Raw genomic sequence first — 492122 nt, forward strand, 5'->3', positions numbered from 1 at the left:
GCCTGGCGCCCGCCCGGCCGCCGGGGCCGCTCATGTGATGGCCGGGGCCGCGGTGGCAGCGCAGCCGTGTCCCATGGCGAGGGGAAGGTGAACAGCTGCCGGGCAGTGATAATGCGGCGGGTGGGGGTGGCCGGGCAGCTGCGCCCGTGTCCTTCCCCAACAGGAACCATCTGTGACCAAGCCCAGCTCTGCCTTCCCTATCAGCCATTCCGGTCTGACTTTCCAACAACTTCCCCTTCGCGCCGGCCTCACTTCCTCACTGCGAGGAGCCAGAGCAGTGCAGCGTGGCACGGCAGGACAGGCACGGCAGGACTGGCACAGCAGGACTGGCACAGCATGGCACAGCACGGCTGACCTGGTGCACCTTGGCACTGCCAGCCCCGTGCTCAGGGGCACGGCACAACCAGCATGGCAAGGCATGGCATGGCTGTCCATTTGCAGCCTGGCACAAACACGGGGCTCATCCCCTTTGCTGCAGCCCCTCTGCCTGGGATCATCCATGGGATGAGGTTTTCCCACGGCTGCTCCTGCTGCTGCTGCCCTGACCTGCAGCTGCAGCATCGCCCCGACCTCCTCAGCACTTGGGGGCACCCCCCTGTGCAGCCCATCCCTGCACCCCTGGCCAGGCCCCTCAGCAGTGGTGTTTGGGCTCCCCAAGAGCTGTCAGAGAGAGAGAAACAACTTGTTAGAAACCCGAAAGGCGGCTCTGGGCTGCAGGTGGGAGGGAGGAAACGTGTCCTAAAAATACAGCAGCGCCTGCACAGTCCCCGAAGGTGGCTGAGCAGATGGCGTGTCTCGGCGGCCACCTGGGCTCCTGCAGATGGTACCCGGGGCTCCCCGCCTTGTGCCCCCCGCCCCGGCCTCGGGGGGGCCAGGAAGGAACGGGGGGAAGTGGGGAGGAAGGTACCGGGGTGTGGGGCTGCTGTGGGGGCAAAGCAGGGTGTCACCAGCAGGGTCTCTGCCCTCTGGGTGCAGCCCCGAGCCCCAGGGGACATCAAGCACGGTCTGAGTGCTGCAGGGACATGAGGGGAAGCCCCAGCACGGGGCTGATGTGCTGGGGAAAGGGCCACAAGCTACAAAGCACAGCCTGACCCTTCCAGGACTATGTGTTTGGGGGGAGATGTCACAGCTGTCCTCAGCACAGTCCCACCCCGGCCCCACATCCTGCATCCCACCCTGGAGGTGCCCATGCCTCACCAGCACAGGCACAGCAGCCTGAGTGTGGGCTGAAGGCTGGCAGAGGCTTTGCCAGGGTTTCCAGCTGTGTTTCAGGCTCTGCCTTCTTCCCCTTTTCTGTCTGTTTGGCCCAGGTGGGCGCCGTGTCATTGCCTGGGGTTTGGCCAAGCCGCCCCTGGGCCAGGGCCAGCCTCACCATGGGACAGAGAGTGGCAGCTCCTGGGGAGTGTCCCAGGGCAGGAGTCAAAACGAGAGGGTTTCAGGGCCGGCCAGGAAAATCCCTCCCAGCTGCGGCCCCGTGTCCCCGTGTCACCCCCGCGGGAGGGGTTTCTGCGCCAGGAAGCAGAGAGCACCTGCCCGGGCAGCTGCGGGCACCGGGGAATGCCCGGCAGGGGAGACCCCCGAGCTCTGCCCCGGGGCGCAGGGAACCCCCGGGGTCTGGCTGGGTGGAGGGGGAAGCCCTGGGGTCCAGAGCTGTGATTCACCGAGGGAGGGGAGCCCCGGGCTCTGAGGGGTCTGAGGGGAAACATCTGAGCTCTCCCAACACCCAGAGGCACCGCTGGGGATGGAGGGCCCGCCCTGGCACGGGGGAACCCCGGGCTCCGGGGTCTGCCCCGTCACGGGTGACCCCTCCCGCCCACGCTCCCGGTGCTCCCGGCCGGTTTCTCTCTGAGTCACAGCGGCTCTTGCTGCCGAGCAGGAACTTCCCCCGGCTCGAAGAGAAGCAGGACGGGCTCCCACCGCCCCCACGCTCACTGCGAGCTGCGGGAGCGAGGGCTGAAAGCCCCGGGGGGCAATCGAGGTGCTGCCACCTTCACAGGTAGCGGGGCTGTGCCAGCCCTGTGCCCGGCGGGACACGCCACAGCATGGCACAGGATGGCACGGCACGGCACAGGATGGCACGGCACGCTTCCCCAGTGCTGGAAATGCCCCGTGCTCATGTGCCCCACTGCCTGCAGTGCCCCACTGCCTTCCCCTCTCCATTTGGAAGCGATGGGTGGAGGAACAAGGGGGAAAAGGAAGCGGCAGCAACAACCGGTGAGCAAAACACCAGCGGCAGCTGCCGGAGCCAAACCGAGAGCATCACCTCCCAAAAGGGGCTGGGACCGGGGCACGGCCCAGCCTGGGCTTGGGATGGGGCTTAAATCTGCCTCCTCCAGCCCAGGGAAACGGGGATTTGCAGGAGCCAAGGCAGGAGCTGGGAATGGGAAGGAGAGCGGTGGCCAAGCCGGGGAGATGGGAGCTGCCGAGAGTTCACAGGGAACACAAAGACAAATTCTTTAAGGAAAAAAAAAAAAAGAAAAAAAAAAAAAAAAGAAATCAAAGGGATGTGGAGAAGGAGATAAGAGGGAAGACAGAGCAGGGAGACGGAGGGAGCGGAGAGGACGCGGGCAGAGGGAGGCAGCGGCGCGGGGAGGCGAAGCGGGGCCGGGGGAGCTGTCTGGCGCGGCCCTATCGCCTCTCCCATCGCGGGAGCCCAACCTCAAGTAGTTTTTCACTGAGATTGGAGTGATCAGGTAGGGCTGCCCTCGGCGGCAGCTGCGGGGCTGTGAATAAGCACCTGCTTATCTCTGCCCAGCGGCTGTGCGCGGCTGCAGATTGCGGGGGGACGGGAGCTGGCTGCCGGCTGCGATTTCCATATCAGCGCCCTGCAGCCGCCTGCGCCAAATAAACACAACAGCCCCACGGACAAAAGGTTAATTATCAATTTTCAGAAAGGGAGAGAGAGGGGAGGGGGAGAGGGGAGAGCAGCGGCCGCCGGCAGCCGCGGGGACGAGCAGCCGGGCCCTGATGGGTGCCGGGCTCTCTGCCCCGGGCACAGCGACCCGAAAACCCCCGGGCACAGCATCCCCAAAAACCCCCGGGCACAGCATCCCCAGTAAACCCCCGGTCACAGCATCCCCCAAAACCCCCAGGCACAGCATCCCCAAAAACCCCCGGGCACAGCATCCCCAATAAACCCCCGGGCACAGCCACCGAAAACCCCCGGGCACAGCATCCCCAAAAACCCCCGGGCACAGCATCCCAAATAAACCCCCAGGCACAGCATCCCCAAAAACCCTCGGGCACAGCATCCCCAGTAAACCCCCGGGCACAGCATCCCCAAAAACCCCCGGGCACAGCATCCCCAGTAAACCCCCGGGCACAGCATCCCCAAAAACCCCCAGGCACAGCATCCCCAAAAACCCCCGGGCACAGCATCCCCAAAAACCCCCAGGCACAGCATCCCCAAAAACCCCCGGGCACAGCATCCCAAATAAACCCCCGGGCACAGCATCCCCCAAAACCCCCGGGCACAGCATCCCCCAAAACCCCCGGGCACAGCATCCCCAGTAAACCCCCGGGCACAGCATCCCCAAAAACCCCCGGGCACAGCATCCCCAAAAACCCCCAGGCACAGCATCCCCCAAACCCCCGGGCACAGCATCCCAAATAAACCCCCGGGCACAGCATCCCCAATAAACCCCCGGGGCTCTGCCGGGACCCACCGAGCTGCAGGGAGGGGCGGGGATGGGATGGGAATAGCGATGGGAATAGGGATGGGAATAGGGATGGCATGGGATAATGGGATGGGATAATGGGATGGGACAGAGATGAGAATGAGGGCAGGTATCAAGATGGGGCAGTGACAGAGAGATAGGATAGAGATGGGGATGGAGGGATAGGGGACAGGTACTGTACAGGAATGGGAATGGAGGTAGAGGATGGGGACAGGTACTGAGATGAGGAAGGGGACAGGGATGGGGCTGTACCTGCACAGGACCAGTGAGACTGGGGGGAAGACATAGGGGAAAGAAAAAGGACCCCTCCCAATACTCTGTTTTGGCCTGGCTGGGCAGAGGCCAGACTGGAAGAAGGCACATCCTCCTCCTCTTCCTCCTCCTCCTCCCCATGGCATGCAAGGCCCTGCTGGCTCCACTTCCCTCGGCCACATTTCAGTATTCAACAGCTTTCTCCTCTTATCAAAGCGACCACGAGCTCCCAGCTCGGCTGGGCCTCGGGGCCAGGGAGACACAGGGAGGGAAGAGGTGCCCTGATGGCCCCAGCCCCGCGGGAGGAAGGGCTGGGTGGTGGCATCAGGGATCCTCATGGGCTGTTGATCACCGTGCTTGGGGTCGGGGCTTGTCCCCCTCTCCTGACACTCAGGAGTTGTTAAATGTGGCAGGGGATGCTGGTGTTTCCCTGGTGTCACCCACCCTGTCCCCCACGTTCACTCGGGGCTGCAGAGCTGCTCTCCTGTTGCTGCCCCCCCTGCTCTGGGATGGTTTTCCCATCCTGTCTCACCCTCAACACACCCTGGCCAGGGAGCACTGCCCATGAGGACACACAGAACCCAAAGGAGCCTCACAGGGCAGCAGCAGCGTGGCTGGGAAGCCTCGAGCCCACACGGCACCAGATTTAGCCACAGACAAGCTCCTAAAAATAGCCAGGGGCTGGGAGGCTGCAGAGCTGCATCTGCTGCCACAGGGAGCAGCCCAGAGCTCCAGCCCTCATCCCCTGGGGCTGGCAGGGATGGAGATGGGAGGGATGGGGTGAACAGAGCTGGGGTGAACAGGACTGGCCCCAGCACAATTTGGCTTGAGGAGAGTTTGGAGCCACCAACCTGGAAAGATGCAGCCAGCCCTGTGCCAGCCTGGTGCCAGGGACAGGACACCAGGGTGGAGATGAGATGCTCTTGGTGCTGGGATGGTCCCAATGCACTGGGGAATCAGATGTGCAGCTGTGGATAAGAATAATGAGCACTGATAATATTCAGCACCTTTAGGGCAGGCAGGGCTCTGCTGCTCCCACCCAACGGGTGCCAGGAGATGGGTGTCCCTGGGGGTTTGGGGGAGAAGCTGGGAGCACAGCCAGGACTCAGGAAGCTGTGGGGCCTGGCTGTGAGCTCTGTGAGCTCTGCTGTGGCCCCAGCCTGCCCCTGATCCCAAGAGGGGCCCGACCTGCAGCTGATAAAACACACTAAAAATAGCAGGATAAATATGAGGGAATGCAGGCGGGGTGTGAGCATCCCGGGCTGGAGCTGCCAGCCCCCCCTGCAGCCCTGCCCAACCCCCCCACATAACCCCAGCCCAAAATACAAACCCAGGGCCCATCTGGTGTCCAACTGATGAGCACAGATGTGGCTGGGATTTCCGAGCCGGCTGGCAGCCGTTCAGACCTGGCGCAGGCTGCACCTGCTGCAGGATATTTTCCCTTCTGGATTTAATCTCCATCCCCCCAGCAGCCCCAGGCACCCCCCAGGGCTGGGCAGGCAGAAGGAGACCCCCCCCCAAGGGATGACCTTCCTGACCCGTGCCCATCCCTGCCATAAATATGGATGTGGGAGCTGGAGAAGGGGGAACTGAATGCCCAAGAAAGGTCTGTGCTGCCCAAATCTCAGCCTCCCACCGAGGCAATGCCTGGGGGAGGGCTTGGTGTCACAGCCAGCCTCCCCCAGGGTGGATTCCACCACCTCTGGGTGTTTTGGGGAGGGCAAAGGATTTCTGGGAGCATCCCCAGCCACAGAGACCCCGAGCCTTTCATTGCAGGCTGAGCCCAAGGGATGCTGTGGGGTTTGGAAACCATCCAGCGCATTTCCCAGCCCATTAGCACTGCCCCCCAATTAACGCACCACTCTCACGTTTTAACAAGGCTCTCCCAGCTCAGATGTTGACCCCTGTGATGATCGTGGAGCCTGCGGAGGGAATAAACAGCAAATCCCCTTTTAAATGAAGGGCTCGCCGAGGGATTAGGAGCGAAGGGGTGGCCTGTCCCCCGCCGCGTCCCCCCCGGGGCTGCCTGTGCAGATATTCCGGGCAGGAGAGGCCTCGTCTGTCCGTCTGGCCCGTCTGAAGTGCTCCTGGCCGATAGGGAGTGATTAGGATTAGACACATCCAGGATGAGAGTTTTTTCACCAGCTAGGGATGATAATGGGACCCATGGGGAGGATTAGGGTCCCATCTGTGTGTCCATCTCCTGCTGCCTCTGCTGCCCCAGCGCGTCCAGCCGGCTCTGGGAGGGCAGCACTGAACCCCCTGCACCTTCCAGCCTGCAACTCCCACCCTATCCCCACCAGGATCAGGTGGCAACGAGGGCTCGTGGCCATCTGGGGTGGCCAAAGTGCAGTCCTGCCATGGGCACAGCATCCCTGGTACCATCCCTGGGAGCTCAGCATCCCTGTGGTACCCAGCATCCCTGCACATCCCTGGTACCAGCATCCCTGCACATCCCTGGTACCAGCATCCCTGGTACCATCCCTGGGTACCCAGCATCCCTGCACATCCCTGGGTACCCAGCATCCCTGCACATCCCTGGGAACTCAGCATCCCTGCATCCCTAGGGAATTCAGGCATCCTCCAGACACGTCCTGCTTGGGACCACCTCCACACCCTGGGGACGCTGCCGAGGGGACACAGGGGTGACACATCCCTGTGAGCACCACCGGAGCCTTTGCCATCCCTGACCTCCCCACCCCTGGCTTGAGAGCAGCGCTGCCGGCCCCACAGGGAGGAGCGTGGTGAGACCTGGCCTGTTCCCATTCCCATTCCCGTTCCCATTCCCATTCCCAGCAGTGAGAACCAGCCCATTCCTATTCCCGTTCCCATTCCCGTTCCCATTCCCATTCCCATTCCTGTTCCTGTTCCTGTTCCCATTCCCGTTCCCGTTCCCAGCGCCCGCAGCCACTCCCTGCCGGCAGCATTCCTCCATTCCTCCCTGCTGAGCTCACAGGCACCCAGCTGAGCCCCTGGCTCCTGCCAAGCACAAACATTTCCTATTTGGGATATTTGTCCCAGCCTGTGCATAGCCAGAGCATCCCAGGGCAGGCTGGAGCATCCCAGGGAACACTGGAGGATCCCAGGGAACACTGGGGGATCCCAGGGAGCACTGGAGGATCCCAGGGAAGGCTGGAGGATCCCAGGGAACACTGGGGGATCCCAGGGCAGGATGGACATCCCAGGGAACACTGGAGGATCCCAGGGCAGGATGGACATCCCAGGGAACACTGGAGGATCCCAGGGCAGGATGGAGGACCCCAGGGAACACTGGAGGATCCCAGGGAACACTGGAGGATCCCAGGATCCTTCCCAAGCTGAAGCTGCTGTGCCCGCTGTAATTATGGGGGAAGAGAGGGGGAGAGAGAGAGAGAGAGAGAGAGAGTGGCATTTTGAAGTTTGGATAAAACCTTAATTGAAGTCTTGGCTGGTGTTAATTATATTAAAGGCAGAGTGAGCGATGGGCTTTTTATTAGTTAATGAGGATTTTCATTTTCTGGCAGAGAAGCCCTTTGATGTTTCCAGGACTAACGGCTGTTAAATTCGACTTATTTGCTTTGCCAGTGCTGGAGGGTGATGGGGAGCAGGGGGTGCTCCAGTCACGGTGCCCTGGGAGCCACCAGCCACCGTGGAGGGAGGACAGGGACTGTCCCACCACATCCCCACCATGTGGGTCGTGTGGCAATTTGGGATTTGTGCCCATCCAGGGCGGGAGATGGGCTGTCCTGCACATGAGCACAGCACCCAGCAGTCCTGTGTGTCCCTGTGGTGTTCAGGCACCCCTGCATCCCATGGATCCTCAGCATCCCTGGGCACCCCTGGGGCCCCCAGCACCCCCAGGCTGTCCCATGTCCCTCCAGCCTGTCCCGCTCTCCTCGTGGATTTTTCCAGACTCTCTCCAAGCCCCGTGCCAGGCCGCCTCCCTCCTGCCACAATTAGCATTTATTACGATTATTTTGCATTCATTACCCGCTCTCCCCCATCTGAAATCATGTGCAAATTCCCTGAGCATCACTTTTCCCACCCTTGCAGGGGAAGGGCTGCACAGTTTGAATATTCCAGGCTCGGGGAGCGCCCCAGCCACGTGGCCAGGCGGCTGCTCCCCAGCTGGATGGTTTGGAGCATTAATCAGGACCCAGAGCACTTTGCATTTCAAATGCTGGCAGGCAAGAGCCAGGCAGGAATCTGGGCTTTGGGGAATATTCAGGAAGAAAACGGGTTTGGGTTTGTCCTTGGGGTTTGGGTTTGTTCTCGGGGTTTGGGTTTGTCCTCGGCCCAAAGAAGGTTCTGGGGTGGGAACTTGTAGCCCTCCAGTGGGTTCTCCCCACATGGCAGAACACCAGGGAACCCAGCAGCTGTTTCAGGAGTTTTTGGGGTGCCCAGTGGGGCAGGATGGGGGGGATGAGGGGTTGAGATGAGGGATTGGGATGAGGGATTGGGATGAGGGGTTGGGATGAAGGCTTGGGATAAGGGGTTGGGATGAAGGGTTGGGATGAGGGATTGGGATGAGGGGTGGGATGAAGGGTTGGGATGAAGGGTTGGGATGAAGGGTTGGGATGAGGGGTAGGGATAAGGGGTTGGGATGAGGGGTGGGATGAGGGGTGGCATGAAGGGTTGGTGGCAGTGGGCACAGGAGGCTCTGCAGCAGCACTGGCAGCAGTAAGAGGGGCTGGGGGACAGGGGGGTCCCCCGAGGCTGGCTCAGGAGGGGTTGCTCCCCCCAGACCCCCCAAATGGCAGCTCAGCCCCTCCTGGGGCCACTCTGTGTGTGGCTGCCGTGGGGCAGGAGGGGAGGGCAGGGGGGGCTCTTTCCTGGTAATTACCCCTCGTCCTTCCCAGGCAGGCTCACCGAGGGAGCCAGGGGGGACACAGCTTAAGCTATCAATGGTCCTGCCTTGATGGGAATAAAATATGCACTGAAAGACATGAAAATGGAGTAAATAAAAGAGATAAAAATGGAACGATCAAGCCAGCAACTTCTCCTCCTCTGATTAAAAAGAGGGAGTGGGGGGGGGGGAGAGGGGATGCGCTGAGCCCTTGAAGAGGCAGCTGCTGCTGCAGCCTCAGCCCTGATAAAGGGGCTGAGCAGCCTGCTTGGGAGAGATAAAGTGAAGTCCCAGTGTTTCCTGTCCTCAATCCAAGCCTTACCATCAATATTAATACAGCCTGACAAACTGGCGTTTAAGATAGAATAAATATAGACTGGTGCTGCTATTACCTAGACCTTATTAATCTGCTTGGAGGCATTTAAATGCCGTTAAAAATATGGAGTTTACTCGCTGGCACTTCAATAGCTTTACAATCCATCAGCGTTTTGTTTTCCACCCTCCTCCTCCCCTTCCCCAGCTGGTGGCTCTGGGTGCCCACTGACCTGGGCTGCTCTGGGCTGGGAGAGAGGAGCCAGGGGGGAACTGAGCTGGGAGCTTGGCTGGAGGAGGACGATGATGATGATGATGATGATGATGATGATGATGATGGGTGAGAGCTCAGCCCAGGGTATGGAGCACAAACCCCTTGGAGATGGTGAGTGGAGCATCCCAGGAGTGGAGGGCCAGAACCCTCCCGTCCAGCTGATGGAAACTCCACCTGTGTGCTCCTCACTGGGAGGGACTCGGGGCTGCCAGGTGCAGCAGGCAGAGAGCCCCAGGCAGGGAAGCAGCCCCTGCAGATCCAGCAGCCTGAGGGATGGACAGAATCCAGCTGGGGAAGCTGCTGCCCATCCTGACTGCTCTGCTCCTGGCAGCGTGGACCTGGGCTGCCGTGTGCTGTGGCACCCACGTGCTCCTCCCTGCCAGCCCTGGGTCCCCAGCACTGCCCTGCCTCAGCATCCACAGGGGGAGCAGCAGCTCTGGGTTCATGAGTGCCAGGAGCACAGAAGGGTGTGGAGCAGGGTTAATAGGTGCCAGGCACATGACAGGGTGTGGGGAAGGACCCCTGGATGCCAGGGATACAGAATGGTGTGGGGCAGGACTAATGAGTGCCAGGGATACAGAAGGGTGTGGGGCAGGGTTAATGGGTGCCAGGCAGGGGGCAGAGTGTGGGGTGCAACCCCTGGGTGCCAGGGGCACAGCAGGGTGTGGGGCAGGGTTGATGGGTGCCAGGCACACGGCAGGGTGTGGGGCAGGACCCCGGGGTGCCAGGCGTGTGCCAGGGCCATCACCCCGGGGTGCGGGGCGCAGATGGGGCGTGCGGGGCAGCGGCGCGGGCGGGCACGGCGCTCATTAGCCGTGTATTATTCATCGGCAGCTTCTGTCGCCTGCCATCTGCTCCGGCTGCGCCGGGCGGCAGCAGCAGCAGAACGGGGCTGCGCGGCCCCGCTGCTCCTGCTGGCACACCTGGGCTGCCACCCGAGCCGGGCCCGCGGCGCTGGCACCCCGGGCAGGGGCGGGATGGCCCCGCTGCCCCCGGGATGCTCCACGGGCTGGGGGCCGCGAGCCGGGAACAGGGAAAAGGATGGAAAAGAGACGGCACGGCCTGGGTCAGGCCATGGGTGCCCTGGGCTGTGGCACAGCCCCGGGCAGGATCGGGCCCTTCCCAGCCCAGAGGCAGCTCCGAGCTGCTGCCAGGTCTGAGCTCAATTCAGCTCCGAGCTGCTGCCCAGGTTTGAGCTCAGCTCAGCTCTGAGCTGAGCCCAGGTTTGAGCTGCTGCCCAGGTTTGAGCTCAGCTCAGCTCTGAGCTCCTGCCCAGGTTTGAGGGATCCACGCCCAGGGCAGGATGTTCCTCCTCGGAGTACAGCAGCTGAGCTCATCCTGTATCCAAGCAACACCTTCATCCCCTCACCTTTTAATTAAAACCCTTGATGAACTTTCTAATGAGAGCGTGGCAGCCCCGTGGGCTCTCCGGAGGTGCTGCCTGTGCTAGGGGTGAGATCCCAGCTCAGGGATGGGCACTGTCCCACTGCCCCATTTCTGTCCCTCCCCTGAGCACCCGCCGAGCCAGGAGCTCGCTGCTCCTCACTGATAATTGCCAGGTTTAATTACTTGGCAGCCAAATGACCTTTTGCATCTTCCAGCCAGGCCATGAAACGTCTCCCTGAGTGGGAGCAGCCGTGCAGTGGGAATGTGACAGGGCTGACACGCCACCAACATCACCCCAGCAGGTGCCAAGGCGTCCCCCAACAGGGGACAAGGCCAAGGTGACAGCAGCACCAAGGTGTCCAGGACAGGAACCTTCAGTGTCCCTGGGCAGAGCTGGGGACCATTCCCCATGGCCTGGGAGGGACATCCCTGGGCAGAGCTGTCCTGGGAGCCCCATCCTGGCACAGGGTGCAGCTCCCTGCACATGGAGGGTCCCTGCTGCCCCTTGGCCCTCATCCCTTCTCCTTCCCTTTTCTCCTGGAAATGAGGCCCCACAGCTCAGCAGAGGCTGATGCCAGCCCCAGGCTGGGCACAGCCCCTGCCTGCACCTCCCTGCATGTGCTCTGGCAGCCTTGGGCTCCCCTCCCAGGGAAAGGAGCCCTTCTCCTGGTGATAATTACGGCAAAGTTCAGTGCTGGGAGAGGCGGGGGGAGGGCTGGATTAAAATGCATGCGCACAGCTTGGGCCTCGCAGCAGATGTTGGCATAATTAGAGAGGAAAAAATTATGAAATTAATTTGTGGTTCAATGTAAATTTTGGCATTGGGGGGAAGCTGGCGCGTGCTCCCTGGCTGCCAGAGGGACCTGCCGGGGTCTGGGGGGGCACTGAGCCCAAAGAGGGGCACGGGGCTGGGAAATGCCTGCCCCAGAGAGGAGGGGCTGGGCAGTGCTGCATCCCTGCTCTGACCCGGGGCACAGCAGCCTGGGGAGGGGTGACCAGCCCAAGGAGAGGGATCGTGCATGAGGAGATGGAGCACAGCCCAAGGAGAGGGACCAGCAGCCCGGGAAGCTGGGCCACCACCCCGGAGAGATGAGCTGCCCTTCCCTCCACATGGGCGTGCAAACACAGGAGCGATGGGGAGGAGAGATACAAAGCAGGGTCAGCAATGGAGCTTGTGTTGATCCCCACAAATACATGTTTGTTAACACACTCAGTGTCACAAACAGCCTGGGGGGAACAGGGTTGGCCTCCTCCTTTAGGGGGACACACCTTGAGGTGTGTGAGGACCATCCTTGCGCACAGTGCTGACACTCCCAGACCACGCTGGAGCCACACAAAGCTTTGCTTTCCCTCCTCAGCTTTTCCCATCTCCTTTTCCTTCAGGAGATGAAGAGGAATTAATATCTGTCACCTCCCCCTGGCGCCCCAGCCCCCCTGCCCCAGGGAGGAGGCGCAGGCTCAGCTTTCAGCACCCACTGGTGGGCACATCCTCCAGCCACGGCTCTGCACCCTGTGCCAGGGCTGGCTTTGCCAGGGATGGATGTCCTGTCTCAGGTAGGCACAACCTGGCACCACCTCCTGGGAAATGGGGGTCGGTCCCAGGCCCCACAGCTGTGCTTGGCCAGGCAGAGTGAGGAGAGGGGGCTCTGTGCTGGACCTCGCATCCCCGCCTCTTGCGGGTGATGTTTGAATCTGTGCTGCTGGAGGAGCTGCACGAGGCAGGTGGGGATGGGTCAGACCTGAGGTCAAGGAGGACGTGCCCAACTCAGAACCTCCAAAACTCAGTGTGCCCCCAAACTGTGCCCCCAAACCACGGCAGAACCCCCAGCATGGCCCTGAGCACCCCTAGAAATTCTGGGGCTTGCAGCCTCCTGCTGTTCCCAGCTCCCCTGGGCAGCCCAGGGAGGGGCACGAGCAGGGAACCCGAGGGTGCCAGGCCCTGGCTGTCCCTTCCTCATCCTCCCCAGCAGCTTGGCCAGGGCTGGCCCTGCAGCCTGGGGGTCATTCCCACATCCCAGTTAATCCCTGGGATAAGTGGAGGTGCATCCCTAGGACAGCTGTGGTGGGGTGAGAGGAGAGGAGCTCTCCCTGCCTCCACACTGGCAGTGCTGGGCACCACTGGGATGCTCTGGGCATCATTTACAGAGAGAAGTGAGATGGGGAGGGTCTGGGATGCTCGGGGCATCATTTACAGGGAGAGGTGAGACAGGGAGGGCCTGGGATGCTCAGGGCATCCCTTACAGGGAGAAGTGAGATGGGGAGGGCCCGGCAGAGCCCCCTGCCCCCCTCACCCTCCTCCCGCGGCGCCAGCCGGGCACAGTGGGCACGGTGGGCACGGTGGGCACCCTGGGCACCCTGGGCACGGTGGGCACGGTGGACGCGGTGGGCACAGTGGGCACCCTGGGCACGGCGGGCACGGCGGGCACGGGCAGGTCCCGGTGCCCGGTGCTCCCGGTGTGGTTCCATCTGGCTCCATCTGCTTCCCCCGGGCTCGGCGGCACCGAATGTGGGTCGTGGGGGCTCGGGTGGCGCAGCACGGAGCCGGCAGCAGCAGCTGAGCCCCCGGGCCGGGGCCGTGCCGGGATTACCCAGCTGCTGCCGCCGGGCTGGCACCGGCACCGGCTCCTCCCAAAGGTTCCTTTCCAGGGGATTACGGATAATGCATCTGCAGCAGCGATCGCTCGCTCATCCAGGTTTGTGATTTATCTGAAAATCAAATTCCAGTAATCTCGGCTGCCATCTGGCCCCTGCGGACACGCGGGGCGGGCGGGGGGCTGCGGGTCCCTCCCGAGCATCCCCCGAGGGAAGGGAAGGGAAGGGAAGGGAAGGGAAGGGAAGGGAAGGGAAGGGAAGGGAAGGGAAGGGAAGGGAAGGGAAGGGAAGGGAAGGGAAGGGAAGGGAAGGGAAGGGAAGGGAAGGGAAGGGAAGGGAAGGGAAGGGAAGGGAAGGGAAGGGAAGGGAAGGGAAGGGAAGGGAAGGGAAGGGAAGGGAAGGGAAGGGAAGGGAAGGGAAGGGAAGGGAAGGGAAGGGAAGGGAAGGGAAGGGAAGGGAAGGGAAGGGAAGGGAAGGGAAGGACGGAGCGGCCGTGGCTCCTCGGGACGGGGTGGGGCCGCCTGGGGAGGACATGGCCCGGGAAGCATTTCTGAGAGGGTGCCGAGTGCCAGGATGCAGGACCTGGAGAACTCAGCTCCTCGCAGGGACATCCCTGTGTCCCTGTGTCCCCACACATCCCTGGATGTCACCATCGGGGCAGTGCCTGGAGAGCTCAGACCAGCACAGGGATGTCCCTGTGTCCCCACACATCCCTGGGATGCAGGCAGCACACAGAGAGCTCAGCTCCTCGCAGGGACACGGGCAGGAGGAGGTGATGGGGAGGAGGTGACGACCCCGGCCCTGCCCAGGGGACACGCTGGCAGCAGGGACGTCCCGCGGCGCAGCAGGGAAGGCAGAAGGGAGCGGGATCCATCCTCTCCCGCGGCAGGAGTGGCCCAGAGGGGAGCCGGAGCCCCCAGCATTCCCCTCCCTGCCCCTCATTCCCAGCTCATTAAGGCTCTCCCATTATTCTGACATTTTGTGCGCGTCACGTAGCGGGAAGAAGTAATTTACTTAGAAGAAATTAAAAGTTCATTTTAATTGAGCGCACACTGCAGTATGCAAATGCGGGCGCATTATGTACACTGATGCGGAGACAAAGGCTGTAATCAACTGTTAACCCTTTCCGAGCCATCCCCGCGCTCCTCCGCAGCGCCGGCACCGCTCCGGCCACTCCGGAGACCCCTGAGATGGGGCTGTGCCCCTTGCCCGGAGCAGGGGCAGCACAGAGCCCCGGGCATCGCTGCGTGCGGCTGGGAGGCGGCAGCCAGGCAGGGATGCCCAGGATGGAGTGTCCCCAAATGGCTGTGACGCGCTGGGATGGCTCCGAGCCAGCCAGACTGGGTGGATGATGGGGCAGGGGCTCTCCAGGGCTGGGGAAGGCGTTTGGGGGAGCTGGGATGGAGGTGCCGAGGGATATCCCTGGGGATACATGTCCAAAGGCCAAAACAGGGCTCGTGGCTGCTGCCAGCACCTTCAAATCCAAATACCTGGCTAGTGAGAGCTGGATGGGAGGGTGGTCCAGCTGCGATGAGCCCGTGATATTCCCAACATCCTGTTGCTATTTTTTTGATTTTTTTTTTTTTTTTTTTTTTTTTTACTACCTGTCAGACCTGAGAGTTTTTTAATGGCAGTGCAAATGGAACTGGCTCACAGATGCGAGATGACAGCCCGCTGCAGGGAACAGACAAATTACCTCCAACCTCGGCTCAGGACGCCCACAGACTCCCAAACAAAGGGAGCTGGTGTTTGGGGGCTGCTGTGAGCTGTCAGCGCTCAGCCAGGCTCCCACCCCGCTCCTTGGGTGCTCCTTGGGTGCAGCATCTGGGGGGACCCCGTGGATTCCAAGGGATGCTCCTGCTGCAAAGGGCTTTGGGGAAGGCACAGGCTCATCCAACCCCATACCATGGGTGGGTGATGCTAAAAATCAGAGAGCCCCGAGGGCAAAGGTGTCCCTTTGAAGGGGACACACCAGGGATGACAGAATGGACCCCAGCCACTCTTTACAGGAGGAGTGACACCGTTGGGAATCCCTTCTCCTGGCTTTGCCAAGGATGATCAGGGACAGATCTGGGATCTGTCACCCTGAGGGGGTGACAGCGGGTGGCTTTTCAGCCTGGAACCACACGGGGAGGAGGGCTGGGGGACACCTCGGAGCTGCCGCCTCCACCTCAGGCGCCCTTCACCTGCCCTGTGCTGCCAGGGGGCGCGGCCCGGCGCTCGCAGGAGCTCCCCAGGGCAGCCCGGGTGGTCGGCAGGGTTTAATTGCTGTGTGTAACCTTTGCAGCCCGTCCCACGTGCCGGCTGGGCGCCGGCTCCGCGGCTCCAGATGGCACCCGGGAAAGAGTTAAGTCCGCTGTGATCAACAGCAAGAAGCAAGTGGTAAACAGTTTTTCTCTCCCTCTGCTAAATTAATATGCAAATTCCCCCCCTTCTCTCCCCCCCCCCCCCCGCTTCGAAATTAGCGAGGTAGAATGCTTGGGCTAATTATGCATTCAAACGAGCAGGCTTCGTTAATGTGGCACTAAGAGGAGCCTGAAAATGATTGTGAGACGATGAAATTGAAATTGGAGCACGGCACTTCTAATGCATCTGGAGTCACTCTTGCGTGCCCCGGCAGATGTAACCTGGCAGTGACCGGCAGCCCCCGCCCGTGCCCGGGCACCCGCAGCTCCCAGCGCCCCGGAACCTCTGCAGCTCCCCCATTCCACTCCAAAACCAGCCCCTTTAAAGATTCCCCAGCCCAGCTCCTTGGGGACAGAAGGGTGGGATGGCCCTGTGCACACAGAGCTCCTGGTGTGGGGTGGGGATGGGGCAGAAAACCCAGAGCATCCCCAGGACACGGAGAAGGGCTGGGATCAGGAGTGGTGGGGCTCCAGGAGGGCAAAGCAGGGGCTGGCACAGCCCTTGGAGAGTCCATGCAGGGCCCCTGGGTGATGCTCCCAGCCTGGAGCAGGGCAGGGAGCACATTCCTCCTTCCCAGGCAGAATCCTGGTCCCCAGGGCAGCCAGCAGGGCCTGGGCATGTTTGGTAAAGCTCCACCTGTGCTTGCATGGATAAAGCTCTGGATGAATGAACCTTCTTCACTCCCGGGATGCTGAGTGCTGGTGGCTGCAGGAGGGTCACAGGGAAATCCCATTCCCGTTGCCACATCCCAGGGGATTCGGTGCTCAGCAGTTGTTGGCACATCCCAGCAAGGACCAGGCTGGTGGCACATCCACATCCATCACATCCTGTGAGCCCCAGGACTGTCCCACAGCAGGGAGGGGTGGCACAGTGACACCCAGGGCCGGGCTGGGGTGGCTCCTATAGGCCTGAAACCTGCAGAGGAAAGGCAGGAGAAAAAGTTGAGGGTGACAAGACAAACAGGGAGATGTTTTATTTTTGGGGCTGTGTTAAGCTGAGGATGAGCAGCCACCAGCTGTGATGGGCACAGGGGATGATGAGGGATTCACAGGAATGCTGGCTCAGGATGTCACCAGTGCCATCTCCGCTGGGATAACTGCTCCCTGCCATCTGCACAGCCCGGCATGCAGCCACCCAAGGGCCAAACCCAACTTCCCATGAGACACAGCAGCACCTTGGGACCAGCAGAGACTGGATGTCGGTGTTAAATATTCATCAGAGGTGTGGAATTTACTGGAAGCATCCATTAGGAGCTAATGCCCATCCACAGGGTGCTCCCGCAGCCCGGGCCGGGCTGAGGGGGGCAGAGGCTGCAGAGCTGTGAAGCAGAGGCGCTGTGAGGAATCAGTGAGCAGCTCCGGGCCTCAGGCACTCAACCACCGGGAATGAAGGGAAGGAGTAAACAGACAAGGAGATGAATAACACCCCGGAAAGGAGGGGAAGGAATGGGGGAGCAGCAGGGACACACATCCTGGAGGGGATGATCCCTGGGAGCAGGCTGGGTTGGAGTGGCATGGTTTGGTCCAGAGGGATACAGATCCTGGAGATGATCTCTGGAAACAGGCTGGGTTGGAGTGTGGCATGGTTTGGTCCAGGGGGATGTGGAGCTCCAGGAGCAATGTCGAGCATCCCAGAGGGATGTTGAGCAGTCCTGAGGACACACACCTTGGCAGGGGAGGCTGCTGGGCTTGGAGTGAGCTGTAGTGTGCCTGGGCAGGGCCAGGGCATCCCAGGGGCATCCCAGGGGCATCCCACGGGCATCCCACGGGCACCTGGAGCCGCTCAGCAGCGTGGCCCGGGCTGGGGGCTGGCACATGGAGGGGGTGTGCAGGGGGTTGTGCAGGGGGTGTGGAGGGGGCATGGAGGGGATTTGGAGGGGGGCATGGAGGGGTTGTGCAGGGGTTGTGGAGGGGGTGTGGAGGGGTTGTGGTGGGGTTGTGCAGGGGGTTGTGGAGGGGGGCATAGAGGGGTTGTGCAGGGGGTTGTGGAGGGGGGCATAGAGGGGTTTTGGAGGGGTTGTGGAGGGGTTGTGGGGGGGGTTGTTTTCCTCCTCTCTCCGGTAATTTTTCCCTCTGACTATGATGCATAGCGGTGCTAATTCGGCACGTTGCCATTAATTCCAGCACAGCTGCCGCTCTCTCCCTCAAGGCATTTCGCTAATACTCGGCTTCAGAGCCTCTCAGCAAATTAACATCATTTGTTCTGCAGAACATGTTTTATTTCTACACTACATGCATAGCTTATTACTCCTCCAGAAACTCGGGGTGTGCAGGAGGCAGTGCCACGGGCACGGCCCTCCAGAGCCAGCCCCGCTCCCCAGCTCGCTGTGCCCACCCCGGACGGGCACAGGGACACAGCCTAGTCCCTTGTGCCACCTCGCTGGCCCCAGCTGGAGCTGCAGGGATTTTCTCCCAGTGCCAGGACGCTGTGGTGCTGTTGGAACACCCAGGGCTGGTGATGTGAGGGGGGATGGTGGCAATGCTGGGTCAGTCACTGGCTGGCATCTCCCGCATCCCCCTGGGTGATGCCACCTCTCAGTGCTCCTACATTTAGGAACAGAGCTGACAAGATGTCCCAGGACGTCAGGGCCAGGCTGGGTGTGACACTGAAAGGAACCAGGAGCCCCCAGCACCAGCAGAACAGCTCAGGCCCTCTGGCAGCACCTCTGGGATGGAGGAGAGCACCTCCCACGAGGCCCTCGGGGCTGTCGGTGGGGCAGTGAGCTGGGCAGGGTGTCACCAGGCAGGCAGGGTGTCACCAGGCAGGCAGGGTGTCACCAGCCAGGCACGGGGTCCTGCCACCACCCAGCAGCCCACAGCCCCTGCCAGCGATAGTTTCAGGTCTTTCGCTTTGATTAAGGTTATTTAAGCTTTTTACCAAAACATAAAACCTGATTGTTTGCATAAACAACCTAATTGGATTATAGTGCACAGCATCGCTAATGCCGCGGGCTGGCTGGGAGCCGGCGGGAGCGGGGAGCACCGGCAGCACCGGGAGCACCGGCAGCACCGGGAGCCGGGATGGCCGGGGATTGGTGACACCCCCCGTGCCCCACGCCGGGGTCTGCATCCACCTGTCCCATTCCCCCAGGCACCTCGGGGTGGGCGACAGCCGTGCGGGGACAGTGCTGTCCCCAGCCGTGGCTCTGTCTGTGCCCTTGGTGTTGCCTCACCTGCAGGGCGAGAGGGGACAAAGCCCCCGCTCCGGCACGGCTGGTGGGAGGAGGAAGAGGAAGGTGGAGGAGCCGAGCGGGAAGCAGGGGGCCGGGAGCTTTGCAGGAATGCTGCCTGCGCAGCGTTTCCATGGCTGGGAGCTGCAGAAGGCTTTCATGGCAAGAGGCGGAGAGGCTCCATGAATATTTCATTAGGAAAGCAATGTGGTGTGCTGCAGAGAACATCTGGCTGGAGTCCCTGGAGACCCCTGCCTTGTGCAGGAAGCAGGAACTGTGAAATACGGAGGAAAACGAGGGAGAGGGGGAGATGGGGGGATCATCCCGTGACACGGGAGCGTTCCTGCCCTCTTGGCCCTGCACTGAGCAGCGCGGGGCGGGCGTGGGGCTCTGTCCTCGGGGAATGACGGGAGCTGGAAAGGCTGTGGTGGTGCCATCCAGGTGGAGGATCTTTCCCTGGACATTCTGGGGTCCAGGCTGCAGTAGGATGCGATATTTCATCCCAATATCCAGTGCAGGAATGGGCAGAGCTGCTCCTCCAGCCCAGAGCTGAGTGGCCGGGTGATCAGCCCAGCCTTGGGATGGGATGGGATGGGATGGGATAGGATGGGATGGGATGGGATGGGATGAGAGGGGATGGGATGGGCATCTCTTGCTTCATCACTCCCAGGGAGAAGCTGGTGCCCTCAAAGCTGGAATCCCTGAGATCCCTGCCTTGGCTCCTGCAGGTGATGGGTGCTGAGGGAGGTCTGTCTTGCTGGGACTGGTGCAGAGTGGACATCCCTGGGCACAGGGATGTGGTGGGCACAGGCAGGGTGCAGAGCAGCAGGAATCGGGGTGCTGTGACTTTTGGGATTACCAGCATCCCTGTTTCCCTTCAGTGCCAGCTCCTTCCCCCAGCATGGGCCAGGTTTGGTGCCTGGGGACCCTTTTGCAGCCTCTTCACACAGTGCCAGTGGATTGGTGATGCCACGCTGCTCCTGGCTTGGGAATGGCTCCAGCATTGCTCCTGCACCCTGGGCAGGCAGGAGGGCACACGGCAGCACCAGCTCTCTGCCCTGCACCCACCACCCCCTCTGCCCCACACCTCCAGCCCCACACAAACCCCCACTCACACCCTGTCTTCTTCACCCAGCACCCCATGGCCATGACCCCAGCACTGAGCGAGTCATGGCCACGGCACCACGAGCTTCCTGGCAATCCTGTCCTTCCCTCCTCCTTCTCCCCAGCACGGTGATGGATGCAGGGACTCTCTGCCCACCCTCCCTCTGTCCTTCTCACCCAGCCACCAGGCTGTGCTCTGGGGCAGCTCTGGGCTGGGAGCAGGGCGCGTTTCCCACGTGCCAGCACTGCTGGTGGCAGGACTTTGGCTCGGCAGGGCTCGGTATCAGCAGGACTTTGGCTCGGCAGACTTTGGCTCACACCTCCCTTCCCACAGCCCCTCTGGCCCCGGCCCCTCCACCGCCGGCAGACAAAGCCCAAGCAGACAAAGCCACAGCCTCGCTCGCCGGCCCCGCGTGCGGCAGAGCCTCTGTGCAGCCCCACGGCGAGCCCGGCCGGCACCTGGAGCCTGTGAGTGCCTGTGCCAGGCAGCGCTGCAGGCAGGGGAGGCTGTGGGACAGGCCAGGCAGGGGAGGGCTGTGGGACAGGCCAGGCAGGGGAGGGCTGTGGGACAGGCCAGGCGGGAGCTGGTGGGCCAGGCCATGCAGGAGATGGAGAGATGGCAGGGAGGCCGCGGGCAGGCTGCGCGGAGCCTGGCACAGACACATGCACACACATGCACACCCTGCACAACGAGGGCACATACCTCTGTCCTCTCTGGCTCTCCATGCCGTGCCTCCTCCATGTGCTGCCCGTCCTGCCTCAGCCACGCCGTGCCTCCTCCTCACTGCCCGTCCTCCATGTGCTGCCCATCCTGCCTCAGCCACGCCGCTTCTCCTCCTCACTGCCCGTCCTCCATGTGCCCGCGCCGGGACGCGCTGCCAGAGCCTCCTCTCCGCCGCCGCCGCTGGGTTTTGGCCCCCGCTGCCTGCTGGCGTTTTGGCAGCCTCGCCGCTCCAGCGATGGCATGTGTCCATTATTTTTTTTTTTCTCTCCTCTCTCCCTTTCACAATCCGTCCTCCCCAGCCTTCTCTGCCGGTGCCTCCGGAGCCGCCTGCGGTGCCAGCTCGCAGGGAAATTGGCAGCGAGCGCGGCACAGGGATCCTCCCGCAGCTGACGGAGCCCTGCCAGGCGCAGGCAGCCCTTCTGCCAGCCACCAGCCTTGGCACGGGGGGCCGGGGGGCCGCGGGGGGCTGCCGAGGCTTGGCAGCCCTTCCCCGGCACCGCGCGCCCCGGCCGCCGCCACGGCTCCGCTGCCAAGCGCCAAATGGGGGGAGGAAAAGGGGAGAGGGCAGAGAAAGGAGTTGGCTTCACCGTGCCCGGTGGCAGGGACCCACCGGGGACCCCTTCCCTTTGCCAAGGCCAGCTGGGCGACGTCCTGGACCTCCAGAGCCCATCCGTGGTGCCAACGTCGCAGGCAGGGGCTCAGCCCTGTGTGCCCCACGTTGTGCCCCCAGCCCAGTGGGGAAGCCATGGCAGGGATGGCAGGGATGGCAGGAGCCGGCGCAGACCGGCGACGCTGCGTGGCGAGCACGGCTCCCACAGACACACCTCTTACCCAGCATCCGTCTGCTGCACAGGGGGGCCCTGGAAATTGGGAAGGGGAGAGCGGAGGAGGGACTTGTGGTGATGGGTGGGGGTTTTGGGGTGCCCTCTGGCCGTGTGTCGCCTGGCACGGCCATCTCTCGTGCAATGGAGCATCCCCAGCTCGTGCCAAAATCCTGGCCCCAGTGGTTCAGTCGTGCCATGGCTCCATCCTGGCCAGCCATTGGCGTGGCAGCCAGCCCTGCTTTCCCAGCTTTTCCTCCCTAGGCTCCTGCTTTGGGTGTCCTTTTGGAGGTAGAAGTGGGTATGTGGCTTGTGCCTCCACTGCACCGTGGATGCTCCTGGTGCCAATGCCTTTAGAGGGCCCCTAAGGCCAAGGGAATGGGGTGGGAATCGCCAGGCAGGAGACAGGGAACAGTTCCTGCTCAGTTTCTCCCAAAATAAGCCATTTACTGGGAGCCACTGGGAGGCACGGGGGTGCTGGGGCAGGCACCAGGAGCACGCAGAGAGCAGCGGCCATCCCTGGCTAACAGCTTTGCCCCTAATCAGGGATGTCTTCATGGAGCTGGCAGGAGGAGCCAGGAGCCCTCCACGGGCAGGGTGGGGTGTGAGCGGGTCCCACTGGCCCATCCCATCCTCCTGCCACGCTTTCCCGGTGTCCCTGGGTGGTGGCACATCCCAGCCCGGGGATGTGGCAGCTCCTGGGATGGCAGTGACAGTTCGTGCCATCCTGACATGCCCTGTGCCCCCGTGGCCCGGTGGCTGTCCCCGGCCTGCCCGTGTCACACGTGCGCCTGCCATTTCCTCAGATAAGCAGCTAATCTCCATCAATCATCATTCCGGGCAATTATCATAATAGGGCCATTTTGCACTTATCCTCGCCACGTGATGCAGGAGCCACTTATGGCTCCACTTCACTGCGAGCTGCTCCTGTCCCCGGGGAGTCCCCATGGCAATCGTGTCCCCTGCAGGGCCCTGGGGACAGAGCGGCCCCGCCGGGCGCGGGCAGTGCCTGCAGCAGCTCGGGGATGTTCCTGCCGGGAGGGATGCAGGCAAGGAGGGACCTCTGAAATATGGGGGAAAACACAGGGAGAGCCTGACCCTGCCACGGGAGCAGCAGCACGGGGTTAAACACGAATTGGGGACACGATTTGCTTTCTGTCACATTGGGGACACTCGATCTGCTTTCTGCCACCATAGGACCCTGGTAGCCTCGGGTGGTGCCGACGCCAAGTGGCTGTGGCAGGGGACAGGGCCAGCAGCCCCTGGTGACCTTCACTGCCTGGCAGGGAGCAGCTTAGGGAGGCTGGGAAGGGACCAGGGCCTCGGTGGGGATTAGGGGCCAGCAGATGGATGGAGATCAAACGTTTCACTGCCCCTTGTTTACAACATCCTCCTGGGCAGCCACGGGGATCCTGGCACTGCTCTGGCTCTGTCCCTCCTTGGGCTGGGGCAGAATGGGGATAGGGACACCCTTCCATGGTTTTGGGGTGTCCCAGTGGGATGAACAGGCTCCCACCTTGCTGTGCTGCATCCTCATTCCAAGCAGCACCACGGTGGAAGCTGCCAGTGCCCCAAATCCCATCCCATTATCCCATCCCATCCTATCCCATCCCATCTCATCATCCCATCATCCCACCATCCCATCCCACAGCACTGGGATGAACTCACTGTCACCCTGAGCATTCCCTCAGCCCCACAGTGTTTGTGCTGTTTACACCACTCCAGTAATTACTTCCCTTTTTTTTTTCCTTTAATAAATACGGATGTGCCACAAGTAAACTCCAGTGCAATAAAAGCTTTCTGCTGTCTCCATAATTAACCACCAAGCTGAGCAGGGCGGGGAGGGCAGGCACAAACCCCTCCCACCCTCCGGGGCTGCGGGCTCACAGCTGGCTGGAGGGACCTGGGAAGGCGCTGTGGCAGCTTGGGGACAGCCCTGGGGACCGGGTCCATGGGTGGGCAGGGCTGTGCTGCACGCGGGTCTCGGCTTCCACTGCCAGCTGTGAGGGCACATCTGGACTGAACCCTCTCCAGGCGGTTGGGGAGCAGCCCCTTCCCTTCCCTTCCCTTCCCTTCCCTTCCCTTCCCTTCCCTTCCCTTCCCTTCCCTTCCCTTCCCTTCCCTTCCCTTCCCTTCCCTTCCCTTCCCTTCCCTTCCCTTCCCTTCCCTTCCCTTCCCTCAGCACTGTCCCTGGGGACATGGCTGGCTCCAGATGGCCGGCAGCACCAGGTGCCAGGGCCAGGGTGGCACAGGGTGACATCTGCTGTGTGTGACATCCCGGCCAGCTGGCCCTGCTGCCTGCTGCCCTCGGGGGGAGCATGGCCCTTTCACCCCCACGGGGAGGGGTCCCGGCTGGAGGGGCTGCTCCTGGCTCATCCTTGTGTGTCCCAGCGCTGTCCCCACCTCTGTGCCTGCTGTCCCTGCCAGTCCTGCAACAACACAAGGGGGTTGGCAGCAGAGACTCCCCCATGGGCACACACCCCGGGGAGGGGCTCATCCCTGTGGGGAGAGATGTGCCATGGGGAGATGGGCCATGGGGAGATGTGCCATGGGGAGATGGGCCATGGGGAGATGGGCCATGGGGAGATGGGCCATGGGGAGTTGGGCCATGGGGAGATGGGCCATGGGGAGACGGGCCATGTAAAGCCATGCCATGAGGAGGGAGACATGCCATGAGCAGGGAGTCATGCCATGGAGAGCCCTGCCATGAGGAGGGAGCTGTGCAGGAGCGTTGGGTGCAGGATTGTTGGGTGCAGGAGTGTTGGGTACAGGATTGTTGGGTACAGGTGTTGGGTGCAGGAGCGTTGGGTGCCTCCCCCAGCGCTGGGATCCCGGCCCCGTTTCCACTCCCAGCCCTGGTGGAAACACACCTGGGGGGTGGGTGGGGGTCACCGCGGCCGTGCCGCTTCACAGCCCGCTGGGCACAGCCGGGGCAGCTCGGCTTGGTGGGGCATGGGCAATGTGCCACCATGGGAGCTCTGTGCGGCCCTGCATTGCTGTGTGTCCCCAGGGTGGCTGTGTGTCCCCACAGTGTCTGTGTGTCCCCTGGGTGCCTCTACATCTCTGGGATCTCTGTGCGCCCCTGGGATGCCTATGTGTGAATGTTCCCTGAGCCCAGCCCATGCCTGCCCCCTGCCCACACACCCAAATCTCCACATCCCCAAATCCCCCAGACCAGGACCATGGCCCCAGGATCCACAGGGCAGAGCTGGAGCTCCACACCCGCCCTCCATGCCATCCGAGGGTGACACTCCGGGGGCTGCAGACACAGTCAGCCCCGCGGAGTCCCGGCCCCGCCCCCGTGGGCGTTTTGGGGCCAAATCCCCACAAATCAGGCGCGGTCTGGTGGAACGTTCGTGCGCGGAACGTTCGGGTCGCGGCGCCGCGTTCCCGCCGGAGCTGTTCGCGGCCGGACCGGTCCCCCGGCGGCAGGTGAGGCCCCGCGGGGCTGCGGGAGGCGGCGGGGCCGGGGCGGCTCAGGGACGGTCCTGGGATGTCCCAAAGCCGGGACGAGCCGCGGCGCGCTGCCTTCGGCCCGCTGTGCTCGGACCCGGCCCTCGTTCCCCGCGGTAGCTGCTGGGTGCAGGGCCTGCGGCGGGGCGGCCCCGGTTCCTCGGAAGCTCCGCGCGGTTTGTGCCCGTTCCTACTCCGGGATGTGTCGTGAGTTGGCTGCAGGGGGGAATCTGCTCCGGAGTGAGAGAAGAATAAAGCCCTGTGAGGGTATGAGGCCCTGGCACAGGTGCCCAGAGCAGCCGTGGCTGCCCCTGGATCCCTGGCAGTGCCCAAGGCCAGGCTGGACAGGGCTGGGAGCAGCCTGGGACAGTGGAAGGTGGGACTGGATGGGCTTTAAAGTCCTTTCCAATCCAAACCTTTCCCTGTTTTTTGTTTTGTGAGAAGGGAAGAACAGTCAGCATCTCAGGTATTATTTGATGCCTTTTCCAAGTCCTTAGTTACTTTATGATTTTCTAATAAAGTACTTTTTATGATTTTCTAAGAACGCAGTATTTTTATCTCTGTTGTAGAAACAGCCAGGAATCCCTTTGTGTTCCCATGCTTGTAAATGAGGAAAGGGTGGAGTCCTGCAGGTCAGGCTCACCCTGGCAGCTACCCAGTCACAGCTGGAGCCATGATTATTCCTGTAATAACTCACTTTGGAACAGCTCAGAGTAACTCCAAGGATCATTTTCCTCCAGGGAATGCATTTTATGCCCTTTATGATCAGAAAATGCAGAGGGGGCTGGCACAAAGTGCCCAGGGCTGTGCAGTGGGTCAGCTCCCAGTTTGCACTGGTTTTGTTGTGCTGGGAGCTGGGGAGAGCCCCCCAGCTGCTTTGAGATCGTCAGCCTTAGGAGGAGGAGGAGGGTTTGGATTTTGCCTTCCAGGAGATTTGAACCTTCCCTTCCAAGGCAGCAGAGCCACATCTCTGCCCTGCCCTCAGCCTCCTGTGGGATCCAGGGACAAATCTTGTTTCCAGATGTGCTGTGCTGGAGTTTGTGGCACCAGTGATCCCTGAGCAGCAGGAGGGGATGGCAAACAGCCCCTGGATTTACCCCACGTGTCTGCAGCCCAGCTCTGGAACACCCAGCATTCCCAGGCCTGGTTGGAGGTGCTGCTGTGAATTGCTCCATTAAACACAGACTGCTGGGAACGGGGTAATTTGATTTTTGGAAGGAGCTGGAGGAGCTGAAGGAGTGAGAGCACTGAGAGCATTGGCCACGCTGGTCCTGGGCAAAACCAGCTTCCAGCTGCTGCCCCTCATCATGCTCAGGGCATTAACACCTTGCCATGGCCACAGGTTCACTTTAGGGTGAGAGTTAGGTGGGGTTTTTGCATTTCAGGCTCTCCAGAGCAATGCAGAGATGTCACACGAGCTCTGCCTTGAGCTGCTTTGTTTTTTTCCATGCCGGTGGCAAATGTCGGGAGTTCCCACGCTCACCCTGCTCTGGGGCTGCAGCCTCTCTGCTCCCCCAGATGTTTCCACCCTAAATCACCAGCTTGTTTTGCAGAAGCAGAAATTGAGGTTGATTTGCAAAAGAAGATGTGAGCAGGGCCAGTGTCTGGGTGGGGAAATGCTCCGAAGGTGCAGGGGAGCGACCGCAGCGCTCACGGAAAATAAACTTGTGCAGCCTGAGCTAGGGGAGCTCAGCTCTGATCAGCTCTGCCCTGGGGAGCTGCTGGGCTGGATCCCCTCTGTTCCAGCTCCTCCCCACACTGGGGAGCTGGGCTGGGAGGCTCTTGGAGCTGAGCTGCTCCACTAATAGGCATTTATCAAAAAGAAAAGGGAAAATCAGGTTGTTATTGCCGGCGTCAGGGAAGTGTCACGGACGCTCTCGGAGAGTGAGAGCTTGTCAGCCTTTGGCTGCTTCCTCTTGTCATGGAACCTCTCTGGGGATGTTTTGGTGCTGATTGGATTCTGTGCAGCAAATCCCTCTCTCTCCTGCCACGGCCCTGTCCTCTCCTCTCCCCTCTCTGCTCTCTGTTGCTGTATGGAGAGGGTGTGTACCACAGGCTGTACCAAGGGGTTTAGGATTCTTCACAGAATCGTGGAATGGCTCGGCTTGGAAAGGACCTTAAAACCCCTCTCATTTCACCCCTGCCTGCCAGCAGCCTGGGACACTAAAAGGTGTCAGGGGCTGGAACTGGGTGGGCTTTGAGGTCCCTTCCAACCCAAACCATTCTGGGATTCTGTGAAAGCTGGTTCATCATTTAAATGAGCTGGGTTTTAGGGGTTGGGGGCTGTGCAGGGAAGGATCTCTGCTCCTGTTCCATCGTGGCAGGACCCAGGGATGCTCAGGCTGCCCAGGATGTGGCACTCTGAGGCAGGGACATAAATAATACAGTGGATATTATTCAAATGAGGGCTGCCACTTTGCCTGGGTGGGAATAACCCCCTGGGTAATCCCTGCCCTGCTGATGTGCCATCATTGCTTCCTGCAGAGTCGCTCCAGCCCGGCCGTGCTGGCAGGATGCTGCTCCCCCTGCTCTTCCCCCAGCGCTGCCGGCCCCTCTGCCGCCTCCTGCGGGACCTGTCCCGCTGCACACGGGATGGGAGCAGGGCTGGCTGTCCCCACTGTCCCCACAGGGCTCTGCACACAGCCTGGGCCACCTGCAGCAGTGACATCACCCCTGTGTTCACCAGGGCCCCGGCTTTTGGGGACAAAGTGGCCATCGTTGACCAGAACGGGGAGCACACGTACAGGGACCTGCTGAGCCGGAGCCTCCGCTTGTCGCAGGAGATCTGCAGGGTCCTGCAGTGCCCCAGCAGGGACCTGAAGGAGGAGAGGATCTCCTTCCTGTGCCCCAACGATGCCTCCTACGTGGTGGCCCAGTGGGCTGCGTGGATGAGCGGGGCCATAGCGGTGCCCCTGTACAGGAAGCACCCGGTGCCTGAGTTGGAGTACGTGATCCAGGACTCCCAGAGCGCCCTGCTCATCGCAGCTGAGGAGTTCCTGGGGAAAATAACCCCCAGTGCCCAGAAACTGGGAGTCCCTGTGCTGCCACTTCCCAGCTCTGGAGGTGGTGGATCCACAAGCCCTGCAGCCACGGAGGAGGGGCCCTTGCCAAGCTGTTCCTCATGGAAGGACAGAGGAGCCATGATCATCTACACCAGCGGGACCACGGGGAGGCCCAAGGGTGTCCTCAGCACCCACGAGAACGTGCAGGCTGTGGTGAGTGCTGCTGCCCCCTTGCCAGGCTCCTGCCAAGGTACAAAGTCTTGGAATCTGGAGGGGATTTGGGGTTGCAAACACCTTTCCATTGCCAAATTCCTGCTGAGAGCTGCGGGGCTGCAGCTCTGGAATCCTCTACGCTTGGAAGGTGAGCACACAGCAGCATGTGAGGCTCTCAGCCTTGGCCTGTTTGTGCTGCAGCTGCATCCCAAGGCAGGTGGATTCTCCTCCCTGCTTTCCTGAAAAGCAGAATGGATGAAACCTGTTGTAAAAAAACCTGATTTCTTTGCAGTTTGCTTTTCTGCCCTCTGACTAGGGGAGAATCTTTGCTCCTAATTGGAAAATATCTTAGCCCAGCCCAGTGCTGTGTGAAGCCTGTGCATTATTCAGCTCTGTATCCCTAAGGCAAAAAAATCCATTAGCTCTAGGAGCCAAAAGGAATTAAAAGTTTGAATAAGCCTGCTGACTGCCTCACCACTTGGTTATCAGTGCCTGCAACTGCCAGACTGCTGCCATTAGGGAAGGAGGGCAGGGAATGCAGGGGTGCCCTGAGAGCTGCTCGGGGTGCTCAGATCCTGCAGGGTCCCGACAGGAATGAAAGCCTTGACGGATGGAGCCAGGGCTTGGCTATATTGGGCAAAGAATCTGTTCCCTCACAAGCATGCTGATTATTTGGGGGGTGGCCTGAGCAGTCCCCATCCTTTGTGCTGCTCTGCAGGAAGTCTGAAAGCTGTGGAAGAGGGTTCCTTTGAGAGACACGACCAAATTCCACTGCTCAGATGCTTTTCTTATTTTTAGGTGGCTGGAAATAAGCTTTGCAGTTGCCAGCACTGGGCTCTGAAGGGCATTGTTGACCCAGAAACCTGATAATTATCCCTTCAGATAATTATCCCTTCAGAGCAGAGTGTTTTGGAAGCTTGATGCTCTCATAATTTTTTACTAACATGAAACCTACTTTCTGTTTATCAGCAATTTCCTGCTCCTACTGATTATCCCTTACAGGTGCTAAAAGCCTGATGTCATCAGTGTCCTAACTATGGCAACAGAATTCTGGGAAAATTAGCTTTTTGATTACTATTTCTGCTAAATCTGCATGTGCAGCAGTAGATTAATATTTTTGTATGTCCTACTTAAAATCATTGTTGATACTTCTCAGTAACAAGGAAAGGCTTTGCTGATTTAAAGACCTATTTTGACAACATGCTGAAGGTGTTCCTCTTGTGTTCTGCTGTTGTGGTGGGAATTTTTCTCCTGCTGATCCTGAAGGAAAGATTTTGTGCCCAGGCTTGGCATTCCTGCCAGGGAATTTGGGGGTTGAGTAACTTGTGAATACCTCGGGAATACCTTGGGAAAATCTTTCCTCCTGCCCTAAGGCCGCGCTGTTTGTTTTCCCCTGCAGACCACGGGGCTGGTTGAGAAGTGGGAGTGGAAGAAGGAGGATGTGATCCTGCACGTGCTGCCTCTGCACCACGTCCACGGGGTGATCAACAAGCTGCAGTGCCCGCTGTGGGTGGGAGCCACGTGCGTCATGTTCCCGGAATTCAGCGCGCACACGGTGAGCCCAGGGGAGCCCAGCAGCAGCAGCAGCAGCACCCGGGCAGTGCACTCACAGCACCTCTGGGAATGAGTTCCTAAGGAGTTCCAGCCCTTTAGCTACTGCCTGTGGGTGGTTCACAGCGAAGGGAATTGCTTGGGTGCTCAGCCTGGGGTATATGTGCCCTTCCAGAGGGTGCAGCTGGTGTGAGTGTGATGTTGGAATGGGAATGCTGCTCTGCCCCTCCCAGCCCTGAGGTCTGGCTGGGGGTGGGTGGACCCTTCTGTGCCCACTGAGAGTGTTTCCATCCAGAATTGGAGTTGTGAATTTTATTTTACTGCCAGGAATGGTGGAAATACTGGTTTTTCTCTTGTGTGTTAGTGGTATGCTGCTTGCTGAATTCTTTAGTGACTTGCATTTTCCAGAATCCCCAAAACACTGAGGCTGGAAAAGACCTCCAAGGCCACCAAGTCCACCCTGTGACCAATCCCCACTTTTGTCACCCAGCTGAGAGCACTGAGTGCCATGTCCAGTCATTCCTTGGACATCCCCAGGGGTAGGGCTTCCACCACCTCTTTGGGCAGCCCCTTCCAAATGTTCCCCTTCCAGTCCTACATCCTTAGTGTTTTGTATTGCTTTACAGAACACAGCCTTTTGAGTTTCTTGCAGCCCAGGTAAGGGAAATCCTGGTTTTTGTCACTTAAGTGGAGAGGTGGCTCTTCTCTGTGGAGAAACAAGAGTTAACAGAGCTGTCAGGTTGGACTCAGTGATGTGAGAGTGAGTTTCCAGATCCAGACCTTCTTGCAGCTTTTAGGAAAAGTGTCAGGAGGGAAACCTTACTGGAATGATGTTGTTAAAATGTTGTTTTCTATCTGAGCCAGGAAACACCAGTGCCAGTGTTCTGCTGCTCCTTTGTTCCCTGCAGCAGTGGCACACTGTGGGGAGAGGGGAAGGGACAGGCAGCAGCGAAGGTGGAACAGGTTCTACATTTCCCAGCCCTACTGTCCATCTACATGTCCCAGTGTCCTGGGTGGTGTCTGCAGTGTCACTGTTAAGGGACAGTTGGGTTTTCGGGTGCTGCTGCTGCTCAGAGCAGAAAGGAAACAGAGGTGTTGTTGTCACTGCAGAGCTCCCTGGGAAAGCCAAAGGAGCCCGTGCTGGGTACCTGCCCGGGCTGCTCTCCCTGTCTGTGCTTATCCACGTGCTGGGAAGGCTTGTCCCATGGGAAGGACAAAGTGCACAGGTGTGGGATACACCTGGGAGCCTCTGGCTGTGCTGCTGCCAGGTGAGGGCGGGCCCAGCTACGACCGGAGGCACCGCAGGGCCGGGTGATTCTTCACGGCTCATTTCTGCTTCTCAGAGCAGCAGCCACAGAAAATGCACACTTCCCTTTTCTGTCAGGGGGCTCTGACACCTGAGCACTGATCCTTTTTGGGGGGACAGCCCCTGAATCTCAGTGGGGCAGCTCTGCGCTCTCAGAGTAAATTGGCAGGATGCTGTGGTAGAGGGCAGGACGGTCCCTGGCTGCCATCGCCCGTTCTTTCACCCCAGTGATTGCTGCCAAACTGTCCTCCCCGCCGTTAGGGTGACCCCAGAGGCTGGGGGTGCAGCAGGGCTGTGCCGGAGGTGCCGCTGAGAGGCGGGGCGGGCGCGGAGAGGCTGGAGCGGAGCCTCTGGAGGGCGCGGTGCTCCACATCCTGTGCCACCGGTGATTGATGCTCCCTCGCACCCCTGCGTGCTCCTCCGCTCCCTGCCGACGTCTGCGGATCAATGAGCCGACGTTGAGGGATGGGATCGGGGTGGGGGAGCGGGACCCCCCTCCTGCCTGCTCTGATCCAAGCTCTCCCCAGATGTGGCACCAGGGACACGCGGGGACAACGCCGGGGGCGGCCGCTTGACCCTGGAGCTGAACTTGGGCGCGGAGGGCGGCAGGCTCCGGGCGGGGCTCCCGGGGGCTCTGCAGGACGGCATTTGCTTCTCTGGTTTCTTTTATTCCCGTTATTTTTCCGAGGGCCTCCCGTGGGAGCCGCAAGTGGTTTGATCGACACTCCAAAGCGAGCACGGGAGGGTAAATAAGGCTTTCTCCTGGAGTTTATTGCAAGCTGCCTTTCAGTTCCACTCTATTTTCACCAGCTGTTTACAAAGTGCCCTTTGCTACTGCAATCAGCTTGCAGCAAAGCAGCAGTGGAGGATTTTGCCAAAGGAGCCCGAGTTTTGCCGTGTGCTTTTTTTCCTTGGCTGCACCTTGAGAAAGCAGCCAATTATAGTGTGATATAAAGAAACTCGACTGGCAGCTAAAACACTTGACAGGCTGATCAAAACAAGGCGAGGAACTTACTCTCAACCTGCTGCAGACATATTTAGCCTTGAGTGATACTGGCAAAGGTTCAAGAGAAACCGCAGCAGCACGCCCGATGTGTGTTTGGTTTCTAATCACTAACACTTCATTATACAAAATAAATACTTTATTATTACAGTGTTTATTAAATTACATAATTTGCGGCGTGCCTTATAGTCGTGGATACAGATGGCAGTCTGGTTTTGGTGGTGGGAATAATGCTCTTTTTTTTTTTTTTTTTTCCCTGAGAAGACATTCCCAGCCCCAGACCACAGCTTGCTTGTTGTTCCCCGCCGTGCAGGGGTAGGAGGTGGCAGCTTTCAGACCTTTATGTCTGTTTTTGGGAGTTGTCCAAGGAAAGGTTAAAAATCAGGACTTTGGAGTAGCACAGTGTCCTGACCAACATCCTTTCCCTCACTGAAACAGCATCTGATGTCTGTGGCTACTGCTGAGGCCATGACAACTCATTAAAGTGTGCTGAGGTGCCTCAAGCGTGAAAGTTGCTGCATAAAATCAGATTCTTTTTATTAAATGAGGACATCCATTACGCTGCACTAGCTACTGTACATGCTATAATTCACTTTATAACACCATCTGTTAAGATTGTCTTGCTTAAGCTTTTCGTAGCATTTTTTTATTGCAAGTTATTAAAAAATATGGCTGCATCTATTAATCATTTATTAATAAAGGGTTTATAAATGGACCCTCAGTTTCCAGAATTAGTCGACTCGTACGTGATGTACCGAGTCCCCTGCTGCTCGTGCTCCTTGGGGTGCAGTGTCTTCACAGGGAGCCCCTGGGAGCACATCCAGTGCTCCTGTCTGTGCTTCTGGGGTTGGGAATGGCAGGGATGGCTGTGGGGGGACACTTCAGCACAGGTGGGTGTGGAGCAGGCAGGAGAACAGCAGTGAGCCCGAGGGCTGTGCTGCCAGCAGCTGTGTGGGGCATGGCTGGCTGTGGTGTTACTGGCTTGTTGTTTCATTGGTTTTCAAGGGTGAGAAGTGTGAGGGCAGAAACCTCCTCTGGAGCCAGAGCAAGCTGCAGCCTCAGCATCCCTGTGTGATCCTCCCTCCATAACCTGCTCCCAGGCTGAGTTTGCTCTTCCAGCTGCACTGTTCCTGTTTGCATTTCTCAGCTGCTGCTGACCTGTCCCAGATGCTGGAGTAGGAATTTCTTGTCCAGGAGTTGAGATTTTAAAGGTGCTGTGTTGTACAAATTTTGTGCACTTTGGTGACAGAGGTGAAGAGGTGAAAGTCTCTGTTAAGGAAGGAGTGCAGGGTGAGCCTTCTTCTCCTGGCCAAGTGCTTTTGGAAGGCTCTGAGCATCACCAAGCACCCTCTGGAGTATCCATTCCCTGTGACTGCCTCCCTCCATCTCCCTCCCTGCATCAGTTGAGGCACAGCCTGTGGTGGGACTGTTGCTCTGTGGAAATGTCAGTGAGTCTAGAGAGACAGACTTGGGGAAGCCAAGTGTCCCCTGTGCTTGCTGTGACAGTCACACCCTGGTGTCCCCATTCCAGACCAGGCACTCCTTGGACAGGAGCATTTTGGAGTAAATGGTGAGGTCCTGTTTTACAGGATCCTCTGCTGAGGTTTTTGGACAGAGAGGATCCATTTTGGGCTTGAACAACAGGAAGAGCTTCTCTCTGCCTTGGACACCCCTGGTCTTGCCTTGAGGAGAAGGTATTCTAATGGCACAAGGTTCCCTGTCAGCTCTCTGCATTGATAAACACAAGAACACATCCTGGGAGGTCTTCCAGCCTCTTGTGCAGAGTGGGAAATAAGAGTACTGAAGAACCTGAAGGAAGAAACTTGGAGTGCTGAGTGATGGGAGAAGCTGATGGAAATCTCCACTCCGGGTGACCCAGCTGTGGCGTGTGCTGCCCGCTCAGCTCTGCTGGGCTGCTTGGAGCTGTGATGTGCTGCCTGTGCAGTGACAGCCCTGGCTGTGCCCTGCAACCCCTTCCATGATGAATATGCCAAGATGCAGATTTCCTGCCCTGCAGTTCCAGGAGCTGCTGTTTCAGTGCCAGCCTTGCTGTGTGTCTGACTCAAGGTGCTCCAAGGATCAAGCCCTCTAAAAACCATGCCCTGTTTTACAATGTCACACTCAAAGCCATCAAAATAATCTTGTTTGGATCCTTCTTTCTAGGGAAATAGGAATGCTGGGTGCCCAGAGGTGGTGTGTGATTCAGGACAAGCTTTCCCTGGTGTCCTGTCCCCCGTGGCACCTTGTCCCCATGGTAGGAGGGAGCTGCAGGCCTGGCACAGGATGAGTGGGAGGTGTTGCTCCAGGGTGCTGCTGCATCATGTGCTCACAGCCCTGAATTCCTGAAGGCCAGGGCTGTGTCTGGGAGCAAACTTTGTCCTTGTCACTGGTGTGGTGTGTGTGAGCCAGGCTGGGCTGGGTGCTGGGGCTGTCTACCTTGGCTGGGCTGCACAGGGACATCCAGGGCTCGGCAGTCGCTGTTGCCTCCGGGAAGGAGAAGCGTGCACTGCACCGAGCCTCTCCCCTGGATCTGTCACTTCTGCAAATATCACTCTGGGCAGCTCTTTTGGTTTATTTTTAAAAGAAAAGCAAATCCAAGTAGAGGAGCCTGAGCTCCAGTACCCAGGCACGCTGGGGATCGCGGCCCCCATCCAGTTTCAGCTGGAGAGAGGCTGAAAGTCTTTTCATCTGTTAATGGGAGGCTTCAGAGGAGTAATTTTATTTCAGACTCAAAGAGGAGTCGGTGGAGGGAGGAGCAGGTCACTAGTGAATGGATTATGTTTGATCACTTCTCACAGACCTGGCTTTAAAAAGTTAGAGGTTTTCTTTCCCATCTCCCCAGATCTGCCGTCTGTCCTCAGCATCTGTTCCCAAGTAATGGCTTTTGATGTGTGTGGGGAAATATAAAAAATGGAACCAGAGCCTGTCATATTTACTTATATTTCCAGGTCCCAGGGAAAGCACTTGCTCCTTTCAGTATGCCTCCAGCATAGGAAGGGTTTAAAAGCTTCAGCCTGGAATGCAGAGGGGCCATCAAACTGTGCTGATGAATAAATGATTAAAACCAGAGTCGCACAGAGCACAAACAGTTTGGGGTTATAACAAACATGAGACGAAGCCACCGAGGGCCTGATTTCTCTTTGAAGAGAAGAATGTTTCTCCCTCTCTGCATATTGGTCGTGAAGTGTTGGAGCCTCAGTCCCTGGGAGAGAGCAGAGCTCCCCTCGGTGCTCTCCTACCTCATGTGCCCATCTGCTTTTCTGGGATAATTTGGTGTTGGATGTGTGTGCGTGGTCCTGCAGTCCCTTGGCTGCTGCTGTTGAGTTACAGGAGCTTCCCACCCTTGTGTTTGGCACAGGACCTCACCAAAGAAGCAGCTGCTTTGGCCACAGCCCTGTTGCTCCCACAGACATTCCAAAAATCACCGGCATCCCTTTTCCTCGATGGTGCTTCCCACATGGCAGCAGTCAGTGCTAAACACAGACCCATCTCCCCGAGCAAGAGGGAAGTAAAGGGCTGAGTTAACCTTGCATTAGAGGCATTGTTATTGTTGAAAAGGTTTGAAAAGATTCAATTACAACTGAAAATGGCACAATAATTTTGTAGAAGAGAGGAGCTGTTGTGTCTGTCAATAGAGGCTGCACCACAGGCTGGCTGTGATCCATTGTGGGCTGATGGAAAAATCCATGCATCCATGCTGATATTTGCTTCCTTTACAGCTTGTAGTTCTTCTGGCTGGTTTTGGGAATCTTCTATCAGCCAAAATCTTAAATGGTTTAGCACATAACTGAGTTTGCCACTGTTTCTTCTCCTTTTGCATGAGAAGAAGCCCAGGTATTGGGTTTGGTGTTTCTGGCTGGTTTGGGGCATTGTACATCTCCCTCTTTAAAGGGAAATGTTGCCTTTTCTCCTCTGTGCTCACATCTCTTCCTTCAGGTGATCTTAGCAGGTCTGGAGGCTGGTTGGGAAGGTTGCTGTATGGACTGACCATCCTCACTCACCAACTGTGTGCTGGGAAAAATACGTGGGAAAAATCTCCCAGCTGTGCCTTGCTGTGCTTGTTTTGTACCCACTGGTGTCATTTTCTCCTTTTTTTTTTCCTTTAATGATGGCAAAATCCCACTGGCCAGCTCATGATATGCTTTTGAGCAGTGGGAGGGGAGGAAAATCAGGAATGTCATGCTGACAGGAAGGCTCTTGGGAACATTAGGTCTCCCACTTCTCTGCTGGCACAGGCAGCCCTGACCTGAAGCATTCTCTGCTGTTATTGCTGGTGGGAAGCTCTATCCACTCTTGCTTTCTTGCAGTGAGAAACTTTTTGTTTCTAACCCTTGGTTATCTTAAAAGGAATCTTGATCCATCTCCTGAGCATATTCCATGGGAAGGCTGCAGCTCCCCTTCTTTGCAGAGCCTGGCAGCCCCGGCACGTGGTGCCATGTTTGATTCCCAAATCCATGGCTTTTTAAAAGCACTTGGAGGTATCAGGTGAGCACAACAAAACGGGGCATTGGGCTGCCAGTGCCCTGTGCACAGGGAATGAACATAGTGACAGTGACAAGGGGATAACCCAGGGGGCAGGGACGGTGCTGCTCCAAGCTGGAGCTGTCAGAGGGTGCCAGGTGCTGCAAGGACAAAGCTGGGGCCTTGCCCGGGGTTGATTGATTAGTGCCAGGTAACAAGGCTTTCCCAGATCCTTCTCTCAAAGCCTGCAGTTGCAGTTGGAAGCCAGGAATAGCTGCTCCAGCTGGCTGGGCAGTGCCAAGCCCTCCGGCCAGCTTGGAGCACTCGGAGCTGCCAGCTTTGTACCACGGCTCAGTCCTGCTGAAACACATGGGAAGGATCCAGATTTGGCTGAGCAGGAGCAGAGCAGGTGGAGAGGTTTGGCTGTCAGCAGATCACCCCAGCAGCTGGTGGCACAAATCCAAAGGCAACTGCTTATCCTCAGGAAGGGGCTGTTGCTGGGTGAGCAGGACTGACATGGAAAAGCTGCTCCTGTGGCTGCAGTACAGGATTTTATCTGAGGCAGGAGTTGAGCTGGCATGTAGGGAGAGGGGACTCTGGGGTGCAAGGGAGACTTGCTCTGTTTGGATGGGTTTGGGGTTTTTCAGATCCAAAGTCTGGCTGCATGTCCAGACTGGAAGTCTGCCTGCGCTCCCACAGCTGCTCAGGACTCGGGAAGGCAAAACAAAATCACACAGCAAGGATTGAACAACCCCTGAGCATCTGTTTCCCTTCAATCCCCTCAGCACAGTCCTGTCCCTACTTGCCATCCTTCCCTGCCCACAGCAATGGCTCTGGGGAGCACCAGGCTGAGGAGGGCAGATCATCCAACCCTGGCTTTGGAGAGATCCTTCTCCACCCTGCTGCCTAGAATGGGAAAGGTACTGGGGGAAAAGGGGCTGGGAAATGATGCCGTGGGTTTTAGCTTTTCTATTTTTCAGGTTCTCTGCTGCCTGGTGTGTAACTCTGAAATTTCCAATGAGGTGTTAGTAGGGTCTCCTCACAGGGTGGTTGGACAAAACAATCCCTGCCCAGCTGGAAAATCAAGGACAACCTTTCCCATAATGCACAAACAGCTGTGAAGGGAAGGGAGCAAGGCAGGGGCTTGAGACTTCATGACCTGGAGCTGTAATTGGGCAATTGAACCCAATGTGTAGATGAACTAAACTTATAAAAGTGTAAAAACTTGTGAGTGGGATCCATCTTGGATTTAGCCTGGGTGTAGCCCTGGCCAGGCTCTTGTGCTGCCCAAGGTGTGTCCTGTAAAGGCCTTTCAGTAAATACCTCTATTGTCCATTTAGCTCTGTCTGGTCTCTGTTCCAGACCGGCCTCTCAAGGCATCAGTTCAAACACAGGGGAGGTGAGACCCTGTAAATGCAATTTTACCTAATCTGGCTGGTAGGGGGGTTTCTGCAGGGACTGAAATGTTCCCTCTCTGGATGTATCACCCATCAGTGCAGGAAGTCACATCCCAGTTCCGCTTTCCTTTCCTGTCCCACCTGCCGGCGTGTGCAGTGCCTTTACACCTTGTGCATTCATCTCTCCCCACCGAGGGCCAGCCCTGGGCTGGGGGCAGCGTGAGCTCCCTGCTGTAGGGTGGGACAGTGCTTCTGTGGACGTGTCCTGCTCTGTTAACCACAACCCCCCGGTGCTGGAAGGGTTTTTTAGGAGCTGATTGTTCTGGAGCAGCGGAGTGTGAGCTGCGGGGGGAGGAGAAAGGGATGAAAGGGAGCAGAGCGAGCAGAACGGAGGGAAGGGGCAGAGTGACAGCATGAAGGAGAATCCCTGGCTCACCTTCAATCAAGGCCTGGCTCGTGTGCAGCTGAGCGTGCCGGGCAGCGCTCGGTGTCAGGAGCTGTTAGGGAACGCGTTTGTCACCGGGGGCAGGGACAGAGCACGGGGACAGAGGGCTCTGATTTATTGATGGCTTTGCTTCCCTCCTGCATTGGGAAGAGCTTACCTGGCAGGGACAGTGCTGAGGTGTGGAGCAGTGGGCTCAGGTGTGATTGTGTGCCTCTGAGCCATGGCTCACTGAGGTGAATGGGGGTGAACCCCCCTATGAATGGGGGGTTGCTGGAATTTGCCCCCATTCATGGTTCCCACAGGTCAGCAGGAGTTGCAGCTGAAGAACATTATTCCCACAGGGAACATTCCTCTCAGGAAGAGTGTGGTTGGGGTGGTGGCCGTCCTGAAAAGCTGCTGCTGTCTCCTGCTGCCCCTGCTTTACCTGTGCATTCTGATGGCTCCTCTGAGCTTGCCAGGACACGGCTCTCTCACAGCACCTCACCATTTTCATGAAGTCTCACTCCCAGTGCCTGATCTCCCTCTTCCCAGCTTTGCCTCAGAGGCTGAAGTCCATGGGCTCCAAGCTGTGTGTTGTGTATCAGGTGTGAGCTGTGTCTTTCCAAAGAAGAGCTCCCATACTTTGGAAAACTGGTGGCTGTGTGCAGCCTTTGAAGAACTGTGCATGATAGGGGAATGAGCTGATTCTGCCACAGGCTTCCATCTCTGTGAGCAAATTCTTGGCTGCAACATGACAGGACTGACAAATGCCATTTCCATCATCTCAAGAGTGATGGTGGGTGGGGGATCCACTGGTGGGATGAGAGATGAACGTTGTGCCTTGGGAAATAAGGGCATGATGAAAGTTGGGATCTTGTTTTGGGCAGGGATTGGGGCACACAACAGCTTCCAGCTGTACTCCCAAGAAATCTTGGATAGCAAAGGTGTATTTTCATCCCTGTGTGTTCCCTTCCTTCCTAGGTGTGGAAGAAGCTCCTGAGCTCCCAAGCTCCCCGTGTCAATGTGTTCATGGCAGTGCCCACCATCTATGCCAAGCTGATGGAATATTATGATGAGCATTTCACCCAGCCCCAGGTGCAGGATTTTGTGCGTGCCTATTGCCAGGAGAACATCAGGTGGGTGAGCTGCTGGCTCGCTGGGTGCTCCGGGTTTTCCTTTCAGCATCACCTCTTTCAGTGCTGGCTGTTGTGCTTTGGTGGCTCTGTGACAGGAACAAGGGTGACATTATTTAATTATGAGTCATTCTTGCACGGGAGAGCCAGAAGGGGCTCGTTGTGTGTCACCCTGTGTAACACATGGCTGAGGGCTTTGTCCTGCAGCCCAGGCTTGTGCTCCAAGATCTCTTGTAAGAGGCTGTCCTGGTTTACTTAAGCCCCATATCAGGCTGAGAATGTAAGGAACATCTTTGGTGCTGGTTAAAAGGATTTTGGGGCTGCAGGTTTTACGCAGAGCTGTTTGTGCCCCTGTGTCAGACTGCAAATTCCCTGGAGCAAAGGTGCTCTCAGATACTGTCTTACCTGGCCTTTCCCTGTGCAGGTTAATGGTGTCAGGCTCAGCAGCCCTGCCTGTGCCTGTCCTGGAGAAGTGGAAGAGCATCACGGGGCACACCTTGCTGGAGAGGTATGGGATGACTGAGATTGGGATGGCGCTTTCTAACCCTTTGCATGGAGTCCGTGTCCCAGGTAGGAGTCCCGGGGTGCCCCTGTGTGGAGGCCTTTGCTGGGAGTGCTCTGGGGTGTTCTGTGCACATGGGTGAGGAGAGGCCATGCTAGGAGCAAGGCTGCTGGGAATTGGCACTGGGGATTCAGGACGTGGATGTGTGGGGAGGGGCTGCTGGGTTGCCCAGGGATCAAAGCTGTGTGTGCAGAGCTGGCACTGGTGTCCACTGCCCTGACCAGGCTGGCACACTCCAGACTGATGCTCTGTTGCTTCCAAAATCTTAGTGAACTGAGGGAGTGTTTCTTCAGCTCCTGCTGCCTGGAGTTGTATTTCTGGGTGGTGTCACACAGGATTCTCCACACAGCAGTGCTTGTCCAACCCATCAGTGCTGAACACTCAAAATAGGACGTCTGCTCACTCTTATTTTAGTGCCTGTTTCTTGCCTCTTCAGGAATTCAAAATTGTCACACCTCGCTGTACACTCTGGGCCTGTTCTCTCCTTGTCTTTCCCCCCCTTCTCTGAGCTACACTTTGTGATTCCTCTCCATAGCTGTACTTTCTGGAACCTAGAAATAAATTGATCTGAGACATTGCAAATGTGAAATGCCCCCACTCTCCCTGTGGTTGGAGTGTGGCCATCTGTGTGCCCACCCTGTGCCACCTGCCTCCCCACAGGCTGTCTGTGCAGGCATGGCACCATATGCAGCCTCCTGGGGAACTGGTGTTACCCCAGAGGGGGTCCTGGGTGTCACAGCTTCCCACAGCACCCCAATCCCATGGGATGCAGGAGCTGGGTCCTGCAGGGGTGGCACAGGGAGAGGAGAAGCCAAAACTCCCCCTCATTGACTCCTCAGGCTGAGAACAGCTTGAAACACAAACTCTGTTTTACTTTTGCAGGGTAACTGTCATTCCCTCACCCCACCTCAGCCAGATTTATCTCCCTCCAGCAGGCAGGAGAGGAGGCAGGCAGGAAAAACAAGACTCCCATCTGCAGGAGCTCGAGCTGTGTGTGAGCCCCACACCCCAGGGTGAGAGGGCAGGGATCATTGCACTGTCCCTGGGTTATATTTGCTTTTTACTGATTTTCATGAGGCAAAAGGAGTGGAGACTCCAGAAATTTCCCAGAGGACTAAAAGAGAAAAGGAATAAGACTGCAAGTAGCATGGCAGTGCACAAGCTGGCACCAAGAAGGGCAGCTCCTGCCCCAGAGCTGGTGGCTGTGCTCCTGAGGGCTCCTGAGGCATCATCCCTGTGGATCCTGGGGTCTGCAGGGGACGTGGGCACAAACCCTCTTGTGCAGCCAGAGCAGAGGGGCTGGGGACTGTCACTCCAGCCCCATCCAGGGGCTGGTGCAGCCCCCAGAGGGGAGAGAAGTGTCTCACAAAGGTGGGGATCAGCAAGAAGCCGTTCAGAAATGAGGCTATAATTGAATAGGCTTGATTAATTTATTTCAGGAAGTGTCAGCTGGGAAGCAGATGGGTGAAGCTGAGGCATAATTTACTGGAGCTGTGAAAGAGCTTTTGATCTAGTGCCCTGTTAGAGGCTGGGTAGGAGGTCACCAGGTACCACAGAGATCCCAGAGGCAGCTGATGGTGGGCTGGGAACAGGGGACATCTGCCAGAGGATCTCTCCTGGACTGGGAGCAGCACATGCTCTGACCTGTTGGAGTGAGCCCAGAGGAGGCACCAGGAGGGTCAGAGGGATGGAGCAGCTCTGCTGAGAGAATTGGCATTGTTCAGCCTAGAGAAGAGAGGGCTTTGGGGTGACTTAATTGTGGCCTTCCAGTTCCTGAAAGGACCTACAAGGAAGATGGAGAGGGACTTTGGACAAGGGCCTGGAGTGACAAGACAAGGGGGAATGGCTTCACAATTAACTTTAGGTTTAGATTAGATATTAGTAAGAAATTCTTGGATGTGAGGGTGCTGAGGCCCTTCTCTGGGTGCCCAGAGCAGCTGTGGCTGCCCCTGGATCCCTGGCAGTGCCCAAGGCCAGGCTGGACAGGGCTTGGAGCAGCCTGGGATAGTAGAAGGTGTCCCTGCCCATGGCGGGGGGTGTAATGAAATGAGCTTTAAGGTCCTTCCAAACCATTCTGTGATTCATGAGCCTCTGAGGAGAGATCCCGGGGCTCCCCTTGCCCTCTTGCAGGCACTTGGTGTGGCAGGAGAAAGGTGGAGTCCTTGGACCCTGCCCATCCTGCCGTGTCCCCAGCAGTGTCCTCAGCAGTGTGTCCCCACTCTCCACCCACAGCACAGGTCTGAAGGGGCAGGCATGGGGTGTGGGAGCTTTAATTTCCAGAAGCAGCAAAGATGAAAGATTTGAAAGATAAATGTTTGCTTGTATATGGTTAAAACCCTGCTTAAAATGCCTCTGTTTTCACCAGCTCTCATTCTAATCCCCCCTGGTGCTGTTACTGTGAAGGGAGATGAATAATTCATGGCCGGAGAATGCCTCACTGGGCCTAATCACCACTTTAATTGGAGGTTTAGATCAGAGGCAGCTAATAGCTGCTACAGCGGGGACTCCGTGTATTGTTGACAGTGAGATCCTTGAGTGCCTTATCGTTGGCCTGCTCCAATCCTCCCGGGACACAGCAGCTCCAGCTACCCAGATACCGAAGGACACAGAGCACGGGGCCAATTAAATTTATCTGGGAAGAGCTGACAACTTTTTTAAACAGAGGCGAGGGGGTGAAAGCAGAGTGGTGTCACCCCCTCCTGCCTGCAGCGCGGTGACACCGCGGGCGAGGCGCCGGCATCGCTGAGCATCCGGGAGTCTGCACAGTGGAGGGCTGCAGAGGGGAAGGAGCAGAGATTTCTCCCCAGTTTCCCCTCAGGATTATGGCTGGGGGGAAGAAGGAAGCCAGTGCAGAGTGTTGGCCCCTTCTGATCACCCCAACTGTGGCTTGATGAAGGCAGGGCCCCCAGGGCTGCTCCTTGGGGAATGAGCCCAAATTTCTGCTGACCTGTTGGAGTTGGCACAGGGTGTGTTTGACAGGGTGGATGGGCCTGGGAAGCTCTAGTCATTGTTTTTGCACAAATTCTATTAATCCTGGCCGGTTTGTGGAGCTTTAATCAATGGTAGGGGCTTTTTCAGCCTTTACAGATGTTGATTTCAAAGTTTGTCACTTTTCCTAAACACCAGAAAAGCTTCTCCAGACAGAAACATAAGGAAGCAGCTCTCCACCAGGGACTTGTTTTACATGCTGGTTTTATTTTAGCCAAGCAGGAGAGGAACTGGTGGGGCTGTGTTAGTAACTGTGATCTGAAACACTGTGTGGGGAACATGTCACCTCCTCTGTGCCAGCCCTGTGCTGATCTTTGGTGTCTCATTCCCAAGGGCTGGGACCAGCAGTGGGCACTAATCCTGCAGTCCTGCTGCCCATGAATCACTGCCCATTTCCATGTTGAGGTCAGCAGCTTGCATCCAGGGAAGGAGCATCTTCCAGGAAGGCATCTGGCTTATCTTGATTTGAAAAATTCCAAGTCTGTGAGAGCCCCTGGCAGTTCCTTGCACTGGTTTCTGCTCCCTCCATGAGCTTTCCAGGACTGGTGCCTGCCCACAGACGTGCCATGTTTTGTGGGCAGATTGGAGTCTGTTCACACACAGTTTTTCACCCTGGAGAAACTGTTCCCACAGAAGTCTAGAAGGTGGCTCCAGCAACCTTCCATGCAACACTGAGGGTGTTTTCTGTGACTTGTTACTTGCTATGAGGCCTCTTGGAGCCTCCCATAGCAGGTGCAAGATTGTTTATAACACATATGGTGTGATTTTTAGGGTTGTCCTGTGCAGAGCCAGGAGCTGGACTTGATGATCCTTGTGGGATCCAACTTCTGTGATTCTCTGATTCCATAAATACCTCGACACCATACCTCAGGGCACTTCTGGCTCGTGGCTGCCTCCTTGCCCTGCTGCAGCCCTGTGTCTCTGATTCCTGGCAGTGTCTGGCCTGGAGGTGGGAGCAGCCCAGGGGTGCTGGTGCTGAGGGGAGGACGTGGCTGTGCTGTCTGAGCAGAGCAGACAGGGATCACGGGGCTGCCACGTCGCTTTGTGTTTATTTCCAGCCAGATTTGCTAATTGTTCGGGTAGTTTTGCTGCAATAAAATCTCACTCCCTCATAGCCCATCTGCTCCTGGCTGATCCTGCAGGGATGCCATAAATCTGGGCTACGACGACATATCCATTTCCATGGCAACTGACCAATGTAGCAGACAAAATCGTGATGTCATGGATAGCAGATCTCCAGGGCTTCAACAGGAGAGTGAGACCAGGACAGGGAAAATGCTACTCCAACCCAAATGCCTGAAATATGAGGAAGACAGGTCCTGCACTCCCTGCTCTAGGCAATTCCCAGTGTCAAGGTGATCCTGGCAGACCTGGAAAGCATCAACTGGAGGCACTTCAGGGGAAAAATTGATCATCCTTTAAAGAGCACAGTTACCAATTTATAGAATCACAGAATGGTTTGGTTTGGAAGGGATCCTTCAGCTCATCTTGTTCCATCCCCCCTGCCCTGGGCAGGGTCACCTTCCACTAACCCAGGGCGCTCCAGCCCCATCCAGCCTGGCCTTGGGCACTGCCAGGGATCCAGGGGCAGCCACAGCTGCTCTGGGCACCTGTGCCAGGGCCTCAGCCTCCTCACAGAGAAGGATTTCTCCCTGATGTCCCATCTAACCCTGCTCTCTGGCAGTGGGAAGCCATTCCCTGTGTCCTGCTACTCCAGGCCCTTGTGAAAAGTCCTTCTCCAACTGAAACTCAGTCCTGTCCAGTCCTGCTGAGCCACAGGTTGCTGTGAGCTGCTGTCCCTCTCCCTGCTCACAGGGGATGAGGGTCACAGGCCCCATTCTGTCACAGGAATGAGAGGCCATCGAGAGGCCAAATGAGACCTGCTGAGAGCTGCTGCCCATCCCACAGGTGACAGGAACAGAGCTGCCCTCTCTGCTGAGCTGCCAGGTGCTCCCCAGCAAGAACAGGCCCTGAACTTTCCCAGGGGGTGGGAAAGCTGCAGGTTGGGGAGCTCTGGGTCCCAGATGCAGCTTGGAGCTCAGTAGTGGTGGTTGTGACACTGTGTCAGCTCCTTGGCTTTGAAATTGAAACCTGTGGAAGAACGGGGTGGTTTTGATCCCTGCTTTTCTCCTGTGATGTTTTCTATCCAGTCTATTGATGTCTCCTAAAACTGAGATAATCCCTGGCAATTCTCAGCTGTTAAGCCTTTGCCTCCCCTGTCAGGTGCAGGCTGTAGAGGAGCAGAGTGATTGCTGTGCTCTCTCTTTTCACAGCTTTGTGTAGCTTTTGTGGTGCCTTTCTTTTTGTTCTTAAAAAAAAAAAAAAAAGAAGCAGCTTCATTCCTGAGCTCTGAAGAGGTGCAGATGTCTTCAAAGAGTGGCCAAGAGAGTGTGTTCAGGGCTGGAGACACATTCAGAGGCATTCCCACACTGCCTGCTCCTGACACACGGTGGGATCACCCTTCCTGAAGGGACACCCTGCGCTAGGAAGTCCTTTAGGCCAGCACAGCCTGCAGATGCCATTGCTAGAGAGCAGCTGCTGTTTGCATCCCTGACTGTGTGTTTTCCCTGCTGTGCCCCTCTCAGGACTCTAGCTGGTCACAGTGACCCTGAGATGTGTTAGAAAGTCTCTTTTCCCAGCCCGACGCTCGAAGAAGGAGTCAGAGCTCTTCAGTTCTTGTTCTCAAGGTTGTTTATTGCTCCTTATCAATAAAATTTTTTCTCCTGTCCAGCTGAAACAGTCAGAGGCACTCTACCTGCCCCCAGGGCAGTGTTATCTTTTTATACTAAAAACTACATGTACAATATTTACAATTACTTCCCAATCCCCATCACCTATGTTAGACACTGAGCTTCTACTCTAAACCAATCCAAAAGTGCCACCAGCACAGCAGAAGATGGAGGCCAAGAAGAAGAAGGGGAAAGGCTGGACACGCCCAGATTCCTCCATCTTGCCCCCTGAACCCCCATTCTAAAACCCCAAAAATCTATTTTTCACCCCGTGGTACACTCACTATCATTCTACTTAAACTGTCGTGGCTTGCAGATCTTCATCTAAGGTTGGTAATTTGCTCCATGGGTCGTAAGTGTCTTGGGGCTCTGTGCCAGGGTCTCTGAGCCCCCTGGCAGGGGTCTGGCAGTCCAGGGCAGCCAGAGGGGTGTGCTGGATTCCGAGATGCCCCATTTGCATGCTGCTGTCCCCCCAGGTTCCGTGGGCACCCCGCTGCCCGGCGTGGCCGTGCGCATCGCCAGCGAGACCCTGAGCGGCGGCACCCGCTCCTACGCCATCCACGCGCAGGGCGATGAGAACAGCACGCAGGTACTGCCTCCTCCTCCTCCACTGCTTCACTTTGAAAAGGTCTCCTCTCGGGGAAAGGTCTCTCCTTCCCAGCCTCTGAAAGGCTGAGGTTTGTGCTGCCCCTGCTCCCAGAGTTTGTTGTACTTTGTTGGTGGGTCCCTGTAGCCGTGGTGCTTTATGGACTGGACAAGTGCTGTCCGTGCAGTCATGGAATGAACAGGATTGGAAGGGACCTCAAAGCCCATCCAGTGCCACCCCTGCCATGGCAGGGACACCTCTCACTAGCCCAGGGTGCTCCCAGCCCCAGTGTCCAACCTGGCCTTGGGCACTGCCAGGGATCCAGGGGCAGCCACAGCTGCTCTGGGCACCTGTGCCAGGGTCTCACCACCCTCACAGGCAAGAATTCCTTCCCAATATCCAATCTAAACCTATTCTATTCTACTCTGAAGACCAGGTCTAGTGGAAGGTCCCTGCCCATGGAACAAGATGAGCTTTAAGGTCCCTCCCAACCCAAACCATTCCATGTTTCTGTGCTTAGAAGGGCAGGACTGGTGGCCTTGGGGGTTGCACTCATTTTGAAACAGCACTGGGGGAAACCCATCAGGTTTCCATGGAAGTCAAGCTCCGTGCTGAGCTCCACATGACACCTGCACACAGTTCTGGTGTGCCAGAGGTCAGGCATCTGGGATGGGAACCATAATCTGCCCCAGTGCTGGGTGCTGCGTGTTCCCTGCTGCTGCAGCAGCCCCAGCCCAAGGTCCAGGCTGTCTCTTGCCACAGAAGTGGCTGAGCAGGGTCTGCATTCCTGCCCCCTCCCCTCCACACCCTCACTGTGGGTGTTGTGCTGCTCTGGCACATCCATCCCTGCTGATGTCTGGGCTTGGCTGAGCAGATAAATGCTGTGTGTGACAGGAGTGACCCCAGCAGTGACACTGCGTGGGTGGGACACAGGCAGGCGTGAGATTCAACCTGAAACAGGTTCCTTTGCTCATTCCCCTGGGAAATGGCTTCTCATCCAGCCACCTACAGGCTGAGGGTTTGAAAGGGCTGTGGCAGAGACACTGCTGGTGTAAGCACTGCTGAGAGGCTCAAGAAAATCTTTTTTTGTCTGAATTATGTGGTGGCAGGTGGAGGAGCCAGCAGGACCACAGGCAGCCCTGTGGGTGGGCTGTGCTCAGGTTGTGTTTTGTGTTCTGATGCTGTAAGAGCTGGATCCACCCCAGACTTGTAAAGCAGCCCAAGGGACAGCTGAGAGGGACCACAGATTGTGGCTTTTATTAAAAAAACCCCTCTTTGCTGCTCTTTACTCTGCGTCACTGCTGCGGCGTGGCCGAGCAGTGGGCAAAGCAGGAGGGTCCCCATGTCCTGTCTTTGTCACTTCCTGGATGTGTGTTATATTTTACAGGTTTGTCCTCTGATCCGAGTTTGCTCTTGGCCTTTTTTTTCCACTTGTGTGGAACTGAGACATGAAATATAACGTGTCCCTTTTAATAATGATCCTCTAATGCTTTTTTCCCCTCAGGGGTCCCTGGGCGCTTTACAAATTAGGTCTCAGACACGAGAATCCCCAAAGTGCAGCTCCTTCCAGGATGAAATGTGGATGTTGTTCTACTGAATTATGAGAGGAAAAAATATGGAATGTTATTTTTTCTGCTCAGTACTCTTTCCCCTTCCTTCTCATTGCACTGAGTGACCAGAGAAGGGGAGCCCAGATGATCTGTGTCTGGTGCTGGAAGCCCACCACCTCCCCAGGGCTTCACAGAGCTGGGGTTCACATAACTCTCCTCTTTCCTCTGGCTTCAGGCTGCTTGGGTTTATACTGGGGGCAGAGGAATTGCCCTTTTTCCTGGTGGTTTCTCACCTGCAGCCCCCAGTGTGGTCCATACCCAGAGCTCACAGTTCTTCCAGGAGCTCCCACCAGTGCTGGCCTTGGCTCCCTGCCCCTTGCTGATGGTTCACTTTCCATCAGGCTCTCCCCTGGGGACCTTTTGAAAGTTCTGGTGAATTCTCAAGTCATCAGCAGGGGAGGGTGTGGGGAGGTGGTAATTTGCCTCTGGGCGTTGGCTCATGGGTTGGTTCCTCTCTGAAAAGCTGTCCCCATCTCACCCACCATTCCTCTTGTCCCAGTTTAACTGGGAGCTGAAGGGAGAGCAATGGTCCCATCTGTTCAGGCCACCCTAGGAGACAGTGGCTGGCTGGGTACCTCCAGGACATCCACAACATTTCCAGGAGCAGAGCAGAGCCAGCTGCCTCTGTCCCTGGGACTGTCACAAGGTGGGAAAAACAGTCCCCGCTCCCAGCATGTGTTGGCACAGATGGATGCGTGGAGATGCCAGGAGTTTGGGCTTTGTGTGCCCTGGGCACGGAGTGTGACTCTCCCTGGCGTGACCAGGTGGCAGCCGTGGTGACAACACCTCAGCTCCCAGGGATGCTGGAATTCCTGTGCCTCACAGCTGCGGTCCCAGGCAGAGCCTCACCTGCTCAGTGCCCGCCCCAGCCGTTGCTGCTGCCACTGTGTGCATCATGCTTGGTTAATAATTCATGTCAGGGGAGACAACGTCAGTGGAATTTATTTAAAACCAGGCGGATCTGACAGTCCGAGCGCTCCTCACGCTCCAGCAGTCCGGGAAAGGCCCGGCTTTGTTAAAACCAGCTCCTCCACGGCACAGGGGCTGGCCCAGGCATGGGGTGAGCTGGCTGGTGTCACCCTGCCTGTGTCACCCCCTGGCCTTTCCCTTGCCTCCTGTGAGAAGGATGAACAAATCCTTCCTCGCCTTCCTCACAGGAGGGCTCTGAGCTTTATAGTGGTTAAAGGCTGGAAGAGACTGAGGGGAGACCTCAGGGGTCTTCAATGTCCTCAGGAGGGGCAGCTACTGATCTCTTCCCTCTGGTGAGCAGGGACAGGACCCAGGGAATGGCCGGAGCTGTGTCAGGAGAGGTTTAGGTTGGATATCAGGGGAGGTTCTTCCCCCAGAGGGTGCTGGGCACTGCCCAGGCTCCCCAGGGAACGGTCCCGGCCCCGAGGCTGCCAGAGCTCCAGGAGAGTTTGGACAATGCTCTCAGGGAGGCCCAGGGTGGGAGTGCTGGGTGTCTGTGCAGGATTGGTTGGATTGATGATCCTTGTGGGTCCCTCCCAGCTCAGGATATTCTGTGATTCCATGATTCAAGCACCCCATGGGGATGATCCAGGGGGATGCTGAGCACCCCAGCAGGAGCTGGGCTCTGAGCCATCTCTCCTCCCCAGGCTCCTGCGAGCAGGTGATGTCTGTGCCGGGGCTGAGGCACCGTCAGGGCCATCTGCGAGGCGTTCCCAGCTGGGCTGTGCCTGCAGAGCCCTCCCGACAGCGAGCAGGGAGCGCTGCCCTTGCCAGGGGAGGGTGTGCGGAGCCCCGCGGGGTCAGCGCCTTCCCCGCCCGCCTTGGGCTGGGCTCCTGCTCCTGCCCCACCTCTGCCGGCGCTCCCAGAGCTGTTCCTCCCCACCGACACCGTCTGCCCCTTTCCTCTGTGCCGGCGCCCTTTGGACATGTGCGATCCAAACAGGAGCAGCAGGAGGAGGAGGAGGAGGAGGAGGAGGAGGAGGAGGAGGAGGCAGCCTGTGGGTGGCAGGAGCAGGGAGCTGGGGAGCGTTCCTGCTCTGCCATCCGGTAACTGCCTGAGCTTGCAGCAGGGGACCGCTGCAATTTGCAAAGCTGGTTCCTGGCACACCCTGAAGATCAATAATCTACTTAGCTGAAAGTTTGCTGGATCTCTGTTCTGCCCTGCATTTTCTCCCGTCCCTTGATTGGAGATTTCTTTTGGATTCCTTTCCTTCAGTCCTTCAGTCTCCTCTCAGGAACCCTGTGCTCTGTTCATCCCATTTTCTCAGGGTTTCAGCTTGTCCTATGCTGCTTCCTTGATTGGAGATTTCTTTTGGATTCCTTTCCTTCAGTCCTTCAGTCTCCTCTCAGGAACCCTGTGCTCTGTTCATCCCGTTTTCTCAGGGTTTCAGCTTGTCCTGTGCTGCTTCCTTCGGGTGTTGTGCACCTGGGGCTGCCCACAGCCACACGAGATGCTTCAGCCTGACACATCCCCTCTGCTCCAACCTGCCACATCCCCTCACTGCCACATCCCCTCACTGCCACATCCCCACTGCTCCAACCTGCCACATCCCCTCACTGCCACATCCCCTCACTGCCACATCCCCTCACTGCTCCAACCTGCCACATCCCCTCACTGCCACATCCCCTCACTGCCACATCCCCTCACTGCTCCAACCTGCCACATCCCCTCTGCTCGGGCTGCTCTGGCCGGGGTGTGCAGCAGCCTGGGGACCCCTGTGACAGGCCAGTGAGGGCAGGAGGTGACAGTGCCATCGGAGTCACAGCCCTGACTGTGTCCCCACCTCCAGCCTGTGCAGGAGTGGGGGATGCAGAGCTGTCTCCTGGAGAGATGCTGCTCTGGGAGCCCTGGGAGAAGAAATGCTTCTCCTCCAGCATCACTGGGAGAGCAGAACTCTGGAAGTGGGTGTGAGGGACAGCACAGCTTTGCCTGCCCTGAGTCATCCCACATCCTGGAGCCACTGGCATCCAGAGCAGTTCTCAGCTTCCTTCCTACCTTCCTTAGGCAGCCGCCTGCTGGGCCCATCTGACCCTTCGGGCTCAGTAATCCTTACCCACAGCCCGGGGTGCTTGTGCCCATGGGGTGCTTTCCCCTGGATTTTTGGCAGCTCTCCCTGTGGCTGTGGCGCCCAGGAAAGGGTTACAGCTCTCCAGCTCTGAACGTTTCAGTTTGCTTTGTTCAGTGCAATGCATATTTCATACGCTCAGCTTCCCAGCTGGCAGAGGCCTGGAAACCCTGCAAGCTGTCGGGTATTGTCTCTCTCCTTCTCCCCTTGTTTGTTTGTTGGCTTTTTCGGGTTGTCATTTTTGTTGGATTTCTCTTTTTTTTTTTTTTTTTTTCTTTTTCATCTTTCCCAAATTGCTCTCTCTCACCATAGCCCAGCCCTGGTGCTGACAATGGGGGGCTATCAATAGCTAAATGGCTTCCCAGCTGTAGCCGAGGCAGGGCTGCAGCCAGGGCTTTTATGGCCAGCAATTTCCTCGCCGAGGCTGCAGAGGGAGCGTGGGGCCGGGCGGCTGGCAGGAGCTGGCAGCAGGAGGACGCTGTGCCACGGGCTTCCCCCCCTTCCAAGGGCTGTCATTATCTCGTTTATCCATATGCAAGCTGTCGTGCTGGACGGGAGCGGGCTCGGCTGTGGCCGTCCCTCCCTCCCGACGGCCACCAGCATCTCTGTCCCCTCCTCCCCGTGCCCCCCGTGGCTGTGCCATCTGCTCCCAGCTCTCTGCTGCTTGCCAGCACCTCGGCGGGGCTGGGGGCAGCTGCCTCTGTCCCCCGTGGTTGTGAGCGCAGCTCTTGGCTGTTGATGTCCCTGTGGAGGGGACCAGGAGCGGCTCCACCTCGCTCTGTTCATCCCAGATCTCTTCAGAGCTCCTGGGGTGGTGCCCACTGAGCTGCCAGGGTTGTGCTGGAGGACCGGGCACCCCATGGATGGTGTGGGTCAGGGTACTTGTGTGTTCCTGTGGGATTCTCCTCACCCATCCGGGTATCCCAGAGCAGCTGGTGAGGCTGTAGCTGCTCTTCTGCAGAGGCCAGAGATGGGCACGTGCCCCCTGTGCCTGGCACTGCTGGGAATGGCCAGGTAAGGACAGGGTGTGACACATGGCCTGGGCAGTCCTGTCTCTGCCTGTCCCAGAGGAACAACTGAAGGAACACTTGGATTGTTCCTGTCTATCCCATTCAGACCTCAGCCTAGAGCTGTTCATTCCTTGTGCTCAGTGCTCCTGCGCTTCCAGAGCAGCTCTCCTCCAGTCTTTCACTGCTTTTCTTGTCCCTGCTCCATCCCATCCTCATGTATTGGTACCTGGATGGTGAGCTTTACCTCCAGCATCCCCCTTCCATCTCCCATGAGTAGCTTTCCCTCAGCTCCATCACCCCTTCCATCAGGCAGTGTGGGGAATGTGTTGTTGAAGGCAGTCTGGATTAGATCTGCAGCTTTCCTTCTCTCTTCAACCCCAACCCTCAGGATTTCTGGCACAATCCACCTTTGATAAAAACACTCTGCATTTATTCCCATTTTCCATTTGCCTCAGCTCCTTCCAAAGCCCTCTCAGTGCTGGACACTGCACTTGTGTGTGTTCCAGTTATCTTTTTTTTTTTTTTTTTTTTTTGCCATATTTCTCTCATCTCCTCAGGATCCTGTTTTGTGTCCTGACCAAGTAATTCAAGAGTCTCCACTTTGTTGCCCAGGCTGCTTTTGTTCCTGTATAAACATTTTAGCTGCTTCTCATTGATCACATGCTGTTCCTTACTCAACTCAGGCATTGATTCCATTCTCAGAAGTATTTATATCTCCTTCCTTCTTTCTGTCTGCCCTCTGGTTTGGGTTTTATTTTTAATTTGTGGCCATAGCTCTGTTTTATTTCTTCCTGGTAGTAAAATAGAGGCAGAGGTTGCAGTAGCATCATGTCCCCTTGTTTCTCAGCTGAAAACTCCTCCCATCCCAGGGACAGCCTCAATTCCAGGAGAGTATTTCCTTGCACATAGAAGTTGAATCCATCTGTCAAGAGGAACTCTTTTTCCACAGGAATTTCCCTTGAGCTCACCTTTGCCACAGCACCCTCGGGACCTCTGTGAATCTCTTTGCTGTTGTTTTATTCTTCCATAGCATCCCAGACTGATTTGGTTGGGAAGGATGAAGCTCATCTTGTTCATGGGCAGGGACACCCTCCACTAGAACATTCCTGTTTGCAGCTGAGGGAGGGTTTGGGGTGTTTGTGGAAGAGCCCTGGGCGTGCTGGGGAGGTGCTGAAGGAGGAGGAGCTGTCTCAGTGCCAGGGCTCTTGCAGGGGATGGCTCAGCACAGGGAGAAGTCAGAGGCTGTGGGCAGTGTTTGTGCAGTCACAGCTCATCACAGCCCCCAGACTGCACTTTTAGGGAAGGCTGAAGGAAACCAAGCCAAAGGTGGGGGGCCATTAATGGAGTCCTTGCCTGGTCCTCTGCCTGCCCCAGACTCAGCTGAGGGCACATCAGGAGCCTTCCCCAAGGAGGAGAGCAGGGGCAGTGGGAAGATGTGCTGACATCTCACCTCGTTCTTTATCCCAGGGAGCCTGCAAGCCACAGGGATGAGAACAGCAGCGTGGAGAGCTGCTGGCATCTCTGCAACAGCGTTACACATTTAATTTATGGTGTTAATATAGATCAAGAACTTCTGTGTCCATACAACAACTGTGGGGAGGGCTGACCTTTCCCAAACTTGGCTTGTTTTCTGTCGTGCTTTTGGGATCATCTGGAGCTGATCAGGCTGGTAACCTAAAAAATCAGTATTGCCTAAAAATATAGACAATCACTTTTGTTTTCAGTGGAGCAACATTTGCTGTAAGTAGAGGGTTGGGTTGTTTGAAAATAAGTTTCAGTGTTCCAGCTCCACTGTGCACCAGCCTTGCTTTTAAATTTATAACTCTCCAAAATGAAAAGTAAATGGATTGTGTTATTCCCAGCCCTTTTATAAAAGTTAACATTGCAAAAACAGATGTGAAATGTGGCCTCGCAGATTACAGCCTGAGCTTGGGGTTTTTAGGTTGGGGTTTTATTTTTTCCTGACTCTCTCTGTGCTGTGTCCCTGAGGAGCAGAAATCTGCCTTTTTCCAGCAGGAGGAAAATTGTTCTGTGTCTAAATTGCCTCCTGCCAGGCTTGTGTGGATGCTGCAGGACAAGGAGCTCCAAGGAACCATAATGCCTTTACAAAACCAGGCAACTTAGCAGGGAATTTTTAATTAGGAATGTGCAGGAAAGTTCAGATTGCCTGGGAATTTGGTAATGCTCTAACACACCTCCCAGTCCTAGGACATCCATTCCAGTGTGGCCCTGGGAGATGGTGATTATGGGCACTGGCAAGCAGGTTTTACCTGCAGCTTCCTGCAGGAGGCAGGTGAGCACGTCCTCACCTCCCACACCAGGCCTGGCTGTGCTGGGATCTCCAAAAGCAGAGTCTGGGCCAGGCCTGGAGCTGCCCTGCTCTCTGCAGGTCAGCAGGGGCTGAGCTGTTGGATGCTGTGCTCAGCCTGGAGCAAAGGAGGCTCAGGGGGCCGTGGTGGCTCTGCACAGCTCCTGCCAGGAGGGGACAGCCACAGGGGTTGGGCTCTGCTCCAGGGAACAGGGACAGGAGGAGAGGGAACGGCCTCAGGGCAGGCTCAGGGTGGACATCAGGAAGAATTTTGTCATGGAAAGGGTGTCAGGTATTGGCAGGGGCTGCCAGGGAGGTTTGGAGTCCCCATCCCTGGAGGTGTCCAAGGAACACCTGGAGGTGGCACTGAGTGCTGGGGACAAGGTGGGCACTGGGCACAGATTGGACTCAGTGATCCTGAGGCTCTTTTCCAGCCTCAGTGATCCTGAGATTCTGGAACAAGGCTCTGGGCCACCAAAGCCTTGCAGGGGTGATGGAGGGGACAGGGAGGTGTCTGGAGGTGCTGGTGCAGTTAAGGTCCAGCAGAGGAGTGGAGAGCCTGACTTGTGGTGCAGGACAGAGCTGGAGCAGTCCTTCAGGCTTTGTTGTATCATTTCCTGTGCTCTGATATGTTAAAAAAGCCCAGCAAACACCAGGAAGAAGTGACTTCTCTGGCAGAAGAGGTAAAAGGGCTCCGTCACTTCCATAAACCTCACATACATAAATTATTGTCTTCTATTAGTCACTTTAGGGCTCAGTTGCTTAATTATTTTGATCACAGTAATCATTTATTTACAAGGTGGGGAAAAATGCCAAGCACTTCCAAGCTGAGCAGCACAGCAGGGAGGAGGCAGGGCTGCAGAAGCATTTATTTCCTCCCCACAAGTCAAAATGCTTTTGCTTCATGGAGTTATAAGCTCCTTTTTGAGGTCCCTGCTGATCCACAGCCTTTGGTTCTCCCCCAGGAAAGAGGTTCTGCAAAACCAGCTTCAAGTCCCTGTGCAGGAGAAGGCTCCAGGGAGAGCTCAGAGCCCCTTCCAGGGCCTAAAGGGGCTCCAGGAGAGCTGGAGAGGGACTGGGGACAAGGGATGGAGGGACAGGACACAGGGAATGGCTTTAAACTGAAATTGGGAGAGCTTAGATGGGATACTAGGGAGAAATCCTTCTCTGTGAGGGTGGGCAGGCCCTGGCACAGGTGCCCAGAGCAGCTGTGGCTGCCCCTGGATCCCTGGCAGTGCCCAAGGCCAGGCTGGATGGGGCTTGGAGCAACCTGGGATAGGGGAAGGTGTCCCTGCCCATGGTGGGACTGGGTAAACTTTGAAGTCTCTTTAACCCAGACACTTCCATGACTGTGAGTATTTGGGAGGTGAAGGGGAAAGGAGGCATCTGGTAGAGTTCAAGTGGATCTCTCAAAAACCTGTTTGCAGCCTGAAGGTGTTTGGGTTTTCTCCTAAAAGTCCCCTGCCCAAGAACATGCTCTCACCTCCTCAAACCTCACCTTCAAACAAACCTCCCCTTCCAGCTTCCCCTCTGTGTCTCCCACATGTTTCTGTTAGGAATCCACCGTGCCTCCCCTGCTTCCCAGAGAAGGACAGGCAGCTCTGAGCCTCCCCTAATTCCATGAGATCCATTAGAGCTGTGAGCTGCAGCTCCCGGCGGGGCAGAGACCGCAGGAAACAAATGAACAAACGGCCCCTTTGAACAGACCCAGGGCCCTGTGCCAGCCAGGGATTCCCAGCTCTTTACAAACCACCCTCCTAATAAAGAGGTAAAAGGGGAACGGGGAGAGGGGGAAATATGCATTTTCTAATCACCCAGATTTAGGCCTTCAAAGGATTTATTACAACCTTTTATTTCCATGCGTGGAAAATGGAATCTTATCTCGTCAGCTGGCTGGTCCAGCTCGACTGGCTTTAGAGGAGGGAGCTCTCTAACAACCTTCAGGGCCACGCTGTGCCTGGCTGTTAAACTTGCTGGAATGCATTAAAATATGGCCCTGGGAGAGGGGGAGATCGTGCTCTCAGCAATGTGATGCCTTCAGCAGCTGCTCGTGCCATGGAGCCTTGCTGGAACAACAGGAGCCACCAGGACTGGAGTGAGAGAGGAAACAGCCACCCCAGCTGTGTGCTGCCATCCCTGCTCCCAGAGCCAGCCAGCATGATGTACCTGGGACTGCAGGGGGATCAGCTTGGAGGAGATGAATGCCATGAGCCTGGAATTGGAGTTGCTGCTGTGGGGGAGCAGAGCTGGGGCTGTCTGTGCCCCTGTGCCATGCTGGGAGCAGAGCTGGGGCTGTCTGTGCCCGTGTGCCACACTGGGAGCAGAGCTGGGGCTGTCTGTGCCCCTGTGCCATGCTGGGAGCAGAGCTGAGGCTGTCTGTGCCCCTGTGCCTCACTGGGAGCAGAGCTGAGGCTGTCTGTGCCTCACTGGGAGCAGAGCTGGGGCTGTCTGTGCCCCTGTGCCACACTAGGAGCAGTGCTGGTGCTGTCTGTGCCCCTGTGCCTCACTGGGAGCAGAGCTGAGGCTGTCTGTGCCACACTGGGAGCAGAGCTGGGGCTGTCTGTGCCCCTGTGCCACACTGGGAGCAGTGCTGGGGCTGTCTGTGCCCCTGTGCCACACTGGGAGCAGAGCTGGGGCTGTCTGTGCCCCTGTGCCTCACTGGGAGCAGTGCTGGGGCTGTCTGTGCCCCTGTGCCATGCTGGGAGCAGAGCTGGGGCTGTCTGTGCCCCTGTGCCATGCTGGGAGCAGTGCTGGGGCTGTCTGTGCCCCTGTGCCACACTGGGAGCAGTGCTGGGGCTGTCTGTGCCCCTGTGCCATGCTGGGAGCAGTGCTGGGGCTGTCTGTGCCCCTGTGCCGTGCTGGGAGCAGTGCTGGGGCTGTCTGTGCCCCTGTGCCGTGCTGGGAGCAGTGCTGGGGCTGTCTGTGCCCCTGTGCCATGCTGGGAGCAGAGCTGGGGCTGTCTGTGCCCCTGTGCCATGCTGGGAGCAGAGCTGGTGACACTCTGAGGGCAGCAAGCAAAATCCTATTAAGATAACGTCACGGCCTCTCTGTTTTACTGTGTGCAAGCCAGCCATAACATCATTAAATTACACAACAGGGAGGTGCCTGCTGCCAAGGGGCTCTGCTCGAGATAAGATGTGGGTTGAGCCGCTGCCAAAATTTGAGTTGATATGACAGGAAATTTGGAGCGGGTTCAAGGCTTGATTCACACCAGACATGGCACTGGGCAGGTAAATCAGGGCAGGATTGATCCCTGGGGCTGTGCAGGTACCTGGCACCGTGAATCCTGGGCAGGATGGGGCTGGAGGGGTTTGTAGCAGACAGATTTACAGCTCTCCTTGTGTTCAGGGCTGACAAGAAGAAGCCAGAGCCTGGCAGGGTGTGTAGGTGAAGTCCAGGGAACTGTTTGCAGGTTCTCAGCTCTGCCATCCCCTCCCCAGCCCTTCTGGGGAGTGGGAAGGAGCCTGAACACCAGGACACTGCTCAGGAAGCTGCTTGTTTTGTGATGCCACAGCTGGAACATCAGGAAAAGGAGTGAGAAGAAAGAGCTGCATCATAAAACTCCACACAGCCTGTAAGAACCCTGAAACCAGCCTTGCTGGTCCTTCTGTGTCACCCACCACGTCCCTGCCACTCTTGTCTGTGGGGGCTTTGTGCCTCTTGTGCCCTTTGTGCCTGTTGTGCCCTTTTTTGTGCCTCTTCGTGCCCTTTTTTGGCTCCTTTGTGCCCTTTGCTTATGCAAGTGTGGAATTTTGCTCCAGGCCCTCCAGACCTCATGGATAGTCTGGACTTCAGCTCCATCTTTCAGATCCATGGGGAGAACTCACCCAGCACCATCCCCACCTTGCCATCACTCAGTAAAATTCCTCCCTGGCATCAAGGACTTTTCTTCCCTGCAGCATCTTCCAGGCAGGGAATTGATCCCCAACCAGGGCTCAGGAAGCCTGGGCTGTGTGTGCAGAGATCCCCTCGTCACCCCATCCTCCAGGACAGGACATCAGGAAGGAAACACTTTAAAATGATGCCTTGGAAGCAGTTTTCTAAGGGTTTTCCGTTAGGGAAGCTTTGTTTCCATCAGAGGCTGCAGAGAGCCCGCCCTGCCCTGGGACTGCCTGGCGCTCCAGCACTGCTATTACAGCTTTCCCTCGTGGCCCTGCTTCTGGCACTGCTGATTTTTGGGGTCCCAGATGGATCCCGACCATTGCAGCAGCTCAAGTACAAAGTGGCTGGGAAAGGGGCTTGAAATTCCTGTTCCTGAGCTGTTCTCCATGGAGCAGTGTGTCCAGGCACATCCCACAGCACCCTTCCATCCCAGCAGTGCCTTTGCACACCTCGGTTGTGGATTTCAACTGACAGAGAATGGGTTTAGATGGGATATTGGGAAGGATTTCCTGGCTGTGAGGGCGGGCAGGCCCTGGCACAGGGTGCCCAGAGCAGCTGTGGCTGCCCCTGGATCCCTGGAAGGGCTTAGAAAGGACCATCCCATTCCCAAGATTATTTCCTGCACACCTGCATGTGTGACCTGTCTCCCAGGAGCTGGAAGTTCCAGGATGGCAATCCTTGTTTTCATGTAACACAGGTGCTCATTCCCAGTGCTTTGGAACATCAAAAGCACCTGGATGAGCCCTTCCCCCTGAGCAGAGAGGTCCTGCAGGTGGGCAGGGTGTGGTGGAGCTTGGCCAGGGCTGGAAGAGCTGGTGCTGTGGCTCCTGTGTGTCACCCTGCACGCTGCCTGCTGTGCTGCTGGGCTCTTGTGTTTCTGTGCTGAAATGACCCCCAAGGTATCAGAAAGTCTCTTTTTCCCAGCCCTGTGACCAAAGAAGTTGAGATTTGTCAGCTCTGCTTTTCAAGGTTGTTTATTTTCTCTTACCTGTTCCATTCTCTCTCTGACCTGCTGAGATCTGTCCTGCAGGTCGGGTTGTGGCACAGTCCCTGCCCTTGGGGTGCTGTTGGCTTTTTATACTAAAAACTAAGTGTCCTTTATTTACAATAATTTTCCAATACCTGTCACCTGTATTAGACAGTCTGTCTCTAAACCAATCCAAAAGTGTCACCATCACAGCAGAAGATGGAGGACAAGAAGAAGAAGGACAGGACACACCCAGATTCCTCCATTTTGCCTCTTGAACCCCCATTCTAAAACCCCCAAACTCTACTTTTTCACCCTGTGAAAAATTAACTATCATTCTACTCAAACTCTTGTGGCTTGTAACTCCTCACACAAAGTTGGGAATTGTTTCCATGGGCTACAATGGAAGGCACAGGTGTCTGTGCCTCCATGCCAAGGTCTCTGAGCCCCCTGCCAGGGTCTCGGGTCACCCAGGGCAGCCAGAGCACTGTGACACTGGGGGACAGGTGCCAGGGAGCTGCACTGACTGTGTGCCTGTCCTAGGTGACCCCGGGCCTGGAGGGACAGGAGGGGGAGCTGCAGGTGAAGGGCCCCTCGGTGTTCCGCGAGTACTGGAACAGGCCCAAGGAGAGCGCGGACGCCTTCACGCCCGACGGATGGTTCCGGACAGGTATGGGAACAGTGCCCCTGGCACAGGGACAGGGACGGCAGCTCTGCCCGCCTGTGAGGGCTCGGAGAGGGCTTGGAGCTGGGAGTGCAGGCTGATGTGCTTCCATGCTGCCTCAGGAAGGGGCTTTGCCTGCCTTGGCCATGGTGAGCCACTGAGTGATGGGGGGTGTTTGGGGTCCTTTGCTCCTAAGCGTGAAATACCACTGCTTAATGTTTTCCTGGGAATTCAGCTTTGCAGACAGGTGGGATTTGTCTCAATTTACACAGGGATTGTGTCACAGAATCATTAACTACCAACTAGAGCCCCCTGAGAGGAGGGTGCAGCCAGGTGGGGGTTGGGCTCCACTTCCAGGCTACCAGTGATTAGAGGAAATGGCCTCAAGCTGTGCCAGGGGAGGCTCAGGTTGGATATCAGCAGGAATTTCATAATGGAAAGGGTTGTTCCTCCCTGGCAGGGGCTGCCCAGGGAGGTGCTGGAGTCCCCATCCCTGGAGATGTCCAAGGAACAGCTGGATGTGGCACTCAGTGCTCTGGGCTGGGTGACACAGTGGGAATCAGTCATAGGTTGGACTTGATGACCTTGGAGGTCTTTTCCAACCTCTGTGATTCTGGGATTCTCTGATTTCCCCATTCCACCCACAGCTCTGATTTCCCCGTTCCCCTCTTTACTGTGTGTTAGCAGTGCTGTGGTGGCAGGAGTCGGGCTGGATTTCTGATGCCTTCTGTGTAACCTGATTTATTGATGGTTCCTGAAGAAGCTGTGATTTATTCTAATTGTTCTCCCGAAGCAGAGCTCACTCTGCCAGCAGTGTCACCACGAGTCCCCAGGCCAGGCGGGCGCCGCGGGCTGGGACCGGAGCATCACCAGCCCTCACGTGGGGTGCAGGGCAATCAGCTTCAAAAATTTTTTTAGTCAACACTCCTGATGAATATTTCAGCTGCAAAGGAATAGCGTGCATTAATTATTGCAAAGAGATGTCTTTAGGAGAAAATGATTTTGAAATTCAGTTTAATTTCATTGTAATGCGCCGCAAACAGGAAGGGAGTATGTGTGTTTAATTGGCTCTCGGGGGTAAGGCCGGGAAGATGGCATGCCTTTGTCACAGGCCATTAGTGATACAGACTGCATAATGAGGGACTACAATCAGCTCACAGCTGCCGGCTCCTACGGGGAGAGAATGATATTAAATAGAAATCAGTATAAATTAAACTTAACCCTTTCGCCAACCGAGCAAAGCTCAGAGCTGGAAACAAGGGAGGGGAGCAGTGGCAGGAGTGGGGGGTTCAGGGTGAGGCAAAGGGAGCTTGGACAACCCCCCCAGCAGCCAGGTGACCTCCCTGATGTGCCCCTTCCCTCGGGTGGGAGGTTTGAACTCCCTTCCCCATCCCTACCCCCACTCTGCCTTCCTTACCTTCCTTCCCTCTCCTGCTCCATCTCTCATGGATATCAGGTCAGTGGGACTGGGTTTTTCCCAAGCCTCATTTATCCAGCAGTGCCAGGAGCAATCCCATGGCCCCATCCTCACCCTGCCTGCCCCAGCCTCATCAGCAGCCTCTGGAGATCACTCAGAGGTGGCAAATGTCCTGTGGTGGTAAAAAACCCTTGAGGGAATGGAAGGGATTGTGTCCTGTCATAGGGATTGGATCTGGAGGGTGAATTTTATCCCCATTAAGCACAAACTGGTTACCCTGGAGCCAAAACCATACTGGCAGGATCCAACAGAGGTGAATCCAGGCTGTAATTCCCTGTACCTGCCACTTCCAGGTCATCCAGGTGAGTGTTTTACAGGTGAGGCTGAATGGCAGCACAAGGTGATCCCAAAACCCCAGCCATGGCTTTCCTGACTCTGTGCCAGCCTTCTGCTCACTGCTGACCCTTGTGGTGTCCCCACCAGTGACCTGCAGGCTGAAGGTGGTGGCCAGGTCCCTCAGGGCTGGAGTTTCACAGAATTATGGAGTGAATTGGATGGGAAGAGACCTTTAAGCTCAGCCTGTCCCATGAACAAGGACACTTTCCACTAGACCAGGTTGCTCCGAGTCCTGCCCAAAAAAAATGGGGAAAGAAACCAGGGACTTTGATGAATTCAAGATCATGGCTCTTCTGAGAAGCCTCTGAACTCCTGGTGGTGCAGAGGGGATGTGCTGTTGCTCCCATCCTCTTTATTCCCTGGGATTTGTGCTGCTGTTCTGCTGATCCCTCCATCTCTCATTTCCATCCGAGTGAATTTGATTATTTTTATTGTATTAACGCTGTTGACAGAGCTGCTTAGATCAAAGTCCCCTCCAGCCATTTCCAGGGAGACTGCTGGGTTTCCACCTGCTGTCATACATCCAAGTGGCACTGAGCCCTCAGAGGCTGAGCTGAGCCCAGAGGAAAAATGCCTGTGGGCATCTGGCTGCTGTCCCTGCTGAGCCTGCCCAGCTCCTGCCCAGCTGTGCCAGGCCCTGACAGGTGAGAGGCAGCCTCCAAACCCTCACCTGCTCCTGAGGGGGGAGGAGAGGGGAAAAGAGGGAAGGAAGAGGTTTTTTAGGATGAGGACCTGGCACAGGGTGCCCAGAGAAGCTGTGGCTGCCCCTGGATCCCTGGAAATGTCCAAGGTCAGGTATTGGAGTGTCCTGTAAGGTGTCAGGCACACTCCAAAAGTAAGGTGTCCCTGCCCATGGCAGGGGGTGGCACTGGGCAGTCTTTAGGTCTCTTCCAACCCAAATCATTCCATGATCCTGTGAGCAAAATCAAACCTTGGGAACTGGAGGAAAGCAGCAAAGAAACAGCAGCTTCTGTGGTCATCCTGATATCTATCCATCCATCCATCCATCCATCCATCCATCCATCCATCCATCCATCATCCGTCCATCATCCGTCCATCCATCCATCCATCCATCCATCCATCCGTCCATCCATCCATCCATCCATCATCCATCCATCCATCCATCCATCCATCCATCCATCCATCCATCCATCCATCCATCATCCCTCCATCCATCCATCCATCCCTCCATCCATCCATCCATCCATCCATCCATCCATCCATCCATCATCCGTCCATCATCCGTCCATCCATCCATCCATCCCTCCATCCATCCATCCATCCATCCATCCATCCATCCATCCATCCATCCATCATCCATCCATCCATCATCCATCCATCCATCCATCCATCATCCATCCATCATCCATCCCTCCATCCATCCATCCATCCATCCATCCATCATCCATCCATCCATCATCCATCCATCCATCCATCCATCCATCCATCCATCCATCCATCATCCATCCATCATCCCTCCATCCATCCATCCATCATCCATCCCTCCATCCATCCATCCATCCATCCATCCATCCATCCATCCATCCATCATCCATCCATCCATCCATCCATCCATCCATCCATCCATCCATCCATCATCCATCCATCCATCCATCCATCCATCCATCCATCCATCCATCCATCCATCCATCCATCCATCCATCCCTCCCAGCCTTGCCATGCCCACCTTGGCCAGGCCCTGGCACTGTCGGGCTGTGTTGTCCCTGCCCAGGAGGCAGCAGGTGGCTTTGGAAGCACCAGGAGGGTTTGGGAGCATGGTGGGTGCCCAGCATGGTGCCCACCATAGTGCCCAGCACTGCCCCTCTCCCCACATCCCCCTGCCCACCCAGGGTTTCTCCAGAGGAATCTGCCAATCCAGCCGTGCTCCCCGGGCAGCCACACGGCCTGAGAGCAGCCTGCTCCCCCAGGGAAGGGCAGCTTCCATTCACATTTGCCCAGAGATCCAGAAAATTAGAATCTGGTGTATTCAAGGAGATTTATTTTCAATTACAGGTTAAGGCTGAGACATGAAATAGCACTGGGTTTGAAAGTAGTGCATAAATCCTGCAACAAATCCATGTATCCCTGCTCCATATAATAAGATTTTATTGATTGCTATATTGTATCTGTCAGAATAAAACTCTCTTAATGCATGCATCAGGATGGAGAAGATAGAGAGCTTGTTGGGAGTAGAATCTGATTCAAGAATCAATGCACTTTGATTAATATGTCGTTAAGAAAGTGAGTTATTTAACTTGTTTGATGCACATTGCAGAATGATGACTCATATCTTTTAAATTTCTTTCTTTGAGCTGCATTTAAAAAACCCCCACAACCTTGGAGCTGTTTTTCACATTGTTACATGTAGGTTTATCAGTGAATTTTTGCTGGATCCTTCTGCCCAGGTCACAAATGCCCCTGAACCCTATCAGTAATAAATCCTATGGCCCAAACCACTTCTCATATCCTGTTGCTAAGGCTTTAGAGGGAGAACAGAGTGGACCTGGTGTTTCTTTATTCCTTCTGGATGTTCTGCAGTGAAGGAGGAACTGCAGGAAAAACAAAACAAACAAACAAAAACCCCAACAACAAAAAGAAGTTGTTTTTCCACTGTGATTACAAATCCAAGCACCAAGGACAAGCCCTGGCTTAGCTGGGAACATCCCACTCAGCACTGAATTCCCAGCTGGCTCCAAAAAGGGAACATGCTCTTGCTGCAGCCATGAGTCCCAGGCCAGGGGATGATCCCAGTGACTCTGACTGGTTTCTGTGACCTCCTGCTGTCTCTGTGGCATTTTTAGACTGAGCTCTCCAGTCTCATTTTCAGACTGAGCTGACACCAGCTGCAGATCCTTGCTGTTCCCAGCCCTGGCCCCTGCAGATTCCACAGAATCATGGAATAGTTTGGGTGAGGGAGGACCTTTCAAGGCCATCAAGCCCAACCCTCCCAATCATGACTGAGCAGCAGGAGGGGCTGAGGGAGCTGGGAAGGGGCTCAGCCTGGAGAAAAGGGGGATCAGGGGGGACCTTGTGGCTCTGCACAGCTCCTGCCAGGAGGGAACAGCCAGGGGGGGAAACAAGGGACAGGATGAGACAAAATGGCCTTAGAGAAGGTTTAGGGTGGAGATGGGGGAAAATTTCTTCATGGAAAGGGCAGTGGTGGAGTCCCCATCCCTGAAAGTGTTGAAAAAACATGGATGTGACACTTGGGGACATGGTCGGGGTGACCATGGTGGTGCTGCAGGGCTGATGGTTGGACTTGATGATCTTAAAGATCTTTTCCAGCTAATTCCATGATTCTGTGATTTCCACCCCTTCTGGTGGGAAAGGCAAAGCCTCCTGCAGTTCCCAGCCCGGAGGAATGTGCTGTTTGTAGGAAAGGCCCTGGGCAGGTCACCCTTGGCCAGGCACAGCTCCTGCCTGCTCTGGGGCTGTGCCCTAAGGAGAAGGAGCAGGGTGCAGCCCCATCCCTCTGGCACAGGCTTTTCCCCATGCTTGGCTGTCCCCAGGGAGCAGCAGGTGTTTCCCTGCCAGGGGAATTGCTCACATCCGTGGGTGGAGCACAGACACCTGAAAGAGAAAATACTTGAGGCTGATCAAGGCAGATTATAAATAGAAAAGCATCTAATTAGCATCTTAATCTGCAGGTTTTCTGTTTGTTTGCAGTGGCTTTCCTACTCACAAATCCAGCTAATGCAAATTCTGTTTTTACAGAAATGATTCCTTAATTGCAATGTGCTGGAATGATGTGAGATCCCAGCGGATGGAGCAGGGGCTCCTGCCTGGAGCAGCTCCTTGTGGAGCCTGGCTCTGGGATCAGGGATCAGCTCTGGGGTGGGGCAGGATGGCAGCACTCAGCTGCTGCCTTTGGGACCCTCCTTCCCACAGATGCCATGGAAGGACACCCCCAAAAAACGCCAGGTGGACCCCAAACACGCTGCTGTAGGAAGGAGCAGGAGCCAGAGCAGGCATGTGTTGGGCTCCCCTTTCCACCCAGCCCTAATTTAAGAAGTGTTTCTAAAATTAAAAACATAAAGATGGAATATTTTCTGGTATATCAGCCTTTATCACCCCCAGAGGTTCCTTACACACACACTCAGAGCACTTTGGAGAGAGAATTCCCTTTTTTGCTTCCTACCTGAGTATTTATTCCTTCTCCTTGAGGATTCAGTATTTCCAGAGTATTTCCATTATAGTATTTCCATTTCATTTGCCTGGCTACTGGAAGCCTTGGGGTCACCAGGACATGGGTAGGGTGGAACGAGATGAGCTTTAAGGTCCCTTCCAACCCAAAGCATTCTGTGATTCCCTGATTCTGTGATTCTGTTTCCCTGACTGCTGGTGAAACTGATGTTTTCAGCAGTTCAGAGTGACTTGGGATTTTTGTAGCTGTAAATGAGAGCAGCTTTTGGCACAGGATTTGTTTACTCTCTAAAGCTCTGCTCTCGTCGTATCAAACATCTTGGATGCCAACCCTTCCCTTCTTTGAGAACCTCTGCTGCACTGAGGCTCCTTTCCAGAGGCATGGAGCAATTGCTCCCCAGCTGAGAGTCAGTGGGAACAGCAGGCACCTGCAGCTCCAAAATCCAGGCTCTTCCCTTTTGTTCTCTGGCTGCTTTTACCCCTCGAGCTCTGCTGCAGCAGTGCTGCTCTCACAGCCTGGAGGGAGAGCCTGGAACCAGCCCCTCACTGCTGGCAATCATTCCTCCCATCCCATCTTATTCAATTCCATCCCATTTCAGGGATTAAGGAAGGAATTGTTCCCTGGGAGGGTGGGCAGGCCCTGGCACTGGTGCCCAGAGCAGCTGGGGCTGCCCCTGGATCCCTGGCAGTGCCCAAGGCCAGGCCCCAGGACACTGCATGGAAAAGAAAAGGTGATTCTGCCTTTTGCTAAGGTTTGATTGTCCCTCAGGGGCTGCAGGGAGCACAGGGATCTGCTCTAATGGTTTTATTATTACCATTATTATTTTTTGTTACCGCACTCTCCAAAGCTCCACCAGCCACATGCAGCCACACCTTGGAGCGTTGACTTATTTATTACTCTTTGAGTTTTCTTTTTCTTCTCCTTGTCTGCAGGGATTTCCATAAATATTTAAATGCTAATGTGAAAAAAAAAGAAGTGTTTTTCATTTCTACTTACCCATTTTCTTTTCTGGCTGGTCCTCTGGGCAAACCCATCTGCAGCAATTCAGGCTGGAGGAGCAGGGGGGTCCCTGCTCAGCCTGCTTGTGTCATATCAGTCACCCCTGAGTTCCTGCTAGTGAGAACTGAACCTCCAAACTCTTGGCTGCCTGCTTTGCAAAACCTTCCAGGGCTGCCTGCTTTATCCACTGCTTTCCATTGGAGCAGGACATGCAGCCTGGGGAGTGTTCATCTGCTCCTGCCCTCCACTTCTGAGGCCTTGGAGAGGCTCCTGGGCATGCTGAGCTGAAGAAATGACATAAAAATGAGGAACAGCACCTCTGCCAGGGCAGGCAGGATCTGAGGCTCTGCCAGGCTTTGCCAAGGCTGAGTTTCCATTTGGTCCTGTCCTGTCCTGGCTGGATGCCCAGGACTGGGCTGGCACAGGCTGTGTGAGGGTATCAGTGCCAGCCCAGGCCAAGGCTGGAGCAGGGACCATCTGCAGCAAGCCCTGAGGCCCCAGAACGGGACAGACATGGCTCTTTGTACTTGGTAGGCAAACCTGCTGCCCAGTGGGATGTGTTGGGAAGTCTGGCTTGCAGGGGATGGGAGAGGGATGGGCTGGAGAAGGAATGGATTGGAGAAGGGATGGGCTGGAGAAGGGATGGGAGAGGGATGGGCTGGAGAAGGGATGGGAGAGGGATGGGCTGGAGAAGGGATGGGCTGGAGAAGGGATGGGTTGGAGAAGGGATGGATTGGAGAAGGGATGGATTGGAGAAAGGATGGATTGGAGAAGGGATGGATTGGAGAAGGGATGGATTGGAGAAAGGATGGATTGGAGAAGGGATGGGCTGGAGAAGGGGTGCAGTGGATGCTGCTTTCCATGCCCCAGGGGGATCCTGAGTGCAGACACAGTGCAGTGGGACAGTGACACCAGAGGGTGATGCCCAAACACTGCCCTGCCTTCTTCCCTGCGCTCAGAGAAGGAGAAGAATCCTCTTGGGAGCAGGGAGAGCTCTGTGTGGTGGAATGAGCCCGCTCACAGGAGCCAGGACGGGGTTGTGGAGAGGGAATGTGGGTGGTGAAGGAATAGGAGGTGCAGACAAGCCAGGAGGGTCAGTGGGCATCAGCCTGACTTCTCACCCTGCTGAGGGGTGCAGTAAATGTGAGGAGCCTTTGGAAAATACCCGTGTGAGGGGAAGGAATCTCTGACAGATCAGCCAAGACAAGGGGCAGCTGCACTCAGGGCAGGCCCCCAAGTCCCTGTGTCCCCTGGCTGGAAGCAGGGTGGGCAGAGCTCAGCTCAGGCTTGACCCAGGCTTGTCTTACCTGCTCCTTTCCCCTGCAGGTATCTGAGCTGCTGCCAGCTCTCCTGGCACTGCTCCATGTCCCACGCAGCCACACAGCGTGGGGAGGAGAGCCTTATTAGCACAGCTCTTTGTGACATGCCCTTGAGTGATTTATTTTTTTTCCAGGTGTAAATGCCAGGGGAGGCTGTTCCAGTGCTTCCCATTCTTTCATCTCAGCAGGGTTTTGCCCTTTCTCCCAGCGTGGCTCTGACAGCAGGCTCAGAGCTGCTGCCTGTGGAATACAAAGTTCCCTGGTAGAGAGCATGACAGGAATTCATTCCAGCCTGGGCCTTGCTTTTTTTTTTAATTTTTTTTTTATTTCTGATTTTCTTTTTTCCTCATGCTGGCTGCTCCAGGAGTCTCTGGAGAAGTTTTGAGAGTGGGGAGTCTATTGCTTAACCCCTTTTTCCTGGGAGCAGGCAGCTTGAAGATGACCCAGTGCCTCTCCCAGATTCAATCATGGAATATCCTCAGCTGGAAGGGATGCATTAAGATCATCAAAGTACAAATCCTGGCCTTGCACAGACACTCCAACCATCCCAGCCTGTGTCTGAGAGAATTGTCCAAACTCTCCTGGAGCTCTGGCAGCTTTGGGGGTGGAACCATTCCCTGGGGAGCCTGGGCAGTGCAGGGACCCCTTCCACTGTCCCAGGTGCTCCAAGCCCTGTCCAGCCTGGCCTTGGACACTCCCAGGGGCAGCCACAGCTGCTCTGGGCACCCTGTGCCAGGACCTCACACCCTCACAGGGAAGGATTTCTCTTTGACATCCCATCTAACCATACCCCCTTTCAGTTTAAAGCCATTCCCTGTGTCCTGTCCTTCCATTCCTTGTCTCCAGTCCCCCTCCAGCTCTCCCGGAGCCCCTTTAGGGGCTCTGAGCTCTCCCTGGAGCCTTCTCCTGTCCAGGTGAGCACCCCCAGCTCTGCCAGGCTGGCTCCAGAGGGGCTCCAGCCCTGGAGCAGCTCCCTGGCTCCAGCATCTCCTGATCCTGGCACTGTGGAGTGCAGCTGGGACCTGCCTGGAGAGCAGCAGCTCCAGGCTGAGCTCACCTGCCTGTTCCCAGCTCAGGGACAGATCTGGGGCTGCAGCTGCTGAGCCTCTCCCCTCCCTGGCCGTGGAGGATCTTGGCACACATTGGGGTTGTGCTGCCAGCCAGGGCTGCCCGTGCCAGGGGAGCAGCTGGATCCAGAGGCAGTGCCAGCCCTTCCCAGTGCCCTGGCTCTGCTGGGCAGGGCAGGGACACCAGGAAAGGCTTTGTCCTGCACCCAGGGAGCTGCTGGGGAGAGGGTTTCCTCAGGAATAATTGCTGTGCAATTAATTCACATGTGGTTTTTTGTGGAAGTTTCAAACTCTCCCCCATCAGGAGCCTTTGATGCTTTATTAATGATCATGGGCTGTCCAAACCCACCGTGCTCTGCAGAGGCAGCTCAGAGCAGCCCCAGTGCCTTTGGACAGGGCCTCCTGTGAGCCCAAGGAAGGCATTTGCTGGCCCAGGTGACCTGGTGAGGGTGGGTGGACTCAGGTGTCCCCAGGAGTCACTCCAGGGTTGTGACACACTCCAGAGGGAGCAGTGAGCTGGACCCTGGGGCCTGGCAGCTCTCACCCTCCTGGTCTGAGCAGGGTGGCAAAGGTGGGGAGAAGCAGGAGCTGATGATTTCAGCTGGGTTGGGATTAACAGGAGCTGCTGGGAATGCAGCCTGCTTCCAGGGAACGCGAGTGCTGAAGGGCTGGGGTGGATGGGGATCGCTGGGGAGAGGAGACCCAGTCTTTCCCAAGTCTAATTAATGTTAATTAGCTACAATTAGTGCTCGTGACCTCTGTTGGCAGCCAAGATGGCTGACAGCAGGGACAGGCATTCCTCACTTCCACGCAATAAATCAAGCTGAAGGTGCTCAGTTATTCAGCCTATCATTTAACATTTCATTAAAGAGATCTGTGCACATGCATCAGTGCTGCTGGGGCAGCCCAAACCCCTGCAGGAGCAGGAATGGCTCCCATCAATCCCAGCAGTGCCAGGGAGGCTCTGGATCACTGAGCTGCACCTTCCCCAGCGTCTCTCAGGTGCTGGGAACTCACCCAAGCCCAGGATTCCTCCAGAGAGTGACCCACAGTGAGATGTGGCTTAGAGAGAGGTCCCACTTGGAGGATGAGGGGCAATTCCTGAGCTGGGGACAGTCTGGAAGGTCCCTGTGGGAGGCAGGATGTTGCTTCAGCTGGGCCCTGCTTTGCCAGTGTCTTCTCCCATCTCTTCTCCTAGGGAACAAAAGTCAACATCTTTCCCTGGTCTCTAACAGCCTTAGAAATTAGGGGAAATCACCCCTTTCCTCATGGGAAGGGCTGTCCAGGGCAGCAGTGGAGTCTCCATCCCTGCAGGGATTGAAAACCATGAGGATGTGGCACTTGGGGACACGGGTTAGTGCTGGGCGATGGGTGGAATAAACAGTCTGAGGGGCCTTTTTTAAGCTAAATAATTCCATGTTCTCCTCATGCCAGCGTCATTCCCATGGCACGCTTGGGGGAGGGCTCTGCCTCTCACTGCTGCAGGGTTTGTGGTTGGGCTGCCCATGCATCCTGTGCCCTCCCTGTGCCAGTGCTGCATGGATGAATGCCCCAGCCAGGCTGGCACACTGTATCAATCTTGTTTAATAGACTGGAAAGCTGCAGGTCGGGGGAGCAGGGTGATGGATTGCACCTTCCCCGAGCCCAGCGCCGCTGATATATAATGAAATATTTATGATTTATTCCAGCTAATAAACTGGAGTGAAGTGTGTGATGGATGTGAGCAGATGGGGGATCTGTGCATGCAGTTTTCCTGGCGTGGGGGCAGGGAAAGGTGGATATCTGTGACGGAGAGGCAGCGCTCGGCCACCCATCCCACAGAGGGGATGGATTATCTAATTCCTATAAAAAGCCTTTAGCGCTTGCCTTATAATCATTTATCCACCCCACGTGGCCTTTCTCCAGCACAGGAGCCTCTGGGAATGGGAACAAACCATTTCTTCTTGCACTGGGCTTGGGAGCTTGTGCCCAGAGGGATGGGAAGAGAGGCAGAGTGACCACAGGAATGTCACTGCTGTGCCACACTCAGCAGCTTCCCAGCCCCACTGTGGCTCTGCTACCTGCAAAAAAATCCTTCCCAGGGGTTTAGGAGAGTGGTGAGACGCTAAACTGCCCTGGAAAGAGCAGGGAAACTTGAAAGCACCTGAGAAATGTGACAGGCACATGGAGCTTGTGGCTGCAGGGGGATCCCAAAGCCTGTGAAGGAGCATTCCCATGGTCTGATCTGCAGGCAGGAAAACTCTCCTGAAAGGGATGGAGGAGCATGGAGGAGCATGGAGGAGAACCTTCCTGCCAGCTGCCTCTGAGTGGCCACAGGGACCATCACCAGCCCTGGCTGAGCTCCTGCATGTCCCCATCCAGCTGTGGGTGCTGGGGTTGGAGACCTGCTCCTGCCAAATCCTCACCTGGCAAAGGGGGTTTGAGCTCCCACATTTTGGCTCTGCTCTCCCAGAGGTGTGGATCAGCACCAGGGTTCAGGCTCTTCATCACCTGCCTGGGCTGTTGGACCAATCCTACCTGGAAAAGAAATCATAATTCTAATCAGTGAGGTGTGGCTGAGCTCTGCCTCAGCCTGATGGACCAGCAGCATCAGCAATGATTCCAGGGAAGTGGGAGGCAGGTAGGAGTTGATGCCAGGCTACAGCAAAGATCCAGAACCTCCTGCCCACTGCTCCTGGTGTGTGAGGCCACTCCTCATCCCACGGGGGCTCCTCCTCATCCCCAGCTGTTCCCTTTCTGCCTGAGTGGCCTCTGGATCAGTGTGCTTGGAGATCCTCTGCTGACAGGCACCAGAGAAGGGCAAAGACTGATTATTCTGATTATTCCCACTGCCTTCCTGCAAGCTTCCTGGGGTTCTCCAGCTGGGAACTTGCTGGGTCCCCCTCCCCACATGCTGACTTGGTGAGAGCAGCAATTCCAGAGGAATGCAGGAGGGTGAGTGCTCTGCTCTTCCCTCTGGAAATGAGGGATCCTCACAGCAGGAGAGCAGCTGACAGCAGGGAATTCCTCCTGGCATTTGGGAAAAAAACCCAAAAAAACAACATAAAGGCTCCCAAAGGAGCAAGGTGCACTGTGTGGTCTGAAGGAGCTCTGCTGGCTGCCCATGGGTGCCACGTGTGACTGTCCCCAGAGGAGCTCTCCTGTGTCACCTGGAGGAGTGGCTGTGAGACATTCCTGTCCCTGTCCCCACTCTGAGGAGCACTGGGCTGGGCTCTGCATGGAGCCAAGAGTTTGCAAAAATCAGGAGTGATTCATTAACAGCAAAGAGGTCTAATAGTTGAAAGTGCTCCAAGCACATCCTCTGCTGGCAGGGAGGAGCCCCCAGCATCCCTGGCCCTCCAGGCTGGAGCATTCACTGCTCAGAGCAGGAGGCTGAAATAATCAGCAAAATCATTTGCCTTTCTAAGGGGACATTTGCTGTTTCTTGGTATTTTCTGCTGTGCAGCACTTGGTCTGCTGGAGCTGTGGCAGGCATGGGGGGACATCACAGCTGCAAAGAGCCACATCCCTGGGAAGGATGCTTGTGGAGCAGGCTCTGCTGGTGGCACTGGGCTGTGGGGCTCTGGTTCCAACCTGGCAGTGCTCATCCTCAGATGGGAGGAGCACCCAGGACACAGCCAAGTCAGAAACATCCCTGCTCTCAGATCAACTGTGTCAGGACAAAAGGATTTCATTCATCTTCCCCTTCCAAGTGGATTCTCTTCTTTGCACCCCACTCAAAGGGCAACACCGACTGCCCTAACAGACCTTTGCAGTCTCCTAGAGCCCGGTACCAACCTGAAATCACCTGGGAAGCACCTGCCCGGTGCCTCTGGAGCGCTGAGCAGGAAGGAGGAGGTCCCATGGGGTAAGGAGGCCGTTCCCAGGAGCCGGGGGAGCCTGGTGACAGTTCTGTGACAGTTCTGTGACAGTTTGTAAATCACAGTGGCACCGCCTGCTCCGGCCGGCTCCGCCTGCCAGTCCCGGCTCGCACGTCTGCGCTGTCACTGCCACCAAGCTGGTGACACCTGTTAGCAAACACCTCCCATGCTCCTGAGTGACATCTGTGCCCCAGGGCAGGATGGTGAGCCTGGAATGGGCTCCTCCTGGGTGCTGGCCTCTCCTCATCACCCCTGTGCAGGGTTGAAGTCCTGGGCTCACAGAGCCCCAGTGCGAGGCCAGCACTGCCCCTGTTTGTCCAGCACATCCCAGAACATTCCTGACCCTCTGTCTAGACCAGGCTGAAGTCACCTGATTTACCTAAAAAGTCATTTTTTGTGCATACTTCAGCTATCTTAGAGCTCCCTGAAGCCACCCAGTGTTTCCTTTCTCCAGCCAAGGTGTTCCCTAGGTCAATAGCTGCTTGTGCCTTTGATGTGGGAATTGTGCTCTGTTTGCCAGGAACAAACCACCCTGTGGGTGAGGGTGTTGACACAGGTGAGGGTTTGATTCTGCAGCTCAGCTTGAGGAGCAAAGGGGCTCTTGTTCTCCACATCCTGGGAAGCAGCTCCAGCAGCCTCTTGGTGCCCACAAGGCCTCAGCACTCAGTGAAGGAGGTGCTCAAACTGCAGCAGAGTCCCAAGGGCCCTTTTGTGTTTGCAGTGAGGATTTTGCAACTTGAGGAACCTCCTGGCAGAAATCTTTGCAGTTTGAGTTGGGAAATGTTGGTCTCCATTGCCTGTGTCTCCTTCTGCTTCTCCCTGTGAGGGTACTGAGGGCTGGGAGCAGCTTGGCCAGAGCAGCTGTGGCTGCCCCTGGATCTCTGGAGGTGCCCAAGGCCAGGCTGGGCAGGGCTTGGAGCACCCTGGGATAGTGGAAGGTGTTCTGCCCATGGAAGAGGTGGAACAAGATGAGTTTTAAAGCCCTTCCAACCCAAACCTTCCCCTAATTCTACGTTTTTAACTGGATAAATATATCCAGAGCTGCCTGTAACTCCAGCAAAGGGCAGCCCCCACCAGCACAGAGCCTGCTCAGTATGCAGCTCAGCAGAGCCTTTAACATTTCACAGAACAGATGCCCACTGAGCATCTTGAAACAAATCCAAAGGTAGCAGTGACGGCTGCTGTCAGGGAGCAGCAATCCCACGGCCCCACGTGCCATGAGGTGCTGCTGCCACGGCTCTGTGTGCTGACAGGAGCTGGGTGCAGTGCCCCAGGCAGGCAGAGCAGGACAGGGGGTGTCAGAGACCCTCCTCTCATCAGCCAAAATTCCCTTCCTGCTGCAGCTGGCCCAGGGCAGGGAATGCTGGTTGTGGTTCTGAGCTGCATCCCGCTGGATGGAGCAGCTGGGATGGATGGGACACAGCACCAGCAGCTGCCCACAGGGATGGGGGGCTCATGGGGCAGGGACTCACCTGTGACCCCCAGGGAGGACAGGCACTGCTGGGTTTGTGGGGCAGGACTCACCTGTGACCCCCAGGGAGGACAGGCACTGCTGGGCTCATGGGGCAGGGATTCACCTGTGACCCCAGGAGGACAGGCACTGCTGGGCTCATGGGGCAGGACTCACCTGTGACCCCAGGAGGACAGGCACTGCTGGGCTCATGGGGCAGGGACTCACCTGTGACCCCAGGAGGACAGGCACTGCTGGGCTCATGGGGCAGGGACTCACCTGTGACCCCAGGAGGACAGGCACTGCTGGGTTTGTGGGGCAGGACTCACCTGTGACCCCAGGAGGACAGGCACTGCTGGGTTTGTGGGGCCAGGACTCACCTGTGACCCCCAGGGAGGACAGGCACTGCTGGGCTCATGGGCCAGGACTCACCTGTGACCCCTGGAGGACAGGCACTGCTGGGCTCATGGGGCAGGACTCACCTGTGACCCCAGGAGGACAGGCACTGCTGGGTTTGTGGGGCAGGACTCACCTGTGACCCCAGGAGGACAGGCACTGCTGGGCTCATGGGGCAGGACTCACCTGTGACCCCAGGAGGACAGGCACTGCTGGGCTCATGGGGCAGGGATTCACCTGTGACCCCCAGGGAGGACAGGCACTGCTGGGCTCATGGGGCAGGACTCACCTGTGACCCCTGGAGAACAGGCACAGTCCTTGCTGTGGCTCTCAGGGCAGCGCCACTTTGGAGGTGACACTCAGCACTGCTGGGGACAGTCACTGAGTAAATTCAGAATCCTTTTGAGTGGTCTGGAGTTCCCCACTGCTGGGGAGGCAGGGAGTGCTGGATGTGCCAGTGCTCAGGCTGCCTGCTGTGCTGGGCTGGAAGCAGATGGTGCAGGGCAGAGGGGACCAGGGCTGTCCTCAGTGGATGGCATCCCCAGGGCACCCCGGGCTGTCAGCGTGGGCAGTGACAGCCAGGGCCTGCTGCTGGAGAGGAGATGGAAAGGAGGAGATGGGGGGAATTGCAGAGCTGGTCCCAGGAGCTCCCAGCAGTCACAACAATAATGTGACAGATCCCCTGCCTGTGCTGTGCTGCCAATGGGATGCAAGGCTCTGTGTGGGGAGCAGAACTGTCAGGGATCACTCACCCCATCAGGGCAGAGGGAAAGCAAACGTGGCTGGTTTTCCTGTGCTGACATCCCAAAGAATGACATGGGATGGGACTGTGTGCCACTGAAGCAGGGCTGAATTCCCTCTCCTCTCCCCATCTTCTCTGGGTGAATAAGCAGCTCCTGCTCCTGGCTCTCCCAGTGCCACCGTTTCATTACTGTCCCCTGTCCCACCGTGTGTCAGTCACCCCACGGGATCAGGGTGCAGGAGGCAGTTCATCACAGCAGCCACAACTTCCTCCCCACCCCAAGCAACCAAACACCCAGAGAGCCCCAGTTTCAAACTTTCCCCAACTTCAGAATATTCCAGACAGCCTTCAGCATCCACGGAGTGCCAAGGGGCAGGCAAATACAGGAACAATTAATCATCCCCTGGCTGAGCTGAGCTGCTCAGGATTTTGGCAGGTGCCAGCTGAGCAGGGACACAGCTCTTCTGGGGAGCAGCCTGGATTTTCAGCGCTGATTCTGATGTTTCCTTGCCCTGACAGTTTAAATCTCTGGGCCTTTGCTGCGCCACAGTGCCAGAAGTGAGCTGGAAATGGGCTGTGAAAACTGCATCACTGCTGGTGCCTCCTGTGGTACGGTACCTGGGCTGGGCTGATTATGGGATCACACCTGTGGGAAGTACAGGTTGGACCAAACATCTTGCTCAGGACAGGCTCATTTTCCCAATGTCATTCCCCACCTTTTTTTTTTGTGAAATCACAGAATGGTTTAGTTTGGAAGGACCTTAAAGCTCCTCTTACTCCATTTTCCACTATCCCAGGTGGCTCCAAGCCCTGTCCAAGCTGGCCTTGGACCCTTCCAGGGATCCAGGAGCAGCCACAGCTTCTCTGGGAATCCTAGCAGGGCAGGATTCCTTCCCAATATCCATCCCGCCCTGCCTTGTTGCAGTGGGAGCCCATTCCCCCTTGCAGCACCAGCAAAGTGCCAGGAGAGGCAGAGGGGGTGGAGGGAGCAGCCTCTGATGGCGCTGTCTGTTTTGCAGGAGACACAGCAGCCTACAAGGATGGAGTGTACTGGATCAAGGGCCGCACCTCCGTGGACATCATCAAGAACGGGGGCTTCAAGGTCAGCGCGCTGGAGGTGGAGCGGCAGCTCCTGGCACACCCCCACATCACAGGTGTGTGCTCCCTCCTGCTCCCTGCCCACAGGGGACACTGCCCTGCCCGTGCCTGGAGCCCCCTCCCACACGGGGATGTTTGAGCCCCTTGAACAGTTCTGCTCTCCCGGGGCCAGAGCTGAGTTAGCAGCAGCTCCTGTCTGATTTTGGGAATGAGGCTGCAATTAAATCTGCCCTGCCTTTGTGCATGACCCTGTGTAAGGGGTCAGAAGTGGTGCCCCCAGCTCCACACCGCTCTGTACGTCATCTTCCTCCCCCTTGACTCCAAATTCTCAAACCATGGAGCTTTGAGCCTTTCCCACAGTGAAAAGCTCTGTCCTTGTGTCAGCACAGCAGCCCACAGTGTTTTCCAGTGCTGACATCCCTTGGCATTTCCCTCCCACTCACACCTGAGCCCCTGCTGTGCCCCAGGAGCTGCTCAGGTCCCTGAGGGGTCCCTGCTGTCCCTGCAGACGTGGCAGTGATTGGGCCCCCGGACATGGTGTGGGGACAGCGCGTCAGCGCCGTGGTGAAGCTGCGCCAGGGCCAGATGCTCTCCGTGAGGGACCTCAAGGACTGGGCCAGGTAAAACCCCAGGGGAGGGGACAGGGAGAGCAGGCTCAAAGCCAGCAGTGTCCTCATGGATAGGATCACAGGGAAGGGATCTTAAGGCTCATCCAGTGCCACCCCTTCCATGGGCAGGGACACCTTCCACTGTCCCAGGGTGCTCCAAGCCCCATCCAACCTGGCCTTGGACACTTCCAGGGGATCCAAGGGCAGCCACAGCTGCTCTGGGCACCTGTGCCAGGGCCTCTTCACCCTCACTGGGAAGAATTACTTCCCAACATCCCATCATCCATCCCTGCCCTTTGCCAGTTTGAAGCCATCCCACCTTGTCCAAGCACTCCAGACGAGACCCTATAAAAAAGTTCTCATAAAAAGTCTCCTCTTTTCCCATCTGAACAAGCCCAGCTCTCTCAGCTTTTCCTCATAGGAGAGATGCTCACTATGCCTTAGGTGGCTTGCTCATCCCTGAATCTGGTGCCAGGAACATTGGTGACCCAGCCAGGGGATCCCTCCATCCCCCAGCTGCAGCCCTGGGGATCCCCCAGGCTGTTCTGGGGGTCCCTGGTGCCGGGCAGGGGGCTTTGCCCAGCCCCCCCTCCCAGCGCGTTCCCTGCACGGCTCTTCCCGTGGCTGTCCCCAGCCCCGTGACAGGGACGTGGCTGTCCCCAGCCCCGTGACAGGGACGTGGCTGTCCCCAGCCCCGTGACAGGGACGTGGCTCCGGTGCCCTTGAACGCGAATCCCCCGCAGGGTCCGGCTGCGCTCCCTGCCCAGCCCGCCCCCCCTCTCGCCCTGTCTCTCCCCTTTATTTTTTATGTCACTTAGGCTGGCTGGGCCCCTGTTCTCGCACTCCCTGGCAGGAGACACATGTCCCTCTTCAGAGTGATTCATTTTGCGGCTCTCTCCTTCCCCGGTGCTCCGCGGCGACAGGCGCCATCCCGAGTCAGCGGCTCCATATGGCCGGGCGCTGGTGGCGGTGGCGGGGGGAGGAGGCCGGCCGGGGCTCCGGGGGCTCGGCAGCCTCGGCATCTCGCCTTGGAGCCAGTGCCAGGCACGGCCGCGGGTTGGTGGCACACGGGCAGCAGAAGGCAGGAGAGCCCCCCCTGCGCTCGGGATGGGGCTGTGATCAATGATCAGTCACCCATCCCCGGGGAGGGACTCACCTGCGGCCCCTCGGGGCTGGCACCAGGGGCACGAGGGGCCCCGCACCGCCGAGTGATGTCCCTGCCCTGGGGACAGTCACTGCTGCAGCCGAGGGGTCCCCAGGGATGAGCTGGGAACAAACATCAAACATCGCAGCACATCTCCGGGGAACTGAGCCTAAATGGGCTCCTGGGGCGTGGGTGGGGGTCCCAGGTGGGGCTGGTTGGGCTGTGGGTGCTCCTGGGAAGGCTCAGCTGGTGCTGCCCAGCTGTGACAGCCCAGTTTGGTGTTCCAGGGACACCATGGCTCCCTACGCCATCCCGACGGAGCTGATCGTGGTGGAGGAGATCCCGCGCAACCAGATGGGCAAAGTCAACAAGAAGGAGCTGCTGAAACGCTTTTACCCAGCCTAGGGCCCACCTGGGAGGGTTTGGCCCTGATGCAGGGCATTCTGCCCCCGAGGAGGAGCCAGGGGATCATCCCTGGCAGCTCTGGGCTCACTGCAGCCTGGCCCTTGATTCATGTCCAATAAAAGTAGGATTTGTCCCTCCTGGCTGAGCTGAGCCAGAGCTGCAGAGTTGGGGTTTCCTTGTGGGGAGCCCTTTGCAGGAATCACAGAATCACAGAATGGTTTGGGTTGGAAGGGACATTAAAGCCCATCCAGTGCCACCCCCTGCCATGGGCAGGGACACCTCCCACCGTCCCAGGGTGCTCCAAGCCCTGTCCAACCTTGGACACTTCCAGGGATGGGGCAGCCACAGCTGCTCGGGGCACCCTGTACCAGGACCTCCCCACCCTCACAGGGAATGATTTCCCAGCAGAAATAAAGAATAAATCTAAAATCGCACATTAATACTGACTGTGTTATCCAGTGCATCTGCCACCACCAAGTGCCCCCAGTGCACTATTGATGAATCCCACCTTTCAGCGTGGGAGTTTGTCCTGTTTGACTCCACACATGAGCTGCCAGCCCCAGGGGGTCCAGTGGGGCCCCAGCTGGGTCCATCTGCTCTGGTTCTGTCCAGTGCTGAGAGGGTGACAGGCAGCTCCAGCTTTCCCAGCAGCTGATGGGGCTCTGGAAGCACCAAGGAGGGCAGGAGGAACAAGGAGCATGAGTAATTACAGGGATTCCTTTGTTAGGGTCACGAGAGCCCCAAAAATCTGGGAGGAGATGTGAGGGGACCATGGAGGGGACCACGGCAGGCACATGGTGCTGAGCAGAGCAGGCAGGGAGGGGCTGGGATGAGAGTGGGGCTGGGAAAAAGGGGAAGGGGATGTGGACTGGGACAGGATTTCTCCAGCCCACTGCACAGGGGTCTGGCCATGGGCCTGCTCTGTCCATCCCTACACCCTGCCCACAGTGGCATCTCCTGGATTTCCACACTTCAGGCTCAAAAGGACTTGAGATGGGGACACGAGGGACACCCAGAGCTCCTGAGGCACCTCTCAGTGTCTGTCCCACGTGGCAGGCACAGGGACACACACGTGTGCAGCCCAGCAGCAGCGGGAGGGCCCGAGCCCATCCTTTGTTAAAACATCAACGATGCAGTAAATTTTTTAACTTACCAAATAGATCAATATCAAATTATCATGTCTCGCATTCATAACTCTTAAGCAAGCAACAATGGAGAGAGACAAGGTCACTGGAGAATAAATAGCAGCAAAAGCTCTTAATGATCTATCATTCTCGACAACCCCGGGCACCCCGCACCAGCCCGGTGACAAGATCATTAATAAAACTCTGCAGGAACGCTATCGATTGCTGTGATGGATGATCACAGGTAGCAAATACTGTAAAACACCTGGCTGTCACACACAGAATGAGGAGTTTGACTCACACCTCGGCAGGGACCTGCCTGGGGCTCTGCCAGGTTTGCTCCTCGGGGATTTCCACAGGGAGGGGGTCAGGGGTGACCCCGGTTTGGGGCTGCCATCCCTGCTGGACCCTGCTGCTCCCGGCTCCACTCCCACACTGCTGTTCATCTCTGTAGGTGGGGCCTGTTAATTGAAAGCCTCATTAAAACACCCGGTCACAGTGGCCTGTGCGGGAGCTGAGCTGGATGAGATGGGGTGACCTGGTGGCACTGGATGAACCTGGGGACCTCCAGGAACACCAACACGTCCAGCACCGTGGGGATGGATGGGATCCTGGGATCCCAAGGCTGTGGGCTCTGCTCCCCCCATGCTGCATCCCTCGGGGTGCAGGGGGGGCTCTGTGTGTCCCCCCAGCTCCAGGCACTTCTCTTGCCAGCCACATCGCCATTGACGGCGGGATCATATGTACACAACCATTCAATTACCCCGTAATGGCTGCAGGCGATTAAGCCATCAATCTCCTTCATTAGGGCCTGCCAGGCCCGGCCCAGCATCACCCAATAAAACCATTAAAACAACAACAACAACAACAACCACCCAAAGCAGCAGCTTTAATGCATTGACCGTAACCTCAGCCCATGACAGCACTGGGGGTGTCCCCCAGCTGGGGACCCCCTCACCCCGAGGAGGCACTGCCCTGCTGGGGGGTCCCCAGGGAGCTGGGGGCTGCCCACCCCTCTGTGCCCCCCCAGCTCGGCACGCCAGGACCTGCTCCAGCACTTTATAGCTGACATTATCTTTTATTGCCATATAAAATCCAAGCTCCGGTGGCTTTATGGGGCTGTGCTGGCGTGTGGCACCTCTGCACTCCCAACTGCTCCCTCTGCCCCCCCGGGCACTGCCCTGACCACCCCCCCCCCGGGCGCTGGGGTCACAGCTGGTCCCGCAGCACCACACCACACCTGAGGGACACGACTGGTGCCACACTGGGGTCACGGCAGCTCCAGCTGCACCCCACCCTGGGGATGTCATTGTCCCAACACACAGTGGGGTACGACTGGCCCCAACACCCGTGAGTGACGCTTGCACTGCTGGGCAGGACAGAGGAGGGGAAGCCCTCCAAAACCGGGTGACCCAGCACCCAGAGCAGCACGGGAAGTCGCAGTCCCCGGCTGGCCAACATTTGTGAGACCCCAAATCCCGGGAGCCGCGGTTTGCAGGGGCAGGGGGCGTCAGTGCAGGGCCAGCAGGGCCGGGTGTCCCTGCCGTGCCCCAGCCGTGGCCGTGCCACCGGCAGCCCCGTCCCCAGGAGCGGGGCTGAGCCCTGTCAGAGCCATCACGTCCGCCAGCCCCGCGCGGTGCCGGTGGCAGGGAACATCTGCTCGGCTGCCGCGGCTGGCAGGGGCGGCGGCGGCCGCCAGGACCCCCGGCCAGCGCCGCCGGGGCCGCTCCTCGCCCTGACACTGATGCGGGGTGACGGGGCGGCGGGGGGACGGATGGCACCGGACAGACAGACGGGCAAGTGAGCGCCGCTGCCCCCGCCACGGCCCAGCCCCGCCGCGGGTCACCCGTGCCCGACGCTCACCCGCTCACGACACGTCCTTGGGGACAGCGACAGCCCTGCCACCACCGCTCAGCTCCCGGCCATGGACGGGACACGTCCCGCAGCCCTCCTCCTCCCGTATCCCTTTTCCCACGCCTCGTTCCCCATCCTGTGCTGGTGACCCGCACCGAGGGCACCCAGGACATTTATCCCCGAGGAAGGGACAATGCCGGGCAGGGTCGAGGTGGTGCCACCAGTGTCACCGACACATTTGCACTTCCTTACCCAGCCCGGGACGCGGTTTCCCGGGAGGGCAGGAACTCCTCGACCCCTTCGCCCTGCCCGGGGGTCGTGGGTCTCCATCCCGGCTGCACCGGGACCCCCGGCACCCCGCGCCGACGGGCGGGGGACGCTCCCGGTGCGGCAGCGCGGGCTGCGAGGACGGCCGGGAGCGGGGCCGGTGGCCGGGACGATGCTGCCACCTGGTGCCACGGCACGGCGGCGGCGCCGGGACAGACACCGGGGGTCGAGGGAGACACCGGGACCGGGGTCGGGGGAAACACCGGAACCGGCCGCGGAATCGGGGGAGACACCGGGACCGGCTGCGGGGTCGCGGGCAGCACGGGCACTGCCCGAAGGGGTCGGAGAAAGCACCGGGACCGGGGGGTCGGGGGGCAGCGCCGGGACAGGCAGCGGGGGCCGAGAGCCTTGTCGGGACTCCCGGAGCAGCCCCCGGCCGGTCGGGACCCGCCGGGCCCGGGAGACGCGGGACGCTGCCGGTCCCTCTCCCGACTCCGCACTGGGACGGGCCCCGACGACAGCACAGATGGCACCGGCACCGGGAACGGCCGGGGACGGACGGGCGGGCTCGCCCCGACGGGAGGTGCAGCCGAGCGGGGCGGGAAGAACCGATCCCGATCCCAATCCGATCCTTCTCCCTGTCCTGATCCTGGTCCCGGCCCGGGTCCAGGCTCCTGTCCCACTGTCGGTGTCGGAGCCTGTCACGGTCCCGGCCCCTGTCCCATGTCCCGGTGCCGGTGCCGGTCCTTGTCCCGGTGCCGGAGCAGCGCGGGGACAGCGGGCCCGGCTCTCCCCTTCCCGCCCGCCCCGTCGCGGCATCCCCGGAGCGCGCCCGGCGGCAGCTGCCGCGTTCCGCCCGCCCTGCCCGGGGCTCCGCACCCCCGACCCGGCCCCCACTCCCCCGGCCCGGCCAGCGGGGACCCCCCCGCGCCCCTGCATCCCCCCACGGCCCCCCCACCGCCCCCGTCGGGCCCCCCGGGCCGGGCAGGGCAGGGGCTGCGGGCCGCGGGCCGGGGGCGGCGGGGCCAGCTGCCCGCGGGGGGGTCCGGTGCCCGCAGCACTTGTGCTGTCACTCAGCCAGGGCCGCCGCTATTTTAGCTCGGGGCCGGCGGCCGGGCTGTGCCCCGCTCCGCCATGGGCCCCCCGCTCCTCCTCGCCTGCCTGCTCGCCCCGCTCTGCGCTCGGGTAAGGGCTGGGGGACACCGGGACTGCGGGGGGACGGGGGGCACCGGGCGGGATGGGGACCCCCGAGCCCCAGGAGGGCTGGCCGGGATGGGGAGCCTGCCCGCGGAGCCGGGGGTCGGCCGGAGCCCAGACCTCGTGGAAACTCATCCCTGGGGGCAGCGGGGATGGGGCTGGGGGCGATGGGGGCTCGGAGCCCCTCTTGAGGCGTTTCCCACCCCACAGATGGCGGCGGCAGGGGGGGGCCTGCGGCTCCGGCACATTGCCTGCGCCTGGACCGGGATGGGCTGAGATGGGATCGGGGGGAGGGTTGGCCGCTTAAAGACACCCTGCTCCTCTTCTTCCCACCCCAGCTGTGGTCCCAGGGCTCCCTGCACCCCCCGGTCCACTCAGGCTCCCCCAGAGCTCCTCATCCTCATCTCAGGCCTGAGCCACGCGGGGCCGTTGGGGTTCTGGCCTGGAGCCTGTGCTCGGCTGCTTCAGGGCAGGGGAAGGAAAGGGGATCAGCCCCACAGGAATGGGGCCCCCAGCGTCCCCCCCTCACATCCCGATCCCCTCCAGCTCCAGCGGCCCCCAGGGACGGGCGGGGGGCTTCTCCTGCTGGAGGAGGGAGCAGAGAAAGACCTGGAGGCCACAGCGCAGCCCCCGAGCCTCAGAACCAGCCCCTTGTCCTGCCCGCCCCGTGGGGCTGGGACAGAGCCCCGCTCCCCACACCGCCCTCCCGGGGACCCCCGGCACAGCCAGCCCCACTGCCCCCTTCCCCTGTCCCCCATCGGGGCTCACAGGGCCCCTGGGGCTCCAGGGACCTCCCGGCAGCCAGCGGTGCAGGCACAGCTGGGCACAGATGTGGGTGTGAGACCGGCACTGCCCAGAGGTGCTCCCTCCCAGGGGAGGGGACAGCGCCTGTGCCCGGGCCCAGGACAGGGCTGGCGCGGAGCTGGGGGTCGGTGGCTGCATGCACACCTCTCTGTCCCCTCCCCACCCCAGCTCCCACAGCCCCCATGGCTCCAGGCCCCCCACAATCACCCCAAATCCCTGACCTCAGTCCTGCACAGCCCCATAACCCATCCTTGCCCCCACAGCTCCCTGACCCCACTGCAGCCCACCAGAACTCCTGTTCCCCTTGTTTCCATCCTGAACCTCCCCTCACTGCCCCCAGCTCCACCCCAAGCCCCCAACTCCCTCTGCCTCCCCCAGCACGCCAGCCCTGTCCCACAGGGTCACACTGACAGCCCAAATTGATCCCTGAGCCCTCAACCCTCTCTGCCACATCCATGTGGTGACAGTGACGTGGGGGGCAGGCCATGGTGGGTGCTGCCTGCCCGAGGTACCCCCCCTTCCCCAGGGTCCTGTGGGGCACAGCCCATGCCCAGGGCACCACCAGGGCCATTTGTGGGGCACCCTTTCCTGGTGAGCCCAGCAGGACACCCATCACCCCCACACCAGGGTGGCAGGGGACACTGACACAGAGCTCCTGGGGAAGCTGGGTGGTCTCTGTGTTACCCCAGCCCCATCAGGGGGACCCAGCACCGTGTACCCCACTGTGCACACCCAGCCCAGGTGCAGCTCCCTGCCCACTGCCCTGGCATTCCACCCCAGCCCGGGGTCTGGGGGTCTCTGGCAGCACCGTGTCCCCCCAGGGTGCCAGCCCAGTCCAGGCAGGAGCTGCAGCCCCCCAGGCCTGGGGGCAGCACGAGGCCCCTCGGAGGGTGAAGAGGGCCTGGGTGATCCCCCCCATCAGCGTCTCCGAGAACCACAAGCGCATCCCCCACCTCCTGGTGCAGGTAGGTGAGAGCCCCCCAGCCTCCCTCGCAGAGTGGGGGCATCCTGGGCAGGGGGATTGCACAGGGGCACCCCAGAGGGGCACAGACCCCAGCCTGGGACCCCCAGCCCTGATTTTCCTGGGGCAGATCAAGTCAGACAAGCAGCAGCCCGGAGGGGTGATCTACAGCATCAAAGGGCCGGGGGTGGATGAGGAGCCCCTGGGCATCTTCTCCATCGACAAGTTCAGCGGGAAGGTTTTCCTCAACGCCATGCTGGACCGGGAAGAGCACGACCGCTACCGGGTAAGGACGGCCCTGGGTGCCCACAGCCCCTCCCTGGGTCCCCAGGCAGACCCCGACCCCCCACTCTGCACCCACAGCTCAGAGCCTTCGCACTGGACCTGGGCGGGGTCACCCTGGAGGAGCCCACGGACCTGGAGATCATCGTGGTGGACCAGAACGACAACCGGCCACTGTTCCGGCAGGACGTGTTCACCGGGCGGGTGGTGGAGGGGGCTGAGCCAGGTGGGTCCGCCCGGGGGGCTGGGCTGGGCCGGGCCGGGCCGGGCCGGGCTGGGGGGACCGAGCCAGCCCCGAGGCAGCACCCACCGGGCGCTCCTGGCCCACAGGGACCTGCGTGATGACGGTGGATGCCACCGACGCCGACGACCCCGACACGGACAACGCGGCCCTGCGCTATTCCATCCTGGAGCAGGGCGCTGCGGGAATGTTCAGCATCAACGCCACCACGGGGGAGATCTGCACGGCACGGCCCGGCCTCGACCGGGAGGTACCGGGGTGGGGACACCGCGATGGGACTGGGCGGGCACCGGCACTCGGGGCAGCCACGGACACCCCACATGGGGAAACCACAGCTCGGTCCATGAGCGTGGAGACAGGGTGGGTGAGCAGAGCTTGGGGATCTCGGTGCTCCCTGGGGCCTGGGGGGGCTCAGCTCTGGACCCCGTTCCCCACAGACCATGGGGGTGTACAACCTGACGGTGCAGGCGGCCGACATGTCCGGGGACGGGCTGACCACCACGGCCATGGCCGTCATCTACCTGGAGGACATCAACGACAACGCTCCCGAGTTCACCAAGGAGGAGGTACCAGCTGGGACGTGCCGGGGTCAGCGGGGAGGGAGCTGCCCCCCCGGGGACCTGCAGCATCCCAAAGGGGCACAGTCCAGCCCTGCTCCGCTCTCCCCCAGTTCTCCATGGAGGTGGAGGAGCAGGCGGCCGGCGTGGACGTGGGCAAGGTTTTTGTGCACGACAAGGACCTGGCGGGCTCGCCCAGCTGGTTGGCCAAATTCACCATCCTGGAGGGCGACCCCGAGGGCGCCTTCGCCATCCGGACCGACCCGCACACCAACGACGGCGTGCTCTCCGTGCTCAAGGTGGGCAGGGGCAGCCGGGGCTCCCCGGGGGTCTCAGGGCTCGGCTGACCCCCGGCCCCTCCCGCAGCCGCTGGACCACGAGGTGCGGGACCGCTTCGAGCTGACGGTGTCGGTGCAGAACGAGCGGCCGCTGGAGCCCTCGGCCCCCGGCAGCCCCCGGGCTCTGGCCACGGTGCGGGTGCGGGTGCGGGACGTCAACGAGGCGCCCGCGTTCCGCGAGAACCCGCGGCGGATCAGCGTCCTGGAGGGGACACCCCCGGGCACCGCCATCACCACCTACACCGCCAGCGACCCCGACACCCACCAGCTCCAGAGCCTCTCGTGAGTCCCGCTCCCCTCGCACGGCCCCGGCAGCCGCGGGGGCGATGTCTCACGCAGCCCCTCGCCCACAGCTACGCGCTGCTCTACGACCCCGCGGACTGGCTGCAGATGGACCCTCACGCCGGCACCGTCCGCACCAAGCGGGAGCTGCTGCACCCGTCCGCCTTCCTGCAGGGCGGCTGGTACATCGCCCTGGTGCTCGCCCGCGACGATGGTGAGCCCCACGGCGCCCCCGCCGGCCCCGCGGCCCCGCTGCCCCCGCTGACCCCCGTGCTCTGTCCGCAGCCGAGCCCCCGCTCTCGGCCACCGGCACCCTCTCCATCGAGATCCTGGAGGTGAACGACCACGCTCCGCAGCTGCAGCCGCCGGCCGGGGTGCTGTGCGGGCGGCCGGGCCGCGGGGGGACCCTGCTCCTGGGGGCCACTGACGATGACCGCCCCCCCCATGGAGCCCCCTTCCACTTCCAGCTCAGCCCCCAGCACCCGCAGCTCGCCCGCAACTGGAGCCTCGCCCGCTTCAATGGTGAGGGTCAGCCCCAGGGAGGGGGGACGCTGCACAGAGGGTCCCGCTGACCCCCTGCCCACCCCGCAGTGACCCACGCCGTGCTGGCCGTGCTGGCCGAGCTGCCCGAGGGGCCCTACTCGCTGCCGCTGCTGCTCCGGGACTCGGGGACGCCCCCGCGGGAGCAGCAGCAGCTGCTGAACGTCTCCGTGTGCCACTGCGGCCGCGACGGCACCTGCCTGGACGGGGCTCTGGCCGCAGCCAGCGCTGGGGCCGGCATCACCCTCGGGGCGCTCATGATCATCGTGGGCAGCACCATCCTCCTCCTCGGTGAGTGGAGCCCCCAGCATCCTTCCCCCATCCCTCCACCCCAGCCCCGTGCTGGTCCTGGCCACCCCTCCCGAGCCCCACCAGCCCATTCTGTCACCTTGACCCCCACCCAGCACCCCTTCCTGGGCCTGGCCTCCCACCCAACCGCACCCACGACCCTCAACACCTCCCCCTACCCAGCAGCCCCTCCTGACTGCAATCCCGACCCCGTCATCTCCCTCATTGCCCATCCCACCCCAATCCCTGCGTCCACCCCTATCCCTGCGTCCACCCCTATCCCTCCTCCCAGCCCGACTGCATCCCACCCCGGCCATCACCCCCTGCCCGCCGTGCCTCCCCGTGCTCACACGCGTGTCCCGTGTCCCCGCGGTGTCCCCGCGGGGTCCCCGCGGTGTCCCCGCAGTGCTGGCGGCTCTGGGCGCTGCGCGGGTGCGCGGCCGCCGCCGGGCCCTGCGCAAGGGGCTCCTGCAGCGCTCTCGGGACGACATGCGCGACAACATCCTCAACTACGATGAGCAGGGTGGGGGCGAGGAGGACCAGGTGAGCAGGGCCCGTGGCAGGGGGGTCCCGGGGGGCTCAGCCCTGCACCTCTAAACCCCTCCCGGCCCCGCAGGACGCCTACGACATCAACCAGCTCCGGCACCCTGAGCTCTTCTCGCCCCGGGCCAAGCCCCCCCTGCGCAGGGATGCCCCGCTCAGCTCCGGGACCCCCATGGTCCCCCGCAAGCTGCCCAGCAGCCCCTCGGACATCGAGGACTTCATCAATGAGGTGGGTCCGGGCCCGGCAGCCCCCACCAGTCCCCGGTCACCGGGGGGCTGACGGTGACCCCCTGTCCCCGCAGGGGCTGGAGGCGGCTGACAGCGACCCCAGCGTGCCCCCCTATGACACTGCCCTCATCTACGACTACGAGGGCTCGGGCTCGGTGGCCAGCCCGCTGAGCTCCATCGTGTCCAGCCTGACGGACGAGGACCAGGACTACGACTACCTGAGCGAGTGGGGGCCCCGCTTCCGCCGCCTGGCCGACCTGTACGGGCACTAGCGGGGAGGGGGGCAGGAGGGGACACCCCAGTGCCCAGGGACGGGCTGGGGCAGGGAGGGGCAGCGGGCAGCTCACACACACACGCAGGAGATGCCCAGAGCTGCGGCTTCACGAATGGACCCGCACAGGATGCCCGGCTGGAGCGGCTTTGCACACGCGTGTGCAACGAGAGGCCTCCGTGCAGGGGGTGCGCGCCCACACACCCCGCAGAGCCCAGCTCAGCAAACCTGGGGGGGGCGCCCGAGTGAGCCCCACACAGCTGGGGAGGGGGCGAGGAGACCCCTGGGCACCCCCATAATAAAGAGCGGGGGTCGGTGGTGGGGGTGCGTGACCCCCCCCACACCAGTAGAAACAAGGCACTTTTATTGGGAGCCGGCAGCACCCCCGGGGGGTTCACCCCCGCCCCAGGGCCCCCAGCACCGCCGCTCCCTGGGCGGGGGTCCCTGCTCAGCCCCCCCGCAGCACGGGGAGCCCCAGGGCCACGGCTACATCTCGCGGGGGGGGTCCGGGGAGCGCAGCGTCCTCTTGGTGGAGGCGGCCAGGCGGGAATAGTCCTGGGGGAGGGCGTGGGGGGCCAGCAGGGGCAGGTGGTCCTCGCGGGGGGGGCGGCGGAACAGGGGCGGGCGGCGCTGGCTCTCGCCGTCCTGCAGGGACTGGGGCAGCGCCCGGCCCTGGCTCTCGGGCAGCAGCATGATGCTGAGCACGGCCAGGATGGCGAAGGAGGCGAACACGACGTGGTGCAGGAAGAAGCCGCGGCTGTTGGGGATGGCGGTGATGGGCGCCGCGGCTTTGCCCACGAAATTGGCGCCCACGACCAGGCCCAGCCCGGCGCCCCTGCGGGAGGAACGCGTTCAGGGGGGCTCTGCCCGGGCCCCCCCGCTCGGGGGGAGCACAGGAGGGGGGGCAGCTCCCCCTTACCTGACCACGGTGGGGAGAACCTCGCTGGCAAAGAAGATGCTGAGCATGGTGACGGCGTGGGAGGCGGCCGTGCCCACCACGGACAGCGTGAGGACGATGAGCTCCAGCAGGTCTGCGGGGGGGTGAAGCACATCAGGGGCAAACCCCGCACCCACCCCTCCTCCCCTGGCTGGGGCGGGGTCCCGGGGGTCCCGCGGGGGTCCTACACTGGGTGAGGGCCAGCAGCAGGAGGGAGGAGATGCCGGTGAGCACGGTGCAGAGCAGGAGGATGGCGCGGCGCCCGAAGCGCTCGGCCGTCAGGCACACGAAGAGGCAGGCGGCCGCCTCGGTGCCCAGCAGCGCCAGGTGCGAGGAGAAGAAGTGCGGCAGGTGCGGGACCAGGTTGCGGGTGAAGCAGTGGCGGATGCCGGAGCCGATGAACCTAAAGGACAGCGGGGTCAGGGTCAGCGAGCGGCACCCCCCGGCCCAGGCTCACCCCGCCGGCACCCCCGGCGCTCACGCCGCGAAGCCGAGGATGACGCCGTTCTTCCAGATGACCCTGGTGCCGCAGATCTCGCACACTGAGTGGAACCGGGGCCGCGGGGGCCCCTCGGACAGCGCCTCCAGCTCTGCCGGGAGAGGGGAAACCGGGATAGAGCCGGCTGTGCTCCAGCACCCCGCAGCCACGGCTCGGGGATGGGGCCGGTGGCGCTCGCAGCGCCCCACGCACCCGCCAGGAGGCTGTCCTGGGGACAGTTGTCTTCGGCCAGCGCCTGCAGGGTCTTCCTGGCCCTCTCCAGCTGCCGTGTGGCCAGCAGCCAGCGCGGCGACTCCAACAGCAGGGCCGGGCACCTGGGGCACGGGTGTCAGGTCACGGGGCTCCCCACGGGCCTGGCCACCCTCCAGCACCGACCTTCCCACCTGGCTTCAAAGCAACGCTGCCCAGAAACCCTCAGCTTCAAACCTGAGCAAACATTTACCCAGGGTGGGGGGGTTCCCCTCCCTGGAGAGCCCCGGGGGGGCTTTGATCCCCACCGCGGCCCCGGGCGGGGTGCCCTGGGCTGGGAACAGCTTGGCACCAGCCCCGGGGCACAGCCCAGCCCCACGCAGCCCCCCTGCCCGGGGGTCCTTACCACCAGCTGGCGGCCAGCAGGGCCAGGATCATGGTGACAGCGCCCTGCAGCACCCGCCAGTCCCGGCAGAGCAGGGCCAGCCCCGGCAGCAGCAGCTCCCCGGCCATCCAGAAGAACCCGGCCACCATCGTCACCCCCAGGCGGTGGGGGGGCTCACACAGCTCCAGCCCTGGCAGGGGCCGAGGGGGCCACGGTGGGTGCCAAGGACACGGGGCATCCTGCACCCTGGAACACCCTGGATTCCAGCCCATCCCGCACCCCAGGGCATCCTGGAGCATCCCCAGCCCCCAGACCCCTCGGGATGCCCCCTCACACTCACGTGCCACGTAGAGGCTGAGGAAGGCTCCGGCCAGCGCGGCCCCAAAGAGCAGCCGTGCCACCAGGACCGTGAGGAAATCCACGGCCAGTGCCACGCCGAGGCCCACGGGCACGGCCAGCGCCAGGGACAGCAGGAAGGTGGGACGGCGGCCGAACCTGCCAGGGACGGGCTGTGAGGGGCTGGGCACGGTGCCCCCTGCCCGCGGGGGCTGCCCAGGGACCCCCTTTACCTGTCACAGGCCAGGCCAGCGGTGACACTGCCCAGGGTCCAGCCCAGCAGGTGCGTGGTCTGTTCCAGGGGCACCTTCCAGCGCGAGGCACACACCAGGTCCCACTGCGGGGGCACGGCAGGAGGTGTCAGCGTGGGGGGCTTGGCAGACCCCCTGGCACTGCCCACAGGGCTGGGATGGATGGGGCTGCAGGGCTCCTGGAGAGCCCCCACCCCACAAACAGAAATGTGGGGACAGATGTGAGGGGACAGTACTGGCGATTCCACCCTCAGCACCCTTCCCCAGGCTCCCCCAGCCAGCCCCAACCCCTCCAGGGGGTCACTGCTGTCCCTGCACACCCAGGGCTTTCCCGTGGGATCCTTTCCGGACCCCCCAGTTTGTTCCCCCCGACTCCTCTCAGGTATCCCCCCCAGAAGGTTCCCAGCCCCTCCCTCAACCCCTCCTTTACCCACGGTCCCCTCGCCCCCTCCAGCGCCGCAGACCGCCCCAGGCCGAGGGTCCCGCACTGTCCCCAGCCCCGGCAGCCCCCGGTCCCGGCACCCCCGTGCCCACCTGCGTGACGAGGTTGGCGCGGAGGCCGGCGGCGGGCAGCGCGTAGTGCCAGCCGCGGGTGCAGGGCCCGGTGCCGTTGGGCCGGGCGCTGCCGGGGGGGTACCGGTACAGCTGGCAGGGGCTCCAGCCGCCGCGGAGGCGCGGCACGGCGGCGCGGAGCAGCGCGGGGCCGCCCAGGCGGCGGAGCGGCGGCGGCAGCAGCGCGGGGTCGGGGCGGCAGCGGTGCGGGGGCTCCGCGCCCAGCGCCCAGCCCAGCGCCCAGCCCAGCGCCAGCGCCGCGCACGGCGCCCACCCCCCCGCCGCCCGCCGGCCCCGCGGCCGCGACCCCCCGAGCGCCATCGCCACCGCCACCGCCACCGGCACCCGCACAGCGCGGCCAGGCGGGGCGGCACCGGCCGGACCCGCCCCGCGGCACCGCCCCGACGGCTCCCTCCGGATCTGACCCCCAGCCCCGGTTCGGACCCCCCCAGTCCCGGTTCGGACATCCCAGCCCCAGTTCGGACACCCAGTCCCGGTTCGGACCCCCCAAGCCCCGGTTCGAACACCCAGTCCCGGTTCGGACCCCCCAAGCTCCGGTTCTGACCCCCCCAGCCCCGGTTCTGACCCCACCAGGTCCGGTTCGGACCCCCCAAGCCCCGGTTCGGACCCCCCAAGCCCCGGTTCGGACCCCCCCAGCCCCGGTTCGCTACCCCACAACACGAGGCTCAGTCCTGCCCGGTCTGATCGCTTCTCAAGGCTGGTTTGTCTCCCCAGCCCAGTTCACAAACCCCAGCCCCGGTCCCGATCCCTGTCCCGGTTCACTCCCCCCAACCCTGGCCCCAGTTCCCACAGCTCGCTGCACCCCCAGCCTGGTTTGCCCCCCCCAAGCCCCCCAGTTTGGTTCTCCAAGCCCCACTCCCCCAGCCCCGGTTCACTGCCCCCACCCCAGCTCAGCCCCCCCTCTCCATGGTGCTCCTGACCCCTCTCAGTGTTGGGGGTGTTGGGGGTCCTGGGGTGCAGCCGGGGGTTCCAGGACCCATCTGGGAACACCCACAAATGCACCCAGGTCCCCCCAAACCTCAGAGGGGGCCAGTGGAATCTGTGACACCCCCTCTAGGAAGGGAACGTGCTGGCACCCAGCACCATGTGAGCCCGTGGGAAGAGCCAACAGAGCAGCCAAACTGCAAACAGGCTTTACTTCCCTCTTCCTTCTAAAATTTACTCACAAATGTGATTTCTGGGGGCAGCAGCATCACTCGGTGCTCAGCTTCAGACCTGCAATGGTGGAAAAACTCCCATCTGCAAAATCACATTGAAAGCCACATTGAAAAATTACACTAAAAAAATCCCATCTGCATTGTTTTACCTCCCTCTGAGGGATCCACACCCCCACACACATCTGGGAGTTACACCAGGAGGAAAACTGACCCTGGAGACTCCCAAGGTCACCAGCACCCTGGTCAGATGAGCCTGTGGGACTTTCCAGCTTTACAATGCTCATGAAAGGCCTCTCTGTGACTACAGAGACAAATGTATGGCTGTTTAGCAAAATAAAGACCAGGGATGGAAATTAATCCAAGAACAATTGTTACCTGTGGCTGCTTTCTTGAAGCCTCTGACACAGGAGCAGCCCCTGGTCCCAGCATTGGTTCCACAGGCCAGGAAAAGGGTGGAGGGAAAAATCCCCCTGGCTGCAGCTGGGACATGGCACTGCCCGTCCTGCTGTGGCTGTGTGAGCCCCACTCCTGGTGCCAGCAGTGCCAAAGCAGGGGCTGAGGGCTGGGCAGGGGACAGTGGGACCCCCTGGCTCTTCTGAAGCTGCTGTGATGCGTTGGAGTGAAATCCTCCAGGATCCCCCTGCCCCCACTGTGGAAAATTCCTCAAGTGGCTGCAAAGCCGGCAGCAGTGAGGGGAGCTGGGGGCTGAATCCAGGGGTCCCCTCTGGTCCCCAACAGAGGGAGTTGGAGAAGCCAGAGCTGGCAGTGGGGTCCGTGGGGGCACCTCTCGCTGCTGCCCGGGGCTGGCAGCTGCAGCCACCAGGAAAGGCTGGGCAGCAGGAGGAGGGAAGGCACTGAGGTCCTGGAAAGGCACCGGGATCTGCCTCCAGCTGCATCCCTGAGCTGCTGAGTGAGGACTGAGTTTGCCTGGATCCACCCATCCCTGTCCAGACTCTGCAACCCCAAAACACCATCTCTTGCTCAGCGAATTCACCAACACAGGGGGGTGCCCTCTCCCCGTGACCCACCCCTGGAGGGTTCCAATCCCACTGCACACAGAGAGACACAGAAAAGAAAGAATGAAAATCATAGAACAGTTTGGATTGGAAGGGACCTTAAAGCTCATCTTGTTCCATCCCCTGCCACGGGCAGCTGATCTGAGCAACCTTTTCCTTGACAGGGAAACTGCTGCCCAGGGTGAACCATAAATACAAAGATAATTTTAATTAATTTATTTATTTCTTTACACATAACTGAAAGTGATGTTACAGTACATAAGTTATTTACAACTGTGCAGTAATGTGTTGCAAAATAAATTATCTAGAAGGCAGCAAAAGTACATTGTTAATGTATATAAAAACTGTACAGCATTTATGGGATACAATTTTTCTTTATATGAGTATTGGCTCTGTAGTGTTTTCAAGTTATGTTCTCAGAAAGAGAAACGAAATGCCCAAGATTAAAGGAAAAAATATATAAACCACGTGGATTTTACTCCATTAAAAACACAGTTGGCAAAGTCCTTTCTCTGCGTCGCCGTCTCCCCGGCCGTGCCGCCCCGGCGGCTCCTCTGCCCGTCCCCAGCGGCTGCTGCGGGGCCACCGGCACATCCCGGAGCTGTCCCCGCTCCGGAGCCGCCGCTGCCCAACTTGGACACTGTCCTTTTGTTTCTAATTGTTGGTTTGTTTATTTTTTTTTTTGCGATTTTTTTTTTGTAGCATTTTTTTTGTTTTGTTTTTTTTTTTTTTTTAGACATACCCATGATGGAACGAGAAACTCAAACACCCCCCCCTCCCCCCATGGTTTCCTACTGCAGCTTCTCCGAGAGGAGATCCGCGCCCGGTGGAAAACAGAGAGCTGGAAATCACGGTGTTCACAAGTACATGGTTCACGTGGTTGCTGGCCCCGCTCAGCAGCTTCTGCAACACACACACGGTGTCCTTGGCCTCGTCCCTCCGCGCCTCGGCCAGTCCCGGGGCCGCCGAGCGCCCGCTGCCCGGAGCCTCCCCGCCGCGGGAAGGAGCTGCGCCCGGCCCGCTGCCCCAGGGGCCGCGTCAGTCCGGAAGCGAGGGACACGTCGTGAAGAAAGTGCAATTATTTTTCTTATTGTTTTGTTTTCTGCCGATAGCTGCTTCCTCCTCCTCTGACCAGGGATTCATCAGCAAGCGGTTAAGGGTGAATGTGAGCTCGACCGCCCGACCTCGGAGTGCTCCCGTCCTTGCCAGTGTTCAGAGATGTCTCCTGGGGTGGAACTGTCATGCCGGCAAGAGCACAAAGTCATCGTTCACGTCGACCATTGGCACATAGAACGAGGGCACCTCGTTGACACAGAGGGATTTGTGCCCCGCGGGGTCCAGCTCCTGCACCTTCAGCTGCCACTCCATCCTCTGCACCGCGTTCAGGGCAGCTGCTTCGTGTTGCTGTCGCATGAGCAGGCACGTCTGGATTGGGAAACAACAACGGGACGTGAGGGCTGAGTGGCAGGCACAGGCAGGACCATGCAGCCACAGTGGGGACAGTGTTAAATGCATCAAGGGGTGCCACACACAGGACACCTGGATGTGGAATCTCTGCTGAGCCCAGCTCCAGCAGGAGCCGAGACAAACCCCAAAGTTTGGGTTTGAAAGGCTTGTCAGCACTTCAGAGCATCCACTCCCGTGCAACACTGCCCTGACAATCTCTGGACACCCACTCTGTGCTGGAAACCACTAAGGCAGCTCCCAGGCTCCAGCCACAGGCAGAACCCTCCTGGAATGCCCCTGCCTGGAGCACGGGGCTCCCACAGCTCTCACCTTCATCCGGTCGTACTTGTCATCCACGTCCTGCAGCCAGGAAATGAACTGTCGCGCGTTGAAACGGTCTCTGACCGATTTGTTTTCGTCTCCCTAAGGACGGGACAGCAAAAGCAGGGACATGGGATTAGTTTTGTGCTTTAAGCAGTTACAGGTCTCACAGGCCACATTCATAAGCCCCTCCTGGGGCACACACCCCTCAGAACTGCAGAGCCTGCAGGGAGGGAGGATGGACATCACTGCTGCCAGCTGCTCCTGCAGCGCTTTCCAGGGGTTCAGCCTCAGGTGGGGATGCACCCATGTGCACATACTCCCCGTTTCTCCTTGCTTTGCAGGGAGTCTGTCCATGTCAGCCCATCACAGCACCTGCACCTCTTTGACTCCTTCAGCTGATGCCAGGACAGCAGCAGCACAGACACTTGGCTGGGAAATGCCGACGGATAAATCAGAGCTCCTGGATCAACACACAGCTCGCTAATAAATCCCAGGATGCTGTCCCTGCCCAGGATCCCTCCTGCAATGCAGCAGTGTAATGTTTCTACTCCCTCCCTTCCACAGGGAGAAGCACCTCAGAGTGTAGTAAAGGAAACCTTTCCAGCGTGCAGATGATCCTGACCAAGAAGGATGGAGGGTCCCAAGACTCACTGAAAAAGCTGAGCCATCTCTGCTCCTAACAGACATGAACTCCCTGTACCCCACATTCAGTTAGACAATTAGGCAAATGATGGTCCAAGTCACAGAATAATTTGGATTGAAAGGGACCTTAAAGCCCATCTCATTCCACCCCGTCATGGGACACCTTCCACTATTCCAGGTTGCTCCAACCCCCTCCAACCTGGTTTTGGACACTTCCAGGGATAGAGCAGCCACAGCATCCCTGGGCACCCTGTGCCAGGGCCTCTCCACCCTCACAGAGAACAATTCCTTCCCAATATCTAACTCTGCCCTCAGGGGGAGGTGACATCCTGCACCTGTGTGCAGTGGTGGGTGACCTGAGCAAGGAGAGCACTAGTAACTCCTGCCTCCATGCTTCCCTCCATCCCTCCAGAAAAGCCCATCTCCTTCAGGGTCTTACAGAGCCCCTGAGGCCCTTCCTCACCGCTGAGGCAGGCACTGACCTGATTTTCCAGAGGCATGTTGTACACCTCGGAGTCCAGCAGCATGGTGCAGGCACTGAAGGGCACGGCCTGGTTGGCGATGGTCCTGGCTGCCCGGCAGTGCACCCGCAGGATCTCCTGCTCGCAGGACACGATCAGCTTCTCCTGAGGAAGAGCAGAGCAGTCAGTGTGGCAGCCTCAGCCTCGCCAGTGGGGGAAACTGGGGCCCTGCTCCCCATCTGGAGTGTCTCCTTACCCGCTCTATGCTGTGCTGCAGGCGCAGCTTGCCCCGCACAGCCTCCTGCTGCTTGAAGAGCTCCTTGAGCGGCTCCGCGAGCGACGGCGGCGGCGCGATCTGTGAGCACAGGCAGGGGTGAGAGCAGGACCTCTGTGGGGCACAGCCAGGGCTGGCTGCACCCTGAGACGTGTGCTGGCCACAGAGGGAGCAGGGACATCCCTGGGGTGCCTGGGGAGAGACTCTGCCAAGGACAAGGTCCTGCCAGTGCTCAGACTCTGTGAGGGTGAGGACTTGGCAAGAACAACCAGAGCCTGACACACCCTCGTGCTGCAGGGCAGGGTGTGCAGCAAGGAATGGAGCCTGGTCACACTGACCCTTCTCCTCCAGCCTGGAGCCCAGATTTACCACCATGTTTATTGATGCTTTTGTATTAGTGAGGCTGCTCCTGCAGCACAGCAGCAAAATGCTGATTCTGGTGCCAAGTCAAAGAGCAGAGCTTGGGAAAATTATGGCAGGAGTTAAGAGCCATCTTTTTCCCATGTTCCAGGGTCATTAACCTGTTACTACACTGCTGCAAGAGCAGTTTTACCTCCCAGCCTCAGATCTAGGGGATTCTTACAACCTTTGCTCTAAAGCCCAACTAAATCTCAGGTCCCTCAGCACAGCTCAAGGTCTTCTCTGCAAAAATGCAGCAACTCAGGGGCTGCACTTACCACAGAGCCAGGCACTTACCCAGGCTCAGGTTTGGTGTCATATTCCAAAGGCAGGCTGGGGCACATTGGCATTGCAAGGTGGTGACAGGGCATGGGGGACAGCTTGGATGTGTGTGTAACAGCGAGGGGGGACAGTTCCCGAGGCTAAAGAGAGAAGGTGACTCACCACTGGAATATGGAGCTTGCTTAGGGGTTTGCCATCCAACAGGTAGGAGCCTGTGTAGGTGACATACTCAGCGTAGCACTGCGGAGCTTGGGGAGTAATGTAGCACAGAATTTTCCGCTTCTCCTCAATCTTCTTCCTGATCTGGAGGTACTCGAAGTAGGGGTTGGACCTGTCGCTGTGGTAAGGTTCGATGTCGTCCAGTTTGATGGCATCGACGATAGCTGCCAGGGTCTGCTGGATCATCTCCCTCGTCTGCTGGGTGGACGTGTTGATCTGCTGCTGCAGCTGCTGGTTGGAGCGCTGGAAGCGGCGCTTCCGCGGGTGCTGAGCCTGGGAATCGTCCTCCTCCGTGATGCGGCCTTTGGCACGCGTGACGGGCGCGGAGACGGGAGGAAATTCCTTCTCGGACGCGGCGGCGTTCTGCTTGTTTTGGTTGGCGAGCATCTGAGCCCGGTTCCTGGTAATCCGCTGAGGAATCTCTTCTATTTTGGGTGGTTTGGGAGCTTCTGCTACTGGTTTTTGCACTGGTTCCACAATTTCTGCTTGAGCGTTGCCAGGAGGAGCGTCCGCCTGGGGTGGCGGGGCCTGGCTCCCACCACGGGCCGTGGCACCATCCTGTGGAGCGCCGGCCTCGGAGCTGGCCACGGGCACAGGACAGGGCTGGGAGCTGCCCTCTGCCACCCCACCAGCCGATGGCAGCTCCTCGTGCACGGCCTCCACCTCTTTGCTCTCGGCCTGCGCGGGCTCGGACGGGGTCTGCTGGAACACCTGCGCTTCCGAGTCCTCCGCTGCCTTCTCCTCAGCTGCGTTCAGCGCTTCCGAGGTGGATTCTTGTGCAGCCACTTCTGGTTTCTGCTCCTCTGCTGGTGGTTCTGTGTCCGGGGGCAGGGTGGCCGCTGCCTGGCTGGCCGGCGGCTCCTCCGGCTCACCGGACGCTACCACGGACGTGCTGGCTTTGATGATGCCAGCGCTTGGTTCTGGAGCTGCTGCTGGGCTTTCCTCCACCGCTTCTGCCTCAGCCATCTCCGTCTCTGCAACGTCCTTAGGCTGGAGTGGCAGCTCTGGGAGCGAGAAGGGGCCAAGGTCCAATTCATCCTCAGTGTTGGTGAAGGGGTCTGGCCACGTCACCGCCTCCTCTGCATTCGCAGGTGCTGTGTTGTTGTTCTCCAAGTAGTTGTTTTCTGGTGCAGCAACGACTTCGGCCTGAGGTTCTGCTGGCACACACGGGGGCTCTGGAGGGATCTCTGGTGCTTCTTCTGGAAGAGGCTTGCAGTTGTTGAAGAAGGTGTCTAACCTAGTAGGGGACATGTACGGAGCTTGCTCTTCAGCGTTTGCAATTTCTCCTGGAACTGCTTCCTCAGCATCCTCCTTGACTTCCTCCAGCCTCGGTTCAGACACTGACAGAGGGTACGAGATGGGAGAAACAGGGTAGGAAGTCTCTGTGGGAATGAAGGCTACTGGCGCAGGATGAATTGGCTCTAGGGAACAGAGTGGAGGTTTAGGGGACTCGGAAAACCTCTGGGGAGATTTCATCAGAAGCTCCGAGCCCATGGACCAGGTGACAGAGTGCTCTGCGGGGTTGCCCATGAGGCTGGGAGGAATGGCGGTGTCTGGGTTTCGGGAAGGAGGGTTATCCCAGTCTATGTTGTTTTGTTCGGGCATTGCTGAACTAAAATGGTTTTCTTCGATGGGTGGTAGGTAGGTGGATTCTGGTGGCATGATGGAGGCAGTGGCTTGCTGCTCCTCCGTGGTATCCAAGGGCATGCCGATGTCGGGGGGAAGAGCACTTTCCACTGAAGGAGCCAGCAACTCATCCCTGTGCGAAGGGGAGGATTTTGCTTGTAAACCAGAAAAGACACTTTCGGGAGACTGGGCGACCCCGCTGACGGCTCCCGGAGCACAGTGCAAAGCTTCCACTTTGGGTGAGGAAACTCCATAATCCGGGGAGTAATACCCAGGAGACAAACACTGGAACTTCTCAGCAGGAACAGAGGGAAGGGGAACTTTCTCCTCCATTAAATGCTGCACAGGAGAGTCATAATTAGATGTTGCTGGGACACTTTGCTGTCTGAAAAACTTATCTCCAACGCTGAATTCCTCTTCGGGCGCCCTCCTGATATCCACTGAGATGGAGCGGTAGAGGTTTGAGGAGGGAATGGTGCGAGTCGGGGTCTGACTGGGGTTCTCGGGGAGCCCGCTGGAAACGTTGGTGTATCTGTCGAAGAAGGAAGGAGAGCAGGCGTTCATGGACATGGTGGAGATGGGCAGCGAGTGCTGAGAGTCCGCACACTCGAACATCAGATCTGTGTAGTCCTCGTTGCTGCACGATGGAGTCCTGGGAGTCTGCATCACCTCCTCGTAGCTCGGGCAGGACACGACGGATGCCGGGGTTGGGACGCCTGTGGGCCGGTTCTGATCCGGCCTGGGAGATGCTGGGAGGATCTCCTTCAGCTGGGGACCCGTGATCCAGTCCTTGGAGTCTGTCCCCACAGCAGGCTGTGCCTTGTTTTCCGGTGACAGGATAGGAGTCAGGGGACCCAACTCTTTGAGTTTCTTGTCCTTGAGCTGCGTGTCCAGCGTTAGCGGCTTCTTGGTTGGCAGATCCAGGCTCCTCTTGCGCACATCCTCCGAGCTTTTAAGTTTGTCCTTCAACTTGGGGTCTCCGGACCTGTGCCGCATTTTCTCCATTTGCTTCATTCTCTCCTTGTGCCTTTTGTGGCGTTCCTCAATCTCCAGGTCTTTCTGGCTCAGCATCCTCTCAAAGCTGGTCATCATCAAATCACCATCTCCCAGAAGTTTCTCCCTTGGCCTGGCATCCTTCTTGCCGCTGTCTTTGGAAAGGCTTATTTTTTCATTCCCATTGCTTATTTTTATGGACTCTGATTTGTCTTTGTCTTGATTCTCCTTAAGCTTCTCCTTCAGTTTGGTTTCACCGAATTTGAGGTTGTCCTCCTTGGATTTATCTTTAAAGGTGGTAACTTGAGGCCCGTCCTTATCTTTCAGTGTTGACTTTGGCTCATCTTTGTGATGTTTAAAGAAACCATCTGTGTGTTTGTCCCTATGCTTTTCCTTTTCCTCCTTCCATTTTTCCTTGTGTTTATCCCGCTTCTTTTTCTCTTTAGCTGTGCTGATGGTGCTGGAACCGTAAGTCTTTTCTTTCTCCGCCTTCTTTGACAGCTCTCTTTCAGAATCATTTTTATCCTTCTTTTCAGAAAATAAGTAATCAATGCTCTTCTCCGGTTCCTCATCAGCGTCTGCCTTCATGTTGTAGGAAGAGCCAAAAGCCTCCCCATCCACAGAGAAATCCTTTTCATAATGAGTGGAATCCTTTCTGCTGCTGGAGTCCTTGAATTCTTCTGATTTTTCCTTTTTCTCTGTCTTCTCTTTCTTTGCTTTTTCCTTCTCATGACTTTTCTTTGAGGAAGATGAGGAATGTCGGTGCCTCTCCTTCTCCTTGAGCTTGTCCTGAAGGCAGGGTAAAGGGAGAGAGTCCTTAAACTTTTCTTCAGCGGCGTCGGTCAGAGAGAGGTTAGAAGACTCGAAGAGGCTGGTGAGTCCTGGCTCTTGCCCTCTGTCTGTGAAGCTGTCAGAGGAGATCTCACTGATTTTGTCATTGGAGTCATCCCTGTAGTCATTCAGAGCCTCCTCCTCCAGTTTCTCCAGCAGGCTCTTCTCCGACTCCCCTCCTTTTGAAGACTTCTTCTCTTTGGAATGCTCCTTGTCCGGCTTCTCCTTGTGTTTGCTTTTCACCTTGTCCTCACTGGTGTGTTTCTTCTCAACCTTTTCTGGGAGCTTTTGCTTGTTTTTCTTCTCCTGAGTGGAATCTATGGACATCCTTTCCTTCCTGTCCTTATACTTCTCACTGGAGTCCTTATCTTTCTTCTCTTTGTGTTTCTCAAAGGAACTCTTCTCCTTCTTCTCCTTTCCCCCTTCCGATGTTCCTTTGTCCTTTTTCTTCTCCTTGGACTCCTTGTCCTTCTGCTTCTCCGAGTGCTGCCGGTCGGAGGAGTACTTGCGGTGCTTGTCGGGGTACAGCTCCTTCTCGGCCGTGGCACCGTCGTCCTTGTCCTGCAGGCTGTCCAGGCGATGCCCCTCGCCGCCAGCTGAATCGCCCACCTTGAACCCGCTCAGGCTGTAATCATCCCTCTCGTCCTCGCTCTCATCCGTGAAGATGTCAGCGATGCTGTACCAGCTCTTCTCCTTGCCTTTCTTCTCATCCTTCTTCTCGGAGAAATCGTCTCTGTCTGTGGAAAAGGTTTTCTCTTTCTTCTCCTTCACCTGGTCGAAGGAGCTCTTCCTCTCCTTGTCTTTGCTGTGAAGATCCTTGTATTTCTCCTTAGTTTCTTTCTTCTCTTTGAAACTCTTCTCTAGTTCTTTGTCCTTCAGGATTTTCTCTGGAGCAGCCTTTTCATTTTTCTCCTTGTCGCCTTCTTTGGATTTTTCCTTGTATTTTTCTGGCTTCACCTTTTCTTTTTTTTCTTTATCAGGAGCATCTTTCTTCTCCTTTTCCTTCCCAGAATGGTGCCTCTCCCAGCTCTCCAGGGTTTTGCCACTGAACTCAGGGTCAGACTTATCCTTGAAGAATGTTTCACAGCCATACTCCTTGAAGTCATCTCGATAGGGCTCCTCCTGCTTCGTCTTGGGATCTTTTCGCTCTTTAGAGCTGTCAGAGGAATCTTTTCTGTCTTTGTTGGTTTCACCTGTGTCTTTTTCTTTCCTTTCCTTGCCAGTCTCCACAGAATCCTTCCTTTTCTTATCCTTTTCAGGCAAATAACTGGGAGTAACTTTGTGCCTGTCTGTTTGGTCCTTTTTCTTCTCAGAGCTTTTCTCCACATAATCCCTCTCCTTTTTCTTTAAGAAAGTGTCCTTTTCATTCCGCTTCTCGTTGTATTCCTTCTTCTCTTTTATTTTATTTTCCTTTTTCTTGTCTTTAATTTCCTCTTTCACAGGTTCTATGATTAGCTTTGCCACGGTGTCATTTTTAATCTCCCTGAAATCTGTTATTGGAGAATCCCAGCTGTCCTCACCCTTGAAATCGAAGGATGAATCAGAGGACAGGTCTGAAAACCACCTCTCCTGCTGATCGTCCGAAAGGCTGAACTTCGTGTCCTCGCTTTCGGCAAATTGAGTTTTGTTATTAAACTCATCAAACCCGGACTCGTCCCTGTAAAGTTTTTCTTTTTTGCATTTTTCCTTCTCCTCCTTGAAGGATTTTTCTTTCTCTAGTTTAGAAACCTTCTCCTCCTTCAGCTCATTCTTCTTCTCAGATTTGGACTGCTTGTCCTTTGACTTCTTCTTTCTCTCCTCCTTGTGTATTCTCGGCTTCTCCTCCTTGGGAGATTTCTCCTTGACAGGTTTCTCTTTTTCTGATTTACTCAATCCTTCTCTGAAGGATTTGCTCAGGTCTTTACTACCATCTTTGATTTTTCTTAATGATTTCTCCTCTTTTGAGGATTTTCCAGTCTCATCTTTAAACAACCACTCCTTCTCCTCTGCTTTACCTTTGGGGAGCTTTTCCTCCTTCTTACCATGTTCCCTATCGTGCTTTAACACTTTCAACTTGTTTTCGACTGGATTTTCTGTCTCTACTATCAAGCCTTTCTCAGGCTTTTGTTTAGAGTCCTCAAACTCAAAAGAAAATGTTTTGATTATTTTAATGTCTTGGCTGATGGGACACTGTCCCTTCTCCTTGTTTTTATGTTTGTGTTTTGTTTTATGCTTTTTAACAACCTTCCCCTCTTTGTCCAGCTTTGGAATTGCTCCATCCACATTGCTATGGAATGAATTCTTTTTCTCAGAAACAGTGTTGTGGGGGGTGTTTTTCTTTTTGTGCTCTGGTTTCTTCCTGACTGGCTTTAGTGACTCTAAGCTCGAGTCCTCTGACGAGTAGTCTGACTCGCTCGTCAGCCTCGTCCTGGTGGAGTCCGATAGGGAACTGACGTCTGACCAAGCTGGAGAAGATATGGTTTTCCAATTGTCCGTCCTCCAGTGCTTGGAGTGCTGTTCTGTAAGACTGGGATTATGTTTCTGGGATGCTAAACTCCCATGTGAAGAGGTCGATGAGGCAGACAGAGAGTTAAACAAGGAGGATTCCTTTAGCACTAGCCTTGAGTCCTTTACACAGCTAGAGCTCTGTAGAGAGTCTCTATCATCCTCCTCACTCTCCACATTTTCACTCTCTGATTCAGAGGAACAAAACTTGTCATTTTTTTTGCCAAACCGAACCTCTTTGTTTTTTGTCTCCTTCTTCCGCTTCTTTTTTACTTTGCTTTTCTCCTTGGGTGCCTTGGTGCTGGCGGGCTCCCGAATTTTGCTGCTGGGCAGTATGGAGTGGGTGGAGAGGCGCAGCTTCTCCCCCGTGCCCACGGCCACGCTGGTCTCCTCCTCGTCCGAGCTGTCCGACAGGATGCGGTGGGCAGCTTTCTTTGGTGTAATTGTGTTATTTTTAGTATAAGTTTTCACTTCCATTTTGGGTATGGAAATGAAACTGTTTGCTTTAGTCTCTTTCCTGTAATCCTTTTTCAGCAAATGTTTGTCATCGACCGGTGGGACCCGGTCCTGCTCATCGTCCTCATCGAATTCATACTCATCCTTCACCGGGGTGATGGTTTTAGGGGGCTCCTGGGCCTTGGGCTTGTGCTTCAAACCCTTCTCAAACTCTGAGTCTGTGTTATTGCCATCAACGGAGCTGGAGGGAGCGAAGGAAGGGGCGTCCTCCTCTTCTGAGGTCTCTGCAGAGAGAGAAGAACAGCGTGTGAAGGACTGCCAAGGGTTCTGGGGAGGGAACATCACTGGTCTCCTGCACACACCAACCCCTGCAAACATCCTGACACCCTTTGGCCTCACCCAGCCTTTGCAAGCTGGCACCCAACAGCTTGGAGGGTCTTTTTGGAAGGAAGCTCCTCCAGCTCCAACTTGCATGGGGTGTTCCTCAAAATAACATCCTGGGTGTATCATGAGAGCTTTGGAACAGGGTTATGACTGCACACAGTGTAGGTGAAGGCTCCCCAAAAGACTGAGAACTCTAATTTGCACTAATTAAAACCTGCAGAGTGTCCCACAGTGGTGGCAGTGGTGGAAGAGGCTCTAGCAGGGACAGCCTGGAAGCAGAAACTGAAACACCAGTGCTGGGACAGCTGAACAACAGGAACAGTGTTGGCACTCAAACCCCCTCCTCTCCACTGGAATTACCCAGCTTCTATAGGTAAGACATCCATTTACCTGCAACTGGCTTCCAATCCTACATCCCAACTGCACCAGGGAAACAACCTCAATGCTGCTTCCATGGCACACAGCCCCCCAAACTAAAGCTGGTGGTTATGTTGTCTGAATTTGGGTTACAGCTACAGGTGGGCTCCTGACTTTCCTGTCCTCCTAAGGTCTCTGTGTTAGCTGCAGGCCACAGCTGTCACTGCCACGGCCACACAAAGGCCAATCTCACCTGTGGAGCTCTCCTCGCTGGAGGGGTACGTGGTCTTCCCCAGGAGCAGGTTCACCATGGTGGGAGAATTCGCTACTTTCAAAGGTGTCTCGCCCTTCCTGTTGCTTTGATGAGGATTCCCTCCATAATGCAACAACAATTTCACCACCTAAAAAGAGAAAATGAGGCTTAAGGATGCTCACCATGTTTTGATTCCAGGGGTTTTTTTCCATGGTTTTCTTACATAACTAAAAAATCAGTGTCTTCAGGACATGCCTTGTGGTACTAACATAAGAGAGAAGCCCCAGCAACATAACCAGGGAAGTGGTGGAATCATCATCCCTGGAAGTGTTCAAAAAACATTTAGGGACAGGGTTTAGTGGTGCACTGGCAGCAGTAGGTTAATGGTTGGGCTTGATGACTGGGGAGGTCTTTTCCAACCTTAATGATCCTGTGATTCTAAGAACCAACCTGGGCAGGAAAGAAGGGGGAAAAACAAGGGACAAAATCATGCTCCTGTCCCAATTCCAGAAGAATGAAGTATCCCCCTGTGCAGGGAGCACCAGTTAAAGCACTCAACAGCTCTGAAACAGTGAAAATTACACAATAATTTAGATTGGAAGGGACCTTCAAGCCCATCCCATGCCACCCCCTGCCATGGGCAGGGACATCTTCCACCAACCCAGGCTGCTCCAAGCCCTGTCCAGCCTGGCCTTGAACACAACCTCCTGTCCACTCCATGGGAAACGAGACAAAACCACCCAGAATCTCTGTGTTTTCACAGCGGGCTGCTCGAAGCCCACATTTCTAGGGGAGTGGTTTAAAGCAGGGCAGGGAGTGCCAGCACCCTGACCTTGAAGTGGCCGTTGTTGGCCGCGTCGTGCAGGGGGGTGTCATCGTCCAGCCCCTTGGTGTTGACCTCGGCGCCCGCCGCCAGCAGCTGCTTGGCCACGTCGTAGTAGCCCCGGTTGCAGGCCTCGTGCAGCGCCGTCCAGCCTGCAAGGACAGGGACACTCAGGACATGGCACCACCCTCACAGTGACACTGAGACATGGGGAAAGCCTGCAGGGGCAGCCTGGGCAGGGCTGTGCTGCTCTGATGGCCAAGTGTCTGCATGGATCCCTGTGGTGCAGCAGGAAGGAACCTGCAGCTCTGCCCTGCTACTCCTGCCAGGCAGTCACAGCATCAATCCCCCTTCTCCCTCTGGTCATAGCATGTGCTACAGTCAGAGCATCTGCCAGACCTGACAGAGCCCCTGGAAATTGGAAGTTTTATATGGGAGATAAGGAGAATTGCTGATGTCATGTGAAAGCAGGTCTTAAATCTGTTCCCCTTGATACCATCATGAAATGGTTTCGGTTGGAAGGGACCTCAAAGCTCATCCATTCCCACCCCCAGCCATGGGCAGGGACTCCTTCCACTATCCCAGGCTGCTCCAAGTCCCCTCCAGTCTGGCGTTCAATGCTTCCAGCAATAGGGCAGCCACAGCTTCTCTGAGCAACCTATGGCAGGGCCTCACCACCCTCACAGGGAAGAATTTCTTCCTAACATCCCATCTAACCCTGCCCTATGTCAGCTTAAGGCCATTCCCTCTTGTTCTGCCACTCTATGGTCCTGTGGAATGCCCCTCTCCAAGCCTTCTCTTAAGCTCCTTTAGGTTTGGCTTTAGGTTCCAAGCCCTCTGTAAGGGAAACCCTGGTGCCCAGACCAGGCCTGAGCTCAGAACTGCAGACAGGGCTCAAGACAGCCCCCACACAGATTTTCTGTGTGCTCTCCAAACACAGGAACACCGGCCTGGGCTGGGGGGGAAACCAAGCAGCAGCCTCTCCACAGTAATGGCAGCTCCAGCTCTCAAACAAATCTCTGAAGAGCACAGAACAAACTATTTTATCGTGTTCCACAGCCTATTTTTAAGCAGAGCCTGTTTTGAAGTTTGGCAGCGCGGCTGCTCCGGTGTTTTGCTGATAGCGCCGTGGGAGCGCGTTCCGTTACCTTCACTCGGAGCCTTTGGAGGGGGCACCTGTGCCTGGAATTAATCACAACTGATACTTCAGTCTGGCACTGGGATTAATCATACGGGTGGAGGAACAGCCATGCCTATTTATAGCCCCGAAATCATGCGAAGAGAACAGCAAAGAGCAAAGTCAAGCTCTGGGATGTGCTGGAGAAAGGCTGATCCAGCCCCACTGAATGGCACCTTCATCACCCCTTCACCAGCATCCCATGGCTGCCTTTCCCTGCAGGACTCAGGGCTGCTCCCATCTCATCCCACCACCCTAAGCAGGAGCCTGGCAGCACTGCTGAGGAGGAGGAGGAGAAGGAGGAGGAGGAGGCAATACTCCTGAGCTGAGGGTCAGGATGGTTAATAACTCCAGCCTGGGTGTTTGGTGGAAGCCTAACCTTGCCCTTCACATTCCCTCTCCATCAGCAGCACCCCCACATTCAGTCCTTAAAAACAACTCCCAAAAATTCACAGGCATCAGCCCCCCAATTCCAGAGAGCTGACTTCACAAACCCACTCTCAGCAGTATTTCTGTGCATGTAATTCCTTCTATTTTAAGTAAAAATAGAGCTAAACCTGCCCACCTCCCTTTGCAAATCATCCTCCACACTTCCAACATGGCCCCCCACCATGGAAGAGCAGAAGGAAACAGTCCAGAGTGGCCTGGTCAGTTTTGGGGTGTGGAGCCACAACAGCTCCAGGGATTCTCTGGATCCTGCCCAGCCCAGCTTCACCACCTCGAGCAGACTGCACAGCCCGGGAATTCTGCTCCCAAGCTCCAACAAGAAAACTGATGCTTTGGGGGATTTTTTATGTGGCTTTTTGTTGTTATTTGTTTTGTTTTTTAAGGGGCAAAAAGACTTTTTTCTCTTCAAAGAGCAAAATCACAATTTTTGGCAAATCCCCTCTTTCCAAGGCGCAACCCCATGTTAGAAACAAACTACTTTTTCTGCTGGGAGTCGTTCTTGGAGGTGGAACATGCAACCAGGTGGGAAGAAAGCTGGGATTCCTGGGCAGTTACCTGCAAAGTCCTTCACATTGACATCTGCACCCTCGATGATGAGCTCCTTGATGCGCCGGGCGTCCCCGCGGATGGCAGCGCGGTGCAGCCGAGTCTCTCCTCGCTCGTTTCTCTTATTTACTTTATCTTTGGTTTTGGAGGCAGAGTTGGGAGTTCCCTTCTGACAAACTGTAGACTGAGAGGGATGCTTTGGTGTTGTGTCAACTGCAGGGAGGAGAGAAACAGCGTCAGGGAGTGCCATTCCGTGGAGTTCCTACGCCCTTAGAGGGAGCTCGTGCATCACGTTTGGTCTCGGCTCTTCCCGAAACATTCACCACAAGGCAGCAAGAGGCAACCCAGGCTCTGGAGTGGATGTGAACAGGGCAGCCTGTGTGTCCCACAGAGATGGGAATCTCGGCCTGCCAGACCCACTGGAGAGCTGCAGTCCTGGCAAACACTGTGGGCAATCCCGTGATCTGGGAGCACACAATGCAGCTCCTTACCCTCAAACCTCAGCTCCCGAGAGAAGTGGCCTTTTACCAAGCACATGTGAGGCCTGATGGCCTTGGGAGGAGACTGCATTTCCTGGGAGAACGCTGGAATGCTCTGCAGCTTTTTCCCTTTTTGTTTTCCCAAATAACAGCAACATAAGCAGTGAAATTGGTGTTTTTTTTGGCTAAAAGCAGCAGTGTTGTGTGTAGGATGTGGATGTGAGTACATGGATAGCACAGAGCCTCCAAAAATGGGGGGGACACGTTTGCAACAGATAAAAATTACTAGAACACAAAATCCATGGTAAACACATTCCAGCTGCTCCACACCTCAAGTTACAGCTGTGGTGGTTACACATCTTATCCCCTTCCAAGAGAAGAAACATTAAAAACCTACAGAGGATAGTATTTTGTCTTCATTCACAATCTTCCTTTACTGATATAGCCTGAGAGGTCAGTGGGAAACAGAGAGCTGAGGTGGAGGAGGCTCCCATGGAAGCAAAGCTCCAGCTGAGCAGCCAGGGCGGGCTGGGGGTGCCTGGATTGGGCCCGAGGGACCCTGGAAAAAGGAAAGGCAGCCAGAGCCACGAGCAGATCCTAGTGACACCACACCTGCAGAGCCCTGTGGGAGGAGTGAGACCCCAGAGAGCAGCAAAGCAGCCCCCCTGCACCATGCCAGGGGTGGCAGCTCAGTCCTGCTGGACCTCTGGAGAGCCCGGGAACCGGGAATTCCGGACATTTGGGTGCCTCTGGCTGCAGCTCCCACCTGCCTGCCCACCCTTCAGAACAACCCCCCGGTCTCACCTGGGCTGTTTGCAGACTCTTCTGCTGTCATCTGCATGAGGAGAGCGACCTGCTGGCGCTCGGAGAGCGGGTACCCAGCCCGGATCCCCGACAGGCCCATGCCGAAGAGCAGGCCCGGCTTCCTGGTGGCGGGCTCCTTTTTAATCCTCTTCCGCTCGGGACCTTGTTTCTCTGTGGGACAAGGACACAGGACACAAGCCATCAGTGCCACTGGAGCCCAAAGCCACGCTCCTGTCTGAGTGTGGGACTGACAGATCCGAAAATCTTGTGCTGAGGGAGGGATGGATCCCTGTGGTGAGGGATGGATCCCTGTGCTGAGGGATGGATGGATCCCTGTGGTAATGGATGGATCCCTGTGCTGAGAGAGGGATCCCTGTGGGTGATCCCTGTTGGATCCCTGCAGTGGGAGCACTGGCACCTGGAGCAGCCACGCAGGCCCACAGCAGTGAAGGTGCAGCCAGGACATGCCCCACTCCTGCTCCTCCAACAGCCTCCCATTCTCCTCCACCACCAAAGAGCAGCAGAGGAAAGAGGGAACAGACCCTTTGAGGGGCCACACCCAGAGCTGCACCTCCCATCCTGCTTCAGGAGCCTCCATCCCATGCCAGGGTGCCTGGAGGAGCCTACTCAGACTGACACCAGCACAGCATGGACCCAGCTGGAGGCACTGAACAGCATCAACAGGGAGAGCTGAATGAAAGATACAGGCTGGCAGCTCAGAAATGTGGCCATCACACCCATCTCATCATCATCATCATCATCATAGCAAGGAGGCTGCAGTCAAACAGGTGTGGGCAGCACCAGGCTGGTCCTCTCCTCCCAAAGTGGCTGCTCCCACCTGGCCCAGAACACCCACCTCCCCTCAGGTCTTCTGCAACCCTCTAAAAAAATCCCAAACAAACACAAGGGAGGGGAGGAAGAAATCTCAGAAGTGCCTGGCTTGTCATCCCAAATCCAGCCTGATACTTGGTCTCCTAAATCATCCAGCTGCAAAGGCAGCTTCTACTGAGAGACCAAGAGCAAGCACCCCCAAACCACAGTCACACAGCCATGGAATGGTTGGGTGGGAAGGAACCTTGAAGCCCATCCAGTCCCACTCCCATGGGCAGGGACACCTTCCACTGTCCCAGGGTGCTCCAAACTCTGTCCAGCCTGGCCTTGGGCACTGCCAGGAATAAGGCAGCCACAGCTGCTCTGGACAATGTTAAGGTGCCTCAGTACCTTCACCTTAATAAAAACCAGCAATGCTGCAGCCTCTCCCCAGCTCTGCTCAGCCCCTGTGTCACACTAGATGTGGGTCACGGGCACATGGCCAGCAGGGTGGAGCCTCTGGTGCCTCCACACAAAGTCCAGCAGGTCAGCTGGAACCACCAAGGGACAGGGTCACACACGGCCACCAGACTGTGCCCCACAGCACAGGGTTCTTCCTTCACCCCCAAAGTGCAGCTGAGGAAAGGTCTCTGGCAGAGGAGGGCAGCAGTGGGTGGGGATGTTCTGCTCCTGCCGCTCTCAGCTCCACGGCTCAGGCGCAGCCAGCTCCACAAACCTCTTCTGGGCACAGTGCACAGAGCTGCCAGCCTCTGCTGCTCAGTGCCACCTGGTGCAGGTGATTTCCATCCACCCCTGCTACTGGGATCCTGCACATTTAGGAAACAATGACAGTTCCAGGGAACCTCTCAACCAGAGAGCTCAGCCACCCCTCTTCAAAGCCCTCTGCTCATTGCCCAGAGAAGCTGTGTCTGCACCTGGATCTCTGGAAGCATCCAAGGCCAGGTTGGACAGGGCTTGGAGGCTGCAGAAGGTGTCCCTGCCTGTGGCAGGGGTGGGATGAGATCAGTCTTAAGGTCCTTCCCAACCCAAACCATTCCATAATTCTATGAAATGCAAGCCCTGGAAACATGTCTGCATTGAAGGCGAATCCCAGTCTATTCTGAAACCACATTTTGGTCATCCTGGCAGCTGTAACAGAGCTGGAAGATGAAATCAGATCCTAGGACAGTTTTTTAATGGCTTAAAATAAAATTAAAATCCAGCATGCTTACGGGAAGACAACTTTGCCGAGGTGGCTCCAGGAGCCACGCTGCTGTGCTGTGTGTCCTGCCAGGGGACACAGGGACACCTGACCCGTGTGTGCAGCACCTCTCCAAGCTGCTTAAACCCTGCTCAGCCAGGCCTGGCTTCCTCCAGCCTTGGTCACATCCAGCCATGCCCCAAAGCCGGGCATGAAGAAGCTTGAGGGGTCATATCTTGGCTGGTGCCACCAAGCAGAGTCCCTGGAGCACACGATGCCCAGGGCTGCTCCGCACGTACAGAGCCACAATTAGAATGGGAACATTTTCATTAATATCCCCTGGCTGCTGCAGGTTGTCAGCACGAGCCTGGGATTTGCAAAAATTGATTATCAAGTTCAACCGAAACCCCCCTAAACTCCTATTCATTCTGCAGTTGCAGAAATTTCCTCCTCCACAGAACATTTAACATTACAAAGCATGTGATCAACAAGATAAAAATAAATTGGAAAGCGGCTGCCGCGCTCTCGCTCGCTATGGGGAGGCAGCCGAGGACTCGGGCCTGTGCTTCCTGGTGGGAAGGGCTCAGGGCCAGCTGGATGGGACCTGGAGCAACCTGGTGTGACACCCTACCCTAAGGGTCCAGTGGAGGGTGTACCTGCCCAAGGCAGGGCGTGGAGATGAGCTTTAAGCTCCCTTCCAACCCAAACCGTGCCATGATTCTATGGCTCCATGGCACGGGCAGCGTGGCAGCCCCCAGCTCCCTGCCTGGCACAATCCTCAGGCAACGTGGAGGGACCACATAAGCAAGATCCTTAATTTGGTCTGAAATGCAAGCAGAGGATGGAGACAGAGCTGCTCCCATCATCCACTTCCCATCCTGAGCCTCGGCAGGGTGAGAGCCCTGGCTGATTCCAGGCTCACAGAGCTGCACGTGTGTTATTTCAGCCCAGAGGATTTTACTCAGAATCAGATTTGCAGCAGATTTAAAGGTGTCCCTGCACAGAGATCTCAGCTTGCTGGCTCCTGCAGGCTGCTCCTGTGCCTCCAAATAACTGCGCCTCTGGAACAGCTTGCAGCAACACAGAGTGCCTGGAGAGAAACTCTCTCAGTGTTACCCACCTCGGCTGACAGAAAAAAAGCTTATTTGACACTAAAACCCCTTCAGCAAGCACAAACCCTAGCGACACGGGGGGTGTGCAGGCAGGCAGCCCTCAGTGCTGGCAGTGGCTGGACCGTGCACACAGATCCCAGTGGGAGAAGACCACGGCAGCCCACGGATGCTCTGTGAGCCCAGGATGATGAGCCACACCTCCATGCAGTTATTTTTAAAGCAGCTTGTTTGCTGCTTGCTCCAGCCCTTCTGCAAACCTCCCGAGCACCAGCCCTGGTTTAATTCGGGGATCCTGCTCGGCTCTTCCCTCGCGCTGACGCCAGCAGGAACCGCGTGCACAGCTTAAAGGGGAAAGCAGGAGCTGAGCTGGGAACTGCTCCTGCCTTTCACCACACCGAGCCCGATAGGCTGTGAAGGCTGAGCAGGAGCAGACTCCCAGGACAAAGGGTTTGAGCATCACCCAGAGGGTGGTTCTGGTGCCCACACGAGACTACAGGCAGTGCTGCAGTGGGGAGCACAAATCCAGGGCTGCTGGAAGCACCTCAGCAGCTCCATAAGGATCCCAGGGCAGATGGAGAGGGATTCAGTGCTGCTGGGCTGGCTCTGTGTGCAGACACAGGCTGAACCCAGCCCCAGCTGAAACGGAGAGGAGCAGGAGGAGAGCAGGGCGGTGATGGAAAACCTCTCAGAGGTTTCTCCACACATGGTGTGACTGTGGCAGGTCGTGGGGACGCCGGAGCCGCGCGGCCCCTCGCTCCCCACGCACGCAGCACACCCTGTAATGCAGAAAGCATCTGCTCCTGCTGCTCGGCATGACAACACACGCACGGGAGGTGGAACCCTGAGGAAAAATACCGGCTCCGAAGCAGCAGCAGCAGCAGCAGCAGCAGCTCGTGCCGAGCGTCTGGGCCACGCCGAGTGCCGCCCCAGCGGCGAGAGGGGCTCTGCAGGCGCTGCTGAGCCCAGCCAGCACCACCAGAGATCAATAGGAATAAATTAGAGCGGCTCAGACAGCAACAGAGACTGCACTGCACCCCTGGGAGAGCAGGCGGGCTGCGCTCCCCCCAGCCCGGCCGGCCTGCGTAAGAGTGACTCATTCCTGCTGCACAACTTGGAGGGCATGAAACCTTCTGGAGCATGTCGGCTCAGAGCAGGGCAGAGCAGGTCCAGCCCTGAGGATGCACTCCCAGGCTCACAGGGCACCTGCAATGTGGGCCCCTGGCTCAGGAGTGAGAGCAGCACGGTCCCACCACACGCCAAGGCTCTGGGGCGCTCCAGAACTGAAGGACGAGCAGGCTGAGGGAAGGCTGGAGGTGGCAGAAGCAGCACCATGGCACAGGTGGACAAACAAGAGAGGGCAGCAGGACAGACCAGAGCACTTGGTGGTGAAGTGCTCAGTGAGGAGGGTGAGCAGGAGAGCCCTGGAATGCAGAGGAACACGGCTTGGGCTGGGGGGACACTCTGGCACCAGGAGATGTCGGGCACACTGCACACAACAGACCAGGGACACAGCCAGGAGCTGATTTGGTTTATCAACCTAGTGCCACAAAGGAAAACAAGAGGAAAAGCAAGGTCTGCCTTGACAGAAGGCACCCTGAGCTGCTCCCATAGAGTGGGGAGCTCGTTCCCACCTGAAGGATGGAGGACCAGAGCCAGAGCTTCATCCCACACTGCTGGAAAGGATAGTGGAGACCTTGGCTGTGAGTCAGGAGCAGAGAAAAGGTGCCAGCAGAAGGAACAAGCCCCTTTATAACCATGTCAGTGTGCAGCTGAGCCCACCATCCCCAGTGCTCAGCTGGGCTCCCCGGGGATGAGGATCTGCAGGGCCCAACCCCACTGGCTGCAGTATTTTAAAATACAATTTGACTAGAGGGGTTTAATGCTGTGTGACAGCCTGTGGTCCAAATCCAGGTGCTCTCCCTACACTTGTGGGCCAGACCCCACAGCTGTGCCCTGATGTGTAAAAGCAGCTCCTTCACAGAGCGGCCACTGGCTCCCAACATGCTGTGAGAGGAACCCAGAGGCTTCATCACAAACAACAATCTCCATGTTAAAAGTGAGTTATTCAGAGCAAGATCAATTTTCAAGTCCAGACCGTTCATTTCCCACGAAATAGAAAGAGCTGGAGGAGGGAGGACGGGGGAGGAAGGCTCTGGCCAGCCCTCTCCTCCCGGAGCTGGGGCCAGGACACTCTGCAGACAGCGCTGATAAAAGCTCTTGTATTAAGGAAAAAGCCATCATTGATAGATTTTTGGTTCACAGAGACAGAGCACACTGCAACCTCTCCCTCTGCATGTTAAGGAGGTGATGAGGGGGGAGGAGGGAGATTTATGGCAGCTCCCGTCATAAAACGACCTGGTTTTCTGCGCAGCCCTTCCCAGATGGCTGCTGCACACGGGGAGTTTCTCAGGGTGATCTGAAGGCTGGTGTGTGCCAGGCTCTGCACACTGTACCGGCATTATGGAGCCCAGCTAGCAAGGGAGAAGCTCTGACATTCACTCTCTCCCTGGTTGCTAGGTGAGAACAGTTTCTTACTATTTTAGTAAAAGGACTGAAATGACACAGGCAAAGAGAGCCCCGCTGCAGCGCACCCCCAGCTGCACACACCGGAGCGCAGCCAGGCCCGGGGACGGCACAAACACCACTGTGGGGTGCAGATGCCCTTTTTAATAAGCCAGCAATTTGCTTCTCACGGATTCCCTGGCCAGCCTCGCCGAGCTGGGACTAACGAGCCCGTTCCCATGCCGTGTCACTCCAAACACTCCAGCATTAGGCAAGCAGCAGCCGGCTCCAGGAGAGGATGGTTTGGGTCAGCTGATTCATCAAGCATTTTCTAACCTACTAATTAGCGTCACGTAACAACCTCGGGGGATTAGGGAGAAGAAGTTTGAAGCTCCAAGGCCAGCTCCTGCCAACCATATTCACCCTGGCCCCCGTCCACCACAGCACCTCCCTGGCTGGCCACAAGCCCCTGGAATCAGCCCTGGGCACCAGGAGAGCCCTCTGAGCCCAGAAAGGTTGATATGCACAGACCAGCTTGGAGAGCTAGTGGGGTTTCTCCCTCCCTTATTCCTCCAAGAGCACTCAGGGGAGGAGATGGACACAGGGAGAGAGCTGGACAAAGAGGGAGGGAGCACACAGGGAAGGGAGCTGGGCACCCAGGGAGGCAGTGGGACCCCAAGGAGAGCAGAGCCCCCAGCACTGCTGGGGACCACCAGCTTTGACCCAGCCTCACTCAGGCCTTCCCAGCTCCCAGGGAGAGCTGTCAGAGGCCAAAATTATCTCAGCGTGCTCTGAGATTTGTATTGAGCCCCAACTCTCCCTGCTGATGACTAAAGGCCTGGAATCCACAGCTGCACCTCAAGCCAAGGACTCAAGCGATAGCGTGACATCCAGCTAAGGAACCCCTCCTGAGGAGCAGCGGGCACGGGGAACTGTGCTCTCCGTGCACCTCCCAGCAGCGCTGCCTGTCCCGCTGTGCAGCAGGGACCTGTTGGTGCGGATCCACGGTGGCAGAGCCCGAGGCAGGTGGGGAGTGCCCGGCCCCACGCCGGCAGTCTGGTGCCGTTGAGTCAGCCGTGACTCAGCCGTGGCTCAGCGCCGCAGCCGCGGCACCGCTGCGCCAGCCGCCCGTGCCCACCTCTGCTGCCAGGTGCCTGCCCGGCAGGAGCGTTCCCTTCTCCCTGCTGCTGCTCCTCTCTGGGTGTTTGTTAATGCCACAATTACCCGGGGCTGCTGGTTTGAAGCCCCCTCCCGGCGCGGGGAGCTGCAGGCAGCCTGGCACGCTGCTGGAGGGAGCAGAGCTGGCTGTGCTCGTTCGGCGGCTGCCGGGCTGCACGTAGGCTCGGGGCAGCGCCTGTGCATGTGGGGAGATGCCACACCAGGGAAGGAGAGGGAAGGAGGAGAAGTCTGAGGCACAGAGATGCTGCTCCCACAGTGCTGGAGCTGTAACATGCACAGTCTGGAGGCTCACGGCTCGATGCCATTTTTTTTTTCCTAAAGACAGTTTATTTAGTTAACTCTGAGGAACCTGAGAGCCAGAATTGTTGCTCTAGAAACCATTTTGAGGAAGATTATTTTAAAAGATTTAGCTCTGAACCAACTGTACCCAAACCATGGGCTCAGCACAGTGCTGGCCAGTAGTGCCTCTGGGAGCCCACAGAATCCTGGAATGGTTTGGGTGGGAAGGGGCCCCAAAGCTCATCTCGTCCTACCCCCTGCCATGGGGGGACACCTTCCCCTATCCCAGGATGCTCCAAGCCCTGTCCAGCCCGGCCTTGGGCACTGCCAGGGATCCAGGGGCAGCCACAGCTGCTCTGGGCACCTGTGCCAGGGCCTGCCCACCCTCACAGGGAACAATTCCTTCCCAATATCCCATCTACCCCAAAACCATCCTGCAGCAGCAGCTGCTGCCCCACACCTGGTCCGGGCAGGTTGTGCTGCCCTTGCATGGGAGACAAACCCACCTCTGATGTTTCTCACCCCAGATATGGAGCACCTACGTCAAGGCTGAGCCAGAGCCATCCGGGAAAAAAGCAACACACACCGTGCTAAGGAAAATGAGTCACTGCAACACATCAGGATGAGGATCCACACTATTGTTTAAACACTTGAAGAGGAGAAAAATACCCCACTAGAGGCAAGGAGAGAGCTCTGCTAGCTCCCAGCTCCCACGTCCTTACAGCTGAATTCCACATGGCTGTGGAACATCCTGGCAGACCCCCTCACGCACACACAGCAGCCCATGGACACAGCCTGGGAAGCAGGAGCAGGTTACATAAACCAGCCGGGGTCAGCCAGCAGCAATGGTGCAATCCCACTTCTCTGAGGGCTGGGAGCAGAGCTGAGGAGCACAACAAGCAGCAGCAGCCTCCCCCTCCTGCAGGAACACAGGGTGGGTGCACAGCAGCCTCTGTTCCAGACAAAAGCCTGTCCTGTGCGTCACACCTGTGTCCTCAGCCAGGTGTCACTGATGGCACCAGAACAGAGCTGGGGGCACCCCTCCACCCCAGAACGTGCAGCTCCTGAGCACCACAAACACGTCTGTACCTGCCTCTACCTCGAGCAGGCCAAAGACCACACAGGCTTGAAACACCCCACAGTTGCAATGGGGTGGTGCAAGAGCAGAGCAAGGTGCCAGGAAGTCTTCTCCTATCTCCACTAAGTCTTTTCCCATCTCCAGCATCGGATTCCTGCTGGAGTGAACGATGACAGGGAAGAGAAACAGGCTCCTGCTAAGCACCAGTCTGACTGTGCACACTGATTGCTGCTGGGATCTCCAATCCAGTGGCTGAGTCACTTCCTCCCCAGTTCCCACCAAACAGGTTACCTGCACCTCCCATACACCTTCCCAGAGGTTGTGAGAGCCCAGTTTGTCTTTAAATGGGTGTCATGAACTCCTTTGTGTCTCCTCTGGGAGCTGGGCTGCTGCTATCCCTCAGCTCACCCACTTCCCCAGAAGGATGAGCTCTGCAGAGGAAGGAGAGGACGTGTCTGAGATAAGAATCACATGGCTGCAAAAGCACAGGGGTACCAGGGGAGCCCTGAGCAGGGGGGGTCTCATGGGCTGCTGCTCCCACCCAGCAGCCACAGCCTCTCCCAGCAGCTCTCTCTGCTCTCCTCTGCATTTGGTTTCCTTCTTGCTGCTGCCAGTGCAAACATTTCCAACATCTCTGCAGCCAGAGAGAGCCTGGAGCCCTGGGAAAAGCAGATCCCTGTCATGACATTCCAGCTGTCACGAGGGTCAGACAGCCCTGCAGCGAGTTTGGGCTTCAGCTCTCAACCCAGTATTGAAGGTGGCACAAACACCCTTGACAAAGAGCAGCTCCAGCTCTGCTTCATCAGCTCTGCCTGGCCCCAGCCACTCCTGCAAAGGTGACACCCCAAGGGAGACACCACAGCAACCCAAAACCTTGCAAATGGCCAACAGGTTTAGGAGAATTAATGAACGTTTGGAAAGTCTCTCCCCAGACAGGGAGTTCAGGAACACAAACCCGTGGAGACACTGGGCCACTCTCAGGACACGTCACCACCAGGTGTCCTGCCCCTGAACAGTCCTCACTGCTGCAGTGGCACTCCTGGCCCTCCCAGATCTGCCCTCCTGACTCCTGAAGCAGAGGAGACACGTCCCACGTCAGGCCACCTGCCAGGCTCACCACACAGCACCACCAAACACAGCCCTTGGGCCAGTTTCAAGCACGTTCCCAACTTTTAGCCCCTTTTATCTCTTTACACAACCACTTTAGCTTTATCACAACCATTTCCAAATGCACATTTTTTATGGATGGACAGTAAGGACCCACACAAACCTCTGCCCAGAAATCCACAGCTCAGCCCCTTACAACCAAACAATATCATTTTCTCCATGCTCAAAGCTTTGTGGCAGCTCTTCCCAACTGCTACCAAATCCAACAGCCCATCCAGGAGCCTCCTGCACCAGCCATTCTTCTGCTACAAGACTGACCTGCTTGACCAGATTCTACTTGGTGATTTTCTTTTGAAGACTACTCAGCTTTACTCCCTTGTTTTCCAAGTTCTCACAAGCAGGCCCTGCTCCATGGCTTGTCCCAGCCACAGTTCCTGAACTGGGATAATCAGAAACAAGGAAAACACACAAGAGCTGAAAGAAGGGGGGTCTCCTCACACAGCCATGGCTTTGTCCACCTACAAACATCACTAAGAACAGATGTGCACATGTGGAGCAGAGCGGTTCTCCAGCCCCTTGTCCACGTGCCTCTTCCTTCAAACAAAAAACACGGGGAATTTGGTACAACACTTCCCTACGGACTGGCTGCACTCTGGACCCTGTGTGCTCCCCAGCAGCCAGGGTGTGAGGGTGGGATGTGGCATTGCTGTACCTGTATCCGAGTCCTTTTGATCTCCATTTGTTCCGACAGTGAAAGGCAGCTTGCGTTTGGTCGCTCGCTCTTTCACCTCTTTGCCGCCATCGCTCCGGTCCAACTTTGGAGTCTTGGTTAGAGAAACTTTATCTTTATCCTGGAAAGAAAAAAGACCCAGGTCAACGAGAGCCTTCTCCACACTGTGCTCACCTGATTCCCCAAATCCTGCACAGGCCTCATAGAACATCCCTTCCCTTTCTGCTGTGGGTTTGCCAATGCAGCCTCCACCATGACACAAAGCTCTAACAGCACCAGAGAAGAGCCAGGCCAATCAAGGCTGCTGTGTGGTGCCAAATTCCAACCAATTCTTGTGAAAAATGATGCCAACCCTTTGTGTGAGGCTAAGGATGCACACAGCTGTGGGCATGGAGGGAAGGCAGACTGGGATGGGGGAATCTGAGGATTTCCAAATGCAACCACACCACAAGAAAGACCCATTCCTGCTTTGTATCAGTCCTGCTTGTTTGGGCTGGTTTGGATTTTAATGTGAAGCAGAAATGCTGTGAACTGCCCAAAAGCAAGGAGAGATTTTGAATGAACATGCCAAACAAAAGTTACAGATACTGAGACAGGTGAGATTTTTCACCTGACCAGGGAGAGCTGGTTCCCAGCTCAAACTCCAGGAGTCCGGTGTGCCAGGAATGCACAGCCCCAGGTCATGCACTGTGGTTTTTTGTATGTGAGGAACAGGATTATTTTAAGTGAGCAGTTCTGGACTGACCACTGTGCCCCTGCCTGAACAACACGAGCAACACAAGCAGCTTTGTCACAGATCTGATTTCAACAACCCAGCAAAACCCAGACTCTGTGCTTGAGAGGCAGAGTGAGATTAAACACAAGAACCTCAGCACACGAAATCATGCCCGAGCTGGCTGGAAGCTCAGAGGAGCCAACCTAGGAGCATTCCCTTGTTTAGAGAGGCACAGTCCCTCTGCCTGGCCCTGGCAGCTCCTGGCAGGTGGCCTCAGTGCCAGCAGTCACAGGACTGCGGTGTCACTGTCACCGTGCGCGTCGCTCCTTCCCCTTTCCGTGTCTGTCTGGAGCCCAGAGCTCACCCACAGAGAAGAGAGGAGCCCCTGAGCTGCCCCAGGGGATGTGTTTGCAGCCCCGGAGCGAGGATGAAGGAAATGGGCTGGGGAATCCCTTTTTTGGTAAAGCAAGAGAAACAAACCTGCCTGACAGGGCTGTGTGGTGGGAGGCAGCCAAGGCACGCTCGGAGCCCCAGCAAGGGCAGCCCTGCTGGAGAGCACCGGCCCTGCAGTGACGGGACAGAGCCCCCACAGCCAAAATAAACACTCCAGCATTTCCTCTCAGCCCTCCAGATTGAAAAGCTTTTGCTTTTTATGCTTTCTGAGGTGAACAAAAATAGTTCAAACTAAAAAATGATGCCACTTCCACTGCTCTGAGGTGGCAGTGAGGGCAGAGGGCTTCCATCACCTGCCAGGAATGTCATGTTGTGAGCAGGTACCCTGGTCTGTCCTAGTTCTACAATTCTATGAAATATTTTATCAAAGGAATAAAATAAAATGTGTATATTGCCTGAAAAAAAAAGCCACCAAATAAATAATGCACTTTTTCCCAGAGTGGCCATTCACAGTCTGAACTTTTCCTTCTATCGACCTGAATAAAAGGCATCTCTGAACACTTCAGACAGGAGTCTGTGAGGTTCCTCCAGGGTGAAGCAGTCAGGGCACCAAGGCTGTCAGAGTTCAAGAAGCATCTCAATGATGCTCTCAGACATACAGGTATGTTTTCTGCTGGATTAATGCTGCCTGGGATCTCTGTGCACTCACTCAGGAGTGAGAAAAAGGGTAGGACAGGTAAAAATACAGCTCATTCTGAAGATTGAATCATGGAATTGTTTGGGTTGGAAGGGACCTCAAAGCTCATCATGTTCCAAGCCCTGCCCTGGGCAGGGACACCTTCCACCATCCCAGGGTGCTCCCAGCCCTGTCCAGCCTGGCCTTGGACACTGCCAGGGATCCAGGGGCAGCCCCAGCTGCTCTGGGCACCTCTGCCAGGGCCTGCCCACCCTGCCAGGGAAAGATTTCTTCCCAATATCCCATCTAACCTTGCCCTCTGTCAGTTTAAAGCCACATTGCTAAAATCTCCCTGTGGGAGGAGAGACAGAGCAGAGAACAAACCCACGAACAAACCCTCCTGAGAGCAGAGGTGAGCCCAGCGTGGCCCTGGCAGTGTCCATGTGAATCCTGGCAGCAGGCAAGCTCGGGCAGAGCTCCCTGTGCATGCACCCCAAGGCTGGGAGCTGCTGCTGCAGCCAGCTCAGCACAATCCGGCAGCGGCGGCAGCACCGGCACCGCTTTGAAGCTTCATTCCCACAGCAGCACCACGATAACCTTTCCTACTAATTGGAGCAGGGAAGATCCAGACTTTGCTTCCCCCTGGAAAGCAGAGACCTGCTGGGGATGCCTGCAGCACTGGGTGGAACATCAAGGCAGCTGGAGAGTCCAATTCCTGAAAGTTTTCGTTTTCTTGTTTTAAGCTTTACTTCCCTAATTATTTCCAATTCTGTAATGAAGAATGTTGTCCTTTACTCGAGTAAAACCTGGTTTCATTTTTAGGCCTTCTCATGTTTAAAGTAAGCTCAGACTCATAGGAATCAGGTTTCACAAATGGAACAAATCCAAATGAGAATCACGAAATCCTGGAATGGTTTGGCTTGGAAGAGACCTCAAAGCTTATCTCATCCCAACCCTTTTTGCCATGGGCAGAGACACCTTCCAACAGATCAGGCTCTCAGAGCCCCATCCAGCCTGGCCTTGACACTGCAGAGAAACCTGTGTGAACAGCCCTGTGTAAGAGCTGGGGCTCTCCAAGGCAGGGACAGGAGTTTGGGGATGGGGAAGAGTCGAGAGCTCAGCAGCAGCAGCAGCAGCAAATTCCCCTTTGCAGGTGTTAATGAAAGCTGCTTTGGCAAAGGGCAGTCAGCAGCTGTGAGTGCAGAAAAAATCCCCTCCTGCCACATTACACTTGCAGGAGAGTTACTGTATGAGTAACAACCCACCTTGAGCTCCTCTTGCAAAAGTGAAAAGATGCACCACAAGCTGCTCTCAGCTGCTGCGGTCGGAGCACAAACCCACCAGGAACTGGCCCCAGCAGCCACCCAGAGTGAGATGCTGCAGGGTGGGGATGGAAGGGCTTCTCCCATCAGCACCACAGACCCTGATACCAATCTGCTGAGGGCACTTGTGACACACAAACTGGCCAGAGGCCAGTCCTCAGAGCAAAAACAATCCTCTGGGGTTTTCTGATGCAGATTTCTGCAAGACAGAGCCATTTAGATGGGGCTCTGAGCAACCTCAAAGATGAGCTTTAAGGTCCTTTCCAACCCAAACCAGCCCATGATTGTATGATTTACAAAGCCATGCAAAGAAATCTGTATTTCCAGCCCCGTCACCCTGCTCAGACAGAGCCTGACTCGCAGCCCAGTGCTTATGCAGAGACTTGCACTGCCAGCCATGGAAATCCCCAAAGCCCTTTGTTCTCCAAAATGAGCTCCAAGCATTTCAGGTTGTGATGTCAGTAAAAATTAGGCAGCAATGAACAAAACCAGCCCAGGCAGCCTGGGAAGAGAAGCCCAGGAGGGCTCCAAGGCCGGTGCCCCAGGCCATGGCCCACGTCAGACTCCTGCTGTGGGCAACCAGCCCACGCTGCAAAAAGCAAATGCTGCCACAGAGGGACTTTCCCTGCACCAGTGGGTCTGTCCTGGCTCTGCCAGCGGGGAGGGAGAGGGGGCAGAAGGTTCCCACCCTGTACCACAAAAAGGAATGGACTCAGTTTTACCCAGAAAGCTACTGGATGTGGTGAAAACCAAACAATTCCCTAAATCTGGGCCCCTCGTAGCCTTCCCAAAGCCAGAGTACAGCACAAGCACACACAAAACGCCACAAAGTTTGAATTTGTGTTGTTATCAATGCTGCAATAAAACATGTGGAGCATGGAGGTGACTGGAGCTGAAGCCCCATTCCTGTGAGCCTGAGGCACCAAAGTTTGTAAGAAATATGGCCCAGTGATGAGCATGGGCTGATTAACTCCACTGAAATGTCATCTCTTCAGTCAGCCAGACACCCCTGCAGGGTTCACACCCCAGTGGGTGACTCTGTGCTGGACATGGAGCCCAGCACTCACTCATCCAGTCTGGAAAGCCCTGACAGCACAACAGCTTCATGAAGATTCATGAAGAACCAAAAAATAAGGACAATGTTCCCTTTTCTGGAAAGGGGAGAAGGTGAAGGAGAAAAACCTCATTTTTTTAACCTCTGCCAGCTCCTACAAGCAAAAACCGGGGTAAGTGCTGTTCTGCTTGGTGCTCACTGCAGCAAAAATGCACTTTTGACTGTGCAAGAGGGAGCATTTCCCCATAAAGAGGCAAAGGCTGTGCTGAGCACACGGTGTAACCACGCAGCCAGGCCAGGCCCTTCAGGAAATGCTTCTGACAACTGATATAACCCTTGCTGTGGTGCTCTGCTCTGCCTCAGCCATGAGTAATCTCCTCCTGCTACGGGGATCTGTGGATCTAGACCAGAAAGGAGAATTATTCATATATGGCATGCAGATTTTCACAAAAGCCTCCAGGCTGAAGGGAGCAGGAGGAGCTCGGGGGCTGCCAGCGCCCGCCCCGGGCAGGCTTGTGCAGCCTTATAAGGGCTCCAGTAACCCTGGGAGAAACAGCTCCTCATCCAACAGCTCCTCACCCAACAGCACGGAGCACCCAACCCCTCAGACAGGCTCTTTAATCCACCTCCCTCTCAGGGCTGCATCCCATTAGTTCCTAAGTCCCTCCGTGGAGGGGCAGGGAGCAGAGAGCCAGGAGTGCCCTCCTGTAAGGAGCTCTGCTGCTGACAGGCAGCAGCTCACAGCCTCTCCTCCAAGCAGGAGCCCTTGGAGCAGGGCAGTTCCCCTGGGAGCTGCTATGTGATGGAGTATGGAACTCAGGAGCAAAAGCTGGTGATCACAGAATCCTGAATGGTCTGGGGGGGAAGGGACCTCAAAACTCATCTTGTTCCACCCCCTGCCATGGGCAAGGACACCTTCCACTATCCCAGGTTGCTCCAAACCCCATTCAGCCTGGGCTTGGACAATTGCAGGGATCCAGGGGCAGCGACAGCTTCTCTGGGCACCCTGTGCCAAGGCCTCAGCACCCTCACAGGGAAGAATTCCTTGCCAATATTCCATCTAAACCTCCTGTTTTTCAGCTCAAGGCCAGCCCCTTGTCCCCTGTGGTACTCAGCCCAGTGCAGCACCAGGACCCCGCTCCATCTGCCAGAGCTGCAGAGCCCAGGCATGTAAAGCCTCTTTAATGCTAAATCAGCCATTGATCCTAAGGTCCCATTAAGAGGAGAACGCTTGGTTGGCATCACTTTGCCACGCTCCCCCCGTGCCCACGGCGGGTCCCTGTGCCTGACCCGGGCTCTGCCCTCCCTCTCCAGCCTGCCAGGGAAGCTGTGCCAAGTCCCAGCTCGGGCCTTTGAACGTGTTGACAAAGGCAAGATAAATGCAAGGCAGCGCTTGCTGACAGGCAGGTACAACAGCGTCTGCAGGGAGGAGGTCGAAGTGCTTTTCCCCTGAGTCACTGCTCCAGCTCAGCTTCAGAATTAACCAGAAACAGGGCAAAAGCCACTCAGGCTGAGCTCAGCTCAGGCCCTGGAAGACACGAGCCAGTGAAAAAGCCAGAACTGAAGCAGCAGAAGGCCTGCCCTGTCCCCTCTCAGTGGCAGGAATTGTGTCCTAGTTATTTAGCCAGCAGGAGATAACTCCGCTTCCCGGCGTGCCCCGCGCCGCTCGCCAAACCTGCTCTGTAAATAACACACAGCCTTTGAGCTGCCGGGAGTGCATGGAATAAAATGGGAGCTGATTCATATTCCAACTGATCCTCTCCCTCCCCAAGCACCTGCGCCAGCATTAAGCCTCTTACCCGGCGCAGAGCGAGCCTGTATTTACATATCCTGCACTGCTGGGCACTGCCTCCTCTGCCAGGGCAAAGGCTGGCATCTCCCCGAGGCTGCCAGGCAGCTGTTCCCCCTCCAGCATCCCTGATCCCAGATCTGCCCCTCCCAGCAGCCCCACAGCACTCCTGCACTGACCTGCACCTGCAGTGACACAGAGAGGATGTGGCAGATGCCACCAAGGTGCTCCATGACCAAACCCCGCTGGATTTTCCTGGTGGTTCTTTTGTATTTTTCTCATTTTGTCAGTAACATGAGCTCAGTCAGACAAGGAGTTACTGCCCTCACTGGGGAGGGATTGCAGGGGAAGTGACGGAGCTGGGGCTCACCATGCTCAGCTTCAGCTCCCGGGCCTGGCAGAAACTCCCAGGGGAATGCTGAGAAACTGGAGCAAGGAGATGAAAGGGAAGTGGATGGGATTTGTTCCTTAGCAGAATTCAGTAGATGTAGGTTTTCATGTTTATTTAAAGGTAACATTTGCACAGTTTTCTGCACAGCTATTGACTGGAAATGACTGATACTGACAAGGGGGGAAAAGGCTGAACGAGAGCAGACTGGGCTCATGCCTGGAGCAAAATGGGATGAAGAGGAGAAGTGTGAAGGTATTTATCCTTAAACTCAGATTTCATCTCAGTAGTTTCACCTAAACCACTCCAAAAACCAGACAGCACCTCAGATCAACTCTCAGAAGGAGCAATTTCAGCAGAGCAACTCCCAGGCTGAGCCTGGTCCAGCAGTGCTGCTGGGGAAAGCCAGAGCAGCCGTGCTGACAAGGACCTGGATTTCCACCCAGAGGAGGAGAAGCTCCTCCCTCACCCAGCACACACCTGCACCATCACCACATAACTCAGGTCTCCACAGCTGAGCGCAGAAACCCCTAGAAACACACAGAACTTGCAAAAAAGAATCTTCCAAAGGAGCCCCTGCTGCTCAGCTGACTCAGGTCCAGGAGAGCACAGCAATTCCTGGGAAGGACTGCAGCCACAGGGACAGAGAAACAAACCCAACCCCATCAGCTGGCAGAGCACCAGCACACCAATGTAAATGCCCAGGTAAGATCCCAGGACAACTCCTGCCATGTCAAACAATGCCATGGCTTCACAACTCCAGGCTCAAAGAGCAGCACCCCAAAGGAGGGCAGGTGGCCCAAAGATGTTACCTTTTTCCCCGTTTGTTTCTCCACCATGTCGTTGCTGAGAGAGAAATCTTCTGACTGTGGTGTTTTAGAACACCCACCCTTGGGCATCGTTCTGCCTTCCTTACTTGATCTTCATTTATGCTGCCATCGCCTCATCATCAACCGTCTGCAGGAGAGAGGAGAAGGGAGGTCAGACATCTCAGAGGGCCTCTCCATTGTGGAGGGAAAAACAAGGATAAACCCCCTCCCAACCCCTGCATGGCAACACCAGGATGGCAGAGCACCCTCAAATGTGGAAAAAGCTGCAGCAGGGTCCTGCCACCTTCCCAGAGAGTAACAGAGGTGCTGCAAGGACTCACACGTGGAATCACACAGAATCACTGAGCCTGAAAAGACCTCCCAGAACAGTGAGTCCAACCTGTGCCCAAGCCCAACCCTGTCACCAGCCCAGAGCACGCAGGGCCACCTCCAGGCCTTCCCTGGACAACACCTCCAGGCATGAGAACTCTGCCATCTCCCCAGGCAGACCCTTCCAATGCCTGACAACCCTTTCCATGAAGAAATCCCTCCTGATGTCCAGCCTGAACCTCCCCTGGCACAGCCTGAGGCTGGTTCCTCTCATCCTATCCCTTGTTTCCTGGGAGAAGAGGCCAACTCCAAAGTGGATCCTGCAGTTGCAGACATAGCTTGTTTCCTATGCAAGGAATAGCCTAGAAGGGATCAAATCCCACCAAAGAGCAACAGCCCTGCTGCTCCTCATGCACAGCGTCCCCCCAAGCCCACATAGAGCCTCCTGCAGTGTGTCCTGAACATGGGGACACACAGACACAGCCCAGGCTGCACCCCAGTTTGCCACACTGAATTCCCAGACACACTTGCAGAACCAAACAAATTACAAAACCTCCGTTAAAGATGCACTTTCTGAACGTGCTGCCATTGTGAGGTGGGAGCAGGGAGCTCGGAGGGCTCGGTGTTCCAGGACTGTTTCTCACAGCTCCTCACCCTGCCCTGCACCTTGGCCTGGGAAAGCCAACCTGGAGAGGACAAAGCTCCTGCTCCTCCTGTGTTGCCTGGTTACAGGGCTGGATAGACAAGTGCCATGTGAAATACAGCAAGGCAGGGCTCAGAACACCAGCTGCAGCCAAAGCCCTGTCAGGTGAAAGAGAATATCTCCTCTCCCCAGACCAGAGGCTGGGAAGCATCAGTGGAACGGGATATCTGTGAGGAGTGACACCGCAACAGCAACTGGGCTCCTGGCCTGAGGCTGGAGTGGCACAGACAGGAACTTCTCCCAACATAATTGTCACCTGCCAGCTCTAAATTGAACCATTTACATCTTACAGCAGCAGCTCTGCAGAGCTACAACTGCAGGAAATTGTCCAGGGAGATGGAAATTCTCAGAGAGGAGAGAGAGAAGTCTTGTATTTAGAAGTTCTCTGGAAATCCCTTCAAAATTTCTGTTCCATTTATGCCTCAGAGGCCTTGGGACACTTTGGGTTGTTTTTTTTTTTGTTTTGTTTTAAAGGTGGTTCAGAGGCCTCAGCCCAGCCCTGAAACAGCACAAATTCCCAGACCAAAGCACCAGGCACAGACAGTGCTGGCGTTTCCAGCAGGAGACTGCTTCCCAAGGCAGCTGATTCTCCAGCCCAGCTCCTCAGCCTGGCTGTGGAAAGGTTGTTATCCCCTATTTCATATCCTGTATTTAGGAACAAAACTTTGGGAACTGAGAAAACACCTCCTCGTGTCCCCCTGCTTGACACGGGGACAGCTGAGAGCCCACAGGGTCCCCTCCATGCTGCACATCCACTGGGTCCCTGCAGCCATGCCCAGCCCCAGGAATCTCCCTCTGCCAGGCATCATTAGCCAGCTGGGAACACAGAAGAATTATTTCCCCTCAGTTTCTCTTACAGGGGCTCATTAAGGAGACAGGAGCATGTGCCTGGGAGGAGGCAGGAGCAGAGGACAATATTCCCTTCAATATTCACTGCAAATCCAAGAGGTGGAAATTCAGATGAAATGCTGGGTGAGGGACATTTATTTACTCCTTGTAACAGATATTAAACCCAAGCAGCTTCACCTCTGCTGACGGTGGGACCAATCACGCTCTGCTCCCAAACCCAGCCCCACGTCACCGCTCAAAGCACTCCAGGATCCTCACACTGCCAATGTATTCCCAAAAAAACGTGCCCACTCCCAAGTCTTTGTGGCTGCTTGTACCAGGGTAGGCACCTATTCACGTGGAGCTTCCAAAACCTGTTTAACTGAGAAAAGGCCAGACGGATGCCAGATTAATTCTGCGCCCCTTCTGTTCGCGGAGCTGACTCATTACACTTGGAAAGCCGGCTGCCTCTCCGGGTAAACACAGCCCTGGCCTGTTCCACAGCTTGCAGGGAGTATCACATTTGCACAACAATTACCGACAACGACGCTGCCTTCCTTTCATTTTTAAGCACGTTTAATAAGTTCGTTTCGTTTTTAAGCACGTTTAATAAGAGTCAGAGGGGAGGCACAGATTCCTGGCTGGAAGAGCCTTCCCCAGCTCAAGACAGCATTTGCAGAGTGGCAAATCTAGGGCTGCAGAACGACAATTTGGCTTCAATCCCTCCTAATTTAGGAGCTGGATGAGCCACCCCTTTCCACAATGCCCCTCTCAAGCTCACCTCCCTACAGGAGACAAGCAGCACCCTTCCTATTTCACAAACAATTAACTCAGCTCCTCGCAGGAGCCGATTACATGTGGCTGCACAATACCAAGTGGGAGACCGAGTGAGCTCAACAGAATATAATCCCTCGTACTTCTCCAGGAAAACAAAGGAGCTGTTTACCCCTGGCCAGGGGCCAGCCTGGTGCACACCAGGCCCCCAGACCCTGCTGCTGGAGAGGCTGGATCCCACACAGCCCCCTGGGAAAGCGGTGAGCAGAGAGGGGGAGCCTGCCCGGGGATGGACTGGCCTGGGTATGGCAGCTCCTGCTGTTCCAGGATGGCTGCATCCAGCAGGGAAGGCTGTGGTGGTCCCAGCCCATGGAGTATTGTCAGCTGGGAGAGCAGGGCTGACACCCAGCCCAGTCACCCTGCTCTGGACTGGGGCCCTCCTGCTCCACCCTGCCCTGGGTGGGGGTCAGAGCCCCCACAGCACCCCGAGCAGCCTCCCAGAGGATGGAGGAGCAGGACTCTGGAACACAATCGGGAGCAGGGCTGGAGCCATGAGGAATGAGTCTGGGAATGAACCATGAGGAATGGCAGGGCTCAGCCCCGGGCACACCCACCCACGATCGTCCCCTGTCCCCTCACTGGGCCAAGGAAACAGTTGAAAATGGTTTTTATTTTGCCCAGGGCATAACAAGTCCAAGCCACACACTGAGACCAAATATGTCTGTGAAGGACCTCAGAAGGCCTGAAAGGGATTGGAAGGGAAGGAGGTGTCATCTGCCCCTTGGAGGGAGGAGGAAGAGGATGAAAGCACTGCTGGCTTCAACCCCAGGCCATGTGGGCAGCCGGGAGACAGCGTGGGAGCAGTGGCACCCATCAGCCAGGACAGGCTCCCAGTGAAGGCAACGGGCAAACTGGGACAGGGACAAAGAACAAGGACAAAGCCCACAGACAGACTCCAGCCCTGCCAGACAGCACCAACCCTGGGCCCAACAGGAGAGCAGTTCCTCATTAACCAACCCTATGGACATTCAAACTCCCCATCCCGACCCCTCCTGCTTCATGGAACCGGTGAGCAACACCCCAACATCCTCATCTGTGCCATGGGCAGGGACACCTTCCACTGGACCAGGCTGCTCCAAGCCCTTCCAAGCTGGCCTTGGACACTTCCAGGGATGGGGCAGCTTCTCTGGGCAGCCTCCCCACCCTCAGAGGAAAGAATAAAGAACATTTCCAGATGCATCTGCAAGGGGAATGACAGCCTTTCCTGGACCCAGCCCTCTTTCCCTGCCCTCCCGCAGAGCAGCCAAACTCCTGCCATTCAATCTGAAGCCACAACAAATGAGCTCATGCCCACGATCTGTGCACTGCAGCCTGCCTGTACCCCGCCAGCTTGGAGTAAAAAAGATTGTGGAGCCTTCTTTAAATGCCAGAATAGGAGGGAGCTGGCTGGAGGCTCCTGCCCATGCAAACCCCCCAATGCAATTAGAGCCCCAGACATTATTTGCACAGATCCAACACATTTGTTTGGTCTGAAAAGGTTGGAATAGGAACAAGCCTGTGAAAAATGAAAATTTTAATACTTTGGTCTCCTTTAAAGGATGCTGTCTTAAATCTTTGAAAATTGCCTTTGATTAATAACTCACACCCACAATTTGACACTTGTCCCCCAGCTCTGGAAAGCAAAGGCAAAAAACCAAGAGCTGAAATCTTTCAACACACAGAACCACTGAATCCCAGAATGGTTTGGGTTGGAAGTGACCTCAAAGCTCATCCCTTTCTACCCCCTGCCACGGGAAGGGACACCTTCCACTAGAACAGGTTGCTCCAATCCCTGTCCAACACTTCCAGGGGTGAGGCAGCCACAGCTTCTCAACACCACCACTGTCCCAGCCTCAGCCCAGCCCTGCTCTGTGCTCAGGCTGCTCCACCATTGCCTCCCCAGCACCTGCCCTGCACCAGGTAATCCTCCACCTGTCTGGCCAACATGAGCCACAGTCAGTCCCTAGAAGTGCCTGTGAGCAGCAGCAGGAGTGGGGAACAAGGAACAATTGTTCTTTGTGCTCCAGATCAGCTCCGGAAGAGCAAAGTCCGTGGCTTTCCATGGTGAGTACACACGGCCGGGAGCAGCAGGAGCCCTGCAAACCTGCACAGCAAACACAGGTGGTTTCCCCAGCACCTGACAATGGGTAATCACAAAGATTAGCTATTACTGAGATAGAGCAGTGTGAGGTGCTAATTCCTAGAGCCAGAACTCAAAGCAAGGAGGACGGGGAGCCCGCGTTTCCTGGAGCGCAGTCGGTGGGGCAGCGCTGTCACCTGGTGTCACAGCTGGGCTCACCCCGGTCTCACAGCTCCATCACGTCCTCACCTTCAACCCCACATCCTTCCTTACCCTGGGGACCTGTTACCTGTTTGTTCCTGGCTTTTGAAAGGGAATGTCACTCCTAATCAGAAGTTCTTAGAAATGACACATCTTTCTTCACCTCTTTGCTTAGCTTCTCCTTTCCTGTTCTCAGTCACTGCCTGGTCCCAAGTAACTGTCCTTTCTTCCACCTTTCCAAAAATATTTATTCCTTACCCCATATATGCTGACCTCCTGATATCCTGCAAGGACTGGCTTGGGCAAGGTTTGCTGCTCTCTCAAACACACACCAGAGCCAAGTAAACTCACTAAGCTGGAACCACGGAATGCCAGACTGGGACAGAAGGGACCTTAAAGCCCATCTCATTCCAGCCCTGCCACGGGCAGGGACACCTTCTGTACATCAGGGTGCTCCAAACCCTGGCCTTGGACACTTCCAGGGATGGGGCAGCCACAGCTGCTCTGGGCTACCTGTGCCAGGGCCTCACCACCCTCACTGTAACAAAATATAATGATCCTGCAGTCTAAGTTACTTAAACTAAACTGAATTGAATAATATTACTGAATTACAGCAGCTGTTAGTATTTCAATCTTTTGTGGGACAGATGTCCCTTCCCAGAGTTCTCAGCACCTGCAGAAAACAACACAGTGGAGCAGCTGAGGCTGCACATGGATGTGCACTCAGGTCTCCAAGGATCACCATGAAGATGATGCTCATGCCCTTGCTGGGCACCATGAACGTCCAGCTCCTCCATGGTTCTCCAGTATGGCTCCACCACACGAGCCCATCCTGGCTAAGGGGTTCAATTCAAGCCACAACCCCACACCTGTGACCTCCCAGTGTCTCCTCCTGTCCCAGCAAGAAATCAGTGGTCTCCAATTCTGACAACTCAACATATTTCTACTGCACCAAGTGTTGCTATTTAACAGGATTATATTTGGAAATTTCTGCTCAACCACACTGTGATTCAGAATCTCCCAGCTGGGACCATTCTCAGGAGACACAAAATCCAAACTAGAAGAGCTCTGACAGAGCCCTGCACCCACAAGCAGCCACTCGCCCGTGTGGTTTCTCCAGGAGCAATTTTTCCCACAAACCCTTCCCTCAATTATCCGTCCACAGCTGCCTCTGGTATTGCTCCATTTCGGGATGCTGCCGATGATCTGGGTCCTGGCCAAGTTACAAAACTGTACTTTGAGTCAGTGCTCGGGGCTGTGGTCTGGGAGCAGGATTAGCTGTGATGTGGAAACCTCTGGAGCAGCCACAGGGCTACAGGAAGGCAGCTGCACCACTGCTAGCCAGGGTGGGAAAGCTGATTATGACACTGCTGTCCTCTCTGGGATGGCTCTGGATCACCAGCCCAGATCAAAACCTGATGGAGAGGGAGGGAGGACTCTGAGCTTCTCCCATCTCCTCTCGGCTTCTGCTGGACACCCATCAGGCTTCAGCCAGGGAAGAGCTGTAGCCACATCTGCCAACACAGTCACTACCAGAGTTTCTGCATACCCACCTCCTTAAAACAGTGACCAACTCCACATGACCATTCCCAGCACTGCTGCACATGGGAGGAAAGACGCAGCCCAAACCACCCAGCATAGAGAGAACAAGGGAGAAATGTGAGGCTGCTGAGCTGAGGTGTTTAAGGAGCTCCACCTGCAGCTCACCGGGATGCGAGTGGGATCTTGAAGGTCCCACCAGCTGGGAAAGACAGGGATCCCCCCAGGGCTGCTTTATCCCGGCAGAATTTGACCACCACAGATCTGCAGAACCAGCTCAATTCCCAGGACAGTTTGGGAAGCTGGGCTCTGCCCCTGTGCCCAGAACAGAGTCACGGCTGTGGCTTCCAAGCACAGCTCGAGGGGTTCGGGAGCATCAGCCAAGCCCCAGAAACGAGCCAGACCCGACTTTCAAGACAGAGAAACAAGCGAGCACAGACAATTCCTGACCATCAGGGACCAAAGGCTGACAGATGCAGCAGCAGTGGCTGTCGGTGCCCTGGCAGTGACCTGTGTCACCCATGCTGGGGTGGCACCGGGGCTGCAGGGCTGGCAGGGGCTGCTGGCTCGCTCTGCTCCCTCCTCAGCAAGGCTGAGCATCCCCTGTGCTCCCACCTGTGCATGGTCCATCCTCCCACTGCTGCCACCAGGGCCCTGTCCCAAGGGAGGCTGCAGGACCAGCACTGCTCCTATGGAAAGCTGCTGGTGGCTCCAGCGAGTCCCATCTGCTGCTCAGCTGCACAACAGGAGGGCTGGGGAAGGGAGCAGGACCAAGGGTGTGTTTGGGCTCATTTTTGGCCGTTTGAACGAGCACAGGCATCGCCATCCTGTGGCCTCATCACCAACAACTCTGTGCCTTGTTCACCCCTGGGCACTCAGAACTGGTTCTGAGATAATAGAGCTGAACAGAGACCTGGCCCTGGGAGCCTGGGCTGCCTGAATTCCATAAATACTCCATACTCCCAGTGTCCACCTCTGTACATATGTGTGCACATGGACACACACACATTTAATGGACACACAGCCCCCAGTAAAACCCCACTGAGACTCACTCCTGCCCAGTTTTTGGTATCAGTGTGTCCACATCTAGGACAAGAAACAGCCTTAACTACAAATAAACCACATGACTTAAGCTCTTAAACCCCAGAGGAGATCACAAACAAGCACATTTGTTACATAAGAGAGAAACCAAAAATATTTTGCAGAAGGTGCCATGACCCAACAGGGTACTTCAAGTCGAGAGATCCTCAACTGAGGGCTCTGCAACACCAGCTACCCCCCCAGTGAAATCCCTGCTTGAGCCTTGGGGGATTTGGACAAAAGTTTTGGGATGAATGTGTTTATATCTGGTTTCAGTCCGTGATGTCGCAACAGCCATGTAACATCTTCTCCCAGCTGTGAGCAGGAAAATCCATGGCAATGGCAGCAAAACATTCCTCATTCTCCCATTCTTGCACAATTCTTCCCAAGACCCTTCTTTCCATCTCAGCATCCTTGTGCTTCCTCCCAGTGTGGGAACCTCAGAAATATTTTTGGTGGATTCAGGAACAAGGTCCAGACAGAACAAATCTTACACAGGGGCCCTGAAGGCATCAGGCTTTGGGGAAAACCCAGCACAGAACTTCAGAGATTTCCTCTTATTTGGGGTCTGCAAACTCAGGAGTTTTGTTTTCCTGTTTCTTCTTTCTCACTGAGGCCAGTGGCTTCCAGATCCAGACTCACATTTGATCCACATACAAAACACTTTGCAGCAGCACTGGGATTTGTTTGCCAAGTTACTGTCAGCTTTTAAATGACAGGGCAACAACTGAATAGACATGGACAGAAGGCCAGGTGGAAATGGGCTTGGAGCAACCTGGCCTAGTAGGAGATGTCCCTGACCATGGCACGGGGTGGGATGAGAGGAGCTTTAAGGTCCCTTCCCACCCAAACCATTCCATGTTTCTATCAAAAGATTGATTCATATCTCACATTAAACTGCAGTTCTGTAAGCATGGAAGGCACCTGGGGAGATGAGGAAAAGCCTGGGCCATGAGGAACTCCAGCCCAGCGCCAGGGCAGCCCTGGGCAGGGAAGCCCTTCTCCCAAGCACAGCAGGAGCAGCTGGGCACAGTGCCAGGGCTGGGCCAGCACCGGCTCCAGCCGATCCACAGCTCCAGGCAGCCAGGAGGGAAGGGCAGGGAGGCAGAGAGGGGGCATGGAAGGGATTCCATGCACATTTCCAGGCTCATTCAGAGCTGGCTCCCCTTGTCCTCAGCTGCAGGTGCTCCCTCCCAGCAGCAGAACCGTCCCCACGCTTTCTGTACCACTCCAGAAGCCATGGCTCCCTGAGCCCTGACACTGATACCGACAGTGGATTCCTGACTGGTTCAGCTCGAGCTGGAAGCTGAGCTCCAGCTGGAGCTGTGCTGCTGACGACAGCCCATCACTACTGACTAAGCTGTGTGACAGGAAAGGGCCCGCTGTGCTTCCGTGGGGCTCTGTGTGCCACAGCCAGCACAGCACACACCAATCCTGAGCTCCTCCAACCAAGCACACCCCCTCAGCTGCCAGGTGTATGGGGAGAAGCACCGAGCCCCTTACCTTCCCCACTTCTGCTCTTCTTGTTCCACAAGCCAAACCTCCTGTCTGATTTTCCCATTCCTGGTCCAGCACACAGTGACTCGGCTGTGGTGGTGCCAGGAGGCTCAGGCCAGGCTCAGGCCAGGCTCAGCCATGTGCCAGGAGGCTCAGGCCAGGCTCAGGCCGGGCTCAGGCCGGGTTCAGCTCCATGCCAGGAGGCTCAGGCCAGGCTCAGCTCTGTGCTAGGAGGCTCAGACCAGGCTCAGCTCTGTGCCAGGAGGCTCAGGCCCGGCTCAGGCCAGGCTCAGCTCTGTGCCAGGAGGCTCAGGCCAGGCTCAGCTCTGTGCCAGGACCCTGGCCGGCCACACGTCACAGCCCAGGGGAAGGGGCCATCCTGAGCCAGGGGCTGGCAGGGAGGTTTGGGCATGGCACAACCCTGCTGCTCATTTGTAAATACTCAAAGCAAGGTGAGTTCTCCACAAACCTGCAGCTTTCCATCTCCCAAATCACACAGCTTTTGAAGGAGCTCTATTGTATATAAAGACACAGGAATGCATTTATCAAAAAGGGTATGTTCTTGTATGGGGGAAACTCCATTTTCTCTGCAGAGCTCTTATTGAAGGTGCCATGGGGAGCTTTAAGAACAGACTTGCTTTAACAGATTTTTCTCTAAGGACATGAGTCCCCAAAAACAAAAACCTGAGAGCTTCTCCTGATTTTGAGCCCAGTGAAGTGACACGAGGCCTCTGGTAAAACAATTTGTTATAAAGCTATTGCTTCAACACTGGCCAAAACCTGAGAATACCCAGAGAGGTTGTGGATCCTCCATCCCTAGAAGTGCTCAAGGCCAAGCTGGACAGGGCTTGGATCAACCTGCTCTAGTGGAAGGTGTCCCTGCCCATGGCACAGGGTGGCACAAGATGAGGTTTAAAGTCCCTTCCAAACCAAACTACTCCATGACTCTGTAATTCTAGGAATACCTGGAGCACCTGACCAGACACATGCTGTGGTGGGATGTATGGCCCTGCTGATGTCCCCAGCACAGCCCCAGCACAGCTCACCCAGGAGCCCCAGCATCTCCCCAAAGGCAAAGCTCAGACAACACATACGTGTGGCAAACTGGGGGAAAAAAACCCAACAGATTCTCTGCCGCCTCCTTGTCTTCCTTAAAAAGCAAGGTCTGTCTCCCAGCTGCCTGCTGGATCCGCCTGCCTCCCCCAGGCTGAGGAGCCCAGGGTGAAGGAACACGTGGCACTCGGCAGCAGAGTTTGGAGAAGGGAGGGATCAAAGCCAGGCTTGACCCTGGCAGGGGGGAAATAAGCTGGGAGTGACAAGAACCTCTACCCCAAAAGCAACCCAAAGCCAGGCTGCAGCCACACCACAATAACACCTCAGGGGAGCATGGAGCCAAGCCTTGGAGCAGGATGATGAGGATCCAGGTGGGAATGGAACAATGGGAGCAGTACTATTTACTGCTGGTCCCCCAGGTCTGTGCCAGGCCGACGTGGCACACCTGGCACACAGCACAGGCAGTCCCAGCAGGATCACAGCAAGCAAAAGGGAACCACAGCCTCGAGAGCTGAGCACAGCCAGCTCTCCTTGTGATCTGAGGGCTGAACCTTCTCAAAAACCAGAGTGGAACCCTAGTAGAACCAGGCTCAGGAGCACACAGCCATGCTGAGCTCCCCCTGCACCTGAGGGCAGATGCTGCTGGTGCCCACGGAGGGCTCAGCCCCAGTGGTCTCAGGAGCAGGACAGGAGTGCCAACCTTTGGCAGAGTTTTGTGCTCTTGGCTCAGTCCTTCACCTGTGTGGTGAATTAGGGCACAGAAAACAATCCAACCACGTCTTGTCCCAAACTGATTTTGCCCCCTAGCCAAGGTGAGGGAGATGGGAATGTCAGAGCTGTGGTTCCCAAGCACTCACAGTGAAGTTCATCCACCTCTCCAGAGAATCCCACAGACTGGGCAGCTCCACCAGACACCTCCTGACTGAAACCTGCCCAGCAGAGCCTGGCCAGCTCCAGGGAACACTGCCCTGTGCTCCTGGAAAACACCGAGGTTCACGTACCCCACCCCTGGGCTGGGGGATACAGGACTCAAGCAACAACAAAACATCTGAATTCACCAATGGGCTCCACGTGATCCCACCACGAGCTCCACAACCTGCAGGAGCAACACAGGAATTTCCTCCTTGGGCTGCTGACCTACTAAACTGGTTGGAATCAGCAGCATCAAACACTGCACGTCGGAAAGGGGTTTAACAGGCTGGAAAGGGGTTTTACAGCCTGGAAGGGCTTTCGCTGCCCGCACGCTCCGTGCTGGCTCTGCAGGGAGCTGTTCTCGTGGCTGGGCAGAGCCCAGCTCCCTCGGGGCTGTGTTTGCCCAGGCCAGCAGCCGCCTGCCCCGGCTGTGCAAACAGCGGCCCCGGGAGCCGCCGGCCCCGCGCAGTATCGTGGCAACGTGGCTGAAGCCGGCTTTGCAAACTCACCAAGTGTGCAAATTAATTTCATTATCCGCTCTCGCACATCATGAGGAGGGAAAACAAATAACCTGCCCGAAAGTACATTCTAGTAATTATTAACAGGGCATCAGCAGAGCCCGGGGGAGCGGAGAGGATGGGCCGGGAGCAGAGCCTGGCACTGCCTGGCCAGAGCGCTCCGCACGTCGGGACTCCGTAAATCTAAAACCCAGCCTCGTGTGCCTCGGCTCCCTGCTCAGCCCCAGCATTCTCCACACGCCTGGCTGCACTTACACCCTCTCCCAGCAGTAAAACCATCCCACTAACTCACCAGCAAAGCTCTTGGTTTCCATTTGCTTTTGCTTTCACGGAATCATTGAGATTAGAAAAGACCTCCAAGACCAGCAAGTCCAACCTGTGACCAATCCCTACCCTGTCACCAGACCAGAGCACCGAGTGCCACGTCCAGGCACCCCCTGAACGCCCCCAGGGATGGGGACTCCACTACCGCCCTGGGCAGCCCCTGCCAATGACTGACAACCTTTTCCATGAAGAAATTCTAACCAATGTCGATCCTGAGCCTCCCTTGCACAAAGTCCCTCTTCCCCCCATAAACACTCTGGAGCACCCTGAGCTGTCAGGGCTGTACACAAACCTCCTCTGGCAATGACTAAAACCCAGGTGTGCACTGAGTGTTCTGATTCCTATTTTATTTTACAATAAAAGCCTCCTTCAGCTTGGCAGCGATGCTGCTCTGTCCCAGAAATCCCCCTCTCCTCCAAAAATGAGAGCAAACTCTGAGATTTAATACCCTGTAGCACATGATAATTTAATCCAGTGCTGCATGCCTGGATTACATGACCCCTTCCCCATCCTGACAGGCACAAACCCTGTTCTCTGGCAAAATATGTTTAGGGAGCTGGAATTTCTGCCTTAGGGTTCACACAATAATCTTAACTCTTAGAAATCCAAGCCACTCCCTTGTCCCCATGACGATGTGGCTGTAGATGACAATAAACACCAAGGGCTTGACCCCCGCCACAAAGCACTCCTGAATGCTGTATCTGTGCCAGGAATTGAGGAGATTCCTCCCTGGCTGCCTCCTGGAGGGCACTTGGAAAGCACCTTCTGAGGCTCCCAGTTTAGGGGGATTTAGTTTAATCACGGAAAACTGAGGGGTTCTCAGTTTGGAGGAGAGCAGAGCACTCTGAACCTACCAAAGCCAGGCTGGACAAGGCTGGGAGGAGGGTGTCCCTGCCCATGGCAGGGGGTGGAACAGGATGAGCTGCAAGATCCCACCCAAAGCAGCCCATGATTCTGTGATTCTACAGCAGGGCTGTGGCAGAGCTCCAGCAAATCTTCAGGCATTATTAGTAAGCCATTAAGAGACACTGGCAAGACAGATAGGCTTTGAGATTGCTTTCCAAGGCAGTTGTCAGGGACTTTGGGATGCACCAGGTGCTGCAGCAGCAGCTCAATTTTCCCTGCAAGCAGCCTGTCATGTGAGCACTGCTTTAACAGGGACCTCACAGCAAGAACCCAGGATTTTTCCAAGGTGCAGCCACATCCTAAAGCCTGGCATTGCACTATGGCCATGAGACTTAGTCAGAGCCTGGTTTGGATGGGATTCCTGTACAAACCTGCTCCCATGGGAGCACTCAGCTCCCTGCAGGCACAGCCTGGGGACAGAGCACCCCAACCCAGGGGTGCTAATTCACCAGACAGGCTCATCCACCCCCTGTCCCAGCACCAGAGGGGCACTGTGGATGCATCTGTGCCCTCCTCACTCCCTGTGCCTTGTTTTTGGCAGGGAAGATCCAGCTGCATGTCCACAAGCCCTTAAAACAAACTCCCCAGTGGTTCCTGGAGCTTTTTATCCCCCATGTTCTTGAGAACATCAATATAAACAGATCTGCACAGAAATTCTTTCATCTTCTTCTACTGGCCAAGGGCTCCTTGTGCTGCTCTGCAAGGCTGGAGAGTGTGATGGATGACCTTCAAGGGCTGCCCCAGCCTTCCTCCTCCTCCCATTCCACCAAGAGATCACAAACCAAGCCACAGCTCCTCATGGAACCTACATGCTCCATGCACACAGAATCCCAGAGTCACTGAGTTTGGAAAAGACCTCCAAGATCCCCACGTTACTACAACCTCCATGGGATCTTCATGCTCCATTCCCACCCACTGCCCGTCTGAGAAGGTGCAGGTCCCCACTGGCCAAATCCAAAGGTATTTTCACATTCCCCTCTATTTCCAAGCAGTTTCTGTATGACTCACACTCTGTCACAATCTATTTTCCCTGAGTTAAGTCAAAGTGCAGGGATTTGAAGTCAAGTCATCCATTCATGTTGTATTTTCTCCTCTTTCCCTCTCTCCTCAAGACCTCCCCCAGTACATTTTCCAAAAGTGCTCTGTATATCCCTATTCTGCTGGACCTGGCCACATGGTTTTACAGGAACAGCATTAACCAACACGTTTAATCCAGATTGCTTTTTGGTTTTATGGGTTTTTCTCCTTTTTTTAAAATCAGCAGTACAGTTTTCCATAGTCTAAGTGGATTCAAAGATCATCCACAACACCATTGCCACTCTCTTCCATTTAAAGACACACTTAGCATTTCTCAGAGAGCACAGGCAAGACCTTCACACCATGAGAGGGGCAATCTTCTGCCTTTCTAATGTTACAAAGCACCTGTTTCTAGTTCTGGGCCATAACACACTGTCCATAAGTGTGTGTGAGCAGGGAACACTGCAGGTCCAGAGCTGGAAGTAGCTCTCCAATCCCTCATTACTCTGGATGGATGGATGGATGGATGGATGGATGGATGGATGGATGGATGGATGGAAATTGCTGGATCAGGACACTTCCACCCGCTGGTTTTCTCTCCCATCCTTATTTTTTTGCATCTTTACATCCTTTTGCATCTTTAACACGTGACCAGCCTTAAGAAGCTGAGTTCTGTCCTCATTTTAGTGCGAGCTTACCACGCTGCTGCTGCCATCAGCCCAAGGGTGTGAGTCACAACCCAGCCTGCACATGAAGAGATTTATTTAAAATTCCAGGGAAAATGTTAACGCCTCGGTGCCGTACGGGGAAAGTCTATCCCACCCATCCCACCCACTGTGCTGCTCCAGCCCCAGCACCTGGGCTGGGTGTGCTGAGGCACCAGAGAGCCAGGCTGGAGCTGGAAACATCTCCAGCAGCTCCCCCAGCACACGGGGGCTTCACTGTTCCCATTCAATCCCACCTTCCATGCAAAAGGGAACAACTGCACCAAGTCCAAGGAAAACTCCTCATATAATTATTCCCAATATGCTCTGAGCACAAGTTCCTCCCCAGGCAGCCATGGCAGGCTCAGGTTTAAAGGACACCTGAATGTAGCCCCCGTGTAGGAATTATAGCTGCCAACAATCTAGAAATAATTATTATTTAGTCATTTTAGCAAATCCTTACGTGGCCTCTCAATACTTAATAGGGCCCATGAGAAACATGGGGACAAACCTTCCTGGTGCAAGAGGACAAAGGGTGATGGTTTTAAATTAAAAGAGGAGAAATTCAAATCAGATATAAGGAAGAAATTCTTCCCTGTGAGGGAAGAATTCCACAGAGAAGCTGTGGAACCCACCTGGGTCCCTGGAAATGTCCAAGGCCAGGCTAGAGGAGGCTTGGAGCAACCTGGGCTAGTGGAAGGTGTCCCTGCCATGGCAGGGGGTGGAACAGGATGGACTTTAAGGTCCTTCCAACCCAGACCACTCCATGATTCTGTGGTGATTCCATACTGATGCTCCCAAGAGTGGCAGCTCAGCGTGATGGGACTTGAGGGCCAGGTCTCCAGCTCCCACTTCCAGGCTAACCCATCACCTGTCAGAGGTCAAACAGCTCTTCCCACAACACAGCACAAGTGACAAACTCCTTAAGGCCACACATCAGCCATGACTGGTTCAAACACCACTGGCCAACAGACCCCACCAGGAGCCATCAGAGATGGTTCTCCTGGGCCCCCTGCTCCTGCCACGGGACCTGCTGCATTCCAGCCCATTCCCAAGGCCAGCAGAGCACCCTCCTGCAGCTCCTGGCACAGGGGATCACACAGTTTGGCCACTCCAGGTCTGCATCCCTGGCAGGCGCCTCCCGGGGCCGATGGGGATGGGCACATGGACTCAGGTCGGTCTCTCTAAGCCCTTTCACCTCAGAGCCTCGTGACTGGGACTGAGCCAAGAGATTAAAAACAGCTTGTGAAACACAAAGTGTGATTGTTTCCTTCAGCTCTGAGCAGCAGGGTATGGACAGACTGGGATATGGACAAACCAGGGGGTTTCCTGTGAAATGCAGGATGTCACAGGTGCCACACTGTGCCAGGACACACTGGAGCTGTGCAGGACAGGCTTCCCTGCCACACTCAGCCTGTGCACACAGCACGTCCCACAATACTGGGAAATACTGGAAAATCTGGCACTGGAGTTACAGCAAAACATGGCTTGTTCAGACCTCTGTACAACGGCAAATTAAACCACAGAACCCTGGAGTGCTCTAGGTTGAAGGGACATTAATCTCATTCCACCCCCTACCATGGTCAGGGGCACCTTCCACTATCCCAGGGTGCTCCAAGCCCCATCCGATCCAGCCTTGGACACTTCCAGGGATCCAGGGGCAGCCATAGCTGCTCTGCACAACTTGTGGCCCCTTCACCACCCTCTGGTCCTGTGGGAGCACCTTTTGCTGTCCCACTACAGCCAGTCCCTCCGCCCCACAGATGAAGGATGTGAGGACCAAGCACTATTTGCAGCAGGTTTTACTTCCAAAAAGCCTGGTCCAAACCAGCTGTGGCCACTCTTTCCCACCACGATTCTTGTAGATGCTCTGCTCTTGCTGAAATGTGAACTGGGGATTTTTTTTTTCCCTTACTTTCTAAAAAGTGCCTGAGGAACAGGTTTAGTTTAGTGCAGGAACGTGCAGCAGGGAAGGACCAGCTCAGCACTTTGGACACCCAGGCAAGGCATCGATTAGGACCGGCTTTGCACACTAATTGCCATCAGAAGTGCCCCTCCCCTCCCCTCGAGTGGAGCCCTGAATGGGGGCATTGTCTCAGGGCAGAGCAGCTCTCCGGCCCCAGCCCCTGCACATGGGACCCTGGTGCTTTGCAGGAACAACAAAATCCCAGCAGAAGTCCATTAGCATCCAAAGGGAGGAGCCTGAATGGATCACAAGGATTCTTTGGAAAGTAAGAGTGAAACGAATGCAGTAAAATGCCACTTTTAAGTGATGCTCATTGTCCAAATTAAACCATCAGCAGCAAAGACCTTGACTCTCCTAAGCCTTCAGTGCAGGACATGCTGCGAGCCGGGAAAGAGGCTGGTAGGAATTTTAAGCCCTGGACTGGTCCCAAGTATGGATTACTCCATTTCTTTGCGAGCACTTGATCACACTGAGCTATATTTGGATTCCCAGAGCCAAAGCTCAAATCTCCAGCAGGGTGTACATGGCTGCACCCCCTGCCACACACAGGTCCCCGTGTCACCCACCCGTGGGACAGGCTCTGTGGGAGCTGGTGAATGTCCCAGCATGGAGGGGATGGCAGGAGAGAGCAGTGCAAGCCCTGTCCTGTCCCCCCAGGCCCCTGCCCCAAGCCCCTCTCCCTCCTCCTCTTTTGCAGCCCCCTTAGAGATTCCCATCCCACTGATCAGGTTCAGTGTCTCCCTGTCTGTCTCCTGAGAGATCCCTGATGCCAAAGCACCTTCCCAGCCCTGCTCCTTGCAATCCCTGTGCTGCTGCTCACCCCCAGCTGTTGGCTGTGCCTGGCTATTTTTGCACAGCCTACAGAACAAAAATATAGGGAGCTATGTTAGGTGAAGGCTTGCACTGTTCACGGTGTGATGACAGCCAAACTAGGTCAAGCCTTAGCCAGATTCCTTTAAAAAAGGAAAGGAAAAAATAATCAGTGGGGGAGCAGCAAACTCCCAGGGAAAAAAATGCTTGTGAACATCTACAATACATACTGTGCACTAGATGACTGGGGCAAAAATACATCTATATCTACATCTTTCTGTAGTTTAAATGGTAGATTTTTAATTTTTGATTTCTTTTAAGGACGTTAACATGCCGTGAACTGCAAAGGAGATATTCCACATGCATTTAAACCAAAATAGAGTTTTCACCTATGAAATGTAACCTGGTAGCCCACTTTTGGTGTAGGCTGTGGGCAACTTGATTGTATTCCATGGCCTCTCCACCATGAATAAAGGTACTCTCCTGCTGCTCTGGGAGCAGGAGCTGGGCAGGTAAGAGGATCCCAGTTCTGGTGAGAAAGCTAACTTGATATCATTGTCTACAAGGAGAGAGGAAGGTAAACGAGGTAAATTTCATTTCTATTCCAGAGGACAGACTCCCACTAGAGACTGGGTCCTGCTGGGTCTGAGAGAGCCGAGGGTGTCCAGCCTGGAGAGGAGAAGAATCTGGGGAGAGCTCAGAGCCCCTTCCAGTGCCTAAAGGGACTCCAGGAGAGCTGGAGAGGGACTTTGGACAATGGCCTGGAGGGACAGGACACAGGGAATGGCTTCCACTGCCAGAGGGCAGGAATGGATGGGATATTGGGAAGGAATTCTACCCTGTGAGGGTGGTGACAGGTGGACAGAGCTTAGAGCAACCTGGGACAGTGGATGGTGTCCCCACCCATGGGACACATAAAAGACATGTGGCCTGGGCCTGGATTGTCATCTCTTGGCAGAGGAAACCCTGAACTCACAGCCCTGCAGAGGCTCATGGAAATGAGGAACTGGGTGATTTTAAAACACCTTCCTAGTGAAAAATGTTCCCAGGCTTAGTTAAACGTGCCAGATAAAGCCTCTGTTCCTGTAGAACCTGATGCACGATTATCAGTCAAGGCCAACATATTTACCCTAAAATTGGGTAATATTGTTTTATGGTTCTTAATAGTTGAAGCCGACAAAGCTCTGAACAGACGCTGCCGAGCAGTTTCTCAGCCTTTCATCAGCGCTGCGTAGGCGTTGAATTCTGGAGCTAATCACCTTAGCAACGGCTCTAAACATATGTGCAGTGACATCAGCTGATTTCTGAAAGCTGTAAATAGAGGATAATAGCACGAAAAAATTCTGGATCCGAGCCAAGACCTAAAAAACATACTATTAAAACACCGCCTGTAATTCAATGTATGCAAACTTGTTTGCATCCCCGCTCCCCAAAACCTGGGTAATTACACACCTACCAGCACAACTGGTGATTGTCCCACTGCAGGCTGCTCTCAGTTTCAGGAATTTCCCAGAAAATGAGGATTTGATAGAAATCCTTCTTTAAATTTAATTTTACAGAGCCTGGAGAAGAAGCTGCAATATGAGGCTGAAGGGACCAGCCCCAGCCTCCAGCCCTGCGTTTTAAAGTCAATGAGTAACAGCTTCAACTCAGAGAATTATTTGTAAATAAGAAGATCAACAATGTGCTCATGGGCTTCACCAGTGAGTCACGCAGGAACAGGAACCATGGCAAACTGTGCTCCAAGGACGTGCTGAAACACCAAACTGTGCCCTTGGAAAAGAGGAGCTGCAGCAGGAGCAGCAGCGAGGAACCCGCTCCTGGCCGGCCGTGCGCCGAGCAGGCGGCCTGAAAGGGGCACATTCTGAATTACCTCATGTTTGGTACCTCATTAAGACCCCAAACTGTCCGTTCAGGGAGTCCCTCAATCAGCCATCAGCGTAAGACACGAGGACAATATAGTTTTTGTTCCCCTCGTCTCGTTGTGACCCATATTCCCGAGGCCTGTTGTGCAGGACGTGACCCGGCCTCCTAAAGAAACCTTTGCAGAGCCTCCGTGGTGAGCTGGCAGCGGGGAGGGAGCGAGGGGACACGGAGAAACGGCCTTAATAGGATTTTCAAATGTCAAAAAATATCTTTAGCAGGCCCATTTAGGCAGAGGCTCAGCGCTCGCTGAAGTTGAAAGCGGAATTTGCTGTGCAGAGAACACCGCTCGCATGCTAAGTGAAGCTGCGGGAGAGGCCCAAACCACCCGGCTGCTTCCCCTCTCCTCAGAAAAACAAGGCAAGGAGGGCACACGGTGCCCTCTGCCCAGGGCAGGGAGCTGCTGGGGCTCCCTGTGAGCACCCACCACACAGGGCACATGGGCAGAGCTTCGGGGCAGCTCCTGGATCCCGGCTCTGGTCACTGGCAAAGGGACTGGGCTGCAGCACCAGGAGAGGCTGAGGGAACCAGGGGAGCTCAGCCTGGAGAAAAGGAGGCTCGGGAGGAACTTCTGGCTCTCCACAACTCCCTGACAAGAGGGGACAGGCTCTGCTCCCAGGGAACAGGGACGGGACAAGAGGAAACAGTGTCAAGCTGTGCTAGTGAAGGTTCAGGTTGGACATCAGGAGGAATTTTGTCATGGAAAGGGTGGTCAGGCATTGGCAGGGGCTGCCCAGGGAGGTGGTTGAGTCCCCATCCCTGGAGGAATGACTGGACATGGCACTCAGTGCTCTGGTCTGGTGACAAGGTGGGGAGCAGTCACACTCGATGATCTTGGGGGTCTCTTCTGCAACCTCAATGACTTTGTGATTCTGTGAAGTGCCTTGCATTAAAAGTAAAAATAATATGGCAGGGAAAGGGGAAATGCAAACTTGACAAGTGCACAAGAAGGAGGATCCTGCACAGAGACAGAAGCAAAAATCCCCCCTCCTTTTCCCAGGTAGGGTCGGGGCTTTTTCTCTGTCAATTAGAGCTGCAAGGAAATCCAGTGCATTGAGATCAGCAGTGTTAATCGTTATTGCATCTCAATTTAATTAGCATTATTTTTAACTGCAGGTAATTTACAGTGCCTCACCTAAACGTGGAAATCAAGTAGTGCCTTCTGCTCACTAGAAAACCACCAGGAAAGATAATCCTGCTATTTGCTTTATGCCTTTTACTGTCTGTAATCCACGGCTCCCCATTCCAGGAGACTGCCATGGTTACTCCTGCTCCCTCCATCAAAGGCTCTTGCCTGCATCTTCTGCTCAGCTGCTAAGAATAGCACAGGCCCTTTCCTGAGCTCAGGAAGGTGAGCTGCAGGGAAGGATGGAGCTCCTGGCAGGCACAGGGGAAGAAGGGGATGGGGCCAGCAGGACTGGTCAGCATGGGAGGCAGCTGATGGATGTCCCACGCATGGAGGTGCAGCACCATCTCCTGCTCTCTGCTGTCCTGCTGAGGCTACCAGAGTGTCCTCAGCTCCCTGGGATGAGAGGGAAGAAGCTCCTTCCTGTGAGGCTGGGAAGACCCTGGCACAGGGTGCCCAGAGAAGCTGTGGCTGCCCCTGGATCCCTGGAAGTGGCCAAGGCCAGGCTGGATGGGGCTTGGAGCAACCTGGGATAGTGGAAGGTGTCCCTGCCCAGGGCAGGGGTGGAACTGGCTGAGCTTCAAGGTCCCTTCCAACCCAAACCAGTCTGGGATTCCATGATCATCTTTCTTTATCACCTATTCCCTAACTTTGGAAGCCCCTTGTATCACAGTTTGTGCACTTCCAAGCCTTCAGAGTCAGATCTTCACAGAGACCCTAAAATTCCAGATGGGTATTTCAGTTTGAGGAGCACCATGCTCCAGGGACAGCCAGTACAAGTCACCTGCCACCATCACCTGGGAAAGGACCAATTACAACAGTACAACAGTCCCACTGTTTACAACACCATGCACAGGCTGCACTGGTTTCCTGGAAAAGAATCACTTCTCCCATCAACCAGTTCTCCAAAGCTGGCTAAAATCTTGCAGTGTTTCCAATGTGTTTGCTAAGCTGCACACCTGGGAGAGATGGAGGAGACGCTGCTGATGCAGGGAGGATATGGCAGAGTTCCTGGGATGAGAAAAAAGCAAGCTCTGCACTGCTGGTGCTGGGATTTGTGTCCTCCCAGCACCAAAGGCTGGCAGGGACTGGCTGGAGGCACAGGCAGGTGGATAACCCAGAGCTCAACCATCAGCAAGAACAGTTTCAGTATTTCACACATTATGCCCAGTAAAAGCTTTCCTGTGTCCAGAGTATTTACAGACCCACGTCAGCAACACCCAGAGCTGTGCAGGCCGTTCTCGCCGTGCAGCTGGAGTGAACAGCAGCAGCTGAAGACCACGGGATCCTCTTGGGAGCCTCGGCCAGGCTGAGATACTGCTGCTGCTGTTTGCCAGCACCCCTGGAGAACACCTTCCCCTCCTGTGGCCTGTCCTGCCTCCTGTGAGGTGCCACCACAGGGCAGCTCGTGGATGGCAGCAGTAGGACAAGGGATGGGCTCAAGAAGAGCTGGTGCCACCACCCTCATGGGCTGTGGCCTCAGACCAGGAGCCCAGGACCTCCTGGAAAGCACAAACCAGCCCTGCAGTGTGTCTCCAACTGGTCACACACATCTGGGCTCCTCTGGAAAGAGCTTCACTGCAGGGCAAACCTGATGATCAAGGGTAGCAAAGAAACTCCAGAAAACTGTATGGAAAGCACATCCTCTTTTCCAGACTACTCCTTTAAAAGCAGATGCTCCACCACCTATGGAAACTGGAGCACATGTGCCCAGAGATAAACAACATCACGGGACAGGTAAGCTGGTTACTCATGATTTATCACACCATCTCCCTCTCTAATTGCAGAGCTAAGCAGGCACTCATCTAATCCACCATAAGCAGCTTATGCTTCCTTAGGCAGCTCTGGGCCATCGCTCACTTCCTGGTTTGGAAATCATCATTCCCTAAGTCCCTTTCTCTGGAAGGTGAGAAACCACCCTTTTCAGTCACCCAGCACAGATACTGACACTTGCAAGATGCACTCACAGGACAGATAATTCCTGGAAGTCCCAAATATCAGTGGTGGAGTCACCATCTTTGAAGGGATTTAAGAACCGTGTGGATGTGGCACTTCAGGGACGTGGGTTAGGGGTGGCTTTGGCAGTGCTGGGGAACAGGTGCTCTAAAGGATCTAAAGGTCTTTCCCAACCTAAAGGATTCTGTGACTCTACCTCATATTCAGTGCTGAGCAAAGCACCTTTCACCTTTGTGTCCTGCTGCTCTGGTCATGCACTGCAGGACCTTGCTCTCAATTTTCCCAGAATTTCACTCATTTTTCCATACTAACAGCTGACTCCTCTCTGGTTTGATTCTCTATTTATTCTGCACTAATTTACCAGGAACAGGGCACCACAACCTGCCCAATTCCTACTGCTTGTCTAGTCCAGTACTCAAAGAGTTTATTGCTTTTAATTATGTTCTCAAAATCCTTGGAGCCCCACAAAAATGAGCTTAAAAAGCTGCAAAGGTCCACAAAAAAGTGTCCCTCTGTGGTCAGTCACTGTTCCCAGAGTCTGGAAAGGCCAGGATGGATGGGCTCAGAGCAACCTGGCCTAGAGTAAGATGTCCCTGCCCATGGCAAGGGGTGGGACTGGACGAGCTTTACAAGGTCTCTTTTGACCCAAACCATTCCCTGATTCTATGATTAGACAAAGCACATTACAGCTTTTCTCCACATATCTGTGGGTAAGCAGGAGGTTACAGACGGACTCAAGGGAAAGATCTCAGGGTTTGTGTTACATCAGGCTGCTTTCACTGCTGGGAAGCTCCAGCCATTGGAAGCAGAAGCCGAGGCGGCGCGCGCCACTCGCACGCCCTCGCTCACGGACATGGCCCCAGCCAAGGGGAATTTTCTGACTTACACCACTAGAGAACTTTACCCCCAAAACCACCTATGAACTTACGCCAGTGACCCCAAGTCAAGCTTCAAAGTCACGATCCAACACCACCAAGAGCTACCTTTGATCCCCATAACCCATCGCCGATCAGGGGCGAGTCCTTGGCGCTGAACTCCTCCCATGAGGAATCCTCTTCAGCTTGATACAAAATTTATTTTACCATCTGTAAAATTCATTTGTGTAGTTGCACACCCTGGTAGGCTTGAATGGGGCGAAGGAGTGTTTCAAGTCCCAGTGCAATTTATTATTTAAAAGCAGAGAAATGACATTGCTGGTCGGAGAGCCCGGGTGATGTAATGGGGAGCGCAGTTCCGCTCGCCGCCGGAGCCGCGCGGTACATTAGCGTGCTGGCCAGGGTGGCTGCTCCTATCAATTATTTATAGTCTCCTGGCGTGCAGCCTGGAGAGGGTCACAGCACTGAAAGCCAACTTTATCTGCATTGTTCCCAGCTCCTGCCCAGCTGTCACTCTGCTCCCTAATTTAATACACCCAGCGCAGCGTAAAAGGATGCAGAGCTGCTGCCTGGAATAGGAATGGGGAGGTGGGGTCTACAGCGAGCTGGTGGGGCCTCAGTCATCTTTGTTAAGGTGCTGACTTGGCTCTTTTGAAACTGCCTTTGAGATTCCCCGGTCACTGGACTGAGATGCAGAGGGATCCAGGGCAGGCGGGTTTGGGGGTGAGAGGTGGGACGGCGGCGGAGCCACGGGATCTCCGTCTCCATTTCCGTGCCACACGAAGGGCAGAGGCTGCACTGCATGGCTTCCTACACATTCCAGCAAGAGCTACTCAATAACAGATGCAAATAAGAGGGGGGGAGGAGAAAGGGCACTTCAGCTCTCCAGAGAAAAAAGTTAATATGTAGATATATGTTTAGAAAGGAAAATCTCTGGTATCTTGTTACAGCTGCAATTTTAAGTGCACAGACATGGTCTGCAACGAGGTGAGCTTTAAGGTCCCTTCCAACCCAAACCATTCTGTGATCCACCTGTATTTCACCACCAAAGAAGGGGCAGTGTCCCACTGTACAGGGGTACCATGCAGGAAAACAGCTCTCCAGGGCTTTGTCCCTACAACTTAACAACACACCTCCTCCACTGCTCACCCAAAATTAAACCTACCACAACAACTCTTCAGACTCTGGAAATACGTCACTCATTTGGCCTGACATCAACATCAATGCAATTAAATTTCAACTGTAGCTGCTTAAGCCAGGTTGGACAGGGCCTGGAGCACTCTGGGATAATGGAAAGTGTCACTGCCCGTGGCAGGGTTGGAACAGATGAGCTTTAAGGTCTCTTCCAACCCAAACCAGTCTGGGATTCTGTGACTCAGGGTCTCCATCAGTGCAGGAGATGCTTCTCGTGGGTATTACTCTCACAGAAATCTGGTACAAGAAGATGAGCTGCTACTTTGGCAGTTCCTGTGCTTGGTCCTGCCCCATAGATCAAGAGGATCCAAGCAGCCCAAATATCTGTCTCGTGCCATAAACTACAGTCAATTCCAGCTTAAATAATACGGCATTTTCCCAAGTCTTGTGAAGCCAGGAAAAGAATCTGAATGTTCCTGCAATTAGGATTGGCAAGCCAGAAGTGCCCAGGTTTGGTTTAAGCCACACAAAACACATTCTGATGACAGTGCCTGGAAACCACACACATAGATTTCACCAAAAACACATCTGCACAACAAGGAAGTTGCTTAAAAAGAAAACTCGGGCCCAGAGGAAGCAGATTTGTTCTTCTGTGGCACAAACAGGGGCCCAGAGGAGGCTCCTGCTGAGGCCCCATCCAGCACCACTCCCAGTGCTGCAGGAGTGGAGCAAGGGGAATCTCCCCAAATTTGGCACAGACCCCCAGCAGCCAGAGAGGCCTAGGTGAGGCAAAAGCAACCTCCAAACCTTTTCACATTAGTGTGATTCAGGCAAAGACAGAAAAACAACTAGCCTTGAAACCAGCACTGGGCCTTTTCTTCAACTTTTCTGTGCTATGAAAATCAGGAAGATTCTGCCCAAAAAGCCAAAAGGGGGAACTGGGACAGCCATGGGAGGAACAAGCTGGTTCCCGCCCCAGAGCCAGTCACAACACTGGGCTGTGTCATTGAGCCAAGCCCAGAACGTGCAGACCACACGCGGCTGCCGCATCTTCAGGGCCTTCACATCCTCCCTGAATCAGGATTATTTCCATGGCAACTATCTGGAGAACTTATTAAGTAAAAAAAAACCAAGAACAGTTTGAACACACAGACTCTACGTTCGTAACGTACCAACTGACTAAATTAGCAGCGCTAAGATTTTTAGTAATCAAAATAGATCATGTTCCAGCAACTCAGTCTTCTCTGTGCCACAGCTAAAGAGAAAAATCTGATTGTAATAACCAGGGGGGGAAGGAATTACAGGTATTCCAAGACCACAGCCCTACATCAAGCCAAGTCTTACCCCATTCAAGACATTATTTCAGTACCTGGCAATGCTGTTAAATAAGGCTGAGTTATGCTGTTCAAATGTTCAAATGCTGTTAAATAAGGCTGAGTTTCCATCAGATGATAAACTTGGTTGCAAGGCTCCTAGAGAATCAAAAAGATGACTATCATGACAAAGTACTACAAAAATTCATTGAATAACCTCAAATCTGTACCAAAAAAGCACCATTTATAACGCTCACATTTAGCTTGGAAGGTTCACAAGTTTGGAGTATTTGCTCTGAGAAAGGACAAGTCACTTATTAAAGCTTACATTAAAAATCAGCAAGACCCATCAGTGCAACACTGAGAAGAAGCTGTCTTTCTCCAGAGCAACACCACTCGCAAACTTGCAGGGATTTTGTGGCTCCCTCGGAGCCAGTGCAGGCTCAGCCCTGCAGTGACTCCAGTTCCCAAGCACGGGGCTGAGGGAATTACCAAGGTTTTGGCAGCACTCAGAACCAAATGCTGCCCGAGAATTTCATAACAGCAATTCAGAGTGAGAAGTCAGAATCAACAGGAATGATTTTGAAAGTGCTTTAAAAAAATAAAATGTGGTTAAATGAACTGTTGGCTCGGTCACTCAGTCCAGCCAGGGAGATTACAGGCATTATTGATTTACCTTAGAACAACCAGGGAACTCATTTCCAATGGTTTTTAATGGAACCTGGATTTTCTGTCCTAAGCTGCCTCATGAGGTTGAGCCTCCTGCAAGGAAATGCAACTGCAGAGCATTAAACTGGCAGCTGTCAGAGGTACAACAGCCCTGTTTGTCTACAGAGAGCGTGCGACAGGATGGGGGCTTTTCAGGCAACTCCACAATCACAGGATCATTCAGGTTGGAAGAGACCCCCAAGACTGAGTTCAACCTGTGACCAACCCCACCTGGTCACCCAGCCCAGAGCACTGAGTGCCATGTCCACATCAGTCCTCGAACACCTCCAGGGATGGGGACTGCAACACCTCCCTGTCAGCCCCTTCCAATGCCTGACAGCCCCTTCCTTAAGAAAGGGATGGAAGCTGGGAGCAGAGGAATCCTCACCCCAAGAGCCAGGGGAGAGGATTTTGACCCAGACAACACACCATCAACCCTAAAGCTCTGCTTCAGCAGCAAAAGTTTCTCCACTTGGGGCAATGTTTTCCCTCACCAGAACACACCACAGCAGGCTTGGCCTCTTGAAACCTTGGGCTGGTTTTAGCAGGTGAACAGAGTATTATTCCTTTATGTACCTAAAGCAAAAAAAAAAATAAATTTCTCAACTCTTCCAGAAAAAGACTCATGTAATACAAAACCAAGTAGGGAATACTGTAGTCTGAAAGGCTTCCAGAAAGGTGTGAGCAGAGAAAACAGCAGCTCATAGCAGGAAGGAAATTGTAACATTAACCATGGCCTTTGAAGGCACAGGCAGCTCCGCGTCACCGAGCACCAACAGTGAGCAAAACCAAAGAACAAAACACATCTGATCCCCAGCTACTTCCAAAATCCATCTGCAAACGCATCCTGCCCCGAGACAAACGCAGAGCAAGGCGTGATGGAGAGATGGCAATTAACTGCCCCACTTGTTGTTGTTGTTATCTGCAGTGCCTCGCTGCAAACAAGCTGCCCTTAGCCCCGAGCCAGCCCTCGGCCGCTCGCAAAAATCACTGAGCATTAGATCCTGCCCCTTCTCCTGCTTAATGTCTCACCCTGGAGCTTCAGGAGCTCCCAGCTCTGTCCTTCCCCCCCTTCCCTTCCCCTCCTCCTCCAGCTCCTTCCCTTGCAGGCAGCATTCCCCCTCCCTCCCCTGCTGGCCCTGGTGCCAGATGTCAGCCTGACCCCGGAGCTGCAGTTTCGGGTCAGTTATGGGGGTTATGGTGAGAGGGGAGCAGCAGCTTGCCCCTCACCAACCAGGCTGAGCCAGCACAGCCCCACCGTGCCAGCGAGGGGGTCTGGGCACTGCTGGCAAACTGAGCTCCAGGGATTTTCCCCTGCTAACAAAGCGCCGGCGGGAAGTTTGGGAGCCTGTTCATGTGCACTGCAACAGCAGCCCCGGGCACCGAGCGCTGGGTAAGGTGACCCCGGACTATGCTCAGCATCAGTCATGGGTAGAAGCGTCACTTACTGCACGAGGAGAACAGATGACCTGAATGACTCCTGCAAGAATAATTGCACGCTGAAGGCAAGGGCTGAAGTTTCTGGAGGAGGGATGCTGGGAATGCGTGGCAATCCAAGGAGGACCATTCACAAGACATTGGGCTAACAAAGAGAGCCATGGGAGAATTCAAGATGTATTTAAAATGAACCCAGGCCCCTATTCTTGACCACACTCCTTGAAGGATGTGCCCCCGATGAAGGAGCGGCTCCAAGGCAACGGAATGCAGTTTGCTGGAAGGGAAGGGCAGAGCTCCCAGCCTGACATAAGCCAGGGCTCGGATTCCTCTATCGCAGAGGCTGCGCCGCAGATAAGGCTGCGTCAACTTTTCCATTGGAGCTCTCTCCCCTCTAAGGTTCACAGTCAGAGCACAATGTTTTGACCAGGTGGAAAGTGAACAGAGGCTCCCAAAGCTGGGAGCTGCTGTGTGTATAAAACATCACCGTGTCACCTGCCCAGGCTTGGTTTCCCTCCACTGGGAACTGGAAAACTCATCTTCCTCCCCATGAATTCTTCACATTCCTGCGCAGCCATAAGCCCAGCCTCTACAAGGAGCTGCTCAGAGCCACACAAAGTGCTCTGAAACACCAAACAACCCCAGGGACTGAAACCCAGACAGGTTAAATGTTAACCTGGAAGCTGAGTGGAGGGGACACAACCGTGGTGCTGTGATCCTGCTCCAGCCCCACAGGCCAGCTGCAGCTCCACAGCTCAGATCCAGCCCCACACCACCAAACCATGCCCAGACTCCCCACAAGCAGCAGGCACTGACAGGAAGGAAGGTTTTGGACAAAGGATCCCAGGATGGTCATGGTTGGAAAGGACCTTAAAGCTCATTTTGTTCCACCTGCTGCCATGGGCAGGGACACCTTCCACTATCCCAGTCTGCACCCAGCCCTGTCCAACCTGGCCTGGGACACCTCCAGGGATGGGGCATTTCTCTGCTGCAGAGTCCATTTGCCTGTGGGAAGAACAGCAAGGAAAGGGGGTGAAATCTGGCACCTGGTTCCCATCACCACACCAAAAGCAGGGTGAGTGCAGGCAGGACTCTGCTCCTCCCAGACTCATCCTCCTGTAAAGCAGAGCAGGAGCAGCACACCAGCCTCACTGGCTGCCCACTCACTCTGTGTGGCCTCTTGGGTTAGTGTGTGGCACACCAGGAAGATGCTCCATTTCCAACAAAGTGCCAGAGGAGCCTGGCTCCCCCATGGGCCCCTCAGGCCAGCCCTGTCCCCACGTGCAGGGAGAGTTCTGGGGCCTGGTGCTGTGCAGGGGAGGGGAGGTTTTCCAGGGAGGTGTTCCACTCCTGGCACAGCCCTCCCCCACGGGCCTCACTGCAGTTATCCCTGAAGGCAGAAAAATTTGTGCTTGTTTTTCTGCTGCTGCTGAGCAGCTACGAAATGTCTCCCACCATGGAGAGCCTGAATAAATTCTGGCTCCTGAAGCAGCATCTGATTCAGCTTCTCTCCAACCTCCATCACAATTTCAAACCTTTAATTTCCTAAGGTAAAAGCAATGTCTGTGTCTGATTGCCAGAGGTCAGAGCATTTGTGGTTTATCTGTTTTACCCAATATTCCAATTTATTTCATTTATGCTAATATTCTGGGGAGATTCTTGGACTGGCCACGACTTATCACAAATTACTGGTCACAAACTTTTCCTCCCTGTCCCCATGGGAGCCCAGGAACCATCCCTGGATGGCCAGGAGAGCCAACTGTACACACCGTGTGTGCTTCCAGCAGCCTTCTGGGAATGCCTGGATTTCTCAGGTTCCAGGTCCATATGAAAAATAACACCAAAAAAGGCAGAAAGGAGGGAAACAGCCTGTTTTTTTATCCTTCCTCTGTTATATCTGGAGTGCTGGACCGAAACATGGCAGTTTTCATCCAGGGAAGCACCCTTTGAAGCTCCATGGATGGGTTTGAGGCCACGTGGAACCTGGAAAGCTCCCCCCAGTACCTCCAGTGAATTCAAGATTTGCTGCTGTGTGTCAGGGAAGCAACTCTGCTCTTTCTGGAGGGAATGGACAGATTGCAGGAGAAAACTGTATCCCAGTTGCTGCCAAATTCCACAGATTCAGTTATTAGTAGGCAATTAGGAATATTATTAACACTTCCTACTACGTTAAGCTCCATTTGCAGGGCATCTCAGTGCCAGCCCGGACGTTTCCGACGGAGCCCCAGCTCCGAGGCGCACGTGGCATCACGTACCCAAAACTGTGCCTTCCTGCCCGCTGCCTCGCGGCCCCTTCCCCGCAGCCGGATTTCATGCGGCTGTCTCACAAAATAAAATTGCAAGTAAAAAAAATTACAGAGATTAAAAATGAGGGGGGGGGGGAAGGTAAATAAAAGCGCGGCGGCACAAAGGGAAAACAATTTTGCTCTTGTTTTTTAACTCACAATCAACATCTGAGCTATTCAGGAAGCTGGTGCACTGCCCTCCAACCAACTTCAATTAGGGAATTCAAAAGCAGTCAGACAAAAGAATGCCTGGGAGTTACTGCACCGCACCGAGATATTTTTAGCAAGAGCTGGGAGGCTGTTTGTGGGACACTGCTTTGCTTCTCTAGCGCTTCAGCTTTTGTATTTACATTCACAGGACAGCGAGATTTACTGGGTCAGAGAGAAAGAGAGGAGAAGCGGCACAACTGACGCGAATCCTTTTGCCTCTGATACTCTTGGAAGGTTTTCCAGCAAAGGCTGATGGAGGCCAGAGTGAAGCAGAACAAGATTTGCCTCCATCTGCTTCAGAAATCGCCTTTCAGCTGCAATCCCCAGTCGCTCCTTTGGAAGGGTGATGCAAAGCCCCCGGAAAGGCCGGCTCGCCCCCACAGCAGGCAGGACACGGCCCCTTCACCCGCACAAAGCTGCGGCCGCTGCCCTCGGCCACCTCCGGCTCACCAGATGGAGCCACAAACCGGCCGGGGCGAGGCACCGGCACCCCCATCCCAAACCCCCCAGCCCAGCCCCGCTCCGAGCCGCTCGGCCGAGCCCCACCGAGCCGCTGCTGGTTTTTCAGAAGCCATTTCCTAACACGGCCACGCCGCAGCTGCCTTCCCCTCCGGGGCTCGGGAAGTGCCTGCGGCGAGGCGGAGGTGAAGGCCCCGGGCCGGAGCCCCCGGCAGGGCCGCTCTGGGGCCGCTCTGGGGGCGGCGGCCCCCCATGCCTGCGCTATCGGCACCGCTCCTCCAGCGCATCCCCCTCTTCCGCTCCCTCCCACCACTGCGGCAGCGCAGATGGCAGCAGTGTGACCTCGCTGTTCCTGCCTCCTTGTTTTGATCCTGCAGTCTTGATTGTTCAGGCTAATCCCACACTCCCAGCCTTGGCTGCCTGCCAGGACTGTTATTAATGGCACAAAAGCTTCTCATTCCAGCTACTTCTACATCCGCTAATGCTGTTGTTCCCTTCTCTCGCTCCCCCTCTCGCCACATTACAAACTGGAGCTGGAATATATTTTACAAGGGAAAAAAACCCTTCTCTGATCATCCTCACGCGCTGAGGGCTCCACCAGAACCGTACGGAAAAGGCTCCTCAGCTCCAGCAATAAACACGGGTGGAAAAGCAGTGAGACCACCCCTGCTCAGCCTGTGATAAACAGCACATGGACGTGGGGACTTTCCAGCAATCCCTGAGGGAAAGCCAGGATCCCAGGCAGAGGCAGGCACAGCTCTGCAAGGCCTCGGGAGAGGGCTCTGCTGCCCAGGGCAGGGCTGCCACCACTGCCAGTGACCAGGACGGGTGGCACACCTGGCATGGCCCCCCTGGCATGGCACCCCCGGCTGCTCTTCAGTGGCCCTGGGGTCTCGGCTGCCCCTCCAGGGCCCCCCTGCCCTCCTGGCCCTGCTCTACACAGCAAACACCGAATTCCTACAACTGTAGCTCATTAAATCATACACTGAGAAGCAGCTTCATCTGAGCCCCTCATGTATCACTCTCACAGCCAGGCCCAAAATGCCCACGGCAAGGCCCAAAGCACTCTCGGCAAGGCCCAAAGCTGGTTTTGGGTACATCCAGGGACGGGCTGTGGGGTGAAGCCCCTGGCAGGGAGCTTGGACCCAGCGACACAACACTGGGGTGCAGGTCCCACATCAGCCTGGACACAACACCGGGGTGCAGGTCCCACATCAGCCTGGACACAACACTGGGGTGCAGGTCCCACATCAGCCTGGACACAACACCGGGGTGCAGGTCCCACATCAGCCTGGACACAACACCGGGGTGCAGGTCCCACATCAGCCTGGACACAACATCGGGGTGCAGGTCCCACATCAGCCTGGACACAACATCGGGGTGCAGGTCCCACATCAGCCTGGACACAACATCGGGGTGCAGGTCCCACATCAGCCTGGACACAACACTGGGGTGCAGGTCCCACATCAGCTCCGCCTGCTCGGGCATGGGGCTGCTGTGAGAGGGGAAGGATGAGGATATCCACTGCACCCTCCTGATCCAGCCAGACACCAGGCACAGATTGCTTGGCACTGCTGCCATACACACAAAAAAGTCTGGGGATGTCAGCCCAGCAGGCACCAGCACCACAGTCACCCTCACCACACTGAGGGCCAGCTCACAGATTAGTACAGTTTGGAGATGTTTAAATTGCAAACACAGCCAGAGCTCGTGTCCCTGGGACCCTCCCATGGGAGCAAGCCCACCTCCCCGTGCAGGTCGTGCCACACTGGGAGCATCACTCAGCAGCTCGGTGTGTGAAGAACCTGCCCAGCTCGCAGCCAGAGCTGTCGCCCCGTCAGATGATTCACCACCCTGCCCTCGCTACTTGTGGAAACGCAGCAGAGAGAAAAGCAGCTACGGGCACATTTCTCCTGATTAGGACAGTCAGTACATTTTTAATAAAGGGCTCTTTAAAGTTAATCTCATTTCAGTATTTACACATGTTAAACAGGTTACAGAGATCAAGACATAATGAAGTCAAGAAGGAGAGGACAATAAAGCATAGTGGGATATTGCAGAGGGAAGGATATCTCCAGCCTGTTGGTTTGGAGCACAGGGGGGCTGAAACACAGAATCCCAGAAAGATTTGTGTTGGAAGAGAACTTAAAGCTCATCCAGTTCCACCCCACGGGCAGGGACACCTTTCACTAGAGCAGATTGCTCCAAACCCCATCCAACCTGGCCTTGGACACTTCCAGGGAAGAGTAGTGAGAGAGAGGGGCACAAACTACACATCCCAGCAGAGGAAGGGGCTCAGACACTGGGGATAACTGGCTGTTGCTCATTCACAACAGATCAGCAGCACATTTCTGATGCAATCTCTACCTCCAGTTTCTCTTCCCTGAACACAGCCCCTGCCTGTTCCTTCCCAGCTCAGCCAGTGAGCACAGCCATGTCCCACCCCAGCCCCACACCAGCAGAGCCCTTGTGAACAGCACACAGGCCTGGATTCCCCCTCAGACACATCCTCAGACCCTCCCTAGAGCAGTCCCAGCCCATCTCCTGCTGCAGCAGCTCTGCCCCAGAGCTCTGCCCCTGCTGAGCTTACACCTGACAGCAGCAAAACCTGAAATATCCACTACTGGCTCCAGTGGCAGCAGTGGAACTTCATGAAACTCTGCTCTGAGGCTCTTCACGTGCCATGGATTAACCCTGAGGAATTCAAAAATCTTCCTGAAATGCACAATATTCCATTTGCTTTATCACAGTGCAATGGCTTGGGGATGGGGGATGCACAAGGGTCACCAGGGAGGAAAAACCCAGTTGTTTGGGATTATTTCTCTGCTGTGCAAGAGAAAATGTTGGTTTCTGTTCAGAGCTCCCATCTTTCATTGCTGAGGGTGCAGGAGACAAAAAAGAGCTTTATTTAAACTACTTGATAGTCACGAGATCAAGCAGAACAAAAGGAAAAATTTATTTGGAGGGAAATGTTAGTTCTAGAGCTCAAACAGTGCTTCAAGTTCCCATTAAATAACTTTGAGCTGAGACAGGAAGCAGGGAAGGCAGCATCAAGTGCTGGATCACAGAGTGCTGGTCATGGGGAGTAAAGCAAAGGCACCTGGAACTGCAGGTACTAAGCTCAGCTGCACAGGAACAGGGGAGCTGGAATGTGAAGCAAATGGATTTTTAAGGAGAAGTAGTGGATGAGGCAAGAGGGGAACACCAAAAATAGGAGAACAGTTCAAATTAATAAACTTTTTCCAAGCCAGAAGGACTTGGTGCAGAATATCAGCAAACAGATGATAGAACTTCCCCAAGTAAATTCTGGCATTTCTACAGATTCAAACCAACTACAGCAGGTATTTTCAAACCAAGAGATAACTAAGGAGAGTCTAGTTACATATTTGCAGATACAAGGGCTGCTACAGCCACACCTGAGCTCCTCTCCCACTATCAACCCTCCTGAGAAATCTGGTACTTTGGATTTTAATTCCTTTAGCTGCCACTTCCAGCAGGGAGAGACGTCTCTATTTGTAACCCCCCCAGAACAAGGGGAGCAGGGTGGGTGTTGGGTGAGGTCACCCCAAACCTGAGGGCAGCAGATGTTTTGGATGCAAACCCCCAGACCCTGCCCTGGTGCTGGCAGTGGGCACAGCCAGGCTTCCAACCCACCAGATGCTCCCAACTTTCTCCTTGCTAAGCTCAATAGTCTGTGTTTCCCACTCCCACTGCATGAAACGAGGCTTCTGAGCCCCGTTGAAGCCCCCAGCCTCTTCTTTTCTTCTCCCAGTGAATACTCCTTTAACCTCATTAGCAAAGGCACGCGGGGAGCCCGTCCCACCCACTCCCCACAGAATCCCTAACTCAGAGTGCTCTGATCCCAGGGGACTGGGAACAACAAATATTGCTGGGTTTAGGATAAACCCACCCCGATGGTGCCAAGACATAACACCAGCAGTGTCCCAGAACCCAGAGCATCCCTTCTGTCGTGTCCCAGTGCCACCAAGCGCTGTTCCCAGCAGGGCCTGGTGCTGCCCATTCCCAGCCCTTGGCACTGGTAGCTCATCCACCCTCGCCCCAGCACACCCACAGCTCAGGAATTTTCCTGCACCACACCTACACCTGCCTGCCAGCACTGGCTCAGGCACCTCCAGCCCCATGGGAGCCTCCCCTGCACACAGCTGTACCACCAGCACCAGCTGATGGCTGCTCCTGCCAAGCTCTCCTCTCCTGTAGGTCCTGTACGATTGTAGAGCTTCAGCAACAGAATCCTGAGGGTCTCAGCTGTGCTCTGACATCATCTGGAAACCACTGCCTTGATGCTTGTAACCTCACAAGGATTTAGGACATCTCTTGGTGAGCTCCCAAACCAGAAATCCCAATGGAGACCTGTCCTACAGTGGGCTATGACTCCTGTCCTGTGACCCCAAACAAGTTCACACGGGAAAACACCGAGTGTAAGATGCGAAGGGTCACATGATGGCAACACACCTACACAGAACGCTCCAGCCTGCACCTGGGGAAAGAATTTAATCACCAGTTTCTGCTTCCCCACAGGAGCCAAGGCACCACCTGTGCTCAAAGCACCGTGTCACCTCTTCCCTGGCTTGTCACATGTGGCACACGAGGCTCTGGAGATGTGGCACCTGCCCTGGGGGACAGCAGCAGTGCTGACCATCCTAGACCTGGTTTTAAAAATCCCCCCTTGTCCAGATCACCAACATTAATTCTTATGAGCTTAGTTGGTGTTAAGAGCTGACAAAAGGGACAGGGTGAGGACAGGTGAGGTTCCTGCCTCCCCATCAGAGGGAACAGACACAGCAAGAGAAAAGCTGCCCTGCCCTTCCTGAGGCAGCAGCACAGACCAGATGGGTCTTTAAGTGGCATTAAGAGGGAGACAGCTCTACTACATCCAGCCCTTTCCTCCAGGGCTAGAAACTCACTGTCCTTGCAGTCAGGTCTCCAGCACAGAGAACCAGCCTTTGGCTTTTTCCCTCTTTGTTCTTCCCTGCCACTTCCTGCCTCGTGTTTACCTTCCGGACCTGCAATCTCCATCCGGCTCACAACTCCTCCTGCCTTGGAAAGTCTTTGAGATGCATATTATACAAGACACACAAAAATAAATTGGTTTTAATCCTCCAGATTCCAGCACTCCCAAACAAGGATCTTAAGGAGCTTTACAAACAATGGATTAAGCCTTAAGACTCCCTTAAGATGAGGTAAGGAAATGCCTCTGGCCGAGGCAGAGAGAGGTGAGTGAGGCTGAAGGCTGCACAGAACCACTTCAGAGTGCAGAGCTCACCAGGTTCCATGCACACAAACATGAGAGAGTCCATCCCTGATCCATCACCAGCCTAGAGGCACCTTTGCCATTTCGCTCCAGACTCTGAAACAGCTCCAAAACCTTCATCTTTTCAATGCCAAATGCCCTTTCCTACCTTTGGGCATCAGTGCTACACAAAACACTCATCCCAAGGAAAATGACCCCATGGACGGCAGCCCCACCGGGTCCTGACATTCACCTGGAGCACTATGAAGATTTCCTGACAGCCAGTGCTTGTTAGCAGAGGTGCAGGATGCTCCCAGTGGGCATTCCAAGCAGCCCACTGGATGTAACCCACAGACAGGCACCTCTTCTTGCTTTGCACAATGTGACCATGACTTGACAGGCACCGATCTCTGCTCTGCTGGTCAGGGACAGCACCCAGGGAATGGCTGGAGCTGTGTCAGGAGAGGTTTAGGTTAGAGATCAGGAAAGGTTCTTCCCCCAGAGGGTGCTGGGCACTGCCCAGGCTCCCCAGGGAATGGTCCCGGCCCCGAGGCTGCCAGAGCTCCAGGAGAGTTTGGACAATGCTCTCAGGGAGGCCCAGGGTGGGAGTGCTGGGGTGTCTGTGCAGGGACAGGAGCTGGACTCAATGATCCCTGTGGGGCCCTTCCAGCTGAGGATGCTCCACAATTCTCTGACTTTGGGTCACAAGCTCTGCAGGCTTAACCTACATTAACACATCACTCATTCCTAGTGCACCCCAGTCTGCAAAGCCCTCAGACTTCTTCCCAACTAGATTTTGCATACATGTTGTAAACAAGCTTTACATCCTTTTGATCAGCACTACCCGGGGAGGGGGAGGAGACTTCCTGTCCCACTCTGCCACCGCTCGCTGCGCTCGGCTCTCGCCGCCCCGTGAGCGATGATGACATTTTCTATTTTGGTGGCTTTTTCTTCATATATTTGTAGCGAGCGGCTGCGCTCGGGCCCAGCAGCGCTGTGGATCTCAGTGTGGGTTTTAACTCAGCTTAAAGCGGCAGAGCCATTTGTTGCAGCGTCTCCTTGTCACGGCCAGCCGGACGCTCCCCGTTCCCCAGCCAGACGCTGGCACGCTCCCGGCTCCTCACTTTCCCTGCCAGTCATCCCAGGCAGACATTTTTGCGAAAGAACTTGTTTACAGACAAACCAGGCTGCCGTGTTTTCCTGCCGGTGCTTATCTGCTGGAGATAACTCGGGTTTCTGCTTGCCCACGGGCAACCGGCCAAGCGCTCACCACCAACACCTCCCTGCGCCTCGTGGCCACTTCACGTGGCCAAACCCTCGCCCTGCTCCGGGAAGCGCGGCCGAGCCCCGCCAACACCGGCACGGGAACGTCCCACCCCGGCTCTGGCGACACCACACCGGTGGAAGGGGCAGAAGGCTGGGATCTCCCTCCCTCTGGGTCCAGCAGGCACTGTGGGAATGGTTCGTGCTCTCCTGAGACTCCAGCTCACCGCTTCCACGTCCTCCCCGTGCCAGCTCAGAGGAGCTGATGAAATCCGCAGGCTGTGGGCAGCCTCGCTGCAGAGCAGGAATGTTCTGGAGTCGGTTACTAACACTGTGCTTTGCATATTGTGTTTCAAACACTACATGCTTCTACACGCTCCGTGTCAACAAGGGGAAAGGATTGTCAGCCCAGAATGAAGTCCTAATCGGAGCTGTTAGCAATCCAGCAGCTCCCAGGTGCGCTGCGAGGACCCCGCGGGGCTATTCCTGCATTACTCCTGCATTCAGCTCAGCCCTTCCCTCCTGAGAACCATCCCAGCTCCTTCCCTAATCATCTTCTCCTGGCTGAGCCCCGTGTGCTCCTCAGCTCTGCCCAGCGTGGCTTCCACAGGATGCACAGCCAGGACACGTATCCTTAGGATGTTCATCCATGAGCCTGGCATGAGGTGCTGGCAGATGTGGGATACTAAACAGGGAGGAAAACCAAACCCAGCATAGACTCCTCTGGGTGAAACCACTTTCAGATTTACAGAATCCTGGAATGGTTTAGGTTGGAAGGGACCTTAAAGCTCATTCTATTCCATCCCTGCCATGGGCAGGGACACTTTCCACTATCCCAGGTTGCTCCAAGTCCCCTCCAACCTGGCCTTAGACACTGACAGGGATCCAGGGGCAGCCACAGCTTCTCTGGGCACCCTGTGCCAGGGCCTCACCTCCCTCACAGGGAAGAATTTCTTCCCAATATCTCACCTAACCCTGTCCTCTGTCAGCTTAAAGCCATTAAACTTAAGGGAAAGCAATTTTTTTCCCCACAAAGAACACACTCCATGAAGCTGGGGGTGTGCTGCTCTTACAGATGCTCTATGTGAACCAAAATTTGCTGAAATTATTACAGAAACATTCCACCACCTCCCAAAATAAGCAGCTTTGTGTATCTTTGCCTGGCTAAAGGATGAAAAAAGCCCTGCAGAGTGGAGCACAGTTTCCATTTCCTCGCACACTCCTACCAGGGCTGTGCTCACAACAAACGCTCCGACCTTTCCTCAAAGAAATCTCTGTTTGCTGCTCCTTATAAATTTGCAGAATTTTGGCTCATTTCCATTTCACCCACTTTTGAATACGACACTCCCCACCCCCACACAACTGTTCCTTTCTCAGGGATGACAGGCTATCCAAAAAAATCCCAGGAGCACTTGAGCTCCTTGTTCCCTCCCCGGCCGGCATCGCTCTGCTGGCAGACAAAGGAGCACTGGGAATTGCAGACCAACCTGTTGCAGGAAGCATTTCACCTCAGAGTTCAGTGCTCCAGTTTCTCCTGATCCCCGATAACGACATTTTTCCATCCCTCCCCTCACCCATGATTTTCTATGCAATCATTTGTGACACATTTAAATTATTTCATTATTTTCCTATCAAAGCCAGAACCTCAAATCCCTTTGGAAAGACGCAGTGGCTACCAGCAGGATCACCCCACAACTTTGCTCTGTTTTTCCATCACTGCTGATGTGGTGACAAAGAAGGAGATTTTTCAATTTGTTTTGTCCACGAGCCAAAAATTCCTTTTAATGGCCTGAATATGGTGCCTGTGCTGGTCTCTCCCCGCTCCAGCTCAACCCTCGCTTACAACAGCCCCTGCCTACAACACGGAGCTGGCCTCCTTTTGCAGGAAAATAAGGCCAAACCAGCTTGAAAGCATGTTTGGAATCTGGAGATTAATTCCATGTAAACTAATGCATTCAAACCTCTTTGTAGGGCTGCAGCAAGAGCTGCCTGAGCCTGGCGAGAAGTAGGGCAGCGTGTAGGGACGGTGGGGAGGGAGGCAGCCCTGCCCCCAGTGTGCAACCCTTTAGGAAAGCTCACAACCCGTAGTAAAGCCATATCCTGCTCCGCCGAACCGGCCACGCCACAGACCGTCACACCCGGGCTCACCCGGGGTGACAAAGAGGTGCTGGAGGTGGCAGGAGGGCAGGTCAGGGGTCAGGAGGGCTCCCACGGGAGCCTCCAGCCGGGATCCAGAGCTTTTGTTCAGCAGAAAATGCCGGGAGCAACAAAGCCCAGCAGTGCACGGAGCTGCTCGGGGTGAGCCCCCGTCCCTGCTCAGCCCTCCCCTCCCCGCTTCCCTCCACTGTCTCTCTCTCTTCTCTCTCTCTGGGAGATAAATTATTCAGGATGAAACCATTTTAAACTCCATTGGGATGCTGAGCAAAGCTAAGATGGGTGGTGCTGCAGAGGAAGCTGCCAGAGCCATGACCAGAATCCCAGGCTTCCTCATGCAGAGGCTCCAAGTGCAGCTACAGCCCATCCTGGGACCCTGTGCCAGGAAACACCCCAAAATCTCTGAGCACCCAGACCCCAGCGTACCCATCACAGCCAGGGACACCCCATCCACAGCTCTGTTAGGCCCAGGGACCTCCCACACCTACTAAGTCCATCCATGGCAGGCTCCCCAAAGCCACCCCATCAGCCATTAGTCTGAGCACTAAATGCCCTCCTTCCCGAATTTTCCTCCTGTGGCAGAGTATAAAGTGGCACAGACACTTCACAGACACTCCCAAGCACAGAGCCAGGCATGGAAGATGAAAGCAGGGCTGGCCCACTCGTGGGTGCCTCGTTCCTGCTGGGTGACCCAGCACACCCAGGCTCCCCACACTGCTGCCACAGCTGGGTAGGATGAGATGGCTCCCATGAGAGGAACGGGGTGCTGAGGCCATGGAGGTGTCCCCACCACCCCCTCCACCACCAGGAGCACTGGGCCACCCTGCCAAAGGAATGGGGCAGGAGGACAGCAGCCATCCTACTGCCCTCCTGCCATGGGATGGGTTCCCAGGGAGGGCCCCCAACCACCTGCTGGGCTTGAGACCACCACGAGATTGTTTCTACAAGGACTGGAGAGTTTTGGAGAGGCTACAAGAGCATGGAGAGACAGGGTAAGGGGAAATGGCTTCCCACTGCCAGAGAGCAGGGTTAGGTGGGATATTGGGAAGGAATCCTTCCCTGGGAGGGTGAGGACACCCTGGCACAGGTACCCAGAGAAGCTGTGGCTGCCCCATGATCCCTGGAGGTGTCCAAGGCCAGCCTGGATGGAACTCAAAGCAACCTGGGATAGAGGAAAGCGTCCCTGCCCATGGCAGGGGTGGCACTGGATGGGTTTTAGTGTCCCTTCCAAACCAAGCCGTGCCACGATTCCCTGATTCCATGGCTACACAAGCAGCAGCACACACAGTCCTTGCACACAAACACCAGCACAGGGCTTGACTCATGGCCCCACAGCTCAGATGAATTCAGGTCAAAGAGGAGAACATCAATGAGAAGGTAGTTCAGAGAAGAGGTTTTGTGTTGTTTTGTTATTAAATGAGGACTCCAAATAATTAAATGGCCTGGAAAGGATTGTACATTAAAAGTCACTCCAGCACTAAAAATCCAGCTCTGACAGCTCTGGGTGAAGCCCTTTAGGAGTTACCATGGCAGTTGATGCAGTGATTCGCCCACTCGCTCCTCAATAATGCTGGATTTTTTTTTTTAATGTGTTTCCACCACAAACAAGCAAATGTTGCTGAAGGAAAAAGTCCTTTCTCCCACCATAAACCTCCATCCTTTATCCCTGCCACAAGCGCCGCACTCGGGAGGAGACAGCAGGTAACAGGGAGCCAAGCCAAACACGCCGCGCTGAACTTCGCTCCCTCCCTCTCCAGGGAGAGAGGAAATTTAACAAGCAGATTCAGGATTTCAGCATCCATTTCAGTCTCCCTCCCCCTCCTGAACTCCCGGGCCCCAACCAGCGATTCAGATGCTCTGTCAGCTGAATGCTGCACTCGCTTCCTCTCCCGCCACCAGCTCAGCAACGCGCTCCACGCAGAGCAGGAAGCCGGGGATTTTTGGAATACATCTTCCCTCCTTTTAATTAAGTGCCCAGGTAGAGCATTCGCCCCACAGAGCCGCAGCCAGCGCAGTGAGGGAGACAAGTCAGAGCAAGAAGGGACCCAAACAAAGGAAAGCAAACACGGGCTGCAAGGGAGGAGCAGGATACAGCAGCATTGACCTGCCCAGCCATTCTTTTCACAATCAAACCCAGCTCCAGAAACTCCTCTGGCCAAGGGGAAGGTTCCCAACACCCACAGCCACCTCCCTGGCACGGCCCTCACCCCGGAATCAGGCCAGGAATGAAAACCTCCCAAAGGCCAGCTCCAAGGTTGAGGAATGGCCTCCCCATCTGCTGGATAAACCCTGCTCCTTCCCTGGGGATCTCGCAGCTCCGGGGGCACCCCAGGGCCAGGGGCTGCCATAGGTCAGCCCCCACAGCTCCAGGAGGAGCGAGGCAGATGGGCAGAGGGAATAAGCAGCTTCCAGCACTAAGCCGGAGAAGGCAGGACTGAGCCTGAGTGCCCACATGCCGGGGGCACGGAATTCCCAGGACAGGGGTGCAGGAGTGCAGCCGGAGCGGGACCACGCCAACGGCCAGGCTCCTCGCCTCAGCAACGCGCACTGCCGGCTCCACAGAAATAATATTCCTCATTCCTCAGCCAGTAGAAATTATTTGTTACAATAAATACTTGCCCCGAAAGCCTGGAGGCTTTACTAACAAAGCTGGGTTTGCTCACAGGCTGCCAGGTTTGGGAACTGGTTTAATCAGCTGGGGAAGCTCAGGGAGCACGTTCCGGCTGTGCGAGCGTTCCCAGCGCCAAGAGCCGCTGTGGGCTGGTTCCCACAGTCCCCCCACTCCAACTCTCAGCAACCAAAAATTCTTTACTAATAAGGGTGGGGAGGCCCTGGCACAGCTTAGAGAGGTTGTGAACTCCCAATCCCTGGAAATGTCCATGGCCAGGTTGGAGGAGGCTTGGAGCAACCTGGGACAGGGGAAGGAGTCTCTGCCCATGGCAGGTCCTTTCCAACCCAAACCATTCTGGGATTCAGTGATTCTATATCCCAAAAGAACTCTTAACTGAGACATGTTTTGCCACAGTATGAGCTAGGAAAAAAACCCCATCCCTGTGGCCCTCCAAAGGGCCCAGCCACGGAGAGATCCGTGCATCCAGCGAGGGACAGCCAGCAGGGCAGAGCGCCCCTCCAGCCTGCGCCCCGGCGAGCAGCACGCCAGCAACTTTCAAGATGAATTAAGGGCACAGCATCCGTGGAGCTCTGCTGGTGGATCAGCTTTGTTAAACTGAAATGAAAGCTAAACCCGGGCCCTGCTCAGCCCATTGTTCCCGGCCTCCTCTAATAGCTGTTGTCTCTCCTCCATCCCTCCCAGGCTCCGCACGCTCAGCTGTGACTCTTTGTGCCTCCCTTTCCCTGCCTTCTGCTTCTGTTTGTCCTTTTGATCTCCAGTTCTCAGCTTGTGTTTTCTGCTGCGTCCCCATCCCCCCACTCCTGATTTCCACTTTTATTAGGGTGCGAGGCAGCGCGGCTCCAAGGAGGAACAATGCGCCGGGGCTGAAAAGGCTTTGAAGCTGAATTGGGTTGTTTACCCAGAGATTCCCCAATCTCCTCCTGAAATAAAATAGCATTTTACCTCCACCACAGTGCTCACTGCTTGGTTTCAGTTGGAAGCAATTACAAGCAGCTGATGGCGTGGTAAATGTAGTACAGGAACACAAGAATGTGATCCTTAAAAAATAAATAAAAATTAAAATCAGACAACTGCAACTCCCAAAGCCCACAGTTTCTAGGAGAAATTATTCTGGAGTCCAATTGTAAGGATTCTGCTGCTGCAAGGGTAGGTTAAAGCCTCAACCAGCTCCTAAAGCCCCTATGAGCCAGTACAGCAGCCTGGGTTTGATACAATTGTGCCTTCCTCCAACACTGAGCAGGAACACCAACCAGCTGCTTTTCCATCCGAGTTCCTCTAACTCCAAAGCATCACTTCAATAACACACACTCCTTTGAGTTTAAATACTCAAATTCTTCACAGAATCACTGAGACTGGAAAAAACCTCCAGGGTCATCAGGTCTAACCTGTGACCGGTCCCCACCTTGTCACCCACACCAGAGCACTGAGTGCCACATCCAGGCTTTCCTTGGACAACTCCAGGGATGGGATTCCACCACCCCCTTTAAAGCCAGGACACTTGGAGCAAATGCCAAGGTCCCTCCAGGCAGCTCCTGTCACATCCTGGTGTGGGCAGAGCAGGCAGGACCCTGAGCCCCACTGACACCCCACAAGTCCCTCACAGGCTGCAGCAGCTCCCAAAGCCAATCCCAGGGCTGGGTAATACTGTCTGTAAATGAAGAGGCAGGAGGGGAGATAAAAACCAAAATACTGTGAGCTATGGAGATAAGGTTCGTTCGTTGGTTTGTTACCACCCAGACTCACACCCATGGTGAGGGGCCCTGGGGTGTCTAATGCCATGGGCAGGGCTGAGACTCTGCCTCTGCCCAGGGTAAAGAGCCAGCAAGAAGCAAAACACCCCAAAAACGTTGTGGATTTCTGAGCTGGGTTAGTCACCAGCAGCCAGCTCCATCCCCAGAGCAGCCAACAGGACCTGGGCAGGAAACACGCTGAGGGGAAGGGGAGAGGCTGGGGCAGCCTGGAGGGTTTGCACCTCAAAGCAGCCACAACCATCAGACCTGAGCAGAAATAAGTGGAATATTTCTGGGAGAAGGGCCCACAAGCACCCCAGGAAGCCAAGTGAGGAGGAACAGGCCAGCAGGAGCTGTGCCCACTCCCAGCACAGACTGCCGCAGGCCCAAGTCTAAGCTAAAACAAATTAAACCTCAGCAAAACCTCATGACAAGGGTACAGTTGTGTTTTTTCATTACAGACAGGTAAATTTTCAAGCTGACTGACCAGACAAAGCAAAAAAACAGCTGAGACTGAATTACACTGCTCCAACAACAAGCTATGAACTCTGTTGTTGAGAATTCAGGATTTGCAGGCTATGGAGCAGGTTTTGGAGCTGATAATCAATGACTGAAATGAAAGAGGATGCTTTCCATGATGCACACAGGGAACAGAGATTAACTTTCTATTTCCTTACCATCACAACATTCTAAAAAATTTAAGACAATACTAAAGAGAACGTAATTTTACACAAAGAGCTTTTATTTTTATGGGAAAATATCTCATTTTAAAAATTATTTTGAAATAAATCTACTTGCAAACTCCACAGCTGGACAAAGCCTCCACTAAAGAACACGAGAAAGGAGATGCCTAGAAGTTTCCAGGCAGTCCAGCCCAGGCTTGGCTACTCTGGACTCATTTAGTTAAGGGGCAGAGAGAAATTCAAGCAAAATTCATACAACTGAAGCACTTAAGAAAAAAAAAATAAAATCTCACAGCCTATCATGAAATAATCGTGGTGATTCGATATTTACCAAATTTTCCCAAAAAGCAGTCCTAAAAATCCTGCCAACACAGGGGTGGTTCTCACCCCACCTCACCCCCAGGAGCTCAGGGCTGAAGGCCCAGTGATGACCCAACATCACACTCATGACCTGTTTGGACTTTGCTCATGCAACTGCAGTATTTGACCTAAATTCTTTCTAAAAAGGTGCAAAGTGGCCCTGTGGCTCCTCCAGCACACACTGGGCTGGTAACAGAAAAGCGTGGAACCCCCCATACCAAACAGGTCCCAGACCCTCAGCCTCCCCAGCAATGCCAGCTCCACCGCACAGGACACAGAGCACTCAGGTTTGTGCCTTGAAAAGGACAAAAAGATGAAATTCAGAACCTGTGGGTGTCCAGGGCACATTCCTTACTCCTCCCTACTCCTCCTTCAGCCTGGCTGTGCCTCTGACTACTCCTGAGTTACACACTCCCTAGACATTCTCATTTCTCCTCTGCTTTAAACAGGTTTTTATGATAAAAATACAATGCTGGCCATAGAACAGGCAGTTTGGAGGAAGAACAAGCGAGCATTCCCAAATTCAGGCACACAAACACACACCATGCAAGTATGTTAAAAACAGGGAATTTTCCATCAGAGTAGTAACTCCACAAGGTATGTCACCAATTGCTTTGAATTCCCCAAAAAAGAAAACTAGGAGCTTCTCGTGAGTTGTTTGAAAACAAAACTGTTGTTAATTTGAAAATATTTGTCCAGTTACTACAACAAAAATACTTCTGGCTTAAGCAGCAGCGAGGGAAGCTCCCAGTGAGGTTCAATGCCAGGATTCCAGGTCTGCTGATGGCCTGGTGCTCCAGAGGTAGGGGACAGCACAAGGAAGAGCTCAGCAGATCCTGAAGCTCCATTCAAGATGTTTCTCATGAGAAAGATTAGGAATTATGGGCTGCAAACAGAAGGAACATCTGCTGGGTAGGAGCAGCCATCCAGGCTCACCCGCGTTGCTGGAAGGGAAATCCTCTGTGGACCTTGCACAGTGAGCAGAGCGAGCCCCACTAACGAGGTACTGCTGGTCACAGACTGACATCAAAGCAGAAAACACCCACAGCAGGTTTTTTGGGTAAATTATTCCGCCTGGCACGTGTGTGATGGCAGCTGAAACCCTGATCAGCAGGCAAGGGGGTGAGTCAGGGTTTGGGGCAGGCTGGGAACAGAGCTCAGCCCATGTGGCCACACTGAGCTTGACTATGGAACAGTTTTGCAACACCCGTTGGAGCTCAAATAATTTAATTTTTTTTTAACAATGATGTAAGACATTCACCATTCACTATCAGTCATGCAGGTGAGCAGTTGCAAGCACACCACCAAATTTTCAAGGCAATCTGCAAGGCTGCTTTGGTCTCTTTCTGTGTCTACAAAGAGAGCATTCCTGCCTGCACTTGGTATCTCCCTGTTTTCCAGAGCTTAAACGCTGAAAAAAGCAAGACTAAAAAAAGAAATCACGACACTGAACCAGCCGACTTCATAAAGCTGTTTCTAAACACCTACTCAGGCAAACCTGCGCAAGAGGGGAGCAAAACACGATCTGCACGCTCAGCCGGGCGTTCACCTTTCCCCCACGGCCCAAAAGGCTCCCGACAACCCCTCGGGCTGCAGGAGATGATTTTTGGTTTCCCTCACGGATTGATTAAGGTGGGGCAGCCCACGACTCCAGGCCAGGGCCGGGTTTGCAGGGAGCCTCCGGCACAAAGGCCCTTCCCAAAGGCCGGCGAGGGCAGGGCAGCGGCCGGCGCAGCTGCCACAGCCATGTGTCCTCCAGCAGACCCTGTCTGGAGGGAGGGAGGGAGGGGGCTGGAGCCGCTCGATCCTCGCTCGCTCGCTCGGGGAAGCCAGATGCAAGGCCTGGCACTGACGCCAGCAGCAGAGCTATTTTTACCAACCAATGGATGCAGAGCCGGAGCAGGAGCTGGAACTGGAGCTGCTGCTCCTCGCCCAGCTCGCTGTGCTCAGCCGGGCTGGAGGGATCCGGGCGGCTCTGGGGGCCCCAGCACAGAATTCAGGCACCGTTCACACAGCAGGAGCTTTTCTGCCCACACCACTTCCAAGAGTGAGTTCCCCATCAGAATCCACAGAAAAATCCATTAAATCACTTAGCACAGAAAAGCCTGAATCTTCTGATGGGAATGATCAATCCTTCCGGCCATGGTGACACCCACCTGCACCCCAAGCCCTTCCCAAGGTCAGCTCCCTCCTTCTTGGACAAGTCAACAGCACACACCAAATCCCACGTGGAAAACACAGCAAGATAAAAGTTTAACTCTTGTATATTCAAATTATTCCATGCCTATCACTGGCTTTGGCCAGACTTTCAAAGGCTTCTCTCATTTCTGGAAGCTGAATGCCAGGAATACCTGCTGGAATTATCAGAGCAACACCAGCCTTCCTACTGCTCTCTCCATTTTCTCAGGCTTCCTTCCTGGCTTCCTTCCAGTATTCCCATCTCTTACAGAAGATCCTGTTTTCCTTCATCGTCTGGGTTGTCTCCTCCTCTTCCTTCTCATTGCCACCCACTCGTTTTTTCATCTTTCCCAATATTGTATTTGCTACATCCTCCCTCCCCGTGCCACCCTGCAGAGCCAGGTATGAGATGTGCTGCACATCCTCGTGTCCGGGATAGCACCCGGGTCAGGAACTGTTTTCCCTCGCCCCACACCCTGACAGAGCACGTGGCTTCTCCCTGGAGCTTCTCCATGTCTGGGAAACTCCCCAGCCCAGCCCCACAACCACCCCATGGATCCACCACTGCCTAGACTTGGGAAACTGAGTTTGCAGAGAGAAGCAACACAAGCTTTTCCTCCTTCCCTTTCTCTAGCCTGGACTGAGAAAACCACACACAGCACAGAGATCCTGACAGCCTCCTCCACACTCTTCCCACTGCAAGAACTCCAAGATCCCCAAGCCCAACATTTGACCAAATCCCACTATGCCCACTAAACCATATCCAAATGTACCACACTGACTCCTGTTTTTAGAATTCTTCCAGGGATGAGAGTGTGTTAAAGATACAAGAGCAAACACAAAGAACAACGAGTAACAGTCTGGTAACTCCCTGAGCCCTCGCTGGTCTGGACTTCCAAGGCCAGATTCACCGGTGGGAATGGAGCAGGATCACAGTGTTGGTACACCACAGAACCATGGAATAGTTAGGGTTGGAAGGTACCTTAAAATTCCAACCCCTGCCACGGGCAGGGACACCTTCCACCAGACCAGGTTGCTCCAAGATTCATCCAACACGGCCCTGAACAACTCCATCTGGAAATTCTCTATGGAAACTCCTTCCCTGCACTCTTGCAGCCTCCCCACAATCCCTCCCTTTGCTGCCCATTCCCCTGGCAGCTCCATTCTCCTGGGCATAGCAGCCAGCAGGGAATGTGGCGTGCCCTCACTCACCTCCTGCCACCAGCAGGGCTGGGCCACAGGATGGGAATGGAGCATCCCAGAGGACAGGAAGGGAGCATCCTGGCCATGGAGCTCCTGTGCTGTGTTCCAGGGGTTGTCGGCAGGGAACAGGGCCGGCTGCTGTGCTGATGCTGCACTTGCCACTAATGAAATATTGTAATGCAGCCCTTAAAGTGACACTGTGCTGAGCACAGTAGGATTCACTCCCATGGCCAGCATTCACTCCCAGGGCCAGCAAAGAGCTTGGAAATTCTCCTCTCTCCCCTCTTTCCTTACTGAACTCTGTTCCTGCCTCTAGCTGGGACAAGTTAGAAATGTCAAGATCTCCCAAGTCATGAAAAGTGTTAAGCTTTACTGAAGTCCCAGCTATCAGGAAACAATTTATGAGAATCCTTGTACTTTCCAAAGATACAGATGATTCAGAGCCTGGACTTTACCTTTTCTGTCACCTCCACTGAACTTTAATCACACATTTATTTAAAGTTCTGAGCATGTCTGTTTATTTCTCAGAATAAGAAAATTAGTGACATACTGTTGTGTCTTCTTTGAGATACAGGTACTCAATACGGAAAAACCACTGGCTTCTCCTACAGTAAAGCCTAAAGACCAACATAAAGACCAGCCACACACAAGGTTTTCTGAACCCTATAGAAAAGGTTCACCAGAAAAGAAACATGGAAAAAGAACCAAATTGTTCCTGCAAAAGTGACCAGGAAGTTCCTCGGCTCCACCAGGGATGTTGGTGCACCATCTGTATGGGATCAGCTCCAGCCCATCCAAACCTGCAGCTGATCCCAGGGCGGCAGCTCGCCAACAGAGCCTTTGGAGACCTCGAAAAGCTCTTTTCTTCCCCTGTGTTCTCTTCACCCCCATTTGCCCCCTTTCACATTTAACCCAGATAAGGGAAATGTGAGTGACAAGCGGGCGCTGCCGCCGCTGGAGCGGGATCGCGCTCCCGCCTGTGTGAGACGCCGCTCTGGAAGCAATTTGTCTTCCCGTCTCATTTCACATGGGAAGCCCATCCGCCACTGGGGCCGTGCCCCCGCCCGGCCCCTCCCTCCAGGAGCCCGGCACACAAGGGGACATTGTCCCCCCTGAATAACAAACAGTTTTGTGACGCCGAGGCTGGAAAGCGCATCAGACAGGTGCAGGGAAGCTTGGAAAATCGGTGCGTACGCGGCGCCGCGATTTGGGGACGAGTTAATTCCTGGGGAGAACACACACGGAATGCCAACAATAGGCTGGGAGGAAGCGAGCGGGCTGGGGGCCAAGGGGATGCTCCAGGCTCTTCCCCTCTTCCCAGCTCTCCCACCACACACACGGGGCTCCAGCTCCATCAGGACAGATCGCTCCTCCCAGCAAACCTGGGTTTATGGAGCTGTACCCATGGCTCAGCTGAGGAACAAGGACACGCAGGCACAGCTTCCAAACTCTAAGCTCATCTCAAAGAAGCAACTTCACTGCCCAACCAGGATAAAGTACAGAAAGCATTTGTAGGGAAGGTGGGAGAAAAACCCCTTTATCCCGAAGGCAGAGCAGCCTTGCACTGCTGGTACGTTCACAACACAACACTGGCTGGTTTTGGTGGAGCCCAGTGACAGGACAAGGAGCAAGCCATGAACCAAACCACAAGAAGTTCCACCTCAACACAAGGATGAACTTCTTCCCATGGAGGGGGGCAGAGCACTGGAACAGCTGCCCAGGGATGTGGGGTCTCCCTCTTTGGAGACATTCCAAACCCACCTGGACACGTTCCTGTGCCACCTGCTCCAGGTGCCCCTGCCTCAGGCTGGATGATCTGCAGAAGCCCCTTCCAACCCTAAATATTTGGTGATCCCAGTCATGGCATCTCCCAAAGCTCCAACTCCATTTGATCCATTTTCCCTATATAAGAGATTTTTAAGCGTAGAAAAGAAAGCCCAGGTAACTGCCAGGATGTGTCCCTGCAGGAACCATTCCAGGCCAGTTACAGACAAGGGACCCTACCAAGACACACCAAAAACCAGAAAGGCCAGGTGAGCTCCACTGCCACCACACCACCAACTCATTCAATTATCTTAAGGTTTTTTGTTGTATTTTTAAATATGCACCAAGTGGTTCACACAACAGAAAACACAGAGCCAAGACCTTGAAAACCACAGCTGGTGTATAATAACTGCACCTCTAAAGACCACTTTTAAGTCCTCATCACACCCAAGGTTTCATCCAAAAGCACCACCACATCCAATGATTCCACCCTCTTCAGTGACCTCCCACACTTGCACATCAGAGCAGGGAACTAATTCTGGAAACAAATATAGCCAAACAACAAAAAAAAAATCATCTTTTTAAAAAATAAAATATCCTGTCTCTAATCCAGTTCTACAGGCCCCAAGCAGCTCAGCCAGCACAACGGATGGGAAGCATTTAAGCCTGGACTGCAGCAGAATGAGCTGACATGAAATATCCTTTTTAACAGGTTTACAGAAAACCAAGACTAGTAACAGAAATCACAACATGTAGAAAAGGTCTTAATTCCCTCCACCCCAATAAATATATTTCTGTATTCAACATTTAAGCAGGAAGCAGATCAAAAACCAGACTCAAATGAGGTGTTTCTCATGAAAGCCATATGGGAACGCCGCTGCTGGATCCCTGCAGCCACCCCCACCGGCCTCCTGCTGCCCAGGACCACAACTTGTTGCAGCAGCTGCACTGACTCAGGCAGCAGAGCCACGCCGGGCTCTGCCAGGAGGAGGGAGATCCGCCCGACTGGGAAGGACTGGGATGGACTGGGATCCACCCAGGCTGTTAGTCAGCCCTCAGCACTGCACGCAACGCTCCGGCGGGTACAACTGACATTCAGACCGCCGTAAAGCTGCTCTGCCTTGACAAAAAATAATTTAAAAATGCATCACTACTGCCAGATGTGAAAAATTCCTCCTGTCTGGTTTCCTGGAGAAAGCAGGAAGGGAGGCTGTGACCACCTCACCCCACGTGTGTCTGGGTCACTCCTGCTCTGCTTCGAGCGGTACCTCTGGGCAGGGAATGCACCTCTGGGCAGGGAATGCACCTCTGGGCAGGGAATGCACCTCTCTGTCCCTCCCAGACAAGGTGCCCCAAACCCGTGCAGTGAACCAGTACCACATCCTCATGAGGAAGGGCCCCTGGCAGGACCCTGGGATTGGGAGCGGTTCGTGCCGTGCCGGTACAGCCGACGTGCGCCGGCACCGTGCTGAGCTGGCAGCCAGCCCCACTCATGTGCCTTTCCTGAAGCCTCTTCCAGCTCCTCCTCAGGGGAGCCTGCTGGGACAGAGCCTTCCAGCCAGGAGAGCTCTGACAGCCTCCTCCTCACCAGCGCTTCCCACAGAGCAGCCCCGAGTCTGGGGATCCGGTGACCGCACCGTACCTGGAGCGCTCTGGTGGCACAGAGGTGCGTCAGAGGCCACCAGGGCTCCCACTCCACCTGGAACTGAGGACTTGACCCAAATCCCATCCACACAATGCTGCCTGAAGGATCCCACCATGACAGACACACCTGCCCCACTGTGCCTCAGCTCCCTGAAGCTAGAGGTGCCCCACTCCGCTCCCCAAGGAATTTTTCCACAACATAGGATGCTATTCCCCAAGCAGCTTTTCTAAAATCCATATCTGTATTCCCTGAGCAGTTTTTTGATGTCACCTCTGCAACGTCTGGTGACCAGTTTGGATTTCTACACGATTTTCACAGCTGTAATTATCTGTCATTTATAGATAACTCCACAGAAAGCTGTCTTTACATGTAGTTTCCTTTGGAGTTGTTGGTTCCTTGTCCCTCCCAGCACTCAGGGTCTGAGGAACCAAGTAGTTTGGGGAAGTTTCTTTAATAGAATCCTGGAATGGTTTGGGTCAGAAGGGACCTTAAAAGCTCATCCAGTGTCACCCCTGCCATGGGCAGGGACACCTTCCACCAGCCCAGGGTGCTCCAAGTCCTGTTCAACCTGGCCTTGGACACTTCCAGAGATCCAGGGACAGCCACAGCTGCTCTGGGCACCTCTGCCAGGGCCTCTGCACCCTCACAGGGAGGAGTTCCTTCCCAACATTCAGCTCCTAATTTTGACCCTGTTACTAAGTGAAGATGATGCCCATCAAGCTGAGCTGCTGTGGATGAGTGACCTGCACTCAGGGTTGGAAGATGCACCACAACAAGGTGAGGAAACAGAGCAGGTAAAAAAATAATAAAGGTAGAAGTCAAAACTCATTTTCACAAATTTTCCCCATCCCTCCCTCTCAGCAGCTGGAATTTACCCCCCACAGCTGCCTGGGGGCTTCAAGAAGGACTGATCTGGAACCCACCACCCAGTTTTTAGGTTTTAGAGTCCTTCATCATCCTCTGAGAAGACACAGAAGCTGCCCCTCAGAATAAAAGCACTTTCTGTTAAGCCACAAGCACATAACACTCTCCATCCATAAGAAAACACAGCAACTTTTCCCTAGCATTACTCCCAAAGCCCAGACAGGTCAGAAGAGCCATGAGCAGAATTCACTCTTCTCAAAGAACAGTGGGTTGTGAGCTCTGCCCAGCCCTGCTGCAGAGGGTGTGTGCAGAGTATCTTTGGGCTAAAACGCTGCTTTCATGTGTAAAATGTAACCACATTTACACCTTAAATACCGTCCTTAGAAGCATCCAGACCAACCAGCTCCTTACACTTCCTCCCAGGGAGGTGGGACACCAGAACTGGTCAGGCTGGTTGCTATATAAAGTCTCAAGCACCTGGTTCTAGTTTTCATTAAAGATTAAGTCAGGTTCTGCTGAGGCTTAGGAAAAATACTGGAAGTCACCAGTCCTAATGATTCCTCAGGCTGTCAGTAGGAACTGAGTATTTTTCCTAGCGTGGGACTAATGGCCACAGCAATTCCCAGTCTGGTGACTCCCATGGGACACAGTAACAGCAGCATTTTGCACAGAGAACACACCTCCAGCTGCTTTCCCAAAGATGCTCCTGCAGGCAGGAGCTTTGCAAAGTGCCAATGACACTTCCCAAGGCAGCTCCCCATCCTGCCTGCAATGTCTGGAGAATTCAACAAGGAGGCTGGATGCAGGGGGAGCCTGGGGAGTCACCCAAAGTCTTGGATCAAGCATCAATAAATGCCAGATTTGGGAGGAGCAGGGAAAGGATGGAAATTAATGGTTTGGGTGGCAAGGGATGGTTAAAGCTCACCCAGTCCCATCTGGGATGGACACTTCCACCAGCCCAGGCTGCTCCAAGCCCCGACTGACGTGGCCCTGGAGTTCTGGGGTTTGGAGCTCGGTTCAAGGCACTCCACACAGAGGGAAGAACCCCCAACATCCACCCTCCAGAGCTCCTTTCCACCCCTCAACTACATCCTCTCCCACAGGACTCTGCTCTGAGATGGAACAACTTCCTTGTTTTTTAGCTCCCAGGAGGTTTCCCGGTGACACGCAGCTCCTGGTGAGACTGAAGATTATTTTCTGCCGAACCAGCTGACATTTGGAAAAGTTTAAATATCAAAATTTCCTCCTCTGTAAAAACTGAAAATAATACATACAGAACACATGACATATCACTGGCATTTCACAGCTTGACTCAATCTCCAGTTTGCAGGCACACTCTTCAAACCCTCTTTAATTTAAAAAGATGCATCTAGACTCAAAAATATGGGAAGTGCCCATTACTTCCTCATTGGAGTTGTATTAATACCTTCTGTGCTGAGATCTGAAGTCTGTCCTCCTTGGCAAATAATGCTGAGCTTAAATGTGCTTTTAAAATCATTTTACATCAATTAAAATACATTAAGTATATCCTTTCTAGACATCACTAACACTGCTTTTCCTGCCTGTACAAAAAAAAAATGGTGTTTAATTCATAAACTCATCTCACCAAGTACTGAGGTTCTCTGACCAGATTAGGACTTGAAGACCCTAAAACAACATGGTCTCTGCACAGTCCAGTTCTTCACAGATTTTAAATCCCACAATCATTTATTTTTTAAATTCTGGTTTAGTACATATTGTATAGTAACTACTGAAAAAAAAAAAAAACCCAAAAGTGAAATCAAGACATTTGCCTTTGAAAGGAACATCCCTAATTACAATCACTGGTTTATATAGTCCAAATTTTACTATATTTCATTTATTATTTGTTGCTGTATCACTTTCTTAATACGCATCTGCTAAGGAAGAAACATTCTGCTTCTAATGCTTCTAATTATCAATATATATATTTTTTCAAAGATTATTTCTTAAGTTAAATACTTAATTTATTTGAAAATGCATGCTGCTAGAGGTGCCTCAAGTAAAAAATTGTTTAACATGTGTTTTACAGCCTTTCCAAACTCTTTTTATGGTCCTGGAGCCTGGCCACATTTGTGGAAAAATGCAATGTTTCGGCTTCAATTTGTCTGTAATTTCAGTGGGATGTTGCAAAAAGCTTTAGGAGAGAACACAGCCAGCGTTTCAGCCAGTTTTTCAATTAATATTTGGGAAAAAAAAAATCACTTTTTTAACAGCCATGGAGCTCAACTTCCTTCATGCAAATCTCCTGCCTGAGGTCACTTCCCACTGACAAGGTTTCTTTCTGCACCTTTCCGGGATCCCACTCGAGGTTCTGGTGATGGAGCTGCAGATCCACGGCATGGGAGAACCCAAAGGGATGGGGCCAGGGACCAGCAGGTGGTGGCACCCAAGGTGCCCCAAGTTTAGACCCTGACTCCTTCCTTGCCTGCACAAACCACTCCTGCTGTTAGTTTAACACAGCCCACATTGACTCCAGGCAGATCCCACCACCATCCATGAGAAAAACCCATCATTCCCATCAAAACAGCTCTCCCTGGCCTGTGTGCCCACCCTCCTGACTGCAGCTGCAGCTTCCCGCTCTCCCACCACCGAAGAGGACGCCAATATTTGGAGTAAGGCTTTGGGAGGGCTGTTTGCAGAGACAGGGTTGGAGGGCACACGGACAGCAGCAGGAACGGTGGCAATGGAAGGGCCGCGTTTAACGGGAGAAGGGCGGATGTGAGGAGCTCCAGGCCAGGCTGAGCAGAGCTGCTCAGGACCCACGAGTGCAGCACTTCCCCAGCCCTGCCCCGGTATTTTTAGCCTGGTTTCCTGAGGAAGTGAGGCCTGGGCTGCAGCGAGCCCCCCGCTCGCTCCCGGCAGGGCCCGAGGAAGAGGAGGCCCAGCCCCCGGGCAGGCAGCGATCCCTGAGGGAAGGGCAGCGCCCGGCCACTGCCCAGCCTGGGCTGAGCCTGTCTGCCAAGGCCAGGAGGGGTTTGGGGACCGGGAAGGAGAAGCACTGCAAGGGGGACTCCATTTTACACAACCAGCTCTGTGCCTGTGCTGGAACCGAGGCACCCAAATTCCTGTGGGATGAAGTGACAGAAGGCTGGACAGGGCTTGGATAACCTGGTCTAGTGCAAGGGGCTCTGCCCACGGCAGGGGATGGAACTGGAATATCTTTAAAGTCTCTTCCCAACAAAACCATTTCATGAATCTACAAAGGCTCAACCAGACACATTCCCTATGCTGAGAGCCCTCTCCCCCACTGATAAGCCTCTGTGTCCCCACACCCTGGGGACACCAGTACAGGCTCTGGCTGACAAGCCAGCTGCCCTGAGGCCACGTTTGCTCAGGTGTGGTGTCACCAGACCTGCAGCAGTGGGTGGCCCTGGGCTCTTCTGCCCCACCACCATCATCATCCCCGGGGCCACCGCAGCTGCAGATGGTCACAAGTGATTTACTGTCACTTTAAAGCTCACTGCAATCCCAAGTCAGCAGGCCAGGCCTAAAATGTGCTATGTCAGTGGTTTCTGTAGAATAACAGCACATCACTTCCTTGGGGAACTGTAAAAACTGACTCGCTCTCTACACAGAACCCTAAAAGCAAGAAATCACCACACACAGCAAGATCTCAGATAACTTGTCACTATGGAAGAGTAAATGGGAGAAAGTCAGAAAAATTCAAGGGAAAAAACAGACCAAGAAATGGATGAGGAGAGTCTCTGAGCCAGAGACCCAAAGGGTCACCTTTGCCAGAGCTCAGATGTGGTACTTGAGACAAAACATTCTGTAATGTGGTTATGCTCTGAAGCATTGAAATGCTATTTAAAAACAATAAAATACTGACTAGGAAGAAAATGTAAGGTGAGACTGAAGGTTTTGGAAATGGAGAGCATTCTCTGCAGTCCCTGGCGGGTGAGCAGGCAGGGAGGGACAGGAACAACCACAGCCCAGCCAGCTCCTCTCCAACCACTGCTCAGCTACAATCAGCTGAAGAGAACAGCAGCAAAAATCCTCCTACCAGACCTGAAAATATAAGTCCTTTTGAGAAGGTGTTCCTACCGCCAGATCCACCCTGCAATATCTGCATGAATTAAATATACAGATATGCACTCAGGTCCTGCCAGGAAGGAGCTGGGACACCCCAGGTGCACATCAGCCCCTGCTGGGGTAACCTCATCTACTGGCTCAGAGGAAAACCCTCCCAGTCTTAGAAAATGCCCAAACTTTGGTTCTTCACCCTGAAAACTGGTTACAAACAAGTACTTTAATTATTAGATAAATGATTTCACATTCCCAGCACTGGCTGGTTGGTCCTGTCAGATGAACTTCATCTCAAACTGACTGTCAGTGACATTTTCCATCTTCCCCCTTGGCCTCCCTTTCCCACCATCCCCCTGAATGCCCAACCAACCCTTTCCCAGGTTTTCAAGCCCTACCACAGCTTGCTTGCCCAAACTGAGCTACAAATAGGACTTCACTACACCTTGCAGTTCTGCAGCTCACAGAGAACTTCAATTAAAATAGTAAGTTTTTAAACACCAAATCAGATGCAAAATTAAGTGGACAAAGCCATGAAGAACAAACCAACCATCTAACATAGCACACCCTGGAAAACAGTATGGAACAATACTGTACTACTTAAAAAAACCTTCCAGAACTTTCTGTGGGAAGGAGGAATCACCATTATCAGCCCAAGGAAGAAATGAGAAACTCATTGTCCCCAGCTTGGGAGGGGAAGGGGGACAGTATCTGGATGTGACCTCAGAGTGCTCCTGGCTGGGAGCTGATAGAGAACTGCCCTTGGCAAAGGGAAATTCAGTTGCCCAGCACAAGGGAAGGGCCAGGGAGCCCAGCTGGTATCTGTGCTCGAATAGAACCAGTCATTACCCCAACATAAAATCACTCAGTGAAGGGACACCACTGTCACTATCACCACACCAGCACCAAACCGACGGGCACAGCCCCAACGCCCCAAAACAGGGATGGGCTCTCAGCAGCCCCCAAAAGTACTTGGAAAGCGAATCCATAATACGAGGCAGGGCACACATCCTGTTTTTCTGGAGCTATACAGTTTCTTAAGTGTTATAAAAATGATTTGCCACTGAACGAGCCAAATGTATTGGAAAGATAGAAGCAGCGCCTGGGGTGGAAAGAAGGTGTTTTTAGCACACTCAGGCCAATTAAGATCTCGAAGGTTTCCAAGTACTCCCCTCCTCTTAACCCAACAGAAGGAAACTGAGTTTAGCAACTTATTTAGGGTTTCATTTGCTAATTTGCAAAAACAAGGAGAAATCTTCCCCTGCTCTCCAGCATCTTGTTGGGGAAGCTCCTGCCAACACGCGAGCGTCGCTGCCAACAGCTCAACCCGGCGTGACCCAAAGTTCTCCCGGCGGTGCCGGCGCGCGGCTGCGGGAACGCGGGAGGGAGCAGGGCTGCAGAGACAGCCCGGGGGGGTTATCAGAATCCTGACATCACAGCTGCTGCAAAATGAACCCTGCGAAAAAACACCACGCTCTGAGCCAAGTTTAAACCAATAAGCCGAGTTTAAACCAGTCAGGGCTCAGGTAACGGAAGAGTCACCCCGTGGTTCACGCTCGAAAGAAGAGAGCTGCTCATGTGCTGCAGGGCTACAGCCAATGAAGCCTTTGGGAAAACAAAGTTTTCATCTTTCCCCTCCACACAACTCAAAATGCTACTTTGAGATGACTGTTCTCGGTTTTACACTGATGAGAGCTAGGTCAGAGCCAGCCTTGGAAAGTTTTACTCAGCAGCAGCTTTAGAAACCATAAATTATCTTTAGACTAAGTTTACGCGCTCCCCCCACAGTGTGACTGCCAGCTCCAGTTCTCAAGGCTCCTCTTTAGACACCACAAAAACTCTCCAAAGACCAGCACAACCTTCACCCAGGCACGGCAGGGCTGAGAGATAATCCAAAACCACTCTTGCTAAGACAAGCACCAGACTAAGGCTGAATTCAAGACTAAGCTTTAGCACTTTCGACCCCAGGCAGGGCCAAAGCTACAAAACCTGGAGGGGAGCACAAACACCTTGAGTTGCATCACCAGGAGATTCACTTTCATTGGGATGAGGAAAAAAATCAAGCACAAATCAAGCAAAGTTGTGGGCTATTTGTGGGCTAAGCCTTAAAAGTTAAAATTAAGATGACTTCTTCAAAAAAACTTCATTTTTAACTGTTTTTGAACAAACCTGAAGCCAAAAAAGGTAATCAAAAGTGTTTTACTAGCTAAGGGATTTCTTCCCTCTCCTCAGGTCCATCACAGAGACTTGGCAGAAACTTCAGTTCCCAAGAATTTTAGATACAAAACTTGGGAAGAAAACCAGCAAACCCATTTCCCTGGAACGACCATGTTCATGCTGGGATGTTTGTGGAACACAGAGCCCTAATCCATGCCTGCAGCTTCACACCCTCAGTGACAGAACAGAGCAGGATGCTGGTCAAAAAGGAAAGCAACATGGGACACACAACCATTCAAAAGGATAAAGTCTGAGGATAAAGGAAGAACCCCAGTATTTTCAGGGACTGGGACACTGCTTTGGGCAATCCTCTCCAGCACTTATTGACAGCAATTCTTTGTGCCATGGGGGCAGATTTCCCAAACCCCAGACGTTCTGGGACAGGCAGTCCTGGCTCTGCCTGATGGGGTCTGACACCAAGGTACCCACACTGTGGCACCAAGGATGAGCCTGCACGGGGAGCAGGGCTGGCCCTTCCCAAGGCCATTCCTGAGCTCCAGGCTGGAGCAGGAGCCACAGCTGCCTCTGCCCAGCAGCCACGGCAGCTGCCTGTGCCTCCAGCAGCACAGAACACGGGAGGGAACACGAGCAGGGCCGGCTCCAGCGAGTTTCAGGCAGCCTCTCGAGCATGGCAGCGTTTGGGGACAATTCCAGCAGCATGACAGATGTTGACTCAGGAGCTGTCACTCATGGGCTAAAGTGAGAACATCTGCCACTCTCCTCTCCAAGCGAGCTACTCACAGCAAGAAAATTCTGCACAGAAACCAAGATTCTCAAATAATCTCTCCAGGGCCGTGGGGACAACACTGACACAGTCCAGGGCATGGAGGTTTTGGGGGTGACTGGAGAGGTGAGTGGCACCCATGAGGGCTCCAGCAACACAGGTACCTCCACTGCCCTGATGTTCAACCCTGAGTTGACAGGACAGCCTGGAGTGAATTTATTTAAACTGAACACAAACCCTCAAACGATGTCGGGATCAGAAATTAATGTAAGGTAAGGGAAAATCTTCCAGACAGGGATTAGCTGAGAAACCCCTGCTGGGAACTGGAGTGAGTGCCAAATTGTGACAGGAAAGATTAATACTTCCAGAGGCATTACCACTACAAAACATCTGAGGGAAGAACGTTTTCTAGAATGTTTCCTCCTTCAGAGCGAGGGCTGTTACCTGCCACTGCCTGGAAAAACTCCTGCCCAGGTATCTTTAATGCACATTCCAGCACAGGGCAATGGATTTCTCCTATGCCATATATCACTGCTAGGCAAAAATTAAGATATCCTAGAGATAAAGTCCAGAATGTTCCAGAAGTTTCTCCAGCTGGTCTCTGCACACTGATGACACCTTCATTGCTCAACTTCCAAACTCTGACAAATCCCCTTCAGGCAGGAGTTTCAGCAAACACCAAGTAGGATCTGTAAACTTTATTATCTAAGGAAAATGGCTGAGAAAAAGCCCTCAGAACATTCTTTCTGCCCATTGTCAGAAAATTCAAGCCCTCGGCCACATCCCGTTTTCTCATTTACTTGCACACTCTTTCATATCTGGTTTTGGCACTGCCCCTACAAGGGCTTTGACTGTGGATCTGTCCACACATTCCAGCAATAAATGACACTAACTGGAGTCATTCTTTAAAATATCTGTCAAATATAATTCTTTCAGTGTTTTGATTCTCACTGACTTGCCCCCACAGAGCTCGGATGAAGTCATAAATTATATGTTCTGCCACTCAATTTTCCCTGATTGTTTGGTAGAACCTCTCCACTAATACCCAGTGATCACCAGCTACCTCGTGGCTTAAGTGGTTTCCAATCATGAAAGATTTATCCAGTGTGACTTCCAGTCAATCATGGAGACACTGAAATGGCTCTCAGGCTCTCTCCTCGAGACCACAGCCCAGCAGACAGACTCCAGAGAGGAGGGAAGGCCAATCAAAGTGCTGACTCCAGACACCCAAAACTCACAGAGAACCTCCAGCAGCTGCATATGAAAAACATCCCTGTGAGGAAGGCAAAAGCCCTGTCCCAGAAGGGCCCTGGGTCACAGCACGTGCAGGGAGCCCTCCCAAACACCCAGCAATTCAGGAAAGAGCTGTTTGCTGGGAGGACACAGAATTCACAGATCACTGAGGCTGGAAAAGACCTCCAATCCCATCGAGTCCAATCAGTGACTGATCCTCACCCTGACACCAGCCCAGAGCTCTGAGTGTCACATCCAGTCACTCCTTGGACACTTCCAGGGATCCAAGGGCAGCCACAGCTGCTCTGGGCACCTGTGCCAGGGCCTCAGCACCCTCACAGGGAAGGATTTCTTCCCAATATCCCACCTAAATCAATCCTCCTTCAGCATAAAACCATTCCCCCTTCTCCTGTCAGTGTCTGCTCTCTCTGGCCCTTGCTCAGATGTATCACCCAGCTTAGAATTCCCCAAAACTCAGCAGCCAGCACTCCAAGAGATGACAGGGATGGAACAGCAAACACCACCTGCAATAGGAGCACACAGGAGGTGACACCAGTGCCAGGTGACGAGCCAGGACAGTGCCCACACACAGAGCTCTGCTGCCCAGGGCTGCTCAGCTGCAGGGTAACACAGCAGCTTCCCAGAGCCTGCCAGTGCAGAGCTACAGGGAATTAATTGCTCCAGAACGAGAACTAGAAGAGTAAGCACAATTTATTTTGCCACATTCTTAAAATGAAATAAGAAAACATTTAAACACTACAGCTTATTTAGATAATACACACTGGAAGACATCTTTTACCCCTGGCAGCTTGAAAGAAAAGAACATAATTACAATTCCAAGCATGAAATGAGCTCTCTTCCACACATGCCTGAACCAAGCCTGACTGTTTCACCAGCTGTAGTGAATCAAAGCCGGCAGGATTCAAGAGAAAGGCCCGAGCAGCAGCAGCTCTCTGTGCCTGTAACCTGGAATTGAATGGCACCTGGATCCGGCAGGGCTGCTGAGGTTTTAGCAGTTGCAGATGTGCAGCTGATGGGGAGCAGGAGCATTTGATCTCCCTGGAATGTGGGACCCTGAACAATGCATCTGTGTGCCGGCCCACCATGGGCCGGGTGTGGGCCCGGGGGACACATAAAAGCCAACATTATACTGCAAGGGAAAAGCAAAAAGCCCCAGCGTGAGCTTGACTGTTGTTTAACTAAGAGAAAAACAATAGCAGCTTTGGTGGAAGTGTGTGCCAGAATGACCAGTGGCCACTTCCAGAGACATTCTTTGTTCAAGTGCTTCCACACTCCCTCGTTCATTGGCACCCAAAATCACAAAGGTACCGGAAGGGGCTGCGAAACCCAAACCCTCAGTGGAATCTGCACCTCCTGCTCCTCACATAAACGGCTCAAACAGCTCCAAACTGCAGCTCTGGGCATTATGTCCACACTGAGCCGAGCCTGGAGCCTGCCCATTGGGAAGAAGCAGCGTGACACAGTGGCCACTCGTCACCAACACCATCACTTCCCCCACAGGCTGCAAATCCTCATCCTGCACCAGCACAAACAACCTCAGCTACAACCCCTCCTGCAAACCCAGGCTGAACTTCACTCCCAGCCCTGGGAAAGCCCCCAGGCTGGGGTGCTGTGTCCCCCAGAGGGGCTGAGCTCCAGGGACAACCAGAATCCCTGGCTTGGCCACCAGCAGCACAGGTACACAGTGCCACAGGCGCCCCTGCAGCCAGGGCAGGGACAGCACATAGAGCTGAGCAGCACAACACCAAACACCAAACACCATGGAGTTAACACTGTCAGACTGAGAGAACTCCAACTTGAGCCTGCCCTGGAACACAGCTTTCCACAAGAACTGGATTCTTCAGAGAGGAGGAGCTGGGAGAGCTCTGCCAGGGATTCTGCTGGGAACGAGGGAAGCACATCCTGGGAGGTTTGTCAGGTTATCTGTGAAGTTATCCTGACCTCCAGAATCACCCTTGCACATACAAAACCATGAGCACTGCTCTCAGAGAACTGCTCCTAACATGACCAAGAAAAGGACAAACTCTCACTCTCAGCTGAAAGCAGTGGACATTTCCCTCTCCCCTCTACACAGATAGGACACTGGCAGCACCACAGGGAGAGGCACAGCCTTCTGCTGGCTGCTTACAAGGTAAAAGAGAAGCAATTCAAATAAAGAAAGAGGTTTAGGTCACTTTTTTATCACCTCAGCTGAATTAAAATGCAATATTGAAATTGCAGTAATTTCCATGTGCAACTTTAGCTACTCCATTAAGCTTCATATAGAAAGTTTAAAAATAGCAATGGCTACAATAAACTAAAAATCAGCAAATCTGACATAAAACCACCAAAATTATGAACATCTATATAAAATCACACAAATATTAGTGCATGTTATATATATATATGTGTGTGTGTGTGTGCAAAATTACTTATTCTGCCTGCAATCATCCCTGCTACAGTGATCTTTCCTTCCCCATTTTTCAACCCCAAAAGGATTACCATTTCTTTCCAGACAAGAACTTCTGCCAACATTCTGGAGGGCTGAAGTCCAAACCACACATAGTTCAACAACAGCAGAGTTGAACAAAAAGGAAAACTGGAGCTTTTTTTATTTTAATTATACCTTGTGAAAGTATGGCTGAGCAGGGGGAAAAAGCAGTCCAAGTCATTGATTAATTCCAAAGTAATGAAGAAAGTTCATGGCACACTGCAATATATATTTTACTAAGTTCATTGGATTTATCACCAGCTTTTAATGGCTAAACTGGAGGTGGCTCTCCAGGAAAACTCCCACTGCTTAAATTCTCACACTGGAATGGCTGGGAGTCCCCAGATTAATAATTTTACAGGCAAGGGTTTCATAACTGGGTCAAAGCAGGGGGATGATGGTAAAAATTCTTCCTCACCCAGCAGAAAAAAAGCCAGGATCAAGCTCCTTTCCCAGGGATCCCCAAGGTTTTAACAGGGACAAAAATTCCAACTTTGCAAAATTGCAAAATCCAGCCTCTTTCAACACCTTTTAATTGAAGCCGTGCCAGGAGCGTGTCTGGAATTCTGAACCCACTTTCTCCTGAGCTGGAGCTCTGAGCTGGCAGCATCAGGAACAGGAGCTTTTCAGAACAAAAACATCTAAATCTGCATCAAGGGGTAAAGCCATGAAGAATCCCAGGAGAAAAAAAGACTGAAAAAGAGCAACTGGGAACTAGGGCTACTCCAAGGTACCTGATGGATCCTTAATGCTGAACATTCCAGTGTTAAAGCCATGAACACTTATGGTTTTAACACAAACTGTCTCACTCCTCTGCCCAGGACACTCTGTCCTCCTTGTTTATATCCAAGAGCTGTTCCAAAGAAATGTATTAAGGACTAGAAAAAAAAATAAGAGTCCAGGACTTTCTTCATTCCTCAGAGCTACTGTAAATTAAATATTAATACAGAAACTATTTCTGTGAGCAAAGGAAGCTCAGCACAGGGAGGTTTTTTTATTACCTCTTGAAAATATTCACTTTAAAGTGACACCTGACCTTAAAGGCACCACATCCTACAGGGCAGAAGCATTAGGGGTGGCACAGGATTCCTAAATAAGCTGTCCCCACTCAAAACCATACAATTTGTATGGTAACAGCACAGAAAATCACTATATTAGAGGGTAATTTTAATTCTTTAATATAATTATTTAATTCAGCCTTACAAAGGGGTCAGTTTCAGCCTGGGGCAGTGTCCTGGAGGAATCCAAATTACAGACAGAAGCACCAGAAGACACCAAGAGGTGATCAAACCCACAGCTCATCACTTCCCTGGCAGCTTTTAGTGTGCAAACCTTCAAAGCTGAGCTTCTTTGTTCACATCCTTTTGCTCCAGAGCCCAGGGGCCTTGGGAATGAGACACTGAGGAATAGCCCTGGCTGGGCCAAGAACACATCCCTGGAATTCCATGCTGTTGTTATGCCCAGCTCACTGCTGCTGTTATCCCTTCTCAAGGTCTCATTAATGCTCTGTCTCATCATGGCCTGGGCTCACACAGCCCCAGCTCTGAGCCCACAGCCATTTCACAGTGATGGAAACAAGAGATGCAGCAGCTCTGAAGGCTCCTGCAGGCACAGAGATGTTCATCCACATTCCTCTGATGGAGTCACAAATGGTTTGGGTTGGGAGAACCCCAAAGTTCATCCCATCCCACCCTGCCACAGCAGGGACACCTCCCACTGTCCCAGGCTGCTCCAAACCCCAATGCCCAGCCTGGCCCTGGGCACTGCAGGGATCCAGGGGCAGCCCCAGCTGCTCTGGGAAATCCATGCCAGCCTCTCCCCACCCTCCCAGGGAACAATTCCTAATTCCCAATGTCCCATCCATCCCTGATCTGTGGCAGTGGGAGCCACTCCCTGTGTCCTGTCCCTCCATCCCTTGTCCCCAGGCCCTCCCCAGCTCTCCTGGAGCCCCTTTAGGGGCTCTGAGCTCTCCCTGGAGCTTCTCCTCTCCAGGGGAGCACCCCCAGCTCTGCCAGGCTGGCTCCAGCCCTGGAGCAGCTCCGTGCTCCCCCTGGGCAGACCCAGAGCACCACTGGATGAAATCCCCCTGGGGTCCCACACTCCCTGCAGAGCAGGAAGCAGCCCCAAGGACGGTCTCCAGCTACAGGAAACCCAAACTGCACTTCAACTGGAATTGTGGATGACCTTCAAGTAGGGGACACTTAAATATACATCTGCATGTGCACATAGGGCTGTGGGTGTTTTAAATGCTTTCCTACTTCAGCAAGCTTGAGGTCGAGGGAATGAGGGAAGTTTCTCTACTTTATATACTCGAGGGTTTGGCTAAATTCATATATTCAGGCTCCCCTTATAGCACTAAATAACCAAACACTGCAAGGAGAAAGAGAGGAGAATTTAGCAAAGGAAGGAGAATTCAGCTGTGTGACACCTTGCCAAAGGCAAAGCCCAGAGGAGCTGCTACCAGTTGGTTTAGACAGAGATTTCCTTCAGACTCTTGTAAAAGCAGCATTAAAAATGAGAGGAAGAAAGGATTCAGGACTGGGCAGCTGCTACATCCAGCTGCAGCCCTGACTGGTGACAGGAAAAGAATACATGATTATTTTTCTTCATTATTTGTTTCCATGTTTTTATTTTGTCCAATTATTTACTACCTGTTGCCATTTGATTTTGACTCCATATAACTTCCATGTAGCATTAAAACTCTGTAATTATGTTAATGAACATAATTTACTAGACAGTAACGAGTAGATGCTCTACCAGTCTCTAAGGTTACTCAAAATAATCAGAGAATCAGAGAACCATGGAATACCCTGAGTGGGAAGGGACCCACAAGAATCACCCAGTCCAGGACACCCCTGGTCACCAGAGCAGAGATCAGAGCTGCCCTTCCACAGGAATTCAGAGACAGGAGCAGGGTTGGTTTATTCCTCTATTATTACCCTAAACCTCTCCAAAGTTACAGTTCCAAAGCAAAGCTCTCCAATGAATTTCTTTACACTAACTTAAAATAAATTTCCCTGAATGTTTATTTCCTACATTATCTTCAACCCAAACGTGCATTTCTCTTACAAAAGTTAATCCCAATTAAGAGAATGCTGAAAGGCTTCCTGCAAAAAACAACTACAGGATATTGGCAAGACTACAAGAATGAGGTAAAAACTACTGAAGACAACAAAATAATTTTCTTCTGACTGTGCAACATAAAAAGAAAGTATATTTCTCATACGACACCAGCAATAAGTTTAGGACCAGCAGAGAATAACCAGAGCTATTCAGCGCTGACCTTTGAATCCTTGTGCTGTTCAACAGCTGAAAAATTATAAAAAAGGATAAAAATAATCAAAATCATTGAACTCCTCCCATCATACCCACTCACATCCATCAAGTTGACCAGCTCCTCTCACTTTTCCAATTCCTTCAAGTATTTGTCACCTCCAAGCTGGAGGTGTCACATGCACATGACCATGTCCAGCTCTCCTGCTGCTCTCCCATCCTTCACCAAACTGGGTGTCAAGACCTCCAGGAAATTCAGAATTAAGGTTAAATGTTCAGCAAGGAAACCAAGGACACTCACAGGGAACGTGCTCTGAAAACTCCTGGCTCTGCCCCACGGAGTCTGGGCCTCCCTGCAAGGCACACAACAATTTCTGAACTACAACTTTTCCTCAAGTCCTCTGGGGCCTGAAAGCATTAACATTTTCTAAGGGTACCCAAGGAATTGATGGCTGTATTTTCACATTATTGCACGCTAGGATGAGTCCAGACACACCAACTCCATCAAAATCCAACCTTTCAGATCAGACAAAAACCACCTTCTGCCCCTGGGAGAACTGGACATCAGCTCGACAGAACCCTCAGCATTCGCTCTGGAGCTTAGATAACCACCAAAATAAACACCTGGAAAACTCTGCTCTGGTGACACAGTGAGGAAGAGTGCAAAATCTCCAACAAACACCAGGCCTCAGGCAGGAGAGCCAAGGAATTATGGAGTGCTTTGCATTGGGAGGGACCTTGAAGGTCATCTCCACCCCCTGCCATGGGCAAGAACACCAAGAGCAGGTTCCTCTGCTGTAACCACCTGCAGTGAAAACAACACCAGTCCCTGGGACCTCCTGCCCCAAACACTAACACAGTTATGTGATATCAATCCTTCCTGAATTTGCAGTTTAAGCCCAGGAGTGCAGTCTCACTGGGATAACACAGGGTACCTGCAGTGCTCTGTGCCTGTCCTACAATCAGTGCTGGCTTTGGTGCTCCTGTGACTGCCCAGGAGAACCACAACCACCACCAGGCCCAGCCCACTGGGACTGTTAACTCACTGGGGCAAAAATAAATGAAAAATAGGACTGCATGACCGATTTTACTTGCAAAAGCAAACACAGCATCCATTTACAGTGGCAATTTCCCAAAATAACCCATACACATGGCTGCTGTCCCTGCTCCTCTGCGAGAGGCTCATCCAGAAAGGTGACAAGCACATTCCTGGCTGATAAGGGAGCCCCATGCACCCAGCTCCCCAGAAATAGCTGCTGTGCTCCAAAGTAACCTCTAATATCGATAATGACACAGATTTAAATTTCAAATAAATTTAGATGAAAGATTAAAGTCAGCTCCAGCACCGTGGAGATGCTTGTCTGCTTGTCTTCCATAATGAAGGAGCCCATAAAAATAACAAGGGAGAAGATTTACACCCAAGCTCCTCAAAAAAAAAAAAAAAAAGGAATGAATTACTGATTTTTGCAGCTACTTAGTGGTAGGAACAGATGGTTCCAGGCAATAGTATTGACAACCTCCCAAGCTCCCACCCCCAAAGGTGAGCTGCTAAGTCTGTTCCAAATTCAAGAGTTAAAAGTGTCGCAGCTGAGGCTGCTCTGGGGGAAGCTCAGGCAGTCCCACAGCCCCAGTGCTGCCCTTTGCCCACTGCTGCTCTGCCTGGCCCTCCCCACAGGGCTGTGCCTGCCCAAAGCACCCAAGGCAGCTCCTGCAGCCATCTGCCCGCCCCAGGAGCAGCCAGGGCTGCGGGAAGGGAGGGCAGGCCAGGCATGAAACAGCTCTGAGGCAACGCAGAGCTCTCAGTGTTTGTCCACCAACCCAAAGCCACTTCTGAGGCCAAAGCCAGGCGTGTCAGCTTCCCAAAACAGCCAGGCACAGGGAGCAGTTCTGGGAATTCCAGCCCCCAGGAGCCTCTGCCATGGTGGGCACAGCCCACGGCCCCTCACTCCCTTCATGTCCTCGGGTTCCTGCAAAACACCCAAAACCTCCCCTCTCCCAGCTCCTGCACGTCTCCAGCAACTGGAAACAACCAGCCTGTCCAGTCACAGCCCAAGATCCAAACACTCCTTAAAGCAGGAACTTGCTGAACACAATTCAGCTTTGGATTTCTGGAGAAGTCCAGCGAGCTACCATAAAACAGGGATAACACCCAGCAGCAAAGAAAACTGCTGGAACACCTGAGTGAGTCCTCACGCCAGGGAGGAATGAGGCTGAGCCAGCAAAGCTCAGCCCTTGCTTTCCCATTGTTCCAAAATCAAAGCTGTGCCAAGAACTTAACCAAGGAAACAAACACTGCTAAGGCTGCTGCCCATCTCCACACTCAGCATGGAACTACAGGATGCTTTGGGATGGAAGGGACCTTAAAGCTCATCCCATCCCAGCCCTGCCATGGGCAGGGACACCTTCCACAAGCCCAGGCTGCTGCAGGCTCCATCCAGTCTCACTTTGAACACTTCCAGGGATGGGGCAATCCAACATTTCAGACTTATTTCTGGAATTGTTTTCTGGTTTTGTCAGAAGTCCCCTTCCAAGGGCTATCAGTGAGGCAGATCCATCACTTTTGCCTTTGCTTGCAACACCCATTTCCCACTTTTCCAGGCATGTATGACAGAACCAGGAGCAGGCTGCACCTCCCTGTTTGTGTCAGACACTTGGGTGGCTCAGCCAAATCACCTTCCATAGAGGGTTTCCATAAATTCCCACTGGGAACACCTCTGAGCCACAATTCCCACCTCACAGGGTGTCCAGCAGCTGACCTGCTCCTTGAACAGGGCCTGTCCCACCTGCAGCCCCACTGAAGAAGCCCAAGGCACTGAGGCATCTCCCTCAGCCATGCCCATGGCAGGCATGAATTCCCTGCACTCAAAACCACTCCCCTCACTTAAAAAGAACTAAAATAACTAAATCCCAAAGAACTCAAGATCTGAACGTCAAAACCTCAGGATCACCACTACCTGCACAAAAGGGGAGGGAACAAGAACACCCCAAGCTTCATTCCAGAAGTACAGCAGGAGAGCCTGGTCCTCCCTATGGGCCTTTGGCCTGTGAGCTCCCAAGGTGGGAACATCTTGCACACCTCCTGCTGCCAAGAGCATCATCTGCACTTAATCACAGCCCATGGATACCTCTGGAAAACAAGGGATTGCAGCCACACCATGTGTCACACTGCCACTTCACTCCCAGCCAGTGTCACTTCCTCAGGGCGGAGGCCACAACTTTCAAGAGCACGCTTGGGTGCTCTGTGAACACCCATAAATAAATAAAACCCTGCTCACCACCCCACAACCTGGCCCCCAGCACTTTTACTTTCCCAAGAGGTCACACCCAGGAGAACAGTGCTGTTGCACAACAATGGAAGCAGGAACTGGTCAAGAAACCCAAGAAACCTACAGATCACTTCCCCAAAAACCTGTGTCACCCAGGCTGGGGGGCTCAGGAGGCTTCTCTGTGAACTAACAGCCTGGCAGTTCCTGGAAATGATGATCCCGTGCACTGTCTGCTTAATAAACTCATTCCTACATGCAAACGGGATTTTTAAGTGTACATTACATATTAGTTGATCTTAATCTACAAATTTCATAACCCAGAAGTGTGCATTTTTCAGTGCACATTACATGAGCTGATATAAATCTACAAAACCCTAACTCAAAAGCATATTTCTTCTAAAAATGAGATTTTTCTGATCACAGTATAGCCCCCCAGAGAATAAAATTATTCAAAACCAAGTAGATTCAGAGAAAAAGCCCAACCAACCATCTTGCTCTTTTCAAGCAGTTATTGACATGGTTTTCTCTAGTTCTAAACACTAGAGGAAGGAGAAAAAGGGTTGTATTTGGTTGTGGGTTGCTCTCACCAAGAACTCCCTGTGTCTGTGCCATGGTGAATAAATGGACCAAAATTACACCCAACGAACAAGTCAAGCAAGACATTTTTCAAAGCAGCCCCTGCTCGGCTCAGGTCTGTTCATTAAGGTGCTGCATTGTGCTCCAGCTTGGCTTATTAGCAGTGGAAAGGTCAGGGAAAGTGAATTAATGGAAGTGCTGCGCTCTCCAACATCTGACATGCAGGAGAGGAGCCTCCCTACCTACACTGCTCCTGAAAGGTACCTTCAAATTGAGGGCATGTAGGTGGCACCTGCCAAAAGTGCCATGTGAATAACGTTGGCAATTTAACAAATTCTAGGAAAATACAGAGAACTGTAAAAGCAGCAATTCAACCACTCAAAGCAAATGCTTGTGCTGAGATTACGGTTGAAAAAGCAGCTTTTTCATGGGGACAGGGGAAAGGATTTAAAGCTCTTTCCTGTAGGTCTCAGCAGGGTTTTGTGTCCAAAAATTCAAGGCTTGTTTGACCCACAAAGAACTCCAGGCTCACAGTTAAGCCACCTCTGCTTAACCTCTGCTGGCAGTGAAGACAGGGGTTTAAAAGTTAAATTTAGACTGTGTCCCTTCAGAACACAGCCACACAAACATTCAGTGCTCCTAAGGGCTGTGCAGACCCACCTCACACACGGGGGGACAGGGCAGGAGCTGGGGTGCTCCCTACCAGCCCTACCTCCCCTTCCCAGCCCGGGCCACACAGCAGAACAAACCCAAACTGGCTCTGCTGAAATGCTCTGGGCAAACCTGCACCTGGAGAGCCTCCCAGCTGCTTCATGGAGCCTCCAAAATCCCTGTTTTAACAAGAGAAAGGCTCCAGCACAAGTCAGCAAAACCCACAAGCCACACAACTCTGCTTCTTTAATGCTGCATTGAGCCATGGAATTGTTTGGGTTGGAAGGGACCTCAAAGCTCATCTCATTCCCAGCCCTGCCATGGCAGGGACACCTTCCACCATCCCAGGGTGCTCCCAGCCCTGTCCAGCCTGGCCTTGGGCACTGCCAGGGATCCAGGGGCAGCCACAGCTGCTCTGGGCACCTGTGCCAGGGCCTGCCCACCCTCCCAGGGAAGGATTCCTTCCCAATATCCATCCATCCCTGATCTGTGGCAGTGGGAAGCCATTCCCCTTGTCCTGGCACTCCATCCCTTGCCCGAAGTCCCTCTCCAGCTCTCTTGGAGCCCCTCAAGGCCTGGGAAGAAGCTCTGAAGGGTCTCTCCAGTGTCTCCTCTCCCACAGTCCCAGCTTTCCCAGACCAAGAATCCCCCTTGCTCATGGCTTCCCCTCCCCAGGCCCTGCTTCATAACACACCAGCTTTTCAACCCAAAAGCCAACACTTCCATACCCAGGACCCCATGGAAAGCTCTCCCTGGCCCCACAATGAGCAACACCCTAAAGACTCAATGTACACTGCACTGCCATAGGGTTACCCTCCAGCCCCTCTCATCTGGAAGGGCTGAGAACTGAAACACACAGGAAAAAAGGCAGCAAGCTCAGAAGAACAGTTCCTGCAGAGAAATACCTTCCTGGTGGAACAGTGAGCTCCATTTCCCCAGAGCAGCAAGACCTGAGAGCTGTTTGTGAACACGTTTCAGAGCATTAATAGAAAAACAGCGAGCAGTTAAGTGAAGTCACGTTCCAGCTAAACAACGCTGCCATTATTGCAGCATCTGACTTTGTGAGGACAATTCAATGCTGGCAGTGTATTGTAATTGCTTTTCCACTCCAGGCCCCAGCTTTACAATCTGCCCTTCTCAGGAGGTCAGAGCAGGGCTGCAGCTCGGAAAGCAATTCTGCTCCTCATTCATCCCTTTAATCCCACACCTGCATATTCATCAGGAGCTCCCTCAAACAGCACTGCCAAAGCCACCAGCACAGCTTGGAGGAAGCCTTGACCCCTCTGCTTCCCCAGGAAGGTGTTGGGAACACGGGGTGGCACCAGCTGCCTGTGACAGGGCTGGGGTGCAGTGGGGTCACCCCAGGCCAGGACAAGCCCAGAGTGGTGCAGCCACCTCTGCTGCCAGCAGCAAAAGCAGCAGCAAGCACCACTGCCCAGACAAGCTGTGCCTGCCCCACCCCTGTGAGTGTCCAGGGCTTGGAGCAGCCTGGGTAGGGGAAGCTGTCCCTGCCCATGGTGGGGGCTGGAACCAGATGTGCTTTAAGGTCCTTCCAAACCAAACCGTTCCATGACTCTCATGACCTGGCTTGCTTCAAGCAAACCCTTCCAAACAGGGCTGTGCAAACACACCTGAATTTTGGGTAAGTTTTTGTTATCCTGGTTTTAAAAGGACAGTTTGCATTCAAAAAGCCCAACGCCACTTACTCCAAAACTCAGAAGGGAAAACCTTTGTCCCTAGCTATGAAATAAAACAGGCAGCAAACAGCAACCAGCCTGATTTATAATTGATGTCAGGGCTGAGCTGGGTTTTTCAGGGCCCTGCAGAGCTCCCAGGAAGGAGGGCAGAGCTCCTGCACACACCAGGAAAAGGGCTCACACCTGATACACCTTAATTACCCAACAACACTGCCAGAGTCACCGCTGCCTGCTCTGCTTTGTCTTACTGTGAAAGGCTTCTCCTGCTATTAATATTCACCAGGGGAAGCTGAAATAACATCTTGTCTGCATCTGAATACTTCCAAATTATCATGGCCACACTAAACACAATGATTTTTAATTTTTTTTTCCTCAAAAATCCAGGACAGAAGAAACCTATCAGCCTGCAGAGGCAGGGCTGCACACGCTGAGCAGCTCTCCAGCAGCCTTCCTCGTGCTGACAACCTCATCACAAATAATCCTCTGAACCCAGAGGTCAGCCAAGGACCCAAGGCAGGAGCCACACTCCGTATGATCCCCTGGGAGCCTTCTCCATAGGATTTCTGGCCATGGAGAGGGCGACCCTGAGCCCCACACAGCCCCCTTGGCAGGCACTGCTCATCACCCAGCTTCTGCTCAGCTCCCACCACACCAAACCAGCAAAACAGCAAAAACACGCAGCCAGAACAGCCCCTGCCCATCTCCCACCACACCAAAACAGCAAAAACACCCAGCCAGAACAGCCCCTGCCCATCTCCCACCACACCAAACCAGCAAAACAGCAAAAACACCCAGCCAGAACAGCCCCTGCCAGCTCCCACCACACCAAAACAGCAAAACAGCAAAGAAACCCAGCCAGAACAGCCCCCTGCCAGCTCCCACCACACCAAAACAGCAAAACAGCAAAAACACCCAGCCAGAACAGCCCCTGCCCATCTCCCACCACACCAAACCACCAGCACAGCAAAGAAACCCAGCCAGAACAGGCCCCTGCTCATCTCCCACCACACCAAACCACCAAGATAGCAAAAACACCCAGCCAGAACAGCCCCTGCTCATCTCCCATCACACCAAAACAGCAAAAACACCCAGCCAGAACAGCCCCTGCCCAGCTCCCACCACATCAAATCACCAAAACAGCAAAGAAACCCAGCCAGAACAGCCCCTGCTCATCTCCCACCACACCAAAACAGCAAAAACACCCAGCCAGAACAATCCCCTGTCTCCAGCTCCAGCCACACCACTGGGATGTCCAGGACAGCACCAGCCTCTCCCACCCGGTCGCATAAAACAGAGGCAAAAATCTCCTTTTTTCCCCTAAATTCCACTCTGAGACAGCCTGTTATTTCTGCATCTGTTAATGCTCCCAAAAAGTTGAATCCTAACATTGCATCCAACTGTAGTCTCAGCAGATTGGGAGGTTTCTCTGCCCAAAATGAAACATAGGTGCCATCTGTTTCAATTAGGCTAATCACAAGGAGACATAACACTGGGAAACTTAGAGACTTTGGGTTTTTTTCAAGACATTTTGAAAGCAAAGAGAAAGAAAGAGGTATTATTTAATACTCAGCAGTCAGCAGCACCAACAAGCTGCACAGTCTGCTGGGCAAACCTGTGCTGGAACTGCCCACGCAGGAAAGTTCACTTTTATTTCACTGAGGTCAGAGAAAAACTTGCTATATTCAAAATTTTCTAAAATTAAAAAGACATCTCAGGACTACAGACAACTCCCAAAATATTCTCGGTTAGTACCTTTTATGTATGCCATTGAACTTGCAATTTTTTGCTTTCAAATTTCAGAAAATAAAGAAAAACATTTGAAAAAGACAAAACCAAACAGTCCAACAGAGACACGAGCACTTGTGAGGGAATAAACCAGAAATTTTGGACAGAAGCAAAGTCAATATTTACCGATTCCATAGCTGAAAGCTGTTCTTCACAGGACATATATTAAAATCCAACAGAGGTGTGTCCCAAAAACGCTGTGTAATCTGAAAAACACGGGAATTTGTTCATTAGAAAATTAAAACAAGTGAATTTTATTCACAACACGCACACGGGATTTGAGTACATGAAGGTTACCAAGTACAAACCCTGCCCTAATCCACAAATAAACTTTCTGATAACAACTCTGCACAAACAGAGGAATAAAGGAAAGAGTGGAAGCTCGGCCAAGCATCCACCTTCTTCCACAACTTTCTGGTAATTGCTTTTTTAAAAAATCACCTGCTTCAAGGTTCCTGGAACCATCTGGGTGGGCTTAGAGGCATTTTATTTACAAATGAGGACCCCCAAACCCTGAGCAGCTCGCAAACCCAGAGACAGGCAGGGCCAGGAGGAGCTCCTGTGCCAGGAACTCACCTTCCCAAACAGCCCCCATGGAATTATCCATGGCACAAGTGCTCCCTTTCCAAGCACACCTTTGCTCTCAATAGCAGTGGATCTATTACAAAGCTCTAAGTTGATTTTTTTTTCTTTGACCAGCTCTTGCTGTACTTTCAAGGATGTTTTTCCAGCTCCAGATTCCCAAAGTGAAGTTTCTGATGCAGGGCAGGAACCAGCAGGAGCTCTCAGCACCCAAGGCAAAGGGGAATTACACTCATTAACTGGCACACATGAAAGGCCTGGCAGGTTTCTAGCCCAAAACCTGCACTCCTCACCATTTCCAAGCTGGAGGAGCTCAGTGGGATGGTGAGGGACCCACAGGGATGGAAATGAGCACCCTGAGGCCCTGGGAACACTGGGCCTCCCCCAGTCCCAGTGATGTTATTCTGGTCTGCTTAAGCAGGTGAAAGGGTGAACTGCCAGCTCACATCCTGCTCATGCCAAATCCCCCAAAACCCCCATTCCTTCCAATCTCAGCACTGCAGCCCACACTGAGGGGCACAGTGACCACCTCCTGCTCCAGTTACACTGAGAAAATCTGAATTTCTTCCCTCACAGAGCTTGTGACAGTTTTATGCTTTACCGCCACTCACCACCTTACAAACAACTTCCCTGATGTACTGGATTTGGACAGCTGCTTGCCAAGGGGATGGTTCCTCCCAAAAACCATCCAGGAGAGACTCTGAGGCCAGCTGGGACTGACACACAGTGGAGGAGATCAGGAACCCTGGGAAAGCCTTGTTTGTTTTGGGAAACTTTCACTCCCCAGTGAAAAGCCAAAGGGAAGATGTCCAGATGAGCAATGCAGCTGCATCCAGGGCAGAGCTGCTTCCAGCTGGGCTGAGGGAACTCTTGGGAACCTCAGTGGAAAGAACAGGCCAAAATAAACCCCAAAACCCAGAGGAAGATGTGAAAGCCCAGGGTCCTGACTCAAAGAAAGGAATCCTACAGCAGGTAAACTTCTCCAGATGAGCAAAATGGAAGTTTTCTGGCATTTTTCTTCGAGAAGAGTAAAGGAGATGCAGACACATGGTGACCTCATGGATTCTTCCAAGGCCAAGGAGCCCTGGGGCACTGAGGAATCCCCTGATGGGAATGCAGCCTCGTGGAGCACATGGCAGTGCTTGCACAGCACCTTCTCCAGCAGGATTCCCCTGCTCCTTCATCCTCTTCTCCATAGTAACAGTCACATCACTAATTAGCATTTCAACAGCAATAAGAGATAAAGTGGGGGGAAAACAGCTGAACTTCCAACTGCATTGTCTGGGACTGCAGCAGTGCTGCTTGCTGACAGCAGTGACTGACTGCCAGGGAACCATGGAATGCTCTGGGTTGGAAGGACCCCAAAGTTCATCCCATTCCATCCCCTCATGGGCAGGGACACCTTCCACTGGCCCAGGCTGCTCCAACCTGGCCTTGGCCACTTCCAGGGATCCAGGGGCAGCCACAGCTGCTCTGGGCAACAACTGTGATCAAAATTACCAAAAGGTCTACGGAGATCAGTCCCAGGACACTGACAGACCATTTTCAAGGTCTATTTACAGCTGCTTGCTGGCCCACATACAGCAGATTTATTCATTCCTTGGCTCACACATAAACATACATAAAGCATCGTAACGCTGAAACAGCGACCACACGTGAGCCAAGTAATTTTCACAAGGAACATGGCACCATTTTTTAATGAAATTGTTATCAAATCACTTAGGAATGCAGCAAATCCTCCAGTGGGAGATGCCCAGCACAGCCTCTCTGGCTGTACGTGGTCGAGTCACTCACACAACGTTCCTGCTGCACGGAATCCAACATTGCAATTTAAACCCAACTCCACTTCCAAAAGCCACATTATAATTAATAAACACATCTAGCCATCCCATTTCCTTAGCTTTAGCTGATGAAAATGTATCACTTCACAAAGTATCATCACTGCCCTTGTCCCTCCTGGGAACCTGCGGGGCTGACCATGGACAAGGCTCCAACCCTGCTGAGCTCATGGTCCTGCACAGGAGCCCCTGCAGTGCCCCACAGCACGCGCTGCTCTGCCTGTGCCTTGAAATGGTCATGCAAACACCAAATTACCAAGGGCTCAAGGTGGCCAGGTTCTGGTTTAAAACAGGTTCAGGCTTGCCAGACTTGGGACACTTTATTTTCTGTTAACACAAAGCAACTTGGAAACTCTGGGAAAGCAGACGGCTCCACCAAAATAAATACATAAATGTTTAAATTTCTACATTTTCCTACCAACTCATGATCTTAACACTGACCACAGGGTCCTTCAGCACCTCCCTGAATCAGTGATTCCTGCTGCACCCACACACAGATCAGGACTTCACATTCAGAGCACAGCATGCAACTCCTGCCAGCATTCCATCAAAAACACTGAGAATTACATAATTCAAACCTCCTTAATAAAAGGGTATCTTGTAACTCCACAGAAATTAGCATGTGAAGATGGAAAATGCTTTACAATCCCAAGCTGTGACCTGAAAAATACTGACATTAGCTGCAGACTCTTCACACCAGAGCAGCTGGGATGCGGCAGCAACACCAAGCAGTCCCAGCAGCAAGGTGGGAATTGGCTTCCTTGAAGGAACAAACCAGTTCTCTGGTTTATTCAGAGTGCCCTACAAGGGTCCCCATGAAAAATGTGTTTGAGATTCCATGGTTCTCAATTTGATCAATAATGCAGAAAGGTTCTGCTTAAATCTCCATTTTACAGGGAGCAGGAAAGAAGCCACTGCTGCTGTTTCATCCCAGGAAATCCAGAGGCCAAGGTCCCCACAAAAGTGTGCCTCACCATTAGTGTTTCTTTGAGGGAAGGAGATGCATTTGGACCCCAAGTCAGACCTGCATCAATTCAGATTTTACAGAGACCCAGAACTAAGCAGCATAAGAGGATATCAGAGATTTAGAGTCTGGTTTAGACTAACTTTTGAATGGATAAAATCTTTGGGGAATAAGAGAACCTTTTTCCACAGCACTCATCTGCTTCCCTCAGAATAATTCCAGGAAGAGACAGAATTTCAATAAGGCATCTCTCTGAGGGCTGCAGTGAAAAGACACCCAGGGGAGCACCCAGACCCACGGAGCTCCTGCTCTCAGATAAGCCCCATTACCTCCCATACAGAATCAAGGGGGAACAAGTACAGCAAATTTGGAGGGAGGGGAAATTTGGAAGTGTTTTCCAATGCACTCCACAGGCACAGCCTGAGAGAGCACAGCCAGAGCTTTCACCTGCTGAAATGGGGAAAAATGCTGAAATCCCACTGTAATTCTAGAACCTAAGAAAATTTTGAGGCTGGGTGTTGTCATCTTATCGCAGGGGTTCCATGCTGTTGTCTCTTAGCACAAGTTCCATACCTTCCTGGGGTTCCTCCTGGGCAGCTCCTCAGAGCACTGACTCTTTCCTCTTCACAAAGCACCCAACTGACCCCAGCTCCCTTCTCACCACCACCTCACTCTTTCATAGCCCTCTCCTTCTCACTGGGTACAGCTGTGGCCTCTTAAAGCCAGGCCTGCTCCTAATCTTTGATAATTGGCCCAGCTGCAGCTCCTTAGGGGTAAGATTACTCTCTACACTAACTTTATTTTCTTATATCCTATCCTCCTACAACTGGGGACTGGGGGAAGAACCCATAAGCAGCAGCACTACAAAGCCCACAGATATCTTCCATAAATACCCAAGGGTTCCTTCTGTTGGAGTTTGGGGAAGAAAATGTGCCACCTATGGAGAAACAGAGCAGAAATCCCTGTCTCTGGATCTCAATGTCCCACCCCAGGGAGAGCCAGAACAGCCATGCCCAGCACAGCAGGAAAGCTCTCCTGGCCCCTCAAGGGATGGACACTGAATACAGATCACCAGATTTATGGCAAGTTCCCTCAGGAGCCTGGAAAAGCACCCTCAGACCACTCCATGCAGCTCAGGACTCTCTAGAAAGAGGAGGAAAAGAAGAGGTGTGCGCTCTGTAGATCTGAAGGGGGATAAAGAGTTGTTTCCAAGAAATCCACATAAATTTGAGATATATACCCCTGCAGCCTATCAGGGGCTGCCAGCACAGCCACCTCCAGGCACACACAGAGCAAACCCTCACGTCCCCACCCTTCTCAAAGAGATTCCAGCACTGGGGTGAGCTCCAGGACCTGCCTTTCACTGCAATTTATGAATATTCCCACAGCAATCACAACCCAGCTATGCTCAAACAGCAGCAGCTACCCAAGTGAAAAGCCAAAGCACACAGAGAATTCCATTAGTCCTAAAAAAAAAAAAAAATCAAAAAAACCCACCTTTCAGCATGTTTGATTGTGACAAAATTGTAGCATCAAGTAAAATTTAATTAGATGGCTTTCAGAACGAAAGTAGGTGATATATTCTTGAAGTTCCTTTATTTTGCCCTGCAGATAAGATGTATGCTGAGATCTACAGTTTTTAAAGCTTGTGTTGTCTGTGCTACTTGATAAAAAATACAAAATAAGCTGATACTGTACTCAAAAACACAGACACTTGTGTGGGCTGAAGAGCCCAAGGTTTAATTTGTGCCACTGCAATAAGCACAAAGGGCAGGAAAGATGTGATTCCTGGGAAAACAAATTGTCCTTTAAGAATTTTAACTGAAAGTCTGACATGGACAAGGCTGTCCCTAGGAATGGGGGTTGACAGAAGCCTAAATTCAGCAATGACCAAGCTGTTTGGAGATCTGCAGTGAATTAGGGGAGACCAGAATCTGTGGTGACATCACAGAATGGTTTCAGTTGGAAGGGATCTCAAATTTAGTCTTGTTCTGCCCCCACCTTGGGCAGGGACACCTTCCCCTATCCCAGGTTGTTCCAAGCCCCTTCCAACCCAGCCTTGGACACTTCCAGGAATGGGGATTAAGCTCTAAGAGGTTGAACTTCACTGACCCAGTGAAGGCAAGGAGGGTGGATGTGCTCTAGAATGGAAGCCATAATTTAGGGTGAGCTCACAGCTGCTGTCACAGCTCAGGCTCCTCCTCCCTTCCACTGCTCCTAAACACAGGTGAGGTGGGACAAACACATCCCTGCCCTCCCCAGAGTGAATCCCTCCTGTGCCCTCACCAAGCCCCACAGCTCCCCCAGCACCTCCTCCTCAGGGAAGCAGGAGGGTGAATGATGCCACTGGGCCACAACAAGCTCCATTTCATTTGAAAATGAATCTGCATTTCTTACTCTGTGCCCAGTTTTAACACATGGAGAAAATACCATTTTTCAAGAGAAAAGAGTGACAGACAGACACATTTGTCACCTCTGCAGTCCCAGACATTTGCATCCGTGTAATTCCGTGGCAAATTGGATATGGGTTACTATTAATATCTGAACTATTTCCTTTCCTTTCTGAATGCTGATTGGTGAAAAAGATGCAAGCATCCCATTTTAAAGCACACTAATTAGCCAAGAAGGAGTCAAGGAAGTCACTGTTCAGCCTTCAGGAACAGACAGGCTCCCTCACAGAGGGAAAACACAGCAAATATCCATGGAGTGGCTTCTGGTTGGATTCTGAGCTGGCTGAAGATCACCTCCCCAGCCAAGAAAACTCCCTGTGGTGACGGGAATGTTACAACCAGACACTTCAACAACTCAGCTACAGGTTTTTTAGGAATATGCAGGTGGCAGCCCCACACCCAGGTATGTAGGATCAGACACTGTTACCTGGCTGGACAATCCTGGAGGTCCCCAGAAAGCAACATGAAAAATGTAATTGTAGAATGTGCTCAAGCCTACAATTCCTGAGTTACAAGTGCCTTACAACCACCTCAAATTACACAGCAAAGAAAGAGCTGAAAGGAAGCACCTCCCTGATTTCCACACAGCATCCCTCCCCTATTGTCTGGGGCCTGGCAAGTTAAGGTCAGAATAAAAAGATTCCTTAAAAATCCCACATACATTGAAAGCACCTACAGCTTCCACTGATCTTTTTTCCTTTCTATTCTAAGCCCTGAACAGGTTTAAGTAGCAGTTGTCATCATTAAAGAAGCTGCTCCCCTCCCACTTTCCATTCTCCTGAGACAGGAGCATCCTGGCAGCACCAGGCACAGGTGAGGAGCAGCTGTCTCACTCAGGGTACAGAAATCCAGGTTGGAAAAGGGTGTGAGGAGGGCACGGGCCACCTCAGCCACAGGGATCAGAAAGCACTGCTGAATAGCGAAATAAGGAACCACAGCAATAAGTAATAATGCTAAAATGAGGAAGTCAAATGTCTGTCTGTGCTCATTGAGGTGCCCCAACTGCTCAGAGGGGATTGAGGGAGCAGGGTCTGTCCCTGCTCAGCTGCTGGTGCCCAGCTGCTCTCCTGGGCACTCCAGAGCTGTCCATGAGGAGCTGAGGCTGCCAGTGCAGCAGGAACCTGCTGATGCTCCCGGGCCAGCACTCCCTGCTCCGAGGGGCCAGGCCGGAGGGTGGGGGAGCCTCAGCCCCAGCACCACAGCCCTGCACCCCAGGAAGGGCCAGCAGCAGCCCAGGCAGGGCACAGCCCATCCAAACAAACAGCACAGAGGGAGGCAAGGAAAACGCTCAGAGGACAAAAGGACGGAGTCAGGATTAAACCCAGGCCTTGATCCCCGGCCAAATGGCCGAGCCATAAAGCCACGCAACTTCCAGAGCCAATTTAAAATCCCGAGTGTGGTACACTTTAGGTTATAAAATCATATTTAGACACACATTTTGAAGTGTTCTTTGCTCTGCTGGTGGCTAAAAACAATTCCTTTGTCATCAAATCTTGCTTCAGCAAGCTGACGTGACGTTTTTAACTCAGGAAATAAGACAATTATGGTTCAAGGTAAACAACTACAACTGTGCATCATAAACAGTTTCTAATTTTAAGCCTGAGTCCCTCTAATGCCATCCATATTTTAAAGACAGTTTCCTTACAAATGGTTTAGGCTGTCTGAGCAGCTTGTGACTGAGCCTGTGCTAATGAGCAGCAGCAAGGCAGCACATCCAGGGAAAACACAGCCTGGTGGAGCAGGTGAGCTCCTGTGTCAACATCACAGGATGGTTTGGGTTGGAAGGGACCTCAAAGCCCATCCAGTGCCACCTCTGCCATGCCAGGGGCACCTTCCACTGTCCCAGGATGCTCCAAGCCCATCCAACCTGGCCTTGGATCCACAGAGCCACAGCTGCTGTGGGCACCTGTGCCAGGGCTTCACCACCCTCTAAGCCAAAAACTTACTCCTGATATCCAAGCTAAATCTTGCCTTCTTTCAGTCTGAAGCCAGTCCTCCTTGTTCTGCCACTCCAGGCCCTGGTCCAAACTCCCTCTCCAGCTCTCCTGGAGCCCCTTCATCACTGGAAGGGGTTCCAAGGTCTGCCCAGAACCTTCTCTTCTCCAGGCTGAACAAGCCCAGCCCTCCCAGCCCGTCAAGGTAAGCCGAACATCAAAGGAGGAAAATACACTCTGAATGTTAAATAGTGGAGAGGCAAAAGCTCCTCGTGGAGCAGGGAGAAAACAAAGCTGCTGGTGCTTACGCAAGCCCCGCTGCAGTCATCCCAGACCTCAAACGCCCCATGGCACCAACAGCAGCAGCTCCAGTTGGAACTCGTGAAGAGAATCAGCACTGAGCTGTTCAACAGCAGGCAGAGAACACAGCTCCAGCCCCTCAGAGCTGGGTCTGAATCAGCTCTTGTGCTGCTGCTGCCCTAAAACGTTCCCAAAGTCACCTGGGAACAAAGGCTGGCAGGAAAGGGCAGCATCCCTGCCCCAGGAAGGCTGGAGCACATGGGGTGAGCAGGGCTGGAGCTCCAGGAGGTGTGGAGGGCACCAGCTGTGCCTGCCTTGGGGATGAATCCCTGCTCAGAGGGAGCAGTAACTCCAGGAGCGCTCTGAGGTGTCAGCCTGGCAGGCTCCCGTTCCTCCTCATCCCAGGAAACCCGGGATGTGCTCAGCTACAGCCAGAGGAGCCCAGCTGAGTGGGGAAGGTGGCAGAGGAACCCAGCTCCCATAGAGCTGCTCTGGAAGAGCCAGGAGTGCTCACAAGTACCCCAAAATCCGCTGGTGGGAACCCTCCTGAACAGCACAGAGGGATCAGCCAGGGCAGCCTGGGAGAGCTCGCTCCTCCAAAACTTCTCCTCACTAAACAATTCCAAAGCACCCCACCCCACTGCTGCTATTGTTGTCAGAGAGGGAATTCCAACCAGAACAATGATTTCCACGACATTTTTCCGTTGGAAGAAGAAAACTGGTAACGCTGCACAGCAAAAATAAAATTTCCACAGCAGTTCATCCAGTACCACGAGCCTCCTTCCTAAAGGGAGCAGATTAACGTGCCTGCAGTCTGCTGTGCAGCAGGGATGTATTTTTAGCTCCAAGGATCCGAAGGCAGCGATGTGGTGGAAGCCTCCCAGGCTGGAGATAGCCATGGGAGGTTCATCTCTCTGCACCCTGGAGAGGGCAGCTCATTAAAAGGCTGCTCAGAGCAGAAGGAAACAATTCACCCATTCCCTGAAGAATTCCCTCTTCCCACGACTGCACACAAGGCAGCTCCTCTAACCTCCCCACCCCCCAGCTCATCCTGATTTGCACCATTTTTGGGGAACAGCAATGCATTAAAAGTGCTCTTTACTCCCAGATCTCTGGCACAATTAATGGAGATAAATCCAAAGCCATGCTCATGGCACAACATGGGATGAGGGGCTCAAAGCCAACCTGAGCGTCCAGGAGACTGAAAGGAGCAGAAGAACAGTTTGGCTTTATGCTTTACCTGCAGCTAACCCTTTCCTGTGAGTACTGGTAAAGCAGCATTAGCTGCTGTCCAAACCAAGTGAGTGAACCTGAAAAATATCATGGAATGGGTTGGGTTGGAAGGGATCCTAAGGCTCATCCAGTGCCACCCCTTCTGCTGTCCCAGGCTGCTCCCAGCCCTGTCCAGCCTGGCCTTGGGCACTGCCAGGGATCCAGGGGCAGCCACAGCTGCTCTGGGCACCTGTGCCAGGGCCTGCCCACCCTCCCAGGAAAGGATTTCTCCCTGATATCCCATCTAACCCTTTTCTCTAGCAGTGGGAAGCCATTCCCTTGTCCTGGCACTCCAATTCCTGATGAAGAATATCCTCAAAGTGAAGCTTCCAAGGCAGCCAAAGACCTCAATGGTCACCAAGGCCTCTCTGCTCTCCTGGCTACCAGGAGCCAATGTTTAACCCAATTCTCAGGTGCAGGAGTCCATTCCCGGGCCACAAAAGGTGACTTAGTCACATCAGCTTCTACCTACAACAGTGCCATTCATCACCAACCCTTCAGGGACACACCTTTGGGAAAAACACCTGGCAGGTGTGCAGGGATCCCTGCCTCAGATCCAGGAGTCCAAAAAATGGAATAAAACACAAGCAAAACTATGAATTAGATGAATTAGAGAGTAATCAATAATCAGAGAGTTTATTATTTCATAAATTGCCAGGTATTCTGGCTGTGCCATCCAAGAGCTCAGAGATGGCAGTGCCTGGATGCAGACTGTCTCACCTATCTACCTGCAGGGGTGCATTTGGGGTTCCCAAATGTGCCACTGGGGAACACAAATGCTCAGTTCTGAGTATTCACAGGACAACAGGCAGAAAAGGAGAAGAAAAACAAAAATAAAGGAAAAATGCAAAAAGTCTACACAAGACCCAAAAGTCCTGAGTAGAGCCAAGATATTTTTCAGACTTTTATTAAAATTAGATTGGGCTTAGACTGTGAATCACATCACCCTTCATGAGCAGCAAAAGAGCACCAACATCAGCCAGTGAGAGACACAGAAATGCAGAGGGGACCAGAGGGGACCTGTATGACCAAGGCTCCTCCACACCCCCAGCACCCACTGGACTGAGCTCACACACCTCAAAAACCAGTTTGTAACACTCCCAGCATCCACCAAAGGCACAGTACTAAAATCTGATGTGTAGGTCTAGAAAAACAAAGCTTTGCTTCAGCCCTGCCTCCCCCCCTGAGCCCTTCCTCCTCCCAACGCCTGAAATAGGATGTTACACTACTTTTTTATACACCATTACAGAAAAACATGCTGGGTTTCTTCATCCTGCATTACAGAACAAAGTGTTACCCAATTCCCCTGTAAAGCACCAAGAAATAACTGTGAGCCCATCTGCATGGGGAAGCATCCACGTGCTGGAGGAACCCAGCCTTATGTAAGCAGCCATGGGTGTCTGACCACAGGCAGGGAAGGGCCAAGCCAGCTTCCCCTTAAAACCCACCCCAAAATTCACTTGGAGGGCTCTGATTCAGGAGACAAATGAAATTCATGTCTCTAAGTTGCAATTTGAGGTTTCTGCCATCAAAGTACCCAGAGCAAAGAATGCTGGGTGGTTGATTTTCTCTCCTGGAGCTCATCCCCATTTACCAAAAATGAATCATTTGTTGATTGGTGAGTTCAGTTTGAACCCATGCCACCATCATTCTTATCTCAGGAGTTAGAGGCAGCTCCTTCCAAGGATCCAACAAAGGCAGAGATCAGCATCCCAGAACAGGAACCTGAGCACTGATAATCCTGGAGATCACAGAGCAGTTTAGTTTGGAAAAGCCTCTGAGATCATCAAGCCCAGTAGTGCCAGCACCACCACTAAACCACGGGTCACATCTACATGGGTTTAACATCTCCAGAGCCAGAGGGTCCCCCCAGCCTCCTCTTCTCCAGGCTGAGCCCCCTGGGCTCCCTCAGCCCCTGCCCCACATCCCTTCCCTTCCCTGGAAATGCTGTGTGGGCTCAGCTCAGAACAGCAGCCGTGCTGTGGGCAAGGCAGCCAACCCCAAATCCACAGGTAATACATTTAATAACATCCATCTTTGCCCCCTTTCTCCCTGCTGGCAGCCAAAAGGAAACACAAAAACACAGACACATTATTATGAAAAGCAAGTCAACTTCTTGCACAGGGATAGGGATAACAAATGTTTCACTGCTCTGTTTCAAGCATTTCAGATCTTAAACTGAACCCAGAAAAGAACATTACCAGTTAAGCTATTACAGCAAATGAAATGAAAATTGAAAATCAAGTCTAACCGACATTAAATTTAAATAAATATATCTCAATTCCAGGATCATAATACATAGTTCTTATGACAAAAAACTTCTGGAGAAGGGAAAAACACCCTTGGTAACTCTGAATATTAAGCTAGAGTACCACAGGCATCTCACAGTTTATCTAAATAAAGTGTCTCCTGCAAAGAGCCCTGGTTCCTCCAGTGCAGGCTGCAGTGTGATTAACAGAGGTCCATTAGAGAGGCAATCCATAACCTGGCTCCTGTGAGGAGTCCCTGCCACATCCGTCTGTGTTTCCATGGCAACCAGGCAGGAAAATATAAAGCAAATTACAGTTAAATGAAAATTATTCTCCATGACAATATATGTTAATGCAGGAACATTTGCAAGGCCATTCCAGATAAAATGTTTACATTCACACATGTGTCTACAAAAATAAATAAAAGGCAGCTGGAGCAGCTAATGGATCACCCAAAGAGAAGGATCACAGTCTTTTTTTGCTCCCCCTAAGTTTTAGTATGTTCATTAGAATAAAATTCTCCAAGCTGGAGAACACTCAAACTATTTGCCCATTGCCAAGCAGAAACATTCTTTAAGGAACAGGTTGTCAGAAGATCTAAAACGCACATTTCTGAATGTTGTGAACCTTTAATTTTCCTGGCTGCAAACAAAGACCACATTTATGCCTCCCCATCCCAGCAGAAAATGGTTTCAATGAGAGGTTAAGTTTATATTTAGAGAGATCTGACTGAAACTGGAATAGTGACTTATTTTAATCAGCTGTAACTTACTGAGAACTGGAAGGTGCTTTATACCTCAGAATTTGGGGTGCTGACTCCACAGCTGGGAGAATCTTATACCCCACCAGGGTTTAAAGACAGCACAGGCCACTGAAATACTTTTAGAAAAGGCCACAATTAAGACTGCAGAAGCTGATCATACTCTCCCACCATCACCACTTAGCCTGAATAGTCCTTTTTTTGGGAATGTATCTCAGTTTGGGGAATCTATCTTCTGGAGCATGAGGGAAGTTAATTGGAATGAGGCTCGTCAAGATGCAGCCACTTGGTTATTTTTTTAACTCCCTTGGCTCGTACCCCAAAGAACAGCCCAGAGAAAGGAAGGAGGTTATAAACTGACTCACAGCCTGTGCCACTGAAACGCCACGTTTTCAGAAGGGGCTGAAATACTGCCCTGGAAAACAGCCCCCCTTCACTGCCCTGCCAAGTTCCTTTCCCATGGAAATGCTGGGCCTGTTCTGCGAGCAGCACAGGTGCAGGTTTCTGAGGCAGCCCCAGAAAGAGCACAAGGCACTTTTTGAAGGCGTTTGGGAGAGCTGGGAGCACAGAGCAGGGCATTGAGCGTGCTGGCACAGCCGAGCCCGCTGACCTCTCTGCATCTGCTCCTGCCTCCGCCTACGGAACAATGCCGGCATCATCAGCATCGTAACTTTTTATGGCACTGGGAAAACTGCAATCTTCTCCACGAGTTCACTCCACCCTGCACATAAAACTGCTCATAGGTTCAGCCATAAAGCAAACGCCCTCCTTTGAAGTTGCCCCCGGAGCCCCGCGCACGTTGGAAAGCCGAGCTGGAGAGCGCAGAGCATTAAGGCTTTACATAACCACCCTGGTGGAAAGCATCCCTCCCCAACAGCCAGAGCCTCTGCTGGCAAAAGCAAGCCAGGTCAGGGAGCATCTGGGTAACAGAGCTCCTCACAGGTGAGCTCAGGTTACCCACACACACCGAAGTCACACAGCACCCAATATATTCCAGCCATGCTCCACTTTCCCCGAGGATCACCTTCCCAAGCAGCGTTCCCATCATCACTTCAGCTCAGCACTGCCCCACAGCCCCTTCCTCCCTTCCCCCCGTGGGATGTGCAGGCAGAGCAGGGCTCTGGAAGGGAGCTCTGGACACCATCCAGGCCCACCCCCTGCCAAGGCAGGGACACCGGGGGCAGGTGACACAGGAACTCGTCCAGGTGGGTTTGGGATGGCTCCAGAGGGGGAGACCCCACACCCTCCCTGGGCAGCTGTGCCAGGGCTCTGCCACCCTCCAGGGAAAGTTCTCCCCCATGCTGAGGTGGAACTCCTTGTGCTTTAGTTTATGTATCTCCATACAATGCACAGAATGCAACTATAAACAGTCTAAAAAAACAAAACCTCACCCCTGCCAATGGAACCCCAGCAGCAGTTGCTAGGATCCTCTGCAAACCTCACTAATTGCTGGGATTGGGTTTCCAGGGAAGCTCCTTGCTGCAGCAGTGGAGGGGCTGAATGCTGTTTTCACAAAAGAACTTGTAAAACCCCAGGCTGCATGCCTGCAACAGCCAGGATTTATATTCCAGGCACAAATCAGATTATGCTGCACACACCACGCTCCCAGGACTCGAGCAGGTGGATCCCACCAGGATGAGCAGCCTTGCTGGATAGCCAGGCTCCAGGGCCAGCTTCCCTGCTCTCCCTGATGGGCTCCACCTCCCTTTGAGGAGATTTGACTGTGTCTGATACCTCCCTGTCAGAAAAGTCATTTTCTCTGTAACCATAAGCAAATGCCTGCTAAGGTGGAGTGAGATTCCAGGAAAAGCAGGCAGCCTGCAGCTTTCCTGCAGGGAAAAGGGCAGGAGATTCAGGGCTGCTGGGCAGCACTGCAGCTACGAGTAACCTCATGTTAGAGAGCCCCATTGCACAAATACAGGGTAAATCCACAAAAGAGAGATTCCAAGAGCAGATCCGAGCAAGGACAGTGAGGGAGATGCAGGAGAGGGAAGGAGCTGCTCCCTGTGAGCACAGAGCAGCCCAAACATCCCTGCCAGCATTCCCCACACCCCAGGAGCCTTCACCTCAGCACACCCACAGCCTCACTCCCCTCCCAAGCACTTTCCTCCCACCATGCAAAAACAAGGTCCAGCTCTCCAGAGGGAGAGGAAGATGCAGGAACAACTCAGAGAGAAGGAGAAAGGCAGGAACAGACGGGAGGGGACCTCGAAAGGCAGACAGGCTAAAATTAGAGACAAGAATCTTGGATGAGGAGGACCAAGGCAAGAGCAGAACCTCCATCAGATGGGGCTCCTGGGAAAGGGGAGGGACGGACAGGAGGGAGAAGAAACATGCTGGTGGGTGAAGTAAGGGAGGCTTGCAGACAGAACACACTGCAGGAGGAAATTAAATTCAGCATTTTAAGACTACAGCCTCCAGCTCCCTAGCCAAGGAGCTCTACTCAGCACACCAGGAAAGAGCCACCAAGTTGACTGCTTGTCTGATCCCTTCCCCCTGGACTAACTCAGAGGAATTCGTCTCTCACCACAGAACCAGTTTAACACCCCAGTGCCAGTGCTGATCACAGGGGAAGGGAGCTGAATTCACTGCAGAGCAGCTGAGTAACACAGGGCACCTCTGATCTCCTGGGAGAGCCAGGAACCTTCCAGGGAAAATGAGGAACAGAGAGCCCAGAGCCAGGGGAGCCAACAGGCAGGACCCCAGCACGTGCCAGGACAGGCCATGGCAAGGAGGGAAACCAGAGCAGCCAGCCCAATTCCCAAACCCAGCACATTCCCCCATACGTGGGGACGAGAAACCACACCAACAAAAAAGGTCAACATTCAAGGAGAACAGGTTTCCATCTTCAAACCCGTGCACTCGACCCTTGGGCTGCTGAGAAGGTGAAGTTTCACACACTAAATCCCTAAACTGGCTCATTACAGTCCAGCTTGGATAAATGCATCTGCCTGTGCCGAGCTGCAAGATGAAACCACGGAGACAGCCCGGGGTGGGCAGCGGCCAAGCGCAGTAACCCGAGCGCCCGGCTGCATTCAAACCCCCCAGCACGGCAGGAGCAGGATGTTTGTGTCCCCCCACACACACCCCTTCCCTGCATTACCTACATCTCTTCCCAGCATGGCCACGGCTAATCTCATCCATCCCAAGATATATGGATATATTTATAGACAGGCTTACAGCTCCAGCACAGCCCAGGCCTGACGCAACCGCGGAGCGCCGGTCGGTGTTGTTACCACAACGCTGACATTTCACAATCTGCCACAGCCACCCTCCTGCAGAACGTGGAAAACACCAGCCCCGGAGTGTAAAGTCTATCCCAAAGTGCTTTCCATGGGATACAGTCACTGCCACAGTCAGCAGGATCTCAGCCCTGCCACCTCCTCCCTGCAGCAGCTATCAGGAGACCATTCCCAAAGGGGAACTTCTTGGAACTTTATCTTGGCTCCTCCTGGACCCAACCAGCCTGCAGAAACCCAGCCACTTACCAGTCATGGGGAGCTCCTGGTACAACTTGTTTACACAGCACAGGTCACAGGACCGGCTGGAAGGTGTAAGCAGGATACAGTTTTTATGGCTCTGAACTCCTGCCCAGATAAGCCGATAAGGCCCCGCTGGGGGCGGGGAGCACTTTCATGTGTTCGTGATTTGAAAGGAAGAGGCACCACCAACTGCAGCTAAGCACTTGGTGCTTAATAATGAAGCTTCCATTCACCTCTAAAGCTATTTAATGCCTTTTTTTTTTTTCCTGGAGTTCCTAATTACGCATCCTTTCATTTCACATCCCGATATTGAGGGCAGCACCGTGTTTCCAAGCCTCTGGCTGCTGAGCCCTCGGGGACACGCTGCCTCCGGATCCTGGTGAATTTTTTAGAGGGTAACATCTCCCTTCTTGACTCTCTGATTCTTTCCCATGCCTGTGACACAGTTTTAGCAGCTTTATGCTGCTCTAAAGGTAAATTATTCGAGACTGTTTCTATCCTGCAAAGCTGTCAGTCTCTCAAAAATAATTACAGAGCCAGCTGCCTCCAGCCTGTGCTTCCCTGAGCCACCCTTCCGTGACACCCTGCAAACACCCACACCCAAACCAGGACCACCTTGATGCTCCTCTCACAGCAAATCCAACACAGCACAAGAGCAAAGGAGATGCCTTCTCCCTGGAAAAGCATCCATCCCCTCACACACAGCTGAGACAAAGCTGCTTTTACACATACTGCAAAGTTTTCTGGCCTTTCCATTCTCTGAGTCCAGAAATTTCAGTACATGGCATTTCAGCCACATACAAACCCAGCACCAGCACAGACACACTTGCACCTAACAGCAAAATAAATATTTCAGTGTTTCCACAAGATATCCAGTGTTGTAACCTTTGGTTTCCGACTCCAAACGCAACATACAATCAATACCCTGCTCCTGCCACTGCAGTAATTCACAGCGGAAGGTTTATTTTAAAAACGCTCATCGGGTAAGTTTGGTTTTCTTGGAGACAGGGGAAGAAAGGCTGCCTCCAGATTTGGAGAGGATAAATAATTCAATGCCTGAATGCCAAGGGCAGTGTGCACACATCCATATGGCAGGGACAATGCAGACAGTAAGATATGCTGCACATCACCACCCTGACAGTGCCTTCAACCCTGACCTAGAAAAAAAACATCACTTTCTTCTGGCTCCAGCAGCCAGCTCCCTCCCTGGTGCTGGAAGTGCCTCCCAATCCCTGGCTGCACTTCCAGCCTCTGCTCACTACAGCTGCACAGCAACGCACACCTTACCCACGTGCTGAGCTCCAGAAAACGGGAACAAACCCGGAGATGGAGGTTCCAGACGTCCTCTTTGGGAGCTCACGCTGTCCCAGCCAACGCTGAGAGGGGCAGAAAAAGCCAGGATGGTTTCTCAGATGGGAGGTCTGGCCAGACGCCGGCGGGGCCCCAAGGGAGGAGGAGCAGAGGGAGCAGGGAGGCTGCTCCTGCTGCTGAGAGCCAGCACCCACCGCAGCCCTGCAGGGGCTGCTGAGCCACGGGGCTCCCACAGAGCCACCCTCGAGGGACAGGGACCACGTGGGGCATGATGGAGAGACACATGACCATGGAGATCCCACTGGACGTACACACAACCAGCTGGATGGACACAGGAGCAAATAGACCATGTTGGATGGACACAGGAGCACAGAGACCACGCTGGATGGACACAGGACCAAACAGACCATGCTGGATGGACACGGGAGCAAACAGACCGTGCTGGATGGACACAGGACCAAACAGACCATGTTGGATGGACACAGGACCAAACAGACCATGCTGGATGGACACAGGAGCAAACAGACCATGCTGGATGGACACAGGACCAAACAGACCATGCTGGATGGACACAGGACCAAACAGACCGTGCTGGATGGACACAGGACCAAACAGACCATGTTGGATGGACACAGGACCAAACAGACCGTGCTGGATGGACACAGGACCAAACAGACCGTGCTGGATGGACACAGGACCAAACAGACCATGCTGGATGGACAAGGGACCAAACAGACCATGCTGGATGGACACAGGAGCAAACAGACCATGCTGGATGGACACAGGACCAAACAGACCACGCTGGATGGACATAGGACCAAACAGACCATGCTGGATGGACACGGGAGCAAACAGACCATGTTGGATGGACACAGGACCAAACAGACCATGTTGGATGGACACAGGACCAAACAGACCATGCTGGATGGACACAGGAGCAAACAGACCATGCTGGATGGACACAGGACCAAACAGACCACGCTGGATGGACATAGGACCAAACAGACCATGCTGGATGGACACGGGAGCAAACAGACCATGCTGGATGGACACGGGAGCAAACAGACCATGCTGGATGGACACAGGACCAAACAGACCATGCTGGATGGACACGGGAGCAAACCGATCATGTCGGATGGACACAGGACCAAACAGACCGTGCTGGATGGACACAGGACCAAACAGACCATGTTGGATGGACACAGGACCAAACAGACCGTGCTGGATGGACACAGGACCAAACAGACCATGCTGGATGGACACGAGAGCACAGAGACCCCGCTGGATGGACACAGGAGCAAACAGACCATGCTGGATGGACACGGGAGCACAGAGACCCCGCTGGATGGACACAGGACCAAACAGACCATGCTGGATGGACACGGGAGCAAACAGACCATGCTGGATGGACACGGGACCAAACAGACCATGCTGGATGGACAAGGGACCAAACAGACCATGTTGGATGGACACGGGACCAAACAGACCATGTTGGATGGACACAGGACCAAACAGACCATGCTGGATGGACAAGGGACCAAACAGACCATGCTGGATGGACACGGGAGCAAACAGACCATGTTGGATGGACACAGGACCAAACAGACCATGCTGGATGGACACAGGAGCAAACAGACCATGCTGGATGGACACAGGACCAAACAGACCATGTTGGATGGACACAGGACCAAACAGACCATGCTGGATGGACACGGGACCAAACAGACCATGCTGGATGGACACAGGACCAAACAGACCATGCTGGATGGACACGGGAGCAAACCGATCATGTCGGATGGACACAAAGATCCCACTGGATGGACACAAGACCACGTAGATGACATAGGATGGACACAACATCATTTAAATCATGGTGGATGGACACAGGGCCATGTAGATGCCATTGGATGAACACTGGACCACACAGAAGACCATTTCTTCCCCCAGAGAAGAGGGCAAAGAGCTGTCCACCAGAGAAACCATCCCTCCTGTCCTCCACCACCCCCATGGACATCAAGCCTGCAGCCACAGTCATTTCACACTCCCAAAATTAACCACCACACATCACCCTGCCTCACTGTCCCAGTTTGATGATGTGATCATTTCACCACATCCCACAACTTGAAGAAAACATTAGAATCAAGACAAAGAATTCTGGAGCCCAAAATACCTGATATAATTAACTGCACTTTCTAACATTATTATTTCCTTTCCTGACCCCAATTATTCCTTCAGTTTATTAAAGAAAACTCAGATACAGAGCAATGTTAACACCCAAAGAGTCACATAAACAGAAAAAAAGTCTGAGGGCACCATTACAAACAGACTTAGTGGAACTCCAAGATTGGAAATGGATCTTGAAAGCTGTCAGATCAAAGCAAGATCTTTCTTGTGTAAGGACTGCATTACCCTCGGAGCCACAGAGCTAATACCATCTATAAAAATATTTTGCTCAAATAAGTGAAGAACAGCAGCGTTTCATCTGTCAAAAGGTGCGAGGCTTTTATGGGATTAGCCATTCCACATGCAGCATAAAAATTGAGGCAGATTTTTAAAAGCCCCCAGCTCAGCTGACGGAGACTCCACAGCCCAACGTGCACCCGGCTCTCTTCACATGCTCTCCACACCGAGCAGATTTTTCACTGTTATTAGCATTTAAGCTTCTTTTTACTTTCCCCCCCCTTACTCTCGTAAAAGATTACAAATTGGCATCACCCATCAGCAGCCTCAGCTGAAGCACCACCACCCAGACTCAGAGAAAATTAAGATTTTTAAATACCCAACAGTTGCCTGAGAAAATAGACCAGAAAACACCAGTTCTCACACAGGAAAGCTTAAAAAGTGGAGTAGAATGTGCTCAAAACCAGCCTCCAGACCACGGGCGCTGACAGCTTCCCACCCCCCTTCCCAGCAGGATTCCAAAGGCAGCGTTTTGCCCAGATTTTAAGGCTGCACAAACCTGCTTAGGACGCTTGTGATTTGAAATAATTGCCTACACAAGCTTTCCCCTAACATTGATGGGAGTATTTTTTATGGCCGTGCATCGGTGGCACACAAATTACGTAACACTTGGCTGAGAACCCTCCGAAAAAGCAGCTCTGTGCCGCTAATCCCTCACGCAGGAAGGAGGAAAATATTTAAAAGCTGCATACAAATCATTCCTGTGAGTGTCGTGCAGACTGGTTTAAATTAGATGGGGTAAAAATATATGTGAGCTGATCACGAAACACTGGAATCTTTGCTATGGAGACACCGGTTCCTCTCCGCAGCCTTTTACAACTGAAATACAGGGAATTCTCCCCGGCAATGGAAGGAGCACACAGGCACCTTTACTAGAGCTCATCAAGGAAATACGAGGAGAATAACAACGCCCATGTAAATATTTTCCAGTATTATTTGCTTTGCTGTACTGAAAAGCAGCAGTACCTGCCACTACTTGCTCTGGGTCTACCACCATTAAATCTTAATACCCAGGAGGAATTTCAATCCGTAAGGCAACTGCTGAGCCTGAAATTCAGGTACAGGGCAGGAAGAGGGGCAGACCTCCTCAGAAAGCCGTCACTCCATAATTTTACAAAATGTAATTAACCAGCTCCAGCCCTGTGCCTTTCCTTCCCTAGGAGAAGGATTTCTTCACCGAGTAATTAGCCTGTCCCAGTTAAGACTCAAGTCACCATACAACATATTTTCCCCAAAACAAAGCCACATGCACTATTTAAAAAAAAATATTGCCATTTCCTCACAGCCACTTAAATCTCTTCCCAGCTTTTGGCTTAGTCACTGCCTGGATCTAAAACTCAGTGAAACCAACCCACCACTGAGGGAGCCGCTAAAACCCTGGGTTTATTCCCACACTGGAGACACTTCATCATTCCAGAGCACTGCCTCCTTTTAATGTATAGAAAAGCTGGAGGTAAGGGAAAAAAAAACCTCTTAGTACTTCAAACACATGTCCAAAAGCCACAACATAAAGACAAAGAGGACAGATTAAACGCTGTAAAGACACACTCGTCGGGAACCTTCCTTTGAAGTGTCTGCAGGAAACACTGTCATCACGCAGCCATGTTACAATTACACAGTTAAAATAATCAGCACCAGTTGTAAGTAGCCCATCTGGTTCCCTGGAAAGGGAACACTGCTGGTACAGTATTGATTAACACGACGAGTCTCACTGACCCCAGAGAAATGCATTTGTCTGCTCTGCTGAGCAGCGGAAGAACGCGGCACGACGCCGTGCTACGCTTGGCTTTGTTCACGAGCATTTGGGGGGACTCAGTCCATTAAAACACGAGTGGAAAATAAAATAATCTTATCAGGTTGCCTACCACACACGAAGGAAGAAATTAAGCCAAAAGGTTTTTGTTCTGGAGCTTTTTTTTAACATTTCCTCCCCCATCCAAACCCAGCCCTCAAAGTGGACAATCTGCAGGTTTAAGTCTGCGAAAATGCTGTTGCAACATCATAAAAACAAAAAACTGACCATGGGGGGGAAAAAAAAATCAGCTTGCTCTGAACCATGCTTTTTTATGAAATGGAGAAACAGACAAGAGTTCATTTCTAAAAGCAGAAGCAGAACTGAGCAGCAGAACCAAGTGTGGAACACGAAACACAACATCTCCAGTTTCCAGCCAGCGCCGATATGGCCGGGGCTCTTCGGTCGCTATTTACACTCGGAACGAGGCAAAATCAGCCTTGGGAACCGAGGGCTCGCCGTGCTTTCCGAGCCCTGCGTGTTGTTTGCTGCACGGGCAACTCGGTTTGCAGCGAGTTTGGCAAAGCGAGCCCTCGCACTGACTCACACAGCCCGGGGTGACACAAGCCCCGGCTCGCCGGACGGGTTCACAGCAAAGCCCTTCTGCAGGCTGGATGTGCCCCGGCAGGTCCGAGAGCTCCCGGAGCATGGGGGAGCCCTCGCGGAGCCAGCGGGACCCGGAGCTGCTGCGGGCCGAGGCTGAGCCCCGCCGAGCCCGGCACAACCCGGGGCCCGGCCCCGCCGAGCCCGGCACAACCCGGGGCCCGGCCCCGCCGAGCCCGGCACAACCCGGGGCCCGGCCCCGCCGAGCCCGGCACAACCCGGGGCCCGGCCCCGCCGAGCCCGGCACAACCCGGGGCCCGGCCCCGCCGAGCCCGGCACAACCCGGGGCCCGGCCCCGCCGAGCCCGGCACAACCCGGGGCCCGGCCCCGCCGAGCCCGGCACAACCCGGGGCCCGGCCCCGCCGAGCCCGGCACAACCCGGGGCCCGGCCCCGCCGAGCCCGGCACAACCCGGGGCCCGGCCCCGCCGAGCCCGGCACAACCCGGGGCCCGGCCCCGCCGAGCCCGGCACAACCCGGGGCCCGGCCCCGCCGAGCCCGGCACAACCCGGGGCCCGGCCCCGCCGAGCCCGGCACAACCCGGGGCCCGGCCCCGCCGAGCCCGGCACAACCCGGGGCCCGGCCCCGCCGAGCCCGGCACAACCCGGGGCCGAGCAGACTGCGAGCCCCGGACGGGCTCGCCCAGCCCTCCCGGGCAGCCCCTGCCCTGCCGAGCGCTTCCCACGGACACAAAACAGGGCACGGAGCTCTGGAAGCAAACGCCAGAGTTTCCCTGCCACAGCGCGTTCCAAACCCCTCCACAGCCATCTCGGACTACTCCAACCTGGAATCTGCCAGAAAATCCAGGCTGAAAACGCCAACTTTTCCCGTTTTTAAGTTAATCAAGTTAAATATTGAGCTCTTGGTAGGGCACACACAAAGAATGTATCGATGCTGCTGGGAAACATGTGAGAGTTAATCTCCTTTTCCCTCTCCATGACTCCGTGGAGTGGTTCCCCCCCCCCCCCCCCCCACAGAAAAAGGAAATAATTGGAGTCATTACATAAAAATGTTCCATTTTATGAGCAAAACAAAGAAAGGAGAAATACACCGAGGTCCAAGTTCCTTAAAATTATATAAATCTCAGGAAAGCACACAGCCACTACAAGGCAGCACAGATGTTTTCACGTAAAAATCTTTGCCTACAGAGAGGGTAAAAATAATGTGTGTGCCCCATTTCAGAAGCCATCTCAGGAGGGAATTTTGCTTCAAGAGCTGCCTGGAATTCGCTCTCTGCCTATAGAGCCGTGTCCCCAGTGGTGAGAGAGCACTTTGTGTACAAAACCAGGAGGGGGGAGGAACCCTTTCCTGCAACTGGATATCAAAACACATCCCCAAGCCCGGAGGAGAAGCCAAGCCGTAAACACACGGCCCCTGTGCCTCAATGAAGGGCCCGTTCTGAGCCGCACAGCCCGGACAGCTGCTCCCTCTGGGAAAGGGCAGAGGGCACCGAGGGCTCGGCTCATCCCCGCTCCCTCCGAGGTCATTTGCCTTTCTAAACACGAATCCATCCCCGGCCTGGGGGAGGCTCGTCCTGGGCTGCAGCTGTTTGGGGTTTTTGTTGGTTTTTTTTTTCCCCCCTCTCTTCCTTTCTGCTAAGGGGCAAAGGTGTCGAGCAGCCCCTCCCCGGCACACAAAGGCTCCTCGGAGGACAGAAACACGGAGCGATTTAAAGATTAAACTGGGAAATAAATGAAAGCGGCGGGGCTGGGGCCGGCTGGGCTCGGTGCGGCCCCGGCCCTGCGCACACACAGGCAGGGCTAACGCCTACCCGGGGATGATGAAATGGGAAACGGAAATTACCATTTCAGACAACTTTTGGTATTGTTCCTCCCAGCGCAACGCTCACCCCAAAACGCATTTCCCCCCCACCCCGCACCCCTGCGAAAAAAACATCCCCACCCCAAAAACCGGGGTCCGGAGGGCGGGGGGGTGCCCGCGCTGCGGGCCCGGCACGGAGCTCCGAGTTCCTCCCACGGCTCCCCACGAGCCTGCGCACCCCGAAACACCGACCGGCCCCGGGGCTGCCCCCGCGGCCCCTCCGAGCCGCCATGCCCCGCCATCCCCCCACCTCCGGCAGCCCCCAACAGCCCCTCACCTCCTCCGCCGCCCCCCCAAAATCCCAACGTCCTCTTCCCACCCGCGCTGCGGCGCTTCCTCCCCTCGAGCCGACCCCGCGCCGCCCCCAGCCCGCACCGGGTCCCACCTCCTGCCGCTACCGGTGCCCCCCCGTCCATCCCCCACCCCGTCCCACTGCCCCCCCTTCGACCTCGGCCCCCCCGCTCCAGGTGCCGCTCCCGGTGCCCCCCGAGGCCGCACAGCCCCTCTCTCCGGGACCCCCCCGGCCCCTCTGCCCCCCGCCCCTTGTCTGCAGTACCCTGGTGCCCCCCCCGCGCCACTCGCCCGGCGCTTACCGGTGCTCGGCGCTCAGCGGGCCAAGGGCAGCCCCGCGGCGGAGCGAGGCCTGCGGCTCGGCCGGCCCCGCCGCATAGAGCGGGGGCTGGGGGGGGTTTGGGGGCGCCTCTGGGGGCTCCGGGGGTCCCGGGGTCCGGCCCTAGCGCGGGGGGCGCGCGCCGTGGCGGCTCCGGGCCGCGCGCTCCATCCCCCGCGCGCCGCTGAGACGGCGCCGCTCATTGGCCCGATGAGACGGCGCCGCTGATTGGCGGGCGCGGCGGTCCGGGGTGGGGGGAGGAGCCTCGGCATCCCCCCCCTCCCAGCCCGGCGGCGCGCGGGGGGTGACGGGAGCGCGGCCGCGCGCGACGTGTCCCGGCGGCGCCACCGCCCATTGGCTGCGCGAGCCGGGCGGCGCTTCCGGGGCGGGGCCTGCGGGGGGAGGAAGAGGCCGGGGACCCCCCGCGAGCAGGACCGGCACCGGCCCGCAGGGACGTGCTGAGCTCCGGGACCGGCCCCACCGGGACCCGCGGGCTGAGCTGAGTCCCGGGACCGGGCCCGCCGCGCTGCCCCGGCATTGTGGGATCACTGGAACGGGCACTCCCCGGTTGGCAGTGGCACCGGGCGGTGGTCGGTGCTGCCGGTGTTGGCACTTGGAGCACCGTTGTACCCGGAAATCGGTGTTGGAACAAGGCGCCGGTTTGGGAGGCGCGTCGCGGGGTGCTGGGGCACCCCCGGCTCCTGCGGCACACGGACAGAGCGCTCGCGTCCGCTCCGGGCCCCGTTCCTCCATCACATTCCCATGGAAGCTCCCGGTGCCGTGGGTGCCGTGTCCCAGCAGGACAGTGAGGGGTGACACAGCTGCCATGGTGGGGGACAGCCGGGGGATCCCCCTGGACAGCACAGGGACAGGCTGGCACAGCTGCTCGCTCCTGCCCACGCCAGGTTTTGGGTTTCTTTTCACACAACACCAAAATGCTTCGTGCAGCTTTTACGTGCAGGGTGGTGCCTCCTAAAAAAGCGTTCTAAGCATCTCCTAAACAGGTCATTCTTACTGGATAATGTCCGTCATTCCTTCATGCTCCTGGAGCGTTCCAGGAATGACTGGATGACAAGGTGCTGGTTGATGACAGGCTGGGATCCATTGGTCACAGGTGGAGTTTGGGCAGGAATTGTTCCCCGTGAGGGTGGGCAGGCCCTGGCACAGGTGCCCAGAGCAGCTGTGGCTGTCCCTGGGTCCCTGGCAGTGCCCAAGGCCAGGCTGGACAGGGCTGGGAGCCCCCTGGGACAGTGGAAGGTGAGAAGGGATAACTTTGGGGTTCATCCAGCCCAAACCATGGCCCTGTTCTGCTGTGTGTCTGCACTTTGTACCACACCCACTGCCCCAGCCCCTCTGTGTCACCAAGGCAGCTGAATTCCAGGCAGGAATCCCGTCCAGGAGCAGGTCCCAACCCTGGTGTGGGTGGCAGAGCTGTCACCAGGTGTTGTTTTGGTTGCCAGGATGGGGAAGCCTGCAGGCAGCAGCTCTGCCATGACCTCATCTGGAACATTGCTGGTTTTTAACCTGCCTGTGCCAGGAGCAGGGCTGGAACTGGGATCTCCCCTTTGGCACATGTGGGGCCACTGGGGGTCACACACTTGGCAGCCCGAGGGACAGCTCTGGTGTGCTGGGGGTGCCTCAGGCCCCCAGGAACAGAAACCCCTGTGTGTGCTGGGCTCAGCAGGAAGCACTGCCCCGGGAGCACGTGGCCAGCTCTGCTGTTAAATAACAGCAGGAGAGAGGTTTATTCTGAGCCTGTTAAGCTGGTCCTGTGTTCCACTTAGGCTTAGTCTTTTTATCTCTACCCATCTTCCTGCTCTGTAAGACCTACTAAACCAGTGAAAAGAAAGGGGTTGTTTTTTTTTTTTTTTGGCTTCCTTTCCATTAAGCTTCTTGTCACAGCTCCCTGCAAATGCTGCAGGTGAGTGTTGGCCTCTGAGCACAGGAGAGGGGAAATGCATGTTTTCATTTCCTAAATATAGCTGTCTGTAACTGCTTCCTTGACAACCTTGAATGTCATCCAGGTCAGAGATCCAGTGCTGGGGAGGAAGTTAAACCCTTTCTGTGTCACCCTGACCTTTTTCTATTTGAACACAACAGCCTGGTTCAGGGAGGAACTTTCAAGTACTTAGAGAAGGAAAGCTGACAGCAGGAATGGGAGGATTATTTCCTTGGGGGCTGTTCTGCTGATTTTCTGGGTGAGACTTGTGTGATGGGGATGTTTAACCTGCCTGGCTTTGTTACCCTGGGCTGGCTTTTGCTCCTTAATTGCAAAACTTAAGACAGAAAAAAAAAATCAAGTCAATTGTTGAGCACCTTTGTCCTTTGATAAAGGTTGTAAGCTCTTAAATCCTAAAATAAAACAAATACCCTGGTGCTGAGGAGGAAAGAGAACATTGTGTGAGGGCAGGGAAATTAGGCCACTTGGGGAATGTGCTGTCAGGCCTATTTCTGTCTGTCCCAGCGAGCTAAAAGGACTCTGACTTTGGGGACAGAGCTCCTGACCCTCCACTCCTTGCTCTGGCACTGCTCCCTGGCTCGCTCTGGGGATGGCACCTGTGCCAGCCCTCCGCCTGCTCCAGCAACCTGTGGGTGACCAAACTCACCTCAGTCCTTCAGCAGCTGTGTTGTGAGGGAGGGAACCATCATGCCAATCCTGAAGTGAAAAATTCCTGGGCTGTGCTTCTGTGGGTGCAGTTCCCTGCTGCTTCAGCTCCTCACAGGATGGAGGGGTGGCAATCTATCTTTAACAGATGAAACGAGGTGTGATTGATGGCTGCTACAGGGTAAACCCTGAGTGACCAGTCAGTGCCAGCATGGCAGAGGCCAAGAGAATAAAACCTGAGAAGAGCTTTGATGAGGAAAACCTTTCCTTTAAGCTTGGCTCATGTTTTAATTAATGTCATCTATTAACATTTTGAAGAGAAATGGGTTTGGCAAACCAAGCAGCCATTTGGGAAGGCAGTGAGGAGTACAGCTGCTGTACTGCAGCAGGAACCTCCCTGGCTCTGTACAGACTGTTTTACTGAATAAAGCTACTTTCAACCATCCTTGTATTTCTCTGCTGTTGTTATTGTTCTTAAGGACACTCCAACTTAAGCTGTTCCACCTGTGATACCATAAAGAAATAAAAGTGGGGGTTTTCACCTGCCTTATAGTGTGGTGGCTGCTCAGAGCTCTACAAGATGTAATTAAGGCTAAGTTCATGGAACAGCTCTCTCATATTCCAATCTGCAATGTTTTGAAGGTGTAACTGCTTGGCACAGCTTGCTTGCCCCCAGATCTGTGTGTTTTGAAGGTTTAATTCTTTGGTGCAGCCCACTGAGCACCCAGCTGAGTCCCAGTGAAGCACCAGGACTGGGATCAGGACAGGCAGAGCCACGGCCCAGGAGCTGATGTAGCTCCTGTAGCAGCAGCATTTTTGGATCCCTCAAAGCTGGGAGCTGCTGCTGTGGTGGATGAAGTCTGTTTGCAAGGCTCCCAGCAGGATTTACTTACGCCTGTGTGAAGAGTGGTCCGTGGAGCTTTGTCCCTGGTGCATCCTCAGAGGATGGATTTGGGGGGAAGCGCTCTCCTGCTGCTGGGTAAACGCCTCTATTGATGTTCCAGGTGTGAACTCATGACAGCCCGGCTCTAATTACTGTTTGTATCAGTACTAATGACAGGCTTTAGGTTTCCAGGCTGCTTATGGATTTCAGGGGTGTGGAGTGACAGTTGCTCACTCGGAGCTTAGTGACCTCCTCTGGTCTGAGGGCTCTGGAGATGGCTTCAGCCACCTCCCGCACACAGATGGGCTCCCGGCCTCGCCGAGCCCCGCTCACTCCAGCAGCTCTCCCGGGAGCGCACCCCTGCAGAGTCATCTGCTCTGAGTCACCGACAGCCACCTCCCTCCCCCTGCCCTTCCCCTCGCCCTGCCCCTCACCCTGTCCCTCTGCCCTGCTCTGCCCCTCTGCCCTGCTCTGCCCCTCTCCCCTGCTCTGCCCTTCACCCCTGCCCGCTCTCCCCTGCTCTGCCCCTCACCCTGCCCACTCTCCCCTGCTCTGCCCCTCTCCCCTGCTCTGCCCCTCATCCTGCCCCTCTCCCCTGCTCTGCCCCTCTCCCCTGCTCTGCCCTTCACCCCTGCTCTGCCCCTCACCCTGCTCTGCCCCTCACCCTGCTCTGCCCCTCACCCTGCCCCTCTCGGAGTGCTGCTCCCTCTCCCCCGTGTTGGCTTTCCCGGAGGCTCCTAAGCCCCGGCTGGCAGACGGAGCGGTGGCTGCCGTGGGGTGGCCGAGTCCCCATGATCCCCTGCCTCCAGCCATCTGTCACCTGCCTGTCTTACACTGCCAGGGCTTTAGAGGTGACCCCAAGATGGATTTGTACCCCAGTGCCGTGTCCCAGGCTCGCCCTGGGGCTGGGGAGGCTCTGTGCCCCAGGGAGGAGCAGTGTCAGTGCCCGTGGAACTGGAACTCGCTGTGATCCCAAGCTGTTCCTGGAGGAGTGAAAAGGTGTGATGGGTTTGGACTGGCTCATGGAAAAAAGCTGAGCAGCTCTTTCCTGGTGAGGAGTTTTACTGTGCTCGAGGGAAAACCATGTGGTTTTTTAAGCACATCCTTTGTTGCTGAAAACCCTAAGGTTTTCCCGAGCTCTTGGCCTTGCTGTGCTGAAGAGGAGCGTCTATCCCTTGACCTTGATTCGTCATCTGCCAAGAAGTAATCAAAAAAATCCCATCTGGTGCATGACAGAGATACACAGTGCAGGGGGATGCCAGGAAGCTCCGGGCCCTCGGAGCTGGGTGCTTTGTCCTGCCAGAGCAAAACCCTGGCTCAGCTGCTGGAGGGAAATTTCATCCTGTGAAAGGTCTGAATTTACCTTCCAGCACCTTCAGCTCTGCATGGAATCCTTTGATTCATTGATGAGAAGTCTGTGGATGGCGCAGTGGCCACCTGATTGCAGGTATCCATTTACCCCCCTGGCAAGGTGCTGTGTGGAAATGAGTCAGGGATAGGCTGGGGGGGCTGAGGAACTTCCTGAGCCCCAGAGGGCAGGAGTGTCTTACAGGGAGCTTGGAAACAGGAGAGGGGAATTCTCAGACAGAGCAGAGCTGTGTTTCCCATGGAAACTGACTTCTCTTGGCCTGAAAAGAACAAGATGTGGCTGCTAATGCTGCTTCCTTCTCCTAACCTGCTCAGGAGATAAAGCAGGGATTTCAGCCTCCAATCCAGCACCTTTCCCTGGTGGTAAACAGACGTGGCATTAGTGGGTGATGTCATGGCTGGAGCACATCCCAGCAAGGCCAAGCCTGGGTCAGGTTATATCTGGCCTCTCAGAATAATGGCTTACTCCCAAAGGAGCATATTGCCAGTCCAAGGACAGTGACTGAAGCCACCTTTCCCAAGGTCACCTCTGGCATGCATGGAGGGGACAGCCTGGGCTGCCCACACAGGGCAGAACCTCCTGACTCTCCTTCCTGGCACCACTCTGTGTTGGCACCTGTGAGGCAAAGACCCCAGCCCTCCTTCGTGGAGTCATGGAAAGGTTTGGGTGGAAAGGGACCTCAAAGCCCATCCAGTCCCACCCCTGCCATGGCAGGGACACTTTCCACTGTCCCAGGGTGCTCCAAGCCCCATCCAGCCTGGCCTTGGGCACTTCCAGGGGAAGCCACAGCCTCTATGTCCAGCTTTCCTGGTGCTCTGTCATCTGGTTGCCTTTGAAGCACAGTGTGAAAAAAGGGATAGAAATTGTGTCAACTCCAGCTCTGTGATGTGTCTGTAAATAACCAGTACTCCCCATTCAGCACAGCTTGGTCACATCCAGGCCTGGATCTTCCAGCTGGGAGTCAGTGCAGCCTCCCGGGGTGTTCCATGTGGGATCTGTGGGTGGAGGTGCCCCCAGCTGCCACATCCCCTCTGAACAGCCCTCATGTTCTAATTGGCACCGATCTGGGTGTGTGTAAATTGAACTGTTTGATCCAATCAGTGAAACAAAGAGATTTTCAGGCGTGAGGGGACATTAACATGCCAGGGATGGGGCAGCCACAGCTTCTCTGGGCAACCTGTGCCAGGACCTCACCACCCTCAAAGTAAACATAAATTTCTATGTGTTTGTTCACTCCCTTTCCCTCGGAGCACAGTTCAGTCCCTCACTCCCATCACAGACACCCAGGCTGTTTTCTACCAGAGCTCACTCCTACCTCGGGCTGTCAGAAGGGGAACCTTCCTCAGCAACAGCTGCACAGGGAGAGAGCTGGTCTCTTTCCTCGCTGCTGAAACTAAGACTGCAGAGGTTGTTCCTTCTTTTCCCAGGCATTACAATTACATGGGATTAGGGGGGATAAAATCTCAGAGCCGGCCTGGTTGTGTGCTCACACCACCAGACTCCAGTATCAGGCCCCCCCAGCGGTGGCTGCAGCCTCTCTGCTAACCTTACAGGGACCCTCTCGCCCCTCCCAGCCGTTTGTTCTCCTGCCTAAATAACTTGGGCCCAGGCCAAGGCCGGGCCGCTGGAGAGCCCGGAGAAAGCCCGGGCTGGCGGGGAACCGTCTGTTCTATGAGACGTGAGCGGGCCGGCCCTAGTTTGGGGCTGGCCTGCAGCGCAGAGCCCGCCGGAGGAGCGGCGGGAGGGGCCGGGCCCTCAGGCCGTTCGCGGCCCCTCAGACCGTGCCCCCCCCCCCCCGTTACCGCGGGAACGGCGCGACCCTTCCCGGCAGCCCCCGCGCGCCGCCGCCGCCATCTTGAGGCCTGGCAGCGCGGAGCGCGCCCCCGTTTCCAAGATGGCCGCCCGGCCCTCAGCGGCCGCTTCCGGCCCTGCCGAGGCCGCGGTTCTGGTAACGGTGGAGCCGTCGCGGCCCGGCCCGGGCTCGTCCCGCCGCCGCGGCCTCTGAGGCCTCCAGGGAGCGGGAGCGGCTGACATGGCGCTGCTGCTGCGGATGGGGCTGCTCCGCGGCCGCTGCGCCTTCTGGCGGCCGCCCGCCGCCGCCTGGGCCCGGCCCCGCGGCTGTGCCCTCGGCGGGGTTCGCGGCCTGCAGGTAACGGGGCGGTGGCAGGGCCTCATCGAGCACCGGGAGCACCGGGAGAGGAGAAGAACGGGGGAGCGGGGCGTTCGGGCTGCTCGGGAGGGACCTGCGGTTGTGCCGTCCCGAAGGTCCGTCCTGTCAGCGCTGTTGGGCGCTGACTTGGGAAACAGCGCGGAAATAATGGAATGATTTGTGTGGGAAGGGATTTTATTCTTATCCCCTGTCACGGGCAGGGACACCTTCCACTATCGCAGGTTGCTCCAAACCCTGTTCATCCTAGCCTTGGACACTTCCAGGGATCCAGGGGCTTTACATTCTAAGAACTGCTTTCCAACATGCCTTAGAACAAAAAAACAGTCACAGAGAGGAAAGAGATGAACTCTTAAGTGTTTTGAGCATGGGTTGTCTATTTCTACTTGTGCTTTCTTTGCTCCGGGTTATAAACATTTCCCAAATCAAGTGGGAAGTGCCCAACCAGGAATCCCATCCAGGGCTCCCAGCTGCTGTCCTGACACTCACCCACAGCATTTCCCTGCTCAGGAATCCGAGTCTCAGGGAGGCACACAAAGCTTCAGCAGCCACATCACTGTTCCAGTTTTTGTCTTGTTTTTCTTTCTCTCCTTCCTCAGAGTCTCCTGGCACCAACGCTTTCCCTACCATGTCAAGGTCTCGGCGGAGTCCTGACAAAAAAACAATTCATAATCCGGGATCCAGTCAGACTTTGGAATCTCCTGGGTGAGTCCTGAGGATCAGGAAGGGAAAAGGTCTGATTTCATAAGAGAATTGACCTTTCTTGTCCTTCCCCCTGCATTCCTGAAGGTGCAGCAAAGGTATTCTGTTCCTGGATGTGGAAGCTGGGGGTGTTTGCAGGGATCCAGGGTTGTGTTTGGTGCCAGGAATGAACAGTGGCACCTTCCCATGAGGAGCTTAGGGGATTAAAGAAGTACTGGGGTCGTTAGACTTTGTGTTTGTAGCCTTTTTGGGCTTTTATTGGAGTATTCCTCAGCATGATTTAATTCCATTACCTATATTTCCTTGAATAAGCATTTCCAATCCCAAGTGTGAGGTGTTTCTAACTGCCCACACCAGTGTTGCAATGGCTGTGCCTTGGGAATTGTGTCCATGGTTCAGTACTAAAGAAATTCCTCCAAATTATTTCCCTTGTGCCATCAAAACAATCTCTGACCTCTGCTTGCCTGCAGGCAGCACCTCCTGGTTTGCTACATCCAGCTCTCGGGGGAGCAGCCAGAAGAATGGAGGATTCAAGAAGAAATCTCCACAGGAGGAGGATGGTACGTGTGTGCCAAAAGTCCCTGGGTTTACTGAAACACAGGGAGCAAGATCCTCCTTCCTGCTTCCCTGTACCTGCACCTTCCCCCTGTACAAACCTGGGGCTAAGAGCAAGCTGGAAGGAGTATTTTGGTTTAGGTGATGGACTGGAAGATAACAGATGGTAGAAATCCTGGAATGGTTTGGGTTGAAAGGGACCTTAAAGCCCATCCAGTGCCACCCTGCCATGGCAGGGACACCTCCCACTCTCCCAGGCTGCTCCAAACCCCAATGTCCAGCCTGGCCTTGGGCACTGCCAGGGATCCAGGGGCAGCCCCAGCTGCTCTGGGCACCTGTGCCAGGGCCTGCCCACCCTCCCAGGAAGGAATTTCTCCTAATATCTAATCAAGGGGTGAAAGATCACAAAAGTGACTCTCTGTGGGCCACTTTGCTTCCTGTGCAAATCTCCCACTGCTGTTTGCCTTGGCATTGCCCCTTTATGAAGGGGGACAGTAATATTACCTGGCTTTTTTTGGGAGGTTTTGTTGTACAGCATTTTGACTTAATAAATTTGTATTAACTAAACCCAGTCATTTAAGCTGGGTTTGGTTTTATTTGCTTATATTTCACTTACCTTCAATATGGAAATACCCCTACTTTTAGTGAATCACAGAATTTAGATATAAATGCCTTCAAGAGCTCTTAGCAGTTTTACTAATTTTTTTTTGTTTTTCTTTTTTAAATCAGTCTTTTTAGATAGTTTTTTTCCATGTCTTACTCTCCTAAGCCCCAGGCATGTAAAGAAGTTTTTGAAAATTAGTTTTAACCTGTCAATCACAGGCTTGGGTTGGAAGGCCCCATAAAATCATCCAACCCCCTGCCATGCCTCCAGAACTTTGTACTGCAAGTTGTGAGGCACTTAATGTCATTACAGACTGTAATATAACTTCATAATTTATTTTCTAAACCTTTACCTGGGTATCATCAATTGGATTTTGCTTTGTTGTGCTTAATAGTTGAACTCTTTTGGATTTGTTGCTTTTGAAGTCAGAGGTCAGCTGCTGCTGACAGCCTGGCTGATGTCACTGCAGTGTCCTTATGGCCAGAGCAGTGGTTTTTCCTTGATGATAACTGGGATGAAGGGTTCAGTGAGGGTTGAGTGCAGGTCTCAGAGTCCTGGGAAGGACTGGAGTGTGGAACTGGTGTGTGAGGCCAGGGGATGACTGAGCAGGCACCTGGAAGTGCTGTAGCTGTTCACATCAGTATCCAGCAGCACGCTGTGCTCCGTGCCTCTCCTCCTGTGATTAATGGACAGCCTGGCTTTGGGAGGGGAGTGCTGCCCCGTGTCTCCAGGGGAACACTTGTCTCTGCTGTAATTATTGCACAGAACTCTTCAAACTGTCACCGCAGCCCTTGCAAAGATTTTAATCAGAGAGTTCACATTTGGGGTTAATGGCAAATCATTGCTTGGTGGAGACTCAGAAGCTGGAAGTATTCCCACAGCTGCTGCTTGCAAGTGTCACATCAGTCCCTGGGACTGATTTCTGAGTGCTGTGGGGTGGCTTGTGGTGCAGGTTGGATGTTGTGCTGTACAGACAGTCACGCCTCACCGTAGCTGAGAAATAGATGGCTTTGTACTTGATTAAATGAGACTAGAGGAAAGCTTGCTGTTGCCTTGCAACTTTCTAGAAATGGGGTTCTCTCCTGAAATTACTCAACTGCAGGTTAAAGGCCCTAGAAAAATCTAATTCATAGAAATGGGAGAAGTTGTGTCAGGACGTTTCATGGGCAGCTTTCCCCTGGGTGATGTTTTTGTGATCACACCCCTGACTGTGTGTTTAGAGCAGGTTAATGGCCTCCACTTGGTCTGAAATGAAATAGAGGAAAGTGCTCTAGCAGGAGCTGACTCTGACACCCCCAAGGAACTTGCACAACCATAGATGGGCTTTTCCTGTCAGGATTCACTTTCCTTAAGTAGTTTATTTTCTCTGTAAAATCTTTTTATTTAGAACCTGCTCAGCTTTCCAGGATGTTGTGCAGACTTAAGTCTTATTATATATTTTAATTTTCCCTAATAAGACAGTAGTGGATGTCATCCTGCAGCCTTGGGATGAATTCCTGAGTGCTAACAAAGCTGGATGCAGCAGATAACACTTGGTGAGGGGATGGCAGGAGAGAACAAAGCGGATGGGCTGGACACGGAGCCTGAGCTTGTCACGGCCCTCTGAAATGATGACTTCTCTGCCAAGCTGCATTGTTTCTATTTAGGAACAAGCCTTTCCTGTTCAGAGTGGAGCAGGGCTGGGAAGCAGTGAAAAATGAGGCTGTGCCTCTGAAGGACAGAGGACTTTTTTTAGCAGCTGCCTGGGTCATATGTTTGTCCCTGGGTTTTGTTGCAGCATGTGTAGGGCCTAATTGGTGGCCGGTGATAAATGCTGGTGTCAGGACATTTGTTATGAATTTGCAAATAAATCAAATCTGAGCTGCAGCACTGGTGCATTAGAGCCCAGTGGCACAGAATGAATTTATTTCTGGATGTGGAAGGGTATTTATGTGTGCCATGGTGCTGTTGCTGTTAAATTTTATATCAAGAGCAAGTGCTAAATTATATATTGGGAACACTCACATGTGACTGGAAAAAGGAGGAGATATTTGTTGTCATTTGAACAACTCAAACACTGACCAGCAGCTGACATTGAACTGTGCTGTGACAGCCCTTTACAGCCCACAGAATTGTAAATTTGCCTGAGCAGTGCAAAAAAAAATAAGTGTTGTGAGACTGGAAAAAATATTTGGTGGCAGATAATTGAAGTAAAACATCCCTTTTCCATGTGTCATTGCTTCAGTGTGGCCATAGTACAATAAAAGTGTGGGAAAGCACATCCAGCATAGGAATCCCTCTTGGATACAGATCCTTACTGTGGGCAAGTTATCAAACCCTCTGAAACATGAGGTGAGTTGTATGGGAGAAAATCCAGGGAATTTGGTTAAGGCAGATAGATTTGCAGTGTATTTGTGTTCTGTGCTATCTCCCATTCTCTGCAAATGCAGGTATTTGCTGAGGTAGTGGAAGCATTGCTGGAGTTGTGGTGCAGGTGCCAGGAGATCAGAGCTCACCTGGAGACAATAATGTGCTGTGGGATTTACCAGGGACGCTGGGATTACTCCCAGTATTTTCCACTGTGGAGCCATGTTGTATATAAAGTGAGTTGTAGTAATTCTGCAGTTTGATTTTTAGCAACAAGGATCCCGTGGCTTTATTTGACTCTGTCCCAATGGGACCAGGCAGGAGAGTGTCTCATTTTAGCCTAGAGTGATATTTGGTGGGATTTTAGTGGGTTTGGTGCACTAGGACCATGGGAGCCCAGTCCTTCAGGGGAAACCAAACATGCAGCACAAAATCCCCCTCAAAAGTACCATTGTGTTAATCTTTGCCATTTAATTATCCCTTTGGATCAGAAAACTCCACAATTACACACTAATCCTTTTTCCTCTGGTATCTTTTTTTCTGAAGAGGAGGAGAAACGCAGGAGGAGGGAAAACCAGATGCACCTGGAGCGTTTGCGGGCGCTGCTGATCCTCACCTTCGTGGTGCTGATGCTTCGCTTCATGATCGGCGAGAACAGGGAGGGGACCAACATCTCCTGGAACTACTTTGTGAATGAGATGCTGGCCAAGGGGGAGGTGCAGAGGATCGAGGTGGTGCCTGAGAGTGACATCGTGGAGATTTATCTGCACCCGGGTGGAACTCCACACGGACAAGTTGTGAGTGACTCCCTGCAGCTGGCAGTGGGCTTAGATAATACTGCTGAAGGTGACTGAATTAGTGGTCAGTGAAACTCCAACTGGTAAACTTGCTTTAGTTCTTTTCTTTCTTATATTTGAAGTTCGGGGGGCTTCAAGCAACTGGAAACTAAGACTTCCAGTTTGAATTGTAAAAATAATTAATAATGGCCTTGGGGAAAAAAAATCTTGTGTACGTCTAAAAAGCTGGAGAAACTCAGTTTTCTTCTACCAGCTCAGTCTGATATGGGAGAAGGTATCCAGGAGATTGTAAACTCTTATGATTGGATTTTGTTTCAGAAGTTTTCTGCTGTTTGGGTTTCAGACATGAGTGTTCTGCCAAACTCCCATCAGCCTTTTTTCCTAAGACCAGAGGGTTCCTAAATTCACTTGGAGCCCTGGTGTCAGTCATTGCTCCCGAATCCATTGATGCAGGAGCAAAGGGTGTAGCATGAGGCTAATTTTTTCCTGACCTGTCCATGCTGTGCCCCTCTGCTCCTTGCAGATATTGATATGTAATAAATAACATTTCCCTGCTGCTGTGGCTTGCCTGTCCACAGAACGTGACCCTGCTCTACACCATGCGCGTGGCAAACATCGACAAATTCGAAGAGAAGCTCAGAGCTGTGGAGGATGAGCTGAATATTGATGAGAAAGACAGAATCCCCATTTCCTACAAACACCCTGGCTTTTATGGAAAGTATGATATAAATTTGTTCTTACTGTTGCTCTTGTATTGGTGACAGCATCCTTTGCTTGGAAAAAAGTGACTTTCAGCTAAATGTTATCTAAATACAGAACAGAAAAGTGAGCTTGGATTTGGAGCATTGAATGAATGTTTCTGAAAGATAAGGTGCTTTAGATGTACATTAATGTTTGAGAAGTGAGGGTCTTAAGAATTCTGTAATTGCAACATGCAACAGGCAAAAATGTTTCAGGTCAGGGTCATTGAGTTCTTGCTCAGCTGAGGACTTTTTGTTCTCATAATCAACTATCCTAGTGTGGAGTGTGATAGAAATCTTGGCAACAAATGATGTTACAGCCTGGGCTGTGGAGAAGGCTGGGGATGCACTAAGCCTTCCTTCCCCATTATAATGCTTTGATTTTCCCACTGGAGATGGCCAGTGTAATTCCTCCTCCCAGACACCTTGTAAAAACGTGAAGTTTGTGTCTGAGTGGATACCTGGGCTGGATTTCGTCCTCTCATCAACATTTGGATCTTTTTAATATATAGTTGAATAGATGAAGATAAGCTTTTTTAACTAATCATGCAGTATGAGACCTTCAGTTCAAATTCAGAACTTGCCAATTTTTTCAGACTTACATGTAACAGGAAGAGAGGACTGAACAGACAATCAGCCCCCAATGCAAGCTGTTTCCCCTGCTCCTCAAAAGAGATTTTAAACCATTTTTTAAGAGCTGTGATGGGCTGTTAAGTCTCTCAGAAGACCTGATGAATGTCTGGAGGATTTGCTCTCAGTCTGGAGTTGGAGCCTGTGAGGTGCAGAGCCTTTGCAGGGCTCAGCTCGCTCCACGTTGTGGGCACTCGGGGTGTTTCAGAATTAATCCTGTTTGCAGAGCAGACAAACTGAAGGTGACTTTCAGGTTTCAGTGTTGCCATTGCATCTCTCACTGAGCAGAAACAAATGCAGCTGGGTATAGAGCTTCTGCTGGTCCCTTGCTTCAGTAAATCATCCCTCTGTGAGAGGTGGAACACACATTCCTGGTGTAAAGATAAGCACAAAAGTGTGGTGAGGCCGAATGGTTCCTCAGGCATGTGGAGCAGAACAGGGGCCCACCAATCTCAGCCTGTCATCTGGCACAGGATCATTTTTCCTGCTCTTGGGGACATCCTTTGTTTAGAGCTTACAGGGTATTTGTCCTCAGCATGTTTGTCCTGAAACTGTGTTAGACCTGGGGTGTCATGGCAGCTCTCCATCTCCCTTCTAATGCAATGTTGTTCCAAAGGATTCAGAAGACTGACAGTGTTGGTGCTGGAGCACGTTTTTTTCTGACATAAAGGACTCCTGAGAAATTTGACTGAGTAGGATCAAGCAGTCTCTTAATGGGAGACCCACAGTGTGATTTCTGCCAGGATTAGGAGGGTTGGAATCCCTATTGTTACCAGGCACTGTCCTCTGCAGTGAGCTCCCTTTGGAGGCACTGCCAGCCCCGTGGATTCTGCTCCGCATGTGATCTGAGTGCCTGGAAGTCCTGCTTGCTTTAGAAGCAGAAATGCCTCTGAAGTGGATGGTGAGGTCAAATTTCCTCCACAGCTGTAGGCAATGTTTGCCAGTGTCCTCTGCTTAACTTCTTAGGTTATGTAATGGTTGGGGTTAGGGGTTTTATATATCTGTGTAAAAACCTGTGAAAGTTCCACGTTCTTAATCACGTCTGCTCGTTTGCACTGTAGCCTGAATGTCCTTTACAAGTAGTCATGTCTGGTAATATTGACCAGGTGAAGCTGCATGCTTCAGTTTGTTCTTGTCTTTGTCCTTTCAGTGATGTCCTTTCCCTGATAGTGACACTGGTGGCCGTGTCCATGCTGTGGAGCATCTTCCGCCTCTTCAGGGTGGCGAGCAGGGCCGGAGGCTTCAACGCCTTTGTGAGTAGCCTGGGCTTTGAGCATGTTTTGCAGCCTGTGGGGAGTCTTGGCTTCTGCTGGGTTATCTCCTCCCCTTTTCCCAGGAAAGTCAGTGCAGGATGAGGATGCACTGGTGCCAAGGACTCTCCAGCCGTGCCACACCTTGCATCCTGTGCTGATCATCTCCCTGGCTGGTACCTTAACTGGCCTTAGCTGAGGTCCCTTCCCTTCCCAATGGCAGGAAGGGCTGAGCTCAGGGAATTTCAGTCCAGTTTGCTGTTTTCAAAGCTTGCTAATGAGCTGCAGCTGCAGATGGTGTTTTTCACTGGGCCCTGCCAACATGCCTCCCATACAGCCAGAAGTAGGAATTGCTGCTTTCTGCAAAATGAGTTCTCAATTTATAAAATATGTTCAGATTCTGGAGTTCATTATGTGTTGGCCTGTTCTGCTCCTGCTGCATGCCTCGCTTGCAACACCAGGCAAACCTCCTCCTCCTCCCCTCTCCCACCCTGGCCTGGATCAGCTGATGAAGCTGTAGGAATCAGCCTGGGGTGCTCTGTCCCTGACCACAGGGATTGGGATGAAAACACAGTGAATTCAGTCCCTTGTTGGATTTCCCACTCAGTCTCCTCCGCAGTTCTCTTTTGGCTTTGAGATTCTCTTTGAACAAAAGGATGCAGCTGCTCAGAGAAAAGGAATATTTTAAAGAAGTGTTGAGTAATGAGGCCTTGAGGACTAGATTGTGTCCTTGCTTAAGTGGGGACAGCCAGGCCCTGAGTTTAACTCTTCCTTTGGATGTTTCTGAGGCCTCAGAAGGCATAAACTTTCTTCTGAAAGAAAAAGCCTCCTGAGTAGCTGCTTTGAGTAGAACATACTGAGCAGTTATGAGTGGGATGTTTAACTGAATTCTTGTTTTGACTCTCGTTGTGGCTTCACATGCATCAGGAGATGGAAACATGGTGGCTGTTCAGTTTAAGAACCTGTACTTTTGGCCTGGGGTGTTTCCAGCAGAAACCAGCAGCAACATCAAAGACTGTGCAAAGTGTCTGTGCTTTCACAAGTATTGGCAATTATTTACCACTGACAGTTATTTGCTATCAACACATATTCCTTGGAACTCTGACTGTCCCATGTGTATTAAGGATCAGAGCATTTAGAAATCGGGGAGGAGATCCCAAATCAGGTTTTGGACATCTGCATGTTTTTAATAATCATCCCTGCCTGGTCTACATGGAGTTTGAACTGGATTGTTTTGGGACTATGACTGCAAGTTTATTCTGTCTCTTCCCAACGTGGATAAATAAAGTTTGAGTCAACCATCCATCTGGGAACTTTCTCCAGAGCAAAAAGCTGTTAAACACCAGTGCTTTGGTGGTGACTTTCGTGGTGTTTGGTAGGGACATCTGGGCTGTCTCCCTGGGCTGGGCTGGCTCCCAAAATGTAGCAAACAGCCTTTGCAGACTGTGGCCTTGTTCAGAGTTGTTTGCTCCTTGTTTTGCCTTCCCCAGAACCAGCTGAAGATGGCTCGTTTCACCATTGTGGATGGGAAATCTGGAAAAGGGATTGGCTTCAAGGATGTAGCAGGAATGCATGAGGCAAAAATGGAAGTTAAGGAATTTGTGGACTATTTAAAGGTATGTAAAAATAGAACAAAACAAACGTTTGCTGCCCTCCTTCTGGGATAGAGGGGTGACCTGGGGTGGGGATGCTCTCCTCTTCATCCTTCATGGTTCTGGGCAGCCTCTGTTGAAACAAGCTCTGTATCTCCAGTTCCACAACGGGAATGCAGATGGAGCTGCTCCCGTTGGCAGCTCAGAGTTGCCCAGGCTGAAAATGTTTTGGGGAAGCTGTGGGAAGCCCCACTGTGGTGCAGGTGCCTGGTATGAGCTGTGGCTCTGACCAAGCTCTGCTGTCCTTGCAGAATCCTGATCGCTACCTCCAGCTCGGGGCCAAAGTGCCCAAGGGCGCCTTGCTGCTGGGCCCACCAGGCTGTGGGAAGACTCTGCTGGCCAAGGCCGTGGCTACAGAGGCCCAGGTGCCGTTTTTGGCCATGGCAGGCTCCGAGTTCGTGGAGGTGATTGGAGGTGAGGTGCTCTCTTTGTCTGTTGTGGAGTTGGAGGGAGCTGGCTGGGCTTCCTGCAAAGGACAGGGCTTGGCAGGGGGAGGATGAGTTGGATACTTAGACTGAAGATATAAAAGGCTTTCAGTGATGCAGTTCCTTAATTATGTACTATCTGAAGTGCATTTCTGGTTGCTGCTTTCTGACAGAGTGCAGCTGTGGTCCTTCACCTGCAAGCATCCTCTCTGGCTTCCCTGTACCTATTATTAAAGCCCTTGAGTGAGGCTTCCTTCCTTGTATGGAAATGCAGATGGGGAAAGTAGGGCCTCTCTGTGCCTTGGGATTTCCATCCTTCTCCTTTTCTTCCTTCCTCACAGATCTCTTGAGACCCGAGGAGGGTCAGTATGCAGGAAAATGTTGACTATTTCTGCTCTGAGCCATGGGAGGAGCAGGAGGCCATGTTGGGAGCTGGGAGCAAAGCTCCTCTTGCAGCAGCTGTAGGAGTCCCTGCAGGTTTAGGAGCCCAGTTAAACCCAGCCCCAGGACGCACTGAGCCTGAGGACTAAACACGAGTTCTGGGAGGGTTTGTCTGGTCTCAGGTGCCTCATTGAGGGCCAGCAGTGCTGCTCTCCAGCTTTGCTGCCAGCTTTATCTAGCAGGCTCACAGTGTTTCCCTCGCTGCAGGCCTGGGAGCTGCTCGTGTGCGGAGCCTGTTCCGGGAGGCGCAGGCTCGCGCTCCCTGCATCGTCTACATCGACGAGATCGACGCCGTGGGCAAGAAGCGCTCCACCAACGTCTCTGGCTTTGCCAACGCTGAGGAGGAGCAGACCTTGAACCAGCTGCTGGTGGAAATGGATGGTCAGTGTTTCTCCCTGCCCTTCTCTCCTCAGAGGTCCAGCTGTTGGCCTGTTCATCTTTGTCCTGCTTGAACTTGCCTGACCTCTGCAGTGTTGTCTTGCTGAAGTCTGGACCAGTCTGAGCCCATGTGCCCCATCACTAGTCCCTAAATCCAGTAAACTTTAACCCCCTGGGAGTTTCAGTCCAGCTGGCCATTACATGTTGTTGGATACTTGTTGTATCCAGTCTGAGACGGGTAGTGGTTTAAAGCCTGTCGGAGTTTAGAGTTCAGCTGTCCTAAAGGGACAGAAATGAAGTAATATATCAATTCTCCTGTCCACTGCCTTATGTTTTGTTGTCTGCCTTGACCACAGGATCTCTGAGATGAGGGAGATAAGCTTTGCAAACAAGTCCTGGTTTGAGGCCGCACGTGGGTTTGGTTTCTGGCTGTTGTGCACCTGGAATTGGCCCTTTGCTCAGACACCTTCACACAAAGAATGCTTCTTTGGCAGTTCTGGCTCTCTCTGTCCAAGCCTGCAGCACTGACCCAACTTGCAATATTGCTGTTACTAAATCTTACTATTTCAGGGTGAGGAATAACCAACTACGTGCCCATGAGGAAGAGTTTGTTTCAGTTTTCCCTTCACTGTAACTGTGACTCATAGCTTGACTGTCATGTTGTCTCATCACACTCTTCATATGAAAAACTAGAAGCCATCATGCACCAAAAACATCCCCAGACCCAGGTTCCAACTGCTGGCTCAGTACTGAGTGTTTCCAGTGAAGTAGATGATCCTGACAGGAAAGGCCAGTGCTAACACAGCCCAGCAGTCCTGGCTTGGGTGGGTCCTTTTCTCCCCTAACAGTTTTAGGGTGAGCTGGCCTCTGAATTGAATGGAAGCCTGCATGTCTGTTCAGGAATATGTAGTTAGTACATTCCACATCTCTATCCTAAAAATGAAAATGTCTGATTTCCATCAGTCTGTAAAAATTAGGTGTGGTTTCCAGAGTGTTTTCCTGGTGAGTCTCAGTGCAGAAATAAGGGTTCAGCTCAACTGGAAAGTGAGTTTAGAAGGTAAATATTATCCTCAGTGTGTACTTTATAGTCCCTTGTTTGCAGTGTGCTGCCTGGTTTATTTTTAAATCTATATTATCTCATTCTTTATTCGTGTCTCGCACAGATCATGTACAGAGTCCTTCATTTTGCTCAGTGCTATATCAAACACACACTAAAAAAAACAATGCAAGGAGTTGAGAGTGTCAAACAGGAGACAGCTGGCAAGGATGTCAGCCTGGTGCTGGGAGCATGGCATCAGCAGAGATCCTGGCACGTGTCACTGGAGTGTGTCACCTAAAACAACACTGCTGTGCCACGTGCAGCACAGCAAAACAGTTCCCAGGTTGATGGAGAATGACCTGTTTAGGAGGGGAGCAGTTCTGCCCCAGGAGTGGTGAGTGTTTGTGAGGAAGCCTTGAGATGAAGGTTGAGAGCTCTGGTTGAGCCTAAATTGAGGGCTGAAGGCAAGACAATACCATAGACCCGAGATAGGTGTTAATTGGAGGGAAAAAATGCACAAAAGCAGATCAGTGAGTCATCGCTGATTGTTGGATTTCTGTGATTGAATGAGATTTCTTGGAGGGAAGGGAGAGCAAGGGAAGGAGGATCAGAGCTCTGCAGGGAGCTGAGTGCCCCATGAGCTGCACAGGGTGAATGCAGGTTGGGGCTCAGTCACATTGGCGTGAACATTTGGAGAAATCGGGGGCTGTTCCCTGAGCAGCCTCAGGTTCCTTCCCTCTGACGGTTTGCTGTGGGCTGGGGAAGCACCGGCCGTGCTGGGAGAAGGGGAGGGGCCGGGAGCCTCTCCACAAAGGCTGATTGTGAGCGCAGGGAGTGACGCACACAGCCCGGCTCTGCCGGAGCAGGTGCCCGCTTTCAATAGTGAATCTTCCCTCTCAAACCACACACAAGTGGAGGAGGAATGTGACCCAAATCTCTCCTCTGTTCTGCATGCTTTGAGAGGAGCTTTGGCAGTCCTGGCCTGAGCTGGGGGTTTGTGAATGGAAATGCAGCATGGCTTTTGGTAGCAGCTCTTCACCTGGAACCTCAGACAAGTCCCGAGCTGTGCCATGTGCAGCCCTGAGGCTTCCTTCAGGAAGGGGCCCCATTTCAGTGCCACTGCTCCCAGGAGATGTCCAAAGACTTTTGGAGGCTGACACAGTGCCCACCAAGCAGTGTATTGCTCAGTGGGGAGCAGGGCACTTGCAGCTCGAGTAGACCCTTTTTCCCTTTCCTTTCTGGAGTGGTTCCTTTGTGACCCTTGCAGGAACTCTTTTTTTCAGGCTGCATTTTCAGAGCTGTCTCTCATTTGTTGATGTGATGAGGTGTTGTTTTTGTAGCCTGTTCCTCTGGCTGATCTTTGCCTGTGACATGCCAGGTGGTGTTGCATTAAGCAAGTGGGGCAGAAGCTGATGTGAGGAGGATGCTCCCAGTGCTTCTGGTTTTTTATTTGTTCTAATAGTCAGACCTATTTTAAGAGAGTCTTCCCAGCTGCAAGGCAGATAATGCACTGTGCCATCTAATCCTGCCATTCCTGGAGTGCCTGCCAGTCTCTGCTTGTTTATCCCACTCCAGAGTGCAGTGTGATACACGCCTGAAGGATGCTGGGCTTCATCCTCTCCGGCAGCTTATTTAGGCAGGAGCCTGCAGAGAGGGAGCACCGGGTCTGCTGCAGCACAGGCTGGCACAGCCAGTCCCCTGCCTCACCTGGAGCCTTGATCTGTGCTGAGCTCTCGCACGCTGACACATTTGGCAGCTCTTCTGCGGGAGCTGAGAGCTGAAACTGGCCCAGCTTACGTGCACGGAGCCGCCTCTCCACAGCGTGGGACTTGGCAGAGGGAAGCACATGGGACTGTGGTGTCCTTTCCCTGGGAAGGCTGCTGTGTGCCAGGGCTGGGGAATGTGCTGGAAACAGGTGACTCATGCCCAGGGGCCTGCAGGCACCTGGGGGATTGCAATAAATAACTGTGTGGGGCAGTGATTCAATGGGAGATCTGGCTCCTCACCCAGGCAGCACAAAGTCTGCTCCTCTTTGCCCTCCTGCAGCTGCCAATGCCCTGCCTTCCCTTCCCCAGGAAGTCCTCTCTGTCTTTGATGCTTCTATTGAGGCTGCTCCTACTGTCTTGGCCAAATTCTGTGCTGATAATCAGTGCAAAGCTCTTGGGTTGTGTTTTGTGTCTGGTGTGGGTTCTGCAGGGCTGGTCTGTGCAGGGCCCTGCACAGTGCCTGAAAGAGGTGAGGAGGCAAAGAACAACTCGTGCTGTAACATGGCCCTTGTTGGGTGGCAAAGCTGTCCTCTCTCTGAGCAGCTCAGAGGAAAGCCTCTCCCTCCCCTGGTGGCCTGTCTGTGACTGAAGGCTGAAATAAATAAAAACTGAAAGGGCTTTCCATGGAAATTTGTGGAAAAGGCTGTTTCAGCTAGGAAATGCTGCTTCTACAATCTGGAGCTAAAGGCTCAGGAATTGACTTATCCTGGGGGTGAGAAGGCATTTGTGAACTCATCAAAACAGAGGTTCTGTTCTGGGTTCTAGTTGGAGCAATTTCCAAGTGTGGCAATAGGAAAGAGAAAAAGAAGTCTTAAGCCAAGACTTACTAAGTAAATGAAAAGGAGATTTCAGAGTATCCATGATAACCAGGACTGGCCTGGGTCACCTGGGAGGTTCCTTCCTGACTTTGCTCCAAGCTGCAGGGGGCACTCAGCCTCAGCAGCCCCAAAGGGTGCTGTGCACACCCTCTGGCTTTGTGTAAAGCTGGGTACTCCATCTCCTGTGTGCCTGCAGTGCAGAGTGAGCTGGGGCAAACCTCCTGCTCTGGTCCTGTTTTTGGCAGGAATGGGGACCACGGATCACGTCATAGTGCTGGCATCCACCAACCGCGCCGATGTCCTGGACAACGCCCTGATGAGACCTGGCAGGCTGGACAGGCACATCTTTATTGATCTCCCCACACTGCAGGTATGTTCCACCAGCTGCCTTGTCCTTCCTGTGACTGAGGTGTCCCAGCCCTTGCTGGTCTCACTGGCCTGGCAAGGCTGAGCTTGGAGGAGATGGAGATGTGGAGCCTCTGTGCTCTGAATCAAGGATTTGTGGTGCTGATGCAGTGGCCCACTCCTCTGAAGTGACAGCTCACTGGTCTGGAGGTCTCTGCTCTGGTAGACCCTTGGCAGTGAATTCTTCTGTGAGGTTCCTTTTGCCATGCAGATGCAGAGTTATGTTTGTGTCTTCTCTTCAGGAAATTGGGAAGCACCTAATTGGCAATTGGCTGGTGTGAGAGCTTAAATTGTCATGTGCCTTGAGCACTATTTGTTCTGTAGGTTTATTGCCCTCCCTATCCTTGTAAGGCTCCTCATTTTCCTTTAGGCAGCCTGTTAAGTGACTTTCTCCTTCTGAATGCTTTTTAAATCCATTTACAAGAGGCTTCCATGTCTGCTGTGTTGACATTTGTAGCAGAGTTCTGGGAATAGGCTCAGCTGCAGTGAGGATCTGTGTGCTGTGCCAGCACAGGCTCTTCCTCTCCCATCTGTGCTTCACTGTCCTCCGCAGAGTTTTCAGTGAAAATACCTTAAATGCCTGATAGAATCTGGCCCCGGAAGCATGAACTGTGCAGCTGCCCTGAAGGAGGAAGGGGAAAAACCCTGGCAACTGAGCCCATTGTTTGAGTCAGGATCTCCTGGACCAGCTGAATGAGTCACTGGTGGCTGCTCGCCAGCAGCATCTCACCCCCACCTCCATCTGGGAAATGGGTGCAGGCTGAAGAGCTGCTGGATGGGCTCTGCAGTTTGTGCTTTGTGCAGGAGCAGGTCGAGGCAGTCAGAGCTCCTTCCTGAGAGGGCCTATATGGTGAGGGAGAAGTTAAGAGAGATCAGAGTGAGAGTGAGGAGGGGAGAGTGGCCCTGAGAGAGAAAGCTGTGACTCAGGGGAGCCTCGTGCATCTGTTGGGAATTTGAGAGCTGGGTGTTTATCAGGGCTGCTGGAGCACTGGAACTCTGCAAGGAGAGCCCTGCCCTCTGCTGGCACTGTCAGTGTCCCCTCTGCCGGCGGTGCCACCACCCTGCTCCGTGCCTTGAATGCAGGGCCCCGTCGTGACCCCTGGCTGGGCTCAGGTGCTGGGTGTTCTTTACAGGAGAGAAAGGAGATCTTTGAGCACCATCTGAAGGGCCTCAAGCTGATCCAGGACGGCAGTTTCTACTCGCAGCACCTGGCAGAGCTGACCCCAGGATTCAGTGGTATGATGTGTCCTTGGGTGCTCCTGCTCCACTCAGCCTGGAGCTCCTGGGTACTGGGGGTCTAGCAGGGAGTTTTGGTCAAAAAGGGCTTCTTTCTCCATTTCTGTGGAAAACAGAAAAAAAATACTGGGAACCTGACCAGCTCCCTGGTGAGCTCTGATGAGCAGTAATTCATTACTATTTTCAATCTTCTGAAATATGTAGGACTAGCTGGGTGGGGAGGTAGGAAAAACACCCTTTTACAATGCCCAGGTGCCTAACTCCTAAGGGAAGGAACCAGTCATGCTCCTCTCAAAGCTGTTAAGGAGGTGCTGCACTTCAGAGGAGAGATTGTTAAATTGATTTATGTTACCAGGAAAGTGATGGAAGGAGCAAGTAGGAATTATTTTGCTGATCAGAGTAGAAATTGGACAGCTCTGCCTGGCTCCTGCATCGAGCCTGCTTCCAGGGTGGGTCCCTGGGAGCTTGAAACAGTGCTGAGCAAGGGGCTCCAGAGTTCCTGTTTATGTGGAGTTCCTGGAATATCCTTTTGGGTTTCCCCTCTCCCAGGCCCCAGCACGCTGCCTCTCCGTGTCTGCTCTCAGCAGCCCCCCGCCACCATCACCCACCCACACAAACTGGGAACAGATGTTCCTTCTCTGCTCTCCGAGGTCGAGCAGAGCAGCAGCCTGTGCCAGCCCGCTGCCCACACCAGCCCTGTCCCTGGGAGCCAGCCTTGGCCTCAGCCTGCTCCTGGATTGCTGAGCTCTGGGTGGTATCAGCATTCCCTGCCAAAGCAGTTGTATTATTCAAATCCAACATCAACACCACAGGCTGGGGTTGCTCTCTGTTCCCAAGGAACAAAGAGCACAGGCTGTTTGGCTTCCTTAGGTCCTTCTCCAGATTTGTTTGTGCCCATTCCTCCTCTGGGTTCTGTGTCCTGTTCAGACCCAGTGTAACTCTTGTGAACTCGTGTCTGCAGGAGCTGACATAGCAAACATCTGCAATGAAGCTGCTCTCCACGCTGCCAGGGAGGGGCACAAATCCATCGACACCTCCAACTTCGAGTACGCCGTGGAGAGAGTCATTGCAGGTGAGAGGTGCAGCCATTCCATGGAACTGTGGACTGGTTTGGGTTGGGAGGGTCCTTACAGCACATCCAGTGCCACCCCTGCCATGGCAGGGACACCTCCCACTGTCCCAGGTGCTCCCAGCCTCATCCAGCCTGGCCTTGGGCCCTGCCAGGGATCCAGGAGCTGCTCTGGGCTGCCTGTGCCAGTGCTGCAGCATTTCCTGAGGTTGCCTCAGGGTCTGTTCTGCTCAGGTGAAGGGGTTACATCCCAGAAAGACAGATGGGTCCAGAGTGTGCTCTGGCCTGAAGGTCTCCAATGACAATCACAGAAAGTTCTCTGAAGAAGACCCCAAATGGCTCCATCTTCCTGAATCTGCAGGAGTCTGAACCCATAGCTCAGGGGAAATGGCCACTGACAAAATAATAAAGAGGAAAATTCGAATCCCTGTTGCTTTTTCAGTTTAGAAGGTTGGGGGGTTGTGGGTTGTTGTTTGTTGTTTTTTTTAACAAGAAAAGTTACAATATCACTGAATTTTTCTTGCTGCTCTGGACACCTGCTACATAAATATCAATAGCAAATAGTCTCTGCATCCTCACCAGCAAGAAATTAGAAATTTTTCTTTCTGCCCTCCAAGCCTAGGCTTTGATGAATTGGCAGAATAAACTGCAAGACAGTGGAGCACTGTTCTCCCTCTGAGAACATCCTGTGGCCTTTCCCTGCTGCTTGTGCCACTGCCAGGAGAGGAACCTCTGGAGATTTCCCTTTGTGTTGTAGGGAGGGGAAAAGAGTTCCCAGGACTCTAGACTTCACCTGAGGGATTTGGATCTGGTGGGTTTTGGGCTGAACTGCCCTGGAGCCAAGCTGTGGATCTCATAATCAGACACTGAACTGCTTCCAGGCTCCATTCCCAGCAGGAGCCTGGGCACACGGACTGGCACTCTGCCTTTTTAGTGGAACGTGTGGAACAGGATGTTTGTACTGGATCAGTTACTTCCTGATCCTGGAATTGGGTCCTGAGTGTTTGCTTTATCAGAAAACACTCAGAGAAGTCCTCATTTTAAATAAGATGTTTGAGAAAATTCCTCACAGCTTCACCTGTTGCAGAAAAACAAAACCCTTGGAGTGCTTTGGTTAAAAGCACAAATCCCAAACTGTACTCAGGAGCTCCCAAGAGTGGACAGGGGGACAATTGTAGTTGTAACAGGGAAATTCTCATCAGCTGCAGCAAAGATTACAGAATCCTGGACTGGTTTGGGTGGGAAGGGACTTTAAAGTCTATATTCCACCCCCTGCCATGGGCAGGGACACCTTCCACTATCCCAGGTTGCCCCAAGCCCCATCCAGCTTAGCCTTGGGCACTTCCAGGGATGGAGCAGCCACAGCTTCTCTGGGCAGCCCCTGCCAGGGCCTCCCCACCCTCACAGGGAAGATTTGTTTTTTTCTGATATTCCAACTAAACCTCCTCTTTTTCAGTTTGAAGCCATTCCCCCTTGTCCTGGCACCACATGCTCTTGTAAAGATGTGTTCTGCTTTCCCATCTGCAGGAGCACAAGCACCAGACTTGCAGGGACTCACTTGCCTTTTCTTTCTGAGCCTCGCCTTAGTTCCCCAGACTGGGAAGATAAAGCAAAAAGCAGGGAAGGCTGGGAGGGCTGGCAGCAGAAGGGATCTCTGGGATCCATGTGCTGGGGCATGGCAGGACATGAGCTTTGGCAGTTAAAGCTGCCTGGCCTCACTCAGGCTCTGGTGTGTGTAGGAAGCCACGGAGTCTTTTTGTTGCTTAATCAGATTCTCTCATATTAGCAGGACTGGCTATTTTTTGTAGACAGATTCTAAAAGACCCCAAACAACCCCCCAGGCCCCTGTATTAAATGTACCCTTTCCATGTCATAGGAATGCTTCTGGGTTTCACAATCCAGAGGGCATTTCAGTTCCTATAAAAGCTTTTCTTGAAAGAAAGAAGATATTACTGTGCTTTCCATTAGGAGCTTCTGGTTTTAATAAGAGTGGGGTGGAATCAAAAGGGAGCTCTGCAAGTCCAGAGGCCCTGTCAGCCTTAAAGCTTTGTGTTGCTGTAAGGGAGGAGCAAGAACTTTTCTCTGTGGTAGTTCCCATTGTGTTTTTAGTTTGGGAACAGAAAGCAGTCAGTCAGATCTCCTGGGAGTGAGGGTAGAAACCTGCTGAGCACACAGAGGCTTTTAGGGCTTGGCTTTAGAAGATGGAGCCTGTTTTCTTAGTGGGGTTTGTATAAGGCCAGCAGAGATGCACCAGAGTTGTTTCCTGGGTGGCTTGTGTCAGTCATGAATGTGATAACTGCAGGCTTTCAGGGGACTTCCATGCCTGGAGATTATGTAGGAAAAGAAATAATCTTGGTGGGCACCCTGTGTGCTGTTGTGAAGAGCACAGTCCCTCCCTCAGTGGGCTGGCAGGGATTTTTTAAGTGTCTGTGTGTGTGTGTATATATATATATATATATATAAATTCATATATTTATAGACAATAGATACATCTTTCTGTGGAAATAGCCATACAGGGCCATGCTCACACTCTGCTGGGGGCAGGGTAAGGCTCTGACTGATGAAAATCAAGGCAGTTGGAATTAAATCTGCTGTTCCATCATGCCTGGCGGGGCACAGCAGTTTCCAGGGTCCCTGAGCAGTAATTTTACAAGATCTGCCACGCTAATTTTGTTGTTTCCTTGTTTAATAAAACCCTTGACTTCGTTTAAAAGTTCATGTTAATAGAATGTTGTTTTCCAAGACATGAAGCAAGCTTGGTGCAATATTGGTTCTGACTGGCTGCTCTCCCCTCCGCTGCCCTGGGCTCTGTGTGGGGACTCTGCCCTGCAAACCCTGGGACATTTTTGCATCCAACATTCTGATCTGTAATTAGTGCCTGACACACTGTGTGTTCTGTACTTATTCTTCCTATGTGCTGGAAGTTTTACTTCCATTCGTTTTTTGTTTTTTTTAAACCCTTTTTGAACTTGCTCTGCCGAGTTGGAAAAAAGATACTTTGAAAAATCACCTTCCTGGAGGAAGGGTTAAGTGTGAGTTATGGCTTCATTTGCTGGGTCTCAGGAGCCTGAATAAGCTCATATGGAGCATGCCATGTGTAATCAGAGACATTTCCAGGCTCTGGAGAAGGATTTCTGTATCTACTCCTGGACTTTAGCTGATTTGAACACTCTTAATGCACAATTTTCTCAACTGGGACCTCGTATATATGATTCAACATCTTTCTTCTCTCTTGTTCTGCCTAAGGGACTGAAAATAGCAAAATGAGTGTGAGATTCTAGCTAGTCTCATTTTGGGTTTTGTTGTTTGCAATTTTTTGTGTTGTTTTCAGATTTTTTCCACACAAAAAAAAAGTAAGCTGCCTTTTTACAGATCCAGCCGTGGGAACAAGGTTCTTGAGCTGTGATCAAATCAAATGTCAAAGTATTTGTCTAATGATTAAGTCTGTTGTAAGGAGAAGTGGGAAAAGTTTCTGCCAGGGTTTTCAAGCAGTCCCAGGCATGGATTGCTTTCCACCTCAGGGCCAGGGAGCACCTTTTCCAAACATTTTAGCTAAAGGGGTTTTGCTGCCTCCCCCTCTCCAGAGTCAGCACAAACGGTTCAGCCACGGGCTGTGCCCTGGACTGGACCAGGTTATGCCCCACTGGTTGCACCTGTTGATAACTTATCAAACCCTGGTGTGTGTTCCCACAGGCACTGCCAAAAGAAGTAAGATCTTGTCACCAGAAGAGAGGAAGGTGGTGGCATTCCATGAATCCGGGCACGCGCTGGTTGGGTGGCTGCTGGAGCACACTGAGGCTGTCATGAAGGTACCTCCACCTCCAGGGAGAGCAGTCCCAGGGGCTTCCCTGTCCAAGATTGCTCTGTGGTACTTGTGTGCAGCTCTGCTCAGCTCTGTGAGCCTGGGGCTGTGCTACTGCAGAAAAGTAAATGGCAAATACAGCATCATGTTCCTTGGAAAGGACCTCTGAGAGCATCGAGTCCAACTACTCAGCACTGCCCAGCCCACCACTAAACTAGGAGGGGTTCAGGCTGGATATTAGGAATAAATTCTTCACTGAAAGGTTGGTTAAGAATTGGAACAGGTTCTCCAGGGAGGTGGTGGAGTCACTGGCCCTGGAAATGTTCAAAAACAAGTGGACGTGGCACTTCACAGTGTGGTTCAGTGGGCTGGTGGGATTTGATTGAAGGTTGGGCTTGATGGTCATGGAGGACGTTTCCAGCCTTAATGATTCTGTGATTATATAAACCATGTCCCTAATTTATGCTGTAGAGAAATCCATTATTAGGCTCCATTGATGATAGTGCTGGTGCAAAGCTGATTAACAGCTATAGGAGAAGCCTTGCAATTAAAAATTACAAGCAACTGAGTCTCCTGGTGCTGCTGCTCAGTCATGCACTTCCAGGCTGCTCCGTGTGTACACACATCCAAATGTGATCCCTTTCCCAGCACGTTGCAGGCAGTGAAGCCCCTGCAGGAGTTGCTCTGATACTGATGGAGAGATGTGTTTTCCAGACTGGGAGGTTGTCTGCCCGAAGCCCTTCTCTGCAGGGAAAGGCCTCTTTGGCACCCTGGGATGTCATCTGTGCACATCTCCTCCAAAAGCAGGGACACTGGGGGGAGGTGGGGAGTGAAATGACAAGGGTGACAGCTCCTTGGCCAGTTACCAGTAGCACATTCACTCTGAATGACCCATTGTGTAAGCAGAACTGGTGTTAATTACTCTCATTTAGTGGGTGGGGAAAATGGCTGTTATTTTTCTGAAGGTTCCTGTCTTTCTGCAGGTAGTCTCAGGGATTCTGGAGCAGAATCAGTGAACTCAGTGTGGCCTATACACTCCAAAGTAGCTCCTAAATTTCAGGATTTCTGTGACTTGCTGTTAAGGCTGATTTCCTGAGCAGAAAGTGTGTTTGTGTGTGAAGGCAGAGTCCTCGGTGCAGGAATGAGGACACGCTGCTGTCCTTAGCCGTGGCTCTGGAGGCCAACCTGTCCATGGCTATGGACAAACTTCACTGGGAATGCAGAGGCCTCCTGCTGCCCTCCCTGTGGTGCTGGAGGGAGAGCTCTGCAGTTCTCTGAGCTGAGGGAGCTGCTCTGTGTTGCAGGTGTCCATAGCCCCTCGGACAAACGCGGCTCTGGGATTCGCGCAGATCCTGCCCCGGGAGCAGTACCTGTTCACCAAGGAGCAGCTGCTGGAGAGGATGTGCATGGCCCTGGGGGGCAGAGTGGCCGAGGCCATCACCTTTAACAAGGTCACCACAGGTGAGGAGCCAGAGCCTGGCACGGGCAGGTGGAGATCCAGGGGGATCTGAGCAAGGGATGGAGGTTTCCTGTGCTGGCAAGAAGAAATGTCACATGGTGTGTTTTGACACTCGCAAGATGGAGGTCTCAGGCTGGTTTTCACTGTCTTGTCTCAGATTTGTCCCAAAGCCTAAGGCCACAGTTGCAGTTACTGATGAGGCTCTTGAGAAGACCTAGAACTTTCTTTGCTCTTTCTAACTAGTTAAATCCAAATAAGATCGCAAAATGGTTTGGGTTGGAAGGGACCTTAAAGCCCATCCCGTTTCACCCCTTGCCATGAGTAGAAATACCTTCCACTAGACCAAGTTGCTCTGTGGGCAGTGCGAGGTCTGGACTCAGGTGAGCTGGCCACAGAAGGGTCACTCTGTCACTCCTGGGACCTGCAGGAAGGTCCCTCAGTGCGTTGAGTGTTCTCCCCTACGGGCTGCAGTGGGTCCTCTGCTCTCTCCACTGGTAGGACATGTGTTTGTGCAGGATGTGCTCTTCCTGCCCCGAGCTGAGAGCTGGCCAGCAGTGTGTGTGTCTTTCCTGGCCAGGAGCACAGGATGACCTGAAGAAGGTGACCAAGATTGCCTATGCCATGGTGAAGCAGTATGGGATGGTGCCCAGCATCGGGCAGATCTCCTTCCCAGACCCCGAGAGTGCCCCTGGCATCGGCCGGCGCCCCTTCAGCCAGGGCCTGCTGCAGATGATGGACCACGTAAGGCCACCCTGGGCTAAGGGTTTCTTTTTGTTCTTTGCTTTCTGCACTTCTCTGAAAAATGGCAAGTGGTTTACACCTGAACAATTTGCATTTTGCTGTTGGCCAGTAGTGAGCAGTGACCTGTTCCATGTGTCAGGGCTGTGCAGTGGGGCAGCAGGAACAGGCAGAATCCCACCTGGCTGTGAGTTCAGCCCAGCAGCCTGTGCTGTGCAGGGCTGAGATGCCAAGAAACCTGTGTCTTAAAGTCTCAGCTGCACAGTGTAGACGTGTGCACTTCCTAGAGCAGATCTAACCAATGGTTAGATGGTCCAACTGACTGCAGATCAGCCTGTTTTGACAGGAAATTTGGCTTCGTTGCTGAAAAAACACATTGCTTTAGTTCAAAAGTCAAAAAGCTGGAAACAAAAAAGCTCTATTTCAGAAGCACCATGGCTGTGCTTCCTTGGGATTTGTGCTGAGCTGCACCTTTAGCTCCTGGACAGCCTTAATCTGCATTTCCCATCGAGCTGTGCTAGGGCAAGACTTCAGTGCCCCTTATCTCCAGCACTCCTTGGGCCTTTTTCCAGCCAGTTTATCCATAGTTTCTGTTGATGGGAGCCACATTCTGCCTGGCTCAGTTTGCAGATTCCATCCCTCAGCGCTCTCCTTGTTTAGCCACACATTGTGTTTGTTGCCACCTACACCCCAACTCCCTCTTCTTCTTTCTTCAAGGAAGCCAAAACCCTGGTGGCTCAGGCTTACAGGCGCACAGAAAAGCTCTTGCTGGAGAACCGGGACAAGCTGCAAACCGTGAGCTGAATTGTGTGGGGGTTTGTTGGGTGGTTTGGGTGTTTTTAACTGGTGGTTTTGCTGTTCTCTGTGCTCTGTAGCTCAGCTGTTGCAGTGTTGTCTCTCTCGTAGAAAGTCTTGTAGTGGGAGTGTTGGGAACGAGTGACTGTTTACTGTGTATCCCCCAGACTGAGAGCAGGCACGGGAGGAATGTGTGTGCCTTTCCCAGCAGTGAGTAGTCTGCCTCCTCACACCAGCTGGTGTTTGCAGGGTAGATGGAGGAGGAGGAGTGCTCTGTGGAAATGATCAAAGCTGGAATTTGTGTCCTTCACCTGCACTTCTCTGCTTGCCTCTTGGCAGTGCAATTTTCTGGAGAGCTGACAGTGACTGTTTTTGGGAAGCCAAGCCAGTGATCAGGTGGACAGTGTCTGGCTTTGGTGCAGGAAAATGGTGCCTTGGCTGACGGGGGCTGGTTCCTGCTTCCTGATGACTCCAGGCAGTTTTCACCTCCTTAATGTCTGATACACCAGAGAATCCTTGTTGCAGAGACAGAGCTTTGCCTTCTCCCCTTTGTGTCCTGACAGTCCCTATCCAGCCAAACGCCCTGGCACATCCCTGCCTGTGCCAGTAGCTCTGTGCCCAGTGCTGCGCCAAGCTTGGGTCACAGCACCCTCTGCATCTCCTTGACTTCCCTTCAGAATTCCAGTCCGTGACTTCCAAAATGACCAGGGGTCAACTGAATGTTGCCTATTTTGCAAATCAAACAATTCTTTTCCTTAAATCCTCTATTTAAACAAACAAGAACAACAACAACAACCCCTTCAGCTACTCAGTGTCAGGCCTCCCGTGCGTGGTAAGGAGAGAGCTAGGACACGCTGCTGTCCCCGGGACAGTGCCCTGGCACCTCTGGAGCAGGGATCCTCAGGAGTGTCTCTGCAGGCTCCTCTGTCCTGCTGCTGCCATCTAACAGCAGCCAGATGTTTGCTAGAGGCTCAGCACAGAAAAAAACTTTAAAGTGCAGCCAAAGTATCTCCAGAGTCAGTGTTTCGGTTGCCAGGCCAGCGTGTCACATCTCGTCAGCAGGATCCAGCAGTTCCACTCTGGACAGCCACCTGCTGTTCCAGAGGGGTGGTGCTGCTGCCAGAGGGGCCAGAGAATTCCACTCTTCTGGAGAGGAACTTGTGCTGACCTCCAGCCCCTGCCTGCAGGAACAGGCAGCTCTTTGTTAGTTCTGTGTGTGCAGGGAAGGCTCTGGGTCTGCCAGAGGTCTCCATGCTGCTGCTTTGGCTCTTGGGCAGGGCCACAGGTGCAGTGACAGTGGCAGGAGGGACACTTCTCTCATTGTTCCTGGAGCTCTCATTGCAAATCATTCCCAAGAGCTTGCTTTGTTGCCTGCAGTCTCATTGTGTATTCCTGGCCAAACATGCTCTTGGGAACGGTGCTGGAGCCTGGAGAATTTGGGGTCACCCCATCTGTGGTGGCACAGCCAGCTTGCACCTGGGGGGCTGCAGGTGCTGGGGGCTGAGTTGAGCTGATGGTTCAGACCAGCTCAGAGAAGCAGGGCTCTGCTCTCTCTGGGAGCTCCATCCCTGATTTTGCCTCCCTCCCCTTTGCAGCTGTCCAATGCCCTCCTGGAGAAGGAGGTGATCAATTATGATGACATCGAAGCGCTGATCGGGCCCCCGCCCCACGGGCCCAAGAAGATGATTGCTCCTCAGAGCTGGCTGCAGGCTGAGAGGGACAAGCAGGACACCAGGGAGGAGGAGACACCTCCCCAGCCACCGAGCCACGAGGAGGAGGAAGAACCACGCCTGAGGCCTGTGTGAACCCCCTCCATGTGGAACGGGAGGGCTCTTTTGGACACAGAGCTTTTGCCTTCTCAGCTCCAGAATCAAAGGTGCTGAGCGGGGAATTGCTGTGCTGCTGCTGCTACCCCAAGTTTAAGGGATGGCTACATGAGCTCTTTGAGCTTTATCCTGCAGGAAGGAGAACTCCTCAGGATTTCAGAGTTGATTCCTAGCAGGGTGGTGGTGATTAGGAGCTGGGTAAGTCTGATCTGCTGTGGAAGTTTCTTATACACAGGAGCAGGGAACGTATTCCAGTGGGTGGAAAGTCCCATGTAAGCCACTTCTGGCTGTGCTCTGTGCCATGGCAGGAGGGCAGGGCTGTGCCCTCAGCATGGGGACACCCCTGTGGGGCTGAGCTGGGCAGCTGCAGTTCTTGTGTAACCTTTGGACACAACACACAAACAGCCCTGGCTGGAATAAACTGCCCACAACGTGCTGCTGTGTGTGTACAATGTGTCAGGCTCCGGGGGTGTTTGGCACACATGAAGCTCATTAGAGCTGTGGAGTGGTACAGGACAAGAGCCTCCTTCTCCCTGGTCAATAATTTATGTCCAGCTTTTACAGCAAGTTTTTCCCAAGCAGAAGTTGAGGCAAAAAGAGCTGAGCAGTGGGACATAGAAACCAACTGTGCAGACGGTGACTCTGAGCACACATGGGAAGATGTTCTGAGCTGCAGAGATGCTCTTGGAAATCCAGCAAAAGCAGGTGTGTTTGTTGGGAATGCTCAGGAAAAGCTCTTTCATCCTCGTGGCTGTTGCAAAACGGGCCCTGCTGACAGGGTTGTCTGGTGTTCATCAGGGAAAGCATTAAAGTGGTTGTTGCTGCCTGGAGTGCCCTGGCTGGCTGCATTTTTAGGAAGGATTATTGTCTGGAGTTACTCCATCAGGACTGTCTGTGACCTGAAAGACCCAGCTCAAGCCTGGGCTGTGACGGCTCCCAGCCCTGGGGCCTTTGTCGCAGTCCCAGGCTCCTGTCCCGGGTCAGGCTGGAGCTGGGAGCCCCCTGCTTCCCTGACAATGTGAAGATGTTCTGCACTGTGTCTTCTCCCCTGTCCCAGCTCAATCCCAGGGGTCTCTCAGCGCCCAGGGAGTGATTTCCCTTGAGTTCAGGGACACAAGTAACTTTCCACATTTTGGACGCTGCTACCTGGATGTTTTAATTCCAAATTTGTTTGTTTCTTCCCGGTCTCACTCTTTGAATTTCCTTTTCCAGCAGCAAATGAAATTTCAAGTTTTCTTTGATTTTCTTTTTTTAACTGACAGAACCTTTGTGGGGAGGGGGGTTCAGCTCTGTGGAGCTGAGGGTGACAGTGGGAGCAGCGCACTGGTGGGACAGCGCAGGGTCCTTGGTGGCTTCTGGGCTGCTGCCAGCACTGCTGTGCCACTGCTCCCGGGCAAAGGCTGTGGATCCCACTGCTGTGGGACCTGGGATCTGCCCAGGCGGTGGAGATCCCTCTCCTGCCTCTGCGAGAGAATGCTGCTACCCCAAAAGGGCAGCAGGGAGCGGGATCCTGCTCTGGGGGTGGATGGGGAATCCCTCAGGATTTGGGAGCAGCGGAACCCCTGCCCAGTGTCCGTCCCGTCGCCCTGCCCAGGAGGTGCAGGGCACGGGAGAGGGCATCGAGCCGCTGCTGCCCATCGAGCCTGGCTGTAGCCCCGTTCCCCCTGTCCGCGCTCCCCGCGGCCCCGTTCCCCCCGCGGTGCGAGGGCCCTTTAAGCCGCCGCCATCTTTGCTGCGGGCACGGAGCAGCCGCCGCCGCCCCCCGCTATCCCCGCCCCTCTCCGGGCCGCTCCTGCGCTGCCCATTGGGCGCCGCCGCGGCACTTCCGGCGCCGCCGCGCCAGCGCTTCCTTTCCGGTCGCCATTGTCGTGGCGGGAGGTGAGTGAGGGCCGGGGGCTCCATCCGCCGCCATCCGCCCGCCGGGGCCGCGCCCGCCGCCGCCACAGCCCCGCGCGGGGCCGCGGGGGAGGCCCCGGGGGCGGCGATGGGGCCGCGCCGGGCCGGGGACCGCGGGCTCAGGGGCGCCTGGGTCGTCCCCGCGTTAACCGTGCCGGTGTCCGCAGGCCGCAGCCATGGCGCCCAGCCGCAATGGGATGATCCTGAAGCCCCACTTCCACAAGGACTGGCAGCGCCGAGTCGCCACCTGGTTCAATCAGCCCGCCCGCAAGCTCCGCAGGTGAGTCCCGGAGCTCCGGGGTCCGCGGGAGGCGCTGTCCCGGCTTCTGCGGCGCCCTTTACGGGGCCGGGACGCCGTGGATCTGTTCCGCCACCCCCCGCTCGTGCTCTGGGCGAGCCGCTGCCAAGTGATGAGACATCTCCGGAATCGCTGCATCCACTGTGATGAACGCTCTTCCCTGGGTCTCTGATGGCAGCAGCTGCCGGCCCGACCCGGCTGTTCGTTTCGGAGCCATCGCAGGGCAGGAGGTGCCTCCCTGCAAGGCGGGAGTGGCGCATGTCGTAGAGATGCCGTGGGTGTCACAGGTGGGCAGGAGGCTGGTGACGCTTGGTTTGTGACCAGCAGGACCAGGACAGGCCCTGTCCCCTGTAGTGGTACTGCTGATGTCACACCTGGAACTCCGGTGTTGCATTTGGCCCCTCATTGCACGATAGACATTGAGGAGCTTGTCCAGATAAGGAGATGGAACTAGGAAGGATCTGGATCACCAGGAGTAGCTGGGGCGGTCTCAATCTGGAGAAAAGGAACTCAGGAGGAACCTTTTGGGTTTCCACAATTGCCTGGCAGGAGGGGGTCAGGCTCTGGTCCCAGGGAACAGGGACAGAAGGAGGGGGAACAGCCTGGGTTTGTGCAGGGGAGGCTCAGGTTGGACATCACAAGGAATTTCTTCCTGGAAAGGGCGGTCAGGGCTTGGCAGGGGCTGCCCGGGGAGGGGCTGGATGCAGCACTCAGTGCTCTGGGCTGGGTTGGTAAGGTGGGGGTCGGGCACAGGTTGGGCTCCATCCCCTGAGGTGTTTCCCAAGCTGAAGGATGCTGTGACCCTGCCCTTCCAGGAGGAAGGCTCGCCAGGCCAAGGCTCGCCGCATCGCCCCCCGGCCCGTGGCCGGGCCCATCCGGCCCATCGTCAGGTGCCCCACCATCAGATACCACAAAAAGGTCCGTGCTGGCAGAGGCTTCAGCCTGGAGGAGCTTAAAGTAAGTACAGAGCACTCATTCAAAAAGGCAAATAAAGTCTGAGCTGAGCTCCTTGTCCTGTCCTGCACAAGGTGACTTCCTCAGGTGTTGCTACCTGGCAGGGAAGGCTGTGGATTTCCTGGCTCTGGGAGCAAGGAAAAATGGTCTTACCTGTGATGGTGGAGTGGGAGTGTGAAGAGTGCTTTGAAAGGTAAATGTCTGTTTATCTGAGAGTGTAATTTAAAATTCTGTTAAAATAAAGCCGAAATAAGGGAAATTTAGTTTGGGTATATGAAAGAAATTCTTCCCTGTGAGGGTGGGGAGGCCCTGGCACAAGGTGCCCAGGAAAGCTGTGACTACTTCATGCCTGGAAGTGTCCAAAGCCAGGTTGGACAGGGCTTGGGATAGGGGAAGGTGTCCCTGCTCATGGCAAGGGATGGAACTTAAAGATCTTTATGGTCTTTTCCAACCCAGACTATTCAGAGACTATGAAATTTGAATTCTGAAGGAGCCTTGAGTCTCCTAAACTTTTTTAGGAGAGGGAGAAGACTAAGATCATCTTCATTAAATTATTTGTTTATGAAACATTGTTCTGCTAGTTCTAAATATTTTAGCCAATGTTCCCAGTCAAGGACCAAGTAAACTCAGCTCAATGTAGTTCTAAGATTAGCAGAGGATGTTGTACCAGGAGGAAGAACCATTCAGCACAGCATCTCGGAGTAGCTGGAGTAATAATAGTTGGATTAAAGCCCAGATAGTTGGATTAAAGTGGGAGGTGTTTCCTGTCCTCTGTTCCTTGTCCCTGTGACCTGCCCAGGTGTGCTGAGCAGGTAAGGGTGGTCTGCAGAGCCACCCACTGTGTGTCTGATCAGATTCCACATCAGGGCTCCCTGGCAGCACCAGCTGCCGCTGCGCCTGGCTCAGTGTCTTAATTAAAGCATTTATAACTGAAATTGGTGCACTGAGGCAGGGAAATTGTTCTTCTGGGTGCCAAATACTTCATTGCTTTTTTTTTTTAATTTTTGGGTAATGGTGGAACACAAAGCAGGATGCAGCTGTTTGTCTTCAAACAGAAAATTAGTTTTTTGTTTAAGGTAGTCTAAAAAAATAGACATCATTTAATGGTTGTTTCAGATGGTTAGAAGAAAAATCCTGATTTAATGGAGCTGCCAGTATTCAGTGAACCAGAGTTGTCCATAAGCTGACTCATAAACATCTGTGTGAATCCCGGTTTAGATGTGTCCTGCAGGGGTTGCACTTTGCTCCTCCAGGGAAATCCACCTGCAAAAATCAGCCTGAGCAACATTTTAAGCACAAAGATACAGCAGGATACCCTTGGTTGTCCCTGAGCTGATACCCAGCCTTCCTCCAGAGCCTGCACCCCGTGCTGGGGTCCCTGCCTGGCTGGTGGGAGCTGTGGGATGCTGACACTGCTCTCTCCTCCCTCCTCAGCTCGCTGGCATCAACAAGAAGTTTGCCCGGACTATCGGGATCTCCGTGGATCCCCGGAGGCGGAACAAATCCACCGAGTCCCTGCAGGCCAACGTGCAGAGGCTGAAGGAGTACCACTCCAAGCTCATCCTCTTCCCCAGGAAGCCAGCCATGCCCAAGAAGGGAGACAGCTCTGTGAGTACCTGACTGCTGGAAGTGTGTCCTGTTCTGGGAGGTTTGGTGTCAGGCAGAGCTCTTGAGCCTTCTCCATTGTGTGACCACCATGGTTCTGAGCCCAGCACAAGGCCAGGCCTGGAAGGGTCGAGTCTAACAGGGCACTCGGTTGCACTGACTCTTCAACCAGGCATTTGGCTGAGCAGCTGCTGGCTTGTTTAGGTGCTGATTCCTGTAGCTTTGCTCCTTGCTCAGCCAGTTGAGTTTTAGTTTAGAGAGCTAAATTGTCACAGTGGCTGGAAATTCCCCTTGGAGTCAGTCCTGCTGGTGGAAGGCTGAGGGACAGGCTGTGAGTGGCTCCAGAGCTCTGTGCCAGGCAGGCTCCAGAAGGCAATTGTTATTGACATTCAAAAATGGTTTTCATTAAAACCTCTCCAGGATCAGAGCAGAGCTGTGTTCCCTGGCTCTGCTGCCAGTAGATCCAGGGAACACGAGCCTGAGTTCAGACTGTCCTTCCATCTTGTGGAGAATCTGGCAGCTCCAAGCTGCTTAACTCCATCTTCAGAGCAGGGAGGGAGAGCCTGGAGCTGAAACACTGATTCAGATGTGTTTGCTGGAAGTCAGCTGTATTCAGTAAACGTTCAGTCATTTTTGTCTGATGACATGCTCTTCCAAGAAGCTGGAATCAACTTGAGAAGGAGTTGCTGAGGAATGTGTTGGGTGTATATAGGCTGTGTGGGCTCAGCCTGGAGAAAAGGAGGCTCAGGGAACGGCCTCGGTTTGTGCCAGGGAAGGTGGTTCAGGTTGGACATCAGGAATTTCTTCCTGGAAAGGGGGGTCAGGCACTGGCAGGGGCTGCCCAGAGAGGTTTGGGGTCCCCATCCCTGGAGCTGTCCAAGGAAGGAACAGATGTAGCACTCTGGGCTGGTGACAATGTGGGGATCAGGCACAGGTTGGACTGGATGATGCTGGAGGTATTTTCCAGCCTAGATGATGCTGTGTAAATTGAGAGCAGCACAGTTGGTGTCAGAGCTGTCCCAGCTGGCAGAGCTGTGGCCGCTGCTGCTCTGGCCGGATCCGGGCACAGCGTGGGTCGCTGGTGCAGCTCAGCAGTGCCAAGCTGGCTTTGTTCCCATTCAGTGTTACAGCTCCTGGCAGGATCATTAGCACCATGTTTAAGCTGGGTACCTGCTGTGCTTTAGCTGAGGTTTTAGCCAGAGAAGTTTAAATTCTGTTCTTCTAACATTCCCATCTTCTGTTGTGCAGCCAGAGGAACTCAAGATGGCCACTCAGCTCACAGGACCTGTCATGCCCATCAAGAATGTGAGTGTCATTTAATCATGTTCTGTGAGTGATGTGATTGAGGTTGGACTTGGGGAGAGGGAGAGGGTTCTGTCCTTGCTGCCTCACAGCTGAGGGTGGCTGTGTCCAGGCATTGCCCATCCCAGATCAAAAGAAAATCAGGAACAAGTCTTTGAGAGAACTGGGAAATTGTGGGTGCTTTGGGTTCAGCTGGAGTGGGAGTGCTCAGGCAGGTTCTGTGGTCACCATTTGTGCCTAAATCCTGTCTGCTTCCCAGAGCTGCTGCCAGTACTGTCACAAACCTCTTGTCATTCCCTACAACTCCCTGACAGGAGGGTGGAGCTGGGAGGGGGTCAGGCTTTCCCCCCAGGTGACAAGTGACAGGACTAGAGGAAACAGCCTCACGCTGTGCCAGGGGAGGTTTAGGTTGGATATTAGGAAAATTGCTTCACTGGCCAGGCTGTCCATCCCTGGCACAGCTGCCCAGGGCAGTTGGTAGAGTCCTCATCCTTGGAAGTGCTCAAAAAACACGTGGATGTGGCACTTGAGGACAAGGTTGGTGGTAACCATGGTGGTGCTGGGCTAACAGCTCGCTATTAAAGGTCTTTACCAGCCTTAACAAAGCTGTGATTCTGTGAAAGCTGACTCAGGTTTCCCGTGGTGCTTGTGTTCATTCCTGCTCCGGTGAGGAGCCCGCGGGAAGGCAGATCCCAGCTGAGGGCAGGGCCTGTGGATGGCACGAGTGCTCTGTTCCCGCTGCTCTCGCAGAGACCACGGTGGGAAGCCTGGACTCCGAGGGGCAGCCTGACTGTCTGGCGCTCTCCCCGCAGGTTTTCAAGCGGGAGAAGGCGCGTGTCATCTCGGAGGACGAGAAGAACTTCAAGGCCTTTGCCAGCCTTCGCATGGCCCGGGCCAACGCCCGCCTCTTCGGCATCCGCGCCAAGCGCGCCAAGGAAGCGGCGGAGCAGGACGTGGAGAAGAAGAAATGAACTGTTCTCCCCAGAACTGTCAATAAAGAGCCGTAGAGAGCCCGGTGTGCTGTGGTTTTGGGGCACATGTAGCGAGCAGAGCCGCCCCGTGTGCCTGTGGCGGTGCAGGGATGTGTTCCAGCGTGGGAAGCCTCCTTGGCTGTCATTGGAGGCTCCACATTTCCCAACAGCGAGTTAAACACCTGCCTTGTGCCTACTCCTCTGCCTTGTCAGGGCTGCAGCCTGGGCTGCCTTCTGCTCTGATTCTGAGGGGCTTTGAGGTTCCCTCTCTTTGCCAGGCTTTGTCTGCTGCACCTTCCCTGCCTTCCGTGCCTATTCCTGGTTTGATCATTTCCACACTTCTTTGTGAGGCAAAGCTGTACAAGTTGGGCGTCATGGTGGAGGTCACTCAGGCTTGCCCCACTTTTGGGGGTGTATAGGGGGGAGCAAGGTGTGGCCCAGCCCCTCAGTTGAGCTTGGATGGAGCCAAGTCCCAGGGCTGGACTGTGCTGCTGTGCCATTCTTCACTTCCTGGCCCTTGGCTCAGACCCTGCTTCAGTTCTAAGCCACTTTTAGCTATTTCTTCATTGGTTAAAGACCATCCTGTGGTAGATGTGGCACTTGGGGACATGGTGGTGGCCTCAGCAGTACTGGGGAGAGGGTGAACTGATCTTGGAGTCTTTCCATCCCAAATGGTTCTGTGATACTTTAGGTGGCATCACAGGAGCTCAGGAGAAACTGGGTGGTTCTGGCTGATCCTCGTGGCTGTTGGGGGGATCCCAGGCTCTGCCTGTCCCTGGGCAGGGGCTGATGGGTCCCTGGGATGTGTCTGTGGGATCAGAGCTGCTCCGGGAGCACTCACCCAGCCCATTGTTATGAGGGATGGGATGGGATGGGATGGGATGGGATGGGATGGGATGGGATGGGATGGGATGGGATGGGATGGGACACTCAGTGCTGGAATCCTGGCATCGCTGCATGGTTCCTGGGCAGTTCAAAAAGGTGAGATGTGCCTGGTGAGGTGCTGTCTGTGTCCCATCACCACGGTGTCCCTCCAGCCCCTCTGCCCAGCCCATGTCCCACTGTGGGTTGGTGCCTCCTGCCCTACCGAGCCGTGCTGGAGCTCTGGGGGGAGTGGGAAGGAGGGTGGCCTATTTCTGCCAGGCAGACGGGGGATTAGCTCCCGAAGCCCGGGCCCTCTGGTGCCCTCGTGCTTGTTAGCCCTATCTGCATTTTAATCCCTCCAAATTTGAGCTAATTACATCATCTCCCGTAAAGCTGGATTGACAGCACCGCAGTGCTGGGGGGACAGGGGTGGGTGGGGGATCCCAGGCTGGGGACTCAGCCCATGGGGCTCCATGTGCATGGAATGTGGGTCTGGATGCCCCAGCATGTGGGGAGGGCACCCCTGGGTTTGGGGGGACCCCACCCTTGTGCTTGGGCTGTTGGCTCAGAGTGTGGGGGGCCAGGACCAAGGTGGCCCTGGGTTCCCCATGGGGAGCACTGGGGAGGGCGGGGGGCGGTGGCTGTGCCGTGTGGGTCTCACTGGGAGCAGGAGCTCCTGCCCTGGCACAGCCTGCAGTGCTGGGGACCCTGCAGACCCCACTCAGCCCCGCTGCGGGGTGGGCTCCGCTCCGGAGCCGGCAGCGAGGTAGTTAACGGAGCTTGTCATCCATCTCCCTCTTAGGGCTCCGCTCCCGAGCTGCAGCTTGAGTCAGTTGTGTGGAGGTGGCAGCGGCAGCAGCTCCGGCGGGCACACCGGCACGGCGGGCACACCGGCACGGCGGGCACGCCCCGGGACGGCCCCTGCCGTGCCCAGCCCGGGCCACCGGCACCCAGGTGAGGGGGCGACGAGCAGGGTGGGACCCGCTGTCTCCTCCACTGAGCGGTGGGTGATGCCAAGGGGTGCCCGCCATCCCGGGGAGGGGAACGGTGCCCACCGGAGCTGGGGCACCGGAGCCATGTGCCAGGGAGGGCCTGGGCACTGCATGACTTCCCCAGGAAACTTCGGCCGGGCTGGGCATGTGAGGGCACAGCTGGGCAAACGCTGCTCTGCCCCTGCCCCTGCCAGGAGCCCCCAGCACCTGCAGGTGATGGGACAAGCCCTGGACTGGGGCCGGGACTGGCAGAGCCCCTCGCTGCCCCATCAGGCAGCATCGCCCGGCTGAGTGCTGCCAGCCTCGGGGGCAGGATGGACGCTGTCCCCAGCACAGGGGAATCGTCACCTGGTGCCACAGACGCGGAGTTGGTGTCCCCACTCCCCTCCGGAGAGCCCTGTCCGGGCGGGGGGTGCTGCCCGCAGGCGCTGGAGGGGTTCCTACTCCACAGCCCCACACGGCGCACTCCAGGGTGGGAACCCCACCCCACTTAGGTCCCCCCTCCCCTCGGGACTCATCCTGCCGCTGGGGTGGGGCTGGGACAGAGCTGGGCACGGCCCTGCAGGACCGAGTGAGCCCCCACAGCGGTGCCCACGGTGCTGGCTGGGATCTGGGGGTACCCGGGCCGTGCCAGCTCCCACTCACCCCGCCGTGCTTTGATGCCTTGCAGAGCCCCGCGGAGCCATCGGGACTGGAACGGCCCCCCCGGCTCGGAGCTGTCCCGGGACCCCTGTCCTGGCAGCGGGGCCGTGCCGGGCAGCGCGGGGCGCCGTGCCCCGGGCATGACGGGCACCTGCCCCGCTCGCTGACAGCCCGCCATGCCCTTCGCCCACGGGGCCGCCTGTGCCCCGCCGCGCCTCGCCGGCATGGGCGGCGTGCCCGAGCCGTGCCCGCAGGCCCCGCTGGCCGTGCTCTCCAAGGTGGAGCTGCGGGTCAGCTGTAAACACCTCCTGGACCGAGACACCCTCAACAAGTCGGACCCCTGTGTCCTGCTGCTGATGCAGTCCCAGGGCCAGTGGATGGAGGTAGGAGAGAGGGGGGCACTGCTGGCACCTACCGAGCTGGGCAGGGCAGGGCGGGACCCAGGCTCAGGGTGCAGGATGTGGGGGGCTGCAGGAGATGGTGGGGGGTGAAGTGCAGGGTGCAGAATGGGGGTCAGGGTGCAGGAGTTGGTGGGGAGCAGGGTACAGGGTACAGAGCAGGGTACAGGAGAGAAAGGGGTACAGGGTGCAGAAAGGGGTGCAGGGTTTAGAGCAGAGTACAGGGTTCAGAGCAGGGTACAAGAGATAAGGGAGAGAAGGGGGTACAGGGTGCGGAAAGGGGTTCTAGGCGCAGTACGGGGTGCAGGGTTCAGACCAGGGTACAGAGTGCAGAGCAGGGGGGCAGGAGGTGATGCAGAGTAGGGTGCATGGTGCAATACAGGTTGCAGGGTTCAGAACGAGGTGCAGGGTTCAGACCAGGGTGTAGGAGACAATGAAGAATGGGCTGCTGGGTGCAGAACAGGGTCAGAAAGGGGTACAAGGTTCAGAATGGGGTGCAAGGTGCAGAACAGGGTGCAAGGCTCAGAGCAGGGATGCAGAGTAGGGTGCACAGTGCAGAACAGGTTGCAGGGTGCAGAATGGGGTCCAGGGGGTGAGCAGGGTGGGCAGGGCACTGTGGGGCACCCAGCAGCCTGTGAGGATGGATGGGTGGATGGGGCTGCAGTGGGGCTGGGGAGTGGGGCGGGCGTGGTGCCCACCGCTCCCGAGTGGCTCCAGTGCCCCCTGGGGTGGCTCAGGGCTGGAGGGCTGGTGCTGACACTGGCACTGGGGCTGATGCTGGCGCTGGGGCTGGCAGTGGGGCTGGCACGGCTCCTTCCATCCCTCCCCGTGCTGAGCTCCGGGCTGGCGCCGCGGCCCCGCTCTAATCGCGGCCGCTCAGCCGGCGGATTTAGCGCTAAATCCCTCGGCGTGTCATCGACTCGGCTCGAGCCAGCGCGGAGCCGGGCAGGGAGGGGGGGACAAGGGCACCGTGCCAGCTGCGGTGTGCTGTGCCATGCCAGACACTTGTACCGGCTGTGCCACAGTGCCTTGTGCCACGCTCTGTGTGCTGTGCCATGCCAGACACTTGTACCGGCTGTGCCACAGTGCCTTGTGCCATGCTCTGTGTGCTGTGCCATGCCAGACACTTGTACCCGGCTGTGCCACAGTGCTCTGTGCCACGCTCTGTGTGCTGTGCCATGCCAGACACTTGTACCCGGCTGTGCCACAGTGCTCTGTGCCACGCTCTGTGTGCTGTGCCATGCCAGACACTTGTACCCAGCTGTGCCACAGTGCTCTGTGCCACGCTCTGTGTGCTCTGCCATGCTGTGCCACGCTCCAGGCTGTGCTGTGCCAGACACCAGCCAGCTCCAGGAGGCAAGAGGGTCCCTCCTGAGCCACCTTGTGGAGTGACTCCTGTCCCAGCCAGCCTGTGTGCCCCAGACCAGGTGCCTGAACCCGGCTCTGCCGCTGGCTCTAAGGCCCTGGGTCTGGAGGGTCTGAGGACCCAACAGCCACATTCCCACAGAACGAGGGGCTGGCAGTGCCACACAGGAGGGACACGGGTGGCCATGGCAGGGTGGCAGCAGTGTGGGCTCGACAGATGATGCTGGACTGAGCAGGCAGTGGGCAGGGGCCAGGGGCTGGCAGGGTGCCCTGGCCAGGATGTGTCCCCTTGAGTCAACCCTGGCAGGGATGAGTGCGGGGGAGGCTCCGGAACTGCTCAGCACCCACTGCCAGCACGGCCAGGAGATGCTGGGCACCCTCTGCCCACTGGGGCCACCAGGGCCAGGGGCTGGCAACCCCCAGGATGGGCACAGAGGCTTGTCCTGGCACCAGCCCCTTGCTCCTGCTCCAGCAGAGCTGTGGCAAAGCACAGCCAGAGGCAGAGTATCCCCTTGGACGACCACAGGGAGCCCAGTGGGAGCAGCGTCCCACACCCAGGGCTGGAGGCTGTGGGGGGCACAAGGGGCTCCTCCAAATGCCATTCACTCGGGCACAGCTGGTCCTTCCCTGCATTCCCTGCACCCCTATCCCTTCACTGCCCCGTCCCTCATCCCTGTACCCCTCAGCCTGGCATGTGCCATCCCTTCACCTCCCCTCAGAACAGCCCCCATTCCACATCCCCGTGTGAGCCCTGGCACCCCAAGGCCCTGTGCCAACCCCTCGCAGGTGGATCGCAGCGAGGTGATCAAGAGCAACCTGAACCCCGTGTTCGCCAAGATCTTCACGGTCGATTACTACTTCGAGGAGGTGCAGAAGCTGCGCTTCGAGGTGTACGACAGCCACGGCCAGGCCGGCGTGGGCACGCACGACGACGACTTCCTGGGGGGCATGGAGTGCACCGTGGGCCAGGTGAGCCTGGGGACCCCCCCCTGCTCGGGGACCCCCCGGCCGTGTCCCCTCCCCAACGCTGGGCTCCCGCAGATCGTGGCTCAGAAACGGGTGACGAAGCCGCTGTTCCTCAAGTATGGCAAGTTCGCGGGCAAGTCCACGATCACGGTGAGCACCAGGCCCGTGCTGGGGGTGACACTGGGGGGGTGACACCGAGCAGGGGCGCTGGGGTGGCACCGAACCGAGGGTGGCACCGGGATGGGGTGCACAGGTAACACGGGGCTGGAATCCTGGGATGGCACCAGTCAGGACACATGGATGGCACTGGACTGGGGTACTGGGACAGCATCAAACCGGGACACCTGGGTGGCACTGGACTGGATCAGTAGGGTGGCACAGACTCTTGGGGTTGGGGAGGGCTCAGGGTCCCCAGTGGCATCTGCTGCCCATCCTGAAGGTCCCTGCTGTGCCAGGGAGGCACGTGGGGCCCTGTCCCCTCCCAGGGCAGCACAGGGTGGTGGGCAGGGGGGCAAAGCTGTGCCAGGCTCTGAGCACCCACGGCTGCCTCTCAGATCATCTCGGAGGAGATCTCGGGGAACAACGGCTACGTGGAGCTCGCCTTCCGTGCCAAGAAACTGGACGACAAGGTGAGCTGGGTGCTGGGGGGGGAAAGGGCAGAGGGGACACTGCTCTCTCTCACCCTCCTCCCCCAGGACCTGTTCAGCAAGTCAGATCCCTTCCTGGAGATCTACCGCATCGACGACGACCGCAGTGAGCAGCTGGTGTACCGCACCGAGGTGGGGCTGTGGCAGCACCAGGCCCCCACGGCCACCCTGGGGGCTCCCCGGCCCTGCTGAGCCCCCACCCCATCCTGCAGGTGGTGAAGAACAACCTCAGCCCCATCTGGGAGCCCTTCAAAGTCTCCCTCAACTCGCTCTGCAGCTGTGAGGAGAAGAGGAAGCTGAGGGTGAGGAAGAATGATGGGGACCCCTATTCCTGCCCTGGGGGCATCTGAACCCCAGCTTCCCTGGTGGTGTGCTGGGGACCCCTCAGTGCTGGGGACGGGGCTGAGCCCCCCTGGTGACCCCTGAGCTGTGCCCATCACAGTGTGTGGTGTGGGACTACGACTCGCGGGGCAAGCACGACTTCATCGGGGAGTTCTTCACCACCTTCGAGGAGATGCAGAAGGCCATGGGGGAGAACAAGGTGGGACATGGGGACATGGGGATGGCCTGGGGTCACCCTGTGTGCTGCCAGCAGAGCCTGTCCTAGCAGCCACCTTCCAGCTCCTCCTCTGGGTTTGGCATCGTTTTCTTCTCTCTGCCCTCCTGTTTGGGGAAGGATGGTGGGTTTGGGATCAGTCATGGATGGGGTGGCTGGCAGTGGGGCAAGGCAGCTGCACCCTGGGGCTGTGGGGTACAGGGTTACTGGGACACAATGTTCTGGGGCTGTGGGGTCCCCACGGGGCACAGTGGCACCGGGGTGGGGGTGCCCGGGCGGGGCTGTGCCCGGGGGGGCCGCAGGCAGCGCGGGTGCCGGTGCCACAGGTGCAGTGGGACTGCATGAACCCCAAGTACAAGATCAAGAAGCGCAACTACAAGAATTCGGGGGTCGTGGTGCTGCTGGACCTGAAGGTGAGTGTCTGGGAGCTGTGCCAGGCTGTGCCAGGCTGTGCTGAGCCATGCCAGGCTCCGTGGGGCACGGCCGCCTGAGGCGGGTCCCTCTGGAAGATCCACAGGGTTTACTCCTTCCTGGATTACATCATGGGCGGCTGCCAGATCCATTTCACGGTGAGCAGCGGCCCCTCCCCGCCAGCAGGGACACCCCAGTGGCCCTGCTCACCCTGGGTGACCCCAATGTCCCCCCCACCCCACCAGGTGGCCATCGACTTCACGGCCTCCAACGGGGACCCCCGGAACAGCTGCTCCCTGCACTACATCAACCCCTACCAGCCCAACGAGTACCTCAAGGCTCTGGTGGCTGTGGGGGAGATCTGCCAGGACTATGACAGGTGGGTGGCTCTGGCAGGTCCCCCGGGGCCACACACACTGGTGACACCCACCTCGGGGTGAGATCTGCTGGTGACAGGCACTCAGGGCTGGCACCAGAGCTCCTCACACCCTTCCCTTGCAGCGATAAGAAATTCTCAGCTCTGGGCTTTGGTGCCAGGATCCCCCCCAAGTACGAGGTGAGGGGGTCTGTGGGACCCCAGGGATGTGCTGGTCCCTCTGGGTACCCTCGGCTGTGGCACTGCTGGGGCTTGGCAGACACCAGGGGCTGTGGTAGGGGCTGCACCAGCCCCCCTCCCTCCCTCCCTCCAGGTCTCCCACGACTTCGCCATCAACTTCAACCCCGACAACGATGAGTGTGAGGGTGAGTCCAGCTCCAGAGGGGCCGGACCCATGGCGGGGATGCCCCTCACCCCTCGCACACCCCACAGGCATCCAGGGCGTCGTGGAGTCCTACCAGAGCTGCCTGCCCAAAATCCAGCTCTACGGCCCCACCAACGTGGCTCCCATCATCTCCAAGGTGGCTCGAGTGGCAGCTGATGAGGAACGGACCAAGGAGGCCTCGGTGGGTCCCCCTGCCCCGTCGGGGGTGGGCTCAGACCCTGCACCCGGGGGTCGGGCAGCCCCCGAGCGTCCCTGTCCCCCCAGCAATATTTCATCCTGCTGATCCTGACCGACGGCGTGGTGACGGACATGGCGGACACGCGGGAGGCCATCGTCCGCGCCTCCTACCTGCCCATGTCCATCATCATCGTCGGCGTGGGCAACGCCGACTTCACGGACATGCAGATCCTGGACGGGGACGACGGGGTGCTGCGCTCCCCCAAGGGCGAGCCCGTGCTGCGCGACATCGTCCAGTTTGTGCCCTTCCGCGAGTTCAAGAACGTGAGTGGGGCAGCGGCGAGCTCCTGCCTCCCCCTCCTGGCTCTTCCCTCCCCTCCCGTCCTCCCCTGTCCCCTCCGGTTCTCTCCCGCCCCTTTCCATCCCCTCCCGTCCCCTCTTCCCCTCTCCCATCCATCTCTTCCCTCCTCGTTCCCTCCGCTCCTCTCCGCTCCCCTCGGCCCCTGGCGGCGCAGGGACCGGTGCCCGCGGCTCAGCCCGGTGTCCCGGTGTCCCGCAGGCGTCGCCCACAGCCCTGGCCAAGTGCGTGCTGGCGGAGGTGCCCAAGCAGGTGGTGGAGTACTACAGCTACAAGGCCTTCCCCCCGCGCTGCCCCCGGCCCCCCACCCCCGACCCCAGCCTCGGCTCCCCGCAATGAGGGACCCTCGACCTCGCTTTTCCCCAGTGAGGGACCCCCGGCCCCGACTCCAGCCTCAGTTTCCCCTGTGAGACACCCCCAGTGCCCCCAGCTTTGGCTGCCCCAGTGAAGGCCCCCAGCCCCAGCCTAACGTGCCCCAGTGAGACCCCTCCCCTCTCCCACTGTGGCCTGGGGACACACGGGGTCCCTGCCAGGCCCTGCCCTGCCACAAATCCCCGGCTGGGACATGGGGAAGGTCCCGGCCCCCCAGTGCAGGACACTCCCAGCACTGCCCGTCCAGTCCCGTGGCCCGGATCCAACCCTGCTGTCCCCTCGGTCCCCTCGGTCCCCGCTTCTCTGCCACTGTGACCTTCGGAGGCTGCATGATCCCCCCAATAAAGCACCACCCTGTGCCCACCCTCTTGCTCTCTGGGTGCTGACCCCACCCTCGGGGGGTCACTCGGGTGGGTGGGAGGCTGGCAGCTCCGGGTGCTGCCGTGTCCCCTCGCGGTGACGCCGCGCTGCCCCACCCGGTGACCAGAGCCGAGGGCGGCCCCAGCGGCTCCGGTCCCGGTGTCCGTGGCCGGCAGCGAGCCGGGAGCGCCGGAGCAGCCGCGGCTTTGATGTGCCAGGGAGGGAGCTCGGGATCTTCGGGAGCTCGTCCCGCTGCGCCGCGGCCCCGAGTCCAGGGCACAGAGAGGGGAGAGGCGGCCACGGAGCGGGCCCTGCTGCCCCACACACGGCTGCTGCCACGTGCTGTGTGCCCTGTGCCCTGTGCTGTGTGCCCTGTGCTGTGTGCTGTGTGCCACATGCCATATGCCATGTGCTGTATGACCTGTGCCACACCCTGTGTCCCCAGCTGTGTTCTGTGTGCCCTGTATGTGCTCTCTGTGTGTATCCTGTGCCACGTGCCATGGGCCATGCACCACAGTCACCTGTGACATGTGCTCTGTCATGTCCCATGTGCTATTTGTCATGTGCCATTTGTCATGTGATGGATTCTGTGTGCCCTGTGCCGCGTGCCAGGTGCCATGCTCTTTGTGCCATGTTCTGTGTGCCCTGGGCCATGTGCCACGTGCTGTGTGCCATGTTCCTTGTGCCATGTTCCATGTGCCATGTTCCATGTGCCATGCATCATGCTGTGCCACGTGCCACGTGCCAGGCACTGTGCCACCCTCCTGCCATGTGCTGTGTGCTGATGCTGCCAGCACGGTGCCAGCAGATGCTCCTGGCAAGGTGACATCCCCAGGGGCAGGGTGTGACCAAGGCCACCACAGGGACTGAAACTCGAGCCTGGCACAGCCTCATGGGGTAGGGGCCACCTGAGGTGCCACTGAGCTGGGCTCCAGGGTGCTGCCATGTCCCTGGGTGCAGGTGCCAGGCTGGCCCCAGCTGGGTGTCACTCTCCGGGACAGCTCTGCTGGCCCTTGAGCAGCGCTGGCAGCACAAGGCAGGGCAGGGGTGTGGTACCTGCACCCCCATCCAGCCCCTATTTATAGCTCCTGATTCATCCCTTTAGGGCGGGATCCCGGCTGTTGCCGTGGAAACCCAAACCTGCCGGAGGATGCAGCAGGGGCCGGTCCTGTGCGGGCAGGAGCCGCCCTGGCACCCCAACCCTTGGGGACAGAGGGTGGGTGCAGAGGGACCCACGGGGCTGGCAGTGTCCAGAGACGCCTCGCTGGGCTGTCCCTGCCAGCAGGAGGGGCTGGCACAGGTGGCAGGGTTGACAAGGCTGGCAGAGGGGGCAGGAGTGGCAGGACCCTGGTGCTACAGTGCCCAAGGAGGGTCTCACCAGGTCCCCCCTGTCAGCCAGGCTTAGCCAGGGGTCCTGGTGGTGCCAGGCTAAGCCCCCACCCTTCCTGGTAAGGAAGCCAGTTAATTACTGACTGAGCCTCTGCTGCCCCGGGGGCTCCACGGAGAAATTCCTTGGATAGGGACCAGAGAGGGGCTGGGGGCTCGGGCTGCTGCCTGCCCGGGACACCCCAGGGTGCGGGGTGGAAGGAGCCCCTCGGTGCGAACACCCCAGCAGGGGAGCTGGGCAGGGGGAGCATCCAGCCGGGGCAGGGGGCACTGGTAGGGGATCGGCTGGGAGGGAGACTCGGGGGTGGAGGGCCCTGGCTCCTGCTGGAGGAGCCAGCTCCGTGCCACGAGCTGCGCTGGCGAGCCCTGTCGCCACGCTGTGACCCCGCCCGGCCCGTGCTGCCCTCCCGGTCATTGCCCCCGGCCGTTAATGAGGTCCCCGGTGATGCGTCCCCACCCCGATGTATTCCTGATAACAGCAGCTGTTCCTGATAACAGCAGCTCTTCCCTCCTCGCACCCGTGGGAATCGCTGCCTTCCAGGGAACAGCAATAAATATTTATTTCCGCAGGGCGGGATGGGCGGAAAGAGGGGTCACGGCCACAGCCCCGGGCCGGGGGGAGCGAGGCCAGGGGGATGTCCACAATGCACGGCCGGAAAAGCTCCTCGGGCCCAGGGAGGAGGAGGGACGGTGCCTGCCCCCCCAGACGCCCCAGCCATGGGGGGGTGACACAGGGGGTGTTTGGAGGGCCCCTGCAGGGTCCCCATGTGGTTGTCAGCAGGTGAGGGCTCGGCGTCCCCCCAAAGCCCGGCTCCTTCAGGCCATGGGCCACTGCGCGGGCAGCTCCGTGTCCCCCATCTCCTCCTGGTAGCGCCGGTTGAAGAGGGCGTTTTGCTCGGGGGAGAAGTGGCTGCGCCAATCCCCCACCACCCCTGAGGGACACAGGGGACAGGCAGTCAGGGTCCCTGTCCCCGCGGTGTCCCCGCCGTGCCCCACGCCCCCAGCCCCGCTCACCCTTGCGCATGAAGCGGCCCTGGCTGTGGTCCATGATCTCGGAGGGGATCAGGGAGTAGTTGGCCATGGCGTTGTCCCGCATGGCCGAGAAGCTGCAGTGCTGCTCCAGGGCTGCCAGCGTGCCCGGTGCCAGCGGGCACCCCAGGAAGCTGCTGAGGCGCTGCGCCGTGCCCCGCAGGTCCTGCGGCGGGAGCTCGGTCAGCACCGGGCGCCGGGGACAGGGACGGGGACGGGGACACGGCGGGGCTCACCTGGTGCAGCTCCTCGTAGGTGACGAACAGGATGTCCAGGAGGTGCCGCTGGCCCAGCCAGCCCTTGACGTGCTCAAACCAGGAGCCGTAGTGCACTGCGGGGAGGCGGGGGGTGATGGGGCGCCCTGAGGCTCAGTGCCCCCCCCCAGACTCCCCCGTCCCTACCTGTGCCCTCGAGGAACTGCGTCAGGAAGGCATCGAAGGAGCTGGGATCGGGCAGGAACTTGGCCAGGTGGTGGAAGTGGTAGAAGGAGACAGCGACGTCTTTGGGGTTCCTGGCCACGTAGATCACCTGGAGGGACACAGAGTTACCCCCACAGCCTGGGGGATTCCCCCGCTCAGAAATCCCCCGGCGTTTCCCCGGTTTTGGGAAGCCCCGAGGGTGTGGGATGTCCCTGGGGACCCCTCTGACCTTGGCCTTGCTGCGCTGCAGGGCGGGAGCCAGCACGGGGGCGGGCAGGTGCGTGGTGAGGAGCCGCGGGCTCCCGGTGTCCCGCAGAGCCTCCCGGCAGTAGATCTGCTCCAGCCACGGCGCCCTCTCCCAGTTGGGAATGGTCTTGGCCGGGCGGGCGTCGCCGAGGCTGAAGAGCAGCGTCAGGATCTCCTGCATCCAGGTGGTGCCTGCAGAGGCGGCCGTCAGGGCAGGGCCACGGCACCATGGCATGGCATGGCATGGCACGGCATGGCACTGCACTGGCACAGGTAACACGGATTGGCACAGCAAGGCACGGCTCAGCCTGTCCCGTCCCATCCCGACCCCTCCTGTACCAGCAGCTGGGCTGGCAGCGCCGTGTGCCCCCTCCCTGAGCCCCCAGGGACACCAGTCTGGGGCCGGGGACACTGGGGCAGCAGGACAGGGGCTCGGGCAGGACCTCCTGGCCGGGGGTCCCCGTGCTGTGCCAAAGGGTGGCCGCGGGGACAGCTCCGGGTGTCTCCCAGGCCCCGGCAGCTCCGGGAGAGCTCCCGCCCCAGCCCCGTCCCGCCGCGTCCCCTCGCTGTCCCCGTGTCCCCCCATGCCCTCACCCGATTTGGGATAGGTGGCGATCAGCACGTCGCTGGGGCGGAAGGTGAAGGCGGCGGCGAAGCCGAGGGACTCCTGGGTGTGGAGGTGGCCGGGCAGGGCGATGCCCGCAAAGGTCTCGGTCACCTCCATGCGCTCCATGGCCCGGCCGGGCGGGACGCGCCGGGAGCCGCTTAAATAGCGCAGAAAGAGGAAGCGGCCCCGGCGGGCGGGGGGCCGGAACCCCCCGGCACATTCCTGCCGGGGAGCCGGGAATCCGCGCTGGGGCCATCGCCGGGAGAGCGCGGCTGGCAGGGGCTGCACACACCCGGGATGGGACGGGACGGGATGGGTGGGATGGGAGTGCTCCCGTCCCAGACCCAGCTGGGAGAAACGAGGGGGCCGCGTCACCTCGGGCAGGGCCCGGGAAGCCCGAGGGATGCCAGCCCCACACCGGCCCCACCCCGGGCTCCCCGTGGCTGGCACCGCAGGAGGGGGTTCCCATCCCGGCACACCCCAGCATGAGGTCTCCAGCTGGACCGGCCATCTCCACGTGGCTCCGTGCCATTCCCAGAAGCGCCACCAAGGCCTTGCTGGGAAGGACGGCGCAGCTGGAGCCAGCAGGGATGCGCAGCACCCGCAGCACGGCGGTGCCTCAGTTTCCCCTCGGGACGCTGCAGCGGGACCGGAGCGCGGGGGACCCAAGCGCACACGGAGGAGCAGCAGCAACCCCACAGCTCGGCCGTGCCACCCTGCTGCTTGCCCCCGGGCATGCGGCTGCTCCGGCGCCACGGCGGGGGTGGCTCTGGGGGGGCTGGAGCCCATCCCAGCCCCGTCACCGCACGCAAGCCGGAAAAGTTCATTCACAGCCATCGCAGGCAGGGACTGCCCGAGTGTCCCGGGGCCGGGGTGAGCGGGGCTGGGGGTGCCTGGGGTGCCGGAGGTGCCAGCGCCGAACTGGGGGTGCCGGGGGATGCCACTGCTGGGGAGGCTGAGGCGTGGATGGGACTGGCACTTTCCCAACCGAAAAGGATCTGGGCTTCATTAGACGGACTGGGAGCGTCCCCGCGGCTCGGAGGAGAGGCCGAGGCACGGCCCGGCCACCGGGGCTGGGCTGGGGGAGGCCGGGAGGGAGCCCTGGCACTGCCAAGCGGGCACAGGGCAGCCAGGGAGGGGAAACGCTTCCCTCCTGGTTATTCATTGACAGCGGGAGGGGACGGAGGAGCGCGGAGCGGCCATCCCAGTGCGTGTGGTCTCACCGGGGTGGCAGGTCCCCCCTTGTCCCCAGCAGCAGCCAGCAGGAGAAGATGCCCGGTGGGAGCCTGTGGGTGCTGGTGCTGGCGCTGGCACTGCCCAGCACCGGACAGCAGCACCTGGAGGCGGCCGAGCGCATCATGAGCACCACGCCGGTCATCGATGGGTGAGCAAAGGTCACCTGGCCCCGCAGCGTGCGCGGCTGCTCCCTCGGTGTGGGAAAACCCCAGCTGGGAAACCCTGCTGGGACAGCCCGCGGGGGCATTCCGGGGCCGGGCACCCCGGGGCTGTGCGGGAACAGGGAGCAACTCTCCCAGGGGATCCCCGTGCCAGGCACCCCAGGGCTGTGTAGGGACAGGGGACAGATTTCCCGGGGATCGCGTGGCACTGTCAATCCGTCAATGCTCCGAGGGGATCCCCGGCGCCGCAGCCCGGCGGGAGCGGGCAGGGTACGGGAAGCGGGGTTGGGCTGCCCTGGGGGAAGTTCCTGCTCAATGCTGAGTGATGTCCCTGGTCCCTTCTCGGGAGCCTCGGGAGGCTCGGGTCCTCTGCAGCACTCCCTTGTGGAACACGGAGCAGGGCAGGGGGAGCGGGGATGTGGGACCATGACAGGAGCAGGAAGTGGCACCAGCCCGGACCCTGGCACTTCCCCAGTGGCACTGCTGGGTGTGGGATGTGCGTGCCAGGATGTCCCTGCGGTGACATCCCTGTCGAAGGGGTGTTGGGTTGGCTCCCCTGGGTGTGAGGGTGATGATGGGCTGGGAAGGTGCAGGGGAGGATCCTCTGGGGGGTCCCACATGGCACTGTCCCCTGGGAGTGACCTGTCTGCAGTTCTGGGCTGGAGCTGCTTGGGGGGCTTGTGGCTGAGGGGACAGGTGGGGGGACAGATGGACTGGGGGGCATGGAGGATGGATGGATGGATGGATGGATGGATGGATGGATGGATGGATGGATGGATGGATGGATGGATGGATGGATGGAATGACAGCCAGATGAGGGGACTGTGTGTGTGGCCAGCCAGCAGGGTGGGCAGCCCGAGGGTGAGTGGGCAGAGGGCCAGGTCACTCCTCAGTGCCCACCCTGTCCCTGCCCAGGCACAACGACCTGCCCTGGCAGCTCCTTCAGAAGTTCAACAACCAGCTGAGGCTGCCAGCAGCCAACCTGACCCTGCTGAACGACACCCACACCAACATCCCCAAACTGCGCCAGGGGCACGTGGGCGGGCAGGTGGGAGCACTGGGACGGGCACTGGGGAGGGCAGGGGTGCCAGGGAGGGCACCAGGGTGAGCACTGGGGGTCCTGGGGCAGCACCAGGACTGGCAGAGACATGGGGTTGGGCAGTGGGGTGCGCAGTGCCCACACTGCTGGGGTGCCCGTGCTGATGGGGTGCCCGTGCTGATGGGGTGCCCGGGCAGTTCTGGTCGGTGTTCGTGCCCTGCGAGACGCAGAACAAGGACGCGGTGAGGCGCACGCTGGAGCAGATGGACGTGGTGCAGCGCATGTGTGACCTGTACCCCGAGACCTTCGTCTGTGTCACCGACAGCAGCGGTGAGCGGGCATGGGGACGGGCACAGCGGGGATGGGCACCACGAGGGTGAGGAGGGGCCTGCCCGCCCCCGCTGATGTCCCCGCCCTCCCACAGGCATCCGGAAGGCGTTCCAGAGTGGGAAGGTGGCCAGCCTGATCGGGGTGGAGGGTGGCCACTCCATCGACAGCAGCCTGGGTGTCCTGCGCACCCTGTACCGCCTGGGTGCCCGCTACATGACCCTCACCCACAGCTGCAACACCCCCTGGTAGGGCCCCCCGGGGGCACAGAGGGTGGCAGTGCTGGCACGGGGGGATGTGGTCAGAGGTGTGGCCACTCTGATGCTCTCCCTGCTCTGCAGGGCTGACAACTGGCTGGTGGACACCAACGATGAAGAACCTGTGCACCACGGCCTCTCACCCTTTGGAAAGGTGAGGAATAGCATCAGTGGTGTCCAGGAGCAGTGGCATTGGAGGAATGTGGTACTGGCACCCACTGGCCGCATGTTGGGTGCAGTGTTCCATCCATCCATCATCCATCCATCATCCATCCATCCATCCATCCATCCATCCATCCATCCATCCATCCATCCATCCATCCATCCATCCATCATCCATCATCCATCCATCATCCATCCATCCATCTGTCATCCATCCATCTGTCATCCATCCATCCATCCATCATCCGTCCATCCATCCATCCATCCATCCATCCATCCATCCATCCATCCATCATCCATCCATCCATCCATCCATCCATCCATCCATCCATCCATCCATCCATCCATCCATCCATCCATCATCCATCCATCCATCTGTCATCCATCCATCCATCCATCATCCATCCATCCATCCATCCATCCATCCATCATCCATCCATCCATCCATCTGTCATCCATCCATCCATCCATCATCCGTCCATCCATCCATCCATCCATCATCCATCCATCCATCCATCCATCATCCATCCATGCATCCATCCATCATCCATCCATCATCCATCCATCCATCTGTCATCCATCCATCCATCCATCCATCCATCCATCCATCCATCCATCCATCCATCCATCCATCCATCCCTCTGTCCCCCCAGCCAAAAGCCACCCAAGCAGCTCCAGACATGCCCAGAGGGGACCCCTCCCATGCCCCGTCAGCCCCCCAGCCCTGTCCCCTGTCCCTGCAGATGGTGGTGGAGGAGATGAACCGCCTGGGCATGATTGTGGACCTGGCCCACGTCTCAGTGGACACGATGAAGATGGTGCTGAACATCTCCAAGGCCCCTGTCATCTTCAGCCACTCCTCTGCCTACAGCATCTGCCAGCACCGCCGCAATGTGCCCGACGACGTGCTGCAGCTGGTGGTGAGCGTGGGGCACAGCCAGGGACACTGGGGGCTCTGGGGGGCTCTGGGGGCTCAGGGCTGTTTCCCCCCAGGCCTCCACGGGCAGCTTGGTGATGGTCAACTTCTACAACGCCTATGTGACCTGCAGTGACAAGGCCAAGCTGTCCGACGTGGCAGGTGAGGGGGTGCCCAGGTGGTTGGGAGTGGCAGTGACCCCCCCTGCCCTGCTCACCCCCGTGTCCCCCCACAGACCACATGGACCACGTGAAGAAGGTGGCTGGTGCCCAGGCTGTCGGCTTCGGGGGGGACTACGACGGGGTCACGGGGTAAAGGGGGTGATGGTGTGGGATGGGATGGGATGGGACAGCGTGACCCCACCATGGGCACTTCCTGAGGGGTGGGGGCACCCGCCCCTGCACCCTGTGTGGGTAGCTGGGGGTGCTGGGGGTGGCCCAGCTGTGAGCTGCGGGGTGGCACAGGGTCCCCACTGGCCTGGAGGACGTCTCCAAGTATCCCATGCTGGTGGCCGAGCTGCTGGCGAGGAACTGGACTGAGGAGGAGGTGAGGGGAGCCCTGGCTGAGAACCTGCTCCGGGTCTTCAGCAGAGTGGAGGAGGTGAGCAGGGCATGGGAAGCACAGGGGCACAGGGAGGGACAGGACAAGGGACCTGTGGGGACACGAGTGGCCCTGGGAGCATCAGGAATGGGGATGTATGGGACACAGGGACACGTGGCACAGGGACACTTGGGGCAGCAGCCACAGGTGGAACATCAGGGCATGTGGCACTCAGGAATTCATGGGGATACGGGGAGGCACGGGGACACATGGGATGTGCATGGGATGGTGTGGGGTGGCACAGGGAAGGGCGGGGTGGCAGGGGCTCCGTGCCCCTCTCAGCGGGAGCCCACCCTGTCCCCACGGCAGGTGAAGAGGAGCCTGCAGGGTACGGCTGCCCACGAGACCCCCATCGCCTTCGAGGAGCTGGAGGGGTCGTGCAGAACCAGCTACGGCTACTCCAGCGGCGCGGGCACCGCCCGGGCCCCGTCCGCAGCCCTGGCACCGCCGCTGGCACTGGCCCTGCTCCTGGCCGTGCTCTCCTAGCGCCCGGCTGCCACCGCGGCCCTGGCACCGTGCCCGGGCCCGCCGGGCAGGGCACGATCCTGCGCTCCTTTCTGCCGGACCTGCCGGCAAAATAAAACCGTGGCTCGAGCAGCGCCGGCAGCAGCGAGCAAGCGTCCGTGTGCGGCTCTGCGGCACAGCCGGGTCCTGGCTGGGGATGCTGGGTCACCCCGGCGTGTCACCGGGCACCCCGCATGTCACCGGCCACCGCAGTGTGTCACCGGGCACCCCGCATGTCACCGGGCACCCCCGCTGTCACCGGCCACCGCAGTGTGTCACCGGGCACCCCCGATGTCACCGGCCCCCCGGTGTGTCACCGGGCACCCCGCATGTCACCGGCCATCCCGGCGTGTCACCGGCCATCCCCGCATGTCACCGGCCATCCCGGCGTGTCATCGGGCACCCCCCATGTCACCGGCCATCCCGGCGTGTCACCGGCCGGGCAGAGCCGCGGGGTCCCGGCGTTGCCCGCCCCGCACACCGGGAAGCTGTAACGGCACCGGGAGTGACACATCCCGGCAGCACCTGGCCAGGGCGGCTGCGGAGCTGCCTCCGCAGGATGCTTCCATTAATCATTAGCTAATTAATTGGCTACTTAATTATCTCCTTAGCAATTTCCTCTGGCATTCAGGAACAGCCTGTCTTGGGAGCGGAGGCGGGAGAACAGGCAGGAGAAGGGGAGCCATCTTCCTGTGCCATTCGGGATTTGGCTGAGGCACAGAGCCACCTGCCAGCCGGGCACGGGGCAGGGAGCTGGGATGGGGAAGGGACGGGAGCAGGGAAGGGAACAAGGAAGGGAAGGGAAGGCTGCACGCTCAGCCCCGTCCCTGCCATCGAGGCTGCTGTGGGCAGGTGCTGATGGCAGGATGGGTGTGGTGCCACCTCGGTGCGGTGACAAGCCCGGGGTCTCCCCTCGGGGGGCCCAGCTTGTCCCCACGAGGGCTGGGGAACGGTGCAGGGGGCTGGGCTGGCCCAGCCTGAATGGGGAAGGGAGCTGGGCTCCAGCTGCTCCGAGCTCCTGCTCACCCTGGTGCCCCCGTTTGGCCACATGAAAGGGACAGGTCCCTGCAGGAGTGAGGGAAGGGGGTTGTCCTCGCCCTCCAGAATCCCCAGAGTGGGCACCCCGAGCCACTTCCCGGCATGGGCAGAGGCTCTGGGAACAAGAGCAGTCCCTCCCTCCTCCTCCTCCTCAGCTCCAGGGCAGCCCCTGGCACCAGGTCCTGCCCAGGGCAGGGGACACAATCAGACAAGGGGGGATCACAGACCCCGTGTGCATGCACACCCCCAACACACACTGGGGTGTTCAGAGATTGTTTATTTAAACCCACAGAAGGGCATGGACACGGTTTGGGCAAAAAGAAGGCAAATAAGACAAGCTTAAAAAAAACCCCACCAATGAAACCGCAGAGAGACAGCCTGGGGAAGGGACAGGGGGCAGGTCTGGAGCCCCAGGGCTGCAGGGACACTGTGCAGGGAGCCAGGCACAAATCTCCGGGGTCCCCCAGCTTCCCACCCAGCCCCTCGAGAGGTGGGACAAGATCCAGTGCTCTGCTGTAGCCCAAAGCTGCCTCCTCCTCCTCCTCGGTGGAGAGGAAGGCTCTGTGTCACCAGCCACACGCTCCAAGGCCACTGAACTCAGGAAAAACAATCAGCACAGCAGGAAGTGTTTGTGCCAGGCAGGTGGCCCCACGACATCCCCCAGAGGTGACAGTTCCTCCTGGAGACCCAAAGGAAACGGGACTTCCTTCCTGGAGAGCTTCCAGCAATCCAGCAGTGCCGTGGGAGGGGCACAAACAGCTCCAGCAACACGGGAAGGTGACAAGGGACAGGGACGAGCAGCGGGAGGGGACACGGAGAGCAGCCCCTGCCCGGTGCCAGCAGCAAGGGGACAGAGGATACCCAGGGACGAGGCACAGGGATGGAGGCAGAGCTGCTCCGGGATGGTTCTGCACTCCCTGTCACACCCACCCAGCAGGGGGACATTTGGGGACGTGTCTGCAGCCACCACAGCTGCTGCAATCTGCTCCCAGGGCTGGCCATGGCTCCTCACTGGTCCACACTGGCAGTCAGGGCCGGGATAACCATTTCCAGCTGGCAGTGCCTGGGGAATGTGTGGATTGACACGCACAGGGCTGGGCAGGGAGGGTGTTCCAAAGGGCACTTCGTGGTACGGGGCTGGGGGTGTGGCTGGGAGGACGCGGAGCAGCACAGGGCACCGGGACGGCGACAGCGAGGGAGGGGACACCCCGCTGGCACCGCCCCTTCCTGCAAGGCACCGACCCGCCCAGCCGGGATTTGGGGACCCCTGCAGGTTCTCCTGCTCCTCCCAGCCAGCCCCTGAGGAACTCAGCCCACAGCTCAGCTCTGGGCAGGGACAGGGAACGACAGAGGGGTTGGGGAGCAGCATCCCGAGACCAGGGAGACAAATCCCCTTAGTGTTCCCCACAGACAGGATGTGGGGCTCTGCCAGCAGCAGCACCCCCAAACGAAGCCCCCCAGAATCCAGCACAGCATTCCCACCGGGATGGCCACAGGCTCAGGGAAGGGCTGTCACCCCCCAAGAACAGTCCCGAGGCAGGGGGGGCTGCAGGAGGGGGTCCTGCTCCAGCAGTGCCATCCACAGCCCCAGGAACAGCTCAGTTCCTCAGGGCAGCCAGCCTGCAGGGAGAGCAGCACAGGGAGCCGGGTCAGGGCAGCAGGAGCAGCTGCAGGCAGCGAGGCCAGGGAGCCCCTCTGAGCCCCCAGGAAGGGCCAGGGAGCCCCTCTGAGCCCCCAGGAAGGGCCAGGGAGCCCCTCTGAGCCCCCAGGAAGGGCCAGGGAGCCCCTCTGAGCCCCAGGAAGGGCCAGCTCCTCCCCTTAGGGCCAGGCAGGGAGCCTGGGAAGCCCAGGAGCAGGGAGAGCACCAACCTCCGGGACAGCTGGTCCTCCTGGGAGCGCACAGAGCTCTCCCCCAGGGCCGAGGCCCCCTCGGGCAGCTGGCTCAGCTGGTCCATGATCTCCAGCCCGTTCTCCTCAGCAATCTGCACAATCAGGCTGTCCACCTGCTCCTGCGGCGTGCTCAGCGTGGTGGCCGAGCTCATGGAGTCCTCCATGACCTGGGACAGACACAGCCCTGTCCCCCTGGCCGGACACAGACCCAGCAAGGACCCCACCCTCTGTCTCCTGCCTGCCCAGCACTCACCGACGTGTGAACATCCAAATTCTGCACTTGCTGCTCGAATTTATCCATCACTGCCGACACCTTCTGCAGGTCCATGGAGCTCAGGGCCTTGTCCAGAGCCTTGGTCACCTGGGCCATGTTTTTCGTCACCTGCAAGAGGAGATTCCCTCAGGGATGCTCTGAGGGCTGCAGACAAACCCGAGCATTGTCCTGACACCATCCCAGGTAGGATGAACCTGTCTGAGGGGTCTGAGACCACCAGAGCCCTGCTGGGGTCATTTGGGGACATGGGGGCACTGGGGATTGTCACCCTGATTTTTTAAGATTTTCTAAGCCTTTAGATGTTTACATTCTTGTAGCAAACTTTCTCATACACTTTCTGTAAATTCTGTTATTTCTTTTCTGTAAATAACTTATTGGTTTGCATTCTTTTATGGAGGAGGAGAAATTTGATGGACTGTTGGTTTGCCCAATGTCATTGGAGAGGTGGCACTGTCACCCTCCAATCCACTGTCACTTTTAGAAATCTATAAATGTTAGAGTCAGAAAATAAATTTCCCTTTTTCCACCTTGAGAGCAGCGCTGTGTGCTCTTGTGTTGTTTCGTGTCCTACAGTGCCAGGGGGTGGCTGGAGGCAGAGAGAGGGGAAGCTCCATGTGGGGATGGGTAGCTGTGATATTTTTTGAAAAATCCCTTTGGCAGGATTTTTCTCCTGAGAAGCTGAGAGGCCTCAGGAACAAAATGTAACCAATGGTTATCTGCTGCTGAGGAATGCAACAGGTGCATCTGGGATTGGTCTCATGTGGTTGTTTCTAATTAATGGCCAATCACAGTCAGCTGGCTCAAACTGTCTGGTTAGTCACAAGAATTTATCATCATTCCTCTTTTCCTTTCCTTGCTAGCCTTCTGATGAAATCCTTTCTTCTATTCTTTTAGTATAGTTTTAATACAGTATATATAATAAAATAATAAACCAGCCTTCCCAAACCTGGAGTCACGTGTCAGTGTGATGTCACAGCTTGCCTCAGTTTCCCGGTCCTTCCCCAGGTGCCAATCACCTCTCCTTTCCCCACCCTGACCCCTGCTGAGCACTGTCTGTCAGTCCTGGCATTCCAGAGTGATTGGCAGAGTCCAAAAGATGCCTCTCAGCCCTGGGGGGCATTGGGCCATCCAGGTGTCCTTTGTCCCTTTGTCCCTCCCCTCCTGTACCCGGTTGGTGGCTCCCTGCCCCTTCCCTGCCCCTCTCCCCGGGGTTCAAAGGAGCAGCAACCACGGGCTCAGGGAGTTCTGTGGGAGCTGGTGCTGCATTCAGAGGCCTGAGGGCCAGAATAAAGCTCTGGATCCAAACCCTCCATCAGAAGCGACTCCTTTCCTTCACCATCGCCTTAAAGCTTCTCCACAGAGGGAAACCTGAGCTCCTGCATGCCTGGACTTGTCCCAAGCATCCAGGTGCAGCATCCAGCCAGCCAAAGGTGTCTCTGAGGTGAATTCACCACACACCCAGCCAGCCAAAGGTGTCTCTGGGGTAAAACCACCACACACCCAGCCAGCCAAAGGTGTCTCTGGGGTGAATCCACCACAGCTGCTGCCTTTGGTCAAGCAGCAAGGGCCAGACGAGCCCAGGCATGATCCATCTGGCTATACTGGTATTTAATTCCAACAGAGACAGATCCTCGTCTCTCCCCTGTTCCTGAGAGCCCTGTGAACACCCCCCCGGGGCTGGAGCTTACCCCCTTCATGGTGACTGCAGTCTGCACCTTGGAGGCCACGGCGTCCACGCGCGAGGCCATGCGCAGCCAGTTGAGCCCCTCGTTCCTCTTGCGGATGGCATTCTCGGCATAGACACGGGCACACTCCACGTTCTTCTGCTGCAGGGCCTGCCACGCACAGAGAGCCTGCTCAGAGAGACCCCTGGGACTGCCATGCACAGAGAGCCTGCTCAGAGAGCCCTCCCTGGGCTGCCATGCTCAGAGAGCCTGTGGGACGCAGCCCTGGGTGGGCTCCCTGCAGGACACGGCCCTGCTGTGACCCCAGAGCCAGCCAGACCCCGCTGGTGGGGCTGTGTGAGCCATGTCCCCCGCCCCAGCAGGGTCTGCCCTGCCCTGCTCCCACAGCGGGGCAGGAGGGGACGGCAGCTGCCCCATGGAGCTGAGCAGGGCAGGATGAGCCCCACACGGGGGCAGGAGGGGATGGCAGTGGCAGGATGGGCCCCACACACCTTTTTGACTTTGGCTTGCTCAGCCTTGGAGTCCTTCTCGGCTTTCTTGGAGAGCTTCTCCAGCTGCTTAGCCGTGAACTGTGGGGCAGAGCGGGGCAGAGCAGGGACAGTCAGGGACTGCTCTGGGCTGGGGGGGACTCAGAGCCCATCCAGCCCCACCCTGCCATGGCAGGGACAGTTCTACTGCCCCAGGGTGACCCAAACCCTGTCCAGCCTGGCCTTGGGCACTGCCAGGGATCCAGGGGCCGCCCCAGCTGCTCTGGGCATCTGTGCCAGGGCCTCCCCACCCTCAGAGCCAGGAATCCCTTCCCCATATCTCATCCCACCCCACCCTCTGGCACTGGGAAGCTGCTCCCCTTTGTGCCACCCTGCCAGTGCCCACCTGTCCCACCCCTGCCACCTCCCACTGGCCACGGCTGCCCGACCCCCTGCCCGCTGCAGGGGTGAGGCCGGGCCAGCGGGCGGAACAGGGCCCGGGACTCCCCCGGGACCGGCGGTACGGGACGGAAAGGAGGCGGAAGGGCCTCCGCTGCTCTCACCTTCAGCTGGAAGAGCGTGTCTGGAAAGGAAGGAGAGCAAAGACTCAGCGACGGGACCGGTACCGGTGTCGGATGACCGGCGACCCCGCCCACGCTTCCCGGCCGCCAGTCCCGACTCCGACCCTCACCCCCAGCCCCACCCCTAACGAGCTGCCCCAGCCCCGCCAAGAGGCGCCGGTACCGCCCAACCCCCCGGTACCGTCCATTCTGCCGCCGCCGCTTCCGGGTTCCGCCGCCGCTTCCGGGTTCCGCCGCCGCTGCTTCCGGGGTGCGCACGCTGAGTCTCGCGAGAGCGGGGATGGTGGGACCAGGTCACGTGGGCAGCGGGAAGCACTGGGGAGTCGGGCATGAAGTGGCGGAGCCAAAAATCCGACACGGGGCGGGGCTGAGGGCGGGACTGTGAGGAGGCGGGGCTAAATGGGGCGGGGTTATCACAGGCCAGGGTCGCTATTGGTCCCTCTCTAACAACGGTTTCCAGAAGCTTAATGCATGTAGGCGGGGCTTGAGGGTGGGCGGGGCCTGCGGCAGCATAATAGCGTGCGTGCGCGGACATGGCAGCGGCTGAGGCGGCGTCAGAACCGGGGCCAGAACCGGCACCGGGACCGGCCGAGCCTGAGCTGGAGCCCCTGCGGCTGCGGCGGCTGTGCGGAGACGGCTTCTTCGAGGTCCCGGCGGCCGATCGGGTGAGTGCGGCGGGTCCCGGGGGGTGGGAGGGCTGCGGGCCGGCGGGGGGTTCCGGTGAGGAGCCCTCGGGGCTGAACGCGGCTCTTTGGCTTCAGCTGGGACGATGCCGCAGCGTGAAGGAGTTTGAGAAGCTGAACCGGATCGGAGAGGGCACGTACGGCATCGTGTGTGAGTGCGGGCTGTGCTTCCCGGGCGGGAGAGGCCGTGCGGGACCGGGAAGGGCTCTCGGGGTTAATTTCCACTCCCTGCCCTGGGTAGGGATGGCATTTCCACTGGATGCCCTCCACGAGATCACGCTGCTCTGTCCAGCCTGGCCTTGGGCACTGCCAGGGATCCAGGGGCGGCCCAGCTTCTCTGGGCACCCTGTGCCATGGCCTGCCCACCCTCACAGGGAAGATTCCTTACGGATATCCCGTCCATCCCTGCCCTCCCCTGTGGGAGCCATTCCCCGTGTGGAATCCCAGCACGGTTCGGGTCGGGAGGTGCCTGTAGCCCCCACAGTTCCCCCCTGTGGCTGAGTGGGGGGGCTGAGGTGGGGTCGGGACAAAGCCAGGTGTGTGTCCTGGTGCCAAGGTGGCCTGTGCTGTCCCCAGACCGTGCCCGGGACACGCTGACCAACGAGACAGTGGCACTGAAGAAGGTGCGGATGGACAACGAGAAGGATGGTAATGGAGGAGCAGGGGGGACAGGGGTGGCTCTGTCCTGGCTCTGCCTCCAGGCTGTTCTGCAGCACTGTGTTCCTCCCTCCCTTCCCAGGAATGCCCATCAGCAGCCTGCGGGAGATCACCCTGCTCCTGCAGCTCCAGCACCCCAACATTGTGGAGCTGAAGGACGTGGTTGTGGGAAACCACCTGGAGAGGTGAGAGTCCCCTGTCTGTCCTCCCTGTGCCTCCCAAACCTTCCCTGGAGGCCTGAGCTGCCTCAGCAGCCAAAGCTGTGCTGGGGGAGGCTCTGACCTTGCCTTGTGTCCAACAGCATTTTCCTGGTGATGGGATACTGCGAGCAGGACCTGGCCAGTCTCCTGGAGAACATGCAAACGCCCTTCTCAGAGGCTCAGGTACAGGCTGGGGCAGGATTTGGTTCCAGCACTCATGAGAGGGTGCTGCTATTCCACGTGGGCACTGTGAAGGGCAGCCTAGACCCTGAGCTGGGGGATTCCAGGGATTCTGATGGAGCTGGGCTTTGCTGACTCTCAGGGAAGCCTTCCAGGACTTTACAGGCTGGGTTTGGGGCTGGAACAAAATGTCAGGGAAACAGACCTGGGAGAAAATGTCCACCCAGAACCCCCTGGAAGGACACAGGGATGGAGGGACTGCAGGACACCCCAGTGGGTTTGGGCTGTGTCCAGTCAGTGCTGCTCCCATAGAGGTGACAGCTCCTGTCTTCTGTCCCCAGGTGAAGTGCATCATCCTGCAGGTGCTCAAGGGCCTGCAGTACCTCCATGAGAACTACATCATCCACAGGTGGGAGTGGCAGGCTGGGGCTGGGGGGACAAAGGGGGGTCTGGGGACACCTCCCATGTCCTGGGAGCACCGGCAGGGCAGGGAGGCCATGGAACGATGGGATTGGATTTTCTGTGTGGTCTCTCAGCTCCAGCTGCTGTTTCCCACAGGGACCTGAAGGTCTCCAACCTGCTGATGACCGACAAGGGCTGTGTGAAGATAGGTGAGTCCTGGCACCTGCACTGGGCCCTGGCTGTTCTGTGCCATGAGCACAGCTCAGAGCTGGGCTCCCTCCTGTCTCTCTCTCTTGCAGCTGATTTCGGCCTGGCACGCACCTACGGGATGCCCCCTAAGCCCATGACCCCCAAAGTGGTGACCCTGTGGTGAGTGGCAGTGCCAGGGTGGGTCCCCTAGCAGGATGGGCTGGTGCCAGCTCTGACACCGAGTGTCCCCTGCACAGGTACCGCGCACCAGAGCTGCTGCTGGGCATGACCACCCAGACCACCAGCATCGACATGTGGTAAGGGAGGGGCTGAGGCTGCCTGGGGGGCTGCACGCTGCAGGGGGGTCACTGGAGAGGCTCCTGTGCTCTGCAGGGCTGCTGGCTGCATCCTGGCCGAGCTGCTGGCACACAAACCACTGCTGCCAGGCACCTCTGAGATCCACCAAATCGACCTCATCGTGCAGCTCCTGGGGACACCCAATGAGAACATCTGGCCCGTGAGAGCTCCCTGCCCATTTTCCCCCTGTCCCTTTTCCCTGGTGCTCCCCTGGCCCCTCCTGACACTCAGTTTCCCCCAGGGGTTCTCCAAGCTGCCCCTGGCCACGCAGTACACCCTGCGCAAGCAGCCCTACAACAACCTCAAGCACAGGTTTCCCTGGCTCTCAGAGGCTGGGCTGCGACTGCTCAACTTCCTCTTCATGTATGACCCCAAAAAAAGGTAAGAGCCAGGCAGGATGTGGGGTGGGCAGGGCAGGGACCTGCCCCACACTGTCCCCCAGGCTGGGGTGGTCCCTGCCACTTGTCCTTGTCCCCACAGGGCTACGGCCAAGGACTGCCTGGAGAGTTCCTACTTCAAGGAGAAGCCCTTGCGTAAGTACTCCCCGTGCTGGGGCAGGGCAGGGCTGGGAGGCTTTGGGCCCTGCTGACCCCTGTCTGTGCCCCACAGCCTGTGAGCCAGAGCTGATGCCCACCTTCCCACACCACCGGAACAAGCGGGCGGCCAGCACAGCCGTGGAGAGCCAGGCCAAGCGCAGCAAGCCCTGAGCTGTGCCCTGGAACAGGCCTGACGTGTCCTGGCTGAGGGCGATTCTCTCAGCCCAAGAGTCCCAGCGCCATGGGGACGGCTCCTCCATCCATCTGCCCCTGCAGGACAGGGCAGGCTCCAGTCTGCAGCCGGCTGTGCAGGGCCCCAGAGCCAGGAGAGAGATGGGGCCCAGGGCTGCCCAGGCTTGGCAGGGTCAGTCCCGTCCCAGGCGGGTCCTGGTTTGTGCTGTCTGTGGGGGAAACCCCGACTCTGCCATTAATAAAAGCATCTGGCAGTGGCAACATTGTGTAGAGTGACTTGATTCTTTGGTGCCAGCAGGAGTGGGAGAAGCTGTGGCTCTGCTCTCCTTCCTCTGTGTCACCCTGGGCACAAGGATACTTCCATGACAGCCCAGGTTCTGCCCTCCTTTAAGTGGATCCTGGTCCCCACTCTCAGGGAGCCAGGAGCTGCTCCTGCAGGGTCACGTGCTGTCAGGTATCACTGCACCCCTTCCCCTGGCCCAGGCATCTTGCTCCCCCTCACCAGGACAGAACATGCCATGCTGAGGCAGCCACTTTACTGATGCACAGAATAATTTACAGCAGCAGTGCCTGGGCTGGAGCAGGGCCTGGCACCGCTGTCTCGGGGGCCGACGAGTCCGGGTCCTTGTGCCAAGCAGCAGGGCCGTGTCAGGAGCTGGCTGCAGAGCCCTGGGCCAGTAGCATGTCCAGCTCGGTGCGCTGCAGCCAGAGGCGCTGCTGCCGCTCCCCATGCAGCTCCTGCCCGCGGTGCCGGCTGCGGCAGGCGCGGCCCAGGGCGCAGCCGCCCCCGTGCAGCTGCCGGCATGTGCTGCAGCAGTACGAGGGCAGCATGCCCTGCTGCAGGCATGAGTGCAGCTGGTAGCAGGGCAGCTCTGCTGTGGGCTGGGGGGAATCCCGGGGCTCCCCCAGGACCTGGGGCCTTCTGCCACTCCCCACCATCTCCGGCTCTGGGAAGAGGTGAGAGGAGGTGTCCGGATCAGTGCTGCCCACAGGCTCTGGCCCAAGTGTGCTGTTGCAGCGGCCCCAGCCCCTCGTGGGCACATCCTGGGGGTCCCTCCACAGTGCTGGGGGGGCTGTGTCCCTGCTGCCCGTGTCCTCAGGGCTGTCTGGCCTCTCCTGATAGAGATCCACGCTGTCACCGCAGTCCGGAGCCACCCTGGGCCGTGTCCCCAGGTCCTGCAGCATCTCCAGGTGCCCCTTGGCACCCCCGGGCCAGTGCCGTGCCTCCAGCAGTTCCTCGGTGCAGGGCTGTCTCAGCTGCAGTGCCAGCTCTGCCAGGATCTCACACTCCAGGCGGCAGGCCAGGAAGCCAACAGCGGCGGCGATCAGCGCAGGCCCCGGGGGCAGCCGGCCCACGGCCAGGCAGTGCCGGTCCCGCCGCTCATAGCCCAGCCGGCCCAAACTCCGCAGCAGGTCGGCTTCGGGGAGCGCCGGGCGCAGCAGGTGCACATAGGCGCCGGAGAAGGTCTGCAAGGAGAGCGGGGAGCGTGGCTGAGGGTGTCTGGGTACCCCCACACCATCCCCTTGCCACCTCGGGGCCTCACCGGGATGGTGCCGAACTCCCGGCGCCACGGGAAGAGGTAGAGGTTGACGGCCGCCAGCTCCAGCAGCCGGAAGGCGCTGGCCAGGCCTCGCAGCGCCAGCCCGGGGTCGGGGTGGTCCCGCAGCCCCCGGGCCAGCAGTGCCAGGGCGTCCTCCTGCAGGGCCTCCAGCAGCGCCGGCTCCTGCTGCAGCCGCTGCCGCAGCCGCTCCGCCACGGCGGGGCCGGGGCAGGTCCCGGCGGGGCCGAACTCCCGCTCCAGAGAGCGGCGGTACTCGCGGTGGAACTCCTGCCGCAATTCCGGCCCGTAGTCCTGCCGGTGCTCCTGCCGCAGCGCCGAGCCTGCACACATCCTGCGGGTACAGCAGCGTGAGACCCCTCCCCGGTACCCCGGGACCCCCTCCTGAACCTGTGAAGATCCCCCGCCAAAGCCTCGGCTCCGGAACTCCGCTCCCCCGAGGCCTCCCGGGCACCTCCCTGGCCCCACTTCCCCCGGTGTCACTCCCCGGCCCTGGTTCCCCCCGTATTCCTGCACCGAGGCCTCCCGGTGTTCCCAGCCAGCCCCAGTTCCGCCCCGGTCCAGGTTCCCCTGCACCTGCCGGTCCCGGTTCCCCTGCACCTGCCGGTCCCGGCCGCTCGCGCTCCCGTCCCGTTCCCCTTCCGCGCGCACCGGGCAGGAACGCACGCGCCAGCCGTAACACCGCCCCCGGGGTGGGGCCGAGCCCCGCGCCACAGCGCCCCCTGCCGGGCGGGAGGACCCGCGGAGCGGCGGCAGCACCTGCCCGGGGTCTGGGGGTCCCGCGCCGCCTCCTCCTCACTGCAGCGACTCCACGTAGGACAGGGCGCTCTGCAGGGACGTCAGGCAGTATCCCTCCTCCCCGATCAGGTACCTGTGCCCACAGCCATCGCACTGTCACCACCGGGACACCACCACGGGCACCGCGCCATCATGGCTGGGACACTGCCATGACCAGGACACCATCACATCCACCGCCCCTCAGCCCTCCTGCTATTCTGACCCACTCCCCGCCCTCACAGCCCCGTCCCAGGAGAGTGCTGGTTTCCTGAGCCCGGGGGTGCCTGCACGGCCCGGCACCCTGGCACGTACCCCTCATGGATGAACTCCTCCAGGGCCGCACACTCGGAGAGCAGCTGGGGCAGCCCCGTCTGCAGCACCACGTAGGACAGGATGGGCAGCAGGTCGTCTGCCCCGCTGTGACAACAGGAGCCATCAGCCGTGCTGGCCACAGGGACTGGCACCCCAACACCGCGCTGGCCTCAGGTCCCACACCTGCCCCTCGCTCCCCGTGCTCTTCTGCACTCACATGGCGGCCGTGGCTAGGCTCCGGCCGTCCCGGGTGCCGCAGTACTCCTCGGCACACTCGCAGATGCCGCGCAGGGCCCGCACTGCGGCACAGGGCGGGCGTCAGGGCCGCCGCCACCCCGGGCGCCCGCCCCGCGCCCCCAGCGCCGCTCACCGATGCACTCCAGCTTCCTGCGGGGACAGCTCTCCAGCGGGATCAGCCGCAGGTCCTGCACGGCCGAGGCGTACGCGGGGCGGCCGGGGCCGGGCGGGAAGAGGCGCGAGGCCAGCCCCATGTCGGCGGGGCCGGCGTGCCGGTGCCGCTCCATGCTGCGCGCCAGGGCCGCCTCGCGGGGCTGCTGCACGGTCCTGCGGGCACGGAGGTGACGGGGGGTGCCAGGAAGGGGTCAGTGGGTCTTGGACCCCCCAAAGAGGGGTCGTGGTACCTGTAAAGGGCCAGGAGCGGGGCCCACAGCGGGGGAAAGAAAGCCTCCTCCAGGCAGGCCAGGCACTGGTCCTTGCCGGCGGCGGTGCCGAGCCCCTCGAAGGCCAGCAGAGTCAGAGCCAGCAGCCTGTCTGGGAAAGGTGAGACACGCAGCACGCTGGGACCCCTGTCCTACCCACACTGGGACCCCCATCCTGCCCACCCTGTGCCCCCCGTCCGCCCCCGCTCCCTCGGCTGTCCCTCACCGATGGCATTGTGGATGTCCCTCACGACGCCCTTCAGCAGCTCCGGCAGCGCCGTGTCCTGCCCGGAGCTGGCCGGGGGCTCTGTGGGGGCCCAGCCCTCAGGGGACGCCAGGAACCGCTCCAGGTCCTCGAAGGAGCTTTCCCGGGGGGGCTCGGGGGGCTCGGCGGGCCCCGGGGCGCCGCTGTCGGCGAGGGGGGTGCTGGACTGGCTGTGCCGCAGCGCGGCCGGGCCGTGCTCGGGCACCGAGAACATGCAGTGCAGGCTGCGGGACGCACGGAGCCGGCGGCCCCCGGGCTCGGCGGGCAGCGAGGAGCCCCCCGCGTCCAGCGACAGGAAGGACAGAGCCGAGGGGGAGGCGGGGGAGGCGTCGGCGGGGCCGCGGCTGATGGCGGGGTAGAGCCGGGCGTACACCGCGCACTGCAGCCGCCGCAGCAGCTGCGAGATGGGGTGCTCGGGGCAGCTGCGGGCAGAGGGGTGGTGTGGGCGGGGGGCACCGGCAGCAGCCACAGCCCCCTCGCTCTGGCAGGGCCATGCCCACCCCAGCAGTACCTCAGGAGGCAGGAGAAGAGCCCTGACACCACAGAGAGATCCGCCGGGCTCCGCTTCAGCTGCGCCTTCCATTGCCTTGGCCAGTCCTGGGGAGTGTCCAGGGCTGGTCATGGGATGGTGCAGCACCCTGCCCCATGGCACAGCCTCCTGCCCCGTGGCACAGCCTCCTGCCCTGCCAGCAGCCCCTGGCACACACTCACATGGTCTTGCTCATACTCAAGGATGGCAGCGTAGAGTGCTCGCTGCTCCTGCTCCTCGGGGGTGAGTGCCACGCTGCTGGAGAACCTCCTGGGGACAGCCCGGGCCAGTGAGGGCACCGCTGGGTGTCCCCAGAGCTCAGGGTCCCGCAGGGACATCCCCACTCACCGGTTGGCCGCCTCCTGCAGCCGCAGCCGCCGCTCTTCCATCTTGCGCTGCAGCTGGGCCAGGCACAGTTAAGGGACCAGAGCCACTCAGCCACTGCCCTTCACCCTTCTCCATCCCCCAGCTGGGACCCCAGAGGCCTGTGTGGGGTGGGTGACAGCCAGGACAGGGCAGAGGCTCTTGGAGCAATCCCACTGGGAAGGATACAGTCTCCTCCCGGGCCTTGGCGATCACCAGGTTCTCCATCATCTGCCGCTGCAGGGACAGCGTCTGCAGAGCAGGAGGGGAGTTGGGAACATCCACCCACGCCCCATGGACACCAGTGGGGAATGGGGGTCCCCCAGGGACCCTCTCCCTGCCTGGCAGCCGGCTCTGTCTGGCTCCCAGCTCCTCCCCAGCCCCCACTTGCCAGGGATGTTTTCTGCACAGCCTGGCTTGGGTTCAGCCGCGCCACCCGCGCCTCGTAGGCCGCCTTCAGCTTCTGGTTCTGCAGGGAGGCCTCCTCCAGCGGGGTCAGCTCCCTGTAGGAACAGCCTCAGCACTCGCCACAGGGCACAGGACACGTGCCAGGACCACATCCTGCTCTGTGACCCCGCAGGCGGGCATGGGGCCACCGCCAGTCCTTGTGTGGCAGTTCTTGCCAGACCCCGTGTCCCAAACCGCTCGTGTTTGAACCCCCCATGTCCTACTCGCTGTGTTTGAGTCTCCCACATCCCAGCCCTATATCCCAGCCCACATCAGCCCCCCATCAGCTCCACCACCCTCTGTCCCAACCCCATGTCCCAGCTCCCAGCTCCGAGCCCCCCGTACTTCCGTGCGCTCTGTGCCTCGGCGATCTGCAGCTTCTGGAAGATCTCCGGGGGCAGGAACGGCGAGAGCTTCCCCCCCTCGTCCGAGCAGACGCGGCGGTGCCTGGGGAGGGGCGCCGGGCCCCCGCCCCGCTCCTGTGCAGCCGCTTTCACCTGGGCTTTCCCTGGGGAGGGGGCAGGACAGGCCGGCTGTGCCCCACCACCAGCCTGGCCCTGCGGGGGCACCCGGCTCCCCAAAACGGGACCCGCACCCCTCACTCACCCAGCGCCGCCGCAATGGATTTCACCCTCTCCAGGCACTGCTCCGCCAGCTTCAGCAGTTTCGGGGTGTCAGGGGTCACCCCTTCGCTGTTCTCTGTGGGGAGGGCGTGTTGAGGGCACTGCAGGACCTGCACCCACCGCCCTGGTTCCGCGGGGGGCACACGGGGTCCTGCCCTACCTGTCCCTGCCGCCTCCTCCTGCAGGGCCTGGGCGATCAGCGTGATGCTCTTCAGGTACTCCACGTACGCCTCCTGCCAAGGCGGGGGCTGAGCAGGGACCCCGCGGAGGGGAGCTCGGGAGCCCCTCCGGCCTCGGGGGATCGCAGCTCCGGCTCCCAACGGGAGATGGGGGAGCCCGGGGATGCGGGGTCAGCCCGGGGATGCGGCCCCGGCAGTGGGGCCTGAGTCCGGGGCCGCGGGGGGAGCCCCGGGGTGCCGGATGAGAGCGGGGATGCCGGATGAGAGCGGGGGTGCTGCCCTGCGGCTGGGGGTGAGGCCGGGGGACGAAGCCGCGGGATGCGGGGAGAGCCCAGGGATGCAGGAGAAGCCGGGGATGCGGAGGGAGACCCGGGATGCAGGAGGAGCCCTGGGATGCAGGAGGAGGCCGGGGATGCAGCCCCGGGGATGGGGGTTGAGCCCGGGGATGCGGAGGGAGCCCCGGGGGTGCAGTCCCGGGGCTGCGGCCGAACCCGGGGGTCCCTCCCCGGCCGTGCCCGCGCTCACCCTAGTCCGCCCGGCGCTGTCCATGCCCAGGGCGCCGCTCGCCGCCCTCATGGCTCCCTGCAGGCCGCGGCCCCCCCGGCCCGGCGCGGGCCCCTCGCCGCCCCCCGGCGCGGCCATGGCCGCGGGGCCGCCCGGAACGGCGCGCTGGGGCCGCGGGCCCGCCCGGAGCGCGGCGGGACGGACCGGGCGCGGCGGGTCCCCCCGGCCGGCGGGGGCGCTGCGGGCGGGCGGAGTCGCCGGGCCCGGCGGGGACGATGAAGCGCGATCGGCGCGGGCGGTTCCTGGCGGCCCCGGGCGGCCCCCGGGCCCCCCCCGCGCCCCGCCGGACCCCCGGCACGGCCGCCCGCGGCTCCGAGCCCGCCGAGCCCCCCGCGGCCGCCGCCTGCGCACCGGAGGCAGGTGAGGCCCGAGCGCGGGGACCTGGGCGGGGGGAGCGGGGGCACGGCCGGAGCCGCTTCCCCGGGGCCGGAGCCGCTTCCCCGGGGCCGGAGCCGCCGCGGGGGCACCGGCGGGACCGGCCGCCACCGGCACGGGCTGCGAGCACCGGGTACGGGCGAGGCTCGGTGTGGCGGGGCTCCCTCCGCACGGCCGGGTCAGAGCCCCCGTCCCGGGGCTCGGTACCGAGCGGGCGGCGGGTCAGAATTTGCCCGTTTGTGTGGAGTTTCTGCCTTCTGAAACACGGAACATCCCGGTGCCGGTAACGGCAAGGTAAGGAGGAATTCGGCTCACGGGGAGGGAGAGTGGGGGCACCTCCCGCTATCTCGGGGTGCTCGGCCGCTGCCTGCTCCGGTTTGGCGGTGACCAGGACCCTCCCTCCATCACGGTTTGAGCGTGGTCGGGACCCTCCCGCCATCCCGCTCTGGGGGTCCCTGGGACCCTCCCGCCGTCCCGGTTTGGGGTTTGGGGTGCCTGAGACCCTCGCGCCGTCCCGGTTTGGGGTTTGGGGTGGCCGATACCCGGGTGTGCTGCAGCTGGGACAGGAGATAAGCGGGATCTCCAACGGCTCCGGTGCGTGCTGAGACACCGGCGCTGCCCTGGGACAGCGGCTGGCATGCGGGGCACTCTCAGTCGGGGGGGTTCAGCCCCCCAAGACTCTGCCCCGGGAGGCGCTGCCCTGTCCCATCCCTGTCACCAGCTCCGCGGGATGTGGTGAGACCCCCATCGCTCCCGGCAGCCCTGGGAGCCCGCTCCATCCCAGGGTTCGGAGTGGGGCTGGGTTGGATCAGGGCCGGGAGGGGGCCGTGCTCGGGGTTCCCATCACACCTGAGGTGCAGCAGAGGGATGGAGATCATCCCACAGAGCGGGGATGGCACAGGTGACACTGCTGGGTGACACTGCCCCACGCCAGGGCGCTGCTGGGGAGCTGAGGGATGGGACAGCCAGCGCTGGGGCAGCCAAGGGACACAATGCCAGATGTAAATCCTTGGGAGATAAACACCCGGGAAGAGCTGCTGAAACCAAGGGATGGCATTGGCAGAGTCCCCGGAACCCCACAGCGCGGAGCAGGCTCTGCCACTGGCACAGTGGGGTCAGAAGGGCTGATTTTGGGTCAGCTGCTCTCAGAAAGGTCTTTTCCTGCCTGGATTTTCCGTGCTTTGCTGAAGGCAGGACTTGGGCGGCAGCTGGGATGAAGGGGAGGGGAGCACCTTTGGCTGCCTCGGTGCCACCCCTCAGCAGCCGCGTTTGTTCCTCCCGGGCAGGAATCGGCCGAGCCCTGAGCACCGGCTACTGCCGCCTGTGCCACGGCAAGTTCTCCTCGCGGAGCCTGCGCCATGCCTTCGGCAAGGTGCCCGTGCTGGGGGAGAGCTCGGAGAAGCAGCGCCGCGTGGACCAGGTGTTCTTCGCCGACTTCCAGCGGCTGGTGGGCGTGGCGGTGCGGCAGGACCCCGCGCTGCCCCAGTTCGTCTGCAAGAAATGCCATGCCCAGTTCTACAAGTGCCGCAGCGTCCTCCGCACCTTCATCCAGAGGGTGAACGCCTCGCCCACGGGCCACGCCAAGTCCAAAGGAAAGTACGTAGCCTTCCTCACCTCTGGGAGCAGCACCGTGCCGTGCTGCCCCGTGTTTCCCCATGCTGCCCCATATTCCCCCATAGTGCCCCGTGCTGCCCCCTGTTCCCCCGTGCTCCCCCGTGCTGCCCCCTGTTCTTCCATGCTGCCCCATGGTCCCTCTGCGACCCCCAAACCCCACTGTGCCCCTCTGGTTTTTGCAGGAGCAGCGGGGTCCAGGCACAGCCGGGTATGGAAGGAGGTGCCTCCTGCCTGGGTGAGTGCCCACTCCCCTTTTCTTTCTGCCTCAGCACCAGTGGAGGGCTGGGATGATGGGTGGTGGGAAATGACCACGTCTGGAAGGGCTCTGGTGTCCTTTGACACAGCTGGTTAAGGTTCTCCTTCCTCCCTTTGGCTGCCCAGGAGTATCTTCACCTTCCTGAGCTGGGCCAAACTGGCAGAGGCTCACCTGGGGGTGGGAAGAGCAGACAGAGCAGATTTGGGTGGCAGTGCCAGACCTGTCCCAGCTGGTGTCGGACACTGGTGACAATTGGAAATACCCTTTCAGCTGTGAATGATGGAGGCAGATGGTGCAGCCTCTGTCCCTGGAGATGTTTAAGGAAAGACTGGATGTGGCACTCAGTGCTCTGGAGTGGCTGACAGGGTGGTGTTTGGTCATGGGTTGGAGTCGGTGATCTCAGGGGTTGTTTCCAGCCTCAGTGGTTCTGTGAGGAAACAGGAGCAAGCGCTGGCACTTCCCCAGTGAATGAAATGAAATTTTGGGAAGAAAAACGGGGTGGGTCCCACCTGCCTTGTGGGGCAGCCCTGGGGTGGGGGGAGCAGACCCACATCCCCGCGTGCCCCCCGTGCCCAGGCCTGACTGCGCTGCCTCTCCTCTCCCCGGGCAGTGGAGCTGATCACGTCGAGCCCGCAGTGCCTGCACAGCCTGGTGCGCTGGGCGCACGCTCACGCGGGCGGCTGCGCCTCGGTGCCCGCGCTGCGCAGCGTGCTCTCCTCCGAGTACTGCGGGGTCCTCCGCGCCTCCTGGGGCTGCGCCGACGGCCACGACTACATCATGGACACGGGCTCGGACTGCGGCTCCGCGCTGCTCGACAACGCCGCGGCCGCCCAGCGCGACTGGAGCAAGGGCTCGGCGCAGCAGCGCCTGACTGACAATGGTGCCGAGGCTGTTCCCGCTCCCAACGCCCAGCACGCTGCAGCAAGGACAGCTCCTGGCCAGCAGCCCGCCAGCACAGGGAGCACGGCGGTGCCGCTGAGCCTGGAGAAGGAGCCCACTCAGGACAGGGATCCGTCTCCCTTGCGGCTGGACGGCGCCACCTCCGTCCGGGAGCAGGCCCTGCCGCAGCCCGTCTCCCCTCTGAGCACTGCCACAGGTGAGGGATTTGCTTCCTGAGATCTGTCCTGGCCTCAGGGGAAGGACAGGGAGCTGGAGAGGTGGCCCAGGGAGCGACAAGGGGCTGGGGCCTCTTCTTGGAGACTGCTGTTCCTCAAGGAGAGCACAGATCCTTCTGGGAGGTGCTCAGAGACTGGCCTCTGAGTGAGGAAGAAGATGCTGAGCCGTGCAGAAGGGACAGGGGAACACAGGGTCATAGTCCTGGCCCTGTGTGCTGTTCCCATTCTGATAGAGGGGAGACCCTGCTGCCAGGCTCTTCCTGGGGATATGGAATGGTCACTGGTTTCTCAGCACCATGTTTGCCAGATGTTTCTTTTGCCTCGACCCTGAAGCTGGGTTTCCCTGCTGTGCAGCAGCTGATACTGAATCCCAGGAGGCCCTTCTGCCCCTAAAGGAAAACTGCTGAGTGGGTGTGGGCTGGGTGCAATGCCCCAAACACCACTAACAGAAGTGAGGAATTAACACCCGTTTTGAGTTCCAGAAGTGGGGCTGTGTTTAGCTCTAGCACCCACAGGAGATGTCAGCTGCTGGACACAAGAATGGCAGCTGGGACTTGCCTGGGCACAATTCTTTCAGTTACAGGTGTCACAGGAGGAACCAAAAGCTGCTCCTGGGAGCTGCAGGGTCAGGGTGGAGCACAGGGAGAGCTGTTTCTGGGCAGAGGGGACAGTTTGGTTCAAGCAGTCACTGATTGCCACGGAGCACGTGTTCCCCACGGTGTGACCACGCGAGTGCAGCCGGAGCAGGCGGCTCCTCCTCGGCCGCTGGGGCTCTGCTGCTTTTCCTTGTAACCTACCGTGTTCTCCTTCCTTCCTTCCCTAGGCCAGTTGAGTGGGAAGCAGGTTCTGTCTGCAACGTCGGATGAGCGGGTAAAAGACGAGTTCAGTGACCTTTCTGAGGGGTGAGAGAAGAGTGGGTTTAACATAGCCTAAATGTCTTCTTTGCCAGTGGGAACCCCCAGCCCGGAGAGCTCTTTCTCCACCAGCGCCGGGGGCTCGGAGCAGTGGCTCTGCTGCAGCCGTCACAGAGCTCATGGCACTGGGGCTCTGAGCTCCCTCCTGAGCTCTGGGGGGTTTGCACACACGTGTGCTCCATGTTTGCGGGCTGCTCCCAGCGATCCTGGCCCTGCTTGGTCCCCTCTCTGCTGGGGAAGGAGCCGTGCCGGGAGCTGCTGTGGGAGAGCAGTGGGAGCGGGAATGCAGGCACGGGGTGGCACGTGGAGAAACCACCTTGTTTGCTCCTGGGGAGAGCCTTTAACTGGGAAATGGGAGAGGGAGGGACCTGGCAGCTCTGCAGTCTGTTGTGAGCGAGGATTTGGCTCAGTCTAACACAGGGGTTTGGAATGGGGCTGTAAATACACGAATCCAGGCATTGAGAGTCTAAAGGGCCAAGTGCAGAATGACTCCAGAGTCAGCTGAGCCTGTCAGCTGTCACATTAAAAGGGCCGCAAGGATTTATTGCCTATTTCCTGTCTTCAGGAATTAATTGCTTCTTGTATGGCTTAAGGCCTAAAAGGAGGAAAAAGGAAAGTCCAACTGTGGCTGTTACATTTGAGGGAATACAGAATGACCTGCTGCTTCATTAACCTGCGCCAGACAATTGTGTGACATTCTTGCTCCACAAAATTCCTTTTCCCAGTAGAGGAAGCAGCAGCCACATCCCTCACCCATGAATAGATCCTTTCAGTAACAGCCATTTTTTTGTTCTCCTGACAGTGGTTTGATTATTCTTGCAGAGATTTAGCCTTAAAAGGACCTGGTTTGGGTCCTTGCTGCGTTCACCGGCGCTGTGTTTGCCTGGGGAGAGGACGGGGAGGAGAACACGTGCCCTGGGGGAGATGGATGTGCTGGGAATGGGGAACTGCTGGTGCTGAGGGTCAGCCTGAGGTCACCTTGGTAAAGGGCAGCTTCTCCCTCTCAGGGACTTCTTGAGCGATGATGAAAGCGAGAAGAGAAACGTGCAGTCCTCAGATGACTCCTTCGAGCCTTACCCCGAGAAGAAGTAAGGGGCTCTCAGGGTGGGTGGGGAGCTGGTGCCCACCCCTGTGGGGCTGACATGTCTTTCCTTAGGGCTCTGTTCCCTACACATTCCTGCCTGGCAGGTCACAGAGATGCCCCCAAGCTCCCCACTGGGTTAAACTGGCTGGGCCCTCATCCCCAGCCTGGCACAGCCACAGCCTGGCTCATGTACCTGGGGCTGTGTGTGCTTCTGCTCTGCCAGGTCACAGCAGGTCGAACAGCTGGGGACACTTTGGTGGGTCTAAAACCAAGATCAAGTCTTAAACCACTGTCCTTTTCTTTCTTGGAGGGTTTCTGGCAAGAAAAGTGACAGTAAAGAAGCAAAGAAGGCAGAAGAGCCCAAAATAAGGAAGAAGCCGGGTCCTAAGCCAGGCTGGAAAAAAAAAATCAAATGTGAACGGTAAGGACGGCCCCTGAGGACTGGGCTGGGCTGCAGCCCCACAGCCACAACACCTCACACACCTCTGCTTGCAGGGAGGAGCTGCCCACCATCTACAAGTGTCCTTACCAGGGCTGCACCGCTGTCTACAGAGGGGCTGATGGCATGAAGGTGAGCTCGGGCTCTGCTCCTGTCCCACACTGGTGGCTCCCAGCACTCTGGAGCCACTTACATTGAGCAGAGGATCCCTGCTGGGTTTAATTCCCCACCCTGCTCTGCAGGAGGCAGTGAGCCACTAAGAGCAGCCTGCTGGGAGTGCTGGCCTTTTCCAGGCTCTGGCTCTCCCTGTTTTATCCTGAACCCTGCCTCTGGCTCACAGCAGCTCTTGGAACAGGCTGCACTGTGTCCTGCTGAAGCCCCTGCTGCCAGGGCTGGATTGGGATGCAAATCCTGGTTTTGCACCTGGTGGTCTCGATGTTTTTTGGGCATCCAAGTTGCTCCCTGTCAGAAGCTCTGTCCTTGCTTTGCAGAAACACATCAAGGAGCACCACGAGGAGGTGCGGGAGAGGCCCTGCCCTCACCCTGGCTGCAACAAGGTGTTCATGATCGACCGGTACCTGCAGAGGCACGTCAAGCTCATCCACACAGGTGGGTCCCAGCAGCTGGCAGGGCACACACACCCTCCTGGCACCCTCCTGGTGCCCTGTTAGGGGGTGCTGAGGCTCTGGGGGAAGGGGACACGGGGCTCCCTGTGTGCCTGTGAACGTGGAACAAGCTATTGTGCAGGGGAGGGGTTCAGACTCGCACAGGGAGCGTGGCAGCTGCGTGTGCAGGGCACATCCCAGGATACAGTTCCATCCCAGGAGCTCAGCAGAACCATGACTCCCTGTTTCTGTGGCAGAGGTACGGAACTATATCTGTGATGAGTGTGGGCAGACCTTCAAGCAACGCAAACACCTCTCGGTCCATCAGATGCGGCACTCGGGAGCGAAGCCCCTGCAGTAAGTGATTCCAGTGGGATAGAGGGGTCAGTCACTGACCCTGGCACTGTAATCTGGGATGCAAACCCTGCCTGGAGCTGGCAGCATCCTGCCTGGATCACTTTAAACAGAATGAATGAGGGCAGGATCATGGAGCACCTCTGCTATGAGAAAAGGCTCAGAGTGCTGTGTGTGTTCAGGCTGGAGAAGATTCCAGGGAGACCTTAGAGCCCCTTGCAGGGCCTAAAGGGGTTCCAGGAGAGCTGGAGAGGGTTTTGGGACAAGGTTCTGGAGTAACAGGACAAGGGGGAATGGCTTCCCACTGCCAAAGGGCAGGGTTAGATGGGATATTGGAAAGATACTCCTTCCAGTGAGGATGGTGAGGCCCTGGCACAGATTGTGGATGGGGAGTCTGGAAGTGTTCAAGGCCAAGCTGGATGAGGCTTGGAGCAGCCTGGGATAGTGGAAGGTGTGGGGGATGTGGATAATGGCAGGAGATGGGATGGGATGTGCTTTAAGGTCCCTTCCCACCCAAACTGTGCCAGGACTCAGTGATGCAATGAAGTGTCCATTCCCAGCACCTGCTCCAGCCCCAGCCCTGCTGGCTGAGGGAGCAGCAGCAGCTGGTGCTGAGCCCCTGTGCCCCGGCAGGTGTGAGATCTGCGGGTTCCAGTGCCGCCAGCGCGCTTCCCTCAAGTACCACATGACCAAGCACAAAGCCGAGGCCGAGCTGGAGTTCGCCTGCGACCAGTGCGGGAAGCGCTTCGAGAAGGCTCACAACCTCAACGTGCACATGTCCATGGTGCACCCCCTGACCCAGGCTCAGGACAAGGGCAAGGCGCTGGAGCCAGAGCCCCTCCTGCTCCTCACTCCTGCAGGGACTGCGCAGGGCCAGGCCGTGAAGCCAGAAGTGACTGCGGAGCCCGAGCCCACCTGAGGGGCCCGAGCCAGCCCAGCCCAGCCCAGCCCAGCCCCGTAGGAGCCGTTCCAGCACCGGAAATTTTTAATCTACGTTTTAGTCTCCCAAAGAACTCGGTGGAATTAGCTTCAGCTTGCTCAGAAAGGCTTGTTCTCATGCAGTGATTGCCATGCTCACGTCTGATTCAGCAGTGTTGTACTCAGAGTGTCTAATCCCAGGGGGAGGGACCTTGGCAGCACCTCCGTGTCCCCAGCCCCACGCACACGTACAAACCAAGTTGGCCACAACTGTTCCCTGCCTGCACAGAGGTGCCCCTGGGGGCTCCAGGGGGACAGAGGACAGTGGGACAACTTTAAGGAGACATTTTGTTTTGGAAAAGAAGGAAAAAAAAAAACCAACAACATAATTATGAGTCCCAAAGCAAGTCTAAACTGAAAATTTGTAACCTACTTTTTATTGTAACAAGAGCTTCATGGTTATGCTTGTAATAAATTATTTACAAAGTAATTTGAAAAAAATTGGCCCAGGTGAGAAAAGTGGCTCCTTGTGTTAGGTGTAGGTGAGGTCTTGGGCTGAGTCCATTCCTCAGAAGAGTTCCAGCTCTTCCTCCAGCTCCACATCCACAGCAGGCCGGGAGAAGTGCAGGATGCTGGCTGCCAGCTCTGGGTCCAGTTCTTCACAGGTGCTGAGGAGCTGGGGAGAGGGCAGGGAGCCAGATTAGATCTGCTCCAGCTTCCTCAAAGCCAGTTCCAGCAACACCAGGGCCTTTTGCTGCCTTCTCAGCCAAGCACAGGCAGAGGAGGGGGAAAGTTCCACCCGTGGCTGTGGCTGTGTCTGACAATTCCCTTGGACCGAGCAGGAACAGCCACATGAGGGCAGGGCTGGATGTGCTGGGAACGGTGGAGGATGTGGAGGAGGCCATGGCACGGCTGGGCATGAGGTGTGCCCCTGCTCCCAGGTGAGTCAGAGCAGCACGGGCACCCCCAGGTGAGACAGAGAGCACAGAGCATCCCCGGGTGGGTCAGGGGAGCACTGAGCATCCCCGGGTGGGTCAGGGGAGCACTGAGCATCCCCAGGCTGGTCAGGGGAGCACTGAGCATCCCCAGGTGGGTCAGGGGAGCACTGAGCATCCCCGGGTGGGTCAGGGGAGCACTGAGCATCCCCGGGTGGGTCAGGGGAGCAGGGAACATCCCCAGGTGGGTCAGGGGAGCACAGAGCATCCCCAGGTGGGTCAGGGGAGCACAGAGCATCCCCAGGTGGGTCAGGGGAGCGCTGAGCATCCCCAGGCTGGTCAGGGGAGCACTGAGCATCCCCAGGCTGGTCAGGGGAGCACTGAGCATCCCCAGGTGGGTCAGGGGAGCACAGAGCATCCCCAGGTGGGTCAGGGGAGCACAGGCTTGGCACAGGTAGGGGATCAGTGCCCGGGGGAGCTGCAGCAGCACTCCCAGCTCTCACTGGCAGGAAGGGGGAGCACTGCTCCTACCGGCTGGATGTTGCCAAGGCTCTGGGCAGGGCAGTGGGGGATGGCTCCCAGCAGGAACTGCCGGGCTGCAGAGATCAGCTCCAGGGGATCCTGCGCGACACAGGAGAGACAATGGAGGCAGAAGGTCACCCTCAGCCCAGCCCCTGCTCCAGAAGAGAAGCAGAAGCCACAACCCCACACCCGAGGCTGTCACAGCTCAGAGGGCAGGGGGGTGTTTGGGGTTTGGGAGCAGCCCTGGCAGTTCTCTCTGTCCCAGGGGATGAGGAACCTGCAGGAGCTCCCTCTGCTCTGTATGGGAAGGTGGGAACAGGAGAGATGCTGCAAGTGCTGCTGCAGGGAAGAGCTGAAGAACAGGATCAGTTACAAGAGGTTTTGAGCTGGAGAGGGGTGGATTTAGACTGGATATTAGGAAGAAATTTTTCTCTGTGAGGGTGAGCAGGCCCTGGCACAGGTGCCCAGAGCAGCTGTGGCTGCCCCTGGATCCCTGGCAGTGCCCAAGGCCAGGCTGGACAGGGTTTGGAGTACCCTGGGACAGTGGAAGGTGTCCCTGGCCAGGGCAGGGGGTGGAACAGGAGGAGGTTTAAGGTCATATCCAACCCAATCCATTCTGGGAGTCTGTGACAGGAGAAGAAAGGAGTCCAGGCTTTGCTTACGTGCTCTGTGGGGTCTTGATCAGACTGTGGCAGGACTTGCCCTTCCACAAAGAGCTGCAGCAGCTGGATGTACATCTGGAGTGCCACGCTGAGGAAGGTGGGCTCCTGCTGGAGCAGCTCCTGCTGGAAGCTGGGGGTGAGGCTGGAGGGGGTCACAGATGGGCTCTGTTAGCTCTGGGTCCATGCACACACACAGGCACCAGGCAAACACAGCTGCTGCTCTGCCCTGTCTGATTGGGTCCCATGGTGTGCAGGGCCACCCCAGGAGGCAAAGCCAGCTCCAAAACCTTGTGTTTGGAGCACAGGGCTGAAGGGACACTGCTGGCACAGCTCTTTAGCAAAAGGTGCAGAGCTCCTCAAACAGCACCGAGCCTGATGAGGTTCTCTGTGGCTCAGGGAAGGGGTAACTGTGCTCACCCACAGGCCAGCAGTGCTGTTAGCTCTGTGCCAGCTGCTGTGGGTGCCAGCCATGCCCCCATGCCCCCTCCCAGCCCAGTCAGTACCTGTAGAAGGCCAGGGGCAGGAGCCGGGTGTGCCGCTGCGAGGCCGCTCTGTGCAGGACATGGCAGCTCCCAGGGGCTGCAGGGACACAGAGAAACACTGAGGCCTTCAGAGGGCCCCACCTCACCCCTCCTGCCCCTGCAGCAGCACAGGGCTGGCACAGTTTCCTTCCAGGCCACAACAAATGCAGGTGCTTGGGGGTGGGGACCAGCAAGAGAAGGAAGTTGTCCCCTTGGGCTTTCCCTACCAGCAGGGCCAAGACTGATTTCAGTCATTCCTGACCATCAGCTGGGTCTGCCGTACTCTGGGGTAGGAGCAGGATGGTCTCAGCTTTCACACAAGTGTTTTTAGTGCTGCTTCCAAAGGCCCAGCAGCCCCTTCTCCCAGGGACACTCCAACCCAGGGATGGGTCACCCGTCCCTGCAGCCCCTGGGGACAGGACTCACCTCCCTCTGCTGAATGGAAGAGCAGTGGCCAGGCTGTGCCCCTCCCTTGCAGGCACTGCAGGATCTGCAGGGACCATTCCAGAGATGTCTGGAAATCCACTCCTTCCTGGGTGTCAGAAAGGAGAGGCCTCGTTGCTCTTGGGCTGTGGTTGCATCAGAGCAGGGAGGAGCCCCCACGAGAGACTGCACATGAAGTGCTCTGCTAAAGGACCCCAGGAATTCACCCCAAGTCTTTCCCTCACCTGGCAGCCTGGGTTCCCCCAGGGGAATTGGGCACCAGAGCAAGGCTGTGCCTTCCTCACCAAATCAGGCCACCAAGGGCTCCACTGAGAGAGGGCAAGGCTGCACCATGGAATGGTTTGGGTTGGAAGGGACCTTAAAGATCACCCAACTCCACCCCTCTGCCATGGGCAGGGACACCTTCCACTAGACCAGGCTGCTCCAAGCCCCATCCAACCTGGATTAACCAAGAGACCACTGCACATCCTGCACCCACCCCACTGGAGCAGCTTCTGTCCCTCCTGACCTTTCTAGTGACCTCATGTCCTGGGATTATTGTGGGGTTTATTTTCATTACTCATTTCACGTGGATTAACACCAGCTCTGTCTGCTCAGGATGTTTCTCTCCTCCCTGGCTCTTCCCACAGACTCTCCCAAGGGCAGACTGAGACCAAGTGGTTCTTTGTGCCTTGAATCTGCTCCCTGATCCCATCTGGGAGGTGACTCCCCAAATGGCTGCACTTCAAAGCTGAGGTGACAGCACAGGGGCAGAAACAAGCCTTCACAGGCAGCAGGATGCTCAGGGCAGGCAGCTCTGGAAGCAGCCTGTCATCTCTGCTCCTTCACAAATAGCATTAAACCATTTGGAAACTAATGTTCCTCCTTCCTGGGCAGCCCTTCTCCCATGAAGTACCACATTCCAGCCTGAGGAAAAACATCATCTGACAGCTGTGAGATGCTGCACAGAAGCTGAGTGAGACACGAGGTTCCTGCACTACCTGGGAGGTGCAAAGTCTGATCAGCAAACTGGAAATAATAAATCATCCAGGAGGAGAAATAAAAGCAGTGAAAGGGAGATAACGTCAGGGAGAGGAAAAGCCAGGTTTAATCTGATGGGAACAGAAGGGCTTTCAGCAGGCTTGTCTGGGGTGTTGCTGATCCCTTCCTCCTGGCAGAACGAGCTCCCAGCCCTCCCAGTGCTGCTACAAAGCATTTTTGGGCAGCAAACCAAGCTGATCAGACACATCCAGTGCCAGGAGAGTTCCCTGGGACTGAACTCACCTTTGGTGCTATTCTGGCTGAGATGAGATCCAGGAGTGAGAAGAACAGCAGAGCAACAAGGAGCTGCAAGGAAAAGAGGCTGCCTGTGAGTTGTGCCTGTAGGGGTGACTTGGAACTTGGCCTTTCCAGTCAGGGAACATAAAACATTTCACCAGGTGCCTTCCCAGCCTGGACCTGATGAACCACAGAGTGTTTCAGCTGCTGGGACCCCAGGTACCCCCAGCCCTCCCATGGCTCTCACTGCCCCTGGCAGGAATTCAATTCAGCCTCCAGGGATCCTGAGGTGGAAGCTGCAGTTATTCCCTGTGTGCTCTCAGTGACACCAGGTCCTGGCTGGCAGCTTCTGGCTCCAGCCCAGTGCAATCAGTGGAGGAGTCAATCCCACAGGAAGAGGAGCTGCTGCCTGCAGCAAGGAAACCTCCAGAGTAAACCTGAGGTTCTGCTTCAGCACTGTCACCTGTGTCCCTCTGGCACAGGGACACTCGCCAGGCTGAGCTCTGACCCTGGCTCTTCCCTGGAAAATCAGAGCCAGACCTGCAGGGCAGCAGCCCAGCTCCCTCCTCAGCAGAGCCTTCCAGAGAATTCCCCCTGCACTGAGGTGACAGCCTGAGCCACTTCCTGCACCAGATCTGGGAAAACCCTCAGGAAATCTCTCTCTGGGAATCCCAGCACAACTTCCCAGAGCCTTAAAATGCCTGCACTGCTGTCTCACAAATGTCCTCCATCTCCTTAACTTCCCAGCCAAGTTGACTGAGCTAAAATCCACAAGGACTGCTCCTGTTGGAGGGAGAGGGAATCCTGGCACACCATGGATTGAGCTCTCCCTCTCTGCAGGGCTCTCTCCAGCTCCAGTTTTTAAAGCAGCTGTTGAACAGCCTTCACAGATTTCCCAGGAGCCAGAGTCTGAGGTAAAAGATAGAGCTTGGAACAACTTTGCCTCGAGGATAAGAATTTAGCAACTGGCAATTTACAGCCACTTTTTATCAACTATCCACCAGCAAGATTTGCCAACAGGGGTCACCAGGGGTGCAGCTCTATCTCAGGACAACTTCTCTCAGTTAGAGACCCCCTGTTTGTGGTTTTCAGGTGTAGGAAAGAGCAGAGGGATGAAGTGCACCCGGCCTTGCCTGCTCTGCACCAGTCCCCAGCCTCTCCAGTGCCTCTGTCCCTCGTCCTCGTGGTGAGTGCTGCAGGATGGCCCCGTGCAGGAAGGCAGCTGAGAGCCAGGGCGGGTCAGAGACAGGGAAAGCTGCTCCTGAGCAGAGGAACCTGGAAACAGAACAAACATGTCATGGGATTGCAGGTAAAAAAGGGGAAAAGTCCTGCTGTGAATGAGGAGGAAAGCGGGGACTTGGGCAAAGGTGCAAATTGTGACTGGGACAAGAAAATAAATAATTCTCTTCATGGAGACAGTTGTAAAGAAGCCAAAGTCTAGAAGCAGACAGAAGCATTCTCCAATCTCTTTTATCAGCAGAGACTCCATACTACAGAAGCATGTGATCATCACCTGCCATAACCTGCAAGGAGATTCTTACAGAAATTCCCAATTCTGGAGAAAAGCTGCAGAGCACTGACAGTGTAGGGAGAGGTAAAGGAGGAAGCAGCCAGGGAGCAGCTTCAGCAGCCCAGATTCCCCCAATGCAGGGAGCAAAGGGTGTGGCAGCTCCTGGAATGACTCCAGACTGTGCTGAGGCTTTGCCCAACCAGGGCTCTGCCTTCAGCCCCCTGGGCAGAGATTCCCTTGTGCTTATGGGAAGCACTGTGACCCACACCACACACAGGGCCAGACTCAACCATCCTCACCCATTTGGAGTTGAGGCCCCCAGAGGAGTCTGTCTGGAGCTGTCCTGGCAGCCTCAGCCCACGAGAGCCCCGCATCCCCCAGGAGAGCAGCTCCCTGCTCCATCCCTCACACACACCTGGTGCCTGAGCTGTGCCAGCCCCTCAGCCTGGCCAGTTCTCCTGCAAGGGGAGCCCCAAAGAGCCTCTTCCACTGGGAGCAAAGTGCTGGCTCCAGCCTCGGCCACCAGAGCTGGGGACAAGGATGGAAACAGCAGCATTAGGAGTGGGGTGCTCAGTGCTTGCAGTCAGGTACGGCCAGGGACTCAGAGAAAGGGGATCTTCCCCTCTCCTCAGTGAAAAAGCCCAAGGTGTACATGCACACATCAGAAATGGGAGAAATTTCACATCCTGGAAATGCAGAGGGTCAGTTGTGTGCTCACACCATGGTGCCCTGGGACTCCTCTGCAGGAGCAGCCAGAATGAAAAAGCTGCTCCACAGGGTGATGGCCAAGCTCAACACATGCACCAAAACATGAATCCCTGTGGAAAACTGCACACAGGGAGTTACACACAGGACAGAGAATAAAACCTGGGGTTTTGGGGCATTTTGGTTGCTTGGATGTAACAACCAGCCCACACAGGGCATCAGAGACCAGCACAAGCCTCCCAGCTCCCACTCTGACACCGCCCCTGTGGCAGCACCCAGGAACCCAGGGCTGGGATCACTGGGACCCAGGGCTCAAAAATACCCTGGAAACACAATTTCCAAAGTCTTTGAGACATTCTGTTGAATGTTACACACTTGGATAGTGTTTAACTCTCTGAGCTGGAGCTGCATTCCCCCCAGATCAGAGCACCAAAATGAGATCAGTCACCGCTGCAGAGAGGAGCACCACGGGACACTTGGTTTGACACGTGGCCAGAGCCTCGTCGACCCCGTCTGCTGCATCCTCACAGTCCAGGCTGGCACTCAGCAGGCCCTGCAAGGGGACAAGTGACAGGATGGCTCCACACATCCCTGTGTGCTGCTCCAGTGCCTCGCTGAGCTGTGGAAACTAATCAGAGACAACTGTAGGGGTCAGCACGGCTCAGCAAAAGCAACATCTACCAACAGCTCCTCCCCGCACAGCTTTGCTGCATTGTATTGAAATTCAGCTCCAGCACCGCCTCCTCCTGCTGCTCCCCCTCATTTTCCTGGTTCCTGCTCTTCTGGGAATTAATCAAGAGCTCTCAAAAGGAGGGTGCAAAGGAGGAGAGCTCTGGCAGGGCCAGCAGGCAGAGGACAGGAGCAGCATTACCCTGAAGAAGTGAGCGGTGATGTCGTAGGAGAGCGCGTAGCCCCGGGAGCTGACGTTCTTCTGCAGGAACACAAAGACAGGGAAGCAAAATCAGCAAAACCATCGCTCCTTTCCCTTGAAACAGGATTTCCTAAGAGCATTTCGGGGCTCAGCCAGCACAGAGGCACCCCCTGGGACTGCTGAACATGAGCTGAGCTGGTGGGAGGTGGTTTGTGTGCAGGGCAGTGCCGGGGAGCTGGGCTGACAGCCCCTGCCCCAGGGTGGCAGCAGCAGATGGATCCAGTCCTGGGGGAACAGAGGCTTCTGGCTGTGCCCAATGGGACAGCACAGCAGGGCCTGAAAGGCCAGTCAGGATGAATAAATAGAAATCAGCTCTTCATGGAGCACAGAGCAGGGTCCTGAGGGACCTGCACGTCAAATGACCTCCTCCCAGAAAGCTGCAGGGATGTCCCTGGATGCTTCTCAGGAGGATGAGGAGGACCTCACTCTACAGCAAAACAGTTCAAGGCCCTGGCATGAGAGAGGGATTGGAGAAGGGCTCATGCTCAGCCCCTCCCAGGCCTCCACAGAAGCACTGTAAGTTGGTCTGTAAGCCACTTCACCAAACAAAGTGACTCCCAAGGATTTGCTCTTTATAGTGTCAGATGGCACCACAATTCCAAATGAAGTCACAGAATCATGGAATGATTTGGGTTGGAAGGGACCATGGGCAGGAACACCTTCCATAGACCAGGCTGGAGCAACCTGGTCTAGAACACTTCCAGGGGTGGGGCAGCCACACATTTTCTGGTTTGTTTGGATGTGACCTCCTTCCATAAATTCAAATTTAAGGTCTTTATCTAGAGCATTTAGCAAGGAGCAATCACCATTTGGCTCACAACACCTACCAGCTCAGAGTTCACAAAACAAAAGAAGCTGTCACAGTCCAGCACTGCTCTGCTCCCTTTCCAACACGTGGTGACCAGGGTGGATGCAGGGAGCCCCAGCAGAATCCTTGGGCAGGGAAGAATGGGACCTGAGGTTACTGCCAGGGGGAGAATCAGCCTCCCAGGAGGGTGTGTGACACCCAGGGCAGCTGGCAGCCCAGGATGGCACATGGAATAAGCACACAGCTAATTCCAGTGGGAGCCAGGGAATAAGTGTCCCTTGCACAGCTGTCCCCATGACATGCAGTGTCACTGTCACCTGCTGTGGAAGCAGAGGGGAGGACACTGCACACCCCAGCCTGCCCTGGAGGCATCCCCAGGGCTCAGGCCTGCTCTCACCTCCTGTGCAGCAGCAGCTCCTGCTGCCTCCAGAGCTGCTCTCCCAGGGCAGATCCCTGCTCTGGATCTCTGCCTGTCAGCCTCCCCTGGAGGAGCTCAAACACGAAGTGTCTCTGGGCAGCTGAGCAGCCAGGGAGCAGCTTTGGCCTGCACCTCAGCTCCAGCACCAGCTCCTGAGCAGGGGGTGGGGAAACCAGTGAGGGCCACGCACCAGGCTGCTCCCAAACCCCCTTTGCTTCTCTGAAGCAACCAGAGACCAGCAAGAAAAACCCCTCCAGTCCCCACACCTCGGCTCACAGCTCAGAGCCTCACCAACAGTGAGCCTGAGGGGATTCTCTGGTCAAGTTCCAGGACTAAACAGCCACCCCAGAGTGTGGAGTCACCTGCAGCCTGCAGAGGATCTCGGGGCTGAGCGACGTCCTCGAGGGGGCACAGGCACCCAGGTCCAGCCTGAAATGGGGACACACGAGGCACTGCCCCTGCTGGCCCAGGGGAAAGCAGAGCTCAGCACAGTCAGAGCTTCAGAGGAGCACAGAGCCCAAACACTGTGCCATGAATGAGCTGTAGCTGAGACAGGGGCTCTCCTCCAAGCTCCCTCCTGGTTCTCCAGCTCCAGCCACGGCCCCGGGGCATTGCTGCCTGTCTGGCCACACAGAGCTCAGTACAAAGTCAGCTTTAAACACACAGCCAGACAGGGCCTCTCTGTGGCTGCAGCCCCCGAGCTCTGCCACCCACAGCAGAGCCTGGGAGTCACCCAGGGCCACCTCCCACTGCCCCTTCAGCCAGAGCAGCAGGGAACGGTGGCCCCAGCCCCAGGAAGGGACAAATTCCCAGGGCACAGCCTCAGGGCCACCCGCAGCAAGGGCAGGCATGGCCCTGAGTACCTGTGTGAGGAGTCCAGGATGGCATTGAGGATGACTCCACAGGCCTTCTCCAGGTCTCCATCACAGCCACCAGCAGCAGAAGGTGCAGGGAGGTACCTCTGATAGATGGCCCAGTAATGGAAATCCTGTCTGCAGTGGGGAAAAGGAGGAAATCTGAGGGAATGCTGCCCTTCCCTTGATGTAGAGGGAAGCTCACACATCAAGAGTGGTGAGTGATGTGAGCTCAGATAAAGGCCCCAGGGAAATACAGACATAAGGAGTCCTCCAGCAGACCCCACCCAGCTCTGGCTTCCAGCATCTGGGAGGGTTTGTGACAAGTGGCTTGGAAGGGCTGCACATGCAGGGTGAGCCCCACAGAACCATGGCATGGTTTGGGTTGGAAATGACCTTAAAGCCCATCCAGTCCCAGCCTGCCATGGCAGGGACACCTTCCACCAGGCCAGGCTGCTCCAAGCTGGCCTTGCTCAAGTGGAAACACGCACACACCTCATTCCAGCAGTGCCTGAACTCAGGACAAACCCCAGCAGGCAACAGGCATTTGTATCCTGCAGCAACTGCTCATTTACTCCCTGATCCTCAGGGCTTTTCCCTCATTTGGATGGGACACTCTTGGACCATTCCCTTCCAGCAGAGCCCCTTGGCCTTACCTCTCTGAAGCAGAGAGAATGTCCTTTTCAGGGCACACCTCCAGCTCCAGCAGCAGCCACTCCCTGAAAGACAGCTGGGAAAAGCCAGGATTTAGGAGCAGGGAAGCACAGCAAGGGAAATAACTTGTGCAGAGCACAAAACCCACCTCACTTCATCTCCAGACACAATCCCATGTGGATTGAGAGACATGAAACAAGAGACATCAACCCAAGGAGGTTCCTGTGCTGTTCCTCTTACCAAAAAATTAAAATTCAAGTTAAAACCAAACCCTGCTGGCCTTCCAAACTCCATGGGATCCCATGAAGCCTGTCTCACACCCCCACCTCTGACATTTCCAAACACACTCAGCACCTCAGGCCCAGGCACCAGGATGAACTTGTGTTATTAGAAATGAAGGCAAAATGAGGCAAGGCCCTCAGTCAGACAGGGTGAGCACCAAAGGGAGATTGGAACACAGCCCTGGACACTGAGCCAGGCACAAGGAGCCATTCCAGGAACACCACCAACCCCTCTGCACAAACTGGTTCTAGAGGAAGTAGTTAAAAAAAGAGACTCTGTCAAATCAGAGACTTTGCAAGGGTGGCACAAAGGGAAAAGCTGGGATGGTTTGAGCCAGGCTGGCTCAGGGGAACATTGCCATTACACAAAGCACCAGAAAAGCAAGGATTTCCAGTTGTTTGCCTCTCCACCACTTCCCAGAGAGCACAGCAGGGAGCAGGGTGATGGACAGGCCTCTGCTCTGCACTTCCTGAGCTTGCCAAGCCTTTCCAAGAAGTAGGACACAAAAGTTTTACCTCTGGTTTTCTCTCTCCACCTTATCATCCCCATCAAACAACACCCAGCCCACACGACTCAGCTGTCAGACAACTCTTCAGGTATTCAGTTCTAACTTTCAGGCACTAACTTCTTACAAGAAGCTTTTAATCACCAATAAGGAAACTGCAAAGGGCAGATCTAAAAAAGTGAGAATTAGAGGGTGAATGTGGGTGATGGAAAAGATTCATACCTGGAATGCCTTTTCCTTCAAGAGCTCCTGGAAACCTGCTTGCCTCCACAAGCACAGGCTGGCTCTCCTGTGGTTCAGAGAGGGGCAGCACAGGGAGCTCCAGCTCAGGGCACTTTTGGCCTCCTCACACAGGATTCCCCGAGCCTCCAAGCTCAGCCGTGGCACCAGGAACTGCAGCTGGAATAAAAACAGAAACAGGAGAGCTGCAGCTGGAATAAAACCAGCAAATCCTGCACCTGGAATAAAAACAGGAGGGGCTGCAGCTGGAATAAAACCAGCAAATCCTGCACCTGGAATAAAACCAGCAAATCCTGCACCTGGAATAAAAACAGGAGGGGCTCCGGCTGGAATAAAACCAGCAAATCCTGCAGGAGGGGCTGCAGCTGGAATAAAACCACAGTGTCTGCCCCAGACCCATCCCCAGAGCCACCTGTGCTTGTGTGCAGCTGCCCAGGGAGCAGAGGCACCCAGGGCTAAGAGGGGAGGGCACAGAGATTTATTTCTACTCTGTTTTCTTGGTGAAAGTGACGTTTGCACAGGGACCTGCAGCAGGAAGTTGGGCTGAGACCGAACTTTCTCATAAGTTACAGCAAAACTTTTTCCCTTTTACCTTTTTAATCAGGCCAGGAGGAATCAAGGCACAGAAATCTTCATGAGAGCAGGAGGAAAACTTGCACATCAGGTAAGCTGCTGCTGCAGTGCAAAACCTGAGAGAGAAAAGGAAAGAACTCCATTGCCTGGTGGGTTCAACCACCTCCAAAAGCTCTGGAAATCCTCCAGGGGAGCCTTCCCAGCACCCCAAAAACCTTGGGCAGCAGGGAGGGGGGGATGCCCCACCTCACCTCAAGCAGAAGACAAATGACTCTTCTGTCCTGCACACCAGCAAGGAGCTCCAGTACTCTGAGACAGAAAGGGCCTTTCCAGGAACAGCCCGAGAGGCCCCAAAATCGGCTTCCACTGCAGGAATTAAAGCTCTGCATTCACTTAAGTGGATCACAAAAGCTGCCAGTCCTAAAATGTGAGCAGCACCCAGGGAAGGACCCTGCGAGGTAAAAAACGTGAAGAGCAGGAAAGATATTTTTGGTAACTTTGTAACATTTCCCTGGTAAAATTCTTACCTTTTGTCTCTTTGTAACATTTAAAATTTTATTTGACACTGTAATGCTTCACTTGTATTATTGTAACATTTTGTTCCAAAACACCTTTCTGAAAAACCTTTTTTTGTACCAAAACACCTTTCAGAAAATACTCAGACTTAGTGAAGGAGCAGAACATTGTTTCTGATCCCCAGCAGTGCAGCAAAAATCGAGCAGATGAGAGACAACCCACAGCAGAACTGGAGCTTTCTGTAATGCAGGAACTTGAAATAATTCACTGTAAATTCAGGTTTGGGGACTCTCGAGGCTTTTTAGCCTCTCTGACAGCTAATTTCATCTATCAGCCTGTTATTTTCACCCTTGCAATATCACAGGGTAGAGGGAATAAACCAAGCAATTCTTTAATAACAAAACCCTGCAGTGCTGCAGCCCAGACAGGGGTACCTCAGCTTTATTTTTAAACTTTTACAACTGAATTATTCAACGTGGAAGCTCAGGAATGAAGCATTCTACCATTTTTCTTTTGTCTCTTCCCTAAACTTGCCTATTTTAGCTTCTGTTCAAATGTCTCAGAATGCATTAACCTTCCACAAGCATCGTTTCTGTAGGGAAAAATTCCCCTCGTGTTCCTGAGGGCAGCTTCATACTCCCTGACCAAAAGAGGGTATTTTTGGAGGTTTTTTTTTTTTTGGTTTTTGGGGTGTTTTTTTGTTTTGTTTTGTTTTGTTTTTTGTTTTTGGAGGTTTGGTTTTTTTTTTTTTTTTGAGGGGTATTTTTTTGGAGGGGTATTTTTTTGGAAGGATATTTTTGGAGGGGTTTTTTTTGAGTTTTTTTAAAGGGGTGTTATTTTTGGAGGGGTATTTTTTGGAGGGATAATTATTTGGAGGGGTATTTTTTGGAGGGTGTTTCTTTTTTTGAGGGATATTTTTTTGAGGGGTATTTTTTTGGAGGGGTATTTTTTTTGGAAGGATATTTTTGGAGGGGTTTGTTTTGAGTTTTTTTAAAGGAGTGTTATTTTTGGAGGGGTATTTTTTGGAGGGATAATTATTTGGAGGGGTATTTTTTGGAGGGTGTTTCTTTTTTTGAGGGATATTTTTTTTGAGGGGTATTTTTTGGAGTTTTTTGGTTTTGGAGGGATATATTTTCGGAGGGGTATTTTGTTTTGGAGGGCAGTGAGGTCCCCCCACAGCTCAGCCCAGACAGGTCCATGCCCCCAGGTGAGGAAATGGGGAAGGATGGAATTCTGCAGGATTGCTGGCTGGAAAGCTGACCTGGTGATAAAGGAGCTGGCAGAGCCTGGCCAGGAGTGCAGGCAGGAGATTCCTGTGTCCACACATCATCTTCACCAGCAGGGAGAGGCACGGGCCCTGCCTGCAGCAGGGGAAACCACAAGCTCATTAAACCCATCCCCAACACAGGAACAGGTAATTAAAGATGCTTAAACACCCTGGAGCTGCTCCAGGCCTGTCTGTAAACACAGCACAATTATCATTCCAGGGCTCAGAGCAAGGGGCACCTTGGGGTACCTGGGCAGAGCCCCCAGCCTCACACAATGGATGGCACTGTGGGCACCTCAAACCCTTGCTGGCATCTCCCATGGCCAAAGTGGCCTCTGGGGGGACAATAAGGACAGGAGGAGCTGCCTGGGGCACAGGTGAACAGAGGCACAGCAATAAACGGGATCACAAAGCAAGAAGGAACTGCTGTGGCAAGGCCCTGCTGTAAAACAGGGCAGGGAGGGATTTTCCCACCCAGATAAGAAAACCCATCCTCAGAGCAGGCCAGGTGGGAGCTGTGCTCAGACACCACTTCCCGGGACTCTGTTTGTCACAGGGAGTTTTCAGTCAGGTTTTTCACAGTGATTCAGCTCCTCCAGGGCAGAGCAGTGCAAGAGAGGGAAGGATGCTCTGGCTGCCCAGGCACAGGGAGGGCAGCTGGGAGCCCAGCCAGCTCCTCAGCACGCCCTTGTTGCCCAACAAAGTGATCTTCCACTGACATGCTGCCCATGAGGTTTACAGGCTCTGCTCCAGGAGGAGGAGGAGGAGCTGAGCTCCAGCTCCAGGGCAGGCACTGCTGCCTCTGCCCCTCAGCCAGCCCAGAGCCCACCCAGAGCCCACCCAGAGCCCACCCAGCCCCTGCCAGGGGAGGAATTCCAGCACCAAAGGGATTGGCTCCACTGCCATCCCCCACCCAGAGCCCCCAGCACTTTGTGGGGTGTCCAGCCCTGGCACAGAGCACAGAGAGACAAAGGCCACTGTGCTGAAGGGATCTGCAACAACCAAGAAACTTGTGTTACGCACTGCTGTGCCTCAGAGTGCATTGGTTCTGGGAGTGCAGACACTCCACCTGCACTGCCAGCCTGGCACCAGGGCTGGGAACAGCCAGAGCCCCTCCTCAGCCCTGCACAGGGGCTGGAATTCTGTTATCACCCAGTTTGGGTTCTCCCACTCCCATCTTACCTGTCAGGAGGGTTGAAAGAGGAAGCAGCTAGTAGGGTTTGGCAGAATGATGTCAGCAGAAGATCAACAACCTGAAATAAAGAGCACCAGGAATAAACCTGGAATAAACCCCACACTGCTGATTCCTGCTTGTCAGGCTGCATGCCTGAGCCTGGTTTTCTGCTTTGTGTGTATTACATTTCCTGACACTAAAACAAGGAAAGAAATTGGTCAATGAGATTCACTCCAAGCTGTACAGGTCTGTGACAGTGTTCACAGGGGTCTCAGGTTGAGGGAAGAGACGAGGATTTGACTCCATGTTTCAGAAGGCTTGATTTATTATTTTATGATATATATCACATTAAACTATACTGAAAGAATAGAAGAAAAAGTTCTCCTCAGAAGGCTGGCTAAGCTAAGAATAGAAAGGAATGATAACAAAGGTTTGTGGCTCTGACAGAGTCTGAGCCAGCTGGGCTGTGATTGGCCACTGATTAGAAACAACCACATGAGACCAATCCCAGATGCACCTGTTGCATTCCACAGCAGCAGATAACCATTGGTTACGTTTTGTTCCTGAGGCCTCTCAGCTTCTCAGGAGGGAAAAATCCTAAGGAAAGGATTTTTCATAAAAGATGTCTGCGACACAGGTCCACTGCCACTAAGGATGGAAAACTAAGCCCATAACAGCCCAGGAATGACCCCAGCACACAACAAACACCCAGGCAAGGCTGCTGAGGAAAGCCTTTTAGGAAATATCCCCAGATCCCATCATCCAGCAACTTCCAGGTGGTTAAAACCCAGGAATAGTCTGTGCAGGGAGAAGTGCATTTCCTGCAGACAAAGCAGCCTCTCCCACCTCCCATGCAGATGCATTTCCCTGCCCAGCCCCACCCGGCCAGCTGGTACTCACCCTCTGGGGACACCCTGCCAGCCCCGGGGCAGGCACGGCCACCTGGAGCAGGGAATTGCAAGGGGCAGCCTCGCTGTCCTCGCTGTCCTCGCTGCCGTCACCCAGGGCACCGCGGAGTCTGTCCGAAACCACGGCCAGCTGAGCGGCCACCTCTGTGGGGACAGGGGGACCAGGAGAGCGGGTGTGAAGCGTTCACAACCCCCCACAGCAGCAAGAACAAGCAGAATACAAACTTGAATCAGTCAGAGTCAAAGGATGTCAGGAAAAGCTTTAATAAGCAAAAGATGTTGGCTGGGACACGGTGGATCAGCATCCTCAGCATTATTTTTTTACTAGTACAATTACCAACACACCCCAGGAGCAGTTTTCACCAGAGGGGAAAATGCTTTCCAAAGGGGCCCAGTCACCAGGTGAGCCCCAGGAGTGGGGCAGCAGAGATTGGTGTGGTTATCACAAAGATAAGCCCCAGATGAGGCAGGGGTACATCAGACATTCACATGTACATATTCACAGCTGGAAGGATTATCAACTCTGAAGGATTACCAGGTGCCAGTGGCAGCAGCTCCTGCTGTGCCTTTGGCCAGCACCAGGCACACTTTATTCAGGCAGTTTTTGGGACAGTCGATGAGAAGCAGCTCCCTCATACCTTCCCACTGAGCCTGCTCCACAACCAGAGTCCTGAGCTCAGCCAGTTCAGCCTTCAGCTGCTCCAAAGGCTCCTTGGAATGGCTGGGATCTGCATTGGAGTCATCTGGACAGGGAGGAGAGGAAATGCATTCAGCAATCTCTGCCTGCACTTTCTGCAGGAGCAGAATTTACTTTTCCTGAAGCTTGAACCAAACCCTAAACTGTCAGTCTGCCACACACAGAGCTTTGTTTTTACACTCAGAGTGTGCTATTTAATTAATCATTTATGGGTTTATGCCTAGTTGCAAAAAGGAATTCGGTTTTTAAAGGCGAGAGGCGAAAAAGTTTTGTTTTCAGAGTTTTCTTCGCACTTCCTTTAGCTCTGCCCCTCACAGAAACATTTGCTGTCCTCAAGACTGGGGTCAGGCTCAGAATGCAGACAGACATTACAGCATGGGTACAGCATCAGCTTCTCCAGATCTCCCATGCTACTCTGCCTTCTTGTTTAAGAGAAGGAATAAAAGGAAATTCCTTTTCCCACTAGAAAGAGATGCCAGCAGTGACTGCCACAGCCCCAAACCCCCCAGAGTTTGTTAGGCAGGAACAGCTCCTTGTACAGGGGCCAGCAGCAAGACCAGCAAACAACAAAGCAAACAAATAAAAACCAAATAACAAATAACAATATCAATTGACATTGATACTGGCTGTAAAATGAGGTGTTGGAGCCCACTGACACCAGTGTGAGCAGGATGAGCACTGACAGCGGGGTCTGGGGCTGCCCAGAGCTCAGCCCTGCCCTGTGTGCCGAACCCGGGATGGGGCAGGCCACAGGGACAGGATCAGAGCTCAGGGCACAGGAGGGGACAGGGCTCAGGCTGCTCAGGAGGGCGGCACAGGGCCCGGGCAGCGCCACCAGAGCCCAGCGGCAGCGCGGGGACCCTGCATGGCTGCCGGGACCCTGAGGGTCCATCCCAGCAACAAGGGATCCATCCCATCCCATCCTAGCAGGGATCCATCCCAGCAACAAGGGATCCATCCCATCCCATCCTGGCAGGGATCCATCCCATCCCATCCCATCCCCTCCCATCCCCTCCCATCCCATCCCATCCCATCCCATCCCATCCCATCCCATCCCATCCCATCCCATCCCATCCCATCCCGCTGCACATCCGCGGTGCCCGGGGCTGCCTCTGCCACGCCTCTGCAGCCACAGCATCCCCAGGAAGCCCCAAAGGCCCCAGCAGGGCTCGGCCACACATTGATCTCAAAATCAGAGCATGAATCTGTAAATTCTCCCCACCACGCTGTGGGGAGCCTCCCTGCAGCCCAGCCTGACCTTTGCACTGTGTGCAAACCCTTAGAAGGTGTGTTTGAAGCACCCACTTGCTGACAGGAACAGCAGAACTCATTAAATATCCTCATTAAATACCCTCATTAAATTTCCTCATTAAATATCCATAGTCCTGCCCAGTAAAGCTGCAGTGCTGGGGCCCGGGCTCACCTCCCACCCAAACATGTGCAAAGCAGGAGCTGCAATCCTTTCCCAGCCCCTCCTGCCCCCCCAGATCTCCCTAATCCCCTCTCAGAAGAGGATGCCAGGGCAGCACAAGTGTCATTGCCCAGGGGATCAGCACAGCAGGCTCCCAGCACAGCAATCCCCAGCCCAGGCTGCAGTGCTGATTCATGGAAAGGTCTTGGGGGTGGAATTCAGCCAGCTCAGGCTCAGGCAGCATCTGCAGCCTCAGCACAGAACAGGGCTCCCAGGCACTGCAAAAATCCCACCCAGGCAGGGCTGGCAGAAAAAGTCATTGCAGGAGTAAGAATTGAACACCTCAATACAACATTAACACTTATTTATGTGGATTAAATACCTATTCAGCCATAAATCTTTGAAAATGTTCAATTCAGGAGGGCAGCAGTGGAAAAATTACCATTTCACATTGATCCATAGTAAATGTTGCATTTTTTACCTTGTAACACCTTCTCTTTCATGACATGACAGGCTTGCAGGTATGTGGAGTACAAGTTTGAAGGTATTTTGTCAGCTCTGTGAAAAAGAAGAGATTTATTACCCTGCATAACCACAAACTGCCTTTATTAAATAAGCACAAACAACAGCCCTTCTGTGAAATGTAATTAGAGGGACTCTGAAGCATAAAGAGCATCTGAAGCATTTTTAATCATCTGACATGGGGGGGCAGAGATTTCTACCCAGGGCTCTCACAGCAAGCATTGCACACGTGTAGCACACACAAACCCAGTACTGTACATGCCATTAATTAATCTTTTCATGCCTATTTCATATCTAGTTGATGTCCAAGATCCCATAAGAGTGTGAGCTGTGAGATGCAGCACTCACAGATGTAAAACATGAACGTGCTGAGGCCAAGGTGTGACCTCCCCTCTGCAGGGCAGGCACTCAGCGCTAAGAGCACTCCCAGGAGGCTCCCCAGAACTCAGCTGCTTCCCCTACTACTTTAATTTCACTAAATGATCCAGCCTTTAATTTTAGAGCCAGACTGGAATGACAAGGCAGGGCCAAGCACCTCATTTGCAGGCAGTGCTGCAAACATTCTTCCTTCATGAGAGGTTACAGAGGAACTACTGGATGTAAACTAAAGCTGCTCCTGCAGTGCAGAAAAGCACTTTGAAACATGCAGGCAGGGCAAGCTGGAGTCCTGAGAGGGGCTGTGTCCTCCTGAGGCATCACCCTGGTGCCCCTTGAGCATTAGCAGACATTTCAGTCTCATCTTTCACTCCCCCTTTACCCCCTCCCAAAGAGCCTTTCACAGAGGGAGCTCCTGTTCCTGGGGAAATTTTACATTCAGCTGTGTCCTTCAAGATTTGCATAAAAATGTACCTGGCCTGGAGCCAGAAGGGCTCCCAAATAATTGTTTCAGTGGCCAGAGGACTGATTACACACCTGAAGACTACACAGATAAACTCCTCCATGCACAACCTGCAAGCCATCAAGCCCTGCCAAGAGGTTGGCTGTAACCAAGGTGTCAAAGCCTCTGATAATCTGATATCAAATGTCCCCCCCCAAAAAAAAAAAGCCCAGCAGCACAGAAAACAACACTGGGATGTGTGAATACCTCTTCAAGGAGTCTATAAAAGCCATTCGTCCATCTGGGGTTTTTGGGAGCTGCAAGAGAGGAAAAGGCAGGGCAGGGGCAAATTATCTGTGTACAAACACACAGCTGATGGGAGGGGAAAGAAAAAAGCCAAATACTGACCACACGGGGCGTGAGCAGAGCTGGAAGGAACCAGGAAGTGTAATATGGGCGTCTGAAAATGCTGAGAAAATAAACAGAGCAAAGTATTAACCATGCCAAAGGTCCAAAGGGCCATCTCCACACCTCAGGAGCTAATTTGGCTCCTGCAAATACAACATGCCCATGGTAATGTGCATAACCACAGACAAACCAGGTTCAGATTAGCCAATGGTTTTAAATTTATTTCATTTTGCTTTTTATTGTAATAATTCTGGACTTCTTTTGCACAGGGGAATGTGCCTTTTCACTCTCCCCACAAATGTCCTCTATTGAGATGACTCCTCAGGAAGTGGGAAGAGCTTCCCCAAACCTCCCTTGCTCACATCCTCAATTTTTCTTGTTTCCTTATTTTGATTCAGACTTGGCTTCTACAATGATTGTTGTTGTTGTTATTATGATTCCAGCTAACCCCAGGGGGAGCTGAGAAGCACACAGTACCTGGCTTCTATCACAGAGGTTGGGATCTTCCTGGTGCTCTCAAATATCTGAAGGGCCTTTTCCACATCACGGAGAGCCTGGGCCTGGGGCTGCCTCACAGGGGAGGAAGATGTGAGAAACCAAGGGTGATGATGAACTTACCCTTTCTGCTCTGAATGTGCTGTATTGTGATTCTATTTCAGTTGTACATGTGGAATTAGGACACACCCTCTCCACTTCCAGCCTGTGCCTGCAGGCAGAGGCACTGACACCCCGGGTTTCTCTCCTTTGAGTTGTAACACACCTCAAGCTGCAACAAGTTTCTCAGCTGACAACCAGACCAGACTTGGAAAAATTAAATTAAATCCTCACTTATGCCTGTGAGTTCATCACAGGACTGGGTTTCTTGTATTATATTCAGCTACCCTGCCTACAGCCTGTATTTAATGTAATCATGTAAGTGAGGCCTCTTCCTCTGATCCAAATGTAGGAAGGAATAATAAAGCCAAACACTTCCTTATAAATTATTGTTGCTACCCAAAATTTATCACGAACCACAGAGTGTAGAATCCACCCCCAAATCTCCTTTCAATACCCACACTTTGGTCCCACACCACAGAGATGGAGTGCTCCACTGAAAAGAATCAAGATATCTGTAAAATGTGACTCCATGTAAACTGGGGAGATCCTGCATTGATGGCCACCAAAACCTCTGGCTCAAAGCTGGAGGCTTGGCAGCACACTCAGCTTTGGAGTGGCAGGAGGGTTGACAACCTCAGTGCTTTTCCAGAGGGAAAGGGATGAGTGATGAGAAACCTGAGACAGAGCAGCATTACCTGCACGGCCTCCTCGGGGGCAGAGAGGTCTTCATAGAGCCCCATGTCCTCTATGGCCACCTGGGGAGGTCAGAGGTGCAGGTGGTCACAGCCCCAAAGGGTGGACAGAGCCACAAAGAGCCCTTGCCCAAGCTCTGCTGACCTGGAGGTCGGCCAGGCGCGTCTTGGCCAGGCTGATGTAGTCCAGGAGCAGCGAGCGGTGCTTGCTGGGCACACACGGGGGGAACATGATGTGCACCTGGAGGGGGAGAGCCACAGCCAGCTCTGCCATTGCCAGGTAAAATTCCAACTCATTCTGACTAATTCACCTCAAATTCTCCCCAAAGAAGGTGTTATTGCTGGGTTAAGGATAGATCATTTTCATGGCAACTGACATGATTCTTCCCAACTACAAGCAAACAAAAATCAGTGAAGGGCTCAAACTTAATTCCATGAAAGGAATTCTCCCCATCAAAAAAATAATCCCGTCCTTCCTTATTGCAGGAAGAAAGGGGTTTGAATAATGAACCAGAAGTAATGCAATCGCTATAACAACATTTCTAATGAGCTGAACCTACTGAAAGGCACAAGGACAGTGACTCTGGACCTAAAACATCTCAGTCAGCACCTGCTCACCTTCAGGTATGGGGCAGCTTCAAAGGGCACCAGCTCTGACAGGAACTCCAAGAGGAAGACCAGAGATTTCTTACTGCTCCCGTGGTGGCCACCAGCATTCCCAAAGGAAGCCTGGATCAGGGGAACATGGCAAGGCAGCCTTGCAGTGTGGAGAGAATCCTCATCCAAGCAGTGCCACAACCCAGCACTCCAATCCCAAACATCCCATTTCTGTCAGGAGAACCTTTCTGGAGAAAAGTCTCCAGAGAAAGTTCATAGAATCATGGAATGGTTTGGGTGGAAGAGACCTTAAAGACCATTTAGATCCAATCCCCTTCCACACCTTCCACTTCCTATCCCAGGCTGCTCCCAGCCCTGTCCAGCCTGGCCTTGGGCACTGCCAGGGATCCAGGGGCAGCCCCAGCTGCTCTGGGCACCTGTGCCAGGGCCTGCCCACCCTCACAGCCAGGAATTCCTTCCCAATGTCCCATCCATCCCTGTCCATTGGCAGTGGGAGCCACTCCCTCTGTCCTTTCCCTCCATCCCTTGTCCCCAGTCCCTCCCCAGCTCTCCTGGAGCCCCTTTAGGGGCTCTGAGCTCTCCCTGGAGCTTCTCCTCTCCAGGGGAGCACCCCCAGCTCTGCCAGGCTGGCTCCAGAGCAGAGGGGCTCCTTTGGATCATGGTGATTTACAGAAGCCTCTGTGAAAGTTTGCTGCCATGAGAACACCCGAACAAGGCACCTTTGAGATGCACCAGAAGATTGATATTCATGAGGGAACCACAAATCTGCAGGGTTCTACACAGGTTTATCTGGGCATTCTAAGGAAAACAACCAGTCTGGGGCTACAAGAACACAACCAGTTTACCTTCTGATACCTCCTGGACACTCTATCAGCCAAAGCTGAGCTTAGATTTGCAAACTCACACAAAGGAATTTCCAGGTTGAATTTGCGTGGAGATTTGCATCCCTAAAATACCCACCTGGCTTAGTTAAAAGCAACAAGCAATTATCTGTAAGGTCAAACACAGCAATTACAGCTGCATGCAAACCTCCAGGAAACAGGAATGCTTCCTCTGCCATAACCCCCAACTTATGCAATAACAACAGTGCTGCTTATCAAGACACTGACACCCATCCAAGGGGATGATAATAACAGGAATTACATGTCTGCATTCCTAGCAAATAACTGGAACAGGCAAGGTGGACTTAAAAGATGAAAGGAGGGAAAACTGGGGAAAACCAAATAAATTTGTTCTTTGCAGACACAAAGGCAGTAATAAATATTCAATCATTCCTAATATCAATACAATCCCTTGTACTTTACTTTTTTATTTTTCTTCCCCTTTCTCATTCCTGTCTATCCTGTCTGGGACAAGGCTCCCTCCACACAGCAGAACATTCCTTATGCACAGGTTGCCTGACACAATTAAAACAAAGCTCCCCAGCCAGGCCTCACTGAGTCTCACCTTAAACCACTCAGAGTAAGGCATGAAGACAGCAGGGCCCTCCAGAGCAGCCTGACGAGCAATCAGGAAGGCAGTGATCATATTTTCCATGTCATAATTCCCAAAGGCCTTGAGCAGGAGATGGCTCAGGAGATCTAGGAACATAAAACAATAACCTCACACTTTGCTCCTGACAACAGTGCTGTGTATTCTGCAGAAAATGAAGAAAAATATCTGAGATAAAAACATGAGGCAGGACATGTACTGCAGCCTGGAGGACCTCTGGGGTCTGATTTTATTTTTTTATGCACTTTCAACTGTCAAACACACTTGGATTCCCTGCAGAGAGTCCAGCACTGGGATAATTAGTAAGGAATTCTCACAAACAAGCTCTGCTAGCACAGGTGAGCTAGAATTAAGGTTCAGTAATCACTATGCCAATTAATGATGAAGGTAATTATCAAACCACCACCCTGGGCTGTACACAGAGTTAGAGAAGTGGCAGGCACGAGGCCTGGCATTCCCATCACCAGAGACATGGGGAGTCTGGTGGAGAGGCAGATGTCCTGTGCTGCTGCTGCTCTTTCCTTGCAGGACCCCCTGTGCTGACCCCTGCTCCCCCCCAGCAGCAGGGGCACACCCAGGCTGGCAGTGCCCACCTACCCTTGAAGAGCTGCCCAGCCTCAGCCTGGCACACCACCAGCGTGGACACACAGGACAGCACGTGCTGCCAGTTCACCTCGTGGGTCTCCAGCACCTGCTGCAGCTGGCAGATGGATTCCTTCACGCTGAATGCCACCAGCAGCTGGAGGAGGGAGGGCAATTCCTGTTAGCTGGGACATAGAGCCGCAAGAAAGAGGGGAATACACACAAGATTGACAGGCTTCTCTGAGACTTTATCAGGCTGTCCTGCAGCTTTTGGATCAGCTTCCCAGGCCCAAATGTCAGCCTGGACTGGAACCAGCACCAGCTACAATAAACAGTAAAATTCCCATTCTTTCAGAACTCATGTCTTACTCTGTACCAGTGAAAATTCACATCTCCACATTCACTGTAGCAGTGAAAATTCACATCTCCAATCAGCATCTTTGTTCTCATTAATTGCTTTGCACTAGCAAAAACCACTGTTGTTCTTTTCCTTCATGCTTCCTCCTCCCAGAGCTTCTGGTGACTGGTTTGGATGCTGCAACTGGACAATGTTGCACTAATTTCCAATAATCTGATGTCAGGTTTTCCAGTGGAAATAAACCCAACATAAGACAGTTCTCTGGGTAACACCAGGCAGAGGTACCTTGCGATACAGAGCGGTAAGCAGGGGAGAAGTCCTGGTAAAGCTCCACTCCTTCTGCATCTGGATGGCATCAGACACTGCACCCACAGAAAGAAAACAGCAGCAGGTTTTACAACACCCAAACACACAGGCTTCCCTCTAAAAACTGCCCAGTGGAATTCTGTCTCCCATCAGTCCTTGGAACATGGGGCTGTCGCACAGGGACTGGGCCATTCCTTCATGGCTCTGTCACCCCTGAGCTGTTTTTGTGATCCCACCTGTGTAGGCTGACATGGCACATGCACAGAGAATCAGCAAGGAATCAGCTTTTCCCTCATTAACCTCTTTCATCTGGGAGCCAGCAATGACACAGCTCTCCCACACAACAGACGAGCAGCTCCAGCTCACAGCTCCTGGGGACTGCACAGTAGATTTCATAGCTCAAACATATTTCTTCCCAAAAATATCAAGCTTCACGATTACTGATCCAGGATTAGAACCTTCCTGCCCAAAATTTTTTCCTGAACTATGACCCTCAGGTGATTTTTTTTGCCTGATTTGGCACTCTGCCTATACGGACCCCAGGAAGGAGCTGAGAAGCCTGGAGGCTGCTCTGGCTCTGGATCCTCCAGGCTGGGCCCCACTCAGTGTGAGACAGAGCTCTGGACACATCTGGGAACACCTGGAGACACCTGGAGACCCCTGTCCCTGGCCATTCCCACCTTTCAGCACAGGGTTGTAGGTGAGAACCTCAGTCAGGGTGTGTCTGAAAAACTGCCTCAAGGAGTCTGGGTGAGCCACACTTCCATAAAGGGGCACGTTGAACACATTCAGCCTGCAAAGGACAAGGAGATACCAGAAAGTGTCAGGAGATCAGCCAGGCACTGATTCACTGTTATCAGCCAGGTACTGATAAATATGATCCACCAGCTGCTGATGAAACAGGAACAGCCAGGTGCAGCTCAGGGGGAATGACTGATTTTTATCCTACATCCATCTTCTCAAATTGACACAAATATATACTTTTTGGTGTGTATTAAAAAAAAAAAAACCAAAACAATGAATGGTTACTCAGCACTCTGTAGCCATCAGATTAAATGTGAGTCTGAGGGGTATCCCTGCATGGGGCTGAAGGTGACATGTACAAAGCAGTTAAATGAAACAAGTTTGGAAGCAGGAATTTGAGGTGATTTCACCTTCCAGGCGTTTCTGCTCAGAAGCAGTGAGGAAACCTGATGGGGAATTTCTGGCATGACAAAAGGGAGGTCCAGGGTTGGCTCCAGCACTGCCAGAATCCACTTTCCTACCTGGCCCTTATCTTTTTTACAAGCACTTTTGTCTGCACATATTTTATTAGAGGAGAATGCCAAGCACAAATAGCACTGGGAGAGGTGGGGGTGTGTGTAAATAAGTAAAAAACACCCCACAGCATTGCTCCTATTTCAGTAAGAAGTGCAATAATGGATACAAACCTCCCCCTGACGCTGTTTGGAACGTTTCTTACCAGAACCTCACAGCTTGCACCATGGAAACATCTTCTTGCTTCTCTTTACCGACAGCATCAAGCACCCCTGGACCCCAAAACACACAAAAACCCAATGAGAAAAGAACTATGACAAAAAGAACTGTGTAAACCCCACATGGGAATTAACGGGAATCAGCAATTTGTGCCCCTTTGCAAAGGTGACCCGGCTAGGGAAATGTGCAGAAGCCACTCAGCAGTGCTAAATTCTTACCAGATTTTCTCCAAAGTGACACAGGGACTCAGAAACTATTACCACTGACCTTGAACCAATTTAAAACCATTCCCAAGAACATGCTAATAATGAAGCCATCTAAAAACGCATGTAAATCAGGATTTCATTTCCAAACCCAGCCCCAATGAGTGTGAGCACCGTGCAGCCTGTCTGGAGGCAGGGATTTGCACAAGCTGAATTAAGCACCCTGCAAACCCCGGTCCAGACAAAGGGCAGGCTGGGGGAGGGCCACGCGTTTGTAATGTGCCATTTGCATGGCAGGAATTCCTTTAAAAGCTCCATCTGCCCCAAAAGGACGGGTAGAGATCAAACAGGTTGGCAGCTTGCGCAGCGCGTTGTCTTGGCGATGATCAGCCCACACCTCTCCGAGCCCACAGACTGGGAAAGCCTTTGCTTTGCAGTTTGCTGCAGCAGCACTTCTGCTTTGTGCCACCCCGCCTTGAAAACCCTCCTCTTTCAACTGTTAAAGGAGCTTGGTTTGTGTATTCAAACCATTTCGTTAAGGAAAAAAAAAAAAAACCGAAAAGAAAATGTACTGAGCAGGGGCAGCGAAGCAGACATCCCTCACATGCCACCAGAGCTTTAGGATGTAACACTCTCCTCTCCTGCTGAGGAATACTTTAAGGTTAAGTAGGGGAGAATAAAGCAAAGGAGATAAACTCAGCTTATCTTCAGGCCCAGCAGTTCAGCACTGCCAGATCATTACAGTGAACACATTGCTCCCATGCTACTGCCAGCCTGTCCTTCTCCCCCTGGGAAGGTCTTTACTAATAGGGAATTCTTTTACATTAAAAATCCTAATGTTCTCCAGAGATTAATGAAGTGGGACCCCTCAGAGGTGACCCAAAAGTATGGAGTAATAAAATATCTTACATAAACCTGCTGGCATGCATTTTGCAGGCACACAGGCTGCGCAAACGGGAAGGGCAAATGAAGAGCAGGATGCAGACTCCTGTCTGCCTGCCAACAGCCTGCTCCTCCTCCTCCTCCAAAATCACTACTCCTCTGCTCAGAAGGGTTGGTTTTCAACTCTTAAAGGGCCACCTGAGATGGGATTCATGCATATTAAATAATAAAGCACTTGCAGCTTTCTCTTTTTAGAAGAACTCGCAAGGTCTGTGAGCATCTCAGCGTACAGACAGTGCTCCCTGTGAGACCTGGGGCAGGGGATGGGGCTGGCAGTGCCCATGGGGACGGAGGGAGGTGCCCTGGCCTGGATGGGGTCACCTTACAGCCGAGAGACAGCAGCAGCCTCTGCAGCAGCACGAGCAGCAAAGGAGCCAGCAGGGAAAGCAGGAATCGCTGTCACTAAGGAGACAGGAGTGACAGCAGCTGCACTGGCAGGTGACACCAGCCAGGGGTGTGTAAGGAACAGGAAGGACAGCAGCAGGTACAGCATCTCCCCGTGAGGATCAGCTGTGACACAGGACAAAAATAACCCCATGTGAGTGAGTTTAGCCTTTCTGCATCAGGATTTGCTGGTAAATCAGGAGCTGCTGCACTGAGCCCTCAGCAGAGGCAGCAGGGCAGCTCAGGCCAGGGCAGGCACGTTGCAGTTCATGAACACTGGTGTTGAAAGACTCCACACCTACACCAGATGTCTTGGCTCAGAATAAAAATAGAGGTTTCAGAAAACATTGGTCTGCAAATCCAAACAGTGAGTCAGCAAAAGGACTCAATGCTGTCACCTCAAAGTCTAATTTACTCGGCAGAAAAAATAAATCTAAGCAGCAAAGCTGATCCTGGCCTAACCTCTGTGCTCCACCTGCTTCCAAGCAAACCTGTTAAAAATCAGCAAATGGGGTCAGGTATCTATATCATGTTACAGTTGGGAGCAGAAAAAAAAGTAGCATAAAAGGCAAGAAATTATCTGCAGTGTCTGGAGACACTTCAGGAGAACGACAGGGAAAGCAGAGGCAAATAAAATCAGTGACATAAATATTATGCACAACAGCACAGACAAAGCAGCCAGGCAAAGGATTTCTCCTTAGGGATTCAGCAGTGAGCAAGGAATAGAAGTCTTGGAGCCAGCAGTGGCTGCACAAAGCTGGGATCACAGCAATACTCACATGCCAGCATCCTCTGTAAGACAGCACGGCAGATCTGTACAAAATTGACAAATTAATGGATTTAGAGTTTCAAAAGGCTGCAGTTCAATGCAGAAAAAGTAAATTGACTCAAAGAGTTTTGTCCCTCTTAAAGCTTCACTTTGACCTTAGGCTGTGCAACAGAACAGATAAAATAGACAGAAGGGCAGCACTTTCCAACCTTACAGCATTCCACGTCTCATATTCAAATGAAACACCCAAGCAATCCAGGTGAAAGGGAGTTTAAAAAACCCTTGATGTGCCACCTTGGAGCAATTCTCCATACATAAAAATCTCAATTCTGGTTTCACCATTTCCCCCACTCCTGCACCTGTACCAGCACCCTCTCCTTGCAGCTCCCAAGCCCTGAATTGTTTGTACTCAGCAAGAGCCAGAGATCAATGGAATTGCTTTATTAAAGCACCATTTGCAGCCAGCTTCATTTGTCCTTACGTAGGCAACCTTCTGGAATTCCACCTTCCTTCCCAGCTCTGAAGGCTGCTCAAAGCCATTCTGAACAAACACGATGGCAAAGTCTGCAGACCAAGAAAAAAAATTGGTGTTTCAGCATCCCCTCTGCACACAAGTCACCTGCTCCTTCCCCTCCACCTGTCCCAACAGGCTCCACTAACAGCAATCATTTACTGTCCTGGAGTAAAATTATTCCCAGGAGAAAGAATCCAGAACTTCAAGGATTATAAAGTCTAAAGGATTTGCAGTTGTGCTCCATGGCCTCTGCAGAACTCAGAGGAGCTGTACTTGACCAGCTGCACTGGTCCACACTCAGACACTGGAGAGATGTTTTCCTAACCAAACTAAGAAAATAAACAATAGAAATGGACAGGGGAGAAATGGAACTCTGAAATATTTCTGGCCCAAAATCTCTCTGGGATTCTGCAGAGTGTCACAGTGCCAGTGTGTCATCCCTGAACCACACCCCTCACAATGACACTTTCTTGGGTCACCTTAACTCTAAGGGATGGAAAAATTCAAACCAATCATTTTTTAACAGGAGAAAATTTGTTACATTTGCTAAACATATAAAAAAATACATTCCCCAGAGAAATGAGGTTAGGAAACACAAAGTGAGGCCTGCATGGTTCCACCTCTGAGGTTCTGCCCTGCACCCAGCCCAGGGCCTTGCCTGAGAGAATTCTCTGTGCCAGCTCCATGTCCCCACAGGAGATGTCCCCAGCCTGCTCACAGAGGCCACAGAGGCTGCTGCAGAGCCACTCCACTGCTGCTGGGCCTGCTGGGCTCCTGCAACACAAAAGCACCTTCAGTTCAAGCCCTCCTGCTTTCTGTAAGGCTTGGCTGCCTCCACCTGTGCCCTCTGCCCTAAATCTGCCACTTCCTTTATTTAATTTGGACCAGCACATTTGCTTTACAGTTGCTTTTTATATTATTTGCTTTATAAAAAGGCCCCACAACACACACACCTATGCAAAGGAAAAGTGTGGGTGAAATTGTGCATCCAAGTATTTCCTCATCCCTGACATGAAAGTTTCCATTGGGAAACCTCTGCTAGAAGAATTTCAGTTCCAATGTCTAAGACACTCAGATATAGAAGCTTCAAAAAAGAAATTAAATTCTTAATCTATGCCTTTGGTTCCCTTGAATTGCTTTCATTGTGAACAGACAAGTGAACCAATATCAGAACCTAGAAAATCACTGGGACACAATAAGGAGACAACCTGAACTTCACAAATGGGTGAGTTGCTAGCTCTGGATCATGGAATAATGGAATGGTTTGGCTTCAAAGAGACCTTCATGTTCACCTTGTTTCACCCCCTGCTTGGGCAGGGACACCTTTCACTAGAGCAGGTTGCTCCAAGCCCTGCCCAGCTTGGTCTTGGACACTTGTTGGGGGGCAAAAAATAGAAAACCAAAATTCTAAGACCAACAATTCTCTGGAGATTAACTCTGCCAGACCAAAAAGGTGTAAGATTTGGTGAAGATGGAAGCACCCACCTTCTGCAGAGCAAGACTTTCTCAAGTCCAGTTGGTGGCCACCAAGGAGCCACTGCACTGAACTGGGCTCATTACCCCAGAGTAACCCCTGAGCCCAGAGCAGCTCCTAAATCCTGCTAATCTGATCCCTGGCCAGCACCTGACCATATCCTCACTCCAGAATACTCATGACTAATCCCTGATTATGTCCCAATAGGCTTTAGGGGATCAGCTACATCTGCAGCCCCCCAGGGCCCTGCTCACCTGTCCAGCAGCTCTGCCAGGCCCACGATGTCACTGCTGTGCAGGTGCCACACGGCCTCCAGCACCAGGGGCTCCTGAGGACATGGCAGCAGCAGGTCACAGCCTGCACTGGGCACTCAACATTTGGTTATTGCACATGGTACATGAGAAATAAAGCTGAATTCTGTTTATTCCAACCATCCAGCATTAAAATTGACAACACAGCAAATACCTGGTGATGAGAGATTGTATTTTCTAGAGATTTTGGGAGGTTTAGGGTTGTAGATGCATCATCATTTAAATTTTTTGTGGACAAGTAATGAATATATTCATCTTTTCCCTCTGGAATAATGCTGATTCTGCAGATTTAAAGGAGCAGGGATACCCCAGGAAACAGGCAACATGACTCAGGTTCAGGTTTTGCTGATGCAGATCCAGATCCAGATTTGAGAATTGTCTTTTAGTCTATTAACTGCTTATTAGTCCCTGTGGAACAAGATTGTCACTCTCAAGTCCATATCCCAGCAGAGCTGGGATTGCAAGAGACTGCAAGGAGAGACTCTGCAATCATCCAGGCAGAAAGGCTGATGGACACAAAGGGAAAATGAACAAAAATCTGCACCAGGCACCACTCCTGTGTGGGTGTACTTGCTGCCCTGTAACATCCCTTCCTGCCCAGAACAGCACATCCAGGGGAGTCCTGAGCCAGCAAAGCAGCCCTGCAGGGTGCACCTGGCAGGGGAAAGGTGCAGCAGCAGCAGCTTCTGATCATTCCAGGCACAACCAATGCCTCCACAAAACCTCCCCACCTTGAGAAGGAAGAGGCCTTTGGGAGCCTTGGGCACAGGGAAAAGCCAAAGCCCCAGGAGCTTTCTGCCATGACCAGCAGCTGCCTCTCACCCTGACCCCAAACTCGCCCACATTCTTTGTCTTCACAACCTAATTCTCACTGTAACACCCTCAGTTGCAGTTATCCCATGTCTGCCCCAGGACCAGGAGATCCTAATCAGCCTGTGAAACACACAGGTTCTATTTTCAGCTCAGCAGAGGATATCTGAGACCAGAGCACAGCCCTTTATCTGGGCAGATCAGCCTTTCCTCCTTCCCCACAGGAGCAGTGAGGAATCAGAACCCTCCCACTCATAAAAAGCCCTTGACTCCACTCACAGCACCACTTGTCTCCACAAAATACACCCAAGTGAAATCAAGACATCCCATCTGTGAGGCAGCACAAGCTGTTATCTGCTATCTGGTTTCTTCCTCTGTGCCCTCACTTTGCCTTATCACCATTCCCAGGTAAACAAAGCGGAGAGCCAGGATGCCAAAGACACTTAGAATGTTGCTGGCAAAGCACACGAGGGCTCTGGGACTGTCTCACCCCACAGTCAGCTGGGAGTTTCTGCACTGGACCCCAAAAGCAGCACCTGATCACCACAGTGCTGTCAATGACCCTTTTGTGGCAGTTCCCAATGATTCAAATCATTCCAAACCTCCACTGAGCTGAGAAAGCAAATCCCACTGCAGACACAAGGAAGTTCCCACTGAACTTGCTTTAAAATAAACAGAACAACCAAAAAACTCCCACCATGTGTAATTCAGCTCATGCTTTTGGAAGGTCAGGAAAACCAGTCATTCTCAGGAATTCAGAGATGCCACATCCCATGGATGAATCCTCATGGAGTGTAACACCACAGTGCTTCTCCATGAGCTCTCACCTTCATTTTCCACATTTCCTGGCAGAAGAGGGAACGACAGAACATGTTGTTGGCCAGCAAATCCTTCACCGTCTGAAGCAAGCAGGTCAACCTCTTCTGGCATCGCCCCGGAAATGAAGCAGAAATAATTTCCTTTGTGAATAACACACTCCCAGAAAAACAATTTGTTGCTTTGCTCTGTTTGCTGCTTTTTAAAGGGTCAAATGATGGAGGGAACTCAGGGGAAAGGCCTAAACTTCTCTTCTTTTTTATCTTGTACTTCTGCAAGCAAATCGAGCACCTCAGTGAATAACTGTCCGCTCGTGTTTGGGGCTTAATCATAGCAGATGAACTGGGCTTAAAGTGAAACCTAGCGGTGCTGTTTTGTTGCTAAATTAAAGATAAAGCTTTTCCCTTACTCTCTGGTCGGAGTTCAGCAGTGGGACTCTGGAAGGGCTGGCAGGATCCTGGCAGATCCGCTCCACGTTGGCCACGGCATTCTTGGCTGCCAAGGTCGCTGTGGGCACACCCAGCTTTGAGGCCTGTTCCTGCAGAACAGAGACTAAACAGCAAAGCACAAGACTGTCATCACCAGGCAAGCAAGAAACAAGACCAGAACAATAAAAAAAAGTAAAACTGGGGTCGCACATAAAGGCAAAAACTGAATATTGAGGAAGGGTTCTTCCCCACGTCTGGCCTGGTAGGTGCTCACCTATAAATGACTCTGGTGACACTCCCCGGTGCTCTGCCCCATCCTGCACACCTGGCTTGGCTGAATCTCCCACCTGGAACACAAATAAAACCTTAAAACTCTTAGATGTCTGTCACACACATTTCCAAACCTATCCCTGCACTGCGGGAGCAACTGAAGTGAAATTAACACAGAGCTCCCAGGTGGGAGTGGAAAAGCACAGATTTCACCTTACCAGAGATGTGTGCTCAGTTATTGTCAGTTTATTCATAAAAAAGGAGATACAGGTCAAAGTTCCTCATCCCCAGGGACCAAAGGGCTCAGCAGCAGCACCAGGAGCAGAATTTCTATAATCCTTATCTTTCTGTGAAGCCATGTGGCCATAAATATTTGATGAAACATGTCCAAATGTTGGATCATTTTCTAGTTAAATCCCCTTTTTCTTTTTATGAAGGGAAATATTCTCAAGAGAAAGACAGATCCTGAACTGTGGGAGATATTTGCATTATCTGTTGTAACTGTAAAATCAGTGTGTGAGGAGAGGGAGAACACAGCTGAATCAGAACAGTGGATCAGGATAAGGCTGTCATGAGGACAGTCATTTCAGCCAGACGTGGTTGGTAATTCAGAGGAAAGCCAAGTCTCTTCTGAATTGTCCTCCCTAGATTCACAAGAAGCCAGTTCTGACTCAAAGGAAAATGTGCTGGATTTCCCTTTGTCCCAAACCATGCTTAACCATTGTTAGCCTGTAAAACATTGATGGAGAAGGGCTAACGATCCCATTTCTGTGACATAGAGCTTTCAGCCTCATCTTACTCCTATACTGCAGGTTTTTCTCTCCAGGTACCATGGAGCACTGTGTTCCTGGGACAGGGACTCTACAGCCCACCTCCAGCTGGGCTCTCCCACTGCCCCAGCTGGGCCACGACCCCCTGAGCTGTCCCGTTCCTACCTCCAGGAGCAGCTCAGCCAGGTTCTGGTGCTGGTCCAGCAGCCGCAGAGCCGCTCCCTGGAGCTCTGCTCCGCTCCCAAAGGGGCTTCTCCTCTTCCTGGCTCTCCCTGCTGAGGAGTTCGGGTTTATTGAGCAGCGTGTGCCCAGGGCACCCCAAAACCACCTCCCGCTCCTGCTGCTGGGGATGAGGGCACAGCGGGGTGTGAGGGAAACACACGGGGGCCTTGAGGGCAGGGACTGGAGGATGTACGAGGGCAGATGTTGTGTCCCGGGGCACGGCGGCTTTGAGGAAGGCAGAGCGGGATGCATGGAGCGGGACACGTGGGCAGAGGGAGGGGTGTGTTCGGGGAGAGAGAAGGGGTGTACGAAGGCAGAGGGGGGACATTCACCCCCGCCGTCCCCTCCGCTGTCCCCGCGGAGCTCGCCCCGGGCCCGCCCCGGCCCACACGTACCGAGCAGGTCCCGCCAGCTCCTCCCGCCCGCGCCCGCCATCGCGGCCGCCGCTTCCCGCCACGCCAGCCCGCGCCGCCATTGGCTGCCGCCGGCCGAGCCCGCCGAGCCCATTGGCTGGAACGGTGCAGGGGCCGTGCCGCGCCCCCCCTGCCGCCTCTGTCTATTGGTTGGAAGCGCGGCGTGGTCCCGCCCCCTTCCGCCCTCTCGGTGGCGGCTGAGGTGGGCGCGGCCATGATGGGAAGGGCGGCGGGAGCGGCGGGAGCGGGGCACGGAGGGCGGGGGGAAGCACGGGCGGGGGGCACGGTGAGGGCACCCGCTCCGCACCGGCTACGGGTGTGTGGGACACGGTGAGGGGACCCGCTCCGCACCGGCTGCGGGGTGTGTGGGACACGGTGAGGGCACCCGCTCCGCACCGGCTGCGGGTGTGTGGGACACGGTGAGGGGACCCGCTCCGCACCGGCTGCGGGTGTGTGGGACACGGTGAGGGGACCCGCTCCGCACCGGCTGCGGGGTGTGTGGGACACGGTGAGGGCACCCGCTCCGCACCGGCTGCGGGTGTGTGGGACACGGTGAGGGGACCCGCTCCGCACCGGCTGCGGGTGTGTGGGACACGGTGAGGGCACCCGCTCCGCACCGGCTGTGAGCTCGGAGGGTGTGGGACACGGTGGGGAGTTCCGATCCTGCCGATCCGATTCCGAGCCGTGAGGACGCTGCTGACCCTGATCCCACCCAGGGAAGGGGACAGGAGCGGCTGGAATTCCCAAAGGGATGAATCACCAGCGTTGCTGGGAGAATAAATAATGGAATTGCAGAAGGGTTTGGATGGAAGGGAATGGTTTGTGCTGGAAAGGACCTTAAAGCCCATCTTGTCCCATTCCATGCCATGGCAGGGACACCTTCCACTGTCCCAGGCTGCTCCCAGCCCTGTCCAGCCTGGCCTTGGGCACTGCCAGGGATCCAGGGGCAGCCACAGCTGCTCTGGGCACCTGTGCCAGGGCCTGCCCACCCTCCCAGCCAGGAATTCCTCCCCAGTCTCCCATCCATCCCTGCCCTCTGGCAGTGGGAGCCATTCCCCTTGTCCTGGCACTCCATCCCTTGTCCAAAACCCCTCTCCCTCTTTTTCCTCAGATCTCTTTAGGTCCTGAATGGCCACTAAGTTTCACAGGGAGCAGAGCAGAATTCCCAGAGGGATTTTCCCCTCTGATCTGATCCTTCCTGATGATGAACTGCTGCTGTTGGCCACCATGGCTTGGAGCAGCAGTGGTGATTCCTGATGGAAAGATGAAGTCCCCAGGGTGTGTCCAGCACCAGGAAGCAGCTCCTGCTGGGCTGGCCGGGGATGGTTTATTGCAGTGCTGGGTGTGAGTCAGCAGCACATGATGCCAGGAGCAGGGAGGACTTCCCAGCAATGCCAGCAGATCCAGCATGGGCAGTGCCATGGGATCCCACTGAGTCTGGGAACCCTGGCCAGGCCACATTCCCGAGTCACCCTAACCCCCAGTGCCATCTGCAAGCTTGTGGCAGCCCCAGATTTTGGGATCTCCCATCATGACTGGCCCCAGCTGGCATCTGACTGGGAGCTTGGCATTCCAGAGTGCTCCCAGAGTTTATTCCCAGCGTCCCCAAGGTCCTTGCAATGCCTTAAAGGTCTTCAGGGAGTTTCCAAGGATGACCTTAAGATCCTCATGGAGTCCCCAAGGTCCCCATGGTGTCCCTGAGGTCCCCAAAGGTGTTTAAAATGCCTCTAGAGTGGTAACAAATGTCCCCAAGGTGTCTCTCAGTGTCTCCTCCTCAAACTCTGGCTGTATCCGAGGCCAGCATCCAGCAGGAGCAAACTGCCCAGTACAGTGCTCCCTCCTTCCATGTTCCCAGTTTATTGCAGCAGGGAGGGAAAGCAGGAGAGGCACGTCCACCCCACAGGTGCTCTACACGCTCATCCCAGGTTCCTGTGGCTTTGTGAGGAATTTTTATTTCGCATATGAGAGCTGAGACCCACGGAATGGATTCCCCACGGGGAGAGAGGGGCACGGCCCTGCTGCAGGTGGCAGGGGAAGGGCTCTGTCTGCTCTCCATCCCAGCTCCCCACCTTACCCTGCTTCCACACTGCACGAGCCAGAAATTCCAACCCTCCCAGAGTGCTCTGACACCATTTCCCAAGCACTCCATCTTTCCTTTCCCCCTATTTCTTTCGGCTTTAATTCTATTTCACTCATCCACACACACACGCTTGGCTTCTGTTTGCGTTTTCCATGCCAGTAGCTTTTAATTACACACCGATTCAGTATTAATTACAGATTTACCCAAAGCAAAGGGCTCCGTGCTTTATCATGCAAATGCCTTCCCATGAATCCTGCAGGGTGGCTTTTCCTTCAAACGCCGCACGTCCTCCCGCTCCCATCCCCGACGGTGCCGCCCCGGCTGTGTCCGGAGGCGCTGGAAAGCTGGCACGGCTCGGCACGGCTTTGTTCCCGGCTCCAAAGCAGCTGATTCCGGGTAAACCGGGCATCCAAACCTCTCACTGTGTCCAGGTTCTGGGCCCCTCAGTTTGGGAAGGATACTGAGATGCTTGAGCGCATCCAGAAGAGGCAACAAGGCTGGTGAGGAGCTGGGAACACAAACCCTGTGAGGAACCACTGAGGGAGCTGGGGCTGTTGAGCCTGGAGAAGAGGAGGCTCAGAGGTGACCTTAGTGCTCTCTACACCTTCCTGAAGGGAGGCTGCAGACAGGTGGGGTTGGTCTCTCCCACCAGGCAGCACTGACAGAACCAGAGGACACAGTCTCCAGCTACCTCAGGGGAGGGATAGGTTGGATATTAAGAAGAAATTTTTCACCAAAAGAATAATAAAGTACTGGAATGCTCTTCCCAGGGAGGTGGTGGAATCACCATCTCTGGAGGTGTTTAAAAAAAGACTGGACATGGCACTTGGTGCTATAGTCTGATTGAGGTGTTAGGGCATGGGTTGGACTCGATGATCTTAGAGGTCTCTTCCAACCTCATTCTGTGACTCTGTGACTCTGTGACTCTGTGATTCTGTGATTATTCTGTGATTCTGTGATTCAATCTAGAGCCAGATGTTGGCGCCATGGCCAGGGGCTGCAGTTGGGCAGGATCCCACACGGATCCAGCTGGAGATGCCACTGGCACCGTGCTCCCAACTCCTGCAGCACGTACCACCTGCCCACGGTGCATTTGAGCGTTCCCAGAGAGGCACGGACACCTTGGATCACCTAAATCCCTTCTCCCATCTCTCAAACCCCAGGGCAGCATGCAGGGCTGTGTTTCCCACTATCCCAGCTCCATTATCCCAGTTTCTGCCCCAGAGATGGAGCTGCACTGTTCATGTTCCCTGGGAAGGGTTTTTCTGCTCATCCCAAGCTCTCTGACAGACATCTCCAGCCCTGCAGCAGCTCTTTGGCCGTGTGGGACAGGAGAGCAGCCGTGTGTCAGCTCTGTCCCTGTCCCAGCCCTGCCAGCACAGCTCTGGGATTGATTCCAGTTTATGCTCATCGGTTAATGGAGCTGAGCCAGGGCTTTATTCTCCTTCCATCATGGAAATGGGAAGCTCATCATGAGGAGAGTGTTCATTTGCTCCCTCTGACCTTTCCCATGCACTGGTTGTCCTTTCTGCTCTGTCAGGACTGTCCTGCCCTCCCCGTGTGCCCAAAGGTGATCCTGCTCTCATGTCAGACTTTCCCAGTGGCTGTGGGATGCCAACCCCACACCATATTCCCATGGGATATTGTCTCCCTAGAGACTCCAGCTCATCCTGGCGCCTTCACCCAGCTCCTGCTGCTCCTGGCCATGCCCAAACCACACTCTGGCATCTGGAGCTCTGGTCCTTCCCCCCAGGAAATTTTCCTGTCCCAGCCTGGCCCTTTCCCTGTGCCAGCTCCTCATCCCAGCTGAGTGCCCCAGGGCTCCCCCAGCACCCCACAAGGCAGGCTCCTTGTGGCAGGAGTCCCCATGGGCACCGGCATCCTGTGCCATCCTGTGCCATCCTGTGCCATCCTATGCTCCTGCCCTGATTCCTGCTCGAGTGTCCCCAGGTGACCCTGGTGCCAAGGCCATCATGTCCCTGCGTGTGCTGCCCCACACGTGGCATGTGGGCTCCGTGGGGCAGGAGCCAGGGCTGGGGCTGAGCCACGCACCAGGACCACCCTGCTCCTCTTGGGGCACAGGGGGGTCTCGTGTCCCTCGGGTGTCACCAGCACTGCTCTGTGCCCACGCTGGCACTGCCCCTGTCACACGCCCTGCAATCCACGGCTGTGCCCAGCTGTGTGCCCTGAACCCTGCCCTCTGCACCCAGCTAACCCGGTGCACCCTGCCCTGCTCCCAGCCTGCAGCCTGGGCGGGCCGAGCTGTGCTGGGCCGTGCCACACCACGCTGAGCTCAGTGCCATGCCAAGCCACGCCATCAGTACCGAGCTTTCCTGTACTGTTCTGAGCTATACTGTGCTGAGCTGTGCCATGGCACTGAGCTCTGATGTGCCCTGCTGAGCCGTGCCGAGCCGAGCCGAGCTGTGCCATGCTGAGCCATACCACACCGTACCACGCCACACTCTGCTGCCCCATCCCATTCTGTGCCAAGCTGTGCCAAACAATACCGAGCCATGTCACACCGTACCGAGCCGTGCTGCAACGTTCCGCGTCACACCGTGCCATGCCAGACCGTACCGAGCTCACCGCGCCGTGCCGTGCCGTGCCGTGCCCCACTGTACAGCACCGTTACTGTACGGTACCATCCCAAACCGCCCGTCCCGGTACGGCCTCACGCCGCGCCGTCCCGAGCCGCCCGGTGTCCCCCGGCGCCGATTCAGCCCCTCCCAGCGGGCGCTTGCGGCGGGGCCGGTGCCGGTGCCTGTTCCGGTGCCGGTGCCGGTGCGGGGGGTGTGGTCTCTCTCAGCGCCCCGCCCCTCCCATCCGTGGTCCCGCCCCCGCCGCGCGCCCGCGGTGCGGATGGGGATGGGGGTGGGCGTGGCTTGCTGGGGCGTGGCCCCGCGCGGCCCCGCCCCGTCTCCCCCGCCCGGCGCGCCCCGCCCGCGCTCGGCGGTGCGGGATGGGGCGATGGCGCGGGCGGGCGCGGGGCCGCCGCGGGAGCTGTCCCTGGAGGAGGTGCTGAAGTGCTACGAGCAGCCGCTGAACGAGGAGCAGGCCTGGGCGCTCTGCTTCCAGGGCTGCCGCGCCGCCGCCGCCGCCCCCGTGGCCCCCGCGCCGCTCCGCACCGCCGACATCCGCCTCCGCGCCGACGGCTCCCTCCGCCTGCCCGCCCCGCCGCACGGTGAGGGCCGCCGCCGCCGGGGGGGGCGGGAGCGGGCGGCGCCCGAGCGGGGGGGGGGGGGCCGGGATGGCACCGCCGAGCGGGGCTTACCGGGTTTTACCGCGGTTTACCGGGGCTTACGGGCATCAGGACTTGCTGTGGCTTACCGGGGGACACCGGGGCTTACGGGCAGCGGGAGCGGGGCACCGGGGTTTGGCGGCACTGGGAATTATCGGCACCGCGGGAGCGGAGCGCCGGGGTTTACCAATGTTTAGCGGGGCTTACCGGCACCGACACCCGGGACACCGGGACGTACTGGCACTAGGGCTTATCGCAGCTTACCGACGCTGGGAGCGGGGCACCGGGGCTTACCGGCACTGAAAGAGAGGCGCCGGGAGCGGGGCACCGGAGATTACCGGCACTGGGATCCGGAACCGGGGCTTTCCTGCTCCGGAGCTTAGCAGCACAAGGATCGGGGAACGGGGACTTACCGGCACGGGGACATCAGAGCTTACCGGCACCAGAGCTAACTAGCACCGGGATCCGGGATATCGGGACTTACCGGCACCGGGGCTTGCTGGTGCAAGGAGGGAGGCGCTGGCATTTACCCGCACCGGTGCTTGCTGGCACCGGGAGCAGCCTACGGTGCTTACTGGCACCGGGATTTCTCGGCACCGGGACCCGGGGCACCGGGACTTACCAGCCCAAAGAGCGGGGACCTGGGACTTACCGGCACCGGGACTTACCGGCACCGGCAGGGGGTGCTGCACCGGCGTCGGGGACGCAGAGGGACCGGGGGTACCGGCAGCGGGGGGCGCACCCGCAGAGGCCCCGGCGGGGAAGAACCGGTACCGGAGCGGCAGATGGGCAGAAGTGGCACCGGAGAGGGGGGGCAAGCATCGAGGCACCGGCAGCAGGGAGCAGTGCAGGGGGGCACCGGAGAGACTGTGAGGACGGGGAAAAGGGCCGGTCCCGGCGCCGGGGAGCAGGAAGGCGGCACCGGCAGGGACGGGGTGAGCCCCAAGCCCCGGCCCCGCAAGGGGACTGACAGTAGCACTGCCGGTACCGGTGCAGGGTCTGCCCCGGGGAGGGGGTGGGCACTGCTATCAGACTGGTGTGGCACTGCTCCCGGCACTGGCACCAACAAGGTCATTGGCGCTGGGTGACCCAGGGAGGCTGGAGCCAGGTGAGGGTGTTTGCGTGGTCCTGGCAGCCACCATGGGGCTGCAGGACACACAGCAAGGACAGATGGACGGATACATGGACACCCATACAGCGCATCCACGGGCACCACAGGGACCTTGTCCCCCACTGCAGGCCCCGGGAGTGGCACAGGGACAACCCCATCCCCGACCTTTGCCCTCCCAGCCATCCTCCCGCAGGTGGCTGCGCTGCCAGGTATGGCTGTGGCGGTTCTGGGTGTCACCGGGCTGGCTGCCAGCAGTGACACCGGGTGGCCACACAGCCACGGGGAGCACTTGGAGCGTGGCCAGCGCCTCCACCCCACAGCCAGGCCACCGGGGATGGCTCCTGGTGCCGTGGGGTCGCTGTGTGACCTCGCCCACACTGGGCAGGGACACTGCGGGGTCACCGTGTGTCCTCGGTGCCGGGGGCTGAGCACACACCGGGGTGCATCAGGTGGCTCCGTGCCCAGGACAGGGACACGCACGGGCAGGGCACGTGCCCATGGCAGCCGGGCACGGCGTGGCCGCACCGGCTGCACTGGTCCTGCATGGGAATGGCCCCACGCCCTGCCCTGAGCCACCGCAGGGCTGGAGCCGGTGCCACCTGCCAGTGCCACCTGCCAGTGCCACTGTGCCACCTCCTGCTCCCGGGTTGCTTCTGTGCCAACCTGAGCCACCTCCCTAGGGATGAACCAGTGAAGTCTTCACAGTGAAGCCTGAGGCTGGGAGGGCTACGGGTGCCTCTGGGTGCCACTGCAGGTGGTGGCACCAGCCTGGCACATGGCTTTGCAGCTCTACCAGGGCACAGGGCTGGATCCGGGCTGGGTGAGCCAGCAGCACCTTCTGGAACAGCTCCAGTCCCCCATTCTATGGGAATTCCCCCTCAGCTCTGCCCCAGTGACTGGCAGGAGCTGCTGGGACTCACTGGGTGGCATCCCAGAGGCTGGTACTGCGGTAGGAGCCGGGCACAGTCCAGGACATGGTTTTTTGATGGTTTTGTTTGTGGTACCATAGCAGGGCCACCACTTGTGCTGCCTTTCCTGTCCATTCCTGGCTTGCACACGGCTGGCACACGACTGGCACATCCTGGTGGCTGCCGCATTGATCAGCTCAATGCAGAGCTAATGATGAGGGAAGCAGAGCCGGGAGCCCTGGGGACACTGCAGAGGCCACTTGTGTTCCTTTCCCTGCAGCTGGCAGGAGGGCTCAAGCTGCCCACAAGCATGTCCTGGGCTCCCTGTGTGTGCCATGCTCCAGCTGTGGCTGCCAGTCCCCACGCTGCCATGCCTGTGCTGCTGGTGCCCACACTCCTGCTGTCCACAATGCCAGTGCCCACATCCCACAGGGGTGCAGGGGGTATCTCCTCATGCACGCAGAGCTCTCAGCTCCCTCCAGCCCTGGTGATGAGGGGTACATGGGTGCTTGTGCCCCCTCAGTGTGCCCTTTGGGAGAGCTGTGGCAGCCTGTCGATAGCAGGGCTCAACGTGCAGTGCCCACTGTCCCTTGGAGCCGTGCCCTGGGACCAGGAGGGCACAGAATGAGCCAGGGAAGGAGGGAGGAGAAGGGGGGGTGTGAGCAGCTCAGGGTGGAGTGGGTGGGTACCGCATTCCTGGGTGGTGCAGGGTGGGGTGCTCAGCACGGGGCCGTGCGGTGACTCTGCCCTCCTCCCCCAGACCTGCCCGCGCTGCTGACGCCCTCTGCCGAAGCCCAGGTACGTGGGGGCCGGTGACCTGCCCCGTCTGCCATCCCAGCCCGCTGTGGGCTGGGCACGGCCGCTTGCTCCCCTCACCCGGGGCTCACAGGTCCTGGGACGGGACCCAGCACCGAGGAGGGGCCGGGGACAGCTGTGCCAGCGTGCATGCCGTCCCCTGCCGCTGCTGTCCCCCGCAGATGGTGCAGTCACTGGGCTTTGCCGTGTACCGGGCGCTGGACTGGGGACTGGACGAGAACGAGGAGCGGGAGCTGAGCCCGCGCCTGGAGCAGCTCATCGACCTGATGACCAACAGCGACTCCGAGGACAGCGGCTGCGCCACGGCCGACGAGGGCTATGGGGGGCAGGATGAGGAGGAGGAGGGCGGCGAGGGGCAGCCTCGCTCCGTGCGCACCTTCGGCCAGGCCATGCGCTGCTGTGCCGCCCGCCTGGCCGACCCCGCCGGCGCCCCCGCGCACTACCAGGCTGTGTGCCGAGCCCTCTTCGCTGAGACCGTGGAGCTCATGGCCTTCCTCGCCAAGATCCGCGACGCCAAGGAGGTGAGCGTGGGTGCCCGCTGCCACCACGGCCCTGCCGAGGAAGCCACCTGCAGTGACGAGGGGCTGGGCAGGCTGCAGTGCCCCCTCTGCCCATCCCAGCTAGGGCTGCTGATGCCGGGGTTTGGCCATGCAGCCCCTCCCAGCCTGCTGTGCTGGCTGGGAATCAGGAATTGGGGTTCACCTCAGGGCTGCAGGCCCGTGGCACAGTCCTGGCTGGACATTCAGCACCACCAGGACAAGGTGACAGCATCTTGTGCCTCAACAGCTGCTGCAGAAGCTGAAGGAGGATGAGGAAGAGGAGGAGCGGCCGGCGGCGGAGCTGGGCAACCTGCGCAACACAGACTGGGTAGGGCAGCGTGGCCGGGCACGGGGCTGTGCCGGGCACGGGGGGGTGCTGACCCCGTGTCCGTGTGTCCCAGGAGGGTGTTGACACCGTGTCTGTGTGTCCCCCCAGGCCCGGCTGTGGGTGCAGCTGATGCGGGAGCTGCGGCACGGTGTGAAGCTGAAGAAGGTGCAGGAGAAGCAGTTCAACCCTCTGCCCACCGAGTACCAGCTCACGCCCTTTGAGATGCTCATGCAGGACATCCGTGCCCGTAACTACAAACTCCGCAAGGTCATGGTGAGCGTGGCCGCCGTGCCAGCCCCTCACCCCCCATCCTGCCACTGTCCAGCCCAGCGCTGACCCCCTGCCCTCCCCAGGTGGATGGAGACATCCCCCCCCGAGTGAAGAAAGATGCCCACGAGCTCATACTGGACTTCATCCGCTCCCGGCCTCCCCTGAAGCAGGTGAGTGCCAGCGCCGGGCCACCTCCCTGGCATGACAGTGTTGGTAGGTCCCATGGGTGCCATCCCTGAGCCATGGCCACACCTGAGGTCCCATCTGTGCACCCCGCAGGCATCAGAGCGGCAGCTGCGGCCGCTACCCCAGAAGCAGAGGACGCTCCATGAGAAGATCCTGGAGGAGATCAGGCAGGAGCGGAAGCTGCGGCCCGTGGAGCAGAAAGGTACTGATGTCCCCTGCCCACTGTGCTGTGTCCCCTGTGTGCCACCCCCACAGTGCTGAGCCCATCTCTCCTCAGGATACAGCTCCCTGCCCTGCATCCCCCATGCCTGTGCCGGCCGCCTGAGCTCCAGCTCCTGCCTCGAGCTGTCCCTGTGCCCGGCCAGCGCCATCCCCGCGCGCCCACGGCCTCGCGTCCTGCTCAAGGCACCCACCCTGGCCGAGATGGAGGAGATGAACCTCTCTGAGGCAAGGGAAACCCTGCAGAAGTGGGGACACACGGGGGGTGCCGGGGTGCCCTCGGTGACACGGTGCCCATGGCCTTGCAGGATGAGGACTCTCCGGGCACGGAGGTGCCGCTGAAGCGGGATCGCTCCTTCTCGGAGCAGGACCTGGCACAGCTGCAGAGCCAGCTGGGGGGGGACCAGGCTGTGCCCCGGGACCCAGAGCCACTGCAGCCCGAGCCCCGGCCCCGCTCAGGTACTGCCGGGGGTGCCCATGTCCCTATCTCCGGGGCTCTGTGCCATGCCTGTCAGCGGCGGTGGCACCAGGCAATACGTCCTTGCCACGGCCTCTCTGTCCCTCCCTGCAGGCTCCGTCCCTGCCAGCTGCCACCCGCTACCAGATGGCCCAGCCCTGCCCCGGGCTGCCCTCGGCGCTGTGGAGGAGAGGCCAGAGGATGGATCCAGCGCTGCCCCCGCCAGCAGCTCCAAGCACCTCTGGCTGGTGGGTTCTGGGGACACCAGCTGGGAGCACTGGGGCTGGGGACACCAGGCAAGCATGACCGTGGGCACAGGGCAGCCTGGCACGAGGACACATGGCGGCTGGGGGGGTCCTTGTGCCAGGGATGCTCTGCCTATGCCAGGGATGCTCTGCCCATGTTTGGAGGCTCTGCCCTGGCACAGGAGTGCTCTGGACCGTGCCCTGTGCCACAGTGCAGTGTGACATCCCCCCTGTCCCACAGGAGTTCAGCCACCCTGTGGAGAGCCTGGCCCTGACAGTGGAGGAGATGATCAACGTGCGCAGGGTGCTGGTCAAGGCTGAGATGGAGAAGTTCCTGCAGAGCAAGGAGCTGTACAGCAGCCTGCGGAGGGGGAAGGTAGGAATGGGGATGGGGGCTGGAGGGACTGGGGGGCCCACCTACCCCCAGCTTACCCTGCTCTGCCCACAGGTCTGCTGCTGCTGCAGGGCCAAGTTTCCTCTCTTCTCTTGGCCCACATCGTGTTTCTTCTGCAAGCGGTGAGCACTGTGCTGAACTGTGCCATGCTGTGCCAAACTGTGCCATGCTGTGCTGTGTCACGGGGCTGGGAGGGCAGCAGCAGGGTCCCCACAATGGGCCCTCTCACCCACCTCTCTCTGTGTTCCCAGGTCTGTCTGTAGCTCCTGCAGTCTAAAGGTAAGGGACAAGCTCTGGGCAGTGCCACTGTGTCCCTGTCTCTGATCCTCACCCTGTCCCTCCCCTGCCCCACCTTCTCCCTGTCCCTGCCCCATCCCACTCCACTCCTGTCCCACCTTGTACCTATCTCTGAGCTATCCACATCTCTGTGTGCCCTATCCCTATCCCAGCCCTGTCCTATCCCTATCCCATCCCTATCCCGTCCCTGTCGCTGTCCCTGTCCCCGCCCTGACTCCCGCATTCCGCAGATGAAGATGCCTTCCAAGAAGCTGGCTCACATCCCCGTCTACGCGCTGGGCTTCGAGAGCCTGCCGGGCTCGCTGCTGCCCAAGGCGCCGCCGCTGCGCCGGAGGGAGCCCTTCCAGTGAGTCCCCGAGCCTTCCTCCCTCCTCCTCCTCGTCCCCCTCCTCCTGCGGCGGGGGCTGACGGGGTGCCCTGTGCCGCAGCTCGCTCTCGGGGCCGTGCTGGCGCCGGGTGGAGGAGGAATTCCCCCACATCTACGCCCAGGGCTCGGTCCTGCGCGACGTCTGCTCGGACTGCGCCGGGTTCGTGACGGACGTGGTGAGCTCCAGCCGCCGCAGCGTGGCCGTGCTCAACGCCAGCGCCGCGAACCGGCGCCACGCCAAGGCGCGCTCCCTCTACAGCGACGCGTGGCTCCCGTGAAGGACGGGCCGGGAGCCCCGGTGACGGTCGCCGCGGGGGTGCCGGTCACCCCGGCAGGCACAGCCCCCCGATGTACATATATACATAGGATGGATACACACAGCTTCTATATTTATATACGTTATGGACCAAGGGGCGAAAGGACCCGTTCCCGCTGTCCCTGCCATCCCCTCGTGTCCCCGCCGCCAGCCCCCGAGGGGATGGATCCTGCCGTGGGACACCCGCAGCCCCCGGGAGGACGGATCCCGCTGCGGGGCGGCTCTTGGGGGATGGATCCTGCCGTGGGACACCCGCAGCCCCTGCGTTCCGCGCTTCTGTGCCAAGCCCTGGCTGTGCCGGGGTGCCCGGTGCCCTGGGCTGGCATGGCTGTTCTGTACGTCCCCTCCATAATAAACCTGCTGGGCTGCCCTGGGGCCGCGTGGCTGCTCCTGAGTGCACGGGGGAGCGGGGTAAGGGTGCTGCGGGCCGTGGGGGGATCGGGGCACTCCGTTTCAGCGCGCGCATCTCCCACCGCCATGCCTCTTCCCCCCCGGGCTGTGCCCACCCGTGACCCCGCACAACACCGTGGGAACACCGCGTTCCCCACTCCCGAGCGCTCCCAGCCGCGGCCCGTGCCCCGGTCCTCAGCCGTGTCCCGGGGCCGTGCCCGGTTCCCGTTCCCTGTTTCCTCGTGTCCCGGTTCCCGGTTCCCCGTTCCGGGACACATTTCACGCACGGAGCGCCACGGAGATCACGGCGCGCAGGGGGCGTGGCCTGCTTAGCATCAGCCAATGGCTGCGCGCGGCGAGGGTGGGCGGGGCCGGCGCTGGGCGGGCGCGCAGGCGCAGTGCAGGCGCAAGCGCGCAGCGGGCGGGGGCGATGTCGCGCCGGGCCCTGAGGCGGCTGCGGGGGGAGCAGCGGGGCCAGGAGGGGCCGGGGCTGGGCGAGCTCGGCCTCGGCACCGACCCCGGCCCGGAGCGTGCCCGGGAAGGGGGGCCGCCGCCAGCCCCCGGGAACCGGCCCCGCGGGCCGCCCCGCGCCGCCGTCAGCAACCGCTTCGAGCTGGTGAGGGGGGCCAAAGCCGGGAGGCCCCGGGGTGCAGCGATTGGGGACAGCTGGGGGGCAGGGACTAGGGGGGACAGTGACTGCGGGGGCAGGGACTCGGGGGACAGTGGCTGGGGTGGCAGGGACTGGGAGGATAACTGGGGGGCAGGGACTGGGGGTGACAGCTGGGTGCGCAGCTGGGGACATTGCTGGGGACACTTACTTGGGGACAGCTGAGGTGACAGTCACTGGGGGTGGCTGGAGTGACAGTGACCCGGGGGCAGAGGCTGACGGGCTTTGGGGGTCACTGGAGGGAGCAGGGGGGTAGTGGCTGAGGGGGGCTCACAGTGGGGGTGGCAGAGGTGACAATGTGTATGGCAGTGGTTTGGGGTCAGTGATTGGGGTGGCAGTGATCGGTCTGGCTGGTGGGCAGCAACTGGGACTGAACTGGGAGGAAATGGGAGAGAGGCCTGGGAGGGCTGGGTTTGGATGCTGTCAGAGCTGGACTCGTGAAAATGTTTTTAGGACGATCCCTGCCACCTTCCCAGCACTGCAGGACCCCAGTGCTGGATGTCAGATGGGCCCTGCTTGGGTCCTTGGGGTGACAGAGCCCAGTCCTGCTCTCCAGACACCTCTTCCAGCCCCAGCCATTCCCTGTCCCTCTCCGAGGCCGGGCTGTGTGAGCACAGGCAAGGCTGGGTTTGGAAGCTCCCCCAAGGGCAGAGCAGAGTCCGTGGCATGAGGGGACAGACCATGGGGGTCCTGTGCTCCCCTCCACATGCGTGGGACTGTCCGGGCAGCCCCTGGCTGACACACTGGACACGAGGGGGGTCCAAACCTCCATCTGTGTGCAGGAGGAGCGTTGGAGCAGATCCCCGGAGAATGCTGTCCCTGCAGCTCGTCCCTGTGTTTGCAGATCCCAGCTGAGGAGTCGGAGGATGAGGCGGCGGCCGGAGAGGAGCGGCTGAGCGAGCAGGACCCGGCGGGAGGGAGCCCCGAGGGCAGCAGAGACAGGAGCCAGGAGGGGACTGTGACCCCTTCAGAGACACACGGTGATGGACAGAGAGAGGGACAGGAGGCTGAGCAGCCAGACAGAACGGTAACTGCTGCCAGGGACGTGCACTTCAGCCTGGGAACTGACACCTGGGGAGGGTGGGCACGGTGGTGCTGGGGCTGGGTTTGTGTAGAGGATCCAGAGGGGTTCTGCAGCTGCAGAGAGGAGGCACCCAAGGAAGGTTGTGCTGTGTCCATGTTGTGCTGTGTCCATGTTGTGCTGTGTCCATGTTGTGCTGTGTCCATGTGAGCACTGAGGTCAGGCCAGGAGTGGTCTCAAGGAGGCATTTGTTTTGGAACAGGGGATGTGAGTAATTCAGGCAGTCAAGAATGTCACCTGAATACTGAACCTCTTCTTGCCCGTAATGATTTGTTGTCATTGGATATCAAGATTCCTCCTGTGGTCTGTATCAGCCCAGAAGTGTCTCCTTGCAGGATTTTGTAAGGAAAGGCTCATTTATTTAACGATTTCCCATGGCAAGGCCTGCCCAGATCTCACCAGAGAAGAGGTTGGGAGAGCAAGGGGGGTTGGCCCCTGGTCTCACTTGTTTGCTGTGTGTTTGGGGTTTGTGTCCCTGCTTTGGGTGGCAGGGGAGCAAAGTCCACTCTCTGTGTGCATTCCAGCTGTGCCAGTGGCCTCTGCCAGCCCAGGGGCTGTGGGTGCTCTGGGCAGTGTGTCCCTGTGTGAGCAGTGGCTCCAGGGGTCCTGACCTGGTGAGTTGGCTGTGCCAGCACTGCAGGGCACACCTGTGGCTGCTCCCAGAGCTCCAGGTAGGACATGGGAGCCCTGGGCAGGCAGCTGCTGCTGCTGGGTAGAGCCAGGACAAGGCTGGGAGCAGCCTGGTCTAGTGGAAGGTGTCCCTGCTTAGACAGGGAATAAAAACTGGATAAACTTTGAGGTCACTTCCACCCCAAACCATTCCATGATGCTGTGATCCCTTGCTGAGTTACCTGCTAGACCCTGGAAATGTATTTGCTTGCCACCTGTGCCAGTCAGGTTAGGGAATGCCCCCAGCATCCCGAGCTGGAGCAGCTGCATTTGTGGGGAGAGGAACTCTGGCACTGGGACCTTTGTCAGGTGTTGGTTTCTGTGGAAATGGGACTGAAATTGGGAACTGTCCTGCACCCTGGAAAAGCAGAAATGCAGCTTATCCTGGGCACTGAGAGAGGCTGAGGCATTTCCTCCACACTTGGCACAGCTAAACTTGTTTCTCTCCTGATTTCATAGCCTCAGACATTGATGTGAAAGTCAGCTGAGGTTTAACCCTTTGTGAATCTTCGGTGCTTTCCTCCATTTTCTCCATGTGTCTTGACTTCCACCCACTAACAAACACTAAAGGGTGAATTTTGGTTTCATTTAAGGACCCTCAGTGTGCTGATCCCTGTGGGAAATGCTCTTCTTCCCAGGGAGCTGGCACCCCTGGGAATGCTGACAGCTCTTCCTTTGTCTTTGCAGCTGGCAACGAGTAACAAGCCACGGAAGAAAAAAAAGAAAAGGAAAACAAAGAAAAATTCAGCAGGAGAGACTGTGGTATGTCTGTGTGTGTGTGTGTGTGTGTGTGTTCTGAGTCAGGGACCAGGCTGGTTCCTCCAGTGAGGCTGGCAAAGTGGGAATTCTGAGGTGGCTGTAGGAGAGATTCAAGGCAAAAAAAGCAGTTTCAAAATTTAGAGTTTAAGAAGCCTCTTTAGGATCATGGAATCCTGTAATGGTTTAGATTGGAAGGGACCCTAAAGCTCATCTCATTCCATCCCCCTCCATGGGTAGGGAAACCTTCCATCACACCAGCTTGCTCCAAGCCCTGTCCAACCTCTCCTGTCACTCTGTCCCCTCTCCAAAGTCCCTCTCCAGCTCTCTTGGAGCCCCTTTAGGCACTGAAAGGGGCTCTAAGGTGTCTCCAGAGCAGAGGGGCTCCAGCCCTTGGACTCATTCCAGGTCTCTGGACTCATTCCAGCAGCTCCATGTCCTTCCAGTGCTGGGCACCCCAGAGCTGGAAGTAGCAGATGGATTGAAGTCCTTGATCTCCTTCATTCAGTAGGAGTGGGGTTCAGGTGGGAGCTGGTTTTCTGGTGAGTTTGAGTCTGAACTGTCCACAGAATTACAGAATCCTCAAGGTTGGAAAAGACCTCCCAGATGGTGGAGTCCAACCTCCCTGTTCACTCCAGGGAGAGTCTTTGGTCAGCATCCTGAGCCACTGGATTCTGGAGGGAAGGGCTAAGCCATGACAGCAGGGCCAGCACCCAGCTGGCCACCTCCTCCCTGGGAATGCCACTCTGAGTTTCTGAGGTGGAGAACCCTCTTGGAGAGCTGTTTCCTTTCCCAATCCAGCAATACTGAGCAGCAGGGGGACATGTGCCAGCTGGAGGCTGGGGGGACACCCAGACCCAGGCAGTGAGGGATAATAAATACAGCCTCTGTTCCATGCAGAGCACATTATCCCTTTCCTGTGTACACTCCACGCACACAGGCTAAATTTAGCTTGAAAAGGCAGCCTGGCAGTGCTGTTTGGGTGTCCTGAATGGAATTCTGTGTTCCACCCATGGACATCATGAGGAGGATGTGAAACAGGCATGTAAGAAATGTGTCACTTGTTGTTTGTTGGGGGAAAATGGAGGGAAATCAGGGTTAAAGTGTTATATAACTGTTGGATGTGAGCAGCTGGATGGATTCCTGGGGTGGTTGGAAAATGGGGAATGGGAGACTTGGATTAAAGCCATGTGAGTGTTTGAGACCTTGTCACAAGGCTCACAGCAGCATCTTGGTGTTTCCATGGACAGTAGAGGGTGAAGGCTGGTTATTTAAATATTTTAAATGTCTTTGCACAAGGGCCTGGAGTGTCAGGACAAGGGGAAATGTCTTCCTACTATCAGAGGGCAGGGTTAGATGGAATATGGGGAGGAAATTCTTCCATGTGAGCAGAGTGGTGATGCCCTGGCATCAGGGTGCCCAGAGCAGCTGTGGCTGCCCCTGGATCCCTGGCAGTGCCCAAGGCCAGGCTGGACAGGGCTTGAAGCACCCTGGGACAGTGGAAGGTGTCCCTGCCCACGGGACATGAACGAGATGAGCTTTAAGGTCCCTTCCAACCTAAACCATTCTGGGTTCTCTGAAGAGCCACAGCCCCTGGCCCAGGGAGGCAGCTGGGTGTGATGTGTGCTGGGTGACCTGCAGGCTGCTGTGACTCAGCCTGTGACAAAGGCCTTGGCTTTGCCTTTCTGAAGGAAGACAACGAGCTGGAGGACATCGAGAGCCTTCTGGAGAGGATCGAGGACCCCAGGCTGGCCCCGCAGAGCCAGGGCGGGGTCAGCACCGACAGCCGGCCCCTGCTCTACGTGGAGCACAGGTACTGCTGCCTCCCAGCCGGCCCTGCCTCGGCCTGAGGGGCATCTGCTCCCTGAGGAACGGAGCTGGGACCCTCCCAGCGTGACCTGGCCAGGAGCACCACACCTTGATTGAAAGGGTCGCGATGGTTGTGCACATCCCTGCTCCTGTCTGCTCCTCTGGGAGCTGTGTTTGGTTCTGATGGGGATTCTCTGCTGCCAGGCCTGCTTGCAGTGCTGGCAGGACCAGATTAGTCCCCAGAGGGACCTTCCAGCCTCAGATCCTCTGCAGAGGTGCCAGTAGCCCTGGTGTGTGGAGCTTGCCATGGGATTCACTTCTGCTCCTGAGTCCTGGCTTCTCCCGGGAACATCCCAGCCAAGGCTCCAGCTGCCCTGGAGAGGGCAGCAGCAGAATTCCCCAGCTCTGCAGCAGGGCAGGGAGGAAGCCTGTCCATGGAGCAGGGCTTTCCCTTCCAGTGCTGGCAGTTTCAGTCTCCTTTCTCCATGCTGTGTCTGATCCGTGGGGAGTGTGGGACAGTTTGGGGGTTTTCCAGGGGCACTTTGGGGTGCTGAGTGTTGATGGAGAGACTTGAGTGTGGCACTTTTTAACTGATGGAGCTTTTCTTTCTTCTTTCCACCTTCTCAGAAACTTGAATCCAGAGAATGAGTTGAAGAGATACTTTGGGGCTCGTGCTGTGCTCGGGGACCAGAGGTTAGTCCAGAATTTCGTATTAAACCCTTTCCAAATCTGAGGAGGTGTGTCTGTCCTGCCCTTGGCAGGGCTCATGGAGTCCCCAGTGCCACACCTGGGCAGGTAATCCCAGGCTCAGGATGTGTTATTCATTTAATAGTTGCTTTTGGGGCAGAGGAATATTTTCTGTGATATGTACAAGGTGGGGAAAGACTTCTCCAGGCTTTTACTGGCATTTGCTTTTTCTTTTGCTCCTTTCCCCTCTCATTTATTTCCAAACCACTTTTCAAAAAGTCCTTTCACTCAAGTTCACAGACTGCAGGCACGTAGATTTTGTGTGTTTTGTCCCCTGTTGCAATTCCTGAGCCTCTGGACAGAAAGTGAACCCTGAATACTTTCAGCATCTCATGTCCCTTGTATCCAGGGGCCCAGGGAGCCTGTTGCTCCCTGGGTGTGATGTCTCTGCATTTATCCACTGCACTGTGCTCACTGTCATCCACAAAATCCCCACTTCCATGAGCTGCTTGGAAAACCGAGGATGGTCTGAGCTGAAGGAGGGAGAGAGTCTGTAGAGGAGCATTTGGTGCTTGAGGAAGAAACTGCAGTTCCTTGGGATTGTCCTGTGCAGGGCCAGGAGTTGGACATAATAATCTGTGTGGGTCTTTTCCACCTCAGGATAGTCTATGATCCCTTTCTGAGGAGGTGTGACTCCCTTGGAGTAGCCTTGATCCTGAATTGCTCCTCAGCCAATAAATAGTGCATTTTTGAGTACAGCTTAAACTAATCCAGTGGACATTTGAAGGCCCTACTGGGAAGAGAGATGAGTCAGAGGGATGTGGGGCTCTCCTAATTGGACCTGGGAAGCTGCACAGGGGCAGCTGAGGGTTTGGCAGGGTTAAAAACAGGGAGAGAAGCTCTGGAAGTGGAGCTGCTGCAGGCACTGGCTGGCCTAGATGGTGCACATAAGGCAAAGCCTGAGCCCAGGTGTGTTGTGTCTTGGAGGCAGACACAGAGCTCTGGGCACAGCTGTGTTTAGCTCTTTGTGGGGAAGAAATAGGACCTAATTTTTCCCTTTAACATGGTTTCATCCTCCTGCTGCTGTCCATGCAGAGGAGCTGTGAGCTGTGTGTTCCCTCCCCAGGCCGAGGCAGAGGCAGCGGCAGTACGTCCGCAGCATGTGGCTCACAGCTCCCAAGAACACCTGGCCACGCTACAGCAAGACAGGTGAGGCCTTTGGGGCTGCCTCCTGCCCTCTTTGGGGCTGCCTCCTGCCCCCTTAGCCCCTGCCCATGTGCCATGGATGCTGCTCAGGGCACGGAATCTAAGAGGGACCTGCTCCTCAGCTGGTGGAGGAGTTCACCTCCTGCCTCAGCAGAGAGCTCTGTGGAGTTGTACTTTGATTTGAGTTTTTTTTACTTTGTACATGATTTGAGTTTGTTTTCCCCTTCTTTTGGAGGTAGCAGGGCGTGGGTGCTCCCATCTTAGCAGCAGAATTGCTGGATAATCAGAAGTATCCCTGGGGAGGATGAGCATCCTGGGCTTTTTGGGTGGGTTTGAGACTTGGACTCATGGGTGGGGGAAAGAGATTCCAAAACCACATGTGTCTATGGAGCCAGTGATGGTGTGAGAGAGCAGAGGAGGGTCTCTTGGGGTACCCAGGTCTCCCCTGCACCCTGCAGGTATCACCATGCAGCTGCTGGACACGCGGAGGGGGGTGCAGCACTTCACCTTCGAGCACCACCGTGAGTACCAGCAGGTGCAGTTCAAGTTCCTGGACGCTGTGGAGTCCATGGACCCCAACAACATCGTGGTACGTTGGCTTGGTCCTGCTGTCCCTCCTGTGCTCCTGCAGCCCCTTGCCCTGGGATTTCATTCCAGTGGGATCATTTGGGTTGGAAAGGCTCTAAGCCAGCTGTTCCCCCAGCCAAGGCACCCCAGCCTGTGTCACATCTACACAGCTTTTAAACCCCTCCAAGGATGGGGAATTCACCCCTGCTCTGGGCAGCCTGGGGGCAGGGCTGGACAGCACTTCTGGGGAAGGAATTTCCTCTGCCACAGCTTGAAGCTGTTTCCTCTTGTCCCTGTTCCTCTGTTCAGCAAAGCCTGACCCCCCCGGCTGTCCCCTCCTGTCAGGGAGTTGTACAGAGCCAGAAGGTTCCCCCTGAGCCTCCTTTTCTCCAGGCTGAGCCCCCTCAGCTCCCTCTGCTGTTTCTGCTGCTCCAGACCCTTTTCCAGCTCCCTTGCCCTTCCCTGGACATGCTCCAGCCCCTTGGTGTTTGTGTTGGGGTGAGGGGCGCAGAACTGACCCCAGGGCTGGAAGTGCCCCAGCAGTGCCAACACAGGGGATGAGCACTGCCCTGGTGCTGTGGCCACACCTGGCTGACACAGGCCAGGTGCCCACCTGGGATCCTGTCCATCCACTGTCTCCTGCACCCCAGGTCCTTTCCTAGCCACTTTTCCCCCAGCCCGTTTCATTCATGGGGTTGGTGTGACCCACAAGCAGGACCCAGCATGTCACCATGTTGTCCTTCATCCCTCTGGCCTCATCCCCTTGATCCATCCTGTCCAGATCCCTCTGCAGAGCCTTGGATTATTTATTTCCAGGCTTGTTTGGGCTGTTAGGACTTGTTTGGAGAGCAGAGCCCAGTGTCCCTCTGTGTGGGGTGAGGCAGCACTGAGTGCTGAGCTGGTCTGTCACCTGGTTAACCAGTGACTTCCTTGGTGCAGAGGAGGTCTGGTGGCTGGTGGCTGAGCCTTGGTGGTTGTGCCAAGCATGTGTCAGGTCACCTTCTGAGAGAGGAGCCCACAGGAACTGTCCCTTTGGCTGCAGGGGGGGGGAACAAAGCCCCCTTGTCTCAGCTCTTAGCTGGGAAAGGAGGAATATTGTATAAACCCATCATGAACTGGCAATCCAAACTAACAGCTGTTCTATTTATAAACTCCTGCAAGGATGAAAAATGTGTCTTTTCTTGGTATTTCAGCAAAACAGGCTTTTGTGTGGGGAGTCCTTCATGCATGTCCGAGCTCCTTAAGCTGTATGGTAACATTTATAGTTTGGAGTGATAAGCAACAGCAAAATTGCTCTGCACCCAACTAAACCATAACTGAGGGATGTTTCTCTGAAAGGTCTGGCCACATGAGCTGGGATACATGCCCTGGAGATGTTCTTTAAAGAGTCCATTGTCTGCTAAATAAAGTTTACTTCCTTCTGCTTTCCCACCCTCGGCTCAGGGCCGTGGGGCTCTCTCCAGCTCAGCAGTTCTGCCTGGATTGAGGGATTTGGATTAAGTGAGCCAAAGTAATTCCTGTGCAGCAGTGAGTGTCCCAAGGACAGCTCAAGCTCAGTCCCCCACACAGGAGAGGCTTTCCATGGTGTTTTAATCTGGAAGCTCTGACCCTCTTAGGGGGTCGGGCTATAGTTGAGGACATTTGTACAGCTTGAAGTCTTCCTCTTTTCCATCAAGGGTAAGATCTAACAGATGGATTTGGCAATTCCAGACAGTTTGTCCATGGTCACCACAGTCCTGGCATAACTGGAGCCCAGCTCTGCCTTGTTGCTGTGGTTTCAGCACATAAAACATCACTTTTGGGGAGCCTCTTGTTCAATGAGTGTTTTTTCTGCACTTGCTGGTAGGTTCAAAGGTCACCCTTGGTGACCTTTTCTTGGCTTTTTCCCATCACAGAGCTCCATGTTCCCCCAGAAGTGGACTGGGAAGGAGCTGAAAGAGTTTTACCCCTTAAGGAAGAGGTTAAGCATCAGGCAAGGGCTGGGCCAGCCTGGAACATCCAGTCTTTGTGCTGTTGGTGGTCCCGCGAGTCCCCACCCTGCAGATGGAAACTTTTGGAGCTTTGGAAGCTTTATTTTTTCAGTTTTAGGAGAAAAAAAAAATCCCCAAACTAAACTGTGAGAAGATTTGTAGCTTCAGTATTTTTTACTGAACTGAGGTTTTAGGTACTTGAGAAAAGCTTATTTATAATATAATTAGTGAAGTAAGAAACTTGTCTTCTGAAGCCTGGAAGTCAATATTTATTTATTATTATTCTCCATTACTACTGCTGATTCCTGGATTTGTAATAGATGTGTCCAAATGTCCTCTCAGTATCCAAGGATGCAAAACCTGATCAAATGCTCAGAACTGTTGGAGGATAGATAAAAACCCCAAACCTGTAACAGTGCCTGCATCTCGTTCTCTCCTTTCCAATAGAGGGGCTGGGAGACATCTGGAGGAGGGCAGAGAAGATGAGCAAAGGCCTGGCATGGGCTCTGCTGGAAAAGCTGGGAGGGAGCAGCCCAGGGGAGGTTGCCTTTGTGGGCTCCCATCCTGCACGTGGTGGGGACAAAGCTCCCTGTGCCCCTCCAGCTCGGGATGGATCTGGCAGGGTGGGATTAAGGGAGCTCTTGGCACTGTGTGTCACACAGCTGGCTGCTGGAAGGTACCTGGGTGAGTGACCAAATCCCTGAGCCACTGGTAGTGACACAGAGTGTTTGCCATGCTCTTGTGCAGCTGCTGCTCCAGATGAACCCCTACCACGTGGACTCCCTGCTGCAGCTCAGCGACGTGTGCCGCATGCAGGAGGACCAGGAGATGGCCCGGGATCTCATAGGTAAGCGTGAGGTGAGGAGCAGATGTGCTGCTGTGAAACCCTTCCCTGGCAGCAGCTTGGCTTTTTCTGGACCAGCCTCAATCCCAGAATGGTTCCTTTTCCCACCCAGAGTGTGATCCAACGTGGAAGTGCTCACTGCCCTGGTACCTGTTGCCACCACATTGTGTGAAGCGTCTTTGTGCCTGGCTGGGCTGGGCATGAGCTGGTTTCCTCTCTTTGGGGCTAAAGGGAGTGCTGGGCAGTGCTGTGCTGGGCTGGTGTCCCTGTCCTGTCCCTGACAGTGCCCTTGCTGTCCCCAGAGCGGGCGCTGTACAGCCTGGAGTGCGCCTTCCACCCTGTGTTCAGCCTCACCAGCGGGACCTGCAGGCTGGACTACCGGCGCCCAGAGAACAGGTCAGCAGGGCTGGGCACCAGGGGGCTCAGCTGGAGCCCCTTTGGCCACAGCCACCCAGATTCACACTGCTGCTCACCCAGGGAGACCCCTGAGTGTCCCTTTCTGCCGGGGCTCCTGGGATGGTGCTGGAGCACAGGCAGTTGTGCATGGAAGCTTGTGCACAAAGCATCCCTTTTCCCAAGGGATTCCTTCCTGCAGTAGGAACTGTCCCTCCCTGTCATGTCCTCCTCATGCCATTAGTACCCCTTAGCCCAAAATGATCACAAAAATCCTTGCTGTTTGTTTCCAGCCATCACCCCCAGCACTCACACTCCTCCCAGCCTGGATCTTTATGTAACTCCAGCTCTGCAGCTGCTGGGAAAGGTGACTTTATTCTGGGAATTTTCCAGTCAGCTGACCCAAGCCATCTCTCCCAAACTGCTGTACCTGGAGGGTGCTCACATTTCAGTCCCTCTGGCTGACATACTTTGTGCCATCAGTGGCCTGTATCACCAGTTCAGGTGTTGGGCCTCCCCACTCTGTGTCCCTGTCCCCACACCCCTGGAACAAGGCAGGATGTGGGCTTGGGGGATTTACTTGTGTTGGTCCCAGTCTCCAGAGCAGGTTGTGAGTTTTCTGTCCCTGTTCTTGCAAAAAAAGATTACAAAAACAAGAGATGGGAGCATGGGGGTGTCTGTGGCACCCCATGCCACACCACAATGTGATGCTTGAGGGTGTGAAGCTCTTGATGACTGTGTCCCCTTTTTTGAGTGGCACAAACTACTACTTTCCACATCTGGCCTCTTAAGTCCTGCTGCTGTTCCCCATGCAGGGCTTTCTTCCTGGCTCTCTTCAAGCACCTCATGTTCCTGGAGAAGAGGGGCTGTCCCCGCACAGCCCTGGAGTTCTGCAAGCTCATTCTGAGGTAGGTGCCTCCACTGAGGGTGGAGTGCCTGGGTTTGGGGGGGGACAGTCACCCCAGACAGGTTCTGCTGCTCCTGGGCTTGGTGTGGGCTCATCATCCCCCTTAGAGCTGCATGGATCTGTGCTGGGATGTGCTGGTGCTCTTGGAGAGGTGATGGGTGAGGAGGGGCCCTGGGTGGCCTGTGACTGCCAAACTATGGCTGAGCTTGGAGGCTCAGCACAGCAAAGTGTGGCAGTGGGTCCTCCTCCTGGGTGGCGGCAGGGGACTGTCCCCTCTATAGGGACACAGAGCACCACTCTGTCATCCTGCTGGCCATGCAGGATGTGTTCCTGTTCTCTCCACTTGCTGAGTCACTGGATGTCACTGGGAGAGGCTGTTTGACTCAGAAATCAGGGCAGCTCTCTCAGCTGTTGTGACACTGAGCTTGTTCTCTCCCCCTGCTCCCAAGCCTTGATCCTGAGGATGACCCTCTCTGTGTGCTGCTGCTGATCGACTTCCTGTCCCTGCGGGCCAGGGAATACACCTTCCTGACCCGCCTCTTCCAGGAGTGGGAGGTGAGTGGCCAGCAGGTGAGGGCATGGCTGCCTGGGCTGCTCCCCACCAGGTGAGCCCTTTGGAGGGGATCTCACGGCCCAGCTGCCAGCCCAGAGCCATTGGAACGATCCATAAGGGCTGGGCTGTTGGTTCCTGTAATCTTTGGGTCCTGCAAATAGTTGTTAGAACTGAAAATTGCTCACTCAGCTGTGGGGGCACGGAGCCAGCAGCTGGGAGCTCACTTAGCCCCAGTAGGCAGAGCCCTGGCCCTGCACAGCCCAGCTCTGCTGTCAGCATCACTTCTCGGTACCTCTGTGTCCCTGATCCTGCAGAGTCACCGGAATCTGTCCCAGCTGCCCAATTTTGCCTTCTCGGTGCCACTGGCCTATTTCTTCCTGAGCCAGCAGGAAGAGCGCCCGGAGCTGGAGCGGAGCCAGGCCCGGGAGCGAGCGGCCCGGCTCATCCAGCTCGCGCTCATCATGTTCCCAAGCGGTGAGTCTGTCCCCTCTGGTGAGGCCATCCCCTGCGAGGGCTTTGTCACTGTCCTCCTGGGACAGCCGGGGCTGCGTTCCCGGCAGGCAGGGCTGCGTTCCCGGCAGGGATGCAGAGGCAGGAATTTGCCAAGGGCCTTTGGGGAGGGAGCCCTGAGTCAGAGCAGAAGAGGTCGGGCAGAACGGCAGTGCCCGTGCCCAGTGTGGGGGGAGAGTGCAGCTCTGGGCTCCTTCCCAGGGCTGGAGCCTGTCTGGGAAAGGGAACAGAGCTGCAGAAGGGGCTGGAGCATCAGGAGCAGCTGAGACAGCTGGGGGACTCAGCCTGGAGAAAAGGAGGCTCAGGGGGTCCTTCTGGCCCTGCACAACTCCCTGACAGGAGCGGGCAGCCAGAGGGGTCAGGCTCTGCTCCCAGGGAACAGGGACAGAAAAAGGGGGAACAGCCTCAAAGTTTGGTATTTGGAACAATTCCTTCCCCAGAAGTGTTGTCCAGCCCTGGCACAGCTGCCCAGGGCACTGGTGGAGTCCCCAGTCCTGGAGGAACTGTGGACATGGCACCTGAGGACACGGGTTAGGGGTGGTCTTGGCAGTGCTGCGGGAGTGGTTGGGATCAATGATCTTAGAGGCTTTTCCAGCCTTTCAGTTCTGTGGTTCCATGATTCTGTCCTCCCTCCCCAGAGCAGCCAATGCTCCTCCAGCAGCAGTGGTCAGGGGTGAGCAGGCTGGGGGAGGGTGAGAGCTGGAGTATTGGAGCAGGGAGATGTCTCACCTCCTCAGGGCTGCCCGGAGCAAGGACAAGCCAGTCTCCTTGGCTCTCCCTCCAAGGTACAGCTCTGTTTTGGATGTGCTCTCCCCATGGGTGCCCATCACTCTCCCTTTCATCCTGTGGATGCTGCTGTCCATGAAAGGAGCACACAGCCCTCAGGCCCAGGGGAGGGTGTGTGCAGCAGGAAGAACCAGCTCTCCAACAGAGATTCAGTTTGTGGAGGCTGGAAACATCTTTTAGGCTGCTCGTTGGGGTGGCTGAAATAATGCCCTTGTGAGCACAGGGACCAGCAGTGTCCTCACCCTCTCTTTGTGTCCTTGTTGGTGCCCCAGGGGGTTCTGGCCCTGAGGAGTGGAGGGTGACCCCACCCCACACTGCCCCTCACCAGCAGGTCCAGACGAGTTCTCTGCCTTTGTCTTGCAGTTCTGATGCCGCTGTTGGATCACTGCAGCGTGCAGCCCGATGCCAGGGTCGCCTCCCACCCCTTCTTTGGGCTGAATGCCCAGATCAGGTAAGGCCTGGAGATGTTCTCAGCGAAGGGAAGGGATCGATTTTGCCGGCGGCGGGGATCTTGCATGCTCAGACAGCTAATGCAGAGCTTGTTTGGGTTTCCTGAGCAGGCTCATTTGGTAATGCCTCATTTGATAATCCTTTTGATAATGGATTTCCATAATGGCCTCTGGATGGGGCTGACAGATCCACCTCAGCCCAAGGTGGACGGGTCAGAAGTTCAGCCCAGAGCCTGTTGGTGCGTGCAGGGAGGGAGGGTGACGCGTGTGTCCTCCCAGGGCAGGCTGTCTCCAACCAGTCTGCCTTCCCTGGACTCATGGTCTTCCTCAGCGTGCGAAGGCTCTCCCTCAGGCCAGGGCAGTGTTCCTTCATTTCATGGCTCTGCTTAGCCTAAAAATAGATGGAGGCAGAAGTTCTGGTGGAGGTGGATGGCAGTATCCAGGCGGGAGCCTGCGAGTCCTCTCCTGTTCCCACGCCAAAGGCTAGCACAGAGCTGAGCCCTGACCATCCCGTGAGGAGGAGGAGGATGCCGTGATTAACAGCCCTCTCCCACAGCCAGTCGCCCGCCCTGAACCAGCTGACATCCCTGTACGTGGGCAGGACACACGCCCTGTGGAAGGACCCGGCTGTCATGGCCTGGCTGGAGCCCCACGCCCACGAGGTTCTGCGCATGGTGGACGCCCGGGACGCGCTGGTGCAGGAGGCCGAGCACAAGTGAGCACAGAGGGTGCAGGACGGGCTTCCTGTGCCAGGGACAGAGTGGGACAGAGGGTCTGTCCTGGGCAGCAGCAGTTCCCTGTCTGGGACAGGGCTCAGAGCCCCACAGCTGCTGCTCTGATGCCAAGGTCACAGCATGGGGCCAGGAAGGCAGTGGCCCTTCCATGCTTTTCACAAATGGGAATGTAGAGCTGAACCTGCACTGCATATCCTGCACTGCCTTCCCCAGGCTTGGCTGTCACCTGTACCCTGGAAACATCCTGGAGAGGGTGGAGGGGTGGCCTGGAAGGGCAGGGATAGCCACACAGGGCAGGTGAGAGCTTAGGAACAGTGCTGAGAAACAGGAGAGAGCTGTCAGGTGTCCTAAACCAAGGTCAATCTGCTCATTCCTGAGCTCTCTGCTCTTTCTCCAGAGCTCAGCAGCTCCCACCCCCTTTGGCTCACTCTAAGCCAGCTCCATCCAATATGGCCTTGTTCCCCAGAGCCAGGGAAGCTGCTGACACTGCACCTGGAGCAGCAGAAATGGCAATGTGCCTGCTCAGGGCTCACTGCTCTGTCCCCTCCCTGTCTCAGGAGGAAGATCCGGTACCAGAGCGCTCCCAGGAACATCTACCGGCACATCATCCTCTCGGAGATGAAGGAGGCCACAGCAGCCCTGCCTCTGGTGAGGGGCCTGATGGGCCACAGGGGCTGTGGTGGCGCTTGTGTCCCTGCTGGGCCCATCCTAACCCCTGTCACTCATGGCTTCTGTGGGTGCCCATGTATGCTGCTGCTGGATGCAGCCTTCATTCCTTCCTTTCTCCTTCATTCCTTCCTTTCTCCTTCATTCCTTCCTTTCTCCTCTCCCTGCAGGAGGTGACCTCCCAGCCAGTGATGGGGTTTGACCCCCTGCCTCCTCTGGATTCCATTGTTTCCTACACCCGCCCGGAAAGGTACCGCCTCCTGCTCTGGCACAGCCGGCTGGGTCCCCTGCATGCCCTCAGCCCCGGGCCAGGCTGCACGCGGGCACTCGGGGCTGGCATCTCCTCCATGGCAGAGGAAGAGCTGTGGTGCTCCAGGCAGGCAGAGCTACAGGCTGGACTGGTCCTGCTGCTTCCCATGGTGGTCACCACTGGCCATTCCCAGCCATAGGGCAAAAGCCAGGGAAAACCCAGGCCATGGCTGATTGGGAGGGTTTGGGGTAAATGGAAATTTAAATACAGCCAGTCCTGGTGTTGGGGTGATGCCATGTGTGTGTTCCACACCAGTCCACTCAGAGCAGAGCTGGTAGGATCATGGAATCCTGGCATGGTTTGGGTTCAAAAGACCTTAAAGCTCATCTCATTCTACCCCCTGCTATGGGCAGGGACACTTTCCAGTAGACCAGGCTGCTCCAAGCCCCTTCCAACCTGGCCTTGGTTGTGCTTTTATTGACTGGTTTGCTCAGAGTTGCCTGAATTCAGAGTCCCATTGGAACTCCCCAGTTCCCTCCCTGAGGGCTGGTTCCAGCTGCACCATGGTTCTCCCAGCACCGCCCACATCCCACTGGGCTGTACCTTCACCATGGTGCCACTTGTGTCTTCCAGGACAAGCCATCCCTCCAACGAAAGCACTTTATCCCTCTTCTTCCGCTCACTGTTGCCAAATTTTAACTTGCAGGTGAGTGCAGGCTGGGATTTGGGTGCACCGTTCCCCCATGGTGTTCCTGCTCCAGGAGCTGCTGCTGCCGGTTTGGCCGCGGTGCTGTCCCTGTCCCTGTCCCTGCCAGCGCTGTGCTGCTCCCTTGCAGGGCGACATCCGGCACGACGGGGACGACGAGGCCGGGGCGGCGCAGGACCTCAACCAGGGGGTGAACCGGCTGATGGCGGCCATGCGGGACATGCTGGCCAACATCCAGTTCCAGGAGCCGCCCCGCGAGGACAATCCCGAGGGCGACGGCGACTGGGACTGAGCCGGGCTGTCCCTCCCTCCCTGCCCAGAGCCTCTGCTGTCACCCCCCATTTGTGTCGCACTCCAATAAAGTCACACAAACGGACTGGCTGTGGGAATGGGCTCTTCTGAGGAGGGGGCTGCAGCCATGGCAGCGTGGCCTCCATCCAGGGAGGGGGGGCTGAAGCCACAGCCATGGGCCTTGTTCAGGGCCCCTCTCTCAACAGGGGACAAGGGCTGTCTGAGCATGTCCGAGCTAATCAACAGCAGCTGTCCCTTGTCCCCATGGCAGCTTAGTCCCCTTCTGGCCTCCTCTACACACAATTTCCATCCTATTCCCCTCCCTGTTCTCCTGGCTCTTGTCCTTAATTCCCAGAGGGCTTTTACTGCCCTCTTCTTCAGCTCCTTTGTGCTTCCCGTAGCCTGGAGCTTTCTTCCCTCCACAAAATACTCTGCACCCTCACTACACTGAGCCTTCCAAAGGTCTGAGAGTCCCCTGTGCCACTAGAATTGTGCAAGGAGCAGCTTTTTCAGTCTTTTATTTATGTTTGGAGAAGAAATCTTGCCCCCTTCTTTGTTTGTCCCTCCTTTATTCCCTCACCTTCACCTAGAGCAAGGAGCGAGGTAAGCCACAGTCAAACCTTAACTCATCCTTGTTCCCGTAAAGCTTTTTTCCCTTTTTTGCTGAGTAATGGTGAATACATGGAATAAATCCCTGTTCCTGCTGTATTACCTCCCTGGAGGATGTAGCTGGGCTGGGTGTGCAGACCCCAAGTCTTGAGCCAGCCCACCCGGGCTCCATTCCCCACTGGTACATCCAAATCCCATGGGATCCCATCCCCGTAATTTGGCACTGGGGCAGCCTGGGCCCGCTGTGCGCAGCTGAGCCGTTTCCATCCCTGCCGGAGGGAAGGGCTTCCCGGCGGAAGTGGGTACCCGGTGGGACCGGCCTGCCCGAGGAGCTGTGAATGGCTCTTTGGCAGCCCGCGGCTCCAGGCATCAACACGGACCCAAGGCACATGATGGTCAGCTGGGCCCTGTCCCCGCAGCCTCTCCGCGGCGCCGTGCTCTGCTCTGTCCCATTTAACCGTGCCCTGGACGATCCCTATCGCGTCCCATGCCCGCCCCCTTGTACAACATCTCCCCTGGGGCCATGGGAATGGGACCCTCCCAGTCCCAGTGCGTGGGACAGCCTGGATCGGGCCGTGCAGAGGGTCCTACAGGGGTCCCTGAGGTGCATGGATAGCTCAGGGGGTGTGGGTGACCCCCACAGCAGGTGGGACCCTCCAAGACACGAGTCCCAAGGGGCACATTGACCCCCGCAGGACACAGAGGCCTTGGGGCACAGGGGGCCCCTCAAGATATGCAGACCCCCAGGGTTCGGGGGTCCCCCCCAGCAGACACAGGACCTCAGGACACATGGGGACCCTAAGGTGCGCATTCCCCCAGGGCACAGAGGACCCCGATGGCAGCACTCCCAAGGTGCATGACCCCAGGGGTGCATGGACCACCCCAGGCATTTGAGACCCCTGGGCACACGGTGGGTGATCCCGAGCAATCGGGGTCCCCAGGGCCACCCTGGGGGTGTCTCAGCCCTGGCCTCGGCAGCAGCCCCCCTCACTACCAGGGTGCCTCCCTCACGCAGGTGCCCACCCTCCTCGGAGGAGGAGCTGCGGGAGCCGCTTTAAAGTGGGGCAGAGAAAGGGCCCTTTCTTTCCCAGCACCCTGGGCCCGCGGGCGTGGGACGCCGGGCAGCGCTGGCACAGAGAGCAGCACCCGAGGGTCCCGGCGGGCGCACGGCACCCCCGGCACATCCCAGGCCTCCCGTCCCCAATTCCTCGGCATCCCCTCGGCCTCGCCGCCGGGCGCCACGGGAGAACTGGCGGGGCACAACAGGGGCTCGGGGGCTGTGCGGGTGCCGCGGGGGGCCCCGGGGCTGAGGAGGGGCTCATGTCGACGCTGGCCCCCCTGCGTCTGCTGCGCGAGCCCTCGAATGCCAGCGAGGGCAACCACAGCAACACCACGGTCGGGGCCGGCGGCGGCTGGTGCCAGGGGCTGGACATTCCCAACGAGCTGTTCCTGGCGCTGGGGCTGGTGAGCCTGGTGGAGAACCTGCTGGTGGTGGCCGCCATCCTGAAGAACAGGAACCTGCACTCGCCCACCTACTACTTCATCTGCTGCCTGGCGGTGTCGGACATGCTGGTGAGCAACAGCAACCTGGCGGAGATGCTCTTCATGCTGCTGCTGGAGCACGGGGTGCTGGTGATGCGCCCCAGCATCGTCCGCCACATGGACAGCGTCATCGACACGCTCATCTGCAGCTCCGTGGTCTCGTCCCTCTCCTTCCTGGGGGTCATCGCTGTGGACCGCTACATCACCATCTTCTACGCCCTGCGCTACCACAGTATCATGACCCTGCAGCGCGCCGTGGTCACCATGGCCAGCGTCTGGCTGGCCAGCACCGTCTCTGGCGCCATCCTGATCGCCTACTACCGCAGCAACACCGTCCTCCTCTGCCTCATCAGCTTTTTCCTCTTCATGCTGGTCCTCATGCTGGTGCTCTACATCCACATGTTCGCCCTGGCCCGCCACCACCTCCACAGCATCTCCAGCCAGCAGAAGCCACCCACTGCCCACCGTGGTGGCAGCCTGAAGGGTGCTGTCACCCTCACCATCCTCCTGGGTGTCTTCTTTATCTGCTGGGGGCCCTTCTTCTTCCACCTCATCCTCATCGTCACCTGTCCCACCAACCCATTCTGCACCTGCTTCTTCAGCTACTTCAACCTCTTCCTCATCCTCATCATCTGTAACTCGGTGATTGACCCCCTCATCTACGCCTTCCGGAGCCAGGAGCTCCGGCGGACGCTGCAGGAGATGGTGACGTGCTCCTGGTAGGCAGCGGGACACGGTACCGGCACGGCCACCCCCGCCCTGAAACGGGCAGACGGATGGACTGACGGACGGACGGGACGAGCCGCGGGGTGCCCGGTCGGGGCGAGGGACTCGCGGTTCCCAATAAAAGCTCTTTGCAGTGACGCTGTGGCTGGCATCGGGCGGCCCCGGGGAGCCCCGAGGGGAGAGGTCCCTCCCGGTCCCGCCGGTCGCTCAAGAGTCACTTGCTCCCGGCGGGAACCGGGAAGGACCGGCTGGGCGGCGGGAGGCTGGATCCTACGCGGGGGGTGGTCCCGGCCGCCCCCGGACAAAGGGCCCATCACCGTCGCCTTTGTTCTCGGGCCGCGCCCGCCGCCGCCCACCTCATCACCCGCACCGGCACCGGTCCCGCTCCCGCGAGGGCGACGGCCGACCGGGCCCCCCAGGGTGGCCCTCCCGTACCCTGTCCCCACCCCTCCCCGTTCCGGGACGCCGTTGGGAGGGGTGTCCCCTGTGTGTCCCCCCGTCCCGCCGCCGCCGCCCCGGGATGCTCCCGCCGCCGCCGGGCGGTCCCAGGGTCCCCGCCCGGGTCCCCGGGGTGTCGCCGCTCCCCGCGGGTGCCGGGGGCGCCCCCCGGGCCGTGCCCCCCGCCCGTGCCGGGGTCCCCGCTCCGCCGCGGCGGGGCGTGGCGGCGGGCGGGGCCGGGCGGGGCGTGGCGGGCGGTGCCGGTGCCGCAGGGCTGTTGCGGCGCTGCGGCGGCGGCCGCTGATTGGCTGCGGCCGGCGGTGACGTCAGCGGCCGGCCCGGTGCGGCGGCGGGAGCCTATAAAGGATGCGGCGGCGGCCGCGCCGCCCCCCGCGCTCCCGGTGCCGCTCCGCTCCGGTGCCGCTCCGCTCCCGGCCCCAGCCCGCTCCCGTCCCGCTCCGCTCCGGCCCGGCCGCACCATGAGGGAGATCGTCCACATCCAGGCGGGGCAATGCGGCAACCAGATCGGCGCCAAGGTAACGGCGGCGCCGCCCCGCCCCGCCCGCCGCGGCGGAGCCGGGCGGCGGACAAAGGCAGAGCCGCTCCCCTCCCCCCCCGCCGCCGCACCGGGAGGACAAAGCGCCCCGCCCCCCCCGCGCCCCCCGCCTTTGTCCGTCAGCACCGCGGACAGCGCCCGCGCCGCGCCCCGCCCGCCGCCGGGGGTCCCGGTGCCCCCCGCCCTGCTGGGCATTTTGGGTGTTTGGGGGATCCCCCTGTCCCCGCTCCGCCGAGCCCTGTCCCGGGGTTTGAGGAGTCCCATACCCCCTGCCCTGCTCGGCATTTTGGGTGTTTGGGGGATCCCGGTGCCCGCCGCCCCGCCGAGAGCTGCCCAGCGGCTTGGGGAGTCCCGGTGCCCCCCGCCTGTCCCTGTCCCCGCCCGGGGATTTCAGTGTTTGGGGTATCCCAGTGCCTCCTGCCCCACCCAGCCCTGCCTAGGGATGGGAGGATCCTGGTGCCCCGTGCCTCGCCCGGGGGCCTGGGGGTGTTCCAGTGCCTCCCGCCCTGCTGAGCTCCCCGTCCTCCCCAGTTCTGGGAGGTGATCAGCGACGAACACGGCATCGACCCCAGCGGCAACTACGTGGGGGACTCGGACCTGCAGCTTGAACGCATCAGTGTCTACTACAATGAGGCCTCTTGTAAGCGACCCCCCCTTGGAACCCCCCCCCGGCAGGGCAGCCCGGCACCCCCACCCTGGGCTGGGAGGGGCCCCAGTGCGACCCCCCCAGTGCAGAAGGAGCTGGGTCTGCTGGGGTGGGGAGGGGGGCAGACAGACAGACCCATCCCATGGAGGTGTGGGGCGGGCAGGCATGTCCACCCACCCCCGTGGGACTGGGGCAGGGGGAAATCGTGTACACCCCGTTCCACGGGACCCTGCGGTTTGGGAGGGGTCACACACAACACCTGCATCCCTGCCCTGTTGGACCCCGGGAGCGCAGACCTGTGCACCCACCCCTCAGACCCTGTCCTGTGGGGGGGCAGGGGCACCTGTGCCTCCAAATTCATGGGACCCTGTAGTTTGGGTGGAGGATGACACATGTACCCACCCCGTGGGACACTGTGGTGTGGGGGGGACACCACACATGCACCCAGCCCATGGGACCCTGTGGTTTGTGGATAGAGGGACACCTGTGCTCCCCCTGTAGGATCCTGTGGTGTGGGAGGGACAAAGCACCAACATCCCCCCAGCCCACAGGGAATGGGGGCAGACATGTGCACTCACCCCATGTGACCCCCATTGTTTGGGGGTAACGAGACACGCACCCACACCAGGAGCCCCTAGGATTTGGAGGGCACACGACCTGTGCAGGTAGCCCCGTAGAACCCTGCAGGGTGCTGGGAACACCTCTGGGGTGGGATGGGGGGCGGCAGCAGGTCCCCTCCCGTCATGGGGTCTCTCTCAGCTCACAAGTATGTGCCTCGCGCCATCCTGGTGGACCTGGAGCCGGGGACGATGGACAGCGTGCGCTCGGGTGCCTTTGGCCACCTCTTCCGCCCCGACAACTTCATCTTTGGTAGGTCCCCGGAGAGGGAGGGGTGCGCCGTCCCCCGATGTTCCCCCGAGCCCCAGTGTCCTCGGACCAGCCCGGCCAGTCGCCGTCCCCGGGGCACTGGGCGGGCACGCCCCTCCCGCGCCGCGGGGCCCGGCACCGCCGGCTCGCCGCCAAACCTCTGCGGTTCCTGCTTCCCACCCCGCCCCGGCGTCAGATCTCCCCGGTGCTGCCGGCGGCAGTGGCTGGGCCCAGCCCTGATCCTCTCCCGGTCCCCTCGGGCCGTGGGCGTGGGGGGCCGGCGGCCATCGGAGCCTCTTTTCTTTTCCCAGGGCAGAGCGGTGCCGGCAACAACTGGGCCAAGGGTCACTACACAGAGGGGGCCGAGCTGGTGGACTCGGTGCTGGACGTGGTGCGCAAGGAGTGCGAGAACTGCGACTGCCTGCAGGGCTTCCAGCTGACCCACTCGCTGGGCGGGGGCACCGGCTCGGGCATGGGCACGCTGCTCATCTCCAAGGTGCGCGAGGAGTACCCCGACCGCATCATGAACACCTTCAGCGTGGTGCCGTCGCCCAAGGTGTCGGACACGGTGGTGGAGCCCTACAACGCCACGCTGTCCATCCACCAGCTGGTGGAGAACACGGACGAGACCTACTGCATCGACAACGAGGCGCTCTACGACATCTGCTTCCGCACCCTCAAGCTGGCCACCCCCACCTACGGCGACCTCAACCACCTGGTGTCAGCCACCATGAGCGGCGTCACCACCTCCCTGCGCTTCCCCGGCCAGCTCAACGCCGACCTGCGCAAGCTGGCCGTCAACATGGTGCCCTTCCCGCGGCTGCACTTCTTCATGCCCGGCTTCGCCCCGCTGACGGCGCGGGGCAGCCAGCAGTACCGCGCCCTCACCGTGCCCGAGCTCACCCAGCAGATGTTCGATGCCAAGAACATGATGGCCGCCTGCGACCCCCGCCACGGCCGCTACCTCACCGTGGCCACTGTCTTCCGTGGCCGCATGTCCATGAAGGAGGTGGATGAACAGATGCTGGCCATCCAGAGCAAGAACAGCTCCTACTTTGTGGAGTGGATCCCCAACAACGTCAAGGTGGCCGTGTGCGACATCCCGCCGCGGGGGCTGAAGATGTCCTCCACCTTCATCGGCAACAGCACGGCCATCCAGGAGCTCTTCAAGCGCATCTCGGAGCAGTTCACGGCCATGTTCCGCCGCAAAGCCTTCCTGCACTGGTACACGGGCGAGGGCATGGACGAGATGGAGTTCACCGAGGCTGAGAGCAACATGAATGACCTGGTGTCCGAGTACCAGCAGTACCAGGATGCCACGGCCGAGGAGGAGGGTGAGATGTACGAGGACGACGAGGAGGAGTCGGAGGCGCAGGGCGCCAAGTGACGCCCGCCGCCCCCCGGCACTGCCCGCAGCCCCCCCGGCTTCGCGCTGCTGCAGCCCCAGGTGCTGCTCCCCTGCCATCCCCTCAGTGTCTCCTGACCCCGTCCCCCCCTGAGCCGGCTCGGCCCCTCGCCCCCCTTCCTACCTCCCCCCTTTTCGTTTTTTACTGGTTTGTGTCTTATTATTTTTTTTGAATACTTAATAAATTTATTGCTGTCCAGGTAGTACCTGTCTGTGCCTGCTGGGTAGGGGGACAGGGGACACCCACACGGTTCAGCCCCCCCAGCCACTGCCAGCCAGGGGCGGTGTTTGGGAAGCCCCCATGCAGCGCCCCCCACCCTTCTGCCCCTCAGATCCAGCTGCCCCAGGCGGGGGCTGTGCCTTTGTCCCCACTGTCACCCTTCTCCAAGCTCGGGGGGTGTGGCCCTGTGCCAGGACACAGTTGGCCCTTTGTTCCCCAATCTGAGGTGGTAGCACAGACCCCGGGGACCCCAGGGTGTTTCCCCAGGGCTGGGTGTGTGCCCAGTTGTGAGGGACTCAGGACACTCCTGGCTCTGAGCCCCCAGCTTTGGAGGCCATGGACCGGTAGGGCTATGGGCTATAAGAACAAGGGCTGTGGGAATGGAGACAGTGGGGCTGGGGGCTGTGGCGATGGGGACACTGGGGATGGAGGCTGTAGGGGTGGGGTCTGTAGGAGTGGAGAGAGTGGGGAGGGAGGGTGTAGGTTGTGGGGATGGGAATTCTGGAGCTGGGGGCTGTCGGGGTGGGGACAGTGTGGGTGGCAGCAGTGGGGCTGTCGTGGTGGGCACAGTGCGGACTGGCAGCAGTGGGGCTGTCGCGGTGGGGACAGTGCGGATGTCGCGGAGCGGCCCCGCCCGGGCGCGGCGGGTGCAGTGCGGTCTGCCGGCCGGCAGGGGGCGGCAGCACGCAGGGGGCGGGGGCGGGGCCTGGCGGAGGCGGGGCCTGGCAGGGGGCGGGGCCTGTCGGGCGCGGCGGCGCGCGCGGTGAGCGGGGCGGGGGCGCTGCCCCCTGGTGGGCGCGAGGGAGGGGCCGCGGGGGACGGGAGGGGACAGAAGGGGACAGCGGGGGACAGGAGGGGACAGCGGGGCCCTCGGGGGGCCGGGATGCGTGGACGGTGCCGGTACGTGGTGACCGCGGGCCGAAGCGGGCGGTGGCGGCGGGGCAGGGCGGGGGCACGGGCGTGGGAGGCGGAGAGACGCGTCTGTCCGCGGGGACGGACACGGGGACAGGGACGGGAAGATGGGAACGGAGACGGGGTATGGTGCCAGCAACGACGTGTCGGGGACGGGGACGGTGCTGGGGTGGTGGTGCTTGTGACAGAATGCCGGTGCCGGTGTGTCGGTGGCAGTGCCAGTGCCGGTGTGTCGGTGGCAGTGCCGGTGTGTCGGTGGCAGTGCCGGGGTGCCGGTTTGTCGATGTCACTGCCGGTGTGTCGGTGTTTGTGGCAGCGCTGGGGTTTCTGTGGCTGTACGAGGGTGTCGGTGGCAGTGAGGAGGTGTCGATTTGGGGGTGTCAGTGCCCGTGACGGGGTTTCAGCGTTGCTGTTGGGGTGCCGGTGCCGGTGCTGGTACCCCGGTGGGTGCACCGGCTGTTGCTGCTCGTGGGGAACCGTCGGTGCTGAGGTGGCAGTGCCAGCCGGGGTGTCAACGCTGGTAACGGGGTGTTGGTGACAGTGTCGCTGGTGCTGGGACATCAGTGCCATGGCAGGGTGGTGCCGGTGCTGCTGAGGTGCTATTGGTGCCTGGCATGGGGTGACTGTGCTGGTGCCAGGGTGTGGGTGCTGGTGATGCCGTGCAGGTGCCTGTCACGGGATGCCGGTGCTGGCATTTGGGGTGCTGATGGTATTCAGGGTGCTGGTGCCAGGGTGCCCGTACCAGGCTGTGGGTGCCAGGGTGCCCGTGCTGCTGCCGCTGCCCGTGCTGGGCTGACTGAGGCAGTGTCCCCTGGCCAGCAGGACGGTGGCAATGGCGTCGGACGAGCGGCTGGCCCGCTTCCGCCAGGCGCACCTGAACCCCTTCAACAAGAGCCCCGAGCAGCTGGAGCGCCCCGAGGGGGAGCCCCCTGCCCCAGGTGGGTGCTGATTCCCCACCCACCCCTCCCTGTCCCACACGGGGATGGCAGCCGGGCCCAGCCCCAGTTCTGGGGTGGGTTCAGCCCCCCACGAGCCCCCCCTTTGCAGCCCTGCAGCCGGATCCCCCCCCGGGGGACCCCGAGGGCGCCCTGGACCTGGGGCTGGCCGAGGACCACTTCTCCCGGCCCGTGGTGAGTGGGGAGGGTGCTGTGGGGATGGGGGGTGTACGGGGGGCTGAGCTGACCCTCCTCCTCCTCCTCCTCCTCCTCCTCCTCCTCGGGGGGTGCCGGCAGGGGCTGATCCTGGCGTCGGACGTGCCGCAGCTGCGCCGCGCCATCGAGGAGTGCAAGCGGGTGATCCTGGCGCTGCCCGAGCACTCGGAACGCCAGAAGGACGCCGTGGTGCGCCTCATCCACCTCCGCCTCAAGCTGCAGGAGCTCAAGGTGGGGCTGGTGCTGCGCACAGAGGGTCTCTGTGGCTGCGGCTCCGCGCTCACACCCATCCTGGAAGGTTGGACCCGCCTTGGAGCAGCCTGGGGCGGGGGAAGGTGTCCCCGCCCATGGCAGGGAAGGAATGGTGGAAGGGACGACCCTTAAGGTTCAGCCCAAGCCATTCCGTGATTCTTTAGTTCTCTGACCCCCCCTTTGCCCCTGCAGGACCCTGGTGAGGATGAGCCCAACATCCGGGTGGTCCTGGAGCACCGTTTCTACAAGGAGAAGAGTAAGAGCGTCAAGCAGATGTGTGACAAGTGCAGCACCATCATCTGGGGGCTCATCCAGACCTGGTACACCTGCACAGGTGCGTCTGGGACACCCCCTGCACGTCCCTGTTTGCCCCACGGCCGCACTGACACCCAGCCGTGCCCCCCAGGCTGCTACTACCGCTGCCACAGCAAGTGCCTGCCGCTGGTGAGCCGGCCGTGCGTGCGGGCCCAGGTCAGCCACCAGGCGGAGTACCAGCTCAGCATCTGCCCCGAGAGCGGCCTGGACAGCCAGGACTACCGCTGTGCCGAGTGCCGGGCCCCCATCTCCCTCCGTGAGCCCCTGGGGGCTGGGGGAGATGGGGGAACTGGGGGAGCTGGGGGAGACGGGGGAACTGGGGGAGATGGGGGGGCTGGGGGAACTGGGGGAGCTGGGGGGAACTGGGGGAGATGGGGGGAACTGGGGAGATGGGGGAATTGGGGGGAGCTGGGGGAGCTGGAGAACTGGGGGGAACTGGGGAGATGTGGTAGCTGGGGGCTCTGTGGGGCTGGGGGAGCTGAGAGCTCTGTAGGGTTGGGGCTGTAGGGCTGGGGGGTTCATGAAGCTCTGAGGGGTTGAGGATGAGGGGGCTGAGCTCCCCTGGGGGGCTCTGTGAGGCTGGGGGAGCTGCTGGGGCTGCCTGGGCTGAGGGGCTGTGGGCTGGGAGGTGCATGGGGCTGGTAGGAGCTGGCAGTGTGTGGGCTCTGGGGGTGATGGGGATGTGGGGAAGGTGACACTGGGGCCCTGCCGTGTCCCCAGGTGCTGCTGGGTGTGCTGGGGGCACGCGCAGGGTGTGGGGTGAGCAGAGAGCAGGGCGGTGGCGGTGCCAGCCCCGTGCCAGCCCTGTGCCACCACAGGGGGGGTGCCCAGCGAGGCCCGGCAGTGCGACTACACCGGCCTCTACTACTGCTCCAGCTGCCACTGGAACGACCTGGCCGTGGTGCCCGCCCGGGCCATCCACAACTGGGACTTCGAGCCCCGCAAGGTGGGGTGGGGCCACCCTGGGTGTCACAGGAGTCCCTTGGGACAGAACCCCTGAGCAGAGGCCACCTGGGGGCCATGTGCTTGTTCGTGGGGGTCCCTGGGAGGTGCATCTGTGGGTAGAGGTGACTTGGAAGATGTGTCCTTTGTCAGGGGGGTCCCTGGGGGTATCTCCCTTGCTAGAGGCCACTTGGGGGATCCCATCCCTGACCTTGCACGTCCCTGGGGACCATGGCTTTGTGTAGATGTCACCTGGGGGACCACAGCCCTGGTCATGGGGGCCACATCCCTGATTATGGGGTCACTGCGCAGAGGTCACTTGAGGGGAAGCCATGTCCCCAGGGATTGTCCCTAGGGCTGTGCCCCAGGGCCCTGTCCCTGTGATGGGTCCCTGGCAGGGGTCTGTAGGTGGTGGCACAGGGCTGGCAGGTGCTGAGGTGGCCCTGGCGGTGCTGGCAGGTGTCACGGTGCAGCATGAGGTACCTGGCACTGATGGTGTCGCGGCCGGTGCTGAAGCTGCGCGAGATCAACCCACTGCTCTTCAACTACGTGGAGGAGCTGGTGGAAATCCGGGTAAGTGCTGGGGCTGGGGAGGACACTCCACAAGGGCAGGGGACACCACAGGGGCCTGTGTAGTGAGCAGGAGGTGGGGGGACCCCAGGGGCACCCCACAGAGAGGAAGCAGGGTGGGGTGGGAGTTTGGGGCAGAGGGTGCCCAGACTGTAACAGGGATGAACTTGCCCCAGTCTGGTCTTTTTCTTGTCATGCTTCTGTCTCCATCCTATTAACGATCCTGTCCTCATCTTCATCCTGCCCCTACCATTGCCCTTCTCCCTATGGTCCTATTCCTGTCCCCAACTCTGTCCCCATACCTGTCCCCATTGCCACCCTTCCCATTGTGTCCCCTGCAGAAGCTGCGCCAGGACATCCTGCTGATGAAGCCCTACTTCATCACCTGCAAGGAGGCCATGGAGGCACGGCTGCTGCTGCAGGTCAGGGGGCCAGGGCCAGGCGTGGTGGTGATAGTCACACCGTGGTGACAGTCACACCATGGCAGTGCTCACACCACAGTGAAGGTCACAACTTGGTGGCGGTCACACAGCAGTGACGGTTGCACAGTAGTGACGGTCACACCTTGGTGATGGTCACACAGCAGTGGTGGTCATACCATGGTAGTGGTCACACAGCAGTGACGGTCACACAGCAGTGATGGTCACACAGCAGTGATGGTCATACCATGGTAGTGGTCACACAGCAGTGACGGTCACACAGCAGTGATGGTCACACAGCAGTGATGGTCATACCATGGTAGTGGTCACACAGCAGTGACGGTCACACAGCAGTGATGGTCACACAGCAGTGATGGTCATACCATGGTAGTGGTCACACAGCAGTGGTGGTCACACAGCGGTGGCAGTCACAGTGGCCTGTTCCCCACAGCTGCAGGACCGGCAGCACTTTGTGGAGAACGATGAGATGTACTCGCTGCAGGACCTGATCGACATCGAGGCCGGGCGCCTCGGCTGCTCCCTCACCGAGATCCACACGCTCTTTGCCAAGCACATCAAGCTGGACTGCGAGGTGAGCCCGTGCTGGGGGGCAGGGCCGTGGGGACACCCCCGTGGGGCCAGGGCAGGGCTGGCAGGGTCACCACTGTCACCTGCTCCCCCAGCGGTGCCAGGCCAAGGGCTTTGTCTGTGAGCTGTGCCGGGAGGGCGACGTGCTCTTCCCCTTCGACAGCCACACCTCGGTCTGCGCTGACTGCTCCGCCGTCTTCCACAGGTACCGTGGCACACTGGGGTGGGATGTGGGGCCGTGGGGGAGGCAGGGGGTGACCTAGCACTGTCCCCCCCCTCTCCAGGGACTGCTACTACGACAACTCCACCACGTGCCCCCGGTGCGCCCGGCTGAGCCTGCGGAAGCAATCCTTGTTCCAGGACTCCGGCACGGAGGGGGAGCCCTGAGGGGGTCTGGCCCCTTTGCGGGGTCTCAGGCCCAAGGCTGCCCCCACCCCACCCACCACAGGGCCCTGGGATGGACACAATCAGCCCGGTGGTGGTGTGAGGACTGGGGTGGGCCTGGCTCTGCGATCCTGTGCTCATGGACACGGCAGCACTGCCGGGAAGGAATCACTGCTGAAGCCCAGCCCTTCCTGAGAGCGTGGAGAGCCTCACCGGAGGGGCAGGATGGGGTTAACCGGGATCCGGTAAAGGCCCCACAGCGGCTCCTGCCGCCCCTGCCTGGAACCGGGCTGCAGGCAGGGATGGTGCTGCTGTCCTGCAGTGACAGGTGCTGGCAGGAGGGCTCAGCCCTGGCACCGGGATGGGACCGAGTCCCTCCCACACAATACCGGACTCTGGTCCCTCCCCAGCCCACGGCACCACCGTTACCGGGGCCGAGCCCCGGGGGGATGCTGCGGGATCTTTCCCGGGCTGGACCGGGTGAGATGTGGAGCCACTGCCTCCCCTTCCCGCCGGTGTTTCTGTAGCATTAAGGAGCCTCTTTGCGCAACCCAGCACTCGTGTCCCTGCTTCGGGCGGCGAGGGGGGCACCGGGGGCACGGGCAGGATGTGCGAACGCCCGGAGGTGGCAGCCCGGGAGCTCCCGCGAGCCTGGGGCTGCCGGGGGCGAGCACCGGCACCGATCCGGTCCCAGGCCGGTCCGCGGGCCGGCGCCGCCCGCGGGGTGGAATTGCGCTGCGCGGGATGTGCCGCGGTCACCGCCGGTCTCCCGCCCATCGAGAGTGGCCGCGGCCACGCTGCCCCGGTACCCGCTAGGGCCGGGCACCCCCTTTCCCGCTGCTCCCGAGGCGTTCCGTGCCCCCAGCTCCTCCCGCTCCCCCCCGCGGCGGCGCAGACGGGCAGAGGCCGGCGGTGGGTCGGTCGGTCGGTTTTACCGGATCACAGCACTGCTACATCAGAACCGGGCGGGCACCGGCACCGGCCGCGCTCCGTCGGGCCGCGCTGAGCCGTGCGACCCGTCCCGTGCTGCCCCATCCGCCGCTCCCGGTAACCAAGGCCGTGCCGTTCCCGGGGACCGGCGGGACCGGCCCGGTTTCCCCCCGGGCCACGGGCCACCGGCTGAGGGCAGCCCGGTACGTCCCCGCCGCGGGGCCGGGGCCGCCTCTGCCCTCCGGGCGGGCTAGCGGGAGTCCTGCGCCCGGGGACGGGCTCCATCGGTACCGACGGGACCAGCCCCGGCGTGTCCCGGTGTCCCCCGGCGGGTTTGTCCCTACGGCTCCCGCGGGCGCTCGGCGGGCAGGAAGGCGTCCGGGGGTCCCGGCGGTCCCGGCGGCAGCTCGGGGTCACTCAGGTGCTTCTTGTCCCGGCCCTGCTCCCGCGCGCGGGTCCAGGAGGGCGAGCGCAGGTACCCGGCCCGCGGCACCGGCGGCGGCTGCAGCCCTGCGGGACGCACGGGCGGGTGGGCGGTCAGCGGCGCCCCGGGACGGGCGGACACACCGGGACCGGCGGACCCGGAGCCCCGCTCACCGCCGGGCGTCTCTCCGGCCGCGTTCTCCTCGTCGGAGTCGGCGAAGACCTCGGCCAGCTCCTGGTCCGACATATCGGTCAGCTCGGTCAGGTCCAGCAGGTCGAAGTGCACCTCCAGCGAGGACACGCTGCTCAGGGGCTCTGCGGGCACCGGGCACAGCTGGGCACCCACCGGGAGGCGGGGGTCGCTGCTTGGGGACCAGGGAGCTGGGGGCGTGAGGGGTTTGGGGGGGACCATGACTGGCTGGGGGCTACCAGGGGACTCTAGGGGTGCCAGGGGACCCCAGGGACAAGAAGGAGACCCCAGGTGAGGACAGAAGACGGGACAGGCAGGACACCCCGAGGACTGGCAGGGGACTGTCGGGGACAGGCAGGAAACCCGGGAGCAGACCCGAGGTGCTGGGGACAGGCAGGTGACGCTATGGGCAGGCAGACATCCCAGGGACAAAGCAGGGGACCTCAGGCACGGGCAGGGATGGCAGGAGCTGGCAGGGACGGGCAGGGACCGCAGCTCAGGGCCTCACTCACGTCGGCGCTCGGTGACCTGCAGCAGGCCGGCGCTGGGGATGGGGATGCCCCCCTGCTCCTCCGCCGGGACTCGGGGGGTCTCCTGGGCCGGCCCGTGCGTGGGGGTCCCTGCGGGGCGCTCCGAGACCAGCGGCTCCTTGCCAAGCTCTGCCACATCAGCACCTTCTGCATCAGCGAGGGCAGCTCCTCCTGGGGCCCCCGGGGTGCCCGGCTCAGGGGCCGGGCACAGCAGGACCCCCGGGAGGAGCGGGGCACGGGCAGAGCTGCCCGAGCCCCTCGTGTCGGAGCTGGCAGCCCCCGCCCCGCGCCCCCCTCCCCGCGCAGCCCCTTTGTGTCGGCGAGACAAAGCGCGGCTGTGCCGGGGCCGGACAAGGGCGGATTGTGCTGGGACTGTCCCCGCGGGGAGCCGCAGGGACAGGGCGGCCGTGGCACAGCCCGTGGCACACGGTGGTGGTGCAGCCCGCGGTTGTGGCACACAGCGGGGGCACAGCCGTGTCTCGGGGTTGAGCGGGCACCGGGGGTGCCAGGAGGCCCTGTGTGCCCCGGGGGGGTACTGCACCCTGTCCCCCGAGGTCGGTGCCGGTGCCCTGGCAGCACCGAACCATGCCACCACTGAGTTACCGGGCGGCTCGGCTCAGGGATGGGCATCGCCTCCCTCCCACCGGGATGGTGACAGCGGGGCAGGGACAGAGAGCTCCAACCCACGGGGGAAGGGGAGTTCCTTCTGCTGGGGCGCGGAGCTGCAGGACATGGGCAGGACACCATGGGACACCATGGGACACCATGGGACAGCAGTGGCACAGCAGTGGCACAGCAGCCCTCTGCCCCGACACTGGCTCTGCCACATCCTGACCCCGCAGGGGACATCGGGCACCCCGCGCTGACGGTGCGGTCCCTGGTCCCGGGAAATGGGCTCCTCATCCCGCTCCAGAACAGGGCAGAGCGGATCCCCCCGCGGCGGACACGGCGCTGCCCGCTCCCGCCACCTGCCCAGCCCCGTGGGTGACACCGTGCCGTGTCACCGTGAGGAGCGCGGCCCCCTGCCCGCACTGCGCCCGCACCCACCGGGGCGCTGCTCCCGGCTGCAGAATTCCCCTCTGGCCTCCGCCTGCATGGTCCCGCCGTGCCACCGGCAGTGTCGCCGGCAGTGTCACCGGCAGTGTCACCGCCCGCTCCGGCCCGGGCTCACCGGCTGCCTGGCGGGAGCGGGGCCGGATCAGGGATCTCTCCCGCACGCCGTGTGCTGCTGACTCACGGCAACCGCAAAGCCGGGCGGCCACCGGTACCGGCACCCCCCGCACCGGGCACCCCGCGGCACCCGCAGCCCGCCCCGGTGGCACCGTCCCCCCACGGGCCCGGTGTCCCGCCGCTCCCCCGGTGCCACGGCCGGGGCTGCCCCACGCTGGCGGCTACGGCACGGTCCTGTGCGGGCCACACGCGGGAGGGACGGGCGGGCAGGGGAGCCCTGGCACCGCCTCTGTCGCCAGGTGCGGCCCCCCCAGAATTCCGGGCCCCCTCGGCTGCACCGGCACCGCCACCTCCCTGTCCCCAAACCCTCCGCACACCGGCACTGCCACAGCCGTGCGGGATGGCTGCGAGGTGTACCCCGCTGCTCCCCTGGGCATCCCAGAGCTCCTGCATGTCCTGTGAGCCCCCTACCGCCCCTGTGCACCCCCGGGCACCCCAGTGTCCCCCCACATTCCCGGGGCACCCCGCTGCAAGCCCAGATCCCCGGTGCGCTCCCCTGCTCCGTGTGACCACCCGGCCACCCCGCTGCCTCCCCTTGTCACCGCCCTGCACCCCACTCCCTGCGAGCACCCCCCTGCCCCCCAAGTCCCCGGGGCACTCCAGGGCTCTCTCGGGCCCATGAACACCCCCGCGTCCCCCCACGTTCTCCGGGTACCCCACTGCTCTGTCCCTCCGTCCCCGACTCTCCCGGCACGGGCCCCCCCATGTCGGGTTCCCGCCCCCCAATCCCCCTCCCCTGCAGCCGGGCACCCCCAGCTCGGCCCCGCGCCCCCCTGTGCCCCCCAGTGCAGCCCCCATGCAGCTCCTCCCGCTGCACCCCCGCCCTACATCTCCTTGTGCGCCCCGCGGGGCCCGGCCCGGTTCCACGGTGATGGGCGTGCCGGTCCGACCGAGCCTCCCCGCTCTGCCCCCGCCCTCACCTCCGGTGCCGGCCGCTGCCGGAACCGCCATGGGCCGGGCTCGGGGCTGATGCCGGTGCCGGTGCCGGTCCGGTGCTGAGCGGGCCCGGTGCCAGCCCGCAGCCCGCACGGTCCTGCCCGCCGCGGCGGGGGCGGGGACACCGGAGGCGGGGACACCGGGATGGGCGGAGCCGAAGGGCGGGAGCACCGGGGGACAAGAGAGGGCGCGGAGGGGACCGGGAGGAGCGGGGGGGCTCGGGGACCGGGAGTGCACCGGGAGCAGAGCCGGGGCTGTGCCGCAGTTGTGGGGACAGCCCCGGTCACAGCGGTGGGCGCGGGGGTGGGGGAGCCTGGCCCGGGCACAGTGGACCCCCCGGGTTTGTCCCCTCCGTCTTGCCCGAACTCCCCGGTTCCCCCGATCCGCTCGGTTACCCCGGTCCCCAGGTTCTCCCACACGGCCCCCCGGCGCCTCCTCCCCGCCCGGTGCCCGCGATGTTCCCCGGTTCTCCCCGGTGTCCCCTCCCGGTCCCCCCGCTCCCCTCCCGGTCCCCCCGCTCCCCCCGCGGCCCCGCCGCTCCCCCCGCTGGCCCCGCCTCCGTTGCCAGGGCGGAGCGTGGCGTTGCTAGGGGGCGTGTCTCACGCAGTGCTGCTCTCGCGAGATCTCGCCGTCCTCTCGCGGGACCTGCAATCCGTTGCTTGGAGACGCTGGTGCCGCCGCCATGGTGAGAGCGGGACTGGGCCGGGACCGGGAACAGCAGGGCCGGGACCGGGAACAGCAGAACCGGGGCCGGGAACAGCAGAACCGCGGCGGCTGCTGAAGGGTGTCTAGCAGCCTGGGTGTGCGGGCAGGGGAGGGCGGTGGAGCCCCGCGCCCCGATGTCTGCGAGCCCCGTCCTGTCCCGGTCCGCTCCCGGGGAGGGTTCGGAGCCCCCGGCGCCGTGCCCGGCACTGCGGGGACGCTGCTCGGGCGTTATGTCGGGTACAGGTGCCTCGGGGTTCACCGCGGAGCTGGGTCGGCAGTGGCAGCCCATGGGTCTGTTCCCGGCTCGGTGTGGCCGCTGTCCCGGTCCCTGCCGTGAGAGCGGGGGTGCTCCGGGACCGGCACCGGGGCCCCGAGCAGCGCGGTGTCCTCCTCACCCATTCACCTGCTGCGCTTGGCTCTCTGTCCTCAGGGACCCAAAAAGAAGGGGAAAGGGGGCACGGGCCCGGCGGTGGTGGATGGCCTGGACCCGGAGGACATGAGCAAGGAGCAGGTGAGCGGCACCGCCGGGGGAGCACGGGCAGGACGGGAGGGGACAGCTCGGGGACCCTGCCCGGCGCCTGGCCAGCCCCGGGGACAGCAGGTGCACAGGGTGACAGGGCCAGCAGCCGGGCTTGTGTCACTGGCGCCTGCCTGGGGCTGGGGAGGGCGGCTCCTGCTGCTCTGGGGAGGAGCGGCCGCCTCGTCCCTCCCTCTGCTCGCCAGCCCTGGGTTCTGGGCACTGCTGAGAATCTTGGGGCCTCTCGGGACAAGAAAGAGGGGCTGGAGCATGGCCAGGGGAGGGAATGGAGCTGGGGAAGGGTCTGGAGCACAGGGAGAGGCTGAGGGAGCTGGGGAAGGGTCTGGAGCACAGGGAGAGGCTGAGGGAGCTGGGCAGGGGCTCAGCCTGGAGCAAAGGAGGCTCAGGGGGGCCCTTGTGGCTCTGCACAGCTCCTGACAGGAGGGGACAGCGAGGGTGGTTGGGCTGTGCTCCAGGGAACAGGGACAGGAGGAGAGGGAACGGCCTCAGGCTGGGCCAGGGCAGGTTGAAGTTGGATATTGGGAAAATTCGTTCTTGGAAATGGTTGTCCAGCCCTGGCCCAGGCTGCCCTAGGCAGAGGTGTGGTCCCCATCCCTGGAGGGATTTAGGAGTCATGTGGATGTGGCACCTGGGACATGGGTTAGGGGTGGCATTGGCAGTGCTGGAGGAACAGTTGAACTTCATTTTAGAGGCTTTTCCAACCCAAACAATTCCATGAACCAGAAGTATCTAAGCACCTGAGTGTTGTGATGGGTAGAAGAATTATAAAAGAAAGGCCTCATAAAACCAGGCCTGCTCTGTTAAACTGATTGTTAGCCTGCCACTTCTTCTGAGTGCAGCTAGTACTTTGCAAGTTCCCATGCAAACACTAACTTGGAATGAATAGTGTGCTAACATAAAAACCTGTTCTTGGGTGAAAAATAAGAGGACCTGCGTAAACATTAGCTCTGTTCCATGAGTACCCACAAAAGAAAAATGCAAACAACCTGCACCTCAGCACCTACACACAAAGCACCTTCTGACCAATAAACAAAGTGGTAAAAAACTGCCAGCCAACAGATGTTAAACACGAGGTCTGTGAAAACTGTGTAAAATGAGTTATGTGAATAAAGACTGGGCTTTTCCTGCATGAAGGAAATGGAGTCTCCCTTGTTTTATTCCAATACCTGGGAATGCTGGTACTGGTGTCACTGTTATCGGTGTCACTGGTGTCGCTGTTACTGGTGTCACTGGTGTCACTGGACACTGTCAGCCAGAGCCCCATCCCAGGCAGTGAGGTTTTGTGACTCCTTTTCCAGAAGCTGCTGGGTTAGTCAGGGATCTCCACAGCCCCACACCTCTGACAGCCAGCACATCCTGCAGGTCTGGGACATGGGCTCTCCAAAGGCACCTGCCCAAGGCCTGCTTGCCCCTCACCTGTGCCTGCCCCTCACCTGTGCCAGGCCTGCCTGCCCCTCACCTTTCTGCTCTCTTGGCTGTGCAGCTGCTGCAGCACATGGTGCGCCTGCGGCAGGAGCTGGACCGCGAGCGGCAGGAGCGGAACTCCTTCCAGCTGGAGTGTAACCGGATCCAGGGCTACTGGGAGATCACCCGCCGGGAGCTGGAGGAGAGGAAGGCGGAGCTGCGCACCCGGGACCGAGAGATGGAGGAGGCGCAGGAGCGGCACCAGCTGGAGATCAAGGTGGGGCTGCAGGGCTCCATGTGAGCCTGGGCAGGGGATGCCATCCTTGGGCAGAGGATGCTCCTCCTCCTCCAAGGACCAGAGGAGGAGGAGCTGGGCAGGATGCTATCCAAGGATGTCTCACCAGCATCCCAGTTCCAGGTGTCTCCTGCTGAGCCCCTCACCTGTCCCTGGCCTGTCCTTAGGTGTACAAGCAGAAGGTGAAGCACCTTTTGCACGAGCAGCAGGAGAACCTGACGGAGCTGAAGGCAGAGGGAGTCCTGTCCCTGAGGAGGGCCCAGAAGGATCACTGGGAGCAGGAGGAGGAGATGTGGAAGGAGAAACGCTCCTTGAACACAAGGCTGAAGGAGCAGGAGTTGGCCAATGAGGCAGCCATCTCAAAACTCTGCCTGGTATGTCCTGTGAGGTGCCTCATCCCCAGCGTGGGAGCAGGAGTGGGATCTTGCCTCCCTGGCTCTCTGTGGGGTGGGTTGGGGTTTCTGGTGCAGGAATGGGGAGAAGGGGTTCCTGGGTGACCCCTCTCCCACAGTGGGGAGCTGTGAGAGCAGCTGGAGAAATGACAAGCCACTGTTTGCATCAACATGGGATCAGAATCCTTTCCCAAAGAGCAGGAGGGAATCCCTGGGGTTGGGCTGGCTTGGGATTTGGTTGTTTCTTCCAACACGGAGTTGCTTCCTCACAGAAACACGAGGAGGAGATGGCCCGGCTGCGCAGTGACTTCGAGCTGCAGACCAAAGGTGAGGGCACGAGGCAGATCCCAGAGGAGCACGACAGGGAGAGCTGCTTCTGCTTCCCAAGCAGCACCTTGAGCACATGGGGGCAGGTTCTCCCCAGTTCTGGCCATTTTCCCCTTCCCTCATCTGGCCATTTTTCCTTCCAGTTCTGGTCAGCTTCCACCTCAGTTCTGGCTGATCTCCCCCACCCAAGTTTCTGGCCAGTTTTCCCCATAAGTTCCAGCTGCTTTTCCTCCCCAGATCAGTCTAGTTTGCCCTCCAGTTCTGGCTGTTTTTCCCTCTCAGCTCCAGCTGGTCCCAACCCACATAGTTTTGGCTGTTTTTTCTCCCTTCCCCATTCTGGTCACTTTTCCTCCCCAGTTTCAGTCAGTTTTTCCCCAGCTCTGACAATTTTCCCCCAGAGATGGAGGCCAAGTACACGAGGAAGATGCAGGCACTGAGGGACGAGCTGGACCTGCGGAGGAAGACAGAGATCCATGAGCTGGAGGAGAGGAAAAACACCCAGATCAGCGAGCTGATAGGGAACCACGAGGGGGCTTTTGGTGCCATCAAGAACTACTACAACGACATCACCGCCAAAAACCTGACACTCATCAACCTCCTGAAGGTATTGCCCGTCCCTGTGCCACCCCTGCACCCAGGGACTGCTCCTGCCAGGGTGTCAGCTGGATATGGCTGTTCCAGGTGTCACTGTGGGTGCTGCTGGTGGCCTGTACATGAGTGGGGATGGTGTCCTGAGGGTCTGGGGCACTCTGAAGGGCTGGGCAGTCCCAGGAGCCAGCACTTATGTTCCCAAGAACAGGAGCAGGTGGAAGAACTGAAGAAGAAGGAGGCTGTGCTGGAAAAGGAGAAGGCAGATGTGGTGCGTGAGAATAAGGGGCTGACAGAGCCGCTGCACGAGGCCCAGGAGCTGGTGGCTGAGCTGCAGAAGAAGTTGGTTAACTATTACAGGGACAAGGAGGCCCTGATGGTGAGTGCCCAGCCCTGTCCTTCCATGGGCTCGTTCCTGGAGGGAAAACACTGCGCTCTGCCACTTGGTGTGCTGTGATTGCTAGGCAAAGCAAGTCTTGTTCTGCTTACTGTGAATTTGTGGGGTCTCAGATGGGAATCCAAAGAGAGACTGGGAGGGAGAGCAGCCCCACTGCAGGTTGATGTGGGTGCTGCCTGGTTTTCTCTCTGCTGCTCACTCTCCTCCCTTCCCAGAACACATCTCCAACACTTCCCAGACAATCCTGTGCTCTTTAACCCTCCTTTCCCATTCACAGAAGTCCAAAGCCCATCTGAAAATCGCTCAGAAGGAACTGAAGGACCTTCAGTGGGAACACGAGGTGCTGGAGCAGCGGTTCAGTCAGGTGAGACCTACAGGCAAGGCTGGGCATCCCATTCCCTCTCCAAACCTCCTGCAAACCCTCTGCAGAGGACAGGGCGTGGGGCTCAGCAGAGGCTGTGCTTAGCCCAGGGCTTTGCAAAGCTAATCCCGAGTCGGGTGATAACCGCTGCTCCCAGCAAAGCTGCTCCCAGCTCCAGCCTCTCCCACGGTCAGCAGACAGGCCTGGCCTTGTCCTTTGCTGAGCAGTCATGCACGCTCCAGCAGGGCCCCAGGCTGCCTGGGCTGCGTGGGGCAGAGCTGGATGGGGGCATTGCCACGGGCCCCTCCTTCTGCCAGGGCTCCAGGATCGCTCCCTCCCATTCTGGGGTGCTCAGGAACAGCCCTGCAGAGCCAGTGCTCCCCCCCACTAACCCAGATAAATCTTAAGAGTCAGGAGAGAGCTCATTTGCAATTCGTAGAAATCCCCAGGAATATGAACATTGATCCGAGGCCTCATTAACAATCCATCATTAAGACAGCGCCAGATTCAGAGCGTTCAGAAATAGGCTTTGGAGGAGAGACTGTGTCCTAATTAGGACACTTATTAACTAGCTGTGAGCCAGGGACTGCTGCCAGCTGTGGGGATGAGTTGAGAGACCCCCGTGTGCCGGGGGCCCTCGCTGGGGTCTGAATTAGCGCTGCAGGGAGCCCGTTGGGGCATTCCATGCCTGGAGGGGAGGAGGAGGAGGAGGAGGAGGGAGAAGCGCAGGTGCTGCACCATGGACAGAGGGAGAGAGGGAGGGAAGAGGGGAGGGGGGAGGCTGCGCTGCAGCACCTGCCTTCCCTGTGGGCTGCAGGTGCCATGGGGAACGGCTGGGCTGAGCTGCTGGACCAGTCTTCTGCCGTGTTTGTGCTCCACACCACTGTGCATGCCCCCGTGTCCCCCGGGGTCCTGAGGGTGCTGTGACGCTGTGCTGCCCCTGGGGTCCTGAGGGTGCTGTGACACTGTGCTGCCCACTGGAACAGGTCCAGGAAGAGCGGGATGACCTCTATCAGAACTTCACCAGAGCCATTAACGAGGTGCAGCAAAAAACGGGCTACAAGAACCTGCTCCTGGAGCGGAAGCTGCACGGACTCCTCACCCTCCTGGAGCAGAAGGAGGTGGAGCTCAGCGAGGTCCTTGCAGCCTCCAACCTCGACCCCAGCGCTCTCTCCTTGGTCTCGCACAAGCTGGAGGTACTGGGGCCCGGCGAGGGCTGGATCTGGGGGGCAGAGCCCACTGTGGGGTGCCTGCTGTCCCTGGAAAGCAGCAGTGCCCATCCTGCATGGCTGTAGGTGGCACGTCACTTGTCACTCATTGCCAGCACTCCCAGGGCCACGTGTGGTGCCGCAGGGCACTCGGCTCTGCCTCGAGAGCGGAGCGTGTGGGTGTTGGAGTTTGGCACTGATCTGTCCCTCAGCTGGGGCCTGTCTGGAGGAGCATGGCCGCAGGCTCCATGGCACTGCTGGCACCCTGTGCTGCCACACAGCCAGCTGACTGCCAGCGGGTCCAGTGGCACCCAGGGGCTCTGTGCAGGGGGGGCTGCACCTGGTGAGCCTCGCCTGGCCAAGGGGACGGTGCAGACAGGATCCTGGGGCTCTGCGGTGTCTGCCGTGCTAAAAATACCTCTGCAGAGAGCCTGGAGACCCACATTCCTGCAGCCTGCCGCAGCTGGAGCCGGGAGCAGCGCTTGTGCGGGTTGGGCACAGACACAGGGAACGAGGGCTCCACCACCTGGTGCCCTCCTGCTTGTCCCCAGCCAGATCGCCGCTGCAGGGGGAGTCGGGGAGGCTCTGGGACGCTCTGGGATGCATACCAGGCCTATGGCACAGGCAGCGGATGTGTCACCTCCCAGCATGTGGAAGGAAAACACATTCCTGGGATGGCATCACTGGCGTCGGGCTCTCCTGCAGCTGCTGGGGTCCCTGAATTCCTCCTGTCAGCTGCCTGGGGCAGCCTGGCTCCCTGTAATTCCCCGGTGCCGCGGCAGCAGGGTGGTGCTGCTGGAGCAGAGCAGGTGCTGCCAGCGCTCCCAGTGACAGGGATGGCTGTGGTGTTCATCGGGAGCTGCTGTCCCTGCCCGGGGCTGGCTGTCCCTGGCAGTGCCACTCAGAGGGGGCAGGGTGGTGGCCAGCTGCCCAGGCCGTGCTGCCTCGTGTGCTCTGCCACGCCACGGCCACCGGGGCACGGCCAGCACGTCCCCAGGGCTGGGCAGAGTAGCCTCATCCCAACCTCCCCTTGCAGGATGTGCTCAATTCCAAGAATGCCACCATCCAGGACCTGCAGATCCAGCTGGCCAGAGTCTGCAAGGTAAGGGCAGGGAGGAGTCCTGGAGAGGTGTAAGAGCCGTGTGGATGGGGCACTTGGGGACGTGGGTTAGTGCTGGCCTGGGCACTGCTGGGGGAGTTGGACTCGGTGATCTTAGAGGCATTTCCAACCCAAACGATTCTGTGATTCCATGGCTTTGGCTTGGGGGTTGGAAATCAGACTGGGGCTGCAGGGAGCTCTCCTCTGCTGACAGAGGGGCTGACAGGGACCCTTTCCTCGCAGGCACACAACGACATGCTGCAGACCTTCAAGGCAAAGCTGACAGCCTTTGGCATCCCCCTGGACAACCTGGGTTTCCAGCCACTCTCCTTCCCCATCCCGGGGCAGGAACTGGGGAAGGGCCCTGCTGGCCTTGTTTCAGTGCCCACCTGATGCTGGCAGCACTGAGGGTCCCACTGGCACACTGGTAGTGGGGCTGTGCCCTTTTCCTGCTGAGTGTCTTTAAACAGACCCCAGTGAGCATCTTCAGGAACCTCTCCTCCCAAGGGGGACCACAGCTGGAGGACTGCAGGCATCCCACCCACCCCACCATGCTGCCCCTGGGGCTGCTTCTGTTCCCACAAAAGTGGAAGGTGATTTTTTGAGACAAACGGTGCTGTTTGGAGTTTTTAATGGCCTTGGTGGCATCATTCATGCGTCCCCAGGGGAAGGCTGTGCCCCTCTAGCTGCCCCGGTAGGTTGTGTAGGAGTAGGGGCTGATCAGCAGCGGGATGTGGAGCTTCTGTGCCGGGTCAGTGATGATGAAAACGACCTGAGGGAGAGTGAGGAGATAGCAGTGGGAATCCCCCTCCCAGAGTGAGGCCCAGGGGAGTGCAGCCCCTTGAGCCTGGCCCCAGCCCTCAGACAAGCTGTGTCACCTGTCCCAGTCTCCCCACTCTCCGTACCTCCACGAAGGGGTAGAAGCTGGTGTGCCCCAGTCCCTGCCAGTACTCAGCTGTCTCAAAGTGCAGCTTGTAGGTGCCAGCCTTGGCCTGTCCCGGTGCCAGGAGGGGCTGGCAGCGCCCATCCTCATCTGTGTGCCTGAAACCAGACCAAGGCAGTCCTGCTGTACCCCAAAACACAGCCCTGCCCCACCCCAGAACCTGCCCTGGCCATACCCCCAAGCACCAGCCCTGCCACCAGCAAACAAACCCCAGGTGAAGGCTGGGCAGACACTTGTGACAGGAGCCTTTGGCCAAGCTCACAGAGCCCTGGCAGCAGTGTCCCTGCCCCACAGGTGCCACCAGCTCTCGTACCTGTGTGCCAGCTCCATCCACTGCAGCCCTGGCTCCTGCAGCTGGGCCAGGCGGACGCCAAGGCCGGCTGCCGGCAGCCCCGTGGCCGTGTTCAGCACGTGGGTGGTCAGGGTGCCCTTTCCCACCTCAGACATGCCATCAGCCTATGGCAGAGAGGAGAGCAGGGCTGGGACCTGTCCTGGCAGCACCATCTGCCTTCTTGTGCTGCAGCCAAGCCCCTGCACTTTACTCTTCCCCAGAGCTGGGATATGGAAACCCACGTCCTTCCCATGCCAGGGTGCTCAGCCTCAGGCACTGTGTGGGTGCCAGCTGGTTCCCACCAGGATGCAGGGCTCTGTGCTCACCTGCCTGTCCTGGTGGGCCTCAGCACAGCACAGCAGCCAGTCTGGACCCGACGAGGAAGCAGCCCTGTCCCAGCAGCCCCATCCCTGCCCACGGTGTCACGTGCGGGCGGACATTGACCCTGCCCAGCTCTCTGGAGCTGCCCGGTGCCAAGGTCAGCACTGCTGAGGGCAGCCAGGCCCCTCCTTCTCCTGGAGCTCCCAGGATGGGGTGGGAGCACGGTCTGGGGCTGCGTCCCAGCAGCCGGCAGGACCGGGCAGCCTCCCTGGAGCCGGACCAGCTCCCACTGCCAGCCCAGCACCGGCTGACGTGGGGGTGCTGCAGAGGCACCCTGGCGAGCTTACCTGGCTCTCCTGTGTCCCACTCATGGGCCAGGGACCTGCGGCCGGTGCCCCCACACAAAACGCCATCCCTGGCCTCCCTTCCTGGCGCCACGGCCTCTACCCGTGGAGCTGGCGTGGCTGGATGCCGCTATCCTGGCACGGGGCTCCCGCAGAACCGGGTGCTCCTCCCCGGCTGGGCTGAGCCGGCACGGGCGGCTTCCCAGGAGCCCCGCTGGCACCCACGCTCCGGCAGCGCCGTGGCCCTGGGGCGAGTGGCCCAGAGCCTGGTGGGAGGCTGGGGCACCGGGCCGGGAGGAGCCACAGCCCGGCTGCCGTCCCAGTCTCGCCTCCCACCATGGAAAGCACCTGGAGCGCATCGCTGCTGCCGCAGTCGGGCACGTGGGGCTGTCGGGAGCCAGCACCGGCCTCTGCACAGCCTGGCCCTGCCCTCTGCACCGGCCTCACCGCAGCCTGGCCCTGCCCTCTGCACCGGCCTCAGCACAGCCTGGCCCTGCCCTCTGCACCGCCGGGGCACCGGGGCTGGCTCAGCCTCTCACCTGCACCCTGACGCGGGCGGTGGCGGTGGCTCGCAGCCCGTGTCCCCCCAGGTCAGCAGCCTGGATTTCTAGGGTGTATTCAGGGACCACCTGTGGCAAGAGGCTGTGTCACCCACAAGTGTGGGGTGAGGTCGGTGGGGGCTGAGTCCGGGGCTCACCTCTGCCACCAGCCCCGGCACGGCCAGGGAGACCAGCCCAGAACTGCTGTTGATGGTGAACATCCCAGGCTGGGGCTTCTCCGGCACCTGGCTCAGGATGGAATAGCTCACAATGCCATTGCTGGAGTTCACTGCATCGTCTGCGTCGGTGGCCAGCACCCTCAGCACCGGTGTGCCTGGAGCAGGTGGTTATGGCTGACCTGTCACACATCCCTCCAGTGCTGCCTGCCAGGGGGTGGCCGTGGTCCCACCTGGCTCAGCTCCCTCCAGCACAGAACCGTGGAAAACTGCCTGGGTGAAGATGGGCCGGTTGTCGTTCTGGTCAGTGACGGTGATGATGATCTCCATGGGGTCTTCCACGGGCTGCCCGTTGGCCGACACGGCGTGGGAGTAGAGCTGCAAGGGCACAGTCAGTGTGCGTGCAGTGCCCAGGACCGTCCCTGTCCCGCCACAGATGCCCCCTCACTCACCACGTATTTGTTCTTCTCCTCCCGGTCCAGGGGTTTGGTCACCTCCAGCCACCCCGTCTCCCTCTCGATGATGAACACACCCACGGGGATGGTGTCCGCTCCCTGCCCCGTGATGCTGTAGAAAACCTTGGTCTCCTTGTCCTTGTTGGATTTGATCTGGCAGCGAGGCAGGAAGAGGAGGGTGAGCCATGTCCCAGTGCCCCAGGGATCCCTCGGGGCCCTGCCCGGTCCCCACGGGCACACCCACCTGCACCAGCTTCTTGGGGAAAGGCCCCCGCTCGTTCTCAGGGCAGTTGATGGGGGGGATGACCCAGTCCCTCTTCTGCCGCCGGAGGCCGTGTCCGTGCTCCGGGAATATCAGCACGTCCTGTGGGACGGACAGAGGCGCTGCAGGGCTCAGTGACACGGCTCTGCCCCGAACCCGCCGGGCCATGGCCATGCAGCACCCCCGGCCCCACTGCGAGGGTCCCAGCAGGAGGAGGAGGAGGAGGAGGGTGAAGCTGCAGGGTGCCATGGCTGCAGCTGCACTGGCTGCTCCCCCCAGGTGCCTGCTGGGAGCCCTCCCTGTTGCGTCAGTGACCTTGGCCGGGAGAGCTGAACCGGCTCTGCAGAGCTGCCAGCCCCGGGGGGGTCTGGGGGCGCCCTGCGGGGGGACCCAGCACACGAGATGCTGCTCCAGCCGGGGGCACGATGGAGTCCAGGAGCCCCCGGGGCTGTCCCTCGGTGGGAACCCCCAGTGCAGTGGGGCTGGGGGCACACACGGGCCCCCCCCCCCCCCGGGAGTTCCAGCGCACCCATGGGCGGCAGACGGGGAGGAGGCACCCGGGGGTGGCACGGGGGAACGGGGAGGGGGCAGTTCCTGCTGGGGCGGTGGTGGGAGGTGCCATGGGAACACCGGGAGGGACGGATGGCGGCACCACGAGGGTGCCTGGAGATACCGGGATGCCCGGGCGTGTCCACCGGGCTGCGCTGAGGGGCACCGGGGGGCGGCACTGAGAGAGCAGGGGTGCCCGGCGGGGAGCGGGCGGTGCCCGAGCATTGCCGGGGCCTGCCGGGGAGTGCCAGGGGGTTCCGAGGCGATGCCGATGGGTACAGAGCGGGGAGGTGCCCGGAGGGTAACGGGGTCACCAGGGAGGTATCGCGGATTGCCGAGAGTTGCCAGGGCGTTCCAAGAGGCTGCAGGCGGTGCCCCAGGGCTCCCGGGAGGTATCGCGGATTGGCAGGAGGATTTCAGAGGGGGCCGGGTGTGCCCGGAGGGTATGGAAGGTTCCAGTACCGGCCGGTGCCCGAGGGGTACCGGGCTGTGCCTGGATCTTGGCGGGTGGGTGCCCGGGAGGTAACATGGGGTGCTGGGATTGCCGTGGGGCTCCAGGGGAATACCGGGGGTGCCCGGTGTGTTGTATCGGAGGCTGCCGGAGGTTTCCAGAGGAGCACCGCGGTGTAACGGGGATTGCCGGGGGTGTTGTAGGGGGTGAATCCCCGGTAGGAGGGTCCCGGGGGTAATGGAGGGGTCCAGGGCATTGCGGGGGGATGCCTGGGGCGTGCTGGGGCCGCTCTCCGGGGCGGGGCGGTACCTGCGCGGCCGCCGCCTCACCTGGGGCGTTGCGGGGCGGGACGGGGCGGGACGCGGCGGGCGGCGACCGGAGCGGCGGCGGCGGCGGCAGCAACGGACGGGCCATGCGGGGGCCGCGCTCCGGGCTCTGCCCGCTCTCCATCTTCATCCTCCTCCTCCTCTCCCCGCTCCTGCCGGCGGCCGCCCTGTCCCCGGCCCCGCCGCGCGTCCTCCCGGGGCTGCGCCGCGGGCCGCTCCCCGCCCCAGGTAACTCGCACCGTCGGGGCGGGCGGCACCGGGACCCCCGGAACACCTCGGGGACGGCCTGGGGCCGCCATCGGGACGGGAATCGGGGCTCCGAGCACTGCGGGGGCGGCAGGGCCTCCCTCACTGCCGGGATCAGGATCGCTTTGCCTCCGGTGGTGGGGCCGCTGTTTTTCGGGAGGACTTCGCGGTGCTGTGGGGCTGGCGGGGTCCCCGGGTGAGGGGGTCGGCCATGGGGCTGGCTGTGCCCCGCGGGGCTGGCGGTGCCCGTCTGCTCTCCCTGGGCTGGTGGCGGCTGATGCCAGCGCCTTTGGCCCAGCCGTGCGGCGCCCGCTGCGAGCAGGGCTGGGTCCCCGCAGGGTGGGCGGCCGGCGCCGGGCTGGCAATGGGGCCGGGAGCCCCAGGGCCCCCCTTCTCCGGCCGTGGGGTGCGGGCTGTGGCCGGCCCGAGGCTGGGCAGGGTCTTGCTGCTGCCAGCTCCTGGCCCGCTGCCGGCGCTCGGCCCGGGCCCGGTGCCCTCCTCGCTCGGCGGCTCCCGGGGGATTGGGGCTGCCCGGGAACGCGGCCGGAGCCAGCGCTCGTCTAATGGCCGCGGGAGCACTAAAAGCTCTCCTTGGCGGTAAGTGCCAGGGAGCGGCCCCGACCTCTGTCTGCTGTGGACACCACATCCCGTTTCACATCCCTTTCCCATCAGCTACGCCTGCCACGACTGGAGGTGGGCGCTGCCAGGCCCCTGCTGTGGGCACAGGCGGGGGTCTGCCCACGCCGCTGCGACCCCCTCGGTGGGCAGCTCACGGCCCCCGCAGTGACCGTGCGGCTCCGCCTCGGCACCCAGCGGGCTCGGTGCCCTGTGGGCCCTCCCTCCACGGAGGGACCCCCGAGGACAGGGTGGGGTACCCCCTGTGCCGCCCGCCCTTCGGAGGGAACAGCAACGCGCGCCACGGCTGGGGAGCGGGGCTGGGGGCTCCCCATGCCGGGAGTTGGGGGCTTCCCCGGGCTCCTCGTGTCCCGCTTGCCGGGTGACTGATGCCCCTCCGGCCCCATTAAAGTCCCTTATCGCGGCCATCGCGACTGGGAGGGGCCCCGGTGCTGCCCTCGGGGCACGGTTGCTGCTCCCCACATGGCCCCACACCGCCGCCCTCGGGCTCGGTCCCTCCGGTGTGGAGCAGCCGTGGGGCACCGCTCTCCCTGCCCCATTCCACGCCTTCCGCAGCCCCCCCGGCCCCGCCCGGGGCCGCTCGGCCGCCCGGAGCTGGCTCAGCTCCGCTAATCCCCTAATCCTTGCCCCGGGGGGTGCGGAGCCGGGGCCGTGTCCAGCACGAGGGATGCAGCGTGGGAGGCGGGGGAGGGAGATTCAGTGCCCGATGATCCGGCCACGGGGGGTTGGGAGCCCCGAGGGGGTGACACACCGGGAGGGGGCTGGGGCAGGGCTCTGCCCGCCCAGGAATTTCCCATCATCTGTGAAACAAAGCCGAAACTTCCACCGAAACTTCCACTGCGCTCCCGTACGGCGCTCGGTGTTCCCTGCCCCGCTCCCGGTGTCCTCTCCCTCTCTTCTACCGCCCCCTGCCTCACTCCGCCTCGGGTCTCCGGGGGATTGCAGGGTCCTGGAGCTGTGGTTGCGGCTCGGGGGTGTCGGGGAGAGGTCCCCCCCATCCCCCTGACCCCTCACCCTCGCAGGGAGCTCCGGAGGCTGCGCGGGGCCGTACAGCACGGAGGAGCCCGATGTCGGGGTGCGGGAGGACGGGGGCCCCGTGCGGCTGCCGGGGGTGGGCAGGGCGCTCGCCGTCCCCCCCCGGGATGCTGGTTCTCCCCGGTGTGCCGCTGGCCAGCCAGAGCCTGCCCCAGCTCCCGCAGAGAGCAGGCGCTCCCCCCAGGTAACGCTGCGCCGCGTATCCCCCACCCCTGCTCCCCTCGCCGGCTGTGCCCTCACTCAGCTCCGCCCCACAGGAGCTGCCCAGGGCTCGAGCTGCTCTCAGGAGGCAGAAGAGGGACTGGGTGATCCCCCCCATCAAGGTTCCTGAGAATGAGAGGGGCCCCTTCCCCAAAAAGCTGGTTCAGGTATGACACTGGTCGGTCTGGGCAGGGGCTTTGGGCATGGAGGTGGGTGCTGGGGGATGCTGAGCCCATCCCTTGGTCTGCATCTCCTCCCAGATCAAATCCAACCGCGACAGAGACACCAAGATCTTCTACAGCATCACAGGGCAGGGAGCAGATGCCCCCCCCGAGGGCATCTTCACCATTGAGAAGGAGTCGGGCTGGATGAAAGTGACGCAGCCGCTGGACCGCGAGCACATCGACAAGTACCACGTAGGTACTTGTCCCCTGCCTGGGGACACCAGGGGGATGTTGGGGTGCTCTGTCAGGCCCCCCACTCACACCCCACCCCGCAGCTCTTCTCCCACGCCGTGTCTGAGAACGGGAAGCCAGTGGAGGAGCCGATGGAGATCATCGTGACGGTGACAGACCAGAATGACAACAAGCCCCAGTTCACGCAGGAGGTGTTCAGGGGCTCTGTGCCAGAGGGAGCTCTGCCAGGTAGGACCCTGTGCTTTGGGGAAGCTCTGCATCCCACCAGCCATGTTCCTGGAGCACAGCCCCGGCACTGTGCCCCCAGCATCCCCCTCACCTGCACTTCCACACCCCCAGGCACCTCCATCATGCAGGTGACAGCCACGGATGCGGACGATGCAGTGGAGACCTACAATGGTGTCATCGCCTACTCCATCCTCAGCCAGGAGCCACGGGAGCCCCATCCCCAAATGTTCACTGTCAACCGGGCCACCGGCACCCTCAGCGTCATTGCCAGCGGCCTCGACCGGGAGGTGGGCTCTGCAGCACCGGGGGGCAGGGGCCCAGCCCAGGCAGGGGCTGACACGGCGTCTGTCTGTCTGTCTGTCCACCACAGCACGTGCGGGAGTACACACTGACCGTGCAGGCAGCTGACCTGGATGGGGAGGGACTGACCACCACAGCGCTGGCCGTCATTGAGATCGCTGATGTCAATGACAACGCCCCCGAGTTCGACCCCAAAACGGTAACGTGGGCCCCCCTGCTGGGTGTTAACCCCCCCCGGTGCCCGCCGGGCCGTGGTGCTGACGGTGCCCCTGACCCGCAGTACGAGGCGGCCGTGCCAGAGAACGTGGCCGGGCGGGAGGTGGCCAGGCTGGCTGTCACCGACCTGGACGAGCCCGGCACGCCGGCCTGGCGAGCCGTCTACTCCATCCTGCGCGGCAACGATGGGGGAGCCTTCGCCATCAGCACCGACCCTGCCACCAACGAGGGCATCCTGCGCACCGCCCAGGTCTGGGTCACCCCCTGTCACCCCAGTGCTGCCCAGGTGGAGTCCTGCCCGTCCCACTCTCACTGCCCATGTCTCCCCCTCTCCCAGGGTCTGGACTATGAGGCCAAGCAGCAGTTCGTGCTCCACGTGGCAGTGGCCAATGAGGTCCCCTTTGTCGTGAAGCTGCCCATGGCCACTGCTACGGTGACAGTCACTGTGGAGGATGTCAATGAGGCCCCGGTGTTTGTGCCACCGGTGCAGCTGGCCACAGTGTCAGAGGATATGCCCCCGGGGCAGACCCTCACAGCCTGCACGGCCCAGGACCCTGACAAGGCGCAGGGCCAGAGGATCAAGTGAGCAGGGACAGGGTTGGAGTGGAAGTTTGGGGGGTCTCCGCTGCCCCTCGCCACAGCACCAGCTCCCCTGTGCCCCCAGGTACCTGGTGGGGCATGACCCAGCGGGCTGGCTGGCTGTGCACCCCGAGAATGGCCTGGTGACCGCGCGGGACCAGCTGGACCGCGAGTCCCCCTTTGTCAAGAACAGCACCTACATGGCTGTGCTGCTGGCTGTGGATGATGGTGAGGGACATGAAAGGGCCCTTGTTCCCCCTCCCGCGTGAGGGGCACGTGCTGCCATCACCAGGAAACACATCAGCTCCAGCATGGAGCAGGGCTGCGGCTGCCCGGCCCCACCCCTGCCCGGGGCACCCCAGCCCCCTGAGGATCCTGGGTTTGGGACTGCCCCCTCCCGCATCACTCCTCGCTGTTCCCACCCTTGCCCAGACAGTCTTTGTCCCGGGGAAAGTCTTGGTTTTGAGCCCCCCCGTCCCCATGCCTGTTCAGTCACCCATGTCCCCATGAGGGTCCTGGGTTTGAGGTTCCCCCCCTCTAGAATTTTTCCCCCCAGGCTCACCGCCGGGCACGGGCACGGGCACGCTGCTCCTCACCCTGCTGGATGTGAACGACAACGGCCCCGAGGCCGAGCCACGGGACATCACTGTCTGCCAGCGCAGCCCCCAGCCCCAGCTCCTCACCGTCACCGACCGGGACCTGCCCCCCAACACCGGCCCCTTCCGCGCCGAGCTCACCCACGGCTCAGGGGACAGCTGGGCTGTGGAGGTGGGGGACGCAGGTATTGCAGGGGGCTGAACGTCATGTGGGGGCTCCTCGGCAGAGGCAGCATTCCTGGTGCATCGTCCGTGAGCCCCCCATCCCATGTAGGTGACACGGTGACGCTGCAGCTGGTGGCACCGTTGGAGCCCGACACCTACAGCGTGTACCTGCGGCTGCTGGACCAGCCGGGCAGAGCCCAAGTGACCATTGTCACCGCACGGGTCTGCGCCTGTGAGGGGCAGGCACAGGGCTGTCCCCAGAGGTCCCAGCCTGTCACCACCCTGCCCTTCGTCCTCGCCACCCTGGGCGCGCTGCTGGCCCTGCTGCGTGAGTGGGGCTCCTGGGGCTGTGGGGACAGCCCAGCTCTGGGCACAGTGGGGCACACGTGTCCCTGCTGATGGCACTCTTCCCCCCAGTCATCCTGCTGCTGCTGCTGCTCTTTGTGAGGAGGAGGAAGGTGACGAAGGAGCCGCTGCTGCTGCCCGAAGATGACACAAGGGACAACATCTTCTACTACGGGGAGGAGGGTGGCGGCGAGGAGGACCAGGTGGGTGTGGGGGTCAGGAGCCTGGTGACAGCCTGGGCTCTCTGACTCTGCTCCTCTCCATGTGTATGTGTGTCCCCAGAACTACGACCTGCGGCAGCTGCACCGGGGGCTGGACGCCCGGCCCGAGGTGATCCGCAATGACGTGGCCCCCACCCTCCTGCCAGCCCCGCAGTACCGGCCCCGCCCCGCCAACCCCGACGAGATCGGCAACTTCATCGACGAGGTGAGTGCTGGAGAGCCCGGGGGGTGACAGCTCCGGGGACGCGGGTGCTGACCCCTGTGCTCCCCCAGAACCTGAAGGCGGCCGACACGGACCCCACGGCCCCCCCCTACGACTCGCTGCTGGTGTTCGACTACGAGGGCAGCGGCTCGGAGGCCACCTCGCTCAGCTCCCTCAACTCCTCCGCCTCCGACGGCGACCAGGACTACGACTACCTCAACGACTGGGGCGGCCGCTTCCGCAAGCTGGCCGAGCTCTACGGCGGCGGCGAGGAGGACGATTAGGGACCCCCAGCCCGCTGCTGCCCCTGCCTTATTGCTGCTTTTGTGCCTTGGGGGTTCCCCCTGCTGTGCCCCCCACCCCAGCGCAGCCCCCTCACCTCCTCGCCTGCGTTTTTGTGGTTATTATCTATTTTTTAAGGTATGAAATGATGGCGTGTGATACTGCGGACAAGGGGATGGGAGCTGGGTCAGTTTTAATAAAGGATTTGGTTTTTTTAGATGTTCCAGGCTCTGTGTCACTTTGTGCCCTGGAGATTGGTGCTGGCCCCAGCCCCGTCCCCCCTTGCCCACTGCAGTGTGGAACCTGTGGCACAGCTGCAGTGTCACCCATGCATGGGCAGTGCCCATGTCCCCCAAAGGGTGCTGATGGACATGGGCAGGGCACTGACCACAAGTTTGTCCTTCATGGGAGTGACACTGGTGGCATTGGGCATTCATGGTGCTAAATCTCCCCTGGCCCAGGCAGCGAGAGCCCTGCTGCCACCCCAACCCCCTGAGATGACCATGGGTGCTGGCATGGGTGGGCAGAGCAGCCTCTCGCCCTGGCAGGACCCCGAGCTCTGGGGGTCTCCCATTGGCTCCAGGATCAGCTCCTGACACATGGGATGGGGACAGCTGATGTTACTGGGAGTCCCCTTCCCTAGGGTCACCCCCAGTGCTGTGCTTTGGGACAGAGGGGTACAGGGGACTGCAGCATCCTGAAGGCCCTTCCTGCCCGAGGGGTCCCTGGGTACGATGTTTGTCCCCTGCTGCAGAGCTGGGATCTGGGGCCATGGCATGGGGGCACCCTGGGGTGTGCCTGGCTCCTGTCACCCCCCAACACCCCCTGCTCGCACTGCCCTGGGTGGGAGAGGCACGGAAAGCTCGAGGGCTGTGTGGCTGGGACGGGGAGTGTCAGAGGCACGGCGAGCCGGGGTACCCGGGACGGCAGAGCACCGGGGGTGTTGGGGTACCGGGGGCTGGTGGGGTACTGGGGGTACCGGGGACCGTGGGAGAAGTTCCGCACCGGTACCGAGGGGGGTACCGGGATACCGGGCGTCGGAGGTACCGGGAATACCGGCGTTCCGAGTGCGGGCGGGGCGGGACCGCCTCCCGTCGGGGCGGGACGGGGCGGTTCTCGCGGGGTCGGACACCTGCGAGGAGGGAGCGGGAGGGGACCGGACGCACCTGCGACTCCGTGGCGGCAGCGCCCGATCCCTCCGGCACCAACCGGCACCGGCACCGGCTGCAGCTCCGGCCATGGGGCGGCGGGCGGGCTGCTCGGTCCCGTTCTGCCTCTTCTTGCTCCTGCTCCAGGTGAGCCACGGAATGGGCGGCAGGACCCCGCCGAGACCCTGCCCGGGGCCGCGGGACCTCGCTCGGGACCGTGCCCGGTGCTAACGTCTCTCTCCGGACAGTGCGAGCGGCGGCTGTGCCAGCGGGCAGCGTCGTGCCAGCCCGGCTTTGCCGCCGAGACCTTCGCCCTGACGGTGCCGCGGGACAGCGTGGCGGCGGGACGGGCCCTCGGACGGGGTGAGGACAGCGGGACAACAGGCTGTGGAGGACAGGGGGGCTGTGAGGACGGGGACGGGACTATGGGTACAGGGGGGGTGTCCGGGACGGGGGTGGGCAAAAAAAGCCGTGGCTCCGTGCCCGAGTGGTGCTGGCATGGCCGCGGGCGTGGGGACAGTGCTGTGGCGGTGGGGATGGCGCTGTGGCGGTGGGGACAGGCTTGCTGTGGTGGCAGTGGCAGAGGGGGCAGAGCCCGGTGTGTGTCCCCGCAGCGCTGGGGCCGCAGTGGGGGCAGTGCCGGGGCTGGCACGGCGGGCCGGGCGCGGGGGCAGCGGCAGCCGCTCCCCGGGGCGCGCCGGCGCGGGCGGCGCTGACTCAGGCACCGCAGACCTGTCGGGGCCGGCAGGCCGGGGTGTGGGGCACGCAGGCGCCTCCCTGCCCCGTGCCTCACCTGGCACCCTGGGTTCACCAGGGTGAGCCCCCCTTTGGACCCACTGTGTGCACCCCCAGGGCAGCTCTTGGCATGGGGACGGCCACCAGGATGGGCTCCTGGGCTTTTGGGGACGTTGGTGTCCCACTGTGTTGGCACTAAAGCCCTGTTCTGGTGTGGCAAGGGGGCACTGGGGACCCCTGTGCTGGGGACCTGCTGCCACTCCGGGCTCCCAAAAGGGACTGCGTGGGCTCTGGGGCTGTGTGCAGTGGCTGTCACCATCTGCACCAGTTCATGGCTGAGAGCGGTGCTGGCACTGCAGTGTGTGTGCCAGGGTGGGCTGGGTGGGCACAGAACCGAGGGGTACCAAGCACCCAGTGCTGCACCAAGGCTCCCAAACATCCTCAGCTCTAACGGCTTCGCCTGGGAGAGCCAGGAGTTGGACCCTGCCCCTACCCCAGGAATTGTGTGTGTTTGCCTTGTGGTTGATCATTAACGTGCAATAACCAACGTCCATCAGGGCTGGGCCTGATACCAGGGTGACGGGCAGCCCTGCTGACTTCCCCCACAGCACTGAGACCTGCTGGAAATCCTCTGTCTGGCACCGGCACTTTCAGTTTTGGGTTCCGGGCACAGCCAGGGCGTGGGAGGAAAGAAGGGACCATCTGCCCTTGAGGCCTGTGTGGCACCCAGTGAGTCACAGCTGTGCCACAGCAATGCCAGCCATGGGGTGGCCGAGCCTCGTGGATGCCAGGCCATGCTGGGCCACCGAGCACCCACAGCTTGTAGCAGGGCTGACAAGCTGGCCTGTAATTAGCTTGATGAGTTGAGCGCGATGTTTTCCCTCCGACAGGCCCAGACAGGCCCCGCGCGGCGCCGGGGCGGCGAACAACAGCACCTGCGTGGGGCTGCGGCGTCACCAGGGCTCTGCTCTGTGGGTCGGGGGGCTTGGGGGGCTCGGGGACGTGGTGGGGGCTGGGACAGTGCCCGTCGGTCCTGGGTGGAGAAACCTCGAGAGTCTGAAGTCACAGCGAAACTGGGGTGACGTCAGTGGGATGTGTCACCCGCAGCACCTTCACCCCGGGGTGAGCCCCTTGCCCTGGCACAGCTGCGTGTGTAACACACGGGGTGGTGGCACTGCAGGGATGGGGACACCCTGCTCTGCCTGTGCCCAGCCCCATTGAGACCTCACAGGACAGGAGGTGGCTCTGGGGGGCTGCCCTGATCCCCTGTGCGGGGTCTCAGCCCCACACCCTGCTTGGCAGCCTGGTTGTCCCAGTTTGGTTGTCCCAGTGTCCTGTAGGTGGTGGTGGGGGACTGAAGTGGGGGGATCCCCCTGTAGGACTCCCTGAGCTCTCCTTTTCTCCCACCCCCATCATTCCCAGGAGAGGGCCCCCCCTCCACCCCCCCAGCTCCCAGCCCCGGGGAGAGGAGCGCTGGGGCCACCCCTCCTTCAGCCAAGCTGGAAAAACAGGTTGTGCACAGCCAGGTGGGAAGGGGGGGAGTTGGAAAGGGGGAGAGCGGGAAGGGGGGAGCGGGTTCAGAGCACCCTCCTCGAACCCAGTGCGGGCTGAGCGCTGAGCGCCCATTGCAGCCAGTGTGGGGCTGGGGGCTCCGTGCCGCCCCTCGCTACCCCCCCGGGCCCTGGAACAGCGCCGAGCACGGCGGCTGCGCCCGCGGCTGCCTCTCCTTCCCCGCCTGCCCCGGCACGTTCCTGCCCAGCCGGCCCCGCCGGCTCCGCCCGCCCTGGCCGGGGGTCCCGCCGTGGGGCTGAGCGGGGCTGGCACCGCGCCGGCGGCTCCTCCCGGGCCGGGTCGGGGGCACCGTGGTGGGCAGGGGGGCAGCGATTGCTCCCCCTCCATCCCGCAGCCACCCCGGATTCCTGGGCTGCTCGTGGGCTGACGTAACCCACGGGCCCCGTTCCGTTCCGATCCGATCCGTTCGGCGCTGCCTGCCGCCCACCGCGGCACGGGTCACGCCGGGGCGATGGAGGCAGCGCTGGCTGCGGAGCCCGGGTGCCGCTGGCTCCAATAACTCTGTCCCAAACAAAGGATGTTTGTTCGGGAGCGCGGCACGGCTCATGTGATGCCCGCTGACCGCTGCCTCGTGGTGGCCCAGCTCCACTGTGCCCAGCTAGTGACACCGGGCCCGCGCCTGTCCCTGGGGCTGGGGGTCCCGGAGGTGCCTGGGCAGGTTGAGGGGCCTGGCTGCCAGGGCACTGGGTGCCAGTGCAGGTGGATGACTGCTGCCCTTGTTTTTATTGGAAAAGCTGCTGGGGCAGAGTGGGCACAGTGGTGGTGACATGCCATGCTTGGGGACATGCTGTGCCACAGGGATACACCCATATGGGGATGTGCCGTGCCTGGTGCCATGCCATACATGGTGCTGGGGACTGGAACATGCTGTGCCAGGTGCCACTTGCCCCATTGTCACTGTCCGGCAGGGATCCTGTGGCACGGTAGGTCCTGCTGTGTCCCATCCTGGACCAAAGCCAGGGCAGGGATGCAGTGTGTGTTGTGCCCAGGATGGAATCCTGGCAGGGCATGTGTCACTGTGTGTGGAGCATCCCACCACTGCTGTGACCCCACACAGTGCTGGGGTGGGGCTGTGCTGTGTGTGCCCATGTCCCCAGAACCCTCTGCCACTCGGTCCCCTGTCCCCAGTGAGCTTTGTGGACTGTGGCGAGTCGCACCGTGCCGCCTTCCTCCCGGATGACACGCGCTTCAAGGTGAGCAGGGATGGCATTGTCACTGCCACCCGGCCCCTGCAGCTCCAGCAGCGGGACATCACCTTTGCTGTGCACACCTGGGACACGGTGGGCAAGAGGCATTCAGCCAAGGTGACACTGCACCGGCGGCGGCACCAGCACCGACACCATGAGCAGATGCAGCAGGTGACGCTCAGACCCACTCCCTGGGGTCACGGCAGCCTCTGTCCCTGGTGCAGAGCGCTCAGCAAGGGGCTGGCACTGAGCAGAGCCACTGTCCCAACAGAGCACAGTGCCAGACGTGCTGATATTCCCGGAGCACGGACACGGCCTCCGGCGGCAGAAGAGGGACTGGGTCATCCCCCCCATCAACTGCCCTGAGAACGAGCGGGGGCCTTTCCCCAAGAAGCTGGTGCAGGTGGGTGTGCCCGTGGGGACCGGGCAGGGCCCCGAGGGATCCCTGGGGCACTGGGACATGGCTCACCCTCCTCTTCCTGCCTCGCTGCCAGATCAAATCCAACAAGGACAAGGAGACCAAGGTTTTCTACAGCATCACGGGGCAGGGAGCGGACACCATCCCCGTGGGTGTGTTCATCATCGAGAGGGAGACGGGGTGGCTGGAGGTGACCAAACCCCTGGACCGGGAGGAGAAGAACAAATACGTGGTGAGTGAGGGGGCATCTGTGGCGGGACAGGGACGGTCCTGGGCACTGCACGCACACTGACTGTGCCCTTGCAGCTCTACTCCCACGCCGTGTCGGCCAACGGGCAGCCCGTGGAAGACCCCATGGAGATCATCATCACCGTCACTGACCAGAACGACAACCGGCCGGTCTTCACCCAGGAAGTCTTTGTTGGCTACATTGAGGAGAACGCAAAGCCGGGTAACGTGGGCGACTCTGAGCTGGGACCACGCAGAGCCCTGAGCGTGAGCAGTGCCAGGGTGTCCAGTGGATTCTGTCTCATCAGTAACATCTCCCTGGCTTGTCCCCATGTCCAGGCACATCTGTGATGACCGTGAACGCTACGGACGCAGATGATGCAATCAATGTGAACAATGGCATCATCGGCTACTCCATCCTCAGCGAGGAGCCCAAGGGTGCACAGCAGATGTTCACCATCAACGCCAAGAACGGCATCATCAGTGTCATTGGCACGGGACTGGACCGGGAGGTGGGCCCCTTGCCACAGCCCAAGGGAACCTGGGCTGCCCCACAGTGGGATGTGCCATGGGGAGAAAGGGATACTGCAGCCCTGGGGTCCATCTGGTTCTGGGACATGCCATCCCTGGGTCACTGTCCCTGGCTGTAGGGGTGTCTACAGGAGCTATGCTGGGGACCCTCCAGGAGCCCCCAGCCTTGCTGAGCCCTGGAGTGGGTACAGTGCCAGCCCCTTAGGTGGGCAGCCAGGACATCAGCTGCCTGTGTGCCAGCAGGAAACAGCGAGGCTGGAGAAGGGTGGAGGAGCAGGCAGGTGATGCCTGGAGGAGGGAAACACCCCAATCCCCACCCCAGCCCTAACTGGGATGATTTTGCTCTGCAGACCACTCCCAACTACACGCTGATCATCCAGGCTGCAGACCAGGAAGGTTTTGGCCTGACCAACACTGCCACTGCCATCATCAAAGTCACTGATGCCAATGACAACCCTCCCGTCTTCGACCCTGCCACGGTACCACGCAGCCCCAGCTGCTGCCCTCCCCGGGCATCGTGGCACCAGCTCCCACCTGGGGTGCCTGGGGCCACACAGGTGACTGTCCCTGTCCCATCTTGCAGTATGAGTCATCAGTGGACGAGAATGAGGTGGGGGTGGTGGTGGCCCGGCTGCACGTGACAGACCAGGACCTGCCAGGCTCCCCGGCCTGGAACGCCGTCTACCGCATCCGCAGCGGGGACCCACAGGGCGACTTCGAGATCACCACTGACCCCAAAACCAACGATGGGCTCCTGAAAACTGCCAAGGTGGGTCCTGCTGCCTCATGGCTGCCTCAGCACCAGCTGACTCCCTGCTGGCACTACCCCGCTTCTCTCCCACCCCCAGGGCCTGGATTATGAGACCCAGAACCGGTATAAGCTCGTGGTGTCAGTGGAGAACCAGGTCCCCTTCACCGTGGCCTTGAATCTTGCCACAGCCAATGTCCTGGTGGTGGTCAGGGACGTGAATGAAGCCCCGATCTTCATGCCCCCAGTCAAGCAGGTGGAGGTGATGGAGGATGTGCCAGTGGGATACCAGATCACCTCCTACACAGCCCAGGACCCCGACAAGGACCAGAGACAGAAAATCACGTGAGTGGAGGGTGATGGTGGCGGGGGCTTTGCTGGGATGTCTGAGGGGCTGCACTGCACCGTGTGCCCCTTCCTCTCCCCCTGCTGACCCCTGGCTGTCCCCAGGTATCGCATGGGCAGTGACCCTGCAGGGTGGTTGGAAATTGACCCTGAGAACGGCATCATCACGGCAGCCCAGCCCCTGGACCGGGAGTCGGCACATGCCATCAACAGCACCTACAAGGCCATCATCCTGGCCGTGGACAATGGTGAGGGTGCCCAGCTGCTGCCCCCGTGTCCATCTCCGTGTACCCCCATGGAGGTGCCTCGCTGACTCTTAGTCCCACAGGGTCACCAAACTATGCCACCGGCACGGGGACACTGCTCCTCGTGCTTCAGGATGTAAATGACAACGGGCCCGTGCCAGAGGCCCGGAGCTTCGACATCTGCAACCGGCAGCCCGAGGAGCAGACGCTGAAGATCATCGACAAGGACCTGCCCCCCAACACCCACCCCTTCAAGGCAGAGCTGATGTATGGCTCTGGCAGCAACTGGACTGTCAGTGTGGTGCAACCAGGTGGGTGCCACCTGCTCTGGTGCTGGGCCCGCAATGAGCACTAGGCTGGGGACCTGCCACGGGGCAAAGTCCTGTGCCAGTGCCAAGGGTGTTCCCAGAGCAGAACTGGGAAAGGGGCTGGAGCACCAGGAGTGGTTGAGGGAGCTGGGGAGGCTCAGGAGGAACCTTCTGGCTCTCCACAACTTAGTGGCAGGAGGGTGCAGCCAGGTGAGGGTCAGGATCTGCTCCTAAGATATAGGACAAGGGGAAACAACCTCGAGATGTGCCAGGAGAGATTTAGGTTGGATATTGGGGAAAATTCATCAATGGAAAAGGTGCTCAGGCATTGGAAGAGGCTGCCCAGGGCAGTGGTGGAGTCCCCATCCCTAGAGGGATTTAAGAGCTGTGTAAATATGGCACTTGTAGAAATGAGTCAGTGGTGGCCTTGGCAGTGCTGGGGGATGGCTGGACTCAATAATCTTGGGGACCTTTTCCAACCCAAATGCTTCTATGGTTCACCAAGACGAGGTGAAGCTGAACATGAAGAAGGAGCTGGAGCCGGGCGAGTACAACATCTTCCTGAAGCTGCTGGATGCACAGGGCAAGGATCAGATCACAGCAGTGCGAGCCCAGGTGTGCAGCTGCGAGGGGCCAGCCAAGAACTGCGAGCGCAGAGCCTACATCTCCGGTGGCATGGGCGTGCCCGCCATCCTGGGCATCCTGGGGGGCATCCTGGCACTGCTCAGTGAGTACCCCGGACAGGGATGGGAGGGACAGAGTGCGGGTCACCCCCTGCCTGCTGCCCTGACACCCCCTCCCTGTGCCTGCAGTCCTCCTGCTGCTGCTGCTGCTCTTTGTGAGGAAGAGGAAGGTGGAGAAGGAACCACTGCTCCCACCCGAGGACGACATGAGGGACAACGTGTACCACTACGACGAGGAGGGCGGCGGCGAGGAGGACCAGGTGGGATGGCTGTGCTTGCTGGACCCGGCCCACCAAGGGGTGGTGGCGGTGCCCATGGCTGTCCCTCGATCCCTGACTCCTCCTGTCCCCCCAGGATTATGACCTGAGCCAGCTGCACCGGGGGCTGGATGCCCGGCCCGAGGTGATCCGCAATGACGTGGCCCCCCCGCTGATGGCGGCCCCGCAGTACCGGCCCCGCCCCGCCAACCCCGACGAGATCGGCAACTTCATCGACGAGGTGAGTGCTGGAGAGCCCGGGGGGTGACAGCTCCCTGCCACAGCAGCGCAGGGGATGCGGGTGCTGACCCCTGTGCTCCCCCAGAACCTGAAGGCGGCCGACACGGACCCCACGGCCCCCCCCTACGACTCGCTGCTGGTGTTCGACTACGAGGGCAGCGGCTCGGAGGCCACCTCGCTCAGCTCCCTCAACTCCTCCGCCTCCGACGGCGACCAGGACTACGACTACCTCAACGACTGGGGCGGCCGCTTCCGCAAGCTGGCCGAGCTCTACGGCGGCGGCGAGGAGGACGATTAGGGACCCCCAGCCCGCTGCTGCCACCTCATTTCACCCCTCTGGACTCACGTTGGTCTCTCTCCAGGGTGGCCAAATCCCTCCTAAACCCTGTGCCCATGTCTTCCTCACTGAGAAAGTGAGTGAGCATCCCCAGCTCAGACTCAGTGGGGATGGGAGGTTTTGGGGTAGTCTGGGTGTTTCCTGGCCCCCTTGGCTCCAGGGCATAGACCAATTCAGTCCATTCCCTATCCTGAGGAACTGAGGTGCTCCCAGCTGTGGGGGGGGGGGGCAGGATCAGGTCCTTCTTCCCTTTTCCATGAGGGGAAAAAGGGTTTCACTGGCGCTCTCCAAAATACCTCATGCTGCCAGCCCCACACAGGCTCAGATCATAAACCTAGTGATGGAGAAGTGCAATGAGGCACTTGATCAACACTGACCAAAGAATGGGCCATCACTGACAATTGTATTTAATACTACTTTGTACAGGCAGATTTCTATTTTTCTGTACACCAGATTATGGATTGATTCCCTCCTCTGTTATGTCAGGTGTAATTAGCATGCAGTCATTGAAAGGTGCTTTCCAAAATCAAAGGGCTTTCCCAAAATACTGACCTTTGTGTTTAGCTGTCGTCACGGTTTGTATTTTTTATCATGGGAAAAGGGTCTAATGGAAGCTGGGAAACCAGCAGTGGCCAAGTGTTGATTGCATGGTTTTTATATAGAATTGAAATAATAAATTGTTTTAAGAAAACCAAACCACTTTTCTCTGTGTGAGGCTCTGCTGGTGCTTGAAGGCTTTACCTGCTGCACAGGTGTGGCCATGGCCCCCTCCACAGGGAGAGGAGAATCACAGAAGGGTTGGAGTTTGAAGAGACCTTATGGATCATTGAACTCCATCCGTCATGGACAGGGGCACCTTCGGCTATCCCAGGCTGCTCCAACCCGGCCTTGGGCACTGCCAGGGATCCAGGGGCAGCCACAGCTGCTCTGGGCAGAATCACGGAAGGGTTAGAGTTTGAAGAGACCGTATGGATCATCCAACTCCACCCGTCATGGACAAGGACACCTTCCCCTGTCCCAGGCTGCTCCAAGCCTCAGTGTCCAGCCCGGCCTTGGGCACTGCCAGGGATCCAGGGGCAGCCACAGCTGCTCCGGGCACCCTGTGCCAGGGCCTCACCACTCTCAAGTGAAAAGGATTCCTCCTCAGCGCACCCACTCTCTGCGGTGGCGGTGGCAGTGGCAGCCATTTCCCCGGTCCCAGTCCCGCCCCCCAAAGCCGCTCTCCGGTCCCGTCCTCCTCCCATCCCGACCTCCCCAAGATGGCGGCAGCCGGGCGGCCCCGCCCCTCGCGCCCTCCCCAAGATGGCGGGCGGCGGCGGCCCCCCCCCCTTCCCTGCCCTGCGCAGCATGGCGGCACTGACCGACAGCGCTCCCGACATGGCGGGCGGCGCGCAGCCGGGCCCGGAGCCGGCCTGTGTGCTGGAGGCGCTGGAGCTGCTGCTGGGGCCGCCCGGTGATGGCGACAGTGCTGCCGAGCCCGGCAAGGAGCCCGCCCTGTGCCTGGAGACGCTGCGCAGGAACGCGGCGGCGCTGGAGGAGCGGCTGTCCCGGGCAGCGGGCTGGGCCGCGCTGCGCCAGCTCCGGGCGGCCGTGCTGTGCCGGGCGCCCGCGCTGGCGGCCGGGGCGGCGAGCGCGGAGCCGGGTTGGGCGGCGGCCTGCGGGCTGCTGGCGCTGCTGCTGTGCCTCAAGGAGCGCCTGGCCGCGCTGGCCGCCACCCCCGCCGCCCCCGCCGCTGCCGGGGCGCCGCCGCCGCCCGGCGCCGACACGCTGAGCGTGGGGCAGGAGCGGGCGGTGCGGCGGGCGCTGCGGGCCGCCGTGGGGCTGGGGCTGCTGCCGCACCTGCCGCCGGGGCTCGGGCCGGGGCCGGCGCTGGGGCCGCCGCCCGGCAGCCGCGGGGCCCGGCTGTTCGCTGCCGTGGCCGCGTTGGTGGAGCTGGCCCGGCTGCCGGCGCTGGGCGCCCCTCTGCTCGCCCGGCATCTCCGGCTGCTCCTGTGCGGGCTCTGCGCGCTGGGACACGGCCCCGCCGCCCTCTGCCAGGTCCGTGCCACACTCGCAGCCCGTGTCCCGCTCCCCAGGGCAGGCGTGCGTGTCCCAGCCCGCTCCTCCGGCGGTTCATCCTGTGTCCTGCCCCATGTCAGAGAAAGAACGGGAGGCACGGAGCCCGCCGAGGGGCTGCGGGGCACCGGCACACCGCCCGGACCGAGCTGTTCTCAAAGCCCCGGTGTGTTTTGTTCCAGGGTGTTTCGGACGCGGAGCGAGCGCAGTGCCGGGAAGCCCTGGGGGACATCCTGGACCGTGTTTACCAACCGCTGGCCGTGCAGGAGCTGCTCGTCCTGCAGGGACAGCCCAAGCAGGTACCCGGAGCCATCCCCGACACCGGGCTGTCAGCGTCCCTACCCCCCGTGGTTCCCACACGCCGAGGATGCTGCTCTTCTGGGAACGCTCTTACACCTTCAAAGCCAGTCCCCGAGTGCCGGCGAGGCTGCTGGGTCTGTGGCATTCCAGCCCTGCTGTGCAGGAGCGGAGTGTGGGTGTGTCAGGGACTGTCATCGCCGCACGTGCCACCTTGGCTTGGCACCCACATCCACCGTGCCCGGCCAAGCATAGCTCCTGCTCCTCCAAACCTCACCCTTCCCACTCAGGGGATGACACAGGGCACCTGCTGCTCTCTGGGGCTGTTCCAAAGCATCCCGGGGAGGAGGAGATGGGGAATCTCTTAAGTGTTGTTTTAGGAAAGTCCCCGTGGGAAAATGCCCTTAATAGAATCATAGAGTCCCAGAATGGCTTGGCCTGGAAGGGAACTCAAAGTTCATTTCATTCTACTCTCTATCATGGGCGGGGACACTTTCCACCATCCCAGGTTGCTCCAAGCCCCGTCCAGCCTGGCCTCGGACACTTCCAGAGGTGGAATAGCATGCTAAGCACCTGAGGGCTGACTTCTCATTAATCCCTGATTTGCTTTGTGCTGCTGGATGAAGCAGCAATTCAAAGCTTGTGTGCTGTGCTCTCTGTCAGAGCCTGGGCTGTTGCCCAGGGGTGGGCTGGGCACAGGTGTGTGCAGGCAGGCTCCTCACCTGCTCCTTTGCTGCCTTGCAGAGGTGCCCGGGGGCTGCTCCGGGCTGGCTGCGGCGGCTCTGCGGGCACCTGCTCTCCGAGAGGCTGCTGAGGCCCAGCGGGGTGCAGGCCGTGGTTCGGGGTGTCTTGGAGGCCACAGACGGTGAGTGGGGGGCTGTGGGCCCCAGCATCACAGATTCAGAGGTGTCTTGAGACAGTTCACCCCAGAAGAGCAGAGCCACAAGAGCTGGGTGTAGGGGCTGGCTTGTGCCAGGCTGAGGTGACACACAGACGTTGCACTGAGCTCCGAAACTGCTCTAATTTGGGATACACATATGTTAGAGGGCCACACTGAAAGGCTCCAAGCCTGTTTGTGCCTCGATGGGGTCACACAGTATGTGTGTCCAGAGTGGGATCAGTCCTGGGGAGTGCCCTGTCCCAGTGTGGTGGGGGCCGTGCTGGACGCTGGGCTGTGGGAGCTGTAGGGACAGTGAGACCCATCCCATCCCCTGCTCTCCATGTCCTGCCAGGGAAGGAAGCTGTTGCTCTCCACAAGCTGAATCCCACGGTTTTTAGTGCCAAAATCTTGTCTGGCCAACTCCAACCATCCAAGCACAACCTCTCCCCACCTTTTGGCTCACGCACCTGGCTGTAGGAATTGCTTTCCACTATTAGGGGTCTTGCACAGCAATTTTGCCCTTTCTATCCTTAAGTTCAGCTGTCTCCTGAAAGAGCAATAAAAGCTCAAAATCAAAATCCAATTTTTTGGCTAGGGGTACCTGGCTTCAGCCAGAGCTGGCCATGGGTTGGGCTGACCCAGGATTTCTGCTGCTGTTGTAGGTGGTGCTGGTGATGAAGCAGCAGCTCTGGACTGGAGGAAATGTGATGCAGTTGGGAAGATCCTGGCTGCCTGCCCCCAGCAGTGCCTGTCCCTTGAGGACTACTACAGACAGGTGTGCCCCCAGGTAAGTCCCTCATCCCCTCTGCTGGAGAATGTGGAGCCAGCTCTCAGCTTGGAGGGTGCTGGGGCTCTTCCTTTTGCTTCAGTGTGGCCTGGCTCAAGCCAGCACAATGTGAACATGTTTTCCTGGCAGTAGGATGTTTCCACTCTTGAATTTTCTGTGTTTTATTGAAATGCTGGATGATGTTGTCTGATCACGAGGGACTTGTCACTGTGCTACACAGAGCTCTGTGTGTAGCTCTTGCTTTTAGCCTTTGGCTCTGGGAGTGGTGCAGGCTCCTGGTTTGACCCAGAGAGGTGTCCTGCATGTGTGGGACGGACACTGGCTCTTCCACACACAGAATGTCATGCCAGCTGCCAGCACAGCAGCACATGGGTGGCTCCTTGGCTGCTGCAAGGCGCCAGGCTGTCCCCTCTGAGGGGTTGCTGATCCTTGTTTCTTTTTCCTTGGCAGATTCTGGACTTGCTGCACGTCCAGGACAAAGTGGCAGCGCGGCAGTTCCAGCGTGTGGCCTCCACCACGGTGCTGAGCATGGCCAGGGAGCAGCCCCAGCTGGCAGAGAGGCACCTGCTGCAGCCCCTGCTGGCCCCGCTGCGCCGCTGCTCCGAGGCTGCAGGTACCCACCTGCACTGGGGAGGGCCCTGGTTCTGCTCCTCACTGGTTTTTGTCATTCCATCGGAGTTTTCTCAGGCCAGGCTGGGGAGTGTGGCAGCCCAGCTCTCTGTGCTGACCCTGTCAGTTTGTCTGGGTACCCCATATTTACTCCTGTTTGAGTGCAGTCGCTGCAGCGTGGGAGCTGAGCAGTTTGGCTCTGCCTGTGCTCCTTGGGAGCCTCTCCCAGTCTGACATCCTTGTTCTGGGCTTGCAGACAGAAGCTGCTGGTTCCCCACACAGGCCAGCAGCTCTCTGGGGAATCATCCATCATGGAGTTGTGGTCTGTGTTGATTTCCGTGTCTCCTTGGGGGTTTACAACACTGCAGCACAATTAGGATGGCTAATGAGGGCTGCTCTGTTCCCATGGGGAGGGAAGGGAGCTGTGGGAGTGCTTTGGGGTGCAGGGAATGCAGTTCTGCTGCTGGGGGCTCTGGGCTGTTTTGGGGGGCTCATGTGTGTGCCCTTTGCTTTCAGAGCTGGCACTGGAGGATTTGACAGCAGGGGCCATGCTGGTGCCAGAGGCAGAGCTGGGCAGCTGTGTGGAAGATGTGCTCAAGGTACCATGTCTGCTTTGGGTGAGAAAAAGCTGGTTTGAGACCTGGTGAGCAGTTCAGTGTGTGTTGGGCCCCACAAACCCCATCAGTGTCTCCTGCAGTCATGCTCAGTTGTCTGGTCTTCATCTGCAAGAGTACCCCAGCCTCCACATGGGCTGTGCCCGAGCCTCACCACCCTCACAGGGAAGGATTCCTTCCCAGTATCCCATTCAACCCGTCCTCTTAAGGTTGGAAGTTATTGCTCCTTGTCCTGTCACTCTATCCCCTGTGCAAAGTCCCTCTCCAGCCCTCTTGGAGCCCCCTTAGGCACTGTAAGGAGCTCTGAGCATTCCTTGGAGCACAGATCTTGGTTCTGGCATTGAGGGATTGGTGAGGTCCATCCTTGTGCTTCCTGTGAAGGATGAGGGCTTTTTGTGGAGGTGTCTCCTGTGCCACCTCCCCTCATAACTCATTTCCTGCCATTGCCCCCAGTAACCCCAGTGCCACACTGCAGGCTCCAGCAGCTTCCTGCTGCACGTTCCAACCCACAAGGACATCTCCACTCCAGGAATTCAAATTTCAGAAGCTGGTGACTTGCTTCCTGGCATGCCCCGAGGCAGGCTAAGCTCTTAAATGCTGGGATTGTTGTGTATTTTCCCAGTAATGATCTGTTGTAACTGGCTGGCAGGCAGAGACCGGTCTGGAGGGCTGCTCCCTCCCAGAGCAGTGCTGGGGGGGTTGGGGTGGGTCCCTCCTTAATGGCAGAGCACTGGGGGCCTGACAGCAGCCAGATTAGTGAGGGGACCCCAGATTTGGGGGGGGTTTCTTGCCTAACAAGTGTCATTTGATGCTTAGTGAGAAACCATCCTTGGGGCTTCATCGGGAGCCTTTGTGTACACAAGGGTCTGGGGAGGAGGAATGGCTCCGTGGGGATTAGCACATGAAAACAGGTCTGTGTGCAGCAGTGCAGCAGGGCAGGGCCCTTGGGGACCATTTCTTAGCCTCTTGGGAGGCTGCTGGGTGAGGTGGAGGGGAGGAGCAGGGCTCTGCAGTCACCCTGAGCCCCTAGAGCCCCCCCAAGAGCCTCTACAACCCCCCAAGAGTCTCTTCAACGCCCCCAAGAGCCTCTGCAACCCCTCCAGAGCCTCTACATCATCCTCAGAGCCCCTGCAATACCCCCTGAGCACCAACAACATTCCCAGAGCCTGAGCAGCCCAGTGCCTCAGCTCAGCACCCACCAGCCCAGCTGCCCTGCTGGTGACTGATCTCTGTGCTTGAGATTTACAGTCATTCAGTGAAGATTTGCTCATGCCAGGGGACCTGTTGCATCCCTGGGTAAGGCAGGATCTCACTCCTAAGCAACAAAAAAACTGCCTGCAACCTTCCTGTAGCTTGGAGCCCTGCTGTGGTTAAGCAAATTCTTGGAGAAAGATGGTGCTGAAGGCAGGTTTTAATAGGGAATGTGGCATAATCAGGGAAGGCAGCCTCCAGACTGAAGGAGGAGGCTGAGGGCCCTCCACCATCCTCCCTGGCAGCTGCCCTGTGCTCAGACGTGTTCCTGAGCTCCCTCTGCCCGTGCAGGTGTTTGACTCCCCTGGCTGTGCCCCTCTCTCCCTCTGTAGGTGTATGTGGTTGGGAATGACAGCTCGAGCCTGCTGCTGGGATCCCTGCAGCCAGTCCTGGGAGTGGTGTTTTCCCTCTATTCCTTCGCCAGGCAGAATGTGTCATACTTACGGTAAGGGAGGCTTTGTACTCTGTTCCTGCTGGGGTTTCATCTGCTGGGCTCACCCTCCTCCAGCAGCCACGCTCGGGGCACAGGCAGGAGCAGAGAGCCTCCTTCTCACCCCAGAGCACTCTGTTCCAAGCAGGCAGCAACCACAGGCAGGGCACACAGCCTCACTGGCAGCCCATTCTCACGTTAGTTTTTGTTTTCCCTGAAGCCAGGATGTTCTGTGTAGAGCTGAGCGTGCCCTCAGGAGCACAGGGTGGCTCTGCCTAGAGCAGGGATTGTGGTTGTCCATGGATGGAGGTAGTGATGCTGGAAACTGGATGGAGGGATCTACAAATAGCATAAAAACTGGGAAAACAGTTTAAGCACTGGCTCTTGGAAGTACAGGATCATTCTCCAATCTGGGATCACTCTCCTCTGGTACAGTCCTGGCAGCTGATCCCACACCATGCCCAGCTCCCCGTGACTGGTGTACAGTGGGAAGCACCACGTGTGCCAGCCATGTCAGGGACAGGGGTGACCAGGTGCTGGCTGTCCTCTCTCCTTGGTCCCCCCAGGCTTTTCCTGGAGTTAGCACCAGCCTGGTAAAAGCATTCCTGGTGGGGTTGCACAGTGCTCTGGTGACCCTGGCGTGTGGAGGCTTTCCCTAAAAGGTGTGTGTAGACACAGCCTGTGCTGTTTAATATTAAAGGCCTCGTTAATCACTTCAAAGAGCAGCGAGTGCCGTGACAAGCTGTGGGACACGCCAAGCTCACGCTGCTGCTGGGCCAGCAGTCATTGCTTCCTCTGCTAAGGAATTTGGCAGGGATGAGTGAACCCACAGCTGCCTGGAAGTGCTCAGTTTTCCAGACCCCTGGCACGGCCCAGTGCGCCTGCTCCACCTCATTAACCTGCTCTTTCCTTGGCAGGGCTCCCCGTGCCACCTCAGTGCTCCTATCTCCTTCCTCCTCTCCCTTGGCACTGCCACCAGCCCTTGTCACCTCGGCATGAGGCGCAGGCAGGGCATGCCAAGGGTGTTCACAGTGCTTCCTTGCCAGCCTGAAGTGTGGAGGAACCCAAATCCTTCCATCTGGGAGCGCCAGAAGGGCAGGATGTGCTGCTGATTCCCTTAGAAACAGGCACAAATGCCTTCAGCTGCCAGAGCCAGGAGCTGGAGCATCCCAGGGAGGGCTGCTCCAGAGCACTCCAGTCATGTCCCTCATCCCAAGCCTGTGCAGGGACGGTGCAGTGGGCAGAGCAGTGTCACCACTGGCTCCTTTCCCCTTGGCAGCTCCCCGTGCCAGGACATCCTGCTGTGGTTCCTGGAGAAGGCAGAGCGGGAGCAGGCCCTGGCTGTGCTGGAGGGCCTGGCTGGGCTCAGCAGCCACGTGCCCACCCTGCACCCGCAGTGCCAGCTCCGAGTGGGCAGCGAGGGCGGTGCTGCCGTCGTCGTGCAGGAAACCATCAGGTGAGTGCTGTGGGACAGTCCCCGAGTCACTGGGCACCCAGGGCTTTCCTGGCAGAGAGCCTGGGCAAAGCAGGGGCTGCCAGAGCCATCCCACAGGGTCTCATCCCTTCAGGCTCAGGCAGGTGACACTTCCACAGAGCCAACACAGCCCCCAGGTTTCCTGGACATGGTGCAGAGCTCTGACTTGCAGCCACACAAAGCATCGCGCTCCACCTGAGCATTGGTGTGCACTCCTGCCTGCTGTGCAGTGTCTGGGAAGGGGATGTGCCTTTCCAATCTCAATACCCCCCAGATTCACCTTCCAGCCTCCAGCCCAAGCCTGTGTGGTGACACAGTGAACAGAGTCCTTCGGGCACAGGTGGCACAGTCACAGCACAGACTGTGGCAGTGCCAGCATCACAGAGCAGCCACGGAGCTCCTCTGGTGTGGGCAGATGGCCTCTGAGGGGAGGCAGAGCTGCCCATGCTGGGAGTTAACTGCAGCCTTTAGTCTCCAGCCACGCAGGCTGGGATGTCCAGCAGCAGGAGGCTGGGTTTGAGCAGAGGGGCTGTGAGCTGGCCGGGCAGCACTGTGGGCAGGCAGAGGCACAGCTGTGCCCGGGGGTGTGCTGGGAGATGGGGGCACATGCAGCAAAGTCCCCACAAATACATTTGGTTTGGGGTTTTTTTTCAGGCTTTTCCTGATCTGAGTTAGAATTACAGACTGGTTTGGGTTGGAAAAGACCTTAAAGCTCATCTTGTTCTGCCCCATGGCAGGGACACCTTCCACTGTCTCAGGTTGTTCCAAGTCCCATCCAGCCTGGCCTGGGGCACTTCCAAGGATGGGGCAGCCACAGCTGCTCTGGGCAGCCTGTTCCAGGGCCTGCCCACCCTCACAGGGAGGGATTCTTCCCCATTATCCCATCTAACCCACCTTTGGTCAGTGGGAAGCCATTCCCCCTTGTCCTGTCACTCCACACCCTTGCTCAAAGTCCCTCTCCAGCCTTTTTATAAACTTTAGGTACTGCAGGGCCAGAATTAGAAGCAGCTCTGCCTTGCTTAAACTGGGACTACTTTAAACTTGTTCTATACTGGCTCTGCCCATGCCCCTGTTGCCACAGCTCTCCCTAACTTACCCAGCACTAATCATGGTGTTTATGGGCTGGATGAAATGTATGCTTTGGGCTCATGGTTTGTGTTAATGAGTGCAGGTTAGTTAATAAGCAGAGCCCAAATGACCTGGGCAATGTTTGGCTCAGCTGCCTCCAGGCTCTGCTGGGAAGTGCTGGGAAGGAAGGCTTCCAGGGAAATGCAGCCTGGGATTTCACCATGCCCTGGAGTCTGGGTGTCAGGGGGCTCTGGGTGTGTTTGTGCCGGTGATACAGTGACCTGTTCCAGCGATGAAGATGAGGCCCTGTACCAGAAGATCTCCTTGGAGCAGTGCCATGTGGAGAGCTTGGTGGAGCTCCTGTCCCACTGCCAGAAGAGTGGTCTGGCAGGAGACTTCTTCATCCACTGCCTGAAGGTGAGGGCAGCCAGCCCCTGGCTGGGGCATACCTGTGGGAAGGGGTTCTCTGGACAAGCAGAAGGCAAAAGGAGGATCATCCCCTGTGTGTCCTGGGGCATGGCATGTGCTGGAGCAGCCCTGTGTGCTGGGTGGGAAGCCAAGGAGTGGGAGCAGCCCTATCCCTGAAGGGGTTAACCCTCATCCTTCCCCTGGGCTGTTTTAACTACAGGAGCATGTCTGAAGTGTGTTGGAGGCTGGGAATAATCCCTGTTGCTTCCTTGGCTCCAGAAGAGGGGCCCCATACCTGCTTCCTTTGATCTCACTTGGAGCCCCCCACCGTTCCCTGCAGGGTTGGACTGGGATTCTGTGCCCCAGCCCATAGTGCCAGGAGGGGATAGGGATGGGACACTCAGGAGCTGTGGACAGCTCTCAGAAACCTTCATCCAGCAGCTGGAGGGTGGTGGTGGTGGTGAGAGGAGTCACCTGGCATTGCTGGCCCGATGTTTAACCCTTCCCTTCCCTTCCCTTCCCTTCCCTTCCCTTCCCTTCCCTTCCCTTCCCTTCCCTTCCCTTCCCTTCCCTTCCCTTCCCTTCCCTTCCCTTCCCTTCCCTTCCCTTCCCTTCCCTTCCCTTCCCTTCCCTTCCCTTCCCTTCCCTTCCCTTCCCTTCCCTTCCCTTCCCTTCCCTTCCCTTCCCTTCCCTTCCCGGCAGGAGCTGACTCAGGTGGCTGCGGAGGATGAGGAGGCTCCAAACCCAGCTGTGGAGCCTGGGGGGAGTTTGCTGGAGCTGGAGCAGGACCAGGCCAGGCAGGGGAGGAAGCTGCTGGTCCTGCAGCTGGTGGCCGCACTGTGCCAGGGTGTCTCGGACACCGTGTTCACTGACATTGTGCAGGTTGGTGGTGCAAAGCCTGGGGGCATCAAATGAACACTGCCAGGAGCAAAGGCTGAACACTGAACACTGCCAGGAGCAAAGGCTGAAGGAGCTGGGATTGCTCAGCCTGGAGAAGAGAAGGGTCCAGAGTGACCTTCAGAGAAACTTCCAGTCCTTAAAGGAGCTCCCAGAGAGCTGGAGAGGGACTTTATACAAGGAGGTGACAGGACAAAGTGGAATGGCTTCCCCCTAACAGAGGCCAGTGTTAGAAGGGGTACAGTGAAGAAATTCCTCCCTGTGAGGGTGGAGAGGCCCTGGCACAGGTTGCCCAGAGAAGCTGTGGCTGTGCCATCCCTGGAAGTACCCAAGGCCAGGTTGGATGGGAGCAACCTGGTTGGCATAACTGTGCTCCTGTATTCATGAGTGAGCAGTGCCAAATTTATGAAATATTGTCATTTCAAAGGCCACTGGTGCCCCTTGGTCCCGAAAAGGATATTTACAATCTTTCCCCCTGAGCGTGCCCTGGATGGGGTTGGTGGGGAAGGCAGCTGGACACTGAGGGCAGCCTGGCACTCCCCTCTGGATCCCCTGCAGATCCCTGCAGATCCTGTGGCTTTTAGCTTCCTCATGCTGTGTTTTATTGCTGTTTTCCCAGTGCCCTGGCCATGCCAGCTCCCCGTGCTGCCGTGGGCAGGGCTCAGGCAGGTTTCCTCACGTTTCCTTTGGGACAAAGGAGCCTTTGTGTGCTCGGCAGCAGAGGGGACACAGCCAGCCCAGCTTTGTCCCCACCTGCCTCCATCACACCCACCCGCAGGGCCCAGAGACACTGGGAAATGGGGAAGGGCTTTGCCAGGGTCCAGCCAGGAGTCTGGGATGAAAACCCACCACCAAAGAAATGCAGACAAAAAATCCATTATCCTCCTGCCTGGGGTTGTGTTTCAGCGAGGCCCCGGGCTGGGACAGGGACAGGCTTTGAGCAGGTTCTGCACTCTGGGGTTCCCTGGGGTGTTTGGGGGGCCCTAATGGGGTAGGAGCAAGTGGGGTCCATCCTTCCAAAGCTGGAGCCCAGGAGCAGCAGCTGCTGTGCCCCCCCAGCTGCACATTTATTTTATTTACGTGTTCTCCTCCATAACCAAGGTCAACTTGACTTGATTTCCTCACTGCACCAAGGATTCTCTCCTCCTGCCTGAGACACAACTGTGCCCCAGTGTTTTATTTTTCCTTTTTTTTGTCCCTCCCACTTTAAAATGTTTTTTTTTCTAGATTATTTTTTAAGTTTTCATTTTTCTCAGTTGCAATCTACTGTTATTTATTCAGAATTTTCCTTTTTTTAAAAATATTAAATATAACTTCAACCCCCTCCAGCTCGTGTATCACCGTGTTGTGAGAGCAAATATTCCAATTTTTTTTTTTTTTTTACTTATTTGCTGTTTGATAGAATTTCTTCTCTGGAATAATTATCCCAGCAGGTACCTAAGCCTTTTATGCAGCCTTTAGCAAGCCTTTTCCCACAGCCTCCCTCCTTGCTTAAGGGATGTGCTTAAGGAATCTGGCAGCTGAGGAGGAAATCCTGCCTGCACCCAGTGCCCTGGGGGTGGAAGTTTGGAATTTGGTGCAAGAGGACCTTGTTGCCCTCATACTTTGTTTTCTGAAAGAGGAACACAATAGTTCCTCCTCTGTTGCAACACACCTGTTAGGTAGGAGTGACCCTGATCCAAACCCTTCCCAGGTTTGTCTGGGAGAAGATAAGGCATGGAGAACATCAACTCCCTCATTTCAGGATCTGTTAGGAAGGCAGGAAACCTGTGGGATCAGAGGTGTTGGTGCCAAGTGTGGAGAAGGCCAATGCCAACCAGGCAGGATCGTTACATGTGGAATAAAAATATTGTGGGAAAAATCCCAAAGTAAGTGAGAACACAGGAAATGGCTCTGGCTGGAGTGTCAGCTGTGCAGGATGAGGGGGAGGCTGGTGTGGAGGATTGTAGACAGGGGCTGGAGCTCCTTGGCTCTGGGATTTCCAAGCCTTTACCTAGGGCAATTCCATACAGACTCACCTTGAGCTCCCCTTTGGGACTATCCCAGCTTCCATCCCATGGTGGAGCCAGGCAGGAGGCAGGGATGGAGCTGGGATCCCTCTGTTCCTCCAGCCCCAGGGGGACTTCTGCTGCTGAGAGACCCCACCAGTTTGAGCATCACCTTGTCCCAATTGTGGTCATGACTTGGCTGAGCCCACACTGGGATTGGGGCGGCAGCAACAGGAGGAAAATGGGAAGGGTTTCACAGAATTACAGAATCACAGAATATTCTGAATTAGAAGGGATCCACAGGGATCATTGAGTCCAACTCCTGGCCCTGCACAGACACCCCAATAATGCAACCCTGTGCATCCCTGAGAGCAGGGTCTGAACACTCCTTGAATTTGTGTGGGGTTGTGCTGGGGAGCTGTGTGGGATGGGGGGGACTTGTTTGTGTGGGGTTGTGCTCAGAGCTGTGTGGGATGGGGGACTCGTTTGTGTGGGGTTGTGCTCTGTGTGGGTTGGGGGACTCGTTTGTGTGGGGTTGTGCTGGGGAGCTGTGTGGGATGGGGGACTCGTTTGTGTGGGGTTGTGCTCAGAGCTGTGTGGGATGGGGTATTCGTTTGTGTGGAACTGTGCTCAGAGCTGTGTGGGATGGGGGGGACTCGTTTGTGTGGGGTTGTGCTCAGAGCTGTGTGGGATGGGGTATTCGTTTGTGTGGGGTTGTGCTCAGAGCTGTGTGGGATGGGGGGACTCGTTTGTGTGGGGTTGTGCTCAGAGCTGTGTGGGATGGGGGACTGGTTTGTGTGGGGTTGTGCTCAGAGCTGTGTGGGATGGGGGGGACTCGTTTGTGTGGGGTTGTGCTCAGAGCTGTGTGGGATGGGGGACTGGTTTGTGTGGGGTTGTGCTCAGAGCTGTGCGTGACAGGGACACTCGGCTGGGCTCAGAGGCAGCAGGAGCTGCAGGGGGCAGTCCCTGCTGCTGATGGCCGTTCCCTTGGCAGGTGCAGCAGTTCCTGGCAGCCGTGCTGCAGCGGGCCTGTGCCCACCCTGCGCGGGGCCCGGGCGCGGCGGCCGAGGCGCAGACCCTCGCCATGGCCATGGGGCTCGTGGCTGCTGTGCTCGGCGGGGCCGTCCAGGTGAGGGAGAGGACCGGGGGGTGTGGGGTGGGGGCTGGCACTGCCGTGGACAGCTGAGGGTGCAGTGGCACGGAGTCACTGGGCTGGCTCGGAGTCACAGCCTGTAAATGCATCTAGAGACATAGATATATAATTATTTTCCTTGGGGCAGTGCCAGGGTGCTGACCAAGGATTCAATCAGAGCAGGGTACCCCCAAAGAGCCCAATTAACTAATTTATTATCTCTCCTAAAAAGGCACTGTCAGAACAGTGCAGTCACATACAGCATCTTTAAATACCAGCACTGCACCCTCTGCATCCCCACACGGTCACAGACTCTGGCTGCAGAGCATTGTGAACTTCCCATGTGGGCTGTACCCTTGAAAATCCCCTTATACTTTTATATTTACATTTTATACATATTTATATTGTTATTTATATCTCTCAGTTACCTTGTAATACCTGTATATATATATGAGCTCTGTGTCACTCAGTGGAGCTGCCATGGGGAACAATGGCACGTCCATTAACGTGCTGCCATCACTGAGCTGCTGGGGTTGTTTCATCCCTGGATTTGCCCTACGGAAGAGCCAGCTGTTAACAGAAAAAGATTATTTATTGTCTCTTATTGCTAAATTTCTAATACTGGGAAAAGAACTGTAGTTGAAGAGAAGTTAAAGCCAGAGTCTTGTGGCTGCAGTGGGCCCCTCCCAGGAGAGTTCCTGCTCCCACTTTTGTGTTAATGGGAGTGACATAATTTGGAAAATGGAATGTGAAAGGTTTTGGAAGGAGCTGCAGAACTGTTTGGGTTTCAGCAGGCGAGGAGTTTTATGCAATCATCCAAAATCTCTGCTAAAGCACCCTTTTTCAGGCCTCACATCCCAGATTTTAGCAGTTAAATCCAGGTTAGGGCAAGAGCTTCTCCAGCTCAGGACAGGTCATGGCTGCTGTGCTGGGAGCATCCTTCCAGGCAGGACCGATGGCAAGTCTGGCACTGAATTTGTGTGGAATTGTGCTGGAGAGCTGGTGGGAGGGATGTCCCTGGTTTGGTCCCCATACCCAGACCCTGCTGTTCTTCAGGTTCATGTGCTTCCCACCTTCTCCCATGGCTGCTGCCAGGGCTGGGATTGGCGCTGGGTTGAGAGGAGCTCACGGTGCCCAGAGCCCAGCTCCTGACCTGGGGCTGGGGCTCTGGGGCTCCTCACCCCCATGCCCACCCTCCGGGGAGCATGCCAGGCTGTGGCCCCTCGTTCCATTGCTAACAGCCAGCGCTGCTCCTCTCCCTGCCAGCTGAAATCCAGCGATTTTGCGGTGCTGAAGCGCCTGGTGCCGCTGCTGGAGGAGCTGTCCCGCACCTACCCCGAGCCCCTCACCCAGGAGCTGGCCTCGGACCTGCGCATCGCCATCCTCACCCACGGCGCCTGCTCGCCCAGCACGCTGGGCACCGCTGCCCAGGGCCTGCTGGGCCGGGAGCCTGGCACGGCAGCACGGAGCCCTGCCGGCAGCGCCCCTAGCCCCTCAGCTCATGGGGACAGCAGCACGGGGCAGAGCAGGGGCCGTGGGCCCGGGGCCTCTCCAGCCCCACGAGCCGACAGCCCGGCCCCGGGGGGGCTGCAGGAGCTGCTGGTGTCAGCCTGCGACCCCCAGCCCCCCGGCCGGGCAGCTGCCCTGCGCCGCCTCGCCAGCCTGGTCACCCAGAGGGATCCAGAGGCCATTCGGCTTCAGGAGAAGCTGCTGCAGGTACCAGGCTCCTGCTGTGGCCCCTGTCCCTTGCCTTGGTGCCTGTCCCCTGCTGTGTGCCCCACCAGAGGCAGAGCTGGTGCTGAACAGGCCATCAGGCTGGAGATGGTCACCATTATTGGAGCCCTCTGGCCTTGCTGGCCCAGCCCAGGGTCACTGCTGATGGCACTTCCCTTCCTTCCAGGTGTTCCTGGAGAATGTGCAGCATGAGGATGCCTTTGTCTACCTCTCAGCCATCCAAGGTGAGCAGTGCCTGTCCGGGCGAGTGCCAGCCCTTTGTCAGGGAAGGTTTGTGCTGTGCCCTGGGAGTGGAGAGCAGCAGAGCCATGGCCAGGCTGAGGGCTCGGCATCTCCTGCCCTCCCAGATTGTGGCTTTGTGCTGTTCCATCAAGCCTGGGGCCACATGTGGGCTCCATGCCGAGTTCCTGAAGCTGGAGACGTCATCTCCCAGTCATTGTTACTCCCTGGAGCTGGTCACCATCCCTGTGCCAGGTCTGTGCCACAGGCTGGGGCTGCAGTTCCAGTACAGCGTGGGCACAGCCCCAGCACCCACAGAGGGGTCTGTTCGGCTGAGGCTGGCAGAGGACCAGGAGGTGGGGGACCCACTGGTGCTCCCTGAGGGCTCTGCCAAGGTGGCAGCTGCTGAGTACTCACAGCCCTTCCTAGGAAACCCTCAGGTCAGTGCTTGCCCCAGCATGCTCGGCACAGCCCCACAGCACTGGCTGTCCGTGGGATTGCAGGCAGGTGTTTCTGCAGCAGTGACTGTGTATCCTGGGTGACAGTGGATGGTCACAGTGCCCTGGGTTCCGTGGAAGGGATATGTGCCATTCCCCTGGCCCACGGCCATGCTGGCACCGCTGCCGTTGGGTTGGTAACCTTTGGCAGCAGCTGGGAAGGAGTTCATGCCGTGCTTCCCAGTGCCTGTACGGTCTTGAGAGGGCCGGGCCTGTCCTTGCCCGGGGCTGGAGCACAAAGGCTGTAACGTGCAGTGATTAACGCTGCTGCAGCTGCCGTGATTAACCCTGGTGCGGTTCCTGCAGCACTGACTCACTGGCACCTGTGCCCTGCTGAGCCGTGCCGTGCCAAGCACAGGCCTGGGGGCCGTGCCAGATGGGTCCCCATATCCCACTTGCTCCCTGTCACAGCAGCAGGGCTGGGGCTGAGCCAGGGGTTGTGGCACCGCTGGGTTTCATGGAGCCAGACTCCTGTGGCGTAGTCCTGATGTGCTGGACATCACACCCGGAATCCTGGGGTCAGTTTTGGGCCCCTCATAACAGGACAGTCATTGAGGGGCTGGAGTGTGTTCAGGGGAGGGCACTGGAGCTGGAGAAGGGTCTGATCCCTGCATCTGGGATCTGGTCTCTCGTCAGCCCCAGGGAGATGCAGTGGGCATGCAGCACGCACTGGCTCCTGCTCCCAGTCCTGGCCAGGTAAATGCAGCAGGGACAGAGACACGCTGGCACCGTGTGCTGATGGCCAAGATCTGGGAGCAGTGACCAGACCCTGTGCCCAAGCATTGGCTGCAGTGCTCAGCTGGCCCCAGTGCAGCAAGTCCTCACTGGCTCAAAGGGCATACCCAGCAGCAGTGAATGGACACCTGCTGCCAGCTGCTAAATTACTGATTTTCCAGCTTTTCTCCCCTGCAGGCGTTGCCCTGCTCTCCAGTGAGTATCCAGAGCGGATTCTGCCTGTCCTGCTGGCACAGTACGAGCGCCCAGCACAGGGCAAAGAGGACACCATGGCTGCTGTCACCAGGATGAAGCTGGGCGAGGTGCTGATGCGTGTCACCCGGGCACTGGGTGAGTCCCTGGCCATGGGCATGGCACTGCCCGCTGCCAGCAGCCAGAGCACTGCTCAGCCTCACCATTACCGGGGGGAAAGCCACAGGGGACTTTTGTTGTCAGAAGGTGAGCAGGGTCTGAAAGCCCAAGAGAAGCTGGCAGGGGTTTGGCAGCAGCAGGAGCAGGATGAGGGGTCCTGCCAGCAGCCCACCATCCCCTCGGTCGGCAGCACCGGGCTTGGAGACTGCTGGGAAGCGCCCAGACACGCCGGGCTCAGAGGTAGAAGCTGGATGATGCCTTTCTGGCATCTGCTGTTGGGACACGTCCTAAAATGTCTTGTCTGACTCTGTGGAGGAGGCCTGGCCAGCGGGAGCACACAGCTGGAGCTGTACATGGCCGGGGAGGTGGCAGCCAGTGTCCGCGGTGCTGGGGCAGCCAGGCAGAGCTCCCTGGTCACTGGGTGGGCACTCTGTGCCTCGGCTGGGCATGCCCCTGCAGGGCCAGGACCCCCTGAGTCCTGGGACTGTGACTCTCCTGTGGCCTGTGCCACATTCCCTGGCACCAGTGGCATCCCTGGGCTGTGCCAGCTGTGGCATCAGTGCCAGACTGTGCCACCGTCCATCCTCACTGCTGGGATGGGTTCAGGGCAGCAGAGCCCCTCAGTCCCAGACCTCCCCAGGCAGTGTCCAAGTGTCTGGCTGGGTGCAGGTTGTCCCTGTAAGCTGCCCCGGGGATGGTGGCACGTCCTGCCCTGGCTCTCCCCGCGGTGCCGCGGGAGCTGCTCCGGCGCGTCCCGGCTCGCCAGCATATTTATAGAACAAATTGCACCAGGTTGTTCCTGTTGCAAAGCTTCAGCATCTGAGAGCAAGGGTTTATCCAGCACTTCAGGATCACCCCTCAGCTCTCTGTGGCTCTGAGCTCTCCTACTATGCCAAGAGACCATCATGCCTCGCTCCTGCCCTGTGCCCAGCCCTGTTTTCTGTCCCACTGGAGTGGCTTTCCCTATCTGGGAGGGGAAAGGAAGTGTTGCATGCCCCTTCTGTCGCCATCTGGCACAGAGGCTGGTGCACTGCTGGCTGTGGAGGGGATCCCACTCAGAGCACCTTGCACTGCTCATACTGCTGTAATTCTGAGCCCTGGGATGCAGGCACAGAGCATGAGACATTCCCAGCAAGTCCTTGGCATTACGGGGCTGCCCTGTGCTCCCCCACCCTGTGCCAGTCCCCAGCCTGAGCCCCCACGTGCAGGGTGATAGGGGCCCTCACTGCCCCAAGGATCATTCCTGTCCCCACACCCTGGGACGTCCCAAGGCATCCACCCCAGTGCCTCCATCTGCTGCAGGACACCATTGTCTGAGGAGTTTCCAGAGCTTGAGAGAGCTGGAAAAACATAGGATTTACAGGCCAGCTGGCCTTCTGGAGCTTTCTTTTCAGCCCTCAAGGCCCTGCCTGGTAGGAGGTGTGTCCACACCGTGGGGCACACAGCTGCTGTGGGATGACCACGCTCCTGGGATGGTTGTGGATGCTGAGCACGGGCCTGAGCTCTCATTAGCAGCTCACACATCCACAGCACCTCTGTGTGCTAATTGGGGCAGGGGATTGGGTCTGGATGATGCCAGAATTTGAGATTCACACTTGGTGTGTTTGCAGGACCATGAGTGACCCCATGGGAGGACTGGAATGTGCCAAAGAGCCCCAGGTTCTGTGACACGGGGTGTGTGCTGAGGGGCACAAGCCACACTCCAGATGTTGCATCCAGCTGTTCAGTGGTGCTGCAAGGCAGATGCCCCACCCATCTGTTCCCAACGGAGCCAGGGCTTTGGCAGGCAGGGGGGGCCTTTCCCTGCTGGTGACACGGGCTCTGCTCTCCTGGCAGGGGACATGGTGTTCCGGCACCGGGAGCCGCTGATCCGCGCCTTCCTGCGGGGTGCCCGCGATCCCGACGCAGCCCTGCGGGCCAGCAGCCTCTCCAACCTGGGCGAGCTCTGCCAGCACCTGGGCTTCCAGCTGGGATCCATCATCCAGGAGGTACCGGCCCCATCCTGACCCTCACCCTGCCTGCGGAGCATTCTCCTTAACGAGCACATTTGTTAGCACATAGTTGGGCTGCTGAGGATGTGGAAATGGGACATTTCCATATGGAAACGGGACATTTCCATTAAGGACGTGAGTGATAATTGCTGATATTGTGGAGTATAAAAGTCATGGGGCCTGAAGCAAACACTAGGGAGGTTCTAGCCTTCTAGCCCTGATTTTTAGGTGCCTGCTCCACCCGTGGCAGCCATTGCCAGAGGAGACCTGGGGGCACAAGTGGTGCCTGCCAGACACACCTCCCGCTTAATGACACCTTGTTGCTCTCCCGTTATCTTAATTATCATTATCGGTATCATCAGTATCGGGAGCTGGCCCTCACCCGCCCTGGCTGCGGGCTGTGGCTGAGATTTGGCTTCGGGAGCTGCTGGGAGATCCCAGTGGGGTGAGCCCGACACCCAGGGGCCCAGCAGCCCTGGAGGCGATGGGTCTGTGCCCCACGGGAGCCAGGGCTTCACACCCCCGCCCCCTCCGGTGCTCCTGGAGTGAGACACTGTGGATTTGGCAGCGGGGCTGCTCCGTTCCTGCTCGGCACCGGTGGATCCCGGCAGTTGATGTGATGCCAGAGAGCCACACGCTGCTATTTTGGGAAGGTGCGAGCTCTGCTAATTCTCCCGGCTGTCACTGCCGGGATTTAATTAGATTCCTTTGGCTCTGCCTGATTTTTATACAGACTCTTATCCATCTTCCTGAGGCATCCATGTGCCGCCTGGCCCTGGGGGGAGCTGCTGGGAGCCTGCACCCAACAGGGCACGAGGGTCCCATCCTCGTTCTTGGGCCATTGCCAGCGCGTCAGTGGCTGCTCCGATGGGATCCCCTGCATCTCTCAGCCCCTGGTGATGCCCCCCTGCCCTGTCCCCACAGGTCACCTGCTGTGTGACAGCCATAGCCCGGACAGACCCCGAGGCTGAAGTGCGAAGAGCTGCTGTGCACGTGGTGGTGCTGCTGCTACGGGGGCTGAGTGAGAAGGTCACTGAGGTGGGTCAGCCCCTGCCTGTCCCTGGGGCAGGGACAGCCCCCAAGGGGCTCCTGGGCACACCTTGGGGAGGGCCTGTGCTCTGTAGGGGCTGCAGGGCTCATTCCCAAGCGGCTTCCAGGGAAAGTCCCAAGGGACTGAGATGCCCAGTTTGGGCATCCCCCACTAAAGGGTTCCCTCAACAGATCCTGGGGAAGGGGGGCTTTGTGGGGGTGTCCCTCTGAGCTGCTGGGCTGTGCCATGGACAGTGCCACGCCATGCTGGGGCAGTGCCGGCTCTTGGGAGTGTGGGAGTTGTTCATCACTGATTTGACTTGGAAATGCCCGGATTTTCCACCACTGTGGCCTCCCTCCGCAGTTCCCAGTAACAAGCGTGTTGGGACTCAGCTCCCGTGGGGGAAACAGCCAGTTCCCCAGGGGAATCCCCACAGCCGGGATCCCGACATGCCCCCGTGGCCCTGGGCTGAAGGATCACCACAGTGTGCTGCTGCCGTGTGGGGAAACTGAGTCACGGGGGGCCGGGGCTGCGCTGGCGGTGGCCGCGGTCGGTGCCCCGGGGGAAGGGGCAGTCCCAGCCTGCCGGGACTCGCCGAGGGGCGGTGCTGAGGCCGACCCTGCCCCGTGCCGTGCCCAGGTGCTGCGGGACGTGCTGCGGGACCTGTACCGCCTGCTGAAGCACGTGGCCACGGCGGAGCGTGACGCCGCCACGGTGCTGCACGCACAGCTGGCACTGGAGGAGCTGGACAGCGCCATGAGGAGGGTCCTGTTCCCCCCACAGACCCTGGAGAAGAAGATTGTGGTGCTGCCGTAGTGGGGCTGAGCCCCTGGCAATGAACTGCTCCTCTCTGGGGTCTGCAGGATGCCGCTGGCGGTGTCGGGTGGGAGGGGAACCTCGCTGGGACGAGGTGTGGGATTAAACTGAGACGTGCTAATAATCCCTGTGTCCTTGGCGTCTGTGGGGCCGTGCAAAGCTCGTGGGTGCCATCGTGGTCATGTCCCAGACCCTCTAACACCCCCAGGGTGAGCCCTGAGTTGGGCAAGCAGCCTGAGCCAGTGCTTCAGGCTCCCTTTGGCTAGGCAGCACCAAATGTGTGGCTGTCCCCGAGGGGAGTCCAGAGGGAGGGGGGCTCTGCTGTCTGCACCCCCAGAGTGGAGTTCTGTGGCCCTCCCTGGCACTGTACTCACACCACAAGATTGCTGAAGAGTTTGGGGGCTCCCTCACCACAGGGTCTGAGGATGGGCCCCTCTGGTGTGGCACCAAGAGCCCCTCTCCATGCTCAGGAGGGGCTAAGAGACCCTGCAGGGTACCTGGCTGGGACCACCACTCACCACTGCGTGCTCAGGGATACCCCAACATCAGAGTCACCTCCTCCCTCCAGGCAGGGCAGTCCCCATGAGCGCTGCAGCACCAAGGGCCCCATTCCTGCACCCCACAGTGTGGGAGGAACAGAGTCCTCAGGGACCCAGCTTGGTGGCCCCTTGCTCCCCTGGCAGCCCAGCCCCACTGTGCACAGCCCCATTTCCCACCTGCCCTGTGTCCTGCCAGGTGTGGGGTGTCCAGCACCCCCTTCCCTGCAAGGCTGGGAGTCCTGGCCATGTCCCCAGCCGGGGTGCTCCTGCTGCAGGGATCCCCTTTCCCAGCTCCTGGTGCTCGGAGTCTCCGAGCCAGCCTCGGCATTTCCTCACACCCAGCTCCCAGCACAGCAGGACACAGCTGGGCTGAAAAACCCATAAGTGCTGAATTTGAGCCCCGAGTCGTGGCTGTGCCTCCTACAGACTCGGAATGGCCCCTCCAGGAGCTGGTTGTCCCCTGCCATCGGGCCAGCACAGGGACAAGGTGCTGCTGTCCTCGGGATGCCCCTGGTCCTGCCCTGGCACCCACTGGGCACGGGGACAGGGTGACACAGGTGGCTTATGCCGCGGGGGCACACGGTGGGACAGGAAGGTGACGCGTGGGTGTCATCAGAGGGGTCCCAAGAGCGGGGCAGGGGGAGATGGAGTGGCCGGTCCCTGTCCCTCACCGGTCACTGCCTTGGGGGTGACAGGGTGACACCCTCCCAGTGCCTCCTCCACCCCGAGCGCCTGCCGGGGGTCCCTGGGGCTGGCTCCGTGTCCTGCCCGCACCTGATGCCGGTGCCGGGTGATGGTGATGCCGGTTCCGGTGCAGCACCGGAGCCGCTGCCGGTGCCGCCGGTATAGCAGCCGTGCCGTAATGCCTGTGATGGTGCCAGTGCCGGTGCAGCGCTGGTGCTGCTGATGCCGGCGCCGCCGGTGCTGCCGGTGCTGCCGGTGCCGGTCATCACTCCCGCAGTGCGGGGCTGGGGCCGGTGCCAGGTCCTGCCGGTGCGGGGCGGGTTCCCGGGGGTTGCGGGCGGAGCTGGAGCCGGTGCCGGTGCTGGTGCCGGGGGCGGTGCCGGCGGTGCCGGTGCCGGTGCCGGTGCCGGGCGGGGCCCCCGCGGGCTGCGGGCGGTGCCGGCCCCGCCGCGGTATAAAGGGGCCGCACGGGCCGGGCCGGGCGCACAGCGGCGGCGGCGGGTGGGGAGCGGCGGCACCACCACCACCGGCACCTCCACGGTGAGTCCCGGTCCCTCCTCCTCCCTCCCGGCCCGCTGGTGCCGGCTCGGGGTCCCCCGCGATGCTGGGAGCCCGGCAGCACCGGAGGCTGCGGGGCCGGGGGTAGCGGGAGCCGGGAGCGCCGGGGGCTGCGGGACCGGGAGGAGCCGGGAGCGCCGGGGGCTGCGGGACCGGGGGGAGCCGGAGGGGGCTGCCCGGGAGGTGCCGCCGGGGTCCCTGGGGCTGGCTCCGCGCCCTGCCCGCACCCCAGCACGTGCTCGGGCACCCCTGACCTGCCCGCACCCCCTGCCCGCGTCCCGGTGCCTCCCCTCAGTCCCGTCCTGCCCGCGCTGTCCGTCCCATCCCGCAGCGGGCGGGGGTCTCGCTGCTGCCGTCCCCGCAGCCGGGGGTCCCCTGCACACGCTCGGGTGGCGGAGGGCTCTGGGCGGCCGTGATTTCCCCGGGGACACCCGGTCCCTGACATCCCCGTGCCCTTCCCTGTCCTCCAGCCCAGCCATCGTCTGCGAGCAGCCGTGCTCCTGCTCGGGTGGATGGGGGTGCTGGCACCGTGCTCGGTGGGGTACCTGGGACCCCTGCACCTCACCTGGCACACACAGAGCGGGGTGTGGGGGACCCCCGCACCTCCTCTGGCCCCGCGGAGGCACTGGGAAGGTGTCACCCCCAAACCAGTGGCCGGTGAGGGACAGGGTGGCCGTGGGGCAGCGGAGGAGCAGGGCCACCCCGCTTTTGCATTCCGGGTGACCTGATGGGGAGGATGTCCCCGTGCCCTGATGGCGCCCCGTGTCCCCCCAGATGCCAGGGAGCCTCTCCACGGCCCTGCGTGTCGTGGGGACCAGCCTCTTCGCCGTGGCGGTGCTGGGGGGAATCCTGGCCGCCTACGTCACAGGGTACCAGTTCATCCACACGGAGAAGCACTACCTCTCCTTCGGCCTCTACGGGGCCATCCTGGGGCTGCACCTCTTCATCCAGAGCCTCTTCGCCTTCCTGGAGCACCGGCGCATGCGGGGCGAGGGGCAGCCGGTGCGGCCGGGGCGCTCCGTGGCCCTCTGCATCGCCGCCTTCCAGGAGGACCCCGACTACCTGACGAAGTGCCTACGCTCCGTCAAGCGCATCGCCTTCCCCGACCTCAAAGTGGTGATGGTGGTGGACGGGAACGGCCCTGACGACACCTACATGCTGGACATCTTCCACGACGTGATGGGCTCCGAGCACTCCGGCAGCTACATCTGGAGGAGCAACTTCCACGCCTGGGGCGAGGGGGAGACAGAGGCCGGGCTGCGGGAAGGGCTGGCCCGAGTTCAGGCACTGGTCCGCAGCAACACCTACTCCTGCATCCTCCAGAAGTGGGGCGGGAAGCGGGAGGTGATGTACACGGCCTTCCGGGCGCTCGGAGACTCCGTGGACTATATCCAGGTGGGTGCATGGGCTGGGGGATGTGGGCAGTGAGCGTCCTGGGCAGAGGTGCCCCGGGAATCCCCAGTAGCACCTGGGTGCCTGGCACTGGATCTGGCCCCATGCACTGGCCTAGAGCCACCAGGGCTGGGGGCTGCACACACTGGGGTGGCTGAGGTGTTGACTGCTGCCCAAGGGTGTCCCATCAGCTCCTCCTCAGCACATGGCTTGCTGTGGTGTCATCCCGTGGGACAGTGTTGCACGAAGTGCAAGGTCCCCACATGTGGTGACTGGAACAGGTCCTCCCTCAGCGTCAGCAGCCAGAGATGGGTGTCCTGGGCAGCGGTGCCCCAGTACCACCGGCTGCTCTGCTCCCCTCCATCGCCTGCCGGTCTCCGGGGCTCTGCCTGGTCTCGCCGTCCGTGGCTCAGGCTTGCCTGGCTGTGGGCTGGGCTGTCTGCCGGGCGCGCGTGGGCGGCGGGAGCGGGGCTCCACATTCCCTCTGCCCCCAGGTGTGTGACTCAGACACGGTGCTGGACCCCGCCTGCACCGCCGAGATGCTCCGCATCCTGGAGGCCGACCCCCACGTCGGCGGCGTCGGCGGTGACGTCCAGGTACCCTGGCGTGAGGGAGGGCAGGGCTGGGGGCCCATGGGGCTGCAGCGCTGCCGGGGCTCACATCCATCCCCTCCCCAGATCCTGAACAAGTACGACTCGTGGCTCTCCTTCCTGAGCAGCGTGCGGTACTGGATGGCCTTCAACGTGGAGCGCGCGTGCCAGTCGTACTTCGGGTGCGTGCAGTGCATCAGCGGCCCCCTGGGCATGTACCGCAATGCGCTGCTGCAGCAGTTCCTCGAGGACTGGTACCACCAGACCTTCCTGGGCAGCAAGTGCAGCTTCGGGGATGACCGGCACCTCACCAACCGCGTGCTCAGCCTGGGCTACCGGACCAAGTACACGGCTCGCTCCAAGTGCCTGACAGAGACGCCCACGCGGTACCTGCGCTGGCTCAACCAGCAGACCCGCTGGAGCAAGTCCTACTTCCGCGAGTGGCTCTACAACGCGCTCTGGTTCCACAAGCACCACCTCTGGATGACCTATGAGTCGGTGGTCACCGGCTTCTTCCCCTTCTTCCTCATTGCCACCGTCATCCAGCTCTTCTACCGCGGCCGCATCTGGAACATCCTCCTGTTCCTGCTGACGGTGCAGCTGGTGGGCGTCATCAAGGCCACCTACGCCTGCTTCCTGCGCGGCAGCGCCGAGATGATCTTCATGTCCCTCTACGCCCTCCTCTACATGTCCAGCCTGCTGCCCGCCAAAATCTTCGCCATTGCCACCATCAACAAGTCGGGCTGGGGCACCTCAGGGCGCCGCACCATCGTGGTGAACTTCGTGGGGCTGCTGCCAGTGTCGGTGTGGGTGGCGGTGCTGCTGGGCGGGCTGGCCTACACCGCCTACAGCCAGGACCTCTTCAGCGAGACCGAGGTGGCCTTCCTTGTCTCAGGTGCCATCCTCTATGCCTGCTACTGGGTGGCCCTGCTCACCCTTTACCTGGCCATCGTTGCCCGCCGCTGCGGCAAGAGGCAGGAGCAGTGTGGGCTGGTCTTCACTGAGGTCTGACCGTGGGGTGGTCCCGTGCCAGGGTCATCCCGGTGCCATGGCCACCTGACGTGTCAGGGTAACCACCGCCGTCCCCTCTTCCCCGTCCCGGAACCACCAGGTGCTGGGGTGATCCCACGTGCTGGAGTGAACACCCCCAGGCCCCTTTTTCCCAATCCCGGAGCTGCTGGGCAGCGCTGAGCGCTCCCAACCCTTGGCATTTCTCATCAGATCTTGAAATCTTGCTTTTATTCTCTATTAAGGTGCAAACTTTTCCTATCCTTTCCTTTTTCCATCCCAAGCTGGCCACAGAGAAGCTGAGCCAGGGCTGCCCATCACCCAGCCAGGTGCTGCCAGCTACATCCCAGCTGTGCCCTATGGAGCATCCTGGTGTGGAGCGCTGCTGGCCGTGCTCCCCACACCCCACTCCAGAACCTTCCACCCCTCGGTGCTTTTACAGGGATTTCAGTCCCACCTCTGTGGTGCTAGAGCACTCCCCACCCCAGGACACACAGTGTGTCTACATGGTGCCAGCACTGCTGGCTGTGCTGCCTCTGCCCCACGGCTGCGTGCGGGCACGTACCCATGGGCAGCCCCCCAGGCCTTTCGGGGGTCTGGCTGCTCCAGGAGGGCAGCAGGTTGCTTCAGCTTTGCCAAAGAGCCAAGGGGGGGATCCTGGCATGGAGAGACTGGGAAAACTGGGGGGCTGTGTGCCGGCCGGGGCATTGCTGGAGACCCTCTGGGGCTGTGTCATGCTCTGGCCACCCCACGGCCCCATCACTCCCACCCCGCTACTTTCCCAACAGTAGGGAGATGGGGATTTAGGCAAGGTGCTTCCCAACTTTCCCCTCCCCAGGGAATTCACCTGTGGGTCCTTTTTTCAGGACTTGGATAAAACCCCCTTTCTACGACGGAGCTTTTAGCTGGTTTTTGTTTAATTTAATACAAGGTTTTTTAGAAGACTTTTGTAGCTCTTTGGTATTGTTGCAGATGGTTTGTAAATCTATTTATTTTTGAACCTGCCAGGGGAATTTTTTTCCATATTTCGGGTGGAAAAGGCTGGTTTTTATATCCTGACGGAGTTGTGGAAATAAAGACTTGAAGTGAGGACACGTGGTGTGTTTTGGGGAGGGTCCCTGAACCCCCTGCCCAACTTGAGGGAGGTTGGTCCTGAGTCCCTGCATGGCACTGGTGTCCCTACAGCTGCAGGGAGCGGATGGAAGGAGACATCTCCACTCTGGCACCTCCATGGATCCCTGGGACCTGCTGTACACTGTGGACAGCCCCTGGGTGGGACACCCCTGCCCAGGCTCACAGGAGGTCCCTACCTACCAGAAGCCATGGCCCTGGGGTGATCCACAGCATCTGTGGCCAAGAGCTTGGTTGCTCTCTGAAAAGAGTCATTTTGGAGGTGACAAGTGACCCAGGAAGGGCTCTGGGTGCCCAGACACAGGACCCAGCAGTGCCAGAGTCCCCTGTGCAGGACAGGGATGAGGTCCTGGATCTCCCCAAGTCCCTGCTGCTTTTTCTAGCAGCAGATCACAGTTCATAGCCCACATCCTTCCCCTCAGACCTTCCTCGGCACGTGGGTGATGATGGGCTTGGGGCGGGTTTTGAAGAGCAGTTTGGTTTTGATGAGGGCAGTAACGGTGTAGTGGCTGTGGGGCCCCACGGGGCTGGGCTGGGAGGCTCCTCCCTGCTTCACCAGCACAGCAAACGGCTTCTCCAGCTGCACCACCTTCCCGTAGAGGATGTGGTGACCCACGATGAGCACAGGGACGCCCTGGGGAGAGCGGAGGGTGAGGCTGGGCTGGACTGTCCCAGGCAGGTCCCACTGGTGTCCAGCCTCACCTCACAGGTGTAGTGCAGGTCTCCCAGCAGGCTCCCGGCCAGGTCCCCGCTCTGACGGGGCTCCACCTCGCCCTGCAGCTCCAGCAGCACCCACTGTGCCAGGGCCCCGGTGCCACCGCTGGGGGAGACATGGGGAGGGTCACCCGGGCCCCAGCAGGCACAGGGGCCACGGGGACGGGACCCATGGGGCTCACCTGGAGATGACGATCTGCACCATGCCGGGCCTGCCAGGGGCTGCAGAGACACGGTCAGGACAGGGGCAGCGGGGAGGGGAGCAGGAGCCCCTGGCCCTCCCCATCTGGGGGCTCCAGGATGAATTTCCACCCCCGGGCCCCACAGACCCCGTTCTGGGCCCACAGATCCTGAGATCCTCTCCTCCCAGGCCCTATAGAATGTCCCCAGGCCCTCCGGTCCCCCAAGGTCCCCCCAGATCCAGCCGCAGCCGCCATGCCCAGAGCCCAGACCCTTCCCCTCCCCGAGGCCCCCAGGCCCAGACCCCCCTGCGGGCCCTGCAGCCTCCCCCGGGCCCTGCGCCCCCCGTGCCGCCGCCCGGTCCCGCGGGGCGCTGGTGCCCTCCAGCGGCGCCGGTGCGGCGGGGACGGCCCGGGGCGGCCCGGCCGGGTCTCTCGGGGCCGGACCCCTCCCGCCTGCACCGTGCGCTCGCCCCGCGCCGCGCCCCGCTCCCGCCGCCCGGCTCCGCTACCGCACCCGCCGCCGGCCGCGCACGAATCTCCCGCCGCGCCGCCGCCGCTTCCGCTTCCGGTTCCGCGCGGCCCCGGGGCAGCTCCGGTTCCGGCGCGCCGCGCGCACGTGGGGCGGAGCGGGAGCGGAGCGGGAGCGAAGCGGCGCCGGGGCCGGCGGAGCGCCATGGGCGAGTTCGAGGTGCACCGGGTGCGGTTCTTCGGGCTGGTGCCGGCGGGCGTGCGCTGCCTCGCCTGCCACCCCCGCGGCTCCCGCCTGGCCCTGGCCCGCACCGACGGCGCCGTCGAGGTGTACAACTTCGCCGCCAACTACTTCCAGGAGAAGGTGAGGGCGCCGGCACGGGATGCACCGGGCCTGTACCGAGCCGTACCGGGCTTTATCGAGCTTCTACCGGCCGCGTACCGAGCCCGTACGGGGCGTGCTTGGTCCTTCCGATCGGCACCGAGCCTGTGCTGGGCCTGTACCGAGCCGAGCCGGGCCGTGTCGAGCCGGGTCCAGGCGTTGCTTGGCCCTACGGATCCGCACCGGGGCTGTACCGGGCCTGTGTCGGGCCTCACCGAGGCTGTACCGGGCGTTATCTGGCCCTGCCGATGCGTACCGGGTGGTACCGGGTGCTCCCGGTGCCGCGGTGTGACCCGGTCCCTGCGCAGGTGATCCCCGGGCACGAGGCGCGGTCGGTGGAGTCGCTGTGCTGGGCGGCCGGGGACCGGCTCTTCGGGGCCGGGCTCGGCGGGGACATCACCGAGTACGACCTGTCCGGGCTGAGCGCGGCCCGCGGCCTGGATGGCGGCGGGGGACCCATCTGGAGCATGGTGGCCAACAGCACCGGCACCCAGCTGGCGGTGAGTCCCGCCGGGAGCGGCGCCGGGGCCGGCGGCACGGGGAGAGGGTCCTGCTGAGCCCCGCGCTGATCCCGGCCCCCGCAGATCGGCTGCGAGGACGGCTCTGTCAAGATCTTCCAGGTGGTTCCTGGGGGGATCCAGTTCGAGCGGAACCTGGACAGGCGGAAAGGTGGGTCCTGGCTGCAGCACCGTCCCTCCGGCTGTCCCCGTGACTGTGGGCTCTCACACGGAGCTTCCCTCCCTCCCCAGGCCGTGTCCTGTGCCTGTCCTGGCACCCCTCGGACACTCATATCGTGGCCGGCTCCATCGACTTCTTTCGTGTGATTGACGTCACTTCAGGTACCTCCTGTCCCGGGAGCAGCCCCATCCCATCCCATCCCATCCCATCCCATCCCATCCCATCCCATCCCATCCCATCCCATCCCATCCCATCCCATCCCATCCCCCAGGGCCACCGGCACCCACTGGCCCTGCCAGGCACCGGGGGATCCCCTGGCCCCTCCCAACCTTCTTGCACTGCAGGCCAGACGGTGCAGAGGGTCATGGTGAACCACCACGTGGAGAAGGCCAAGCGCGAGTGCGTGGTGTGGGCCATCGCCCTCCTGTCCAGCGGCACCGTGGTCAGCGCCGACTCCTTTGGGAGGGTGCAGTTCTGGGACTGGGAGCAGGGCACGCTGGCAGAGTCCCACACCGTCAGCACCTCGGCCGTGCTCTCGCTGGCCGTGTCACAGGTGGGTGACACCTACAGGTCCCCCCTGGTTGACAGGGAGCAGGAGCTGCTGCACTCTGCCTCCTGGCAGTGCCCTGCTATTGTTCCCAGTCTGCTCCCACAGCGCCGTTTCCCCTCTGCAGAAGGAGGACAGCATGATCGTGGGCACTTCGACCGGGGCCACCTACCATCTGCAGCTGCTGCCCGTGAGGCTGGGCGGGCTGGAGAAGCGCTGGGTGCGGACCAAGCCCTTCCAGTTCCACAGCCACGACGTGCGGGCTGTGGCGCACAGCCCCACCGCCCTCATCTCTGGGGGTACGACTGCCCTGCCGGGGGCACCGGGACTGGGCAGGGTCTGCCCTCCCGGTACCGGCCGGGCTGATCTGTGCTTGGCTTCCAGGCCTGGACGCCCAGCTGGTGATCCGCCCGCTGATGGAGAAGGTGCAGAAGAAGAGCTACGACGCAGCGCTCCGAAAATTCACCTTCCCCCACGTGAGTGGTGCAGGGACTGGGGGCTTGGAGCTGGTGGGGCTGGCAGGGCTGGATCTCCCTGCCCCTCCAGGTGCCCTCATTACCCTGCCAGGGTTCCTTCCCTGTGCCTGGCTCCCTCCTCTGCCCCGTTGTGTCTCCTTTCCTGGTACATCTGGAAGCTCTGCCAAGGAGCAGTGCAAGTTGTCAGGCTGGTCTTTCTGGTCCTGCTGGGTCTCCATCTCCAGGCTCCCATCCCACGGACCTGATTTCCCTGCTCTCCCCCTGCTCAGAGTCACCAGCACCCCAGGGCATTCCGGCTGTGCCCCAGCCCGTTGTGCCCAGCTGTGTGTCCCTCACATCCTGCCTGTTTTTCCACGCAGCGACGCCTCGTCTCCTGCGCCAGGAAAGCCCGGCTGCTCCTCTTCCAGTTCTCCCAGTACCTGGAGCTCTGGAGACTTGGCTCCACTGAGGAGACCGGTGAGTCACAGGTGCAGCTCTCCGGTGTTGGCTCCCTGGCAGAGCCCAGGCTGCCAGCAGGATTTTGGGATTGAGCTGTCCTGGGCCTCAGGGGAGGGTCTGGACGCTCCCCCAGGATCCCCAGCTGCTCAGAGAGCCCGGTGTGGTTTCCCCACTCTCACTGGTGGTCTGTGTGGTTCCTTCCCCAGGAAAGGACGGCGAGGTCCTTCCCCTGTGCCGGATGCCTGAGCACCTGGTGCAGCTCAAGAGCAAGGTAGGGCTGAGCGGGCTGGGGTGCCCCTGGGGTAGCTGAGGGGTGTGTGCTGGGCTCTGGGGGTCCCTTGGGCCTCCCTGAGTCCCGTGGTGTTCCCAGGGCCCGGAGCACATCTACTGCAGCTCCATCTCACCCTGTGGCACCTGGCTGGGCTACTCCACGGCCTCCCGCTTCCAGCTGTACCGCGTGCGCTGCGACGGAGACAGCGTCAGCCTCAGGAAGGTCAGAGGCTGGGGGGCTGCGGGGGCTGGCCTGGCCACTGTCACTCGTGGGGATGTGGGTGGCAGTGGAGTGGCTGCCAGAGCTGCGTTCTCCCCGCTGCCAGGTCCCCAAAGTGCCCAAGCTCCTGCCCCCAGCCTACCAGCTCCAGTTCTCTGCCGACTCCGAGAGCCTCTTTGTGGCCTCTGCCCGAGGATCTGTCCACGTCTTCCAGCTGCTGGAGCCGGGGGGCTGCAAACACCTGCACACGCTGCGGCCGCCCTCAGGTGTGGGCTGGGGGGAGCTGGGCTGGGGCTGGGGGTTCCTGGGCTCTGCATCCCCCTCCCCTGCGGGTGCAGAGAGGGGTGTCCCCCTTTCCTGCCCTCAGGGGTGTGTGAGTCTCTCCGGGGGGTGTTTGTGCCCTCGTGGCCTGGCACTGGGCAATCAGGGGGCATGTGGGGCTGGGTGTCTCTGAGGTTTGGAGCTGCCAGCACCCCTCTGAGCCCGAGGCTCTCTGCAGGCTGCTCCGAGGCAGTTTACCTGCTGGCACCGAGTGCGGACGGGCACTGGCTGGCAGCTGTCAGTGGAGACTGGGCCATCCACATCTACAACCTGAAAAGCTTCAAGGTGGGCCTGGGAGTGACCCCCCAGCCTTAGGGGACACGGGATGGGGAACTCAGCAGGCACTGCCCTGCTGGGAGCCATCACTGCATCCCTGGAGCAGGGCTGGGGTGGGTGTGGGGTGGGAAAGGGGGTCAGAGGCAGTCCTGGAGGTTCTGGTCAGGGTGGGTGTGTGGGAGAGCTGTCAGCAGTGGCCCTGGCAGGTCCTGTCAGTGCACTGTCCCCTCCTGCAGCATCACTGCGTGGTGCCCAACTATGACTGTGCCGTATCTGCCCTCGCCATCCACCCCAGCACCAACAACCTCGTCATTGCCTACTCGGACCAGCAGGTAGGAGCTCTGCTAGTCGAGCTCTCGTGGTCCTGCTCCCTTCCCTGTCTGGCTTGCCTCGCGGCCCTGGCTGGAGCTGCTGGCAGGAGCAGACAGCCCTGAGCGTGTCCCTGCTGTGCTCCCTGCAGCTGTTTGAGTTCAGCATCCCCGAGAGGCAGTACACGAGCTGGAGCCGTGCCGTGCAGAGCCGGGGGCTGCACCGCGCCTGGCTGGAGCGGGACTCACCCATCACTCACATCACCTTCAACCCCAAGAACCCCTCGCACATCCTGCTCCATGACACCTACCTGCTCTGCGTGCTCGACAAGTCCCTGGTGAGCGGGCGGGAGGGCTGGGGGTGCCGGGGGGCTCCTGCAGAGCCTGACCCGCGCTCTGCCTGCTGCCCTCCCGCAGCCCCTGCCCGACGACAGCGCCCTCCTGATGAACCAGAGCACCCTCAAACAGCTCCCAGAGACCGCCAGGAAGAGGCAGCTCCACGCCTTCAAGATCTGCAAGAAGTTCCAGGTGGGTGATGGTGTTGGGGAGCGGGGTCAGGGAGGTGCTCAGCTCTGGAGAGGGACTTGGAACAAGGGTATGGACACGACACAGGGAATGGCTCCCACTGCCAGAGGGCAGGGTTAGATGGGATAGTGGGATGGAATTGTTCCCTGGGAGGGTGCACAGGCCCTGGCACAGGTGCCCAGAGCAGCTGTGGCTGCCCCTGGATCCCTGGCAGTGCCCAAGGCCAGGTTGGACAGGGCTTGGAGCAACCCGGGACAGTGGGGGGTGTCCCTGTCCATGGCAAGGGGTGGAATGAGATTCCTTTAAGGTCCCTTCCACCCCAAACCATTCCCTGATTCCACGACTCCCATCTCCTGCCTTGCAGCCACTGCTCTTCATGGATCTGCTGGACAAGAGCTGCCTGGTTGTGGTGGAACGACCCATCATGGACTTCAAAACCCAGCTGCCTCTGCCTGTCCAGCAGAAGAAATTTGGCACCTGAGAGCAGAAGAAGCCACTCCACCTTCAGGAACTGTCTCTGTGCTGCCTTCCTGGGGCACTGTAAGAATTTTCTTAAGGTGCTGTCGGAATAAAACCTCACAGTTGTGTACATGCCCAGGCTCAGGGCTCATTCCTGTTGTCACTCCACCATCATGTCATCATGATTTTCATATCCTTCCAGTTCTCCTCCCCGGGGCGCGAGGACAAGGTGACACCCCAAATTCCATCCCCTTTCTCTCACAGTGTCTAATCCCAGTGTTGGCTTCTCTCTCCCCAGTGAGCCTGTGGGTCCGTGGGTGCTGCCTGGGGCCGGGGAGCCTCATTCCCTAAGGACGGGGGTCTGGAGGTGTTGCGTGGGGCAGGGAAGCGACATTCCCCGAGGATGGAGGGAGAGAAATCGGGGATCCCCGGAGAACACGGGAGATTTAAAGCGTAACTCGTGAAATAAATCGCAGCGCGCCAAACAAATCTCAGCGCCAGACATGGCGCGGGGGGCGTGGTTTGTTAAGCCACGCCCTTCACCACAGCCAATCACAGCGGCGGCGGCTTAGCCGCCACCTCTCTGATTGGTGGCAGCGGCGGTGGGGGCGGGGCGGCCCCACCCCGTCCTCCCGCGCCCCCGAGCCTACCGCAGCGCGCCATGCGGGCGGGGGCGGGGCCGCAAACCGCGCCCTCCGCCAGGCCACGCCCCTTCCCCGGTGACCGGCGGCGGCGGCGGCGGCGGCGGCGGCATGGCCGTGTGGACCCGGGCTTGTAAAACGGGGCTGCTGGAGCTGCTCCTGCGGGAGCGCTGGGTCCGCGTGTCGGCGGAACTGACCGGGGAAACGCTGAGCTTAACGGCGGAACCGGGGACCGGCGATCCGTCGGTGGTGAACGGCGTGGTGAACGGCAACGCGGAGGCGGCGGCACCCGGTGGCGTGAGGAGGGTGCGGGTGGTGAAAGCGGAGACGGGAGGGCTCGGGATCAGCATTAAGGGAGGTCGGGAGAATCGGATGCCGGTGCTGATCTCACGGATCTTCCCGGGATTGGCGGCGGAAAGGAGCGGAGCGCTCCGGTTAGGCGACGCCATCCTCGCTGTTAACGGCGTCGATCTCCGCGATGCCACCCACGATCAAGCTGTGCAGGCGCTGAAGAGAGCCGGCAGGGAGGTCATCCTTGAAGGTAACGCTTCAACCCCTTCCTCTCCCCCCGAATCCCCGGTGCGGGCCCCCGGTGTTCTCCTGTCCCCTGCCCCGGTGCTTCCCCGCCGTTACCGGCTCCCACCACACCTCTCTGCCGCTGTCACCGGCCTCCCGGACCCCCTTTGGGTCCCTTTTCCGGGTGTGGGACGCCACTCCCCCACCCCAGTCCTGGCACATTTCTGTGTCCCCCCCAAAGCCACGGGGGGGCCCCCAGGCACGGGGACAGGGACTGCGGTGTCCCCCCTGCTCGGGCTGTTCCCTCTGTGGCAGGATGGGGACCCCTCACAGCTGGGGACAAGGACAGGATTGTGATCACTGATTGTTTTCCTCCACGACAGACTTGGGTCCCTCAGAGACAGATCAGGGGTCCCCCAGGACAGACTTCTTGTCCCCTGGCTGTGGCGTCCCCCCGAACAGGTTGTCCCCTATCTCTGGTGGCAATGCCCAGGCTGGTTGAGTGTCCCGAGGGAGGGCTGCGACCCGGGGCGTTGGTCCAGGCTCTGCCCCTGTCCCTGAGGCTCAGCCCCCGCAGGCTCGGTGTCCCCGGGCCCTGTGCCCAGCACAGCCGGCTCGGGGCTGGCCCGGCAGAGCCACCGGCTCCTGCCCGACCTGTTCCTGTTCCCAGCAGCCCGACAAGCTCGGGCAGGACCTGCCCAGCCCGGTGGCACAGCACGGGGCTCGTGCCACGGGGCACGGCGAGGCCACCAGCCCCCGTGCCGTAGGTCAGGGTGGGCTGTGCCACAGTGCTGTGGTGCCACACACACTGTCCTGGTGTCCTGGCACGTCCGTCTGTCCCCCGCTGTGTGAGGCTGCTCCATGGGCACGGTGCCTGTTGGGCACGGTACAGGGATGGGCACTGCTGCTTTGCCACACACTCCTGGCACACTGCAGTGGCACGAGGGGACATGGCTGGGCTCCCTGGTGTGGGCACAGCTGGCTCGAGGTGCTTGGGCACGGCTGGGTGCCACAGGGGCCGAGGTGGAGCAGCAGGGTCGGGCTTGGTGCTGTGGTTGTGGGCTGCTGTTGAACACAGCGAGGGTCCCCACAGGACCCCGTGCCTGGTTCAGCACGTCCTTCCTCCTGCTGCCTGTCCTTCCTCCTGCTGCCAGCCGTTTGATCCTGTCCCACAGGAGCTCCAGCCCTGTGCTGTGTTTGTCCCTCGCTTCCGCCACGGGCACGGGTGCCGTGGCAGACGCCTCTTCCCTTCCTTTCCCTTACTTTCTCTTCCTTTTCTTTCCCTTCCTTTCCCTTCCTTTCCTTTCTCACTGTGCTGGGCACAGCTGCTCCAATGGTTCTGGTGGGACCATCCCGTGGTCAGCTGCTATCAGCAGAGCCCACAGAGGAGCTGGTGGGGGACCTGGCCGTGCCATCCAGCCCCATCCCTCCTCACAGCCCTGGAGCCATGACCACCCTGGCAGGTGCCAGAGCTTCTCCTGGGCCCTGTGCCAGTGGTGGAGGGGAAACCATCAGCCCTGCACGGCATCTCCGTGGGGCTGGTGTCAGTGTCACCCATCCTGGGGGCTGGGTTGGCCTCAGGGCCCACGCCAAGCACCTCCCCGGGCACCCACAGGCCCCGCTGGCTGCCCTGGGGGAAGGGAGCCCTTCCGCCCCGCGGGCAGCTGTGGGTGCAGTGCGGACCCTGGGCACTGCCAGGGGCACGGCCGGGCACAAGCCTTGGGAAGGCTGGTGGTGTTCCCTGCCGGCTGCAGGGGCTCGGTGAGCCCCGGTGAGGCCGGTGTGCAGCCGGCAGTGCCGTGGTGCAGCCGGAGCTGCCGCCTTCCTGCGGCGGGACAGGCCAGGGGCGCAGGCGACAGCTGGGCTTCCTCTGTGGTGAGCGTGGGTGGGGCGGCAGCGCCTGTGCCGGGGTGGTGGTGCTGGCCCTGCCAGGGCGGCAGTGCAATTCTGTGCTGGTCACCGCCTCCACAGAAGCAGGAGGGGTGGTTGCAGGTGCCCCCAACCCCTGGCACAAGGTGCTCCGTGTCCTGCCTGCACCATGGATGCATCCCACTGAAAACAGAGCCAGTTCTGCTGCCCCCACCATGAGGACACAGTCCTGGGTCACTACGGGGCACCCACACTCCTGCCGAGCTTGGCCTCTCACCCTCCTGACTGCACTGGGGTCAGTGCCTGCACCGCAGGCTCGCTGTGAGCTGCAGCCCCGCGTGCTGAGCTCCCTCTCCGTGCTGGAGGCAGCTGCCCACATCTGGCAAACATCTGCCGAGCAGCCCCGCAGCGGGAGCTGTGCTGCTGCCCGCGGCGCTCCCCGCCCGGCCCGGAGCGGGATTAGGGGTGTGGGACGGCGGTAATCCCGGGATCAGCGCGCCGGCAGCAGCTAATATTAACTCCTGTGCTGCCCACAGCAAGGGCAAGAACCTCGTGGCTCAGCAGAGCCGGCGGGAAGGCGGGGGCCGTTGTCTCCTGCCCAGTTCCATCCCTGCCGTCCCTTCCTTGCTCCCCCTTCCCGCTCGCAGCCCCGCAGGGAAGGATTGGCAGCAGCACAGCCTGGGCCCCACCATCGGTGTCACTCCCCCTCCAGAGGGCCTGGCTGTGGCATTGTGCCGGCTCCAGGATCCTTTCACCCCTGGTTTCCCGGTGCTGAGCAGCCTATTTGCTGTTTGGTTTGGTTTTCCCTCTCACTGCCCCGTCTCTGTCCCCAGCGCGTCCCTCCCTCGGCCTTGGCTGCCGGGGCCGGGCGGGGGTCCAGGGCTGCTGTCAGCGGGGCGGTGCTGGGCTGGGACACTCCGGGGGGAGCAGGAGCTGGAGCTGGTGCCTCCTTCCTTCCTTCCCGGCCTGGAGAGGCGCGTGGAGCCGGGATGTCTTGGCTGCACACCCTCCTCCTCCTCCTCTGGCTGCCGTCGGGGCGTGAGCAGCAGGGCCGGCCCAGCATCGCCGGCAGGGCTGGAAACTTGGCGGGCACAGCCCTGGCTGGGCGGGATGGGACCAGGATGGGCTGCAGCCTGACCTCCTGCCCAGCACCATTGTCCTGTGGCGCCTTCCCCTTCCTACACCCGCGCCGGCAGCAGGGATGGATGAGCTGTCAGCCCTGTCCTTCACTCGGGACATCCCTGACCCGGACAGGGTGGGACCCCCCCAGGACACTCCAAGCCTTAGTGTGGGAGGGTCACATTGCCCTATCAGATCAACCCTGGGGCACAGGGCTGAGGTGTGGGGTGCAGGACCCTCCCCAGGCCTGACTGTGCCCCCCTCCCCACAGTGAAGTTCATGCGGGAGGTGACCCCCTACATCAAGAAGCCATCGCTGGTGTCAGACCTGCCGTGGGAGGGGGCGGCCCCGCAGTCCCCCAGCCTGAGTGGCAGCGAGGACTCGGGGTCCCCCCAGCACCAGGGCCCCCGTGACCGCAAGGTGATCCCCCTCAAGATGTGCTTTGCTGCCCGGAACCTCAGCATGCCCGACCTGGAGAACAGGTGAGGACAGGGGCCGCCGGTGGGGGGGACCCTGCTCCCCAGAGACCCCAGGACAGGACTGGGTCTGCCCACCAGTGCCAGTGTGAGGGACCCTGCACCCCATGGACACCCTGGGCACAGCTAGGGGCTGCCCCTCGCTGAGGCCATGACCCCCTGCTTCACCCACTGAGCTATGGAAGGACACTGCAGAGGGTTTGGCCAGGGCCAGGGCTATGCCATGTTCCCTCCCAGCCCCCTGGCAGCCCCTCTGCCTTAAAATGAGTGCTAAAAGCCCTGGCAGGTGGAAATGCACAGCAGAAGCCCCAAAGCAGTGCAGCCAGTTTGCAGCGCAGGGCCCAGGCAGTGCTGGTGTCCCACCCTGGGCCGTGTCCCCGTCCCCTGCAGGCTGATCGAGCTGCACTCTCCGGACAGCCGGAACACGCTGGTGCTGCGCTGCCGGGACACGGCCACGGCCCACGCCTGGTTCAGCGCCCTGCACGCCAACATCACCGCGCTGCTGCCCCAGGTCCTGGCCGAGCTCAACGCCACGCTGGGCTCCGGCAGCCCCACGGCCGGCGGCCGGGAGGTGAAGCACATCGCCTGGCTGGCCGAGCAGGTACCACTGATGGGATGTGCCGGGGGGCTCCCAGGGACAGCAGTGCCAATGGGATGTGCCGAGGATGCCACTGGGGCTGTGGATGCAGCCAGAGAGCCCAGCCTGGGCTCTGGCTCTGCTGCTCTCCCATCCAGCTGTGCCCCGGTGATGGCAGCATTTCCTGTGCCCTCAGCCCCTTCTCCCACTGGGATTTTCCAGATGGAAACCCTCATCACACCCTCCCTATTCCATGAATTTACTGCCTGAGAGCTGCAGCCAGCCTGGCAGTGTGGTGGGCAGGACCCCTGGGGGCTGCTCCTAGCTTGGTTTCCAGGATGGCAAACCAAGGGGAGGCGGGATTGGGGATGTGGGTAGAGACTCTGGCTCTCACTGCTCTCTGTGCCCATCTCTGTGGGTGCTGTGGATGCTGCCTGGCAATGGGGAACCACTGCCTTGGGCTCCATCTGCCCGTGGGCTCAGGGCCGGGTGCCGGGGCTGTGGCACACCCCTCACGGTGCCCCGTGCCCGGCAGGCACGCCTGGACGGCGGGCGGCAGCAGTGGCGGCCGGTGCTGATGGCAGTGACGGAGAAGGACCTGCTGCTGTATGATGGGATGCCCTGGACCAGGGACGCCTGGGCCTCGCCCTGCCACAGCTACCCGCTGGTGGCCACCCGGTGAGCTGGGCTGGGGGGCCGTGGCTGTGCCTCAGGGCAGGGGTGACGGGGTGACACGGTGCCAGCACTGCCATCGTACCCCTGACTCCGGCCATGCCTTCCCCTGCAGGCTGGTGCACTCTGGCTCCGGGCGCCGCTCGCCCGCGCTGGGCTCGGAGCTGACGTTCGCCACGCGGACGGGCTCTCGCCAGGGCGTGGAGATGCACGTGTTCCGCGTGGAGACCCACCGCGACCTGTCGGCCTGGACGCGCGTCCTGGTGCAGGGCTGCCACGCCGCCGCCGAGCTCATCAAGGAGGTGACCGTGGGTGAGTGCCGCGGTGCTGGGCCCCCCATGGCTGCCCCCGGCCCCCTCCGGGACTGACGGCAGCGGCTGTGCCCGCAGGCTGCACGCTGGGCGGGCAGGAGGTGCAGCTCTCCATCCACTACGAGGGCGGGTTCACCATCTCCCGGGACGAGCCGGGCTCCAGCGTGCTCTTCCGCTACCCCTACGAGCGGCTGAAGATGTCTGCGGATGACGGCATCAGGACCCTCTACCTGGATTTCGGGGGCCCCGAGGGCGAGCTGGTGAGGAGGGGGCAGCCGGGCTAACCCCTGGTTTGGGGATCTTCCTCCAGGGGAGCCCCTGCTTCCTCCTGCTTCCCCCATCCCTGCAGCATCCCGGCTGCCCAGGCTCACTGGGTTTGGCTGGTTGGAGCCCCCAGCCCTGCAGTCCCCGGTGGGATGTGGGGGGGCTGACACCACTCTCCATCTCCCCCCAGGCGCTGGACCTGCACTCCTGCCCCAAGCCCATCGTCTTTGTGCTGCACACCTTCCTCTCGGCCAAAGTCACCCGCATGGGGCTGCTGGCATAGGTGCCCCAACCCCCTCGCCCTGTCACCACCAGCTGGGGGTCACAGAGGGCCCCCCAGCCTCTCCTGCCCCATCGGTGCCTTGCTGGGACTGGGATCGCTGCCCTGAGAGCCGCCGGGAGTGTGGAAGGACGGCTGTGGGGGGCCAGCCCCTCCTGCCCCACGGCTGCGCTGCCGTCCCCCAGTGCTGGGGGGTCGGGTTACTCACACCAGCTTTAATCCCCCCGGGGCTGAAGCCATCGCTGATCTCACCGCCTGTGCCTTGGAGCGGGGCCAGCCCGGGCCCCCTGCCTGGGGGACCCCTCGTGCCCCCAGCTCACCTCCAGGGGAACCCGTGTCCCCCTGCCTTGGGGCTTCCCACACGGGGCAGGGCTGGGGCTGTGGGACCCCCCATTGCTGCATGACAGGGTCTCCACGCCCTGCTCAGGTTGAGGGGACACGTTTGTCTTACCGGGGGCACTCAGGGGTGCAGAGGGGGTGCTCTGGCACAGGTCCCGGTCCCTGGGGCTTGGCCTCCCCCCCATGCCCCCCAGCAGTGCCCCCCGGATCTCCCAAAGGCTGAACAAACGCCGTGTCTGTGCCCGGGGCTGCAGGGACCCTGCGGGACTGTCCCTCCCCCGGGGCAGGACATGTAGATTGATGCACTTTTCGCTTTTTGTACTTTCCCTCCCCTTGGGGGCAGCTCCCACACCCTGCGGGCTGGGGGCCCCAGGTGGGACCTCCAGGGCTCCCCCCTCCTGCCGGGACCCCCGCACCCCCCGGGCAAACTCCTGCACGGTTCTCTGCTCGGGGGGCTCTGGGGTCCTGTGGGGTGCTGGCTCGGGTGCTGCCCCCCCTCCTTCTATTTTTGTATTCTTTGTAAATCGCTATTTATATCAGATTGCCTTTTCCAGGGGCTCCGGGTCTCATTTTGAGTCTGGTGTGGGGATGGGGGGAGGAATGAGGGTCTCTGGGGGAGCTGGGGGAGTCTCTGGGGATAATGGAGGGGATGGGGGGTCTCTGGAAGGAGTGGGGGAATCTCTGGGGTGGGGTCTCTGTGGGGATTTCTGAGGGAGCTGGGGCAACTTTTACAGCAGGGCATCAGGGCCAGTTCAGCTGTGGGACAGGTGGGTACAGGTGCCTGCAGGGGTGTGGGGGTGTGTGCGCACAGGGAAATACCGAACACATGTGCACAGTGTGTGTGCAAATACCGTGCACACAGGGGTGTGCACCTGGGCACACACACACACGTGAACATGTAAACACACACACACACGAAAATACACACATACACACACACAGACACACGTGAAGATGTAAACACACACAGAGACACATGAACACTCATGAACAGAAACCCGCATAAACATTCATGAACACGCACACCAACACAGACACACGTAAATGTGTAAACACAAACACACGTGAACACTCATGAACACAAACCCACATAAACAGTCATGAACATGCACACAGACACATGAGAACATGTAAACACACAGACACACGAATACATACACATGCATAAACACAAACACACAAACACATGTGAACACTCATGAATACACACACAAACCTGCATAAACTCATGAACAGAACCTACTCATGAACAGAAACCCACATAAACAGTCATGAACACACACACAGACACACATGAACATGTAAACACACACACAGACACACGAACACACACACAAACCCACATGAACACACACAAACAGATGTAAACACTCATGAACGAACACACACACACCTCCCCCATCTGTTCACGTGTTTTTGGGGAGTTCCCGCGCACTCCGAGTCTCTGGGGCGGAGTCTTAGTGGGTGTGACCAGTAAAACCACGCCCACACGATGACATAAATAGCTTTGGGCGCGGCCTCAGCAAACCACGCCCCTCAGTGGGCTGGGCTCGCCGCGCGCACCGGGCGCCGCTCGGTGCGGGTTGCGGTGCCGCCGGCAGGGGGCGCGCGGCCGGGCGCAGCCGCAGTCGCTGCCGCCGCCGCCGCCGCCGCCGCCGCCGTCCCGGGGCCGCCGGAGCGGCCGCACCGGGCGATGCGATGACAACGTCCACCCTGCAGGTACCGACCGCGGGCACCGGGACGGGGCTGGGGCTCTGGCCGCGCCGACACCGCGCCCCCTTCCCCCGGGCCTCCGCTCGGCCCAGCGGACAGGCCTCACCGGGGCCCGGCGCCGTGCCGGCCGGGGAAAGGCCTCACCCAGCCCCGGTGCTGGGCCCCGCTGAGGTCGCCCAGCCCTGCTGAGCCCCGGTGCCGGCGCGGTGGGGAGGGAGGTGGGCGCGGCGGAAGAGCCGCGGTGCGGGCGGGCCCGGCCCGGCCCCTGGCGGCGGGGAGGGCCCCGGCGGGCCCCGGTGCTCACGGCGCTCCCCCCGCGCAGAAAGCCATCGACCTGGTCACCAAAGCCACCGAGGAGGACAGGGCCAAGAACTACGAGGAGGCGCTGCGGCTGTACCAGCACGCCGTGGAGTACTTCCTGCACGCCATCAAATGTGAGACAGAGCGGCCGGGGGCGCGGGGGCTCCGGCGCTCGGGGGGCTCCGGGTGACGCCTGCGGGTCCCTGCAGATGAGGCTCACAGCGACAAGGCCAAGGAGAGCATCCGAGCCAAGTGCGTGCAGTACCTGGACCGGGCGGAGAAGCTGAAGGAGTACCTGCGGGGCAAGGACCGGCACGGCAAGAGGCCTGTCCGAGAAGCACAGAATGACAACAAGGGGTGCGTGGGGGACGGGGGGGCGAGGGATCCCCTGTCTGGCCACGGAACTGGCAGGACCGCCCTTGCCACACCAGTGCCAGTCCCACTCCTGAGCCCTATCCCCTGTCCCCAGGAGTGACAGTGACAGCGAGGGCGAGAACCCTGAGAAGAAGAAGTTGCAGGAGCAGCTGATGGGTGAGAGAGGCTGTGATGGGTTCAGCGCTCTGGGGTTAGGAGGGATTCACCGACAGCCCTGTCAGGGGTGGCTGTGGGGAGGGGGACAGGCTGTGGGACTGGGGCCCAGGGATGTGTTCCTGTGGGTTGCTCGCCCCAAACAGCTGCTGTGCTGAGGGGAGGCGGGACTGGGGGTGTGGGCAGGGACTCTGGCTCTCACTGCTGTCTGTGCCCATCTCTGTGGGGCCATGTGAGCAGAGTCACACCCTCACAGGTGCCATCGTGATGGAGAAGCCCAACGTGCGGTGGAGCGATGTGGCCGGGCTGGAGGGAGCCAAGGAAGCCCTGAAGGAGGCTGTGATCCTGCCCATCAAGTTCCCACACCTGTTCACAGGTGAGGCCGTGGTGGTGGGAAGGGGCTGTGCAGGAGGTGACCCCTCCGTGGGTGATCCCAGCGTGGGGCTGACCCCGGTCTCTGCTGCAGGGAAGCGCACGCCCTGGCGCGGGATCCTGCTCTTTGGGCCGCCTGGCACTGGCAAGTCCTACCTGGCCAAGGCTGTGGCCACTGAGGCCAACAACTCCACCTTCTTCTCTGTGTCATCCTCTGACCTGACGTCGAAGTGGCTGGGAGAGAGTGAGAAGTAAGTTGGCAGCAGGGACATGGCCGCAGCCTGGCTCCTTGTGCTCCGGCCAGCCAGGCTGGGGCAGGGGCCACCAGCATCAGGGGACCCCAGTAACAGGGCTATTAAGGAATTGGGAGCTGGTGCCTTCAGCAAGGGAATCTGAGCAAAGCAATCTCTGGGCCTCTTCCCTCACAGCCTGTGCCCCCTCATCTTTTCAGGCCCCTCAGTCCAACAGCGACTTAAGCTGGGGTCTTCTAACACTTAACTAGATTCTGTTTCCTTGTCTTAATTAACTGCTCTCATGCTCCTTCTTGGGGCAGCTTTGGGGCCCTCCAGAGTTGCAGCTCTTACCTGAAGGTTTCCCATCTGTCCATGCTCAGAATTCATTTACAGCTCACTACAGCGAGCTTTGAGGAGAGCCCACCCTGCCAAGCTGTGAGCAAGTAATAATTAAACTTAACTCTACATTAATAATTTCTGATACCCTGTAATTAGATTTACTTTAATCCTCAGCAGGGTCCCAGGGGGGAGCACAGTCCCTTGAAGGGCTGCACAGCCCCTGGTGTGGCACTTCCCTTGCTGCCAGCGTGGGGTTCTCAGAATGGGAGGAACGTGGGGCTGCCCTCGTGCTGCTGAGGAGGGTCTCTGAGCGGGGACCCCATCCCCTGCTTTGTTCCCAGGCTGGTGAAGAACCTGTTTGAGCTGGCGAGGCAGCACAAGCCCTCCATCATCTTCATCGATGAGGTGGACTCGCTGTGCGGCTCCCGCAACGAGAACGAGAGCGAGGCAGCGCGGCGCATCAAGACCGAGTTCCTGGTGCAGATGCAGGGTGGGTGGGGGCCCGTGCCAGGGATGGGTGGGAGCAGGACGAGGCAGTGAGGACCTGGGGACTCAGAGAATCCCTGGAGATTGTTCTGAGCCATCTGCCTGCAGGTGTGGGGAACAGCAGCGACGGGATCCTGGTGCTGGGTGCCACCAACATCCCCTGGGTGCTGGACTCGGCCATCAGGAGAAGGTGAGCCCCACATGCAGCCCCTGTGGCAGCCCCCCAGCAGGGCTGGAACTGGGGCTCACCCCTCGTGCCCCCAGGTTCGAGAAGAGGATCTACATCCCCTTGCCCGAGGAGGCGGCGCGGGCGCAGATGTTCCGGCTGCACCTGGGGAACACCCCGCACTCCCTGACGGACGCCAACATCCAGGAGCTGGCCCGCAAGACCGACGGCTACTCGGGGGCCGACATCAGCATCATCGTCAGGGACGCCCTGATGCAGCCCGTGCGCAAGGTGCAGTCGGCCACACACTTCAAGAAGGTGAGTGGGGGTGGTCCTGGGGAGGGGAGGGCACTGTGGCTGCTGTCCCCCCCCCAGCTCTGTGCCACGTGCCGCTGGCTCTGTGCAGGTCCGTGGCCCCTCCCGCACCACCCCCGATGCTATCGTGGATGATCTCCTGACGCCATGCTCGCCCGGGGACCCTGGGGCTAATGAAATGACCTGGATGGAGGTGCCCAGTGACAAGCTGATGGAGCCTATTGTCTGCATGGTAAGTGTCCCCTCCATGGCTTTGGCCTGTCCACTTCTCTGCTTGTCTTCCAGGCCGAGGGCCAGGCAGGGCTGTGGCTCCTGGGGATGGACACAAACCCCCAGTTTACCCCACTAGAAGAGGGTTGGGTGACAGGAAAGGGCCTTGGGTCTGCCAGGCAGCTCCCACCTGTGGTCAGTGCTGCTGCCATGGGGCAGAGGTGCCTCACTGCCATGGGGGTCCTGTCCCGTGCCCCTGCCTGGTCTGAGCCACGTGCCCACCCACCTGTGTTGCAGTCAGACATGCTGCGCTCGCTGGCCACCACCCGCCCCACCGTCAATGCCGAGGATCTCCTCAAAGTGAAGAAATTCACGGAGGACTTTGGACAGGAAGGTTGACGGGGGGGCACGGGGGCTGTGGGGTTGGGGCAGTGCCCCCCTCCCCGGTGCCAAACTGCCTGGTGTTTGCTCACTCCTGCCCCACTGCACTGCGGGGACATGGCCCGGGGCTCACACTACGCGGGGTGGGTCTGAGCATGGCCTGGGTAGCTGGGGCCCTCCCTGGCTGCGCTCCACTCTTCTTCCTGCTCTTTTTTTATTTTTTAACTTAATGCTGCTTTGGGTTCTGTCTTGTTTATATGAAAATAAAAACAATCTGAGTGCTTCAGCTGGTGCCCAGCCACTCCCCAAGGCTCTGCCCACACCAGGGGGCTCAGCCCAGACCCACCTCCTGTACCCCAAAATACATTGACCCAGAGCCAAGGCCTCTGCCTGTCCCAGGGGGGTGGGGGTCCCTCGCACTCCAGCCATCCCAGACAGGGATTTGTGCCTACAGGGGGCTGCTTGGATGGAGCAGCCGCCAGCTGATGGCATCCACCTGCCCACACCCCCTGTTGTGCTGTGCAGCCCCTGGGCTCCCCTCAGCCTTGCTACCCCCCAGCCCCATCCCGGTGCCTCCTGTGCTGTGCCCACACTGTGACCATGAGCCCCAAACAAGCCCCAGAGGGAAGGATCCCCCCTTTGCCCCTCCCCTGCACAGCCTTGGCAGCAGGTTGTTCCTAGACCCACAAGGAATTCCCGGTGCCCAGGGCAGCGTGGGCAGGACCGCGGCTGCCTCCCTGTGCCCACCCGTGGGCAGGAAGGGCCGGAGCCAGGCTGAGGCCACAGGTCTGTATTGGCTGCAATAAAGCTGAGTGGGAGCCCCCAGAGCTGCACTGGTTCTTTGCCCAGGCTCAGTCCAGCAGCTCCATCCAGCCCACGTTGGTGAAGGTGCGGGTGTCCATGCGGTCGATGTAGAGGATCCCATCCAGGTGGTCCATCTCGTGCTGGATGATCCGGGCGGCCCAGCCCACCGCCTCCCAGCTCACCGGCACCCCCAGCTCGTCCACGCCTGCACCCGGGGTAGCCGTGGGTTGGGGGTTGATTAGGGGAAAAAAGGGGGACCCGTGTGAGAGTGGGAGGAGATGTGAGAGAACAGGGTGACTGTGTGAGAGTGGGGGACCTGCGTGTGGTGAGATTTGTGAGAGTGTTGGGAACCCATCAGAGAATTAAGGGACCCGTGCGAGGGAGGGGCAGCTGCGGGGTCCCACCCGGGACAGGGCGGGTCGGTCCGTACCGGAGACATGGACGGCCCAGTGCCGCGGGACGTAAGCGGAGAAGCCGTGGACGCTGGCGCAGCCCTCGGGGCCGGTGACGAGGCGGGTGTCAAGGACGCGGATGGCGGGGTTGACGAGGACGCGGAGCGGGAAGGGCTCGATGCGGTGCGCTTGGCGCAGCGCCGGCGGGTACCGGGCGCAGCGGGCGGGCGGCAGCTCCGCGGCGAAGACCCTCAGCGGCACCCCGAGCTGCGGAGCGCTCAGCCCCAGGCACGGCCGGCCCCGCAGCCCGGCCGCCAGCGCCGCCGCCAGCCGCCGCAGCTCGGGGCCGCCCAGCTGCTCCGGGGACACGGCGGCGGCGGCGCCGCGCAGCACCGGGGCTCCCACCTGCACCGGGGCGGCGAACGGCGGCACGGGCGGGCCCAGCACCCGGCGCCGCAGCGCCCGCCAGTAGGAGCGCTCCCGCCGGTCCCAGCCCGCCGCGTGTTCGCAGGCGCGGGCCGGGAGCAGCGGGAGCCCCGGCAGGGCCCGTCCCGGCGGGGCCCGTCCCGGCAGGGCCCGTCCCGCCGCCGCCACCGCCCGTCCCGCCGCCGCCACCGCCATGGCGCACCGCGTGCGCGCGCACCCGCCCCGCCGCAGCGCCCCCTGGCGGCCCCGGGCCGCCTCCGCGGGGACACCGGGGGCCGCAGCCCCGCTACCCCGTGGGCACCGGGGCACCCGGCTGCGCAGCCTCCCCGGAGGGGCTCTCCGCGGGCTCGGTGGGCACGGCCGCGTGTTCCCCCTCCGGGTCCGGGGCGGTCTCCGGGGACGGCTCCTCCTCGCCCGGTGCCGGCGGAAGGAGGAAAGCCAGCGGCTCCCTGAGAGCGGCCACGTCGATGCGGCCCAGGCGGCCGAAACGCTGCAGCTGCGTCGGGGGGACACCTTGGGGATGGGGAGAGAGGGGTCAGGGGCTCTGTGGGCAACGAGACCCCACGGAGGGGGCAAGAGCAGGACAGGGCCCGCTCAGTGCCAGGGGGAAGCCATGGGTGTCCCCCCCCCACAAGGAAAACCAAACCCTGAGATCTCACCCAGTGCCTGTGCAATCTGTGCTGGAGGGAAAAGCACTTGGAGGCAGCGGTTCAGGTAAGGCAGCAGGTCCTCCAGGAAGGCTGTGCAAAACTGGGTAAAGAGCTCCTGCTCCCGCCCACTAAAAGCCGCCTCCTCAGCACGGTGGAAAGCCAGGATGGTTTTGGTCACCTGGGGAGAGAGAGAGGCAGATGGGTTACCTGATGACAGCCATGTGCCCAGGTGGGTAAGGAGGCCAATGGCACTTGGCTTGTACCAGCAGCAGCATGGCCACAGGCCCACGGCAGCACCCATCTCCCTGTGCTGGGCATTGGTGATGCCACACCTGGAACCCTAGGGTCAGTTCTGGGACACTCCAAGATACTCATTGTGGGGCTGGAGTGTGTCCAGGGAAGGGAATGGAGCTGGAGAAGGAGCTGAAGCACAAGGAGCAGCTGGGGGGGGGGGGGTTACCATGGAGAAAAAGAGGCTTTAGAGAGACCTTTTCATCTTCCACTACTCCCTGACAGGAGGGGCAGCCAGGGTGGGGCTGGGCTTTGCTCCCAAAGTACAAGGGACAGGACAAGAATAGCCTCAAGTTGTACCACAGGAAGTTTAAGCTGGATATTAGGAAAATTTCTTCAGGAGAATTATCCAGCCCTGGCACAGGCAGTGGTGGAATCCCCATCCCTGGGGAGATTTAACAGCTGTGGCACTTGAGGACATGGGTTAGGGGTAGCCTTGGCAGTGCAGGGGGAATGGTTGGACCGGATGATCTCAGAGCTTTCCCAACCCATTCAGAACAAACCTGGCCCATGATTTCCCAGGACAAGTCCCAGCTCCGTCCCCAGACTCACCTCACCAAGGGCACTGTCCAGGCAGGCGGTGATGTCCTGTGCCAGGGCGATGGGGCAGCAGAGCCGCAGGTCATTGAAGGCCACGAGGAGCCCGTTGAGGAAGCAGGCAAGGGGTGGGAAGTCCAGCAGCACCATGGGGGGCTGCAGCGTCCCAGGCTGGGCTGTGGGCACCGGCACTCCTGCACCACCCCCCAGCGCGGCCGGAGCCGAGATCAGCGTGTAGGAATTCATCTCCTCCCGGAATTTCTCCACCGCCTCCTCCACCGCCTTGCTGAAGGCGTCGGCGGCCACGCGCTGGAAGAGGGGAGCCAGCTGCCCGCGGAAATCCACGCCCACCCTGCTGAAGGACAGCCCGAAGTACATGCACTGCCCCAGCAGCGAGTCCAGCCGGCCGCCCACACCGCGCTCAAGGTCGCGCCGCAGCGTGCGCAGGAACTCGGAGACCTTCTGCAGCACCCAGCTGTGGAAGATGGCCCCCTCGCCCGGCGCCGCCGCCTCGGCCAGCACCAGCGGCTCCTCATCCGAGAAGATGGCGCGGTACTGGGTGACGATGTCGAACAGGTGCACGCGGCAGGCCTCGATGGTCTTGGTGATGTGCACGTAGGGGTCGTGGTCGGGGATGGAGGCCTGCATGGAGCGCAGCCAGGCGTCCCGTGCCTGTAGGAACTTGACGCGCAGCTCGGCCTCGGTGAGCACATCCATGCGGCGCAGGAAGCCGATGACACGCAGGCAGGCGGGCAGCGGGATGTTGGTGCGCAGCTGCTGGATCAGCTGGTTCAGCATCAGCTGCGCCGACTGGCGCACCTCGTCCACGATGCCCTGGGGAACACAGAGCCTTCAGGCAGGTAGAGACACGGGGCAGCGTGGGGGTCACCTGGAGCACAGGGTGGGATAACATGGGGTTCAGTCACGGGGCAAAGACAGCGCAGGGCTCACCTGGATAACGGGGATGCTGCTGTGCTTCCTCTCCAGCCTGCGCACGTAGGCTGTGAGCTCCAGCGCCTCCTCGTAGTAGCCGTTCCGAACGCAGGTGTCCATGAGCTGCGGGATCTCCAGGATCTCCAGGATCTCCGTGTGCCGGTTCAGGGTCAGGCTGTTCATGCGCCGGCTGCAGGCGATGGCCTCGGCATCGCGCATGAAGGTCCTGCGGGCCGGGATGGCATCAGAGGAGAGCCCTCCCTGTAGCGGGTGGGTCCGACCCTCCCACCCGCACCGGCCGCTCCCAGCCGGCCCGACCCTCAGTGGGCTCCGCACCTCTCGGTCCCCAGCCCAGCCCATCCCCGGCCCTTGCCCGCCGCTCCTCGTGCCCGGTACCCGTCCCGCACCGGCAGGCGTCCTGCAGCGCGGGCAGCCGCTCCAGCAGGCTGCCGAGCCGGCTCTCGATGCCGCCGAAGCCGCGGCCGGCGCGGCCGGTGCACTCGGCGGAGCGGATGAAGGCTCGGTAGTGCTCGAAGGCGAGGCGGCGCGTCTCGGCCCCGACCCGCGCCCGCTCCGCCGCCAACCGCGCCGGCTCCCGGCCCAGCTCCGCCAGCCCGAGCGCCGCCAGCTCCGACACATAAGCGGCGAGCTCGGGGCCGCCGGGCGCCGCCGGGCCGCGCAGCCAGGCCAGCAGCCGCGCCTCCTCCGCCGCCGCCGCCGCCATCGCCGCGGCCGCCGCGTCACCTCCGGGCCCGCCGGTTCCGGGTCCGTCACTTCCGCTACCGCCGGTTCCAGTCCGGGCACTTCCGGCCCCGGCGGCCCCGCGTGCGTGGCGCGGCGCGGGAGATGCGGCCGCTGACGGAGGCGGAGACGCGGGCGGTGTTCGAGAAGCTCGGGAAATAGTGAGGGGCCGGGACCGAGGGGACCGGGAGGGATGGGCACCGGGAATCGGGCGAGACCGGGCATGGGGAAGGGATGGGCACCGGGAGGGCTGGGCCGGCTGGATCCGGGGAACGGGGAGACCAAAGGGACCGAGGGGGTGGTGTCACCGGCGATCGGGCGGCGGAGCGGGAGGGCCGGGCCCCGGCGGTCCCGCGGCAGGAGGGCCCGGGCCGGGCTCACGGGTCTGTCCTGCAGCATCGGGGAGAACATCCAGCTGCTGGTGGACCGGCCCGATGGCACCTACTGCTTCCGCCTGCACCGGGACCGCGTGTACTACCTGAGGTGAGTGCCGGGCGGGGCGGGGAGCGGGCGGTCCCGGTGCGGCCCCGGTGCGGCCCGGCCGTGCCCAGCACTGCCCCGCTCGGGGTGATGCCGGGCCGCGCCCAGCAGTGCCCCGCTCCCCCGTGCGGCCCGGCCGAGCCCAGCACTGCCCCACTCCCGCAGTGAGAAGCTGCTGAAGCTGGCAGCCAGCGTGCCCCGGGAGAGCCTGGTGGCGCCAGGCACCTGCTTCGGGAAGTTCACCAAGTCCCAGAAGTTCCGGCTGAGCGTCACGGCCCTGGACTTCCTTGCGCCCTACGCCAAGGTGGGTCCCGGCCCGGAGCGGCCCCAGGCAGCCCCTCACGGCCCCGGGCAGCCCTATGGCCCTCACAGCCCGAGCGGCCCTTGCCCACCCTGCAGCCCCTCACAGCCCCGAGCGGCCCTTGCCCACCCTGCAGCCCCTCACAGCCCCGAGCGGCCCTTGCCCACCCTGCAGCCCCTCACAGCCCCGAGCGGCCCTTGCCCACCCTGCGGTCCCTCACAGCCCCGACGGCCCCTCACAGCCCTGCCCCTCTCTGCAGTACAAGGTGTGGGTGAAGCCGGGCTCCGAGCAGTCCTTCCTCTATGGGAACCATGTGCTGAAGTCGGGGCTGGGCCGCATCACGGAGAGCACGGCGCAGTACCAGGGTGTGGTGGTGTACTCCATGGCCGACGTCCCACTGGTGAGCACCTGGGCCCTGCCAGGGCTGAGGGGGGATAGGGGATGGGAGACCCTCCCTCACGTCCCCTTCACCCCCAGGGTTTTGGGGTGGCTGCCAAGTCCACGCAGGAGTGCCGCAAGGTTGACCCCCTGGCCATCGTGGTGTTCCACCAAGCTGACGTTGGGGAGTACGTGCGGAATGAGGACACACTAACATGAGGGACCCTCGGGGACCCCCAGGGACCCTCGTGCTCTGTCTGTGAGTGCTCCGGGCTGGCATGGACTTTGTCCTGGACCGTGGGTATGGGAAGCCCACCCAGAGTGGGAGGGAAGTGTGGGCAGCTGCCAGCACAGATCCCCAGAGCCCTCAGGGGGCTGCTGCCACCATAGCAGGATGGGCCCTGGCCCCAGCCCTGTCACATAAAGCCTGATCCTTTTTTCAGTGCCTGTTGTCTGGTGTTGAGGTCCAGGGGGAGTCAGTCCTCGCTCCTTCCGTGGGGAATGTGACACACTGGGGCGTGTTTGGAGGGACTGATGAGGTTGGGGGGAGCCTCAGAATGAATATGAGCTTCAGGGGAGGGAGGGAGGGGGCAGCAGCTTCTAGTCTCACAGAGGCTGGATGGCTTTAGCAGGCAGCAGTTGTTCCCCGGCCTCTGCCAAGGGTTCCTTTATTGGGAGTTTGGTAGAAAAGGCCCATTAAGACACAGGGGGTAGGGATGTGACAAACCCACACAGCCCACAGAACTCAGGTGACAGTGTGGCCTTTGATTTTCTTGGGATGATGCCAGGGCCAGAGCTGAGGCAGGAGCAGGGGAAGCTCTCCAGCCTCCTCCTGGAAGCAGAATCCAGCCTTTGCTCCTGCTCTGTAGTGGGACAGTGGCAGCCAGGTGAGCTGGCTCTGCAGGGTGGTCCCTGCCCTGCTCTAGCACCTCTGGCTGCCCGAGGTTTGTGCATGAAAGAGGCGCTTGAGGAAGCAGAGCTGCAGCACCCCAGAGAGGACAATGACACAGCTCTGGGCCATGGACCACCAGTTGATATAGTTGTAGTTGGACTCCAGGAGGAAGGAGTCAGCCCCTTTCCTCATCCGGGCAAAGTTGTAGAAGCGCCACATGTGGAAGGTGTGCACGTGCAGCTTCTGGATGCTCGCCTGCAGGAGAGGCAAAGCTGTGCTCAGAGCTGCCCCTGGGGCTCAGTGCTGCAGCTCAGCCCGAGCAAAGGCCCTGCTCAGTGGGCAGGACATGCCCATCCCTGCTCTGCTGGGACACCCTGACCCTCACCCCAATTGCCTCCAGGGTGTCGTTCAGCTCCTTCCTCTCTGCTGGCTGCTTGTGCTCCATGTTGAAGTCATCATAGTACACACCAAAGTTGAGATACACCTGCATTAAGCCAAAGTGGTTTTGGTGGTTGTCCAGGCAGAGCTGGTAGAAACCTGCAGAGGGAAGGGGGTAGTTGGTCCCTGGTGGAAGGGCCCCAGGCAGACACATCCCGAGCGCTCAGCCCTCATCCTGCCCCCGCAGGAGCAATCACTGCTCTGGGAAGCCCTGGCTGGGCGGGCTCAGAGCTGCTGCAGGGGCTGGGGCTCACCTGTGTCCTTGGTGAGGAAGTTGATCTGTCCTCGCACGTCCTGGGACACTCCGAGCTGGAAGCCATTGGGGTCACTCGCTGTCACCAGGATGCTCCTGCTGTTGCCAATCCCCGTCGCCCGCTGGACCTGGAGGCAGGGAACACCCGAGGGGGATCCGTGGGTCCTGTTGTGTGGGGATGGAGCTGTGCCAAGCCCTGAGGACGTGTTCCTGTGGGGCTGCTCTGCCAAGCACAGAGCTGGGGGAAAGCTGCCACTGCCAGGCACAGCCATGCCCTGGCTCTCCTTCAGCCAGCCCAGTGTAAACAGGAGATGAAAGTGCTGAAGTTTCCCTGGGAAGGGGACAGAGCTCAGGGACTCGCTGTGCCAGCACCTTCAGCTGTGCCACAGCCTCTGGCCAGGCAGTGAAGGGCAGAGCTTCCAACAATGCCAGAGCTCCCAGCACCACTTCATGGGCTTAAACCAGGTAGTTTAAAAAATGCATGGGATTGATGATGGATAGGGATTAGGGTGGTTATATTTGGAAGATTCTCTTTCCTGTGAGAGTGAGGAGGCTCTGGCACAGGGTGCCCAGAGCAGCTGTGGCTGCCCCATCCCTGCAATTGTCAACCCTCAGGCTGGACAGGGCTTGGAGCAATCTGGGAGAGTGGAGGGCGTCCCTGCCCATGGCAGAGGATGGAAGGAGCTTTAAGATCCCTCCAACCCAAAGAATTCCACAATACTGCCTTAGGAAAGGCACAGTCCCTGAGATGCCATGTGCCACAGGACCAGCACGGGGTGGAGCCAGCCCAGCCTTTTTCTGGCTGTGTCAGCCATGTCCCAGGACACGTCCCCATCACCCACCTCGTAGCTGAAGTAGAAGTTTCCTCCCTGGTGTGAGAACTGCCAGAAGCACTCGGCGGTGCCGGCGGGGATGACGATGGCGAAGTCGTAGCGGTCGGCGCCGCGGAACAGCGGCTCCTGGCTGGAGCCACCGCTCAGGGGCTCTGTCCTGGGGCAGCCAGCGGGGCCCAGCAGAGCCAGGAGCAGCAGCAGCAGCATCCTCCTGCTTCCCAGGGCTGCAGCACTGGCTCCCCACGCAGGGCAGGGCAGGGCAGTGTGAGGCACGGGGTAATCATTAACCACAGCACGGCAGCCGTGGCTCAAGGTGATCTGTGTGAGCTGCAGCTCAGACACCTGCACTGCCAGGGCAGGAGCCTGCCCTGGACAAGGCAAGAACAGGACACAGCTCCTGCCACCAGGGCACCCCCAACTGGCATTGCCCCTCCCTGGCCAGCAGTGACTCACATCTCTGACCTGGTGCTCCTGTGCCCAGGGCTCTCAAGGGAAGGGATTTATGGAAGAGGAGGAAAATGCATGGCCACAGCCAGGGGACAAGGGACACTCAGTGCAGCACCTGCAGCTGAAGGACAGAGGGGGAGCAGCTGGTCCTAGACAAGACTTCTCCCAGCCCTGGCTTGGCTGAACAGCAGCCAAGAGAAACTTAGAAACTAAATTTAGCAAGTGCCCCTGTATCACACCCCTGACCTAACCCAGAAACTCCTGTTTCCCATGTACACCATGTCACAGCTCCAGGGCAGTGCTGCTCCCGACCCAGCTCTCCCAGAGGGCAAGGGAGAGCCCCACATTCCATGCCCTTCTGCTGCATCTCCATCCACGAGGCAGATATTCACACTTTCACAACTCCTGCTATTAAACAAAAAAGGATCTTTATTTTACAAATGACTGTTCCAGCTTTGGCACTTGAAGGCAGGAACATGTGGCACCCTTGGAGCTCATACACAGCAAGGGTATTACCAGGAAAAGTTCAAAGAAAACATGACAAAAGTCAGACAAAACTAAAAATTTTAGCATGGAAACAACAAACAGTTCCAAGTACTGAAACACAAAGTAATTTTAGCTTTTTAAAGCCTCAGAGCTGGAAGGAAGGAATTTCTCCTCACACATTAGTCCCCATTAATGGGGAAAAAACACCCCCCAAAAAAACCAAGTAGATCCTCTTGCCTGGATCTCTTCCCCACAGAAGTGCTGGGACTCAGTGCTGCCTGTTCCACAAGGGAGTGATGGCAAACAGCTGAAACAAGTGATTCAGTGAACAGACAATAAACACAAAAATAGTCACCTATGAGATCATCCTCTGCTCACACCTGAGCAGAGCAAACAGCTGGGATTCATTCCAGAGGCTGCAGTGGCCAGGTGGACAAGAAGTCTCAATCTAGATTCATGCTGAGAGGCTGCACAGCCCCTGCCATGTGCAGCACGCTGATCTTTGCAGATCCAGCTGGAGCACAAAGCTCCTGGGTTCCTCTGCCATGGGTTTGGTGTCAGAGGGACTTCCCACGCTGGCACAGACTGCACTCTGCTCCAGCTTCCAAAAAACAAACAGGTCCAAAAACCAAAAGTCCCGTGGCTCCCAACTTCAGAGCATTCCCAGTTTCTTCATGGTCCGCCAGCGGTCCTTGATCATCACAGACGTGCGGTTCCTGAAGGGGAACTTCAGGCAGATGGTTTTCCACCTCCCTTCCCCGTACTTCTTCACTCCTTCCTTGATCCACTCGCTCTCCTCCATGGTCCATTTCTGCAAAGAGCAAGGAAGCAGCTGCATGGCAGAGAGCCTGCTGCCCTCATCAGCCGTGCCAGGAGCAGCAGGGAAGGCAGACACAACACCCCAGCACTGCAGATGTGGTGCAGCAGCTGCCTTCCTATGGGCCAGGAGGAGAGGTCCTGGTGGCACCAACGTGGGACCTGCTCCTGGGTAACAGCTGCCAGATGCGTGTCCCTCAGCTGAACAACAACCTCAGCATGAGGGAATTTGGCAAACCTTGCTTTAACCAAAGGCAAATTCCCAGTGCCCTGCAGGCAGGACAGGCCCAGCTCCAGCCTCTTTTATCATGGAGACTGTAGGGACACTGCCCCACTGCAGGGCCTGCTAGAAGCACCTAAGGCTCCACATACCTGTTTCTTGGAGCCGGAGTTGTTGGAGGCTTTGTTTTTCTCAAGTGATGCTGGAAAACAAGGGAGAGAGTTACATTTCCCATAATTTGGGAGGTACAGACCTCCCTGAGAGGCTGCCTTGAGCTGTGCAGTCAGAGCACCCTGTGACAGCAATACACCCCAATCAATTCCTTTATCCCAGCCTTTCCACAGGACTTCTGGTTTCAAAATTCAGCCACCCAGGCAGCAGCAGGACCCCTGTGAGTGACCCCCTGCCAGCATTAGCACAGGTAATCCCTGCCAGGGGGATTCTCATACCTGCATTTGCGAAGAGCTCATCCTCATCACTCCAGCTGTCCTTCTCCTCTGTGCCACAGGAGCTGTTCCACCTTCCTTGGAAAGACCTGAAATCAGGTGAGGGTTTACTTTGGCTACTGGTTCAGAAGGTGCAGGGCCACCAAGCAAGCCCCTGGACATTGTATTTCTTAAGAGGTGGGAAGCAAGAGAAGGATGCTCCTACAGACTCTGGCCAGTGACGCCGAAGGTGGGAGAAGTGTGGAAAAATGTGTTCCTTGTACTGGAATCACCTGCCGGAACCAGCTGCAGCACCTCACTAGCAGCAGGACCCGAATATTTTCTCCTCTTCATTAACCCATAATTAATTTTAAAGCCAAACATACGGGCAAGAGAGGGTTTGCTGTGCCCAGTTCCACACAGGCTGGCAGGCAAGGTCAACACTCATCTTGGGACACAGGGCCAGGGTTTGGTGCTCAGGCTACCAACACCAGCAAGACAAGTCTGGGGGCAGAGCAGACAATAGCACACAAGAGGGGCTTCATACTTCTCACTCTGGGCAGACAAGGGCTCATCAGGCAGTTTGGGAGCAGGTTTGGAGGCAGAAGAGACCACGTGCTCCTGGGAAGAGTCGGGGCACTCGCTCGACTTGCTGGACGAGCCGTCCAACTCCACGATCAGATTGCTTATGCTGAACAAGTTTTTGATGTTATGGGGTATTTCAGGAGGCTCTGAGGTCTCAGAAGCTTGATTCTCCACTTCTCTGCATCTCTTGGTTCTGTGGGATACAGAAGGAGACAGTTGCTTGGGGGAAGGCAAGTCTGTTTGGTCCAGTTTGGTGAAAAGGGCGTCCGAGTCCCCGGAGTCCGACAGGATCTTGAAAGCTTCTCTCAGAACAGAAATCCCACACGAGGTTACAGCTCCAGGGGGCTGCCTATAAAATAAACACAACCAGGAGGGTTGTAGGGAAACTGCCAAGGGAGCTCTGCTGCCCCAAAATGCAGCCTTGCCTGCCACTTGGCATCCCCAACTCCTGGCCCTGCAGTGCGAATCCATGGAAGAGGGCATTCCCAACCCTCCAGCACTCCCTCCCACACAGCACAGCGCCCCAGGTGTGAAGAACACACCTTCCTGCTCCACTGCCCCCTGCCCTTCCCAGTGCTGCTCCACCAGAGCAGCCACTGCCCCTCCCTGTCACTGCAGCACTTCCTGTCAGCAACCGACCCAATCTCAACACCTTCCCCAGGATCCACCTCTGGGCTGGCCTGGGCAGGCATTTGGGGAATTAGGAGCTGCCTTGACACAGGGGATTTCCCCTTGGAAGAGACCTTGAGGCCAACTGCATCCACAATCTAGAGCCAGACTGCTGTGCCCACCTTGGTGATTCCCTGGTGGACACCCTGGGGGTTTCTGGGGCTGCTGCTGGTTCTTTAGCTACTTCCATGGGCTCAGGAGTGCCCTTCAGGACATCATATGCTGCTGGTAAGTGTTCAGGTGTGGCTGCTGGATCAGTGGCTACTTCCATAGGTTCCACAGCTGCTGCAGAGCCACCAGCTTCTTCCATCATCTCTGGAGCTGCTGTGGGACCAGCTGCCCTTTTTGCAGGGCTGGCAGCTCCCTCCAGGTCTTCTGCTGCTCCTGCAAGCTGTGGAGCTCTGGCTGGCCCCTCTGCCCTTGCCGGGGCCTCTGGAGAGTTGGTTGGGCCCTCTGCCCTTGCTGGGGCCTCTGGAGCTGCTGCCTGGTCCCTCAGCCCATCTGCAGACTCAGAGGTCCCCAGCGAGGATTTTGCTTTGCTGGTGTGCTCCGAGTCCAAAGTCTTTTTCAATAACTGAAAACAGAAAAAGCACAGCACATTACAGACACGATTCCTCATGCTCCCATTCCATTTTATCCCCTCCCAAAGGCGTTCCATGGATGGAACAGCTTCTCTGACCATATAAACCCCATAGGAAGGGGCTGGATTTAGAGTGCTGCACGTTTAGGGTGCTGCAGGGCACGCACCGTCAGCAGCGCCGGCTCCGAGTCGTCCATGTAGCCCCTCAGGAACTCAAAGATGCTCTGCTGGAACTCCTCGTAGGAGAAGTTTTTGACCTTTGGATGAGAGGGATTCTTCTCCCGGATCACAGCCAGCCACTCGTTTTTCTTCTTCTGGAGAAGGATTCATAGGATCAGGTGAGAACTCTCTGGGCAGGGACAGGGCAATCAGTGCCAGCCACAGCGAGGGTGTGGGCAAGGACTGGGCCTCTCCTGCTTGGCATTCTCCAGGCACAACCAGTTAACACCGAAATGAGGCTGGGAAAAGGCCAGAGGAACGGGACAGCAACCAAGGAGCAGCAGAACCACCTTATTTGAGGAATTCTCCTTGCCTGCAGTACCCAAGATCCCTACTGCCTGCAGGAACAGGAATGGGGACTCCTGCTGCTCCCAGAACCTGCTGGGAAGCTGAGCTGGAGGCTCATCAAGGGATAAATGGTGATGTCTGGAAGGCCCACGAAGGTGTGTGAGGAAAGCTGAGTGACAGAGGGGGCTCCAAGGTGCCAACCCAAACATGCAGCACTGAGGGACCAGCACTCCAGAAGGATTGTTTCCATTTTAGCCTCCTCAGCCCAAACCTCCCAGGACACATCAGACCCCCTCTGGACACACCAGCAGCTCCCACTTCATCCCAGCATGGACTCACTTGGTTCCTGGGCTCCTTCCCCATGTGCTTCTTGACGATATCAGAAGCCTTTTCAAATTCCTTGTTTCTGATACAAACAACAATAGCCTACAGAGGACAACAAGGACAGACTGAAGCAGGGCACAGGAGCAGCTCAGTGCCAGCTGCACTCAGAACTCCCCATCACTGCAGGTATGAGCTTGCAGACAATGAGGGAACCCCACACGTGAGGCAGCTCCCACCAGCACCCACACGAGGCAAAAGCTGCACCATGTATTTACTGAGAAAGGAAGAGATCTTACAGCTTCTTTCACCATTTTCTGCACCGCCTCCATCGTCCTGTCTGCCACAGAGAACTCCTCACGGATGAAGTCCAGGACCAGCATGGCCGACTCCAGGGGGGTCAGCTCTGACTCCTTGTCAAAGGTGCAATCTGTAAGAATTGGCATCCATACATTTGGGGAGGGGTCACGGTGCTTCCCTGCAGAGAGCTGGTTATTCACCTGCACGGGGGCAGCCATCCACCCCGCAGGTGTGCCACAAAACCCCACAGCCGGGCTGAGGCACTACCAAGTGTCTGAACTGCAATTCCTGCCCCCCCAGCAGCCACGGCAAACTCAGGAGGCAGCACTGGAGGCAGTCCCAGGTGCCCAGCCCTGAATCAGGGCAGCATTTTGGAAGCCCTGAGGCAAAGCAGAGTCACCAGGCCGGTGGGTTTGCCAGCCCCGGATGCTGCTCTCAGCCCCCCAGAGAGACAGACAGACAGGAGGAGCCACCCCTCACCCGCGGGGACCCGCAGGGCTCCAGCCCAGGGCCCGGCTCTGTGCAGGGACACAGCTCCGGGAGCTGCGGGGACACGGACACAGGACAGGGGAAGCAGAGCGGGCTGCAACGCAGCAGCGGGGCTGCGCAGAGCCCGCAGGAGAGGCCGGGCGCCTACCGAGGTTCTCGCCCTCCTCGACCCGTGACAGCAGCTGCATGATGCGGAGCATCTGGGCCATGTCCGGCTCCCGGTCCAGCGGCCGCACGAGCAGCGCTGTGGGACAAACGGCTGGTCAGGGCTGCAGCGCTCTGGGCGCCGCCGCCCCCGGCCCGGCCCGGCCCCGTCGCCCCCGGCCCGGCCCCGCGCACCCTGCATGATGTCGCGGAACTGGCGGAAATCCCGGTTGCGCCCGGAGCGGTAGGCCTCTATGGCCCGGTGGAAGTAGAACTGCAGGACCCAGCGGTTTACGGTCTTCTCAGGGAGCGCCGCCATCCCGGCCCGGTCAGGCTCGGGGTCGCGGTCTCCCTCGGTGTCCCGGTCCCGGTCCCGGTCCCGCTCCCGCCGCGTCGGCCGCCGCGTCGCCATCCCGCCAGGCCCCAGCGCGCCGGAAGTGACGACAACAATACGACACCACAGGACCCTCGGCGCGCGGCCTTATCTAGCGGGCTCCTCGCCTACAGCTCCCGACGCGCATCGCGCCAACTCCGCCACGCCTACGGCTCCCGGCGTGCACCGCGCCAATTCAGCCACGCCTACAGCTCCCGGCGTGCACCGCGCCAACTCCGCCACGCCTACAGCTCCCGGCGTGCACCGAGCCAAAGCCGCCGCTAAGCGTTGTCGCCCTCTGGCGGCTGGGAGGGGAATGGCGGGCCCCGGCGGGAAGGGCAGCGGGAGCGGCGCGGGCGAGGGCAGAGCCGGGGGCACAGCCCGGGGCAGAGCCGGGGGCACAGCCCGGGACACAGCCGGTGCCTGCGGGCTCGGGGTCGGCCCGCTGCCCGTCCCACGGCACCCACAGCAGCGAAACGCCCACCTGTAAGTGCTGAGACCCCTGAGCGAGTGTGTCACCTGAGCAGGCCTGGGTGTGTTAAACTCGTGTCACCCGGAGCTGGCAGTGCCGCCCTGCCTGTGCATGCACGGTTTTTTGCCTTTTTTTGGTCTTCCAAACAAACCCCGCTCTCCTGTGCTCTGTGCTCCAGCCTCCTGCCGATCCCCCTCACCTGGAACAGCAAACCGAGACCCTGGGCAGGATTTTGGGGCATGGGTTGTCCCACAGTCACTCAGACCGGGGTAATGAATTCCAAGTCCTGTCTTCCCAGCGAGCTCCCTAATTCCCAAGCAGAAGTGGTGCCTGGAGGCGAAGGCACTGGGAGCTGATCCTTGGGATCATGGGGTGACTCCTCGGCCCAGGGGACATTCCTGACTCTGTCCTGGAGGCTCTCTCACCTGAGATGGAAAAGCACGTGAAAATTCCTCTGGCATGAGGTGATCTGGGATCCTCCCTTCCCTCTGCCCCAGGCCAGGACAGGAGGAAACACACATGGGAAAAAATCCGCGTGTCAGATGGAAAACAGAAAAACTGGGAGGGATATTGGCAAACAAAGGAAGATAAAAATAATCTGTGTGAGGCAGAAGGGTCACCTGGGGCGGGGGGACTGCCCTGGGGAGCAGGGTGGGAGTAGGACATGCTTGGAATGCCCTGAAGGATGCGACATCCCCAGGGACAGCTGAGACCAGTCCTGCCCCAGCCCTTCAGAGGCTGCCTTTGCTCTTCTGGGCAGAAAATCCCGTGGGTGCCAGGGAGCTCTGTGATCCACACGGCTCCATCACATGTGCCACCACTTCAGCAGATCCCGCTGGCCCTGCACAAGTTTAGGATTTTGAGTAATTTCACTCATTTTTACACAAAGGTCAGGAAAGAGAGTCCTGAAGTTGTTTCCCAAGGGAAGCAAAGTGAGATTCCTCTATGAGACAACAGGACAAAGTCACTTGAGAACCACCTGCCTTGGCCAAGCCAGGTCTCACTTGGGAAAACTCCCCATGCCTCCTTTTTCTGCCTCCTGTCCGTGTCCCTCTGGGCTGCCATCTCCCCCTCCAGTGCCCTCTGGGGAAGGTGTCACCCCTTTTGATGTTCAGGAGATCACCTGCCATCCTACCTGGCAGATTTGAGATCCCAAGGTCTCTGCAGGTTCCTGGCAGGGTTTGGATGAGGTGGTGGCATGACAGATGTCACAAGAGCAGAGCTGGAGAAGGTGACAATTCCTGACGTGTTTCTGGAGCTGGGGAGGGCACAGCATTGGCACCCCAATCCAGGCTTCCCTCTCTCACCACTTCAGGGTCTGCCTTAGCCAGCAGTGTGTTAACAGCACCCAGGACTGGAAAACAAGCCTGGAACGGTGAATTCCAGAGAAAATACAAAAATGAACCCACTGCTTTGCTCCCTGAATCATCTCCAATAAACAGAGAGGAAGCAGGGATGATGGAAGCAGGACCAGGAATGGCAGTGGCCTCACTTTCCAGTTTCACTGAGTCCTCCTGTGGTGTCACCATCAGTTTTTCAGGAAAAGCTTTGGAGTTCCATGTGCCAAACAAAGCACTGGGCAGGAAGGCACAAATTGCAGCCGCGCTTGTACGCTGGAGCCTCCCCTCACTGATTTATGGCTTTTGATGAAGTGATTACAGATGAAAGAAAATATTCCAGGGAACAGGATCTGCATGTGGCCGTGGTCTCGTGCCTGTCACATCCTTCTGGAGGAGTTAGAGCAGGAAACAGAACAGGAAAAGCACCAGGGTCCCTGGTCAGCAGGCTCTGTGCTGGAGCACCAGACAGGACAGCAGCTCCCACAGCAGCCGGGGCTGCCCAGCATCCCTGGCAGTGCCCAAGGCCAGGCTGGATGAGGCTGGGAGCACCTGGGACAGTGGGAGGTGTCCCTGCCATGGCAGGGGTGGCACTGGGGGAGCTCTAAGGTCCCTTCCAGGACCATTCTGGCCTTATAAAAGCAGTGGAGCAATGGAACAGGGGACAAGGGAAATGTGGAGGAGGGTCATGAGATTTCTTTGAAAACCCACAGAGAAACCCTCCGGGCATGAGGGATGGAGAGGAGGAAGCACAAAGACTCTTACTAAGAAACCCATGAAGTAGATTACAGAAACTCTGAACCAATCTGAGCAAAGGTAACTCATCCCATTGGAACTGGGCTGGATCTAGAAGGAAAGGGAAGGATCTAGAAGGAAAGACATTGGTTTGGAGAGGTGCCAAGAGTGGGGCTGCCTGGCACAACAAGGAGCTGGAAACACACAAAATCCTGGATTACACACAGAATCAGGGAAACGGCCCTGATGACTGGGAAAAGGTAGACAGAAGGGATCAAAAGGAGCAGCAGCTCAATATTTAATATTTAATATTGACTAGGTGACTGTGGAGAGGTTTCAGAACAGGCTGAGCCTTTTACATCCCAATATCTGGAGAGGTGAATGTATGGCCTTGTCCAAACAGAGAACTTCACCTGAGCTCCCTTTAGAGGCATTTGTGACCGGCTGGGCTCTCCCTGCACACAGCTTCAACCTTTAGCCAGTGCTGCTCACAGCTTAGCACTGACAGCACGGCCCTTCTGCCTCCTCAGCACTTGTTAAACAAACATGCACCGCCCAGCCTCGTACCTGTGCTGCAAGTGCAAGGAAATAAATTCCACAAATGCCAGTTCACAAAGGGAAACCACGGGGTTCATGAGTGACTCGGGTCCCTGTGCTTCTGAGCGGCCTCTGACCCTGACCGTGCTCCATGTGCCTGGAGGGAGGAGAGAATTCCCCAGCGCTACTCGTCAGGCTTGGATGTGAACTTTGCTTTGGAACCTGGGGAGTCAAGGCCTGGGAATGTGCTGCACTGCCACCGGCTCCGTTCCGAGGCTGTGGGATCACACCTGTTTTATAAACATGCAGGAAGAACTGCAAGGGACACTGGAAAAGCTGAGGGCGGGTTGCTGATGGGCACGGGGGTAACAGGGCGGCTCGGAGCCAGTACTGGGGGAATGGGGGCTGAAGGGAACGGGGGCTGAGGGGGGAGCGGGGCCTGACGGGCCCGGGGCTAAGGGGGGAGCCGGGGCTGAGGGTGGAGGGGGGACTGACGGGCCCGGAGCTGAGGGGGGAGCGGGGCCTGACGGGCCCGGGGCTAAGGGGGGAGCCGGGGGCGAGGGAGGAACCGGGGCTGAGGTCCCGATCCCGGTGCCGCCTCAGAGGCGACGCTCGCGCGCCGTTTCCCGCCTTTCGCCCCGGCCGCTTCCCATTGGCCCACGGCCACCGCCGCGCTCTCCCATTGGCTGTGCTGGCAGCGCCCCCCTTCTGGCTTGCTCCCTATTGGTCCCCGAGGACGACGGAACCCGCGCAGGGCGTTCCCATCACTACGGCGGCCGGCGCGGGTCAGGCCGCGCGTTCCGCGGAGCCGCGCCGGGCAGCATGGAGGGCGGGCGGCGCGGAGAGGCCGCGGCGGCGGCGGCGGCTGGGGACGGGCCCGCGCCCGTGTTCACCCTGGAGGAGGTGGCGAAGCGGAACTCCAGCCGTGAGGCCTGGCTGGTGATCCACGGGCGCGTCTACGATGTCACTCGGTTCCTGGAGGAGGTGAGGCCTGCAGTGGGGCTGCCCGGCCCGGCCCTGAGGGGAGCGGGGAGAGCCGGGGGGTCTGTGAGGCCCAGAGGGGCGGGAGGGCCCTTCAGGGCTGGGGGCTGTCCTGGGGACAGAGATGCCTGGGCCAGGTGCGAGAGGAGGGGGCGCGCAGGCCCGGCCCGGGTTCGGGGCGGTCCCGGTGTCCCGGGGGCAGCTCCCCGGGCCGGGCTGGGCCGGGTCGTGCGGGCTCTGCCTCCGGCCGGGCCTCATGACCGCGCCTCTGCTTCCGAGGGACGGACGGGATGGCGGGTCGCGGTGGGCAGCCGGGGGCAGGGGCTGTGCTGGGCTCCTCTGAGGCCATTCCAGGGTTCCCGGGGAATCTGTTCAGGCAGGGCCCGGGGAGGTTTCCTTCAGTCACTGGGCCTCACTCCGCATCTGGAAGGGTGAGCGGGATCGGGGCACTTTGGCTGTGAGGGCTGCAGAGGCACCCCAGAACTCGGAGGAGGAGGTGACAGTGACACCGCAGCCACCACTCTGCTCCTTGCCCGAGGGACCGCGCACCAGGGCTTTGCACACAATGCAGCTTCTGCCAAATCTCCGCTTCCCTTGACTGTAGGGACAGAAAATCCTTCAAGACTCACTGCGTTTGTGTTCTGATTTTGAGAAGGTTGAGAGTGGTGTCCTAACTATTGAGAGCTGGGAATGGAGTGAGAATAAACAGTAACAAAATAATAATGCCATGGGTGGGAATGGCATGAAGTTGTGCTAGGGGAATTTAAGGTGGAGATGAGGAAAGGTTCTTCCCCCAGAGGGTGCTGGGCACTGCCCAGGCTCCCCAGGGAATGGTCCCGGCCCCGAGGCTGCCAGAGCTCCAGGAGAGTTTGGACAGCCCTGCCAGGGATGCCCAGGGTGGGATTGTTGGGCGGTCTGTGCAGGGCTGGGGTTGAACTTGATGATCCCTGTGGGTCCCTTCCAGCTCAGAATATTCTATGATTCTGTGGTTCTATTAAAATTTCTAAGGGGTTTATCCCAGTTTAAAATAACAGGAGAGACTTTGTGGCATTTGCAGGGCAATGTACAAAGGTTGGGCTGAACCAGCTCCAAAGAAGACACTTCATTGAAATGCACTTGTTACAGCTTGTTGGTTCTGCTGGACTGAATTCAACTCTGGTTTCCCTCCACGTGGTTGAAGCCTGTGTGCTGTGGAGTGACAGAGGGTACTGGTGCATCAGGCAGGAGGGGCTGATCACCTGGCAGCTGGAGGCTGTGCCTTGCTCTGCAGCTTTCACTATTTATTTATGATGTTGAACACAATCTGGTTTCTTCTTTGGGTCCAGAAAATGACCAAATCACAGAATTGTCCAGGCTGGAAAATCCCTCCCAGACCATGGAGTCCAAGCTGTGCCAATCCCCACCTTGTCCCCAGCACTGAGTGCCACCTCCAGGGATGGAGACTCCAGCCCTCCCTGGGCAGCCCCTGCCAATGAAGAATCTTTTCCGCTATGAAATTCCTGATGATGTCCACCCTGAGCCTCCCCTGGCACAGCTTGAAGCTGTTTCCCCTTGTCCTGTCCCTGTTCCCTGGAGCAGAGCCTGACCCTCCTAGCTGTCCCCTCCTGTCAGGGAGCTGTGGACAGGCAGAGGGTCCCCCCAAGCCCCCTCTTCTCTAGGCAGAGCAGTTTGGGGGATGAGATGTGCAAGATGGAAGCAGGACAGTTTGGTGGGAGGGAGTTGTGGGTGCACAGAGGCTAAGTAGGTGCAGGGGAAGACCAGGCAAAAACTTGGAAAAGCCATTCACAGCTGGTTGCCGAATAAGAAAATGCTGGGTTGGAGTTTAGGAAGAGCCAGAATGAGCTGGAGCAGCTGCAGGAGCTGTGAATCTCATCTTACACTTGTCTCTGCTGTGATTCAGAGTGGGGACACTGCAGGGAGGTTGAGTCTTCACCTCGATGTTCTCTCTAAGATGGAGCCTGGGACCTGCTCCTTGGGGCACCTTTGGAATTATAAGTGAGCCCAGAAAAACACTTCAGTCCCAGCCAGGCTTAGCAGTGCCCTGAGTGTCACCTTGAGATGGTATTTCACCCTGAGATGATATTTCACTCTGTCCTTTCCGGGCCCTTTTTCCCATTTGCGTTTTTCTGACATAAAGGACCTGCTTGGACGAGGGAGAGGGAGAAGAATAAGGGCACTGTTGAGCTGTGCCAGCGTGGCTGACACAACGCTGGGCTGTGCACACGCCTTGTGGCAAGAGTGACACAGGGGAGCTGGAGATCAAGGCCTAATTTATTGGCAAAAATCCTCTTTGTATGTGTTACCCTCTGGAGTGCTGGGGAGCACCGTGCAGCCTCTGGAACCAGCAGTGCCAGTCTGGAGCTGCAGAGCACTGGGAGCCAGCAGTGCCAGTCTGCTCTGGAGCTGCCCAGCAGTGCCAGTCTGCTCTGGAGCTGCCCAGCAGTGCCAGTCTGCTCTGGAGCTGCCCAGCAGTGCCAGTCTGCTCTGGAGCTGCAGAGTGCTGGAACCAGCAGTGCCAGTCTGCTCTGGAGCTGCAGTTCCCTGGGCAGCTGGAGCTGCAGAGCTCAGGGCCTGTCGTGTGTCCCCCTGCCCCATGTGGTCACTGGAGCAGGAGCTGCTGGGTGCCCTTCCTGGCCTTTGCTCACAGATCTGGCTGGCATTGCTGAGAGTGCTGGCACGTTCTGTGGGTGGGGTTGTGCAATCCTGAAGAAGTCACCGCTGAAAGGCTGAATTTGGCTTCACAATTCCTGCAAATTACACACTGCAGGTCAGCCAACCCGAGATCCATGTGCTGCTGGAAGTGTAGGCCAGTTAAAGTTTCCAGTTCACATTATGTGTAATAGGAGTAAGAAGACATCTTCTTCATTTTGTCACATAACAAAATTTACTGAATTGTAAGAACACAATCCAAATCCAGGAGATGTGCAAAGACAGCAGCTGAAGTGCTGCAGGTGTTCCTGGGAGGTGCAATCTCCTGTGCTTCAGAGAGCCTCTGAGTGCCTGAAATGGAATGGGATTATTTTAAAATCTAAGAGAGCCTTATGCTGATCTATTTTGTCCCAGATCTGGGTAAGTGGACCACACCAGGATACCTGTCACTGCTCCTGGTTGCAGTGCTCTAGATAAGCACGTGCAGGCTGTGGCTGGAGCAGCAGGCTGGGTGCTTGGGGGTGGAGGGAGGCAGCTGTACCTCCTGCAGGAGCTCTGGGGTCTGTCAGGCTCACACTTCACCACAACGGTATCAAAATCTGAGCTTTTAACTTGTGCACAATCTCTAAGAGACTTATTTATGGTCCTGCTGGAGGGATACAGTTTCTGTCCATTTTCACATATGACTAGGGGAGTGTGGAGATCCACATTTCTCCAGGAAGCTCTTGTGTCTGTTATCTGAGCCCACAAGCCACAGCAGCCCCCACAGCTCCGTGTCTCAGCACATGCTGCTGTTCCTGATCCCCCTGATAAGTGTGAGCAGGAATCCATTTCCAGTTCCCAGCTGGAAGGAGCCTGGGTTGTGCCAGCACTGACCCAAATGGCTCAGTTGGTTTCAGGTATAGTGTTCTTCAGGAGAAGGAGGAGCACCAGGCACCTGAGTTTCCTCATGCTGACTTGCCCCAGCTTGGCAGAGATGTTTTTGGAAAACCTTTTCCCTGCCTTACACCAGCGCTGTGCAGGATGTGTGGGTCATTCCTCCAGGTGACTGCTCGTCCTTGGTTCTGGCTTGGATGGTGCTGGCACATGATTATTGCACAGGAATACTCTTCCCTCTCCTGGTTTATTTCTTTAACTCTGAGCACTAGGGATGAAAGTTTCACCCCTCCTCAACCTGGTGTTCTTATCTCTTACCTGGCACAGTGATCTAATTAGTCCTGGAGCTTAGTGTTGCTGCTGAGCTCCTTTGTGTCTCCAGCAGGTCTGTACCAGCAGTTCCCAGCCAGACATTTGCAGACAGGTTCTTGGGGTTTGTGGGGAGGGGACTCCAGGCTCTCTCCCTGGGGAGGTTTGGGATGTGCTCTCGGAGGCCTTTGCTGTGTGCCCTCAGTTCCAAGTCACTGTTACTCTCTGTGTGCTGAGGGTCCAGTGACACAGAGAACCCAGTTTTATTGTCACTTCTCTCCTTCTGGTTTGCTTTTGGCTGTTTCTTGTCAGAAAGGGACATTTTCCAGCCATTGTTTCCCCTGAAGTAATCTTCCTCCCCCCCACACTTTGCACCACTGTTTCCATGTTTTCCTGCAGCAGCTGAGCTGCAGCTTTGGGCAGTTTTGTGGCAGAGTCCGTGACTTCCTGTACAAATAGTCTGGGTTTATGTTTGCTGGGCTAGGACAAGGTGGGAATTGTTTGGCTGCAGCGGTGCTGTCTGGAGGACAGAGCCCTTCAGAAACAGGAGATGCCAAAATATTTTGAAGGTCTTTTTCTTTTAGGCTTGGAGATTGCAGTAAAAGACAGATGTGCACGAATAAATAATTGTGGATTTAGCAAGTGCATAGAAAGGCTTCAGAGCCAGAGATGTAAAGAAGAGTGAACTTTACTGTTCTCCTTCTCTCTTGAATTTTATTCTTCCTCTTGTCTCTTGGCTGTGGAGAGATTGGATGTCACTGAAAGATCCACTGCATGTTCCCTGTTGCTGCAGGGTTTTTTCTATCCTTCTAGGGTGAATTATTAGGAAAAGAAGGTTGTCTGCTTAAAATGCAGGTATTTTCCTGTCTGAAATATGAGATTTCTGGTGAGGCAACCCTAAGGAGTTATTCTAAAACTCTCAGATGAATGGGCAGCTTTTCAGTGGATCTTAGCTGGAAACTGGACAGCTGTTCTGAGCAGTGTGAGCAGATAGCATCCAGCAGTCCCTGATCTGACTCCTCTGGGATCAGTGAGCCTGAGGGTTGGTGTGGGAGAAGGGGCAGCCAGAACTGCAGCTGGACACAGGGAATGAGCCATGGAGCTCAGCCACCTGGTAACTGCCTGTGACAAACTGTGTCCTTCCACTTTGCCCTTTGTGGCTCCTGAGGAAGCTCTGTGTTAGTTTGGTGACATACCTGGACAATAAAGGACAATTCCAAATAAAGAGCTCTGATATGAGGATTGCAGGATTGCCTGCAGCAGCCCACTGCAGCCACCAAGGGGGCTGTTTTGTGTCCACCCTGTGTTTTGTACAAGGTGGGATGGCCTGGAGGGAATATTCAGACTTTTGGCAGCAAAAGCAGACAAACTGAAGGAAGAGGGGGGGTGGCAACTGCTCTGTGTCTGTGGGAAGAGAAGGATGTGACAGAGAGAAGCAGGTGTGTTGGTCCTTTGATCTGAAATGTAGCCCAGCGTCTCTTCTCCGGTTCAGGGCTGCTTGCCTGAAGGCCTGGAACACTGGGTTAGTCCCTGTGAGTGCCCTGGGACGTGTGACCACTTTATGGGTGTAACTGGATTAGCTGGTGGTTCACACTCAGGCTGTAAAGGATTGGCCTTTGCTAGGCCTGTGGTTTGTGCTTTCCATTGCCAGGCTGTGCCTGGAACTGCCACATTGACAGTGGACAGAGCCCAGCCCACCAGGGACAGCAGAGCCACACCCGGGGTTTGTGCCACTTCATCCCACTGAGAGTCAGCTGTGACTGCTGCCACCCACAGCAGTGGCACTGCCACTGTGGAGCTCCTGGGGATTTGGCTGTTGTGGCTCTGGATCTCTGAAATCACTGTATGATATTAAACAGTATCATTTTTGTGGTACTTCATGATTTCCTCCCCCCATGTCACTGGTGGTTGCACACGGGATCAAGTTCAGTATTGCACATCCATGTGCAGAGTCAGCCAAACATCATTTTTGTAGTACCTGAAGAAGTAGAATATCCTTTCCTCCAGTGGTGTCTGTGAATTCCTGAGGAGAGGTTGGACACTTGAACCTCTGGCAGATTTTATTGATGGTGCTGCTTGAGGCATCCAGCAGTGGGGTTGGGAGGAAGGAATCCTCACTGCCTTTCTGCATCCAGCCCTGGGCTCACCTGGATCTTCTCTTCCAGCACCCAGGTGGAGAAGAGGTGTTGCTTGAGCAAGCTGGCAGAGATGCCACTGAGAGCTTTGAAGATGTGGGGCATTCCACAGATGCCAGGGAAATGCTGAAGCAGTACTACATTGGAGAGGTCCACCCGGTGAGTGCCTCCACTGGTGAGTGTAACCCCCAAACAAAGATTCCAGGCTGTGTCTTGGGAAATAAGTCAGTAGTTGAGGGGCTCAGGCAGTCCCTGTGTTGTCCAGGGTTTCTGTTGGGGAAACTGAACTAAATTAGTCTTCTCCTCCCACCATTCAGAACAGATTTCTCGCTTCATTTAAATCGGGGCACTGAGGCTGAATTCATGGGTTCCCTCTGTAGCTGGTGGAAGCATAATCCACCTTTGCCTTGTAAATTTGAGCTCAGGAGGGTGAGAGTTCCCAGGGGCACAGACACCTTTCTGCCTGCCTTTGGGTGCCAAGGAAGGACTTGTTTGAAAACTGAGCCCAGGCAATTACCTTTGTACAGAACAATTCCCTCAGAAAGGCTGCAGCCTCCCTTTGAAGTCAGCACTTACCTCTTTCTTCTTCTTTTTCCGCCTGACAGAGTGATCGTGAAAAGGAAGGTTCTAAGGTAAGCTCTCAGCATTTCAGTTTTCTGCTTTTATTTAATGTCACGTCTTTTGGAGGCTTTTTTCCCCACTCTTTTTTCCTGTGGAGCTTGTGGCTTTATGTTTACGCAAACTACACACGAATAAATTTCCCAAGCAAATTCTACCTTTGTTTTTGTTCTGAACATCAGTGGGCACCTCAGTGTGGAATTGGAAGTGAGTTTTTGTGCCCTTTCTCTGCTGGCAGCAGTGATGTTTTTTCCACACCTTGAGCCACAGACCATTTTTTGCATTTCTGGCTGTGTCCTGACCACGGAAGGTTTCCTTGTTGTTCCCTCCGAGCCAGGAGACAGCAACAGGGGCTGGCTGGCAAACAGGAATTCTCTGTTAACTGCCTCAGGGATCAGTGGTGTTGCTTAACACTCAGGTACTCCTGGAGTAGAACAGGGCAGAGTGTTGCAAAAATGCCTTTGGAAGGGATGGGGAGAGGGAAAAGGCAATAAATAGAATCCCAGCTGGGAGGTAAACATGTGCCTCGCAGCTGGCTGGGCTGGGAGGCCTGCACAGGGCACAGCTCTGCCTTCAACAAGGCTTTCAGGAGATGTTCCTCTGAGCAGGACCACTTGCAGAGCAGCAGGAATCCAGAAGGGAACTGTCTGCAGAGAAATCAAGGATAACTCAGGCTGGGTAAAGCCTATGCTTAGATATGGAGCTGTGTGATGATGTACATATTCACCTTAAAATTTATTGTTTCATTCAACTCCAGTTCATAAACACATGCTGAAAATGTGCACAGAAATCAATGATGATCAGAGTAGCTCTCTTGGATCTGAGTTAAATACTTTATTCAAGTGTTTTTCTCTTCTGATCAGTAAATCCAGCAGGTTATGCACAGCTGAGGGCTCTCTCCAGAGTGCATCATCTGTATGAAAGGAGGTTCCAGTGTAATTTAAAGATGGCAGCAAGAGAGAGACTCAGTAATGTACAAATAAATAAGGGGGAAGCACAAAACCACCCCAAAACTGTGATGCAATAAGCAAGGCCTTATTTTGAGAGGGGTGCAAGTTCCAGCATGAAGCTGGTGCCTGGGTGGGACTGATTGGATTGATGGAAAGAACATGAAGATGACAGCAAACATCCCCAAAAGCAGCCACGCTGGTGACAGGGGGTGCTTGGGAGAGGAAGGTTATTTTCCCTCTGAATTTGTAATCACACGTTCAGGCTTGTCTTATTAGCACACGTTTAATGTTTCTTTGTTCCCCTGCTAACTCACTCTTTCCTCCTCCAGAATTCAAGTAGGACATCCTCAGGCCAAACCAGGTATAGTATCTCCTGAAAATAAGAGTGAGAAATGGAGGGGATGGGACCCTGTTTGTAGAGCTGCGTGTTAACTCCAAAGGGCAGGAAAATCCCTGGGCATGTGCTGCAGTGTCCTGGCAAACAGATCCTCCAAAGCATGTGCCAGAGTGTGCACCTCCCTTGCTGGATGTGAGCCCGGCCCTGCTCTGCGCTGGGCAGAACCAGCATGCCAGTTTGGAATTCTCTGCCCCTGTGCTGGTGTTGCACAGCACTGGCTGCATCTCTGTAACCACAGCGGGTGTTTGGGTGGTCGCTGTGGGCCCAGGGGTGGCACAACACAGTGATGGGTGGGTTTTTGGAGGATTTTACCATGATCAGCCCAGTCTAGTTGAAAATCCATAAAACCAGCTCAGGGCCCTGGTCTCCTGCAGCTCACGCAGGAGGTTTTGTTCAGGAGGCTGCTGAGGGTGAGCCTCTGGAGTCTGAGCAAGGCAGATTTACTGGGGCACAGCTGTAGCCGTTGCCATCCTTGAGTCAACAGTGTTGTTTGTACAACACAAATTACAGCCTGACTTATTTAAGGAAAATAAAACCAAACCAACAACAACCCCCCCCCACTGGTCTCTGGATGTGCCAAGCTGGAAACTGCAGCCATCCAGCTGCTATTTTATAAGGCACGAGGCCACTCCTGGGCCTCCCGTGGGGGCTGGCAGAGCCTGGGCCTGGGGACAGTGGGGCCTGCCCCAGCTGTGGCCATGGTTAGGGGCCAGCCTGTGGGTACAGCTCCCAGGCATTCCCTGGATGTGTAACAAGGGATGAATATTGGGGATGGATGATTAACTAGGTGCTTTCTTCTGGTTTCTGTGGTGTGCACATTCTAGTTTGTTGTTCTTTTTCTCTCCCTGTAGTTTCTGGTCGACATGGCTGATCCCCATCTTTGGAGCACTGGTCTTAGGTTTAATGTATCGTTATTACATGGCAGATGGGAAAAGCTCCTGAGCTGGCCTTGCTGGGGCTTCAGACAGCCTGAAAAGAGGGAGAGAGAGTGTGTGTGTGTGCAACACGTGGAGTTCTGCTGCCCTTAGCCTTCCTGCCTTGCTTTTAGCTCTGACTCTGTCAAGTGATGTTGATATCCATGGGACCAAGCTAATTCCAAACTTTATCCTAACTCTGGGACCCACAGATCTGTTGTACTTCCCTCTTGCAGTGGCAGGGAAAGAGGAACTTCTGTTATTCCCTGCCCTTGGTGTGGTGTCCCTCACGCTCTCTCTCACTCTCTCTTGCTCTCTGACATTACCCCAGACAACCTTTTCTCTCAATGCCTTTGCGTTAAGCCAGACACCATCAAAGAGCTGCCCTGGGCCTGTGGCTCTGCCTCAGCCCTTCACACAGTCAGGAATCATCTGCCAGTTGTCTCCAGCCCTTGCCAGAAAGGATGTCCAGAGTTTGGTTCTGCAAGAACATTCCCAGAGCGTGCAGGCAGCACTAACTGGAGCGGCAGGGAGTTGTTGGTTTGGCCACCTCTTTGTGTTCCTGTCTGTTTTTAACGGTTAAACAAATACATGGATTTTAAAAGTGATTCCGTTCATTTTGTAATATTTGTACTTGTCCCTTTGGAATGCATATCCTGTGAACAACTTATACTGAACCCTGGTTGGTTTGGGTGTTTCGTGCTGTGCGTGGCAGAGCCAGTGGGAACTGGCATGTGGCTTCTGGAAATGCAGATTCTTCTTTCTCCCTGAGGTCATGATCTGACACATGTATGGGAAACTAAACTCATTCTTACGTACTGTGAATGTGCACCAGATGGGGGAAACAATTAAATGTGGTCTGTTCTCCCAAAATGAAAAGGGAAAAGAAATGCATTTGGGATTTGTGGATAATGCTGGTTTTGTCTGGGAATAGAGAAGAGTATTTCCCTCTTGTCCTGTTTTTGTGTGTTGTGCAGTCGGCCTTGAAGAGCAGACAGTGCACAGTTTGCTTCCTGTGCTGAGGCAGGAACCTTCCCAGCTCTTCCAGTACACTGATCTGGGGCTTTGGGGTCTGCTCAATAAAGGGAAGTGGTGTCCTGGTGCCCACTGCCCTTCAGCAGGGCTGTGCCACTGACACTGGCTCCCAATCCAGACCTCCAGCACAGCTGATCATCCCTGGGATTGCAGCAGAAAGGGCAGTGATACCCTGGGGTCCTGCTGTGAAAACCTCCCATGGGTTATGGGGATTCTTCTCTCTTCCACAAAACTACCGTGTCCTCCACAGGTTGTGTAGAAGAAATTCTTGGATGTAGACCTACACTCTGCTTTTTAAAACTGAAGGCCAGGGACCTTGGAGTAAGAGCGCTGCCAGGGCTTCACATTTAACACAGAATTGTGAACATGAACTCAGTTTGGGGAAGTTTAGAGTGGATTCTGTATTAGGGAAAGGTTTTGAAGCTGGAAGGCACATGTTGGCAACAGTATCACCCTGCTGAGTTGAGGTTGTTCAGGGCAGTGTAAGATTCCACAAAGGTCAGCTAGTTTGGATCCAGGAGCACCAGGCTTGCCTGAGGAACGGGGCAGGTGTGATGCTGGAAACACACCTGTTTTCTCCATAGGCAACACTTTTACCTGGATTTAGACTTTTTTTTTTAATACCCTTTTCCTGGCAGTGTTCTACATTCAGTTGCATTTTGGTTGCTCTAAAGAACTTCTTGCCATTATTGACCCTTGCTCTGAGCTCTTGATGGTCCATTGCTGGGGAAGTTGCCTGTCAATTCCCATAGGTTATGGAACCTTTTTTTCCTCTTAATAGATTAATTGGCCAGGGGAGACTCAGTCTTGTTCCAAGGCTTCTTGGAACTGGTAAGATCCTTGTCCAGTGCCTTGCGGGACCCCAAGTAGCCTCTATCTGCACATGTGCCAGCTCCTCACAGACCTCAGGGTGCTTGAGATGTATTTGCAGAAGCCACATTGAAGTCTCCTCCCTTCTCCATTAATGACAAGGGGCAGCATGTCTGGGATGGAGGTGGCTGGAGAGACCCCAGTGCTTCCAGGTGTCCTCTGGTGTGGTGGTGACGCTGTCTCTTCTCATTCCCTTCCTGGCTCAGAGATGGGTCCCACAGGTGTGAAAGGGCTCGGGCAGCGAGGGAGGCATTAGCAGAGCTTGTTTACTCACTCTGTAAGGATCCCAGAGCAGCTCAGCTCTGTCCCCACGCTGACCCCGCACAGCCCCTGTTTGCCGCCAGCTCTCCCTCCGCACAATGCCGGGACAAAGCCGTCTCAGCTTTCACCCCGCAGAAACCTCTGTGGGTGGAATTCAATCTGGGCTGTGCTCCGCTCCCTTCAGGGGCTGCGGAGGAGAGGTTCAGTGAGGAGCTGGAAATACGAGCACGGAGGCAGCTCCTGTGGTTAATGTGAGCTTGGTAGGGCTGCCTGGGAATGCAGTGCCAGCCCTTTCTGCCTCTCCACCGCCCCGAGTTCCTTGATGACGCAGAATGTATCTGTTAATTGGGCTGATGGTTTGTGGAGGAGGGGTGGGAGGTCTGAGGGTGTTCCTGGGGGGAGGTGGTGCATGTTCCGTGATGCAGGCACCCACTAAATGCCATTTCTTGTACCTGGAGATTGTCTGCCTGGCAGGAGGTGCCAGGCTGTGTGTTTGCTGTGTTCAATAAACTCATTATTGTAAACAAACAGGTAGAGGACCTTGTCTTCCCCCCAGGTGTGGGATGTTTAGTTACTCCATCCCTGTTACCCTGGAGTGTGTAACCCCCATGTTGCAGGGCTCAAATATCCAGTGTTGGTGAGTTGTGCCAGGCAAGGGATTTGCCTTCCTGTTGGTAGAGGAAAAATCTTCTCCTTGGCAGAAGCTGGTGCTGAGCCTGTGCCAAGGATGATTAGCACCTTGTGTGGCTGAGTGACCCGATGGTCCCTGTGGGTGTTGGGGAAGCAGCAGTTTGGGGCTAAGCACTCTACAAGCAGCTCCTGAGTCCATACAATATTCCATGTGATTACAATGGGAGTTTCAAAAACTGCAGCAGGGTAGCTCCCTGCATCATCCTGACAATCCCAGTCACCCCTTTGGAAGGGCCATGAGCAAGTGGCAGAGCAGCCGTGGGCAGGGGTTTTCTCTGGAAGAACCCACATGGTGTGTGATGGTGGCACCACTGCCCTGTGGTCCCAGGGCTCCCACACTCACACCTCCACGAGAGGAGTGTGTAGGAGGGCTGTTTTCAATGGAAAGATGACATGGAGACCATAGATTTTGTGTCCTATTTGCATGTCTGCTTATAAAAGGATGTAACATCCCACTCCCATGGCTGTCAGCAGAATCAGGCTCTTAAAGTCTGCCTAATTATGGATCTCACGGTACCATAGGCAGCCTCAGGGCAGCAGTACCTGGTTGGAGCCTCACAGGAGGGGGCTGGAGGTCAGCAAGGTGCTGACTGGGGAAAAGGGCATGGAAAATCAACGGAACATCTGCTTTGGTCCTGGATTTCAGCTGAGATAATGTAGGGAAAAAGGGCATGAACTGAGTGGGAAGTGCAAGTTTTGGGGAGGAACGTTGGGCTTTGTGTTCTTGGCAAGCACCGTCTCACTGTAAACTTTATTTATCTTTGATCTAGAGGAATTGGATCCAAAAATCAGAGAAATAAACAAGATTTCAGAACTATTTTTGAATCTGCTTCCAAGCGCTGCAGGGTCAGTACTGCGCATGGTCCTGCTCCTCCGAGCACTGAGGAGGATTTGCAGGGTGTCTGAGACAGAGATGGTAAAATTCAGGGGCCAGTGGGCCCCAGAAGAGTCCTGACACAGCCAACTTGTGTTTGCACATGACAGCTCCCACTCTGGCACAGGGAGGTTATGGTGGCTTTATTCCAGGATTAAATGAAAAGACCCTGTTAATGGGATTTATGTGTCCCCTCTGTTTTTAAAACCCTCATGAACCAGGAATGCTTTCAGGACACAGCAAATCCCGTGCACCTAAAGCTGGACCTTGCCCAGCGTCGGCCCCGCAGCCAAGTGTCCTGTTCCCTGTCACCAGCACGGGGACAGGGGGACAGTGTCTCCTGCCAGCAGTAACCACCCTGCACAGCCCCGGCGCCTCCATCACGAGGGTGAAGTCAACGCCAATGTCACACGCTGGTGTCACACGCTGGTGTCACCCGCACCGTGTTGTCTCTCCTCCAGGGACACCACTAACAGAAATTACTATAAAACAGGTTTCCTGCCAGCCTCGGCAGCTCTAATGAGTCAGGAAGTTGAAGTCGTAAGTAATCTGGGAATAGGGGAACTGTTGACAGAGCCTAATTATTTTCTGACAGTCTTTCTAACACCGCTAGAAAATAAAACACCTACGTCGGCTCCGGAATTGCAGACGGGGTTAGTGATATTCTGCAGGCACCTGCTAATTTGTCCCCACAATCCTGGTTTAGGCTCCTTCCCCCTCACACCTGCTGCTCTCCGGCTGCTTCTGCAGGAAGAGGAACTTTATAATAAAGAGAGAAAATACCTCAATGACACAGAACCGCTGCAGCCTGCTCCCACGGCTTTTCCATGTTCTGGGGCCCATAAAACAAGAGGAGTTTTATGGCTCTGACTGGATCCCAGGGAATCTTGTACATGTGCTTTCTTGACCTGCCTTGGTGTGGTTATTCCCCCCAGTCCTGCTGCTCTGTGCTGCACCATGGACTGACTAATCATTTTAGTCCTTTAAGTTCTTATTGTCCAAGACTGTTTGGTCCTCCCAAAAAACCAAAATATTAATTCTTTCTCCAAATTTGGCCTTTGCCCATTGCCTCCCTGTCTTGGAATGCTGGGAGCAGCAGGGCCTCTCTCCTTTCCAGCTCTTACCAGGGCAGTGCTTTGGAGGTTCCCCCAGGCTGGATGAGCACAGGTGGGATTGCACAGCCAGGCTGCTCCTGCCTCACTCCATGGAGCACCAGGACTCCTTTTTTCTCTGCTTTGACCCCTGTTCTGTGTTGTTATTTGTGGTGTCCCAGCTCTGCCCTTCCCAGGACTCAGCAAAGCTCTTCACAGCCAAACATGCTCCAGCAGCTGTCGTGGAGCTGCTGCTGCTGGGCCAGCAGCGCCCGGGCTTTGGGTGCTGTCCCGTCACTGCCCAGCCATGGATGCCTGAGCCTCCCGAAGGCACCTTCTCCATCCTGAACTGCTCCATCCCTGAGCACTCTGTCTCAGAGTGCTCCCTCTGCCACTTCCCTCTCAGGACTAAGATCTGTTTTCCTTCCCCACCACAGCCCGTCTGGTGGTGGCACCTTCTCCAAGAGCCTCTGTCTTCCTCAACACTCAGACAGGAGGTGAGTATAGCACAGTCTTACATTGTTTTCCCTGTGTGCTTCCCAAACAATTCCGTTTTGTAGTGCCAGCATAGCAGTAGCTCTCCCTCCCCTCATGGACAGACATTCCTCCCTCCCTTGCAAGGCAGGGCAATCTCTGCCTGGCACAGGTGAATCCCCCTTTCCTTCTGAAGTCATCAGGCTGGAGATTGCCAAAGGGGAACCTTTCCCTTCAGCTCCCCCGAGTATGTCTGCTCCAAGAGAGCTGGAGAGGGACCCTGGAGTGCCAGGACAAGGGGGAATGGCTTCCCACTGCCATAGGGTAGGGTTAGATGGGCTATTGGGAATCAATTCTTCCCTGTGAGGGTGGTGAGGCCATGGCACAGGTTGCCCAGGGAAGCCATGGCTGTCCCATTCCTGCAGATTTTGCTGAGGGACTCAGTGATCAGAGCAAACCCTTTTGGAAGACTTAACTAGGAAGGACACTCGTGCCTGACTTGAACAATGCATAAGTGAGCTGTGCTGAGCACCCTGAGACAGCAGCAGAACTGCAGTATGCCATGACTGAGTGTTCCTGGGGACCAGGACGGCTGCATCCCGGCTGTCACTGCCCAGGGAAGGGTCTTGGAGACTTCCATGGCACACTCTGGGCAGGGGCTGGTCACCAGCTCTGATGGCTGATGGACAGGATGAAATCCACAGATGTACTGGAGTCCTGTGCCCTCCTGCCACGCCATGAATGAAGTCAGGTGGAGGAGATGAAAAGCCAGGACAGCTCCAGGAACTAAAGCAGCTTGTCTGGGATGAAAGAGGAACTGACTTCAAATGCCACCAACCACGCACTGTGCAGCTGCCACTGCCCTGCCAAGGCTGGTGAGACAGGGACACCACGTGTGTCCCACCCTGACATCATGGGCACTGCCTGGTGCCCTGTGGGCAGGGGACACAGCAGAACAGGGTAACGTGGCAGGACAGAGCACCAGTGCTCCAAGGACCAACTCAGTGGTGTCACATGTGTGGGACTGTGGTCAAGTGCTTGGTGAGGACACCAGTGTGGCCATCCCACAGTGACCGATTGACCAGCCAGGCATGGGGCTCAAGGGTTCTCCATCGGCTCTCGGGCTGCACCGAGGCCATGGAAGCTACTGAGTGTTTTCAGAGGGAGATTTTGCTGGGATCCGAGAGCAGACTGGCAAGGAGCTGGCAGCAGCAGGGACGGGAGCCAACCTTTTGGTGTCCCAGGGAAACTGGACCCTGTGCGGCGCCGGAGGCACGCGGCAGCTGTTCACAGCTCCTTCCGCCTCCATTTTTCACAGCTTAAGCACTCGCCTGGCACCTCCATCCACTCACACACAACC

General features: G+C 57.5%; 37 protein-coding genes across 51 annotated transcripts; 24 read left to right on the forward strand and 13 right to left on the reverse strand.

The window, feature by feature from the left end:
* Positions 1 to 24956: 24956 nt before the first annotated feature.
* On the forward strand, positions 24957 to 79311 carry ACSF3 (acyl-CoA synthetase family member 3). Of its 5 annotated transcripts, none has more exons than XM_066557411.1 (10): positions 25099 to 25262; positions 27480 to 28210; positions 29610 to 29765; positions 39334 to 39488; positions 39910 to 40055; positions 46241 to 46353; positions 59706 to 59832; positions 76636 to 76770; positions 77223 to 77334; positions 78754 to 78977. In XM_066557411.1, exons 1-10 carry the CDS (start codon positions 25196 to 25198, stop codon positions 78869 to 78871), a joined length of 1860 nt encoding a protein of 619 aa, XP_066413508.1. In that variant the 5' UTR covers positions 25099 to 25195; the 3' UTR covers positions 78872 to 78977. The 5 variants fall into 5 exon arrangements, 4 of the variants coding, with proteins under 4 accessions (XP_066413509.1, XP_066413508.1, XP_066413507.1 ...); XM_066557413.1 differs by having other exon boundaries at positions 25181 to 25202; XM_066557412.1 differs by lacking the exons at positions 25099 to 25262; positions 46241 to 46353 and adding an exon at positions 24957 to 24974 and having other exon boundaries at positions 78754 to 79311.
* A 3939-nt stretch (positions 79312 to 83250) lies between these two features.
* Positions 83251 to 88649, forward strand: CDH15 (cadherin 15). The gene is made up of 14 exons (XM_066557409.1): positions 83251 to 83301; positions 84939 to 85082; positions 85209 to 85364; positions 85442 to 85586; positions 85691 to 85851; positions 86039 to 86167; positions 86272 to 86457; positions 86525 to 86778; positions 86850 to 86992; positions 87064 to 87300; positions 87370 to 87609; positions 88013 to 88149; positions 88223 to 88378; positions 88452 to 88649. The coding sequence occupies exons 1-14, from the start codon at positions 83251 to 83253 to the stop codon at positions 88647 to 88649; spliced, it is 2337 nt and encodes a 778-aa protein (XP_066413506.1).
* Positions 88650 to 89084: 435 nt separating this feature from the next.
* On the reverse strand, positions 89085 to 92118 carry SLC22A31 (solute carrier family 22 member 31). Of its 2 annotated transcripts, none has more exons than XM_066557414.1 (9): positions 91780 to 92118; positions 91228 to 91331; positions 90999 to 91153; positions 90680 to 90848; positions 90277 to 90398; positions 90067 to 90175; positions 89774 to 89988; positions 89568 to 89679; positions 89085 to 89483 (listed from the first exon to the last, which is right to left on the reverse strand). In XM_066557414.1, the coding sequence occupies exons 1-9, from the start codon at positions 92116 to 92118 to the stop codon at positions 89135 to 89137; spliced, it is 1674 nt and encodes a 557-aa protein (XP_066413511.1). In that variant the 3' UTR covers positions 89085 to 89134. The 2 variants fall into 2 exon arrangements, with proteins under 2 accessions (XP_066413511.1, XP_066413513.1); XM_066557416.1 differs by having other exon boundaries at positions 91228 to 91424; positions 91780 to 91867.
* Positions 92119 to 94192: 2074 nt separating this feature from the next.
* ANKRD11 (ankyrin repeat domain containing 11) lies at positions 94193 to 225732 on the reverse strand. The gene is made up of 13 exons (XM_066557707.1): positions 225640 to 225732; positions 201357 to 201436; positions 126846 to 126990; positions 119679 to 119817; positions 109699 to 109869; positions 108425 to 108628; positions 106255 to 106397; positions 105423 to 105570; positions 97982 to 104712; positions 97121 to 97219; positions 96886 to 97029; positions 95768 to 95860; positions 94193 to 95416 (listed from the first exon to the last, which is right to left on the reverse strand). Exons 3-13 carry the CDS (start codon positions 126930 to 126932, stop codon positions 95231 to 95233), a joined length of 8145 nt encoding a protein of 2714 aa, XP_066413804.1. The 5' UTR covers positions 126933 to 126990; positions 201357 to 201436; positions 225640 to 225732; the 3' UTR covers positions 94193 to 95230.
* LOC136561076 (basic proline-rich protein-like) lies at positions 223272 to 225717 on the forward strand. Its single transcript, XM_066557198.1, has 3 exons — positions 223272 to 224090; positions 225149 to 225513; positions 225600 to 225717. Exons 1-3 carry the CDS (start codon positions 223272 to 223274, stop codon positions 225715 to 225717), a joined length of 1302 nt encoding a protein of 433 aa, XP_066413295.1.
* A 6798-nt stretch (positions 225733 to 232530) lies between the features above and the next one.
* On the forward strand, positions 232531 to 258588 carry SPG7 (SPG7 matrix AAA peptidase subunit, paraplegin). The gene is made up of 17 exons (XM_066557623.1): positions 232531 to 232662; positions 233280 to 233385; positions 233853 to 233942; positions 237434 to 237684; positions 238263 to 238402; positions 240205 to 240307; positions 241795 to 241920; positions 242208 to 242370; positions 243030 to 243203; positions 247069 to 247193; positions 248362 to 248464; positions 249426 to 249536; positions 253227 to 253342; positions 254640 to 254796; positions 255372 to 255535; positions 256250 to 256327; positions 257923 to 258588. Exons 1-17 carry the CDS (start codon positions 232546 to 232548, stop codon positions 258130 to 258132), a joined length of 2334 nt encoding a protein of 777 aa, XP_066413720.1. The 5' UTR covers positions 232531 to 232545; the 3' UTR covers positions 258133 to 258588.
* A 1360-nt stretch (positions 258589 to 259948) lies between these two features.
* RPL13 (ribosomal protein L13) lies at positions 259949 to 265218 on the forward strand. Its single transcript, XM_066557626.1, has 6 exons — positions 259949 to 260031; positions 260217 to 260329; positions 261163 to 261304; positions 262736 to 262909; positions 264155 to 264211; positions 265021 to 265218. Exons 2-6 carry the CDS (start codon positions 260226 to 260228, stop codon positions 265177 to 265179), a joined length of 636 nt encoding a protein of 211 aa, XP_066413723.1. The 5' UTR covers positions 259949 to 260031; positions 260217 to 260225; the 3' UTR covers positions 265180 to 265218.
* Positions 265219 to 266886: 1668 nt separating this feature from the next.
* On the forward strand, positions 266887 to 274050 carry CPNE7 (copine 7). The gene is made up of 16 exons (XM_066557624.1): positions 266887 to 266997; positions 267706 to 268060; positions 270227 to 270409; positions 270482 to 270556; positions 270961 to 271035; positions 271102 to 271185; positions 271266 to 271355; positions 271496 to 271594; positions 271936 to 272022; positions 272119 to 272178; positions 272266 to 272399; positions 272522 to 272576; positions 272710 to 272761; positions 272829 to 272962; positions 273046 to 273282; positions 273518 to 274050. The coding sequence occupies exons 2-16, from the start codon at positions 267854 to 267856 to the stop codon at positions 273653 to 273655; spliced, it is 1710 nt and encodes a 569-aa protein (XP_066413721.1). The 5' UTR covers positions 266887 to 266997; positions 267706 to 267853; the 3' UTR covers positions 273656 to 274050.
* Positions 274051 to 276050: 2000 nt separating this feature from the next.
* LOC136561348 (sulfotransferase 2B1-like) lies at positions 276051 to 277955 on the reverse strand. Its single transcript, XM_066557625.1, is given in 7 exon segments — positions 276051 to 276366; positions 276449 to 276629; positions 276700 to 276794; positions 276865 to 276991; positions 277112 to 277320; positions 277723 to 277936; positions 277938 to 277955. Coding segments are annotated over 7 exon segments (960 nt in total). The 3' UTR covers positions 276051 to 276250.
* Positions 277956 to 279006: 1051 nt separating this feature from the next.
* DPEP1 (dipeptidase 1) lies at positions 279007 to 282919 on the forward strand. The gene is made up of 10 exons (XM_066557518.1): positions 279007 to 279119; positions 280048 to 280180; positions 280369 to 280501; positions 280596 to 280746; positions 280840 to 280909; positions 281661 to 281837; positions 281911 to 281995; positions 282069 to 282144; positions 282298 to 282433; positions 282743 to 282919. Exons 1-10 carry the CDS (start codon positions 279007 to 279009, stop codon positions 282917 to 282919), a joined length of 1251 nt encoding a protein of 416 aa, XP_066413615.1.
* A 1318-nt stretch (positions 282920 to 284237) lies between these two features.
* CHMP1A (charged multivesicular body protein 1A) lies at positions 284238 to 289159 on the reverse strand. Its single transcript, XM_066557291.1, has 7 exons — positions 289054 to 289159; positions 288855 to 288874; positions 288316 to 288393; positions 287828 to 287974; positions 286119 to 286247; positions 285845 to 286032; positions 284238 to 285595 (listed from the first exon to the last, which is right to left on the reverse strand). The coding sequence occupies exons 1-7, from the start codon at positions 289058 to 289060 to the stop codon at positions 285574 to 285576; spliced, it is 591 nt and encodes a 196-aa protein (XP_066413388.1). The 5' UTR covers positions 289061 to 289159; the 3' UTR covers positions 284238 to 285573.
* A 228-nt stretch (positions 289160 to 289387) lies between these two features.
* Positions 289388 to 292529, forward strand: CDK10 (cyclin dependent kinase 10). Of its 2 annotated transcripts, XM_066557428.1 has the most exons (13): positions 289388 to 289537; positions 289634 to 289706; positions 290132 to 290203; positions 290295 to 290397; positions 290514 to 290595; positions 290934 to 291001; positions 291151 to 291203; positions 291294 to 291363; positions 291441 to 291500; positions 291577 to 291700; positions 291782 to 291921; positions 292021 to 292073; positions 292150 to 292529. In XM_066557428.1, exons 1-13 carry the CDS (start codon positions 289406 to 289408, stop codon positions 292245 to 292247), a joined length of 1128 nt encoding a protein of 375 aa, XP_066413525.1. In that variant the 5' UTR covers positions 289388 to 289405; the 3' UTR covers positions 292248 to 292529. The 2 variants fall into 2 exon arrangements, with proteins under 2 accessions (XP_066413525.1, XP_066413524.1); XM_066557427.1 differs by having other exon boundaries at positions 291577 to 291921.
* Positions 292530 to 292916: 387 nt separating this feature from the next.
* SPATA2L (spermatogenesis associated 2 like) lies at positions 292917 to 294160 on the reverse strand. Its single transcript, XM_066557199.1, has 2 exons — positions 293813 to 294160; positions 292917 to 293735 (listed from the first exon to the last, which is right to left on the reverse strand). Exons 1-2 carry the CDS (start codon positions 294158 to 294160, stop codon positions 292917 to 292919), a joined length of 1167 nt encoding a protein of 388 aa, XP_066413296.1.
* Positions 294053 to 298623, reverse strand: VPS9D1 (VPS9 domain containing 1). The gene is made up of 16 exons (XM_066557362.1): positions 298507 to 298623; positions 297963 to 298035; positions 297786 to 297878; positions 297525 to 297687; positions 297124 to 297235; positions 296922 to 296984; positions 296718 to 296770; positions 296552 to 296639; positions 296352 to 296437; positions 295802 to 296262; positions 295558 to 295687; positions 295287 to 295480; positions 295134 to 295215; positions 294917 to 295021; positions 294587 to 294698; positions 294053 to 294161 (listed from the first exon to the last, which is right to left on the reverse strand). Exons 1-15 carry the CDS (start codon positions 298621 to 298623, stop codon positions 294623 to 294625), a joined length of 1896 nt encoding a protein of 631 aa, XP_066413459.1. The 3' UTR covers positions 294053 to 294161; positions 294587 to 294622.
* A 137-nt stretch (positions 298624 to 298760) lies between these two features.
* ZNF276 (zinc finger protein 276) lies at positions 298761 to 306709 on the forward strand. The gene is made up of 11 exons (XM_066557597.1): positions 298761 to 298905; positions 300207 to 300516; positions 300717 to 300769; positions 301401 to 301886; positions 302729 to 302807; positions 303827 to 303907; positions 304214 to 304324; positions 304399 to 304474; positions 304834 to 304951; positions 305205 to 305304; positions 305935 to 306709. Exons 1-11 carry the CDS (start codon positions 298761 to 298763, stop codon positions 306218 to 306220), a joined length of 1845 nt encoding a protein of 614 aa, XP_066413694.1. The 3' UTR covers positions 306221 to 306709.
* Positions 306630 to 340228, reverse strand: FANCA (FA complementation group A). 3 transcript variants are annotated; one of them, XM_066557594.1, is made up of 44 exons: positions 340189 to 340228; positions 339737 to 339846; positions 338806 to 338878; positions 338513 to 338655; positions 338115 to 338210; positions 336421 to 336494; positions 335351 to 335463; positions 334660 to 334742; positions 334189 to 334222; positions 331867 to 331933; positions 331085 to 331197; positions 330384 to 330460; positions 329756 to 329897; positions 329114 to 329247; positions 327668 to 327778; positions 327195 to 327290; positions 327053 to 327112; positions 326238 to 326326; positions 325761 to 325821; positions 325620 to 325669; positions 324495 to 324571; positions 322544 to 322648; positions 321898 to 322049; positions 321006 to 321076; positions 319818 to 319917; positions 318292 to 318491; positions 318060 to 318156; positions 317450 to 317626; positions 316443 to 316516; positions 315796 to 315924; positions 315295 to 315361; positions 314912 to 315084; positions 314534 to 314639; positions 313647 to 313706; positions 313224 to 313328; positions 312486 to 312598; positions 311694 to 311835; positions 310567 to 310629; positions 309286 to 309391; positions 308842 to 308917; positions 308339 to 308480; positions 308283 to 308292; positions 307686 to 307828; positions 306630 to 306895 (listed from the first exon to the last, which is right to left on the reverse strand). In XM_066557594.1, the coding sequence occupies exons 1-44, from the start codon at positions 340226 to 340228 to the stop codon at positions 306788 to 306790; spliced, it is 4362 nt and encodes a 1453-aa protein (XP_066413691.1). In that variant the 3' UTR covers positions 306630 to 306787. The 3 variants fall into 3 exon arrangements, with proteins under 3 accessions (XP_066413691.1, XP_066413693.1, XP_066413692.1); XM_066557596.1 differs by lacking the exon at positions 308283 to 308292 and having other exon boundaries at positions 307686 to 307775; positions 339737 to 339843; XM_066557595.1 differs by lacking the exon at positions 308283 to 308292 and having other exon boundaries at positions 307686 to 307775.
* A 5009-nt stretch (positions 340229 to 345237) lies between these two features.
* On the forward strand, positions 345238 to 352352 carry SPIRE2 (spire type actin nucleation factor 2). Its single transcript, XM_066557234.1, has 15 exons — positions 345238 to 345467; positions 348304 to 348341; positions 348521 to 348880; positions 349146 to 349226; positions 349335 to 349499; positions 349580 to 349666; positions 349776 to 349884; positions 349960 to 350129; positions 350210 to 350360; positions 350473 to 350606; positions 350845 to 350979; positions 351052 to 351119; positions 351249 to 351276; positions 351525 to 351640; positions 351723 to 352352. The coding sequence occupies exons 1-15, from the start codon at positions 345254 to 345256 to the stop codon at positions 351937 to 351939; spliced, it is 2073 nt and encodes a 690-aa protein (XP_066413331.1). The 5' UTR covers positions 345238 to 345253; the 3' UTR covers positions 351940 to 352352.
* Positions 352353 to 352797: 445 nt separating this feature from the next.
* TCF25 (transcription factor 25) lies at positions 352798 to 368953 on the forward strand. The gene is made up of 18 exons (XM_066557632.1): positions 352798 to 352983; positions 353879 to 354061; positions 355472 to 355546; positions 357232 to 357353; positions 357977 to 358042; positions 359163 to 359245; positions 359701 to 359831; positions 362527 to 362626; positions 362926 to 363019; positions 363832 to 363924; positions 364373 to 364478; positions 364791 to 364950; positions 366136 to 366223; positions 366778 to 366936; positions 367513 to 367603; positions 367792 to 367871; positions 368505 to 368577; positions 368708 to 368953. Exons 1-18 carry the CDS (start codon positions 352798 to 352800, stop codon positions 368867 to 368869), a joined length of 2052 nt encoding a protein of 683 aa, XP_066413729.1. The 3' UTR covers positions 368870 to 368953.
* A 1844-nt stretch (positions 368954 to 370797) lies between these two features.
* On the forward strand, positions 370798 to 371742 carry MC1R (melanocortin 1 receptor). Its single transcript, XM_066557152.1, has one exon. It carries the CDS (start codon positions 370798 to 370800, stop codon positions 371740 to 371742), a length of 945 nt encoding a protein of 314 aa, XP_066413249.1.
* An 824-nt stretch (positions 371743 to 372566) lies between these two features.
* TUBB3 (tubulin beta 3 class III) lies at positions 372567 to 375860 on the forward strand. The gene is made up of 4 exons (XM_066557150.1): positions 372567 to 372719; positions 373271 to 373379; positions 374145 to 374255; positions 374564 to 375860. Exons 1-4 carry the CDS (start codon positions 372663 to 372665, stop codon positions 375637 to 375639), a joined length of 1353 nt encoding a protein of 450 aa, XP_066413247.1. The 5' UTR covers positions 372567 to 372662; the 3' UTR covers positions 375640 to 375860.
* Positions 375861 to 377608: 1748 nt separating this feature from the next.
* Positions 377609 to 381964, forward strand: DEF8 (differentially expressed in FDCP 8 homolog). The gene is made up of 11 exons (XM_066557151.1): positions 377609 to 377727; positions 377837 to 377919; positions 378022 to 378171; positions 378385 to 378526; positions 378599 to 378763; positions 379326 to 379453; positions 379909 to 380022; positions 380361 to 380441; positions 380890 to 381030; positions 381122 to 381231; positions 381311 to 381964. The coding sequence occupies exons 1-11, from the start codon at positions 377622 to 377624 to the stop codon at positions 381411 to 381413; spliced, it is 1323 nt and encodes a 440-aa protein (XP_066413248.1). The 5' UTR covers positions 377609 to 377621; the 3' UTR covers positions 381414 to 381964.
* Positions 381965 to 382322: 358 nt separating this feature from the next.
* On the reverse strand, positions 382323 to 385973 carry DBNDD1 (dysbindin domain containing 1). 3 transcript variants are annotated; one of them, XM_066557418.1, is made up of 5 exons: positions 385634 to 385973; positions 384531 to 384657; positions 383466 to 383612; positions 382938 to 383078; positions 382323 to 382850 (listed from the first exon to the last, which is right to left on the reverse strand). In XM_066557418.1, the coding sequence occupies exons 2-5, from the start codon at positions 384577 to 384579 to the stop codon at positions 382681 to 382683; spliced, it is 507 nt and encodes a 168-aa protein (XP_066413515.1). In that variant the 5' UTR covers positions 384580 to 384657; positions 385634 to 385973; the 3' UTR covers positions 382323 to 382680. The 3 variants fall into 3 exon arrangements, with proteins under 3 accessions (XP_066413515.1, XP_066413514.1, XP_066413516.1); XM_066557417.1 differs by having other exon boundaries at positions 384531 to 384661; positions 385634 to 385971; XM_066557419.1 differs by lacking the exon at positions 384531 to 384657 and having other exon boundaries at positions 385634 to 385970.
* Positions 385974 to 386275: 302 nt separating this feature from the next.
* On the forward strand, positions 386276 to 393574 carry GAS8 (growth arrest specific 8). Its single transcript, XM_066557343.1, has 11 exons — positions 386276 to 386334; positions 386785 to 386865; positions 388376 to 388573; positions 388759 to 388965; positions 389256 to 389310; positions 389709 to 389914; positions 390110 to 390277; positions 390573 to 390659; positions 391643 to 391852; positions 392901 to 392966; positions 393207 to 393574. The coding sequence occupies exons 1-11, from the start codon at positions 386332 to 386334 to the stop codon at positions 393354 to 393356; spliced, it is 1431 nt and encodes a 476-aa protein (XP_066413440.1). The 5' UTR covers positions 386276 to 386331; the 3' UTR covers positions 393357 to 393574.
* A 15-nt stretch (positions 393575 to 393589) lies between these two features.
* On the reverse strand, positions 393590 to 394666 carry LOC136561170 (5-hydroxyisourate hydrolase-like). Its single transcript, XM_066557344.1, has 4 exons — positions 394564 to 394666; positions 394220 to 394362; positions 393869 to 394004; positions 393590 to 393735 (listed from the first exon to the last, which is right to left on the reverse strand). Exons 2-4 carry the CDS (start codon positions 394351 to 394353, stop codon positions 393646 to 393648), a joined length of 360 nt encoding a protein of 119 aa, XP_066413441.1. The 5' UTR covers positions 394354 to 394362; positions 394564 to 394666; the 3' UTR covers positions 393590 to 393645.
* Positions 394667 to 397731: 3065 nt separating this feature from the next.
* On the forward strand, positions 397732 to 403547 carry LOC136561063 (B-cadherin-like). 2 transcript variants are annotated; one of them, XM_066557175.1, is made up of 15 exons: positions 397732 to 397888; positions 399565 to 399761; positions 399835 to 399945; positions 400039 to 400194; positions 400278 to 400422; positions 400534 to 400709; positions 400793 to 400921; positions 401003 to 401188; positions 401276 to 401520; positions 401603 to 401745; positions 402074 to 402298; positions 402388 to 402606; positions 402696 to 402826; positions 402906 to 403049; positions 403118 to 403547. In XM_066557175.1, the coding sequence occupies exons 1-15, from the start codon at positions 397747 to 397749 to the stop codon at positions 403328 to 403330; spliced, it is 2562 nt and encodes an 853-aa protein (XP_066413272.1). In that variant the 5' UTR covers positions 397732 to 397746; the 3' UTR covers positions 403331 to 403547. The 2 variants fall into 2 exon arrangements, with proteins under 2 accessions (XP_066413272.1, XP_066413274.1); XM_066557177.1 differs by having other exon boundaries at positions 397747 to 397888; positions 401003 to 401520.
* A 1019-nt stretch (positions 403548 to 404566) lies between these two features.
* On the forward strand, positions 404567 to 412286 carry LOC136561124 (cadherin-1-like). Its single transcript, XM_066557277.1, has 16 exons — positions 404567 to 404623; positions 404725 to 404839; positions 407912 to 408141; positions 408242 to 408373; positions 408465 to 408620; positions 408695 to 408839; positions 408956 to 409128; positions 409498 to 409626; positions 409731 to 409916; positions 409996 to 410240; positions 410346 to 410488; positions 410569 to 410796; positions 411299 to 411520; positions 411606 to 411736; positions 411831 to 411974; positions 412059 to 412286. The coding sequence occupies exons 1-16, from the start codon at positions 404567 to 404569 to the stop codon at positions 412269 to 412271; spliced, it is 2649 nt and encodes an 882-aa protein (XP_066413374.1). The 3' UTR covers positions 412272 to 412286.
* A 1371-nt stretch (positions 412287 to 413657) lies between these two features.
* Positions 413658 to 433697, forward strand: TANGO6 (transport and golgi organization 6 homolog). Its single transcript, XM_066557345.1, has 17 exons — positions 413658 to 414347; positions 414548 to 414664; positions 415407 to 415527; positions 416205 to 416329; positions 416780 to 416942; positions 417455 to 417537; positions 419136 to 419248; positions 420513 to 420689; positions 422066 to 422192; positions 422886 to 423065; positions 426063 to 426197; positions 427467 to 427916; positions 428101 to 428158; positions 429563 to 429715; positions 431573 to 431724; positions 432652 to 432765; positions 433397 to 433697. Exons 1-17 carry the CDS (start codon positions 413658 to 413660, stop codon positions 433571 to 433573), a joined length of 3135 nt encoding a protein of 1044 aa, XP_066413442.1. The 3' UTR covers positions 433574 to 433697.
* A 1576-nt stretch (positions 433698 to 435273) lies between these two features.
* HAS3 (hyaluronan synthase 3) lies at positions 435274 to 439434 on the forward strand. The gene is made up of 4 exons (XM_066557402.1): positions 435274 to 435336; positions 436129 to 436749; positions 437241 to 437342; positions 437424 to 439434. Exons 2-4 carry the CDS (start codon positions 436129 to 436131, stop codon positions 438345 to 438347), a joined length of 1647 nt encoding a protein of 548 aa, XP_066413499.1. The 5' UTR covers positions 435274 to 435336; the 3' UTR covers positions 438348 to 439434.
* CHTF8 (chromosome transmission fidelity factor 8) lies at positions 439250 to 440895 on the reverse strand. 2 transcript variants are annotated; one of them, XM_066557404.1, is made up of 4 exons: positions 440886 to 440895; positions 440372 to 440411; positions 440178 to 440295; positions 439250 to 440109 (listed from the first exon to the last, which is right to left on the reverse strand). In XM_066557404.1, exons 2-4 carry the CDS (start codon positions 440392 to 440394, stop codon positions 439894 to 439896), a joined length of 357 nt encoding a protein of 118 aa, XP_066413501.1. In that variant the 5' UTR covers positions 440395 to 440411; positions 440886 to 440895; the 3' UTR covers positions 439250 to 439893. The 2 variants fall into 2 exon arrangements, with proteins under 2 accessions (XP_066413501.1, XP_066413500.1); XM_066557403.1 differs by lacking the exon at positions 440886 to 440895 and having other exon boundaries at positions 440372 to 440507.
* Positions 440896 to 441006: 111 nt separating this feature from the next.
* Positions 441007 to 445871, forward strand: UTP4 (UTP4 small subunit processome component). Its single transcript, XM_066557372.1, has 16 exons — positions 441007 to 441203; positions 441530 to 441721; positions 441806 to 441890; positions 441971 to 442060; positions 442244 to 442452; positions 442574 to 442745; positions 442831 to 442922; positions 443282 to 443378; positions 443567 to 443631; positions 443731 to 443853; positions 443957 to 444116; positions 444350 to 444456; positions 444684 to 444779; positions 444908 to 445093; positions 445173 to 445283; positions 445645 to 445871. Exons 1-16 carry the CDS (start codon positions 441045 to 441047, stop codon positions 445759 to 445761), a joined length of 2061 nt encoding a protein of 686 aa, XP_066413469.1. The 5' UTR covers positions 441007 to 441044; the 3' UTR covers positions 445762 to 445871.
* A 529-nt stretch (positions 445872 to 446400) lies between these two features.
* On the forward strand, positions 446401 to 453352 carry SNTB2 (syntrophin beta 2). The gene is given in 8 exon segments (XM_066557437.1): positions 446401 to 446432; positions 446434 to 446921; positions 450156 to 450366; positions 450751 to 450961; positions 451473 to 451615; positions 451725 to 451921; positions 451999 to 452180; positions 452375 to 453352. Coding segments are annotated over 8 exon segments (1557 nt in total). The 3' UTR covers positions 452468 to 453352.
* Positions 453353 to 454416: 1064 nt separating this feature from the next.
* On the forward strand, positions 454417 to 458132 carry VPS4A (vacuolar protein sorting 4 homolog A). Its single transcript, XM_066557374.1, has 11 exons — positions 454417 to 454522; positions 454839 to 454950; positions 455026 to 455173; positions 455286 to 455347; positions 455601 to 455720; positions 455811 to 455967; positions 456630 to 456778; positions 456883 to 456964; positions 457039 to 457258; positions 457347 to 457487; positions 457763 to 458132. The coding sequence occupies exons 1-11, from the start codon at positions 454502 to 454504 to the stop codon at positions 457862 to 457864; spliced, it is 1314 nt and encodes a 437-aa protein (XP_066413471.1). The 5' UTR covers positions 454417 to 454501; the 3' UTR covers positions 457865 to 458132.
* A 489-nt stretch (positions 458133 to 458621) lies between these two features.
* On the reverse strand, positions 458622 to 462603 carry COG8 (component of oligomeric golgi complex 8). Its single transcript, XM_066557200.1, has 7 exons — positions 462287 to 462603; positions 461898 to 462105; positions 460962 to 461780; positions 460128 to 460296; positions 459770 to 459981; positions 459081 to 459723; positions 458622 to 458855 (listed from the first exon to the last, which is right to left on the reverse strand). Exons 1-7 carry the CDS (start codon positions 462601 to 462603, stop codon positions 458698 to 458700), a joined length of 2526 nt encoding a protein of 841 aa, XP_066413297.1. The 3' UTR covers positions 458622 to 458697.
* Positions 462604 to 462679: 76 nt separating this feature from the next.
* On the forward strand, positions 462680 to 464224 carry NIP7 (nucleolar pre-rRNA processing protein NIP7). The gene is made up of 5 exons (XM_066557541.1): positions 462680 to 462781; positions 463017 to 463103; positions 463266 to 463404; positions 463661 to 463801; positions 463879 to 464224. The coding sequence occupies exons 1-5, from the start codon at positions 462726 to 462728 to the stop codon at positions 463996 to 463998; spliced, it is 543 nt and encodes a 180-aa protein (XP_066413638.1). The 5' UTR covers positions 462680 to 462725; the 3' UTR covers positions 463999 to 464224.
* Positions 464225 to 464701: 477 nt separating this feature from the next.
* Positions 464702 to 466402, reverse strand: TMED6 (transmembrane p24 trafficking protein 6). Its single transcript, XM_066557706.1, has 4 exons — positions 466205 to 466402; positions 465364 to 465490; positions 465057 to 465208; positions 464702 to 464926 (listed from the first exon to the last, which is right to left on the reverse strand). Exons 1-4 carry the CDS (start codon positions 466400 to 466402, stop codon positions 464702 to 464704), a joined length of 702 nt encoding a protein of 233 aa, XP_066413803.1.
* A 646-nt stretch (positions 466403 to 467048) lies between these two features.
* Positions 467049 to 472596, reverse strand: TERF2 (telomeric repeat binding factor 2). Of its 3 annotated transcripts, none has more exons than XM_066557252.1 (10): positions 472380 to 472596; positions 472189 to 472284; positions 471551 to 471681; positions 471270 to 471356; positions 470591 to 470734; positions 469966 to 470417; positions 469137 to 469523; positions 468614 to 468699; positions 468317 to 468366; positions 467049 to 467939 (listed from the first exon to the last, which is right to left on the reverse strand). In XM_066557252.1, exons 1-10 carry the CDS (start codon positions 472594 to 472596, stop codon positions 467781 to 467783), a joined length of 1809 nt encoding a protein of 602 aa, XP_066413349.1. In that variant the 3' UTR covers positions 467049 to 467780. The 3 variants fall into 3 exon arrangements, with proteins under 3 accessions (XP_066413349.1, XP_066413350.1, XP_066413348.1); XM_066557253.1 differs by having other exon boundaries at positions 469137 to 469367; positions 470591 to 470737; XM_066557251.1 differs by having other exon boundaries at positions 470591 to 470737.
* A 3828-nt stretch (positions 472597 to 476424) lies between these two features.
* Positions 476425 to 488161, forward strand: CYB5B (cytochrome b5 type B). The gene is made up of 5 exons (XM_066557278.1): positions 476425 to 476622; positions 482619 to 482747; positions 483194 to 483220; positions 484486 to 484517; positions 485405 to 488161. The coding sequence occupies exons 1-5, from the start codon at positions 476461 to 476463 to the stop codon at positions 485493 to 485495; spliced, it is 441 nt and encodes a 146-aa protein (XP_066413375.1). The 5' UTR covers positions 476425 to 476460; the 3' UTR covers positions 485496 to 488161.
* The last annotated feature ends 3961 nt before the right edge of the window (positions 488162 to 492122 follow it).

The sequence above is a fragment of the Molothrus aeneus genome, chromosome 11 (genome assembly GCF_037042795.1).
Source record: "Molothrus aeneus isolate 106 chromosome 11, BPBGC_Maene_1.0, whole genome shotgun sequence".
NCBI classification, from domain to species: domain Eukaryota; kingdom Metazoa; phylum Chordata; class Aves; order Passeriformes; family Icteridae; genus Molothrus; species Molothrus aeneus.

Coding starts and splice junctions, on each gene's coding strand:
- ACSF3 (XM_066557410.1), top strand. CDS start 25,196: ATGTGTCGTGAGTTGGCTGCAGGGGGGAATCTGCTCCGGAGTGAGAGA. Junction 25,263..27,479: donor AAGAATAAAGCCCTGTGAGG/GTATGAGGCCCT, acceptor TGCTTCCTGCAG/AGTCGCTCCAGCCCGGCCGT. Junction 77,335..78,753: donor GACCTCAAGGACTGGGCCAG/GTAAAACCCCAG, acceptor TTGGTGTTCCAG/GGACACCATGGCTCCCTACG.
- CDH15 (XM_066557409.1), top strand. CDS start 83,251: ATGGGCCCCCCGCTCCTCCTCGCCTGCCTGCTCGCCCCGCTCTGCGCT. Junction 87,610..88,012: donor CAGCACCATCCTCCTCCTCG/GTGAGTGGAGCC, acceptor GTGTCCCCGCAG/TGCTGGCGGCTCTGGGCGCT. Junction 88,379..88,451: donor TCGAGGACTTCATCAATGAG/GTGGGTCCGGGC, acceptor CTGTCCCCGCAG/GGGCTGGAGGCGGCTGACAG.
- SLC22A31 (XM_066557414.1), bottom strand. CDS start 92,118: ATGGCGCTCGGGGGGTCGCGGCCGCGGGGCCGGCGGGCGGCGGGGGGG. Junction 90,399..90,679: donor CTGCTGGCCGCCAGCTGGTG/GTAAGGACCCCC, acceptor CCCGTGCCCCAG/GTGCCCGGCCCTGCTGTTGG. Junction 89,484..89,567: donor GTTCTCCCCACCGTGGTCAG/GTAAGGGGGAGC, acceptor TTCCTCCCGCAG/GGGCGCCGGGCTGGGCCTGG.
- ANKRD11 (XM_066557707.1), bottom strand. CDS start 126,932: ATGCCCAAGGGTGGGTGTTCTAAAACACCACAGTCAGAAGATTTCTCT. Junction 106,398..108,424: donor CAATGTGAAGGACTTTGCAG/GTAACTGCCCAG, acceptor CTGTCCTTGCAG/GCTGGACGGCGCTGCACGAG. Junction 97,030..97,120: donor TGCAGCACAGCATAGAGCGG/GTAAGGAGACAC, acceptor GCTCTTCCTCAG/GAGAAGCTGATCGTGTCCTG.
- LOC136561076 (XM_066557198.1), top strand. CDS start 223,272: ATGGGGGAGCCCTCGCGGAGCCAGCGGGACCCGGAGCTGCTGCGGGCC. Junction 224,091..225,148: donor AGTTAAATATTGAGCTCTTG/GTAGGGCACACA, acceptor CGGGGTCCGGAG/GGCGGGGGGGTGCCCGCGCT. Junction 225,514..225,599: donor CCTCGGCCCCCCCGCTCCAG/GTGCCGCTCCCG, acceptor CCTTGTCTGCAG/TACCCTGGTGCCCCCCCCGC.
- SPG7 (XM_066557623.1), top strand. CDS start 232,546: ATGGCGCTGCTGCTGCGGATGGGGCTGCTCCGCGGCCGCTGCGCCTTC. Junction 232,663..233,279: donor GCGGGGTTCGCGGCCTGCAG/GTAACGGGGCGG, acceptor CTCCTTCCTCAG/AGTCTCCTGGCACCAACGCT. Junction 249,537..253,226: donor CGTGGAGAGAGTCATTGCAG/GTGAGAGGTGCA, acceptor GTGTTCCCACAG/GCACTGCCAAAAGAAGTAAG.
- RPL13 (XM_066557626.1), top strand. CDS start 260,226: ATGGCGCCCAGCCGCAATGGGATGATCCTGAAGCCCCACTTCCACAAG. Junction 260,330..261,162: donor CCCGCCCGCAAGCTCCGCAG/GTGAGTCCCGGA, acceptor CTGCCCTTCCAG/GAGGAAGGCTCGCCAGGCCA. Junction 261,305..262,735: donor TCAGCCTGGAGGAGCTTAAA/GTAAGTACAGAG, acceptor CTCCCTCCTCAG/CTCGCTGGCATCAACAAGAA.
- CPNE7 (XM_066557624.1), top strand. CDS start 267,854: ATGCCCTTCGCCCACGGGGCCGCCTGTGCCCCGCCGCGCCTCGCCGGC. Junction 271,186..271,265: donor AGCTGGTGTACCGCACCGAG/GTGGGGCTGTGG, acceptor CCCATCCTGCAG/GTGGTGAAGAACAACCTCAG. Junction 272,577..272,709: donor GGATCCCCCCCAAGTACGAG/GTGAGGGGGTCT, acceptor CCCTCCCTCCAG/GTCTCCCACGACTTCGCCAT.
- DPEP1 (XM_066557518.1), top strand. CDS start 279,007: ATGCCCGGTGGGAGCCTGTGGGTGCTGGTGCTGGCGCTGGCACTGCCC. Junction 280,181..280,368: donor AGGGGCACGTGGGCGGGCAG/GTGGGAGCACTG, acceptor GTGCCCGGGCAG/TTCTGGTCGGTGTTCGTGCC. Junction 281,838..281,910: donor ACGACGTGCTGCAGCTGGTG/GTGAGCGTGGGG, acceptor GTTTCCCCCCAG/GCCTCCACGGGCAGCTTGGT.
- CHMP1A (XM_066557291.1), bottom strand. Junction 286,248..287,827: donor CTGCAGTCACCATGAAGGGG/GTAAGCTCCAGC, acceptor CTCCTCTTGCAG/GTGACGAAAAACATGGCCCA. Junction 286,033..286,118: donor ATTTGGATGTTCACACGTCG/GTGAGTGCTGGG, acceptor TGTCTGTCCCAG/GTCATGGAGGACTCCATGAG.
- CDK10 (XM_066557427.1), top strand. CDS start 289,406: ATGGCAGCGGCTGAGGCGGCGTCAGAACCGGGGCCAGAACCGGCACCG. Junction 290,398..290,513: donor GTGGGAAACCACCTGGAGAG/GTGAGAGTCCCC, acceptor TGTGTCCAACAG/CATTTTCCTGGTGATGGGAT. Junction 291,922..292,020: donor ATGTATGACCCCAAAAAAAG/GTAAGAGCCAGG, acceptor TTGTCCCCACAG/GGCTACGGCCAAGGACTGCC.
- SPATA2L (XM_066557199.1), bottom strand. CDS start 294,160: ATGTGTGCAGGCTCGGCGCTGCGGCAGGAGCACCGGCAGGACTACGGG. Junction 293,736..293,812: donor GGGAGTTCGGCACCATCCCG/GTGAGGCCCCGA, acceptor CTCTCCTTGCAG/ACCTTCTCCGGCGCCTATGT.
- VPS9D1 (XM_066557362.1), bottom strand. CDS start 298,623: ATGGCCGCGCCGGGGGGCGGCGAGGGGCCCGCGCCGGGCCGGGGGGGC. Junction 296,771..296,921: donor CCAAGGCCCGGGAGGAGACT/GTATCCTTCCCA, acceptor TGCCTGGCCCAG/CTGCAGCGCAAGATGGAAGA. Junction 295,688..295,801: donor GGACATCCACAATGCCATCG/GTGAGGGACAGC, acceptor CACCTTTCCCAG/ACAGGCTGCTGGCTCTGACT.
- ZNF276 (XM_066557597.1), top strand. CDS start 298,761: ATGAAGCGCGATCGGCGCGGGCGGTTCCTGGCGGCCCCGGGCGGCCCC. Junction 300,517..300,716: donor CACGCCAAGTCCAAAGGAAA/GTACGTAGCCTT, acceptor TGGTTTTTGCAG/GAGCAGCGGGGTCCAGGCAC. Junction 303,908..304,213: donor GAGCCTTACCCCGAGAAGAA/GTAAGGGGCTCT, acceptor TCTTTCTTGGAG/GGTTTCTGGCAAGAAAAGTG.
- FANCA (XM_066557594.1), bottom strand. CDS start 340,228: ATGGCGGGCGCGGGCGGGAGGAGCTGGCGGGACCTGCTCG. Junction 338,879..339,736: donor TGGCTGAGCTGCTCCTGGAG/GTAGGAACGGGA, acceptor TTTGTGTTCCAG/GTGGGAGATTCAGCCAAGCC. Junction 334,743..335,350: donor GGCACAGAGAATTCTCTCAG/GCAAGGCCCTGG, acceptor CTTGGTCTGCAG/ACTTTGCCATCGTGTTTGTT.
- SPIRE2 (XM_066557234.1), top strand. CDS start 345,254: ATGGCGCGGGCGGGCGCGGGGCCGCCGCGGGAGCTGTCCCTGGAGGAG. Junction 349,227..349,334: donor ACCTGCGCAACACAGACTGG/GTAGGGCAGCGT, acceptor GTGTCCCCCCAG/GCCCGGCTGTGGGTGCAGCT. Junction 349,885..349,959: donor GCGGCCCGTGGAGCAGAAAG/GTACTGATGTCC, acceptor ATCTCTCCTCAG/GATACAGCTCCCTGCCCTGC.
- TCF25 (XM_066557632.1), top strand. CDS start 352,798: ATGTCGCGCCGGGCCCTGAGGCGGCTGCGGGGGGAGCAGCGGGGCCAG. Junction 359,246..359,700: donor GCCACGCTACAGCAAGACAG/GTGAGGCCTTTG, acceptor TGCACCCTGCAG/GTATCACCATGCAGCTGCTG. Junction 363,925..364,372: donor TTCTGCAAGCTCATTCTGAG/GTAGGTGCCTCC, acceptor CCTGCTCCCAAG/CCTTGATCCTGAGGATGACC.
- MC1R (XM_066557152.1), top strand. CDS start 370,798: ATGTCGACGCTGGCCCCCCTGCGTCTGCTGCGCGAGCCCTCGAATGCC.
- TUBB3 (XM_066557150.1), top strand. CDS start 372,663: ATGAGGGAGATCGTCCACATCCAGGCGGGGCAATGCGGCAACCAGATC. Junction 372,720..373,270: donor GCAACCAGATCGGCGCCAAG/GTAACGGCGGCG, acceptor CGTCCTCCCCAG/TTCTGGGAGGTGATCAGCGA. Junction 373,380..374,144: donor CTACTACAATGAGGCCTCTT/GTAAGCGACCCC, acceptor GGTCTCTCTCAG/CTCACAAGTATGTGCCTCGC.
- DEF8 (XM_066557151.1), top strand. CDS start 377,622: ATGGCGTCGGACGAGCGGCTGGCCCGCTTCCGCCAGGCGCACCTGAAC. Junction 377,728..377,836: donor GGGGGAGCCCCCTGCCCCAG/GTGGGTGCTGAT, acceptor CCCCCTTTGCAG/CCCTGCAGCCGGATCCCCCC. Junction 378,527..378,598: donor GACCTGGTACACCTGCACAG/GTGCGTCTGGGA, acceptor CGTGCCCCCCAG/GCTGCTACTACCGCTGCCAC.
- DBNDD1 (XM_066557418.1), bottom strand. CDS start 384,579: ATGCAGGCGGAGGCCAGAGGGGAATTCTGCAGCCGGGAGCAGCGCCCC. Junction 383,613..384,530: donor CAGCCGGGAGCAGCGCCCCG/GTGGGTGCGGGC, acceptor CTGATGTGGCAG/AGCTTGGCAAGGAGCCGCTG. Junction 382,851..382,937: donor GGCCGGAGAGACGCCCGGCG/GTGAGCGGGGCT, acceptor TGCGTCCCGCAG/GGCTGCAGCCGCCGCCGGTG.
- GAS8 (XM_066557343.1), top strand. Junction 388,966..389,255: donor CCATCTCAAAACTCTGCCTG/GTATGTCCTGTG, acceptor GCTTCCTCACAG/AAACACGAGGAGGAGATGGC. Junction 391,853..392,900: donor TGGTCTCGCACAAGCTGGAG/GTACTGGGGCCC, acceptor CTCCCCTTGCAG/GATGTGCTCAATTCCAAGAA.
- LOC136561170 (XM_066557344.1), bottom strand. CDS start 394,353: ATGTCTGAGGTGGGAAAGGGCACCCTGACCACCCACGTGCTGAACACG. Junction 394,005..394,219: donor TGGATGGAGCTGGCACACAG/GTACGAGAGCTG, acceptor GTCTGGTTTCAG/GCACACAGATGAGGATGGGC. Junction 393,736..393,868: donor GCTTCTACCCCTTCGTGGAG/GTACGGAGAGTG, acceptor ACTCTCCCTCAG/GTCGTTTTCATCATCACTGA.
- LOC136561063 (XM_066557177.1), top strand. CDS start 397,747: ATGCGGGGGCCGCGCTCCGGGCTCTGCCCGCTCTCCATCTTCATCCTC. Junction 400,423..400,533: donor GCCAGAGGGAGCTCTGCCAG/GTAGGACCCTGT, acceptor CCACACCCCCAG/GCACCTCCATCATGCAGGTG. Junction 400,710..400,792: donor CCAGCGGCCTCGACCGGGAG/GTGGGCTCTGCA, acceptor TGTCCACCACAG/CACGTGCGGGAGTACACACT.
- LOC136561124 (XM_066557277.1), top strand. CDS start 404,567: ATGGGGCGGCGGGCGGGCTGCTCGGTCCCGTTCTGCCTCTTCTTGCTC. Junction 409,129..409,497: donor GCACGGGACTGGACCGGGAG/GTGGGCCCCTTG, acceptor TTTGCTCTGCAG/ACCACTCCCAACTACACGCT. Junction 411,737..411,830: donor GCGGCGGCGAGGAGGACCAG/GTGGGATGGCTG, acceptor CTGTCCCCCCAG/GATTATGACCTGAGCCAGCT.
- TANGO6 (XM_066557345.1), top strand. CDS start 413,658: ATGGCGGCACTGACCGACAGCGCTCCCGACATGGCGGGCGGCGCGCAG. Junction 416,330..416,779: donor ACAGACAGGTGTGCCCCCAG/GTAAGTCCCTCA, acceptor TTTCCTTGGCAG/ATTCTGGACTTGCTGCACGT. Junction 417,538..419,135: donor GTGTGGAAGATGTGCTCAAG/GTACCATGTCTG, acceptor CTCCCTCTGTAG/GTGTATGTGGTTGGGAATGA.
- HAS3 (XM_066557402.1), top strand. CDS start 436,129: ATGCCAGGGAGCCTCTCCACGGCCCTGCGTGTCGTGGGGACCAGCCTC. Junction 436,750..437,240: donor ACTCCGTGGACTATATCCAG/GTGGGTGCATGG, acceptor CTCTGCCCCCAG/GTGTGTGACTCAGACACGGT. Junction 437,343..437,423: donor GCGTCGGCGGTGACGTCCAG/GTACCCTGGCGT, acceptor TCCCCTCCCCAG/ATCCTGAACAAGTACGACTC.
- CHTF8 (XM_066557403.1), bottom strand. CDS start 440,475: ATGGGGAGGGCCAGGGGCTCCTGCTCCCCTCCCCGCTGCCCCTGTCCT. Junction 440,296..440,371: donor GTGCAGATCGTCATCTCCAG/GTGAGCCCCATG, acceptor TGTCTCCCCCAG/CGGTGGCACCGGGGCCCTGG. Junction 440,110..440,177: donor ACCTGCACTACACCTGTGAG/GTGAGGCTGGAC, acceptor CGCTCTCCCCAG/GGCGTCCCTGTGCTCATCGT.
- UTP4 (XM_066557372.1), top strand. CDS start 441,045: ATGGGCGAGTTCGAGGTGCACCGGGTGCGGTTCTTCGGGCTGGTGCCG. Junction 443,379..443,566: donor TGGCTCCACTGAGGAGACCG/GTGAGTCACAGG, acceptor TTCCTTCCCCAG/GAAAGGACGGCGAGGTCCTT. Junction 444,117..444,349: donor CACGCTGCGGCCGCCCTCAG/GTGTGGGCTGGG, acceptor GGCTCTCTGCAG/GCTGCTCCGAGGCAGTTTAC.
- VPS4A (XM_066557374.1), top strand. CDS start 454,502: ATGACAACGTCCACCCTGCAG. Junction 455,721..455,810: donor GTTCCCACACCTGTTCACAG/GTGAGGCCGTGG, acceptor TCTCTGCTGCAG/GGAAGCGCACGCCCTGGCGC. Junction 457,488..457,762: donor TGGAGCCTATTGTCTGCATG/GTAAGTGTCCCC, acceptor CCTGTGTTGCAG/TCAGACATGCTGCGCTCGCT.
- COG8 (XM_066557200.1), bottom strand. CDS start 462,603: ATGGCGGCGGCGGCGGCGGAGGAGGCGCGGCTGCTGGCCTGGCTGCGC. Junction 459,982..460,127: donor ACAGATTGCACAGGCACTGG/GTGAGATCTCAG, acceptor CCCATCCCCAAG/GTGTCCCCCCGACGCAGCTG. Junction 459,724..459,769: donor CTGCGCAGCCGGGTGCCCCG/GTGCCCACGGGG, acceptor GTCCCCGCGGAG/GCGGCCCGGGGCCGCCAGGG.
- NIP7 (XM_066557541.1), top strand. CDS start 462,726: ATGCGGCCGCTGACGGAGGCGGAGACGCGGGCGGTGTTCGAGAAGCTC. Junction 462,782..463,016: donor TTCGAGAAGCTCGGGAAATA/GTGAGGGGCCGG, acceptor TCTGTCCTGCAG/CATCGGGGAGAACATCCAGC. Junction 463,104..463,265: donor GACCGCGTGTACTACCTGAG/GTGAGTGCCGGG, acceptor CCACTCCCGCAG/TGAGAAGCTGCTGAAGCTGG.
- TMED6 (XM_066557706.1), bottom strand. CDS start 466,402: ATGCTGCTGCTGCTGCTCCTGGCTCTGCTGGGCCCCGCTGGCTGCCCC. Junction 465,209..465,363: donor CTTCCTCACCAAGGACACAG/GTGAGCCCCAGC, acceptor TTCCCTCTGCAG/GTTTCTACCAGCTCTGCCTG. Junction 464,927..465,056: donor ACACCCTGGAGGCAATTGGG/GTGAGGGTCAGG, acceptor CCTCTCCTGCAG/GCGAGCATCCAGAAGCTGCA.
- TERF2 (XM_066557251.1), bottom strand. CDS start 472,596: ATGGCGACGCGGCGGCCGACGCGGCGGGAGCGGGACCGGGACCGGGAC. Junction 469,524..469,965: donor TCCACCAGGGAATCACCAAG/GTGGGCACAGCA, acceptor TTTATTTTATAG/GCAGCCCCCTGGAGCTGTAA. Junction 467,940..468,316: donor ACTCCGGCTCCAAGAAACAG/GTATGTGGAGCC, acceptor TGCTCTTTGCAG/AAATGGACCATGGAGGAGAG.
- CYB5B (XM_066557278.1), top strand. CDS start 476,461: ATGGAGGGCGGGCGGCGCGGAGAGGCCGCGGCGGCGGCGGCGGCTGGG. Junction 476,623..482,618: donor TCACTCGGTTCCTGGAGGAG/GTGAGGCCTGCA, acceptor CTTCTCTTCCAG/CACCCAGGTGGAGAAGAGGT. Junction 483,221..484,485: donor GTGAAAAGGAAGGTTCTAAG/GTAAGCTCTCAG, acceptor TTCCTCCTCCAG/AATTCAAGTAGGACATCCTC.